At 43.4% G+C, this 539683-nt stretch overlaps 7 protein-coding genes and 2 long non-coding RNA genes across 24 annotated transcripts; 2 read left to right on the top strand and 7 right to left on the bottom strand.

The window, feature by feature from the left end:
• Positions 1-11600: 11600 nt before the first annotated feature.
• Positions 11601-13527, bottom strand: LOC125693811 (uncharacterized). Its single transcript, XR_007377257.1, has 4 exons — positions 13457-13527; positions 12798-13105; positions 12309-12410; positions 11601-11724 (listed from the first exon to the last, which is right to left on the bottom strand). It is a non-coding gene; the product is annotated as an uncharacterized LOC125693811 (long non-coding RNA).
• LOC125693813 (uncharacterized) lies at positions 13518-27178 on the bottom strand. The gene is made up of 3 exons (XR_007377259.1): positions 26941-27178; positions 15708-15872; positions 13518-13595 (listed from the first exon to the last, which is right to left on the bottom strand). It is a non-coding gene; the product is annotated as an uncharacterized LOC125693813 (long non-coding RNA).
• Positions 27179-34815: 7637 nt separating this feature from the next.
• MKI67 (marker of proliferation Ki-67) lies at positions 34816-54953 on the bottom strand. 4 transcript variants are annotated; one of them, XM_048946142.1, is made up of 16 exons: positions 54854-54953; positions 54260-54373; positions 52946-53027; positions 52751-52866; positions 51939-52008; positions 50979-51057; positions 48032-49498; positions 47504-47736; positions 46386-46806; positions 44580-44695; positions 43615-43786; positions 43344-43472; positions 41374-42569; positions 40188-40263; positions 36595-39657; positions 34816-35472 (listed from the first exon to the last, which is right to left on the bottom strand). In XM_048946142.1, the coding sequence occupies exons 2-16, from the start codon at positions 54349-54351 to the stop codon at positions 35321-35323; spliced, it is 7464 nt and encodes a 2487-aa protein (XP_048802099.1). In that variant the 5' UTR covers positions 54352-54373; positions 54854-54953; the 3' UTR covers positions 34816-35320. The 4 variants fall into 4 exon arrangements, with proteins under 4 accessions (XP_048802099.1, XP_048802098.1, XP_048802100.1 ...); XM_048946141.1 differs by lacking the exon at positions 54854-54953 and adding an exon at positions 54572-54737; XM_048946143.1 differs by lacking the exon at positions 54854-54953 and adding an exon at positions 54572-54737 and having other exon boundaries at positions 50979-51042.
• A 1083-nt stretch (positions 54954-56036) lies between these two features.
• Positions 56037-140090, bottom strand: PTPRE (protein tyrosine phosphatase receptor type E). Of its 11 annotated transcripts, none has more exons than XM_048946155.1 (20): positions 139188-139250; positions 91025-91134; positions 84827-84929; positions 84490-84563; positions 82748-82884; positions 78743-78833; positions 77984-78060; positions 77823-77859; positions 77313-77410; positions 76618-76737; positions 75242-75402; positions 72932-73067; positions 72316-72465; positions 70140-70233; positions 69549-69625; positions 68268-68402; positions 67185-67310; positions 66026-66186; positions 62528-62663; positions 56039-60822 (listed from the first exon to the last, which is right to left on the bottom strand). In XM_048946155.1, exons 1-20 carry the CDS (start codon positions 139232-139234, stop codon positions 60748-60750), a joined length of 2145 nt encoding a protein of 714 aa, XP_048802112.1. In that variant the 5' UTR covers positions 139235-139250; the 3' UTR covers positions 56039-60747. The 11 variants fall into 11 exon arrangements, with proteins under 11 accessions (XP_048802121.1, XP_048802112.1, XP_048802120.1 ...); XM_048946156.1 differs by lacking the exon at positions 139188-139250 and adding an exon at positions 139838-140090 and having other exon boundaries at positions 56040-60822; XM_048946158.1 differs by lacking the exon at positions 139188-139250 and adding an exon at positions 139605-139682 and having other exon boundaries at positions 56040-60822.
• Positions 140091-147272: 7182 nt separating this feature from the next.
• CLRN3 (clarin 3) lies at positions 147273-156790 on the top strand. The gene is made up of 3 exons (XM_048946169.1): positions 147273-147674; positions 153123-153302; positions 155324-156790. The coding sequence occupies exons 1-3, from the start codon at positions 147446-147448 to the stop codon at positions 155596-155598; spliced, it is 684 nt and encodes a 227-aa protein (XP_048802126.1). The 5' UTR covers positions 147273-147445; the 3' UTR covers positions 155599-156790.
• A 24761-nt stretch (positions 156791-181551) lies between these two features.
• On the bottom strand, positions 181552-182450 carry FOXI2 (forkhead box I2). Its single transcript, XM_048945891.1, has 2 exons — positions 182042-182450; positions 181552-181945 (listed from the first exon to the last, which is right to left on the bottom strand). Exons 1-2 carry the CDS (start codon positions 182448-182450, stop codon positions 181785-181787), a joined length of 570 nt encoding a protein of 189 aa, XP_048801848.1. The 3' UTR covers positions 181552-181784.
• A 37926-nt stretch (positions 182451-220376) lies between these two features.
• Positions 220377-228495, bottom strand: NPS (neuropeptide S). Its single transcript, XM_048946170.1, has 3 exons — positions 228347-228495; positions 223750-223831; positions 220377-222005 (listed from the first exon to the last, which is right to left on the bottom strand). Exons 1-3 carry the CDS (start codon positions 228487-228489, stop codon positions 221793-221795), a joined length of 438 nt encoding a protein of 145 aa, XP_048802127.1. The 5' UTR covers positions 228490-228495; the 3' UTR covers positions 220377-221792.
• Positions 228496-250010: 21515 nt separating this feature from the next.
• On the bottom strand, positions 250011-526387 carry DOCK1 (dedicator of cytokinesis 1). 3 transcript variants are annotated; one of them, XM_048946145.1, is made up of 52 exons: positions 526273-526387; positions 506263-506346; positions 501423-501463; positions 499094-499149; positions 497534-497630; positions 494229-494377; positions 491097-491232; positions 489481-489638; positions 488855-488936; positions 488312-488447; positions 488084-488156; positions 485560-485702; positions 483440-483565; positions 481847-481971; positions 481507-481605; positions 480298-480370; positions 478710-478813; positions 478032-478215; positions 472270-472367; positions 469590-469679; positions 469033-469133; positions 467067-467201; positions 464344-464452; positions 452161-452231; positions 451185-451291; positions 443371-443498; positions 440522-440617; positions 372703-372804; positions 366502-366596; positions 331229-331307; positions 330149-330249; positions 326755-326813; positions 320236-320384; positions 311029-311114; positions 310682-310838; positions 307582-307622; positions 306243-306333; positions 302701-302820; positions 295176-295265; positions 292596-292700; positions 290273-290414; positions 290031-290109; positions 289477-289561; positions 287541-287627; positions 283759-283935; positions 282641-282724; positions 277719-277856; positions 275758-275903; positions 271087-271285; positions 265607-265760; positions 261023-261168; positions 250011-252515 (listed from the first exon to the last, which is right to left on the bottom strand). In XM_048946145.1, the coding sequence occupies exons 1-52, from the start codon at positions 526316-526318 to the stop codon at positions 252420-252422; spliced, it is 5655 nt and encodes a 1884-aa protein (XP_048802102.1). In that variant the 5' UTR covers positions 526319-526387; the 3' UTR covers positions 250011-252419. The 3 variants fall into 3 exon arrangements, with proteins under 3 accessions (XP_048802102.1, XP_048802103.1, XP_048802105.1); XM_048946146.1 differs by having other exon boundaries at positions 250013-252515; positions 485560-485639; XM_048946148.1 differs by lacking the exons at positions 506263-506346; positions 526273-526387 and adding an exon at positions 498535-498642 and having other exon boundaries at positions 250013-252515; positions 501423-501456.
• Positions 392244-436600, top strand: INSYN2A (inhibitory synaptic factor 2A). Its single transcript, XM_048946168.1, has 4 exons — positions 392244-392581; positions 405077-406181; positions 425040-425111; positions 432804-436600. The coding sequence occupies exons 2-4, from the start codon at positions 405082-405084 to the stop codon at positions 432985-432987; spliced, it is 1356 nt and encodes a 451-aa protein (XP_048802125.1). The 5' UTR covers positions 392244-392581; positions 405077-405081; the 3' UTR covers positions 432988-436600.
• Positions 526388-539683: the final 13296 nt, after the last annotated feature.

The following is a 539683-nucleotide window of genomic DNA, read 5'->3' as shown; positions in this document are numbered from 1 at the left end:
GGCACCAACTCATCCCTATCTCCACATCCATGTGGCCATCCATCCCTTATGTAGACCCTGAGCATCCGCCACAAAGGGGCCTCCAGCGTCACTTTCTGACATGTTCAACAAGCCACTAACTAAGCATCACAGGAATTCACCCAAATTCTTTTCTGTTTTAGTTCTTCATCAAGCAAATTCAAGACTATTTCAGTATTCTCTGTATTTATGAAGCAAAATTCAGGGAACTTTGACTTGTTCTTACAGCACAACACTGTTAACAGTCTGAGGCTCGCAGAAACCTCTTGTAGTAATCCTAAGCAAATAAGAGCTCCCAAATAAAAGCAGAAAAATGAAGATAAAGCATATTTAATGCTCTTACACAAGTCAGGGAAATTGGTATCCCATTTAGGGGTCAGAAAAACATACAGATAATAGAACTCTTTTTCCCAGGCCGAAAACAGTTATTCATTTTAAACATAAATTGCGATGCTTCCCAAGCCTTGGGGTGAAGGCTGTGTTCAACTGCACCTCTGTAGTGGTGGGTGCAGATATCTGCCATCCCACACCTGGGCACACAGGAGTGTTTTTCATTGGTATTGTTTTTACAAACAGCCTTTCCAAGCAGTTCCAGGTGGTTCTGTATTGCTGGCAGAAAAGTAGCCACTAATCTTGCTTTCCTGCTCTCCGCGGTGTAAATTAAAGGTCCTCCAGGACTGTTTGCTCCAGAAAGACAACTTGTGGTAGTAACAAGCCATTTACAGCAATGAACCCGAAATAAACAATTTGGACATTTTGATTCTCCACACACTTCAGCTTGAAAGGGAAGTAAAATAAGCATGTGGACTTGTGGCTCTGCCCATGTGCAAACAATTTTAAAGACAATTAACCTTTCAGTTGTTAGGCTAAAATATAGCAGTGTGTTGGAGCCATCTATCGTGCTTCTGCTTACATCCAGTAGCTCTCCCTTCTGAAGGTAACTCAGAGAATGAGTAAATACACTCTTCCAGAGCTCCTGCTGTGTCCCGAAACAAACAGGAATCTGCTATTATTCGCGTTAAGCATGCTAATAGAATCTGAACAGAAAATTGGATCACTAGGAAAAATAAATTCATCTATGAAAATTTTACCAGAGCCATCATTAACACAGATCAGCATGTGTAATGTAAAGCGTGTGCTCCAGTGGTCTTAAATACAAGAAAAAAGTATGTCTTGGTAAATTAGTTCTCTGGAGGCCAAAGCTGAGAACGGAATAAGAGCATATCTTCATTTTCAGCAAACATCAATTCTTTTTCATGGGAGTATCATTAAACAATCCTGTCAGCGCTAAATTTCTCAGGGAGCATTCCAGGGCAAAAGTCCCCTTTCCTCTGAGCTTTTTCTCATGCCAAATAATCAACATTTCAGCAATGTTTCACCCATTTAAGAGTGAGCCTTGCTGCACAGAGTGGAGGATAACGTGCTCTGAGTTGTTGTCACCTGGTGCATCACCACCTTGCAGCAAGGGTTTCACTTTGCCCTGGTGACCAGAAGATAAAACCATTAAAGAGGTGTTAAGACCAAATCTATAACACTGTGGGATGCTTTGCTGGGGTCATGCTTAGTACTGAAGATGGGAAGAGTGGGTCCATGGCAAACAGATTGGCTGGAAGCAAGGGAAAGCAGTGTTCATGGACAGACCTGGCACCATCCATCCAACCAATAAAGCATGTTCCAATCTGGACATGAAATAAGGAAGAGAATCTCTGTTTTGAGTGAAACCAACATCCAGATTTTACTATGCTAGCCAGATTAACTAGATCATGCATTTTTTAATTTCACAGTGCATCAATACAGACACAAAGTGCTCAAAATTGGCCTTCCAATATTTGAAAAAAGCATATAAACAGGAGGGAGAATGACTGTTTATAGGGGTGGATAGTGAAAGGACAAGGGGGAATGGTTTTAAACTGAGGCAGGGGAGGTTTAGGTCGGATATTAGGAGGAAGTTTTTCCCCTAGAGGGTGGTGAGGCACTGGAACAGGTTGCCCAAGGAGGCTGTGGATGCCCCATCCCTGCAGGCATTCAAGGCCAGGCTGGATGTGGCTCTGGGCAGCCTGGGCTGCTGGTTGGTGACCTGCACACAGCAGGGGGTTGGAGCTGGATGAACACTGTGCTCCTGTGCAACCCAGGCCATCCTATGATTCTATGCTTATGATCTCAAAATTACTGATTCAAAACCATAACTCCAGAGCTGATGACAAAGCTCTGAAATTTCTGAGGAAAATCACATTTTTTTCAGCTAAACATAAAACTCAGGAAGTACAACGTTTGTACCAGCATTCACACCAGCACCCAGAGAGGAAAAAAAGGAGAAAGAGAAGTTATCTTACTTCATAGTGGAGGTTCAGTCTTCCTTGGTTGAAACTCCTCACCGCAGAAAAGAACTTCAAGAGGTGGGTTCTGAAAACCACTTACATTAAAAGGTGTCACCACCTGCGCGTAACTAAATGAACTTCCTTACCTTGTGGCGCCCAATAAACGTTGAAACTTTGGCTTTTATTTGTCCCAGTTGCACTCCATGGAGTGCTACCACGTTTCTTGAACATCTGGGACTCATCTTATCTCCGCTAATGACTCACTGGTCTGCAGAAAGGCATGCTGAGGCGCAGATGTGCGGCGTCACACGGGTTTAATGGCATGCAAAGGGAACAAATAAAAAGGTACGTGTTAACGATGAGGGGGGTGAGTGCACGCAGTTCAAGAGGTAGAGGGTTTACATGGCAAGGGGGAGGCAAGCAGCGAACCGCTGCCATTGGGAATGCACCAGGCTGCTCCTCTCGCTTAGGCACGGTCGTTGGGCTGGGGAATGGGCCGCCGCTGCCATCCAAAGCAACGGGATGCAAGGACGCATCAGTTGAATCCTATTTTTGCTAAAGAAGATGACGACTTTTTCACAAGTGGTTCATTAATACAAATTTGACTTTGTCAAAGACGTGCATCTTTAAACCGTGCTGCTGAAGAAGAAAAGCTATTTCAGCAAGTACTTCTATGCTAAATACAAGGGGATTCACAACCAGAAAGAATATTATATTTTGGAATAAATTTGTGTTAGGATTTTATTACTAATTCATTACATTCTTAATCTGAAAAATCCTGAAGCAGCACAACTACTTTAGAATTATCATTAATAATTACACTGATACTGAATTCTTTTATGCAAATAGTACGGTAGACTTAGAGATAGGACCCTTCGTAAACCTCCTGAGTGTTTGCAGGAAGTTTAATTCATTTCATATCTCCTCCAGTTTGCAAATGAGGTGTGAAACAATTGTCTGTTTCTAGGAGGTGTCAGCATCAGAGTACACACACAGCACCGTTAAGTTAATGGATCGGTATACGCTGCCACCCAATATATCCAATGTCACGCAGCCATTGGGTGAGGTCAGCCAGATACTATTAATTAAGACTGTTGATTGAGTGCTGACGGTGTGCACAGCACCGTGTGGCACCTTGCAGCGAGCCCAAGTTCTCCAGCTGCCCACTGTCCCCAAGGGGTCTGGCGTTGAGGTGCACATCACCATGGGATGGAGACTGGGACAGTGCCAACGAGGCAGGAATCACTCACTCCCATCATTAGGAACTCCTCTGCTTTCCCCAAGGAGAGATGAGCTCCTGAGCTCACACGCATCGGGATGACTGATTCATGAGCAGCTGCAACCAGCCTCCCAGATACCTTTTTTTTTTTAAAGGAAAGCATCCCGTTGCCAAATATTTCTGCGAAAGAAACAAAACAATTTTGCTAAAGATATTTCATTTGAATACGTTGCGCCTGAGCCTCATCCTGGAGTATCTCAGCTTTCGCATCAGTCTCTGCTAATGAGTTTAGCTCCCTGGGTAATATGTGTCTGGTAAATTTTTCAAGAACTGATCATTAGCAATGTTTTGTATATTTTATTTTCTTGTTTTCACTGTATATAGAGTTGTCATTTTTAATTCATTGCCCACTGGAATTTTATGAAGGAAAACTTACATTCTTTTAAAAATAATATGAGCGTGCTGGCACAGATTGTAACAGAAGCATTCTGTGCTGCAGGTGAAATTTTCTGATTCGACTGCAAGTATGTGAGAATCCAGGCACCGAGAGCAGAACTGTGCTGAAAAATTGCAACCACTGCAGAGAGGAGCAATGTGTTCATATTGCCACACCAGGTCAGGAAAGAGTCCTTAACCTCCCCTGCATGCACCGTGGCCATGGCAGCTCCTGAAGCTGCTTCTGCCCTCTGCCATCAAATTATCTCCCTCCCCATAAATCAGGTCTCTAACAGTCTTCTTACTGTATGGTATTTAAAAGCACATAGTAGAATCATCAGGTAGTTTAACCTAATTTAGCTCTTTATCTATTAAATTTCTAAATTGAGACTAAATATGCTTCTGTGCATAATGGTTCGAGAAAAACTCAGGCAAAGGTTTGCAGTGGAGTGTTACAGTGCAATACAGCACTCACTGTTAACACATTCCTACTTTTCAATTTACTGTGTCACCGAATCAGAGTGCTGACATATTTGTGTATTTCATCACACAGACCTTATGTTTGATTTCCACTTCATTCTCCCAGGTTGCAGCTGAGTCCCTGTAGTGCCCAATGGGACCAGCCTTCCAGTGCCACCAGTGAACTTTCAGTTCAGCACAGGCTGAATGTCCAGAAGGAAAACTATCTATTAGAATCAAAGATTGGCCTGGGTTGCAAAGGAGCACAGTGATCTAGCTCCAACCCCCTGCTGTGTGCAGGTCGCCAACCAGCAGCCCAGGCTGCCCAGAGCCACATCCAGCCTGGCCTTGAATGCCTGCAGGGATGGGGCATCCACAGCCTCCTTGGGCAACCTGCTCCAATTATTAGCTTTCTTCACCCATTTTTTCCCATGGAGAAACACCGAGCTCCATGGAAGCATCAAGTTCTCCAACACCTTTCAATAATATACAAGACCAGAGAGGTTCCACCAAGGATGTGTGCAACTATGAAGCTGAGCAGCTGATGGGAGTCAGTCAGCTCTTCCTTCCCTCAAACAAACTTCACAGCCACAAAGCTCAGAGCCAGCAGCTCCTTCCTTCAGCTCACAGAGCACAAACCACCTGCGGGATGTTTCAAAACTGCCTCCAGAATGCATCGATGGGGTTTGCTCAGACACCGCTGAACTGGAAAATCCCAGGCTCAGAGCTCAGCATGGAAGGCAGAGCGTACAAACAGGGCTTTTTTTCCCCACACACTTGAGTCGGCATTTTAGAAAACATTTTCTCTCTCTATTTCTTCCACGACCTGGCTTGGGGGATTTCACTTTCTCAAGCATTCCAGCAGAGCAATGCAAATCAGCAGCTAACGCGTCCCCTTCCAAACCTCCTCCACACATAAAGAATCCGGTATTCGTGTCTCGGGATGTGTCACAGATTAGAAAAAAATCAACCAGAGCACCTCCCGAATTCCTGCTGGCGGTCACAGATGCCTTTTGCCGTGACGCTCATTGAGGGCGAGGCCGAGCATTTAAAACACTGCAGCAAAACATACTGACAACTGCAGTGCCTCTCAAGGAGCCTACGGAGCACAACAGTGTGGACACGTTGCTGAGGACTGTGCATATTATATGACAGCATATTTATCTGCTTTTGTTCGCCCTTTGAAAACTCATTTTATTGTGATTAAAGAAGATGGATAGTCAGAATAAGTTATCGGGTAACCGAGCCCAGATAGCGGAGGACAAGGAAATATTTGACATCTTAGTGGTAATTTTTAATCAGAAGGCCTGCTCAAAAAAAGAAATGAATGCATAATAAAATGATTCCACAAGAGAAAAATGCATGACTTCAGTCTTACCCATAACATTATAAATGGATTTTGTCAGCCTACAGTCTTACAAAGCTCATTGATAGTAAATTAAATTTGGTCAGTTTATAAAGGTATTGCTTTCATGTTTCTCTCATAAGATCTCACATTCCTCCGAGGTTTGGAATCACCTTGCTTCTCCTAGCTTGTCTCCTGTCTTCTATTCTTCATTACACAACAGATGACCTATCAGATATTCTTCTTCTACTCCAACAGATTTCCCGTTGCCAACCTTCAATGAGAATAAAGCCTGCAAACCTTTTTATCTTCATTCTGCTGCTGTTTCCATCCTGGGTTTGTTGCTTTTTTTTTTTTGCTTTTTTTTTTTTTCTTCCTAAAGATCGTTTGCCAGCATTGCTTTCTCAGTTTTACCCAGTGGAACAAGCAGCGCCTTCTGAACTGACAATCCTGACTTTTTGCAGCTTGTGATTTTTCTAAAGCATGACAACTTCTTGCATGAAGACATGGCAAACCTTTTCAGATAAGGAACTCAAAAAAAAAAAAAAAGAAAAGGAAGAAAGAAAAAAAAAAGAACGGCCTTTCAAAGAACAGCGGTGGTTACCGCAGAATGAAACAAGTCTCTCATGTATTAATTTAATTCAGTCATACCTTTTCCATGACAAGAACAATTAGAATCGTGGTGTGGGTGTTTTTTTTTTAGCATGCTACATTAAATTGTTTTTTTCTTCTGTCAGGAAAGGTGCATTATGACACAAAGTACTTTTTTTTTTCCTGGTGACATATAAAATTTTAATATTGTTGGATATACTTTATTCTGTATGACAAACATCATAGAACCACAGAATGGCCTGGGTTGCAAAGGAGCACAGCGCTCATCCAGCTCCAACCCCCTGCTGTGTGCAGGTCACCAACCAGCAGCCCAGGCTGCCCAGAGCCACATCCAGCCTGGCCTTGAATGCCTGCAGGGATGGGGCATCCACAGCCTCCTTGGGCAACCTGCGCCAGTGCCTCACCACCCTCTGGGCAAAAAGCTTCCTCCTCATATCCAACCTACATTTCCCCTATCTCTGTTTAAAACCTGAACATGAATTGAAATAAATAGGATACGGATTACTGCCAGTGCACTGCAAGCACAGACATGTCTGGGACAACATTTGTTAAAGTATTACCCACTGTGGATATCTCCTCTGTCACTTGGCACGTTAATTATTGGGCCATCAGTAGTCATAGGAGGGCAGAGATGGATGCCATGGTTTATTTTTGGGTAATTAAGCATAGAAGGGTAAGAGGAGGCCCAGAAGCAAGAAGAGGTGATGCTGCAGAAGGGAGGTGCATCCTCCTGTGCCCCAGGTGCCCTGGCTTTGCTCATGCAGAACACGCTTGCTCCTGATTTGGCCCACAGATCCAAAACAGAGGGGCTGGGGGAGGGCGGTTTGAAAAGGAATTCCTAGCAGGGATGGCAGAGATGGAGTTTGTTTTGCACAATTCTCAATGCAGTTGATAGAAGTCAGAAGAAAAATGCCAGATTCTTTGTGCAGAGAAAGGCATTACCCACACCTTTATCTCTGCTCTTCAGAGGGATTCTCATCGATACTCCGCCTGGGCAGAACGCTATTAAGACGTATGGAAGTGAGGACAGCAGCTGCTACAAATGCAGCTGAAGGAGGGTAAGTCAATAGATCCTTACCTACAGAAACAAAACTATTTTATCCCTCTTCCATAATGGGTTTGGAGAACAGCTATCAGATTATATTATCTTATTGTAAATGTGAATGGAGGCAAATAGCCTTCTCCAGCTCTAATTTAACAGGAAGATTGAATCAATATATGTGAGAAGATGAATCAAGTGTCCATTTCCTCGAACTGATAGCAAAAATAACGTGATAAAGCAGGAAAAGCCCTACTGTACCAGTACTGGCATTTAGCTATGAGGTTTTCACTCAGTACCAGAGGACAGTGGGGCTCTTCTGAAGGGGGAAGCCCAAAAGTGAGAGTGTAGAAGGCACTGCAAAAAGAAACAAGCACTGTGATTTCAACTATTCACTGATAACTTCAGCTCAGTAGCAAATGTGTCAGCTCATTTGCTTTTCCCTTTTGCCAGCCTGGAAGTGGTGCAGAATGGGCACCTTAAAAACATTTATTATCATACCTGCTATTGCCAATTCACACTGGCAGCATCTCCACCATAAGCACCCGCCCTGTACCAGTTCCAAACTGACTTAAGGAGCAATTTTGGAAAACTACAGAGCAGCAGACAGTAATACATCACCTGCTCTCTGCAGACTTGCCTGGGGCCAGGCAAAACAGTTTAAAGGTGAGAGAGCATGCAATGTGACTTGATCACACCGTACCTCCTCACCGAGCTTCTTTCTGTCAAAGCCATCAGCACCACTCACTGCCTTAAATTTTAGAGAAAATTAAACTATAAGTGCAAAACGGTGCCACTGCCACAGCTGTTGCATTTTCAGCAGTAATGACCAACCTCCCAAGCTTTTATACAGCTTAGCAAGTTTCTCGCTGAGACAATATGCAAAGGAGAAAGATGAAGTCAGATGATTTTGGCATTATCAGTGTATTGATTCTGGAAAATTCAGCCCCAATTCTGTTTCCAACTCTGGCAGAGACTTTGGAAGTGCCGTTGAAATTCTCACTTTCTTCACCCCATTTCCCTACCTGTATGGAGACAACAGTAATTCCTTGCTCTCCTCCTTTGTGCTGCAATGGCAACACAGATTTTCTCCTGACAGCACACTGAAGAACCTTTCCTGAACAGACCAGCGTGTGATATAGTACAGATATGAACTTTCCCCTTAAAGTTAGTTTTCCTTAAAAATATAAAGAGAAGAAAAAAATGCCTATATGAGTAAGCCTTAGAGTCTGTACAGCCTTTCAAATAGAGATCTGCAATACCACCATGCAAGAACTGAGGTTGGGTGGTACCCCTGGAGGCCATTTAATTTACCCAGAATAACAGTTTTAAAGCTTTTATTCACACTAATACAACTGCACAACACATTTGCTGCTGGTTACTCTGAAACACCACCCAGAACAGCTCAAGTCAGGTCTATTCTGCCATACACGAGAGAGAAAACCTTTTCTGTCTTCCCTCTAGTTCTGTCAGCTATTTTCATCTTTGTTTCAACCCCCATCATCCTTTGAAAAATATATCCCTACATCTGTGGTTCTTTCTGAAAACTTATTCTCCTTTTTTCCTTCCGCTTCATTTATCACTGTCCTCTTTTGCCCTCTTCACCCCAGTGCTGAATATCCCACAATGGACACTGACTTCTCCTGACACTGAGGTCAGTGGCTGTGCAGCCATCCCACAAAGACTGTGCAGTGCCCATTTTTACACAGATGGCTCTCAGAATTACCTCCCTCGTCACATTCTGTCTCTTTCATTGAGCCTTGTCTTCCACTCTCTCTTTTGACGCCTATTCATAAATATCTCCGTGCAAATCCTAATTTGAAGCGACCAAAATTAGACTCCTGATTTGACCTGGGACATTCTCCTTCCACAAATTCACTGTCAGCTTTGTCAATACCCTCACCTGCCATTCAGAACTGTAAATGAAGTGGTCATCGATGATAGCACCATACCCTTTACATTTTTGCCAACTAATGGTGACTACAATGACAGAGACAGGAAGATAAAGAGTATCTCTGCTATTACATCTAAGTGCATTCATGCTCAGCAAGAACTTTAGTTCTTACCAGTGAAAAATATTTAACATACATTTAACGGGCTGCTCATGGAGTGGTGGAGTTTCTGTCCCTGGAGAAATTCAAGAGCCATGAAATGTTGCACTGAGGGACACGATGGGATGGGTTGAGGTTGGACTTGGGGATCTGAGAGGTCTTTCCAAAGATAATGACCTATTGTTCCATTTACAGACATGGTCAGTGGGCATGGTAGTGGTGGTTTGGAGTGAGACTTGGGGATCTTAGCAGTGTTTTCCAAGCTTAATGATTCTATGATTAAATAATATGTCCATAGGACCTAGTCTGGATGCGCTAAACTTAAAATCTGGAAATACAGCCTATTAGCTGTTACAGATTTTCTGTAACTCATCTGAGAAAAAATATTAAATATTAGCAAAAAGTATTTAAAAGGATCACTAATTAGAAGAGGATGCTAACAAGATGGCTTATAAAGTGAAAAATGGAAGTATATGTTACGTCTGGGCTTCTAGAAAGGCAGTGCACTCATATTGCCCCTATGCACATCTAATTTCTTCCCAGTCTCAGTAAGGCCATACAGAGGAAATAATTTGCACGATGTTTTACAGGTGAGAATGAAAATCCTGTACATCCACACACCCTTCAGCAACACGGACTCAATGAAGGCCACCTGAGAGCACGCAGAGTACCAGATGAACACAAGTATGGTTGCCCAGGCTCTGGCCATCAGCGTTTGGAAAGAGCAGAGACAGCCTTGGATCTTGGCACGGAGCTCAGTGTGTAGCTGAGTCCCACTGGTCAACACCCCAGGATCTCAGCAGCCATCATGCTTTTTTCCCTGATCCATTCCCACGTGGTACTGTTAGACAGAGATGGGACAAAGAAAACGAAGAAATCAGCAAATGGTTGCTGCAGGAACACAAGTGCCTGAAGCCCTCCACTGCCTTCCCATACGCAACAAAAGCGGCCTTCCTTGCTATTACCACAGAATGAACGAGCAGAAAACTCTAATTTCAATATTCTTCTAAAAATCACAGATACTGCAGTACCTGCCAGATTTTCTGCTTCCTTTCCTCCTTGCTACAACAGTGTTTTCAACATAACAGTTACTGACTTCGACTGCCAGACTCTGTCATGTGGAGAAGCGACATGGCTCTCCTCCTGCCGCACGGCTGCCGTCCTGCTGCAGCTCACACATGCCTTCTGGCTGTAGACGCTTTCAAGATCCCCCAAAGGCTTCCTCGCTCTGTCAGAAAATCAGTGAGCATCTTGTTTTTGTGCAAGATGTTGTTTGTTTGGTTGTTTTTTTTTAACTTTTTTTTTTTCCCCTTTAATTTAGGATCTGGAACAAAAAAAAAGGGCATTGTCTTGAAATGGAAAAAGCATGCACTGCTGTCTGCCAGGTCCTGCAGCTGTTTGAGGAGCAATGAAAGTTGTTCTGGCTGAGTTCAACAGTGAGCACTCAATGCTCACGGTGGGCAGATCCCCCCTGTGAAAGCACTAATGGCAGGTTCACAGTGATTGTATCATTCCTACAAAGGTACTTACTGTAGATCAGACAAATTAAAGCCTTACTCAACCTCAGCTGGCTCATTTATTTTGATGTAAATACACCTAGGATGATGAAGATGATCCTAGGTGCTCGCACACAAAAACATAAGTCTTCCTAGATGACACAAAGGAAGTTCAGGGTGGAGATGAATAATTTTTCCAATCAAAGACCATTAGGATTTCAGCAATGTTACCAGCACAAATGAAAGCAAGACTTCAGGAGGAGCTTGTTACCCAGAGGGTGGTGAGGCCCTGGCACTGCTCCTGGAGGGCTGTGCTGCCCCATCCCTGGAGGTGCCTAAGGAAGGGCCCAGGGAGCCACTGGCATTCAGCCCACTGCAGAGGTTGAAGGTCCAATCCCAACTCAAACCATACCACGATTCTATGACTTGTGATATTTCTTATTAAAGAGTGCATCCCATTTTGCCTACTGCTAACTGATCAGGACTCACACCTGGGCACAGGGACTCCAGCCTGTCCCTATGATTTGCTTCATTCAGATGAAAAACCACAGTGGCAACGTTTTCCAGGTTGAGACCATTGATCTGACCACACTGGTGTTCTTGAACTCTCATACCTTGAGTAGAAAAGTCTCAGCAAAATTGGAAATTCTGGCCTTTCTTGCAGGTGAGCCTTTATCAGAGGAACAGGGAACAGGCAGTGAAACAACTGCTGGTAAGTCGATTTCAGGAGATCTGCATAAAGAAACAAACCCACTTTCAGGCTTAATTGCCTTCTGCCAATATAGCAGTTGGCCTCCACAGCCCCCAAGGCTCATCCCCTCAATCCTCACAGACAGGGGTGGGGATTGCTTGGTCTGACTTGCTGGCACCCAGCAGTGCTGTCAAGGCTCCCAGCAGCAGGAGCTGAAAGCCAGACACCAAGCCTGTGTGCTAAGGAGCCCTCGTACTGGGTTGCAGTAGGGCTCGTTGCTGGTATGCCCTGAAGTGAGTCTGATGTTGGATGAGAGCAGCCCATAAATTCACGCTTGCAGTTTGTTTCATATCGAAGCTCTTTGATTTACTTACGAAATAAAGTGTCTTCTGCTGCACCATTCAAATGTTATATACAGATTTAATCACCAGCCCCATGATACTTTGTGTTATTCGCAAAGCTGTGCCTCTGTACATCTCAGATTCCTTTCTTTTTTTAAGTACCCATAAGGTTAAGAAGAAGAAAAACATACACCATCAACAGAAGTAAAACACAGGGACGTCAGTGACATTTTTCTTTCTACATTCTTATTCCTAACCCAAATGACATGATCCAGGGGACTCACCTCAACTCCTGAGTGCTTGGGATTGCTCGTGCATCATGAGACAGGCTCTGTCACTGGCATACAGCACATCATAAGGACTGGAACACCACGAGTGGCTTGATGCTGCAGTAACAAAAAGTACACAGTCTGCTGGGGAGGGGAAAGGGTAAAACAAGGAGGAAAGGAATAGAAGCGAGCATCTGGATTCAATTTAGGAGAAGAAAAGGGTCCCTTGAAAGCAGGAAGACCTTAGGAATAAGAGTAAGGAGAAAAATCTTAAAAGAATAAGGGGGGAAAAAGAAATGTTGAAATAAAGATTTGAATTGAAAGGCTCATACTTGCTTATCATCTGTCAAGGCTGAACTTCTCAACCTCCTGACATATCAAACCCAGCATGCACTTCCCCAACCCCAGCCACATCCCCATACTCCCCCTCACATCTTCCCAGTTCTCCCTCACCTCCTGTTTGCCAAAACTTTTCTCAGCTCCCAGGTATGGGACCCAGCTTACCCCTTCCAGTAGGTCTCCAGGATTTGTTGGGCCCTCCTGCAGCAGGACCACAGTTGGGGCACGCAGGGAACGTGGGTTGGAAGGCAGCATATAACAGCTGGGCAGCTCTGTTTGGCCAACCCTGTCTCTTTGGACAACACTCCCAGACATCGGGTCTGGATTCATGGAGATCCTGTCTAGAGTCAGGAGTTGGACCCAATGGTCCTTGTGTGTCTCTTCTGGCTTGAGATGTTCTGTGGTTCTACAGTTCCATGCTGGAGACTGGCGAGCAGAAGCCAAATGGACAGCAGCACAATGCTGATAATAGGCTATGATTAAAGAGAGAACTGCTCAGCACCCCACAGAGAGAAAGGAAGAAGTGGCCTTAGTTCTTAAGTGGAAGTAACACTCATTGTATTTGTTATTTTAAGCAGCTTTGTCTTTCTTCAGTGTCTGGCCATAGCCAAATTCAGCCCTGCTGTAATTTGCCCATCATTTGCCCATACTGTTTGTTTCAGGACAAGCAATTCTTCCTGCCAAATGTCTACTTCTAATCCAGTAATGACGACCATGAGGAAAGAAAAATAGATTTACTCTATGTTCCCTGTTGTACTGACTTTTCCCAGTGCAGACTTGCAACCCAAAGTCAATTTCTTTTATGTAGCAACAATATTCCTCACCTTCATGCATTTGAAAGGGATTGCATCTGGATCACCAAATTTGCAGGTCAGCTCTGCGTCCATTAGAGAGAGACGGGCACTCACATTTCCATAAAAAAATCAAAGCCAGCAGCGTCCAGGTGGATGAAACCAAAGCTGTCTGGGAAGAACAGGAGGAGGGGAGAGGCTGATCTGGTGCCAGAGGGCATTGCTGGGAATTTTCACACTTGCTCTGCAAGCCAGCTGGGTCAAACAGAAGAGACCATGTGCATGCCATGCTCAGCTGCCCCATGGAGAGCTAAAGCCAAGCTCTGACACAAGGACACAGTCAGCTTTGGAAAAATGAGTAATGAAAACGATTACCGCATCCTTCAGCAAAAGCATCACGGGAACAAAGTCTGACTACCGGGTAAAAAATCAGAGCAAACACACAGCTTGGGCTGTTACTCCTTAAGTCTCCTCTCTGTTTCTCCTGGAACCACAGCTACACCCCCCTGCATGAAAGCACAGTGCAGGACAGACAAAAAAGAAGCCAGGAGTCCCTCTGTGCTTGCAGAGGTGCCTGGTTAGAACAGGGCCACATGACCGAAGCAGGTTCAAGGTATAAAAACCAAGAATTGAAAACTTTGCTCATATATATTCTTCAAGTGGTGTTTAATACAGCTTCTTTTGTTTGTTTTGACAATGGATCTTATCTTTTGGTAAGGGCTGTGTTCAGGGCTATTATTACCCTATATAAAAGCCTCATAGTCTTTCTTTCCACTTGTTCAGCACACCAGAGTGGCATAGCAAATTTAATCGAAGAACGCAGCTCCAGGGAGAGCCTTTTGAGACTCTCCCCTTTTTCATAATGCTGTTATCTCCTCTTCCTTGTGTTGGGGATGCATAAAAATCACAAAAAAGTCATTCTGAGTATATTCTTCCTGATAATTATTGTCAGACTCCGAGATAAGTACCCTACGTGATGTAATGTGTGTTAGAACCGACTCTCTGAATGCAAATCCTGCGACTCTTATAGGCCCAAACAATGGTCGCCCTAAACACTAGGGCCTGGTATTTTGCCACAGACAAGAGAGAGCTTTGATTTCTTGTGTTTTGATAAGGCACAATCTGGGTGCCTTTATCTCAGCTGTTATATTTAAAGATGACATTCTAGCCTTGCCGCCTCGCCTATTGTTTTGACCCTGATTATCTCCAAATGTTGTTGTTTAGTCAAACTCACCAGTTTAATGAAAGGCCTGCTCCCAATTTAAGGAAAATTATTTAAATGCAGAGTATCCTATACACTGCGGTTTCGAAAAGAACTAGGCGGTTAATCAAAAGTTAATTGTATAATTCTCATGCAGATTAGGGCCTCTTGCAAATGAATCCCAGGTTGTGATTATTAAAAAAAGGGAAAGTGCTGGAGTAATGCACAAGGGTCTTCAGTCTGGTAAACAATCAGCTAAGGTTTAATTTGTGGTAAACAAAGTGCTGATACACTGGGGGTCTCCAAAGGAGACAAAAAGGTGAAAATAAATTAAAAAACAACATACAGATATGATCTTTTTGTTTTTTTAGGCATCTTTCAAAAACACCGGCTAAATGAATAAGAAGTAACCCATTAATATTGACTGGCAGCATCCTGGCAATATGCAAATGATAGCGGTCGTATAATTATACCCCAACCCTCGGACGGGGATCCTGGCCACAGAACGTTCACACCACCTCCAATAAACACCTATGTGTTGCTCCCAGGTACAATAAATAGCTGTAATGAGCAGCCTGATTAATCACAAACTGTTTCTCTATATGCCGATAAACAGCGTTGGCAGAAAAGAGCACAAGTGGTTTGTTTACAGCTCACACGTGTGCTCTGAAGGTATCTGCGCTAAGGAATGAGCCAGCAATGCTTCCACTGGCAACAAACCCTTCCTCAGTCAAACGAAAAAGAGCTGCCGAAGTCGGTCTTTGAAGCCTTTCAGACTGAAGCAGTGAAAATGATTTTGACCGAATGGTTTTTACGAGCTGGATTCATCTGCGACATGAAGTAAGCAATGTGAACAGCTATGGGAAGGCCATGGGGCTGCAAAGCCCTCTGCAGTGGTGCTGTCGAGTGGGATGGTAGGAAGCAGTAACACCAGCCTCCTTGCCATCAATTACCAAGAATTACACTTTCACTAGCCTGTCTATCTCCTGCTGAGGCCAGACCAGGAGCATCCCCTGTCCAGGCACTGCCAGCACAGCCCTCACCCTGGTCAGCTCTGCAGCGGACATGGTGCATGATGCTCACCTCGGCTTTTGGTTGGCAGAAGCAACCCAATGTATGTTTCTTCTCTGCAGTGAAGAGGCTCACCCTCAGCTTTCAGGTCTATTGCATCCTCACCCAGATGCTGGTGAATTAAGCAAGAACTTGAATACCTTCTTAGCTGGCCACACTCAGGCAGGCAGAAGTCTCCTAGAGGAGGAGAAGAATCATAGAATCACCAAGGTTGGAAAAGACCTAAAAGATCATCCAGTCCAACCGTTCACCTATTCCCAATAGCTCCCATAAAGAGGCTTATGTATGTTTGGATAATTACATTTCTATACATACAAGCTCACAAATACAAATAGATATACATCTCCGTCCCTATGCGTTCATTTAGGTATGTATAACACCATAATACCCACTTTTTTTGTATTCCACACCAAGTAGAAAGAAGTGGGACTGTTATGGCAGCAGTCAGAACCACAGTGAAAGCATTAGCAGAAAACACACAGAGGTTTTGATGGAATTTGGCACAGTTTCTGAATGCATGAGATCAAATATGGAAGGAGAAAGATAAATTAAGCAGAGGAAACTATCATTCCACTTTCAGTACCTAAATGCTGTAATTCACTGCAGTTTCAAGGAGAAATGGATGAAACATATTTCTAAATACTTAACAATTCACAAGATTACAGTAGTCTGCAAAATATGATGATTTTACAGAAACCACAGCAATATTTTAGAGAATATTTTACATAAAAGATAACCACCAAAGATAGCAAGCCTCCTATAATTTGTGCTGCAGCCTCATGGAGGTGAAGGAAATGCTATCTGACATTAATTACTAATTAAAGGCACCCACGTACTTGCTTGTAAATGGAAGAAGATTGCTAACCATCGAGACTAATTTGTGTCAGAAGGGGGTTTTATTTTATTTTTTTCCATTTTTTACAATGTTTTATTTGAAAACGAAAGCATGAAAAATGTTGCCTTACAAATAAAAGCCAGGGAATTATCAATGGCCCCCTTTTACCTAAAAAAATAAAAACTCAGTTCCAAATCTGCCATTAAAATAATTTCCCAGGAAGGTGAAATCTCCCTGCAAACATCTCAGAACTCCATTGTGGCACTGACCCACACATCTGTACTCTAGAACCAAGCAGCTGCAGCAGAACTCAGCTGTGCAGATCCTGCCCTGCCGTCTGACCTCCCGTTATCAGCATGGCTTTGTCCTACGTTTGTAAGAGGGAAAGCAAATGGTGAACATGCCAACCTGGAGTGTCTCAAGGCCATGACACAGAGTTTGAGGTCGCAGAGGAGTCTCGGAATAGCAGAGATGTCTCAATAGAACTGCCCAGGGTGCAGGTGAGGGTAACGCTGTCTTCCTGCACGTTTCATCAGACCATTGATGCTACCGACTGAATCTTGCATCAGAGGAAGACTTTTGAAACTAAATTGTTTGGTAATAAGCGTTTTCAATCAAAACACAGGGGAGACTTTAAAAATTCACTGCGCATAAATAAAATATTTGATCTTTCTGACTCTTATTTTCCAACCCCTTACAGACACTTCATGCTCATATTGACATTAAACCTCAATATCGATGTAGGGATGATGAAACGGAGCAGCGCGGTGTAAATATTTTAGGAGGATGCAGTGGGACGTTTTCTCAAATGCAGGTGTTTTTCAAGTTCTCAGGCTTACTGCCACCCAACATGGGGTGAGGTGAGCACAGCCCCACAGCAGGCAAGGCAAGAACCACATGGGCAAAGCAATGGGCAGCCCAGCAGGACCCGAGCAGATGAGCCTGAAGCAGCAAGAAGGCACACTGGGAGGACATCAGCAGGGGCACGTGGCTCTTACTCAAGCACAGGAGGTGCCTGCTCAGCCTACGAAGTGAAATCAGTCTCCACAGCATGCATTATTTTTTTCCTTGAAAAACATATGCTTCAACGTTGTGAAATTGTCCTTTCAATGAAAATCCACGTTTTACATTTAGGTATGTTCCCTGTCAATGGAGGAATAGGCAAGCAATCAGTGCCAATGTGAAAAAAAATGGTATTTAATCTACTTTAAAAACAGCAACAAAATTCTAGTAATTAGAGCCAGGTTGCTGGGGAATAATTACAGAAGTCAATATCCAGCACCAGGAAAGCATCTACGAAGTACCAGATGGTCACTAGTAAAATAAAGAACATGAGAACTAAAATACTATGTTTCAGGGGGGGAAAAAAGAAAAAAGAGAATAATTTTCCTTTGGGGAAAACAGAGCTAATCAAAATTAACTTCTTTCATTGTGTTGTGAGCTTGTCATGCTACTCAATATCTGAATGCAAAGCTCCTCCTGCCCTCACCTGACAAGAGAGACCGAACTTTGAGCTGCACAAACAACAAATTCGAGGCAGGATTTCTCAAAATCCATTTTTGAATGGGACAAGGAAGTACTCACAGCACCTGGCACTTCATGTTTGTTAAGAACTCCTCAGTCTTATGCAATTATTTCAAGCGAAGCTCAAGAAGTTTGTTCCCCAATTAACCTTGCATAACAAAATTAACCAAAGAGAGCCCTTCTCCATCCTCCTGAGAACTTGCTCTTCACACTATGCCTGTAGGTACCCTGTGGCATCCAGCAAAAAAGTTGTGTTTTACTGAAGAAACAGAAGCCAAGAGCAGACAAAGAAAAGCAAGGGGTCATTTTGAATCCCCTGATGCCTATTGGTGACGTAGGGCTGAGGCCTTTTGCAATCTATATCTTCATATACGTGAACCACAAATAAGCATACTGAGTTAGGCATGAATTTTGTATTGGCTTGCGTGGTATTTAAATGTCACTTGAGCAATCAGAAGCAGCCAATATTACTGATATTTCTGCTCAGGGATAATTTCATTGCCTGCTAATTAACAGCTGGACAAACAGAGTAATGCTAAGCACTCTGCCCAATACCAAACGGTTGCAGCTATAAAAGATGGAAATAATTTTCATGAGTTTATATTTATCCCATGTTTTAAGGCACTGAGGTCACCTACACAAACTCCCCTACTGATAGCACAAGTGCAGATGCACTGACCTGGTAATTTATGCTCTCCCATAAATCAGTCACAGAAACAGTCAATGGCTGCATTGAGGAATGCCAAGACTGCATAAAAACAGGAGAGACAGCAAGTATAAACTGCAATTATAAAGCTTTCCATGATTAATATCTATAAGATCCGGTTCTGACTTGTACACTACTTCTCCCACTGGTTAGATAACAGGTCAGTATTGCAACGAATCCTGAAATACTTCTAAACTCCTACAAAACGACGTCAGCCATATTAGCATCATGGATGCTCCATTTTGGGGTAACAACACACAGAGGAGCCGTATTTCATCTTTAATTCATTTGAAGTGACTCCATGACATCACAGCGATTTTCCTCAGATGGTCACAGCCAACTGGTGTCACATGCATTCTAAGTAAATACGTCGAAATATATGAGCTAATATTTCTTTTATCTGGACAGCAATCAAATTAAATCAACAGAAAACAAAGTAAGATGAAAGCAAACATTTCCATTTTTTAAAGTCTCTCTCAAAAAGGAAAGAACAAATTATTTATAACACTGCAAATTTTACATGCAGGCAAGACCTTCTCTTTAGACTGCAGGAAAAAAAAGAAAGCAAGGAAAATATTACAAGCTAATGTTCAAGACTGCACAAATCCAAATTTCATAGGTGTACCAGCCTATGGAACGAGGTGTTCCCAGAGGACCATGATTCAAAATTCTATCTAGAAATGGACTAAGTATCACTTTTTGCTCCAACGTGAGCATCACAGGAGCCTGGAAACAGCACCAATGACTTTTTCTGTTGCTGTTTGCACAGAGGCAGACACTGTTCCTGTCTCTCATCCCAGTCCCACTGTGAGTCACATAGACAAATGCTGGCACTTCTCTGAATTGCGTTTCACCCAAGCCTAAAAGGCAAATGGCAGCGACTTTGCAAACCTACAGAGACTCGTTCAGCGCTTTGAATCTCTGTCAGACAGCTTGCTGCAGTTTTAAATAATAAATAACATCTTCCACATTATTGACGCATTTGTCACACAAACAAACGGTGGCAGAGAGCGGTGCCCATCTCTGTCCCCACAGCCTGGAGGTTGCCAGCCCTCACCTGTTGCACACCAGGGAGGTCAAAAGCCAAACCGGCACCCAGTGGAAAGCTGCTGTGTCTTTATCTCCTTTTTCCTGTTGGCTTCATGCCCAATTTTGCTTTCAAAGATAAAGCATACCACAGCCCTCACGCCTTCGCAGCAATAGCTGATGCTGTGCAGATTGCAGTGACAGCGATCGCGGCAGTTCAAGCTGAAGCACAACTGTGATTACAGCCCTCCTAACTCAGTTGCTCTTAATTTTCTCAAGTTCCTGTGGGGCTGAAATGTTCCATGTTTGCTCTCTGCCCAGGGGCAAACAGTTTGTTGCTGAAAGAGTCAACAGAACCTGTTTTGCTTTCTGCAAATTGTTAGAGAGAAAAAAAGCTGTCTTCAGCTCTGCAATCAGGAGACATTCCCTTGCAGCTCAGGGATGGCATTTGTGACCATTCCCTGGATATTAATGGCTATGAGGAATAAATGATGTTTGAAGAACATCACGTTCATAGACTGGGAATAACTCTGCTCACAAATAGAAAGTTCATTTGGACCTTTCAGCTGAAATCTTATTTAGACCACAGCTATGAGCAGTGGTTATTCAGAGATCTGCTTCAATTATTGCTTAAAGAAAATACAGAATGCATGGGCCCTTCAGATAACAACCAGAGGAAGAAGTGGAAACTATTACCACCATTTGATGGTGCCCAAAACAGACTACCAAGAAGCATGGAGACCTGGGTGGCACAAGGAAGCTCCTTCCTGTGACAGGCAACCTAGAACAAGCTGCTGATTGAGATAAGACAATGCCAAAGCCAAGATCAGAATGACAACTCTCGGGCAACATGCAGTGTGCTGAACTGGATCACACCCTCCCATGTGCAAGTTTGCCACCTATAAAATGGATAAAATAATCTACCTTTACTGCTTTCTTGTTAGTAAAAGAGAACAACCTTCCCTCCATGTATTCTGCTGTCCAACCTGCAGACATGGAAGAGGTGGGTGACTTCTTACCACCTGTAAAGCCTGATTCCCCATTTTCAGAAAGTTTTGCAGATGCAAATGGTAAAAATGAGCATTGTGTGATTCTATGCAGAAGTATATTTTACAAAAGCTACAAGGACGACACGCAATTTGGCAAGCACAAGCTTTTACAGCGGGCGCCAAGTTATCCAGGAATTTAATATGCAGAAATGATGCAGTCTTCACACAGATTAAGAGATATCTTAGATATTCAAACAGACATCGGTGACAGGGAACCAAGCATCAGAAATAGCAAACCAAACAGCTCTGGAAGGTCCAGAGTTAGCTCTTTTCTCTTAAATCTGAACCAAAAGAAAAAATGCTAAGCAAGCATGCAACTGTTTGTATTGTGTACAGCTTCCTCTATTTCTTGCAGTTGTTTTCATCTAGCACTGCTTGTGTTGGACATCTCCAGCAGTGGCTTCTTGCATGGGACAATGCATAGCAATGCTCTGACACACTGTTGTTCTCTATCTAGTGCTGTTCATCAAGATGTATCACCAGTATCTCAGTTTACACCAAGGCACGGAGACAGTATGTATGGAAATAATTACAGAGTTTAATTTAATGACAGCAATTGCCCACATTTCACAGCCATGCAGAGGAGCAAGGATGACAGCTTCCCTGGACGAAGGTGGCTATCACTTCCATCAATTTTGTCCCACACCTGCTCTGGTTTTCCTATTTTCTGCACAGTTCTATCACCAAGTGTGCCATACGTTGAGATAACAGCATTTATCTACAGGTCCTGCATTAGCAACCCGTGAGATCGTTTGAGGTTCTTCTCATCTGGGAGAGCCTGAAACAAGACTTTTTTTAATGCTAATTTCAGCCAACCTCCCACTGATTTCAAGACCCTGATTTTTCCCTACATCAGATCTGATGGTCACCTGGCATAATGGAGTAAGCCAACAACCTTTCCCACTTTTCCTGGGCATACCTTTGTGCAGAGGTTTGCAAATGCCTTTTAACCTATTGATAATGTAGATTTGATTGGATACAGTCAAACTTACAATTCAGACCAGGAGCCAAGTCGACTTTCTGGATGCATCTTTACAGGCAGCCTCACTAACAAATGAACAAGCTGATTTTAGGGCAGGGAGAAGTTTTCCATCAGCAGAAAGCTATGGGACTCACTGGTGGCTTAAAAACATGAAGTGTAATAGTTCAGCAAAACAGCTCCTAATCTGTGAAGAATTCTGCTTCCAGTGGCATACGTACAACATATACACACACACACACAAAGTTCTGAGCTTCATTGCACATCAATGCACATTTTGAAGACAAATATTTTGGAATGTTTAAAGATACGTAGCGTCCACATAAAAGAAAGTGATCAAAAATCAAGTTCTGGCCACAAAAAGTACCACGCTTTGCTTTTCTACTGCTTCTGAACAAGCACCACGGTGCACCTCTCTGGAGATGCGTACTCAATATGTGCTCAGAATCAATTTGTAGTATATTGCAGTGATGGACTGGAGCAGCTCCAGCCTATCGTGTCAACACGCATTTTGGGCAGGCTTTAATCTGAAGAGCCACTCGAGTGTTGTGTAACTAGGTATGTTAAACTCATTACATTTTTGATAAAATGCAGTTACTCCCTATGCACAGAAGCCACTTTCGACTTTGTAACTTGACTATTTGAATAGTTGTTTTTGTTTTTAACTGCAAAGGACGTAGTGTGCATCAGTAACTGCCAGTATTCAAGACCATTACACAGAATGAAGTAGTTTAAAACGACAGTGGTGCTCTAGGAGGAATGTGGAGCCTGAAAATACCATGCACAACACCATGAGTTCATTTACCATTTACATAGCTATTTAAGAAATAAATACCATAGGTAACAGGATGCAGTTTATATTTAGGTAAAACGATTTGTTTTGCTTCTGTACTTTCAGAGGTCAAAGATTTCAAAATATTTGCAAATAAGAACAATAGAAAGAATGACTGACTTTGAAAGAGGAAAATTAAGAGAACTTCAGTGACTTTCCTCCCTTCCCACACTATCTAAGGCAGCAGCTGATGCCTGCACGATCTTTGGCTCCTGAACACAGGACTGTTTTTTTTCCTAGGATTCCACTTTGCACACATAGAGCCCTAAAAATATTGCAAACAAAGTGAACTATGTGCCACCCCACAAAGACACCTCTTCCTTCCCACTTCCCCAGCGTTATCATCTTGTTCACAGAACTTGTTCCTTCTCTAAACGATCCTTTGCCCCCATAACCACAAAGAGATCCATCTCTCTGTGAATACCCATGCCCACAGCGACTGCCACTAATAGTCTTCAGCCATTACTGACTTCTAAATCAAGGCTAGGGAAGGGACACTGCAACCATCGTTCAATCCCCTGTTACCAAAACAAAAGCCTATCTGCAGAAATCACATTCAGCAGGGATAAAAGATAGCTAGCAGGAGCTCTATTAGCAACACCATTCAACTGCAGCTCTGGGTTTTCTCTTTCTTTGAACTCTAACCCATGCTGATCTGCAGACAAGGCGCCTGGTTCTTCCCTGGAGGAAAAGAGCACGGCTGCCCCAAAGAGCAGAGCTGGCTTTGACCTGGATGAACCAGGCTCAGAGTGTGCCTGGCTTTATGATGGAGCTCACATCATCTTCCCAAAAGTAGACCTGAAAGAAAATCCTGCTAGGAATATGCAGCTGATGTATTCATACCAGCAAACTATGTGCCCCTCAAATAAAGCACAAGGCCAAACGTCAGCAGAGTTACCTGGGAAAGCTAAAGCCACGAGCTTAGAAGATGAAAGATAACATTACAAGCTACTCATCCTCCACACTTCCTCTCTTCTGCTGGACATCTCAAAGGGAGCAGGGTATGAGACATTGGCAATACTTCTCTGTTAAGTATAAATAGAGGCAGTATGTCTTCAAACTACATGTACAGCAATGATTAGAAAATAACCTAGCAAAATGCTCACAGCATGCAGAAATTTCAGATATAAGTTTGTATATCTGAAATCTGGGCGATGGAACATCTGGGTGATGGAAAACGAAGATTTACAGATAGCCAGGAATGTACATCTAGATGTACATACACAGAAATGTGACATCTAGATGCATATGCAATAAAAAGACATCAGATACCATTGGATACCATCCTGTGCCACATGGTTGCTTCTGCTGACCAAATCAGAACCTTTCAATTTCCAACAAGGTGAACAAAAGCCCTCTAAAAATTGGTAGAAAAAAATCCTGCCAGATAGCATCATTTGACCACAGTTATTGCTGACAATGCTTTCCTTTAGAAAAGAAAATGCCTCCTGCGATTTTAATTCTGGATTGACAAACAAGTTGATTCTGGATTGACACCACAAAACCTGATTTACTTCCCATCATTTATGCATCTGTCAAAATTCAAGCCAGTTCGTTGCAGAAGTTGGTGGAGTTTTGAAACTGAAAAGTTTTACCCAGTAAATCATAAACAGCAAGGGACCAAAAAGGCCCCAGGCATCAATGGGATGAATGAATCTTTGACAAAAAGATCATACAATCACCAAGGTGGGAAAAGACCTCTAAGATCATCCAGTCCAACCGTCCACTTATCACCAACATTTCCCAGTAAACTATAAATCCTATTTCTAGGTGTAGAAGTTCATGAATGCATTTCTGAATAGGGGGAGCAACGTTTTCATTTTTGTTTGAAAAAGGATGCTGATGCTCTGCACAGGGCAAAATTACACAGGAAGAAGCTATTGGAGTTGTGCTAAACCAACACACCTGGCGAGGGCAGCTGGCAATCCTTATCCCACGATGCTAAAAGAATCGGAGTTAAATCAAAGACTTCTGCTCTAGAGTAGGGAATAAACATCAGGAGAGCAGTAATGTAATCCCAAGAGATGATTCCAAAGTAACACTTCTTTCTGCATGTGCTCTGTTTTGCCCCCCCGACAATGTTTTGAGTAAGCCAGAACATTTGTTTGAGTTTTTTCAATCCCAGACTTCGATTTTACTACTTCTATGACTTCGGAGTTTGGTTTTAATTGTTTGATTGTTACTAGCAGTTAGTAGGACAGCTCTCATGCCTATTGTATATCCGACAATAATTAAAATGCTAATGGTTGGGTATTTACAAAAAGGAGCAGGAGGAGGTATGCAACAACTACTGATGGCAGAAAATCTGAAATGGGAAGAAGAGGGGTCTTGGGCAAGGAAGGTTATGAAAGAGTTCAGTCTGAGAGCAGCAGCATAAGTCATCCAGTGCTGTACTTTTCAAGGTATTCTCCTACGACAAGACCACCTATTTCTTCTACCTCTCAATTATATTTCCAGCCCTCTTCACGGACAAATATTTACTTCCCTGCCTTAACATCATTCCTTCTCATTCAGAAAAGCCATTTACGTCAACCATTCAAACACACAAAAACATTTGCATCGATAACATGTGGAGCCACTTGTCCATCAGCTGCTTTCCACCCCTACAGTCCAGCAGCATCACCTCAGTATTAGCCACGAGCAATAACCCGGCTGCCTGCTGCCAGAGCCCATCACACACCCAAAGCCACAACGTGAGCAGGCACCAGGAAACCAACTTCCCTGCTGCACCCCTCAGCACTGCATGCTAATTGTCACGCTTGTGCAGCTGAGAAATTACATCACGCTCCTCCATGCAGCTCTGGCAGCACGCGCCAGCCCTGCCCTCCTGCAGCCCTGCTCCTCCAGCCTTTGCCCTCTCTTGAGCAGACGCCGCCAGTTGAGCTAAATTGAGTGGTGGTTTTGGAAGTGAACAAATTGGGACTAAAGAAAGACCCCAAGCTCATTTTCAATTTTGTTCTGATCTCCTGTTTGAACTCGAGTAGTTAGGAAAGCAATAAATAGGCCAGGGCCATAGGGGAACAGCACTGGATGTACATGTGGGTCAGGGGCTACCGCTAGGATTTCTTTAGGAATTCAGATTATATTATATTACAGATAAATAAATAAATAGAAATTCAAGCCACGGAAAAGTTTTGCACGGAACGTTTTGGCTATTTGTAGGCACAGGAACTGCAGCAGCACGATCAGCAGCTGAAAATAAATAAGAGCTGTATTTAGAGTGACGCTTCTTTTACTGTCTTCACACATTGTAAATGGAGCTTCCCACGTGTTACTGCTTCTGCTTCAAAATGGGCACTGGACACTGATTGCACACAATTGCTGTGGAAAGGCAGTCACTGATGGAGGCCCCATGCTTAAATCTGGCTTTAAAAAAATGCATAGTTTAATCTGTAATGCACCAATAATGTCTTTGTAGCAAAACGTCAGTCTCTACCATTACAAAATAGATGATTAAACAACACTTATTATACAACCCAAGGTTCAGCAGAACCACAGATCTGCCCATATGCTGCTTGTTCTTCTCCCTGGTCCTTCAGGTGTTCCCAAAAATACATGCTGATGTCAGTTAGGTGGTTTACTGTTAGTGGAGATGTTATTACACCTGCTTAGTGCTTTGTTGGCTATTCAGTTTGATATTGCCATACTATTCTAATGCAGAAATGTCCTCATGACCACACAGGACAATGTGTGGTGAGAAGCGATGTCACACATTCTAGTGTGTGGAGTCATCCAAAACAGAGGGTTTTTGTTTTAACTGTATGTTGGCAGAGATATTATAATCTAATTATTTTATAGGGCTCCACCTGCTCGTTTTTTAAGAAACTTTAGAGTATAATGCAGAACTAATAGTACACGAACCCTCTTATGTACATTGCTGCTATTACTTTTGAAATCATGGAGAGGATATTTCAGTATTCACACAAACAGTTTTGATTAATGCCAACAACGAGCATTTGGAGTGTGCACTGACATCTCATCTCTCCAATGTTGGACAGTGATTATTAATTGCTTGTTTTTGAGGGAAAGAAAAAGATAAAATAGTCCTTCCAATGAAAGGATTCATTCAAAGAAATGAGCAAAGAACTGAAAATCCAGAAACATCCATCTTTGCTAGCACAGAGAAAACCCCTTCTCTCCGTTCACCCTTGGAGACGCCCTGGTGCATTTTGAGACATTTGGTTGCACAATAGTTTGCTGCAATGGTTTGTGCAAAGGGAGAAACTCACATGAAGACAGCAGTGGGGAGACATAAGCAGAGTACTGCAGTCAGTACACCATCATATTTACACACCTGGATGAATCTCATGAGCCTTGGAGCAAACTGAAGATGCTGTCTGCTGAGGAATTGACGAAGACTTCTTCAAAAAGGGGCACAGATTCAGAAGTGCCTGTCAGTATCTGCATCAATGTAATTCGCTAGCATTCAAAGAAGACATCCTGAGAATCCTGGGATCCTGAAAAATGTGGACATCTCTTGTCTGTGTTGTGCCAAATCCCAAGGCAGATTGCCAGTTTGGTACCAGACCACACAATCCTTTTATCTAAGAAGAAATGGCATTCATTACAGTAAGTGCAGGGCAATGCTAGGTGATAAAGCCTACAAGGTCTACTTAATGAAAGGCTTCTCAGCCCTGCTTATTATAGTGAAAAAAAGACCTCAAATATGTGACTTATTCTATTTTCTTGGTCAGAAAAGTAAGCCAGAACTATCTGACCAGGTTCTGGGTATACATACGTATCTGAGTGATACATAAAAGCACAACAGAAGTCTTTCAGGTTCCTCCAACCCAAACCATCCTATGACAGGAGGAACATGGCAATATCTCAGCACGTGGTAATTGGTTATCGTAAGGAGCCTTCAGCTTGATGTCAGCTGCCTGCCACGTGGTCCCCTCATAACCCCATCCTAAGCCAAGAAGAGAAATCTGGAGCCTGGAACATGATGGACAGGCGTTCATCTCATGTCACAGCCACACAGAACCGGAGATGTGACAGCTAGCAGGGCTGCCAAAAATAACCTTTCTTGCAGTCATTCCCAAAAACTTACTTGATATTAAGGGCTGTGTGAGGTACAGAATCCTAATAGACAACGAGCAACAGAGCAAATGCACAAATTGTTGGCCAGGGCTGGCAGCCAGAGGGAGCACAGAAACTTCCCCAGGGCAATACAGTCTTCCTATTGATGGTCACAGAACAGCAGTGCAGCACAGACACAGGCCTACAAAGAGTTCCACTGTACACCCCACTTGTAACAAAACAAACATAATAACGTATTTACAAAACAGTAGAACTAAAACACCATAGTGATGTGAAATTCAGAATTGTAGAACCATTAAGGCTGGAAAAGACCACTAAGACACCCAGACCATCCCCTACCCACCTCCACCATGCCCACATCCCTATATTTAAAGAGGAAATACTTCAAAGATGGCACCGCTGAACCATTAGGAGCATGCAGGATGCATCAAACACCTTAGAGAGGTACTACTCCAGATTCAATGACAGGACAAAAACTTTTGGAGGAGAAAAGGATACGTGAGAACTTTCCTAAGTCTTCCTGCAGTTGCTTATAAACTTTATCAACTTTGTATCTTTGTATTTAAGCTTCAGTTGCAGCCAATAAAAAGAAAAAAAAACAGACAAAAATTAGCTGCTGCTAATCAATCTGAACACAGACAGCTATTATTTCAAACTAATGCACTCGCAGGCGATGTCGGTGACCGCCCCACTCTCAGTGCAGGTGTTGGGAATTGGAGGATTTCAGTTTAACAAAGCATTGCCCAGAGCACCCGCTCTGTGCAAGTAGTGCACAACTGGAGCTCCCTTCAGCCTCTCACTTCACAACCAATTCACTGGACAGAATTAGCACTTGCTATAGTTTCAATCTGATATTTGAACTGATTTCTGGATTGTAAACCAATTCAATATACATGTGTTTTCTACACCAAAACAGACTTTTCTGTCTCCATTCCCCAAGGCAAGCATACTTCCCTTATCCTTCTCCTTTTCCTAAGGGAATAGGTCTTTTCAAAGCATTAAAATTCTTTAAAAAATTGGAAAAAGGATATGACTTCCAGAGAGGTATCAGAAAGTTCTTCACATGTGCGCTGTAACGACACGTCCTCATTCTTAGCCCTGCTCTGTCATCATTTCACTCTGTGTACAAGGAAAGGTGTGAGAGCACAAAAAAGGTGGAGAACAAACTAAGAAAGAACGACCCCAAAAGTGCATCAAAAGTGCATCTTGGGGTGTGGGTGCCAGCCAGCAGGCAGGCAGGGCTGTGGGCAGTCGAGGTGCTCTGCAGAGCAGCATTGAACTCACCATCATAAAGGATGGTCCTGGCAAACACGGTTCGGTCTTGCGTTCGATTCTGTCCGACTACTGGTGGGAAATTTTAATCAAAAACAACAACAACAACAAACCAAAAAAAGAACAACCCCCCACAACCAGAGAGCTCATTCAAAAAAGAAATTAGTGGAAAAAACTTTGGTCGTCTCTCATCAGTGAAAACTGATTTAGTTATGCAAATTACTGCTATGAATATTAAACCACTGATGAAAGGTTTTTAATGAAGGGATCTTTTGTTTTGGAAATGCAAGGGTATATGCTTTAATTTCTTGCTAATTTACTGTTCTTTGATAATGTTCGCATTTTCCCCAAAGTGACTTCACTGATGGGTTTAATACTGTGAATAGAACTACAGGCCAACAATACTGGTTTTGACAAGCCTTCCCCTGTGTAACTATAGATCATGATTTGCAGCCCCTTATGCACAATTCTATTAGGGTGAATTTTGTCTACAGGGCTTTCCATGAAATGAATTCTCATTTTAATGTTAGCCTCCTGCAGTTTTTAATTTTTAATCTGTAATATGAAATTGCAAATTTTACAAACATCATTTGAAAAAGCCACTAGGACAGAACCGAATGCCAAAGTTTACATATTGCCTAATTAGACTGTTATGAGAAGCAGCTTATCAATGTCAAGCCAAAGATCATCAAAAAATCCAATTACTAATTTGAAAAACACATATATTTATAGGTTCATTTTGTTTAATTTGCATCCGATTAGCTTAATAATTGTTTAAAAATTGTATTAAGGTTAATGATCGTGGTGCAGCTCGCAGCACACCTGGGCTGGGAAGGCGGCGTAGCAAATTAGCCGGCTGTCCTACCTAAAATAAAACTCAGCTGCAATCTTTTCCATCATAAAGCACAGAGAATTCATTACTCAAATGACAAGGCAATTTTAAATATGAGAAGATATTAAAGCACTCGTTAGCTGCCTCCATACAGCTGCAGTGCTGGTCAGGTGCTAAGGAAGGATGCACCCATCCACACAGGCACTTCTGAGCCTTGCTGAGGAGTGCATCTTATTTACAACACAGTGGGCCATGCCTGGGAAGGACAGCCGAGATCAGCTTTGTTGTACTAACGCAGCATGGGGGGATCTGGGCTCTTAACAGATGGGATTAAAAGCAGACAGTCAGCATGCGACGCCGAGCGTTGGGCTGGGTTTTATGAAGCTGAAGAGAAACTTGACAAGTTTCGGGTTTATAATTATGGCAGTGGATAAATCTGCAGAACAGAGGCCTGCTGGATATGACATAGCAGGTTTGATTTGGAGCTCTTCACTCTGCCACTCCTGAGCTTGCCTGGGTGAACCCAGGTATGCCAAGAGGGAATGACCACAGGCACTGCCAATGCCATGGATGGGGGTTTAGCCCTACAGGACACCCACAGACACAAGTGAGCTGGGAGGGCTGGATGGGGCTGGGGAGCTCTGTGCTCCACGGATGACTCAAAGGGCCCCACAGCATGGCTGCCCACAAACTGCCTTTGCCCTGAAACTCAGAAATCAAGCTCAGCCTGTGTCTTTATTCAAATGGGAGCCCCGTTCCGAAGGGCCATCATTTGCTTGGGGACAACAGGCTTTCCCTTTAGTTAATGGAAAAGAGGAGGCTTCTCTAGAGGGCGAATTGGAGCTGGAGCCTCAGCCAAAGTGCCCTGGAGGCAGAGCTGGGTCTCCACTGACTGCGGGGGGCTGTGGGAGGCAGGTCTCCAGGTGATCAAATTAGTCTTCGTGGCTGCCTCACTCCCTAATTGCCATTAGATACACCAAGTAATGAACAACTTGCAGCATAACAAAGGGAGCACAGATAGAAAAAGGAGAAAAATTAGCCTGAGCTAATTGGTGGTCTTGGCCAACTGTAATCACACACCTTTTAAGAGGAGGGCTACAAAGAAATACCCAGCTCCAAAAGACTGCAGAACCTAACAGTGAAATGACCTTGTATCTGTGCATCAGGAGATGAATGCTGATGGTATTCCACCTGGTCCAGTTCCCAGACCATTGAAAGTCACAGTGATGGCTGCAAACCCAATGGGTGGCAGGCTAGGACCTGAGTGGTTCTCCCAGCAGCTCAGTTAAAATGAATTTGGCCCATCTAACACATGAATTCTGACTGAACCATCCCTTGCCCCTCTGAGAGGGTTTTGCCATTTCATTTTATTTTAAAAGAGATCATTAGGAGCTTTATGAGCGCGTGCAAAATGTCACTGACCACAATTTGCCTGCAGTGTGTATCTAGTGAGCTTGTGGAGTAGCTTTCTCAACGAAAACCAAGGAGTGACAGCAGTGTGCTTTGCCTTACAGCTTTGCATTGTCACTGTAGCTTTAAGTAGTTAAGAAGAGCCCAACTTTTAAATATAATTTACAGCTCTAGTAAAGCAGGAATTTTTTGGGTAATGACACCTACATTTTGCCTAGCTTTCATAGACACTGCATTTTAAATACTTGGACAGTTCCAAAACTAAATCTATGTGATAAAGAGGCGGGTGCAGCTCCCTCTGGAAGAAGCAGAGAAGTACACAAGCCCATTTCTCAGGCACCCAGCAGCCATGGGATTTCTCCACACCCTTCCACAGCTTCCCACAGCCTGGGGAGGGCTCTGAGTTGCAAAACACCCCCATCTCCACTCCACCACAACAGCACTTCTTAAACTGTCTTTTCCTACAAAATACAGTCCCTCTCACTGTAGGAAACAGTAATAAGAGAACGAAATATAAAAGTTTATCACACCTTTATCAGTTTCTCTTGGAAGGGACATGGTTAGGGCTGAAAGAAGCACTGTGTAGAAGCATATAGCTGCAACAGGATTCAAATCCTATTTGAGCCGGTTAGATACCAAAACGCTTTTTATCCATGAAATACTTACAGTGAAAGACAGCTGAAAGTTTTACTCACACTGCTGCCATCTGAGCTGAAGAAACCCCAAGCATCTGTTTCTTTGTTCATTATCACAGAGGAGTCCCTGAGGAGAAGTGGCAATGATAGCAGTGGTCACAGGCTGGCAGCTATTAGGGACCTGCTGCATACAGGTGCTCAAGCGAGCCAGAAAAGTGTGTTAGTATCTATCTGTATCTATCTAGAGTGCCATCAGGAGCTATCAGATGATAGCCAACATACCTGGCAGTTAGAATTCTGGTTGGATCTTCGTTTAATCCTGTAAAAGTATGTGTTATTTCATGAGATGGTCTTCAACTACATTGCCTTCCAAGCACATCTACCTTTAATCACGGCCTGAGAACATTTACCAGTAAGGACTTCTGGTCTACAGATAACCTCATACACAAGTCCTTAGAAAGGGCATTTTTTTTCCTCCAAGCAGCCTGGCCACTCTTTGGAGTAGAAATTGACCCTATGAGAACCACAACACTGCATCAAAACTAAACCTCTCTGTTCTAAGTTCTGAAGAGGAAAAATTCAAAGCAGACACAACACCAAACATTTTGGTTTAAAATCCTGTTTAAAGCCTTGAAAGCAATATGTAGAATTACTGCTGAAACAGTCACAGGTAAAGCCTTAAATCTGTCCTGAGATAGACACAGCCTAGCATGGCATTGCTTCTGTTAGAGTCAAGACTAGGCTGGTTCTGGAGTGAAAGTGAGGACAAAAGCCAAAAATAATCCACACAGGGGCATTTCTTGGACTGTCCCCAAAGGCTGATAGGACCTCTTTTGGTAAGAGACTTCATTTTCCTTGGATCTCAACACACAGCCAGTTGCTCTTCATGGACTACAAATAGAGGTCAATTTCTTTATGGTGGCCATCAGCTGCTCCACAGAAAACAAACACAAAGCAGTTACTTTGCTGCAGACTAGAGCTCAAACTCATAAGCCTGAGCAGCTGCGCACACAGAAAGCTCAGCTAGACATTGCTACAACATCCAGGTACCTTATTTTCCCAATGACTACAATATCCCCAAATTTCATTACCTCACTGATACAAATTCCCTCTGAAGGGAAGTGCCACATCCACTTGTTTCAGCTAGTCAAGAACAGGGAAGCAATTTCTCATCCACCTATCACACAAGCAGAGTGTCTGAGCAGGATTAGATGAAGACATAGCTTAGAGTAAGCACATCGACATTGCTCTGCTCTATCTGTTGCCACAGAAAGCCTCTGCTCTGGATGCATATCCATCTGCAGGTCCATTATCTAAGTAACTAGCTAAGAGCTCAGCCCTGTTGGTTTCTGTTACTCCAGAAAAAGCAGTGTTGATCTTTACCTCAGGACTTTGATATGTCCTCAGACCAGAAATTACTGCCTTGAGTAACCATGGAACGATACTAAAGATGGAAAAGAGGTACAGACACTTACAGGCACTGGATCTCCAACGCAGCTGAAAATTCCCAGATGGGAGCACAAACCCACAGGGCTGCGTGGCTCACCTGGAAGGTACAGCAAAAGCCTCACAAGCTCAAAGCATTCTCTCCTTCCCATTCATACTCACATTTCACGTTGAAGGCCACCAAGCCAAACCAGTAGAGCTCACTGTGATGAGTCAGGCCAGGCAGTGGGAAAAACCCTTTACAGCACAACTAACACATGTGTGAAAGCCAAGCAGAAGCTGTGCAGGAATGTGAAGGTCGAAGCAGAAGCATTCCTTCAGATGGATCAATAGCAAGCAGGATACCACAAGCATGTAAGCAACTCTGCAGGAGTATAAAGCCAAAGAAGATGAGAGTTCTCTGCAACATAAGAAACACACATTAATGCAGTGGCACATGTATCAGCACAGCACAGCAGTGCCCTCCAACCTTGCTACCACGTTCAGCATTTCACTCTTTGCACACTGTCATTAATTTGTGTGCACCATCTCCCCCCTTCTCTGCTGACATCTCGTCATCTTCAGCAGAAAAACAAGCCAGATAATCGCCCTCTTTCCCATTAGAGCATCCAATACTAGGAAAAAGAGGGTAGGAAGTGATACACCAACGCTGTCAAGAAAATCTTTCTTTTAGCACAACTTTTAAGTAGTGTAGCATATATACCTGCAGCAGTGCCTTCAGTACTAAAGTTGCTTTTTTCTTTAAACCTCAAAACATGCACCATCGTGGATATGGGTTTCTGACAAACTGATCCACTCTACACCAACTTCAAGGGGTTACAAGCATTAAATTGCTTTGTCCTGTTTCCCTTCTGTGAATAGCTTCAAAATTAATAAATAAATGAGGAATACTTCTACACAGCAGCCAGTAGGGGCTGACACAGGACTAGGTTCGTGAAATTCACATTCCCAAGTCTGTTTGGCATTAGGTAGACTGAGAGCCATGAACCAAGCAGAAGAGCCAGGACCCAACACAAATACAGTAAAATTGGTATGGATCTGAACAACTCCAAGACCAATCACCCAGATCTGATGCTTCAGTTGTTGCTGGGACAACACAAGGCTGCATGAGCTGCAATTCTGGATGATCACAAATGCTAAAGCAAAAATCCAGTGACACATTTTGTGAGAGGTTCCTCACATCTGGGAGGCTAAAACTGAAACTGCAGGAAACACACCTCAGTCCTACAGCGATAAACGCAATAGACAACAGATCTCACAAACAAGAACTCACCCTAAGGGTTGCTTTCATCCTCAAACTGCCAACAAATGTCAGAACACAGAATCCATTTGCCTTTCCCTTTCCATTTGTCCATAGAAATGCCTGTAACTCCTCGAAAACTACATGAAGAAGTAGGTTCTCAACTCTGCTCTCAAAAATGCACTTAGCTGCTGAAGCTGGATTTTCTTTCTGCATGTAATATGGTAATAGAAATAAATGCACATTCTTACTTATTTCTAAGAATACAAAACACAGGAGACTCAATTTATTTTTTATTTATTTTTTTTACAAATTTAATGAATTACAAATCTTCCCATTAAAATGCACTTCTTTTAAAAAACATTTCAACATAGCAGTTTTGCTAATAAATCTATAGGTTTTTTTTTTAAAAAAGAATATTTACAAAACTTTAATGAAAAATAAGACTTAAGCACATGAAACTACGCAGAAAATAGCTTACAATTAAATGGATTGTAAAGCAGCACGGCTTCCTGACTGCTGTACTGATCAAAAGAAGGGGATAAATACTATTAAAAAGGATTTATTTTTATATTTGCCATTCTGCACAAGCACCCCATGGTTTAAGAACCACTATACAGACAGATCTACTAAGAACAGGTATCTATGCTGTATCTGTAAACACATCAAGTGAAGCACTTCTGTAACATCATGATTGCTTTACAAAACCTGAATTTAAAACCCAAGTGCAATTCAATTCATGTTAAAAACTTGTTCAATTACTGAATAGTTTTTAAAGTTGCTTCTGAAACTGTGAAGGCTATTTTCTGGTTCTTGCACTGGTTCTTGTGCTTGATCTTGTTCTCCTGTCTGTTCCTCCAGGATTCCGAGTTGCTTTTACACCCGTTCCGTCAAGCTCTTCTTTGGCTTTGTTTCTTCTTCCTCTTTTGGGTGATCTGTTTTCATCATTATCTATTTGTAGACAGAAACGTCAATTGGAAATTTATATTATAAATGAAACATTTCATACAAAGTCAGTCTTCAGTCACATTGTTTTTCAAGAAATCCCCAGTGACCACATTCCAAAGATTACATCCATGAATTCAACAAACCAGCTACAAAACCCACACTTCTGCACATCCAATATCCTTCAAGATAGATCCCCATGGACTTACAGCTATTCCGGAAAGTAGGTTAGCATTAATGAGAGCACCAAAACCAATTAGCTACCATTTCAGCTAAAATTCATTCCACCGATACGCAAAACTAAAATACAATGCTGGAGAAAAATCCAGCAAAAATGAATTGATAGGAAGAGTTGCATGGCACACCTACAGCTAAGTCGGGCTTTTAACTGTAACCAAAAGACTGGATCTCTATGTAACAACCTAGATAGCAGAGAACAACAAAGCTGCTCTAAGAGATGAGCATCAAGCAAACACCATACAAGGAAACCATCATTAAACCCACAAGGGAAAAGACAACCTCCCCAGAAAAGAAACTATCCAGGCAGGTAGGAAAGCACCAGTACAGGTGACTCATTTGGGATGTACATATAGCAGAGTCAGGAAGTGGAAACTAACAGATAGCTAAAAAGAAGCAAAAATTTATAAACTGAGAAAGATGGCTGAATTGAAAAGCATGTTACATAAAGGTTACCCAGAAGCTACAGATGCAGGAGCAGGAATTCAGATGAAATCTAGGAGAAAACAAGCGTGAACGATAGGTCTTAAAGATGCAATGCTCATGTTATGCCATTACCTGCTACTCCTGCAGGTCAGTTAATTGCTGTATTACTCTAAATTGAAAGTTGCAGATTGAGAGAGAACATGCACGAGGGCATTTGAATATCCCAGTAGAGAAATACAAGCATCACGTCCATAAAAATCAATTCATCCCACTTAGGAAAAGCATCTTTTTCGAACAGGATAACATAGCTGCTCTTCACTTAAGAATTCTTGCTGTATTAAAGAACCACTCTTTACCTACATTAGCCTGTGGCAGTCTGCAGTAATATTAGATCTTTACACACATTGTTCTATCAATACCCAACTTAGCTACACACAGAAAATAGAAAGTAAATTGTTGCCTCACCTGATTTTAACTTTTTGGGTGCTAAGACATTGGGTGCTGGCAATTGACATTTTCTTCTGCGAGAAGTGGAAGGTGGCTGTGGAGCAGGGCTAACCTCTTTCCTAGGCTGCTTGTTTTTCTCAAAGCCAGTAGATGCCAAACACTTATTTTGAGTTCCTGAAGAGTTATCATTTTCTGGCAAGTTGCCCTTATCATGGAGAGAAGTAGAAGGAGCTGCCTTTGATTTGAATTCTACCTTTTCCCTCTTATTTCTCAGCTGCCTACGGTTTTCCTGGGATGAGTTATTTTCCACAGATGTAACTTCACCTTCATTAAGATTTCCCTTTTGCCTTCCATTGCTGCAGAAGGTACGTTTTTCCCTGAGAAAACTGGAACTAGTATACTCAGATTTGAAAGAAACTGTTTTTTTTCTGCCCAATCTTGATGGATTTTCTTCTGAAGGTGGAGTTATTTCCAGAAGCATACTCTGCTGTTTCTCTGGGGATTCATTCTTACCATCTTCTGGCAAGCCCTGAAGAGACCTGGAGTTAACAGGCTGTGAAGTGCTATTTTTTGTCCTCGTGTTGCCTTTTGAAAGATCCATTTTTTCTTGGGAAGCAGATTTTTCAGAAATCAGGTTTTTAGCTTCCCTATGATTATTCTTTCTACCACTTTCCTTTGATAAGCTGTGTGTTTCCCGAGCAGAACTTGTGGCTTCTGACAAGAAGGTCACTTGATTCCTCCTTCCTCTTCTCAGCTGATTTTCTTTCAGAGATGAAGCAACAGTTTCTAAAGGAACATTATCCTCTTTAGGAGCCTCTTCTCTAACACTGCTAGCTGGTTTTCCTCTAAGAGAAATTGAATTAGTTGTGTGTGACACCAGAGCTTCTTTCCTTCTGCCCCTTCCTAATGGGTTCACTTTTGTGAGGGACACTGATTCCAAAGGCTTATTTTTTTCTCCATTAGTATTTGCCTCTTTATCACCATTTTGTGACAAGCCACACTTCCCCTGGAGAGAAGATGAACTTTTTGCCTCTGCTGCTAGATCCATCTTTTTTCTTTTGTCCCTTGCTGATGCATTTGTCTCTGCCTGCAAAGTTTCATTTCCCAAAGCTGGATTTTGATCTTCTTTCACAGTCGTCTTTTTATCGTCACCTTCTTGCAACCCACGTTTCTTTCTGACAGAAAGAAAACTTGTCACTTGTGATGCTACAGCAACCTTTCGTCTTCTTCCCCGTCTCGGTGGATTGTCTTCTGTTGAAGAGGGAGTAGTTTCCAAAGCTGGATCGTGGTCTTTTACAGAAGTCTCATCTTTACCATGATCTTCAATTAAGGTCTGCTCTTTTGAAAAGGTAGAACAAGTCACTTGTGGAATGGAATTAACTTGCTTTCTTCTGCTCCTCCTTACTTGAGAAGAAGGATTTTCTGAAGTCTCTTGCTGTTTGCAAGTCATTCCTTCCTCGTCCCCAGCTGAATTCCTTTTTTGCCCAAGTGCTTTGGAACTGGTTTGTTCAAGTTCAGAATTAACTTTTCTAATTCTACCTCTTCTCCTCATAGAGCCATTGTTTTGTGTTTGATTCTCTTGCAGAATTTCACTTTGCTTTGATTTTAGTGCCTGTTCATTTTCTGTCTGCTCTTGATGGCTATGAGCACCACTGTCACTGTTTACAGCAGTAACTGTTGTGACAGATGTGTAGTTCTGGTCTTCTATTTTGCCTATCTTCTTTTCATCAACACAGCCTGAAGGCTCTTTGGGAGCAGATTCCTCCATTTCTGTTTCCGATTTCAATTTGGGTGTTATTAGCTCTGAGCTGTCTACATTTTTAGCAGATTCATCGGTCTTTTGCTCTGAGGAGGCCATCTTGCCTCTCCTGCTCCTAGTTCTGTTTGTTTCTTGCACTGTGCTATTTGATTCCAAGACTAGAACAGTAGTTGGCATTTTGTTTGTTTCTCCAGGAGGTGACTGCGCTTTTAATCTCCGAGATGCTTCTGTTGCATTTGCCTGAGTATTTTCAGCTTCATCTCCCAGAGACACTTCCCTCTCATTTTTGGTGGATGACCGTGTTTCAGTAATAGTTTCATCCAAAGTGTCCTTGATTTTCTGAACGTTCTGCGTATTTTCAGGTGCCATCCCACAAATGTTAGATTTTACTTCTGTCAAGTGTTTTCTAGCATTTCTTGAAGAGTTAACTCTTTTTTGTGTTATCTTCATTTCAACTGTGGCTCTGTTCTCAGATAGTTCTGCTGGAGCAGTCTCAAAAGCCCGCTCATCCTCCTGTATTACTTTTGCAGATGGTTGTTTACGAAGCCTCCTTGCTGTTGCATGAAGCTCCTCTGAAGAAGCTTGCTTAACTTGGTCATTCTTGGCTCTCCTTCCTCTTTTAGGGGCGATTGGTTCTTCTGCATTTTCTACTTTTCTCACTTCTCTAGCCCTCTTCCTAGGCAGTAGAAGCATTTCTTCACTGTCTCCTGGACTGGCTTCATGAGGTGTGTTTTCAGAGCTTTTAAAATCTGTCTGCAGTTGACAGTTTTCATTTTGACTGTTCCTAGATGAACTTTCTGCCTTCATGGTTTGAACATCATCTTTTATTGATACGTCACTGATGATAAAATCCTGCAAAGCCAGTTTCACAGTTGCAGGTTCTTTTTGTAACACCGAAGAATCTTTGCCACAAGACTCAAGGCTCTCATCCAGAAGTTTTAACTCCTCTGCTTCTTTCCTTTTACCTCTTCTGGGTCTTTGAGTAGCAACACGCATTCCCAAAGTTGAAACAGCTTCAACTTTTTTCTCATCATTATGTTTTGAAATGTTTTCTTCTACCACACAAGCATTTGTTCTCCTTCCTCTTCCTAGACTTTTAGCTACTGAAGTTGAAGTTCTGACCTCTCCCGCCTCTTCTTGGAAGCTCTTTTTCTCCAATCCTTGCAATTCTTGTAAATTTAAATCCTTTTCAGTCTGCTTTACTGAAGCAAGATGTACAGTCTTCCTCAATCTGCCCCTGGTTGGTCTCTGGGTAGACTGGTCTTCACTAGTTGACTTCCTCCGTTGAGAATCTTTACCTTCTGAAGTATTTTGTTTGCCTTCTAAAACAGTTTTTTCAACCCATACAAAGTTTTCACATAGAAAAGAGCACAAGCAAAAGTTAATCAGTACTATGCCTGATAAAAGCATTTGTGAGTTTTTCTAGCAGAGTGGTCTTGTATATTTCATATTCTTAATTAAAAAATAGGAAAGTATGGTGATAATTTTAACAGATTCTAGCCAGCTTGCTGCACCAAGTTGTTTTATTTGATACTGATAGCCTTCAGATGAGTTATTGAAAGTCTTTGCCAAGAAAGGTGATTTTAAATGGTGTTCATTAGTGTTTTTTATACACTGGTATGTTTGGAGATGACACCATTACTACATCAGAACATTATACACCATTACCTCCCCACCAATAGAATTTCAGCTCCAGTGAAATTCAGCACCAGGAATTACTGCACACATTTCACAAGCTACTTGCTCTTTGTATACTATATAATTCTGAGTTTTTAAAACACGTGTTAAAAAACTTCCTAATAGCAAGTATATTCATTACAACCATTTTTAAAATAAAAGTATTTATACGCACCATGTTCAGGACTGCAATTAGTAGAAGGATGTACAGTATCTTCTTGCTTAGGATCAGTAACACTTACTGACTTGACCTAGGGGAATAAACAATAATCAATAATTCATGTCTGACGGGATTGGAAATAGTGAAGCTAGCCAATATAAAATTAAAATAGTTGGGAAAAAAAAGGTCTCGTTGAGTATTCTTCTCATAAAACAAAGTTAATTTACTATAGTGACTGTATCCATATACAATATTAGCACACAAACTGAATTTCATGTTTGTCATCTGAGCTAATGTAGCAGTTTTTAAAGTGAAAGACAACACTACAGTTTTTTTTAAAAGTGCATTCACTAAATTGGCTGATAAGTGTCAAAATAAAATCCCAAAAGAAAGGATATTGATGCTGAGTCATTTGATGTTCTGTAGCGTTTTACTGCAGTTCAGCACAGACAAGCACTCAGCCCAGTGATACTCAGTGTTTTAGCTATGGATTCGGGAGCTTACACAAAAATCAATGCTAGTAAAATGCACAAACAAGAGTAATGAAGCTGTGTAAAATCAGAACGGTAACTCAACATTACTTCAGTAACCACATGGACAGAGCTCCTTCAAACAAAATACACACAAATACAAGCAAATGTATAGCATTATAGTTCTCTCTCTATAGAGTGTCCATTCAGCAAGCAATGAATGAAAGACCTATACGAACAATGAGCTATCAAATGACCAAGAGGTTTCACAGTATTTTGGCAAAAGCTTAATACTTTTTCATGTTTAAAGAAAAGAGATCTTTAATATTTAATCTAGAGGCTATGAAGAAGCCGTACAAAGAAGCATACAAACTTTACTTATGAAAAGGAAGGCATAGCAAGAATTTGACTATACTACATAAGTAATGTAAGGGTGCTATAAAAAGGAAAAAAAAAAATTGTTCCTTCATATTTGTACTAAGCTACATCTTGTCAAAGGGGGGTCACTGACTTGCAAAAAGCTTCCAAGGAAAACACAGGTTGCAATCTTTACTCTTCCCAAATTACCATGGTATTTTTCATCTAGAGGTCGCATACATGAGATATTTTAATCAAAATATGATGCAATAAAACATGAGGTAGTATTAATGGCCCAGGGGTTCGTTTCAGCCACAGACTTCAAGTCTAAATAAATTCCTAAACAAACAAACAAACAAACAAGCAAGCTTTACCTTTGTTTTCTCTGGTGTATCAAATATTTCCTTCACTCCAATGTAATCCACTTCAAACGCAGTATTTTTCTGTCTGGGTTCTGCCATCAGCCTGCTCAGACCCACAAAATCATCAACTGGGTGAGATTTCTCTCTGGGAGTCTTCATTAATCTACTAATACCAAATACATCTTCTATGGGTTTAACTTTTTCCTTTGGTGTCTTGAAAATACGGCTGATTCCAATCATGTCTTCTACCGGTTGGGATTTCAATTTTGGAGTTTTCTTAATTAAATTAACTCTTGACACATCTGTTAATACTTCTTTTTTTTGTATTGGAGTCTCCAGCAATTTTTCAGAGGCGTTTTCATCTGTAATAGGTTTTGACTTTTGCTGTGGGCCTAATACAACCTCTGCTGGCTTCAGCTTTTCTTCTGGGGTCTTCATGAGCTGCTTGATGCCCGACAAGGACTCCACAGGCTCTAACTTCTGCTTTGGGGTCTTCATGAGCTGCTTGATGCCTGACAGGGCCTCTGCTGGTTCCGACTTCTGCTTCGGAGTCCTCAAAAGCTGCTTGATGCCTGATAGAACCTCTGCTGGTTCTGACTTTTGCTTTGGGGTTCTCAAAAGTTTCTTGATGTCTGACAGGACATCTGCTGGTTCTGACTTCTGCTTTGGGGTCTTCAAAAGCTGTTTGATGCCTGACAAGGCCTCCACTGGCTCTAACTTCTGCTTTGGTGTCTTCATGAGCTGCTTGATGCCCGACAGTACCTCTGCTGGCTCCAACTTCTGCTTCGGGGTCCTCAAGAGCTGCTTGATGGCTGACAGGACCTCCGTCGGTTCTGACTTCTGTTTTGGTGTCTTCATGAGCTGCTTAATGCCTGACAAGGACTCTACAGGCTCTAACTTCTGTTTTGGGGTCTTTAGAGGCTGCTTGATGCTTGATACAACTTCAACTGACTCCAACTTCTGATTTGGAGTTTTCCTTTTATTTGGTGACCTCATTTGAGATGCTTGTTTCTCTGGATTTACTGACACACTATCCATGCCAGTATCTTCTTTCAGCATACTTTTTCTCTTTTCAGGAGTTTCGGTGGATACTGCATCAAACACAGACTTTAGAGACTCTCTCCCTCTCAGAAAGTAAGAGATGTCTTGAATATCCTGTTTCTGTTCTGAAACGTCTGAACCATTTAATGGCGACACCATCATCTCTCCTGAAACAAAAGGTAGGTTTATACAATTTGGAAGAAACAAGAACCAACCAATAAAAAACAATAAATCTAACCATGCTAACTGCTGTATAGCTAAGCAGAAAACAGACTCAGTCAGCCCAAGCATTCTAATAAGCTAAAATCCAACAATGTGCTTCAGCAATCAATTTGGTAATTAGCATTAAGATAATCAGCTCCTATAAGGCACAGCATAAATCTAAAACAACGAGTAGAGGTTACAAAGGAAACCAAGATTTATCAATCTGATATAAAAAATGATTTTATTAATGCCTCTTCTATAAACATTGGATTATTCTTATTTTTTTCTTTTGCTAGATGCTCATCTTTACTAAATTCTTAAGAAAACAGAATTGAACAGAACTGTGATGAATTCTAAGCTATACAAGGACACAATGACTGGTATGCAATTAAAAAAATACACCTACTTCCTGTTGTAAGATGTTGCCATTGGACAAAGTCAAGTCCACAAATAACCAACTAAAGAACTGCCACGCTTCAACAAAAGATTTGCCTGAAGCTACACTTTATCATATAGAAATGTCACACTAAATCCAAATACTAAAAAAATTAAAGCCTACAAGAAATTACTGAAGCTACAAAACGTTTTTTTAATACATTGTAGATATTAAAATCTAGTTGCAAAATATCTTGTCTCTACACCAAGTCTGTCTAGCTCAAAACTGTTCACTGTCTCAAATAATTGTAGACACTATTACCTTACACGTACACATAAGTCTTCCTTTCCAAACAACATACCAGATTCTTCAGGAGTTTGCAGATCAGAAATCTCCATTGTAGTGAATGTTGGTGTAAAATCATGAGCAGTGGTCAAAGCTAAGGTTTTTCCACCCTTATTATCTGGTGTTTGAAACATCTCGGTCAGTCCTATAAAACACATTTAAAACAAAACAAAACAAAAAGCATACACTAAAAACAAAACACACACATCAAATCAAACCAAATCAGTATCAGAAAACCCCACACAGTTGACAGAACCAGTAAAAGATTTTAAGATTTCACAGCTTACCTGTGAAGTTTTCATCCATACTCATGTTCTGTTTCAAGATCGGATTTTTTACCACTTTAGGGACCTTCCCAGCTGTTTGAACTGTGGTGGAGTAAGCTCTACCCACAACTATTGTAGCAGGAGACTCTGCATGACCTGTACTAAAATGACCTTTTATTTTTCTTTCTGGTGTCTACAGCAAGCAAACAAAAAAACAACACCAAAACCATTAGTAAATATTGTATATTTAAAACCAAATGAGAATCATGCAAGACTGACACATATTTATTGGTCTTGTTTAGTTAATAAATGCTGTTTGTTCAGCATACAGAAGCGGTTAAATTGCAGCTAAACTAAAGGGTTAGATCTCTGTGAAATACAGCTTGTATATTCTGTTAGAATGTGAGGGACTGTGCTCAACGAGCCGCGTGATGAGTACTCTTATCTTAAGGAATGCTCAGACATTACCCTGAGAGTGCTTCAGTCTTACTCCTTTTCATCTTCACAGAATCAACTATCTAGTTGATCTATTCAAGGTCATCAAGTCCAGTCATCAACAAGAAGTGTTTAAACTAAAATAGACACTCGTCCAAATGGCAGTACAGTTTGACTGTAGACCAAGGGCAAATACTTAATCCATCTACCCAATGTATTTGGTCATTTAGACATACTCTTACGACGCTTTGATTACCCTAAGTTCACTTTCAGTTAATGAAACTCGTTACTTATTTCACATGCTCAACATAGCACAGAATCCAGACGCTTACCTAGTCCTTAACTACTGCTAGCACCTAATGGAGCTCACCAGAAAGAATAACTAGACATGATCCCAAGTCACAATATTCTTACAAACCATGAAAAAGACACCAATACCATTTAAAATCTTCCTAAAAACTTACAAGCTTCCAGCTTTTGTAGCAAAACACCTACAAGCCTTTTATAGTTCAGCAAACCCACACCCTTTAAATAGCAGTATAAGAATATACCTTTGGTGAGCGTGTGATTTTCCTTGCTGGTCTTCCTTTCTGAACACATTTTTTGACAGCCTTTGCCTGTGGTCTTGCAACACCTAATTTAACCACTTCTGCCCAAGTTTTTGCAACTAGAAAACAAAACAGGAATAACAACCTAAATTCTCAGCCATGTAAATAGGAGTTCTTAACTATTTCTTCATGATTCCAAGGGATTTGCGGCAGTCAAACATCAGAAATCAGAAGTTGTATCATCTGATGGCACCTATACTCAAGTGCTGCGTGAAGACACTTCCAAATGAAGATGCTATTTCAAGCTGAAGCTTAACAAGCATCCAGGATAGTTTTGTTTCCATTACCAAAGAACAGAAAGACTTACACAATGTCATACACTACAGAACCTGGAACTGAAGGCTGACCCGATTCTGTCTTCATACTTTTCATCAAGGAAATACTTTCCCCAATAGAAATTTGCCATCAGATTCTCAGCCCTGCTCATTATTATAGCAGAACTCTTCTTTGGCAGAATGAGGTTTTAAGTCAGAGAAATGATTTTTAAGAGAAACGTATTGATTTTTCCTTCATCACCTAACCAAGAAACTTTGTCATCATGAAATTATGCATTTATACTGCTTAGAGCATTTAGGTACGTGTAGAAATTCTGTAACTTTCTTATACTACCTTCATCACATGTCTCTGAAAATTGCCATGGTGTAGCTATCATTCTGTACACAGTAATCAGGAAATTAATCACAGCTGTGTAATAAAGCTGTCAGCTGGCAGGGCACCTGCCTCATTTACTGCAGAAATGGCAACAAGAAGACTTATAAGTAAAGATAAAAAATGGGAATGCGAGTTCTCAAGATATTCTGAAGATATTATTTTCTTGTCAGTTACTGTGAAAGTTAGGGAAAGTTGGCAAAACAAAAATCAAAAGCTGTCATTACTAGATGTGCAGAATATAAAGACGAAAGCCAACCATACAGGGAATTATCAAAAAAAGAACTGGGAAGACAAACTTCTCCCAATTAGACATCCAAAAATAAAAAAAATAATTGAAGATAATGGCATTATTTTCATTTTACAGAAGAAACAGATGCACAGATACTAAAAACCAGTTACATACTAGAAACGGAGTGAAAAAGTGTCAAAAATTCGTGAAGAACTCTTGCTGATAAGTGAATGAAACAGACAAAGCAACTAAAAAAACCACATTTTGCTTTCAGCAGCATTACTGAGGAAGGCCTGTGATTGTATCTCTATATAGTGCAACAATCACTGGGATACTGAATGTGTAGCTCACACTCTAAAAATGGTACTACAGAAAAACGGATTTAGAAGATTATGATAAAAACTACCAAATGAATGTTGGGGGGAAACTTTAAATTTCACCTTGAAAGAGTCATCTGGACCTATTTCCTTAAATTAAAATGACATCCTGTCTTAAAGTATCTTCACAAACATTACATTTTCAAGAGCAAGTCTCAGTTTTTCCAAGGGCACCAAAACTATTTCAACCAACATTCAAATTTGAAGGACCCAATGGCTCATTACAGTTAACCTATCAAACAAAACCTTAATTCTACCATTTATAAACTTTGCAGTATTAAGATTTACATTTAAAAGCTTTAGTAATTTATTTTTATATGTAAGAGAATGTAAAATTTTGCAATTTTCAGATGTTTCAGAAAATCCAAAATCAGAATACGTGACAATCATTGATGACACGGGTGTAATCAATTAACAACAGGTCTAATTCAATATTGCCACCATTCTTTGCAGTATTTAAATTCGCATTAAAAATTAACTGCAGAAACAAACCTAGTAAATTGGCACTAGAAGCACCACTTCTTCTTTTCGCACTGAGTACTGCCACAGCCCCACTTCTTCTCTTCATGGGAGTCTTCTTCAAAGCATGTTGTGATCTTCTGGTTAATTTGTTAGGTGTAGTCATCAAAAAGGACTTCCCATCTTCTTTAACATGAGCAGATTTAGGTGTTTGCACTTGGCCAGCGTTTTCTTCCTTTGTACTCATATCTTTCACACCTGTATTCTGCTCTTCTGCAGTGGGGGATGGAGTTGTTATTTGAGAAACAGAGAAACGTCCTTTTGTGTAAGGTGGAGAGCTTAAAGTAAATGTTGGTGTTGCTTTTCCAGAAGCAGAGGATGAGCCAGGTGGGGACTTCTGTGCCGACACACTTCTCGGTGACATTTTTTCTTTCTGCAAATGTACACTAAGTTCCTGATAGAAAATAATAGAAGTGAAAGACAAGTTACTGCACAAAGCTCAACTACAGATGAGCTCTACTTATCTTAAAAGTAAATACAGTCCTACAAAATATCATGAGATCATTTGAAAATCCTTAGACATTACTCTCTAAAAAGAAAACACGTAACAGTGTTCAAATTTCAAGTCCCATTCAACTGAACAAATTAAGCAACTTTATTATTCAACTCAAAACAGGTTTACCCAAATAAAGTACACTACTGATTTTTAACAGCTTAAAACAGCAGCAAAACGTTTTCCAATTTATGGCAAAGCCACGTAACAGTAGTTTGCACATTCTGCCAAACTTCTGCTCTAGACTGTGGCTATTTTCAATTAGTTACGGCAAACTGGTGCTGGCAATCACAAACACACAGAAATAGATGTATGAGAACAAGCAAAAGCACAGGAGGTAAAAAGCACACACCCAGAGGACAAAGACAGTAGACAAAGGTAGACTGCACCCCTTCCTCTTAAGGAGGAAGTTCGCCGATTAAAACTTGCTATTTACAAGTGCCATCTTAAATTGCAATTACTATGTCCACTTCCAAACATACACCTAAACAAGACATCATCTTCATTTCGAAATCACTTTTAGAAGCCTTTGAATTTCTAAATTCCATCCACATTAGTTAGCTTAGCAACTTGATTAGCTTTAGCATTTGACGTTTACCTGCATTGCAAAGTGCTTCAGTCCCTGGCCCTTTTTCAGGACTGCCCGTGGTGAGTTTCCAAATGGTAAGCTCAGCCTTGCGGGAACGGCACCTTTTTTAATGGGTGAGTTGGGAGGCAAGCTTTTATCAAAGAGTTCTGGACTCAGATGACCACCAAAAGACACTCTCTTTCTTTTTCCTAAAGGCTGAGGTAACAAATCACCACTTGTCCTCTTCTGAGATTTCCTTTTATCTATAATAAATAGCAATAAAAGAAAATGACCAAGAAACAAGGAAGTGACCCTGTTAAACAACATAGAAAACAGTGTTTGTATGTGCATTTTAAATTTGGAAACTTACCAGATGGTAACTAATTTAGATACAAAATTTTACCCAATTGAATTACCCACTGTGTAATTTTAAGGTCAACTACATGATAAACACCTTAGAATTAATTCTGTATTCTACTTAAGCAAAGAAATTCTCACTAACACCAGTAGAATTTCCCCAATTCAGTTCTAACAAGGCATGAGATTAAACCTATTTACCTGGTTGCTCCTCAGTTGACAGGCCAGAAGTATTTCTTTCTGAAGGAGTCTCATTCTCTTTTGGTACAGTAGCACTTCCAGAAGACCTTTTGGATGATAATCTATGAGGTCTTAGAATACGGACATCTGCTAAATCCAATTTCTTTTGACACCCCTCGTTGGCCAGCTCTTGGTTAGCTTCACTGTCTTTTCTGTCTGCAGTCTCATCATGATGTTCTTGAACTGTATTCGCCTCCAATGCTTTTTCAGCTAATTGCCCAGAGGTCCTCGGCCTTCCCCTTTTTCTTCCAGAGCCAGATTTCTGACTAGCAGATGCCAGCTCTGATGTGAACTCTTCTGAAGTTGATGTTTCTGAATGGACACTTTTGTTTGTTAACTCATTACTTTGCCTGCTTTTTCTTCTGGGACTCTTAGATGCTGCAGGAGACCCAGAATTTCTCTTTTTCAAGTTAACAATTGTCTGATCACAAATCTCTGTCAGCGTCTCTTCTTTCGCTGATTTTCCTGGTGTTTGTTGTTTACTATTTCGCCTCTGTTTTAAGCATTTATTTTCTGCCAAAGGCAGTTGTCGGAGGCTATCATCTCTGCACACTGCAACTTCCCCTTGTGTATCAGCTGAAATTGATAAAAAAGACTCATGTTTGACCAACACATCTCCTCGAGTTGCTGGAGTCCCAATACTTACAGATTCTTTACCACACACTTCTTTGGCAGGTGACATGAAGCCAGACCGAAGGCTCTTCCTTCTGGGCCTTGGTGTAGACAGAACACATTTATCGCCTTCTGAAACATTTGTCACGTTAGCTGCTTGTGTTAGTTTCTCTAATACTACTGCAGAGGTGTCGATTTTATCTGCATAACTCAAGCACGGTTTCAGTGAACGTGCTGCATTCCCACTGCTCTCCTTACGGGGCTTGGGTGTAACTTCAGGACCCCTCAATTTCCCTGATGCACTTAACTCCTTACGATCTTGCAGATGACTTCCCTTGCCATTATCTTCTGTCATCTCCTTTGAAACAGAATTTTGAGGAGTTTTTGTAAGACTCTTCCTGGTAGCATTTCCTACAGTTGAGCTCTGACTCAACTCTGAATTAATTACATCTTGATTAATTTTACATTCTTCAGTATTTTCCTTTACATCTACTCTTTTTCCTTTAGTTGTGCTTCCCAATTCATAAACACAACTTGGTGAAATTTGAGCATTTGGTTCTAGCAGAACACTCTTCCCATCTTCTTCTCCAGTTTTTTGAAGTAAGTTTCCTTCTTGTAGAAGTCTTCTCCCTTTAACCTCATGTTTCAGCTTTTCATAGAGTTTACTAAAAGGAGACATTTCATTTTCCTTTATAGCAGGTTCTTGTATTTTGCAAGAATTGAGTGCTTGTAGCTTAGCTGGTATGGCTTTTGAACGGTTTTCCTCTGTGCTTTGTTTATTTTCATCGGTGTTTTGTTCTTTGCACTCAGCATTATCTACAGTTTAAGCAAAACACGACAGGGAGTTACACAGAAGGTGCAGAAACACAACTGAAAGTTCCTTAAATAGAGATGATGATAATCCCTTCCTTTCGTCCACCAAGAGTATCAACCAGGGTCCAGGACATAGTATTGTAAATAAAGCTCTGTTAACAATAGCAATTCTCTGATAATAAAAATCAGTGTCAAAATGTTAACAAATTCTCAGCTGTAATCTGGACTTCATTCCATATACAGATAAGGCAATCTATATTTTCTCTTATTTTCAACAGTTCATACACGTTTCATGGCTGCCACACGATAAATCACTAAGTGCAACATAAAAACACTTTGACTGGCTTACCACTATTCACTAATTATCCTGTCTCGTGCTTACAAAGGTGCTGCACCACTTCAGCTGTACGTTCAGCTGGACGTTACAACGTTCCTCTGGGGTAAAGCAAGGTAATAGAGAGCTAGAAGTTCCCAGATGAGACACAGCAAGCAGTTTGCGTGCGTGCTGGAAGCATGAAGTAGCATGCTTTCCACAGTGGATTCCTTTAGACTTGGGACATTCTAGATTCTATGGAACTTTCTATCTTCTCATGAAAGTGTCTCTACTGGCCACAGGGAGGATGGAAGGTTCTGGCATCTAACCTGTTTGAGGGCTATCATTACTCCAAATCAGCACCTGTAGAATAAAATTGCTTTGTACTACATCTACATAAAATAGGCACTGTGAACTATGATTGCAATCAGCAAAGCTAACTCTGTCTCTCTAGAATTATACCTTTTACAAATTATTTTTAGGAAAGAATACCTGACAAAATTTGTTTGCAACAAGATTTGCTCAAAAGCAATCTGTGAGCATCTTTTAATCACAAAAGTGATTTTGTGATGTTAGAGCTGTCACTGGAAAGTAAAATGCAGTAATCAGTAGTTTCACACATCTGTTTCAACTGTCATCTTGCACTGCAGTTTCAAAAATGGTATAACCTTTATAAATCGAATCTGCAAAAATTACTTAAGCAATACAAACATATTCTGCTAGTTCCAGCTTAACAGTCCTGCCTGTTTGTCAGGATGAAACTACGTTATTTCTCTTGATGGGACCTTGTTTTTGGTAAATCACAAAGTACAATGAAACAGTACACGGGTGTAGAAGAGTGCACTGTACTCAGTCTTGAAGACTAAAGTCTTTAATAACATTTTTTTTCCAGCGTTGCTTTTCCTGCTGATGCTCATAGAGTAAAATTAGGTTGGAAGAAACATAGGATGGCCTGGGTTGCAAAGGAGCACAGTGCTCATCCAGTTCCAACCCCCTGCTGTGTGCAGGTCACCAACCAGCAGCCCAGGCTGCCCAGAGCCACATCCAGCCTGGCCTTGAATGCCTGCAGGGATGGGGCATCCACAGCCTCCTTGGGCAACCTGTTCCAGTGCCTCACCACCCTCTGGGTGAAGAAAAATATAACCACCCCCCTGCAATACAGGTACAAACCTGAAGAACAAAGACTTTTAGGTCCTGAAGTTTGTTTGCGTAACAGCTCCGCTTCTGCCACCTGCTGAACATGAAGAACCTGTAAATTTGTACAATATTACAGCAGAGCAACACATATTTATACTTTCCCTTCTAATATGCATTGAAAAAAATACTGAATTTATAAACGTGCAAGCATTGTTTACTGAACAGCTTTAAAAGGATTCAATTTTAACTGTTGAGTATTGCACAGGTTAGGAACATGGGTAGTTTATACAGTGAGAGTTCAAGCGTTGTCTTATCATTATCAGCTCTGAGTGCACCTGTAGCAGACAAATACATACAGCATATTCTAAGCTCACTTCATTACCAGATGTGGTGAAATAATTTTATTTAAATAGGAAAAAACAGAAGAAAGAAAAGTCTTCCAATAACCACAGTATTCACTGAGCAACAGTATCCCCTCAAAGGGATAAAACAGTAAAAAATATAAAAAATAAAAGGAAACAAATGAAAATAAATTATTCAAAAATAGACTTATTTTGACACTTACAAAGTCCTACGCAGCATTAGTGAAATAGCACACAGAACACATGATTTCTGAAAAAAAGCATGCTTAGGCTTTATGGCAAACTCCCCCATTTAATGCACAAGGATTCTGAACGCCACACTCCTCATTTCCTGCATCCCGGGAGCTCCTTGAAAATGCTAAGGATTAATTTTTAATAGCATACCTGTATCACAAACATCACAGACCATTAAGTACTACCTGAAACTGGCTACTCTCAAAGTTATATGTATGTTAGAAAGCGTTTCTCTAAAGGAGTTCACTTGCATTTCCAAACAGAAAGTCTGCCAACAGATGAAAAATGATTTCTAACTTTCTAAAAAGAAACACAAAACCCCACAACAAGCACACAGTACCACAGCTATACCAATGCTGACGTACTTGCAATAAGCAATCTGCTGACACAAAATTACCTGCAGTGCTTCATCCTTTGGAGATCTAGATTGTCTCTTCTTTGGAGTTGATTGGAGAGGATATTCAAATCTGGAGAAAGTTTTTGCAAGTAAAATAGAATCATGAAATGGCCTGGGTTGAAAAGGAGCACAGTGCTCACCCAGCTCCAACCCCCTGCTGTGTGCAGGTCACCAACCAGCAGCCCAGGCTGCCCAGAGCCACATCCAGCCTGGCCTTGAATGCCTGCAGGGATGGGGCATCCACAGCAACATCTTGGGCAACCTGTGCCAGTGCCTCACCACCCTCTGGCTGAAAAACTTCCTCCTCATATCCAACCTCAACCTCCCCTGTCTCAGTTTAAAACCATTCCCCCTTGTCCTATCACTATCCACCCTAGATTGTCATTATTAAGACCAATGCCCTAGTCAGACTGGTCCCACTCTCAGCAATACACACACCGCTTTTAAATGCTTTAACTACAATAGAAACTCTCCTAGCATTACTCCTAGAAATGCTCATCCTGGAAATAAAATAACAAAATTCTCTCTCCAGACAATTCCAGCTTTTTGATTTAGCTTAACATAATATGGAAGCAATAAGTCTTTCAGCCACCCTGCCTTCTAAAGGAGCTCTATAAGTTGTTGTAAAGAAAAACTAAACAAAGCAGGTTAACTTCCGTATCTGAAGACTCTCAAGTGGCATTTTCATCTGTCCCACTCTCTACCATATCTTCATCCAGCTGCCAGAGCCTGTGCCATAGAGCTCTCAGCACTGCTGGTCTGCAGAGCACTCTCAAGGACCAAGACATTCACAGTGGGTCCTTGACACTCACCTGAAAGAACGATCAATAATAGTTAGCACATCCCCGTGTTTCAGAGGTACAGGCTGCTGGAAATAACCACCATTCAGCTGAGTGGGATTTACTGTACTTAAATTAGTCAATATTGCCTAAAAATAAAGCAAACGTGTCAGAACCACAGTGAGATGCGACAACATGACACAAATGTTGTTAACACAAGTAACTCACCTCCTTGTTCTCATTTACTTCAATTTTACAGTGTTCTTTTGAGACCTGAGGCAAGTGGATGCGAATATCACATTCTGCTCTCCTACAGGTTAAAAGGAGAAAAAGCAGAAAAATGGGATTGCTGTGGAATTAGGATGTCCAAAATTCCAGTTAATAATCCATACAATAGCACACCACATCTGTTAGGCACACAGAACAGGTAAGTACTATATTTAGTGCTGACTTTGGTGACTCAAAGTAGTGAGAAAAACAACACTGAACTAAAAAGAGTAGAAAATGGAATGAGGCAAAGAGAAAAACACACAATCTAAAGCTAAATCATCTTATTAGCAAAACACGTCATTTCTAAAACCTGCCCAAGTACTAACAGTACACAGATCCAAAAAAAAAAAAAAAAAAAAAAAAAAAAGGGTCTGGACATGGCATGGCTAAGCACAAGCCCAGTGTTACCCAACTGGCGCCAAGTATGAAGCCAGAGATTACCATTAATATCACAGAATGGGCTGGGTTGAAAAGGACTACAGTGATTCCAACCCCCTGCTGTGTGCAGGTCACCAACCAGCAGCCCAGGCTGCCCAGAGCCACATCCAGCCTGGCCTTGAATGCCTGCAGGGATGGGGCATCCACAGCCTCCTTGGGCAACCTGTGCCAGTGCCTCACCACCCTCTGGCTGAAAAACTTTCTCCTCATATCCAACTTAAACCTCCCCTGTCTCAGTTTAAAACCATCCCCCTTGTCCTATCAGTATCTCTGTTAATAGCGTCGAACTCACTGATCTTAATTGACACTGGACATTTTGCCATAGACACCAAGGAATCTGACTTGGCACAGAGTACTTACTTATTTAAGATATCAACCAGACAGTAAAATGCTGACCAAATAGTTCCAAAGAAATAAAAACATTTTATTCATCGATTCTAGAGCAACTCCCGTATTCCACAACCCATGTCTCACAGAACCAACCAAAACTGCAATTAGTGTGGGCACGGTGAATATGGTTGAACACAACGCATATGCTTCACTTCTAGAGATAAGAATCACCCTGCTTGCCTGTCATGTATACACTACTTTCAATCTCAGGTTTGCCAAACTCGTTTGCCTCATTTTCCTTGGCCAGAAGCTTGGAAAAAAACAGTTTTAGTGAAGAAAGATTGCAAAGCAGCGACTGTGAATCCAGCCCCAACCCACAGCACCGTCCCTCCCTCAAATATCACCCACAAGCATATAAACATTTTTGATAGCAAGCATCAAGGAGGTTCCAGCAGCACGAAATATGCTATTAGCGCTATTCTAGTGCATTCAAAACACGCTCACCTTCCAAATAAACACGAGCTGGCAGTGAGTGGAAAATAAATGCCGTCCGTCCCATTCCGTTTAATGATAACAATTTTCCCAAAAAGCGGCATCTTCACACGAAAGGATCCTTACCTGTGGGAGAACGCCAAGACAACTCACGTGTGCAATGCCCTATGTATTTAGGAAAGGAAAGTCGCTTTCCCAGCCGTGTCACAGCGCGGCGCTGCCCGCCTCCCCGCCGTTACACGCGCGGAAGCTCATGGCGTAAAGCACAGCCCGCCCGAAAAGCGCGTTAGGAGACGCTTAGAAGAGCGGTTTGAACAGAGTTACCCCGAGGATCCTCAGCTGCGCCTCACAGAAGCGGCGCTCCGGCTCTTTTCCCTCAGCTGCAGCCCGCGGGAGCGACTGGGCTGAGCGCGGCGCTTCCGCCGCCACCGCCGCTCACTGCGTCTTCCCGCGCGCGCCAGCGCCGCCGCGCCGGGCCCTCTCACCGCCACGCGTATCCCTGCGCCGTGCATCGAGGGGCACGAGAGCAGCGCGGAGAGCTCTGAAAGCAGCTTTCCGTCTCGCCGCCTTCACCTGCCGGCAGCCGCCATGGCTGGCGAGACTCACCTAAGCCATCCGGTTGCGGCAGCCGCCCCGAGGCGGCGGGATTCTTTTAGCTTTACCGGGTGCCGGCTCGGCGGAAGGAGAAAAGAAAAATGTAGTTAAACTTCTAAAACGACTTTCGAAAAGGCGCGCGGCCTCTCGCGATTGGTAGAAGGGAGGTCACGTGGCGGCGCGGCGCACCCAATGGGAGCGCGGGAACGGTTTGATTTCAAACACCCCCTCCCGCCTCAGAGCCGCCCCACTCTCCGGTCCGTCCCTTAGCGCCTCCGGCAGAAGGGGCAGGTCCGGAACTGCGCCGCTGCTGAGCCCCACAGAGCAGCTCCGGGCGGCGGAGCAGGACCAAAAGCAGCTTGCAGCAGTAAAACACATTGAAAATGAATACTCCTAACCCTAAAGCCATCTCTACTGTTAGGTTCTCTTACAGACAGAAATCCAATTCCCTGACAGGAGCTCACGTGAAATCGTCACTGAGCGCCCTTGCCACTTGCTTAGACGTTTTAACTTAATTCAACTAGTAAAAAGGTAATTAGAGGAAAGCTATTTCACTGAGATCCGCCTTCTTAATGATTAGGCTCATCAGTGGAAGATCCAATAATAAAAGAGCCCCGATCATTAAAACATGCTGGGTCTGAAGGCTACAGCCAAGAGCACAACAACAACACGAATACGATTAGAGAACTCAGCACCGTAATTCCTCATCAGAAGGTCCCAAGACAAGGCTGTTTTGTCCTGGTTCTCAACAGGTGGGTTGGAAGCATTTGAATGAACGAAGCTTATTTCTCACAGATTTGTACCATTAATGACCATCAGCCTCAAAAAGCAGAAATTCCAGTTAAAGCTTTCCCCACACTGGGGGTTTTATATAGAATATATACAGTATATACAGGCACTATATATATAGTATTATAGTATTATATATAATACATATACATATATAATATTATAGTATATAGCATTATATATAGGCACTAAACTCAGGCAGCAGTCTTAGGGTTAGTGAGATCAGCCTGTTACCTTTGGATACAGCACAGCATCCTCAAGGCAGCTGCAGCGTGGGCAGCAAATCCAGAACGCACAGCTGGGAGGTGAAGGGAGACAACGAAGGCAGTCCTGGTGCCTGGCTTCTACACCTGCCAGCACTAAAAGAGCTGAGAAACTGCTAGCTTCTCACAAAGCACTCAAGCAGATGTGATTGGCATCAATCGAGTTGCAGCTGTCATCGTGGATCGGTCCTCCATTTACGAACTTTTCTCATGCACTCTGAAACACTGCAGTCTATTCACACTGCACAACACACAGCCAGTTATTTAAGACAAATCCCTTTGCAGTAGATAACATGATGGCATATTACACTGATGCTATTGCACCTAAGATTTTCAAATGCGTGTATTCATACCAAGAACCTAATTATTTATTCTTAATTCTTAGGAGAGAATCCTGCAGAAGTTTATTAACAAACAGGATGTTTTCTGAAATGCCTCTTATTACAGACAGCTGCTACTTGTGTAAAGGTTCCCAATTTGTACACCTGCTTATGGAGTACAGGGCAGGATTCTGTGTTCAGACTGATAGCCACCAGCAGAAGAGCCACTTCCATAGGACTCGCATCAGGGAGCAGAGCCATTCCACCTTACTGCTTCCTCACAGCAGCTTACACTCAAGCCTCCCACTTCCCATGAGATCTAAACTAGAAAACCCTCCTATACAATTCAGAAACAAGATCACTTGAAAGCAAAAGGTGTGCAACTTCACAGAGGCAGAGGCAGTTTGCAAGAAGAGAGGAACATAACCTTCTCTTGCAGAGACCAGGAGCAGGAGGGACACAGCCCTCTGCTGCTCACTGCCTGAAGCAAGAATGTGCTAAATAATTCCACCTGGAGCTCTTCAGAAGTGCTACAGTTTCGTTTTTCCTTGTGTCTACCCAGCTGGCACACAGCAGCAACCTGGAGCTGTTGTTCAATGTTAATGAATAAGTTTGAGTGGCATCCATGAAAACGAGGAAACAGTCACAAAGCAGTGGAAACAGGGGAGGAAGGAATGCTTATTTGTGAAAAGAGCTTCCCTGGCAAAGTCTGAGCCCAATTAATAATTTGGTAGAAATTCTCACAGACTGAGAGAAGTGGCACAGAAAATGCATCAAAATCGTTAGAATAAAGCTCTTATTAAAATATCTAAATTACAAAATAATCCCTTAATACGCAAAATGAACAACATTCACAGTGAAGTTCAATTGCTCGAAAAATTCTCAGAGGCACTGAACAATTTGTGTATTAAGGAAAGCTTAGCTTCCACTTGACACGTGTGCCCCATACAGAACAAATACGTCTTTGATCTTGCTTAGTCTGTATTGTTTAACCAGCCCGCTGAAATCAATGTTTCATGAGCAGTTCACAACCAAAGTCCGTTCTTTCTGAAAGTTCAGTTTCTAAACGCATAACCTTCAGCCCCACAGGTTGTGAAACACAAAACCTTCATGAAGAAGCACGAGGTCAAGGAAACAAAAAGAAAACACGGAACAAACCAGGAAGTGCAGAGGAGCGTTTGTACCACTGGAAGCCTTCTTGAAGAACTGCAGGGTCAGGCTTTGAGTCATTCCCTCAATGCTCACAAAGGAAGGATGCAACGGGACTCGGCACGTCAGAGCTCTGCATCGTCAGCTCTCATTTGTTAACACAGTTTGGGAAGGCCTGGCTTTCTAATCGCTGTCATGAGTTTACGTGCGCTTTGGTTACGACATGAATCAGAGCACTGCTTCCAATAGCGACGGATGGTAAGTACCAAGAAGTTATTGATGTAGATAATGGGTTTTCAGTCCTTTAGGATACTTTGCTTAAATGAACACACAGACAGGAATAAAATTTAAAGATTTAAAGAGAGCAGTGCAGTTTGAGAATAAAAACAAAGCTTTGTTCTTGCATCAGAATGTATTAGAACTTGCAATTTGCATATACAAATAATTCAGCAACATTCACCGGCATTAAAAACACAGCGAGATCAAATTATAAATGTAATAAAAGGAAATAATAATAGCCGAAACTGTATAATACATACATATATTAAAAAGATTTGACAAATTAAATACAATTTGGTTATACAGAAAAGTTTCAATAGCTTTACATTAAAAATGGTACTAGGGAAATGAAAGCATTTCAAAAGATTGAACACAGGCGGTCAGGCTGGTTTTAAAAGTTTAAAAAACTGATACGTAAAAATACCCTAAAAAACACTGGTAATTACAGTAAGCATTCTTCATTAAGGCCCAATTCAGCAAAGCACTTAAGGGATTGCTCCAGGAACAAAGAGCCAATGGTACTGTGTGTTCTGTGGAAAGGATGTCGGCAAATGCTTAAATGCTCAGGTGAACTGGAACCTATCTTAACACATGAGAACAGTCAGTCAAGTCACACAGTGACCAAAACCACGCACAGATCAGAATGTACGACTTCTAATCAACCATTTGGCGTTTCCAAGTCATTCCATGCAACGTAGGAAAATTTCAAACAGAATTCAGCTCTATCCACGTTGAGCCACAGCTCCCAGCTGAAGGGCTGCTGCAACAGGCAGCCTCTCCATTACTCATCGCAAGAACTGGAAAGCAAGCTTCTCAAATTATTAAAAAAATAAACGTGAAAATCACTACGTAGCTATATTTACGACTTCTGAACTACATTGTTGTTGTGGGTTTTTTTCCTGTTTCCTCACAGATAATACAGTTAGCAACTACAACCCGAGCACTCACTGAACAGCTGATGTTTCAGCTGAGCTCCATCCTGCTCCTCGCTCTGACAGAGGCCCTTTTGTCACCCACAGCCTAAATGTTTGCAGTGCTCCTGGGGACAAACAGGACCGTAAGATACATTTGTTTGGAGAGCAGCTTCTTGGCATTATGTTCTATCATCACTGAATGCCTAGAGGCCAGGCTGGATGTGGCTCTGGGCAGCCTGGTTTGCAGGTGACCCTGCAGATAGCAGGGGGTTGGAACTGGATGAGCATTGTGGTCCTTTTCAACCCAGGCCATTCTATGGTCCTACGATCACTTTACCTCTCTGATTCTCTCTGTGCTGCAAATGACCGTACCGAAAACCCCACTGTCTCACACCAAATTTATTTGGTAGCTACTTGAAATTCAATTAAATTTTAGCACACAGTAGTAATGCAAACTTTGCATTCTTCTCATCTAGTCAACACTTTGTGTTCTGAGCACATCCAACAGCAAGTCACAGCAAATGCTCAGTCCTCAAACCACCTCTTTAAGTGCATAACTGCATGATTCACTGTGCAAATAAACACAGAAGTGCATCAGTGGGAAGACAAGCAGCAGGAAACGGCAGCGCTCAGAGCAGTGTGCTTACAAGTTCTTAACCACACCTTTCCCATTCAGTATGAAAGCGAGGAGAGGCAGAAGGTGCTCCTGTCTCCTTGCGGTGCGTCAATGCGTGATGCTCCGTGTTAGCAGCTGGGAGAAATGCTCACAGGAGTGGTGAAAGGATCCGTTTCAGTTGCTTAATTTTAAGTAAGGCTTTTATGCTTGCATTGATAAAACCCCGCCAACTGGACAAGACAGGACTAGGGCATATTAGTTAGGTACCCAAAGTACACATTCACCTATTTTGTGCTCATTAATTCCTATGCGCGTTCTAAAGAGGGGGAAATCCAGACTTTCCATTTGTTCAACATGCAGACGCCCTGCGAGCTTTGACTTTCTAACCCCCAAGCACATCCTGCCCAGGGATACAACAAAGACTTGTAGAACATATTTCCCCAATCATATTATCAGTAGTACTTTCATTAAAAATACATCTATATACACAACCACATCCCCCTTTTAGATAAAGGAAGCACTCCTTTGCTGATAATACATATGGGAAGGCAAGAACATAAAGGAATTTTCTTCGTGTTGCTCATGCTACGCAGTTCTTTTTTTGTTTTCCAGACTTGTAATATTCTTGTTGAATCTGAGAGAGTTCTGCCCTCTGCTTTTTCTCACAGTAGCTGGAAATGATGCACACATATAGTGAAGCTCTATATCTATGGCCAACCAGGGCTGTAATGCCTCTTGAATTAGACAAATGCGAAGTATACACTCCTGATATGCAGAATATTGTTCAATAGTGACAAAGTGACATTATGGTACTCCTAGATTGATTCAAGCTGGTGCAGTATTTAGGAAAGAACGAAACAGATGAACTTTGAAAGTCATATGAAATCAGAAATTCCAACCTGCATTTCTAATGCTTGTATCCTACTGACAGTAGAACACAAAACAGAGCTGCCATCCATGGGGAGGTTCTCACAAACAGCCTTTAAAAGCAATACCATTTTTCAGCTGCACTGTGCACTATCACACATGAAGGGCTGTGTTCTGACACCTGGAACAGTTCCTTGGCCTTTCAGTGAGGCCATGAAGTCAATTCCAAGTAAGCAGCAGCAGGTTATCAGAACACGGCCCAAAATAAACATCTCTTTTCATTTGCTATTGACTTCTGTGTCAAAGGTTTGTGGCCAAAACGAGTTTCCTTTAAACAGATGTACCACAGCTCATTATTTTAGTATGAAAGGTAAATGTAAAGATGCACGAACCGGGCAATGGCACTGCTGATAAATATCTGTAAGTCGAAAAGGAAATAATCAAAGAAATAAACCTTCCAGAATTAATTTACTGTTATTTAGAATAAAGACTTCTCTACCATCTTATAGCTATATACTCTATATGAACATTATACTTTGCTTTAGAAGATATTTATATTTCAGAAATAATTTTGTACAGCAAATGCAAATTTTAGAGCAAACACGAGGTCCTATTTACAGTCAAAGTCAACAAACAAAACGACGTGGAATAAATTAATATCATATACAACTATTTATACAGACAACTTAAAAAATAAGGCAGAAGTTTTTCATTTAAAGTTAGCATAATCGGAAAATATGTCGATGAAGTCTTGTACCACTCTGTAGCAGAATTCATACTGTTCCTGAAAAACAAGAAGACACCAAAATGTACTCCAGTTGCATCACACCTTATGAATCGTCGTTACGCAAATCCGAGCGGGGCAACGTGTTCCAACTCCAAGCTCACAGCAACACCCATCAGTTCGACCTCATCTCCCCCCCATCTGCTCTCTGCCCACGGTTCCATGGCTCTGTTCTCCCTGCATCCAGCTCCGCTCAGGCTCCCTCCTGTCGCTGTGAGGAGCTCTGCCACCACGGACAGGTGAGCAGAGGACCTCAGCGCGAGCAGAGCCGAGGTTCAAGCATAGACCCACAGCAGTGCTGACACGGGAGGCTTCTCTCGTCTCACATACAACCAACTTTTTGTAACAGCCAAATGAGAACACCCTGACCCCACAGAACCACAGACCCGGCAGCACGGCTTCCTCTTCAAAGCTGTCAGCTTCCCTTTTATGTGCAGAAGCAGCTGAGGATGAATCCATTCTGATTTTTTTCTTTAATAAAGGCAGCAGTACTTCTCTTTTGTCAAACAGGCTGATTCCCGCCTGTCAGTTAACACGATTTCAGCTTTCTAGGGGATAATTCTTCAAATGAACATCACTTCTTAAACCTGTCTTCTCATTCGGGCTGAGCTGCTGATGGCACTGAGCTGTTCCCATCGCGCTGCCGCGGGTGGCTCTTCCTGAGCACCCCAGGGAGCCTGCCTGCTTAACTCCAGGCTCTAACAGCTTCACAGCAGAAACTGTGTGACAACGCAACTTCAAATGGAGAGAACATTAAAAGAAAACAACTTCCCAGTTCATTTTTTTTCCTGAAATGGAGCTCCGCAGGTAAATGCTGTCGGTATGTATCTACATACACAGCCATCCACTGGCGACGTGAGCCTGCCGCCTAGTGCTGTGCGTCCCAGTGATGGGACACAGCCTGAACCTGCAGGCATGCCCACAGCCTTCAGTGTGATCTGCCGTGCTGCCCGATGCCTAACACCTGATCAGAGCTGGAACAGGCATCTGCCGGAAAGCGGCACTGAACAGAAGCCGTTCCACAGCTGCAGCTCAGCTGAGGATAGCCCTGGCTATTACATAGCACCACTAAACCACAGAGCCGGAGCCCCAAAAGATGGATTTCCTCCCTGCAGGTAATCCCAGCAGAGCTCTTCAGCCCCTTCCCCAGTTCATAACAAGGAGATTTCTACCTGGGAGAGCTGCTTTCAGATAACTGTTTCTAAAGGAGTTCCTAATGGAAATTGTTACCAACATACAAAGCATCCGTGCTTCTATGTATTTCCCAAAACAGCGTCCCCATACATTTTCTTCTGTTTGATCAGTAAGGAAAACCCTCACACCAAGTCAGCATTTCTCCACGTGACAACAGCAAGCCCATTCAGCCCTGACATTTTCATGTAAAGAAAGAAAAACCTGAGCTATGGAGATAGGGCTTAAAAGGCATTTACTTCTTGACTTTGTCATCAGCACCGCAAACAAGATTTTGGTTTATTTAACTGTCACCGGTTCCTAACAAAGCACGGAACGTTTAGCCAAGCTCTACTTTCAGACAGGCTGTAAAAAAAACTATCAGGAAAAGATACAGATTTCTGATGCCTTGTTCATACACAGCCGTCATACATTATTTATTTCAACCTGCAACAAATCCCCTTTGTTCTCCTCCCACAAGGATATTTACAAACATACATCCTTTGAGAAAGGTTCGGATTGTTAAATACCATACCAGTGTTTGCACCATATGTGGCCTCTGCAGTCTTAAGCTCTTCACAGCTTGAAATACATCTAAGAGCCCCTCAGCCTTCACTCGCTCCAGAATATTGCTGAGTGCAATGAATGTACCTGTCCTTCCAGCACCGGCACTGCAACACAAACACATCTGCTTGGCATACAGCAGGATAAAAACTGCAAAGATAATATTGATAGAGAATACCCAAATACTAAGAGCAGCTGATTTTTTCACGTCAGCCATGCTGAAAGCGAGCCAGAATTAATTCGAATGAATTGTGAGCCAGGCAGGAATTGAAAACACTGTTATAAAGAGGAGGGGGAACGGCTGTTTGTGAGTGTGGATGGTGATAGGACAAAGGGGAATGGTTTTAAACTGAGACAGGGGAGGTTTATGCTAAATAGGAGGTGGAAGTTTTTCCCTCAGTGGGTGGTGAGGCACTGGCACAGGTTGCCCAAGGAGGCTGTGGATGCCCCATCCCTGCAGGCATTCAAGGCCAGGCTGGATGTGGCTCTGGGCAGCCTGGGCTGCTGGTTGGTGACCTGCACACAGCAGGGGGTTGGAGCTGGATGAGCATTGGGGTCCTTTTCAACACAGGCCATTCTGTGATTCACTCTATGATTCACTGGAATTATTATTCCAAAGCAACATGATGGACAGTGTCCAATCCAACAAAAAGATTGTAACTGCTCTTACAATCTGAATCATTCCTTTTCAAACAGGGAAGTTAATGTAAGGAAAACCCCAATAAGTCTGCATGCAGGGTGATGTTACATACAACTAAACAGAAGCGACTGCTCTGCCTCTAACCTGATTACAGCAAGCAACCAAATACAGTCCCCAGTAACTGTGGTTCCTTTTGTTCTGGCATGCTTCACTCAGGATATTTTGCTCTTTTATTCACTTCAGACCACAATTCTACACCAGCAAAATAGATTTGAGTGACTGTTACCTGACTTAGATACCTAACATCAGAGACAAAAAAAAAAAAGAAGTGCTTTCTCTCTTCTAACAGAATTGTGGCCCTTGAGACACACACAAATACAACCACAAAAACATCAACAATCAACAGTGGCCGTGCACTGCCAGGCCAACAGTCACTAAAAACAGGCTGGAATTTAGCATTCGGTGGTAAGCTGGATTGCAGAACAAGGAGAAACACAAAATAATTTATGAAATTTAAAATTTTAATGTTTTTCAATCATTTACAAGCAGATAAAATGTAATCATGTGTCACTGCTTCTGTCTTCTTCCCATCAAATGAAAAAACATCTGATAAGCACAGCCCTATGCAAAGATTAAGTGCAAGTGCACACATCCTCAGCTGGAGGAAAAACAAACAGGAATGCTGCATGGGATGCATCCCTCCCTTCAGATAATTACTTTTATCAGGTTAAAGACAAAATCTGTGAAATCTAACAGGGCTGAGGTCTATTTATCCTTAGCTAACCTGTAGTAACAATATGTGTCTTTTAAAGCAACCCGTGAGCAATGCCCTTCATCTACAGCTCCAACAGTAGGAGGAAAAAGACACGGAGTAACCTGGGATGCACAGGGTGCTCATCCACACACTGCTCTTCATGTGTTTATGTCTATACTCCTCATGCTGAACACTCACTCTCTTTCCTCCCAAAACACATTCTCAGCATCTCTTCAAAGAGTTTGGTTTATGTTGGCTTAAGATTTTTTTGTATAGAGAACTGCATTTGAAATACCACGAAGAAGTAGATGCATTTCACGGGAACATGGCGCTGCTCTTTTTGTACCCGCTTCTCCTCTGCACTTCTTCCAACACTTGTCTTAAGGAAAGGAAACTTTTCATTTTGACTCTCAAACTTTTCTCGAGACAAGTTCCAAAGCCAAGGGTGCTCTGAAAGGACACTGGGCAAGAGGCAGAAGGAAGGGGCCTTCAAACAACCCTGCAGTCTGGCGTTGTTTATTACAGAACAGAAAGAGTAAAGAGAGAAAAGCACAGGGAGCTGTGAGCTAAACAGAAGGCAGTGGGAGACATACACTGGAAGTGAAGGGAGTTGGGATTCAGAACAGATTGGCTTTGAATTCCGTTGGCAACTCAGTCAGCAAAACCCTTCTAATCCACTTAGGGCCGTGCCTCTGTCCCAATTAATAATTGCTGTCTCCAACAGTTCCTGAAAGGGTTCATTAATATCCGGAAAAAACGAACTGCAGTTTCCACAAGTTTAAGCGAGCACTCCTCTAAACCAGTCTTTGACTTGAGATGTGTTTACTTACTCATAAATTTACATTCATTTACATCTGAAGCCTCAGGTCTGACTTCATGGAGGGGTTCAACTATGCAGTGTAGGGGATGTCAAAACAGATGCAGCAGAAAATTCTCAGTGTGGTAAAACCAGGGGTGCATTGCATGCTTAGTTTCATTGTCCTTATTTTTTTTTTCCCCCCCATTTTTTAATTGTTACAGCAAGTTTTGAAAATTTCACTCCAAATGATTAAGCCAATGCTTAATTGCATTGGTTGCAATGCTGAAAGCTCGAAGTAGCAGCAGCAATGCATAACCCACATAGTTCTTAGAATCATAGAATGGCTGGGGCTGGAAAGGACCTCAGGGATCATCAAAAGCTCCAACCCCCTGCTGCAGGCAGGGCCACCAACCTCCAGATCTGGCACCAGCCCAGGCTGCCCAGGGCCCCATCCAACGTGGCCTTGAACACCTTCAGGGATGGACGGGGCATCACAGCCTCTCTGGGCAGCTGTTCCAGCACCTCACCTTCTTATGTATCTAATTTGTGTATATCAAATACAATAACTGCATTTACCTCTCACTTTACTGGTTAGAACTATTTGATACTTTATCCACTGTCACTATCGCTCAGAATTTTACCTCCCCAGCTTTTCATTAAAAAGTGGCTGTTCAAATGGAAGAACCAAACTTAAAATAACATTGCTGCCATTGAGTCCAGCCACCACAGGGTTGGGGAACACACAATGCCCCAGGAAAAACACATGAGAACAGCAAAGAGAAAAACAGTGAGTAAACAAGAAAGAGAGGAAAGCTTTAGCAATGAACACATGCTACTGCAAGATCCCCATGTCCAAAAAACTCCAACAAAGCTGAGACCCCAGGATCTTTTTGCTTCAGCAGCACCTGAAAATGCATGATGCTGCAGATAGCCAAAATACAGACCATGCTTCTCAGGCTGAGACTCTTGAGAAACTCTTTAAAACTCACATCAGAAGAAACAAGAAGTCAGCATACATTGCAGAGAACAGCTCTAACAAAGTCAGTCCTAATTCTAACTCGGGCTCATCTATCAAAACACTTCCATGGATTAAATAATCAATTTTGAGGTCAGAGACATGCCGATTTTCCCTTTTCTCTATGTTTGCCTTGCATTTCTTCTTTTTTCATGGATGCAGCCCACTGGCTCACAAAGGAGAGCTGCCCTACCAGCAGCCAGACAGGAGAAAAAGAAAGCCTAGCGCTTGGCTGACTGTGGGAAGGAGAGGGAGTCTCACCTGCAGTGCACCGTGATGGGGTGATTCCCCGTCTGCTGCTGCTGCTTTTGGACAGCTGCAATCAGGTCAATCATCCCTTTTCCTTCCGCAGGAATTCCGATTTCTGGCCACCCATGGAAGTGGAACTGCCGAACCAGCCTGCTTTGCTTCTCTTGGTTACCCTACGTGCATGCAAAGAACAGGTTCATCCAGATGTTAATTTCAGACAGCAATGAACTTCATACCTTAAAGATAAGCATAGGTTTTGTACCATCACGGTGAAGGGGGTTATTTTCAACCTGGTCTGTTATATATGAATCTGTTACATATCTACATACATGTAAGAGTTCTGTTTCTACATTACCTCTGCCTCTTAGCTTGAAACTAACATTACTTGTCTTGCCTTTATGTCAGCTGATTAAAAGCAGCCCTAAAAGTTCAAGTGAGCACTATCACCCTGCCAGTTTTGCCAGGCAATCTGAATGTTCCATCATTATTCCATATGTAATTCAATAGGATGTTTGGGAACAGACTTCACACGAAGCACTGCGTATTCACACCTTATCCACCATCCTCCTATGAAATGAAATGCACAGCATTTCAGAGGCCTTTGGCTCTGCACATGCCAGCTAGCTAAGTGCATAAATTAGATGCAGTGCAATTAATTAAATTCATCATATTCTAAACTGCTAGTAATTTCTTTCCCCCAAATGTAGCAATGCAAACCAGTTCTGAATGAAATGAAGGAGTGAGCAGAGAGATGCATGTAAGTTCAAAAACAGGTTTGTGTAGAGCCTGCCAGTAGCAGAGGTACATGAAGGGGCAGCTGCCAGGCAGAGGTAAGTACGTGTGCACTAGAATGCTTCACAGGACTCTAATATCTGGAATTAAGTTTTCAGTAATAGGTACATGAGAGATGGTAGGAAAGGCAAGAATGCCAGCAGAGCAAAATACTCCCAAAAAACCCACACCTTGCTTTGATCAAAGGCATGCTTTACTGACCAAGATTTTCATGACACTTTATGCAAGTGTTCCATACAAGCTTCCTCTCGGATGCTAATGTGACAGATGACAACTAACAGCAGTTATCTTTAGTCAGAAATGCCAGCATTGAAGTCACATCATCACATTTACGAATGCCTTAAAACAAATGAACAACTTATATAATTAAAAACAGTACCTGATTATATGTAACTATGAAGTCCCTTACGCTTATGGCATCTAAAAGGCTGTCATTCTTTATTTCTACAGTTATCTCTCCGTGAGTTACTGAGCCCTCTGATGGCCAGTACTGGAAGCACTTCTCCTGCAAAATGGAGAGGGAATTGTAAGCATTCCTTGATTCGTTTTTTCCACTTATCTACACCACCACCAACCTGTGATACAGGATGTGACAAAGCATAACGTGTTCTGGACACTTTGCAATGAAAAGGCCAGAGCCCAAGAACACAGTCGTAAAACATTTCTGTAACACAAAGCATTAAGATGAAACAGGAGCAGAAGCCATATCTGATAAATGCTGCTTTACAAATAGACCAGGAGAAAACTAAGTAACTCTTACAATCAGTGCAGGGTTGTTAAAAATACACAATAGAAAAACGCAACAACAGAAAACATTTAACAGCACTGAAGTATAAGGTGAACACTGCAGAGCAGGGAGATGCTGTTCTCTTCATTAATGAATAACAAAGGATGCAGAGGAGAGGTTCAGAAGCTTACAGAGACGTAACAGAGAGGGAAGTTTTCAAGAAAGTGTTGTCTGGCTCTTCTCAGACCCACGTCAAGCATCACTAAGAACTGTGCTTTTAAAAGCAAACTGGGCCCACTGAAAACCAATTCTGTAGCTTAGGTGTTTTTGTCTGACAAATCAAGCAACAGCAGCAACACTGGCCTACACCTAGTAGTGAAGCAAGAGCTCATTTAGAATCACAGAATGGCCTGGGTTGAAAAGGCCCACAATGCTCATCCAGTTCCAACCCCCTGCTGTGTGCAGGTCACCAACCAGCAGCCCAGGCTGCCCAGAGCCACATCCAGCCTGGCCTTGAATGCCTGCAGGGATGGGGCATCCACAGCCTCCTTGGGCAACCTGTTCCAGTGCCTCACCACCTTCTGTGTGAAAAACTTCCTCCTAATATCTACAGAATCATAGAAATTTCAGAAAAGGCAACAAATCTTATATTGCTAGAATTTGTAGGCAAAGTATTAATCTTGTGTGAAGACTCATATTTACTACATTTGTAAAATGGAGCCGTGGGACACATACCTGCTCCCTCTCCTGCACCTCTGTGAGCATGACAATGGTGTGGCACTTCCACTCCCACACCATCCGCCAGAAATCCTCCACAGTGTGTGGCAGCGGCCCTTGCGTGGCAATGAAATAATCCTTCTGGCGATAGCCCTGCAGAGAAAGGCTGGGTTGTGAGTATGTCATGGCAGCACAGACAGAAGTCGGTGTTTGGAGAGAGCAGCACCAGCTTCTGTTCAGCTGCTGCCCACACGAGACGTGCTCTTGCACAGCGTGAGCATCACCCAAATCTTCCACGTGCTCTGGGGATGCAGAGCCCACCCCATTCTTGTTCACCCCTCCAGCACTGAAATGCACCTGAGATCTGAAAATCCACATTCTCAATCCTTTTGTCTACGGGTCACAGCAGTAACACAGAAGCAGCCCCACGGATATCAGGGGCTGGATACAGGCTCTGCTTTAAGGAGCACCATCAGTTCCTGCTGCTCACTGTCCTCATTAGTTCACCTTGCCTCCTCTCAGAAATGAAGATTCACGATCCTGAGTCTTACTTTATGACATTTTACAGCCGTGGCTGAAGGAATGAAGTTCTGCTGTGAGAGCTGAGGTTTTCACCAGGAGATTATTAACAACTGCAGTCATTACCTTTACTATGGAATGAACATTAGACTCATTTTTTGAGCTACTACAGTTCTATTTCCATACTGATGTGATCACATTGTAGAGTATTCACAATCCTCAGTCACCGGTGGGCTTTTACTGTTTTGGGATATAATTAATTGCCATATTTAAATAAACTTAGGAATGGAAAGTGTTGCCCAGGTTCCATCAGGAAGCCAGGAGCAAAGCTGGGAATTAATGCAGGTCCCCTCAGTAAATGCTGGCTCCTAAACACTATGAGAGCTGTTCTCCATGATAGAAGTGGAGAGGGGGAAGTACATATTTGAGTTCAAAACCACAAACAGTCAGACTCTTTATTAACCTGGATACAGGCAAGAGAACTGCTGGATGTTTGCTGCTTAGTGAGTCTGGTTCTCTGCCTGCTTTTCTCAGAACTGAATACAAACCTTAGTTTATAAATCTAGCAACAACAGGAACGTTTAAATTACACAACATTTAAACTGGAATTCAGAACACTGAATAAGATTAGAAATTCATTTGGGAACTCTCATAAGCCAAGCCCAAACAAAACTAATGCTCTTCATAAGCCAACTTGGCTGAAACTCTTTAAGAAGACTTGCAAGAAGCAGTAAAATACTTGACTTGTAGCCTAAATGCATTGAAAATATTTATACTTACATCTATGAAGGAAGCATTGATGTAGTCTGTGTACTCCTGCCCTCTTTTCATTGACAGAATCACTCTATTAAAATCATCTGGAAGGAAAAAAAAAACACAAACATTCACTCTTTTATTGCTAACTGCACGTTAACCGTTCCACAATTACACGTGTGGAAGAACTACAAATTGCTTATCTGAAAGCCAGACAAGGGGCCCTAAAGATCTTACTCAGGATCTACCGAGCGTGAGGAGGAAGGCAGTATTTTTTCTGTGGATTATTTCTGCATTCACACAGCAAGCAAGGTGTAACACTTATGTTCATGTGCACACATTGCAGCACTGAGGCAAGGAATCGTACAGAAGGTACGTTGGTGCAGTAGGTGGAACGGCTCCATTATTTCATTCTGTTCTTAAAACTACCTATCAGACATTTTGTGCACACACTGTAAGGACATCACTCTGTCCCTGACTTACCCAGCCCAGCTGTATTCTGATACGAGCTGCACTGCCACCAGCACGCAGGCATAACTTACATTTACTCACAACAACCTTAGGATAACCACACATTTACAGCACCACTTTCTATACACACAAAGTCAATCATCTTACACGGGATGATCTGGATGACTCTAGCTTTCTTCATATTTGCTGGAAGATTGCCAGTTCTCATGTTCTCTTTCATTATCCGAACGTTTGTTAATTTCTGTAATGAAGCACACAAACGAGGACGAGGATTAATTGAAACGGAAATGCTTTTATTTCATTATATTCTTCATAACCTGTACACAGAGGATTGCTCATTGGGTACAGACCAATAGTGCAGTCATAGTTAGCTGACTGTTATGAATGGTGAGGTGCTGCAACAGCTGCCCAGAGAGGCTGTGATGCCCCATCCATCCCTGGAGGTGTTCAAGGCCAGGTTGGATGGGGCCCTGGGCAGCCTGGGCTGCTATGAAATGTGGAGGTTGGTGGCCCTGCATGTGGCAGGGGGTTGGAGCTTTTGATGATCCCTGAGGTCCCTTCCAGCCCCAGCCATTCTGTGATTCTGCAAAAGCCGCTTTGCTGCCTTGTCTGTACAAATGTAATCATGAGAATAACACAACAGACCACTAAGATCATCATGTCCAACCAGCAGCTCCGCACACCCAGCACGACCCTGCAGGCTGCTCAGTCACACGCTCCAGTTCTACACCACTTCCCTTTTTAGAACCTCCACTTCCCCCATCACCGAAACGCACACTGAACTCACAGGCTTGTATTCATCCTGTTCCTCCAGCAATCTTTCATTTATCAACGATTCTTCTTAAGATTGTTAGAACTCTGCGATGCTCCGCAGGGCATGAGAAGGCTGCACGGGCTCAGAGCCTGCTGTGCACCAAATAACCTCATGGGGCTCCACGTATCCGTGCCACTGCTGCTGCAGTGACCAATGCCCTCTATTTCATCAGTGATGAGAGCACACACAGGACACAGAAGACAAGCACTGCCCTCGCCCCACCAATCCGTAATAGCAGAGTTTACACATATGCATGGTTGTGCCAGCTGACCTGACAGCAACCAGCTGCTTCTGCTGGGGGGATTTGACAGGTAAGCACCAGTGACAGGGCTGTGTTTCAGCAGCTATTTAATACAACTTCAATTTGTACTGATCTGAATTTAATTTGCAAACCGCAAGCACTTTTTCAGGCAGTTTTCTGTATTTGCCAGTTTCAGAAGCACTTCTAATTCCAGCAAAAATCCAAGTACCACCAACAAACCATCAAAAAGAAATTCCCACATCTCAGAAATCACTTTTCAGCTGCTCTGTAACACTGTGGTTAACAGTGAGTGTCAGAGGGTCCCACACTGGTTAGAACACTCTTCTGTTGCTCGCTGTGGATGAGCTCTGTGCCTCTGGACCATCTTTCCGAACACACAGCACAACTGAACGCTGCTTGTAAGCTTCCTGCAAAGCCTTTCTAGCACAGTGCACAGCAAAAAACAACACTGAGTATTCTAGTTCTGCCAGAATTACTATGTGTTTGCTTGCTTGTTTCCCCTCAGCGTCATACTTTTGAATTCTGAACTTGCTGCTTCAACTTTTACTTCATTTTCTTCTCCCAGTTCCCAATTTCTGATTAAATGAATCCTTTAAAAGTAGAAGGGAAATGCAGTGAACGCTGAATTCACTTGGATTGAATGACTGAAATTATTTAATCTTTTAGATCTAGAGTACATATTTCACCATAGTAAGTAGCACAGAAAAGTTCCATTTCCTCAGCATAATTAAAGTCTGTTTTAAACAGCCATCACAAAAATCCAGTATCATTTGTTTCTCCATTAGGGGTTTCTCCACAAAACATTTCTTTTTTCCTTTTTCCCCACAGAAGATGTGAGTGTTCAGCACAAAATGTGAGAGTTCTCCATAATTCACTCTGCCAGCAGCAGTGACTGAATTAACATTTCTGCTGACACGCCAATTAGGTCAATGTAATCCAGCTTCATCCTCCAGCTTTATCTGATCTGGCATCCAGTTCAAGACCAGAAGAATAATTCTTTTTGTTTTGTTTTTTTTATAAGCAAATAAAATGCATAGGGGAAAACACCCATCAAATGATGTAGGTCTGAATGTGCCACCATCACTGAGTCCATCGGAGCAATTCACAACAAGCTGAAAATACAACTGGCATCTCAGTTTGGACAGCCCTTCTCTTTTAAGATTGCACTTGCTCTGCTTCTAAAGTACCTTTTTGTTGTGAGGATTTCAACACTCGAAATTCTCAGAGCAAAGGCCTTTCCTACTTACCTTAAATTCTTCTTCCAGCCCTATTTTGACAAGGTTTGGTGCTGCACTGTGTGATGTTTGTAGATGTTTCTCCAAGGATGACACATCTAGCTCTGTGTCACCATAGAGGTAGTACTCAAGTAAGGCTTGATAAATGAAGGAGTACTGCATCTGGAACAAACAGCAGGCAGATAAGCATCCCCTGAGGCAACGGAGCAAAACAATCTCATGTCTGGCACTTTCATCTGTCTCATTCAGTAATGAACGAACTGATCACCAACGCACACCTAAGGCTCAAACTGAATTCCTGTCACATCATTCACGTTCTTTACAATTCCATTCAATCACACAAGGGGAAAGCCTGGACATACCACAAGATAACGTGCTTCGTGGCATGGTCTTTACTGCCAAGGCCTCTATCTCCTTTCCCAGTGCTACCTTCCATAGAATGGTTGGGTAGGAACAGACCTTGAAGATCACCCAGTTCCACCCCCCTGCCACCCTCTAGAGCAAGGTTCCTGTTCCAGTTATCCAGGCATGCAGTGGAACAGGGCACGCTCACACACACACGTACATTATTTGTGTCAATGACGGCTTGAAACTTGTAGAGCTGTAATTCCAACTGGTGACTACTTACGTCAGTCTGAACCATCTGTGGGCGCTGATTGCGTATTCTTGAAACAAACTCAAAAACATCAACTTTCTGCTCAGCATGCATCATGTCTATCATGGCATCTATAACGATAAACGTGCCCGTCCGGCCCACACCGGCGCTTCGGAAGGAAACAAAAGACAAGAAAATCCCTCAGTTGAACAACAGAGTCTGCAGGAACTGCCACACCAATGACAGAGGTGGAACTTGTGCTGCTCTCAATCAACAAAAATTCTCATCACTGCGAAACACGGGGCTTCACTTCTTATTTTAGTAGTGACAATAATGACAAAACTAAATTTTAGCATTAAAAAACCTCTTCTAACAGCTCAGAAGCTGACCAAAATTATATTACTCGAAGACCATTGGAACTTGTGCTTGTCCTGCTATAATTTCTCTTTTTAGCACTTACCTGCATGGTTGCTATTCCACACCACTTAGACACTTAGTAACTTGCTGTGACTTCTACACTTCCTAACGTTGCTATTCCCATTTTGTTTTCTTTTCAGACATCCTCCGAAAGCCACAAGAGGGAGCAAGATTCCCACAAATTACATCACTCCAGCGACATTCAGTTCTTCCTTTCAGAGGAAAAGGGCATGGCATCCTGTGCTAGGCATTAATAGCCCTCCTTTGACCTTCTGCTAGCTTACTTCATACAGCCACTGCTGCAAGGTCCCAAATCATGACACACGCTTCTCCCTCCATCCCCACGTGCCCAAAGATACAGCTCAACTCTCAGCAAGGAAAAAATCAGGTTTGAAATAATATCAGGGCACAAGCAAACAAACAACACCCCACCAACAATCTCTGCCTGTGGCCATTTCCTACCGCCAAGCCTCCCTTCCCTCTTGCTTCCTTTCACTCACGTGTGACCTCTCCGTGCCGCCGACAAGCCCACCATGTTCCCACAAAGGCTGCTCACTTTACTGACCCCCATGTTTGCCTTAAAGTCCCTTGCTTTTCCCCACACGATCCCCCTCTGGGCCCCCCCTCACTCAGTTGTTGCTTAGGATGACTGGATGGTATCCTTGTAAAAGCTTACTGAAGAAAAAAAAAGCACGGTTACTCACTACCGATGAGTTTCCCTTTCCTTTCCCCAACAATTCAATAGTGTCACATCCTGGCCGTGACGGAAATCGAGTGTCACCTTCCTCACTTGTCACCTCGAGCACACACTGAAGCTCTGCACTATCGCCCAGCCCACACGTCATGGCATCAGTGTGCTGTGCTGCACTGGCTGACTGAAATCTCTGGAGATTTTAATGAGATATTTTACACTTATCTCTATTTTGGCTCAACTTCTGTTGATTAAGTTAAGCACAGAATTTCCTGCTTGTGCAAAATACTGCTTAAACCCAGCATTGGTCTCCAGAGAACATCACTGCAAGAGGGTTTCCCAAAGGAAAGGCTGTGTGACACTGCTAAAAATCTCATTCCTTGCAAGAGTTTTCCTCAAGACTCCGATGTATGACACATGAGGGAGAAGACAAGTTCTAGCCCAGAAAGGTCTATAGGGAAGAACCAAAAGCTGGGCTGGGCAGGACAAACAGGCTGCTTTCAACAGCACACAGTGACTCTCCAATGTTCTCTGAATATCCAACATAAGCAACAGAAAAGAAAGAAATACATCAACCTACAACCATTGCCTTGAAAACAAAACCCAGAAAGACAAGGCCACTACTCTTTTCTTTTTACTTCAACCTCGATACAGTAATTGATCCTAAAAAGACACTTCTAAAACTCCTTTTTATTGTGATTTCGTTAACATCCAATTTCAAACACTTTTCAGAAACGTCTAATGCAACAAGTTCATGTGTCGGCAACTGAAGGAGTGGGATTATGTTCTGCATTGGTATGTGGTACATTTCTTACATTGCAGCATTTAAATCTCCTAAATGCAAGCCTTTATTTCTAGATTTCTCGGCATTTGACAATTCACATAGCAAACTAATTTTGTTGTGGGAAAAGTGGAGGATGAATTCTCAGAGGAGCAGTTAATGGCGGAGGTCACAGATTTGTAATGACGAGGCTGTATTCTGACAAAGGACGTATTTATACCAAAGATCACTCACAGATAAAACAAAACCTTCTGTTTGAATATGAAAGTGACAGCAAAGACAGATCTTTTGGAATTGTTCTTGTCCCCAGCTCTAAGAAAGCTTAGCATAATATTACATACCCATAAGCACATAAAATTAACAGCCTGTTATCAGAAAATACATCTTCAGCCTCCATTATCTGCCCCTAACTCCAGGTCAGACAAGCACAGTGGCCTAACGAACGCCGACCTACCTGCAGTGAACCACAATTGGCCCAGCAAGGGCAGGATTCAACGCCTTGACTTTCTTCAGGAATTTCAGCATCCCAATAGGTGTGAAAGGCACCCCGAAATCAGGCCAGCTGGTGAAGTGGAGCTGCGTCACGAGCCTCAGCGCCTTACAGCCATCGTGGAGCTGCAGGGAATACATGGGCTCTGAGTTTGACTTTCATTTTCCACTCGGAGATTTAGAAAAGAACTCTCAGGATTGTTTATGACTTGCACTCCTGCAACACCTGGATCCTGACTTCACAGCATACATTTAATATAAACATCCGTTACCACACATCCTTAAAATGCATCTTGGCAGAGAAAAGGAGTAATCCCAAAGTAGGGTACGTGAAGAACGAGATTCACAATTTATGGTAACAATGGATCAAATCTTCAGTCCTTTTTCTCTCATAAAACCTTCACGACTCTCCTTTTAGCAACCTGACAGGAAGCTCAAAAACTGTGATCTAAACGTGCAGGATCTGCATTGTTACAAGGTGCCAAATGCCAGCTTTTGCAAACTGTTTTATTAGGACAAGGAGAAAGATGGGGACAAACTCTTAGGATCAACGCAGTAGAGGACAATGGTGGGTGTTCTGTAGTACTTCACAAGGCCTGCGTTGAGTATTAGCACTCTGTACCACACTTGAGAAGTGAAATTTGAGTACTTCCATGCAGCTGTGCACAGCTTATCACCTCTCACTAGAAGCACTGGCTGAAATTAACATTACGGTCTAACCTGATGGCTTCCATCTGCATCAGATTATCACTGCATTAGGAGCAGCACAGCCTTTCCTTCCAGGAGAGAGATCTACAGGAACTTGTACCCATACAAGGCAACACGCTGTGTATGTGTATGGAGCCACCATCACTGTTTGCCTCTCTCCTGGGACCCAAGGAGTCAGCACTCTGCTCCTGTTCTCTCTCCCTGACAATCCAAATGAGTGACTTTCTGCGGCACCTGACTACACAGAATCAAAGCATGGCCTGGGTTGCAAAGGAGCACAGTGGTCATCCAGCTCCAACCCCCTGCTGTGTGCTGGGTCACCAACCAGCAGCCCAGGCTGCCCAGAGCCACATCCAGCCTGGCCTGGAATGCCTGCAGGGATGGGGCATCCACAGCCTCCTTGGGTAAGAACAGCACCGAGCAGAGCCTCCTGCAGTTCATCAGTTGGCTGCAGACACACGGCGGCTGTCCCCCAGTGCCCACCACCCTGCCAGGCCTGGCACTGCACCCTTCTTAATAATTTGCAAACACACCAAACTGATTTTCCTCACTTCTTTCAAGCAGATATGGGACTTTGCAACCACCTGCTTGAAAAACCTCAAACGCAGACGGAGCACAAGGATTGCGCCTTACCGACTGGACGCAGAACTTGCGAATGGTGTAATCCACCAGCACAATGCAATCCTCCACTGACACACGGATGTTCCCATAAGTCCAGCACCCTTGGTCAGGCCAGTACTGGTAACATTTATCCTGCAGAAACACACAGTGCATTTTATAACACTGAGCCTGACTTCATTGCTGGTCACACAGAGAACAAGGAAGTTACTTGAAAACAGAACGTAAGTATGCATAAGAGTATGTGGAGTTGATCATTTGACAGCAGACAGCTTTAACACTTTGCCAGTGCTATTGATGATTAAATTTATGCACAGAAGGGTGTGAATATAGCTTAGAAACTTTTTTTTTTAAGCTACCCAAAACTGGACAGCATGGGAGAAGGGCTTTCTGGTGATGGAAAGGGAACCTGATGTCCTGACCCTTTAATTTTAAGCTTTAGGTGTTCTTGGTGAGAAATGTGAGGGTGTCCTCATGTAGTAGTCAGCAGGAACACTGAGTTTTAACAGTTCTGGCTGCAAGAATGTGCCTCTGGTTACAGGCTGTGCAGGACAACATGAGCTATCAGGTTTCTTTCACAAAGTCATATTTTTAGAAATTAAAGCTACATTTATTAGCAGGCACTCATTTGTGCGAAGAAGGGCTAAAAAAGAAAGCAGATGCTGAGCAGCCACCTCCACACACCCTCAGTTGTGCTGAAAGCCCTTTACCTCTTTCCTTTCTTTCAAGTTTGTTAACATGACAATAACGGCAGACTTCTGCTCCCACACCATCCTCCAGAAGTCATTGACTGTTTCTTGCTTGGGTCCTGCACACAGAACACAGACCTGCTCAAGAGACCTGGCAGAGCACCTACACCACATTCCTTACCAAGCAAAACAATAATAATTAAAAAAAGAAACAAACAACAACAAAAACAACTTATTTCTCTTTACCCAATTAGTTTTCCTCCCCCAGCTCCCCCGGATGAGATAAAAGAAGAGAAGCAAAGTGCAAGTGCTGGAAGTGAGTCTCCAAACTGAGAGCAGTATTTGTGGGTGAAAAGGCAGTGGCCTCCCTCATGCTCACCTTCCTCTCATTTACACTCTAACCTTTAAAGCTCACCTCACATTTAGCCACCATCTGCACCTGAAAACAAACCCTAACACTTCTAAACCCAAACACTTCTAAAATTAAGTACTTTTAGACACAAAATTGATACTTGATGATAAACTGATTACCTTGTGCAGCAATAAATTTATTCTTTTCTTTATAACCCTGAGGAAATAAATATCATAGTTAAAAAATGAATTGCAAACGTGTGCAAGCACAAAAATACCTATTTAATATTAATTTACAGGCAAAGTTAGCAGTTTGGCTAGCAGAGAAAAACTGAACTTACGTCTATATATGATGCATTAATGTAGTCTGAAGGCGAGACTCCATCTACTTGGGTCAAAATCACTCTGGAATGATCATCTAGAAGAAAAAGCATTATGAGAACATTTGCATTCGAACCATCTGCACTGGGTTTTGTCCTTGCAAACATCAGGATGGGCCCAGCATCAGCTGCCTCCCAGAACACAGGCTGGACACCAGCCGCTTCAGATCAGCTCCCACCAAACCCACTGACAACACGGATGGGTTTTGGTAGCCCTCCCCCTCCTGCTGCCACAGCCTGGAATGGCAAAAGCTGGAAGGGACAGCAGCTGCCTAAGGTTTGTGGCTGTGAGACCTGCAGCTGGAGGAGCAGCACAGCGCTGCCCAGTCGTGCACTGCTCCCAGCTCTCAGTAAGAAACTGCCCCCACAGAAGCACTGTTCTCACACTTGAGGGTTACCAGGACCGCATCTCTACAACAGCTGAAGCCCAAACTGCACTGCGCTGTCTCACCCAATGCTAACCTGAAATACCAGTTTGATGTACTGTCATTTGGTAGAACACCAGCTGCTGAAGGCTTTCTAGAACAACAGCTGATTAGCATTACACAGCAGCATCACGTAAAATGATCAACAGCTAGAGACACACCATGGCAAAACAAACAGGTTTTACAGAGACATGAAGAACATCTGCAACCAATGAAATTATGACCAGCACCAGCATGCTCAATGCCAGACAGGCAGCTAAAAGGGCCTGGCTTAGAAGGAAGGGTAACATCTTACATGGGAGGATGTTAGGGTATCTGTTTTTCTCCCTGTTTTCTTCCTTATTTGCCATTTCAAACGTTCCCTGCACGTATCCAGGTGTTAAAGACTGAAAAAAATAAAATAAAATACACAGTCAGTGTGTTACATCAGCTAAGGGCTGACTGCACGTGGCACAGGACAAATCTGCATTTGTACGTACTGCCTCTCAGCCAACAGAATCAAACATATTTGACTTCTTTCCAAAATAACTTTCATTACTCTAAAACAGGAAACCGTGCCCTGGCAGATTTCACATCAGAAAACGAGTTCAGCACTTTTGAAACATAAGTGATTTTTTTTCTACCAGCGATCGCAGTTATTGAGAAGCCTGTTGCAATCTGAGCTGCTGCTTTAAGATGCCATCTGCCACCGTGATTCACAGCGCCGCCACCCAGCCCCCGATGCACCGCTCTGCTCCCAGAGCTACTTTTAGCAAGAGCAGTTGGTTAATAACAGGAACAGAGCTTGATTGTTAAGAGCCCAGTGCTGAGAACGTGAAATATCAAATAGCTTTCCAAAATCTATAGGTGAGGACCCAACTCTGGCTGAAAGGGCAGAAAAAAAGCAGTGGTTCCTTTCTGTTGAAGCTCGCTGTAAGAGCACAAGTCAAAATTCTGCTCGTAAGCAGTAAGATCTCAGACTGCAGATAAATTTAGTCCGGCTTAAAAAAAAGTCTTGCAGAGCAATCAAATGAAGAAAAGAAATAAAGAGGGTGAGGATGAAAGCAAGGAGGAGCCCAAGGTGCGACTGCTGCACCTCCATGGGCAGAGCTGCTGAGCTGCACCTGCCAAGAAGTCATGAGAGAATGAAAGGGATGCTCTGGGAGGGGCCATGGAAAAGCAAGGAACGCTGCTCACTTGGAGACGTGGCCTTGTATTCCGTGTGCACTGAGACACCTCACTCACAGCCAAGGGTGTAAACTGAATGGAACTTCAAGGTTCTTCTACTGAACATCTAGAGCAGTGTTAAGGTAAAACTGCTGTCTGGGAGTCAGAACTGCCTTCTCCCACCCATCACCTTCCTCCTCCACTTCCCCCAGACCTGCTCCATCTGCCCTGAATCACAAAGCAGAAAGGAAGATCGAGAAATGACTGCGTTTTATGAGGAACCCTAAAGAAACTGCCCTTGCCTGCCCGTCAGAAAGCACTGCTCATTATTTCTCCTTAGAAACAAATGGGTGCTGCCAGGTTAAAAGAGAGGAAAGGGGCGGAGGGAAAAGGAGGACCTCACCACCGTCACAGAAAGAACAGCAACTTGCAATCGTGGGGTTTTTTTCCAGCATCACTTAAACTTGTGAAGGTAAGTAGAGATAAGGTTAAAATAAGAGCTAGGAATTGAAAAATGAAAGCTACTTTCGGTAAGCTGCTTAATTCCTTATTTGATTGAAAACAGCCTCTTTGCTAATTAAACTTATTAAAATCCATTTACAGTCACAAAAACCCTCCCTGCCCCTTCCCCACGCACCAAAGGAGAACCCCACCTCACTGCTCACATCCCAGAGCAGAGGATGTGATTCACCACAGCTGCACGGTGGCACTCCATCCCCCGTGCCCCACCAGGACCTGATGCATCAGGGTGGCACTGGGTCAGCAGCCACAGCACAGCCTTATCTGCTTCCCCTCCCACCAATGGAGGGCTATGACCTATCCCAACATCAGTGCGTTGTCTCAGCTTCCCACCATGCAAACCACAGGGACACATAGCAGCAAAGTCAAATTTCTGCAAATTGTGTTCAAAAAATCTTCCTTTCATCAATCTGAAGACTGAGGCAATGACCAGGCCGTCATACGCTTCAACAAACAACGCACTCATTTTGCCCTATGGACAATAAGCAGAGACAAGGCTCACCCGAGGGGCCCATGCTGGAAGGAATATATTTGGGTTCGGGCACTGTTTGTTGCTCTGTTCTGCTGTGAAGAAGAATGCTCCTGCAGTGCTCCATTTGCACCAAAAAATGAAGAAGTTGCTACTTTGGGTAGTGTACATGTGCAATGTAGGGTAATTTAGGCTTTAAGTGTAAAACAGAAAGCATGACACCACAATCAGGACCACAATTCTATGAAAACCATCCATCTTATTCATAAGGGTGGATAGTGACAGGACAAGGGGGAATGGTTTTAAACAGAGGCAGGGGAGGTTTAGGTTGGATATGAGGAGGAAGTTTTTCACCCAGAGGGTGGTGAGGCACTGGCACAGGTTGCCCAAGGAGGCTGTGGATGCCCCATCCCTGCAGGCATTCAAGGCCAGGCTGGATGTGGCTCTGGGCAGCCTGGGCTGCTGGTTGGTGACCTGCACACAGCAGGGGGTTGGGACTGGATGAGCACTGTGCTCCTTTGCAACCCAGGCCATTCTGTGATTCTATCACTGTGTCTTTGCAGAAGGGCGCTCACTTTGTTTTTCTTTCCTCAGAAACCCCCTGGGCCCAGCTTCTCTGTGCAGCCAGTGCCAGCTCACAGGAGGGCCAAAACACCGATTTCAGCCCAAATCTACTTCAAAACTGCAAAGGAGACCAGGTACTCGTGCTCCCCAAACCTCACAGCAGGCATTGGCACCGCTGGGTGCTGCTGCCAGGACAGAGCACAATTCTCACCCACACGAACAACCACAGGCAATACAAGGGGAAACCAAGTGCAAACCCCTCCAAGCAGATGCTACAAGCCATCACCTCAGCCACCTCCAGGCCTGCTCTATGGATGCCTGCTGACTTGTGGGCACAGGAGCACAGCCTTCAGACTTGAAGCACACCCTCTCAGAGCACGGTACAGAAAGCAATCCGAGCAGAGGAGGTTTTAAAATGAAAACAGATTGCTTGCTTCCATCCTGACTGGGGAACATGTTAATCAGGGGAGTCAAAATTCACAAGCGTGCATCTTGTCAAGTGAGTTTTTGCATTCATTTTGTCGACTTCGATAAATATCTCCACAGTCCTCTTCCTCTCACAAGGAAAAGAAATCATATCTTTCAAATATATCGTCAAATAAATCACAGCTATAAATACACTACCAATTAAGAAGGTAACATAACAGACTGTCTAATCAACGCAAGCATTGGCTTTGAGAACTCTGTATTTGACATTTAAGCTCCTGCTCTGTGCGACTTGCTTCTGCTGCTATGGGAAGTGAAGAGGAATAACAAAAGTTTGGAAAAGGTCCCTGAAGTTGTGGGAGTGCAGTTCTATGTCTGCTCACGGGCACCGGCTCTGCAACAGCTCACCTCAGGCTCTGGATAAGACTCATCACCACGACCACATGCAGCTGAAGTTGGGTTGAGTGCAGGAAACAAAATCCCCTTTCTGACCGAGTGCTTCAAAGAAAAACCCTCACAGCTGAGACACTCAATGGAAACGCGAGGGCACCAAGCCCTACGAAAAGGGAAGTGATGGGATGATGAAGTGCAGACGGTCAAATCACCAGAAAACCCCCAAACCTCATTAGGGTGACATTAAGGCCGCTCTCTCCTCCTGCCTTAAGTACTTCCCACAGAGGTGAAGCACTCACTTGTAAAAAAAAAATGCTCCTTTTCATCACAAACAAGAAAAGTCAATGCTAAAGATATTTCACTTCCCTCCAGCTTTCAGGCAAACACTAAAGATCTTTAAGTGCTAGTGAGTGGCAAAGAGTCCATACATCACACACTGGGCATCGCAGTGTCACACAGCTCCAGACTACTCCCAGAAAAAGAGAGACTACACATGACAGCAGGAGCAGGCACACAGAGGTGTATGAGCATTAAGGGATGCGAGCACTGGGCTGAACTGCCCAAATGCCTCAAGCAACCTAACACAAACAGCAGTTCTGCCTCAAAACTGACCCGGCTTAAATGAAAGAGTGTTAAAGGATGACAAACTGTACCAGGACGCTCACGTAACACGCGCTAAGGCTCTGAGACATCAGCATCACACACATAACATTTTAACAAATTGGTTTCCATTTGCCCCTTATTTTTCATATGCTGCTCTTCACTCCAATTCTGAGGACTTACATTAAACTCTTCCCGGAACAGTTTCCCTTCATCTGCTGATCGTATCCTTATTTCCTCTTCAAGATTTTCTACTGGAATAGGGAAATACTTCTTGGGGCCCGAAGGAGACCTGCTGAGCAGCATCACCCTTTGCTGTTCTGTCAATTCAAGGAAAATCAATGTTAAAACCACGTTCAGAACATAGTGATAAATTATTTTAAATGGCAAATTTGTATGCTGAAAGATGCCGAAATGCACTTCTCAAATGAAGCTCCAATGAGTTACAAAGCTGATTTTAAATGAAGTAAAAAACAAAAGCACACGCCAAATGACTTCTTCAGGAATGCACGAGGCTCAAGTGGAACCACTACTGGTAAAAACAATATCTTCTGCACCTACACCTGATAAAGAGGCAATGAGCTTTGTTTACAAAAGGAGAAGATTCCCTTCCTCCTGCTGAGGAGCACTGCAGAAGCTGAGAGCTGCTTTGCAGCATAGCAGGGACCAGAGGGACCATTTCTGGTATTTATTACCTGCCAGAACCCCAGCATGGAGCAGGTTCCTGCTTGGCCTCAGCAAGCCAGAAGAGATGCTCTGGGTAGGCCAGGCCTGCCAAGGCAGCACAGGACCAGATCTCTGCTGTCACCCTCATCTTACAGCCACGAGAACCAGCACGGCCTCCAGGAACTCAAACATTTGTCTCTCAATAGGGCTGGGAGGAATTAAGAGCCTGCTTCACTAAGACAAGTTTCACTTGCATCCAACAGCAAGCACAAAACTGGATTATCTCCCAAATGCTCCCTGCACATAGCAAGGGGGGTGAAACTAGATGGTCATTATGGTCCTTTTCAACCCAGGCCATTCTATGATATGCTGGCATGATTTCTAGCAGCCAGGCTCCAACACAGCCATACCAGTGAGTCAGGACCCCGCATGGATGGGGCATAGGAAGCTCCCAGCAGGCTGCCATGGGCTCATGCACAGCAGCCAGCACAGAGCAGGAAGTCTGGGCTCTGTATATTTAGCAGCCTGACTTTCTCAATGACTGTTACTTCTAACCAACTCTTCTATTCAAATGTAGCATCAAGGAGTTGACTGAAAGCACCAAAATAATTTTCTCACGTTATTTTTTTTTCCCCTTTGTTTTGGTAGAAAGAATTTCTAAGCAAGAAACGAACAGCTCCTACACACGTGCTAGACTTGAACTTCCTGAGCCCCACCGAGCAACCAGCCCCAGGGCTCTGTGCTCAAGGAAGTAAAAGCAGCACATTCAAAGAGGCAAGGGGAACGTGTTTATCCATTCCTAGGAGTACTTTATTTTGGCACAACTGCCTTGTACCTCTTCTCCATCCCATCCTCTTGCTTCTCTCTGCTTATGCGCAGGGACCAGCTGGTACTTTCACAGAGTGAATGAGGGGTTCTCCCTCTTTTAAGAAGAAATTGTGCAATCCTTTCTCCAAATCCAAAGATCACAGTGCCAAAAACTCAGATCTCAGTCAGCATCTTAACAGAACACTTCTAAATAGCTCAAAGAATGTTTACAAAGAAATACAGAGAGATGAATAGATAAGATACATAAACGTGGACTTCTGTTGTTTTATGTTGCTGTTTTTACTGTTTTCACTAAGAACTCGAATTTACATTATACAGTAAGCAGCAAACATAACTAATGACTGAAAGACTGAATTCTTGATTAACAAAAAAACGTGTGCACACAAACACAACTCCCATAGAAAAGGAAAACAACCCCCCACCCCCCTTACCTTGCTCCTCTAAGATTCCATTTGGCATCTTCTTGTCACCAGAGCTCACCACAGCTTTCCTGTGTCTCCGGAACCTTAAACACACACACACACCACATTAAACTGAGAAACTACATTTAAAGGCACCTGGTGTTTTTCCAGCCCAGCCTTTACCAACCAGGTAAGCCTGGAGAAGCTGCTCCTGTTCATCATCCTGCGACCAGCAGCCAGGAGCAGAACCGCTCGCTCCCTGCTGCGATGAAGGCTGTGCACCCCACGCACGCCGTGCTTTCACTTCCTCATTAGATCAACCCAACGTGAGGCTGAGCAATGCGTGCACAGCTCCACACAGACATACCTGAAGAAATAGCCGGCCAACAGGATGAAGATGATGAACACCAGGAGCAGGATCAGCATGGAGGTCAGCAGGTCCTTGTGTAAGTTGTTCTCCTCTGTAGAGTCTGCAAATTGAAACACGGCTGACGTGAAGAGCTGCAGATGCAGACTGCCTTGTGCAGCACAGGCAGAATCAGCACAGGATATCAGCAGTCTTTGGAACACAACCATGTCCTGCACTTACTAAGAGCATCACAAATTATGTAACAGAAGCCAAACTGAAAGAGAACATTGGGGGAATTTTTTTTTTTTCCTTCCAAGGTGCACAAACCGCTCCTGTGACGTGGAGATTTCTGCCTAGCAAAATCATAGAATCACAGAATGGCCTGGGTTGAAAAGGACCACAGTGCTCACCCAGTTCCAACCCCCTGCTGTGTGCAGGGTCGCCAGGCTGCCCAGAGCCACATCCAGCCTGGCCTTGAATGCCTGCAGGGATGGGGCATCCACAGCCTCCTTGGGCAACCTGTGCCAGTGCCACACAAGCTGAAGGAGCGCATGATGCTAAGTAACACTTGAAGCCTATTCAGGAGGTTTCCTTGTGCAAGCATCCTGTGCACAGCAGCTGCTGCTCAGCCAGCCAGAAATCAGCCAGGCATTACCTACTTCACAGATACAAGTGTCTACTTAAAGCACACGGAGCTCATCCAGTCTGACACACCACGACAGATGTGGCAACAGACAGTAACTTCTACACCTGCCCAGAATGAAGACTACAGAAGAAATCTGTTACATCTAATAAGAACTGCTGTTAACAGTGGCACTTTGCATTTGTTTCATTGCATTCATGCTTACCAAAACTCTTTCATTTTGTTTGCTTGCAGCAAATGCTTTTTGAACAATCCCAGCCACAAGCCTTGACACAAACAGTCACCACAAGAGTACAGTAGCCATGTACACCCACAGAGCAAGTCCTCCTAAGGACAGCAGCACTGCACCCAAGGGTGCAGCTCTTCCACATCCTGAATGAACACCAAAAGGAAGCAGTTAGATTTAAGATATGGGTGAGAGAGCAGGAGGCAATTCAGAGCGTTAAAAAGAAACACCAAAAAGATGGGGAACATAAAACCCAGAGAGATGTGAGGTTACACTAACAGCACACGAAGGCACGGAGTCACTTGCTTTACCTGAGTCAGAGTAACAGGATGAAGAAAAGAAAGGCTACAAAACCTGATGTTTCACTGGTATCTAGAGACCAAACAGGCAGTGCTGACAGAAGAGTCATCAGGAAACAGCACTTGAGAGCCTTTCAGAAGTACTGTGGCAGGGAGTGCTTGGATGAAGCACAGCATACAGGGCACTGTCCCAGCTGCTGAGTGGCGCGCAGCAATGCTGAGCCCCGTACAGAAACAGCACTCTTGACAAAGACAGAAACAGAAAGTACAGACCGGTCCTTCGCAGCCAAAATCTCCTCTGCTGCTTCTGACTGACAATTTCAGATCCTCCTCTACAGCCAAGGCTTGGGGATTTCATCAGTTCTTATAACCAGTTTGGTTGCGAGGCACCCGAGATACAAAGAAATCCAGCACAAAGCCTGAGTCATGGGAAATTACATTTTCCCTCAGTCCCTCACACGATGCAAAATCCCCTGTCTCCTTTCCGAGGAGCTGACACATCTCACACCCCATTTCTGAGGCAGCTTTGGACATGTACCACCAGGCAGCAGAGGCTGGGGCAGCCCTACCAGCTGCTGAAGGAGCTCAGAACCTTTCCTGCGGGAAGCCGAGCTTTGATACCACCCCATTCTTCCTTCTGGAACACGGGCACATTTATTGAGCTGCTTTGGTCTTGCAGGGCCACAGCAGGGGCTTCATGCTGCAAAGACTGCACGTAAAGCATGGCATGTTTTCAAGTAGTTGCAAGATATGGTTTAGTAGCTTGTGGTACCAATAGGAATGGGAGGGTGGTTGGACTAGATGATCTTGCAGGTCGTTTCCAACCTTGTGATTCTGTGTGATTCTTCCACATTTGCCTACACTATCTTATAAGCATAATCCAAAAGTTGTAAGAGGAAGCTCTGATATGGATTCACAAACAAAAAGCCCTTAGGCCCACAAAACCCCCCACAGACACGGATTTTAAAGGGAAACCGACCCACAGACCTGAAATATTTCTTTAATCAGCTCTGCTTCAGAAGCTGACAACCGAAGCATCAGTCAGAACACGGAGGAAAGGCCGGTGGTTTCTGAAGCTGCTCTGCCCTGCAGCCACTGCCAGGGAAACGTCCCACCACCCCAAGGAGACAGCAGCCCCAAACCACACGGCTTCCTGCTGACAGCAAACAGGGCTTTCCAGCTGGTGGTTGGCATCCCGGCAAGGGCAGAGATGGGCCACCAGAAGGATGGTGACACCCTCATGGTCCCCCCACCGCCCACAGCTCTGCCCCACGTGCCCCCCAGGCTGCTGTCACAACCCTTTGCTGGCAATGCGTCACCGCTTCCTTCAGGCTTAGGATGTTCCCAGTTTTAGCGTGCCAGCACCAAAAACAAAACCGACCACAACAAAAGGGAACTAACAGCAGCACAAAGCATCCCGCCCTCCTCCTTCCCTGCTCCCCCCAGACTTCTCCCTTCCTCATCCCTGGATCAGTTCCTTCGCATTTAGCTCTGGGGCTGAGAAGTGGCCCGTGAATGTACGTGGAATTAGAACTCTTATTTTTTGTTTCCATTCCACAAAGGCTCAGCTACGTGACTTATTGTGGATTAGCAAGTCATGTATCTGAAATAAGTTGGGGATTTGACAAAGAGCAAGCAGGACATCGTTCATCTGAGAGCGGGCTCCAACTATCCACAGCTCTCAACCTGCAGACAAGAAAATACACATACAATCCTCATCTTTCCACAGCTCAAAGCTAACCACACTCACCAACTTGTGTTACATTTCAAGTGCCTTCTCTTGTCATTTTTCAGGCTGCGCCACAACACAGCTCATACCCATCCCACGTGTACAGAGCACACAGCCTGAATACCACACAACAAACACACAAGTAGGGATGAAACTTCTAGCCCAATTTTAACAGAGCTGTTTTGTCACCTGCAGGTACAGCAGCATTGCTACACAGGCACTGCTCCCACCAGGGACACTTCCATCAGGAGCTTCTGGACACAGCTCTGCTGCAGGTTTCAGCCCAGCCTGCACCAGATTGTGCACCCAGCTTGCCTAGAGAGTGTGCAAACATCAAGCAGTAATTTAGGAGCAACTTCAGAATGGAGGATCTACCAGGTAGGAGTGCTGAGCATCTTTCAACTCGTTGCTGAGCTGCAGGCACTGGGTATGCTGTTTGCATTGCTGTTCTCATGCTGCTCTTTGGGCTGATTTTGAGCTGAAGACACACCTGAGTGGCATACTTAGGGCAGAACTCAGCACTTATCACAGGCAGTTCTGATATCTCTGGATTGCATGAGAAAATGGAAGAATTTTGTTGTTTCTGTAAATACTGCTCCCAGGGCATAACTTCTTGGCATCTCAGCACATTCCTACACATTGATCCCATCACTTTCAGTACAAGAGAACACATCGTATGTTCTGCGTTCCAGAGAAGGCTGGAATCACAATGATCAAGGGACTCAAGCACCTCTCCTAAGAGCTGAAAGGTAGCAGGACATGGGGAAATGGTTTTAAGTTGAGGGAGGAAAGATTGAGGTTGGATGTCAGGGGCAAGTTCTTTGCTATGAGAGTGGTGAGGTGCTGGAACAGCTGTCCAGAGAGGCTGTGATGCCCCGTCCATCCCTGGAGGTGTTCAAGGCCAGGTTGGATGGGGCCCTGGGCAGCCTGGGCTGCTGTGAAATGTGGAGGTTGGTGGCCCTGCATGTGGCATGAGGTTGGAGCTTGATGATCCCTGAGGTCCCTTCCAACCCGGGCCATTCTGTGATTCTGTGAAAGATCTCAATCTCAAAATATCAGCAGAAAACAGGGCAACAGAAGCTGCACATTTGTTATCTCCCAAGCTCCTGCTCATCTGATAGATTCTTTACCCAAACATGTCAGTACTGATAGCAGAAAGGAAGCACAAAGAGGGGCATGAAACACGTGAAGTGTTCATGCAGTAAACTCTGCTGACATTCAATGCTTGGAAAGGACTTAAAAGCTCAATAGTGCAATTCTGCCACTGCTTTCCCACTGAAATGACCCAACTGGTAGAACACAGCAAGGAGAGATTAAAAAAAAATGATTAATACTGGATAACTAATTAATCCTTAACAAACCAGTCGGCGTTCGCTATGGACAGCATCATCTGTAAGCAATTTGTTAGGGGTATTTGATAGTGCAAGGTCCTACCTACTTGAAAGATAGATATAAACCAACATAAATACTGATCTGCATTGACAATTTCTCCAGTAAATGAAGGTGCAGTAAAAGACAACATTCTGATTTTACAAAAAGGAAAATTCACAGTACTCCCATATGAGGAAAAGCTGCACAACACCGATTGTGCACCCGTGTTTAGAATAAAAAGATTGCAATTCAGCAAATGTTTTAACAATTCACCCCTCCAGAATGAGGACATGCAATAAATTACAACTGTTTTTCTCATAATCAAATGCACCACATCTCTTTGGATCATTCAGCAAATCCGCATGCAAAATGAAAGCTCTTCTCAGTTACCTCCACATCCATTCAAGAGTTTTCTTAATGCTCTAATCAGAATTATTTTAATTAAAAATATTGTGTTAATTCAATGGCTATTGTAAGTATAGGATAATTCTACTGTCTTGCAACCCTCTATACAACATTATATTTTCCATGTGCACATATTTAAACAGACAAAACCTCTCCTCACAGCACAGTAAGGAAGGCTTTGATAGTTCTAAAAAGCAGTTTAGTTGTACTGATCATTTCTAACCCGGATCACTCAAATGAAGGTTTAATTAAGACATGATTTCTTTTACCCACATTACCATATTCACAGTGAACACAATACTGCATGAAAACATGAATCAAAGAACCACAGAATGGCCAGGGTTGGAAGGGACCTCAAGGATCATGAAGCTCCAACCCTCCTGCTGCATGCAGGGCCACCAACCTCCACATCTAATGCTAGACCAGAAACACAGAAGTTTTCCCCATTGCTGCTTGAACCCCTTCCTCCTCTAACCAACCCTAAGGTTTGCTGGTGCTGGTATGCTGAGCACCAACTCCTGAACTGCTTGCCAATGTGGGCCATCCCACCACCAGCCATGCCTGGCACCAGACTCCTGCTTGGCTTCCTGGCCACAAGGCCTTAAAGCTCACAGGCAGAATGAAAACAACAAAAAGAAAACAACACAGAAATGCCGTCCTATAAAGACAGGGCATCAACAACAGAAGTCATCAGGATTTCACAGGCTATTTATATGGAAAACAATCAGCTTGATTTTCTTTCAGCCCAGTCCATAAAGAAGCCATTCATACCCAAATCCACCTCTGATGTGAGTTGCAAGCCAAATCCTCAACAGATAACTGCTGTCAGACAACCAACGCCCAGCAGCAGCACGGGCAGGTGGAAGGCACCAAGCTAGGTTTGGGAAGCAAAAGGGCAACAAGCAACTGAAATTTGACATCCAACTACAGAAAGTAACACTAGCATCAATGGTCTTTAAAATACACATATCTGTCTTGAGCCAGCCCCTCTATGGGACTGCAATGGGTTAGGGCAGCTATAGGAGGGCTTGGAGGAAAAGGAAGAAATTTGAAGGAGGTGGAACAGATGTGGTGGATTGGTGAGTAGAAGATTGCCCTCGGGCCTTCACAAAAACCTCTTCTATTTTCACCTGAGCTCATCTTCCGCAGGATGCTGTGCTCTTATCCATCTCAGGTCTTTCCTTAGATAGCTCATAGGACTGAAAACACAGAATACACACAAAAATTCTAGTTGCTCACAATGTTTAGCTATACCACCTTGCCTTTTAAACAATCAACTCTTCATTTCATTTCATTATATCAGTCTCCAAGTCCCATCACGCCAACCTCATATGTCAGCATCACACTGCACTTCCCTGATACTGGAAACAGAAAGTAAACTGTAGGACACCAATAAAACACATCAAATTGATGTCATCAGGCAAGATTAGAGCATTAGTGGTGTCAAAGTCCTGCAAAGATACTCATGATGCCACTGCAGGGACCTCACCTGAAGTCCCTTCCACCCCTGCTCCCATCCTCACAAATTAAATGCTGTCCTTACTTGTAGTGCTGGTGGGTTTGGGTAATTCAGTTCCATTTGGTGGTAAAGCTCGCACAAACAGAAAGCTAACACAGAGCAGCAGGCATGGACAGGGCTGTTCCATCCTGGATCTGAAAGAAAACAAAAGCATGTGATGAATTTTGAGGTCAAATTGCTTTGTTTCAGAATCAAAATTAAAAGAAAAAAAAAAAACAAAACAGTGCTTACTTTGGAAGAGGAAGGAGTTAAATCTCGCTTTATACCCTCCATTGCCTCATCACTTGACTTTCAATTTTGATGTGAAGAGGAAGGAAAAACTACAAGTTGCTGCATTAAGAATTCATTACAAAAGTCCACGAAGAGGAAGACAGCGTTCAGACATCGCTCAAAGGCAGCTGTGGAAATGGGGCCAGAAGAGCTGTTCTACACCAGCGACCCACAGCACGCAGCTACACTGGAGCAATGAACCCAGGAATCATTTCCAAACTATTAAGTACCAGGCTCTGGAATCACGAGCATAAGAGCCCATCAGAAGTAGAGCACATGTTTGGTGGTTCCTGCCTTGATTGCAGGTTCAATGCTGGGGCTCTAAGCCACATTTCTGTATTTTCTCATGTTACGTTTTCTTATGTTTCCATCCACACACAGAGCGTCACAATGCATTCTTTAGGAGAGCACTTGTCACAGCTATCAGCCTATGGGTATAAAACATCCCAGCAGAGCCTTCCAACGACACAATACTTTATGCTTTGCGACATCAGAAGATAATTTCCTGAGTACCATAGCATCACAGAATGGCCTGGGTTGCAAAGGAGCACAGTGCTCATCCAGCTCCAACCTCCTGCTGTGTGCAGGTCACCAACCAGCAGCCCAGGCTGCCCACAGCCACATCCAGCCTGGCCTTGAATGCCTGCAGGGATGGGGCATCCACAGCCTCCTTGGGCAACCTGTGCCAGTGCCTCACCACCCTCTGGGGGAAAAACCTCCTCCTCATATCCAGCATAAACCTCCCCTGTCTCAGTTTAAAACCATTCCCCTTGTCCTATCACCATCCACACTCACAAGCATCCGCCCCCCCCTCCTGTTCATCTGCTCCCTTCAAGCACTGGAAGGCCACAATGAGGTCTCCCTGGAGCCTTCTCTTCTCCAAGCTAAACAAGCCCACCTACCCAGTCCCTGAAGAACAGGTGAATTACAAAGGCTGCACCTCAGCCAGCAGGGCCAGCCCAGCCCGATTTTTGTGGTGTCTTTGGCAAACCCCCCCTGAGCTCTGTGTGCTGCATTGCACAGACAGCAGAACGTGGTCAGGCAGTGGTTCTCCATCCGTGGCCAAAATTACAGCAACAGTAATACCGTGCAACAAAGCTCCTGATGTTATCAGTGTAATATATTTAACAGTACAATTTCCACAGGATATTATATAGCACTGCTTAACAACAGACCGAAAACACACACAGGAACTTCGCAGTCATTACAACTGTGATAGAATCCCTCCTTTCAGCACAAAATGGGTAAATCCCACAGCCTCAAGCCCCATAACACAGATAGCTTCTGGCTTTTCCAACCTTAATGACTCTATGATGCCATATCAGCAGATTGGACACCTTACACCCCTCACAGCACTGCTGATACTTTATGGAAGCACTCACTGTGTCAGACACCTTGCATCTGTTCTCTTGGAAGTGCAACCTGGTTACACATTCAGGGCCCCCAGATTTATCAGAAATAAACACATCTACGTGACAGTGAAAATTCCAGGATCGCCCCTTTGTCTGAGGCTATGATTAAGTGCTTTGCACTGCTGCTTGCTGAAGGAGGAAGGATCAAAGCTGACAGCAAATGTAGGGGCAGATGCAGCAGACTGAGCTCCGTGTGCCCAGGCACTGCGCTCTGTATCTCTTGTTGCACTGCAGTGAGCGAGGTCAGCAAGTTGCAACAATACACAACAGCATGGAACGTTTTACAGCATATTTATCTCCTCCATAAGCTCAGTGGCATACAGTTACCGCAGGACCTCAGCTACAGCATTTTCTGATGCCAGAACTCAACTTGGACAGACCCAGCAACGCTTCCTTTTCTCAAGGAGGTGCAGTGCTGTGACATACTGTTAAAAAACAACAAAAACAAAACAACTCATCTCTGGAAAGGATAGGTAAGTGGAAAGGCACCTTAGACAAGGAACCATATACAACAAAAACCTCTTGCTGATAAAATCAGAAAGGAAGAAATAGGGGAGCGAGGTGTTCACTGCCATTATCACAGGGCTTCCAGGCACCCCAATGCTGTCAAGGCACAAAGCCATCTCCTGCCTGCAAAAAGCAACAGGGGCTGCTTTGGGAACTGCAGTTCTGTCTGCTGGTGTGCCTCTACATCCACTCCTTATTTCATGGGTATTCAGCTCAGGTGCTTCAGCTCTAAAGGTGTGGAATCACAGTTTTGCATTACAGGATTATGAGCTATTCCTGATGAGCTAAAGCTCCAAAAAGGCAGAGATCTGCCAGCAACTCCTGCAACAATTGCAATTCTTGCAGTCTGACTGTTACAGAAAAATGATTCCACGTCCCACTCAATAGAGTGATAAAGAAAAAAAAACCATCACCGTAAAACTGCACAGCAACCACAAACCCTGCTATGCTGAAGATGAAGATGCCACCCCAACATCAGTCTGGCTCAGAACCCTGCAAGCACACAGCCCTGCCCAGCACTCGGTCTAACTCCATGCATGAGCTCCTCCACAGCGCCTGCATCTTCCCAAAGTGGAATCAAAACAGCAAAGCTTCCCATCCAACAAAGAGGACGGTGTAGAGACCACATTTCTCCCCAGGCTTTAGTATCATACAGCAAGTCTTCAGCTTGGTGCCAAATAGATTCTGCAGCCTAGGCACCAGGAGCTCAGTGCTTTCAGCCCACAGTTATGTTCTGATCCACAAAGCCCCAGGCCAGCCCAGTGCTTTGGAGGGCAGAGCTCCCGCCTCGGGCAGCACCCAGCTACAACTTCACTGCTGCGTGACTCCAATCCTGGTTGGATTTTATTGCTGCATTAAGTCATAAGGCTGATAAGGGAATACGAGCGCTTACAGCACAGTAAGGATAATCATTCATTCCATTATGTATTTTTCCTACACAACCTGACAAAGAAGTGCACCTTTCCAGCACAGATGTCAACTTACGAAACTCTGAGAGTCACATCTGAGAGATCAGCATAGAACAGATGAAGTGCCAGGTATTCCAAGTGAAGAGTACAGAACTTGCTTTGAAACCCACCACCAAGGATTTGAAGGCAAGGGAAGCAGGGATCTGGGTGAAGGTGAACTCCAAAGCTGTGGCTCCAAGATGCCCTTCTTATTTGGCTATCTTCAAATAATGCTGCTTAACCTGTGGTTACACCTGAAGCACCAAAGGACAATTTCAAGAAGTTTGATAGCCATTGAACGTTTTGATCTGCCTTAAAAACCAGGAATTTGGAAACAGAAAATAAAGTCATCAAGTATCTTTCCTTTGTTGTTGTTGTTTTTTTTGAATCCTTGCGATTCAATCTGGCTCAGACAATGAAGATATCCTAAAATCCCTGAAGAGAAGGACTTGAGATTGGTTTTGCCTGCATTTGGCTTTGCGTGCATTTGACAGACAGGCTGCCTCAAAACTGAAAGCAACATCTGGCTGTCGGCAGCAGCTCACGCTGATCACAGCAGAGGGGGGAGGAAATACAGCACTGGAAATATAAAGAAATGCCTTTAGATACACAAATACAGTAACATCTATACAGCATGCACGTACAGACACAGAGCTCCTCATGCAGGCAGTGCAGCAGCACAGAGGGGCTCGCTAAGTTCTGCACGAGCTGATGGAGCTGGATCCTCTCTCTTGCTTAGCCCAGAAGCAAAAAAACCCCACCGCAATTAAAGACTGCACTATGAACCAAAATTAGCAACCTGAGCTACTCAGAACGCTTTGAACTTCCCTCCCAGCCCCTTTTTAAAGTGCCAGAAGCTGTGATGGCTGACCAGCAGGAGCGCAGCTGCACGCAGCCAGCACAGCAAGGCTCTGCCACGGCCCCAGTGCAGAGGGAGCACTCCCTCTGCTGCTCCTCAGTGCCAACTTACAGACAATTGCACCCTAAAAACTTACCTGTTCTAGGACGGGGCTGCCCATAGCACACTCATCATCACTTCTGTTGTATGTATCTAAATACAGATATTGCTACAGAGCTCTTCAGAAACAGCACAAGAATGGAGGCAGTAAATACCTACAGGTATAATTTAATACAACTGCTCACAAAATCACATCTGACCAAAACAGCTCCTGATGTGCCTAGAATAGGTGCAACACAGGTTTTTAAAGCAGACTGAAAGAATCAGATTAAAGACTACAAATTAAAGCAGCCACTTACATGTAAGCAATCGAGCGAGGCAAGGTAGCAATTAGCCAACTAAAATTAATTTTCATTTAGAATAACAAAGCCTGTTGGACCATCTCATAGTCCATTCACAGTTCTTTTTTTATTTTTTAATTGCTTGGCTTTTTAGTTTTGCTCCTCACCAGGACTGGATTGAAAGCATCATGAAGATACGCGATGAATTATATAAAGATGACTGCTTTAGATTTAGTGTTCAAAACCAAGAACATAAACTGTCACTGCGGCCTTAGTTTGGGAAAATGGTGATATATTCCTGTGGTAATCATTAATACGTGAGGTATCATCGATCAGGATGAAGTTAGCTAACAGTCCCAGCCTATAAAACAGCCTGCCATAGATGACGCAGCAGCTAACACAGTCTGTAGCTGTGACATTGCTTATAGCTGTGATAAGCATTAATGCTTTTTCCCAAAGCTCCAAAACCACAGAATGTCCCAACCTGGGAGGGACCCATGAGGACAAGCAAGTCCAACTCCTGGCTCCACACAGGAGCAGCCAAACATTTAACCTTACGCCTGCTGACCCAACGTTAACGCACTGAGGATATCACCTTGCAATCTGCTTACCTGATATACAAACAAGTGTCTAAACAGCCTCAAAAACTTCAAACAGAATTCCTGTAGATCCTCCTGTTATAAAAAAAAAATAAGCCAAGCAAGCAAAAAAAACCCCAACATATCTATGTCAATTAAGGATCCTCTAATAATTTTTAAATATTCGTATCCATTAAGTCACAAACGGAGGTTTGAAGCACAAAGGAGGAAGTTTCAGCAACTCCTATCTAACACTAAGTGTAAAGTCCCATGATTTCAGTGCAATTAGTGCAATGAGTCACATCTTACATAGGTTTGCAAGAGGATTAAAATCTAAATATAACCATTCTAGCTGTGAAAGAGTTGAACAGTACAGCTGAGCTTTGCAGCAGATCCATAGGAGATCCATAGCAGATCACCTCTGACTCTATGACAGGTTTGTCTGAAGCATGCATCTGAATCCCAGCAACACCATGCAGCCCTCAGCTCTGCAGCCCAGCCCAGCCCTTCACCTGTCTGCCTTTCCTTGTAGGGTTAATTGCTGCTCTCCGAGCACAGTGCCATCACACTATTATTCTTGGTCTTGCTTCTCATAAAGCAATGCCTGAGACCAGGCCAAAACCTCACTACAGCACCTGCAGGAGCCACAGGATTGATGCTTCACAGCACACTGTGGCACTTCGTACCCATCTGTCCAACTGCTTCCAAGGCTTTATGCTATTTCACAGAATCACAGAATGGCCTGGGTTGAAAAGGACCACACTGATCATCTGCATCAAACCCCCTGCTGTGTGCAGGTCACCAACCAGCAGCCCAGGCTGCCCACAGCCACATCCAGCCTGGCCTTGAATGCCTGCAGGGATGGAGCATCCACAGCCTCCTTGGGCAACCTGTGCCAGTGCCTCACCACCCTCTGGGGGAAAAACTCCCTCCTAAAATTCCTCCAATTTCATTGTCTGGGGCTCACAGAATCACAGCAGTATGAAGGGACCTCTGGGGACCATCAAGTGCAACCCCGTGCTGAAGCAGGTTCTCAGCACTAGGTTGCAAACAAAGGTAAGCAGACTGCTCCCCAGAGCACGTCTATACAACGCCCTCTGTGCTCTGACCAACAACTCGTGGCCCCACAAGCTTCCAGACAGCCCCTATGGGACTCAGTCTGGTGTGCAGTGTGAATTCACACAGCCCATGGGTGTGAGAAAACATCCATCTTCCTTGAAACTCTGCCTCGTCCCATCTGTGCAGCAGCTGATTTGCCATGTCGTGACACACAGGAGGAGCTGCTCAGGACCCCCCTCTACCTGCTGCCAGTGTTCCCATCCAAAGCCCCAGGAAGATGGCTTCTCTCAGTGACACCTACAGCAAAAAAACCTACAGGCGTCCTGTGAGGCTGCAAAGGAGCCGAGCGACGTCAACTCTGCAAAAACAGAAGTCTCTCAGAAACCAGAAACTTCACCAGAAGTCACTTCTCTTTTCAGACACAGGGAGAGACATTGTTCCTCTCCTGAGCAGGAATTTGCAGTCCTTCCCCCCATGCAGCAGTTCAGCACTGATGCTCCATACAGCAGCAATCCTGACCCGAACTGGCAGCTCCAAAACAGGCCGTGCTCCGCTGCACCACAGCCGCAGGGGCTGTGCAGCCAACTAGCAGCCCTCCATGCCATCACTGCATCCCCTGAGCTCGCCCCAGCAGCCACCCAGGACCCTTCCTTGCTCACCATCCTCACAGCAGTGCCTACACCCAGGCAAAGGACCATAACAGCTGGAGAAAAACTTCCCAAGCCAAGGAAAGCTGGATCAGCCATCTGAGGTGTTTACAGCTGCACCGCTTCTGTAAGCAGCGTGATATCCATGACACCCAGCTTCTCACCCTGACTGCATGGACTTGTTCCCTTTCTGCAGCACCACTATCACCATCTCCTTGCTGGTGATATGCTCAGCCACTGAAGTGGTTTCTGCAGTGCAGGTCAGGCTTTTAGTGAGCTAAGCACCACGCTGGGCTTGTACAGAAATGCCTCACCAAGAGCAATTTTATATACAGAAAAGCCAAAAGCCAGCCCTCACTTGTCCTGTGTTTGCTTGCACAAGAGAGCATTCTACCAGCATTTTGATGAACATTTCAGTAACCTCAGCTTTTAGAGCATACAGAGAGGAGCAAACCGACCCAAAGACAGCGTGGGAGGAAAGGCCTCATCTTATTTTTAACAGAGAAGGTTTACAAAACCCCTGAAGCATCACTTTGTGCCACCGTTCCCTCTGCTACCACTAGAAGTTCTCCACCCTCTAGAGGCCAAACCCCAAGAGAGCAGTTCAAGTTTTGGGATGCTCAGCACGGCACAAACCACGTCCAGATAACGAGTTTTCAAGTTGAAAACCCCAGGCAGCCCCAGGGTGAGGAGCAGCTGTAACCCTGGCCAACAGTGCTGTCAGTACCAGAACAGCCGTGTACCCACAGCAGGGCCCTGCCATGGAGCTCTGAGTTGAGATGCAAGCATGGGAAAATACAACAGTGAAAGGAGAAGAAAAAACACTGGATTATCTTAAACAGTAGATGCTGTCTACCGTTCAGTCTGCACCACAGCCATTTCAAAGCCCTATTCCACACCCAATGTGTGTCTCTTGCTGCATCAGTATTCACTGTCTGTCCTTCTGGGTCTAATTTTAGCTAAATAAAGACCTCTGCAGCAAGGTTCTGATTTGAATACTTACTGTTTTACCTGCAAGCTCACAAGAGGAGTAAGTTCACAAGCACAGAAACATGGAGAAGGGAAGGACCAGCCCCCTCAGAGCACCAAGCAAACATGCAACACAGGCCAACAAAGGTTGGATGCCTGTAAAAAATCTTACAGGAACAAATACTGCAGGATAAACACCCTGACTCATTCTAAAGGCTCATGAATACCTTCTATAATACCAAGCAGTTGCCACCTACACCCCAAATTCATTATGCTTTACTGAATGCACACTCAGACCCTTTGCAGCAAGCACAAAGATTTGCATGCACATTTCTGCAACTTCTAGTATCTCTTTCTTCCCTGTAGGCCCGTACAGGAGACTGAAGTGACAAATTGGGGTCACCTTTCCCCAGCGTTGTCAGCAAATCAATTTGCAACGCCTTTCAGACAGAGTTCATACGTAAATTAGGCAGCGTGCAATCGATTCGCAGGAGAAACCCTGGAGCAGCGGAGTGAAACACCAATAAAATCTTACAATTAACTTGAGAAGTTGCCTTTTGTTCCATCCCAGTGGTCCTTTTATTCTTCAGATGCAGAAAACATATCATCATACAGATGCTCCCTTGTACTGGATCCATATGAATATTTAAAATCAGTCCTTGAGAACTGAAACTAATTGCATACAATGGAAAACGTGTATGGGAGGATTATAAGCAGCACAGCGGCCAGATTAAACCCTTGTGTTTCAACAGCAAGGTATCTGATTTTGGAGGAAAGGAGAGCAGGAAGAAAGAAAAACAAACCAAAAGCAGAAGTATATGCTCAGCCTGCATATTCAAAGAGGCCAGATGAGGAGAACACCGTGTCTGCATACTTGAGACTTCACTCATAAACATACAGAAAAAGTTAGGCGGCAACTTTATGGCTTAGAACCATCGAGCCCAGAAGGGCTTGAAAATCTCACGGGTCGGCTTCACAATACAAGAATAAATGAAGGAATGAATGACCTCCCATCCTATTGCTGTTACCTGGGAGAGCAGTGAGGCCAACCCTGAGCCTCCTCTCCCCACAAGACTTCTGCTCCACAACCTGCACAGCTTTGTTGCCCTTCTCCAGATGCGCTCTGGAGCTCCCGTTAAAAAGTCATAACTCTGTGACTCAATGTCTCACCCAGCAAGTGCAGACCTCTGGGCGCAGCAGGGATGCAGGAAGGTCCCTCAGTGGTGCCCAGCAGGCTGGATGCAGCACTCCCTGCTCAGACCCCAACACCACCACTCTCCACCAACCAGCAGCGCCGTCTGCCAATTGAGATGCATAAGGAGCAGTGACAAAGCCAATGGAGCAAGCTGTGCCAGATGTTGAACTTGTGATCCAGACAATTCCACTCAACACCTGCTTTGTGACTGCTGTCGTACCTTAACAAGGCAGCAGCGTGCACAGGGATTCATCCAACAGCTGTTGCTGTAGTTAGGTGCTGGCTGGGCATGTAGCAAACCTGCTCCTCCAATTATTTACGTGAAAGGCACAGCTGTAAGGGGGCAGACAGCTGCAATGGGGACAGGCAGTAGCTTGGGGTCCTCCAGCTCCCCTGTTCTAAGTCACAGCGATGGCTGGGCTGCTCCCTTGGCACCGGGGCAGCTGCAGGCAGCTCCTTCCCTGTGCCATTCCCCAAGATAGCAGATGTATTTACTTTATATAGCTTAATTTATGACAAATAGCAGCAGCCTTGATTTAAAAATCAGGCTTTGGGACATTAAACACATTTGAATTTCTCATCTGTTACTAAGTCCTTTGCCCACTAATAGGCCACTTCTCCCAGAGAGATCATCCCCAGTGCAAATATTTAGGGATGCTCAAGTTCTCTACAGACTAGAGCCTCAAAAAATAAACAGAACCATGTATCTACAATTCAAACTAAACAAGCAAGCCTCTGAGATGTTTGAAATGTAAAACCCAAGACCCAAGCCTGCAGCTTAGTTTGTGTGCTGCGCTCGGGGACACAAGCTCCACAGCACAGGAATCGCTTTCTCAGGGCAAGTTAAGGCTTCCTGGGGAAGGAAGGACATTATGCTCTGCTCTAGACCTAAAAAGAAGAATTTGTATCATAAAGGAGGAACAAGAAATAAAAGTTAACTCAAGAGCAAAATACCGCTGCAGAGTGGGAGCGCCACCAGGCAGACAGCGGCAGGAGCACGCAGCTCTGCAGTGCTGCAGCAGAAGGGTGCTGTGCTGCAGGAGCTTCTCCTCCTCCCTGCCATTTCACCACCGATGCAAAGCCCCAGAGCTGTGCCACATTAACCCCCCCAACCCTCCAGCTGACCCTGTAGGAGCAGCTGCTGAGAAGCACCCAGGGCACTGCTGAGGTGCTGAGCACCCAGGGCACTTCCCCTCTCCTAGGCATATGGCTATGCAAGGAGATGGCACAGAAGAGCAATGCATCAGTGGGATTTCTCTGTTTATGCAGGTAACCCAGATGTGCAGTTCAAGCAAGCATCACCACAACATTTCAATAGGTTGTGCAATGCCTTAGCAAAATGCTGTGACCTTGCTTCCTGCACAGAGGCATCCATACCACGCAGCACACTGCTCACTAATTGCCTTTAGAAGCCTCCCAGCGAGCAGCCAGGGGCAGGAGCAGCTGTCTGTCCTGTTAGCTGCATGATGGGGCCAAGAGAAAGGCAGCTCAGAGAAGGGACAAGACTTGGGGTCCAGAAATACACCACACTGTTAGACACTCTTAAGTATACACTGCTGATAAGTTTCCCTAAAGTGAGTTTATTAAATACAATAAGAAGCTTTAGGAGTTCTCCCACTCAGCCCCATCTCAGCTTTATAGCCCTGCAACGCTTTGGTACCTGGTGGCATAAGAGATAAGGCAGCCAGCACTGAGCTGCCTGACCCCAGTGCACTGACCCCAGCCCTCTGACTGCCACACAAAGCAGCCCGTGAGGAAGCTGCTGCTGCACACCTGCCCTGGGTAGAGGTGCAGTGTCCTGTGCAAAGGGCAGGCTGGGGGGAAAAAGTGAATTTATCTTCTGAACAGAATGAGGTTCTTTCCATTACCCTGCTAGGTATTACCAAAAGGGAAACACAGCATCAAAACAAGGAAATGCCTTCCAAACCCACACCTTACACTGAGGCTCTATCAAAACAGCAAATTACCCCAAAGCTGTTTCCCTAGTGACTCAGAAACCTGCTTCAGACATATCTCTTTGTGCCACTGCTCACAAGGAGCGATGCAGGACATCCAGCAAGCTTGTTTGCAGGACCAATCTGACCAACGGATATAAGCTTACAGATTTTAACAAGCATTTAAAACGTATTTTTAGCGACAGACACCCGTGTTTCTACTCTATGAGGCCATAAGCAGGACTAAGCACTGAGGTGGTGCAAAGCTCCTAAGGAGCCCTTTCCCAACAGCACTAGGCCAGGGAGTTAAATCAGAAATTCAGTCCTATGCACAAAGGACAATTTGTGCCATTTCAAATCCCCAGGTCCGCCTGCCATCCCCAGCCCTTCATGCCATCAAGAGCCACGCAGATAACAACTCTTCCTCCTTAACTTCTACCTCATGTCAGCTGGATTCCATTTTTTTCTTCCGAGCAGAAATATAAATTTCATTATTGGATCATCATTAAACTTCTCACTTCTTTACCTTTTTGAACACCAACAATTCACTCTGAAAACACAGATGGCTTCCACCCGGCCTTACATTTGCCTAAACATGTAAGCAGGGAAGAGCTCCCACAGCACAAAGCGTGGACAACTGCTCATGCCAGCATCTTCCAGGTGCTCCTGTCCTTGGCTCTTGAAAAGCCAGATTTACACCTGCCTTTACTAACAGCTTGCAGCAAACAGCACGTGGGTCACCATCGGACCCAAAGCAGCTTCCCCTTCATCCCCACCTCCTTTCCATCCAAAAACACACAGCGGCATCTGAGCATCACACACACAAATTCCACCAGCCTCCACCTCTTATCTGCAAGAACTTAAGCAGGCAGTAATTAAGCTGAGACAAAACACAGCAATAAAACGCAAGCTATGCAGCGTGCTGTGAGTGCTGGAGAACCACCTGAAGATCATGATTTCTTATGCAAGTAAACAGAAAGCTTTCCTTCAATAATTGCTCTTAATTGCCCTGCTTTTACTTTTTTCTCCTGAAACTCCCACGTAATTAGTGATAGGACTTGAAGGAATGGCCTCAAGTTGCACCAGGACAGATTCAGGTTGGAAGGCAGGAGAAACTTCTCCAGAAGAGCAGATGGGTGCTGGAATGCACTGCCCAGGGAGTGGTGGAGTCACCAACCAAGAAGATGATCAAGGAACATTTGATGTTGTACTGAGGGACATGGTTTAGGGGGGAATATTGGTGGCAGGTGGATGGTTGGACTGGATGGCCTTGGAGGTCTTTTCCAACCTTGGTGATCCTATGATAGGATGCCCCATGATGGTCTGCACTGACCAGTCCTCTGCTCCTTTCCACTCAATTTGGTCTTAAAAGAAGGGGGAAAAAAGCAAGATATCTTGCTTCCAAGCTGCAAAAGCAAGGTGCCTGTGAGCCTGCCAGCTGGCATCCTCCTGCTGGTCCTGGCACCCCTCAGTCCACTCATTACAACTCTTTAAACCAAGAGTTAAACCAACCGCCCCTAAAAGAAGGAGAAAACAATATTCAAGAGCCACCTACTGCATTACTGAGACACAGGAAAGTGATGGCTGGGAACACCTGAGCCACATAGGAGCAGAACCCTCAGCCAGCACAGTGCATTTTCACACTGCCATCCTGCAGAGGGAACACAGGCACGCACCAGTCAGCGCTCTGCCCCTCCTCAATTGCCACCACTTTAAAACACTTCTCCTTAAGGTGCCCTCCAAGAATGCTGGGTGTGTGTTCTGTGGTACTACCAGGATGCACGTCTGCAGCCTCTTTAGCATGCCAGAGATGCAACCTGCAAATGTGAGAAAGACGGGAAAAGACTTCATTCTTCACAGTATATAGAGTTATTAATTGCACTTGTTAGCAGGAAAAAAATAATCTGAATTTCCCGGAGCTTTAAAAAACATTTGAACTGATCCACACAGCAAATGTTCTCCTCTGAAATGTAAAAGAAAGTGGTGAAAATGAGGTAAAACTGCTGCAGAGCAGACACTCCTTAAATTGGTTCTGTACCTACGTGCATGCTAACGGAAAAGGCAATGATAAATAGCAAGAGAATTAAAGACGATAAAAAACTGTAATAAAGGAAGAGAAGTCCATGCAAATTTTATCAGGTCCTGTAGTCTCTAAAAATCACCAAAGCCCTCCTGAGGCTGAGCACTGCAATGAAGATGGCTTTGATTTAAAGGCCTCCCTGTAACGCAATAGCTCTCAGATAAACACGTATGTAGGTCAGGGCTTCCCCGCACTCTCCAACGCACGTGCTGCTCACCCCAACTGCAGCAACATCTCTGGCAGAGCTGCAGCAGCTTTTGGGACATCACACCACAGACACCTCATTCACTTGGTTGTTTGATGTTGGTCTAAAGATTCCTATCAGGATCTCCCTGTCTTCGGTGCCACATGAAGAACGGTCTGTATTACAGAAATAAGTTTCCCAGTCAACCGTGGCATTGATTACAAACTAAAATCATTGCAATTTCTGTAGTAAGATTCTTTTTGAGAACCGTAAGGACAAATCAGCAAGACTGCTCATCACTGCTTAAAAAATATATATGACAACGAGCACATATTTGTGGGATTTCACAAACAAAATCTGCAGCATTAGGCGCCCGCAGCTTCACGGCTGTGCAAGTCCCACATTGCACTGCTTTAGCAAAAGCAGGCTGCGTCCTCATAAATATGCAAGATAACTGCAGAGCCTTCCCAAGACTTCAGTTGTCTGCATATTCAGAGAAAACAACCTGGTTTAGGCCTTCTTCCAAAAACGTTGATTTGCACGCTACGCTGACTTCTGCCCATTTAACGCTTCCTATTGCCATGACAGCGCGCTGTACGACGCGCCCAGAAAGGACAAAACTGTGCCAGAAGATGCAAGTCGTCTGAAAAGCACACATCCACCAAGGAAAAGGTGAGGAAGAGCCATTATAAGCACTGACTGCACGGCCAGCCTGTAGGTACCCACACATTTACCTTCATCTTGGTGTGACTGCAATTCCAACACTGCCAGACCACTCCATCCAAGAGATTTAAACAGCAATAATAATAAAAGCAGAGGTGCTCCTGGGGGGGCTTGAAGGTCTGCTGTGTAACAGCTGCTCCTGCAGCCTATTACTGCTGTCCTCCTGCAGCTCCCACTCCCAGCTCCATAGCAGACACAGCACACAGCACGCACCCCCTTCTGCTGGCAGGCATTAAACACTGCTGAAGATCCCAGTTTGATTTACACCAAATGAGCACAATGAGCATTTGCATACGCACGTGGCCAAATTTTAAGTGACAGCCATCTCTGCAAGTGCTGCTGTTTTAGAAAGCTATGCCTCAAACACTGATGCACAACGCAGCGCTGAAGCCAAGCTTGCACGACGCCGGCCATGCAAAGGCTGAACACCAACAGAGAGGCACAGCTGCAGATTTGGGTAGATGGGGGCACGTCCCCACCTTGTTCAGGCCACCTCACTGCCAAGCCCACAGCTCCCCAGCTTCAGTTCATCCTCACAATATTTCAGTGGCACAGGAGAGCAGTGTTAAGTATATAAAATGTATGCACAGCCTCCACAGCCACAAATTAGTTTCACTGCTGCCTACGCACTCCACAGTCACATTCACCACTTCAGAAACCCGAACACAAATTGAGCTTTTCTTGCCCCAAACACGAGGAGAGAATTATAAATTAAATATCACCAGTATAGTTAGAAAATAAGCTCTCTCTCCACTGTGGTTATAATTACAGAAGTGTCAAAACAGCTTGAGCTTCCTGGGATAAATAAGTATTATCTGCAGCAAAAACATTTAAGCAAGGCATATTCTCACCTACATTAACAGCTAGTGTGGGTCCAAAAAAACCCTTCCCATGAAAAGCCAGTGTAAGCACAAGGCATCAGCCCCAGCTCTCATCCCTGGGCTGCTCCTTCAGTGTCCCAGGACACTTCTAGCCCATCCATTTCATACTATCACAGAAGCCTTCAGGTTGGAAAAGCCCTCTGAGATCCCCAACCTACTCCTACTGCCCGTGTCCCTAAATGGAACCACTGGGTCATTAGGGTTGGAAAGACCTCTCAGATCCCCCAGCCCACCCTCACCATGCCCACTGCCCACATCCCTCACTGTAACATCTCCACTGCTCTTGAACATCTCCAGAGATGGCAACCCCACCAGTTCCCCACGCTGCCAGCCCTCAGTCAATCCAGAGAAGTGGGTGGGTGTGTGATGGCCCCCTTTGATTTGACACGTTGACTTTTTATTTTCCTTCATGGGTATTTACATCCTGCTGGCTTCAAATGCTGAGCAGCAAGACATGCACACCTATCCCCTCAAGGGAGGCCCAGCCTCTCCTTCTGGATGCACACCTGTGACGTGCAGTGCACAATTTTTTCCTTAATCAGACTGCAGCGAGCAGAGATGACTCCCAGCATCTCAGCAAAGCCACCATTCCAAGCAACACTTACCACTTTCAGTACTTCACTATTTATCAAAAGGATTCGTCGCTCAAATACACAAACAAAAATCAATCCCTAAGAAATTGAGCGGCATCCCAAATGTAACAGCTGCAAAACGTAGAGCACTGAAGATGTGAATCTCGACGCGAGTTACTTGGGCTTTACCACGGCCAGAGAAAAAGCAGGACGCTTACATGTCATACACGGATCTCACAGCACAGATCTGTGGCTCAGTTCTTCACAAAAATGAGAACTACATGCAAAACAAGCAGTGTTTATGTATAAACAGCTGTCAAAGAACACAGCCGTGAGGCAGGAGCAGTCATTTCTAAGGCTTTCAGGTCTTTTCCTTCCCTTTATATGCTCCTATCACCTCTCATTGCTTTAATCAACATGAAACATCCTGCTCATCTGAAAGCAAGCAGTTCTTTATTCGGCAGTAGGGGAAGGCATCACCCATACCAGAAAAGCATGGCAGCGAGGCAATCCATCAGCGCTCAGAGCGGAGCAGGAGGCTTGGCATCCTCCAATACAGTCACCTTAACTGTGACCAGAATTGTGAGTTGTTTAGCCATTTTTATTATAAATAACTTGACAAAATTTCATTTAGGTTTTCATTTAGGTACATTATCTGCTGGAATGCAATTAGACAGTACCCCAAAGCAGGCACTGCCTATGTGCAACAGGTACTTAATGGAAGTCTTTGCTTTCCATATGCATGCTTATGGCAATGGAAGTGGTAAGCCTGTAATACTTTCCTGCTCCACTCTTGTTAACCAAGGGATTACAATCCATTCACATCACTGTTTTCCCAGCCACTTAAGCTAGGACAGCCAATTCATATTTATTGAAATTCTTCAAGCCAACTCAGCAAAGCCCTTGAAATTTAAGCCCGCAGCATTTAAAATAGCTTTAAGTATTAGTGGGGGCTGTTTTCGATGCGTGTTTGATATAGGCTCATGGGAATACAATAATCCAGAACACTTAGGAGGACTTAGTGGCAAATTCACAGAGCATTCTCCAATATGTCCAAAAAGATCTAGAAATGTTCCATTTTGATGTTATCTCGGTAAATGTTCTTGGAAAAAAAAATGCTTCAAACACTCGAGTGAAGTCTGAAATGCACCTCTAACACTTGTTAAACGCCCCTGGAGCACAGAGCAGATGCAGCACAACCCCAGATCACAGCAGTCATTAGGTAGCTCTCCTTCACAAGTGCAGGCAGAGGTTTTTCTCTATCCATTAACAACAGGGAGCTACACAGGACTGCATACAGCAACACCAGGTAGGGGTCAGCTGTACTGACTTTGGACATGAAAACAGAGCTTTTTAACTGCTTACACATTGGGAACAGCCAAGGCTGAAGCTCAGCAGCTGCACAACAGCCACAGGTTACACAGCACTCAGTCAAACCACAGCACAGCAGACCTGAAACACGTGGTTCTCTACATTCAGGTATCCATTGCCAGCATGCGTTTGGAGCAACTGCTTACTCTGCAATTTGGGCAACTTAATCCCTGGTTCTAATCTCACAGTGGCAAAGAGAACGTTTGAAATCATATGCTTGACTGAAATGATGTATAGATAACACTTGTCCTATCTGTACAGTCGGAAAAGCCATCCCCATTCTCAGGAAGGAAATGGAGCTAACCTAACCAAGCAATATTTCTTCTAGGCATAAACAGAGGAAAGCCACTGCAGTCCCCAAACGTCAATAGTGGGAGGAAAGGAGGAGAGATCAGCTCTTCATTGCAAACTCCAAGTTCTCCACCTCAGGGAAGACAGATGTACTAAAATACATCTCCCAAAACAAACAATTCTAGGATTGCAATTACAAAAAGACATTCTTCTGTCTCTTCCAAGTAAAGGTTGTTCATTATCTCCCTGAATTCCTAGCTGATCTTGGAAATTGGGTTTACACACTACAGTAGAAGAGGTGCAGATGATGCAGAAGGTAAAAATATTTCAGTAAGCTCCCTCCAACTCTAAAGTTCCTAGGAGAAAAGAGGTTTTCCCATAGATGAGTGTCCACACGTACGATTTAAAACTGGTTCATGTTCACCTCTAAATACCTTAGGTGTGAGCAGGACACCACACAGAATCACAGAATGGCCCGGGTTGGAAGGGACCTCAAGGACCATCAAGCTCCAACCTCCCAGCTGCACACAGGGCCACCAACCTCCACATTTAATACCAAACCAGGCTGCCCAGGGCCCCATCCAACCTGGCCTTGAACAAGGGATGGAGCATCCGCAGCCTCTCTGGGCAGCAGGTCTTTGAACAAAGGAGAATTGGGAAAGGGTGACAATCCTGTATTGTAAATGTGAAGTTTGGTGCCTCTGTACTTAGGAAATTTTTAATCAGGAAACTTCCGCTTCCTTCAAGAACCTCAATATTGATAGATTTAGGCTTTCAACCAAAAACACTCCAATAGCCTGCATAAAGCCAGAGATACATTCGAACACCAACAACTCAGAGAAGCATTGCTATGAGTTGAAGGGAAAAAAAATAAAAAAGTCACTTTTAAAAGAGTAAAATACTCAAAATGCTTAAAACTTATTTAGTAATAGATAAGTTGAACAGAGCCTTCCTACATCACAGTCTGCAGATCCACTGCCACAGCCAGCAGCCTGAACATAGCCAACTCACTGAGAATTGCCCATGGAAAATCACCCATCTTCCCTTCAACCAGTGCTTGACAAGGCAGCTGTCCCAAACCAGATCAAAGAGGAAAGCAGCACTGGATGCCAACCAGAGGCACTGGCCGCACGGACACCTGGCTCCCTGCTGGTGGAGATTGATGAGCTAACCCAGCTTTTAATTGGAAATGGTAAGGCTGCTTTGAAATTCTACATTTTGCACTTAGTGCTTCAGCAAACGCTAAGTAAAACAGGCGTGATTAAAATGCCATATGTAATATCATATGGTATTTTCTTAAATAGTTCTTAGGTTTCTTAGCTAAAGAGGACACGAAATGTAAATTTAGTGCAAAACATGCTCTGATTTAACAGCACACTGCTTTTCTAATTATCAAATTTACATTTTTTTATTTACCTCTTCTTTAAGGTTTTCTCAATAGCTTTAATAATGCAGTAACTTCCTGACATGCAACTAATTTTGCAGATTCTATGCATAAAGAACCAGAGTGAACCGATGCCTCGAGGAACAGCAGGGGAGCTCAGTATTAAGAACACGTTTCTCACTGAAGAAAACGTATGGATGAATGGCCACTTCTTCCAGTGTCTTAAAATACGAATAAAAGGCTGCAAATCAAACTTCCATTGTGGAATTCAAGGCGTTCTGGTGGGTTTTTGCATGTCCTTAGAATCATAGAATCACCAAGGTTGGAACAGACCTCCAAGACGATCCAGTCCAACCGTCCCCCTACCACCAATATTCCCCACCAAACCATGTCCCTCAGTACAACACCTAGGTGTTCCTTGAGCACCTCCAGGGTTGGTGACTCCAGCACTCCCTGGGCAGTGCCTCACTATTCTTATGGAGAAGAAACGTTTCCTGATGCCCAACCTGAACCTCCCCTGGTGCAACTTGAAGTCTTACACTCACTCAAATGGGTTAACAAACAGAATGGAAGATCAGAGCAGAATTCCCATACCTTTTAACCTTGCACTTACTAGCTTTGTAAATGGAACCAATGCTGCATTCCCTCTGTATTTCATTGGTTTTATCATTACTGGGCCATCAGTGCAGAACCGTAAGCACCTTTTCAAAAGTATTAGAGAAATGGCCACTGCCATCAGATATTAGTGACGAGGAACTTTCAGATATTAATCGGGTATTACTAATAATTCTTGGCTGCTGCTAGACTTGAACTCTGTGGCTTTCCCAGCAAAGGCCCATATTTCCCTTGGTTGCCATAGAGCTCTCCCAGCAGAGCTCTGGAAGACACAGCTGGGCCATGGCACGAACCCATGGCTCCCAGGCAGCAGCTGTCCCACAGCAGCAAGCCGTGCTCCAGGCAGCAGCAATGCTGAGCAGCAGCCTCTGACCTTACAGCACAGAGCAGTGAGAGCTCTGGCCAGATAGGAGCAACTTCATAAACCTCCAAACAGATGAAACTAAAGTGCCTTTATTTGTTAGGCTTCAGTCTCCCACCTGCAAGGATGCTTCATCCCCTGGGGATGGAGGAGAGGGGTGGAACAGTGGGCTGATTCACTGCCACATTTCTAAGGCAGCAGAGTGCAGGTACCTGCTGCATCCCTACAGCGTGTCCCAAGCACTCAAACCAGCTCAGCAGGCATTTTATGAAGTGAAAGAAAATCAGAATGACGACTTCTCCGATATCTCCTGAAAATGCATAAACGTGTAAGTACGTCCTGGCACATAAATCAAAAGAATTCAAGAATCAAAATGATGAAAAAAAGCCCCCAACAAGCTGTGTTTTCATTTTGTTCTTTCCCCTTTGCAACAATGCGAAGCCGTATGATACCAACAGAGAAATCCAGAGAATAACTAACCGTCTCAAACCTGATTACACATCCCTAATGAACTATCTTGCACGTGCAGCTCTTTGCAGCAACGTGTCCCTTCCATCAATCTGCCACCCAACAGCCAAACGGACAGCAAACACCCTTTGGATACAAATGCGATGGGAGCTGAGCAGACAGACAAAGAATAAAGATGAAGAAAGCTGCTTCCCTTCCATTACTGCTCATACTTTAAAGAAAAATACAGGTCAAAGCAATTTAGCTGAAGTTGTCTGAAACCACGTGCTGTGGTTATCCAGCAAACCTCACACTAGCAGTGCAATGAGAAGAGGGAAGATTTCCAACAGGAATCCCAAGTAAACAAGGTATTAACGCCGAAAAAGCAATAATCAAACTTCAAAGCTTTTCAAAACGCACTTTTTCTTGAGTTCAGGGCAACCAGAAGCATTTCAGTATCGGTGCACAAGGCACAGAAGACAGGAGCTGACCATCTGCTGGAGGATGTTCCCTTTCCACCCAAACAGGAACTTCACTGCCAGTACCTGCTGAGACAGACACCCATCTGACCTCTCAGTCACGGGGTACAACATATGGCAATGGGGGAAAAACCACCAACACGAAACAAAAGCCACAAAAGGAGCTAAAGGAAAAGGAATCAGCGGCACGGAAATGAAGCAAATGCTGAGTCAGCCCAAGGGAAGGCTCTGGGTCTGCTGCTCCTCTGCCAGCACACAGCAGCCAGCTGGAAATCGTTGAGGTTTCCACCTGCAAGCCGAGCCGACAGCAAACACACGCTCCAACACTGCCAACCCTGATAGTAAAGCCCAATGAGCTGTTTTCTGATAGCTGAAATATCTGTCCTAGCTGCTTTTACCCTTCACAGGAAGCTCTTGCTTTCCACAGTTCGTGACACTTCTTCCTTCCTTTTAACACAGTCCTTTTTTTGCCTGACCATATTGCTCTGAACAACCACCACCTCAATGGTTTCACATACTGTTCAAAGAGACTGAGCTAAAGCAACGAGAAAAACCCATTTCCAACATATGTAAACAAGAGAATGAAAGACTGGCGCAGGGTGGGAGTAGATGGTTTCTCAGATGCAGCCACAACCACACACAGTTCAGCAAAAACACGAGGACACACCAAAGGAAACGTTCAGCACAGAACCCAGGGCAGCTCTGATCCCCCTTACAGCTCCCTGGGACCTCTGGCTTCCCACTCCACAGGACCAAAGTCAGTGCCCAAAACAACTTGAGAGAGAAACAACCAAACGTGCCACAACTTCCCATGGCAGCGTTAGCAGATGAGGACGAAGGGCCACCCTCTGCCATTATTTAGTCATGGATACAGTCCTCCTAAGTCCTTCTGAATTTTTTTCTAGAGGAGACAAGAGGTTGGTAGGAGGTGAGCTTCAATCAAAAAACTGCAGCGTAGCATTTAATTAGCAGATAATTTCAAGCAGTAAATTTCAAGCCATAAAATAAGGATGAGAGCATCGCTTCAGATGGAAGGAAGAGGAACTGGCAGACGCATGGTAACTGAGAAAACACGATGAGAAATAAATCAAGAGGTGATGAGGTGTCTCCTCCAAAGCAGAAATGGAGGCTTGCAGTCAGGATGGCAGAGCTTTCCAGAACACCAACTGCAAAGCACTGGGATATGAAACCCCACTGCTCCCCAAGCAGACCTTGCCATGTGCACTTAACTTGCCCAGCTGTTCCCATTAGCACAACCCCCTTCTTCTCAGTTACAGACAATGTTAATTACCAATAAAGCGTGCAAAGACACAACAACTTGAGCTGGCATCATTCACGCAATCGCAGAATTGCAGGGGCTGGAAGTGACCTCAAGAGATCACCGAGTCCAACCACAGTATGGCAAGAGGCAGTGGCTGGTGCAAAACCCAGCTTCTGCTTCCCTACAGATTGCCAGAGCTGGAATCTTGCTGTGCTCAGTCCTGCTGTTTACAAACAAACAGCCCAAACATTTGGTGTCAACAGCAGTATGCATTCAGTCACTTATTCTGCAGAGTAAAGTGGTATTTTATTACTTAGCATGGCTTAAATCTGTAATTCCTGCTGGCTTTACTGCTTCTATGATATAGAATCATAACCACAGAATCATAAAAAGACCTGGGTTGAAAAGGACCACGATGATCATCTAGTTTCAACCACCCTGCTATGTGCAGGGTCACCAAACACCAGACCAGGCTGCCCAGAGCCACATCCAGCCTGGCCTCGAATGCCTCCAGGGATGGGGCATCCACATACATGTGGGTTTTAAACCCCTGACAAAGCACTGAACATCCACTGCCAGTCAGCATTCCAATTCCTGTAAATTCCTTTCAAGAAGTCACGCTTTTAAAAACTGTTACACTCAAACTTACTAAGGAACAGAACAAAAGGACTTGTCCATGATTAATAGTACAATAACTGCAATAATACAGGACGTACTCTTGGGATACATTCATCACAAGCAAGTGCTTCTCCGAGTACTTGCAGCAGAATTTGCTATAGTTCACACAAACATGACTTGGTAAGGATTTCTTAAAGCACTTATTTCTCTCCCTTACTCTCCAAGTTGTATTCAAGACAAATAAGTGTTTTTCTTTAAGAAAAGGGTTAGAACAAGAATCACTGTGTTTTCCCATCAATCCTTGACAGCTGTCTATAAAAGACAACACATGCAGAATACACCAACAGCAGTCCTGTTGGGAAGCCTGTTGGTGTGAAATGCACAGCAAGTCAGAGATATGGCCATTATGTTTTGAGATGTTGGGCTATTTCATCCAAAAATACATTTTGGTAGAAAATGCCTGCTGGTCAAATCTGGGTCGTTACTATGGGAATAACATCTTGGACTGAAACTGAATCCTGGATGCACGATCAAAGAGAGTTGTATTTCTATTCTGGAAATGAAAAAGTTTATTAATTTAAAATAAGAATCCAGCACTGGGACAGGACGCTCAGTTCCCAGTCTGCAAGTTTTATTTGCACAAATGCAGGAGCAGAAAACAGCAAGAGCAGCAAGCCAGCATGGGGCAATGGGCAGTGGGCAAGCTCTCCCCTTCATAGAATCACAGAATGGCCCAGGAAGGGACTTCAAGGATCGTGAATCTCCAACCCCCTGCCACACGCAGGGCCACCAACCTCCACATTTCACAGCAGCCCAGGCTGCCCAGGGCCCCATCCAACCTGGCCTTGAACACCTCCAGGGATGGACAGGGCATCACAGCCTCTCTGGGCAGCTGTTCCAGCACCTCACCACTCTCACAGCAAAGAGCTTCCCCCAACATCCAACCTCAATCTGCCCTCCTTCAACTTCAAACCATTTCCCCTTGGCAGCACCCATTGAAATAACGGCATAGGGAAGTTCTTCCCATTCCAAAACCCACTGCTTTCTGAAGGACAGGAATTATTATTATTATTATTAAGATTCCTTTCTTTTCTGCCCCAACGTTTATTATGGCAATCTCTGAAGAAAGAAGCTGACCCAACCACATGCCTACCCAAGCCATCTGCTGGGCACAGAACCATCCCACATCCCCAAGGCTCGGTGGCCAGCTCTCCTTACACATTCAATTCCCTCACTTCACACGGCCCATGAAATAAAGCATGAAGAAGAAGGTGAAGCTTTCACAGGAAGCCTCATTTTAGAAGGACTGAGATGGGTTTATATGGATTGGAATGGTGTGCTCCCATCACTTCTGACATAAAAACGGAGACCGCCAGGATGACACAGCTAATTAAATAGCTACTTTTTAATAAGGCAACTGTAAAACCTGCAGATGAGCCGAGATTCCCTTAGGCTACAGAAACACAAACACTTAATTTAAGTCTGTCAGATACAGAACGACCCCAAAATTACTGAAATGACACTTCTAGCTTCAGAGATGAAACAACAGCAGTCGATCTTTCTTCTTTTTATAACACTTTCTGATGAAACAGGTTTAAAATAGCATGTCAGAAGCCTTCAGAATGAAAGCAGTACCATTTACACGCATTCTGGTGCTAATATTTTACTTGGATTTTGTTTGTCTTTTAATTTTCATCTTGCATTTTGAGTCATTTGTTACACCGTGGTTACGAATGGTACGCACACAACATCCCTACCTCCCTCCTGAAGTCCCAAAGAGCACACAAATCCACAAACACCTACACACTGCCTCCATTACAAACTGATTTTTTTCTTTATCATTTCCCTTTTATTTACCTGTCTTGCAGCCAACGCAGAACCGCTCGACAACCAGCACTGCTGCCCCATGGCCCCCATTTTGCCCGATCTCCTGAACGCTGCTGTGTGTCAAACTCTTCTCCCCAAATAAACCAGCCGAAGGAAGGCTGAGCTTTTTTATAGGCAGCACACTTGTGTAGCCTCACCCTGGCCGTGGAAATTTGGTTTCTGAGTATTTTGCTTGCAGCTGTAGCATGTGATAACTGCTCATCCCAGGGATTCAACGGAACAACACAAGAGGCTGTGGCCATGCTAAACTATCAACATTTTCCTCCTGTGACTGGAAAAGGGAATTCCAGGCAGATTGAACACTGGCTGAAGGTACAACACACTGAAATCCCCTCTTTTTTTGGCAGAGCAGCCCTAATGAGAGCCTGGGAATGAGCACACTCAGTTCTATACTGGGAAAGAATGAGCTGGACTAGACGACCCGTATGGGTCCTTTCCACTTGGGACATTCTCTGATTCCACTAATCCAACAAAGGACATCTACTTGTGATAGAAGGAAATGAAATATTCAGTATCCAGTCCTCCCTACATCCCACCCTACGTATGGTCACACAGAGAAAGGAAAGGGAAGCTGCAGAATTGTCCCCAACTGCTCTTCCCTGTACCACTGCCCAGCACTATGGGGATACCTGGCTTGGAGAACCAGGACACAACTCCCTCACACTCAGTTAGCAACTGCTCACACCGCTCATCCCCTTCCTTCCCCTCCAAAAACAATAATAATAATAAATTGGGGTTCCTGCAATTCACCTGCATGAGTTTAAACTCAAAATTCAGTCCCCAGCAGCTTTTTTTTTTTTCCCCATACATGTAGGAAACAACTCATTTGGAAGAAAGAGAATGGAAATGTTAAATCTGAAAAAGACAGTGCCTGAGACATAACCACCAGCTTGTCCCTATTTCACACATTCCCCAACAGCAGATTACTGGGGTTGTACACACAGCACTCCGCAGTGATGGAACCAGGCTACGTTTATGAGCAGCTCTGCAGATGTGTCTGAAGCACATCCCTTTCTTCCCTATCACATTAGACATTCAGTACAGCAACCTGCCCTGTGGCATGCATATTCTGTGCTTATGATCTTGTTTTCCAGCTGAAGCCATTAATGTACAACTTAGTGCAAGTTAGCTGTCTCCTAAGACATACCCTGCTCTTATCAGAAGCAGCACCAGGGCAATTCTCAAAAGAAATCATATGCTAAATTCTTCTCCCTTATACTCAAATACGTCACATACATTTCCTGCAAGAACCAAAGAACCATAGTCACTGTATGGGGAAAAGAGACAACAATGAGGCTGTAACTCACTTCCAGGCTTCAGCTGGTTTTGCACCCATTTCACCCTCATATTTTTTTTCTGTATCACAGGAATAAGTGATGTAAAGATTTAAAATAATATTTAAAGAAGAGTTGATAAATCTAATTACCAAGAAACGTGATGGAAACTAAACTTGGGTCAATTGCTGGATGCTTCCCATACTCACCTCGTCACTTCTACTCTGCTGTAAAAAAACACTTCCCTGACAAAACCCAACAAACACAGCCAAAAGGCAATGGCTTCCAAGGGACCTTTTTTCCACAGGCTGAGTAGGTCAACTCAGAAGGAAAGAGAAAGCGTATCTGTGGAAGGAGAGCAAACCAAGTTACAAACATCCCATGAAACAGAACCCTACCATGTCTGAAAAGGTTTTGGTCATCCCCAAAACTGCCACACACACAAAAGCTTTGAAAGTGCATGGAAGCATGCATGAAGCAGTCAGCCCAACTCCTTGCTTCTCTGGGTCTCGTGGATGCCATGCCTTGGTCAGGCTGCTGATCCAAAAGCCTGGCTGCTCATTGCAGAAACAACAGCAAAATGGTGCTGCCAGTGGCAATGCAGGTATGACCACAGCGGGGTTGACAGAGCTACACAAAATCCTGAGATAAGCTCAAGAGTTCTGTTTTTACCAAAAATCTTTGCTGTTTCACTGACTGACGTCCTATAACTTTGTTCTCTCTCTCTCTCATACACAGACGCAAAGAGAGCTTTGATTATTCCAAGGAACCAACTAAAGGCATCAACTAAAAATAAAAACAGATCAGCTTAAACATCTTCCTTAAGAAAAAATATATATACACTCCTACTCCACAGTATGCTAATTAATATAACAGAACCAATATTTTCACATCAAGGTGAAGAACCATTCATTTTCAGCATTTTCCTAAAGAGCAGATCCATTTAAGACGCAATTACCACCAGTGCAATTATCTGGCAATTTGCTCACTAAATGACTTCCCAACACGCGTCACCTAGATAAGGCAGTGCCTTCTTTAAAGTCACTTTGAGCTGCAGAAAGATGAACCTGCGGGGAATGTTTTCCAAAGGATGAACATCTTGATTCTCCAACAACAAAGCAAGGCTCCCACTTCAAGGAGTAACATAGAATCATAGAATCACCAAGGTTGGAAAAGACCTAAAAGCTCATCCAGTCCAACCGTTCACCTATTACCAATAGCTCCCACTAAACCATGTCCCTCAACACAACATCCAGCCTTTCCTTGAACACCCCCAGGCTCGGTGACTCCACCACCTCCCTGGGCATCCATTCCAGTGCCTGACCACCCTTTCTGAACAGTAATACTTCCTCATGTCCAGCCTGAATCTCCCCTGCCGTAGCTTGAAACCATTCCCTCTGCTCCTATCACTGATGACACGAGAGAAGAGGCCGACCCCCAGCTCACTACAACCTCCCTTCAGGAAGTTATAGAGAGCAATGAGGTCTCCCCTGAGCCTCCTCTTCTCCAGGCTGAACATTCCCAGCTCCTTCAGCCTCTCCTCATCAGCCCTGTGTTCCAGACCCCTCACCATTTCGTTGCCCTCCTTTGAACACGTTCCAGGGCCTCAATATCTTTCTTGCAGTGAGGGGCCCAAAACTAGCACAGCACTTGAGGTGTGGCCTCACTAGGGCTGAATATACGGGAACAATCACCTCTCTGCTCCTGCTTGCAACGCTGTTTCTGATGCAAGCCAGGATGCCATTGGCCTTCTTGGCCAAGGCACACACAACGTACAGATCAGTGGAATGGGATTTTTTTCCTCCTTGCTGCATAAACAGCAGGCGGTATGAATACTGCAATGGAAAACACATCCAAGGGATCTTCATAGAGAAGCACACAACTGAAGTTCCTGACTACATCATGCTTTCAAACACGGGTGAAGACCTGCTAGCAGGTCACTTCTGCCCATCCATTTTTCTGCTTTAACTACTTACTGGTTTCACAGAAGTGTTTCACATGGAGCTGTGCTGGTGTCTGGGCAATGTAACTAAAAGCAACTCTTCAGTGATCTGGAAAAAGGATAAATAGGGAGGTGACAAAGCCCGCAGATTTCAAGTTTTGTCAAACTTCACATTTCCTGATCAGAACTGGGGAAAGATGACACAACCCAACGATGCTCAATGCAAGCTGGTAAAACACACAGAAGGCCACCTGTGCACCCAACCAGCCATCTCCAAACTGACCAGGTAGAAAAGAGCTCACAAAGATTCTGTGATCTCACTGCCCTCGAAACAGGCAGCAGGGAACTCGAGTATCAGGAGAAAGCCTGGAAAAACCAAAGCTTTGAGCCTCCTGGACCCCCAAAGCAGCAGCCCTTGGCTTGGATCTGGAGGGCAACTCCCAGCACGCAGGGCACAGCGTAGCACTGAACATAATTATCTGCTTATCTCCAAGTAGTTTCCCAATCTCCTCCTTCTATTAATATCTAAACCCACATAAATCATGCTGACACTTGAAGCTTGCAGAGCTTCCTCCTGATCTGCAGGAAACCCTCCTCTGCTTCAACTTTAGATTGTTGTTAATGATCCATGACTTTTAACAGTTTGTGACTTTTAATTAATGCATCCTCATTCAGATATGCAAAATACCACACATCTACTTTTGTGGTTCCAGAAATGTAAGACAGACTGTACCAGATTGACCAAAATCAATCACTTATCTTTCAATACAGAAAATTCAAAACAGTGCAGGATTACATGGTAGCTGTGACAGATGTATCTTACTTCACTTACAAACTGGTTCTGGTATAACAGGGGTAGGAAAAGCACTGTTTTATAAACACAGGTAGTGTTAAATGGGATGGATCAAGATGAGCTCTTCCCAGAAAACAGGATGGGATGACTGACCAGTATTCTCATGTGTTACCTTGTTATCACCAAAATGCAGATTGACTTCTCCATTTACTGTGTTGTGATGCCTTTACCGAACAGTACTCAGATCTGCATCACAAGAAAACCCCCCTTTCCAGGGATAAGCAGTACTTCCATTTTGCCCACCAGACTGCTACAAGATGGATATTTTGATCATCACATGAACACAAAATTTTGCTCTCCCCTGAATCGGTGGAATTGGTTTTGATTTCCAGTACACCAGCTGACAGCACAGCCTGAAATAGAAGCATAGCACTACAACCAATCCATGAAAATTAATTTCAAATAATGTAATTCTATATGCAGAGAATGCTTTAAAGCCACACGTTCCCACAGCACAGCACACACATCTGCAGTGATAAGCTGAACTGCTCCATCAGTACAAACTCTGCACGTAAGCGATAAACATTCTCACAGCGTGGTCACAATGATCAGCAATAACAGACCTCAGTGGGACAGGCACTGGTGGCTCTCCAACCAAGGGATGCTGCAGCCTGGCAGGACCCCTGCTCCATGCTGCATCCACTCTATCACGGGGGATTTTCCTCCCACCATACAACCAGCTGCAATTTCTCTTGCTGCAACTCGTTCCTGCACTAGACAAGCCTGGCCTGGTCTCCTGCATTGCTGCCCTTCAGGCACCTGAAGGCACCTCAGCCCAACTCTGCAGCCACCTGTCTCTGCTCCAGCCTTTCCTTCATGCCCTCACACTGGGCATTGGCTGACACCAGGAGGTTCCTCAAGACCCTCCATGCCCTGCACAGCAGCCCTGCCCTTCCAGCCAGGCCATCTGCTGACCTTGCACTTCACCCCATCAGCCAGGTCACCCAAAGGGAGACTGCACATAAACCTACAGCTGAGCATCACCCAGCAGGAAGTGACGTATACAGAACTTCGCTCTCCTGCTTGTTCAGATTAAATGAGGAACAGCTGCTGTGCAAATGTGATTTCAGCACTTGCTCTCTGATAAGAGTGGCAGCAGCCATTTCATTCTGATGCCATGTGGCTGCAATGATAAGAAGATGCTATCACACAAAAGCCTGAATGAGCTCCTGAAAGGCCCAGCCTCCTCCAGACATGCAGAGCATGCCAAGTTCCACTACCTGCCTTCCACAAGCTTTCACAGATGTTAACTTATTTGGTAGTTTTCTTCATGACGGAATAAATAGTTTTTCTAAGGTCCTGGCCAACATAAACAGGAAAAAGCTCTGCGTTCAAAGGTCAGGCTGTGCATGCCTTCTGTGTTTTTGATGTACAGAGGATGTTTGTGAGGATGTTTTGGATGTATACAGAATACAAAATCAGGAGGACGTTAACTAACATCCAACTCATCCACCGCATCTTAAATAATCAGCAGAAATGCTTCTTGATGAATATGAAATGCTTGAAGAGCTGCAGCATTTATTCTAGCAGACCTCAATTGCCAGCATTTTGACCATTTGCCACAAGCACTCGAGAAGGACAAACTCACAAATGTCACTGCATCTCAATTCAGTAGGAGCACGAGCAGCTCCACACAGGCATTTGCTGACAGCTGTGCAAGCCATCCCTACGTCCTGTTTCCCTACATGCTGTTTCCTCTCCCTGCATTTCTGGATGTGTTAACAGGGCTCCCCACCACCACTCCTAAAGAATAGGTTTGCACAGGGCCACCCAGAGGCTTCCCCTAAGCACACCAACCCACCTAAAATCCATTAATTAACAGCTAGACCTGAAAGAAACACTACAAGTGCTTTTAAAATTGACCACAAAAGCTGACCATGGCAGAAGGCAACTGATTGCTGTGGCTGAATCTTTCTCAAACATGGACAGACTGATTTCCCAGGTGAAACAGCGCGCTAAGGTGCGCTCTATGGGATGCTGATAAGGCTGTTCTCTCTGTCTGTGCACTGTGCTGCCACTTCATAGAATCACAGAATGGCCTGGGTTGCAAAGGACCACAATGATCATCTGCATCAAACCCCCTGCTGTGTGCAGGTCACCAACCAGCAGCCCAGGCTGCCCAGAGCCACATCCAGCCTGGCCTTGAATGCCTGCAGGGATGGAGCATCCACAGCCTCCTTGGGCAACCAGGATGACCTTACCACCCTCTGGGTGAATTTTGTGTACACCTTTTGTCCTGAAGCATGTGAGGATGTTACAGTTCATCTCTTCATTCCGGCTTCCAGCCCCGTGACCTCCTTGCAGCCGAAGCACGAAGGGCTCATTCTAATTTCAAACAGAGCAACAATCTGCACATTTACGTAACTCCATTCAGTCCTTCCCCTGACATCTGTGCCTCAGCAGAACAATGAAACATAGTAGATGCAATACAGATGGCAGGCAAAGTCCTTTAAAACACACAACTCACATGCTTTCACCCTAAATGCATAAGCTGGCACTAAGTCCAGCACCTTAACATCCCCAAGTTTCACAAGGAACCACCCTGCAGCATGTTTCCTGGCATCAGATGAATGCAGTCCCAAAGAAGTCACTTAGTATAATCTGTTTGCAGTGCAACAGAGAGCAGCAGTTTCACAAGACGGCCACAACCACCTTTCGTAATTCAGTCAGATGTCTAACTCAAGGTTAAATGGAGTCAACAAGAGAAAAAGAAATGAAAGGCTTTTTTTACTTGACGGCTTTCCTATTGCCTAACCTATGTTTGTAGGAACCCAAGAAGCATCAGGCCCACCTTAGTTTCATCTCAGAAATCAGCCAATCCCTGCCTAAAAGAAAAGACTCAGACACAAAACATTGGCTGTCCCATAAAAAAAGGAGGGAGAGCAGGACCCATACCTGCCCTCAGGAGGCACTTCAACTCATAATGACTTTCACCATTACTTCCCCAAATCGCAGACTTCACACCTTCAGTCACTTGTACCAACCAGTAGAAGTGGTTCTATCAGAAAACAACATGAAGGCTTCATGGTTTTGACTGCAGAGCAACAGACAGAGAAGAGGTTCGGGAAATAATGGTGAACAAAACACAAACAACAACAAAAAGCCCATAATGATCAAATCACTCAGCTGTTAGGAAGGGAAATCCTGGAAGCCAAAGTGCTCTGGTTACTGGGATCATTCCGTCCTCACCATGCAACTGTGGCCTCCACCAGCAGAGCCTCTGCCACATCCAGGACTGTACCTGCTATACACAGCAAATGGGCACAGACTCTTAATGCTACCCACCAAATAGCTTTTGGGAGGTTGAAACGCTGCTGTAACTTAAGCAAAAAAGAAAAACCTCTTCGAAGTGCTGAGCGCAGCCCTCTCTTCAACTGCCAGATCCTGGGAAAGTTCCTCATGAACAACTCCTCCATACAAACGAACACTGCTGTATTCATTTAGAAAACAAAAAACGCTTTATAAGAAAATATGCTGCTCACAATTCGGGTGTAATATCCTCAAACAACAGCGTAATGTTAAGAGTGGCATTCTGCTTACCCAAACTCGAGCAGTGAAATTTCTCGCTCTCTACAAACCAGCAGCATTCTCTCCACTTTTCTTCTACTGTAGGAGACTCATTTCTTCAAGACCCAATTTCATAATAAAGACACCTACACTGCTATTAATGACTCCGTTCTATTTTTCCACTTTAACTGCTGCACCTCAAAGTCCTCATACAGTCAGAGAATACGTACAGTCATACCGAGCAATGCATCACAAACTTCTGCCTGCAGCAAACCGCAGCCCCACGATGAAATGTCATCATGTTCACTTAGAGCTGCCTCAACTCAGCAACTCAAAAAGAAGTCCCAGCATCTCTGCCATCGCAGCCTTTCCTCCTTGCAAAACACAGTGAATGAACCCAAGGCAAGCTCTTCTGCTTTCCATGACGATTCCATATGCGCTTCTGCCAAGTTCCAGTTTAATATACTGCTTCACTGCATTTTATTTGGGATTCTCTGCAACAGATGCATTTATTTTTTTTTTTAATAAGGTATTTTCATGTCTTTTTTCCTCCAACTTAGCGAGGCTGCAAACATTAGGCTATTTAAATACATGATTTGGATAAGATACTTCATGGAAGGTCAGTGCTTACATTCTGGACTGCGGACTGTGAGATCAAATGCACAACTGTAGTGCTATAAGGGGGAATTGAGGTTATAAAATACTAACAGTAAAAAGGAAGGTAAAACTCATTTTCAGCCTTCACTTCAACATGGAACCTCAGCACCACATGAATATGCATTTTGCATTTTCTGTACATAATCACAAGTTTGTAAGGTGCCTTGGGACTTTTGAAGAAGGCATAGAATAAATGAAAATCACTTTAATTAAAAGCAAATTAAAGGGCCTCCTAATCCAAGCAGCAGCACCAAATCCACAGAGACTTTTTCAGAATATAGATCCTTGAAATTACATTGCTTATAACCCTCCCTAATTCCAGTCTCCTTCCCTCACTTCCCCCTAAAGAGGCTCTGAATCTGTAGGAGATCAGGTTTATTATGAAAATTCTGCTCCAGTTACTAAAAAAAGGTTTTGCTCTAGTTTCTGAGTGGCCAGAAGCATCAGAATCCACACGGAGCAAATAAAAATAAAGAAAAAGGGAATGTTTTTCCCAGTACAAGGAGAAGAAAAAAATATATATATATATCTTATTTTATACTTCTTAAAAGTCATTTCAGCACTGATTTAAGAAGATGGAATTCTCTTCCTCGAGAGAAGGCTCTTTCAATACAGCTCAAAAAACAAACCAAACAAACCATATGCTAATATGCTGTCACAGCAGTGGCCTCATGCTAGCAATCACAAGTTAGAAGAATGTGCAGATATAAAATAGATATCATGGTGGTACACTCCTTTGCTATTCCTAGAGCAGGAAGGCATTACCCATTAAGCAGAACCACAGTTGGAAAAGTCCTCCATGACCTAGCCATCCGCCTATCACCAATATTTCCCACTAAATCACATCCCTGTTCCTGCTGGCAGGGCTATTTCTGACACAAACCAGGATGCCATGGGCCTTCTTGGCCACCTGGGCACACTGCTGGCTCACGTTCAGCCAAGCACTGACCAACGGCCACAGGTCCATTTCATCTACACAGCCTTCCACCCACTCTGCCCCAAGGCTGCAGTGTTGCCTGGGGTTGTTGTGGCCAAAGTGCCTCTCCTGTGCTGTACTGTATTTCTGGCTTTTATCAGAGAAGGTGAAGTCACCCATGAGAACAAGGGCTGGCGATCGTGCAACTTCTGCCAGCTGCTCACAGAACTCATCTGTCTCTTCATCCTGGTGAGGCAGTCTATAACAGACCCCTACCAGGACGTCTGCCTTGTTGGCCCTCCCCCAATCCTTACCCACAGAAAGTCAACGTTATCATCCCCAGCCACAAGCTCAATAACATCAAAACACTCTCGAACATAGAGAGCCACACCACCGCTCCTCCTTCCTTCCCTATCCCTCGTGAGGAGCTCATAGCCATCCACTGCAGCACTCCAACCATGGCAGCAATCCCACCATGTTTCTGTAATGGCAACTAATACATAGTTTGCCTGCTGCACGATGGCCTCCAGCTGTTTACTGCCCATGCTGTGTGCATTGCTGTAGATGCACTTCAGCTGAGCCCGCTGCCTCACCCCAATCCTATCATGATTCCCCCAGGCTCATCTCTAGCAGGCCTGGTTTTATCCCCTTCCCACCTCATATCCAGTTTAAAACCCTCTCCACGAGCCCTGCCAGCTCCTGGGCTAGGATCTGCTTTCCCTCTGAGTCAGGTGAGACCCATCAGCAGCCATCAGGCCAGGTGCCAAGTTAACTGCCTCATGGTCCAAAAAAGAACCCTAACCTCTTGCAATTGCACCAGCCTCTCAGCCATGTGCTTATGAATAGGTTTTCCTGATCCTAACTTTCACAGGTCTCTGGCTCACCCCTGCTTCTTCTGATGAATGAAAGAATGAATTTACAAATGCTTCTGAAAAGGAATAGGAAATCTAAAAAATGGGTAATATTATCTTCATTCCTATCCGAAAGGCATTTTACACATATTTATGTCATTAAGCTACTAAGTGCCTCCATTAAGAGAAAAGTATAAATACATTCCAACCTTACGAGAAAAAAATAATCTAAGAACTAATGAAAAGGAACAAAACAAAAAAAGGAAGTGGGCAAAATGCCTAGAGAGACACTGCTTTGATACTGACACATGGGAATAAATGGCAGAGATATTCAGCTAACCCTTTTAAATCAAAACATCTCCCATCTCGTGTGCAAATTTCAACAGCTGAGAAAGCATCCCACTCAATCTCCCGAACCTGGTGTCAGCATGTTTTATGTAAATACCAGCTACCAAGGGGTGTGTTTGAGGCAAACGCTTTCGGGTTCCACTTTGTAAGTTTGGGGTTTACCCCAATGGGAGGAAAAATGGGAATGCTGAAGATCACAACAGGAGGCAAACACAGAGGGCAGAGGACTTTTTTTTTTTAAACAGACCAAAAGATTTACTTGCTATCGAAGAGTTTTAAGCAGTTATTTAGGAAATGAACAGGAGGGAGGCTTGATGACTAAGCCCCGCATCAATATGCAGCAATGTATGTCTCAAAAACAGCCCTGTCCAGAAATAACGCTAGCGTTTGAGAACAGAATGGATCGCTACCATCATGATAACGTCCCCATGGGGCAACCAGAGAAGTGCCAAACGAAACACCAAGCTGCACAAGAGCACGCTCTCAAATAGGGGCAATCAATGAGAAACAACCTACTGAAGCCTTGGGTTTGGGTTACTGAGCTCTGAGTGCTCCAGGGGCAGCACGGGCGGCACCTCAGCCCACTGCCCAGGGAAAGGGCAGCTCCTGCACAGCCATCCCTGCTTCTACAGACACGCAGCTCCCCAGCATATGTTCCACTATAAGGCAATAAGGCTATTATTCTTCTTGTTCAGTTCCTCTACTTTTGTCTTTGCGTGGTATCCTTAAGACGTGACCACCAGCTGCAATGTGGCCATCTAAAGCAGCGTACGGCCACAGGGGATCTGCTTTCCCAAGCTATGCTGAAAGGAAGCCCAGCTCACAGCACTGGGAAAACAAGCATGCAGCATGTAAATGAACACGAAAAGCATGACAAACAAATGTCCGAGACCAGAGGTGAATAAGGAGGCTTGAAGAGTACTGGGAAATAAGATGCGCTTCTGGATATCACACTGGGATTCAGGCAATGCGATTCATTTTCTGGGTTCACCCACTCATTTCTTATTTTTTAATTTATTTTTACTCCACGGATCTATTAAACCACCAAGTGCTTCACAGGGTACACACACGAGCTTCAGTTTGGACAGAAAACAAGAGAGAACCACCTCAGCCAGCCTGCACCACACCACTGCTTGTGTTTGCACTGCTCTTTGCTGTAAACCAGCCCAAGAAGCCATCCAGGTTACAAAGAAGGACAATACGAAAGCAGGATCCTTCCAGAAGGAAGCACTTCCCTGATGTGACTCACAGCCCAGAAACAACAACATTACACATCATCAGTGAGTGGCAGCTCAGGGGCATCCATCAGCGTCTGGGGATGGGCAGAAACCTATTCACAAACTTACGCCCAAAGATGACATCCATAGAACCACAGCATTCTTCATTCAAAATGACAGAGCAGGAATACTCTTAGTTCATTTACTTCAGCCTTTGTTTGCCTTCTCTATTTAGTTTATAACTTTTCCTGTCCAAAAACTCCTTCACATAACAGCTTCCTGGAGGCAAAAGCAAAGACAAACAGACTGGACTCGTCTGCGGGAAGCAAATCCCCAGCTGAGCTGTGCAAACACCGCCTCACTCACAGGTCCTGCAGTCACCTGCAAGTGCTGCTCAGGTAGATGCTGAATCACTGCTGCAGAGCACAGCAGTTACTGGCAGTGGCAGAAACCCCCATGCTAACAGAGACCCATCCCAAAGCACTGCTGCTCCTGGAAGCAGAGCCGCGCTGCCAGACCGTGATAGGAGTTAACAACTTACTTCCTTCCATTCCCTCTTCCACCGCCCATTTAATTCCACTCTACTTCACCAACTTGACAAATTGCACTAAATATTGTCTAAAGAACACATTTGTTCCACTAGAGTGCCCCAGAAACACTATTCCAAACGCGACAGCAAGAGCCAAGGGATGATTATTTCTATTTTTCTTCTCCTCTGAAATCCAGATAAGTACAACAGTGCAATGGAGACAGCTGCAGAGCTCCTATTGCTGAGGCACTGCGTTTTATCAGAACAGGATGCTCACAATCACACACCTCAGCAGCAGGGAACATTTAAATATCACCTTCATCTTCATTTTAGCAGAGCTTTTGAGAAATTCCATCGTCAATAATTAAGATTCAAATAATGAGTGGATAGCTGCACTGACAGCATCACAGCCCAGGAGACAAGACTTTTCCCCTACTAGATTGCCACTTTTCATTATAACTGAGCCTTGACATTAAGCTAACCTACAGCCTTTTTTTCCATTTGAGTTTAAGAACAAATGCATTGAGAGCAGTTTCTCTGCCTTAGGACAGAATCTTCCAACTTCAGGTGCTGCCCCGGCAGGAGAGGACCTTCCCCTGGATGCCCTGTGCACCCACACCAGAGCTGCAGGAATGCTTCAAAACGCAGAAGATGGTTTCATGCTTCTTTTCTGTCACACTGAGGGGATAAATAAAAGCTACTGCCCTCAGGGAGCATTTCATGTTTGCATTTATACAAAGCTTCCTCAGCTCTGAGCAGCCTGGTCTGCTGGTTGGTGACCCTGCACGTAGCAGGGGGTTGAAACTAGATGATGTTTGTGGTCCTTTTCAACCCAGGGCATTCTATGACTCTGTGATTTAAACACGCTGGATAAGTCCCACAGAGACCTGACCTCTTTGCTTGGCTGCTGCCATCCCAAGGCCTTCTTGCAGAAGCTCAGAACTGCTATTTGCTTCATACAGGCAATGAAAAACAAAGACTGGCATACATTTCAGTTATTTGAGTTCCCCTTCCATACAGTTATCCAAACAGGAACAGTGAACGCCGTTCCTCCTTAAGTATTACGACCGGTTCCAGCAACAGGTCAGATGTTCGTGTTTGAAGCTTGGACAAACAAGTAGAAATCCAGATGCAAAACAAAAACTACCGGTGGGAGAGCAAAATGAAAACAGATAAACCTCCTTTCAACAACAAGCGACTGCATATGGAGCCTCGCTGCTCTGCAAACTTTGAGGATGGAGTTTTACAGCCCCAAGCCAAAACACACAATAAACACACACATGGGACCTCCAGGATTTGCTCATGGCTGAGGACAATGATGGGTACTCTGACTCGTCCAGAGTCCCATAGCTTTCAGTGTGTACATCATACACATTTCTCCAGAGCAAAGTCTTTTTTTGTTTGTGTGATTGTTTAAGTCAAGAGGCCTTCTAATTGCATGGCTCTCCAAAGCTTTTATGAACACACCAACGTATGAGTGAACACATCAAATGCATCAGATGTTTCCGAACTTTACTTACTCTTGGAGGATGGGGGTTTGAGATGACAGATTAGAAGATTCTGCACAGGCTCTCCTGCTCCTTGTTTCCTTCACTCCTTAAGCATCAGACCATTACATCCAACCACTGGCAGAAGCCCTCTGCCCCAACCGAACCGTGGTGAAAAGAGAAAAACCCTGAGAACAACACCCCAGGGGCTCCAGACTGAAACGATGGCACAAAGCCTGAAAGCTGAGGACAATTAGCAAGTGAAACCCCCCCCAATCATTATAATTTTGTACGTCCTTTTGAGATGTTACACTAAACATCCGAGCCCCTTTTCTGATGGCAGTAAGCACACCTGTGCATTTAACAAAGTGCAGCAGCAGTGACTTTGCTTTCTCTCTCTCTCATTTCTTCTGCACTTATTGTCAAGGCCAGGACCTTTCAGCAGCTCTCATGCAAAGCCTACACCTGCCAACAAGACTGCTTCAGCTGCGTGGCAAATTATGCATGCGACCATGAGAAAGGATGTCGTCATTTCCTATGTGACAGCCATCCTTGTCCTTCTGGCACTCGAGCGATGCACACATACCTTTGTTACCACGCTCCATGCTTCACTCAAAATTGAAGAAAGCTCCTGCACAAGCTGGCCCCTTGGGGCTGCAACACCAACAGCAAGGTAGCAGGAAACAGTACTGTCAAAATATACACCTCATATATATACACACAGAATAATTCCATATAGTATTACCCAAAGGTGGAAGGAGAACCAAAGGTCCGGATGCAATTCCCTGGACCACAAGGTAGTCCCACTGCAATCTGAAATCCTCACTCATTCAGATGCAAGTGAAAGATTTGAAACCGGTTCTGAAAAGCTTTATCTTATCTGGTCAAAACTCCTGGGCTGACACTCAGGACACTCTGAAGGAAGTCTATAATCTAATGCCATACTCCTGTAATGCTGCTTATTTGCAGAACTTATTTTCCTTTCTCACTTTCTGTTTTACCTTCTGGCAGGACATTAAATCAACGTAAGTTGCTTTGATCTGTGTTGGGAACTGAGCTCTCGTTTGGAATTTTCCTTTCCTGCTCAGGATATCAGGTCAGAAATAGTAAAAGCTCTTTCCAAAATGAAATGCAGTGCTGAAGTCCCAGAGGGCCGATACCAATATCCCTCCCCATTGTCCTGACTGCGTGTGCTTGGAAACAAAGCACACGAACGATTCTGACACTCAGGAAACTTCATAAACAGGCAGTGCCTCACACGTCCATCCCTACTGCAGGAAGGCACAACAGCACAAACCTCTCCCATACCTGCTTGCACACCTTGCAAAACAAGCAGAGCAAAACCAACCGCAGCTGCCAGGCAATGCAGAAGCAAAAGGGGCTGTGGGGATTCAGTACAGAGAAATGCTTTGTTTGGGGTCCAGCACTTGTGGGGAATCGCTGCCACAAACACCATCCATGCTCAATCACCTTGCTTAGCCATAATTAAGTAGACTTTAAAAGAAAAAAGAAAAACCTTTTAAAAACCCACTGGTTACCATCTTAATAAGCAGCAAACAAACTTCAGTGCAAGCTACGACGGCCATTTACAATCCTGGCACATCAGACTGAATTTGATTATGCATTTACCACCAATTAAATTATTTTAACAATGCAGTATTTCACAAATTCACATTACCAAACAACACGTGCTGCAATTAACACACTTTCAGTATTTAAAAACTGATCAAAGAATAGATACGTGATGCAAATGTTTGCATATCTCCAAGGAGACCCAAAAATCTAGAAAACTCAATAGGAAAAAGAACCTATCAGATTCTTTATCAGGCTTTATCAGATTTCTAAGAGAGTTCTTAAACAGAATTAAAGATTACAGAAATATCTCTGTGGTCTCTGAGTTTTGTTTCCATCTGAAAAAGATCAGAACCTATTAAACACCCTGGTAAGAACATCAGCTATCGTCCAACTGGGCAATCTGATCAAGTACTCGATCTAGCTGTCAGCCACCTTCCCTTTGGTAAGAGGTGGAACTCGGTGATCCTTGAGGCCATTCCAACCCCTGTGATATTTCCGACTACTCATTTTACAAACCAAAACTGGCCCAAAAAGTTCCCTTTCCTTTCTACTTGTGGTCATGACTCTACTTTGAAACTGCATTTATATTCACAGAATGGCTTGGGTTGGAAGGGACCTGAAGGATCATGAAGCTCCAATCCCCCTGCTGCGGGCAGGGTCACCAACCTCCATATCTAATATGAGACCGGGCTGCCCAGGGCCCCATCCAACCATATACAATACAGTATTTAAAAATAAACAAAAAACAACTACTTCAGAGAAAGCATCATTTCCTCCTGATCTAATGAGTCTTTAAAGAATAAATAGTAATTTAAACAAAAAAAAAAAACCAAAAAACACTTGCAGTTGGATACACATAAAGAATAGTCATAAGGCAAGGACAGCGCTGAGTTGCTGTCTCATGCCCATAGCACAGGGGACATCCTGCACTGCTGCCTGGCTGCAGCAGGATGAAGCAAAGCACGGCCATTCATGGCCATTTTCCTCCAGCTTTGTTGTTTCTGTCCCAAAGGAAGATCCCAGGCTCCCTGCACGCAGCCTGCTGCATGGTGCCCTGAATAGCCCCAGTGTCAGGCGCTGTGAACAACGGGGTTTTGTGGCCCTGCGCTCGGGGCTGAGCACCAGCCTGCTGCACGGCCACAGATGTGCTTCCGTCATCTCTGCTTTAACCTGCTCAAGTAAACACAACAGTCCTTGAACAATTCAGCTTTCTTTGCTCTTGCTTGCACTCCTCACCAACCTGCACTAACAACCTCGCAGCCACAGAGAGCCCCAGAGCAAAGCACCGGCAGGGAACGTTTTGCATTTACATTTGCAAGGTGGTCTCTGGATTCAGATCTTTCAATGCCAAATGCTGAACCAGGAAGGCTCACTAACCGCTTCCACTGCAGTATTTTTTCCCCAGCTGTTTTTATGAAGCCGTGTGATGCTGGCCCAGCACTGAGGCCTTAAACTACTGCAGGAGGAAGCAGCGATTCCATAGGGCCTGTGCACAAGGATGTTTGAACAGAACTTATTGCCCCAAGGGAAAGGAAAAGCATAGATACAAATAGAATATATAAAATACACAATAACCAACATCCAGAGTTGACTAGACACAGGCAAATAAGCGGATAAATAAATGGACCCAGGACTAAATGGAATGCAGGTGTCTGCATTTCCCTGCTCGAGTCTGAAGAATAAAGAGAGAGCTCAAGGAAGCCAGCTTGTTGGGTGATGGGCACAATGCTGGGTGGTGCACATACCAAAGTTTATACACTGGGAAATAGAAGCTCTTAAAATTCCAGTAGTACTAAAATAGCAACAGAACTACATTCCTGGAGGCTTTATTTTTGCAGCTTTCACAAACAATTTGCCTTTGAAAATGCATGAATACATGAAATTAATCTTGGGAAAGCACAGTATCGAGCAGAGTATTGAATGCTGATGAATGCTTTAGCACTGAGATACAGGAGTGAGAACCTTTCTCCAACCACGTTTCCATCCTGATCATGGCAGAAGCAGCACCCTCGGAACACAACCAGTGCAACTCATGCTTCTCATAAGGGAAGCGTGAGCTCTGCATGCATAAACACAAACACAAGCCAAACAGAGCAGGGCCCGCTGCAGTGGCTGAGGCACAGCTCCCTCCATCCCACCAGCAGCTGGGCCTGAGCAGAACACAACACACACTCACACTTGGTACAGCACAAAGTCTGCTTTGAAGGACAGCGTTTCATTCCGCTTACGAGGATCACCTCACTACTGGGAGGAAGGCTGAATAGCACAGAATTGTAGAGTCACAGAATGACTTAGGCTGGAAGGGAAACCAATGATCACCCAGTTCTAACGCCCCTGCCGTGGGCTGGTTGCCCGTCTAGCTCAGGCAGCCCAGGGCCACATCCATGCCATGGGCACCTCCAGGGATGGGGCACCCACAGCTCTGGGCAGAGGTGCCAGGGTCTCAGATATCCTTGCTCCAGCTTGGGCTCCAGCTCCGTGGATGCAAAACCCTTTGATTCAGTGCCTATTCTGTACCAAGCTTCAATGTGTCCACTGCTTAAGAAAAGACCACATGAGCCTCATTCTTAAGGCAAGAAGCATCCCAGAATAGGTGCTTCATTTCTTGCAGGACGAGCCTTTCAGTTTGGGGTTTTCATATTTTTGTTTTAAATAAAGTACAGTAAAAACATTTCTCCTAATGGTAACTTTATAAAAGGAATGTTTTCAAACTGATCCCACCAAAATTTTCCTAACATACCCATCATCACATGATGCCAGTTTGCCTGCCCACTGTCACCAAGCCTCTATTCCTTGGCCATATGAAAACACTATTCCAGCAACTAATGATGATTTGTGTCATACAGCCCAGGTACTTGAAAGCCACTTGAGCTGTGCCAGGCCCCAACTTTCTGCTTGCCACAACATCCCCATCATCAACCACACAATCACACAGCTGCCCTCTGCAGACAGCTGTACGGATTTGACACCCAGTGTGCAAGCCCAGGGGGTGCCAACAAGGCACAGCTTCTCACTTGTGGGCTGGGTGCCTGTGTTGTAGGGGAAACAACCATCACACCTCTGACTCATTGACTTGGGATCAGTATCTTGCAAGCAGCTTAGGGAAAAAAAAAAAATAAAAAAAAATCAAATCTGGTGGATCCATTCAGCACAAGATGAGATGCAAGGAGTTGAGGGCAGCAAGACAGGTGTGGCACAGCTCTGCTGGAGAGGAGCCCCATTCAGCAGTAGGCTGAGTGAAAAACTGGAGATCCACCAACTTCCCTGCTTACCTGTGAGCCGTACCATAGAATCACAGAACAGCCTGGGTTGAAAAGGAGCACAATGCTCATCCAGTTCCAACCCCCTGCTGTGTGCAGAGTCACCAACCAGCAGACCAGGCTGCCCAGAGCCACATCCAGCCTGGCCTTGAATGCCTGCAGGAACAGGGCATCCACAGCCTCCTTGGGCAGCCATCGCTGGAGACATTCAGAGGTGGCAAAAACAACAGCACAGCTACTAGAGTATGCAATGGCACAGGCCAACATGTGGTAAGCACAGCTGCAGCAGAACAGGCTGGAAGCACTGGACAAGGAGATGATGTTCTGTAGAAGGCCATTAAACTCAGCATTTAAATGCAGGTAGGAAGGCAAAAGAAAGCCTAACATCCCTGTGAAAAACGGCACAGAGCTGTTTTCCTAGCTCCTAGCACCAAAGCTGATCAAACACTGCTTTTTCCCCCACTCCCCTTCAGGTGGGATGCTCTGTGCGCTGCAGGATGGTCCCTCACACAGCAGTCCTGCCCCTGATGCTGGCACCTCTAGGGCAGAGCAGTTCCTCCTGGTAGAGGACAGACACAGCAGGTCACAGGAGCAATGGTTTCCTATTTAGACACAGGTAAGATTCAGGGTCCTGTCTTGCCACAACAACCAAATGCACCCTCTCCAAAGCAGTGGTGCAGCCCTGGCACTGCTCCCAGAGCTGTGCTGCCCCATCCCTGGGGGTGCCTGTGGCCATGGCTGGCCCTGGGCAGCCTGAGCTGGGGGAGGGGGAAGGGAGATTGTAAGGTCCTTTCAAATGTATGCCATTCTTCTATGATTAGATGAAAAAGCAGAATTTTCTCTTGCTCTCCTACTGCTGGAAGAGTCAGTGCCACGTGCCTTTCATCTCATATCGCAAGCAGAATAATTCCCAATAAAAAAATTACAGACCTCCCACTAGAGGGAATTTCCTAATATAATCTTCTCTCTGCTTTCAGCATTTCATAACCAGCTGCTTTAAGTCCAATTTAAATATGAGTGCTCTGAGCAAAACCATTCTCAAAAAACCCGCTGAGCACCTGAGAGCACTGGCAGCACCGCACAGCATCCCTGCACTGCTCCTCCTGAGCCCCCACCTCTGCTCTAGGAGGACCAGGAGGCCTCCACCCCATCAATAAGAGGGGACAGCCAGGAAAACACCACCTGCATTTGAACAGGACACAGAAAATGGAACAGCTTCCAAAGAGGCACTGTCTTATAAGCAGCTCTGAGTGCTGTAACAGTGATACAGACGTGGGTTCACAGCAGCTAACAGCAACCTGGAACAGGTTGTCTAAGGAAGTTGTGGATGCTCCATCCCTGCAGGCATTCAAGGCCAGGCTGGATGTGGCTCTGGGCAGCCTGGGCTGCTGGTTGGTGACCCTGCACACAGCAGGGGGTTGGAACTGGATGAGCATTGTGCTCTTTTTCAACCCAAGGCCATTCTGTGATTCTAATATGAATTCTGTGCTTGCATGTTGTATCACTGGAAAGAAAAAAAAAAAAAAAAAAAAAAAAAAAAAAAAGAAAAAGAAAAACAACACAAAACCAGCAACAAAACAACACACCATACGGAAGGGTTTGGAGTACATGGGGAAAGGAAATCATTCCTGCAGGTGTGAAAGAGACTGGGAGATGAAGCCGGAATGAGTAGCAAAGCGTTCATAAAGAACTAAGCACAGAATCTGAGTGCCAGGAGCTGCATTCCCAGGATTAACCCCCCCATCAGCAACGTGGGGTCCGGGAGGAGCTCCCATCTGGGACCTGGGGAGCCAGGGCTCCCATCTGGGACCAGGCAGCACATTGTGATTGTGATTGAAAAGCAATTGGGGGCAATGAGTAAAGCAGTTTAACCTGAAATTAATGAGCTTTTGACAACTGCAAACAAAGCACTAATGTGGGTCCATTTACACTAATCCCAGTATTTAACAGAGAAGGCATATATCACTTCAACTTGGTTACACAAAGGCTTTCCTTCTGCTGTGTGAAAGCTGTTTTGCCACCACCCAGCTCTCAGCAGCAAACTCTGCCCAACTGTACCAAATGAGCAGAGCATATCACAGCAGATGCATGAATGCTGTTGAATGATCAAATATTTAAGCAACCTCGTGCAGTATAATGAAATACATTCACGGGACGCAGATCTAAATTACAGAACTCGGAGGTGTGCAGGGTACCTGGATGCTCAATGCCACGTACACGCAGTGCTCACTGCTTGCTGAAATGCAAGAGCCCAGGGGAGCAGAGCTGCAGTGCCAGCAGCAACTATGGGACAGAATCATTAGAGAAAAGTTGGTTGAAGAGGGAGATGGCCCCCAGAGAAACAATTTAAAATGCACCCCATGAATAAGTGAAGCTAAGTAACTACAGCCCTTTGCTAAGCCTACGTATGGAAGCCTCAAGAAACACACCAATTAAAACCCCTTTGTATCAAAAGAATGAGATTATCATGATAGTACAGTTGTATGTTTCTTTCCCAGTTATGCTCCAACGACTCTTACAGCAAGGAAATCTAGGAAGAAACCTCTTAATTCCTGGGTGAGTTTTGCGCCTCACCCTGCTTCCAACTGATTTGCAGCTTTGTTTTATGCTTTTCCCTGCTGGGATCTCCTCTTACTGACAATTATTACTCTACATTAAAAAAAAGAAAATCTATTGTAATGTGAATCAAAAAAAGTTTGAGTTGGAAGGGACCTCTGAAAGCCATCTGGTCTCATGCCCTGCAATCAGTGGGGACACCCACAGCTCCATCAGGTGCTCAGAGCTCATCCCCTGACCTCAGGGGTCTGTAGGGATGGGTACCACACCTCTCCAGGCAGCCCGTGCCAGTGCCTCACTGCCATTATTGCAAACAACTTTTTCCTTACACTCGGTCTAAACCTCCAGTCTTTTAGTCTGAAACCATTTCCCCTTGTCCTATCAGTTTCAAAGACTGAACGTTTTTTTACAGCTGGTATAAAGGGGACAGTGAAATCCACAGCTGAGTCACGCCACATTTCCCTGCGACCATAAACTTCCACTGCAAGCAGTAACTCTCCCCAGTAAATTTACTTCCAGTTTTGTTTTTCCCCTTTGCCAGGAGTCACCACTGATACCAGATCTGCGACTGCTGCACACCAAGCCCGAGGTCTGTGCCCAGATCCTTTCACTTTGCTGCTTTGGCAGCAAGTCAACAGCAGACAAAGGCAAAAGGGCATTTTTAGGGCACTGCTGCATCCCCCAGTAGCATGCAGAGCTTTGCCTCTCTGGCACAAAGCACACAAAACCAGCCCCAAACCAGGCTCTGTGCACAGAGCTCTCACTGTAGGTAATCAGTTGGTGGCTCCCTGTGAAAGCAAAATCTCAGCACGCTGCAATTCCAATCACAGTCCAAAGGCATCCCTTCTCCTATCAGCAAGGCAATCTCCCACTCATTCTTCCAGTCCCTGAAGGCACCCATCCTCTGCAGACATCAACATAACACATTTTGGCAGCCAAAAGGATTCATCAATGGAATTACTACACCTGCAGAAAGTAAATGGAAGTAGAAAGCACAATACTGCTCACATATCTTAGAAATATGCCCCACACTTAGAAAACAAATCCTGGACAACTGCTGGTGCAGGGTTTCTCCTAACCTCTGCCTCAGCAGCATCTAACTGCAGCTCTGACTCACACAATTCTTCCAGTCTGTTGTATGCATTCATTTAAAGAATATCTACAGCTTAGCAAAGAGTTCGGAATAAATACGGCCACTTCAAAAATAAGAGCAACCCCCATAGGATTTGACACTAGAATAAAATAGTTATTGGACAGGACAAAGACTGCACGCGGATGGAGCGTTTGCAGGGCACGGGCAGTGAGGTAAATGCAAGAGTGCTGTGAGCAGAGCTGCAGAGAGCCTGCAGGCAGCAGCCGGGTGGCCACAGCCACTTCTCCTTCCGCTGGAATTCTGCTGCATCACATCAGCCACAGCCACGTCTGAATCACTCCCTAGGACCGTGCTGAGCCCATTCAGCGAGCATGGCAGGCAGATACTCACAAACTCAGCCCCACGCAGAACAGGCCTATTAGAACTCTTTAATAATGCATGAGTTCAATTTACGACACATTCAATTGTGGGGCATCACGTTACATTTCAGGCCAGTTTTCCTTAATACGGCGTCCAGAGTGCAGTAAAATAAAACCAGGTACCAAAACCAGTGGTGATGCTGGGAGCTGCCTCTGACTGCCATGTGGGCAGCAAGAGCTCGGTTGGATGCAGAGCCCCACACACTGTGCAGGCAGCAACTTGCAAGCAGGTGCTTCTCTGACACACAGCCCAACATCCAGAGCAGGGCCAGGCCTTGCGGTCAGCCCTGAGCTCAGCACTACAATTACAACACCCACCTTCTGTTTTAATTTCTTTCCCATCTCCCCATCTGCTCCGAACACATCACTCTTGTAACCTGACAGAGCTCCCAAGGGCCCTTTGCTCTTATTAATAAAATCAAACATGTACCAGGACACGGCACAGTCTCCTCTCCAGGACCATCAGTAACAACAAAAGATGCATCCCAGCACATCCCATACAATCTCCAGCTGCAGGATCTCCAGCTGGTGTTAAACCCACCCTGAAGATTATTTTGGAAACAGAGCTTGACATGCTATACACGTCATACAAATAAAAGGTTTACAAAACAACAGGAACATTCAAAGGGGATACAGTCAAAACCCTCCCATACTTCAAGGTGCTGAACAGCTGCCCTGCACAGCAACTTAAAGGAGGAAGGCCACTGAGCCACACAGCAGACTGAGAACTGCTGTGCCTGCCCTAACAGCAGTGCAGCCAACAAGACTGGCCTGCAGCCGTGGTGCACAGCTGTGCAACCAACCTGAAGCACTGCTTGTCCATCTCATGAGAGAGCACACGCACTGTGAGGCAGCTGTCTTGCAATCAATGGCAATGGTTTAAAAGTGCAGCTCTCACTGAAACGATGCTCAGACCACCCTGTAAGAAAGATAGTGAGAAAATGCAAACTCTCCCAACCCAACTCCCTCTCGCTTAAGGCAGATAAACATAAACGTATCATATAGAAAAGTGGAAAAGAAAGTGAAACACTGAAGCAAACAAGGACTCAAATGTGTTAAAATAACACCTGTGCTCCACAGGCTCGGGATAGGTTGCAATAGCCTAAACATCACAGTCGTGCTGAATGAGGTATATAAAGATCTCTGGTTCTGTTAAAGGTGCCTAGGAAGCTTTTAAACAAGGAGCTCCGTGCTTATTTCTTAACTTGGTAAAACACGCTACATGCATTTACTGATACAGCATCTGTTACCCAAAGCGCAGCCAGCACAGATGGCCGGTGCAACACAACGCAGCACCTGCGCCGTTCCTCTATTTGCAGGCAAAGACAAAGCAAACTGAAGGAATCAGGTGGCACAGCCGTGGCCCCCAGCAGCACAAGGAGCCCCAGGTCAGCCCCAGCAGGAACAGTGACCCCAAGACCACCGTGATACAAACCATACTAGGGAGCTCCCAGTGACCCACATGGAGATCTACCCAAGATGATGCCGTGAGCTTCCAGCCGAACATCACTCATTTCCATCCAACTTCACCTCCGCATTCACGCTTAGGGGTCCTTCAAGCACACGGTGCCCATGCAAATAACAGCATTTCCCACTACAGAGCATTTCTCAATCCTCAGCCCTTATCTCTGCTTCCTGCAGCGCCGGCAGCACCTCAGAACCCAGCCAGGCCATTGCTTTTGGCATCACCCCATTACCAACCGCTGTCAAACGGGGAGAGGAGAGGAGAGGAGACTCGGAGCCATCTGCCCCCCGCCTGCCCTTTCTGAAGCAGCGCAGCACATCTCCTCACCGCAGACGGTCAGAAGTTGTCCACGCGTTATTGCTGAGCTCCGGCATTATTTTTTTTCCCCGTCTTAAGCAAAACCACAAGCGGGGCGGGGGGTTACCACCGAGGGCTTGGATTGGGATGCAAAAGACAAGCATGTTTCCACCAAAGCCTCGTGTCATTCCCCCCCCTCACCCCCACATCGGCCCACGTAAAACACGAAGTTCGAGGCGGCTCAGAACCGCCGGGCAGCGGGAGGGCCGCTATCGGTACCGGCACCGGCACGGACGGAGCGCGGCGCTCAGAGCGGCACTCACCGCTTCCGCACGGCCCCGCAGCCGCATCCCAACCGCGACCGCCGCGCCGCCGGAGCCCCGCACAGCCGCTATGGGAGCCCCGCCCCGCGGCTCCCACCTGCCCCCACGGACGCAGCCCGCTCACCGCCGAAGCTCCCGTCGCCTCTCAGCCCTCCCGCCGCCGCCGCCGCCGCCGCCGCCGCCGCCGCGCTCCGCTGGCGGCTGCCGGGCCCCGGGCGCCGGACCGCGGGACGCCCTGACGGTCTCCGGCGCTGGGCAGAGGCGGCGGCCAGGCAGGAAATTTCGCTCCGCCGCCGCCTCCCCTCAGCGGAGCCGCCTGGTGGACGCCTCCCGCATAGGCGGCTCCGCGCCGCTCACCTGAGGGAGGGCGCTGACGGCCGGCGCGCGTGGCGGCGGTGGGGCGCGTGGAGCCGCTTTCTGCTGGGAGAGGAGGGGATTCAGCTCTGAGAGCTCCGACATCCGCACGGACTGCCTCCATCAGTGTGGGTGTTCATCCCCGGGAGTGCCTAGGACCCAGCTCCAGCCCGGTCCTGAGCCCCTGAGCTGTGAAGCTGTCCCTTCCCCTTGGCTGGGCATGCAGGACCCTTCCAGCCCTAATTAAACTGCGTTGATTCCATCACGTGTACGCGAGGACTTCCTTTGTTTCCCTCTTTGTTTCCCTCTTAATTCCCCACCTGGAGGGACCCCGGCACCCTCTGGGCTTCAAACCCAAGACCCACAGACAGCCTCGTTACAGTGCTACCCACCATGAGCAGCAAGGCAGGGCAGAGAAACCCAGAATAGAAACATCAAGCTGCAAAGTAGGACAGGGAGGAAGGGATTACCGAGGGGAGGGAGAGGATCAACGAGCCCAACTTCACGCCTTGCCCTCCTTTGTCTTCAGTCCCACAAACGCTTAGTCTGGGGTACAGAGAAAAAAGAAATCTCTCCCCCAGGAGTGCCTTAAACACACACAGCTATGAGGCACTGCATGAGCTGCCCAGAGAGGTGGTGGTCCCCATCCCTGCAGGCACAAAGGGCAGGGGATGGGCTCTGAGCGCTGATGGAGGTGTGCGTGTCCCTTTGCACTGCAGGGAGTGGGACCACGTGGCCTTTAGATGGCCCTTCCAGCTCAGACATCCTGTGATTCCATGAACTTTCAAACACCCCATCTACGTGCACCGCCTTTATTTCAGTTGTACTGAAAGATATCAGACTACTGGGGATTGTAGAATACCATCAGAACAAAATACCGGTGCATCTGTGAATATCCGTGTCTGCTTAATGGTCTCATAACAACGTCCCTTTGGCACCACGATGACTGGGAAGCAGCGATTTACGGCACTAAGACCTTTCAGCAGGCCCATTTGCACAGCACCAGGAAGGCGCTGGTCTTAATGAACCCTTTGGTGGATGGAGTGGTGCAAGTCAGCAATTTCCTTGTGAGTAAATGTTTGCAAGAAATTGTGTATTAATTTGAATGACTGCTTTTATCCAGGCACTCAAATAGAAGGGATTATGACACGTGCTGGGTACAATCGTGTTTTCTGATAGTGCAGAAATTAGAAATGCTGTTTTATTGTGGATCAGAAATTAATTAGTGGTGAGGAAGAAACATGAAACTCAAGTTGTACAAAAAAGAAACAAAGATAATACATTACAGTTATTAATGCATTACCTGGGGACAAGAGAGGCTGATTTTATCTTCAGCTGCTGTCCTTCGATAGGACAAGGGGGAATGGTTTTAAACCAAGACAGAGGAGGTTTAGGTTGGATATTAGGAGGAAGTTTTTCCCCCAGAGGGTGGTGAGGCAGTGGCACAGGTTGCCCAAGGAGGCTGTGGATGCCCCATCCCTGCAGGCATTCAAGGCCAGGCTGGATGTGGCTCTGGGCAGCCTGGGCTGGTGGGTGATGAATGATGATGAAAAGGATCAAAAGCAAGGCTGCACTTGACAGGGCTCCACTGCTTTAACTTAAAATAAATGCAAGAAATTTGAAATGTTGCAGCAAAACAAAGGGAATAAGCAGCAGTGACTGTGTGTTCATCCCAGCGAGGCTCCAGCAGTGAGTGTTCTTTGTCCGTCTTACAGCCCGCTGCTCCCCTGTCTTTTCCTCTCTCTTCATCACAAATCAACCACATCCTCAGCACTGTCAGCTCTTTGGCAGTCAGTTCCTCCTTCCTCCCAGTGCGCTGTGAGACCTCCGGCAGCCTTCTGGCAGGACCCAGCACCCGCTGCTCACCCACAATTACAGCCACTTTGCTACTGCCTGGTGCAAAGCGACCTCCTTGGTCCAAGAGAGAGAAACCTGATGGGAAGCAGGTGATATTTTAACATCAGATGTTTATTTCAAATATCCCAGCATGATGATTGATGATCAGAGGGCTGGAACGCCTTTCTGATGAAGAAAGGTTGAAGGAACTGGGCTTGTTTAGCTTGGAGAAGACTCCTGGGAGACCTCATTGTGTCCTTGAAGTACTTGAAGGGAGCGGATAAACAGGAGTGGGAACGGCTGTTTGTGAGGGTGGATGGTGATAGGACAAGGGGAATGGTTTTAAACTGAGACAAGGAAGGTTTAGGTTGGATATTAGGAGGAAGTTTTTCCCCCAGAGGGTGGTGAGGCAGTGGCACAGGTTGCCCAAGGAGGCTGTGGATGCCCCATCCCTGCAGGCATTCAAGGCCAGGCTGGATGTGGCTCTGGGCAGCCTGGGCTGCTGGTTGGTGACCTGCACACAGCAGGGGGTTGGAACTGGATGAGCATTGTGCTCCTTTGCAACCCAGGCCATTCTGTGATTCTTCCTGTGATTCCTTCTATAGTGAGCCTCACTGCAGTGAGGAAGACATCTATTGATAAATAATTGGCCATGGTACACTTGGGAGCAGCACAGTACATCTGGGTCTCCACCAACCCCCTGGAACTCACATTGTAAACGTGCTGGAGAAATTACAAAATCAGAGGCAGAACATCAAATAACAGATATAGGCATCATTTTTATAACAGGAAATATATCTCAGGTTAAAAACACAATAAAGTCTTTAAAGTGAGAGTCATTGGACGAAGGTGTGACAATACGTAACGTTACAGCAGCAGCTAATTTAAGGACTTCAAAGACATTTGTCTCGGATTCTTACATTTGGAATCTAAATTTAAAGGTTTCTGGGGATATCTTTAAGTATTTGAGATGACTTGTCTTTATAATTGTTACAGAAATTGCAGTAAATGAAAGCCTGCTCTGCCAGCTCTTCCCTCCATCTCCACCTCCAGGATTTGTTCTAAACATTACATGCTTTGAAGAAGCTCTAAGTCACATTTCATTAAATAGAAAAAAATAATAATAATAAATTGAAAAGCAGTGACTGCTTCACACAAGACCAGAAAGCTTTTTCCCTGCTCTTCAACAAGCTCTATCTGACCATCCAGCTTGGAGTGTTCAGTCATGAATGGCAGCAGCTATTTGATGTCTGAAGATGTTGTTTTAAAGTTTTGTAACTGTCATCTTCTAGGGCAATTATACCTTTTAACCCTCAGGGTTAAAGAAAAATGAAAAAAACATCTGTATGTTTTCCAAGTTTTGTTTGTTTGTTTTTTTTAACTTCTTACTTTACTGCAATGGACAGCACTATTTTTTTTCTAAGGGTTTCAAGAAGCAAACCCAGCCCTGGGCCTGAGCACCTGGCAAGTCCCATGTGGGTACAGCAAGAGGGAATACTGCTGAACATCACTTCTTGTCTACTGAGATGAAATGAGTTCAGCCATGAGGCGCTTGTGTGTCTGGGTAGCAAATACATTACAGTGATATTTGGGAGCAGCACAACTTGTGCCTGAGGATGTCAAAGGAGACAGCAGACAGCTCGCTCAGATGGTGAAACTGAAGGATGCTCTTTTACAGCAGGTGAACATTTTAAAACAGGATTTTTCCCATCACATTTGTGTTGATACCAACATGGTGGCTTTGGGATCTTCCTTCCTTCTTTTATATACTATGAGAGTGGTGAGGTGCTGGAACAGCTGCCCAGAGAGGCTGTGGATGCTCCATCCCTGGAGGTGTTCAAGGCCAGGTTGGATGGGGCCCAGGGCAGCCTGCTCTAGTGTTAGATATGGAGGTTGGCAGCCCTGCATGCATCAGGGGGGTTGGAGCTTCATGATCCTTGAGGTCCCTTCCAACCCAAGCCATTCTATGATTTATGATCCCTCCTTTTTCTCTGTCCAGGCAGAAGCCAACAGTCACTGCTCCTGGTGGCTGCTCCCAGCATGGTGCTGCTCACAGGGTTGGGAGCAGCACTTTCTGATACCCAGAGCCAGAAGTCAATACCTGTCCATTGAGGAGATTTAGTCATTTCTGTGAAGAAATCCAACCAGCATTTGAAACGTGTTTGTTTTTTTTCCTGCAGCAGTGTTGTAAAAAGGATCAGAGCAATAGGAGAACAAAGTCGGAAGATGCAGGAGTACAAATCCACCGCACAGCAGCGCTGGGAGCAGATACACAAAATGTTGTGATCACATCCAAGTTTCCCAAACAGCTGTTGCAATAATTTGGCAGTTCAGCTGAGCTTCCGATTTCCATCTCCAGCTACAATAAAATTCATGGTGCTTTACCTGATTTCCCTCAGCCAGCCCAAAAGGCATCAGCAGATTTCCTATTTCCATCACCACTCAGAACGCTGGCTGCAAAGCTACCAGAAGAAAAAAAAAAAAAAGAAAAATCAATCAATCTCATTCATAGTATTCTCTATTACACTTCCAGCAAGTTGTTTCAATTACCTTTTATCCAGCTTAGAAGAGGTAGAGATAATTAGTAATGCACAGCCTCCTCCTGCAGTGCTGTGCACACGTGGATGATTATTGACCCCCTTTTGGAGCCAAGAGCAGCTCAAGGACTTTGCCTTCTTAGCTCTCCTCTGCGACTAGACATGGAAAATGGAAAATAAAAAGGATGTAAAGGGTATGTGAGATCTGCGAGGGTGCACTGAAACAGTGGGCTCCCAGGAATACAGCACATACCTACAGGCCAGCCACGATGCTATGTTAACTTATCTCCTGACATTTTTCTGAGTGAAAGATTTAAACTAAATGTGGGATTTTGTAAACTGCCAGTAAATGCTGTTAAATGCTGCGGTTGCAGCAGAACAGATGATCTGCAGTGGCTCACCTTGAATTTTTTCTGGCTGCAGGGTATAGGTGAGCACATTGCCTGCAAGCTGCTGCACTGTGTCTGCATGGCTGGGTCCTCATTCGAGAGCATGTGTGCAACACAGGAAGAGAAATCCATGTGAAATGTCATAACCCACCATAGGAAAATGCCTTTGGACCAGCTGTGAGGCCATTCAGTGGTCAGCAGGGGCACAGGATATGGCCTGTCTGAATCAGCAGCAGGCTGGAACATTCCGTTCACAAATAAAACTTTCATTATATATACCTGTATATATATACATATGTTTGTTTTACAGCAGACCTAGTTGCCTGAAGCAAACTTGCACATTAATATGAGATAAATACATATTCCTCCTTTAAAAATACAAGGCTGTGTGTAATTTTATTCCACATCTCTCTGCTGTCTGGGTCCCTGTGAGTTACTCTGATTTATTTCTTTTTTTGACTGCTGTGTAAGGACTGCAGCATCACTAGCTGGAGCAGAGCTGGTAAATTACTGATAGAGACACATTTTATCACAGCTGGATGAAGCCCATCTCTTCTCTTTTCCCTGAAGCAATGAGGTGTGCCATGTCAGACCGAATTTCCATGAGAGTTCCTGGTCTGGAGCAAGGCATGGAAATGCTGCCATTGTAGGAGGAAACCTCCCCACATAGAGCTATAGTTTAATCTTTAGGATTTAGCAGGAGCATGGCATTGGAAAGTGATGGTTTTGCTCTGGAAAGGTTATGAAATGCATAAATGCTTCTCAAAATACAGGAGATACAATGGTTTTTTATGTAGCTATGGGAAGAAAAGACACAAGCAATCATACCAGCAACAGAGGATGGATTAGCTTCAAGGTAACAAGGAAGAAAAGGGCAAATGATGGGCTCATTTACATGGTGATTCCCCTGGCTTCAGGAGAGTTTCAACAATTTGAGCCACAAAAATTTGAGCCGAGTCCCTGAAAACTGAGAATAATTGAATAAGATCTTTAAGAAAGGAACTACATGTTATGCCTTGCAGCCCTGTTGCTCAGCTTGCCTATATTGGGTTCTCTCAAGTCTGCCAAAGGAGGTGCTGAAAAAGCATTCCCTCAACTTCAATACCAGGACAAATATTAATATTTCAATATATATCTTTTAAATGTATTTCATAGTGGGTCAAGCAGCACAGCTGAACCAGGGCAGAAACTTTCTACTGCCTGTGCTTCACCCAGTAAAGGGAGAAGCTCTCTGGGAAAGGATCACTCACTCCTCCCCAGCAGCATGGACCAAAGGGTGGTGAAAATGGACAGACAGACCCAGAGTGGTGATCATAAGGAAGCTTATCCATCCTTCTGTGGTTAAAATTTAACTGAAGGTCTGCGAGGAAAATGGAAGGCAGGTCTCCTGTTCCTCATTTGTTTAGAAGGGCTGAAATCTTCCCTTGGGTCTCCAGTGCTTAAAGCATGCATGCACTCAAAGTTTGACTGTCTATGAAGTATATGCAAGGTACATAAACAAAATGTATACGTTCATAAAAGCAATGACATCAAAAGTATCCTTTAAATCCCATATAAAATAAAAATACACATGAGACCGTATCACACGGAAGACCAGCAGTACATCTCAGAAATAAAATGCATTGATTTCAAACTTGACTTCCACTGTAATGTTTCTCCTGCTGAATCGCCCAGGGCAGATTTCCTTCTGTATTGCCTCCTTTACACATTCACCAGCCCACTGAAATGAATCCCTCTTTAAGGTGTTTGTTTCCTCCCTGTAGAGCAGTTAGGCAACCAGCAAATAATGCATATTTCATGTCTGAGCTGAACAAGAGCTGAAGGCTGAAAGCCCCATTGGTAAAGTGCAATCAAAGATCATTACACATCTAAAGCAAGTGATGCTTAGAGAAATTGACTGGAACTTAACAGAGCCCAAACAAGCAAAGAAACAACAACAACAACAAAAAACGAGGAAGAGGGAATAGGTATTGTATGAAAACATATGGAGTTTAATAAAGATCTACAGCTTTTCCTTAGGAAAAAAATAATTTTTTGATACGACACAGAAAATCCTTCACCCTGAAATGGCCCAGAGCAGCCCAGTCCTGTCACAGGGAGCATCAAGAATGTAAGAGGTCCCAAAAGTGGAGTGCAGCTGTTAAGGAAGCAGGGAGTCAGCAGAGCAAAGGAACACTCACCCATCTTCACTGTAAGAAATCAGAATCTATCTCTTGCTTCCAAAGGGATCTGGGTGTGGAGCTAGCAAAAATTGTTTCCAGACTAAGTACCGACCTTCCAGAAGAAAACACAGGAATACAATCACAGGGCCATGGCAGTTGGAAAATACCTTTCAGATCCTCAAATCCAACCCCAGACCACCACAGTGGTTCTGGAACACCTCCAGGATGCTGATCCCACCACTCCCTGGGCAGCCTGTGCCGGTGCAAGAACAATTTTTTCCTGATGCCCAAGCTGAACCTCCCCCGGTGCCATTTGAGGCCATGACCTGTCACTAGTTAACCTGGGAGAAGAGAAATCCAGGAAATGTGGTCAGGGAGTTCCGTTTGGGCTCCAGAATTGCTCAGAGGGGGGGAGCTGTGGGAATTCCCTCTTTGGGCACTGAGTCACGTCCTGGCAGCAGCAGCTCCCTCCCCTCCACGTCAGGGGTGTTTGGGTACAGCCACGGTAACGCCTCTTCTCCAGACCAAAGTTCAGTTATTTTTCATTTTTATGACTTCTGCTGCCTGCTTAAAGTTTACCAGGATTACTTTCAGAGCAGGCTCCAGGGAGCAAAGGGAGGAACAACCGTACGCCCAACAGGGCCGAAGGGAAGGAAATCTGAACCTGTGGAAAATCTGCCAGCCAAAATGCCAACCAGACAGAAAACACTGATGTATGGAGGTGCTTTTTTCACCAGCATTGCATCTTTCATCATCATTTGTGCCGTTCTGGGAACGCAGAGGTGGATGAACAGCGAGGTCCGATTCTCTGGAGGGAACTCTACCACTACTGTCAGCCTCACGTATGGGCTCTTTCAAGTGACCTGTGCTCAGGTCATCAACTCCGGGCTGCAGATCTCAGCTAGCAATTTCCAAGGTAAGGAGTAGTGCATGGTGGTGGGTGCCAGCCTGGGTAGCACCAGGGGTACAGGAACAGCCTTTCTTCCTTCATCTACAGCTGTAAGACCTTCAGTGAGAACCTCAGGAGAAGCTTAGGTTGGGTATTAGGAAAAACTCCTCCAAAAGACTGATGATGCACTGGTACAGCTGTCCAGGGAGTGAGGGGCCCTTGTCCCTGCAGGGGGCTCCAGAACCACAGGGATGTGGCATTGAGGGATGTGGGCATGGGGGGGGGGGTGGGCTGGGTTGGCTTGTGGGATCTGAGAGGTCTTTCCAACCCAAATAACCCCCCCTATGGTTCCATTCAAGGACATGGTTTGTGTGCATGGCGCAGGCGGGGTGGGATTGGATGTGGGGGGCTTAGAGGCCTTTTCCAACCTTAATGAAATTATCCATGAAAATATCTACAAACTGCCTCGAGGATTTGAAGTGGTATAAAATAAAACCCAAGAAAGGCAGTCAGATGCTGAAGTGTTGCTACCAATGGCAACTTCTGATGATGTGTGGCCTTAGCCAATGCCTCCAAAGGAGGAAACAATACAGGATCAGAATTTGTGTCAAAAAGATTTTAATTTGCAGAAGCTTTCAGCGACAAACAGGAATGCAACACTCTATTAGCATTTCATTAAAGGCGTACAAAACTAATTTGGCTTCCTTTAAATTTCATTATGTTAAATTAATCGTTTGATTTAAAACGTTTCGCCTGCCTATGATCAAATTAGCATCATTTGTATAGAGAAAGGTTCTGAAATCGCTGAAGGGAGAGGAGCAAAACACGTAAAGATAATTTAGATAGAGATGGTGTTTATGTATCTGGCAGACCTGCACTTAAAGGAAAATACTCGTTTTATTTCTTCTTTCAAGAGAACCCCATCCCATTTCTAAGTGATGCTACTAAACTAAAGCATGTCGTGTTTCAAAACCTATCCTTTCTCATTTCTTTTAACCACTCATCTGTGAAGTAAGCATTATGACATAGCTTGTCATCTTTTATAAGGCCCTCACCAAAGGCACAGGTGAGATGACACCTTTTCCAGGTGGCTCTTTGTCTCCAAGATTTTGGACTGAGGTTCTTAAATAGCACAAAAAGCTGTAGGCTGTTCATATTTTGTTGTTATGTAGCCCAGTTTTATTTATTTCTGTATTTATTTTCTGCATTTGCAGTTCTCAGTATTTATCCTCAGTGGTAAAATTAAGAGCAGAAGGAGAAAAATAATAAAAATAGTTGAATAGTTACAAAGAGAAGAATTGAGAGACAAGGGAAGAGAGATGCTACGTGGGAAAAAATAAAGGTAAAAAATTAGGGGAAAAAAGAATAGGGCTCACCTAACAAGACCTTGGAGAAAGGTATTACAGAAGTGTGAAAAACTGTAGTATGAGAAAGAAAGCATGAGAAAAAGCAAAACAGCAACAAGAAGTGATGCATACCAAATGCAACCACAGGCTGCATACTGATCTCAGTTCAGCACAACTACCTCCATGCACAAGGACTGTGCTGACATTAACAGAAATATTCATAAAAGCCCAAGTTAGCAAAGTCTGGACGCTGCTGCAAAGCACAAGGATTCGCACTCATTTTCTGGCTTTGAATCACAACGCTCACACGAGCACATGTGAAAGAGCAGAGAAGGCAGTCAGAAGAAACACTGCTGTCTTTTGGCAGAGTAGGTCAAATAGCTTTGAAACCTGAAGAAGGCTTTCTGGTTTTATTGGTAGGCTGTGAGATGTCCCACCACCAGGAGCAGACAAACCCTCGCAGGCAGAGCACAGCTGATCTAAACACCCTCATGGTTCCCAGCTCTTTCCCACCTGAATTTAGTATGAAAATTACACCTGAGTCACCCAAATTAGCAATGTGACAGAGCTGTACTGTGGATGTCAGTTCACATTGCAATGATTACGTTGCAGTGAAAAAGCTGAGTGCAGCAGCATTCCTAACAGAGTACATACTGAGGTCAGTGCCCAACAGCTGTTAAATCACAAGTCATTCAGACTCGTTTTCTTCTGTCATATCAGAATAACCAAAGTAGTTTTAGAAAAACAAATATGCATTTACAACAATAGCTTATATAAGCTTATACCTGCCCACACCAGGTGGCTCAGGCACTACACCTTGCTCCATCCAGGTGTGTTCTTCCTGATTTGAGTAGGGTGCTGCATGAAAGCAGGACTCTGCCCATGGAGAGCTGGGCAGGGCCAGCAGAGGATGCAGGCTGGCAGGAGTTTGGGGCGTGCTTTGCCTTTGCCTGTAAAGCAATGAATTCAACCAAACCCCAGGGCCTGGGTACTGCCACGCATCCCATCAGTTCTTTGCACGTCCACATACAGTTTAGTCATCACTGTAGTTTGTCTTCCTTCAGATTTAAATTTTTGGGCTCATCGTTTAGGAAGCATCATCGCAGTTCTCACATGCACACCATTTATAGATGGATAAATCAATTGAGCTTCAGGAGCTGCTTGTTGTTTCCAACAGCTGCTGAGAAGATGCTTCCTGAGTACTCTAAATATGGACATGCCTGCATCCCTCACTAGCTACATCAGGCATGTCTCTAAGACAAAATGTGCTCATTTAAAATTAATGCTTAGGTCCTATACTAGACACGATTGTCACGCTTTGTATTAAGTAGGATTCTGTGCATTCTTAAAACAGGAGAAATACTTCACAGACCTGCATGCATACTAATTTTAAATTGAAATCATAGAATGGCCCTGGGTTGCAAAGGAGCACAATGCTCACCCAGTTCCAACCCCCTGCTATGTTCAGGGTCGCCAACCAGCAGCCCAGGCTGCCCAGAGCCACATCCAGCCTGGCCTTGAATGCCTGCAGGGATGGGGCATCCACAGCCTCCTTGGGCAACCTTTACCTATAGGAACATAGCAAGTAGTCTGTCCCAAGACGGTAGGATTTCTCTCATTTGACATTGAGCCTTTGCAAAGGCAATATTATCATTTGGATACCATACCATCAAAAAGAAATTCAGAGCCTAAAGGTGAAAGACAAAAAAAGAAATACAGGCTGTACAAGCACACAGTGCACGATGGATAAGCTTAACAAAGCAACAAAACATCAGGGCTGCTCCAGAGGCCCTGGGGATACCCAGAACCCGGCCAAACACAGATATTATCTAACAACTTCAATCCCTAGAGCCTCCATCAGCTCCTTTAAAGATTCACCTCGGAAAGGAACCACCTTTTCTTGCAACAGTGACAGATGTGCTGGTTTCCAAGTCAGACCCACAGAGCAGTGAGCAAGGTGCAGAGGCGCACCCAGAGCCCAGCAATCAGCTGCACTCCAGGAAGTCTCAGAAGTTCACTATGGCACAGAGGAATTGATTCGTTTTCTACCTTTTAAAATACAGAACAAATGCTTGAATTCTGCTGGCACTTGCATATTCAGCAAAGTTCTGACCAGCTTCCAGGTCCTTGGTGGGACCCTGTGCCAACCGGAAAGTTTGGGAAATTGAATCTGACCATATGAGAGTTACAGACGAGGAAAAGGAGGTTCAGGGAAATATGAAAGACTTGGTGGAGGCACAGCTCTCTGCTTTCGTTCTGCACTCAGGCTGTTCTACCCTGACACAGGGGGTATTTCTGTCACATTCAAGCAGATCAGCTGCCGGAGAATCCTCTAGTTTGCACAGCCTGTCTTGTTTGGAAAAATGCCTGCTGACAAGAAAGTTGCATTTTATTTCAAACATTCTGCAGCTCTGTGCTGCTGCAGGAATGCTTGCAACAGGTGGAGTCTGGCAGAAGTGCATCCCCTGAGTGGTGGCTTGCCGTTAGGACAAAAGGAGTGCAATGAGGGGGGTGCAGCCATCAGCTCTGGGAATGTTCCCAGGGATAAAATTAAGGAAGGCTGCCAGAGGGAAATCATACACAGCTGTCTGCTTCAGGTCGAAGCGTGTTTCTTGTGGTAGGCAACAGCCAGCAGCATTAAAGCTGCTTCAGCACACGCACCAGCACAGCTCTGCTGTGCTCACCTCCATTTCCTTGAGCAATGCCTCCTGCATGCCTGTTTTTCCCTTTCTTCTAGCAGAATTGCTTAAATCTGCATCTCATTTCCATAACGCATCCTTACCTGCCATTTGTTCAAACCGAAATTAACTTCTACTAAAAATAAAACATTAAGTGAGATGAAAGCTCTCCTTTTAATTTATTTCCAGCAGCTCTTCTTTTTGCTCTGAATGTTTATTTTCCTTTTATGGCTGTTTATTACGGTTTTGTTCTCTTTACTGCTATGATTCCCCCAAACTACATGCTAGCTGAACACTGCAGTAAGGGCTTTGCATGAAGAGCAGCACAGAGGGGAAGTTTCCCTGCAGATGGCCGTCTATCACAACGCCTTTTTGAGCAGAGCATGACAACGCTGATGTCAGATCTGTTATAGGTTCAGGCAGCCTCAGGCACATTACAGTTGCCTTCTCAAGCTTTAAATTGAAAGGAGGATACTATATTTCAGTGTAGCTCTGCTGCAATGGCACTTTGAGTATGCTGCGTTATCTGCATAGGTATCAAATAACTGGAAGGATGTAGGTAAAACAATAAAACTGATTACAGTCCCGAAGAGACTGACTGCACGTACCAAGTGCATTGGGCTGGCCATGCACACAGCTACAGAAACAGCAACAACCTGCACAGGAGGACTGCAGCAAGCTGGAGCATGGGGCAGAGGTGCAAACCGTGAGCTTCCTTGTGTGTGGGTTTGGAGATCCCTGAGATTCATTCATCCTCCCTGATAACAAAAAGCAGGAGCTGCTTCTTTCCTTCAAAAGAGGGCAGAAGACACTTTCCCCAGCCTTACTTCTTCCTGTGGGATGAGGCAAGAGGTAGATGGGAGATGTAACAGGATATGAGCACCAGCCCAATGCCCAGCCCATCTCATCCATCCGTGCACGGCTGCACTTGGGCATGTTTGTCCTACAAACACATCTGGCTGGCTGGACTTTTAGGGGCTGTTTCCCTGGTCAGATTTACTCCACACGAGAGGATTGCTGGTGCACTGAAAGGAAATAATCTGTAGTGGAAACCAAGTTTTAAATCACCAGACTTAGAATGTTTGTAGAGCCAGCAGGGATGGGATGATGGGCAGGAGCAGTGAGCTTCCTGGCAGGCTTAGCATGGAATTTCTGCCTGGCCTTGTCAAGATGAAACATTCTCAGAAACATTAAGGAAGAGAAGCTTGCTACCTAACCCACAGGTTTCTGTGCCAGTTGGATTAGTAGGCATGCACTTTTTTCAGGCTGAGATACCTCCATCCCATTGCAGATTTGGGCTTATATGCTGCAGCCAAACCTACTGCTCCTGCTGCATCTCTACAGCTCAACCAAATCTCTGGTTGTTAGCTTTTAATTACAATTAACTAGGTGTCAGTAAGCCTTGACCTGCTGGGCACATTTAAACACTCTGGGCACCTTCTGTCTCCCAGTTGCAGATGGTCTGAGCAGCAGTGGAACGAAAGGCATCAACACGGCCATCATCGTGCTTCTGGTTCTCATCTTGCTGAGCTCCCTCCTGAGCTCTGGCTTTACATGCACCAACGCTGTGACCAACCCCTACCAGACCTTCCTGGGACCCATTGGAGTCTATACTTGGAATGCCATCAGTGGTGAGTAACGTGTTGACAATTTTGTGCCCACCATACAGATAACTCCATATTCCCATTAAGAAATGTTTATAAAATGGAACAACTGAAAACGTGTTCATAGGATTGAGTTGGAAGGGATCTCTAAAGGCCATCTGGTCCAACCTCCCTGCACTGAACAGGGACGCCCACAGCTCCGTCAGGTCCTCAGAGCTCCATCCAGCCTGACCTTGAGTGTCTGAAGGTCAGGGCACCACCACCTCTCTGAGAAACCTGTGCCAGCTGTTCAGCTAGCTTTATTTTTAACCATATCTACTAGGGATATCTGAAAATTAGCTTAACTACTGATCGAGCAGCAGCATTAGCCTGTAGGAGGCTGGATTTTCTGGCAGCAAAGTGGAAGAGCCCCAACAGGTGCAAAATCACTTCATGCATGACACACACTGAGGAGAATAGAATAAGCTAATAAATCATAGAATGGCCTGGGTTGCAAAGGCCCACAATGCTCATCCAGTTCCAACCCCCTGCTGTGTGCAGGTCACCAACCAGCAGCCCAGGCTGCCCAGAGCCACATCCAGCCTGGCCTTGAATGCCTGCAGGGATGGGGCATCCACAGCTTCCTTGGGCAACCTGTGCCAGTGCCTCACCACCCTCTGGGTGAATGCAGAATCAAAGCAGAACTGAGAAGTGTCCCTATTGGATGTGACTACAGAGCAATTTGTAACCCCTTAAAGATTCTGTGCCACTATTTCATGCTATTTATAGCATAACATTTCCTGGGTTACCTGTGAAATAGTCCTCTAAGGTCTCATCAATAGGATGGACTACAGCTTTGTTTCTGAAACATATGTTGAACCAGATACATCTAAAACAGCACTAACATCAAAGGGAAGATGGACAGAAGGCCTGAGTCACAGTAAAATGCATTTCATTGTCTTAAAAAGCACTTGTGGAGATCAAAATATGCTTCAACTTTCCCTAAACAGGAAAAAAGATGGTGGAGATGCTGAGTTTCAGAGCCATGAACTCTGCCAAACAGCTCCCGGGGGCACGGCCCCCATCCCCTTGCAGCTGGCTCCTAACACACCTTGCTGCAGTTGCAGTCTGTAAGCCTTGACCCAAAATGGAAGAATTATGGGATTGCCAAACTAAACATTAATGAGAAAGTAACCCACACGTTGGCTGAGGATCACTGTTACTTTTTACAGCCCTCTAAGAGCTGTGACCTGGAAGCTGATTTTGCCACGGGCATATTTGGATGAAAAAATCACACATTGTTTGACGTGTATCTTGAAGGCTCTTAATCTTTGTACCAGATAGCTTGAAATCCCCATGTCCTCCCTGCTAAATCCCAACCCAATGTCAGCAGGAGCACTGGTAACACGGTGTGCCTGGAGGGAAGGGGGGGAATACTTTCACCAGTGCCCATTTGTTATATCTCTGCTTGCACTGTGAGAGCAAGGAAATAAAAGCAGTATTTGGTTCCACGTCCAAGTGGCAGAACTCAACGTACGTTAAGGAGGCTGTGGGAGATAGGTACAGATCCAGTAAGAGATCTCATTTTGGCTCATCACAGTCACTGAAAAGGCTGGGGAGAAAAGAACCCCAGGATGCTAAACCCAAGCTATTTCACAGAGCTCTGCCAACTCTGAGCCCATAGCAGGTTGCTCGGGGTCTCATCCACTTGTACCACATATCCCATGAATTTGGGGTCATATCAAGTGGCCACCTCAAGTCTCTTGAGGAGTGAATATATTATATGCATCAGCACTAAACTCAGTGAAAAAAAATGACATTAAATGACTTTAGCTAAGGATAGCCAGCACGAATCCATTAATTTTAGCAGAAGGCAGTTACCAATAGCACTGGGTACTGACATCCTCAGGTTTTAACGACAGAAAATAGTGGATCATATTTGTTCTGCAGGCATCCACACTAACTTAGGGAGAATATTATTAAGTAGCGACTTACAGAGCTACTCAGCACAAGTATTTCTAACATAATACTACAGACCCACCTCTAAAACTCATGCTTTTACTTTGCAGGAATCCTCACGCTTTTGGTCATGATACTTTTTCCCGTGAACGTGGAAGGCAATGACATGTCTGTGGAGCTGGCCATTGAATGTATTTCTCTGTCACTGACACACAGTGGATCTGAACACAGGTATGAGTACTCCTACTGGATCCTGCTGCTCAGCATCATTTTCAACATCGTTACTATTATTATCATCTATTTCTATGACCATGCAAGATATTCTAAGAAGAAAGAACAGGAAAGGCCGATTGAAAACGCATCAAAAGACGTCATTCTGTTTTAAGGACATCACCAAAAAGAGGGTCTAAAATAAAATGACTGCTTAATATGGACAATCCCAGCTGATCTTTTGTGTTCAGATTGAAGTTACGTGCATAGCTCGATTAACAAAACAGCCTGTTGCTTCTTCAAAGCAGATTGATTTTACTCTTCTGATGAAAGATGTTGGGTAACATCTATCAGCTCCCATTGGAAATATGCTGCCTGAGCACTTCTGAGCAGAAGCACTCAACACCAGCACCTGCCTGCAGGATGAACTACTGCTTGTAGCCAGAGGGATCCGCAGAAACTCTCCCCTAAAAGGAAAGGGGCACTAAGAGCCACCAGCCCCACATGCCTGAGAGGCTGCTACAGCCATGGCCCAGGCTTGGAAAGCCATAGCACAAAGGACTCAGGGCCAGCTCACTCCTTCATACCCCACGGTTGCCTTTCTGAGTGCCCCACGAAGCTCCCACCTCCTGGACCTGTTGTAACACAGAGCAGGGCTGCCGTGGCTGCCATGGGTGTGTGTTACTGTGAATGCATCGCTGCCCATTGGGTGCAGGCAATGGGAAGATTGAAGGCATTGCATCCATCATGCGTGCAGTCTGGGATCCAAGGGCAGGACAGTACTAAACCATGCAGAGCAGCCAGCACCTTCTGCTCCTCCTCTCCTACCTCTGCAGCTATAAGAACAATGCTTTATTGCACATGCTTGGCATCTGTCCTATGATGCAAGAGATGCTCACAGGTGAAGTAAAGCATCTCTAGGAGGAGATGCAATGCAAGAGGTGACCTCTCACTATTTATGTCACAAAAAATAAAGCTTCAGGATTAAAGCATTATGCTTTTTGCAGCTTTGCTCTTTCAAAGCAGCCAAAAAGGAGGGTTTTAAGCGTTTATACCCAAGCATTATGAGGGCAGAGCAAAGAAACACAGAACAGGGTTTGTAGGACCTGTGGAATGGGATAGCTCAGTGCCATGAGAGCCGTTATCTGCTCTCTCTGACAAGAACCATGCCTAGAACGACTTTCCCTGCTGTAAACATTTCAGTTCAAGTATCAGATGTTTTGCACCCACGAGCTAAGCTGGCAGCAAGTCAAACATTTGCCAGTTTTGCTTTGGCTGCAAAATTTTTCACACGGTTTCAGCGTGCATCTGTCAGTGTTGCACCACGCCAGCACCCATCAGGCAGCGCACTTACGCTGCCATCAGGCTCTTGCTTGGAGAGCAGTGAAGTCGGTGGAACAGAGCAGGGTCAGAGGCGGCTCCTGCTGGGCGAAGGAGCGGCTCGGCATCGCTTCGGGGCTCCTGTTGTGCAGAGCTGCTGCCCGCAGGGTGTTGGGGCGTGGGAAGGAGTGCTGCTGTCTGCAAGGAGACAGGTGGTTCAGGTATCCATTTCCTGAAGAGAAGCTTCATAAGAGGAGATGGAGCAGGGGCTGACACTGCACTGCTACAGAGGAAGGAAAAAAGAGAATGCAACACAAACCAGCCTTGTGTTTTGCTTTTAGGGTATAAAAAAGGAATGAGTCTGGCTCCTGCCAGCCAGCCAGAATTGAAATGAATGGAGCTGTTCAGTACATTCCTTCTCCTAACAAGAGCAGATTTTGGCAGTTACCCTTAGGTAAAGAAGCAAAGGGCATGGACTGTCGGCACCAAGTTCCCACCTTATCTAAACAGAGTAGCTTTACCCATTCATCACTTGCCAGCAGTGGACGTGCAGTGCCAAGGGAAAGAGTGAGGCGAATCCTGGCCCTGCAGCCAGGGTTGTTTGATAGCAAGTGATTGCCACAGCAGCTCTGCTTCCTGCTTACCCCAAATCTCTTCTAGCCCTATGCTTCACTCAAAGTTTCACCCTACGGAGGAGTTCTGCTGCAGAGCTGCCAAAAAGCAGCAGCTTTTTCCTTGGAAAACACACAAGCTGCTGAACACGCAGTAAATTACCGATGACCTGAACAATTAGCAGCCACAGAAAAGAGTCGATAACACACAAAGTAACGCCTGGTGCTGGCACCTCCTTGTGACAGCGTGGTCAGAGCCCTCAGCAGCAGGAAGCAGAGCACAGCAGTGCTGTTCAGTGCTGCTATCAGCCGCAGCACAGCCCATAAAACCAATTCCTGTCCCCCAGGAGCAGTTCTACTAAAGAGCCACCTGACTCGTGGTATTTAAAAGCACGGGGAAACCGCCAGAATTAACCATCACCATTCTAAATCGAGAGCCAAACCACCAGCACGGTAATGGCTTTTATTACAGAAGTGTCAGAATTGAAAGTCAGTATCACCCTTCTGGCCATACGGGGCAGAGCTCCAAACCAGCACGGGCTGAGGTGGCAGCATGCCCACAGGATGTCAGATCTGGTCACACGGATGGGGATAAATGCACAACCACAGCTTTTTCTACAGGTGTCTCCTCTGCAAATGAGAAATGAGACTTATGAAATCTATTTGAGTACAAAGGCAGCTTGAGGAATTTTTGTATGAAAATGGACAGCATGAGAGAGTGCCCTCGCAGGCACACACATCATGTGTGGGTCCCAGCTGCAGCCAGCACCAAGTGGGGCAGATGGCATCTGCAGGGGAGCTCTGCTGCAGGGAACCCCAAGCAGAGCAATACCCACTTGGAGAGATGCACTGCAAGCATTCAAATCTTTCATCTGATCTGAATTTAAGCGTCCTTCTTCTGGATGTTCCTGAACAAAAGCGGCTCAGAACCCACTTTTTTCTAGGTGATGGGATCTGTGTGGTGACAGACACTCCTATGAGTTACACTGATGCTCCTCAGGGAATTGGGCTATGGGCAGCAAAGTGCTGCTGCAGAACACTGTGATGTTTGCAGCCAAGCTGTGCTGAAGCAGGGCTCACTGATAACACAAAGAACACTTCCATATTTTTGCTTTTAGAGGAAACATCACCCCTTTGGACTCCTAAAATTTGTGTCAACTGACACGATGCATTTACACTCAATTAAATCCCTGTCCCCAGATTTGGTATTATTAGCATGTCAGTCACTGACCTGTGGGAGGGTGACCCATCACCTGCACCACAACCCATTCCTGCCCACAGATGCACGCCGCAGACACCAGCAGTGGGACATTGCCATGACACACACACCTCACACCCACTGAGACACAGTGCCACACAGCACATCTCAGAAAGCACAAAGTTCTCCTTTTGGAGACCAGCCCCACAGAGCGGGTGCACAGCAGCACACCAAAACGCAGGCTTGTCTGCTCCACCTATCGTTCAAAACACTCGAAATCTCCAGGTATGTCAGGAGCGACTATCCCCCCATCCAGCCCCGGGTCGGGGAGGGCCAGCTGGGCTTCTCTCTGAGCCTCTCAGACCTTTGGAGGGGGCTCCTCTCAGCCCCTTCCCCGCTGTGCGCCTTGGAAGCCATAAGAGGGCAGCAGTCCCCTTCCCAGCCTCAAATACTACCTTTATTCCCCCTCTTCTGCAGAAGAAAATAGAAAACCTTCCATCAGTATCGTCCTTACGTATATGTTTATTTCACCTGCTCTGCTAAGACACAGATAACAACAGAAACGTTGATCCTAGGTGCTCTACTGAGCCCTCCCCGCATCTGTGGATGCTCTGGAAAGGAGCACAGCAATGCATGGACTAAAGGCTCATTTGTACAGGACTGGTTGAAAAGGCTGAAACAGAAAATACAGTTTCATACAGCCTCAATCTTCAGAGTAAGGGTAAAAGTTTGATCTTCCATTGCTTGTATCCCAGTGCTCCATCAGACTGATGGGACTCTTTGGGCAGAGGGTTTGCCATTCAGAGTAGGGAAACCAGTGATGAGATGTGACAGGACAGGGCAATATATCAACATGCTGGTGCTCAGTCTGTCTAGAGCCTCCAGGTAACTGTCAGTGCTAATAAAGCACTCAAAGATGGATGATACTCTAATTATGAGAACTTCTAAAGGAAGTCACTAGTTACAACAAAAATACAGCTTAATTTCCTAATAGCTTTGGGGCTCAGTATACATATCACTGTCTCCTGCCCACAATCCAGGTAGGTGCAGTTTCTGCCCTTCTTAGTGAGTGTTAAGTCTCCATTTATGGAGTGCCATGATGAAGGGACACAGCATTGAAGCTGTCTCTCATAAATCCCCATAGGTAAGCATGGGAAGAGTGGGACAGGTGAGTGGGCAGCAATGGGGACGAAGACCTGGCCGTCTGGCAGAGCTCAGAAGGTTCTCTAATGGCCCCATCCACCACCTCATCACCGCCAGCATTGCCAGAGCTCTGAGTTGCACCTTCTAGAGCCACAAACCACTTCTTCGAGGCTTTTCCCAAATCTTAACACAACTTTTACTCTTTCTGAGGGAGAAGGCTGTTAATACCCCATGACTGAGGTCTGAACTGCTGTGCCTGTGCCGGGAAAAGCACTTCTGCCGAATTTATGCAAGCAAGTTGGAAAGAATGGGAACCTTCATCGACTTAGGGAGGTTTGGATCAAGCTGTGAACCAATTAACATGACAATGATGGGGAAATTCTTTGTGTTTATCCCGCAAGCTGAAGCTGATGGGGAATCAAAATATCCTCACTAATCTCTTCCTCCCTTCAGCAACCTCCTTTAAGGAGGAGAGAACGTGGATTAGAGACTCCAGAGCAGTTGTTGCTTCAACTATTAAGTTCTCCAGTTCTCTCGTGCGTGTTCTGAAGTGGGGGGGGGGGGGGGGGGGGGGAAGAGAAGGGGGGAAGGCACTAAACGAATTCCTACATTAAAGTCATCTAAACACTAAGCATTAGGCACCTCTGTGTAGATATCATATCTAGTACTGGACCAGGCTGCCCAGGGCCCCATCCAACCTGGCCTTGAGCTCCTCTAGGGATGGGTTATGTGCTGCATCTGATGGTGTGAGCGAGCCCCCAGCCGGCAAGGGGGAACAAAGCAGAAGCCACACTAAGCATGCACAGGGATAAAAGTGCTGCCCAGTAACATCAGTCAAGGCAGAGCAGCCTGGCAAAACACACCTCTCAAGTAACACTTTAATTGATAAATGTTGCTCAGGCCATAAATTACCATTTTCCTGGCATGACATTTTACCTGCAACATAGCTGTAGAGGCTGATGAGAAGAAAACTGACAATACATATTCATCCATCTTCATTTGTCTTTTGTGAGCAATGGAACACCATTAGGGGCCCGTTTCAGAGCATCAGCCTTTAGTACCTGATACCATCTTGGAGGTGACTCACCCCCATCCTTCCCCTCACCCCGCTGCCCCCACTCCTGGCACCATGCTCCAGTGACCCAAGTTCCTTCAAAATAAGGCACATTTAGTCATAGAATCACAGAATGGCTTGGGTTGCAAAGGAGCACAATGCTCACCCAGTTCCAACCCCCTGCTGTGTGCAGGTCACCAACCAGCAGCCCAGGCTGCCCAGAGCCACATCCAGCCTGGCCTTGAATGCCTGCAGGGATGGGGCATCCACAGCCTCCTTGGGCAACCTGTTCCAACCCATTCCTCCAACAGAAATCACAGAATTGTAGGGGTTGGAAGGGACCTCCAGAGATCATCGAGTCCAAGCCCCCTTCCAAAGCAGGTTCCCTACACCAGGTTGCAAATAAGTATACCATGGAAGAAGAGAGAAATAACAACACAAGAAGATGTCATCCAAAACAAAGCCTAAATGTGTACACCTGTTAAGTTTTAAATGCAGTTTGCAGCCTCTTATTACCAATACCACAACAGTCCCTGCAGATACCGTTGCACAGTATATTGGATTTTAATAGAGCCTCTAGCTTCAATATGAGACAATGAATGAGATATGCCCACAGAAATCAAAGGGTCCTGCAAGCAGGTGTGCATTCAAATTATTTTGCTGCAGCCAGAGGGTGAATATTTCCAATCTGGAAATTATAACTGAAACCAAAGAGGCTCTCAGTTAGGCTTGGGAAGTTTTTCTATGATGGTTGAAAGTGCTTTTAGGCAGCACATGGCTGATCAGCATGGTCAGTGCCAGGGAAGGCTGATAAGAAAGGACATGTGAGGATCAATCAGTTCTTTATCAGAGTGTTAAAGAAACTGAGGTATGAAAGAGCTGCACTGGGGCTGCAATTTTTGTTACTCAAAACTCCTTTAGTAAGAAAAAGGAGAGAACTGGGTGCTGACTTTTTCCTGTAGATACCACTCTTCATCCTCAATACAGAAAGAAGGATGCTGTTACTTACTGCAAGTGACACTCTGTGGCATGGGCTTGAAAGAATAAGCCCTGGAGTTTTGTTTAATTGATTGCACACATGTAAGTAACCAAAGTAATTGAAAGAGCCCAATTTTCTCCAAGAGGACAGCAAGGTGCCAGCCATGGCAGACGCCTACAACTGCACTGAACCACTGCCTGCTAGCTGGGAAGTAAAGCCACCTTTTAGCCAGACATATTTTGTGGAACCAATTCTACTACAGCTGGCAAAAACAACCTACAACTGTCAGAGCATTTGTGAACTGTCTTCCATTGCACACTGAACTGAGACACAGCAATAAACAAGGGCTGCATCTCATGTCCTTGCACATGGCTGGGTGGTGCAGCTTGGGTCCTCCTCCTCTTCTTCTCCTGCTGTCAGCTGCTTTGCTGATCAATGGCAGGGAATTTGCCCAGAGGGCCACTGCTGCCCCAAATCCTTTTTAGAGGTGGATATTGAAGCCAGTGCATTCCTTCATAGAAATGGCAGGCCAGTCTTAGTTTGAAAGTGTAACAAATGAAAGGGTTCCATTTGCCAGTGTCAGGATGGGGCAGTGATCTCTTCCCTGGGAGCAGTAAAAGCCCCCTAGCAGGTGCTTAGCAGAGAGGGGATCACACAGGGAGAGACTCACCATTGAAACAAGAGCCACTTCTAAGAAGTCACTGTCTTCAGGCAGGATATGGCAAAGATACTATGAACAATATGCTATAGGAAGCATGAAGGAACATTACCAACAAGTTGATGAACTAATAAATGCCATGCAACTCCCACAGCTGTATTTTTTTTTTTTTTTTTAAGATGGATTTTCCTGGAATTCCAAACTTATATACATATATACCTCACTGCATTTCTATTGCACAACACTTCCTGCGTCACTTCCCACACATCCAGCACTGCTGTAAGTCTGACACCTGTACTGACTGCATTTTCTACAGACAGGCCAAAAAACAGAACAGCCCCAAAGCTATTACAACGTTTGCCAATGGATGGATGCTTCAGGTACCTCTCTGCCTACAGGAATCTGTGATGAATGCAAGAGAAGTGATGTGAAACAAAGAATAAAGAGATCACAAAGGTCACTGGGGTCTGGAGAAGAGGTGAAGGAGCACAGGAAATTATAGAAGGGAGCAGAAGCACAGAGGAATGCCAGAAGGTCAAGACTTGAGGATCCTTGCAGTAAGTGCTGCCCAGCAGAGCTCTGTTTGCAAAGGATGGATGAAGTATTTTAACTATGCACTGCCAGAGGCTGTAACAAGGATTTGAAGCTTCATTAACCTATAGGCTCTCCTTTTCTTTCTTCCTACACTCTCCAGTGCTCCCATCCTGCCCTAACTCAAAAGGAAGACACCTGCAATGCCATTACGATCAGAAGGAAAGCCAGAGCTTCTCTACAATGACAGCAAAGCTGCATTTTGTGCCAACAGTTGTGCTCTGCTGTTGCCTCAGGTATCATGATTGACATCTGCAGTCTGCCCAGGGAAGGTAGCTTCCTTGCAAAGGCCCAGGCAGTGTTCCTATGGGGAAGAATAGCTTACTTCTTTCCACTGCTCCAACATACGATCTCTTTTTACTGAACTCTCCATCATACCTCAGCTTTTGAGCTCAGTGGGAGGTGGGTTTCCTCGATCCCAGCCAGGCAGCTCTGTGCCAGCCATTGAGGGTGGGGATACATTTTACCTTTTTCCATTTCTACTCTTGACTCGGTCTCTCCAGCCTGTCCAGTCTCTGCAGGTGCAGGAGGAAACCACCCACCTTGGTGAAGTGGATGATGGTAAGCTCAGTCCTAAAGACAGGTGCAGTGATTCTGGGTCCCAGTTTCTGGTACATGAGTCAGAGTGAGGGCGGTCCTGTGTGGAGCCAGGAGTTGGACTCAATGCTCCATATGGGACCCTTCCAACTCAGGATGTTCTGTGATCGTGGTTGAGCCCATGGTCTAGACTTGATCTTTGCCCAAGACCTTTCTATATTGAATGGACTCAGTAATCGCTTGCTCTTGGACAACCCTTGGTTGCCTGAAGAGTTTTCTTGGATTTGTAGTTATCCAGCCAGTTACATTATTCAGCTTCTTACAAAAATACGTTCATGCTCTGCACTGCAAAATCAACTTATTAAAATACCCACTGAGTCAGTGTCTGCCATGGCCTCCTGAGCAGCCACTGGCAGAAACAAGCAAACCAGACCTCACATGCTAACCTAGAACCACCCTGGAGAACCAAGCTCAACATCTGGACTACAGTATAATTCTTATTACTGTCAGGGGTTTGAAACAGCCTTCAATTCAAAAGTAGGTGAGCTGGATGCAGACACGTATATTTGCAACAGTGTAAGTATCTAAAAGTAGTTTGCATTATCAATCATTCAGGTCTGGGTTTTGGCCTTTGTTTATGCAGTTAACACTTCAATTTGATTTTTTGTATTTGATGCTCTGTCTTGGACTTGTAGTCAAATTTCTACAAACAAAAACTTCATTAACAAAAATGGCTCAGCAAGCCAACATGGTGCTCAAGAGATCTACTTAGTTTGCAAGCAGTTCCCCCAATGAAATTAACCCAAATGGCTTAATCCAAGTATGTAAATGGCTCATCTCAGTGAGATTTACACTATGTGCAAGGTGCCTGCAGTCAGTAAACCAAACTGATGCAGAGACTTTATGTCTTTCCTTTGCTCTTCTCTCCAGCCAGGGGTGTATTTTGGGAAAGGCTTTGAATTTCAGATTATTGTGTCTTCATCTACTTAAAGCAACGCGCAGGCTTCATTAGTGCTTTTGTCTTGACTGGTACCTACTACTGCTGATTAATGTTCACCATTTGTCCAATAAAAAACTTGCATGGAAAGCTTTCGAAAGCTGCTACTGGATTTCAGTCCCTGTAAGCAGAATGCTTCTGGATAACTACTTTTAAGAGGAAAAAAACACCCTCACTGCAAACTTCTCAGGAAGGCAGCAAAGCATAGCTCTGTATGCTAAGCATTTCCAACCGTACTGATGTAAGAATATTTGTTAGTTAGAAGTGAGAGTAAATGCACGCATAAAGGACAATACAACGTGGAGGAGCTGGGGGTCATAGGTTATGGTTGTGGGTTTTTTTGACCAATCTATTTCTGAAGCCCTACCAATGCATTTATTTCAAGTACTCAAGCAAAGCAAACATCCTCCTCGCCGCTCACACTGCCTTTGAGATTTAGCCACTTCTCTTTCCCCTGAATCACAGAACAGCCTGGGTTAAAAAAGACCACGATGATCATCTAGTTTCAACCCCCCTGCTGTGTGCAGGGTCACCAACCACCAGACCAGGCTGCCCAGAGCCACAAAGTTGAGGCCCTTCTTGAACCATAACCCAGCTTTTCCCAAGTCAAGTACACGCACAGCTGTCTCCCTCCCAGCTAAGAAGGCACAAAGACTGCAGGAAAAATAGTAAGGTTTTCCATCCTATTTACTCATCATTGCTGATAAAATTAGAAAATGGGAGCAAACAAAAACGGTTGTGGAAAAAAGCAAGACAAGGAAAGCGTGCAACTCAGCTGTGTGAAGGAACAGTGTTTAAAACGGGGCTTTTTAAACAGATAAGGTTGTTCCTTTGACCTCCGGTGGCACCAGTGAGCTGCTAATTACTGGGTTGTTAACTCAAACTGGCAAAGGATTAATTAGATAGGAAAATGACTGGAGAAAGAACTCTGCTAGGAAGTCAGGAACTGAAGTGGTTTGCAAGAGAAATGTAGATTCTGGAATAGAAGAGATGCAATTCTTTAGGCAGCTGAGGAAAGTAAACTAACAAGCTGTTTTAAGATTAGGAGTCCAGAATAGAAGAAATCTGTGAGGCTGGAGAAGGCTGCTTTTTGGTCAGGGAACAGCGAGGTTGGCTGTGGTTTTGGGAAGAGATTTCAAGCTAAGAGAGGCAGTTCTGTCTGTCAGCACAAGGAAGGGATGGAGATGGAGGGGATACCAAAGTAAGAAGCTAGAAGGAGCTGGGAACGAAGTCATATTTGGAAGGATTGGACATGGACGTTCAAGTTGACACTGTAAAGGAGAATAGAGTCCTTTTCCCTGAAGCAGAGCAGAGGTTGGGACCACAGTAATGATGTCTAAGCATGGAGTGACCATAGCTCACATGGTTAGAGCCTACCAGGCAGAGATATCCTTCTGGCCATCCATCCACTAACGCAACCACTGTATATGAACTACAAGGACTGGAAAAGCAGGGTACAGCAGCACAGACACTTCTGCTCTGAGATGAAAATTTGGCCATAGCAATTCTTAGTGTTATTCTCCAGCTCTGTGGGCGGGAGTTGGGCCTTGTCCTTGGGTGATCTCCAAGTGACAGAAATAAAATATCAGGGCTTCATTGTAGCATACAACCTCTTCTCCACTTCCCTGAGATCAGCACTGCTGTTTGGATGTTCCCGTGGTGACAAGGAAATAACACTGCAAGCTGGCATAGGTACAACAGCATTTCATGGGAAAAAAACAAAAACAGGGGAAACAAGAAAACAAGTAGAAGTTCTTGAAACAGTGCTGGATGGAGCGAAAGACTCACAAGGTTAAAACACAGGGATTTATGAAGCACAGCTCCCAGATCAGAGGCTTCCCTTCCCATTCCTAATGCGCATTTCACCTTCTGGTGCCAGGTATGAAATTATACTCTCTGTGCAGAAACTCATTTTTCAGCCCACGTGGGAAACGTTCAGACAAATGTATTTTCTGCTAGAAAAGAAAACATTTTAAGAGCCACAGGTATTTCCCCTCGGGTGACTTCCCCTTAATCTTCCCAGTGACACCTCTCCCAGACACTTCCCAGCACACTGAGCTGCACAGCAGCAGCTATTCCCAAGGTATTCAGTTTCTCCCCACAGGTTTTTGCAGCAATTATGTGACTTCAGATCCGAAAGGCTGCTCCTCTCGTTCAGTGACAGATAATTGAGCTGCGTGACGCTGAGCGACCCGCAAAGACAGCAGAGCTGAGTGCTTCTAACCTCAAACCTGGGTGCAGATCTCAGCCACTTTTAAAAAGATTTCATAACAGAAATAGAGCCCAGTCCAAATCTTTTGTTAGACCAAGAGATACAGCAAACAGTGTTCCAAACACACACAACAAAGTGCTGACTGTGCAGCACAGTACTGACTTTTTGGGACCGCTCTGCCTGCATGGGATCACAGCAAGGTGTGGGGGTACCTCTGCAGGAACAAGGTCTGCTTTTGCTGACCAGCCCTGCCTGCCACTAACTTTCCAGTGTACCACAGATGTCTGCATGTCCCTAAGACAAAGGTCAGTTCTCTTAGTGTTGGATTCTAAAAGCATCTGTTGCAGTTAGGCAAATGCCTAGAGCTGCAGCTTTGGGAAGTTCTCAACATCCCCCAGACTTCTTTAACAAGACCTGGTATTTTCAGTGTAGCACAAACTGCTGAAGCCAGTTCCTGATGTAGTGCCCCACGTGGGGAAGTGCTTGGCACGTTACAGATCCCTGCAGCATCATTACAACAGCTCCATAGAGACAGATGGGCAGCCATGGAGCTGCGCCCCAGCACATCCAGCACTCCATGCAAGCCTTTGAAACTGGGAGTCATTTAAACACGACTCATTTTCACATTCACTCTGGCTTTAACTAATTCTGTTCTACATCACATCATGGCTATGTTAGTTTTTTCCCCAGGTGAGAAATGAGAACGATGCTTCTGTCACAGCCCAGTAGCATACATAGACCACCGCCTGTCCTCAGCTCTGCACCTATCAGATAAGGCCTGGGGACATGGACAAACCCAAACTCTGCAAGGAGACAGCAACCTCAGAGTGTAAGCTTTATAGAAATAAGAAGATATGCTTCTAAAACGGGAATTTAAAATATTAATAAATATCTGTTTTAAACTCATTTTCTCATGTCTCTTCCCCCAGATTAGCTTCCGTTACCACAGGAGTAATTATCCTCTCCTCTTCCAAAACTCACCTTAACAGCTGAATTAAAAGATCAAACAAAAAGATTTCTGGCCATTGCTATGTTCTGATAGTCAGGGAATGTCCTGAACTCAGAATCAATGCTCTCAATTCAGGTGGACAATCAGAAACACTCTGTGTTTTTCTAATCAGTTCCAAAGTCCCCAGCTCTATTTGTTTCTAAGGAAATAGGAAAACCAGAAGACAGCAAAAGTCTCTGCGTTGAGGTAAATTAAATATCTCCTTTATGACAGTCATTTATCAGTGCTTTGATTGATCTGCACCCTACAAGTTACTGCTTGAAGTGACCACATAACTGTAAGAACTGCAGAAACAAAGCAAGGCAGGAGGGAGGGCAGATCTGGGGCACAGACACAGCATGCCATGCAGGTAGGGCACTCTGTAGCTGAGTGCCTGAAGAGCAGAACTAACACAAAGGTGCTTAAATAGCATTTGGCACAGCCAAACCTGCCTGTCGAGGGCCGTTTGGGAAGGATATTGAGTGCCCAAGGGGCCTTTTGTAGCCTGTTTGCTTTAAACTGCAAGGAGCAAGCGCCAGTACTTGCTTACACTGACATAAGTGCAACTAAATCACAGCACCTTATTCTGAAGAGAGGAGGAAACAGAACTGTTTACACTGCGTGATCAATAGGAGCCATGAAATAGTGCTGCAGGACACCTTTAATCAAACACTGGGATACGTCAGGCAGGATGGATTGCAGGCTTTACATCATTCTGGAGAACCACAGGGTGAGAAGAGCTGTCAGGATGTCACCTGAAGTTTTCCAGCTCAGTGATGTGTTGGAGGGGCAGGACATTGCTTGAGGCTCTGCAATGGATGGTGCACTGACTCTTCTGTACAATTGGTGACAATGTCTACTTTGACACATCGCTTCCACCACGACAGCAGGTTGGCATTTGCTCAGGGTTTATAGTTTAAATAACCAAGGCATAAATTGTGCCTAAGATGCCTTCTTTTAAAATCAGAACCGTGAGGGGCAAGAGTAAAAGCTTGTCCAAGCACAAGGGGCAACCCATTAAAATGGAGCCTTACAGCATCTCAACGAGAGATTTTCCAACAATGCCAGGCAACTTAATTTTCCTTTTGATTTTTTTTTTTTTAATTTCCTTGTTAGTGTTAAGTTTCAGTGTATTTATACAAAAATGAAAACCAAGGAAACAAGAAATTGATGTGTGTAAAAAGAAATTGATCAATTGGTCTAGATAGCAGTGTGTACTCCTGAGGGCAGTCATTGCAGTACTCCAAAGTCAGGACTTCTGAGCCAACTGAACTGTGGATTCCAGAGGAGATACAGGCAAAATGAAGCCCTTGGCTTGAGTGGGACAACACTAATCCCAAAGCTTAAGACTTAGAAGGAGCTGTGAAAGCCTACTACTAGTACAGGTAATGTTAAAGGCTCTCCCACCAGTTAACAGCACAGAAGCAGTGTAAGTCAGTTCTGTCTGGGAAAAAGTAGCACTGCCCAGCTGTGATCAATCAGCAGTAAGAAATGTGATGGAAACCATGTAGAGAACACCAGAAATTCAGCTCCCTCACAAAGAGCAGCTTCCAGCACTGTCTTTCAAAGCAGCAGAGCAACCTTTTTCCACAAGCAGACAGATGATGGATCGCCTTCCCTCGCAGTCAGTGGAAATTAAAGGAGTTCAGTGCTTTACAGCCAGACACCAATTGCCCAATGGGTGCTGTATTATACTCTATTTGACTATTCCATATGCATGCTGCTCTGATCCTGCCTCCCAAAAGTACTTCTGCAAGGAAATAACACAATTCTGATTTATTCCTAGGGCAGTGGAAACTGATGTACAGAATTACTCACGGGCAGGCTGCAGCATTATTAGCATTCATTAAAAGCCCAGAGAACAAATTAAGTTGTCCCCATACAGCAGGAGCAGACCTGGAGCCTGAAATCAAGTCCCAGCCTCACGGTCTGCATGCATCACTGGGAAACACATGGGCAGTTCTGCAATGTCCCATCACAGGCTTCCTGCTGTAAACTCCCAAGCTAAGAACATGAGAAGAACGTATTTCAGCTTCCTTCTGGAGGTAGCTGTAGCAGGACTGCAAGGTTTCTATAGTAATAAATAAAACACAGTAAATTAATTTTTAGGGCCCTGAACTACTGTAACACGCCAGGCATTTCATAAGCAATATGAAACCATAAAACATCCAACAAAAAGCACAGGGAATCAGGGGGTCATAAATACTGAACATTTTATCACTGTGCCTTTGCCAAAAAGGTATCAGAGGCTCACAAAGAGATCTTGGCACTCATCTCCAGGTATGTAATCCTCCTCACTGTCATGTGAGCAGTGCTGAGATGCTGCAGCACGCACAGCTTCTTTTCCATCAGACCAAACCCATACAGCAATTTTCTCATCTCCGAAGGGATGAGGATGCTCAGGAGGACACTGGGATGGCAGCACATTTTCCAGAAGTTATGCAATTGCCAGGATTCTGTCACAAATAAATAATTCACCATAAACCATCAAACTGAAGAAATCCACCTCTTCCCATGCCTAGCTCTTGAAGGTTGACACGAGCATAACACCTCGGTTATTCTGCACCAAAAACTTCCCAGCTGCTCAGACAAGTGCTGTAACTCATTTACATGTCTTACCACTGTAAGAAGAGCTTTTCAAATACAGGAAAGAAGAATCATAGTATGGCTTGGGTTCTAAGGGACCTCAATGATCATGAAGCTCCAACTTCCTGCTGCATACAGGGCCACCAACCTTCACATTTCATAGCAGCCCAGGCCCCCATCCAGCCTGACCTTGAACACCTTCATGGATGGAGCATCCACAGCCTTTCTGGGCAGCCTGTGCCAGAACCACTACTCTCAGTAAAGAACTTCCACCTGACATCCAACCTAAATCTTCCCTCCTTCAACTTAAAGCCATTTCCCCTCATCCTGCTATTATCTACCCTCTCAAAGAAGGAAGGTGCAGACACAACAGGATACACTTACCTTCTCCAAAGGTTCTGATTCACATGGTGAGACCACAGCAATGCCATACCCCACAGCAGCACAGTTTGGCCACAGAATTCCATCACAGAGCCCCCACTGCCATCCCCCAAAGCAGCCAACCCATCCAGCAGCCGGCACAGGCTGATCATTAACACCAATTAGTGCTTGATTGGCAGCATTGGGTTTGGGGGAAATGGGGAACTGGAGCCTCTCTCGTGGCAGGTGGGTGGCTCATCAATAGTAGTGGGATGAGCACAGGTTGCAGGGAAAAACAAATTGCAATGAATCACAGCTGGCCCTGAGCTTAAGACTTACTTTTAGACCTGAGTCCTAAGTCACATATTTGGGTTTGTAACAATTACTCCAGAACTCAGCCAGCAAGAGTAGCCTAACAAATAAAAGTAAGCTTTATGAAAGCAGTAGAGGTGACAGTATCCAGTTTGGAGATCTTCATGCTCATCTGTGCTTGAACTAGTGGTGCTGTGGGCCATTTATAAGCCTGCCATGCACACACGTGTTAAAACAACGTGGATAAAGTTCAAATGAATTTGTCTTTGGAGTTCAATTTATTTAAGAAAAAATCTCTGCATCGATGTATGCTGCACAACATTTGTGCAGGCTCCAGCTCTGCAATGATTAAGAATAGCTTTTATTCCTATAAATGCCTGGTACCACTCTTCTTCAATTTGCCCTGGGTTTGGTTTATTGCTGATGCCTGCCAGTTTCAGCTCTCTTCTTAATTTACTTCTTTTTTCCTTTCTAACCAATCGTCCTCACTGCATTCTGTTCCTGCAGTTCCATGAGTGTAGTTAGCTTCACTTTTATTCATAAGAAAGCTTCCAGTTGGCACAAACACAAGATTGAGGGTAACTGCCTGCTCACAGGTGTGGGCAGGAGGAGGATGGGCTGGGGAATGGGCTGATAGAGGACAGCTGGAGCAGAACAACATGAGGTTCCCCCCATTGCTTAGAAGATTGCAATTGAAGTTTTAGGGACAAATCTGACAAAGAATATGAAGTCACTTAAAAAAAAAAAAAAAAAAGAGGTCTTACAATGTAAGGATTTGAGATTTCTCCAGGCTAACAGGCAAGGCACTAAGTGAGGAAGCAGAGGAAGCAGTAGCGAGCTGCAGTGTCTGATATTTGTAAAAGAAAGTTTTACTTCAGTCTTTGTATCCTACTGCAAGGAATAGGTACAGCCATGCTGTTTCCCCGTGGCATATATGCTACAAAAGAAGCAGTGGAATGGGTGGTTAATGCCTGTTTTCCAATGTAGATACAGTTTTAACTTCCCTGAAATAGCAGTGTTTGCTTAAGATGCATACAACTTAGCATCCTTGTGTAGAATAAGTAAGTGCAAACTATACCATGCTCCATCAAAACAGAACATGAACAGAGAGGCAATAATTTACCCTTTGGAGATAGCACAGGCTATTAAGGAAAGCGACATACACGGAAGGGCAGTGCTGAGCTTAATTAACAATGCAAACTCAGGGAGCTAATTTAACTCCAAGCATGGCCGTTAGAAGTCTTTGGCGAATGTAATTTATCCACAGCAATTACTGGCGTGTGTTCATGGAGATAACTCAATGAAGCATTGCTTCATCAGTGGCAATGGGATGCTTTCAAGGGCAGTATTTATTTTAAGACAAGAAGCTGTGCAGAGGGAATGCTTTACCTCGGTTAGCTTCTGCTCCCATCCAACAGCACGATTCTGCTGTTGAGATGAACTCGGCCCAAAGCACAGGAAGCCCAAAGCTTCCTGAGAAGTCCTGCCAAACGTGGCTTTTTTTGGGTGGCATACAGCAAAACAAAATATGGTTTGCAAAAACAAAGCAAAGTGGCACCGTGGATCCCTGTGACGTAAGGGCTCCATGCTCAGCACTCATCTCACATAGTTACGTTCCCAAAGGAACATGAATAAAAAATTGAGGCTAATTTCTTGGTCTGTACCCTCTCCAAATCCCCTAATATCTTCCTAGTGGTTGTACTGCTGGAGACAAACAGGGTCTGCTGCCTGCCCCGGCTCTCCCTTTTGAGACATCTCAGCTGGGGAAAGAATTGAACTCGCTTCTCTGTTCAGGTAGATCTGAAAGCAACTGGACGTTGAAGATCCTCTGGGGACAAGGAAAGTTAATTAACAGCGTATTATCTTGAGAGTGTCTTCCTGAAGCCCCGGAGGTGCCAGCTAATGACATTACTGCCTCATTTATAGTGACAGCCCTCTCGACTCCACTGTCTCTTCCTTAATTTTCAGGGCAGAAGGAGTCAGCTCCTCATTAAGTATTTGTATTTTCTTCAGAGCTTCTTTGTTTTCCAGTCTCTTTCATTAAGAGGCCTTCACGACATGCTTACCCTGTGAAGAATTCAATCCCTGCTGCCGGATAATTTTTCTTCCACCAAAATACATCAAGATGAAGATGTTACATTCCTATTGGGACCACCCTAATACCACAGCCAGTAATCAGCCTTTGGCTGACTTGCTTTTTTTTTATTATTATTTTTTTTTAAACACAGCCAGATGCTTTAGGGGTATTCTTCTCATTGCCTCTTCTCTACTCCCATCCCAGTGCTATATTTTCCTCTTTTATCCCTGTTTTCAGGACACTCGTTTTACTCTTTCCTCCCTGTCTCCTCATTCTCGGTTTCACTGATACCCACCTGGGCAAGGCATAACCATCCAGGTCTCTCAAAAGAAAGGCACTGCCATAAGATGTTGACACAATTGTTCTCAATTGCAGCATCTTGGCACTGCTGTGGGCATAGCAGCAAGGGAAACTCAGCGGAGAGACTTGAGTTGTGTCAGTAAAACATAAATACAATGAGACGTACCTCGGATTTCAAGAGTTATTCCACTCTCCTGCATCACATCATCTCGCTGAGCAAAAGGCAGGAGGAATGAATATAATTTCCACCTGTATTTCTTTATGAGATGAGTTAATGAGTTTCTGCTGTCATTTGCGGTGAGAAATATGGAGAGCGCATATTATTTTCAGGATCTCAAGAGTGTGAGAAAACTTCAGAAGCATGAAATATCTCCCCCCCCCCCTTAGCAAGCCCTTTTGTGCAGTTGTTTTATAGCCAGCAGGAGGAAACTGTTGGAACTTTCTCTGAGAATTGATGACTGCTGGTAAAAGAGATCCTAACGATTTGGGTCACTTTGAATTATAAAAGTCATCCCCGTACTTCTGACTGTTAGCTGTTCCCAGAGTACAGTGTTGGAAGTGTCAAGCCCAAATGATGTGCAGTGCATTTAGATAACCTCTGGCTCGAGACACGTCTGTCTGTAAGGTCATACCCCACTGATAAGAAGAGCAGAAGCCCAATGGAGCATCCTGGGCAGCCATGGCCATCCACACGCATGCTGGTCAGGCTGCTGGGAAGGATCTTTCACTTTATTACTACCAAATTATTTGTTATTATGCTTGGAAAAGGTGATACTGCAGGCTGCATGCTTTGGATTCGCCATCCTTGGAGGCCAAAGGATACTGAACATGGTCCTGGACAAGCAGCTTGTGGTTGGTGACATTGTACATAGCAGGGGGTTGGAACTAGATGATCACTGTGGTACTTTTCAGCCCAGGCCATTCAATGATTGTATGATTCTCTATGTGGCCCTGCTTGTGCAGGACGGTTGGAGGAGATGGCCTCCAGAGGTCCCTTCCAAGTGCACATCACAGTAAAGGAGAGGAGGAGGCACCCCAGGATCTTCCCAGAGCTGTACAGTGGAGAAGGCTGAGGCATTTACACTGACTATTCACATTACCTGGAAGGAAAAGCCCCAGATATGAGCCATAAAGAAGGCAAAATGTTATGTTACAAAGTCACTGCCTTCATGTTCAGCACAGTGCAGTGCTTACATGTAACAGGAGGGAGTGCCAGAGGAGCCCTGCTTGGTGCATCTTAATTATATTCTATTTCTTCATTATCTTTTAGAAAGCTCTCACTTCCAATTACACATCAAGCTGGTGAGTTCTGTGTCCTCCTGGCAAGATATTGCTAAAACCAAAACCCACCACCTCTCCTGCAAACAAACAAACAAACAATCATGCAAACCAGCTTAATTGGGGGAAGGCAGCCCTTCACACACTCAGCCAGAACTGCTGCTGTGGAGCTGGGCAGACCCCAGCCATGGCCAGGACACTGCTGGCTTTGCCCCATTTCCTTCATCAATGTCCATAGAACATAACTTTGTTGTGACTTTATGAACAAGTGGAATTACAAGCCCAAACATCTTGGCGGCATTAGGCAAAAGAGGTCATCTGTTTAGCACAGACTGCAGTGCCATAAGAAAAGACTGAAAACACAATATGGAAAAATGCTAACAGTTGCTGGTGGGAAAAAAAATCCCCATTTTGAAGAACACAGCAAGGAAATTGTAAAGCCCATGGAGCAGCATGGATCTCCCTGCTGCATGTCTCTGAAAGGACGAAGTTTAACAGCAGTGAGAAAATCACAGGCGTGGTGCTTGGCACAGGAGAAGCTTTATTTAAATTAAATAGGATTACCAACATCTTCAGTCCATTTTCCTTTTCTCAGGACGTAACACTGTGTGTCAGAATGTGTTTTATCAGCAACGTATATCCACACAGGAGCAAAGGGAAGTGATCTGACGTCAGAATGCCTAAAACCCATACCTACATTGCAGATGTTAGCAGGGATGTATTCAGTCTTTTCCAGGCTTTGCCCAAAGTCCCTTCCTTTTGGATAAAAAAGGACTAACCTGAATGTACCTACAGTCAGGATTTATAGGATTAAGCACACCCAATGAATGTGTTTGCACCCAAAGAGTCACTGATATATTGATCCCAGTGTAAAAGTGCATTTCCACTCAGAGGGTGGTGAGGCACTGGCACAGGTTGCCCAAGGAGGCTGTGGATGCCCCATCCCTGCAGGCATTCAAGGCCAGGCTGGATGTGGCTCTGGGCAGCCTGGGCTGCTGGTTGGTGACCTGCACACAGCAGGGGGTTGGAACTGGATGAGCACTGTGCTCCTTTGCAACCCAGGCCATTCTGTGATTCTGTGATTTTATGATCTTCCAGCATGATCCAGCAGGGTTTGAGATGTGATCTAGGAATTATCCCCAGTAACATGTGCAAGTCTGAAAATAGAGCAGAAAAAGGCCAGCATGACTTAAAATACAAACACCTACAGTGAGCTGCCCAGACTGGTGCAAGGTGCCCATCTCTGCAGGAACCAAACCTTGCTCCACATCCTCAGTGATGCTCCTGCCCAGCAGCATTCTCTCTGTGCCCCCACACTCCCCACCCATGAGAGAACGGTGTGTGGAGTTGTGTTATCCACACAGTGTATGGACATTAAACGTGGATAGCAGGTGATGCATTTCATCTTCTGCAGCGCGGTGCCCTCAGGGGCAGCTGGGATTTATTTGCCTTGCTGTCAGCACGCCCAGGGCTCAATCTGTAGCAGGACTGGCATTTCTTTGCTCCATGTGTAATTCCCAGAGTAATTCTAAGTAAAAGGTGTCCAAATCATCCTCCCAACCAGCAAGCAGAGGCTGTGCCCCATGGAATCCCCTCAAGGACCAAACAGAAGGCGGTGTGGGTACTGCCACTAAGTTGTGGTTATATTTCTCCATTTAAAATTTGGATGGATGAAAAACACAGCTGAGGTAGATTTTAAAGAGGTGCAATTATTAAAAGTTGCATTCAGTATCTGATATGTATTTCTGTGGCAAAAATTAAGGCTGCATCCTGTTGTTTGAAAAGGCACTCTAGTTCTGGCAGGCTGACCACATCTCTTCTGTACCTCATGGCCAAATCTTGAGATAATCATTTCAGGGTGGTGCACTGAAAATGGGGAGAGGTGTCATGATACCAAAGGAAATTACCGAATGCCTAAAATGGGCTAAAATAAGCAAATGGGAGCTTGAACTGGAAAGGAGATCCCCAAATCTGTTGACGTTTCCAGCAGGACCAGAAGTGCAATTCCTCATCTCTGCTCCCAGTAAGAGGAGCCTTGGACCACGAGCAGTGTCTTTCAGGTCTTTTCCAACCTGAGCAGTTCTATGATTCTATGATAAAGATGAGAGCTAGCAGGGGACACCAGCGGAGTTCAGGCTACTAACATTCGCAGAAAAAAAATTCCTGCTGCCTTGCATGTGCCTTTCCATTAATGAATTTTGACATATGGAGGTCGAATTTTCATTACCATGATGTAATTTAAGGAGATCCCAGCAAGCAGCTTGCTAGAGCCCCCACTCCTATGTTCCTTTTGCTGTCAGCAGACTTTTCTTCTGCATGTGCAGTCTTCATTAAAAGGGAGAACTAAACAATTCTTTGAACGGCTAGCACTTGAAATTGCTTTTAAAAAAAAATGGAAATAGCCATTGAATGGCATCCAGTGCCAATGAGAGCACTGCGTGCTTTAGCAAGCAGGCAGAAGTGTTGCTGGCTGGTGCTTGTGTCCCGTTCCCCTGACTGGATCCCAGTTGTTTTATAGCTCTGCTCTGCAATCATCACATGGGTTCCAGCTCAGCCACTTACCAGTGCACCTATTCATGATAAAAGCCCAGCTGAGGAAAAGCTTTGAGCAACTCCTTGATGTTAAATATTGAAATCTAACCGCCTCAGTGGGAATTAAATTAAGCACACGCTGTTCTTAATAGGTATGATTTTCTGAACAATTTCTTCCACTAAAAAAGGACAAAATCTCTCCCGTAAGGTTGTATGAAGTAGTCAGAAACCACGATTACCTGGTTTGCAGTCCTGAATCACCAGCTTCAAAACCTGCTTTCATCTATTGTATCTTAAAGAACCGTGAGCTGTTTAATTATCTCATTATGGAAGCAGAAGTGTGAAAAAGAAGTGCAAGGGAAAGCCATGAGTCTGGTCAGGATTACAAGGGGAACCTGAAGGGTTGACTCCAATGAATCTGAAACCTTTAATTAAAGTATTAAAAGTCTCCATTCTGAAGGCTGTTTCCGTCTTCATGGCAACACAAACCCATCTGCCCCAAGGCTTCCTGTGTGCTGGGTTAAAACGCAGCTTGGGCAGCCCAGCCATTGGCTCTGAGCTGTGGTAACGTTCACCTACACACCTGGGCACCATAAAGAACTTTTAAATAGCCATTAGTTATATTCAGGCTTAAGGAAAATTGTCTTTATGCAAACGAGAAGCTCCAGAGTAGAGTTATAGGACATTTCATGAAATCTCAGATAAAATTTATTGATCTTTTGGAAAACACTTCAAGGGAAAAACCACCTCCAAGTGAACAGTAAAGGACTACGCTTATTGTAAAACTCATAGCTAAAATACAACTGAAAATGGGGAGCTTCAGATCAGGTATAAGGAAGAAACTGTTCGCTATGAGGATGGCTCTGGCACAGTGTGCATGTGGAGTGGTGGGAGATGCCCATGGGTGGTACTGAGTGGCTTTTAACATCCCTTCCAACCCAAGCCTTTCTTTGATCCTGCCATTCTAATATAGGTTGTCTTGGGGCAACTTATTTCCTATGTTCCTATAGGAACAGGTTGCCCAAGGAGGCTGTGGATGCCCCATCCCTGCAGGCATTCAAGGCCAGGCTGGATGTGGCTCTGGGCAGCCTGGGCTGCTGGTTGGTGACCTGCACACAGCAGGGGGTTGGAAATGGATGAGCATTGTGCTCCTTTGCAACCCAGGCCATTCAATGATTCTATGATACTACCAACCAACTACTCAACAGCTGATACATCTGCATTGGCTTTTATGAGGCTGAAGAAAAATTAATGTGTTAATCTTAGCAAAACACTGGGAAACGCCTGAGCTTAACATGTGTTTGGACCCTGCCTGAGCAGCAACACTGTGCAAGTTAAGATCTCAATGAAAATAAAACAAAATGTACCAATTCTGTCAAAATCTGACATTCATAAACGAAGTAAGATGTTGACAGAGACAGCAGGATGAAATCACACAGCAAGCACAGCAGTTATCACGCTCAAGTGAAAAATCTTCCCTTCTTCTGTCTGGGTATATGGATGAGAGAGAAGTGCTTTCCTTAAAAAAAAAAAAAAGATAAATAGCTTAGTCATGTATTGTCATTTTGAAAGAAAAATGTTACTGTGAGCTGCTGAAAAGATCAGATTAATGCTTTTAGGCAGATGAACACTGGGGCACGTGAAGATTACACGCTCCTGTAACATTCACACACTGCAGCAGAAAGGACTAAGGAGACTGCAATCCCCATTAAGGACATACCACCAAAGCCAACACCAGTCTCATCTTCAGCTCTTTTCTGACTGATGGCAAGACAGTGGCTAGAATACGTAAGCTCAGATTCAACATAGAGATTTATTTGTGAGGAAAGTATCTTTATCGTAGAATCATAGAATGGCTTGGGTTGGAAGGGATCTCAAGGATCATCAAGCTCCAGCCCCTCTCCTGCATGCAGGGCCACCAACCTCCACATTTAATACCAGACCAGGTTGCCCAGGGAAAGCTCACCCAGTGGTCTTTAATCATAGGCAAGGTAAGAAACCCTGAATTCCTCAAGAACTCAGAAATCCCACTGGAGCTCGCAATTAACATGACTTCAAAACATGTAGTTGCAGAGCCTGGATTTAGAACAGACTAAAATCCAGTGTGATATGTGATGATATCACCTAAACAGTCCGGCTGTACAGAACCTGACAGTACCTGTTTTGCCAAAAAGTCCTGGGAAGCAAAGTTGTGATGCAGTAAGGCATAGGGGAATCGTAATGGTTAGTAACGATGAGATGCATGCAAGTGCTAGACCTGATGGAAAAGGGAACAAAAAGTAGAAATTAACTTGATTTACCACTTTTGGGTTGCACTCATTATGGACTTCTCTTGGTAAGAACAGAGAATTGTTGCCTTTGATGTAAATAATATTAAAACAAAAGGAATCAAATTCAGTAAATCAACCATAGCTGACGATTTGGAAATTTTCATAGGAAATGAAATTCTCTCTCCAGCTCCTGCTCTGTCCTGCTCAGACAGCATGGGCTGCAGAGCCAGCCCTGTTGGTGTTGGGAGCTCACCAGGCTTTTCCTTTCATCCCATTAATTCAGCAGACGCCCCGCAGGCACTGCTTGCAAGCAACTGAAATTGGTTGCACCCCTGGGAGAGGGAAGGAGGTCACTGTGCCCTCCCAGCCTCGCCCAATGCCTCTCATCAGGGAGAAGTGCCAGGGATGAGAAGCAGATCACGCCTGGCTGTTCTTTGTGAAGATGGCCATTGTCTGTGAGCAGCCCCTTCTTCTACACTGACCCATGTGCTGCCCAAGGGTAAAGAAACGGTGGCCTGAAGCTGGCTGGATAAAGCCTAAGCCCTCAGTTTCAGCTCTCAATAGTGCTCCAAAGCCGTTGTCATTTGTTGGCAGTGCTACTCTGTGAAAAGCAGAAGATAGGAAGCGTAACAGAAGCTGGATGAATAATCATTTCAAGCCATCAAGTACGTAAGTTCCTAACATTTCCATTGCATATTCGTGTAAGTCCAGGCCTCCAGCACGCTCTGGTTTAACTGCATTGCAAACACTCAGTCTTGCTCTGTGTGGGCCATCCTGCTGTGTGTGCAGTTGTGCCCCTCTTGCACAAAGCAAAGGAACTCCTGCAGGTCTTCTCAAGCTAAATCAGTCTGGTTGGGTTGGCACTGCAGAGTGTGACTTTGGCTATAGAGTGTGTTTGGGAGTGCGGGGAGGCTCAGAAGGCTGTCAGAAGCTTGAGCCATATGAAATGAGCAGCAAATCACTTTGTGTGTCACAGCAGGACACGTCTCACAGGATGCTGTGCTGTTGCACACCTGTGGGACACCAGGTCCAAGCAAGGTTTGACCACAGCACATCATTGTATTGGCAGCCCTTTTCCCTCCAGCCCACAGCTGCCCTGTTGAGAGCATGGAACAGGTTGCCCAAGGAGGCTGTGGATGCCCCATCCCTGCAGGCATTCAAGGCCAGGCTGGATGTGGCTCTGGGCAGCCTGGGCTGCTGGTTGGCGACCTGCACATAGCAGGGGGTTGGAATCAGATGATCATTGTGGTCCTTTTCAACCCAGGCCATTCTATGATTCTATGACTGAGCAGAGCTTTGTCACCTGATGCCTTTACTTAGGGGCATTGCCACTTTTCTGCCCCAAGCAGACTGAAACACACACTTATTTGTATTTGCACGGGGACACGCACACCGCAGGCTGTCAGCACCCTGCAAGCACTCATCGTGGGGGCCAGCAGCAAACCCAGCAATTAAAGGGCTCCTCAGCAGGGATCCGGCATCATTTTGGATGCTCGATTAAATCTGAAATTCTTTGGATAAATTATCATCAGCTCCACGGGCTGACACAAAGATCATCTTTTGTGTTTGGGAAAATAAAGGGGTTTTATTCAGAAATGCCATAGAGGATGTGGGGCTGGTTGCCCCACAAGCCATGCCCAGCTCCAGGGGCACGTCCCGCTGTCCCTCCCCACTCAGTGAGCCCAACACCACCCCAACCACAACTGAGAGCTGTGCCTTGCAGTGAGGGCATCCCAGCTGCACACCTGGAAAGAGGAGAGAAAGGCACCTTGGGCATCCATGGGACAGGAGGTCAGCGGGCAGGGATGGGACAGGCCGCTCTTGTCAAGGGGGAAGGAAAGCCACCATCCCACCCAGCTCACATCATGGTGATTCCTTTCAGTATCTAATGGGGGGCTGCAAGAAAGAAGGGGACAGACTCTTTAGCAGCAGCATCTGTTGCAATAGGTCAAGGTGAAGTGGTTTCAAACTAAAAGATGGGAAGTTTAGACTGGATATGAGAGGGCAGTGAGGCACTGCATGGGCTGCCTAGAGAGGTGGCAGTGGTCCCTGCAGACACCCAAGGTCAGGGGCCGGGCTCTGAGCACCTGATGGAGCTGTGGGTGTCCCTGTACACCGCAGGGGGTGGCACCAGACGGCCTTTAGAGGTCCCTTCCAACTCAAACCATTCTATGAATGTTCCACCATGACTCGTGCGTTGGATGCTTTTGAGTCCCAACAGGGAGCGCTTCCCACAGCCCTCCCGCCTTCACTTCACCCTAAGCACACACACATCCCACTCCTTCTCTCATCTCTCTATTTATAGACCTACAGAAATGTACAGTTACGCATCGCAAAAACACTCCTTCCTCCTCCACCTCAGTGCATCTGGCCGTGCCCGGGGGCTGCGCTCACACGGGGGCCCCCCGCGGCCCCACCGCCGTCTCCAGCCTCCGGACGCCTCTTCCTCTTCCTCCTGAAGTTGCCGTTATCGAACATTTTCTCGCAGTTGGGGTCCAGTGTCCAGTAGTTGCCTTTACCTGCAGATGGGAGAGGAAAGGTGCGGCGCCCATCGCTCCGGCCCCGACCCACGGGCAGCACCGCTCCGCCCGCCCCATCCCCACCCTCCGCCTTACCCGGGTCATCCTCGTCCCGCGGGACCTTCCTGAAGCAGTCGTTGAGGGACAGGTTGTGTCGGATGGAGTTCTGCCAGCCCGCCTTGCTCTTCTTGTAGAAAGGGAAATTCTCGGCCACGTATTGGTAGATCTGGCTGAGGGTCCTCCGTCGGCCCGGCGCGCTGTGGATGGCCATGGCGATGAGCGCCGAATACGAGTAGGGCGGCCGTGCCGAGCGGGGCCCCTCGTGCTGCGGGAGCGGCGACGTCCAGCCCCGCTCTGGGCACGGCGGTGGGAACGGAGCGGCGGGCGGGTAGGGGGCGGCGGGGCCGCCGAGCCACGCGTAGGGACCGCCGGCGGGCGGGCGGAGAGCCGCGTCCAGCAGCTCCCGGGCGAGGGGCGGCTCGGCGGGAGGCCCGAAGGCGTGCATGCTCCGGCGGCACCGAGCTCAGCCCGGCACCGAGCCGCCTGCCCCGACGGCGCGGCCGCACCCCGCCTGCTTAAATAGCGCCCGCGGCCCCTCCGCCAGCACCGCGCTGCCCCGAGCCCGGCTCCGGGAGGGCCGCCCCCGCCCCACGCGTGTCCGCTCGCCTGGAGACCCCTCCCTCCGCACCCTGCCGTGCCCCTGCTAGGATTGCCACGAAGGCACGTGAGCTCCTAATGCTGAATATCCCGAATTGGAGCCGTGCCCACCCGCAGGTTGCCCCCCAGCACCAGGCAGAGCTGCGGCACTCCGATGAACGGGGGCTGTCTGCTCACCCTGCTGCGAGAGCAGGAACTGCTTTCATTTCGTACTGCTGGTAGTAAACTTCGGGTTGAATTTGTACTCTGCTTTGGTCGATGCCAACCCACGTGCCTGACATCCTATAAACACTTTGCTTCTGCATCTCTTGTTCTCCTGTAACAACATTCTTTTGGGTTATGCTTTTCCTACTGATAAAGCAGTGAGAAGGAAATCATCTACAATTGTTCTTCTCTGCCAGAAGATGTAAATTGATGAAAACTCGATTTTCAGTTGCATTTCTGAACATTCTCTCGCTTTAGAATCCATCCATCTTTTAGAGATTTCACACCATTCCCGAGACATACAGAAATAAGGTGTGGATTTAGCAGCAATCGCAGTTATAGAGAGGTAAAGGTGAATGGGCTCCTGACCATGGTAGGGAATTCAAATAACTGAGGTGGCTTCCCACACCTCTACCAATAGATCTTTGCACTTTGAGCAGCATGCTTATGTTTGAACTATTTCTAAACCATACACTGCACCCTTTGTGTGCCTAATATTCACATTCCCCTGGCAGCTCTGTCTGATCCAATGTGCTTTCTCTGGGAGATGCCTTCTCAGAGGAGATGCAAGAATTGCTGTGGGGGTCAGATTGCTTCCTAATGGAGGGCAGTGGATAGCTTATGCCCTGGGGCAGGAGGGTTATAACCTACGTTGTATAGAGATACAAGTGTTATAACTCATTTACATACATCTGTATTAGCATTATAGCCCACTTTAAGCACCCACATAGGTACGTAGGCTTATGCCAAGCCTATTTGCCAAGTAAAGGACCTGCTGCAATGAAATTAGTTCAGCAATCCACCCCCAGACATTGCCTTTATTTATCTTCCCTTCTCTGGCTGATCCCACACTGATGCACAGCCCAAAGGGCTCTCAGGGCTGCTCCCGCTTCTCAGGTCACAATGTGTTCTGTGTCACTGCTACAGGGAGCTCATTACCTTCTGCCTTCCATAGTAAAGCTGACACCACAGGGCATAAAAATCCTCGTGCCCAATGTGTTTGGTGGCACTGACTGCTTGTTTCACAAAAACTCGGTATCAGAAAGCAGCAGTCTTACCCAAATGTAACTCCTTGCCTGCTTCATGATATGGAACCCATGGGAAAAAGTAGTTTTGTTATGAGAAGTGTATCATTTTACAACTTTTGCTCTTCTCTTCCTTTAGAGTTTCACCAAAATCTCATGATAAAAAAACATGATGACAGCGTGACCGAAGAGCATCCTTGGCTGTTCTGTGGTTATAGTCAATCCAGGCCTTAAACTGAGCCCCAACCCCAGCCCTGCCCCAATCCTATTGCCAGCCCCAACCCCAGTTCCATCTCGATCCCCATCCCCAGCCGCCAGCCCATCGCTGGTAACGGTGTGCTTGCAATGCCATCTAGCGATCATCGCGGCTGATGAGCTCCAGGAGCTGCTTTTCCCCTCGGTACTCCCACCTTTCTCCCTCCTCCCGCCGCCGCAACATCCAATTAGGCGGCTTAAAGCCCGAGAAATGAGGTGTGCTAACAAGCAAGCGTGAGAGACAGAAGCACTGCTGACCCCGTGTCGTTTGCAAGCTGTGTAGTACATCCTCATCAAGTAGCACGGCTTAATTGGCTTGCTAAAGGCATCATTACTGCCAGGTCCAGCCTGCTCCCAGGTGTGTGGGGTGGTGGGTGACAACCGCTCGTGGCCACCCAGTCACCTGCATTTCCATAATTAGTGATGTATGTGGGCACCACTTGCCTCCTTCTTCTTGGTAAGGTGGCTTAAGAGGTCACAACACCTGTAACGAAAGGTGACTTCAACATCTGAAGGGGAACTTAAGGGAAAGAAGGGGGCAGGTTCTTCAGCAGGGCCAGCTGCGATAGGACGAGGGGAAATGGTTTCAAGCATAAAGAGGGCAGATTTAGGTTGGGTATAAGGAAAAAGTCTTTTCTGGTGAGGGTGGTGAGGCACTGGAACAGGCTGCCCAGAGATGTGGTGGATGCCCCATCCATGGAGACTTCAAGGCCAGGCTGGATCAGACTCTGGGCAACCTGCTGGAGCTGTGGTGTCCTTGTGCACTGCAGGGGAGTTGGACTGGATGGCCTCCAGAGGTCTCTTCCAACTCAGGATTCTATGATAGCATGCACAAGACCCAGCCTGCAGAAGGCAGGAGGAAGCCTGCCTCCCTCTCAGCAGAGCAGCTTCAGAGGAGCAAAGCCACCACACTGAATCTCAGGGCACTCTATATCAATGCTACTATTTTTTTTTCCCCCATATTTATTTCTCATACCTTGAAATTACAACCTTGAAAACTACTCCATGCCCCAAAACCACAGCAGAAAAGAAGTGTGATAGATCCTATATCAAATACCACTACCAGCCACTCTAATTGTTTCAACTATAAGGAAGTGGGAGCAGCTGACATATAAATACAGCAAATAAAAACAGCAAATAACTGGAGGTGAACTACTCGGATCATAGCAAAACAGAAGGAAATCCATCAGACACCATGAATACCCACCCAAACATTACTTTGGACTTAAGGCAGCTCTGCTCATTTGCTGTGACAATTATTATCTAACTAATGGACATTTTTCGAGCCAATCAAGCTTGAGACAATTGGCCTATGGCAATTAACTCTATTAACTCTAAAATTAGAATTCAGATAATTTAAACCTGAAATACGTATCTCATAGGAAGACAAATCTGCTGGAGACTGCCATTTTTAGATTGCACAACATATTCTAATTTAGTTAACTCTTCAACTCACAAGAGCTCAGGCAACACTTTTCTGCAGCCACATTGCGCAAGAGAAATGTCATAGGACCATAGAATGGTCTGGGTTGAAAAGAACCACAGTGCTCATCCAGTTCCAACCCCTTGCTGTGTGCAGGTCGCCAACCAGCAGCCCAGGCTGCCCAGAGCCACATCCAGCCTGGCCTTGAATGCCTGCAGGGATGGGGCATCCACAGCCTCCTTGGGCAACCTGTTCCTGTGCCTTACCACCCTCTGGGGGAAAAACTTCCTCCTAATACCCAACCTCCCCTGTCTCAGTTTAAGACCATTCCCCCTCATCCTATCACTATTCACTCTTGTAAGCAGTCTTTAAATGTTGTATGCATTTTTTTCCATTATTTGCATTTCAAAGCAATAGACTTTGCATACACCAAAGGTTTGGGCAGCAAAAGCATCAGCACAAGCAGCACTAATGCCCTCACAGCGTGGTAAGATCACACATTCCTTCATTATGTTTTCTTTCAGTCTAACTATTCAGAAAGTCTGTCTATAAGAAAGTGAAACATGCATTCAAGCATTGATCTTCTTTTGTCCACTAAACACTTTATCTTTCACTTTTACTTCTTATTTTATTTCAGCTCATTAGCGATCCCATGTATAAAGATCCCTTTGAGTTAATGGTGTTCAGATCTATTGATATGGAGCATCCTTGGTCTGTTGAATTCTGGAAGCGTAACATATGCCTTCATTGCCTTCAGTGTAACATTGCCTGGGTTGAGGAAAAATAAGTGAAGAATTATTGTTTCATGAATTTTATGGAAAGAATATCATTAATGACACATAAGGAGACTGCTTATTTAGGATATATGCCCCTTACTACAGATCTCCCATACGTTAGCACCTAAAGGGAAGGGATATGCACCCCCCACTCCAGCAGCAAGGCAGTTCCTGTGGTTGAGACAGTACGAATGGAGAAACCAAAGTATTCATTGTCCACACTGAGCACAGAAAGCACACAGAAGTGTCACAGAACTCCAACCACCTCCCTGAAATGCTGTGGTCTCTACTGGTGGCATTGCCAGGGGGAACTACTGCTGTGTGGGGAATTGGAGCATCACCATTTGTGCACGTGTGTCACAACATCCTGTGTGTGCTCCCTTCAGAAGTGAAATGGTTATGGTCATACAGGCAACAAGCAGGTTGCAACATTCTGCTTTTCCAAGGCACATCTTTTCATCACTCACCTGGTCTAAACAGGAGATCGGTGTCAAACATGGGCTGCCCTGCAGCTGTTCCACTGCACAAGGGGCAGCAAGTTGTGAGCATCTTGTTCTGCTGCAATAGAGCGCAAAGAAACCCCTTGAGAAACCCTTTTTATTTTTTTTGCTTCCATTACTAAGCAGGCTATTAATTACTGCAAAACTCATGTTTAATGGAAAGACATTGCAGAACATGTCTCCTAGAGGACCTGTTTTGTTTTTGAAAGCCTAAGTGTTTACATCATGCGTTGTGATTTATTCTCAAATGGGCTGAGACTCGCTGTGCTGGACTGTGGACAAAACCCATTTATTTCCCAGGCTGGGAAGGCCATCCATCAAAGAGAACACGGGGCGAGTTGCCAGCCAGGAGCCCGTGAGCTGGGTGGGGAGGGGAGCTGCTCAGCCATCCCTGTTCTGATTTCCTCCCAAAGCTCAGCAAAATAATGGGAAACTTCTTCTTGGGAGCGACTGGGAGGAGCATCTTTGGCTCCTTGTCCTTTTCCTGCTGATCTTCTCCAAAAGAGCAGTTGGGCATTGGCACAGCTGCCCAGGGACTGGTGGGGTCACCATCCCTGGAGGCGTTGCAGAGCCGTGGGGATGTGGCACTGAGGGATGTGGGCAGTGGGCACGGTGGGGATCCTAGCAGACACTTCCAGCTTTAATGATTCTAAGATCCAATGGAAGGGCACTGAGGGGAGCCTTGCAGACTCCTGGCTTCCTTTGGGGGCAGCTGGAGCTGTAAGACAGCTTCATTCTCTGCTGGCTGTTTATGTTTCTTTGAAAGACACATTCACTTTAGCACCAACCAATTGCTCTCAAATGACTCTGAATGTTGCTTGGAGCCCAAGCTCACCCGCTTTCAGTATGCAGTATCAAGTTTTATGCCGGTCCTCTTACCGACAGATTTGCTTAACAGCGTTTGTACTTTTAACTGCTCACCTTTAAGTCTTCATTTTCAAGCTGTTACATAAACAAATCCACATTTAAAAAGCATCCAACTTCATTGACACATAGAGCAATGTTAGCACTTCCAGGTTCATAACCTTCTACTACCAGCTGCCCTGTCTCCAACACATTACTAAGAGGGATTTGTTGCCTTGCAAAACCCAGTTTGCTCCTGTGCAAAGGTATTTGACACTAAGAAAAACCTCAGTGAAAGGAGATTTTTGATATTGCACATTATGAACAGCTATAACTTGCCAGCCAAAGAACAGGCAAGGGATAACCAGGCACCTGAAGCTCAGCAGCGTTTCAGAAGTCAGGCAGCTGTTGGATGGTTTGAAGCTGTGCACAGCTGAAAGCGAGCTAGGGGCTGATCGGAGTTGCTGGGGATTTAGAATGTTTTTAGGCTCTCTATTACACTTTCCAATGTGATAAAAATACAAATTGCAAGCAAATAACGTTAAGGATGAATAAAAAATTACGGTCCCCCAGGGCAAAGTAAGTTAATATAACGCATTTTGTATGTGCAATTCCTGCAAAGATTCCAGCAATTGAAAATCACGGAGTTGCAGGGGTTGGAAGGAACCTCAAGAGTCCATCCAGTCCAAACCTCATGCTAAAGCAGATCCCTACAATAGATCACACTGGTAGGCAACCAGACAGGTCTTCAATATCTCCATAGAAGGAGACTCAACCACCTCTCTGGGCAACCTTTACCAGTGATCCATCACCCTTACCATAAGGAAGTTCTTCGACATGTTTGCATGGAACTTCCTATGGTCAAGTTTTAGGCCATTGCTTCTTGTAAAAATCACCTTAAGATCATGTTTGTGGTTCAGCAAGTCTACGATTTTGCTTTGGAAAAGATGATCCTGGCTATATGGCATATAGATTTATTTACTTTAGGCTGTACTTCTCTGTATATGGTGTAACTGCTAAGAAACAAGATCAATTGTTCTCTGAAGTGTATCTTACAGAAAGAGCCAGGCACGTTACTTCAGAGAAAAATGCTTTTACATCAGCTGCACTATGGTCCTGACATCCCACAAAGCCCACTTCCTCACCTCTCCAAAGGCTTTTCCTTCTCTTTCTACACTGACAGAGTGACTCCTGTCCCTCCTCTTCTACACCAGATATTTGTAGCACCAGAGCCCGAGAGAAAGATGGATGGAGAAGGGCTGGGGATGTCAGCATGCTGCTGCTCCGAGTCACTGCCAGCAGACTCAAAGTCACAGGTCCTACATCCCATTTACTTTAATGGGTTTTGTTCAGCCAATTAGGCTCTTTTTCCTTCAGATCTCATCCGCACAAAGGACGGCGCTAATACTTAGAGCCTCGCGGGACTAATTGTCTGTGAAGTCACTTCGAGACCTTGGAGAGAAGCACTGGCAATTTAATTATTATTATAGGTATTATAACGTTAAACATAAGTTCATGCGTCCATTTGGGGGGGAAAAATAAAAAATAAAATCAGTATCAAAGGAGCTAAAGCCTCCCCCAGGCTGTTCCATTATTCTATCGCCCTTCGTTTGAAAGGCGATGCTCAGCTCTATTCTCCTCCTGGTGCTGCGGTGTGCCAACCCCTGTAAGATCACATCCAGGTCAGAAACGCAGCTCACTGCCTCACAGAAGTCAGAGGCAACAAGAAGTATTGTTCACCTGATCATTTTCTACAACCTATGGTTGTTTGTTTGTTTGTTTTCCCTCTATTCGAATGCTTTAATTTTGTTCTCCTGAGGAACGATTAAATTTGCTCCTGTAAAAAGCCAAGATGAGCAGGGATTTGGAAAGCTGGGATCTAACAGTGCCAACTGTATGCTGCAAAAGTACAGTGACTGTTATAAACGTGTAATATTTGGCAAGCAGTTTTCTTCTGGTGATAAAATGCATTCTTACCAATCAAATAATCAAGAGGGCAAAATTAATCTCTTCCCATATTTACTGAGCCAAGTGACGTCTCACCATCAGTACACCGAAGTCCCACAGCACTACACAAACCAAAGATAAATGTAGATTATTTCTAAGGGTGAGTTACAAGAAATAGTTACCCTTGTCCTAATGCAAATCACAAAATGGAAGAACTATTTGTAGAGAACAGCAGAAACAGAAACCTGGGCCTAGAAAGAAGCTGCTCTGTACTAAGAGGGTTTCCTAGGGTAACTGCTATCTAGACCTTTCCACCAAGTGACCAGCACAGATTTAAAACGACTCACTGCAGCTAAGAGAAGAGAACATTCACCACCAGGTGAACAAAAAGCCCATTTCTATACTGGTGATTCCAACCCCAACTGGGAAAGCAGTTCCCACTGTATCCTGGGTACGTTGGCTGACTTTCTTGCCACTAGAAGTCAGCCAGCAGCCTATAATTACACTGAATATCTTCCTGGAACCTAGCTTCCATAAAATGGTGCCATCTTTTGAGTAATATATCATTGGTATGCCCTGCTCAGATTATTACACTAATATATCATTAAAGCAACAGCTTGCTTCAGTGATGGATTGGTGTAACGTGGTGTGAGAGCTACAGCTCTCTCAGGTAATATACGACGCTCTTGTGCTAATGTATGGCCATCGTATCTCAGAGAGGAGCTACTGGGATGATGCATTCCCCTGTGGCAGCACAGCCCCACAGCGAACAACACAGGCTCATTGCAGGAGGATGCTCCATCTCAGCATGTCTTTGCTTTACAAGTTCATGGGCTGATTTCCCTGCTGACGAGGCAGGTCCTGATGAGTTTTGATGTCCTACAGGACCAAGCTGGCCTGCAGGTGAAGGAAAACTTGGTACATGCTCATGCCAGGGAACCTGCCAAACTGAATTCAGGTTAGAAAATGCCCTTGCTGTGATTACCCTCAGCATCACACCATCTTGAGCCTAGAGAAACCCATGGGCAGGCAATTATTTACCATATGGCTGATGAAAGACTTTGAGATTACTAACAGAGCTTAAAACATCTCTCAGTTCACAGATAAGATAGAGCTAAATCTAATGCATCCTACCCTTGTTTTGCAGTCAGTGCATGATGGAAACCCACTCACACCTGGAGGCTTCCAAGTCCAGTGGTGTACTGCATGTTACCACTGCAAAGTTTTTTTACACAGAACCACAGAATGGCCTGGGTTGCAAAGGAGCACAATGCTCATCCAGTTCCAACCCCCTGCTGTGTGCAGGTCACCAACCAGCAGCCCAGGCTGCCCAGAGCCACATCCAGCCTGGCCTTGAATGCCTGCAGGGATGGGGCATCCACAGCCTCTTTGGGCAACCTGTTCCAGTGTGTACATGAGGAGTTTCCACTGCTCTTACACTTTCCTGAGAGTACAAAGGGGGGAAAAACATGACAGTTGACTTCTGAACTGGGAAACATTAATCTTCATTCTTGAAAAAGTGAAAATGTCTTCCTAGATTTTTTCCCCCCAGTAGATTTTGAGCAACTCCTCAAAAGAAAAACCCCAAATTGCATTGTTTTCCCTCTTGCATTGCACAAAACCAAGCAATCACCACCCATGACAAAAGCACACAAAGCAGCTTTCTGGCAGAGCCCAAACTCATGCTAGCTCAAATTGAAAAGGAAAATATTTGCATGCTATGACTCAGTGCAAATGGTTTACATACTGTTCTTTTTTTCCAGCTTTAATTACTGTGGTTGTCACCAAGAAACCACTGAAATTTTACAAGGACATGCAGAGGTTGTGTTATGTTTCTCTTTCATCATGACAGCAATTCTGTTACCTCAACAATGTGAAAACATTTAAAAATCATTAACAATCACTTGAGAAGTTATTTCTTCTATAAACAAGATGATACAAGCTGTAATAAAGCAATCAGCATTCCCTGTAATTTGTTTTGTTTCCAGACATTCACCTGACCTCTACCTGGACTTTCTGCTAGCCTCTGGCATGGGAGTGTTGTATTCCATCCATTATATGCATGGAAATTAAATTGAGTAGTGGGTGGAAAAGAATTAGATTTAGCAAGTTAAACAATGCATGGAAATTGATCTATGCATATTATGCATAACCTTCTCAACGCTGTTCTATTCAGTGCTGCTAAATGCATTTCAAGGGGCAGCACTAAGTGAAATGGCTGCTATCTACCACATAGAGTGCTTTTCTTTTTGTTCCCCACTCCCCCCCCCCCCCCCCCCCCCCCCCCCACCTGCTGAAGCTTTGCAGTTAAGATAAAGTCCTATTGTTTCTCCTTCCTTGTGCCTCCAGGAAAGATGTCCATTGGCTTTGGCCCCAAGTGCCCTGGTTCCAGCTTCGTTCCCTGCACTGCTGGCCTGGCATCAGTGCTCACCAGAGGTCCTTTGGGCTTTCGCTCCTTCACTTCATCCCTCTTGTGCAGCAAATGCCAGAGCTGGGGGAGAGGAAAAGGGATGTTAAGAAATGAATGTGCTGTGTGAAATCAGAGACAACTGCCAGATACTCCTACATTAACTAATGACATAAGTTTCTGCACCTTGAGGAAATAATCAGGAGTTAATAAGCTGTGTGACACACAGAGGACAAGAAACAAGGAGAGAAAGAGCACTTAATCAAAGTTATAACCTATTCCTCCAGCTCTTGACTGCCTTTTGCCTGCGTGGTGCTCTAGATGTAGCTAATTTCCAGTTCCACCCTCTTCCTCCCATAGGCACTGAAGGAGAATGGAGGGCTGTGTGCTGACCAGGGCCTGCAGAAGACAACTTAAGAGCATCTACAGAACTTACAAAAGCTCAAACAAAGTTCTGTGCGTGGTTATTGGGGGAATTGATATGTTTGAGTGTGTTGTGATGTAATGCTATAGTGGGATGATAACAGCAGGGTGGCAAAAATGTTTGGCTACAGCAAATGAGAATGAGCCCAAATGCAGGAGCCACAGATGCAGAAATAAAAGAAAAAAGCTACTTACCTTTGAAAGGCCAGAAGTAGGCAGGGAGCTCCAACAAGAGATGCCCTCACATCCACTGCCAAGCTTAAAATGAGGTCTAGAAAGGGGTGGATTCTGGCTGCAGCCCTTCCAGTCACTCAGGTGCATTGCATTGCACTGCATGCACCTGAGCTCCCCTGGATTGGCTCTGCCTTCCCACCAGGTGCTCCTTCACTGCTTCAGATAGTGACTTAGTATTGCCACTATATGTGATTTGATGTTTCCTATTTGCTAAGTTCCCCTATTTCATTCTCTCCTATCTATCACATGAAAAGGGTGTTCTCTAAGGCAAGAAGTAGCAGCAGAAGCAGTAGTCGTCCAGTTTGTGTTGTGCCTGGCTGAAAAAGAGGACTTTGCCTGTACACACCAGTGACTGCTGGCACCCAGAACACATACCCTAAGAGTTATAGAGGCACAAAGAAAATAATGAAGTGATATTGGAAGAAAAAAGAAAAAAAAAAGAAAAAAGGGGGTTATTTATTGGTATCCCAGGAGATGAGATAGAAAGGGGAAGTACAGAGGGCAGCAAGGTGATTTTGCAGCAGGGAACAGAGCTAGTTCAAGGACATTCAGCAGCAGCAGCCAAAGTCAGCACCATTGACTGGATGAGTGCAGGTGCTATGGCCTCGTGCTGTGACAGAAACGAGAGGAGAAGGATGCAACTAGGCCAGAAAGGCCTTGAAATGAAGATATACTGTTCAGGTTTGCTGTGTATCCAAGGGAAAAGCAGTTCATGTATTCAGAGTAGTGAGACACAGGTAATGTAATAGGAAAATGAAGGAGGAGTTTAAGTGGTTGGATCACGCTGAAACAGCCAAGGACTACAAGCAAAAGCCTCCCAGATGATGGATATCCAAGAAGGCTGAATACATAACGTTATAGAATTTCTGATGGGTTATGGCTATAATCTACCCTCATAAACAGTATCCCAGTGTTTCGAGTTAGCTGAAACACAAGCAAAAAATCTTATAATATTAATATTAATTAATAGACCAGCTGAATGGGGGCACAAATAAGGCAGTGGGATGCCTGCCCTGGGAAAGTTACCCAGGTGGTTTGATTGTGGCAAAAACTGACCATGTTTTGTTTTGTTGCAGCTGAGCTTCAGGCAGAAGCTGGGGGCCTCAGACCAGCTGAAAAACTGCTTCATAAAATAAGAAAGATTGAGTGGAATCATTAACTTGAGAGGGGGGAGTAACTTCAGAGGAAAAGCTTATTTATAGAGTTTTAATGCCCGTTACAGGTGTTATTATGTTCCATGTAATTACCCTGCAAATCAGAGCATGGTAATGAAATCCTATCAGTGTTGGGATTCTCTGCAGTTATCCTATGGAAGTGTACGACAAAGGTTTAATTCTCTCTGAATTTCTGTGGATGTTTAGATCATGCTCTGAATTACAGTCGGAAAATGCTGCTTGTGGTGTTCCAAGCCCAGTTTGAGACTGGTATTCAGGAATCACAGAATCATTGAATGGCCTGGGTTGCAAAGGAGCACAGTGCTCATCCATTTCCAACCCCCTGCTGTGTGCAGGTCACCAACCAGCAGCCCAGGCTGCCCAGAGCCACATCCAGCCTGGCCTTGAATGCCTGCAGGGATGGGGCATCCACAGCCTCCTTGGGCAACCTGTGCCAGTGCCTCACCACCCTCTGATCACACCATATCTCTTTTTTTCCCCACTTAAATTCTTCAGGACTTTTAAAACCGGTGAGGGGTTAATACAAATATTTGAATACTTGTAGTTTTGAATATTTGAACTTTGGTGCACTGATCCCCCAGTTTCGCCGTTAGCTATCCCAAGGTAATTGTGACCTCTACTCGTTAGCAGAATGTGTGATGCTGGAAACCTGGAGGTGAAAACACGCAGTCTCGGGGCTGCACTTTGTCTGGTTTTGTCCCTGTTAGTCGCCATAAAAATATTCTTAAAAGTGATTAGAAGTTTGCTTATGCAGGGCAATTATGTTGCAGATTGCTTCTTATTATTATGTAGCTAATAAAAATAACAGCAATGTATATCTTGGCCCAAAGAGGTTGGGAGTTTATTAAAGTTGTAAATTATGGATTCCACTAAAGTGGGATAATAAGATGAAGCAGCACAGCGTGTGCAGTAATCATTCTCCTATTTTCATCTAATATTGTGTAGTTATTAGACATTTTGTTCCTTATTAATCTTCCTTGACCTTTTTTTCCTCCACAAATTCTCCTTGCTATAAAAATGAATAATTGCTGAGAATCATAACGTGCTGACAAATGTCTGCAAGGAGAGCAGGGTGCAGTATGACATAGTGGGGCCAAAAGAAGTGATGCCCTGTGGACAGCACACACCAACCCTGCTCCCAGGGCATGGGCTTCTGGGCAGGGACACGTGCTGGAGTAACCCTGCCATCTCCCATCCACTTCAGCCGTATATTGAACTTTAATTCTTGTCTTTAGATTGTTTTTTCCCTTATTGGTGGGATAATGAAGAGGGGAAAAAATTGCATGTCTGGAGTTGATCATTCTATTCTGCTCGTCTGAACACACATCAGATAAAATCTTGCCGGCCACAGTGCTGTAAATGAGGTGCATAGGGCGCTTGAATAAATAAATACCCCAGATAGTAAACTCCAAAAGTCAGCAGCTCTGCATACCGAGCAATTCGCTTGCTTGCCCTGCTTCTCTGCAATGTTCTACGACTCACGTGTTGCAGCAGCAGAGGTCGCTGGTCCCACAGCCCATCAGGAAAGGCTGATCCTCATCCCCAGGTGACCGCGGAGTACTCTGCGCTCGGAGCACTCAACTCCTGCCCACTCCCAAACGATGCTGCTGCGGCTGAGTCTTCCAAAGGCTTACAGTCCCCCGTTGGGCTACAGATAGGAGACCAGGTGAAGCAGAAAATACATGCATGCGGCTTCGCATCCCCATATCTGGCTGATGCAAAACACCCAGACAGCTGGCTCCCAACGGCCAGGGCAGTGGCTGTCATGTACTCAGATAGGCACTAGGGCTAAATAAGAGTCAGCAGCATCGTGTGCTCAGCCAGGCAGCATACAGGGAAAGGTGCCCTGACACCTGCATGGCACTCACAGAGCTGACATCTCCTGCTGCTCTGCACCCCGGTGGCAAAATCCAGTGCATGGAGCCTGCAGAGCACCACGGTGTGTGGTCATGAGCACGGGCAGGCACAGCAGATAGCTGCCAACACCTACTGAGCACCAAGGGTTACTATTTGTAACAAAAATGCTCCATTTGGAACACACTTTTTACAGCAGGTGGCTAAAGAGTGTTTTCCCAGCATGGGGAATAACAGCTTTTAAGGACTGTTATGATTCTTTTATGCATACAACGAAACGAAACAAAAAAAGCAACAACAGCAAAACACCCAAATCCACCATTTGTGTCATTTAATGGGCTCCATGTGAGCGCTAAACAGAAGGAAGTCACAAAAAAGAAATAAAATGCATGCACTGTAAGCTGCAGCGAACCATTATCCCTCCGTGGTGTCTGCTGCAATCCAGCAGGCAACAAGTGGCCATCGCAGCCCAGAGCTGAGGAGATCATAGAATCATATCATAGAATGGCCTGGGTTGAAAAGGACCACAATTTCAACCCCCTGCTGTGTGCAGGGTCGCCAACCACCAGGCCAGGCTGCCCAGAGATCTTCAGGACCCTGAAAGTTTTTGCTCTAAGCTGGTTGGATATTTAGTGCAGGTATTTCTGCATGCTGCAGGAGGCTGTGAGCATCAGGTCACCAATGGGTACCTGGGGCTTCAGTGGCAGTGCCACTGGGAGGCCATGTAGGGCAGGAACTTCCATGGCTTCATGCTTGGCCAAATTTATTTCATCTGTGTCTTTTTAATTTAACACCCTCTGTGAGGCTTTATTTACTTTGGACGCATCCTGTGATGCTTCTAAGCTTAAACTCAGCATATTTTAAACCTCGCTGGAAGAGACTTGTTTTCTGCACTGAGAAAGAGGTTGGCAAAGAGCTAGCCATGCTGCTGAGCCACACTGCCCTACTCCTACCACTGATATTGCACACCACTCACCAGCAGTGCTTCTCCATTTGATCATCATAGAATCATAGAATGGCCTGGGTTGAAAAGGACCTCAAAGATCATCTCGTTTCAACCCCTCTGCCATGGGCAGGGTTGCCCAACCACCAGACCAATTCTGGGCCTGTTTGTATTTCCTTCCTTTTCATTGGATGGTACCCTATTCTGTGAAGTCCACCGACCTGCTCACCTCTGAAGTGCTCCTTTGGCCAACTGAGAAAAAAGAAATACACATTTCATTTTTTTTTCCCAATACTGTTCCTGATGTGTCTGTGCCCTCCAACCCAGATTGCTGCAGTGTGGGAGAGGAGCAGCCCTGCTGCAATGCATGGCTGCACAGAGCTCAACGGGCTGCTTTCCCAAAAACTTACCTCATCTCCATGAACAATTCCTCTGCTTCCTCTCTAAAAAAACATTGTTTTGTTTTTGGATTAAAATTTAAAGTGCTTTGAAGTACAGAAATTATTAACTTTGATATCTCTGCGGTTGTTCCACAGGAGAATGCCTGAGGGTAACAGCGATGAATGCTAACATAAAGATTTACATTTACTGCAATATTAATTTTTTAAAAGCTTTTAATTAATACAAAATAATCAGAAATAAGCAAGTTTCCTTCAAGCTGGTCCGCTACCCATGAAACTTCTTTCTCACAGACTTCAATAATGTCTTTTGCAGGACAACAGTGTACTCATAATCATATCTAATTAAGAGGCTTGAAAGACATTCTTATCACAACTTTCCATATGTTGCATAGGATGGCTATTCTGTACTGTTTTCACCATGGCAATGCTAAAGTCAAGAGAAGGTCCCACCACGCTGGATGCTGTCTAAATACACATCCTTGTCCAAGAAGTTTACAATAATCTGAGGCCAGTGGAGCCTGTAGCAAAAAAAAGGGGACGTCAAGACAGTGATGGAGGGATAAGCAGTTTATGCTCATGAGCGGTGCTCAGAAAACCCAACGCACGCTATGAAATTAATGAGATAAATATATGAAATGAAATTGCAGCACATCCTCATCTGCAGAATATTTTCCAGCCCATTTACATAATTTTTAAAGGCTTGTTGGTCTATTAGCAATCAGCACAAACAACTTCTGGGTGTTGACTTTTCCCAGCCTGACTTGTATGTTTTAGGCAGGCCAAGACCCCCTGTGTTAGCAGGTGTGTTAACACAGGGGCAGTCCTGCTCTGCGTGTCACATCAGTTCCAAGATAATAAAGCAACTCAGGCTATACATTCTGCAGGGTTTTGTCATCTGGATTTCACATGCTCCAGTTTGCTCCTGCTAGTAAGGAAAGCAGGATATAAAAAGGGTTGTATTTGTTCTGGGGTTACGTAGCAGGGAACAGCGTTTGGCAGTAAAATTGGTTCTCCAGGTGGGCCATGCACAACTCTCCATGCTGGTGTTGTCCTGTCCTGTTGCACACATCCATGTGCTCTACCTACCTGCACCTTTCTTTAGCCTTACTACACGAATGTTGTTCAAGATATCAGATGTGCAATAGCATCCGTTCAATCATTCTAAACTTTAATATTCTGTAGCCCTTTCTTATATCATAGAATCATGGAATCACAGGGTTGGAAAGGACCTACAAGATTATTCTAGTCCAACTGTCCTCCTGTCACCATTATTACCCACTAAGCCACTAAATCTCATAGCAGCTCCTCCAGATGCCTCTTGAACACTGCCAGGGACGGCGACTCCACCACCTCCCTGGGCAGCCATTCCCGTACCTGACCACCCTTTGAGAGAAAAGATTTTTCCTTGTCTAACCTAAGTCTCCCCTGGCACATTTTGTGGCCACTTCCTCAAGTCCTGTTCATTGTCTGGGAGAAGAGGCCAGCCTCCTTCTTGTCACAACCTCCCTTCAGGACGCTATAGAATGCACCCTGAGCATCCTCTTCTCCACACTAAATAACCCCAGCTCCCTCATCTACACCTCATAAGACTTGTGCTCCAGACCCCTCACCAGTATCATTACCACTCAGTATAGAGTTTGGATACTCAGTGCAAAGTTTTAGCTGCCACTGGTATCATCCCCTCTGAAAACAAAACAAAACAAAGACAAATACAACAACAAAACATTATCCTCACCCTTCTGTAAATATCTTTTTATCTATTGCCTATTTATCACCGAAGTCACCTGGCAGATTCCAGTATGCAAAGAGGAAATCTCAGATGTCAGTTGTATATGAAGAGTAATTCTCCATGAACACTGACTCTCAAATGACATTTATGTTAGTGCAAGACAAAATAATCAGCAAAAAATTAAGAGCCTATTTGCATAAGATCAAGCATAGAAAGATTCTACATCAAAGTTGACTACACTGGAAAGTTATCTAAGTAATTCCATAACTTGGGCCATATTGGTCATTACCAACTGTGACAGTAAGTAGATACACATTTTGCAAAGGAACTTGGGGTAGAAACCAATGAAGGGTACTGGTAAGGTGTATTTCAGCCCAGTGCATTTCAGTTTTGTCTCTTGATTTCAATGGTTTTATTTATTCATCATCTATTGTTACATATCGCTAAGACAGTAAATGGAAATGTATGTACAGAGTTACCAGCAGCGAATGCACTGGCAAAAAAATCTTTAAATAAAAGTTCTTTTATTTCAATAATTAGGCTGACGTGACTTTATTAAAAAAGAAGATCGAAAACTTTCTGATGTGAAACAATTTTAAATGGAAACACGTTAAATTATTTACTATGGTAAAATAAGTATTTAATGGAGAAGCGTTTAAAATTTAATTGACTGCTGAGATTATCAGTTGAATTATGTGAGGCACTGACATGATGTACAGCTTTCTCCTGTAATTGAAAACACCACGAAAAGCATTTTTATAAATCTATTTTGAAACACAGAAAAGTTAATGGAATATTTGTTGTAAGATGTTGTGCTGTGTTATTACTCAAGTCACTGGAGATAACTAAAACTGAGTGATTTAGGGGGAGCAAGGGATGAGTAGGGCAGTGCTTATATTTAGATGACTATGACTAAAGTTTGTGTCTAGAATTTTAGATGGATAATTAAATAACTTAATCAAGTCCTGCTATGCAAAGTAAGTTTAACTGACTTAATAAAAACTCTTAATAAACACAGACTCCCTTTTTTAATTTGTATTTATCACCTCCTAGTAGCCAATATCATAGCCATGGCATTGCAGAATGAGAAAATAAGTTCTAAAGAAAGACAAGACAGCAGGGAGAGGTCCTACTGCAGCTCACCATGCTCCCAAGACCCAAGACACGAGGTAGCAGGAGGAAATCAGCTCTTCCCCACTTGTCTTGGGCTTCCCTGCAGTTTCCATGTGCCGTATTATGGAGCTCTGTCCTTACTTTGTACTTCCTTCTTCATGTGGCCAGAGGAAGGCAATAGCAGGAACGACAGAGCCAGAGTCTGTAAGGTCAGGGGGTGGGCCTAAAGGTCTTGCTCCATCTCCCACCACCAACATGAGCCAAGAGCAGCATCAGGTCTCTGAACTCCTAGACGTCTTCCACACGCACCTGAGGTAAGGACTGCTCCTGAGCTGGAGAACTCACTGTGCACCACATATTCATAATAACCATCTCTAATGGCAGACATCACTGACTCAGAGCACTCCCCATGCATCTGCATTCTCCTCTGGATGAGATATTTCACACTGTCTTTCTCGCTCATCTGCAATGTGTCCCATCGGGTCCATGCGACACTGCTTCAAAACTGGATGTCTCCCACTTTATGAGGATTAATGCTTTCTCAAAATTATAAGAAACAATGGCAAGTCTTTTAAAAATGACTGTGTAGTCTTGCACTGATGAAAGATCACCTAGGAAGCACCAGCTGAGTCAGCCATTAAATGATAATTCCAGGCTATTTCTGGATTATTTATAACACTTGACAAAATATTACTAATATTAGACATTGCCAAACAATGTGTCAGATTGCCATTCTAATTACTTCACCAGCAACACAAATCCTTTTGCAGCCGATCACATTTGGATATGTTTGTAGCAACCCAATAAATTCTTTGTGTTATTTTTAAATTGTTGTAATTTCATTTTAAATTCCCTGGCAGTTGTATGCTAGCACAGGGCTGTAAGTATTCTTTTCATCACAGCACACATCTCACTGACATTTCCATCTATCCAGAGACTTCTCAAAAGCATTATTATTATTATTTTTTTTTCAGACGAGAATGTTTAATACATTCACACTGAAAAACAAAATCCATTTTGGCTCACAGCTTAACTGGAGATCTGTGCTTAGGATGCACAGCATGAAAACAAAGCGTTATTCTAGAAATTTCTATGTTTTTTTTTCTTTCATGTCTTTGTGGGAGAAGGAAGCCTCACTCTGAGCAATTAAAGGCTTTAATATTTTTAACTTCTTAGCACTAAGAACCGACTACAAGGTGCCACAACTGAACATTTCTAAGGACACGGAGAGGCATTGTGTTATTACCCCCAAAATGATGAAAAAGCAGTGAGTGTACATTGGAGCAATTAGCCAACAATAATGAGCGCTTAAGATCTGTGGCACTGTATTACTTCTCAGTGTGCAGGGCTGAGGATGGAGCTGGACTATTTCAGTTAACATCTGTGGCTCCAATAGCCACTGTCAGTTTGGCATCATCTCCATTGGGCGCCAAGGCGAGTTGTTCCCCATGGCGCTCAATGGCAATTTGTGCACCAAGCCACTGCAAGGAACCAGGAGCTGTTCCTGCTGCCCACTCTGCTCTGCTCCAATGTCCCTGGGCTCTACCACTGAGAAACAGGCTGCAGACACAGCCTGTGCATAAACCAGGCTCCCCTGCAATGCTCTCTTGAGCCGTGCCTGTCTGCTGGACATGCTAATCCTTATAGGATCTTTGCAAATTGGGATATTCTGTGATTCTATGCTCAGGCATATGCACACATCTAACTGCTATCTGCACCTCTGATCTTAAAACCTTTGCCTTACAGAGGTCTTCTTTCCAGTGCAAACGGGAAAGGCACTGTAAAATACTCCCACACTGCTATAAAACTACTACCCCAGTAATAAACCCAGTAATATAATCCATCCACAGTGATTTTTTCTTTTAAATTTAGTAATTAAACTCAGTCTCAGCTGAGAATCAGGATGTCAGATTTCAGCCCGAAGTGAAAATAAATGATTGAATTACAAATCCCTAAAAATAGAAATTCAGAATGCAATCACTGACACAACCTTCATTTGGGCCCCTATAGTATTATAAAAGACATTTAGTAAACAACAAGGTAGCTAATGATGCAGTAAGCATTTTCATACAGCACTTAGAGACAACTCACTACACATAATTAGAGCATTACTAGAGTCATCAACTGTCTAGTACATCTGATAAGGAAATGTCACCTGCCTCAAAATATGGCAGCATTTCCAGCTGCCTTATGTGCAAAGCTTTAAAAATCACAGAAAGAAGACGAGAAAAACAAAGCTAATGACATAGCTCACGTCTTGCTGTTCTGAAGCAGCACGGAAATTTGGAAGAGAAAAACCTTTACATCAGTGTCATTTGCTGAACTTTGTAATATGTTCCTCCTTTGGGATTGATCAAACTGGCCTGGGCTGAGAGCTGGGTCAACTTCCTGCATGGTCTGTGCAGGGCTGAGCAATCGGTTGGATTCGTCTTGCTGCAGGTTGACTGCCCAAACGTGGAACATTTTTGTCACCCAGGCTTTTCTAACATGATGTGGTGATGGATGTGAAGCCAGAGGACGATTCACCCTCTTGAGACATTGCTCAGGTGGGTTGAACCACCCTTGGGCACTTTGGCCTCTGCCTCCACTGTGGAGGGACCAAGACTGTTTAATCAGACATCCAGCTCTTAAATTACTGGAGTAGCAAATTCTACTTGTTCACGAACCTGTAAGCCTGGAGCTTCCACCACCAATCAATAACACAGCCAGAAAAAAAACTGCGTTAGCATCTTGTCTTGGAGTGCAGTCAGGCTGCCGACAGAAATGCCACGTCTGTAGAGTTTTCTATGAAGATAGATGTGTCCAGGTGCTGAGATCAGCACAGCACTGCTTCCATGTATTTTTAAACAGTCGTGAAGGCGACAGGAACTCGGCAGGCAGATTAGCATCAGTGACCACAACATGAACATAAATAAAGTATTGAGTGAAGAGTGAATAACTCCAGCCCTCCAGGATAACAGGATCTTTGGTAGTAATTGAAGGGTTTCAGTTGCTACAATTCATCCGTTGATCACTTTTAGACACGGAGATAATTCAGTGTGGATCCAAAAGGATCTTATCTTGGTCTGATCTTATTCACAAAGGAACAGAGAATGCCACAAAATAGGAAAAATAAAGAAGAAAGAAAAAGAAAACCCAAACAAATGAACTTAGATAAGCCAGGAAATGGTATGCATTCAGAAAGGTGCTTTTGAAGCAGGGAGCATCTTTCCTCACAGCAAGACATGAAGAGAATGATGCATCGAAGATGAAACCAGCATTCTGATTGACCTACCAAACTTTCAAAGAAACAAACAAACAAACAGAAAAAAATAAACCCAACCACAAAAGACTTTCCTTTAAAAAGTTGAAAGATCTGATATTGATTAATATCAGGAAGAGGAGACTGAGGGAGGCTGTTTCAAAGGAGGAAACCAGCAGCCAGCCCAGCTGCTCTTTTTGGACACCGAAAATGAGGCAAAATGAGATCAACACAGTGGCAACAAGAGACACGTGAAGAATTCCTAATTGATCTTCCAGGAGCAGCATAAACAGACCAGACCTTCGCATTCCCAGTGGCAGCAGTGCTGCTTTTTGCTGCTCCCACAGCAGGACACTCACCTCGCTAGCTGTATAGAGGAACGTGGTTTTGCTTGGGGGCTACACAAGATTTGGGGCTGAGCCACCTCTTGAGTCTCTTTCAGCTTTACATCCGCAGGGTGATGGTTTTTTTTCCTGACTCCTAACATCAGAACTGCCCATGTTTGTTCATTTGGTACTGTTGCAAGTCAGGCAAGAGCCGCCTGGGAGAAGGAGAAACCTCTTTTGATGCACGATGTGCTAACGGCACAATGAAGACTGCAGATGTCCCCTTGGCAAAACTGGCCTGGATTAGAAAGACGTAATGAAAACACACCCTGTGTTTAGTCGTTGGGAAACAAGTGGTTTCATAAGCCTGTATTTTCCTTTCTTCTCGTTATTTTTTCCCCTCAGGGTAGTTCTTTCCCTCTTTTCTGAAAGGCTCGTGTTACCATGGGAAACATGACAGAAAGCAGCAGGCTTTGTTAGCCTGGGAGGTCTTGAATAATTTTTATGTGAAAACCTTTCAATTCCTAAGGTATAATTTCAAGGCGCTGATACAAATCCCATTGTAGTCCACAAAAGGTTTTCCTCAGGATTAAATACATAAGAGTTACCTGATTATTCCTGCACTAATTCCTGCAGCAGGAACAAAAACAATGCTCTGAAGAACACAGAAATAACTCTAGAAAAGCGAAAGAACTGACTCTGTTAACAATGTAGAAAACCTTTGACTGAGTCAACACAAAGCATTTTTCAATGTGTTTGGCTTATACAATCTAGAAGTCAATTCACTGTCAGAATATTTGTTCTGGACCTGTCAGGAAGCCATCCTAGAAGTAACAGCTCTGTTTGCAGAAGCTTCTGCTAAATGCTATCACCGTTTCTACTGTTCTATCACAAGCATGCATAACCCCTCATTTCTCCTAAAGATGGAGATATTTCTTTCTTCCACTTCTGAAGCTGACTGGAGGTGTTTTAAAGCTGACTTGGGGAAATAAGTCAACTTAATAATGTGATGCTTAGCTGGTACCCTGCTAAAGTGCAACACAGAACTTCAGTGAACACCACTTTCATGTTTCTGCGTGAGAAAGCTTCACACCTCTGTAATGTATGCAAACATCTTTAAGAGAGCCTGCTTCATCTTTTATTCTATTAATTCATTTACCAAAGGGGAATAAGAGCCTTTGGGTTTATTTACATCTTATCATCAAGAAAACATTGCAATCTAAAATAATCCTGAGCAGAAATCTGCCAAGAACATTGGGGAAACAGCTTTTCTTGCAGGTGTTAATGTGCTGAATCAGAAGTGAGGCTCCAGAAACAGATATAGAGAAAATAAAGATATTTGTAATGCCTGACACGTTACAATCTTTTTTTTCCAGGATGAGCTTTCCAAATCGTACCCTAAAGTATCTGTTTGAATTTAACTGAAGGTCAACATATTCTCTTTGTAAAATGAAAACTATCCAATTATTCAGTGCATCAGGGAGCTAATGCAAGGACAGTTAATGAGGTCTGTACAGGAAGATGAATATTACACAGTCAATATTGCATAACTTGTGTTACTGCCATGGGAATGGATCCAAAGCCCACTGGGATCAGCCAGAGGATCAGCCCACTCAACTCAAAGGGCCTTGGGTTCAGCCCCATACATGCAAGCACTTTCTGGGCAGACTCACAGTTACGGTGAATGGAAGGATAGAGAAGGAGGAGGAGGACATTAGCAGGATGATGCAGAAGAGCCTGGAGGTGCTTCCAAGTCTTCAGACTAGGATGTGGTCTCCCTGGAGAGAAAAGTGGTCTCCTGCAGAGATTCAGCCACGTGGGGCTGGAGATGGCTGCTCCACATGTGCTCCCACCAGCACACTGCTTTTGCTGCAGCACAGCATCTGACTGACTCTTGTCATCAGCTATCTGCCTTTGCAGAACAACCACAATCCATCCCCACTAAATGCTCTATTTCTTCTTTCAGTCTTGGTGATAATTGTAAGTGTAATTAGCATTCCTAAGTAGCTCATAATAAACTATTGTACAGCGCAGAGTTCTCAAATGCAGATTACAGGTGATCTGTAGTTTAGAAGATATACATACCCAGAGAGTCAGAGATGCATACAAGCAAGCACTTAAAAGTGTAATTACCCTTGTAATTACACTTCACAAGCTATCAGATAGCTCAGAGCCAGCCTAGCTGCCAGTGGCCAGAAAATGAAGCAGTCCCACAGCATCAGAATGCCCCAAACTTACAGCCAATTGCATCTTCAGTTGAGATTTAGCCATTTCATATCCTGTGTTAGACTTCAGCTGATTAACTGAATTCAAATATTCAATTACTTTTTGTTGATAAGGAAAGCTCTAATTGAATTGTAAATTTGGAATCCAGAATGACCTCTGCAGATGCTGGGAAGAGGTGGGTATCTAAGCATCTCCTTGCAATGATTTCTACATTGAAAATTCTTTTGTGTGTGTGTGCATGTGGGGGGAGAGGGGAGTTCTTATTGTTTAATTATGAAATACATTTTCTTTGCCAAATCAGACATGGATCCTTATTTGAAATCTTTATCTGCCGGCTCTCAGTAAAACTATTCATCTGCACCCATGCACCAGTGCAGCTCCAACCAGTCTCAGTGAGCAGTGATAGATGGGAGCAATACTGTCTCCAAGGCAGCCAGAAGAGATGCTCACGGTCCTATATGGCCATCCCACATTTTTTCAATATTAGTAGAGAGGAGAAAATGGAAATATCCCCCCCTACAAAGCTGAACCCCCAGCGCTGTGGCCGCGTCTGATCAGGCAGTCTCAGGGAAATCACACGGCTGCTCAAAGTCAACAGTATTTTCTAAATTATACTAAATCTCTGTGTGAAGTCTGTCACTCGGGAATAGAGTGACCTTGGTTCACTGTAGTTTAATCCTCCTCTAATCCTCCCCTCTAAGGCAGGATTACAGCACAGCAAGCTGAGATGTCTCCTCCTGGACAAGAGCTTCCAGGCGGGGTGAAAGTGCCTTATGTGTCCCTGCACCCTGCAGTGCCTCTGTGGGCACCTACAGCATCCCCAGAGCCACGGGACTGGAGCAACATCTCTATACTGCCTTCTTCAAGAGGGCTATAGAAACTAATGGGATACTGGACAAACATGGCTTCTTTTAGACTAGCGAGTTTCATCCCAGAGGAAAGTGGTCAATTACACCAATTGATCTGCCAATATATGTCCATCTATAAGATGAGATGGTTCAGTCTAGAGATGAGAAAGCTCAGGGGAGACCTCGTTGCTCTCTCTAACTCCCTGAAAGGAGGCTGTAATGAGATGGGAGTAGACCTCTGCTCCCAGGTAACAGCAATAGGATGGGGAGTCACGGCCTCAAGTTGAGCCAGGGAAGGCTCAGGTTGGGTAGTAGGAACAATCTGTTCTCTGAAAGAGCCATCAGGTGCTGGCACAGGCTGCACAGGCAGTGGTGGGCTCACCATCCCTGCAGGTGTTTAGGGCAAGGGTGGGACATGGCTTAGTGGGCAACACTGGTGGTAGGTGGGCAGTTGGACCAGATGATTTTTGGCATCTTTTCCAACCTTAATGACTCCATGGTTCTATTTATTACTCTTGTTACTTGATGAACTGCAACAGTCTGTTTTGGCATGTTAATAGATATGAAGAATAGCACACACTTCCTTAGGTGTGGAAGGTGCACATAGTTATAATTTTGGGATGTTTTAAGGCACTATGCCTGCTGTCAGCTCACAACAAATCAGGTGCCGAGGAGGTCCTCTATGGGCAAACGGCTCTTTAGCAGCAACAGTATTTTAGTGCTGCCTAATGAGATATTGGATCATTAGAGAAATGTTAGTTTCCAAGGAACAACAGGAGCAATTAATTTGGTCTCACATCACGGAAGGTTGCAGCACATGCTTGTTTGGGGAGAATAATACATCACGAGAAGCCCTGAGCAGGACTTGTGGGCTGTTGGTTTGAAACTATAATGGTTGTAGAATACTTGGGATCATTTAATAATTTATCACTACCTCTTGTTAAAACCAATAACATGAATTATTTTAAGCCTTGGTACTCTTAAGGTAAGAGGAAAAGCTTGGCAAAAACTTAGAGTTTATGCAGAAAATATTGCAGTATGTTTTTATTTCTCCTCCAATAAATAGCTCACATATCTAATTGATTTTAAAAGCGTTGAGTTTTAGATTGGTTTGTGCTCTTATTCTGAGGGAAGACCAGTCTCAGACTTACCTGAAATAAAAACATATAGACAGAACATAAAGATCCCAGTCTATGAGTACGACTAGTAAATATTTTTAATGTAAACTTGGAATTACTTTTAAGTGAAAAGAAATAAGAAGTTGACTCGTGCTGAACTTCTCCCTTAGGGTACTTAAAGAGGGGAGAACTCCTTTTATAGGTGCTTGCCTTTCAAGACAGGATATTTGCAACATCCATATACTACCAACATGGTTCAAAGTCTGGACCAGTCCTTAGCTGATTCAGCTTTCCGCTGCCTACAAGTGATATGAGATTAGGCTTAATGAGCTCTCAAGACAATCATGCACAGCCCAGATATTAAGAACGAACTTGAGCTCTGGTACAGACCAACACGCTCATCGCCAACTTGTTTTCAGACGTCGCAGACAGAGATCTGCTCCTCATTAAGGCTGCCCCTGTGGGGTAACCGCATCTTAATGATTGATAAACTGACTTGGAGAGAATTTCAGACCTTAGCCTAAAGGTGGATAGTGATACCTGAACCCCAGGTGTGCTGGATCCTCAGTTCTTTGCTTCGACAGATCTCATCTACAGCTTTCATCCTTGGGCAGAACGTTGCTTTATCTACAGGAGTATTTACAGGTTTAGATCAAATTGCTGAAAGATCCATCTCAAGACAGGAGGGGTTTTTATTTGTTTTTGTTTACTTGTTTCAAATTGTTGCTCTGCTTGTGTGCATGTTAAGAAGAAAAGGCTGTTTCTATTGCAATGTTTCTACTGCGATATTGACGTGCAGAAGAAATCGATAAAAGACTCTTCCACTGCAGGCTGTAAAAAAGAAGGAGATGCTGCTGTTTTCAGTCACTGAGTTTCTGTTTTGCTCGTGAAGGGGGCACAGCATCTGCCCTTGCTGTGCCCATACTGCTCCTCCCTCGGTCTGCCAACACAGCTGGGAAGTGGAGCATGGCACTGACCCACACCCAGGCTGTGTTCCAGCACCCACATCCAGTTAAGCAGTAAATGAATGCTCCATGTGTAAGTTTGTTCCAGACATGCTCGACATACAGAAGGCGCTGGTTTTCTTCCTACTCTGGAAATGATACCTCCTTTTACAAACTAAAACCATCACTGGCCCTTAGCTCTAAGCGAAATGTGCCTGGAATACAGGAAAACTGAGTGGAAGCAGAAATCATTTGTTGTCATAGGCCTGGGGAAAGGAATGGTGCACGAGATGGAAAGGTGCTGCTGCTACCCCTGTCTCTGAGATCGATGCAGGCTGTGTAGCCTGACCTATCTCCTCCCTTCCCACTCAGATGGAGCCTCAAAAAGCCCCAAAGCACAGAGGATGACCTCCTGCAGGCACCAGCAGTATTTGAGGCCTGGAATTCCTCGTGGCCTCAAAGAGCTGAAAGAATTGGAAGAAAAAAACGACTGGGGGCCAAAGGAGATCATAGTCGTAGGGAAAGGGTTTCACTGCAATATGAAGCACATCTACTGCAGGAGTGGTGTCTGAGACTGCAGTGTGTTCCCCTTCTTGGACACAGTATGATTGGGAATCCCACTGGAGCACAGAGCTGCGCCCAAAAACCCCAGCCTCTATTTACCAGATGTCTCTTCCCCATGATTGTTATGGCACTCTACAAATGTGACACGCATTCTTCTTGGGATCTGCAGAGAACCTGAAATGATTGCTTAGAGCACATGAATCTCAAGCACATGAATTGTCTCAAAGCAGAGGTGTAAAAACCAACATGGCAATTGAAATGTCAGCGCAGCTGACATCTCTGAGCCACCACGGATATTTTAGGAAAACAGCAAGGAAAGAGCTGATGGCATTTATGGCACCATCCAAAAGCCCTGGCACCAAAAGCCATAACAGCACTACGTGCAGCTGTCACAACATGCAGCCATCAGACCTTCCAGCCCCTGTGAGCCATCACCACCAGGGATAAAATCCCTGAACCTGAGAAAGCAGAGCAAACTGATCTCCATCTATTTCAAACGCCTTGGTTATACCTATTTCTTTTACTCCTAATTTTGAATTAATCCTTTACAACACCCGCAGGTGTCTGCACTGCAGTTTGTGTTTTTGACCTAAAATACCCCTCCCATCTCAGCTGTGGGGTTTTTCCAGCACAAAACCCCAGTCAAAACCATGGATTAGCCAGCTGGTGGCAGTGTTTTCTTTAGGAAAAGATAAAAGGCATCACACTCACTTTCCATACAGTCCACTCCACCGGCTTTTAAAGTGAAAGAATCTTACTTCTTACTTGGTTTCTTCCATTAAAATTCTAAGAAAATCCGTACAATAAAAGCACTCAGTCACTGCAGCAGAGTGCTCTGCTTTTAATAGGTTACATAATGGCAGGAGAGCACAGATATGGGGGTTTCGTTCCCTTTCGAGCTCAGCTGTTGTTTACGCTGCCAGAATGCTGCTTTGTTAGAGGGATCCTTGCTTTTCTGAGCAAGTTTATTTGGATTTCGAACCAAGATGTTAAGAACATGATAAAAGCATGACAGATTTAATACTGCTCTCTACCCACTACGGTGCACTGCGTTTTGAAAGAGAGCAATAGGAATTGTTTCTCGAAAACGAGAGCCCTGCAATATTTCCCTGCTCTCCCCACACGTTCAGCAATGGCGTGTTCCCATCACTCTCCTGAATTTTAATTTAAAGCAGGTTATGGCTGTGTGGAGGAGAGCTTCATCTCTCCTCATGATATTTATTAAAAAGAAATAGCAATTAATCAGCATTTATCAGAAATAACTCCCAGGATATTGAATGCCTTCTCTCAAAATACCACTTGAACGCTGATCCCACCCAAGCTTCCAGTAATGAGCCATGACATGCAATATTTACAGATTTGTCTGTCCTGAAATAGCAGGTACCAATGAATGCTAAGTGATAAGTGAGAGCACTTCTGACCCCTCCGATTGAGAATAACATTGCACTCCCACTTGCAGGAATCAAACACTCCTTCCCATATGTGATAGCCATGCCATCTGCACTGGCTCCATCTGCTAGCAGGCATCTTAAGCTTACACATATGTACCCCAAACGGATGCCAATGCATTGCAGAACACCTCCTTTGTGTCTGGGAAATCACACCATGCTATAGCTAAGACGTAAAAAAAAACACGAAAAAGAAATGCTTATGATAATGCACAAGCACTTTGAGCTTTACTCAGCTCCTTGGGTGCAGAGCCACCATGGCCATCAGCTGCAGACCTCAAACTCTGTGCCCCTGTGCTCACGCTGGCCCCAGACACCCCACCAGCAGCAGGGTTAACACCTCCATGCAGGACATGATGAGACGTAGGCCAGACTCAAACCCACCATCAGTACCTGCACTGCCATGTGGGAGCCGTCCACCGAGGAGGAAGCTTTTCACCCAAAGGGTGGTGAGGCACTGACACAGGTTGCCCAAGGAGGCTGTGGATGCCCCATCCCTGCAGGCATTCAAGGCCAGGCTGGATGTGGCTCTGGGCAGCCTGGGCTGCTGGTTGGTGACCTGCACACAGCAGGGGGTTGAAAATCAGATGATCTTTGAGGTCCTTTTCAACTCAGGCCATTCTATGATTCTGTGAGGTAGCAGCCCTCCAAGGCTTGGCACTTTGCTCTCTTTTTATGGCATCTTAGCACCTTGAATGCCCAGCTTGCTTTGGATTATCTCAGAATCACTGAAATAAAAAGGATAAATACTTTTATTAACTTAAATAAGTGCACCAATTTTTTAGAGACAGGAACTTGTGTGCGCCGTTAAACTGGGACAACTTGTCTATAAATCACAGTCATTAGCTTTCAGCTTGCTTTGCTGCTCTTCTCTTTTACGGATGACCAGAAACTTCAGTGCAAGAAATCCTGAAACTAAGAAGTACTGTTAAGTGGCAAAACCAAAGAAAGATGTATAGGATGGTTATGGGAGCTCAGCTTCTTGTTGCACAGTGTTCCACGCTGGCCTGGGTGCTCAGATGGGTGGTCAGCATGGATCCCAAGTCAAAGGGAGCAAACAGGAGCCTGACAGGCTGGCTTCCTCCCTATGACTCCATTAAGATTGATTGAGTCTTCTCAGATCACTTCATTTTTTATGATCTGGAATTTCCAATGGAAAAAGGAAGGTTTCTGGCTAGCTTCTTTGAAACCCTTTGGGCCTTTGTTTCCTTTCTGGCCTTTCACAGTTCCTGATGAGTGCACAGTTTTTGCACAGAGTGCAAATGTTAGGCATCAAATTTCCCCACAAAACCCCCCTAGCATGCACATTTCATTAAATGATTCCTTTCTCAACTTAGAAGACACTGTAAATACTTTTCAGTGAGCCAGTGATTGATGTTTCAATCATGTCTGAATTTGCATCCACCTTGGTGATCTTCCCCTGTGAATATTCCTATGAGCTGGCTGGATGATCAGAAAATTAAGCACCGCAGCCGGGAGTGCTGAGGGAAACATTTTATGTCCCTTCCCCAAATACTCCTGCATGGTTTGGTAGCCACAGCCCCAGGCTGAGGACCAGCAGTGGTCCTCACCCCCAGCAGTCTGCCATCAGCCAGCAGTGCAACACCAACTCCAAAAACATGGGAGCAGACAGTTCACAAGAAGGCAGAAATGATGATGTGGATGTAAACAGAGCTGGAGTTCCAACTGTGATTCATGCCTCGTATTCAGGGATCTTTCATTGGCACGTATTAATTTAAAGGCTGATCAGTATTATTTTTTTAATAGTGTTCTTAGGGTAAACTTTTTGAAGTAGGAAGTTGTAACAGATCCAGTTGGTGCTTACTTTGATCTGTGCATTGAAAAAGCTGGCTCCACAATAGAAAATATTTTGTATTTAGAGCCTACCTTCTCATGGAGCCCACCTTGTCAAACACCCACGTAGTAACACAATGAGCTCTGTTTGGCATTCTAAAGGGTTTTCTGTAGGAATACAAGGAGATACAGCAGCATGCAGCAACGGGATAGTTGCAGAGCTTAGCAAATCTCTTTGAAATACCTTCTGACACCTTCTGTCAAGCCTCTGCTAGACACTGCCAGGTCTGAGCCAGTTCCCATTCCCCAAACCCAGCACTGTGATGGGGTAATGGTGATGCGCCAGGGTAAGTTTAGGTTGGATATCAGGAAAAACTTCTTTGCAGAAAGGGTTAAGCACTGCAATAGGCTCCCCAGGGAGGTTGAGTCACCATCCCTGGATGTGTTTAAAAACCATTTGGATGTGGTGCTCAGGGACGTGATTTAGTGGAGGGTTGTTAGAGTGAGGGTAGCATGGTTAAGTTGTGGTTGGATTGGATGATCTTTAAAATCGTTTCCAACCTGTGCAATTCTGTGATTCTACAATGTTGCTGAGATGTTTGCATAATCACAGACCTTTCCTCAACCCCAGAAAGTCCCAGGGGCCTTTTTTTAAACTGTATTTACCACAGTGCAGGCACAGAGCAGTGCAGTTCTTGCTGCATGCCCTTCAGCGTAGCAGACACTGATGCTACATCACGTTGGTTTCCACCCCAAAATGCTGCCCACCTGCAGAAGTTGAGGCCCATTTCACAGAATCACAGAATCACAGAATGGCCAGGGTTTGAAGGGATCTCAAGGATCGTGAAGCTCCAACCCCCCATCACAGGCAGGGCCACCAACCTCCACATTTCATAGCAGCCCAGGCTGCCTAGGGCCCCATCCAACCTGGCCTTGAACACTTCCAGGGATGGACGGGGCATCACAGCCTCTCTGGGCAGCTGTTCCAGCACCTCACCACTCTCATAGCAAAGAATTTCCCCCTGACATCCAACCTCAATCTTCCCTCCCTAATTTCAATCCTCCTCCACAGACCTCTGCTGCATTTCAGCCCCTCTGGTGGCTCTGTTGACGTTAGAGGGCAGTCTTCCATTTTGCTGCTTCCTCAGACGTATTTGAAATCGTGCTTATTGTAACGCGCCGAGCTGAAGCACTTTGGCAGGCTGGGGGTGAGGGGAGAAACGCGTTCTAAACAAAACGATGCCATTTTCATTTAAAAACTACAATTCTGAAAGTATATTCTTTTAAATACCACATTTGCATGATCTTTGTATAGCTAGGAGGCTGCACACTTCAGAAAATATAATGCACATGAGCTGCTTCCCATTGCAGCAGCTATCTCCGAGGGCAGTGATTTCCCAGCAGGAGCTGGAGTGCAGGAATACGCTCCATGGCATCACAGGGCACGAGCCTGGGAGGGGGGGGAAGGGTCTCCTCAGTGCCTAAGTTTGGGAATTCATAGCTCTAAAATCCTATGCTCTTTTAAATTCACTTCAAGGAGCAGTTTGAAATCAAAGGCAAGCCAAAAAAAAAAAAAAAAAAAAAAAAGGCAAAGACCAAAAGTCGCTATAAAATTCGTAGGAAATGTATTTCTGAATCAGAGACTAAGAAATGTCTCAGAGTCATAAAGCCATAAAGCATCGATAATGCCATTCCAACATTCAAAGCTGTAATATTCATATATCAAAGCCGCGGTGCCGTTAGCTTCCAACTCTTTTAGGATGGCATTCATCTTCATGACAAAAATAATTACGGAATGCTAACCTGCAGCGACTTCAGGCTTTCGCAAGAAATCAATGCCACATCTTCCCTCTCCAGCCCCACCCAATTACAAAAGTGAACCCCGTGAACACGAAAATGAAGAAAGAGCAGAATATCCGTACATCACAGGCTTTTATCTCTTCGATAACTTTTTTTTTCTTTCTTAAATTTTGGCTTGAGCGAGTGCGATTGAAACGAAAGGAAATCTGAAATTGCTCATGGATCCAACGATCCATGGATCCATGGATCCTTGAGGCCTGGCCTCAAGGACAAGTTTGTGTCTTCTGGATGTACAACGCATGTGCCTGCCCACGGGGATGTAGGGGGTGATGGGAGCTGGCTGTAGGAGGAGGAGGGCTGGCCCCATTTATTGCTGCAGGACCCCACGCCGGGCTTCTGCCTCCGCCGCTCTGCAGCTGAGAAATATTCACAGAAAGAGAACAATCTCTTCACTCTCCCCCACTGACATGTGAAAGTCATTGCTTATTTATGGGAAAATTGAACCATTTCCTGAAGGTCAAGAATTTTAGAAGTAACTCTCAGAAATAAAGAGTTTTTCATGCACTCCAAGCCAGATCCCTGGAGAGCGGCAGTGTTTGCTGTTTTTTGCCAGTGATGTTTTGTTAGTCATGAACAAGTGCTTACCTTGCTGTTGTTTCTGACCACTGCAGTATTTAACAAGGCACTGCGAGAAGTATGAAACTGTACTGGGGTCATTCCAAATAAACCCAAAGGAGTGACACAAAGGTTCTGAAATATCACTTGCTACGACCGCTGGTAAAAGCCCTCTGTGCTTCCTTATGGCAAATATAACCATCTTCAGCCATGAAACCCTTCAAGCAGCATTCTTTAAAGAAGATTCAGCACGCTCACCTCTAATACAAAATATTTTACATAATTAAAAAAGGAAATAAGTGAATGTGCCTTCCCAAAATATCTACATCTGTATATAAAACTCTGTTTTTCATTTTAAGGACTTTGTGCCCATGAAAGCTATTGACGAAGCCGTGCTGCAGGCTGAGAGATGCAGAGTGTGAATGCCAAAGATGCAGGGTGTGCCAAAACACCTGACTTCATCTTGAGAACACGCTGATGATAAATGTTACTCATTTCCTTAACACAAGTATGCAAATGGCACCTTAATTGTTGTTCCTAAGGAACGATTTGTAAAGTTCATATGCCTGAATATGCCCGTCACACAGCGCTTCACATGCAAAAGAGCAACTGTCTTACCTGGCTGTCACTGAGCAAACCTGGCCATGCTGCACTGCTGCCATGCGTTGGGAAGAACGTGCTGTGTGAAGGCAACACGGTGTGCCAAAGGCAGTGGGACAGTGGCAGAAGTTTGGAGAAGGATTAGGACAAGAGGGAATGGCCTCAAGTTGCACCAGAGGGGGTTCAGGTTGGACATTAGGAACGATTTCTCCTCAGAAGGAGCAGTGATGCACTGGCACAGGCTGCCCAGGGAGGTGGTGGGGTCAGCATCCCTGGATCTGTTTAGAGCTGTGGGGATGTGGCACTGAGGAATGTGGGCAGTGGGAATGGTGGGGCTGGGCTTGAGGATGTGAGAGGTCATTTCCAGCCTGAACAGCTCTATGGTGCTATGAATTGCTACTTGATACAGAAATAGAGAAGCTGGTTGGGTTTTTTGCTCGGTACGTCTCCTTGAGATGGGGACTGTGCCCTGGCAGCGATGTGCCCACTGACGGAAGAGCCCAGCTGTGTCATCACATGCTATTTGTACACGGGAAAGGAAAATATTATCATCATCCCACCTTCTCAAAAAGGAAAAGAATTGGGTTTTTTTTGGTTTCTAAGTATCTTTTCATATGCCAATTGCATCAATTCCACCCACACAGGTCATTTGTCTTCTTTCATTTAAGGTTGTTTAAAGTAATCAACAGGATCTCCATGCGTCAGTTAGCATACTTCATTATGTTCTGCAATCAGGATTTGGCCTTAAATTGCTCCATGAGCTCCTCCAGTCAATTTTCCTGCGTTGCCTGAAGTGGCCATAAGGAACCTCATTAATAAATGGACATGGTTAGATCACATAGCCAAAGGTAATCAAAGATAAGAGAGAATACAAATAGCGAATCAGGGAAAGTTTGTGCTCTCCAAACTGTGCTATTTCATTTAAAGGTATAGAAATACAGCACTTGTCATTCTGCTGCTCATCTGGAGGGCAGAGCAGGGCAGTGGGGCCCAGCTTGGATACCTACATTTGAGATTGAGCCAACGCAGAGCACCCGAGCAGCTCATCCCCTTGACTTCCACACTGCTGCTTTGCACTGCGGCGCGCTCCAGCCAGCACCAATTGCTGCCTAATTAAGTGAATGACTTAGCATCCTTCCCAGTGTGCCCCGGTGTCTGGTGCAACAACAATTTTGCCATATTTTGTATGTGAAAATGAATTCGGAACTGAGAAACGTGAAATGAAGTGGCATTTCACGGGATGCACTTTGCTAGGCATCACTGAACAGCAAAAAAATGCACTTGTGACTGTGCTGCTCCCATCACACAGGAAGCTAACAAGACACACACTGCCAGCAGGAAGGAATAATTTGCAGAGCTGGCTAAAACTAAAAAGCAAAAAGACCAGCAGAGTCAAATACGTCCCTTGTCATAGCACAGGGAAACCAAGAGGCACGTCTGGCTGAGAAGCCTTTTACAGAGCAGATTCTCTTATCCAAAACATGCAGAAGTGTAGCAAAAGCCTTTGTGACTTCAAACTGAGAGCATCTGATATCTTTAACACATTTCTGCAAACTGGGGACTCTTACCATAAATACCATTATTGTTTTCTTCAAGTCATTTAAGAAGGGCTTCAAGAAAATCATTAGCAGAAACACTGGGACCCAATTCAAAATTAAGACAGCTAAATTTATGGCCAGAGAGTAAATGTCTAAATGTGAATTGAGTGTTTCTCCCACCGCAGCCAGCTGGGCTCTACTCGGAATGCCCAGTGCACTGATGGATGCTCACAAAGAAGCACACAGTGCTGGGAAAGGCCTCCAACACTGCTGTTGTGGTGAGCGTGAAGCCCTGCTGCAGGCAAAGAGCCCCATCACAGCAGGTTCACACTGAAAGGTTCACTGCTCCAGGCTTTCATTCGCTGCAAACATATTCTGCAACGGCACTGCAGAGGATTATCAATGAAGTCATCATCAAGGGGGAATAAATACTACTAACATGGGACTTTTTTCTCCGAAATTCTCATTTTTAGTCTGCATAATTACAAAATAAACGTATTTGAGTTCCATTTTCCCTTTCATTTACTTTGTGATATTACTTGAAAACAAATGAAACTGCAAAACACACGCACACAACCAGCACCCACTCGCCAAAAGGAAAAGGAGAGGATGGAAATCACTGCAGTAGCGTTCACTTTTATATTTACATCTCTGTCTTTATAAATAAATTTGCACACACAAATTCTTCTATACCTTGGCTCCACACGAGTGCCACGCTGCTAATGAAGGTGTGCTGGGTGCTAATGAAGACAAGGAGCCAGGCACAGCGCCCAGCGTTCGGCCGCGGTTTTGAAATGCTGGCCATGCCGTGGTCCCCAGATTGAGATATGGTGGGCTAAAAGGCAGACAGGAAGCACAAGCCACCAAAATCAATGAGAAGAAAACTCTATTAGAGCACGCAGCTCCTGTGAGGTGTTGCCATAGAGACTCACCGGGTGAACGCAAATACTCTTACCGTTAACACGCCGAACGTCTGATCCAAAGCCCACTGAAGACTCTCAGTAGCTTTCTGTTGACTTCAAGGAGTTGAGGATGATGTCTCAAGAGCAGCACTCGATAGCTCATTTCTTATCTCATCGAGCCCTTTTATGTCCTCTGGAAGGTTCATGCTGAAGACGTTCAGAAGCTGGGTCTCAGTCGATCAGGCTTTTAAGATATGTTTAATTTTAAGCTTAATCAACTCAATGACTTCAAATCCAGTAGGGTATTAGAAAAAAAAAAAAGTCTTTCAACCACCACACGACAGAAAAATTCCCCCTGACTCTAAGCATCTTATGAAGCCAAACAGCAAAGTGAATAGCCTGATGTATAGCTCTGCCATTTCGTCAGTCAACAAGCTTTGGTTTGACTGGGATCACCAACCACCAGGTCAGGACAGAACAAAGAGCCCACCTCGTCCTGTTAAAAATGTACTGTTTTACTCCTAAATATGAATTTAAATACAGTGAGATCATCTGTCAAACTAATGAAAAGCCCATCTTTGACGTTTTTCTCATCTTTCTCCAAACTCTTTAAACACTTAAGCAGACAGCTCATCAATGACATATTGCATAAACGCTCTGCTGTTGGAAGTATTTTTTCATGACAAATCTTTAAAGTGTCAGAATATCTGATAAGTTAAGTTTTTATTTTCTTTATATGACAAATGCTTAATAGTTGTCTTACAGTCTTTCTGCACTATGATTTTTATCTGCATTTTATTACAGTAATAACAACATCTAATATACTCTCTCATATCCGTCTCGTTCTTTGTTAAGGTCAAAACTATATCCAGGCCTAAAGTATCAAGACAGTTCTTCTTTCCAGTATTTTAAGGCAATAAGTTATCATCTACAGGCAAATAATAGCAAATTAGGAAATCTAAATGGGATATATGTACTTTAATATACGCTTGGTAATCAGAAAGCCAAGTATTGGTATGTCATTACAACATCTAATTTTCAATCTCGCAAGGAAATTAGATGCTATTACATCAGTTAATCTAAATGCCTTTCTTGCCAATAATCTGTGAAGAAGAATAAATGTTAATTCCTTCTTCGGTCTTCAGATAGATTTTACACCTTCAGATTTTATTGGATCTACTCCTTTCATTTTCACCCAGTGGAGAACATTGGCCACCTTGTTCAAAGGCACGGACCACTTGTAGGAGGCAGAGGAGCAGTGGCCAATGTGCACGGCTGCCTGTCTGACCCATGGTCATCCCCGCTGCTCCAAACACCAGCTTAGTTCATTAGCAAGACCCAGGCTGGGTACAGAGCAGCCCTGTACCAGCCCTCGAGGTGCCCATGCCCCTCTTCTCCCCACTTCCAGGATGCACTGAAAATATGAACATTGTGCATAGTAGCTTTGCAATTAGAGCACAGTGGGCACAACTAGGACTAGGACTGCAAGGCATTTAGATGTTAGTCTCCCATTGGTGGACATTTAAGTCCAAGCCTCCAAATATTAGAACAAAGCAGGGTAAAACTCCCTCTGACTTGTTAGCAATGCTATGTTTCAGCTGGAGAACTGGAAGAGAAATGAAGAGGCTCACCTGAGGTCCCAGCTATCAATGCCTGTGATGGAATGAAGCATTCCAGCTCCTCAGCCTGGTACTCAGTCCTAAACATAGCATCATTCTGCCTGCCCTCTGGTCTGCTCTGTGCTTTCTCTTAGTTTAGCAAAGAAAAAAGTAAAAAAAATGTCAGCAAAATGCCTTTTCAGAGTAATGACAGAGATCACTGAGGTCTCTCTTGTTTCTTACCACATCAAACCACCTTTAAAGTTCAGACGGGAGTTTAGCACTTTGTGCTGAAGGCAGCACCAGTGCTGGGTGAGGTGAGAGTAGACCACTGAGAGCAGAACTGCTGCTACAGGGCAGCAGGAGAATCCACGTTTTTGAGCACCCTCTGCTCAAAGGCAATCACCAGACGCGACAGAGGTTGGTTGCAGACCTGCACAAACAATGAGAAGTAAGTTGGTTTTCAGAGCTGCGTGTGTGGCTGTGGAGGATCACAGACAACCAAGTTTATCACACATTACCAAGGCAGGAACATACTTCGTTATGTAGAAACAAAGTTTATTATAACGGATGTGAAAGCCCAACAGAAAGCTAAATCTGGGATTTTTTATTATTATTTTCTTTCCCCTAGAAATAGAAGGCAGGTGGTGTTGGGAGCTGCAGGGCCAGAGCCCCTGGTGTGTGCAATGCAGCAGGACCGTGCTGCTGGATGCAGGCACGCACAGATGTGGAGCACACTCCTAACATCTGCACAAGGGAATAATTCCACTCCAGTAACTTCTTTTCCTTAATTAAAAGGCCCTGAAGTAGTGCTGGGCAAGGAAGCACCTCTCCTCTTGGCACCTACTTGTCATAGACTGGATACCCACCTTGCTTTCATGTTCACGCTGCCAAAGGCATTGCCATACTGCTTCCCAGGAGAACCTGTGAGAGCTTGGAGTCAGGAGTTCACACCAGCAGGGCATTTGCAGCCTCTGAAATCACAGCAGCCAGCATGGGAAAGGGCAAAAGGTGTCAAAGTGCTTAAGCAGGTTGTAAATGTGTGATGCTTCACTACTTCAGTACAGATATGGGCAGAGAGGAACGGTTTTAAATTAGAAGAGGGGAAATGTAGGTCAGATGTGAGGAAGAATTCCTTTACTCAAAGGGCAACGAGGCGCTGGCACTGCTGCCCAGAGCTGTGGGTGCCCATCCCTGGATGTGTCCGTGGCCATGGGTGGATGGGCCCTGGGCAGCCTGAGCTGGGGGGGCACCCAGAACACAGCAGGGTGTGGAGCTCAATGAACTCAAAGGTCCCTTCCAACCCAGGCATTCTGTGATTCTCTGTTGATACACTTAAGCAACACTTGCACTGCTCCATGCTCAGGTCTCTTTGCTCCACAGGCTCGTGGTGCAAAATGGAGGAGTGGAGCTGCTGGCAGTGGCTGATGTGCCACCCAGCCTTATTCTGATGGAACAGCAACCTGATATTTAATAAGGAAATACTAGAAAGGGTCCACGTACTTATTTATTATTATTTTAAATTTCAGTTCAAAATGCACTGCACAGATAACTTTCAACGCTTTCAAAGCAAAGTTACAGCCTGGAACATTGCATTTGGAGGAGACAGCCACGAGGGAAACCTCACACAGCAGATGACCATTCCTACACAGAATGCTTACATGTTTTCAGACCAAACGAATCTTTTATGAAATTCTTTAGAGAGAATTAAGAGCATTGCTAGTTACTGTGCCACACCTGCAGCCATGAGCAGAAACACAATTCATCAGGCGTGTGTTCCCTACGCAAGTCAATTGGTTGAGGCAATGGGAGCTGCTGGTACCCTGCCTCAGCATGACTTCCCAGGACTCCTCTGGAAATGAGATCACACACCCAAAGACATTATTTCCCAGAAAAGTTATGTTAAATAACAACATTACGAAGAAAGCAGAAGCTGCAAGCAGGACCAGGCTCTGTTTCAGCCGTGGCCCTTCACACCTTTCAGAAATGAGAAATTAAACACCCTGGGGATCTGTGTGAACGCTGCCACAGCAGCTGGCAGCAATGAGAGGGGTTGGGACAGGACGGCTGCCTTTGTGCTAATCAGGAGCCAGCTGATTGAGTCTGTAGCTTTACAAAGAAGGGGAATTAACCAAATGAAAACATTCATTTCCATACAAAACTTTATGATACTGTAACTCCAGAAACAAAGCCCGTTCTGAGCGCTTCCATCTGCTCCACTTGGCTTGTGCTCTTTGAAATAAACATCTGCTTACAAGATGAAGACATGGGTACATTTGTGTCTGACGGTTTTAGCAGAAAAAAGCATTGAGGTGATTTTAAGCACAAAGTTGGGCATGGGATGCTAAAACCGAGGGTACGGTTTGGAACATTTGTTTAGGACTTTGCTCTTCGAAAGGAAGTTTTTTTAATTCCTGATCCCACACCATTGCGGAAGGACCGTTTGTTGAAAGGCATCTCCAGGAAGGGAGGCTTTAGGAGAGCCAGCTCTTCGCTCCTGCCCACCTTGGCTAAGCAGCTATTCAGCAGCACCAGGCAGTAATCAGATTTTTCATACAGCTGGCAATTCAAATAAAAAGGATTGCTGCTCTGAAGAGAGAAAAAAAGAGAGAGATAAGGGAAGGTAAAATTATGGATTTGTGCGGTTGACAGGGTTTGTTCGGTATGAAAAGCAAAGCAGAAACACAAAAACAATTTATGCTTAGAATGACAAGTATGAACTGCTATTTGCTAAGGATTTGTTGTACTCAAAATCAGATTTTTTTTTTAATAGCTTTACAGAGCACGTAACTGATGCACCTTAGGTTTAAAATACTGATACTGCTCAAATGATGCTTACGAAATGAATTGTTTGCTGTGATGCTGACCTGTTGTGACATGCAGCGTGGTTTCCCTAGAGCATCATGCATACTTTTTGGCCTAAAATGAGATTTTTTTTCAGTTAGCAACGTAACAGCATCTTGTTACCTCTTGTGTGAAGTCACTCAGCTTCAACGACAGAGAAGGGAAAATGAAAATAGCTGTAAAGCAGAAGTCTGAGAGAGGAAGCTTTCTAGCAGTTATGACCAGTTATGGTGGTAGTTACATTTAATAATGACAACGTGGTAATAGGAAGTGTAAAAAGCCTGGATTAAGATCCACATAGGTTTAAGTACAAGTTCCTTTTACTGCACTTCACATCATAAAATGCAAACAGCACAAGAACTTAAACAAACTCAAACCAGATTTAAATTAACATTGAAATTAAACGGAAATATTTCTTGGCATGTCTCTAGAGGCTGTGAGCATCTTTCATCGTGCCATGATTTACACACTCGTTGTTGAGCTGCCAAAAATCTGTGCTCTCTGTGCCATCCCTTTAAGCCTCTCAGTGCTGCGTTCTTGTTTGGGAGATGGTTGCATGATCAGAAATGAGAGGTGATGCAGCATTTACACAAGTAAAACATACAGAGGAAGCAGGAGATAGATAGATAAAGTCTAACAATAAAATAATCCACTGTAAGAGTAGCCAGTGTTCTACCAGAGACAGATCTCCTTAATGAAAAGGCAGTGATGCACAGCACGGTGCAGGGAACCCAGAAATCGGAGCTGTGACTTCAAGAGCTATTTCACAGCACTGGAAAAACAAGTCTTTGTCCAAGGCAGGAATACTGGATGTCACTTGAAATAAAACTTCTCATTCCGCATTGGAAAGCCTGACTGAAATGGTGTATATCCTGTTTGACCAACAGCCTCTCATACTACCTTGGTTGAGAACAGAAGGATTATTAGCAGTGTTCTTTAAATAGCAAACTCACTTTGATTTCACTGTTTAAGAAAGTTAAACAGTCCATGATACCAAGGGGGTGTCACCGATTCTACAGAATAATCTTCCCAACTTGGTATTTCTCCTTTACCTGCACATATTAATAGCAGTGACTAACAAACTTACTGGTTTATAATTTATAATTTCAACAAATGAAATAAACATACATCTGTTATTCTACCTATTGGATGTCAATGAGGCACTGAAATGAAATGAGGGGAGACTGATGATTCCCTCTTATCCGTATGATATTTCAACACTGGCAAAAGTTCTTCACACTCAACATCCAACATGCAGCAGATTTCTTACATGGCAATCTTACAGGATTGCAGATTTTATGTGTAGCTAAAGCAAAAACAAGCTCCGTTCCAGACAATATTATCCAGGTATTATTAGATAATGTTTACTCAGTAGCCTCAATAGAAGTTCCTTTCATTTAATTAAAAAATCAAACCAACCACCACCACCAACAGATACATAAAATAAATGGAACATCTGATCTTCCAGTAACCAGGGATCATGACTTACCATGGAAGGGCCAACTGGGTAAGCCGAGCACACAAACATCGCTGAGATCCAAAGGATGTAAAGAAGGTTTAACCTGCATAGACTTCAAAGACAAATTACAACCAGTTAAAACGTGGAACAAAAATCCAGCAAGGCTCTACGCGTCTGTTTAAACACAAAACCAGCATATCTTCTCCAAATAGCAATTAAATTGCTGCATCGTTACCTGATCATTTTTTGCTCAGGAGTGTGTATGTATGTACATGCAGTTATACCACCAAGTTCCTCACATATCCTTTCAGTTCTTTCTTAGATGACCATTTTATACCAGAGTTCAGGAGTGAAAATGTCATCAAAGCTGATTTTATTGTGACTAATTGGTTCTTGTTTGGCCTTTTCTTCTTGTTAAATGGGAAAATGGCAAGAACGCACATTCAGCTGCCATTATGAAAGTACCAACTGATTCCGTTTAAAGTGTTCCATGGAAATGTCTTTCAAGTGGGTTTACTGTTAAGTCTGTATCATCATAGCAAATGTGGTCAAAGGTCTAAAGATTTCAAAAATACACTTCAAGAATTTTTACCTCCTCCAGTACATCGTATTTAGATCTTTAAAGCCTGTCTGCCAGGGAAAATAAGTAGAAGTGTATTTTAAGTAGAAATATTCTTCAAAGAAACTTGTTATAATCAAAGAAGATACAATGCCTAGCACAATGCATTACAAAATACGTAGCTCTCTTTTCCTTTTTCTACATGCTTAGCTTTTAATTTTTCATTTTAGCAGATCTTAAATGTTCTTCTTACTACTGAAGTTCTTAGGACACTATTTTCTTCTCTTGTATTCAGACAGATGTCAAGTTTATGTCAAGTTTATCCAATAAAGTCTTCTGTAGGACTAATAATTCCACTGATTTACATCAAAACATTATTTATTGTGTAAGAGCACTGTTTTTTACTGCTACAAAATTAAGAGTAGTGCAGCATTTGTTGGTTCAGCTCTACAGAGTGCTGTTAAAGCACTATGGGCTCTGCAAGTTCCCTGAATGTTAAACCACGCCACTGAGGCAACGCTGAAAAAAATGAAATTATTTTCTTTTCCCTTCGAATGAAAACACCAGAAATCTTTTTTTGACATTCATGCAGTGGTAGAGAGGTACAAGCCAGTGACTCAGCGGCCTCCAGTGCTGCATTCCTTTTGGTGTACACACTGAAAAATCAATGTACAAGGGCTCCAGATGGGAACTCTGCAAGAGTCTCTGGGGAGGCTGAAGCTTATGTAACTTACGGCAACTTTACCTCGAACATTCAGTTTCCTGATGTAGTTGCATTTAATTCTAGGAAGTACAAAGTAATAAAGGCTACAGATAAAGCTGGAAGAAACATTTAAGAGCCTCTGACACTTCTTGTAGGAAAAATCATAATTGGATCGAAGGTTGTGTTGCACTTTATTTTCATGATCACTGTACATAGCAGTACTGATCATACCAGTGCTTGATATAATCCCCTAATTCTTACTTTTTAACAAAGTGCTTACCATTGCTCAAAAGTACTTCAATGTACTCCTAAAGACTCTTCCCAACCAACAGAACTACAGAGACACAAGATGAAGTTAGCTTGACTTAAACACCATAGTAAGCAAACCATTTGTAAAAACCATCTGGAGAACATTTGTCTATTTGCACATTCAGTATGTGCTCTCTTATCCGCCAGGAAAATCCTTTCATTTGAACTGAACATTCAGTGCAACTCGTACAGGACCTCCAACTCCAACCGATAAGCGGATTAACCCACGTTCCTGCTGCAAAGAAAAGCTCTCCGCGTTGGATGCCGTTAGAGCAAAATGTAGCATCCACTTCCATTGTATCTGCATCAACCTAACTCAATTTTAATACAAAATTAGCCTTCTCACAACACTGTCATGAAAAGGAGGAACAAGAATAGCTTGTGATTAAAGTTTAGGATTTCTAGGTTCGGTGTGGAGCTGTACCTCAGGTATCGCCGGGTAACCTTTGGTGCATTATTGAGTTTGTACCCTGTATGCCCACCTTTATCAGATATCTATAAAACAGTGGGTTTGGTCACATTTCTACCTGACAAGCTTGGGACATGAGGTCCACAGGCTCCTTCAGCAGGAGGAGGTAACAAAAGGACAACCAAGTGGGGCAATCCAGCAGCTCCCAGGGGCTCCCAAGGAGGCTGCGTTGTGGTTCCTGGGGCACAGCTACAGGTTACTGACATTTCAGACAGTGGAGGAAGGCTGTTCTTGTGTGAGCTGCTGAAGGAAGGAGAAAAAAAACCAAAACAAACAGCAATCAAATATGCTCATTAAGGGTGTTCCACATGCAGGGTGGGAAAGATGCTCACAGGGCAGCAAATCTCCTTCGCAAAACAAATCAATCACATCTGAGCTGAGAAGGAGGAAGAAATCTATGGTTAACCTGAGGATTTGTAAGCATGTATTCATTTATTTGTGCCCACATGATAAATGCTCACAAGAAGAAACTCTTTTAGCAAAATTCCTTACGCTGTTTTCTGCTTCCAGTTCTACCTAAAAGCCAGGGAAGTTCACCAGACACCAACTCCTGCCCTTAGGATCTGACTCTCTCATAGGGAAAAGGGAAGTAAAGTTTGGGATTTCCACTAAAAACGTCTCACGCTTGCACCTAACTTTGAGTTTATTTTTTTTCCAGGTATTCTGGGTGCAGCGTAATGCACCACAGCTGTGATTTGCATGCATAAAGCATATGTGGAAATTTAGAAACATTCAAGATAGTCCCACTTCAGGTTTCGATGAATCAGGTTTAACAGAACAAGTGGCAATTGACATTTCCATCTCCCACTTCGTCTGCAAAGCACCCAGCCTGAAGCCTTGTCCCCAGGTAAGGTTCACCAATAGATATCATAGGTCGTATGAATCATTAAGAAACATGATACATTTTCAGCATCCTTAAAATTTGCATTTCGTGAGAGCAAATTAGCAGCAATAGCTTCTACTTCCTGCAAGGCCAAAAACAATCATCTGTTGACCTATTAACAGGATAGTGTATTGCATCTAGTTGTTCTCCTTCTGCTTCTCTCCAAAAAACTCATGAAACACAGTGCAAAGCTTCCAGGTAAAGCCATTGAGCTTATATAATTAATGAGATTAATAGGCCTATAAGAAGCTGGTATTTCTCTCCTCCATCACAATAATAAATCTGAAGCGTTTAAGCTGGCACTTCACGCCTCTGCTAAGGGATCAAAACAATAAAAGTGAAAGCGTACCCGGCCCATTAATACAACCCTGAACATTGTAAAACTAGATTGGGTTAGTAGTCTGAACCAGGGCAAGGTGCCAAATCTTCTCATTCCCCTCTAGGATGGCCACAGACAAACCATGGTATGGCCTTGCTTGAGGAATGCAGCTGGGAAATTGTGCTCCAAGCTCAAAGCTTCCCTGGCTTTCCAGAGCATCAAAAAGTTGAAGAGCCAGGGTGGTTTGCTTTGAGATCATAGCAAAGTGCAAAATGGAAATTAATGGTACTCACAGACTGCAAATATATTTCTGACTCTGTGATAACAGAAAAACCCAGCAAGGCACAAAGATGGAGGAAAAATGGAAAGTGGGCTTTGTTCCTTCATTGGTTATTGCTGGGCTCACACCTTGTGCTGTGTCCCTTGTGGGGATGCAAGTGAAGCCATTGCCTGTATCTTGGAGCAGATTTTGTCTATGGAGGCATAAAAGGTTGCCACAGGTCACACTAGGATAATCTGGGCAGCTGCCTGCTGTGTTTCTAACCCCTTTAAATCTGGTTGTGTCCCAGCAGCAGCACGTCCCATGCTGACACTTTGTGGGGTAAGGCCTGAGAGGCAAGTTCCCATCTCTGCTGGAGCAAAGTGCAGAGGGAGAGGCTCCATGTTGAGCCACGGCACTGCAACCCCTGCTTAAAAGATTCACGGCTCCTCTTTAAAACGTTATTGTCCATGCAATTCCACTGTGACCAAGCCCATGTTAGCAGCAGGTAAGCAGTGCACCTTCTGACATGCATGTTTGATCTATGAGGAGAAAAATCAAAAAGGCTTTACAGTCCCCCACTCCTCAAAAGTGTTTTGATCTGCGGGCTTTGTATGACCAGATGCTCACCAGCGAGGAGGTGTGCAGAGAGCATGGGGTAGTGAACTACACGAGGAGATCATAGCATCATAGAATGGCCTGGGTTGAAAGGGACCTCAAAGATCATCTAGTTTCAACCCCCCTCCTGCCATGGGCAGGGTTGCCAACCACCAGACCGGGCTGCCCAGAGCCACATCCAGTCTGGTGGAGGATTTACGGGCAAGCAGCGATGGGCACCGCAGGTCCAGGTGGCTGCACAACTTCAGAGAACTTCTGTGCCATCATGGCCAGCCGTGTCACTGTCACAGCTAAAGGGATGGAGCTGCTGCCTCATCTCCTGTGCCAGAAGTAGAAATTAGCTTTAAAGTCACATTTTCAATCCTACCTCAGACAGGAAATCTCAGCTGCGTCATCGTCACCATCGTCAGCATTTTGAAGTCTAAATCATCATCTCTATATTTATATTCCTTTTCCCGGTTGAAGTACACGGAGATGATGTGGGCAGAGACAGCACGAGTTTCCTTACCCGGCACTGACGGTCCCATTTCCCAGCACAGGGCAGATCTGAGATGCCATCAAATTGTGCAGCGATGCGAAACCTGCGCCAAACGTCACCACCCATGGATGGCAGCACACGGCACCTTGCGGGCGATCCGCAAACGTCCCCATCCCATCTCCCCACACCACCACCTTCATGCTTTTTATGGGATATGACAAGAACAGCGCTTTTGGCAAAAACATCTTTAAGCATGGCAGAAAGTATTTTGGGCTTATAAATCATATCGCGTTTTTTGTCAGCTCCCTTAGCGTGCCTTCAGAAAATGGATCTGCATGAAGAGCAACAACGTGAAAAACAAGCTCTCATTATTCCGAGCGCGCCATCGCCAAATGTTGAAGTCGTTTGATAATTTATCTGGAGAAAAAGAACAAAAAAGAGGAAAAAAGAAAAGAAAAAAGCACACCAGACAAAACTTGCTCAACCCATGAAGGAGAGACTCAGCAATTGGAAAGTGGCAGTAATTAACATTTCTGTTGTTCTTCTTTGTGCGTGCCAACGTAATTTATGCGTTCGGAAACTTCTCAAATAGATCCTGCAGGAAGTTGCAGCCTAAGAAAAGATGTCAGTGCTGAGCTAAAAAGACACCTGTCAAAGCTGAAGCCCCATTTCTGCTTGGATGCAACAAAGATCTCCATGATCTAAGAAAGCATGAATAGTTGTTCAAGTGGAAGCAAGAATGAAAAATGGGCCCAGAAAGACCAGAAAAAGGCAATGTTTTCTGGCAGCGGTGAGAAAAGGACATAGGAAATTCTGATGTGATTTAAGAAGAAGGGATCAAACTTTAAAGAGATCAAACTTTAAAGGAAACAAGAAAAGTGACTATAAATAGTATAAATAGTACTGAATAAAGAGAAATAGTTAGGCAGCTTTAAGGGCCATAATTTTTATATATTTTATTGCATTCTGTCCCAGAGTTCTCCAGCTGGTAAGGCTGAGAAAGACGAGAAAAACTTGACAATATATTAATAATTAATACAAATTATATTATATAATATATATATAAAAAATATAATTATATTATACTAATACAAATATAATATATATGTTATATATATATATTATATAATATATAATTAATACAAAAAAAATTTGTATTAATCTAAGACATCAAAAGTGTGTTTTGGCTCAAGCAAATGTGCATACTTCGGTCCATAAAGAATTGCTCTGTAAAATCATTTTTTCTGTTCTCTAAGTCCTTGAGATGTTTTCAAATAAGCAGTATGTCACTTAGGAATGGAAATGGGTGATGTACAGCAAAAGCTGGTCAGAGCTAACCCAGTGAAACAATTGTGGCTAGGAAACAAAAAGCAGGGCACAAACCTGCAGGTCTATATTTGTTGTCTTCCAGTGAGAGACCCAGAGGATGCCAAAATGCCGACCAGGACAGGAAGGGCTGAACGGCCCACACCTGGGCAGATTTTACTCTGGAGTGACCTTCAGCATGGCAGCAGGTCAGCTGGATGTGAAACATCTGTCAGCTCTCATTTCCTCTACAAACAGTCCTGGTCCTCCTTTCGTTGGGAAAGTATGGAATTTACCTCCATTTTGGCACACAATTATGAGAAAATCTCAAGACCAAAATGCAGGAGTGGCTCTTTTCCTTCTGCACAGGCAATATTGGCGATGGGGAAATCTCAGCTACTCCACAGATCAGCTCTTGGCATTTGTGAGAAGGGCAGCAAGGCAGAGCTGCAACACAAGACCTGAAACACCATTAGGGAGTGAGTGGCAACATCTGGAACAGCAGCAGGACGTGAGGAACACCTTTTCTTCAAAACTCAGAGCGTTTCCCATCTGTTCCTTATGCTCCTCTAACTCACCACTATTCTCCTTCTACTTGTCTGTGCCACTTAAATAAACACGTATGTTACAGCCTCTTTTGAGGAACTGTCCTTTTCTGCAAAAGCCTTTTGACACGGTCTTCTCCATCATGACCTAAACAGAATACAAAGCCCAGCTTTCATTGAGAGCATACTGGTGCTTTCAGATTTCTGGGCAAGAAAATAAAACCCTACTACCATGCTGCTTTGGAAGGGCAGTGAGAGACAGAAGCTTGGGACAGAAGCTCCCCAAATGCCAGGTGTCTCTGACTCCATGGATGAAGGGATGGAGCTTCACTGCTTGATCTGTGCAGCAATACTTGGTGACAATCATTGCCTATAAAGGCTCTCAGGTAGGACAGAGTTGGTGCTGCTGTCATGCAGCTGGTGCCCACGCTGACATGTTTTTGTCAGGACATAAGCCACCAACAAGCACAATTTTCCCTTGAGTTCTCTCCTTATCAATGACTTCATCTGAAAATATCACAAGCCAAAAAGCAGAAGATATTTCAGTTTTCTTGATCAAAACTTGTTGCAGATGGCTGTCTCAGCCCATGATACAACTCTTTGAAAAGTTGCATCAGCCTCCTTTATTCAGCCTATAATCCCCTCTCCTTTTAATTTGAAGACATCAGGTTCTTCAAATTTGTCTTGCATGTGTTCCTCCCACCAGGGCTGCTAACTTTAGAAGTAATCAACTGCTAATTGTTAATCAAGAGCAAACACAAAATCCAGTAATTGGAGAGGAGACACAACCTTGCTCTCCAGAAAATAGGAAAGGCCATAAATGATGAGGATCAGGATTACTCTCTGAGGATAAGACATGGGATATTCTCCAGATACTCCCTACAGCAAAAGTGTGGGAGACACACTGCATTAACAGGACTGTCAATGCAGCGTGATGCTGTGTTGACTCTCAGAAGCAACCAGGTAGTCCACAGAAAATCCCAATGACTTTCTTCCTTTCAAAGAGTCTGCCTGCTGACAGCCAGTTCTTTCATTTGCGTAGTTCTAGTTCATGCTTTTAAGCCCAATTCCCATCACACAAGTACACGGAAAAAAATTCTCTGACAGACTTCAATACTGCACTTTCAGTAAAGACTGAGTGAGTCCTAACCATGAAGAGCGAAGATACGTGGGGTGAAACTTCCAAAGGGACTTAAAGCTTCTTTTTAAGAGCAGAGGGCTTTTTAAGAGCTGCAAAGGACAGCTTAAGGACTCAACTACACGACAGGAAGGAGCACAGCTGAGCTAGCACTTCATGGTAGCACCATGGGCATTACTCACCTGGTCCTGAACACTGGACAATAACATGAGCGTGACAGGACAGCTGAGATGCCATCTCAGCAGGGTTTATGGAAGAAGGGCAATGTCAGGGGATGAGGTGATACTTCTATCAGCATAGGGATCCAGCACTGGGCTCCAGAGCCCAGCCCAGACCTGCCCTTCTCCATCACTTCAAGAGAACTGAGGTTCTCCACACTTGTATAACAAATTAAAAACAGGTGACAAAGAAAGAGAAGCTCACACAGCTCCCGGAACAGCAGGACTTCAATACAGGTAAAAGATCCTTTGAAACTCAAATAACCCTACAGTTCTCTGCATTGCCAAATTTTGTAAGATCAGTATCATCTAAGCCAACAGGACAGGAGCTAAAAATGCCGTGATTCAGCTCTTTGCAAGGTTCTGATATAAGGGCAGAGGCTCTCAACACATGTTCTTTGAAAGTTGAAGCTCTTGGCCTTAGGGCACATCTATACTGTGGGCATACCAGCATAGCTTGGATACTGATAACTACACATCAAAGACGTAACCAGGAGTGCAACCCAAAGATTTCCCTTATCTGGAATGATTCACAGTTCAGCACAACTGTGCCTACTTGGTGCACATCTCAAAGTGTGAGTTTTTAACAAAATTACACACCGTGATCTTAAGCCACACCAAACTGCTTTACAATCCCTGCAGATCTCACAAGGCACAATCTGGCTATTTCTGTTCCAAAAGTCAGAGATAGGAAACACAGAGCCTGATAGCTTTGAATTTCCCAGGGCTACTTTCTGACCTACAACCTCTCCCATAGACACACTGACAGGGATTGAGATGGGTTTCGAAGAAGAGCGCACGCTGTTCACGCACGCTTCATGCCCCACAAAATCCTTTTGAGGTCAGTCCCATTCTGCAAGAATGAAGGCAGCACAAAAGGAAAATGTATTTACTATGGTTATTGCCCTGTATAAAAGGTGATTTTCTGATTCTCACGTTTCCGACTTTGGAAAGGAGGAATCCTCATCTCTTGCACTGCCAGCATTTCTCCTTGGACAGGGGCAGCTCCTGGATCACCCATCCTCATTGAGTTGGGGTGCACATTGCATGGTGTTCCCAGAAGCTATCACCCATTTGGTGTGATGCAACAGCCCTGCAACCTTTCCAACTCAAGCATCCAAACTGGAGGATATCAGGCCCACAGTAAATTTAGCTTCAAGGGGAAACTTCCCAAACCAACCCAAACCATTCTGTGTTTTTGCCCTGCACAGGGCCTGGCCAGGGGCACTGGCTGGTGGCAGACTCCCCAGCACAAGGCCAGGCAAAGCCCACAGCCCGCTGCAGATGGAGATGGTAAGTTGCCTGGGAAACGACTCCATGGGATCACTAAAATGCATTTTATATATTTGCCTTCAGATATGAGATTATGACCTTGTCTATGGGGAGAAAATCCTGACATGGGATGAACTTAGATTGGAACCTGCAAAAATCAGTTAACTCTTTTGTGGTATTAGCTGAAATTTCACAGCATCAAATGCACCCAATATGAAGCACCTCATTGTGCAACATGAACCAAATCTTCCCCAAAACAGCCAAGGGGGATTGTGGTTTAAGCATCTCACTTTCCACCGAAGGACAGAAGGTTTAAATGCACTAGTACAGCATGAGTAGCTGAAAGACCTGGCCCAGGGAAACCTATAATGGAAGGAGACAGGGTTATTTAAAGACTGAGAATATCTATTTAGAATCTCATTTGCAAATTCAGATTTTTTTTTAAAGGATTTAAAAAAAAAAAGGTATTTAATACTTACAGAAGTGGTGGCAGCCAGGTAGCTGCAAACCCAGCACAGATAAGTGGTTGGGCACTCCAATATTCATGCCAGCACACACAAAATCCAACAGAATTTATGGTGAAGGAATTCCAGCTACTTGTAAAAGAGATGGCAAATGCTAGTTTGGGGGGACAACAGTTTTGATAGCAGGCAGAGAGAAGTAAGGAATTTAGGTGAGATGGCATTTTCTCATGTCACAAGCCAGCAAGCCAAACCAGGGCTATGGTGATGCAGTGGCAGAGCTTCCCAGGCAGTGGGGGGGAGTCATCATCCCTGGAGGTGTTCCAGAGCCATAGAGATGTGGCACTGTGGGCAGTGGGCATGGTGGGGGTGGGCTGGGGTTGGGGATCTGAGTCATTTTTTCCAGCCTGTATGATTCTGTGACTATGCTGCATCTAACCATTGTGGGGGCTTGGAGGAGAAAGAGCAAAGACTAGGAAAGGCTATGGCTCACAACTTCATACTTCTGGCAGCAGTTTAAATAAAGAATCCAGTATAATTCCACTGCTTGCTTACCTTCAGTGGAAAAACAACACTGTGTTTTAATTTGTCCTGTGGGTGTAGTCAGCTCTTAAGTTAAAATCCAGGCTTAATATCTTCTGCTCATAATTTAGGTCACAGGCTGGGAAGCAACACGGGAAATACAGAGAAATGTCAAGCTCTGCAATAGATGCTAAAATTCCATTCTGTGCTCGAGGCTCCCAGGGCATCAGTTGCACACAGTCCTCTTTGCTGAAAGAGCCAATTCTTGCAGCCAAAAAGGAGGCCGAAATCCCTACAGGATTTAAAACCCGAGTTACCAGGCCCTGCTAGGGTCTGCCTTCAATCTCCAAGGCTGCTCAACAAGCTCAGGTCAGCAAAGCATCTGTTCTCCTCTTACCTTGGAACGCTCTGTACCCTGTAGGAAGCTTAAAAAGCTGCAGAAAAGGAGAGGAGCACAGCCTGGAGCTGCACAGCAGCTTTCAACGTTGCTCTCACACACTTTTGCTGTTGCACAAGGGTCAAACGGCTGCAAATAGAGACATTAAAGGAATTACTGGGATCTCGCAGTTAACACACATAGAAAATAGAAGAGGAGGTGTTTAAGCAGCAGACTGCAGCATCGTTACACTGGGTGCATCCTGGTGTTGTTTTTTTATTGTTTTTTTTCCTACGTCTTTGGCAAGCATTCCAATCCTTCACTTAAAATAAACAGCAAACACACAGCAAAGCAACTCTGTTACACAAACTGCAAGGTTATGTTATGTTCAGCATTTCAGCTGTGGCACTGTATATCATCAGAGCTACATGCACTGTTATCGTTCACTGCTCTGTGACTTTCTACAGCTTATTATGCTCATATTCACATAAACTTAATTACATTGCACAAGGCAATAAACTCCACACGCCGGAGGATGTAAGTATCTTTCTTCTTGTATTTATTAAATGGTGTTTATATGCATTTTCACTAATTTATGTTATGTCTTTCTTGTTAAATATAACAGTAAAATATAATTGAATCTTCCATTCCTAACACTGATTCTTATTGCCAGCGTATATATGTGTAAATCTGCGCGCATCACAAAATCATTGGGAGTCTGAGGAGAATGCAGCACTGATCTGAGAGACCTGTAAGTTTGTAGCTTGGCTGCCATGAGGCCTGTGCAGAGATTGCTATCTGTGGCATCACCGAACCTTTAATGAACTGCAGCAGGCCCATCGCTGGAGGTGTCCAGTGGGCCCTGGGCACCATGAGCTGGGGGTGTCCTTACCCACAGGTTGGAACTGGGGCACTTTTGGAGCACACCTTTCAACCCAACCATTCTGTGATTCAATGAATGATGTGCGATTCACTCCTAGCAAAACCATACATGTTTTAAGTATTAATGGCATCAGAGGAGAAAGTGCTGTGCTATTTTAGCTTGCACGCAGTTACAAAAACATGCAGGTCCGTGTGCCCCACTAGCAACCAATCTCTTTATAGAGTTAAAATAAAATGAGAAACTCAAATTCCATTCGTAACTTGTTCTTCTGCTTCCCAGGCTGGATGTGGCTCTGGGCAGCCTGGTCTGCTGGTTGGTGACCTAGCATATAGGAGGGGGGTTGAAAGTAGATGATCATTGTGGTCCTTTTCAACCCAGGCCATTCTATGATTCTAGTTCTGATTTGCAGCAGGCTCAGCAAGCTGAGCTCCAGTCTGTTGGCCCCGAGAGAGGGGTGAGCAGGGAGTGGATGAGTGCATCCCAGGGCAACTCAGGCACTGACCTCACAGCCCCACAGCCTTGTGGAAGGGCTGCAGTGAGGCTGCCGAGCTTAGTGAAACAGAGCCTGGAAGTACAGGCTTCTGCCCTGCTGCAGGAATCCTCTTCCAGACTGGGCATCAGCTGCTGGCATGACTGGGAGGGCTGCAGCCAGCCAGCCTGCGCCAGAGGCACATTTCTAAAGCAAACACAGCTTCAGGATAATATCATGATGCAAGGGTGCCAACGATGCTGCCTAACCAGAAACCCGTGGGCTTTGTTTCCTGTGCATTTAGGCACTCCCAAAATCCCATGTAGCACAACTGCCAAAGCACCAGCGTGGGGTACCTACCCCCTTCTGCTCACACTGTACAGGCACTGCTCCAGCCACAGCTGTGTGCAGCAATTTGTGTTCTTACCTTTGATTCTCCCAAAGGCAAAAGCTGAAATATGCTGCAAGATCTCCATTCCTCCAGAAAACAAAAAGTCACCCAAAAGCACCATGAAAATGCTTTTCCAGCGCCGGAGAGATAATGACTTTTTCCTCAGGAGTATCATATCCCAAGTCAGAGAGTGAAAAAATGATCTGGGAAGTTGGATAGAAATTCTCTATTTTCACTATGAAACATTTTGTGATGAAGCTCAGCCAGTCAATGACCAGAATGTCAAGTAATCAGATAAAAGACAACCACGCACTGTTGGACAAACTGTATTTTTTTTATATAACCACTTTTCCTTCCTAGCCTTTCTGCAAATAAACTTTTCCACACGTTTATCAGAGGGAGAGAGGCAATGAAATGTAAAGCAATAATGCAGAAGCAATCCATGCCAATCTGTAGGCAGCTCGGGCTACTGGGTCAACGGCATCAGGAGTTTCTGGAGACAATTCTGGATGCCGGTTAAAAACCTGAAAATGTCACAGGTTTCTTCTGCAACACATCAATTGTTCCCCTCTCCTGCACAGAGAGAAGAAAAATGCTTGGGTTGAAACGTCCTTGAAAATGCCTGGTGATGCTCCTGCCCTGGGGGATGCTGAAGGGAATCGCTCTGTGTTCCCTTGTCTGTCTATGGTTGTAGTAAAATCTAACAGCAATTAAGATTTTAGAACTTTGTACAGTTCTTTTATCCTGGGTTAAGCCAAAAAATAATAACTGACACTGCGTTTAGCCCCCAGAAAGGATTTCTGTTCCATGCCAGAGAGACTGTATAGCAACAAACATATGGAGTACATACGCTATAGATACGATACGAAGCCAAGGATTTTGTGAAATACCAAAGAACTGCAGGCATTTTTGGAAGTGCCTGAAAACAGCAAGCATTTATAAATTAAGTGCCTAAATGATTTGAGATTAACATTTCAAACAGGTTTTCCTGTAGTATAGACTTCTTTGTGTTTGCTTCTGACTGCTATTTGTAGTGCACTCTATCATTTATTCTGCAGTAGTACATCTCTCCTTGCAGAGCTTTCATTTATTTCCATAATTAGGAACATTGCAATGTTTTGATTTTGTTTGTAACATTTGCATCTGTGTACTTCAAATTTCTTTGAGCCAGTAAAACTACATCTTATACAACCTGGTCCTACAGTGGCAGAGAACTGGGAAACAGTCCTGAGAAGACTCCAGCTCATTAGTTTTAACAGTAGGATGTCCTGAGAGAACCAAATTAAATGTGTTCTTAGGACAGAGCCTGTCCTCCAGGACTGCAGGACTCCATTCACCTGCAGCACACAGGTACTGACCATTATTATCTGTTCACAATGACTTGCTTGCTTGACCAGAGGAATGGAGACAATCATCTTTGCTGCCTATTGAGACACAAGTGCACATCCTAAAGTGCTTACCTTGGAAAGCAGTTTTTCAGTTTTCATCCTGTTTTTCTTCTTGAACAGATAGTAAGCAGCTCCTGGTGTGGGATGCCAGGAAGTCATAGGTAGCCAGGACTTCTGAAGTGACTTTTGGTGGGCTAAAGGTTCACTGACCCCCCCCAAAAAATTGAGGATTTCAGCAGCAACCACAGAAATCCTGACTTCATAGAATCACAAAATGGCCTGGGTTGAAAGGGACCACAGTGCTCATCCAGCTCCAACCCCCTGCTGTGTGCAGGTCACCAACCAGCAGCCCAGGCTGCCCAGAGCCACATCCAGCCTGGCCTTGAATGCCTGCAGGGATGGGGCATCCACAGCCTCCTTGGGCAACCTGTGCCAGTGCCTCACCACCCTCTGGGTGAAAAACTTCCTCCTAACATCTAACCTAAACCTCCCCTGTCTCAGTTTAAAACCATTGCCCCTCGTCCTATCACTATGTGTGCTCATAAACAGCTGTGCACTTCCCATTGAATAAAAGAAGGGCAATCATAATAAAGTGAATTAGAAAAATACTGCCATAGAGGAATGTTCTACGATAAGAAGCAAAGGAAGGATACCTTATCGTAACCCGGTGTGAAGTGGGTGGAATTGGGGTGCTTTTACACATTTGCATCACTTTGGTTCACACTGCTTCATGCAGCTTATTGTTATCAACATGCCGAGCGTGGCAATGAGCTGAGTGCACTAATTACAAGAAAAAGAATGCAAAAGACTAACAGAATGTCCAAGGTGATTGATTACAAAATATACCAGCAACAATAACGTCAATTATTTTAGGAAATAACATTGGCACCTCCCGTGGCAGCGGAAGGCAGCAGTCAAACAGCACAATATGACACCTGCGGTGACAGACAAGGGAGCATTGCAGCTTTTAATTACTTTACCGACCGATGGCTTTCACAGTGTTTGCAATGAGTGTGCATGTATGGGAGACTGCTGACATTGCTGTCCATGCCCATTCACAGAGATGAAAATGAGAGCTGCAGGTGGCCAGCTCCTCACTGCTGCCCACGGGCCAACTTGCATGGCAGGGTAGGAGGGAGGGAATCATAGAATCATATTGTAGAATCACAGAATGGCCTGGGGTAAAAAGGCCCACAATGCTCATCCAGTTCCAACCCCCTGCTGTGTGCAGGTCACCAACCAGCAGCCCAGGCTGCCCAGAGCCACATCCAGCCTGGCCTTGAATCCCTGCAGGGATGGGGCATCCACAGCCTCCTTGGGCAACCTGTGCCAGTGCCTCACCACCCTCTGGCTGAAAAACTTCCTCCTAACATCTAACCTAAACCTCCCCTGTCTCAGTTTAAAACCATTCCCTTTGTCCTATCACTATCCACCCTTGAAAACAGCCATCCTCCCTCATGTTTATTCACTCCCTTCAAGTACTGGAAGGCCACAGTGAGGTCTCCCCAGAGCGTTCTCCAAGCTCAACAAGCCCAGTTCCCTCAACCTTTCCTCATAGGAGAGGTGCTCCAGCCCTCTGATCATCTTAGTGGTCCTCCTCCGGACTCGTTCCAAGAGCTCTGCATCTTTCTTGTACTGGGGGCCCCAGGACTGGATGCGCAGCTCCAGATGGGACCTCACAAGAGCTGAGTAGAGGAGGACAATCACCTCCCTCTCCCTGCTGGCCAGTCCTCTTTTATGCAGCCCAAAGGGAAGGGGCAAGGCAGGTGCTGCTGTTCTTCATCATCTGCTCATCAGCTGTGAGGGTCAGAGCACACCTTGACCTGTAGGAAAGACACCCTATGACAAAGCGTCCTGAGATGGACCCGGTATTTCGGGAGGATGTGGAGGACAGCTCAAGCTGTCCCTGTCAGCACACACGGTCGGAAAGGAGCTGTCACAAAACGGATGTCCTCACAAATGAAGCGCTGCACAAACTTTGGTCATCGCGGTAATTATATCGCCGTTTGAAGAGGAACGTTCTTAACATCAGAGAACTGCAAGGAATGCTCTTTTCCTGTCAGCCACCAGCAAAGGGCACAACAAACCCGCAGTACCACCCGTCTGTGTGACAGGACTGCCCTCGCTGGGAAATGTTCCTCAGCAGCAACAAGGAAAATGCCACGGGACATCAGGAGGAAAAAGGAACAAAACCTCACTGGATGGATTTTTTTCTATGTAATTGAAGGGTCAGATTGAATACTCAGAATTACTTAAGGCTCCTAAGTAACACATGCACGGTGTGTAATACAGCCTAAAACTAAAATAGGCCTACGATTCCCAGAAAGCACATATAGGTGCATACCATGAAAACAGTAGGAAGTGCAGAACTTTCTCACATCTTCCTCAAGTGTAACAATTATGAGATTTCTTTAATCCCCAAACACCTGATTTCTTCAGCACAGTAACCTGCTCCTACCCACATCTGTTTTTTGCTATTATTATAGAATCACAGAATGGCCTGGGTTGAAAAGGGTCCACAACGCTTATCCAGTTCCAACCCCCTGCTGTGTGCAGGTCACCAACCAGCAGCCCAGGCTGCCCAGAGCCACATCCAGCCTGGCCTTGAATGCCTGCAGGGATGGGGCATCCACAGCCTCCTTGGGCAACCTGTGCCAGTGCCTCACCACCCTCTGTCTGAAAAACTTCCTCCTAATATCCAACCTAAACCTCCCATTTTCTTACGAAAGGCCTTCAGACAGGAGCACCCCAGGTGGCCCTGCAGGACCTGAGCAATGTTGGCAGGTCCCTGCAGCCCCCTCACCTCACTTGGTGCCACCAGCAAGTCCTGCACTTTGCCCAACAGTGACATTGTGGTTCACATACTCAGAAGTTTTCTTGGCAAACTGTACAACAGGAGAAGCTCTGTGCTATGAATGTGCTATCAAGCCTCTGTGCAGATGAAAGGCAGGAAAACAATATAATCAATGAAGAATTTGGGTGTCGAGAGGGTGGAAACGCTTATTTTCAAACCATATTTATGTCCAAAACAACAACAAACACAATTTTAGCTGTTATGCATTTTGGATTTTCTTTTTCCCCCTTTGCATTTGAAGAATCAAAAAGTGCTCTTCCATTCAACTGGGATAAAAACACATTTAGTGCAGATGCTATAAGAAAGGATATCAGTGAACTGCAAAGTGATTATGTTATACCCCTGGGCAATAAGGCTGTCATAGAATTTCAAAACAAGATGTGAGAATCTGGGACAGTTCTGCGGTTGGGTCACAACGTGTGGTTTGCAGTCACATCTTCTGTTTTCTAGCTATAAATTAAAATGCAACATTTCTAGTAGCAACTCACCCACTGGAAATACGCACAGGAACCTGAGTGGATCTGGGAAGGAGAGCATGGGATGTGCAGCAGGTCTTAGCTGCAGGTCAACCACCCCCACTTGCAATACTGCTCAAACAGAATCATGGAATAGAATCACAGAATGGCCTGGGTTGAAAAGGACCAAAATGATCATCTAGTTTGACACCTCCTGCTATGTGCAGGGTCACCAACCACCAGACCAGGCAGCCCAGGGAGCAGGGAGAATGGGGAACGTGAGCACTGACAGCTTCAGCTCAATGCAAGGCTCTGCAACCTGGTACTGGCTAGGAACAAAATCTGAAGTTCTGTGTGCGTGAACCTGCACCTCATAGGAGCGATATAAATAATGTAAGGTGTGGGAAATGCAAGAACAAAGGCAGTTCTAAACATCAAATCCTGAACCACACCCTGGAGAAACCCCTTGGTTTCTCTACTGTTCCCTTCACCTTTTTAGAAAGGGAAAAACAAAGAAAGAAACAGAAGAAAACAACAACAACCCATCAACCAACAATAATTGACAGGGTCTTGGTTCCATGCTGATGGGACAGAGAAAGCTTTAAAGCCACAACAATCACCTACGCAACAGGAAAGCGATTTTCTGCATCTACACAGTAGCAACATGTTTCAGTGCTAATTCCACATTCATGTTTTTAACAATACCAAAATGCCAAAATGAGAGGTTACAAGCCTTGCGAGAGCAGTGAAAGGGCAGCAGCAGCCCCACGTGGGCAGGTTGGTCTCAGTGCAATGCCATGGGATCAGCATCCTGCCCACCAAACCCCGCTGCGCAGCCAGCACGCGGTGTCAGCAGAAACACAGCTCATCCTACAGCGAGGAGGGTCATTTCTAAAGGTAATTGAAGTCTTTTTAGTCTGCAACTGTCAAAGTGTTTTGAGAATAACATGCTGAAAGTTGAATGAGATTGGGAGATTGATCCACCCCAGCATTTGATTTCCAACACAAAGTTTGCACTGCACTTTTATCAGGATAGCACTGAACAAATGCTTCCCGTTACATAAAGGAACAAAGGGAAAATGCTCTGATGCCTAGAGCAAGGAACAAAATATTCAAAATCTAGGCTTGTCCCCTTACCTTTGTCAGAATGGTTGAATCCCATTTCTCTTAGCAGCTACAATGCATCTGATATCAGCAACATGTTGGAGAGTGGAGGTCATCTAGAATGATAAAATTAAACCCATTTAGCTGAAAACACTTCTAAATCCACCTTATACATATGCTGCTGCACTGCCAACTTCCCAGTGCTGCAGAGGCAGATGGAGAGATCTGCACTGAGAATTTCAAAGCTCTGGTGCAATCCAGAAGGGGCAGGAAAGACCACAGGAAAGGCTGCAAGGAAAGGGAAGGGATCATTAATGGGATTTCCTAATGAAAATATCTGGACCCCGAGAGATCCCATCCTTCTCCATTTGGATATGACAGTTGCTATTCTAAACACAATTATTTACAAAGGAGCTGTAATTTCAACACTTCTATTTGTAAAGAGAAACAGCCTGCTTGCTCATTCTTACCGAAGTCCCAGCAGTTAGTGCTGCCCACCTCGAGGTCAGAAGCCAGGAATGTGACACCAGGTGGGAACCAGACAGGGCTGGTCCTCCTTCCTCTTGCATGGTGACACTCCACAGGAGGCAAATCGCTCTCAAACAACTTTAGGGAAAACAGCTGGGTACCAATTTGTAGGGAAGGACTGAAGGCATAGAATGCTCTCAGTAGATCACAGTAGATTGGCTACAGCTCATCCAGCTTCTGTAGCCAGGTGTAAGAAGACTGCAAGCAGCAATTGATCCATCAGTTAGTCACTGGCTGACAAGCACAGAATGCAGCACAGGTTGGAAGAACTCCTCAGCTAACCAAAGGCACAGCCATTGACCCTCACTGCCCCTCATGGATCTTAGAGCTCTCACCATTGATGGATGCACCAACACCTGGATGGCACCAAACATTTTTCTTTAATGATTTCTACCTTTCCATAAAAGCACTGCTCCTCTTCATCTCTTCTTGCTTGACCTCACTCCAGAAATCCTGCCCTATGCTAAAGCACGGCTCCTTGAGCCACCAGCAGCTGAGCCCAAAGAGGGACAGGAGACTGGTGAGAATGGGACTACCCAGCAGAAGAAGAAGTGGACAGAAAGTACAGAATGTATGTAAAATATTTCATAACATGCATAATCCACTGAACTGCCAGAGCTAGTCTTGATGAGGAAAAAAAAAAGGAACGTTTTTAGTGCAGTACATGATACATTGATTATTTTATAGGTAATTTTTGACCCATCATTATAATGGCTGAGTGCTTGGCAGACCATGATGAGTACTGGCAATTAAACGCTTCAGACGACGCGCTGATGCTTTTTTACAGTCCATTATCAATGAGAGAAACAGCTCTTCAGCAGAAATCCTGCAAAACAAATGAAATTGTAACCTAATTGAATACATCCCCCTTTTGACTTCCCCATCCAAAAGCAAATCCGGCAGCCAGGAAACAGAGCTACACCTGCAGCTTGCTGCTGCCCCCTCCCAACACAATGCACAGCCCCATCCCTGCTGCCCTGCACACAGGCACTGCTGAGTGCTCGCATCCCTCCTCACAGGTTGTGCTCTGCTTTGATTTTCCGCTCGCTCTGCTCTTGCCTGAAGGTGCCTTCCTCTGCTCCATCGTTTTGTTTTAAGAAGAGAAATGCAAGTGACGTTCCCTTTATAGCTCCACTACAGGTGAATTATCTGGTAAAATAGGTAAGTGCCTGGCTTTTTTCCCTTTGAGTTCTCTTACTGCAAAAATAAAACACAGCGGGTGTACTGATTTATTATTATCAGCACAGAGTAATAAAAGCATCATTTGATACCGTGCCAGCATCAATATTCATTTGCAGAACAAAACAAGCCCTCCAGCCCCCCAAGCAGTTCCAGGTTACCCCAAAACTCAGCCCCCAGCCCCACATCTGCGCTGGCAGAGCTCCCATGTCCACAGCTGGAGGTGCTACTGCCAAACTGGGGGAAGGATCCAGTGTGGAGCTGTTCCCTTCTAAAAATGCTCCCTCGTTAATTAACAGAAGTCAAGGGAGAGGGCAGAAGGAGGGAGAGGATGGAAAAAAAGAAAAGAACATCTAAAATGTAGACGTCAGTACTTAAAAAAAAAAGAAAGAGGAAACCAGGCACTTGCTCACACATGGGGCTTTGCGGTCACTGGTCACTTCCAATTAGATTGTACCCTCGGCTAATGCTCGTTGTCAGCCAGAAACAGGGAGCACTGGAGGAAAACAACTTCCACGCAGAGAACATTCTTTGCATGGGTACTGCCATGGCCTCCAGGTGAGGACAGCATCTCTGCTGCACTGAGAGAGCGTGTCAGGTCCTGCTGGCAGAGCACAGCCTGCTGCCCTGGTGCTGCTGTGGTTCTCAGAGAGCATCGACTGCACCAGGCTGAGGGAGATGAGCAGGAGCCACAGCCATGTGTGCTGCTCCTCCAGGTGGGATACTGTGGATTCAGTCTGAATGGGAACCTGGTGTTACCCGACTTGGAGGGAGAGGAAGGTGAGGAAGATCTTCAGAGCACTGAAACGAGAATGTACTGCTGGAAGAGGGGGATGCACTTGCTGAATGCAGCTGTAGCATCATGGAGTCACAGGATGGTTGGGTTGGAAAGGACCTCAAAGCCCACCCAGTTCCAACCCATGAGCAGGGAACACTACACCAGCTGCACAGGGCCCATCCATGGCTGTGGGCACTGGCAGGGATGGAGCATCAGGAGGGCTGTGCCAAAGCCTCACCACCCTCATGATGAACAATTCTTCCTAACACCTCATCTAAATCTCCCTTCTTTCAGCTTTAAGACATTACCCTCTGCCCTATTACTACCTCCCCTGATGAAGTGTTCCTCCCAGCCTTCCTGTAGGTCCTTCCAAGCTCTGAAAAGCTTCCCCTGAGCCTTCCCCAGGCTGCACATCCCCAGCTCCCCATGCCTCTAGCTGTGGCTTTGCCCAGTGATGCTGAGTCCCACAGCCTCAGGCTCTGTGCTGGCATCTAAACTTCTCCAACGCTCACTGAAAAGACTTCAGTTTTTCCTTACAATCCAACATGCACGTTGAGTTAAATTCTAGTTACGCTCGGATCTCTCCCACCAGGGCTCACATTAGGCTCACATTGATTTTGTTGCATGGAGTGAACAACTCCACAAAGGAAATTTCTCACCAGCATGCGGGAATCTCCCTGCATTACTACAGTCCATGCTGAAACCACAGGTTTTATGGCATCTCCTTAACGCTATGAGGGCTTCAGAAAAGCAGTCTCACCCCCATCAGCAGAAGTATTAGCAGGAGAAATAGTAAGGTAATACAGAAACAGTGCATGTAGGTGTGATGGGCACTGCCAGCCTTGTGGCTTCTCCATCCCAAGGACACCTACCAGGCACCTTGGTTCGAGTCTGAGAGGCACTTCATCCCTTCTGGAGGGTTATGCCATTTGTATGGTTACAAATGCTCTTGGCTGCTCATGTCAGGTACTGTGTGCGACATGGAAGGTCTGGCACAAGCCCTGCACAGCCCTCTTTATGGTCAGCAATTCAATACACAGGTTGACCTCTTAAAAAAACAACACAAAAAACACCTATTTCTAGGTTTTTACTATCATTTTCCTCTAAGGAATGAGTTAACAATAGCGTGCTACAGAGAAGAACAATGCCAACAAATATATTTTCCAGCTGTACAAAGTGATAAATTCATGGACTGGAGTTTATAGCCAGCACAATAAGACACTGCTGACAGTCAGATCTCAACACAGGTATAAAAAGCAGGACAGGTCTCCTTGTGATGCGTGTAGGGAGAATAAAGCTATCTCACCTCACGCAAAAAGGCATTTTCTTCATCTGAATGTTTTTAATTTGCAGTTGATGTAGGGTCTTTTTCTCTGAGATTCTGAGCATGTGAACACAATTCAGGAAAATGTATGTAATTTTCAGAGAAACACTAATTACAGCTCAAGTGAACTCTGTGTATTCTGCAATGACTTCTCTCCCTACAAGAACACACTTCCCAAGCCTATGTTCTTAGTGTTAAATTTAATGTTAATAAGCATCTTAAATTGCACAATTTATGCTAATCTAAAAAATGTTTTGCCGAGACCGAGGCTGGTGGGGTTTCTTTACCTTGCAAATTGTTACACTTCTACATTAGTCATTTTTGATTCAACGCAGCGTGCGTGTCAAACTGTTTTAAAATGGTGTCTGGATACCTATTAATTTCCACAGGCTCTTTAATATTCTGCTATGTACTTTTTTTTTAAGTAGAGACGTTTTTGTAGTTGCTTTTCCCCTGTTCTCCACCGCCGCAGCAGCGATCCATCATTGTCTGTAGGAACGATGGAGAAAGAGAAGTCGGTTTAGATTGGGATTACAGTGCTGAGGGAGCAAAAGCACAGCCATAGGAAAATCAACACAGAGAATAAACACAGAACTCGGAAGAGCAGCAAACAACAGGAGCATGTACAGAAATGCCTTATCTATAGGAAAACAGTGTCACATTTGATTTCGTCTGCGCTCTCCCTCTGTGAAAGACTCCCTCAAACGCCGATGACGCCCTCTGTTTCCCTCTGATGGAAACTGGCAGGAGGCCACAGCTCTCAATAATAGCACAACAAGCATCTTTTCAAGCATCTGTTAAGCAGCCGGACCTCCTGGTCTGGAAATGTGTATGAGAGTGATGATGCTTATTCTGGGTGATATAATTAATTACGAGTACAGTCAGAGGCCCCCGAGCATTGCTATACGGAGCAGTGCAAGGAACCGGGCGCTGCTCGTGGTAAAGGCACTTCAGCCATGACAGGTGAGGCTCAGGGCACACTCATGACCTTTGGGGACCAAGCAGCTGCTGCCCCCAAAGCCTTTTCAGACGTGTTTAATAGGAAACATTTGAAAAAGAAAATTCCAACACAGTTTGAGTTTCTTGCACTTAAAGGAGGAAAAAAAAAACAATAATCAGAAGAACCTCATGGAAACCTCAAGGGCAGGCTGGATGGGGCCTGAGCAGCTAGTGCCTGATTGAGTGGTTGTCAGCTGAAGCTGGAGTGGGAACTGGGTGATCTTCGAGGTCCCTTCCAAGCCAAGCCATCCTATGACCCTATGAAATACTGTCCATCAAGGAAGCTAAAGGTCTGGAAAAAGTGCTGAAATGGGTGGCTTACTGAAATCTGCCCTGGGCTCCAACTCAGAGGAAGCTCATAAAAATCATTAGCAAGTTATGCAAATGAAAAATAACCTGTTGGTAAGGAAAGCAAAGCTTTACCACTGAGTCTGAAGCATTAATATGCTAAGCTCAGTGTCCCTCCATTTACGTTCTGCAGCTCTGCAATGCAGTTTGGGCTGCAAATATTTAAGTTCAACAACAGAAGTGCCAAACCGTGCAGTGAAAATCTGAGAGAATGGTCCTAACAATACAGATTCAACCCAAAATAGCAATGTTTCACCATCCATAAAATCTCTGCAAGTCTGGGATGGCACATGGGGAATTTGGGTGGCAATGAATCTTAGATGGTCAGCTTGGATTTTGAAAACCATCCATCACCACATCTCTGCACCAGGATGGCATGAAGGCTCAATGCAAAATGGGGCCATGCAGAGCCCCCGTCCCATGGGGGAGGTCAGCACGTGTCCACGCAATGCACTGGTTCAAAACCAGCTCTTTCCAATGTGAAACGAGCTATTTGATTCAGCAACTTTGCATTAAATTGTTGGAATACAGCACTGTCACCCTGGAAATAAATAAATAAAAGGGTCTATTGTTTGATAGAGGAGCCTAATTTACAGTAATTATTCATGTCTACAGAACGCGTATGACAAAACCAGGGGAAATTACAAACCCTCCTAATGGCCCCTCTCAGCAGCCGGTCAGTTCCCATACAAGAAACAAGTATTTATACCGAGCCACACGTCTCTGCATTAGCAAGAACAGGGCAATTGCAAGCCTGAAATTCAGTTTAGATCCGTGAAAAGTACAAAAGCAGAATGAAAGGAAATTGAAATATCGGAGTAGCTCGACCTCACAGCTCCCATAACCACATTAATGCTGAAAGCTGGAGATACAGGAAAACCCTCAGTGTTTCGGTGTTCCACCTCACACCTGCATGTACTCAGCCCTTTTTGCACAGCTATACATTGCATGTACTACAATTTATTGCTTCATCACAAGGCAGGGTGGAAAAATTGAAAAATGCCTTATTTGTTTTGTGTGGAGGGTGGTGAGCAATCAGAGCAGAGAAGTGAGCAGGGCTTAAGTGTGGTGACTTTCACGGCTGATCCTGCATATAAGTGAGTGCTTTTCACTGAATATAAATAAGTTGAGCAAAATGCAGGTAATTTATCAATGCAGTATCTCAAAGGACACATTAACAGTAAGCAAACAGCCAGAAAGATGTTCTGCATTTACTTAAAAATATCACACATTTTTTACTGCGAGAATACACCCAACTTAACCAAGAGATTTATGATGGGGAGGCAATGAGAAACTGGACAGGGCATCCTGCTCACTTCCAGCAATGCAACTAAAAGGCAGCAGGGGAAAGAGCTGCAGCTCTGCAGAACGTGCTGCCAACACAAAGACTGCATCCACCATCACCCTCACCTCTGAGGCACCACAGACACACATCTAACGTCACAGAGCTGGAAAAAACGATGTCTGCCACCCCTTCCACTGCTTTCAGATTGAGGATAAAATACTTTTTGAAAACAGCTCCAAAAGATATTCCAAAGTCCAACACAGTATGGCAACTTCCGATGGAACAAATAGGATGACTACTGTTAGGCACTAAAACTGCCATACATACACTTAAATCTAAAACAAGCTGTTACCTAGGCAAAAAGTCTCTTTGCTTACTTCACCTGATTATGTCCAGTATCCATACAAAACAACAGTGTAGTCAAAGAAAGCTTTCTAAAGAGAGGTGAGTATCCACCATGAGACAGCTGGCATCAAAGTTACTTCTTGCATGGGATGGCATCAAAGTTGGCTGTCTGCATGGGATGGATCCCAGGAAGGTCACAACAACTAACAGGAGAGTTGTCAAGAAGTGAGAAGCTGGACACTTCAACTAGTCAATGAAATAAGCCATTCTGCATTAAAAAATGTGTGTTTGGATATATGCATGTGTGTGTACAAATGACACACAGGTATTCATATAGGTGTGTAACAGAGAAACAACATCTGACTTGAGTTCGGAGACAATCCTGCTCCTCCCCAACACGAGCTATCCAATTTGTTACCTTCAGAGTCGGAGCACTGGAACAGGCTGCCCAGGGAGGTGGTGGAGTCTCCTTCTCTGGAGATGTTCAAGACCTGCCTGGATGCCAACCTGTGCGACCTGTTGTAGGGAACCTGCTTTGGCAGGGGGTTGGACTCAATGATCTCTGGAGGTCCCTTCCAACCCCTACAATTCTGTGATTCTGATTCTGTGATTCAGGAACAGGAGGACAATCTTTAGTCTGATTCATCCATGTTCACATTCCATTACTTCTCTGCCAACAAAGACACACATCACAGATATCAGTGCTGAAGAATAAGATATGCATTAAGACAAAACTGAATTTAAGGACATTCTACAGTCAGAAATTTGCAGTATCACCAGAGACATCTTCAGTAATCAAAAATGTCAATTAGAAAAAGTGGCTTAAGAACTGACCTTTGCATTGAGCTTCCCGCTGAAAATAAATTTGATTAAAAAACAAACAACTGCCTCCCAGCAAAGCTTTTGTGGTACTGCATGAGACTGATGAGAATCGACATGTATGCCTGTGGAAATTATCCTCTCAGTCATAAGCTAAGACTTAGAGAATGAGAATTACAGGCTTCTCAATGTTATTAAGGGACTGTAAGTTAACTTTCAGTGAGTAACTACAGGTCAACTTCCGAGAAGGAAAAACTACTGCCCATTAAAATCTGTTTTCTCAAACGATTTTGAAACTTGACCTAAATGTGTATTCATTTACTTACTTTCAGGAAAGTTACCACATGTTCCTCTCACAGGAATGGGGTATGCCAGCAGAGCAGCTCTGCAGCCCTTAAGCACAGGACAAACCAAGGCTTGTAAGAGATGATGGTAGGAAGAGCAGGAGCAGAGGTGGAACAGCAGAGCATCCTCACCAAGCAGGGAGACAACAGGCCTTCATGCATTTAGTGCCCAGTAATGAATTTCCACAGCAACAGGACAGACCACAGAGACAAAAGATGAGCCACTGCAAAATCCCCAAAGGTTCAAAGGGCACATCCACAAACCCACACACGTTCACCAGCAGCAGGACAACCCAGGAGATGGGATGTGGATCTCCCAGAGGACGCACCTCTTGTCCTTACCGTCACTGTAACCAAGCTTGGGCAGTTTCTTGGACAAGCACACCTCAGATCTTGTGAGTACACGAGTATGGCAACGAAAGTGGGAGAGACACTACTTTGGGTAACATTAAATAATCTTATTTTCCTGTATTTTCTCACATAGAGCTCTTTGATGTGAGCTGAGCTTTGCTGCAGTGTCACAAGAAATTCATACTGCGTTTGTATGTTCTGCTGTACCACCACTGGAGGATAAAGGAAGACAATATACTGTAGGAAAAATAACAGCCTTCGCAGGATTGTTCATTGCTTAGAGACTGTAACTGAATTAGGTTTTGGATTTGCTGAAGTGCATTTTTACAACACTTTGAGGAGGGTAATGATTTGTTCTGGCTGGGTTTTACATGAGTCGAAGCCTAGAAGCTGTTAGATTGAAAAAATGGTGACAATTTGGGCCTGAAAGTGAATCTGAGAGTCTGATTTTCAACCCCTTATCTCAGCTTGTATATTTGTAACACATGTATGAGATTTAAAGTTTGCAGTGCAAGGCCAATTTAAAACTGCAGCTCTTGTTCGAGAAGTGTTGTAGGGCCAAACCATAACACCTGCATGAGCACAGGAATTTGTAAAAGATGTGTGAAAACAAACACATTATCAGAAATACGGCTCATAACCATTCAATTAAAGGTCCATGTGAAAATCTCTTGTTGACTTCAGGATGCAAATGGAACAGAAAAGAGGAAAACTCACCAGAATCCCAACAGTCTTCAGCACAGTAACAATACAAGAATTTAAACTGATCTTCAATTAAACTAATGACTTACAGAGTTAATATTGTAGTACATTGTTGATCAACAGAAAGAATCCTTTTCAGCTTGTTTCTCTTGAAAGGAGATTATACCAGTCCCAAAACAAGTAGGGAAGTGAAGGACAATCTGTAGCAGTTAATTCTGATAGCTCTCTCATTGCAAGCAAAGCGTTTGATTGACCCAAAGTTCCATGATGTTTACAAGCAAAATTATAAGCACATAATTAACTATTTGAGCCACTCTTTATGAAAGGACAACCATTCTGCCTTTACATTACTGTTTCACTGCTGTGTAAAGCATGCTTCTGCCTGTTAACCTACAAAAAAAAGCAGAAGTCAGCACTTATAGCAGCCCTGCGCTGAGCACAATACTGAAATTCTGCAGGAAGACGGGAAAACACCAAGGAAATGTATTCAGTTTCTTAAGACAAATTTTTAAAATAGTATTTTATTTTTTTGAGTCAGTGGTATATTTAAAAACAATCTACCATAAGAGTATAAAGATTGCAGATAGTAAAAAACAGAAGTGTGATGACAATAAAAAACGCTACAGTATAGTTAGTTTCCTTCCTCCCTCCCAACGCCCCTCCCCATCACTGTCCAATATTTTTCAGAGGCCAATAATTGGAAAAAAATTAGCTTTTTTTTTTTTTTTTTTTTTTTAACACTTTCAGCAATTAAGAAATTAAAAATATGTAAGGCATTTCTTGTAGGTACATTAATTCATTATCACATGAAAAGCAGGCAGCATAAAAATTAAACATTCTAAAAACCATCGTATATACACATTCTGTACAGAATGATGGCACAAAGTGATTCCACCCAGTTCACCCTAATCCACATGAAATATTACACATTCAAATGAAAAAGAAGCTTTCCTCATCCTTGTACTGAGGTCTAGAATGACCACAAATCTACCTGTGTGCTTTGTTTCTTTTCCTATATGCTCGTGCCCACCCATGGCTAAGAGGCTGTCCTGGTTTACCAGCTGATGATGCAAAGAACAGCTAACTGAATGAAAATGTAAACGACTGGTTTTAAAAAGGCCATCAGCTCTCAGCTTATTCATGACACGGCAGAAATGAAGACGTATGACACAAATAAGCTGTGTCTGATTGCAGGGCCTGGAGATAACTGTTATTCGGGGAAATCCTACTGCAGCTTCTCATTATCACAAAGCCTAATCCAACGTGCATCAAATTCACTGTGAATATTGCCATTGATTCCTATATACACTGAGATTAAGTACAAAATACTCAGTTCATTTAAAACTCCACAGCTACCTAAATGCCTTAGTTACAAAATATTCAGCTCCTACCTTAATCTCCACAGCTACCTGCGTGCCTGAAGTTATGCGGAATAAGAACGAGGGAGGTTGAGGAAGAGGGTGCTGTCAGTTGGTGAATGCCTCCCGGGCTCAAGTAGAAATGCAGATTCCTTTCAAGTTATGGGAGGAAATATCCCCAGAAAGGGGGTTAATGTAGTGGTGCTTCCAAAACACTGCCAGAAGCAGATTCTTACCGAGTTAGAGTCATTGCACTAAACGTTAGATACTGCGTGCCTGAACGAGGTAAACATTATATACTTGAAAATACTTAGGGAAGTGAATTGTTACAGCTTTATCTTTGGAAAAGAAGGCTTCTTTCTTCACTGGACAATCCCCGAGTCAACAGATGTTTGCTTCCGAGTTGTCTTTGGAGGTGGAGGTGGGGGGGTCTTGCTGGGCAGCGGAGGAGGCAGGTGCTGGAAGAAACCGATTTTGAACAGACCACGTTATCAACCAGTGCATTTCAGAGACATGCCTTGGTTCATATAAAACTGAGCTGTACGACTGTTCATATATTAACATATATAAAATCCATAACGCTGTGATTTGTGAAAACTTCTCAGAACTTGGCTGCTATCAATACTGAATGTGTTTGGCCATTAGCTTAAAATCTACCTTGTACTTTTGACAATGAAAAATCTCTCAAAGGTTCATGATTAATTAGCTCGGTACTTCAGGAAAAATCTCTTGAAAGCATTGCACAAGTTTATAAATCCCCACTTAATATCATGATAGAATATTGATTTCTTGGTCTGTGTTGATTGTCCTCGACCCCTCCGCACCACAGAGCTCAAAAGTTATGGCGAACAAACAGCTTAATGATTTCTCCATTATTTTTGTATTTTGCACACTTAGAACCCAAATCATTCTTAAAAACATCTCACTTAAACTGATAAGGAATTTGCAGTTTGCTATTATAGCATCATATTTTAAATGTTCAAAATAGAAAACCAGACTGTTCAGTATTTAAAATCACTTCATACATTATACAACAGAACAAGAACACCCTCAGTACGACTCGCCGGCTAACCAAATAATAAAAGAAATCTTTACGGAAACTGAGACTGTTTTCATAAAGTTCTGTTATATACATGACAAGAAAAAATCTGTTTCAGAAGCAGCTTGAGAACACTGCAATTTGCTCACAGACTTTCACACACCTATTTCAACTTCATTTAATGGGCAAAATAGTTGGCGATATCCAACTCACTGTAAGAAACTGGAATGCTAGCAACGGATAAAACATATCAAAGTGCATAAGAAACAGACTTGTTCATATGATCATAGAATGGCTGGGATTGTAAGGGACCTCAAGGATCATCAAGCTCCAACCCCTGCTGCAGGCAGGGTCATCAACCTCCATATCTAATATTAGACCCAGGGCCCCATCCAACCTGGCCTTGAACACCTCCAGGGATGGATGGGGCATCCACAGCCTCTCTGGGCAGCTGTTCCAGCACCTCACCACTCTTATAGGAAAGAACTTCCTCCTGATATCCAACCTAAATCTTCCCTCCTTCAACTTAAAACCATTTCCCTTTGTCCTCCCATTATCTACCCTTATAAAGAGTTGACTCAGTTCCTTCAGAAGATACCCACAGCTGCTATCCCAAAAGCAGACTGGTTCTGGGTGATACCAGGACATCTCTCTTTTCTCTGTAGTGAGGCAGAATAAATACAGAGAGTCTCACAATGCCCCTGCCATGCACTGACTGTGAGTTGTCACAAAAGTGCAAGAGTGGATGGAAAGGAGTATCTTCAAGGTAAAAGAATGCCCTCTTCGAAGTCATCTTATAAGAAGCATGAAGTTACAAATCTAGAGCCACTGCCAGATAGGCATAGGTTAAATAGAAAGAGAAGCTTGCATACTGGCAGCCAAGACGACTGCACTTTTGTTGGAATATTTTTTTCTATCCTAATTGAAAGGAAATGTTTTCCAGTATTTTCTTGCAGGCAAACAGGGATCACAAACTGCTGCAAGGCAATTGTGCCCAAACTCTTTCCTTCCACATTGCCACCACCCAAAAGAGCAGCATGGAGCACATCAGGGTGCAGGCACACAACACAACAGTGTGCAGGCCATCTTTTTCTCCATTTCTGGGACCTCTACAGCGGTGGCACAGCCAACGCAACAAGGTGCACACTCTCACCTTCATCCCTGGATAGAAAATGCTTGCTTATCAGCATGGAGAGCAATCCGTTTCCATCTGCTACTGGATCATGACCAAGAGCAAGGAGCTCTCTGCATGTCACCTGCTACCTGGAACGTTGCATTTGCTGTCCCAAAGGATAAAAACATCCAAAGAGACTGCTTGCTTTGGGCTTTGCCTCCCTGCCGATCAAGGGAAACTTCCCACTCATCAACAAAGACAGGAATTAATCTATTTGGCCACGAAGACTTTTGTATTCACAGCCCAGTTGAAGTTTGCACTCTCTCTTTTGAAGAAACAACCAGATTATTAAAAGCAGAGTTGAGCCTCCAAAGGGCACTGTGCAGGGCAGGAATGCCCTGCTGAGTGAGGGTTTTGACGAGCAGACTCAAAGACATACACAATTTACTTCTGCCTTGCAGTGAGGAGTGGGCACAGAGCTCCCTGAGATAGAAAAGCAAGTAAACAGACTGACGTGAAGATCAAACCAAATAAGAGCATTATTTCAATTATTTCAGTAAAAGAAATACTGAACTTTTTTCTTTCTTTTCCTTGAAGGCATAATTCTGCTGCTGGTTTCACCATGGTGAGACCACGAAATATTTCCTCTACCTGGCCAAATATTCTTCTTACTCTGGTAGGTTAAGTTAACTTCTGAATTCCAGCTGAGATACCCTTTTTGAGTCTGACTGCTTATGCTATTTAACCTCACACATGTAATTGAGATCTGTGCATCTCAAAGGCCTTAAAGAAGTGCTCTGTTGGAACCGTGTATCCAGGCACTGGTTGTGGGCAAGCTGCATGACAATACTGATGGTCTGCGAAACATCAGCATGCAACATGCAAGAGCTCCCTGCAGAGAAGACAGTAATTTCAGAACCAAATAAACCAGATGCCCCTCTAAAATATATTACAAAACATAAAAATCTCCTCAGCCCTCTTTTTTACTTCCTTATTTATCACCAGAAAGAACTAACTTTGCTGATAGCATCATTTGTGAAAATCCATTTTGAATTTAACTAAGAGTATATTGGCAATAATTCTCAATTCAATTAGATCACAGGCATTTCTCAAACAAATGAGTTCTTCTTATTGATCACAGAACAATCAAATTATCCCTGAAAACTTGCTTCTGAAGAATATATACAAAGCAAATACAATGAGAGTAAGCTAAATATATATGCTATAAATAACAAGCACAAAGTCTACAAAAGCTCAGATTCTGCAAGCAAATTAGGCAGAAAGAAATAACAGAGATAGGTAGATAATTATTATAATTGAATTTACAATTTCCATTAGAAAGTAGGATAAATTTAGCACATGTTCATTTATATTATAAGCTACCAAGGAATATATTAAGTAGGACATTTAATGCTCATCAGGGCAACGTTTTGAGAAATTAGCACGACAAAACTTGCCAGGGTGGAATTGGTACACTCCAAGTGCCAATAGATGCTTTCTTTTACCCACTGCAGCCATAAATATCAGCACATTTTCCCTCTACCATGAATGCAGAACTCAGAAAGCCATTATTTGCCTCGTGAAGTTCATTGTGCCACGTTCCCACCTAGAAACCTTGAGATACAAAATGAAGTTTCCCTTGATTTCACATTTAATTAAGAACTGCTGTGCAGAGTTCACATTCATACTTCAGTTGTTAATTGTGAACCCTCCCCTTCCTAAAACATGCCTTTACTTTCTGACAGAGACTGCTAGCTCACGTTCAAACCTATTTCGGTCAGACTCCTTAGCTCACGTGTACCTCAGGGGAAACAGAAACCTTATGTAAAAGGCACATCTGCAACACAGAAACAAGCTGTTCCCAATGCTGAATCGCTCCCATTTGCTTGCTTTTTCTTCCAGTTACAGGGAAAGATTGGGCTTAAAAACATTTGTCTCCATTCTCCGACAGAAACTGAGAGCATTACACTACATGTCCTGAATGCCGTAAGAATCAATTAAGGAAGATGAAAATATGTATATATATATTGTACTGTGAAAAAGCAATGTACGATATATGAATGTGTCTTTTTTTTCTTTTCAATCAGAAAATATTGTTATAAAACCAATAAAGAAGATTTGAGTCTCACGGACAGTCCTTGCAGTGCTGTGAGAGAAGTTGCCTCCTGCCTAACACTTTTGCTTTGAAATCAAATGGCCATCACTATTGATGAGCTATGAAAAGCAACCGAAGACACTTTTACTTCGAAGGAATAAAAGACCTAATCGGGCCATAAGCACAAACAAGATGTAAATAGGCAACAGGGGGCTGTGCAAACACTTTCAAATACTGATTTCCAAACAGTTCCTTCAAGCTGACATCGCTGCATACAGCATGGAGCTGAGCCACCTGACAGCAGCAACATGCTTATTTAACATCTGCAATGGGAAGTAACACAGTGTAAGCTCTTGCAGGAATGACACTCCCATTCTAAAAGAAAGAGTAATAATGTGCTAGCTGAGAGAGAATCAACATTAACTCCGCTAATTTAAACTGAATTATAGACAGTTTAAGTTAATTGACTGTTTGACTCCGAGAGCAAACTTCTGTAGAAAATACCACAGGTAACAATGTAAAATGGCTGCTCACACTCTGCTGTCGTATTTCATCTTTTGCTGTTTCATTTGACCTTCAATCACTGCTGTAGCCCACCTGTGATGGAGAAAGCAACTCACAGAATCATAGAATGGCCTGGGTTGAAAAAGACCACAGTGCTCATCTGGTTTCAGCCCCCTGCTGTGTGCAGGGTTGCCAACCACCAGACCAGGCTGCCCAGAGCCACATCCAGCCTGGCCTTGAAAGCATCCAAGAGTCCCTCTGCAGACGGAGGCCCTGCCACCTGCTGAGCATCCCTTCCTTGGTGCACATCACTCACAGCAGGCTACATGGAACTGAAGCAGCCATGTGGGCTCCTCATGCTGCTTTGCTTGGCAGGACCCTGCCAGGACCCCCCCGCTGGGGACATGGGGCTCTGTGCCCCTGGTGTTAAAGCACGGGGAACACAATCCATACTCTGTGAAATCACACCTGTGTGTGTGGGGTCTGTTGGTACTGCAGACCATGTCAGCTAACATGATTTTGAAAAGCATTGTTTATTTATTCTAGTCCTTACACAGAAAGACTTCAAGAGTTATGAGCAATACTCCCAGAATTAGGTTCAGGATCCAGACTGAAACAATATATCTTAGTGAAGGCCTGGGCCCTGGGAGAGCTGTAAAGCAACGCACTGCCTATTGGCCAGCGTAAAACTGCAGCTTGATCCCAGGTAATGCTGATGGCAGAGATGTGGCCACCGCTGAACCAAAATCAAGGGTGCTGCTTAGGGACACATCACAGGCTCTGTGCCTCCAGGCAGACAGCAGAACAACACATTTTTCACTCAAAATCCTGTAACAAGCAGTGGCACTGCATTGATTTTGAGACTTATTACCAAGTGACTCCTGCCTTGGCAAGAGCTTAACCCATCACACTCCAGCCTATCCCACTGGAGGATGGGCACGAAATGGTCCTCATCTCCAGCAGCCAAAAGTAACCATCAGATGGCAAGTCAAAACTGACTTTTTCTTCTTTTGTGAGCGCATAAGATTATCTTGTAAGAAAAATAACTTTTGGGTATCCATGGGTATAGTCTGATATACTTCTATGCATCATCTTCTATCCACCACAATCTGACAGCAACAGAACAAGTGAGAATGGCCTTAAACTAAAAGAGGAGAGACTTCAGTTAAATGTTAGGGAGAAACTCTTTACTCAGAAGGCAGTGTGGCCCTGGAACAGGCTGCCTAGAGAAGTGTGGGTGCCCCATCCCTACAGGAGCTCAAGGCCAGGCTGGATGGATGGGCAGCCTGGATGGATGGGCAGCCTGATGTAGCTGTTGGGACTCACTCTGTGAGTCCGTGATTCATTCTATGACTCTGTGATCACAGAATGAGAGAATGGCTTGGGTTGGAAGGGACCTTAACAATCATCCAGTTTCAATCCCAGCAATGGGTCTCACACTAGAGCAAGTCACCCAAAGCTCCATCCAGACTGACCTTCAGCTCTGACGAGGATAGAGAATCCCGTGCTTCCATAGACAGCCCATCCCAGTGCCTTACCACCCTCATAGTCAAGAATTTATTCCTAAGATCAATTCTAAATCTAAATCATGGAAAGGCTTTGGTCCCAGTGTCTGTTACTTTCACTCTTTCCAACTTCTCCAAAGGAGAATGCTAGCAGCTGCCCTCCCACTGCGCTGGGTCCAATTCCTGGCCCACCTTTAACCAGCATTGGGATTCCCAGGTGGGACTCGAGTTGCCCTGCAGTCTGCACCAGCCCCTGCTGCCCTGAGCAATCAAGCAAGAGGGAAGCATTTAGGAAAGAAAGAGGGGACCTCTCAGAAAGCTGACGGCAACCTCCTGAGATTCACATCAATGAAGAAATGGTAACAAACGGTGAAGCATCTGCTTCCGAACTGCCTGATGCCCTCACAGCTTCAGCTGGTTTTCCAGCCTCAGCCTTTGTCCACACTGTGCTTAATGCTGTCACTGTCAGCCCCACTCAGCCTGTTTGGGTTCCCTCTGCACGCACCATTGCGACCCTCCTCACCACATCCTCCATCTACTGCTGGGCTGATGGAGGTCATCCTGTCAAACCACCAGCTGATGCTCAGTATGTGTTACAGCTGCTATTACAAATGGAAGAGCTGCTCTGTCTGTTTTCTTTGAGTTTCCCTTTTTGCTGTGAATACTAAGTAGGCAGTTGATTTATATGCAAGGGTATGGATGAACCCGTGAAGAATGAGAAGTGCCTAGAGGAATCCCTTGATGTAATAATAATCCTTGCAGGAGTTGCAGGCTTCTTTTTTATGTTCCCATGTATTATTAAGAACATTTTTAGCAGAACAAATGATACAGTGCAAGAAAATGTATATAAGGGTATCATAGTTAACAATGAATAATAGGACAATCTGATAATTATAATTAGATGATTACTGGGATAAAAGACTTAAATAGACTAAGCTAAGAGTAGACCCCAAATAATCCAAGATTACAATCTCAGGCATTAAGTGACACTCTTGCCTGAAGTTTCAAGTATTGATGCATTTATCAATGCACGTTTCAGTTCACTAAAGTGCTTTTTTTTTTGTTTCTCCTAATGGACTGCAAGGCATCTATGGCAAACCACGTAATAATTTCTTATGCAAAGAAAGAAATCCAATTCAAATGCTGCTGATATAATCTTATCTACCACTTTTTTTTTGGTTTGTTTTGTTTTTTACTAATTTTTCTTCACTGATAAAAATGAGTCTAGTTTTAAAGACCATCAGTTTACTGGGCAGAGAATCGTAACGTTATGGAGTACGTAGCTATATGAAACACAAGGCATTGAGAACTGCCCAGTGGGATTTAATCACAGCAGCTATAAGAATTTAGTCCTCTGGTCTTTCAAGTCCAGCACTACTTGTTTTCTTCATGTTCTTTACAGTTTCTGCCCTATAAGCTTGATGAAATAAACGTGCAGAGTAAAACAGACCTAGAAACTTCTTCTAAAATTAATTCTAGCACTATTACCTGTCCCTTTGTGACAAATGTGCTTTAGATTCATTTTCCAGACTTCGAAACTCTGTGTGAGCAGCACAACAGAATGGCATCTGCCAACAGTACTGCAAATATCTACCACTTCTTCACTGCACAAAAACCCTTCCAAATAGCCTTGCAAGAAAAGGAAAAGAACCCAGCCACTGGGATTTTATTTCCAATGTGTATTTTATCATCTCACTGTATCATCTTTCCGATTGAGAACTGAACTTAAGTTTACAACCCTGAGCTACTACCATGACCTGAAACCTACCAGTATATCCCACAAAACGTATATACCTCGAAATGGGTACTCCAAAACTCATAAAGGAAGTTTAACCAATCTGAAAGCTTATCTGAATTTCTTAAGTTTCTTCATGAAGATTGATTCCTCAGACAAAAATCCTGTACATTCCATAATTTTCCACTTAGAGGTCTGTACCCAGGTTAAGCAATAGGTGGACCCTGATAGAGAAGCCAGTGAAATGGGCACGAGGGAGAGCTTGGCATTATGCAAGAGAAGACAGAACTAGAGGGATAACACTGCTTACATTCCTGATGTCACTTCTATGCTTGTTTTTTCCCCATTTAGCCTGAAAATACTAAATTCCTGCTAGTACACAGAGTTTTAAACACGGAAAAAGCCAGACTTGTGTACTGTGATGCACTGTGACACTTTCTGTTACACAGAAAAGAGACTGGATTATTTCTAAAAGCTTCCAGGATGCAGGAAAACTACGTTGAGAAAGCATATTTTGTTCAGAAAGCTGAGAACCACACTCACGATGAAGAACGTTTCTGAGCTCTTTCCTCAAAGGGAGAGTGCATGTTTGCCTCTAGGAAACAAGTGGCAATTGAATGCTGACAAAACACAACTCCAAAAGGGAAAGACGTCAGGTACATATTTTATTTCCATCTCTGAGACAGGATTGAAAGGCTATAAAAACTAATATGCTGCTGAGACTATATCCTGTCAGTTTAAGCTCCCTTACCAACATATCTAAGGACATTTTGCTGAATCTTCTCTAGCAGAATGCACCCAACCTTGCTTCAAATCAGCCCCAATGAGCAACACTGCTCCTTCCTACTCCAGCTGTTTGCAGCTGCAGAAACTGTTGGCGCTGCTGACGTCTATCCACGGAGTTACACTTTGTGAGCTGATAGAAGAAAGAAAGCAAAGAGAATGGCAGAAAATCATTGTCTCTGTGACTCACCCTCTGATGAGCAGGGGGGGATGTTGTCGGACTGATCAAGTCTTGACTTTCCATGAGATTCCCATAGTCGGCCATGCTTCCTTTGAGAGGCAGAGGAGGAGGGATGTCAGCCAGGTCAGCACCAGACATGCCATTCAGCTCCAGATCTGCAAAAATCACCATTTAGTTAACTTCTCAATAACTGTGCAGACTCCAAAGATCCAACTACACCTATTCTTATAGCACTGATAAAAGGAAAATGAAGTTTTGGATGTCCTGTCCCTGGAGACTCTCAAGGCAAGGCTGAATCAGGCCCTGGGCAGTCTGATTTAGCTCTGGTGTCCCTGTTCATTGCAGGGAGTTGGACTAGGTGGCCTTCCAAGGTCTCTTCAACTCTATGGACTCTTGGATGGAGCCTTGGGCATCCTGGTCCAGTATTAAATGTGGAGGTTGGTGGCCCTGCATGTGGCAGGGAGGTTGGAGATTCATGATCCTTGAGGTCCCTTCCAACCCTGGCCATTCTGTGATTCTGTGATAATGCTGCACAGGCAACATCTTCCTCTGCTCTTTGTTGCCTCTACAATTATCTTCAGTTCGTGAAATTAGGGATTTCAAATGTAAAAAGAACAAGTGAACCAAGCGCCTTAAAAGGGGGATGTATGCAGTGTGGAGTCAGGTTGGGCTAATTTTTAGGGTACACTCAAAATACTTAAACAATTCCCTCTTTTTAACAAAAAATGACAACGCATTTCCATTCAGATGTCACACTAAAATATACATAACTTGGCAAATATAACTTTCTCAGCTGTAAGCTCTGCACTTACACATTTTATTTGAATTAACAACAGAAGTTTGGTAAGTGCAGTGAAAGAATAATTGAGCTAAGCTTTATTTACTTTCCAACAGTAAAATAAAAGCTTCTTGTTAACAAAATGCACAAATGAAAGCCTGTAATTAACTACATCTCTCTCAAAAAAATTCAAACTCCAGGTAACTATAATAAATGAGCAGTCATTAGTTGCTGAGTAAATAAACGCACGCAAGAAAAGGCACAGAGCATTTATTAGTACTGTTTGCTGGGTAGAAAATTCCCTTTTCTTAGCAGATAAATCCTAGCAGGTACGTGCTGCTGTAAAGGGGAACAGCCTGAGGGATGATAAAGTTTATTGAAGCCTGAGTGATACATATGTTCCTATGTAGAAATCCACCCACGGTGTATTCCAGGGTAATTCAGTCATTTGAACGCAGGCAAAACCCGCTGCGAGCTGAGAGAGATAAGAAACTTTATTTATTTTTTGGTCAATTAGGGCGAGCGTTTTCATTTGAGGGATGAAGAAAATATTATTCTTATTTTACTGGAATGATTTGTAAAACCACTGGAGGACGGTGGTATTCAGATATTTTTATCGCAAGATTTCTATCGATACCTTGTAAGAAGTGCCCTTTTATTATTCTCTAACACGGCTTCTCACCAAGACAATTTAACAGTAAGGCTGTATTGATTTGTCACTGAAAACTGTAATTTTCACCCTTCCTTTCACTCAGACTTTCACCACATCAGGAACAAGAATATTTTCCATCCTGGGACTTCAAACTTTCAGAGGTTTCTCCCACATCAGTGGTGTTCATCCTACATTTCTCATCTCTTTTTCCACTGCTTCTGTTTCTCATCCTTCTTTTCCTACACAGCTGATTTCTCCACTCCTCAGCCATTCCAGTATTAATAATACTTTCTTTTATACACATGCACCAGACTCTACTTTGACTCACTCACATCACCAGAACAGAACTGCATGACAACACAGCTTATTTCTATCGACATGTTGATGCTGCCAATGAACTTTCCCAATCACTTTGCATGCACTTCCCAGCCACGCTGTGTGTCAGATCACAGACTTTTAAGGACATACAGACATACACAGACATACACCTCACAGAAAAAAAGGCTCCTCGACTGTGCTATGTCTCATCTACAGCCCCACATGTATGTACATATGTACACACGTACTTCTTTGTGCTTTTTTCCCCCCGTGCCTTTTAGGATAGCACTGGGAGATGTTTCAAAAATGGCATTTTCTTTAGAGTTGTAACTTTACCAGAACCTCAGATTCTGGCTCACAGAGGGAATCTTTCCTTGGGCATGTACTGTAAACAAGTCATGTTTCTAGTCTCCCTGGGAGGAGACTGAACATCACCATAACCACATGCTGTTACCCACAGACCACTCTTCCATTCTGTTAGTAGCCAGATTTAACTGCTCTGAATAGTTCGTCTCGAAATCTCACACGATGCTATGGTGTCTGCTAACTTCATCTCTAGCAATGCATGAAGACTAATGGGTGCTACCAAGAGGATGTAAGACTAATTTTGTTAGGTGCTCAATCAACCCTTTCCTTCACAGGGCAAAATACTCTTCCAGATCTTTTCCATTTGGAAGACCCATGGAAAGACAAGTGAGCAATGCTTTCATAAGCTGCAGAGGAAATAACACTTTTTACTTGGGTAGGTAGTGATAAGACAAGGGGAGATGGTTTTAAGCTCAAGGAGAGTTTAGATTGGATATCAGGGGGAAATTCTTTACTATGAGAGTGGTGAGGTGCTGGAACAGCTGTCCAGAGAGGCTGTGTATGTCCCATCTCTGGAGGTGTTCAAGGCCAGGTTGGATGAAGCCCTGGGCAAACCAGTCTAGTGCCAGATCTAGAGCTGGTAGCCCTGCCTGTGGCAGGGGACTTGGAACTTGATGATCCTTGGTGTCTCTTCCAACCCAAGCCATTCTATGATTCTACGATCCTATGAAAATAAAAATAGTGTGAGGAGCTAACTTCTCACACAGTTTAATGAAATCCAGCAGTCACCTAGCCTACTGCAGGAAAAAAGCACTGAACACAAACATCACTATTTTTCACTGTTAAGCTTTAAGAGGTCTCTTTGCTCAAAACCTGTTAATTCTCCTTCTACAACTTCTTACCCATCCTTTCTGTTTTGCTCTCATCATTCAAGGCATTTCATCGGACTGCTACAGTCTGAATATTTATTCTTTACTGGACAATTGCCACTGAGAATCTCTTTGAGCTGGCAGGAGATCAGCTGCATGACTTCTTTTCATCTTAACCTAATGACCAAATTTTACACTCCATTCTCCTAAACTGCCTGCTAACAAGCAAGCAATATTACTTAGCAACCCATTAACTGCTTTTAGCCAATTTGTGCACCCAAGTAACTTTTTTATCCTGGGAATTCCACAGAATTTCATCGCTGTAACTCCTCAGGCAGCTATGGACAAGTCTCACGTACTCAGCAGTAACTAAACTTATTTTATGTAATGCATCTAAAACTCAAATAAATAGATGCAAACATTCTCAAACGCACACAAAAGTTCCAGATACTGTTTTAAAAAAAGAGATTAAGTTGGCTTTAATAAATTATGTATAAAAAGAAATGATCTCATCCCAAGAATTTTTATTTTTTTTTGCAGGAATGTATGTACTTTAATTGTCTGCATTTTCTGTTTTTAGTTTGCCAATAGTTTTATAGTTTTCAGCTATCAATGATAGAAAGAAAGGAGAACTATGCAAACGGCTGCTTGGGGTGTTTGGCTAAGCAAAGGTTGCACGGACTTCCATTTGCTTATTCCTCTTTCACAATATCTTTGTGACCAACAGTTTCAAATCATTTAAACAAAGCCAGGTGCCATTTAGAAGGCAGTTCTGTTGCTACAGGTGTGTGGAACAAACACATTCCCTGCTCACAGGACATCCATCCGCAATTGGCAACAAGAACTTTCCAAAACATTTCTTATTTAAGAGAAAAGGATTTAAGTGTCAGAAAAGCAAGTAAGACAAAATAATCTTCACTGAGTAAGAATCTTTTTCTTCTTTTCATCTATTCTCCTCTTTGCTAACATTTAGCCTGCTGCACTGGGATTTGGGTACGCATACCAAAAAGATAATTCATTTTTCACAGGCCAGCAAAAGAAAACTCTGAGACTCAGTTTTTGGAGAACAACACTATGAAAGCAATATGTGTTACATTACACTCAGATTTGCCACAGGGTTTCCTGAGTGTGGAAGCTAACGTATAATCTTTTACAGAAAACCTAAGTGATAGACGTCAATGTCAAACAAAACCCAAACCAAACATTAGAAAAGACCTTTATTTCTTTTGGCTTCCAGTTACTAAATAGTAAATAAATGCTCCTTAAAGGTACAATTATATCAGAAGGCTATTTTTCTGATTTTAATGCTATAAAATATCAAAAATCCAATATAGAATTGAGTTCAACACTGATTTCTGACAATTACTAAAGACACAAGTGATTTTTAATTATTATTTGAAAGTGAAAAGAAACATTATCAGTGCAATCATTTTTCTTTCATAAAATGCTTAAATAACTTTTGTTGGCAGCGAATGCAAGGAACAAGAGGGTAAGAGCTAAGCTGTCCTTGCTCCTGCCTGCTACGTTCCATGGTGATGGCAAAAAGAGTAACTGGAAGAACTCAGCCCCAGGCGCGATGCTCAATGTGATGCTCAGGAAACGCAATTCCCTAAGGGCAGTTATTGTGCAAGAAAATACTCCAGGAAAATAAAATTTAATGAAAGACTTACTGGACTGTATGCTGAAAGAGAGTTTTGTCCGTGGAGTTATGGGAGGTGGTGTCACTTGGGAGCTGCAAGGCGAAGGGGAGACGGAGAAACGCCTTTCGCTTGACATGACGTTGAGGACCTGGCTTTTTGGTCTCTGTGGTCTCAGCGGGCTGATCTGCAGAGGGACAAAAAATGAAAACCCCAATAGTTTCCCTGCAGCACGGCACACATACAGGCACGCACTTGCCAGTAACACCACAGCTCATCAGCGTTAGGCAGAAAGGAACACATAGCGTTACTGAGCAGCAGACTGTGATAGCTGCATTCGGCCACTGCTTCCTACACAGTAACACAGCAATGGAAACGTGCAATATTTCTGATTTAATGCAGTATTTTAGAGCTCCAAATGCTCTTCCCATCTCCCCAGGTATCATAATGAGGCTCAATGCATGCCCCTTCCTGGAGCCTGGCATATCTTTCTGAAGTAAAGATCCAACTCCCAGTATACTTGCTTGACATGTTACAGGTAAGTAAGCCTACATACTGACACACATGATCATTCACAATCTCTTCTTTCTCCTCACATGGCTCTACTTTCCATTAAAACCTCTCTCCCTAATAGTTTGCATGCACAGATTCTCCTGAGGAAGACATCATCCATCCAGAAGCAGTCTTTTTATTGTGCAGGTTTGTGCTTATATTTCATCCCCTGGAACATCCCTATTATTTCATTTCACAAACCATTTACATTTTCCCATCAGAAGCCCTAAAACGATACCTGTAGCCTTACCTCGTATTTTTATTACAGTGATTTCTTTTAATCCTGAGCTCTACTCTTTCCTACCCATCCACTGGCCCAGTATTTTCAGTTATCACAGTGAGGAAAGGAACACTTTTCAGGAGACCACAGAAAATGAAGCAGAAGCTTGAAGTTAAGGTGGGAAGTATGGCCAACCAAGTACGGTGCAGCATTAAGGCAAAATGGAAACTGCAGGCAGAAACTCATTCTTTTTGAATGATTTTGTCATTCCACCCATGACAACAGTGACGGAGAAGAACACTGCAGTACTTCTTTCTGTTTTCAGAAAACAAACCCTAGAAGGGCTAGCACAAAAGGCTGTCACTAGAACCCTTCTGAGAGAAGTGAGCAGAAACATGCAACTTTTATCATGAAGACCTCAAATCGACCTTTCAGAAGTTTCCTGATACTAAAATTCAACTCCCAAAGAATCCAAAGGTTTCTTTCAAGATCTTTTCAAGTGTATTTTTAGCAGAATGAATAAGCATGGTAATTGCTTTCTCAGAAGTATAAAATTATAGAAAAGCAACTTAGAAAAATGTACTAGCTACTCAGGAAACCTGCAATACAAGCATCAAGAAAAATAAAATATAATACAGCAAAACACAAAATCAAGTTTACAGGTTAACTTGCTTTATGTCTATGGTGAGGTGCTGCAACAGCTGCCCAGAGAGGCTGTGATGTCCTGTCCATCCCTGGAGGTGTTCAAGGCCAGGTTGGATGGGGCCCTGAGCAGCCTGGGCTGCTATGAAATGTGGAGGTTGGTGGCCCTGCATGTGGTGAGAGGTTGGAGCTTCATTATCCTTCCAACCCAAGCCATTCTGTGATTCTATGACACTTCTCTAAAATAAATTTTAACTTGTATGTGACTGACCAGCTTGGCTCTCCAAGGTTCACAGTTCCGCTAGGCAATACGAACTCATTGGAGACAACTAATCCCTAATGAACCCATTGCTATTTCTTTCTTTTCTTTTTATTTTCTTCAGTCTAACAAAAGCAAGATCAATGGTGAGCAATGTTAGATGTCACTAAATCAATAAAGGTATAGGCCATTATTCTGATTACAAACATAAGCTTTCAAGTGGTCTGTTAAATACCTGACTTCAGTGTTATATTTGCTATCAGCCCGCAGAATCAAAGAACTAACAAAGAGAATTTATGTTAAAGAAGTTCATGTGATACTTAAAAGAAGATATAAATCTCTAGAAAACTATAAAGACAGTACTGATGATCTTCACATACCAAAGGCGTTTAATTTATCTTCTGATAAGATCAGAGTACTACAAGATCTCTGTAATTAGGGTTTGGGTTTTGATCAGTCAAAAAATTCATTCCAAGTACAGAGAATTTGAAAAAAAGTATTTAAGCCACATGACTAGACAAAACGGCTCCAAATGCTGCTTTTTTAAGTACGAGCTCGATGAGGCAATTCTGCACAGTTGTATAATCTTCTTATGCTCTTCCTTGAAGATTCATTTAACTGCAAAAAAAATAGTTCCTACATAAGAAGGTCCACCGTAGTGATAGGAATACTCATGGCATCAGACAGCTCCATGCTGAAGAGAGCAGCTGATTGTTTTGATGAATTCCACATCCAAATCCACGACAGGTTCTCATTTATTCTGCTTCAGCTGTGTCAGTACTGAATGCAGTTTTCCAGGTGGATATGCATCCTTCAGCATCACCCCGAGCTATCTTACATCACCCATCACTTGATGATGGCAATGTTGGGTGACACGTGGGAAGAGCCCTGCTGAACTCAGCACATGGGGTGACTGCTGAGCCTCCTCCTCTGCTGCAGGAGAAATAAGGGTTTTGTGTGAGCTGGCGCTGAGAAATCCAGCTGGCTGGAATTCTTCTCCCCATGTGCAAGGGAACTGCACAAAGCACAGCTCACTGAAGTACAACAATGGGAAATTTGAGGTCTTACACATAAAAGGTAATGATATCCCCTCTATACTATTAATAGGGGACATCTCTCTCCTGAGTGCAATTTTAACAGCAGACAAATTTTATCTTTAAGCTACTTAACATTGCCTTTCAAAAATTCCTGAAGACAGCAATGGGAATTGTCCAATCACTGTAACTAATCTCAAAAGAGAGTTTCTTCTGTCTCCCACTCTAGAGAAAATGAGCCTCATTGACACCCATGAAAATTTGATGTGGTCATTTTGGAACCCTTCTCATCTGCAGATACTTAAAGAGTAACATGAACTCTGGTGCACATTATTGGTCTGTGGATTTCAAGAAACTCGAAGTGACTGTGAGTAACTAATTATGGCATCTAATTTCCCTTCATCTTTATAACCAGGGGAAAACTGCATACAGTCATGCACTGAAAATTCTTGACTAGAGAAGGAGAGGAAAACTCATATTGGACTTTGCCCATTTTTTTCCCTCAGATGACAAACTGGAGCGTGCCTAGAAGGGCTACCATGCTCCCCTTCCCAGTTTTTAAGATCTTCTCTGCCTCCAACAGACACCGGACCAGGAACACTGCATTCCTTTCCTTTCATGATGCTGAAGTTTAGTGATTACGAAGGTCCTTGTAACATTTGCAACATGGCCAATGAAGAGTTAAAATGAGTATGGATGCATACAGGAATATGAATTCTAAGAGGTAGGAGGGATAAGCTTCATTCACTGAAACTGGCAGTGAGTGGCAGTAGTTAGAAGATGTAAGAGGACAAGTGTCTGTGTGAAGCAAGGAGTCTTGCTCAGTGAGCCTTGTAAGATCCTTCCAACTCAGGATATTCTATGATCCTAAGTAAATGAATGTGCCCTTGGTGAACAGAGGCTGGTTACTTCCAGCTACCTTCTTGTCTTTCATGTGCTTGGAAATGGCTTCCAAGAGGGATGCTCTGTGGCACGGGTCTGAGATTTTTTCAGAGATGACAGTGATCTTGCAGTGACATCAGCTGGCTTTTTCACCATCCTTGGATGCCTCCCATCTGGTCTCTTGGATCTGTGCACATCCAACTGAACTGTTTCAAAATTAAACTTTCTTCTGTTGTGGCTTGAGATCTTCTCCCACAACCTCTGCATGTCTGTTCAGGGATCTGGGGGGAGCAAGTGCTCTGCTGCTGCAATCACAGAATGGCTTGGGTTGGAAGGGACATCAAGGATCATCAATCTCCAACCCCCCACCACAGGCAGGGCCAGCAACCTCCACATTTCATAGCAGCCCAGGCTGCCCAGGGCCCCATCCAACCTGGCTTTGAACACCTCCAGGGATGGACGGGGCATCACAGCCTCTCTGGGCAGCTGTTCCAGCACCTCAACGCTCTCATAGGAAAGAACTTCCTCCTGATATCCAACCTAAATCTTCCCTCCTTCAACTTAAAACCATTTCCCCTTGTCCTGCCATTATCTACCCTTGTAAAGAGCTGACTACCTGCTAATGTCCAGGTTTAGTCAAAATATGCTTACATCCAATGTGCCTAATATCTCCAGAGTAGAACTCATTGTGTCAAAAAGACTTATGGAAACTGATGCAAAATTTATTTGCTCTCTGAAAACAATACTCATCTGGCTGGCAATGCTAGCAGCAATACCCATTTAAACAAAAGGACCGATGCAGAATTTACAGAAGTCAATGGGAAAATTGTCACTGACTTCAAGGAGGTTTGGGTGGAAAGCCTATGGGATTCCACGGGTTTTTATGAAGTTCTGCTAAGCTAGTAGAGGGCCTATGGCCATATCAAACAGAATCAGACTGTAATCTTCTACGATGTCAAGAAATGTATCTGAGAGATGAGATCATCTCTGGATGAAAAAGCAAGAATAAACCCAGAAAATACAGGAGCTGACTGAGTTTATAAGCAACAATGAGCTACAAAAACCAAGCAGACAGACTCAGAGGATCCAGTATTCATGGGCAGCAAGAAAGCGTTCCCAAAGTCCAGTGTAAATAACAGAGCCCCCCAACGAAAGACTCTGAGGAATCAGAAGTTGGCTCTACAATCCACGTGCAAGTCTTTAAAAGAGCGTAACATTCATTTCTCGAGGGCACGTTTTAAACTACTGGCCTCCAAAGAGGTGTCCAGGCAGAGATCCGGAGGTTACGGGTAGCTCATGAAACCTCCGCTCCAGCTTAGAGCAGACTTGCTTTCCATTTCAGAACTGAAACTTCTAAAGTTACCTGAGCCTTCAGGACAGTTTCAGTGAATTAAATATACGCCAAGAAGAGAGGGCTTAAAAGAGATATGTCCTGTAGTTAATATACTTTACACAGCTACCGGTGGAACTGCTTACGATTTTCTGCTCAAAACAGCCTTTCAAGAGCACGAAATTCCATGCACGAAATGACCTTGTAACATTTCCACCAAAAACCATCTTGCAGTGGTTGGCTGAAATATGAGAAAACCCATCACAATCTGCTGGAAAACATAAATTCAAAAGGCTGCTAAGATGGTAGCATTATTTGACTTCAGACACACCTCCTTTCCTTTAACCAAATGATCATATGTAGCTTTTGGGAAGATTTTCATAAAGGATACCATGATTTTTTTTACTCTGTAAATAAACTCTGTATGCTTGATTCATTATCAAATACATTAACCACACAGCACATTCCATTAGAGTTATTTTTTGTTTAAACATTAAAACTAAATTAAAACTAGATTGCAAATATCAGCATTTTAACTTAAAACCAGAAAGAACACTGCTCAGTACTGGGCAAAGCATTATGTGTTCAAGTTACCGTTTCTGAGAGGATCACTGCTTCAGACTGCTGCAGAGAAATATCAGTAGACTTAAATTCTTTATCAAATATTTCCTGATGCTTGCTGTTTCTTTTCTCCTTCTTCTTTTCTTTCTTGTCTTTATCTAGGTCATCCTTGTCCAATTTATCTTGAGATCTGGAATGCATCTTCTTTGGCAGGAGGGGCTCAAGCACAAACCTAAGGAAAATTAGCAGCTTAGATCAATAAAACGCTCTTTACAAAAAGCCTCATTTTAATTTTCATAGTCCCAGCAGTCTCACTTTGGTTAAAGATGGTTCCCTAATCCAGTAAACCTCAGCTGAGAGAAAAGGTGTGGGCAGAAGGTCAGAACAATCAGAACCGCCTGCGTTTACAACGGACCGCAGAGCTGCTCCAGGACCAGTAACACCAATTTCCCTGCCCTGTGGTGTATCTCCTATTTTACAGGGACACAAACTCCTGAGTTCCTCTGTATGAGGCTTATATGAAAATGAGCTTCTAATTCAGCACAGCCATGGCATGCATGGTGGCACGGAGACCAGCACCGTGCAAGGAAGGGTGGAAAGACCACTCTCCCTACCCGAGCTCCTAGGGCAGTCTGCATGTTTACAAATAGCATCAAGGATTTATTTCACTTTTGTTTTTTTTTTTAAAGCATTTAAATTTAAATTAAATATAAATTAAAAAAAAAATCAAAATTTTTAAAAGTACAGATTTATTTAAAAGTAGGCAAGTCCTCAAATTCCTCCTAGGCATTTTGTTGTGGTTCTTAGAGATATTTTTATTCCCTAGAAGAAGGTTAACATTTGAGACACTGTTTTGCAGTGATGTAGTGAGAACATGCACAACACAAAAAGCTTTCTAATGCCCGTAACTCATCCAAATTACAGTCTGTTTTCATGGAAGAGCAAAAAGCATCACACCATTCACTGCACTGAAGTATGAAATATAGAGGTATAATTACAGAAACAATAACCATTCCTGTCTGTAATAAAAGACTGTTAGGATATATATTGACAGGAGAATGCACAGATAGACTCACCTACAGCACACACTGATGGGGATGAGATCATGGAATCATAGAACGGCCTGGGTTGAAAAGGAGCACAGTGCTCTTCCAGTTCCAACCCCCTGCTGTGTGCAGGGTCACCAACCAGCAGCCCAGGCTGCCCAGAGCCACATCCAGCCTGGCCTTAAATGCCTGCAGGGATGGGGCATCCACAGCCTCCTTGGGCAACCTGTGCCAGTGCCTCACCACCCTCTGACATTACAAAGAATCTCAATAGTGACTGTGCAGACAGGAGGAGCCAGGTTACTTTCTAAGGAATGGCTGCTCCACGCCTGCAGCCGTGTGCTCCAAGTGTGCAAAGACACGCAAGGCTGACATGCACTACCACCATCTCTGCAATCTCTACAGTACCAGACTTCTTCTCTTCAGAGAAAAAGAAAATCCTCAGGGGCTCCATGAATTTTTCAAGTAAAACTTTTTTTTTTAATAACTTTTATATTATAGTGAAAGAATATTTAAATCACACAGGAGCTCTTTTCAGCTAATTTTTTGCTCAGTAATTTAAAGGAAGCTTTCTTTTATCTCAACTTTTAAGGACTAGTTTCAGTAAAATACAAAGAGACATTCTGCTCTTAACTAGCTAAAATATTCTTAGCAAAAGCGTTTTAAAATTCATATTAACCAAACACAGTACTAAAGACACAACTCAGTTTAAAGTTACACCAACAGATTTTAAGAGCACGCCACAAATTATCACATCAGAAAAAATCTTAAGAACAACAACCAAGGAAACTTTAAAACTTTTTAAACTTGGTACTTACTAATTTATACCAGGAAAAACTTCCTTACAGAAAGGGTTGTTAAGCACTGGAATAGGCTCCCCAGGGAGGTGTTTGAGTCGCCATCCTTGGATGTGTTCAACAACTGTTTGGATGTGGTGCTCAGGGATGTGATTTAGTCTGTTAGTTAGGGTAGCATGGTTAGGTTGTGCTTGTACTCGATGATCTTTAAGGCCTTTTCCAGCCTGAGTGATTCTATAATTAATACTGGAGTAGCAGTTGGGGTGCCATGAAGGCACGCATGTGTGAAGGCCAACTGTGAAGTACTGGAGGCTTCACATTTCAGACAGCCTGCAGGGATGCTCTCTATATCACCTTCACTACAGTGACACCTAGCAGCAAATTATCCTGCACTGTGTTGCCCAAGGACAGCTTCGGTGGTGGTGTTGCTACAACTTTCAGTGCATTTTTTCCAGTTCCATTTGAAGGAAAAATGCTGAAAGCAGAACCTGTGGCAACAGCCTCCCGAACCACTGCTCTTGTAACCAAAATCATAGGAGCTGGAAAACTGCAAGCTTAGCTGTTAGGCAGAGTTTCCTTATCTCACAGCATCAAAGCACTCTAAAAAATACCTTCTGTCCCATTTTATAGAGAGAGAAAAGGAAGGGGAACAACTTACTCAGGGCTGCAAAGCACGTCAGTGGCAAAGCCTGGATGTGAGTGCAGGCATCCCAGCACAGTGCAGTTATTTTAGCCACCTGAACTGTGCAGCCAGGCTGTTCCTGCAGTGCTGGATTGCAGTGACAGCCACCCACTTGTGCCCCTGCCTTGAGGGCAGCTTGCAGGTTTACAAGAAGAATTGCCACTCTTCACACAGTGATTAATTGCTTCCCTTCTAGGCATTACTATTATTAGTACTATTAATTATTTGTACGCAGTGTATCAGTGACAAAAATGGGCCAGCATGCCGTGCTCGTACTGGAAGTACATGAGACCTTTCAAAACACTCAGGTGGGGTGGGACTCCCCTTTGCCCAGCTGGTGCTGTGAGTGCCTGCAACCGTGCTTCAGCAGTCCCACTTTGAGCAGTGGTTAAACCAAAGGTCTCTCTTTAAAGTAAGAGGTTTATTTATACGTAGAGCTGGGAGTTGTAAAACAGATACTGCGTCAACGTCTGCTTTGAGCTCTTGTTAAAAGGCTCTGAAATCTGGGCCAGCTGGGAGATGGTATAAAATACAAGTTGGGTGGGTGATAGGGGTAAGGCACTGTCAGCTCCATTTTTAGTTGCTTTTCTTAGCTCTACCTCCAGTCTAGGAAGAATGTATCTTGAAGACTGGGCCAACAGAAAGTAAGAAAGGCCACATGATTATAAACCCAATCAACTTTGGATTAGGACACCACATAACTCCTTCCAAGTGAGGAGTGACAAAGTACCCACAGAATTCTTATTGTCATCTGCATTTTAGAGCTCTTCCATTGTATTACTTACATCTGATGATTTTTCTTCTCCTGCTCGACTGATCAAGCAAATGAGCACTTCTTCATGTCTTCTAAGTGATGATCTTTGTCAGATATGTCCTCTCTACATGTATTACAGCTGCACAGCCCAGGGGCTCAGAGCAGGAGCTGAGCTGCACTGTGATCCATATGAGTTTTGCTCTTATGCACATATTGAGTGGACTCACTAGATCCTCAAAATCTCCTAACTGACATCTACTTAAGCTGGCATGGAGAAGCAAAAATTACAAAAGCAGCTTTCAGTGGAGAAAGAAAGATACAGGTAATGATTTCGAAGCGAAAAAGAGAAAGAGGCAGGAAGGGAAAGAATTGAAGATGAAGAACAGAAGAGGAAAAAATCATTTCCTTCTGAAATAAGAAAATAACATGCCCAGTAACACGGGATGGCAGGCATGCTGAAATTCCAGCAAGGCAACTTCCATAGCTGAATTAGTGAAAGTGCATTACTGGCTCTGCTGTCCTACGCTTATATAAACATGATTCACTGTGCATGTGTTACAGAGGGTAATGTAATGAGATCTGAACCTCGCTCTGTTTGCAGTTCATTCCCAATGTGTGCATAAACTGCTTGTAATCAAGGTAAGTATCATGTTGGTCCTTGGGCGCTGTACTTAATTTTACTTGATGCTTTTACTCTCTAGTCAGGTAATAACTTCCTCTGAAGGTGCACGAGGGGCACTGACATTTCTAGCACATCTCTGCAAGTTAGCAGCCCTTCAGGAGGCTTTTACAACACTGCTGCCTCGGTCAAATATTGAGTTTCTGGATTGTGAATATGCCTGGGGGGAGGAGGAGAGAAAAGGAAGTTCTGAAGCTGAGCGTAAAGCCCAGGAAGAAAACAGATTATTTCTTTTGAGGATGTGACTGCAAGACAGGGCTTATCAACAGAATTCCCAGTTCTCATGTGAAATATCTTGATAACTCTTGAAGTACAATCTTGCCATAAGCAGCTTTCCCTCTGGCAGCATGGGTGAGAAGAAATGACTGAGCAGGCAGCTAATCCCTTCCTTCTCCTGAGCCCCACCTGTTTACTGCTACAAGACTGGCTGAGCTCATCTCATCACTACTTTGCAAGCGATCGGTTCCAAACAATTACACTTGCAATAGTTCAAAACGAGAAAACTTATGTCCTGTTGTGCTGGTGATCTGGGTTGAATGCTTAGGGGGCTTTGTCTGAAAGAGTACCAGAAGCAGCATTACATTTATTTTTGTTTAAAAAAAAAAAAAAAAAAAGAATATATTTTGAGATAAACATTTCTATCTTATTCTGTTGGCGTTTTGCCTGTGGGGTGGTGACAATCCTAAGATTTGCACACCAAATCTTGCTTTACAAGACACAGCCCTGCATGGTGGCTCCTTACGCACCCATCTGAGCCCGGCCGAGAAGGAGTGCTGTCTGAGGAGATGGATGACACTGAGGCAACTGACAGCGGCCTTGAAGACGATGGCATCGTGAAAGACCTCACCATGGACCTTGGCCGACTGCCTCGTCTGTCATCTAGGCTGGAAGGCTACAACAAAGCAACATATGAGAGATGTGAGTTTACTTTTTAAGTCACGGTGTAGCTGACATCTGGCTGCAAAAGCAACGCAGAAAGGTTCAATGGTTTTATTTCCACGTTATGTTCATTACGCATTATGCTTAACAACGAGGAGATCAATCCTATAGAAAATGCTAGATGAAGTTTTCTTCTGTTTTTGTTTTTCAAAACTAAACAAAAAAAAAAACAAAACCAAAACCCAACCACACCGGTAAGAGGAGCTTTGAGTCAGGAGAGCCAGTTGACAGAGTGACATCCAGGTGAACAAGAAAATATATGGAAGGTTTATTTTTTTCATGCAGACAATTTCAGAGTTCTGAATATTTATACAAGCTTTGTTAGTCATTAATAACTGATATATGCATAAAATAATTGAACTCTTTCAGTCAACAAATACAAATCTCACGCTGTTTAATTACAGGTAGATTTTCTACCCTGTCAACTACTGGCAAATTGACATTGTACAGAGAAGACAGAAGCGATAAAGCTCCATCAATCCTGACAATTCTTACTGGTGGGCAGAGCGAAATGAGGAAGATAACACCACCTGTGTATGACTTTCCAGTCATCTGTCTGGTGATGTAAATGTGTATTGCTGAAGTGACTGACATGCAAGTGTCATTAATGTCAATTACTTCTGTTCTCCTAGGGAATAAATGATTATTTGATCTTTTCCTCTACCTAAGTGTATTAGGAAGAAGTGATCTAAAGGACTATTAATGGAGCAGCACGTAGAAGGACACTATGAAGGCTGGTAAGCTCCACATAATATCTCAGTTGTCCTATTACAAAAAAAGTCATTGCTATAGAAAAAATGAAATCAATCTCTGAAGGAGACATTGTCAGTTCTTCCAGTAGATGATAAAACTAAGTCCAGCAGTCTTCAGTGCACTGTTAGGACAGAGCTCTGCACTCAGACCTAGAGCAACTCTAACCATTTGCTTCTTGGGTCCTGTTTATTCAAACTGATTCATACAACAGCATGCAAACTGTGTGGCTTTTGACAGCATCGTCAATTACTTTCTCAATTAGGAAGCTGTATGCTGGCTTTCGGCCTTCTTTCTCTATGGGTTACACGCAAAAATGAAGCAACAAATCATTGGAAACACCACCAACTTCTATTCTCTGACTTAAAATGAAGCAGGAAACTGAAAATCACTTGATGGAATGGCAAAAGCATCAACTCCAGCACCACTATACCCTCAAGAGGAGCAGCTATCTATTGCCTGCATTTAGGGTAGTGCCAGGTGTGTGAAAATCCAAGATGCAGGCTGCACATCACTGCAGGTCTGTACGGCTCTGACATCTGGAAAGGAACTAAATCACAGAATGGCTGGGGTTGGAAGGGACTTCATGAATCTCCAACCTCCCTGCTGCAGGCAGGGCCACCAACCTCCACATTTAATACCAGCCCAGGCTGCCCAGGGCCCCATCCAACCTGGCCTTGAACACCTCCAGGGATGGACGGGGCATCACAGCCTCTCTGGGCAGCTGTTCCAGCACCTCACCACTCTCATTGTAAAGAACTTCCCCCTGACATCCAACCTAAATCATCCCTCCTTCAACTTGAAACCATTCCCCATGTCGTGCTGTTATCCACCCTTTCGAAGAGTTGATTCCCTCCTGTTTGTAGGCTCCCTTTAGGTACTGGATGGCTGCAATGAGGTCACCCACAGCTGCATCAACACTGCATTTTTAATCAGTGAAAACAGAGTAATTCAAAGTTGCCTACAGTGTAGAGAAACGCCCAATCTGTTTGAAGCATGATGCTGGCAGCTGACTTACCACAGCTCGGACACCATACTGCTTCTCAACTTTGTCCTTCAGCTGCCTGAAGCAAGCTTCCATCCGCTCATGGAATGGCCTCAGTGCCTCCGTCACCTTCTCACCATGAATGCGGATGCCCTCTGCCAGGAATGGGATCTGCAAAGCACAACACACAGCCCTTAGTGCACAGAGTCCTTCCCATTGATGGTACAGGCAAAAGTCCCGCATTTGTTTTACGAGGAGGGAAAGATCTTGTAGAACATCAGCAATAATGAGAGCCACTGTCTATGAAACACAACATAGTAAAAAAAAAAGTCTAAGAAGTATGTTGTATCTGGTTTCCTTTTCTCAATTGTTACCTGCAGTCCTTCAGAATTAATATACCCATATTCTGCCCCATCCTCATACAGCAAAGGAGCAGCTGAATTCACCTGGCAGCACAATATTCCTATCAGGCCACACTCACAACCCCAATACCTGCTGCACTTTCAAATGGCAAACTGATGAATGACGACTCGCACACTGGGTTATTAAAACCCCTCCTTTCCCAGGTTCAAAGAATATAAAACCTTGAAGGAAAAAATATTTGTGTGCTTTCTTTAGTAAATGCTCTTCTAAAGCTGCAAACGAGCAGCATCCCTGGACAAGTATATATTGCAGAGTAATATTTATTAATAAATTATATAGTTTTATATACTGAAAGCTACGTTTCCCCTTAGAAAAAAACATATTTGATTTTCTTTGGGAACAAAACAGGAGAGGAAAAATTAAATCAGACCTTTTTTGTAACTGAAAATAATCATTTATATGCAAGACTTCTGTCACAAAATACCCATGCCAACACAGGTTTATATAATTAGTTCATAGTGTGGAGGTGTAGCTGACCTTTTAAAATGTTTTAAGAGAGACATCTTCATTCCCACAGCAACCCAGATATACCATTAGAGTTCTCTATCTGCAGCTTATGAAAAATATTTCCTCTTCCAGGTCCGCTCCAGCCCACACAGTCCTCTGACTCTGACTTAGGCATCCTCTGCAGCAACCAAGCTAAGAGGCTGCTTCTTAATAATTCATAATTAAATCATGATACTGATTAAAAACAGACTTTTCTCGTAAGACTGAGCAGCAATCAGAACAAGTAGCTTTATCAGTAAGGAGAATAATAAAGACAGACAAACTACAGATGAACAAACTCAAGAAATGTTACCAAGATGGCTCTCTGCTTGGGCACCACTTAAACGGACACCATTCCTTTTCCTAAAATACACCCAAGAGAAGTCTCAGCACTGACAGCACTTTTCACTGCAGCCACTTTTATTGGTAGCTGCATGGACAGTCACTCCATAGAATTTAAGTTACAACCTGGAAAACTTCTCTGCTCATAATAAGTAAATGAATTTCAAGTCATTCAGCGTCACCATGTCCCATTCTGACCCTGCTGTTTTAAGAGGGTAAGTGGTCACGTTGTGCATTTATTTAAGGGAACCCACTGGCTTTTTGAATGGGGTCTGGTTTAGAAAATCAAATGGCCAAGATGAAGTCCAGATGGGGTGCGAGGCTCCGGCTCAGAGCTGATTCTTATGAGCATTAATGAGCTTGTCCTAGGGAACAGGCATCTCCGATTTAAAAAATGAAGGGATACGAAGCAGAGGATGTGGTTTTTGGCAGGGGAAAGGCCCAGCCAACAAAAAGCTGTGGGTGCAGCCAGAGTGAAGGTGGTAAGCAGGGCTGTGCCTCTGGTGTACAGCAGGCTGAGGAACACAAGCGCTGCTCAGGGAATGGGCACGGGGAGGCACCAAGTGCTCAGAAGCACTGAATTGCTCAAGTTGGAAAAGACCTTAAAGACCATCGAGTCCAACCACAACCTAACCATCCTACCCTCACTCTAACACAACCCACCACAAGCCTTGGCATGGAGGCTGAAAGGCACTGAGAAGAAAGGGGCTGTTACTCTGCAATGGAAGCAAACTTCCTCTGCTAGCTGCCAAATTCTTCCTCCTCATTTAAAACCACTGGCAAAGGGAAATCTTGTTACATATCACTGAACTTGAAAACCGCATGAACCTCTGCAGGATGCTGAGACAGAGGCAGGCTGCCATGCTGCTCGTCCTGTCCATTCATTTTCCTGCTGAGGAGTGAGTGGGGCTGCATTACTTTTTATGGCTTCATTTCATAACATCCTAGAGGGTAACCTGAGCTTTTGAGAGGGGAAGGAAGCAGCAAAGGTCGCATTAAGTAACTGGACTGGAAAACAAGGAGGCAAATAAGAGGGGAGACCAGCTCAAAATCACATTTCTGCCACCAGGCCCCATTTGTTAATTTGAAAATTGCACTGCATCTTAATATTAGTCCCCGATTTTATTCATTTTTAAATTTTTTTTTTTTTCCCTTTAAAATCTTGATCTGCTGTCAAAAACTATGAACAAGGTACATGCATTTTAATTAACAGCTTAAAATCTCTCATCATCTGAAATGGAATATAATCACATAATAGCCTAGGTTGAAAAGGACCACAATGCTCATCTACTTCCAACCCCCTGCTATGTGCAGGGTCACCAACCAGCAGACCAGGCTGCCCAGAGCCGCATCCAGCCTGGCCTTGAAACACAAAGTGTGTTTGCAAAGTTCAGGCTGTGAATGCTACCATTTTATTTTTTTGTTTTAGCAATGTAGAAGGAATATCAGATCTTTATGGCGTTGGTTTTTTATGCTGTAAATACAGCAGCTAAATGCCAAGTGACCAACATTAGTTATTCATTTCATTAACATAAGCAGCTTGAAATGATACTGTTACACAGGAACTAATTTTTCAAGGGAGAAAGGACTAAGATGGGTAAAAATGGACTTTGCTTTAGTAATGATATTTATACGAAAACACAGTGGAGAGAAACAATTATTTTAATTAAAATCATTACTGTGTAATTGAAATTTATGGGAATTGTAAGAGGACAGTGCACAAAATGCAAAGCACAACTGAGACAAAGGCAGGGGAAGGGACAGAAAAAATGAATTTAAACAGTCAGCTGATAATACAACTGTCAGACTATTTCATATACCCAGATTGATTTATAGAGCATAAAGAAAATCTCTGTGTGATTATAAAACTCCAAGAACCAACATTATTGAAAAATGAAAACTCATTTTGGCTTTCAATCACTGTCAAGCCATTGATGAAAACAAACCACTGCCTTCGTTTGGAATGTTTCCATAACAACTTGCTCATTACACCAGCTCCCCTCCCCGCTGCCATCAAGTTATCATGTGTTCTGAACACTGACATTATGTTGGAAATACATTTAAGCCTTAGGATACACTGAATGTATACAAGGCTCAGTGCTGACTTCCACTCAGAAATGACTGCACCTTTTCAGATAAATAAAACAGTTTCTTCTGATCACTTTGCTCCATCTTCCTGCCTCTTTTTTTTTCAGAGCACTGATGGGATATTATGTACTTAAAACCAGAGTCTAATTAAAAAAGCAGTATGATTAGGTTCGATATATATTTTCTAATTGTAATGCTATTTGAACACACATCACCAAAGTGAATCTGTGCCGGAATTCATTTGAAGTAGCTCTATCAGAGGCAAAGGGAGAGAGCTGACATGAAGTCAGTCTTCTGGGATCAAATTATTTTCCTCTATAGAACTTAAAGCTCCTCAAATCTGATCTTCTGTAAAAGCTCAGAGAAAAATGAATAAATAAATATCTTTTTTTCAGACCCAAAGAGTTGCTATTCAGTGATAGCTTTCTGGCCTCCAGAGGGTGTTTTCTCCTCTTTCTTTCTTTCCTTTTTAAAACTTTTTTTCTTTTTTGAATTCTCTATCTTTGCTTCTGTTACCTTTAAAACTGAATCCTATAGAAATGTAAATTATTGCCTTTATTAGAAAAATAAAATTGAATATAAAAAGGCAACTACGTACTTTGTTCTTCTAAGGGAAAAACAGTTCCAGTCGTATTGGTACTTCTTCTTGTTATCATAAAATTATCTTGAGACCTCTGGAAAGTGTCCAGCATATGACTTTGGAATAAAATCGGAATTGTTTCCTGTTTGTCTTGCAAAATATTCTTCAGTACATATAAATGCTGTTCTTTATGCAAGGAGGTTCCTGCTTTGTTTAAGGCATTGAACTGGAAATCTGCGTTCTTTGCTGGTTCAGAATTATTAATCTGTGTGATCTTAGATTTAAATCATTCCTACTCTAATATACCACCACGAAGATATCAGGTAATTTCACTCTATGATATGGCATTAGTGAATCATGAATATTATCATATCTATATCTATCTATACATATCACATTATTGAGTATTATGTGAAGTTACACAGCAAATGAAGTGATGACTCCACAGTGTCCACATTAATTTTACAATTCTGCACATAAATCAGTTTCTTTATTCTCATATATAATATTCTGTGCTAAAATGTACAGGTACATTTTATGTACAGGTACATATTTACAAATATTTACAAACAGAAAACGTCTTCTTGGAAGAAAGAAGTGAACATGTGAAGAAATGCTGCAACAAAGCATGTGCACAGGAGGAGGGACTTAGTATTAAACATTTAACCTGAATGTTTGCCAAAATGTTGTTAAAATCAGCCTCAGAAAGTTAAAATGCAAAGCTTAATTGCTAATAATGGCAACCAACGTGATTACAAAATCCTTCTTGTTTGAGCAACATGAGACATTGTCACTGTATTATGGCTAAAAAAAAAGTAAGAAAAAAAAGAGGAAAAAAAAAAAGAGGTTAATCATATTTGATCCTTGTGGGTTTGTCAAATGACAAATGATGTCAGATCCGAAAAGATGAACTTCAGCTCAAACTCTAAGTCAGTTTTACATGACAAAGAAGCAGAGTAAATAGTTTGATGTCTGAATTTTCTCAACAGTGGCACTAAATTGCCTTCGTGTGGCCAACAGGACTTGGAATCCTTACCTGCCAAGCTATCAGGTCCTTCAGTTTTTCAATCTTGTCATGATCTTCCGGATGCTCATGCATATATCTTTCAGTAAAAAAAGCCTAGTCAAGAGAGAAAAACGAGGGTTTTTTTCCTCAGAAAATGAATCAACATCTACAGCCACGGAAAGATCACCTGCAGCAAAGATAAATGAGTCAACCCAAAAGTTCTGCAGAAGAGCAGTAGTAGCTAAAAATACAAGTGGAAAAACTAGGAAAACATGCATAATTTATTAAAGTTTTAAGATTGGTGCATCAATCCTTCACAGTCAGCAAAGCGGGTGGATGAGCACATGGCAGACAAGAGCAAACCTCATGGGCAACACCAAGAGGACTTCTGCTCGGCACAGCTCTGAAGCTGCTTCTTTGCAGTTCCCAGGACATAAGAAATTTCAGTTGATGAAATGTATGACATTTACAGAAGGACAGAAATGGATGAAGCCACTGACATGCCAACCAGCATGTATTTTCTCCATGTATGTTACAAAATACACGCTGCTTGTGTACGCCAGCAAGATATGATTAATGTTCAAAACATGAGCAAGAGAGAGATGGGGTTTACACAGTTTCCCATATCTTCTCACCTATAACTTTAAAAGCTAATGCTGTAACATGAAGTTAAGATTATTTAGATACATTTGCAACTGGTAAGCAGCTCAGAAAGTCTCTAGCACTTGATTAATCCTTAAAAAACTCATGCATCTGAAAGCAATGGAGAAAATTGCAGCCAGTTATTTGGTCACTGAAGTTCACTCAGAAATTCCTGCTTCAGGTCTGATGTCCAAGCACATGAGAGCACACAATGAAAATGCCATCAATCTCACTTTGTAATTCTAGCAAGCAATTGCCTGCCCCATTCCTATGTAAGCACTCCTGAAGCCAAGCATATCATCCTTCACTTCAAATTTAGAAAGGCCAAAAAATGCATCCACAAATATCAGAAAATCCTAACAAAGATAAAGTTTTAAGCAATATTCTCCAAAGCATTTATTAGGGGAGGCTCACAAAGCATCTCTACACACAAACACAGTACTAAAAGATGAGGTGCACAGCTTCCAAGAGGTGAACTGCTGCAGGACAGTTCAGTTTGATGTTACCTTCTCATAGTTGGTGAAACCTCCCATGACTGCAGGATCCACAATGCCGTTCAGTAGCATAGAGAGAGGGTTAATGGGTAGATTTGGATCATTTAAATGTTGTTGAATCATGTTATTGATCTTATCGTTTGTTAGCTGCATGGTTTCTATTGCATTTTCCAGTGGACTAATTTCAACCTAAAATAAAAGCAAAAGGATGCTTTAATTAAGGAGCAGAGTTTTTAACCTGCCATGGAGCTGGTTGTCCATCAAATCATTGCATTCAGAAGCACTCCCAGAAAGATATTTTAACAGATAGTTAACAAAAAGGCTGGCTTCAGACACTGACAGAATCATTAAGGTTGGAAAAGGCCACTAAGATCCTCCATGCCCACTAACCACATCCCCACTTAAATGTTTGGTGTCTATATACTGCACTGAATGCTATCTGTGGAGATACTGAGATAACTGATAAATGGTATCTGCAGAAAAAGTTGAATGCATTTCGTTGCTGTAGTACAGATTACATCTCAAAGCACAACAGAGCAAAACATTTAGAAAGGCTCTGACAAGAATCATGGGAGGTTTGCAGAGGATTATGGAGAATATCACAGATTATGGATCAGTGAGTTTTAGCAGCACAAAGAATCCAGCTTAATGTAACAGTAAGAAAGAAATGATGACTTAATGTGGATTTTCTGATGAAAAACGTAATCCTAAGAAGCTCAAAAATCAAGAAGGTATTTTTGCAGTGATTATTTTGGTACGTATCCAAGGAAATGGAGTTTAACATGTTGAAGAGATGGCTTCTGTGCTATCTTCAGTGCCTTTTCTCCACGGTGTTTCATTTTCTTCCTCCTATCTTAGATAATGAGTAAGAAATTTTCTTTTTCACACAGCGCAGACTTCATTGAAGACAGATCTTCAGATGTCTTAATGGGGTGAATTAGCTCTTACACTGAGCAAAACTTTATTTTAATTGATCTCCAACTATTATTTATTGGTCAGTGCATCTTTTTATTTATTGGTCACTGCATCTTTCAGCATGACAGCTGCTCATACTGAAAGAAGAAGTATTAAAATATTTAAAATGTTGCCAAAATAGGCCCATTTCATGAACGAGCTAAAAATGACTAATTAGCAGCAACCCACAGTGTAGGCAGTCCTTAATGGAAGCCTTAAGTCATAGCCTACTTACATTAAAGAATATATATATGTGTATAGGAATAGAAAAGGAAGGTTAATTGAGGCCTACGAGGAAAATGCAAGTGTATATTTGATTACAGCCTGATTTACATAAATGCTACATAAACAAAGAAGCACTTCTACCTGGCTATCAGTTGCTAACCACGTTTCTGAGGAGCACTTATAATCAAATCTCTTTCCTTGTTACTCTTACACCTGCCATGTGATTACACCAAGGGTGTTTTAATTAGCATCTTTAGAGGTCTCCCTGGTGGATAGTTCTGGAAGGGCAGCAAGCTGGGTGCCTCTGCACAGCCATGGCCCAGAGCGGGCTGAGACAGCACCAGCTGACCACCTCTCTGAGCTGGGGCTGCCATCAGCAACATTTGGATGGGGAAAATGAAGACCACATTCATTTGGAAAGAACATCGTGCACTAAATTTAGGATTCTGTCATTTTTATTAATGGGCTTACAACGAGGAAATAATTTGTTGATGAACCATTGCTTTCAAAGCTCTCGAATATCTACAGAAATTAGCACTCATTGAGCTGACTGACATCTTTTCTAACTTCTCTGTATCAGTAATCATGGCTTGCTTTCTCAGCCTGCCTTCTTCCCCTGCTCCCCTTCACATTTCAAATGCAGAGCTGCAGCTCCCATCCCACTTCTGTGTGCTGCTGTGCACTGGACCTTCCTGAGAGCTGTTTATTAAAAAATACACATATACTTGTGAGCCTAGGTAGCTTGCTATCTCTGTATGCTACACAATCTATTAATGGTAAACAAAAATGCTATACTCATACACTGCAACACTTTAAAAGTTAAACATAAAAATACACAGAATAATGCTTGGGCTTTTTAACTACATATAATTCAAAGTACAGTTTCTCACTCAGTGGCTGCCTCAGCAGTTTTTTTCCCTACAACTATTTGTGTCCAGCTAAACCAAATCAGATACAGAACAATGAATGCATACAAATAATTCCTTGTTGGCAGCCAACAAAAACAGTTTAGGTACCGAGTTCTCAGAAGTAATTAAAAAAAACAAAAACCAAAAAGCAACCACAAACAGATTAAAGGAAATTCTGCATGTTTCCATCGTTTGTGTAACACAACAAATTGCCTTTAATAAATGTCTTAGTTCCCCCTTAGCATCTCACCTCTTCCTTCAAAGATACGCTGGTTTGATCGATACAATATGAAATGTGCAAAGCTACTTTAATTCATTGCACTTAGTAAAACATCAATAATATTCGTATCCATAACCCAAATGTAGCCTTACAGGCATGTACATTCAGTGGTTGTGCTTCTAGCATTTCAGCTGACAGGAATCCTGAAGAAAGTCAATACCAATTTTGCAGCAGCTATGCCAGAGCTAGGTCAAAAGTCATCCCTCGCTGTCTTCCCATATATTATTAAGGCCCATTCTGGTATCATTTTCCAACTATGTGACTAATGTGATCCTTGCTTACAGCAAGCTTATAGAAGGTGCCTGCACAGGGTTTATGTGCATGCCTGTGACAAGCACAGTGTTCAAGGTGCATGTGCACAAAATGCTTGCTATCAGGCTGCTCCTAACTCGTAAGGAGAAGAAACTTCCATCAGATTTGCCAGCCTCTACGAACAACACTTTTTCCAAGGACAAAGATAAACACCGTCTTCCCTATCAGGATTACACTGAAAATACAAAATTTATTAAAAATTCAACCCATTTTATTCAGATGCTTATGACTGTCAAACATCACATTCATATTCTGTTACTATAGATACCGTAGTAATTTTCTGCTTTACTTCTGATCATCTAAATACAACTGTCCAACATATCCTCAATGGAGCAATGAAAAAGGTTTTAATTAATCATATGCAAATTGTTCTTTTCCTTTAAAAATAAGCCTCACAAGAGAGAATTAAAAACTGCGGTAACAATGCTTTTATTGCTACTTAAAAATTACAGCTGCATAAGAATAATTTAATATTTAAGGCACTTAATGGATATGTCTTATCTGAACAGTCTAACTGGTAGAACAGAGGAATGCCTATTTTTGAGCTGCTTGGTGAGGTTGCTAGGGTGTATTTTAGCCAACTACAGAAATGAAACAAAAACAATCTTTAAGTGCAAATGCTAAGAACAGAAGTAATGCAGACACACAGAAAGCATTCAATTCATGGCATATTTTGAAGCAATCACAATAAGAATACCAAAATGCCCTTTTCCAAAATTCAGACTGGTTTCATTTTTATGTAGCAGGGTTCCCCTGCAACACCTCAGTTCCCTCTTCATTTGGGGCATGTGGCTTAAGCCACAGGCTGTAATGGCTCACCTGCTGAAAGATGGAAATGCTTTATAGAAGTACTTCAAGTACTTTATCAGACCTTGCCCTAAAGGTCCAGAAGGTTCAGCATGCACTACCTTGTATCAGGAGTGGAAATCATTACTTTAGTCACCCCTAGTCAATAATCAGCATCCTCTGCAAGCAGGTTCCCCTTGTCTTAGGATAGCAGATACACATTGATTGCTCGTTCACAGAAGCACAGTCACACAGAAATATAAATGCTCCCTGGCTGTATAAAAGCCCCCTTCTCTTATGTAACCTCAATAAAACCAAACTGAACTCACCATGAAAACTGATTTGACTTCAAACCACCTCAGAATCCCTGGTAATTTGTATGCTGTCACATAGATGGTTCTCTCGATCCACATATTCTGCAAAGAAAACGTACACATCACACTACCAGATTGATAGCTGTTCTCTTAAGAAAGACTTAAAACATTATCATCAGGCAAAAGACCTGCAATCTGACAGACATTACAAAGCCAGAGGGAAATTTCAGATAGAATCTGCATGGGGAGATGATGGAAAAGTGATGATTTAAATCTGTGGTCACTTTGGCACAGTGACACCGATATACTTTCATGAGAGAAAAGAATGCTCTCCTTCCAACAGGGGAGCACTGTGTTAGAAGACACAGATGTTTGACCAAAGTGATGTTCTCCTACGTACCTTCTGGGGCTTTCATGGACCATCCTTCACCAAACCACATCACTTGGATGCGAGGAAAGTGCAGCAGAGAGACAGCATCCCCACAGAGGCTGTGTCCTCCCCGTCCTGGAGGCTTTCAGGAGCCACCAGGGTAAAGCCCTGAGCACCTGGGCCTGACCTTGGAACTGACCAAAACACCTCTTGATCTGATTTGTTACAACTGGAACAATTGGTAGCTCCTCTTATTTATGATGGGGCTTCTTAAAAATCTGAACTATTTACTCCATCTTCCATTAACAGAAGAGCTTTGAAAGTGAGTTCGATATACTTGATTTTTTATGTATACTTATACTGTAAGCAGTGGAACTGAGGTCTGGCATCACAGTTCCATAAAAAGAGGGTTTCTTACTCAGCTAAATCCACTTAGGCTACCAAATTAATGATTTTTGAAAGAAAAGGCAGTGAAAGAGGCCAGGGACACTGAAGGAGTCTCTCGATGAATGCTCAGTCTGTAGGAAACCAAGCGCTTGGCATTTATTAATGAAAGGATTACATTAGAGCCTGCAACTTACAGAGAACCAAGTTCTTTCCTTAAAATAATAAGTTAATGCATCATTTCTGAAATTCTGCTACTGCTACTTCACTACTAACTACACCTACTGGTACTGTGAATAAATTGGTGCCATAAAAAAGGACAATCAAATTGACGTAGCCTGTTCTAAACATTGTGATGAATATAAGCTGTGCTCAAAGGGAGTTTTATTGACCATTAGCTGAAACATATGGTTTTCTTTAAAAAAAAAAATTGCACTGCTGCAAAAAAATTGTTTTCAGAAGATGCCCCAGAAGGATTTTCGTAGCACGGTACGCTTTGGTAAGATATAGCTATTTTTTTCAGCTGTAACAGTGTTAAATTTCTGTCTCAAACTAGTTTTTAACAATCCTATCATATCACAGAATCACAGAATGGCTTGGGTTGGAAGGAACCTCAACGATCATCAATCTCCAACCCCACTGCTTCACGCAGGGCCACCAACCTCCACATTTCACAGCAGCCCAGGCTGCCCAGGGCCCCATCCAACCTGGCCTTGAACACCTCCAGGGATGGACGGGGCATCACAGCCTCTCTGGGCAGCTGTTCCAGCACCTCACCACTCTCATTGTAAAGAACTTCCTCCTGACATCCAACCTAAATCCTCCCTCTTTCAACTTCAAACCATTTCCCCTTGTCCTGCTGTTACCTGCCCTTTCAAAGAGTTGACTCCCCTCCTGTTTGTAGGCTCCCTTTAGGTACTGGATGGCTGCAATGAGGTCACCCCACAGCCTTCTTTTCTCCAGGCTGACCAACTCAGCTCCCTCAACCTGTCTTCGTAACAAACTAAACACAACTTTGTCTATTTTTTTCTGCTGGTATAAAACGAGATGCTTTTTTAAGAATTGAACTTCTATGAAAAATAATCAAATTTGAGCTCTCAGTATATGGTTAAGTAAACGAATCACAACAAATACTTCAGATTATCAAAATGCAGGGGAATAAACAAGAAAAATGCTCAAATTAGGTTTTTCTTTTACCGCAAATTCGTTGTCTGGGTTTTTCTCTCCCTTTCGAACGGGCCGTGAGTACTCAAACCGCTGGACTTCATTCACTCTATAGAAGCTGAAAAAGGGGAAGAGCACAATCAAAATCAGTCGGTATCTGTTCAGGATTTGCTGCTTAACACTACTAGAAAAAAGCTTATGTGTAAGTATCAAATATTTATGGTATCACTATTATCCTGTGAGTTTGACAGAATCTGACCTAATATGAAGAATACAAATGAAACGTGCTTGTATCCCTACACTCCTTGGCGCTGTATATGTTCAAAATACAACCAGAAGAATCATAGAGTTGATCAGGTTGGAAAAGACCTCAAAAACCATCAAGTCCAACTGCAAACTAACCACACTACCCTAACTAACAACCCTCTGGTAAATCACGTCCCTGAGCACCACATCCAAATGGTTTTTAAACACATCCAGGGATGGTGACTCAACCACCTCCCTGGGGAACCTATTCCAGTGCTTGAAAACAGGTCTTAGTGCTAAGAAAGAAGACTGATTAACTTGGCAAAACCATCAAAACTCACCTCACGATTTGTTCTGACACCGGCTTGTGGAATTTGGGTGGCAAATCAAGCTTTGGCTTCACAGTAAAGCACTGGATATCTGAAAGCATGGGTTAAGAACTGAAAAGACAATCTCCAATCTGCAGCACAGGTAGTTCAACAGGAACACGGAGAAAGAACAAGATTAACACGGTGCACCAACGAAGGCAAAAGTGCAGCAGCAAACACCTCTCTGCAGGAGCTGCCCTGCAATCCAAGGATACACTGGCCAGAGGAGTTTTTGATCTCGTCACCCGGTGGAGACGTTGTCTTCATTTTCTCTGCATTGGGAAACTGAGTTAACAACCTGGCCTCAAAGTCCTCGCGCCGCTCGTACTCTTTTCCCCGGTAAATGAAGACTTTGTTCTGGAAACAAATAGAGAGGTGAAGTCCCCATACCAGTAATGAACTGGGATCTCAGAAGCGTTGACTCCAGTGATGGTCAGAGAGACACTTTAACACTGGAGTGTAATCAATAGATTACAAATATTTTACATCCACTCAAGAAAGCACAGGTGTCTCTCCATAACTCTGTCTTGGTATTCAGATCCCCAAGCACAGGCTTATTTTTAGGTTTCTGTACAATGGATTCAATGGGACCCAAACACATGATTTCAAGGAGCTATACAATAGATAAGATAAAAGAAAACTTATTAAGACAAATAATGTCCATCAAATCCAAGACCTCCCTCTGTCATCCTCCTCATCCACCTTCTATAGATAATGGAATGGACGTAAGTAGCTGAACTAGGCTTTTCCTATGAGTACATTTACTAAAGGGTATTAATGTCAGCAAGCAAGAACGGCAGAGGAAAGCACAGGGACAAAAGAATGCCATTTTAGCAGTAAATGACTCTGTTAAGAAGACTGTGGGTGCTACCAGTGATCATGCATCGCTGTGAGCAACTGCACAGGACACAAAATTTCACTGGTGGCAGTGGGTTCCTTTGCAAAGTTATCCAGCTCTTTATTGTGTGTTCATCACTTCGGAGATTCCTGTTAATGCAAGCCTTCCCTACAGGAATATTATAAGGGAATAAATGCTCCTTGCATGGTAAAACATAAGAGATCATTAACAAACATTTTAAAAAATTCTCATTAATGTTTTTGCTGCCTAACACATCATATTTTTCTTCTCTGACACTTGATAAAATACATTATATGTACATTACGTGTACTTCCAGCACCACAATCATTCTTGTTTCTTTTCACATCACATCTCTTTAGCATCAGCCTTTTGATCCCAAACCCACATCAGCTTGCACAGCATCATGCATTTGCATCTGTTCCTGACATATGGTTGTGTCAGTTTGCAGAACTGCACTTCATATGCTGCAGGGCAGCTCTGGGAGCTGCTGACCCTGCCACTTCCCTGGGCCTCAGAGTCCCTTTGGTAAGGGCTGTCCAATTGTTTTGGAGACCAGGCAGTGGGCTCCCAACCGAGCTCAGCTCCCAGCTTTTTTGCCTGACAGCCTGCACACAATGGGTGCTGCACAATATGGCCTTCACCTGGGCAGCTCAGCTGAGAATTCATTGCACTTCACAGCATCTATTAGTGGTAAAGTGCACCTGCATTACAGCAAATCTGGGCATATGAAAAACCACAGGCACTTTCAGCTTCATGAGATGATGCAAGAACTTCCATCATTGGAGTGAGTTAATCTGGAGCTAATATATCCACAGCCAGGAACTCCTCTCTCACACAGCAGGAAACCTGCTGCTAGCCCTGGCCTAAGACAACATCTCTGAGTCTATCCTGGAACATAAGAAATCTGCTTCTTGAAAGGTCTTAGTCTACTGGAACTCTTCCACAGGGCTTTGGAGAGAGACTCTTTCCAAGCCCCAAATCCTCATTTTTAAAGAAAGATGTGAGCAGAAGAGTGGATAAAAAGACAATGTGTTATTTCCATGTCATAGACTGAAAGATGGCAGAGCCCTGAGATTCACTGCAGAGATGAAATGGGTGTTAACTCCCCATCCTTATTCAACCACCAGTTCAACTCCGTAGCAATTCTGGTGTCAGTAGAAAAAAAAGGAATGTTATTAGCTGATGATGGTAAAGCAAGTCTAAGTGACACATGCTTTAAACTGGCAAAGATTGTGAAAATTTGTGAGAAAAGATTGCATTTAAGGTATCAAACACATTTTTGACACTCATTTCCAAGACTGTGCTGTAAAGTGAACTCACATGAAAACACAACCACATACAGCTGGGGTCTCTGTTGTTCCTGTCCAGCAAACATTTCTCTGTTTCTGATGATGCTGATTCCTATCCTGATTTACGGATAGGGTAAGTATATCTACATTTCTAGTGATATGAACACTTGAGAAGTATAAAGTATTGGGTATTTTGGAAGAAAAAGTTTGTCTACTAAAATGCAACCAATCCATATTGGAAATAGGAAATAAAAAGCAGATGATTGTTTTATATACCTAGGAAACAACCACGAGGTTAGGCAGATAGTAAATAACACACTGACAGCAATGCACTTGCAACACAACACGGTCAAATCAGACTACTGCCTGTGGATGAAGGTGCACACTTACCCTTATGAAAGTTGGAAATCCCTGGCCATAGTATCCAACAGCAAAATAATCTGGTTTTGGTCTTATCACTTTCACAATGTTTTCATAGAATTGTGCTTGTTTTCTCTGGAAAATAAACACGAGAGACCTTAATGACATAAACCTGAAGCAGATTGCCTGTACATCTCTTATTTGTAGCTCTAAACTGAAGACAAATCTCACTTGCCCTTTTCTTCACTTTTTTTTTTTATTTTAACAGATACAGAGTAATATTTTGAGATACAAAACTCTGTATCCAGTGTTTTCAAGCTCATCTTGGTGACCCTCACTATCCCACTTCTGATAATGAAATTTTGATGAAGGCCATGAATCTGCACAGCAACTTGAATTCATGGCTGCAGCACTGCCAATGCTGAAACACTGGAATGGAGAAATGCACGCTGCTAAAGCTGGCTCTCAACGATGCTGACTCCTGGCTTTTCTGCTGTTGCATTTCATTACGTTCCCCTACATATTTACAACTGTTTATTTGCACTGGAAAGCACGCAGTTGAGAACTGCAGAAAATATAACTTTTGGAATAAATACACGCATGTCAGACGCCATCTGTTTTCAAAGTGGAATCCTTCATCTCAAATGATGAAATAATAACAAATGTGCTGCTCTGGACGATCTGTTCATTAACTTATTTTTAGTCTATTACTTTTCATAAGAGAACAAATTCTGATTTTCGGAGGGGTTTATTACTGATCCCATTTGACAGATAACAGTAAATAGCGAGATGACTACAAAGACCCAGATCTGCCACACACTTCTCAGTTCAGTTGTAGCAAAACTATTTTGTCATTTGTGAATTGTTTTAGAGCCTAATATCTCATATTGCTTAAACAAAAGAGACAATAGGGATAACAGAAAGAAACAAAAACTTATTAATTTTTATTTTGGAACATCCCCCCACCACCTCAGACTGGCTCACTGTTATTCACCAGCACCAATAAGAAAAGCCTACGGGATATGCAAGACCTGAATCATACTAGAGCTTGAGTTTTCATCCTTGCCTAACCAGGGATGAATACCTAATGTATGACTTTGTTAATTTTTGTGATGCTCCCTACAGTTTCTCCTGTCTTGATAAACAAATAGCAGATAAATTTGCAGTGGGCAGTTCTGGATTTTCCTTATTACAAGAGGAGGAAACGTCATTTCCATATGCAGATGAACCATAATCAGTTTCTACCACTGCCTCTGTTGTAATTACATCCCTTTATACAATCAGTGACATATTTACTTTGCAAGAGAAATGGTAAAAAAAAACCTAGCAGCATTTTTGACCATCAGCTACGCCATACAAAGTGCAAATTCAAATTGCCAAAAATGGATGAAGCATGATAAAGTATGGCTGCCTTCGTGACAAAAGCTGATCACGTTCCCATGTGCAAGCATAAAGGAAGGAGACAGAAAATTAAGAATGAGAGACTCAGAGCAGTTACCTACTGATGAATGACCACACCTGACACAAGAGGGTCATTTCCAGCTCAGAAGCAATCTCCACCAGATTCCTTTCATACTGAAATGCAGAATACTCTCCATTGGAATCAGCCCCACTGTCAGCAGCGGGCAGAGGAAAACTCTTCTTGCCTCTCAAAGCACCTTAAAAACTCTTTAATTCTCTACAACTTGGAGTAAAAAAGCAACATAAAGCCACGCTCCAGATCTGTTAGGCAGATGAATACACTCAGCTTGGCACTAAAAATAGTTAAAAAGCTACAGGAAGAGGGTTGTGCAAAAAGGATAAAAAAAAAATCAGCCTTGGAGAGCTGGAGGACAGAATGATGGACTGCACAAAAGAGAAGAACTGGTGAAGGACTGAAGAAATCACAGAAGTGAGAAGAGCAGCACTTGGCTTTACTCCTTCCTCCCCAAGAAGTGCTCCTGGGGGCATGGATCCCAGCCAGGCTCAAACCGAGCACTGGTGTCAGCTGAGAAACAGGGCGCAAGTGGCAGCGTGTAAATGACCAGCCAGGATGGAATGGGATAAAGCTGAAACAATTAAAAATAAAAATAAAAACTGTGTGCAAAGGAAAAAACGTATTAAAAAAATCTGACAGTCAAGAATTTTCTGAACGTAACTGGAAAGAAGCACCGACTCCTGTGAGCATGGCTGAGAAGTTGGGAGGGAAAGTGACAGCTGCCATTTATCTTGTTGGAGAAGAGCAAGAGACAAATGGTGCAGGCATAATGAATGGGTTGTGTCGGGGCAAAAATAACTGACTCTAGACATGAATGCTTGGGGATTATTCATACCTAAAAAAAGGAACGTGAATGTGGAAAGACACTTGAACGAGAAAGGCGATTTTTTCCTGTTCCCATTTATATTTAAATTCCAAATTTCCTTTTATATTCCAAATACATCAGCTTAACCCGATGGCAACATTTTTCTTTCGGCTAATTAGTAGCCATTAGTAGCCAGTTATTCAACGTTTATCCAAAAAAAGCCAAGGCAGGCATCTATTTCAGTATTTGACTCTCACAGGAAGGATTTTCAATATCATTTTAAAACCTTAAGAATTGCATTCTGACAAAAAGCCGCTGCAAAACTTACCAGCAGTTCACTGAGTTGTTCGTAGTCAAACATTTCATTTTCATACTGCTCTGCAAGCTCTTTACCCAAGGCAATGGCCTCTTCCCACATCTGTTGGAAGAAAACACCCCACAAAACAACAACGAAACCAAATTACACACCGTGGTTAAACAACAACCCTGGAATAAAATAAATCCTTATAAAACACAACAAAAGGCATTGAAAACACTGTGCATCAGATGTGCCACATAGCTGTGACAGCATTACCCACATGCCTCTCATGCAAACCAAGTACAGTGACTGTATTCCTTCAGAAATGAAATGATTGTTGCCAGCCCAACTAGATACCCAGCAATGTGTAAACATGGCTTGGCCACAGAGTCACCCAGAACCCAGACCTGCTGATAAATGCTGTTAATTGATTATAGTTCATCATCACCTCTCTCCTCCTCCAGTATCTATAATCTATATTAAACTGGATGGGCATCTTGCAGATAATGCTTTGGACAAATATTACATTTCCATTGGTTCTTTTCTTCTCTTCTTCAACCATGAAATTCAGCAGCTGTCTCAACTGACCCAAAGTAATTTAACAATATCCTTCGGCTCTTCAGAACCCAATAATCTTAACGAGTAGAGCACCAAACATGCTTTTAAGTGTGTATTTTTCATTTTTTCCTACTTTAAATGTAAAGAACCACTCAAACCCAGAAAGATGCTTAAATTAGCACACCAGGAGACCTAGCATCAAACCCGATGATTTGTTTCTGCTGCAGAGATTTGGCTGGCCACACTGACCTCACTTTATTAAGAAAATAAGAGTTGGACCGAGTTATAAATCAATTTGTCTCATATTACCCTTCGTCTTAATTTACATCTCCTGTCCACGCCATCTAATTCTCCTCATGTTCCTTGCCCCAGTGAAATACAGAGATGGCTGCAACTCTACAGGGCAGCAGGATGGAAGAGGACTGAACAAAAGGGCAGAACATATAGTTCCCTTGTTCCAACAGAGACACCAGCCCTACAGGGAGAAGACTTTCAATCAGAGCATCCAACCTTCCAGTGATCCATCATTTTTCATTTTTTTCCCAGGAACTGGCAATTAGGAGACCAGGCAGGCTGAATATTCAGCAAGTCTTCCACTACACCAATGCCACAGAAGCAGGACTTGGAGCAGGAGCCACCAGCTTGCTCTTCCTCCCTGCTCACCCACAGAAAAGCCAATTCTCAGAAGTAGGGCTCCCATCCTACAAACCCAAGGCTGGACTGAAAAGCTGCCCAAGCAGATTAATGGAGGGAAGTGTTGGAAAGAAGCAATCTGAAGAGGTGCTGTTGATGTTAGAGGAGAATCACAGAACCACAGAAACACCGAGGTTGGAAAAGACAACATCATCCAATCCAACCATCCACCTATCAACAATAGTTCTCACTAAACCAATATCCAAAGGAGAGCATCAAAAGGATGCTGTAGGTGCTAGCAGGAAAAATAATTATGGAAGATGGCAGGCTCTCAAAGTAAGGGAGAAATATAGGCCAGAAACATCACAAGCAGTCGCTGGTATATCTGAGCAAAGGAAAAGGAGCTTTTGAATCCTGGAGCAAAAGAATCCCCTGCTCCTAGGAGGGAACAGGATCCTTGGGCAAGTAGGGACTGAGTGGTGATTGACTTCTGGCAATTCACACAATATTTAATCGCTTCTCTGATTTTTCTCATTTCTACAACAAGTTCCACTGTGTTATTTATCTAAGAGAGAGGGCTGGAATGAGCATGAGTTACTAATGCTTGTCAAGTGCCTTGAAGATCAAAACCACATTGGAACACTAATTACAATCACTATAATGAGGCACCCATGTCTGCAAGGAATCAGAAGGCAGTTTTTACGCCCTTGCAACACAGCTTTTGCAAATGGAAGGCTCGCAGTGTTTAATCTAATCTAGAATGATGATACAGAGTGTATTTTTATCTCTAGACAAGAATTAACATGGGCTAAATAGTAAAGGCGTGTTTACAGACATGAAGCATGTACTCACGTACTAAGCTGTCTTAATTTTGGCTCAGAGGAGCAACACACTACCAATTTATAGAAACTAAACTAACATTTGGCTGCTCAGTAAGTCAGCAAGTGAAACCTTTCAAAACCATTTAACCTTTCTTCATTTTGACTGCTGTCATCTTCTTAACTTCAGTCATCCAGAACTACTTCTGCACATTTTCATTTCACAGAAAATGGTGTTACTGTTATTCTCCTTGCCTCGGCTTTCTGCATGCGCCACACTTAACCAGTCACTCACCAAAGCTGAAGCACTGCTACCATATTTTCCATCTTGAAAATACACAATATTGATGACCTCAGGCTAACAGCTTTGTAGCTGAACAAGATTTGAAATAAATGGAAATTGGAATAGTTTTAGACTTGCATCAATGCTGTAAACAACCTCGTTCAGTTCTTCTTTTGAATGCTGACCAAGCTCCACACATCCAAAGCCCACCTGGCACATGGACACTGAGAGTGCATGCCATTCAGTGCAAATTAATTGCATCTGGCCTATTTATTTCCCTTCCCTGTCAATCAAGACCATAATTTCTCCAGAGCAGGGGCTGTGCTTCCATGGCCCTTACCAGGAGGCACCTCCTCCAGCCCAACCAAACCCTTCTGAGTTAGGGAATACGAACATTAGAAATGAACTTTATAAATGCTTCTGGTCAGAGTCTGAAGAACGAATTCTCAGATTAAATATATAGACTTAGTTTACCTTTAATATACAAGCAGTAAACCACACAATACTAGCATCCTTCCATTTTAATAACCATTTCCTAATGCATAAATGAAGATGAATAGGAAAAAAAAACAGGTATTACATCATTTGTTTCTGACTTCAATTAGTGGAATTACTCTAAACATTCTTCAGAAGTTACTTCACTAGTTACAATACTCATGTTCTGTCACATTATTTCTAATGCAACACTTCCAAGTACAGCAAAGAAGCAAAACGATTCCCTCTCTATTCCACAGCAGATGCACGATAAAACTGCCCAACTCTGAGAAAAGACTGCTTCAGTTTGTGCCAGCATCTGGCACCTCTCCAGGCAAGGAATCTGCCTGCATGAACAGGACTCACTTTTTGTTGCTCCCGTCTCTTAAAAACCCCACTCTGCTCCAGCATCTCTATTCTGAAATCCAATTGTCTGGCTCAATCCTCCAAAGGAATGGCAAGGAGTTGTGTTATAAGACTCAATTTATAAAATGTCAACTGCCCCGAACTCCAGAGGTCCATGAGTCAATTAAACACTTGGCTTTTCTCTCCACTGTTTGTGCAGCTGGACTACAACACCTGCAATGCTGCTGAAAATCAAACTAAATCCAGCAATTCTTTCTACGTCGTAGCAGGAGTTGGAACTGTATATTTAAAATACCCTGTGAAATAGTCTGAAAATGTTCTGTTTGGTACGGAGGAGATTTATTCAGGTGAGGGTTGCATGGCTGTGGCAAAGGATTCTGATAGATGAAATCTATACTCTTGAAGGTCAATAACTCCCCATCTGCTGCCTGACAGATTTCCTGCATTGGAAGTTTTCCCAGGTTTGCCCAGGACACGGCAGGTCTTCTGGAGGAATGAGCCGTACTGGGAGCTGCTACACAGGATTTGTACAATATACAACTCATTAACACAAGAAACAATTTATCTGCAGAGTGTACCAGAGAGAGAGGTTTGCGAGAGTGGGAGGAAAATGGTTTTTATACTAAAGGAATAAGAAAAATGTGTACGGCCTAAACTAAGATGTAGGCAGGAGCTGCAAATTTTTATGCGAAGGACTTTGAGAATTCAGGAGGAGATCTTAGGGAAAAAGAAGCAATTTAATTTACTTCTGAAGCCCAGATTGCTTGTTGCAAAGGGAGAACTACAGCATTCAATTTAGTTTCTGAGGATCTGCAACAGCAGCAAAGGAGAATCTTAGGATATTTCTTAGCTCATGCTGAGTTAACGGTCAGCAGAAACGAAACAGTCTTGGAGAAGCATATTATCATGCAATATTGTGAGGCTTGAGGGACATTCCCAGCTCTGGTTATATTTCAGATAGCATTAATTAAGGATCAGAAAGCTTAAAATTTTAAATATAGTATTAAAACAATATTTCTCTATTGCTAGCAAAGCATTCAAGAGGTCTAAGATACCCCATTTACTGGGGCATTTCAAGTACCTTGTGCTTCGTGCCTCCAGTAAAACAGCAAAAGCCTTTTCCTGTGGGCTTCAGAGGTGGGAGGGATGAAGGAGATGAAACAGGTGAGGAGTGTGCATTTACCTGTTTTTTTCCTGGACAGGACCAATGCTTTCATTTTATGAAGGAGCAGCAGAAAACATTTACTCATTTACAGACTGTGGATTCCACCAGCAAACTCTGAACACGTGCTTTGTACATCTTACTGCCAGGGTAAGAATGCTGTGGCTTCCTGTCTGGCTACGGAGACCACAAAATCCTGCTTCAAGATGATAACTTTGTCAATGACACCGGAGAATTTCTTGGCTTCAGAAGCACATCAGCATTGACTAACACCAATTGCTCCACAAATTTCAGCTTGTTCCTTCTTCCTTTTATTTTTGCCTCTACTTTCCCTTCTCACTGTCATACGCTCCAGCAGTTTTCAGTAAAGTCCCTGGATTAAGGGCTTTGTTGAAAATTACCAGACTTCAACAAAACACAGAAAGAGCAAACACTTGAAGTGCAGTTCAAAGGACATGTTAGACTGCTGGGATAAGAGCAAAGACGAAACTTCTAAGGGCAAAGGCCCAGAGAGATGGAGATAAGATTGGAAAGTACAACATACAGTAAAGGCAGAAAAATCCAGGAGAGAGGAAAATATACACGTGCCCAAGACTTGGAAGTAGCAACTTTTCATTCTGGAAAGGAGGGACTTGAAGAGTAATGAAAAGCACTACTGATGAGGAATCAGAGCCACAGTGTCAAAGAACAGAAATTGTACCTGAAAATCTAATTTCCTAACAAGGATACTTGTGGTGAACACTATTATTCTGTTCACAGACAAGTGACATTCAGCACATGCTCATATGTGGTCCTGTTAAATTACAAACTTCTCAGGCTCTTCTGGTCTAAAGTGGTGTATTTCTCTGCATAGTAAATACATAAAATGACACCTTCCTCTACATACACCTCAACCTGCATGCTAATACTTAAGGAGTAAGCTTCACGGTTGTTCTACACTTGAAAAGTGCCTTGAGCTTTCCTCTGGGGAAATTACCCTGATTAAGAGAACGGGATCATGATTGTCAAGAGGCTGAACTACAACAGCCTTTACCAAGAAATGCCAGCATTTTAAAACCAAGTGTTACCTTCTGAGAAATCCTGCTGTGCTACATGCCTCTAACCATGGGTACATCTCAAGGCAGCCTGGCAGGCTGGGGCAGAAGAGGAATGCACTCACAACAGCTTTAAGACAAAACTACCAAGCTTCTCTAAGAGCCTGAAAGTAGCTCTAGAGTTGTCCAGAGTAAAAGGGCCATTGGTGGACACCTCTTGTTAACTTTATGGGAGAAGAAAGCAAAGTAACAGGATCAACACAGAGCAAACTGCCAGGCAGAGGCAGAAATTGTTAGCTTATCAGTACATGATTCTAAAAACACACATAAATACTGTTCCAGATGTGCTGCTGATCACAGAATTACACAGTTAAAGTAGCTGCTAAATTTGCAAACTGCGTAGTTAAATGCAAGAAGTTAATTTATCCTAATGTCAGAACACCCCGGCTGAGAGCATTACCTTAATTCTACTGCAGAAACCAGCCATTTGAAACTTCTTGTTAGATTTCCATATTCTCTTTGTATATTGATTTTTTTTTCCTTTCTGCTGAATGATACAAAACCTTATCACCGACTCAGGGGACCAGAAAACAAGTGAGCAAAGATCTGCAGACGGGCAAGAGTGTTTTGAAAATGAATTCTCTGCTCACCAAAATAAATTAAGCAGGAATCCCAGTTATGCAAAGAAATACGAGCAAGTGGTCACAGTGGTCCCTTCAATGTTATACTTCACCAATAAATTTTAAAGTAATGAAGATTCAGCTGCTTAACTGTGAGGAAATGGAGTAAACAGAGAATTTTCAGCGCTACTTCTTTTCATTTCTGGTTGCAAAACTAGAAAAAAATTAAGAGTGGTTATTCCATTTGATAAAGATCTCTTTCCACAGTGCGCTGTGGAAATCAGTGCTGCTCTGCTCATTGTATGTGCATGAGCTGTGAGCCTGCTGCTATCACAATATAGAATTTCTAAATATTGCATTAAGATAAGAAGTAAAATTTGACCTTTGAAGCAAAGTTTCTTTCAAAACACTGATCTGACTCTGCTAAAAGCCTACTTGAATAACATGAGCTTGTAGGAGAATTCTCTAATTCTCCCAGTAAATAACATTTCTGTTTGAACTACATTTAAGCAACAAACATTGCTTTTAAATAAATAACACTCTAGGCACGTGGAAAATAAAGATGAGGTGATTGGTGGCAACCAACGTGGCTGACAAACTTGGTGGCCTTTTATGAAGGGGGCCTACAGGAAAGCTGGGGAGGGATATTTTTTTTTACAAGGGCATGTAGTAACGGGACAAGGGGAAATGGTTTTAAACTGGAAGAGGGTGGATTGAGACTAGATAATAGAAATAAAGTCTTTACTGTGAGGGTGGTGAGACCGGAACAGGCTGCCCTCTCCCTGGAAGCATTCAAAGCCAGGCTGGATGGAGCTGTAAGCAACCTGCTCTAGAGGAAGAAGTCCCTGCCTATAGCAGGGGGTTGAAACTGGACAGTGTTAAAGGTCTCTCCCAACCCAAACCATTCTATGATTCTATGAACACTCCGCTGGTGTCAAACCACTACAGGAAAGAACAAGATGATGTTTCTGGAACATCCCGATGAAGAGAACTTTACCTCTCCATTGACACCCTCCAGGCATGCCGTGTCCAGGCCCTGATATGTCCCTGCATCTCTCCCTGCCTCCCATACCAAAACCATCATCTCTGTGGACAGGTAACTCCAACACCCATCCCTTCCCACCTCACAACATCAAATTCAAATTCCTCTCGGAAAAGCAGGAGCAACAACATCTCTGTCTCTCCATCAACCTCTTACAGTACAGACCACACGTCCACTCTGACACTTGTGTTTTTGTCTGCACATAAGATAAAACGAGTAACTGAAGGATCGCATTAGTTGTTGCAATTGCTGGAAAAACCAAGTCCTGTAAGTTACACACATCACTTCCTTTTCATGTTCTCCGTGGCACCATATGAACATACATTTACCTTTAACAGAGCAGTTATAAATGTACCATTGATTTTTTCACTACTTTTTTTTTTTTTTTAGTATTATTATCTTCCAAGTGCTGGCAGGGTGTTCACATAAAGCACTCCATATAAAGACTTACACATTTAAAACTCCCCGAAGGTCAGTTGATGCAAACAATGTTTACTATTCAACTTGTAAGTAAGTTAGAGAAAAGCAAAGAAACATGTTTGGACTTCTTTTTCCCTCTATTTACCTTGCCCTTGTCAAAGTAATGGATAATTTCTTGATACAGCTGATCTTTCAGCTGTCCTTGAGTAGCAGCCTGGTATCCATCCCGCTGGGTAAGATGCGCTGCACACGCTTCTTCTGACCACTAAATCATACAGAAAGAAGAAGTGGAAAAACGAAGGCAAATCAGAATTTATGAAATGTGTCAGTAAATTTAGGCTAAATAAAATACACATTCTTGATATGAAGAAGTGGTATCACAGCTTGCAAATATTTTAATGTGGTTGTGTAACTTGATTCCCTGGGCACAAGGACCATTTATTTCCATGCTGTATCTATAATTGGAGGCTAATTACATATATCAGCTGGAAGGAAGCTTCTTAGGAGGCTTCTTCTCCTCAGTGAGTTTGATGAGCCTGACCTTGGCCTGCTGATGGTGCAACCTGCTGGATGCATAATGAACATTAGCAGGTTTATGTTGAGAGATGCCCCGGAGCCTAGATACATCAGCACAAATGGAAATGACTGGAGGCACAGAAATTAGAAAGCTAAAATGAATTGAGAACGTTTGGAGGTGTGGAAAAGTGCAATCAGCTTCATACAGCCCATGTGCAAACAGTTGATTGTCTGACAAATGCCTAACAGATAAACAAGGCACAGATATTAAATGGGTCTTCCCTTAGTCCCAAGAAAACCATCTAATTCCCAATAGCTTTCTCTTGCACCTCCATATTCTGGTGCCCAGTAAAGGAAAGACACAACTGAAACCTCTGGGCTCCAGTATTCGTATCGCTTCCACATCTCCCTCCCCTCCTCCCACCAACATGCCCTAGGACCCATCTGCAGATGAGACAGTACTGGAGCCTTCTCCCCAGACAGGATACTAACAGTATATCCTACCTCTCCAATGCTATCTATTTTCATGAGGCTAGCAGGAAATTAATACCTAAGAGACTCGCAAAACTCCATCAAATCAAATCACACATCTCCATTAAATCAAATGAAACTTCATAGATTGAAAAAGAGACAGGGACAGGTGCTCCAATATGGCTTGTTGCCTTAAGAAATGAAGTTAAAAAAAATAAAATTAAAGAACTGTTCACTTTCATCTCTGAAAAATCAAAGTCACTGTAGAAGGAGGACTGGCCACAAAAATAACTTTTGGAATAGAAGAAATCTGTACAGAGATCATCAACTCGTAGATTTCTTCTATGCTGCCATATCATCTGGTTTTACCTCCTACGTCTGTTTTTAAATTTCACCCAATTATTTTTTAATTTGGCCAACGTGTTTATATTTGACTCAAACAGTGCTCGTGTTTCGTTACAGCAGCATCTTGCAGAAACACATTCGGACACTGTTTGGAGATGAGAGGAGCTGAACATTGCACCCCAGCCCTGGCAGCACATTGCAGTGGCTACAAACTGCCCGCTGTAGGTATGTCAGACAGCAGCTCTGAACTTTTATAATCTGTTCCTTAGCCAACCACAGGAGGCTCTTTCATATCATTTCCCTCCCCTGAAAGCAGTCATTCGATGCAAATCAAATGGATCCCTTTTTGACAAGCCAACCACAGAGCACTTGACATTTCTTGCTGACAGAACCTTCCTTCATTTCTCCTATAGTTTATGGCTCTCTTGCAGCCTTCCTGTCTTTACATTCTTCCTAAAAAATCACAACGGAGCTCTCCAACCGACTGATGACAGTACAGCTTTGTGCTGCAAATCCATGTTTACAGAAGAGATAAACTTCAGCGAGTCTCCAATGCAATGGCATTTTTTTCAGTTGACTAAGAGCCACCATCTTTCGTTTGTGGGGTTGAAAACTAAAACTATTTTATGCCATAAAGTCTCTTTTCCAAAGTTTGTATCATCAGCTCGCAGTAACCTGGAGAAAATGATGAGAAAACGGCGTACTTGCAAACCTACAGGTGAAATTCTTCAAAGCTCTCAGTCTTGACCTACGACTGATCCCATTAAAATCAATCTGATGTAACATATGAGAATGATGAGTGTCACTGAAAATCCTGTCCTCGAGGTTTGAAAGAATAGCTCAACTGCTTGAAATTACACACAGCATGATATGGCTGTAACTCAAGTAGCACGGAGCTCCTCCACCCACTAACTTGTACCACGATGTCACAGGAGACAGATCAATGCTCTTCTGCAGTACAGTATTTCCAACCTATGAAGTATATTCATAAACAAACACCTCCTTAGCAATGAAAGCCTACAGTAAAGATTACCCTTATATCTGCCATTTTCTATTGGTGCACATCATAATAAAATAAGACTGGATATTTCTTTCAAGTAAATTAAAAGAGTATATTAAGGCAACTCATCCAGTCTCTGAAGATTTTCTGTAAGAAAAAATGAAATTGGCTAAGCTCTCATTTATAGTCACATAAAGCATATTGACCAATGAGGTAAAGATATAAAGGGTGAAAGTGTGAATGACTGTTTTGGCACCACTCATTTCATCATTTCTCCAAGAAATGCAGCAGGTGGGAAAGGCAATGTTGTACCTTCTCTATGAGGCTCTCTTTTACAATGCCTGATAAGCAAATATCACACAACTTGGCAGTTGTGTTGTATGTCTCCAGTAGGAGCATGAGACATTTTATTGCACAGACTCAGTCAGTTACACGCTCCAACTTCTACCCACAGGTGAGAACCTACACCTGGCTGCGTGAATGAAGATGCCAAAGCTTTCCCCCAGCTCCTCACCCCTCTGAGATGCATCTCAGCCCATAATATTTCATTATCAAAGAAGTAACTGCATCCAGTAGGCTGTGTCCAACAACTGTCCCTGCTTTTAATAACGCATAAAGGTATTGCTTCTGTGCTTTTACTCTCCAGACCAATTTTACTCATTCTCTCTGAGTAACAATGCTCTATTCATTTTAAAACATAGTAAATATATTTCAAAGTGTCTCAATTTAAACTGCACAAGTATGCCCTCATCATACGTAGTCTTCTCACAGTTTGGATGCAGTTTACTCAGTTTTGAGGCACAAGTAATTCCTCATACATCCTTTAGAAGTGCTTGATTTAACGCCCTCCACTTCTCAACTTCTCAAAACAGCCATTTTACACCACCAGTTTTCCTGAGATTGCTCAGATTAAATCAAAGATTGCTAAGAACAATTCACAGCATGGAACAAGATACACTTCCCTACAAAAGGGGTTACTATTAGCATAGTTTCTGTAATAATACCTAAGGCTTACAAAACACTCACTGTTGGCATAAGAAACAAATGCCTCCACACACTGCATAATTTTGATATTTAAAGGAAATTTATATTACAGCTTTTACAGTTTTTAATGTGTGGTCTTTACTTGACTGTGCTTCCATTCATATCTATACTTACACATACTTATACACTAATGGCAGAGAGTTTGCTTCCTGCACGTTGAGGAATTAATTACATGTGCAAAACATTAAACTGAAATAAGAAACAGCACACAGATGTTAATCACTGTAAGAGCTGGTTGCAGGAGTGACAGAAACACACTACTGCTGGTTAGTGCTAGAGTGATTTCCAAGCCTTGCAATGTCAGTGCTTACCTTGAGAAGTTTGGCATGCAGGAGCAACGTGTAGGCAGCTTCTGTATAGTTATCACATTCTTTGTGCAGGTCACACAGTTTGTACAGGTACCTGAAAGTAATAAAAGCATTCCTTCTTCAAAAAGGTTGGCTATCAAATGTTACAAATTAATTCAAAATAACTTGCTCTGGAGACTACAACAGTTCATCTCTGTCTTTAAACATCTCAGTACACCTGGGATTACTTCTCAGTGCCCATATTTCTGTGTTCAGAACCACTCAGGACCACCTGCATTTCCACTGAGCTTTTCTCCCAATGACTTGTGAAAAGCAGTGAATTCCATACACAGGACATTGCTCTAGTTGCTCTGTAACAGAAACAAACAAGTCTGATTCCTCAACTTCTGTATCATCAAACCTCTGAAAGGGTTTATCTTCATTTGTTTGTCAGCTTTTTAAAAAGAATTTAAAAGAATTTAAAGCTATTTATGTATCTTTGATAGGAGTTTGTTAACAGAATTATGAGAGAATTTGAGAGGCAGATGCACAGTGAGAGCTTATCTTTACATCTCTGCCAAGGAGGGCAACTTGCTGCTCACGACAGACTCGTGCCTTTAGGTGCATGTCCAGTTCCCAATCCTGCCTTTTGTTAGATATTATTCATTTCTGCACTTTATTAAAGCAATAATTAAAACCATTTAAACAATAGGAAGTGAGTTTACTAGAGAAAAGTCTTCCAAATAGATAACAAGCATCTGAGAATGAATTCATGAATAATACTTAGCTACCTAAAATAGCAGTCAAAGAGAAGCTTCATCACTGCAGCACAACAGTCTAGCCAATTTTAAGCCAAAGTACAAATAGAGGACTAGGAACCCTGAGGTTTACAAAAAGCACAACAACATATTACCATTTTCACTTCGTGTGAGAGAAAAGATTTTGAAGCATTCTTAAAAGCTTTAAAGTAAGTATCAGTCATCATTATTATTTAATAGCCCATTTTACCCCAAGTCACATACTTTCTACCTTACTAGGAAGGAAAACTGTTTCTTCAGTCAGTTTTCTTTTGACTCAGTGATGTTCCTCATGTGATAACACTCACGCCTGCTGACGTGCCCATCATAATAAAACTGAAGAAGTTGGAGGAGGGATACAAAAAACAATCTCATGTATTTAACTGCAAACGCTCACTGCTCTCAGCGAGGACAAGCTTCTGAATGTCCTTATGGTCCACAGAAGGGATGCTTTTCCATTACATCTTTCCTTTCATTCCCAACTGACCGCTTAATAAGATTTTAATTTTCTCCAATTTTGCCGCACTCAGGCAAGCAGATTTTTATCACTGGTCATGTTTACAAACCTTATGTACATTTCTTCCCTCTCAATTTCCTTGTAGAAATTCTGAAAAAAAAAACCAAAAATTGTTACAAAGTCTTTGATTTCACAGTAAGAAATGCACAAGGAACATGTTATGAATTAAAAATTCATTACTGGATGGCATCAACCTCAAAACTGCAAAACAAAATCTGCCTCTAGTGATAGAACCCAAGTTATTTAACTTACAAAATCCAGCACTGTGATGTTTTGTGATGTAGCACATTAGGGCTTCTATCTTACTGCAAAGGTTAAGAATTGCAAGAGTATTACCAGTAGATATTTGCTTCTGGCATTTGCAAGCCACACATCATTTTCCATTTCAGTTGAAATTTTGTAATATACAAAACCCTAATTTTTAAGAAACAGTTGTTCTACAGATTTAAAATTCTAAACCTTAGCTGAGCAATACATCACCTGCCCCTGAATTCTAATAGTTTCCTTTGAAATAAAATGTTAGATTAGTGTTATTTATCTGGTTTCATTCTCATCATTCCCTTCAGAAATGTCTGAGTGCCTCTGGTCTTGAGATAAACTAGTTAACACAAAAAATATTGTAAATACAGGATATGATAAATTGGGCAAGATATTAAAGGCTTTTCTGAATCTAATTTAAAGTTTGCCTTCAAAAAGTAAAAAAAAAAATCTAAGAAAACAAATTACAAAGAAATTTATATCCCCCACTGAACTGCTATGTGTTTCAGTGCTAAATTAAACCAGTGTGAGCAGGCAGTAGAACATTTATGAGTCAAACAACAGCACATGCATAAGCCCAATACAAACTCATCCCCTTCGAGGAGATCCAAAATGTGTGATGGAATCTACACTGCCGAGTTGCAAAGGACCAGTTTTTCAGTGCACATGTAATTTCAGATGAGCCAACTCTGTAGTTTTGGGTTGAACTCAAAAGATGAATTGAACCAAATGGAATGACACTCCCCAGAAAATTCTCCTCTCCTATTCTGTTTATTATTTTGTGTTGTCAGAATGAGCTTCCAGCACCATCCCTCCTGCAGCCTGCCCGCTCCTTTGGCTGCACACATACTTTGCCAGGGCCGGCAGAGGTAGGAACAAGCAGCCAAGGGAAAGAGAGGGCTTTTATTTTGCTTTAACATCAGCATTGGCTTAAATGCATATCAAAACCTCTGACTTAAGCTATAGTCGATACAGGCAAACCTAATCCTGTGAAAGCCTGTGTATTATTAAAGGCCCAATTAAGAACTCTTTTGAGACCTCAAGTGGGAATTACGCTGAGCGTTGGCCCTGGGTCAGATTTTGCAAAGGCATAAATTTCACTTCAGGTGCATGGAGAATGATGAAAAGACTGTATTGGCCCTGGAGGGCAAACGGGGCTTTCAAATCAACCTCAGGTTTTAAATTATACCTACTGAAAACTAAGTGAAGTTCTGCCCTGTGACGCTTTCATCCATTTTCTGCAGACTTGGGTGGCAGGGCTGTGTGTGGGGAACACACCGTGATTTAACTTGACAGCAGTACATCACCCACAGGATCTACCACCTGCAACCACCTGAAGAATTTTGATGGCAAAAATCACCACCAGGAGACAGAGAAAACAAAACCAAACCCTACCTGTGCCATCAGTTCCCCTGTGGCTGCTATGGCAAGAATTACTGGGAATAGTCTCAAGAGCGTTACAATGAAAGGAAAGATGAATCCATTCACCTTCCTTAGGAAATTTCCCTAGCTTTATACATTGTTGTCATGCTTCAGAGCATGTAGAGCGTGTGATTTTTTATTTTCTATCTTGCCTGGTGCTAACTGCAGGTTTCTGTAACTCCAGTTCTGATCAGGAGGACACGGTGCCTTTCTGCAGCAACCCAAGGGCACCCACTGCATCAACAGCCGGTGACATCTCTCCGAGTTTCCCCTCCTTCCCCATTTACTAAACATTCTGATGCTTTTTGATGTGCACAGCGAGGAAAAACAAACTAAAAATAAAATCCCAATCCCTGACTTGATGTCTCTATACTCTTCTCATTTCGTTTACAGCTTACATGACACTGCAGCACAAAGGCTGTGCTGCATGAGCTGAGCCCATTTGCAGCACTCCCAAGTGCTAAAGCTACAAACTATTTACTGAGATCTTTCCAGCCCAGCTGAATGAAATCTATCAGCCACAGTGCATTAGGCAATAAGCACTGTCTGCACCCCACACATTGAAATGAAGTATGCGTTGATAACGTTATGCGGATAGTAGCTATGTTTCCCTAATTGCTAGCAGTTTACTACTGAGTCCTAATAAAAAACATCAAATCTAACCAGCAGTATGTTAGAGGTCTCTAAACTTTAACACAGTTTATCTGGATGTGCTGATTCTGTAATAATCTCATCCTCTAATGTTTCCAGCAACAAGCGTGAGGAGCTTACTGTGTACCAACTCCTGCTCTTCCAGCTCTGACCCAAACATACCAAGGTTTGTAATGCAGACCAGACACTGCAGAATTTCTCTAGTGAAGACTAGGAAATTTTGTATCTATGAGGGACAAACCAAGCTGCTTCTGCTCCCCATGAACTAATAACTCTCACTAAGAGCGCGGTGAGGCAGGGGAACAGGTTGCCCAAGGAGGCTGTGGATGCCTCATCCCTGCAGGCTTTCACGCCAGGCTGGATGTGGCTCTGGGCAGCCTGGGCTGCTCGTTGGTGACCTGCACACAGCAGGGGGTTGGAGCTGGATGAGCATTGTGCTCCTTTGCAACCCAGGCCACTCTGTGATTCTATGATTCAATATCATTCAGAAGTTCTGAATACAGGAGCAGAACACAAACAGGACTGCAGATACACGCATTCAACAGCAAATCACACACAATTCTTTTGTTCTTCTATAGGGTTCTTCTATAAGAGTCATTCATGCACAAACAGTAAATATCAACAAACAACCCCTCAGAGACAAGGTCCTGAATCACTGCTTCTTCAAAGCAGTTCAAGTCATCACCCACAGTTTTCACAGGTTTGCTCTCATTAAAAAAAAGATTAAAAAATCTTCACACGGATTCCATGTTAAACAAAGTATTTTGCCAAGGGTGCACAACTGAAGTCATGGATTCAGGCAGGAGGTTCCTGCTTACCAGCACGTTGACAGTGCAGCTCATGCGGTTCTCCTTGTTCTCGTCGTGCATGATGGTCCTGTAGTCCAACAGTCGCTCCATCAGGCGGACAACAAGTTTGACAAAAGTTTCTCCGCTCTTAGCGAGGTATTTGTGCTTCCTGCAGTGCTCCAAGAGGCTAAAAAAAAAGCCAATTACACACGCCTTGTTAAACACACACAGAAAAAACCTTGACTCAGGTGCAATTTTAAACATTGCGCACCATTAAGAGATTTTAATTATTCCTGGGCTGCAAAGTTCATTGTAGTCTAATTGCCCTCTCTCCTGACTTCGCCATGACATAAATCTCGCCGCTGATCAACACTTACATTTTGTCAAATAACACTTTGTACTGTTCATCTCCTCTGCCTCCTTCCACTTCATGATCCAGTTTTGTGATGATCTCATTTTCAAACTATAATTAAACAAAGCAAGCGTAAATAATCAGATGGCAAATATTTCACTTTATGACTGCAGTCTCAATGGCTCACAGATTGGTTGGGTATCTCGGTGAGATGTTTCGCCACTATTTTAAAGCTTGATTGACTTTAAGAGTTTGCAGTCTCTGGTATTAGACCATCCATGATGATCTGCTGCCCTACAAGGATTTTTTGTTGAAGAAATCATTGGTCGTGTTGTTAAATGAAGCTTAAATATTTGCATTAGGTAAAACTAAATAAGGAGCTTAATGACAAGGATAAAGGGAGGGGAAATAAGGAGGAAAAAAAAAAAAAAGACACAATGTCCCCTGCAATAATGACAGTAGAAACAAAGGCAAAATAAGGGAACTGTGAAAGCTCCAGTGGAGATGACAGACAACACTAAAGGCTGCTCAGGCTGTTGGCTCACTCAGCCAACTGAACTCCCCAGCACTGCTAACATCCCATCTCCTTGTAGCATACAGGTATTGACCCTACTGTGGCATGACTCAATAAACCCATTAATAAGGCGCTGCAAAGCAGGAAGGATCTGTTTCAAACAACTTGAGAGTAAATATTTTGATTGGGGAATTAACACAAACTTAAGCAGGCATTAGAACACATTTTAAACGCAATCTGGGTAATTCATAGTTTTAATGAATACAGAGGGTTTTACTGCTGCTGCTCTTTTGCTAGGGCTCAGATTAGGAATGAATTCAAACCATGAGCAGAGGAAGGATCACTCTAGGTCTGCTGCCATGTGACAAGTCAACCTCGCCATCTAATTCCTATCTCTGCATTAAATAAGCACGGACATCAGCAGTGATTCAACTTATTGCCAAGAAACCTCAGCACAAGAGCCAGGGTGAAAAGAAGATCCTCCTGCAGGTGACTGTGACCCCATTAGTCAGAGCAGGGATGTATTGACAGAGCTGTTGGCTTCAGGTTTTTCATTGTCACTTGATTCAGCAGTACCTGACTATTCAGAGGAGAAGCAAAGGGCCACCTGTGCAAGAACAAAGTGTACTAACATTTTGTAAATGTCAAGAGATGTACTTTGCATCTGCAGTTAATATTAACAGTATATCATATGCAAATGAAAACAGAACAGACTGCCTGGTACGACAGCCTTCCAAGCTAGGGATGCATTACCACATCTCCAGCCATGAGCTTTCCTTCCCTGTGCCACAGGTCCCCAGTACCCTAACAGCATTTCTTGCTCTTTATAAACTGTTCCCATCTCATAGGACATCTGCTTTGTAGTGACAAGAACCCTAGCTCCTCTGCTAAAGCCACTTTCCACTGCCTATCAGAATGGGCTTTCTGTAAGTGAGAACACAGGCTTCTGCTGCACGTCTGAAGGTAAAATTTGACTTTTCTTTCACCAGGGACACCAGCAAGGAAGCAACAAGCACAGCTTCAAGAAGCTGTGCAATGGAAATCACGTGCTGAAGATTTAGCTGAAATCTATGCTGAAAGATAAAATCAAAACCCACGTACCAAGAGGAAAAATCTCTATGGAGCATCCTGCCAGCCCAGCAGTCTGCAGAGGGCTGGTAACTGGCACCAGGGAAGGGACCACTGCCCCAAAGTGCCCCAGCTGGCAGCGCAGAGGGAGAGAGCCTGAGCCCCGCTCCTAGCCATGATGTGCCAAGCAGGGTGACAACTGTGGAACCCCAGGGTGCTGCTGCCCCGGCCACTGCACACACAGCAACCAAAGGGCAGGAGAGACAGCAGGGGATGGGTATTTTCACAGGGTCAGCCCCAAGGGGAGTTGGAGAAGATGGGCTGTTACCTGCAGCCAGCAGCTGGGTTTGATTTGGTTTTAGAGATGCTGCATTTTTCTTGCCCACAATGCAAAGTTCTGCTGGCGTCTTTACTTCAGCAAGGAGTGTGAGATCACATATCCCTTGCCAACAGACTTGTGTCACGATGAAACTCTGACGACAAGAGAGCATTTTTATACCACCTTAATTTATGTCACTTTGAGGAGGTGTAGCTCCGTCCACTGCCGGCCCTTCTGCCAACACACCGCATCCTGCGCTCTGCCCACGCAGCCCTTTCTCTGCCAGCAGAGGTTATCATAATGTCTCTGTCAAACATCAAGCACACACTTGCCCTTAGCTCTGCCACAGTGCCTTGGTCCTGAAACAACTGCTGCATGCACACGGCGAGGTAACTGTGAGCAGAACAGGACAAAGCCAGCAGCACAGGGGATGAGGAGCAGCATCTCAGCCCCAGGGCTGGAGGTGCTCACCTGCCCTCCTGCAGGGCCCTGCTCTGCTCAAGGCCCAGCAGCTGGGAACATGGCAACGTGCATTCTCTGGCCAAGCTGAGACTGCGTACAAAATGTGGCTATCAACTATGAAGATGCTCCTGCCTGGTTAATATAAATCACTTTTAGGCAGAACTGCGCACTGGTATATAGAGCTTGTCTGTTTACATTACACCAAAGAACTGCAAAACACAAGTCACTCTCTGAATACCTTACCAGGCTCTATAGTAATTTGGGTACTATTACTGTACTGTGAAAACCCACAGGCAGATCAGGGCACTTGTCTCCATTTCAAACCCTCCACAGTTTTCTCATCATCATCTCCACCAACGTTCAGAGCCTCCTATCTTCACAGCCCAGCCCAGAGTTTTCATCCTCTGCATTGGAGTTATTTTTCCATTCCACACGGCAGTCTGCCAGAATTGTCTTAAGAACAGAGAAATAAAAAAAACTCTGCTGTGAGAAATAAAAAACATTGAACTGTGAGTTCAGTGACTGTGAGCTATCATGATGAGTAACTGCAGAAAACGTCCCGCTCACCTACTGCTCAGTGCAAATTTGGGATACAGGCTAACAACGTGCACAATTCAGCCTAACTGAGAGCTGTCAGGAAATCCTACCTAGAGATTGTGTGGTGCTTATGGAGATAAAAATCAACTAAGTGCCCAAACAACAGATATTCTACCTTAAACAATTTTTACTATTACGCTTGACTGTTTTGGAGATGAAAAACCAAAACGTCTGATGAAATAATGGTGCTCTCTATAAGCCCCAAATCATCCACAAAAACTCACAGGAACGCTGACTGGAACAGATCTCAAAGGTCATTTAGTCCAAACTCCCAGGTGATGCAAAATCATTTCCAACACAGAGCAGGCCAACTGTAACTCAGCCAAGTCCTGAAGATCTCCTTGGATGGCTGATTACACAGCCTCTCTGGGTAACCTGTTCCACTGTTGCACTACTTTATTTGTGAAGGAACGAATGGAAAGTGAAGTGAAATAAGGTTTTTAGTACCACGAATCCATAATTCAAAAAATGACAGGAAAATGAGAAAAGGAAGAATAATGCAATCCACCTCCTCTAAGAGGCAACCCCAAGCTGAAACACGTTCCCACAGTAAAAGGATGTGTCAAATAAAACAGTGAGGCAATGTGGCGATGAAACAGAGAAGTCACAAAATTCATGTTCTCTAATGAGACCAGAATGAAATTGACTTTCCATACCAATGTGAAAAATGACACTTGCTGCCAGCAGGAGCCCTGTAGGTGATGCATTTTTTAGGAAGAGATTAGTCATATGAAGAAGAGCAATTACATTTGTCACACAGGACCATGACTATTCTTCTGATATCAATTTTACTCAAATCTCTGTAGGTCTGGGCTTTGTTGGTTGCCTCTTGGGTTGAACCGAGCTGTGGCATTTTGAGGTTTTTAAGGGAATGAACCATTAACAGCATCCCTTGCTCTGTGATCATTCCTCACACCTATCAAGGAGATGATGTGGCTCAGATCACTCAACCCAGATGACTAAGCATTGCTTAACACAGTCCGGATTCCTTCTTCCCTCCATGGTTCATACAGCTATGGTCTTGCACAAAGGGGAAAGAATGGGGCCATGGAGTCACATGAGCACATGGCTGTGGGATGCTGCACCGGGCATAAGATGAAAATATCTCCAACTTCCCTTTTCTTTCTTTAAACTTAAAAGCATATAGAATAACACAAGGTAGGACTGCAATTATAACAAAGGAATTTACTCTCACGTGAATCACAGAATGGCCTGGGTTGCAAAGGAGCACAATGCTCACCCAATTCCAACCCCCTGCTGTGTGCAGGTCGCCAACCAGCAGCCCAGGCTGCCCAGAGCCACATCCAGCCTGGCCTTGAATGCCTGCAGGGATGGGGCATCCACAGCCTCCTTGGGCAACCCAAAGCACCATATTTTCCCTGTTCCTGTTACAGCCAGTGACACTTGCTAAGGTTCCTTCTGGAGACCTAGGAGTGCCTATCTCTGGCACTAGTGATGAGCTAGATTCATATCTATCTGTTGGCAGCGAAAGCTCGAGGGGTGATGCTAGGAAGATTACAGGAAATTATTATCAACTTATCCTTGCAGCTGATCGAGATCTCAGCTTCCCTTTAGGATGTGTGCATGAACTTTAGCATAGAGTACATCCACTGTTTCATCTGTCTGTTACAATCTCTAACACTGAGGAAGCAGTGGTTACAAATCAATGTAAGCTATCAAGCATCTTCAAGTGTCTGCTCAACTAATCACTTTGGGTTTAGGTTTACCTACAGTGTGGGCAGGCCATAACTGCAGCACTGGCTGACAATTTAATCTAGCTGTGGATGAGGATGTCTTTCAATCCTCCAAGCTGCTATACATTTGTTTAGATATGGGATAATAATGAATTTGCTATATAAGATTCAAAGGGCAGATAACACCAGTAATGCAGAAATAACACAAAGATCCTGTGAAACTTTGTTAGAAGGCCACTACAAAGGTTGTGACAATTGCCAGCAGTTTTATCTTCCATATCCTATTTTCCCAGAGCATCCTGGTCAGCAAACAGGTCCAGTGGCCATTTAATATGAAGAGATTTGGGATGTTTCTGGACTCACTGCATCAGATTTTTCCCTTCCTCTTAGGTGAGGGAAGAATACCAATATCCTGAAAGGCCAGAAAATAAATAAAACTTAAACATTTACACTTCAATCATTTCTGTTCTGTGCTCAAATCCATAGCATGGAGGGGGAGGCTAACACAGGGTTCAGAGCAGGTAAAAAAGACCTAAAATGGAATTATAGGTTGTAAAACGTGATAGATACTCAAGTAAATCAGCTAACTAAGAATAATTATATCAGTTTGAAACTCACTGATAACCAACAAGAAATTACAGAGCAAATTAAAATGCTGGATGACACTAGGATTTATTGATAAATGCTGGAAATGAATTAAAAGGGTTTTCCCCTCATTTCTTCCCATCTTCCCTCATTTAATTCTCTTTACAACAGAACATTAGCTCGAGGTACTTTAGATGCAGCCATAGTTTTATTTTAGCAATCATCTGTATTATGCATTCATTGATTATGCATTTCTATATGATTTTGCATTATGCGTTCATTCATTATGCATTTCTCTATCATTTTTCTATCTTTTTGGCAATGGCTCTATTATGCTAAGTGGCTTTCCAATTTGTATAAAATGGAACAGATGTGTTGTTCTGGTTTTGGGGCTCTTTCCTCAGACCATTACTTTTACACAGCTCCTTATTCTCACAGCATAAGAACACAAGCTGTATCTTGCATGCTTATAACTCTGATGCTAACACCACTGGACACTTTGACAATCCTCCTTAATAATGCTGCTCAGCCTGAAAACCAGACATATGGGACTTGTAACTTCTGCATGTTCACTACTGCAGAGTGGGGGGGGTTATTTCGGAGGTGAGGGCTGCTCCTTCTTCGTTATTTGATGAGACGTGTCATAACGTTGGAGAATGAAGGCTAGAGAAATGCTTCTGACTTAATCCCTTACCTTATAAATCACTTATCTTCGTCTCTTAAAATAATTACTTCTACTAATTTATATGCATCAGAACAGTGAAAAGGAATCATATCGTGATGCAGTGCTAAGTAAGAGATAGGGAGAACCTATCAGTGTCTCCCTTTGCCAAAGACAAGCATCTCCTTCTGCCTCCTGCTTTCTCCACGGCATGCCTTGTACCACATCCTACACTTGCACCTCTCTATGAACTGGCTGAGCTCAAAATAAGCAGAATTAAATCAGCCACCACGGGTTTATAAAAGGCAAGATAAAGTTTTGGGTAGGCAAACAAACCGGAACGCTCCTAAGAAATGGAACTAGAGGAAGTGACAGATGGAAGGAACAGGCTGCCAAAGTAAGAGGTTGGGGCTTTTAATGCTTCAAATCCCACATTTCAGTGGAATGACTGTTTCATGACAAACCTCCTCTCCTGCTGTCACCACGGGATCCATCACGCTCACCTGACCAGGCCTTGAGCAATCAAAGCAGCATTCCTTCATGGCTTCTGCGGCTCTGACATATTCCCTTTGATCTGAAGGGCTTACCAGTAAAACAAGCAAAGGGGAAATAGCAGAGTGGAGAAGGAGGCATTTTCTACTATGGGGAAGCTTCAGTCTCACACAGACTTTAGTATCAGATTCATGCTTTGAGGTACAGGCTACTTTGAAGCCTATATAACGCTTCAAAGCACCATAAAAGGGATAGGACAAAGATGGGTAACTCCAGCTTTTAATTCAGTCAGCCTTTAATTTAGGGGAATTTATCTTCTGCTTCTTCTCAGGGCTATATATAGTGGAAGAGCAAAATCCCCACTCTGCCTGTTACTGGTTTTACCAATTCATACAGAAATTAAAGCAGCCATGGGGAAAGCTGTCTGTTCAAAACACAAGCCATCACGGCATCACAGAAGTTCTGCAAATTCCTCCCACACACATCATGAGGTTTGCACATCTGCTGGAGAAGTGGAGCCAATTTCAACCCTTGCTGATGTGACTAATAAGGTTAGATAATTGGATTTCTGGCAGATTAGTTTAACAGCAGCCAACCATTCGGTTTTGAACTTCTCTTTAAAAGCAAGACTAGGCAGTAATAGTTGGTAGTTGCACGTACATACCAAAATGTTACATTGGCAGATTCAGTATGGAAACTTGCCTAGGTACTGGTAATATTTCAATTTTATATCTATTTCTATCATTTAGAAAACATCAAACACTACTGTTGATAAACAAGTTATTGTCTGAAAGACAGATGAAACAGTCAGAGTTTGGGAAGCTGAGGGGAATTGCATTTGTTTGGTTCTTTGGATCAGTTCCAGTCATACCTCAACCTCCATATGGCTGCAGCCAACTTGGATTGACACCGGCCTGTGATGCTCACAGTTCCAAACCTTTAGCACTAAGCCTTACCAGGGTCTGTAACGGGATGCTATAGGGAATCCCTTAGCAGGCAGACATGGGGTTTATGTGGCATTTTGAACACATCCTCTGCTGGCTGCACGCAGATGGCTCAGATGTCAGACGAGGTCTGATGCTGAATGGGGCTGACAAGTTACACCTGATGAAAATTCTGGAGGACCAAATGGCTTCTCTGCCTCACAGGTAAGGCCAGCTCCCCTCTCCTTGTTTGGAGAAGCAATGAGGAAGTAAATGGTGACCCAGTGACAGTGCACCAGGGATGACTGTCTGCAGAAACTGGACGTATGCAAGTCTGTGAGAGCTGAAAGGGTGCACCCCTGAGGACTAAGGAAATTGCTGGTGACCTTCGTGCCCCAAACACCCACCTCAGAGCCCCAGCACGCATATAACTACATTATCTGCAGAATTATAAATGGATGGATTGATTATATCATTTGACCTAACGGTTCACTCCAAATGCAATAAAAAAAGGTTTACTACCGCTGTACCTGTCACAGTGTTACATCCATAAAGAAAGCAGCAGTACTGACACAAGAAATACGTGTTGACTATCTGCAGTCCAGGACATACCCGACTTTAGCACCAGACATTTTTCTTCTCAAAAGGCAAAAACAATTGTGAGAAACATTTAAGATGCTCATTTCTTAAAATCACCTAAATATTCCACACGGAGCTGGTTTTCCTCCATCAAGAAAACACAGGGCCATAAATTTAGCTATAAAGTTACCCTCAGATTATTCATGATCCATATAATTGTGCAAATAAAAAACGACAAGTAACAAAGAGAGCGTCTGACAGGAAACAGTTTAAATGGCATCCCAGTGAGCATTTCAATCTTTACAGTACCATCAGAGTCAAACATAAGAAAGAATGATTATGCAGTAATTGGATGGATCCAAAATACAGTTCACAACCTTTCCATACAGCATCCAGCGCAAAACAAATCAAAGTAATAAAGCTGATGCAATTTCCCCATGTTTAAATCTCTTCACGCAGGCATTCATTTATTTTGGCTACAGATTAAGAGCTGGTTATGAATAACAGCTCACTAAAAAAATACAGAAAAAGATAAGACTTCCCATCCAAGAAAGAAAAATGGCAAGAGAAGGGGGGAAAACAAAGCGACGTGTCAAACTGTATTGCAAAGTTTTCAAAGTCATATCCTGAATGATCAGAAATTTCACTGTATAATGTAGCTATACTGGTCTATGTTACAAAACTACTTAATTAGTTTTACACTCAATCTATAAGTTCAAGTTTCAAGGGAAAGAAGGAAAGATGACGAATCTCAAGAAACTCTCCTTCATCATACTTGTCTCTCAAAAGCTTCAGCTATCAGTGTGTGCTTATTCAAGGGTTTCCTTCAGCATGCAAAATGAGAATAGGATAAAAATATTCCGCTTGAAGTTTGGATGTTGCATTAACTATCTAGCAGGAAGAAATGCTGCCTCTGGTTGGTTAGCCTCTTTTCCTCTTCAAAGCAATAATAAAAATACGGTAATAGAATCAAAATTGCAAGATACTAGAGATGATGAATTTGTACACATTACACATTATCAGGCTTCTCTTTATGTCCAACTCAACTCAAGCAAACTCCTTCCCTAAGTCACAGTGAAAATTTAAGACAGATGTCTTTGCTCTCCTGCTGTATCATAAAGAAAGGTTTAATTTACCTCATGCAAATTTTGCCTTCAGTGAGAATTTAAAACCTTCAGATTAAAATTCTATAGCCATTCAGAGTTACAGAAAATAAACAAATCCATAATTACATTTTTCTTCCAAAACAAATAGCAAAGCAACAAAAATTCATACGTTTTTGTCAACAAACAGCTAAATCCATCTTACGCCTTCAAATAGTTGTTGCTTACTGCTTACCATCTGGAAGCTTCTGGTGGAATGAAATTCACACTGCATCATGTCAAAGAAGATGGGGATCGTAGCTTTCCGAAGCTCCGTCTCGGGGATGAGTGTCATTTCCAAGATAGGTCCCACCATTTCCGGGATGAACTTGATTTTATGCTGACCTTTAAAGGGAAGAAAAAAAAATGCATTTCAGAGCTAATGAATGGCCACTGACTTGGTAGGAGATAATTGTTTTAAAAGCCATAACCATAAATCGTCATATAGTTCAAGCGCAAGACAGTATTTCTCAAGACTGGAGTTGATTGGACAATTTCTCAAGATTGGACTGAAATTTGTATTGTAATTTATTTCTCAAGAGGTTAACTATGTGATATTATAAACCCAAGCAATGAAGTTGCTCAACCAGTAGTCAGGCTGGAACTTGCTGCGTTTTCCACAAATCATCTCGCTCACACACGTATTAAATTTCAGGGCTTTCTTTAAATATACTTTACAGATAGAAGGCAGCTAAAAGGTGCACTGCTTGCATTAACTTATTTAGGCTTCTGTATCTTCCACAGCGTACAAAATGTTCCTTGTGTCACTCTATCAAAATGTCACCATGAGTGCATGCTTACACAGCCCCGAGACACGAAGCCACATCTTAGCTAAGCTGACAATATGCCTCCTTTCTCCAGGAGTTGATCTGACTGGCTAACTTCATTTCATATTTATCTTCCCAACAGAAAAACACGCCTCCCCCTGTGCTCCCTGCTACGTGCTCTGCACACAGAGCAGAAAGGAACCCTTAACAGCAACACAAAGCCTAATAAATACTGGACTTGTTAAGAACACGTAGTTCCTGTTCTTCTGTTGCATGAGGTGCAGAGGACGGAGATTACATGTTCTGCAAATGATCAACACAGCTCCACCAGGGAAAGATGCCTGTGCTGGGCAGTATGAGGGCCCCAGGAAGTTGTAGGCACAGGACTCAATGGTGGAAGTTCAGAAAACACAAAGATTCCAACCAGGACTTTGTAAAAGCCAAATAAACACTTCCAGGCATTCGTTTTCTCCCAGCTGTAGCAGATGACAACTACCCAAATCAGAGCAGCAGAAGTAGGCTTATTCTAACACAAAGTGCAAAGGAACGTATGGAAGACATTAGAAGTCCAATACCTTAAAGCACTGCACTGAACCTGAAAGATTGTGGAGCTCATTTGGTTTTGTAATGCTACTAATAAAAAAGAATAGAAATTCACACTGGTCTGCGTACAGTGCAGGGCATTCAAGGTTCAGTGGGTGAAGTTTCTTGCAAAGAAGAAGTTAATAGCTGCAGGCAACAGAGTGCTTTGGGAACACCTCTATGCCCCCAGTGCTGCAGGTGGGCTGAGCTGCCTGCAGGAGCCCTCAGCCCCCCCTGCTTTAACACTCTTGTTTCTCACTGCAGCTTATCAGTGGTACACAACACAAACACATCTCAATTCATTTAGATTCCACTGCACTACGCTGCCATAGCAGTAACCGTTGAAGTATTTAATTAGCAGCTTCACTTCTGACCAGAAGTAACATAAATCTGAGCAAATGTAATCAAGAAAAAATCCTTTAAAGATAAAACACGCTGCTGCTATTTATTTTTTTTTTAAGAGGTATAACTTATGTTACTTGATTTGGCGAACTTCAGAATCCCGTCAGCATTAACAATGCTATTAGGGTGAAGGAATGCTCAACCAAAATCGCTACGCCATGTGATGCTCCAATGCTGGCTGCTGGTCAGGAACAGCAGTACAAGCAGTGCAGCCCTCTCTGCCTTCCTTACGAGCAGTATTACACTCAGCATCCCAGGTGCCAGTTTTCCTGTATTATGCCTGGGAAACGTCACAGTTGATACTTCAGAAAACAAATGACAATGACAAAAGCCATTACGTGTCAGGCACACATTCAATGTCCCAAGGTTCTCTGTGGATCACAGTTGTTTTGCTCTGCTTCGTGTGCAGGGACCCCCCTCCCTCAGAAAAGCAACAATTGAAATTGAGACGTGAAAAATGGAGAATTTGCAAAGGACTGTTATCATTTTTTTTAAATCTCCGACTCCCCCTTTTCCTCTTCTGAAGTGAAATGCACAGTTACCCATCAAAAGCAAAACAACTGAGCACCACGTCACCTCAACGAGGAAGGGATGACCTGAATGGAGACCAGGGAGAGTGTGTGCTGAGGCACCCACAGCATGTGCATGAGGCCCAAGGGACCTTCCACCTCACACAGACCTAAGCCTAAACAGAGCATGCAGCAGCAGGCAGTGACACCATGCTGCAAGCCTGGATGATGTGATCTTGTGCAGTGATACGCACGCAGCATCAGAGCACAAACCAAAGGCCATGGTCCTACTCTGGATGCTGAGAGCCTCCACTGCAGCTGCGTGTCACACACAGCACTTTCTGACAAACAACCAAGCCATGAATTCTCCCTTTTCTTTTTCAGCCCCCCCTGAAGCGTAGGAGATCCCACACAGGGATTTAATATATGACAAATCTGGAACAAAACTGCAGCCTCTCTTCCAAAAGACAAACTGCACATCTGTTTTTAAAACTGCATGCAAAACCAGGATTATTTTTTATTCTGACTACGTATAAAACTTTCCACAGTGGTTTCTGCCTTGCCACAACATTCTCTATGTAGATTGCTCACCCAACAGCACTGAGCTTCACCCGAGTGAACCAATATGCAAGCGCTTTCTTTATCTGCATGATTTTCATTTCCCAGCTTCTAATCTACCTTTGGGCCACTGAACAATTTGTCAGCAGCCTCACCTCTGCCTTGGGTCAGCTGTGCACACACAGAACAAATTCAGAGCGTTATTTGTAATGACTCCTTTTTATATCACGCTCAAAGTTCAGGTCTATTTTTAACCCCAGCCTTCCCTCCAACAACATTAACATCTTCGCCCAGTCCATTCTTGGTATCAGGACTGCAAAGGGAGGGCTGGGCTGGCGACCAGCCCACTGCATGACAGCACCACAGGTTTACTTCAGCTTCAGGACCTTCACTCTTCTGCCTTCCACTAGCTGGTTCAATAAAAGCAATGCTTTCTGGTGAGGGGTCTGGAACACAAGGCTTAGGAATGGCTGAGGGAGAAGGGATTGTTTAGTCTGGAGAAGAGGAGGCTCAGGGATGACTTTATCACTCTCTACTGCTGCCTGCATGGAGACTGTAGTGAGATGGGGGTGGGCCATTGCTCCCATGAGAGACAGAATGAGAGGGAACAGCCTCAAGTTGCTCCAGGAGAGATTCAGCTCGGACACGAGGAAAAAAATTCTTCTACAAAAGAGTGATCAGGCACTGGAATCGGCTGCCCAGGAGACAGCAACCATGGAGATGTTCAAGGAACATACAGATATTGTACTGGAATGGACTGCCCAGGGAGGTGGTGGAGTCACCGACCCTGGGGGCGTTCAAGGAAAGACTGGATGTTGTGTTGAGGGACATGGTTTAGTGGGAGCTATTGGGAATAGGTGAACGGTTGGACTGGATGAGCTTTTAGGCCTTTTCCAACCTTGGTGATTCTATGATTCTATGATTCTATACTAAGGGACGTGATTTAGTGGGAAACAGTGGTGGGAGGTGGTTGGTTTGACTGGATGATCTTGGAGGTCTTTTCTAACCTTGGTGATTCTATGATTCTGACCTGTCTTTCCTCGATCGACTCTACCATCAGGAATTTTTTATGTTGCTTTTTCAACATTCCCCTGTTGAAAACATTAACCATTGGAAATTGACATACGTGACCCAGCATCAAACTCCGTTTTGTATTGCTGAGCTGCATTATGTAATGCTTTTCAGTGCATGCCATTTGATTCCCTGCATTTACATCAAGACAGCCTGCTGTGTGCTCCCATGATATTCATCCAGGTCTAAGGTGCCTCAGTTCTAACTATGCAGTGACACCAAACAATGTATTATTTTTAAAAGTTCAGGCTGTGATTCGGAAGGAAATAAGCCTACAGATACTAATATGCATTGCTACTGATGCATGTAGGAAAATAAAAATCTCACAGCACTTTCAGAAAGCCAGCACAGCAGGGGCTCTGCACGCTGGGACTACACTCCCCAAAGCCATCCTCACTGCTACTGCATCACAGCACACAAACCTAAAGCCTTCGTGAGCAAATCGAGCAAGGTATCAGACAGGACCGACACAGCAAGGGTTTATGTAGAAAATCTGTCAGTCTGGATCTCTCACACAGGGCTCCCTGTTTAAAGCCAAATCTTTACTCCTAACTTACATTATTTAAAGTGTGTATGCACAGTTACCTATTGCTCTACTCTACTACACATGGTCCTTTTTCTTTCTTTTTTTTTTTTTAATGCAACCACTACTGCACCAGAAATACGCAGGCAAAAAATAACCTCCTAGAGCTTGTATTTTACCATCTCATTTCAGAAAATAAGTTATACTTTTGAATGTGCGTCACAGCTAAAGGTCTGTCTGGTGAAAAGTTTTAACTCTGCAAGTATCACGTGCTAAATTTCTAAACAAAAAGTTAGGGGATAATTTGAGACTTACCCGCTCCAATACATAAATCAAAAGTCAAAGTTATTTGTTTCTGTCGAATCTTATACACAATGGCAGGTAGTCATAAAAAATTATATGCTCAAGGTTATGCAAGAATAATAGCTTTCTGCTTTGGATTTTGTTTCTGAGCATACACATGTTAATAATTTCACTAATGTAGTGAAACTTCTAAGATAAAAGCATCAAATGCACTACAATCAATTCCTCTGCAGTGGTAAGTCAGTATTCTTTCCTAATTGATGCTGTGACATACATGAGATTGGTGGAGAGCCAGAAGTTAAACATGATCAGCACTGACTATCTGTATCACAAAGAAGTGGAGAAAAAGAACGATTCTCATTATGAAAAGTACAAAGGCCTTGTTGGATTGGGGTCCTGGCTCTGATTTACCTTTCTCCTGCAGCTTTTGTTATGAAGTGCAACAATTTACCAACTCCCTCAACATGTAAAATTTCAGAATTAATGATCCCAGTCGCTTAGGGAATGCACAGACATCAGAGCTAGAAGAGGTCACAGAGTCATCTTCCTGAGTAATAACAGTTTGTAAAGAAGAAACCAAAGTTCTATCTAAAACTCTATCAAAGGCTTTCATGATAGCACAAAGATTGAAGAAAACACTGCCCCTCTATGCAGTCAATTCACAAAACACCGGTGGAAATGGTTAGCATCTCCCTGTTAATGGTGAAAAGCAGAACTCAAAGGCAGCTGAATACCGTGCACAGGAGCAGCCAGCGTCAGTGGCAGCAGTAAAAAGCACAACGTGCTCCACTGTTGATCCAAGTTTGAATATCAATCCAAGTTTGAATAAAAGGGCCACGTGTTAGAACAGCCAGATGCATATGTACAAACACCTCCACTTCCAGTCTACTAAATGGCAGGAAAAGTACACCAGGTTTGAAAACTCAAAGATGCCAGAGAAAGTAGGGAAAGTAACAGATGGATATGTGACTGTAAGCATAAAGCAGTGAAGGATTTAGCTAATAACCACCATGGAGGCTGCCAGCATCCTGAGCTGGCTGACCCAGCATCTGTTCTGGGGCTGGAACCATTACCTGCCTGTCAAGTCCCACATCAGCTGTGCATTATGCTTTAATCTGTTCTCCAGATTTGTGAAAGATGCTTCTAATAAAAAGCGAATTCAACTGCTCTTGGAAGGCTTTTTTTCATCATTCCAGCAGAGTGGATGATACCTCTGTGATATCAAGTAATTGTGAACCTTGGTAACCCCTTCCTTTATATATGCTTATATATTTTTTCAAGCTTCAGCAACAACAGTTCAGCTGGAGATATAAGTCAAGTGGCAAATGCATTTATTTCTGATAACTTAAGGAACTTTTGATAAAACTCAGAACAGCTGAAGTGTCTCTGCTGTTAAGCCCAAGAAAATGAAATCTGGTAGATGAGTACATTCAGTTCATAGTAAATACTCCGTTGCTCACAAAATTTAATCCCTGTATAGCTAAATTATACCCACAAAACATACCTGAGTTGAGAAAGGTGTGTCTAATTTACCCACAAACTGAGGATGTCCAGCTTCCCATTCTTTGCTGATCACCCTGAGTCATTCTGATGCAGTCAAACAAGACTGAAAATCAGACTTCAAGCTGAATTTCCAGGCAATGCTACTGGCAGCCCTCAGATATCTTCATTTTACTACAGTATACTGGATCTACATGTATGTGTCCATATGCATATTTTTATATCCATTTATTCATTGAAAAAAAGAGCAAAAGCCCTCACTATAATTGCTTCTGTTTAAAATGAGGTTGAACGCCACAAAAGGAAAATGAAGATACATAAACACTGACTAGTTGTGTGTCTTCTCAGATGGTGAACTAAGTATGCAGAGGAGGCTTTATTTCTTACATCACTTGCTTCCTAGGTGCCTGTTTCAGGAGAAAGTAGCCTTGTTTCATCTGAACCTCCTTTAAACAAACACTGGCTGAAAGCATTGAGCAACAGGTGTTCATGCTACTTACCCAGATTGTACCACATGTCCCTGATTTCAAAACCAATCTGCCTTCTCATATCACCATACCTTGAAGAGAGAACAAAAAACACGATTAAAAACAAACAAACAAAAAATTAAATACAGGACATATCAATAAGCAGAGAAATTTGGTTTGAAAATCTGACCAGTGTTCAAAAATGTCTGAAAGCAGAGGTCAATCTGTGCAGGGGGGTTGAAACTAGACTGATCTTTGAGGTCCTTTATCAACCCAGGGCATTCTATGATTCTGTGATGATTCTATGAAATCCTCCAGGTGTGACCTTTATCAGTGACACTGCTTCTCGTTCCCCCAGCTCTGCCACACACCTTCATGCACTGATCTCTGCAGAATTCAACTGGGGCCAAAGGGAGAGGCAGACTTGCTCAGGATGCCCCAAGAGATGCAGCCCCAAAGGCTGCAGCTCACCCTGCACTCTGTGCTGTCTCTCAGAGATCATCAAGTTTCCATTTATGGAATGAATTTCTACTTACTGAAGGGAGAACACAAACATTCACCTGGGCAAACCTCTGTTTTTGGATTACCTAACCATCCTCTGGGACACGTGGGTGTTTGCAGAGATTAATTGTGAGCGTTTCCTACTTTCCAAACAGCGATGGCTGGAGGAAGCACGGCAGAGAGCTGCACGGCCTAAGGCTCTGTTTTATTTTTACACACATTCTTAGCATAACGTTGTCCTAGAAAATAAAACCAGGAGCGCCGAGTGACATCTTGTGTGAAATCATAAAGGAAGAGCTTTTGTGTTGCACATCATGGGGATGTGGGCCATCAGTGGGGTGCTGGGCCGAAGCAACACGGATGCTCCTTTGCCTGGTGGCCCAATGTCTCCTGTTCAGCTCTGGTGCCACCTGTGCCACATGCCCTCCATCACAGCGTTGATGCCAGGAAAGCTTAATGAACACAAAAAAGCCTACTGACTTCATGCATTACGAGACCTGCACCATAACCATCCTCCAAGCCTATGTAAGGAGCTCCAACAACCCACTTGCTACACAGATTATTTACTGAAGACCATTAATTAAACCACAGGATGAGCAAACGGTTGTGTCTGGCAACTTGCGGAGTTTGTGTGGGATAACAGTGAGATACCCTGTCATTAATAAGGATTAATGATATTTCTCTTTATCATTCAGTCTGTAATTACCTAACGTTTCAATCCAACATTTAGTAAAAAACTGCAGATTACAATAATTAAATTTTAATTATTGAATATTTAGCACGTTGAAATATGTACTTAGAAAAGAGGGCGAGTGAAACTGAATGAAGTGATTATTTATATCCCTTTGGCATAGAACTGATAGTTGTTTCCCCCACAGCAATAAAAGTTAGTGCTTTCAACCACTTATTGCATCTGAAGAATTTACTGTCTTGGTTTTCGTCCCCCCAAACACGATTAAACTGAAAATAACAACTCGCAAAATCATTATAAACAGAGATTTACAATTTAGCAAACTTCATTAAGTATCCACTTCAAATGACTTAGTCTGTTTACTTATCTCAGTAGTGAGTAATGTCTGTTGATCTCTCAGATTTCGTCAGTGAAATATGCTGCCCCACTTAATATCAGAATCACTTCCGAACATTTCCATCCAAGGATCTTATTCTCACAAAGAGGAAAATCAGTCTCCAGATGTATTCTAGGGGCATTTCCAGTCCCACCTGGCATTTCCAGCTCCCTGGCATTGGTTTTTGCTCAGATCAGGAGCCCAAACAATAGGAGCCCCATTGGGTGGGCGCACCCCAGCTCTGCTCAGAGGAGGAGGGAAGAGAATTTGGACCCAGAGCTGCTGAGCTCAATCGCTCTGCCTTTCCACCTGGTTGGGACTGCAGCACTTTGACTTCTGTCAGTGTCCTTTGCACTTACTGAAGAGTTTGTACCACTGATCTCGTGCAAAAACATGGCTCATGCATTCCAGCTCTAACAAAATGGGATTTATGTCACTGAACAGAAGCACCTTGATTTCTCCGTGCAAGTCAGTGGCTTTCATGCTATTTGTGGTATTTGTATCACTACTGCAAAACCCCAAGCTCTATTTGAGATCACTTTTCCACCAAACTTTTAAATCTTTCTGTCTCATCACAGCAGCCCCACAAGTCATGTGTACGTATCGAATCATAGAATGGCCTGGGATGAAAAGGACCACGATGCCCATCCAGTTTCAACCCCAAGCTATGTGTGCATGTCACCAACCACCAGACCAGGCTGCCCAGAGCCATATACAATATGATAGATCACACAGTGCTGAAAAATTCTGTTTTAACACTGTGGTAAATCACAGTTTCCAAAGGAAACAGCTCCAAACTCAGGATGGAGTGGATGAATCTGAAGGGCAAAACTCAGCTGCTGGGGGAAAAAAAAAGAAAATAGAAAGAAAAAAGAGAGCCCTCTGCTTTTTGGTCAAAGAGTGCAGCCCACATGGTGCTGCCACTTCCAGCAAAACCCTTACAATCGCATCACACTGCAGCAGTGGGAAACTCTTCCCATTCTCACTGCGGTATCTCACATCACAGTAACACACAAAAAGGCTTCAGTTCAGTAATACAAAATACACCGTATCTCTCTATAGATAGAATATATATTACACATAGAAGAGGCTTGCTCAGGGACTTGGAGCTCTGAAACTGCATTAACTGTGGAAACCCGACTGAAAATGGAAACAAACTGCTTTTGCAGGCATTCTTTACGGGCACCACAGCACCAAAAGTGAACCTGCACATACAGACTCAAAATATTCAACCAGCTTTTTCAGCTCTCAGTCAAGGATAAGGATCCTCTGCACTGGGAGCCCGAAGAAATTTGGGGAGAAATGCACACACGAAAATATTCACACTGCAGTGTTTCTTCTTTCCTTTCATTTGCTGTGGGGTTCTGAAGTAAAATCACACAGCTTGAGCTGCCCAGTCAGAGGCAGGCAATGCAACTCCTTCTATAAGCAGGGGAGCAACACTCTACAAAGCCAGTCCTTAGGGATAACACAGCGATATGGGCTGCAGCTGGGGAAATTCACCCTAACAGGCTGTCAGGGATTAAGCAATAAAGAGTGCCCACAGAATGAGAATGATCACAAACCTGAAGTGATTTAAAAATGCAGCTTTGTAACATGTTAATACTTCTGAGAAGTCTTGACTTCATGAATATCCCGCAGTATAAAATACTGTCTTCATCAGTAATGAATCATGTAATTTAGATCTTGATTCAAGGGTAGAAACACATGCAAGGCTTGATTCATGTTTTTAAAAACCAACCTTTCATTATACCATGATTGTGTCTCAATTTGAATAGATTTAGCTAAGAAATTAAACTAAAATTATGTTAACAGACCTCAAGTTCTTGTCCACAATTTAGATGACGAATAGGACTTACTTGTTAAGTATTTTTGCCCTCTTAGCACTTGAAAAATTCTCCAGTTGCAAGGACTCTTGCGTGAGAAAAGCAACGGCAAGGTGGAAGTAGTTGTTCCAAAGCTGAAAGGACCCAGAATGACAAGAACAGGTACCATTAATTCTCTGAAACGTTTCTCTGCACATCCACAAAACACCTTAGAAGAATCGAAGTCATTCACATAAATATTTAAAGGTGAAAATAACAGACACTACACAGGCATTGTTTCTTGATGTATTTAGTACATCCCCTCGCTGCGTTCATCTTCCCATGAAACATCTCCCATCTACAAATCCTAATCGATTGCATTTGGCAATACAAGTAAAATAAAATATGAACACATAAATATGGAGAAAAGATAGAAAAGGATCTACACTCAGACCCCACATTCGAGTCAATAGCTCTAGCAAAGCACCTGTTAATGGCTCTTTACATGGGTTGAGAGTGATGGGACAAGTGGGAATGGTCTTAAACTGAGACAGGAGAGGTTTGGGTTGGATATTAGGAGGAAGTTTTTCAGCCAGAGGGTGGTGAGGCACTGGCACAGGTTGCCCAAGGAGGCTGTGGATGCCCCATCCCTGCAGGCATTCAAGGCCAGGCTGGATGTGGCTCTGGGCAGCCTGGGCTGCTGGTTGGTGACCTGCACACAGCAGGGGGTTGGAACCAGGTGATCATTGTGGTCCTTTTCAACCCAGTTCATTCTGTGTTTCTATGACCTGTCTGGAAAGGATCCTTTTCCCTTTTTGCACATCCAGAGGGAAATGAGGAGTTCAGTATGGTACCGTGGGATAAGACTTGGTGCTGTTGTAAGTGCTGAGGACAGGACAACTGAATGGGCTAACTGGAATTCCAGGGTTCACAGTCAACACACAGACAACAAAATCGTGTGGCACATGGGGACATGGATACTGGGCATGGTGGGGATGGGCTGGCAGCTGGACTTGGGGATCACAGAGGTCTTTTCCAGCTTTATTAGTTCTAGTTGTTTGGGACAGAAGTTTATTACACTATTAATATTACATCCCAAGACGCTGTTTGGTATTTTGATAATTTTTTTCTTACCTGCAACTCAAAGTTGGCTTGATCAAGAAATTTTTTGTTTAGCATATCTGCATACTGATTAATTGCTCGCAGGAAGACTCTGAAAGATCAAGAGAAAATTACATAATTACACACTCTTCGGTGGCACCTTTGTACGTTTGGCATTCCAATTAGACAAAAATGGGAGTCTGTCTGGGAAGTGAGATTTGTAGCTGTTACTTGAAAAGCAGTGTGATCTCACCACTGTTGAGCACACGGAATTATATGCAGATGTTCTCAAAATTAATCAAGCAAATTCGCAGACGCGGGGTGAAGAAACATAAGGGATGTTTTGGATAAAAATCACTTGTCTTTAAAATATCTCATGATAATCAGGAGATCATTAAACATTCAGTTTATTAGAGGAAAAATGAAGTTGTTTCTTTCCCCCCCCCCCCCCCCCCTTTAAAGTGACAGCATCTGAATGCTGCAGCTCACCAGAACTGAAAGTGGCTCTATTTTAACTTGCAGGTGAAGCAAAACGTGTTTTCAAACACATGAGACAGACACTATTTTACTTACGGAACAAAAACACATTAAAAAGCTGCTGAAGGACAGTCTTCAAAATGTTGTGCAATGTTCTACTTCTAAAATGTTAATTTAATACCCAGTACAGTTTATTGCTTCCCTAAAAAGGTTGCTTGTTAAATTGCGATAGGAGTTGGCTTGACAAGCTTTAAAAATAAAACCAAATGGTACAGTATAAGTAGGTCACTACATATTCATGGTGCTGAAAAGTAAACATATTATTCTCTGGTATTCTAATCTCCATTTTCAAAATAAACATTAGATTCCTCCTGAAAACTTTAAATTTATGCTATGGAACTGCCAGCTAATGCCCAGACAAATGAGCTTGTCTTGGGAGCAGGCTATCTGTGATACAGATTTATGTCCCTTAAAGCTCTAGAAACGATGAAGACCAATCATGACACGTATAACCTTTCTTTCCTTTTCCCCAAAAGCAATCTTTAAGAGACTGGCACTACGGGATGCAAATAAGAAAATTAATCTTCTACAAGCTGACAAAAATAAAATAAAATTAAAACAGTAGAAGGAGTTGGAACTTTTATTTGAATTTAAGGTACCTACTGATCTGTCCTGAGGAAAAAAGAAAAGAACATCTAGCTGAATGCTTGGCTGCCCAAATGAAATCAAACCTCACACCGAGATCAGGATGGGAGCAGAGATTATTCACGTATACAAAACTAACAAAACAAGGCACTAATTGTCACACGGTTGGGATGCATCTGTACTGTAAAATCAGATTCATCCAACAGCAGGGGAAGGAAAGTAGCCAAACATGAACAGAAATATATTTTTTTTGTTTTCTAGTAGAAGCATGAAAGAAAATGTAGATAATAATTATTAAATAGCAATGAATATGTAAAAGCAAAAGATATATACATACATACATAGATATGCTTGTGTGTCTAAATACATAAAAATATACATATCTATATATGCATACATACATTTCATAATATTGCTGTTTGTACCTCAAGATCTCACATGCATCCCTGTACTTGTACCAGCACATGCAGAGATGCATTTCAGGAACTGCACTTCCATGCATTATTCACCAGAATCCTTGTCAGTGTATATATTTGGAAACAACTCCATTAAGAGATCTTATAAATGAGATGAATTCAGCATACACAATAACACGCTGCGGACGTGTTTCAGATCTATGATTCAATTACTGAGCTGTAGCACGTACTAAGATTGAATCCAACGTTATCCCTGTAACCAGAACGCCACCAATTCTGTCTGTAGATTTATGTCCTGTTTTGTTTTGTGCTTTTAAGGTCTGACAATGCTCTGAGGTCCAAAACTCTTCCCAGAAGGATCAGCAACGTACCAGCAGGAAGAGCTCGCTGATGCTCCTCGTCCCACCAAGATAAAATCAGTTCCAATACAGGGAGGATTATGCTTCCAATTTAATTATGTTGCCTCAAGACATCTCTGTAATGTATTCAATCTGCTCCATCTAATTAAGCTTTGGAACAATCTCATTACTTTATATACCATTATTTTTCTTCAAATCGTAGCTCTCATTTTTCCCCATGTTCATTCAAGTGACTACAAATAAACAACAAAACAGTGCAGAATCTACTGTACACTGCAACAGGAAAAGGACCAAACCACAACACATCTATAAAACTGTAATTGTAAATAAATGCCACCACTCACTCGCAGCCCATATGCTATCCTGTAACTAGAGTGCTCTGGGAAAGCAGGCATTCTCCCAACCTCCTGCAGTAGAACATCAGAAAAAAAAAAGAAAAAAGGAAAAAAATGTAGAGATTTGACTGTTGATTTTTTAATTATTCAAGCCCCATTTTGGTTTTCATTTAATTTGATGTTACACTCCATCCTATTACCATAAAAAGTTACACAGTGGAATAATCAGAGACCAGTTGAACTACTACTACCTCCTGGCACCATTAAAGTCACCACAATGGTTTCTCTCATCCTGAGCTCATAATGCATCCCAACTTCTTTCTTACAGGATCTCCCAGTGTCAAGAGAAAACAAGGTGCCGATGACTTAAGCTCAGGAAGTTGATTTTAAGAACATAAATGAAAACAAGACCATTGAGAAGTAGAAAGTTAGTTAACAGATGGAGAGACTTCATCCCACCTTCACCGTGGAGTAAAGTTGGATGGTTATGAAGCCCACAAAAGAAATGCTGAATGTAGGTGATGACGTAGGTGAACGTGGCTTTCTGTTGCCATCACTGACTCCTGAACACCTTAAATTCTCTGACAAAAATGTCATCCTGCTGGAATACAGACAGGACCTCAAAACAAAACAAAACAAAACATCTGAAACAGGATCTCAGAGAACGTGTCAATATTCTGAAACCAATATAGAACAAAATGCCATGATTTGGATGCTCTCAAGAGGAAGATTTTAAAACAGGATAGAAGATGCTTGTGCATCCTCACATTCACCTAGGAGAATGTCAGAGCCAATGCACACATCTACCAGTGCAGATTTCTTTGGCTGTTTCCCATCAGGTTGCTCTCCATGCTTAAACCGGAGCAGACAGATGTGAGCCTCATCCTCTCCCTCTTCTGACAGCAAAGTGAAGAGGAGTGAGAAAACCCAGAAAGACAGCAGAGAAATCGTAGGGTTTCTGGAAAGCATTTTGAGGATGCAGATGAGTCAAATCCAGCATTAACTGAGAATTCTCCTTGATGTTGTGCAGATGTATGGAAATCCAATGGTGCTGAAAAGAAAGGATTCTCCTGGACATTGAAATGCCACCCTGTGAAAGAGCTGCAACAATGGACATGGGGCTACATGGTGAAAAGTCTGAACGTTTGGTGGCCTCCTTGCTATTTTGGTACGTTGCTCAGTTGCATGCTTCACTGGAAAGAAAGATGAGTGCTCTGAAGAGATCATGTGGATGGAGGGGGAAAAAAAAAGAACACTGCTCAATGAATTCCTGGCTCTACTCCAGGAAATGGCGTGTTATCGCCTGCAAAGTTTGCTGCAACTCATGAATTTAAATGGTTCAGGTTTATGCCCAAATAAAATTCAAAAGAGGAAGCAGAATATTTTTATGAATAATTTCAGGTCTCAGTCCAAACCTCTTCTCTTTCAAGGCAGGTTTTGATGGTTTGCAATAACTTCACTGTTAAAGTGAGAGACACAAGAAAACCAACAAAAAAAGCCATCCAAAAAAGGCAGAGTTAACAGATGAAGGTGGACTTGTTTTGAACATCACTGGGCCAAGAGAAGTCACCAAAAGTATCTCCCACATTCAGATGAAGAACATCAATCCGCAGGGGCACAGCTTATCTCAGTGTAATTAATAACAAAGATTAGCTCTTGGTGCTCGTGCATAAAAAGGAGTGCTTTTCTCCAAGCTCAGCTTCTACTAACAAAAGAATGCATTACCCATGTCAGGAAGAGCCACGAAAGTCAAAACCTTGAGAAAGAGAGAAGTTGAGAGGCTGGAGCTGCTCACAATGTACTGAAGTTACAATACTGAGAACGTCGCACGCAGCAACAAAATCTAACGCTAGCATATTGCAAAAGATTTGTTAGACAAAAGACTTTATCAACCCAATTAAAAGAAGGAAATTAACATTTTTTCACGATGTGATTGGAATAGAAGGGATATGATTACAGAAGAAAATCACTTCAGGAGATGCGAAGGGAAGACAGACGGGTGCTGAAGGACAAGTAACAAAACTAACATCCTACAGGGATGAGGTTTGTGGCTGCTCAGCCTCTGAGGATGGGTGGTGGTGGGGCTGCCTCTCAATGCATCAGCAGCTTTCTGTTGTAGTTACAGTGAAGGTCCTTTGAGGCAGGGACTGATTTCTACTCCTCTGTTTAGACAGTTTCCAGCAGAGTAAGGCTCTATTCCATCATCTGGGTGCCTTGATAATGTATCCCTTTTCATTTATTTCCTGATAAGACACCTTATCAGTTCTTTGTAAGTCAGGAGGAATAACCACTTGTACCAGCACACAGTGAGTCAAACACCTGTGCTGCAGTTGGTACCACTCACCTTGCTCTCCCTGCCCCGGCAAAAGGACAGGTAAGTCCTAATTCCTTCCATAATTTCTCCTCCCTCACAGCCCTCCATCCAGAGTCAATAAACCCACAAATATGCTTCCCATTCAAGCTGTAAACATAGCTTCAATTGCAACCACTGTGTATTTTTATCACTGTTAATGCTTAATCACGCCCAGTGGTCCCACAGGGGGTTAAATGGTTTGTGGATGCACGCCCAGAGATTGCTAAAGCAAATAATAACACAAATACTACTGCTTTGATTCTGTTATTTTACCTTTGCAGAGAAGCCCCTTTTTTCCTGCACACAATCTCACTGAATCCAGGAGGCTATTCCTACTTGTCACATCTAGACCTCCACTGGCAACAACAAATGAAAAGACAAAGAGGTAGAGCACATGAATGGAACAGCAGTCACTGTGCCAAACAAATCCTTTTCTCTTCCCTTTCTCAGGTACAGTTGGTTCTTCTTTCTCCATTCTCTCTCATAATTAATCACATGCCCTGATTTTTTGTTCACTCCGGTGAACATATTCGATGCCCCATGTTCATTCAGCCTCTCCCACCACTAGAAGGCATTTGCAAAAGCTAAAGGAGATGAGCAGAGCTGCATCACACCCAACTCATTGAGTAAAACACGTGCAGATCAAACTAACTCTGCACAAAGAGTTTTTATGGAGAATGGCATTTCAGAAGAACCTTTCCTACAGTATATTCTGTTCTGCGTATTATCTTGTCAGCTTTTGCATCAGGTTTGCACTAAAACTACTTGCTAAAATACTTACAAGAAAATCTGAAAACAGTGCAAGCTACAAATGTAGTCCATGAAACTCTGAAGAGATCAAAGAACAAGTACAGAAGAACCAAGGAACCGAAGGACAAATGGTTCCTGTACTGACAGCATAATGATCTAAACAAGAACATACACACACAGCTTAAAATAATCTAGGTTTAGCTGCTAATTCAATAAAAGAGAGGGAATTTGAGAGATGTTATAAAAGGGCCTATTACACCATTTCAGTTAATTTAGATGGAGAGATAATGAATGCTTTATTACAGCCGATCGGCCTTCCTGCACATTACCATGCCTCGCATGCCTGTGATTTTGCTGCTCTGGGAGACAAATTTGCTGTGCATATGAGACAGACTACTCTTATCTTGTCAGACTGTGTACGAAACAACAGACCTAGACCTTGAAATCCCCATGCAAAACCCAGACCTGAACAACTGCTCACTAACGCATGAATACCAAAATCTTCTTTTAAAGAGCAATCACATCAAATATCTTCACATTATTTCCCAACTTTTCATCTGCAAAGCGCGGTTAAGTTTTAAACAACTTTTCACTTGAATATAAATTAAAATTCACATTTTAATACATGCCAGTAACAGCTTTTCTCTTGGCATCACATACAGGATGATGATTTTCCAATTATTATGACCCCGGAACACAGAGAATATGTAACACTCAGATGCATATTCTGTGTATATCAGATGAAAGGGAAAAATCATGGAAATGAATGAGCACGAGGGCACGTGCCCTCCTCCCATCTCCCCTCAATCGTTTCCCATCCCAAACTCTTCTCTCTCCTTGTGATATTATTACTGTTAACTTCTTTTCACACCTCCCAACCTGACAGCTGCTCAGCCCACATCAAGGTTTCCACAATCCTTTTCATTTTACGCTCCTCTATGTGATGGCTCTCTGCCCAGCCTACCTCTTACTTATTCTTTCTCGTTGTTGTTCAATAATACGTTAAAAAGATTCCTTGCAATATATTCCTTCTAATTCATCAGGCTAAAGAGCAGCCAAAACTTGGGAAGGAAAAAAAAGAGAAGAAAGAAAGAAAACAAAACCCTTGATCATTTGCTTTCTGTTGAATTACAATTCCTGGGCTGACTGTGATAATAGCACACAGTAATCCCAATGAAGACTTGCTGCTAAATACTTACATTAGCATAATCTTCTCCAATCGTCTGCTTCACACCAGCACAGGTGCATCGTGTCACTTTATTAACCCATTTTCTAATAAATATTTCAGAAGCAGTTTTAGCATATTATCTATGATCACTGACACCTCCTTCCTGATTTATATTCTGCACTGTGCGCCCTCTAAAACAACGGGGACGGATGAATGAAAAATAACTGCAAGTTACAACATTCTGAAGGACAAACTTGCGCTCTGATTACCAACAATCGCATCCACAGCGCGCTGCCTCACCAACCACCTCTGCAGTGCTGCTGCCTCGCACCTAAAGGCCCATTTTTGCAATGGAGGATTGCTCTGATGCCGGGCAATCAAACGATGAATGTTAACAGAAAGAAACAAAATAAAGGGGAGAAGAAAGTTGGGATTTCTTTTTCAAAAGAAATTCTGTCTCCAGAAATTCCACCTGCCATTTAGCTCCAGCCGTGGATTGAACCTTGTGCACTGAATTTCACCTCCTAGAGACTTTTATGACAGGTAATAAAAGCTTGCAAGTGTGTTTTCTAAGGGAAATGCTACAAGACAATTTGAGTGTTTTCAGCTAAGGCTACAGCACTGGAAAACCAGTGTCTATTGCACGTAGACAGCATCAGTGCCCCTCTTCTCCAAAAGCAAATATCCCATAAGGAATGTACAACCACTGAACTCAAAATTGACTATTTCTATCATGACAGTCAGCGAAAACTTGGGACAGATCTTATAATTTAAAACAAAGGGATTTGTTGAAGCACCACTATGAGACATCTCTGCATTCAGCTGTGTTATTAAGCAAGCTGTTCCCATTTAAAGCGGTGCTCCACAAAGTTCCAGAAGTCTTTGCTGTGGAGCAGGCATCACCAGCATCCCTTGCTGAGTTTATGTGCTAAAAACATCACTTCCAAGCAGTTGCATTTCCAAACTGAGAAGCAAGAGCACATCTGTAATGGTCCCTCTACACAGAATGCTTAAAGGTCACTGAGCAACCCAAGAACGTGGTGTCTTATAAGTAAAGCATCTTTCTTTGACTTGGCCTTAGATGGGAATACTGCCTCACCTTTTTACAACTGCTGTAGTATAAAATACCAGTGTCTGCATGGAAATAAGAAGTTTGTAAAGAAAGAATTGTTACAGAGCAATCTATGACTACCCACACAAGCCCTCCAGCCAGTCCCAGCCATCCCAGCCCTTTGATTCTCTTGGTAGAACCAAGAAGATTTAGTTCCCAGGAACGACCAACCCCAGGACAATTCAGTTCTACTGCCCTCTATTTGACACAGAGGAAATAAAATACAGAACCATGTTTAGGATGCTGTGCTGACCCCCAACAAATGGAAAAACTACTGTTTTTTTTTCCCCTACCACCCCGTTTTTGAATGAATTTGGCCTGGAAATAATTTCTAAAACGGGAATCAAGTCATGTGAAGCATGGCAAAGGACAGCAGGTAAATTTTCCTGCGAAGTGGGAATTTTCTGATTATGAATTTGGCAAAAAAAAAGAAAGAAAAAGTTTCAAACACATGACAGCATTGCACCAGCAAGGGAACCTCTGTCCTTTTCTGCTGACAGCACTGTCCTTTGTAACTCACACATTTCTATGGATACCCCAGTGTGAATACTGATTAAGGCTGCTTTGGGTAATTATGGATAAATCAATAGAATTGATTCACTGCGTTTCATATTCTTTGACATTTTCATCAATCGTGCAATCAATTGTTTAGACAATTGCAGCTGGATAAATAAATCTCATAATGCTAGGAAAATAATCCTAATTTTTCCTGTGGATATTTGATCAAAGTCCATCACAGAATGCAAATGGGGAAAAAGCAAACAACCCACAGAGCAAGGTGCCCAAAGGTTAGTCCAGCAGCAGACCAGTGCTGCTGGGGTCATAAGTCGTGTGCATCTCAGCATCTCAGTCAGCTGGAAAGGTCTTATGGCTTTGTATGTTATCCAAAATGCTAGGTTTACCACAATGCCTGATGCTTCTTAGAATAATTTGGCTTTTACATTATGTCTTCTCATGACTTTTCATTTACAAGAGGCACTGTCCAGGAGAACCAACTTGCACAACCTTGGGATGTCCTTCTCCCAGACCCTAACCAGCAGGCACAAGACTTAACTCCTGGGAGGCAGCACAAATACAATCTTCTGGTAATTGACACACATATATTAGATATATATCACAGAATCATGGAATGACCTGGGTTGCATAGGACCACAATACTCATCCAGTTCCAACCCCCTGCTACGCACAGGTTACCAACCAGCAGACCAGGCTGCCCAGAGCCACATCCAGCCTGGCCTTGAATGCCTCCACGAGACAACTGTAATGGCTGTTCCACTTTGCTGTTTCCATGCATTTATGGGGTTGGCAGCCTTGTGAAGAGATCACTAAATGCTGGTGAAGTATTGAAAAACAACCACAACAATATAACCACTTTTCTGGAGCTTTAGGTAAGGCTGCATTTGATCCTAAGCGTGGCTCTCAGATATTGCTGTGACACACACAACATTTCAAGAAGGCAGTGGGGTATGCAGGAGGAGAGTGAAGCGAGACGAGAACACTGCTGGTCCCCTGCACAGACAATTGCTTGCACAACCCAGCTATTAACCTCTGGACAAGATCAGTGCTTTGCTGTTCTTTTAATTTCTCTTGCAGGCTCCTGTCTGCTATGGTTTGCAGCAAGACGACAGGACTGGAATGAAGGCCTCGATGCAATGCTCCAGTACCTCCAAGTCGCAGTGATCCTCTCAGCAAGTGCCCACCAGGAACCCACCTCCTCTGCAGCCAGCAGTAGGATTTTTGGCTCATGTAGAAAGAGGAAAACTGCATGACAAGTCAGCATTGCAGAGGACATGACAGCAAAAAGCAGCAGTGTGAAGTTATGGAGAAAGAAGGGCTCAAACATGGAGGGATTAGGTGGGCACACACGGGGGCAGAGGGGAGGGTAAGGGAAAAACCATTTCCTAAAGCCAAGAATAACATGAAGGTTCCTGGCTTATAAGGGAAGCTGAAGCTGGTTCATAAGCACGACACACCGCCCATCCGGTGCTTGGTTCTGTTGGTGATGTTTGGCTGTGGTTTCATTTTTTTTTTAGTTTTTATTTTCTATGGTGACTTCTTCTGTATCATCCCAGCACAGTAATTAAGCTGATGGGTTAACAGGGAACTACATGCATGGCTGGGCCCTGAGGCTCAGTGAAGACCCAGGTCTCCATGCAAACACCAGCCAACAACCAACCACTCAGCATAAGGCCAGGATCTCTGCTCTCTGCAGAGGTCCATACTGGAGCCGCTGCTCTCAGCCCCTTGGGATGATCAGTGTGGAGCAACTCCACACTGTTCCCCCCATGCACATCCCCATACATCTGTAACACTCTTTTCTGCTCTGCTCTATCCCTTATTTTGGGGAAGCCCAGAGATGCTGATTACCTTTGACTGCCTTCAGCATTAATTTCATCCTCACCAGGCATGTGCTTTCTCCAATTTAGAAGAGCTAAATAATGCTGCAGATAGAAATGAACTGCATTATAAAGGAATTGCAACGGAATGGCATAATCAAAACCATTTTCGTTCACTCTTGTAATGAGCGTGCAGCATTCGAGGAGAGCCTCTGGGTCAGCAGAGGGGCATTTCTGACACCACAAACAGATGCTTCTGCAGAAAGCAATGTGCTCTGACACAGCAAGGCTGCTGGCTGCACTGCCTGAGCATGCTTGGGGCCCTGGAGGACCTGGCCCTTGCTGTGCCCATCCTCCTGCAGCTGGCCAGCAGCTTCTGCCTGCTGAAGGCAAAGCCCCAGAGGCAAATGTGATACAGGTCATGGAAAAGAAAGGGAGGGAATCCTCCAGCATGGAATCCAGGTTGGTACAACTTCTTTTAGGCAGTACTTCATTTTCCTCTCTCAGTATTAATCCCAATATTAATGAGGAAGCTCTTCAGGTCACAAAAATGTGCTATATGTGGATAATACGTATTTAAAGCTACAGGAAACTATCTGGCTTTATATATATAAAGCATCTTGGAAATCCTGTTTTAGGATACCATAAGACTCACATTTTATTTCTGACTGCAGGGTTTGTCAGACTGTGCTGGAAGGTACAGCTGTCATTTGTGCATTCCTGATCTTTCTTCTAGTAGAACCATACAGAAGTTTGGTTTAATAGGAAATTAACAAGAGTGTCCTCAGCACCAAGGCAGGCCAGTTGACCCTGTCCCAAATCCAGCACTTTGGATCTGTAAATCAGCTACATTTGAACACGTTCTGGCTCCGGCAGCATGGCTGGACAGGAGCACATGGGAGCACCATGCAGCTGGTGCAGGGTCTGCAGGAAGCAGCAGCACAGTGTGCTCAGAGCAGGGCTGTGCACCTCTCTAGGCAGCATGGATGGGCAGCGTTTCCCACATCAGCACAGCTGGAGTCATTGTCACAGGCCTGCCTCAAAATTGCAGCTGGGCAAAAGGCTTGCATTTACGCCACGCACATTTATGTACCATTCATGCTCCTTTTATGTTCTCCTCTGGCCTGAATTACACACTCCGGCTATCTCTATAGACAGATAATTTATAAAGCCAATGGCACTGAAGCTGAGCAGCTTCTCTATGAGCAGTAATTATTTTATGAGCTCATATGGATTGCAGGAACAAAGAGAAGAAAAATCCAGAGCCAGCGGCTTCACCCACTGAGATAAAGCTCAGCAAAACACAGTGAAGTTGATTTTCTTCTTTTTTTTTTTTTTTTTAAACCAATGTTTGCACATATGCAATTCATAGTAACATCCCAACTTCTGCTAATCTCATACAGCATAATATAAAGTAATAGAAAAGTGTATTACTTTGCTGTTGAAAACCATGATGTGTCCCTGACACAGTGATTGGAGAAGCCAAGCATTCCTGTTATTTAGCAGCCTTTTTCCTTGCCTGGGTACATCACTCACTGCAGCAGAACCATTTGCAGGAGGTGAGCAGCTGACTTCAAGGAACTACACAGATGTCAGCAGCTTGGATGAGTGGGGGCTTGGGTGGATCTCACCTATGTCCACAAACATCTGAGGAGATACAAGAGGGAAGAACCAGGCTGTGCTCAAGGATGCCTGGTGCCAGGAGAAGATGCAATTGGAGCAAACCAGGATGGTTTGCATGGATCTCCTCACGGATCTCCAAACCCACCTGGATGTGGGTGTCCTGGCAAAGCAGGGTGGAATCAGAGACTCAGAGGTCCCTGCCATCCCATGTCAAGACACTCCTGTTACAAATTCCCACTAAGCCACCACACAGCTTGTTTTACCACTGCACTACACTGAGCTTTAAGCAGTAACACACAGCTAAAGCTGTGCAACACCAACCTGAGGCCCATATGAACGTTTAAAACCCACAGCAATCAAAGCTGTCAACCACAGGATGGGCAGCAAGAGACAGAGAGGTGCTGAGCAGGATGATGGCTCACTGGAAGCAGGTGCACATTCCTTACTTCCAGCACCGCCTTCACGCCAGCACCAAGAAGCCAGGAGTGAGCTGAGCACCGTGGCCTTCCAAAGGAGAGCAATGCTAGTAGGACAGAGACTTGTGAAGGACAGTGAAGCACTGCTTTTAGCAAGGCCAGGGATCTACATCCATCCACACACCATGAAAGGTCTGTCAAAGGCAAGACCTGCAGGCCAACCCTGAACAAACAGAATATTTGTCAGTGGTTTATGTAAGGTAAGAAGGATGGTTTTCTGGATTTTCTCCATACCTAGCAGACAAAGCCAGAATGGCACACACAGCCTGTTCAAATATTACGTATTCCCATCTTGAACATCAGCAATACACAAACTGAGATGGCTGAAAACTGATGCCCTAAAAGTGGCTGCATGTGATAATTGAGATAACCAACTAACTCAGTCAGAAGTCCTTGCATGACAAACAAAAGCTTGCTGTAAGGGCTCTGTCTGATCACACCAATAGGCCAAAAAGACAGGGGAACAATGGTGCTGAAGATTTAGGGGTGTTAACATGGAACACGTGCTGTTTTAGCATTCCTCCAGGTCTCTGGTAGAAAGCAGTATTTTAAAAGAAAACATGCAACAAGTTGTTTATATGCTACTGCTAAAACTACTCCCATTTTTTTTCTGAACACTCCAACTCTGAGATTAAGAGTTACCCCTTATTTTAAAGGCTTCTTCCTTGAGCTTCATTAGAAAGAATAACACCTCCCCATCATGCTATTCAGGCCACATAATTCAAATTTTACTGGGGGAGATAATTAATACATTTTTATGATTTTTTTTAAAAAAGATATATCTACATTAATATTTAATTTGCTACATTGCAGTTGTGAAATTCCCCTTTTATGCATATTTAAAAGTTACACATTTCCTATCACCATGCACTGTATGCAAGGGTGAAAAGGAGCCTCCTAATAAGGCTCAACTCTTGGCAGGCCACCTACATCACTGCTGTAGAGAATGAAAATGCAGAATTGCAGCACGATTGGCTTGGAAGGGCACTCAGAGCCCCCAGTCCTGCCATGGGCTGTACCCCCAGTCAGGCTGCCCAGGGCCCAGCCATGGCCATGCAGTGCCATGGGAGCAGTGCCAGGGCTGCACCACCTCTGGTTAAAGGTTTCCTCCTCACATCCACTCTACATCTTCATCCACTCCATTTAAAATTCTCCCTCATTGCTATCTGGCAGCCTATCAAGTGATCTCCCTCCTGTTTATGAGCCCTTACGCACTGAGTCACAATGAAGTTTCCCCCCCAAATCCAAGCACTACGTCCCACTGCCACCAACCTCACCAGTACTCACCACTTCACCACAATATTCTAACAGAGCACTGCAGATGCTTTGACACTTCCATTAAAAATACTACGTTTCAGCTCAGATACAAACAATTATTGAGTTGATTATTTGCTCTGTGCCACAGTTGGAGAATATAATTGTACAGACAAGCAAAGAAAAAACAATTCAGAGTCCAAATTAACCCTACACGCATTATTTCTGCAGGAGAGTGTCTTAATTGCAATTATCCATTCAAAGACCAACGCAACACTTTGTTCTTAATTTGTGTGTAGTATGATGAATAGGTTTTAAATTAGTCAAAAAAGTAAATATTCGTCTGTGACAAATCACAATTACCACACGATCACAGCTGTATAAATTACTGTCTGCTCAGAAGTTTTCAGCTGTGGTAAATACAGACTTCTTTAAGTCCCTTTATAAGTACAGGGAGTTGGGGGTCACCTTCTCTCATTGATAATTACTTAAAAACACGTTAATGAGGTCAGGCCCAGACAAAAGCAGCCCTGGCAATCCTGGGGAGCAAATGAGTTTGTGCCTTAAAAGCCCAGTGCTGTGTGCTGAGCCAGCCGTGGGTCTGACTCTCCTGCTCAATAAAGGCAATTTGCCCTGGGGTGAAATCTGCAAATCACACAATCCACGTTAATCTAGGAGCAAGATAATGCTGGTACAACGATGTACAAATGAGAAACAAGGTGTTCGTGTTTTGTCTTTTATGCCAAGTTAGAGAATGAGTAAAGCTTCCCATTCATTCACGTGGAACTGCTCAGGAAATCTCTGCAGCCACCTCTGTCGACATCAGCTGCCTCATTTTCTTGTTCTGCATGGAGTTTCATCCCTAAAAGAACATGACTAATCCAGATAAGAAGGAAATCTGTGCTCTCCTGTTTCACCACCAGCTGAATTCAGTTTTCTTCCCTTTTTATTTACAGAGGAGTCAATAGGGCCATCACCACACCTGTGCCAGGACACAACTGTTCAGCTCAGCAGGGATGGACACATGCAGAACTCCTTGGTGAAGGGCAGCAGGCTCCGAACCCGATGCCCTGGGAGTGCTGACAGGGCAGTGAGGCTCTGCCAAGGCCCCTTAGTCCCTGTGGGGCTCCATGGGAAGGCCTATGGCCAGAACCATAGAACTCTTCAAGCTGAAAGAGTCCTCTAAGGTCCCCAAGCCCACCATGCCTGCTGCCCATGTCCCTCCCTGCCACATCTCTGCAGTCCTGAACACCTCCACCCAGGGAAGGGGACTCCTTCACCCTGAGCAGCCTTGGCAGCCTGTTCCAGTGCCCGACACATCACAGATGGCTCCATGAGTCTGTGCCAAGCTGCATGGGCGTCTGACTTGGGGCACCGCTCACGAACACTGGATGAAAACTCTCCACGTTATCAGTGGTTTGAAAATATTTTTAGACTTCAGACAGCTCCTGCATTGCATTTCAAGGAACTTTTACCCCATAGTTGAAATAACAGCAATTAAAGGCAAAGCTGAAAAGTGGGGTGGGAAGCAGAGAAGAGCACCTCTCCTCTCCCCCCCACTCCTTCCTGCACCATGTGAAGCTGCTCACCCAGGCAATGTGCTCAGCTGCAATGGGGCGTGCTGTTATCAGCTGCTGCTTCCGAGGGCAGCTCTGACAAGTCTCATTAGTGCAAATAAACCCAGCAGGGCATCATTTGTAAAAGCCATCCCACACCTTGCGTGGCTTTGGGTCTCCTGTTCAGCTAGCATAGCCCATGCTCCTCCTACTGAGTATCACCAACTTCCAATTTTTAAAACAACAAATCTAAACTAAAAAAAAATAATATTGAAATCGTGGGCAAAATGCACACAGCAGCTCACTGGGAGATGTCAGGGGGAAGACAACTTCACATCAGCCCTATGATATATCACCCTGGGTGCACACATAGTACACTTCTACAGGAAACCTACAGAAACTGGAAACCAGCCTGAATGCCACAGAGATTGACTCGGATAAGAGAACTAAAGCAGACTATATAAACATTTATTTCACATTAATTTCCTGCCATCCGGCTCCAGTAGTCATTTAACCCTCCAAACAGGACCTAATAGATGATAAATCAGTTACCAAGTTTTGGGCATTGTGGAACTGCAGAGAAATGTTCTGCTAGAGCAGCAAGGTCTCTAGCACTCTGTCCTGCAACAAGTTGGGCATTAAAGAGCCTTAAATCACCAGGCTGTTCCTTTCTCAGCTATGTGACCGCTCCTGTGGCTTTGAAATTTCAAAACAAGGAATCTTTCTCTATGGCAAACTCTGTAGCTGCAAGCAAAGCAATTTAAAAAACGCTTCAGGAGAGTGGTTCCTACATATGGCTTCTGTTACAAATTACTTGGCTCCAGCATTCACAAAACATGCAGTTTAAATAATACAAACATGTTATGAAATTACTGCGATGTAAACAGCCAGAAAAGTTGTTTCCTATCAACAGATCCATTACAAAAGAACAGTAATGCAGGGTTATTTGTCATAGAATTATCACAGAATCGCCTGGGTTGAAAAGGATCACAATGCTCATCCAGTTCCAACCCCCTGCTGTGTGCAGGTCACCAACCAGCAGCCCAGGCTGCCCAGAGCCACATCCAGCCTGGCCTTGAATGCCTGCAGAGATGGGGCATCCACAGCCTCCTTGGGCAACCTGTGCCAGTGCCTCACCACCCTCTGGCTGAAAAACTTCCTCCTCATATCCAACCTAAACCTCCCCTGTCTCACTTTAAAACCATTCCCCCTTGTCCTGTCACCACCCACCCTCACAAACATCCGTTCCCCCTCCTATTTATACGTTCCCTTCAAGTACTGGAAGGCCACAATGAGGTCTCCCTGAAGCTTTCTCTTCTCCAAGCTAAACAAACCCAGTTCCCTCAACCCTTCCTTATAGGAGAGGAGCTCCAGCCCTCTGAGCATCTTAGTGGTCCTCCTGCAGACTTGTTGCAAGAGCTCTGCTCTTTACTCAGCATCTACTCATTCCTGCTAATTTGGTGCAGTATTATTAAAGCTGGCACTCTACGTACAACATGCTCCAGTCATCAAGATAACTGGATAATACAATGCTTGTCTCCTGACCCATCTTTTTATAGGCAAAAAGGTGAAATCAATACGCGATAACAAGATTGCAGTCACAACTTCAGCAGTAATTATTCAGTTTCATGGGTAGTTTTGATAAGGCCGATGTTCATTACCTTTGGGTCTACAAGTCCTGCTCCAAAAACTTTGGGCTCTATGTTTAGAGCTGAGCAAGGCAGCAGGCACGTGTCCTCTACAGGCCGAGCCCTGCAGGATGTTGCCATGCATCCCCACCTCCCAGCCCCATAGCAGTGGTTCAACAGCCTGCTCTGATCCACATCCACCCAAGCCAGCTGGCTCTGCTCAGTGTCCTTAAATCAGAAGAACTAACCTTACTCTTCTGTCTTGAATCCAATGAGGGAATGACGATCCAAGGTGCGATGCAGAACTATTCCAGAGGTGATAACCTCTAGCACAAAGATGGAAAACCAGAAGAGTCGCCTGGGAAAGACTTCATAGAAGCAGAGAACTCAACTGGCTGTTGGGTTGAATGTTTGTCTGTACCTATGCTGTGTTTGAAAACAAGGTAGTGCACCGATGTTACTTATTGTATACAGCTCTGAATTGTTTCTCCCTTTTATGCACTGGAGATGGGAATTGTTCTATTTCAATTAGACATCAAAATGGAACATGAAAATAATATATGATTTGAACTTCACTCTTCGCTGTTGGTTACTCACTGCATGAGCACAGAGAAATTACTTAATCCCACTATGAATCAACTCAAACATCTGTAAGGTCAACAGAACACAGATGATCTTCCCCAGATGCTCTGAGTTGCTCGCAAAAATAATTCAAATTGGTATTATTGTGGCTGCATAAAACTGACACTATAAATCTTACTTTAGGGCAAAGAAGGCATCTTTAACAGCGGCACCCCTTCAGCAAAGATGAGCTGTACAAGTTGGTAAAGTTTAAATCACCCACCATGTCCAACTGCTTGGGTGATGGATCCAAAATGTCATTTCTCAGATTAAAATGGAAATGACCTGTGTGGATGGGCACCTGAATATGGGATCCAGTTGGGCCAGTCTGCCAATAATACATGCAGCAATAAGCCTTTAAACATTTAAGTATTATTTGCATTCAAGCCAAAAGTACCTTTAAACCAACTGGTTAACCAAGTGGTTTGTAAATGGAAGATCAAAGTCCAAAGTGATCAGACAAAACATAATAGATGCTTGATTATGAGAAAACTAGACACAATAGTAACATGCTGCTGAAGAAATACCACTGGCACACTTCAGACTAATATTTAATAGAGAATGGGAAACAATATACTGTGTGCCTGACAAAGCAGTCACTGATTGCTGAGGACCTCAGCCAGCACAAGATCTGCATCAACACCTGGCTCTGATTTCACACCACAGCCAACCTACAGCACAGCCATGGCTGGGGACTCAGCTCTGAGACTGAAGGAAAGTGGAGCTTTAAGACAAGCTGAAATTGTCAAGATAAGATCACCCCCAAACGCTGTGCCTGTGTTTATTTTCACTCAATTTGCTAAGATGACACAATGCAAGACGCAGTATGATGATAAAACGCCTTGAACAACATGGGTTTGCACAGTGCCACATTTCCTGCTGCTCGTCTGTGCACTCAGGAATGGGAAGCGGTTATAAACCTGTTAAGAAAACATCTCAGAATTCCTCAGAGCAGATCAGAACCTGCTCCTTTAGGGAATGTGAGGCACAGGGCATCCTGTCACAGCAGCACCTGTGCCTACAGCTGTCTGCATGGACAACTGATGCACGTTACCTTTATTATTTACCTATTACAGCCCACAGTGCTGCATCACAAACGAGTCTGCTTAATTTCCATAGAGGTGACTTGACTGCTGGCACCCCCCCTTGCACCTGGACTATATAAACTCTCCACACTGCTCACCAGAAATACCTGGATTTTTACATAAAACCTGTCATTTTCTTGTATTTGCTACAATTGAGGCTCCAAATGGGACTGAAAAACTCCAAGATACAGACTGAACTTCAGATCTTCAATCCACCACATCCTTCTAACTCTGCTGAATTTGCATGGCAGAACATTTCCTTTAGTATTTTTTCCACACCCCTGTCAGCATCCACACCCATCCACGAGCACAGCCACTGAAATGGGCTCACACATTCAAACTTAGATATATTTTCCATCAATTGGGTCATTTTATCTTCATAGCATCACAGAATGGCCTGGGTTGAAAAGGAGCACAGTGCTCATCAGTTCCAACCCCCTGCTGTGTGCAGGTCACCAACCAGCAGCCCAGGCTGCCCAGAGCCACATCCAGCCTGGCCTTGAATGCCTGCAGGGATGGGGCATCCACAGCCTCCTTGGGCAACCTGTGCCAGTGCCTCACCACCCTCTGGCTGAAAAACTTCCTCTTAATACACAACCTAACCCTCCCCTGTCTCAGTTTAAAACCATTCCCCCTTGTCCCATCACTATGCACCCTCATAAACTTTCTTTTAAACTGTTTCCCCGGGTCATGGTGCTACACTTAAAATCTCTTACCTTCACGTTACTATAACTCACAGACATTTAGCAAAACACTGACATTGAGTTATTGACATAAGAGAAAAAAAGTTACCTGAAAGCTGAAATCAATTCATTCACACCATCTTACTCACATATTCACTACATTACATTCAAATAAAACGAACATTAAATACACACAGAGCTTTAAAACACTCGAGATAACTGATACCAAACAATTTGATGAGGCCCAGTAGCTGTTCTCTCATCACCATTTATGGGTTAGGTTCCATCAGCCTCTTTCAGGGATGCGTGAGCAAAACTCAGCCTGTGGGGCACTGCCGGCCCCATGGCCACTGCTGGACGTCCATCAGAGGGCAGGAAGAGCACATTTTTTTTCCCCTCTCCACCCATATCTGGAGTCACACGTTGTGTACAAACTGCCTCTGCTCTTTTCAAAAGTTGGCCTTTAATTTCCTTTTTAATATACGCACTGTCTCGAATAAGATATAAATAATCAAAATGCATATGCCAGGTGTTTCTCTCTTAAATCAGTGAGAATGAGTTGCACTTTTTGCAGCTCCCCACACGGTTTCATAATGCCCAGCAGATCCTCAGCCTCTGCATTTCCCAGACAGCACTCCTGGAGCCAGACAATTTATGATTCGGGGGAAGAAGGAAACGTTCAAGGGAACTGCTTTATAAGTTGACAATGGTCAAAGCAATTGCAGCCAAGGAGAGCTGAAGGGCATTCCATGATGCCCAGGAGCCACGAACCACTTCTCCTGACTGAAACGTGAGGCACACTTGCCAAAAAACATGATTTTCATAACCGTAAGTTCTTAATTGTTCTCCCATTTAAATATTAGCTGAATTACAAGGGAGGAAAAGAGTACCTTAAAAAGAAATAAATCTGTGTTTGAATGTGAAGTCTGTGCAAACATCAACAAATAAAGACTAACCATAGGAAAAGCTGCCATGACAAAGGTTTAACTCTTGACGTATTTTTTGTGTTTTACACCTCAAAAACAGCATTATAAAGTTAGTGATAAGCAAAGCAATCCTGCTATTCTCAAAGAGTTCCACATTCAGAGCAGTTACTCATTCACAGATTACCATCACCCCCAGCAGAAGCGTCCTGCTCAGTTCCAAACTGCTGCTTCTAGCTCTTGATTTTCTGGGTCTATGTTCAGATGTTTATTTCTTACAAGCATACATACCAGAGCAGCAATGAAAGTGAAGCTGGGCCCAGCTGCCACTGGTACCTGGTCACTTTATTCCTTCTATGACTGAATCATCATCCAGCTTTAAACTCTGAGCTTCTGCTGGCGACTGGCTGTCAGACAAAGCAGGGCTCTGTGGGGCAGGAGGTCAGCAGCCACCAGCTCACATTTTCTCCCTCTGTTCCTGGGCACACCATGCTCACTGCCCTGTTTCCAGCAGCATCACATCAGCGTTTCAACAGAAAACAGTTCACAGATGCAGCCCCGTCCCTTTGCTCTTAACAAACCTGAGATGATGGCATCCTGTACTGGAAAAGCTTTCCTGTTGCTGATGTGTCCTCAGTGCACAGGACTCCACTGCCCAGAGCCCAGCCTAATGAGAAACCTTTCCATTCGTCAGCAGTAACACAATGATCCCAACTTCCCTGTTAAATCAAGACAACTGTTCTATCTCATCTATCAGCCTCGCACAGGTAAGGGCTCTATGTCAGAACAAGAGAACAACTTCCACACAAACACGTAAGTAGAAGAGATCAGATATTTTACAGCAGAGAGAACAGCATGCTCCAATTCCAAACTCCCCACACGGAATTGTGTGAGTTTACAAATTCAGACCAAGCCCTGATCAAGCACCAAACAGAGGAGACAGTGCTGTCAGGGGCATCACAGCACAACACACAGGGCTGCAATGCAAGAGTGCCTTTGCCACCAGCTTCACTGGGGTTGTTTTTTCTCCCTAACTTTCCAAACAAATTAGCAATTTGCATTACAGGTTACAAAGGAAATTAACACAAAAGAGTAACTGAAATGAGTCTAATGAGGGAATGTTATTTTCTTCCCCGGGGCTCCTAAGTCTGCACACAGAGCTCTGTTTTTATCAAGATTATACCCAGAAACTGCTCAGCAAAAAAATAAATCTATGGAACAGCTCTCCTTCAGAGATATGTACGAGTTTTTGGAGGGTTCGGCATGAATTTGTCATTGGCACTATCCTACCATTCTCCTATGCCCCTTTATTCCATGCATTTTTTCTTATACAAATAATTAGGTTAAAATCCTGACTCACAACAAAAGAAATCCTTGCGAGTTAGGAGTGCTGGATGTCTAACACTTAGGTTAACATCACTGTGGGTCAAATCTAGAGCATGCTGTTGGGTCAAAACACATACAAAGTTATTCATAGTTCCAGTCTATTTTCAGACTTATTAGCAGCTCTGATGTTGGAATTTAAAGTACATTTTATGTTGGATAAACAGACCACATACGCCAGCATAAATTTTTCATGATTTCTTCATAAATTCCTTGTTTCTTCCTTGTTGTCAGTTGTCTTGGCAGAAACTAAAATGTATGAAGCTGTAAAAACAACACTCCAATTAAGACAACTGTCTACTTCCAGTAACACCTGACAGCAGCCCTGCCATGTATCACCCAACACAACCACTGCAAAATGACCTCTTCCAAATGCAAAGAATGGAACAAGTGTGCATCAGCCGTGTGCAGCAGGCTATCAGCTGAGCAACACCCACCTGCACCTTGCAAGGCCCTGAGGGCTTACATTGAATGCTTCTTCCCCATTTATAAATTCATATATTGGTTACAAACTGTGTTTTGTTTCACTTCAGCACAGAACAAGAGACTGAGATATTTGACTTCTTTGACAGAAAGATACGAGCTGATTGGAGGTTACTGGGGGTTTTGTGTAGGTGTTTTTTGGTGGGTTGGCATTTTGTTACTTGAACAAAAGGAGGGACTTAAATCAGAACACCTGAAGAAATGGATGAAGAAAACAAGTAAGGGGAACAACAATAAAGCTGAGCTCTTTTCCAAGGAGAAAGAAGCTCTGATTTCCTTCCTTGGCAACCTGACTGCATCAAATCACAGTCATGGGGGAAGACGACCCAGGAAGGTTTGCTTTGCACTTGTGCAAGTGTCATTTGGAGGAAAGCCAGTCTCAGCACACATCTGCATAATGCCACTGCTGCGCTTAATGCACTCCAGCACTGCATTTGGCAAGGAGCAAAGGCACACTGAACCCTCCATACACCTCTGATCAGTATTCACCTGAAGTGCATTCACTTCTCAGCACCGCTCCCAACAGCTGGCAAGTAGGTGAGGGATAACTCCTAACTATAAACAGGGAAATAAAATCTTGAGATGCCACTGAAAGCACTGAAAATTACAGGTTTATTTAGACTAGGAGAACTCAATACCTAAAAAGCAGTAACTTCTGGGTCACAGCAGCAGGTGTTGAATACATGCGTGGTAAAGCCAAGAAGCACTTGTTACTGTGCAAAGTAAGGAAGGTAAATCCCAGTACGTCAGGTTGCAAGAAGGAAATATCTTTCAGAAAGGAATGTTTTCCTTAAGAAAACTTTTCCTAGATAAAATATGACTTAGAAGGTTGTGAAAGAAGCACATCGTAAAAAACAGTTTGATAAATGAAAAAGCAGTCAGTGCTCAAGAAGAACTCACATAAAACACTCTTGGCTGTGACACTTGGCAAGTTTACTTTGATTTTTAAAAATTAAACATGGCTGCTGGCTGAAAAGATGTGAAACAGCCCAGCAAGAACGTAAGAAAAGAGCGTGGGAGGGAGAGGGAATACTTCAAAACCACAGCATTGCACTGCGCTGATGAACCACACAACTAAAATTCATTCCAGAAATGTTTGTCTGGATATCTTTCTGTAAGAAAACCATCAACTATCTTTTCCTATATCTTACTCCTTCTCTCAGCCTTGTATTTTTGCTACACCTTGTATACTTGCAGACATGATTGAGCTTGCAAAGGGTAAATCACAAAGTAATTCATTTTATCAGTCAAACATGGAAGGGAATAGAAACAGTGATTACTGAATACCTGAATTCTCAGAGGGAACATTTCAGCATTAAGAAATAAGTACTGTCATAGAGGTACATAATTTTGAAGTTTCATTTGATATAGGATCACCTGTTCTTCCCACAAAGCCATACCAGTCTGACTGCTACAAAAAAAAAACAAAACTGTATATATTTATACATTTACAACTTCCATATGCAGAATAAGAACAACTGAAGAGAGAAATAAACATCAGGAAAGGGGAAGGCCCTGTTGCAGCCTCCTGCCTTTCATGGTGCATTGCTTGTTGGTTTGGTGCACCAAGGGCATGCATTTCCACAAAGGAGGAACCTGAGGAGCTCTCTGCAGATGACTACCTGGTGGGTTAAATCCCTCATGTTTTTGAGAATGAATTGCCTTGCCACATGCAGCAATGCATCTCAAAGGTGACACATTAGCAGATTAACAGAAAACTTCTCCTTTCCCACAGTACTCTTGCTGCACCTTGCTGCCACATTCCATCCCAGAGCACAGAGCAGCTGCTGGCCACAAACTTACCTTGCAGTGTCAGGATGGATTCGACAAGACCCTGGAGCAGAATCAGAGCTGATGTCCTGCAAGTACAGGGTAGCCCTGGTGATGCCCCATAGCTGATGAACACAGCACGTAACTTGCACGTGGCAGTAACTCCAGAGGGAAAACTCATGCTCTGTGCTGCCTCCTCTTATTAAAAACTCCTGGCTCCCACGCTGCCTAACCACAGCCCCTGGGAGCACCTGGACTACAGCACAATTACTCTCAACAGCTTTAAAGAGCTACAGCTGGTGGGTTGTTATTGTAATATCCCCTCCATCCAGAAGGCCATAATGCATGCTATTAACAGGGCAGAGCTGTACCACAGCCCCTGCTCCGCTCTGACCTACCCAATGTGTATGTGCAGTGGAGAGCCATCCCCATGGACAGCAGCTGGAGGACACGAACCATCTTTGCAGTGTGCTCAAACATTACACGTGGATACAAGATCAATGTGGGAATATACAAAGCAAAGTTCATCCCTACCAGCATCCTACCTGTCCATCACTCATGTATCCTAAGCCTGCAGAACCCACTGGCTTGGGTCAGGAAGGCAAGTGCAGAGCTAGAGGTAGGCCCAGCACATAGCATACAGCACTGACACCAGCCCAAGAGCAGCCTGCTGCCAGCTGCAGGAGGCCAGATGACACCTGAGCCAGCGCAAAGCCTGCCAATGTCAATTAAGCTGTCAAAGAATTCACTAATTTAATCAGGCAGGTGATTCTGTGGCAAATCAGAGCTTTGTGTTCCATAGGTGTGGTGGTTTCCACCCCACAGCAGTAGCTCCAAAGTGAACTTCAGCCATGCGGTCCCAGCGCAGCCAGATGGATGATGTAGGGATCTGAAGCTCCACGGACACCAGATGCATGGATACAGGGAGTGAATTTAAAGAAGGAAAACATTCACCTTTCATACCTTTTAAACTATTGTTTTAATGGCCTCAGATTAAAAAGGTCCTGGAAGATTAATTTTGGCTGCTTGCTCCGCCATTCAAAAATGGGAGCTGTAGAGCAGTATCTGAGAGCTAACACAAGCAAATCTATGTATTCGTTGTATTGAGGATGCTCTAATTGTGGTATTTGTTCAAAAGCAGTGAATTCATTTCCAAAGAGACCACCCCAGAACTGTCAGCACACTGCTGTGCCTACCTCTAACTCGAAACCTTACAATGAAAAAGGAACACCTGCCAAGCATGGCCTGCTATGCCACCAGGAGGTGCACAAGAGACTTTTCAGTTCTCTTACCTAGTGCTACCAACCATCACACAGGTGGTGGCCAGTGATCTGGTACTTCTTTTCCTTCTAAGTATACCTGTAGCACTTACTGTTCTACATGACCATACAAATCTGTTATGTCACAGCATGAACAGTTTTCCATTTTTTTTAGCCCTAGCTAAAAAACTGGCTGTGCTTCCTCATACTTGAGCTGTCAATGCCTGTTTTCTAGAGTACAATTCAACATACTGTGCGTGAAATACTCCTCATCTTAAAATTTAATAGCCCTACAAAAGGCCTCATTGTCATTTTGTGCCTGGAAGATGCTGTTCTCAGAAGCCAAAGAGCTAAATAACTGTGGCTTCAGAAGGACAAACAGCCAGAAGAGGAACTGGTTGGGGAGTGGAAAGGAAGCAGAGGTTTAGGTGCATTTTAGCAAAATTGTATTATATCTGGAACCGTGCTGGACAGTATTCCTGTGAATTATGACAAACTATCATGCCAAACCAGCATAACATTGCTAATAATGCTGTTTAATCAAAACTACTCTTCCTACCATATTTGTTTAATACGCCACAAAAGCACAGCAGATCACTCCTGCAATTAAAGAACTGGGATTTGAAGTGACGCAGTAAAATTACCAAAATTCTGAGCTTATTTTTATTCTTGCACTACTCAGCTCCCCTAAAAATGACCAACACTGGTTAGAGTAGAAAACACCACTGAAATGGTGACCTACTGATCCACCAGGAGTTTTGTCACAAAACAAACCTCACAAGGACGGCTATCAGGGGGTTTGTCACCCACAGAGGTTGAAAGCATCCTATCAGCATTCACGTGGCGCTCAGACCCTACAGCTCCATACAGACCCTATGAACAACCAGCATCATTCAGCAGCCCAGGCTCCTCACCCACAGAGCAACCCTATGGGCTCTGCCAGGTGGGAAAATGGGCCCGGTAAAAGGCTACAGCTCCATGTGCTGCATCGCTCCTGCAAGTCAGACTCCAAGCAAAAAGAGAGACAAAAATCCATTGGCAGTTGTCAGGGTCTGAGAACCTGACGTACCGTTCACATCTGGACCTGCACAACTAGCCTTGCTGGCTCTGTGTGGGAAGGATAACCTTCTTCAAAAGCCAATCATTTTTTCCTCTCTCTCATCCCTCAGATCTAAAGCCTTCTGACTTCTTCAACCACCAGCAGGAAAAACATTTCTTGCACTTCATGACTGATAAGCCTTGACACAGGGAAGGCACAAGGGACAACAAAGGAGCTTTTACTATTTCCCAATAATTTTTATTCCTGTGTCTCAAAAACCTGATTGATGAAAGCAGCCAGGAACAATAACCTGGGATGATAAGGACACTGTTTTGACTATGGGAAGCACACCGACAGGAATCAACACACTGAAATAATTCTTGAGATGTGATGCCAAACTCCCACTCACCTGAAAAGCAACAGGCTTGGCTTTTTGCTGTCTGCGTGGAAGGAGGCAGAAAGGAAAAAGGGCATTCATTTCTATAGTTGGGACACTTCTTTAAAAGGAAATAGGAGGATTATAGCGCAGAACTCCTTACCAAAAACAGAACACGTTCTGAGGAGTGGCTGACAGCCTAAAGGCCACTTTCTTCCCTGCCCCACTGCTTTCACTTCCCAATGTTGAAAACAGTGCAGTCACTGAGGGCCAAAACCATGGAGCTCACCATGCAGTTTCATCACAAACTTTAGAAATCCTTGTTACAGAACAAGAGCCAAGAGAAGCCGTTGAGACCGAACTTCCATTTATGACACCCGAATGAACGTGCTTCCTTGTTTCTGACAAATGAAACATTTTGTTGCTTTGTTTGAATGACAAAACAGGGAAAGATTAACAAAACTCAACTGTGGAAAAGCAGCACATCTTTCACTCACCAGATATTTTAAGAGGTGTAACAGCATTAACCTAAATGATGCTGATATGGAAAAATAACAATTATAAGTGAAAATTGCTACACCTTCAGTTTTAAAAATAGACCTCACATGGCACCAGCTTCTCCTGTTAGCAAAAATGGAGAACTGCTAATGTGCCTTTTGATTTAACACCTTCAGCTTCATTTAATTGCCTGCTTCATGCTGCTGCTTCCACAAGGATCGAGCATTCACACGTTCTTGTTCACGCCATGCGTTTTGTGCCAGAAAAATAAAGGAGCTTTGCAGTTTTAGGTGTGATGTGGGCAGCATTTCATTGTTTGAGTATGCTGAACGCATCGATCCAGGCAGCTGACCCGGTACCAAGGTACCAGGATTTAAGGCATTAAAAAAATCAGCACGTCAAAGTGGGTTTGGTATCCTTGTCCACACCATGAAGCTGTTTGCAGGATGGGAAAGCAGCCCCTGGACTTGCTTGTAAAGCCAAGAGCACAAAAGGTAGCAAACAGCAGACCTGAGGTTAACCAGGCATGCACTATCAGTGACTCAACATGAGCACAAATGCGTCCCCAAAAGGTTTCACTGGGTGTACAGATCAGCTGCTTCTTGAACCAGAGAACTCCCTGGTGATACCCAGCTCCTCTTGTTCCTTGTGTTACCTGACTCCTCTTGTTCCTTGCATTCTAAAAATGTCAGTAGTGCCCATGACTAACACACTTAGCATCACAGAATGGCTCAGGTTGGAAAGGAACTTAAAGACCATCCAGTTCAAACACCTCCCAGCAGCTCCAGCTGCCCAGACCCCACTTTCTTAATATTGTACGTAATCAAGACAGTGAAAAATACGTATACAAAATAATTAGTATCTTGTTAAAAGCAAAAGAAAACAGACATTTACAGCATACTCTAATAATGGCTCCATAAAGGGAAGCAGAAAAACCTATTTGTGATGTTCTCTTGCTTTTGTTTATCGTAACCACTGAGCAAAGCTGCTACTTTCACTCAGTTGCATATAGCTCAATGCCCTATTTTTCTTCTAAAGAATCACATTTCTGAGCCACTTCTGAAAACGACAGCCTGTGAGGGGCCTCTCAATTGCTCATTTCGTTTTGCAGAACAAATATTTAAGAGTTGGTAAAATGTATCAAAAAAGATGACCAGCAGGGCAAAGTTCTGGCTTAGCAGTGATGCTCCATGCACTATCTTGTATGCAAAACCCACACCAGCAGCACAAGAAGCCCACTGGATGAAGCATTACCCTAAATACACACTTCTCTTTACAGTTTTCCAGCTTCATAAGACAGCAGTAAGTACTGAAGATGTCTTGAAGGGATTAAATCTGCCAGCACCCCAAGGGGGACAGGCAGTTAATGAGCTGGAGCATTTCCAGGTCTAAACCTGAAGATTGCCCTGTTACTTAGAACTCTGCAAGGAGCAAAAAATAGCAAGGCCTGGGAACAGAAGGAAATGGACATAAATCTAAAAAAGCCTTTTCTCACTTTCTGTCCCCTTCATATACTAAACTTCCACCCAAGAACACTAGCAGTTAGGACCTTTCATCCCCGTGTGCTTCTTCCTAGTTCAGAAGGAGACGTTCCCCAAACACGCAATTCTTTTCTTTCAAGTTGCTGTAATTTTCTGATGGCAAACAGAAGGTTGCAATGCCACGGAAAACAGCAGGAATATTTTTCCAAAGACATCAGCTACTGCTGCACAAAGAACATCTGCATATTAGCCTCGTGCTGCACAGTGCTATTTCTGAACGAGCACTGAAAAAGGATCGCTCTTTGCCAGCAGAATGAAACACAGAGCCTCCCCTGTGCTTCAGGGTGAAATACAGCCACAACAGCCTTCACCTGATTTGATAGAGATGGCAGGGGACGGAGATCTATGCTCCCAGGAGGACAGCAAATCCCATCCACACTTTAGGGACAGAAAAATAAGTTTGTCAAGGGATGCATAATAATAAAACACGTAACAAACGGAGTCACAGCAGATGCGTGGCACAGTCCCACAGCCCAAGCCCACCTTTAGCAATTAACACACATCTCCCAGCACGTGAAACCCATAACTCAGACCATGTAATAACAACCCCAATGGCAACTGGTTTAGTACCAGCCATCCTCAGTCCACCTGTAGACCCCAGAAGCGATTCATCACGGGCCCAAGCAGACAGGAGAGTCCCCAGGAGAGCAGCAGATGACTGTGGGGAGCTGGGAGGGTATGTGCCATCCCACCCTGCACCTTCAGCGTGGCAGCAGCACCAGGACAAGGGCTGCTATGAAGCTTCCCCAGCAGAAGTTATCGCAGATTACAGAAATAGAGGAGAAAAGACAGATCCATTAAAAGCAGCAGACTGCCAAGAAACCAAGCGTTCATAAATTTTCACAACAGTGCTCTTATCAATAGAGCACCTCTGTCAGGCACAACATTTCTACCTCGGAACGGCTGGGCTAAAATAACCCGCTGCAGAGGATGCTTCTGCCCTCCCATCAGGAAAGCAGAGAGTGCAAACAGCACCTCCTGGAGCACTTTCCTCCTCAGCCTTCGGAGCAAGAAAAAAAGCCTCTGTTATTTTCAACCTAGCCGAGTGCATTTGTTTCATTCCCAGGTCCAGTTAATTTGACAGGTGCAACACTAAACCAAAAATCCTGCAAGGTCTTTGCTGAAAAGGTCAGTACGTTATGCAACCAGGTTTTATGGACAATAAAAAGGTCCCCTTCTTATGCAGAAACAAGCCTGCAGTATCTTTATGTAATTTATCAATGTGCGCTCATCTGTTTTATTTATAAATGCAGAATGAGTTTCTGGGCACAAAAGCTCAAACTGAAGAGTGGATCCTGCAATGTTTAGCCTCAATCCATACAATGCCAATAGCATTCTTTGCCACTCCCTTGCCACTCAAGAAAAACAACAAAATTGCTCATATTGGAAGGGTTATTTCATTGCATCCCTAAATACATTTTTTTATTGTTAAAGTTGTGTGACTGATGCCTAAAACTTTCTAAAGCATATTAATATCAGGAAAGTGGGGTGAATCCCTCACAATTCAGGTTTTTCTGACTGTTCACATTTCTTGAAAATTCTCCTCTTCAACTACGCTTGCATTTCAAGCACTGCCCCAATCCCAACCTCTAATTCAGAAACACTACACAGTTTCTATATTTCATATCACGTCTCTGAGACACTGATGGTTAAAATGTTTACTCAGTATAAGTGCAAACTCTCCAGTAATGCCTACAAATCATCTCTTTGAACTTAGTATTCATGTAGCTGTGAGCTGTATATTTGCAGGTTTTTCAAAAGGAAGCATCAATTCCAAAGGATTCTGTGCTTCCCCTCCCCACCCCCTTATGTCTGCTGGGTGTTTTGCATCTTTCTGACCAGAATCTTTTGTCATCCTTCAGGACTGGTTTCCCCAGTTGTGAAAACTGCAGCTCCATCCATCAATAGTTTGGGCAGATTTTAAGCACAGGATTTCTCCCTGCACCTCATCCTACAGATGTGACTTGACTGGTCCATTACGTAAGGACAGAAATGTACTTCCCAAACACGTGTTTTTCTTTCTATACATCTGTACAAAGCACAGCAGATGATGGCGTAGCTTCAATAATTAAGCATCACTTAAAAAAAAATAAATATCTAAGCAATGGTTTTATTTTAGCTGTAGGTTGCTTGCCAGTAAGAACAACCTCAGGCCACTGAAACCCATAACACACATCAGGGGTCACAGCTACACGTGACATTCTTCGGTTCACAGGCACACTGGCGTTGTCACACTATGGATGGACAGCCACACACACAGCCAAGTTAATTCTGAAGGCACAGTGTAGATCTGACAGGTACTGCTATGACAACCATGTAGCAGAACAGCCTACGTTTCCCAGCAAGTTCCAAAAATAAACATGTACCATTCATGCTAGCAACAGCAAAAAGGTACATGTTTACCAGACATCCCCCCCCATCTGTCTTCCTCCTCCTTCCAAGACTTTTGTTGCTGTTGTTGTTGTCTTTCAGATGGAAAAATCATGAAAATTCTCGCCCTGGTTTTCAGGAGGCATCACCTTCCCCTGCTGGGCAGGGTGGTGTGGAGCAGGGCAGGGCACAGCCTCCATGCTGCATCGCCAGTGCCAGATGTGTCTGCTGTGCAAGGCACAAGGAAGCTCACTCTCACTGAGAAGCATCTCATCCCCTCCTCTCTGACTTCAAAAGAGAAAACAACCACGGATTTTATGTAAATATGGACATTAGACACGAAAAAAATAGAACAGAAAACAGCAAATTCATTTTTCATAGGCAACCCAGCTTCCACTGGAACAGCTGCAGATGAAAGTACCAGCTACAAATTAATATATCATAAGGTCTACCAGAGGAACCGAGCGTCTCAAATGCCAAAGTAAGAGCAGAGCTTACTTCCACTTACAAAATGGTAAAGAGGAGCAGTTTACATGCTCTGAGTTACCTGCTTAAGAGGAACCTAAATTTGACTTGTCAGCTTACGACAAAGTTAAAGTAATTCCTAAAACAATTCCACATCGTTTCTAAACAGCGCTTAGAAGGGAAAAATGTCAACAAAATGAAATCCCTGCTGATAGCCCAACAAATGATTTCTTCAAACTACTACAGAGAAAACTGCCAGAGCGCTTTATCTTTCTGCAGGACATCTCTGGGACCAAGAAGCTGCCTCCAAAGCTCTCCTGTCCTGAGAGAGGAAAAGCTCCCAGCTCTACAACTGTCAGACAGAGCCATCCAGGTTTCACACAGTGGGACAGAAAAGCCACGTGGCTGAAGGTCCAAATGCCATTCCTGAGGAGCTGGGATGGTAGGAAGCAGCTATCACAGCTGCTGGAACCACTGCCAACAAAATCACTTCCTTCTAATTTGGGGGTATTCTGCCTTTACCTTGATGGGAAGCACTCTTCCTGAAAATACAAATCTTGCCATGAATGTGATTCAAAAGGTATCCCAAAATATGAAGTCGATTTATTAACAATTTCCAACAGCAGTACTAAAACAATAAGTAGCACTTTCTCTTGCTCATCCTTATCTTTACACAGTGTGGTAATGAACACATTTAGCAACCAGTTGCTAACAGCCTACCATGGTTTGAAAATCTCACTGAAAATGGAACTTGGAATTGCAAAGTTCCCCCCCAAGTTACAGCCCGGAGTCTGCCAACAAACACAGGCAGAGTCAAGCTCCAGCAGCTCCCTGTACATCATTTAGGCCATTCTCCCCTCCCTAAATCACAACCAGTGTCTTAACAGATGCTCATCACACTGTTTTTCAATACCTCTGCTGCTGGAGACCTTGCAGCCGCCCCGAGCAATCCGTGCAGCGCTCCCTGCTCCAGTGCCTCCCCAGCCTCAACCTGCATGTTCCTGGTTAGCTGATGACCAGTATTTCTTGGCAATTCAATGTGGCTTTAAGAAGATAGCCCCCATCTGCTCCACTGCGTAATTTTACGTATCTGACAAATATTTATCTACTTCCAGCCCCTCTGCCTTCCCCCTTTCTTAAACGCAACCAAGTGCAGTGGCCATTTCAAGTCAGTACATGGATTAAGAATTAATTATTAAATACTATTTGGATATTCTTTATAACCAGTCACCACCAAGCACCGGCCTGGTATGGGTAAGGCTGGTGCCATTACATACTGGCCTGTGAGGCAGTCTGTCTTGGCTGGAGAACTGCCTCTTGCTCTCCTCTTAGAAGCATTTGTTTCAATCAGAACTTGTTATGCTCTATTATTCACTTCTGCCACCCCGTCTTCAATTCCCCTTTCCATCTCTGTTGCTTGGATATTGTTGTTTACAACTGAACAGCAGCTGATCCAGACCTAAATTTGACAGTAAAAGGAAAAGCTGTGTTATCAGTTTGGATATTCTCTCCTTTTCCTCCCTCTGACACCTTCCTCAGCACAGCACCTGATGAAGCTGTGCTGTGATTTCCACAGACACCGGGTGCCATACTGAAGATCCGCACACTGACAGCACATCAGCACCACTCAAACCTCTGACACCGGATTAACAGGCTTTGCTAAGGCAATAAACACTGTTTGAACTTAAATTAGAGAGGCCTGTAAACAGAGCATTAAGTGACAGATCTAAGAACGAAAATTAACAACGATCTCTTTGGATATGAAGACCTGTGTTCGTTCCAGCACAACAGGTGGCAACATAGGACTACCTGAAATGAAGGCTGAGCACAAAGGTAGCCCTGTGCATGGCACAGCATGGGGACAGGCAAAGCAAAGCACTGCACCACAAACACAACAGCAAATGCAGCATGAGAGCAACTGATGCTATCAGGTGCACAAGTACGTATGTACAGCTAAGATGGTTGAACAACTTTGTTTCACACTTTCACATATACATCATGCAGAGGAACCAATGGACTCACAACCATTCTGGGCATGGCTACAAATTAGTTTGCTTAATTTGGCTCATGCCACCAAAATAACATGCAGAAGTACTTTGCAAGAGTGAAACAAAACTGCCTGCCCCGAGTCCTTCCTACTGAAAGGAGCATTAAAGAGACAAAACCTGTTCTGAATTTTTTTCCTAGTTTCCTTCAGTAAAAGTTTATGGATGTGAAAGTAAATGGATCAGGTGGACAAAAGGTAGTTAATAATGCTGCTTCTTGTTTTCAGAAACCATATTAATTTAAGAAAAAAAGAAAAATGAAAAGCACTCAAATCAATTCAGAAGCATTTACAAATGAACTGATGTAATGAAAATTAACTTGCAAATTAAGAGATGAACAAACCCTTGGCACTGCTGCAGATATTCATCAACACCAGAAAGACTTGAAAAAAAATTTAAAAGCAATAGCAACAAAAGGCTTTACATACTAATGAGACACATAGGGTACTGCAGGCACCCAGGAAGGGGCATGGAGCACACCACTGCCACTCCTGCTGCTTTGGGACATGCAGTTTGGCATGGCAGGAATCACAGAGCTGTAGGGGCTGGAAGGGACCTCCAGAGATCATTGAGTCCAACCCCACTGCAGAGCAGGCTCCCCTACAGCAGGCTGCACAGGTAGGTGCCCAGGTGGGTCTTTGAACACCTCCATAGAAGGAGGCTCCACCACTTCCCTGGGCAGCCTGTTCTAGTGCTTCGTTACCTTACCATGGAGAAGTTCTTATGAACATTTGTGCAGAACTTCTTATATCCCAGGAACGAAAGGAAGACCAGACAGTACTGTAAGAAGCAGAAAACCAAAGTCCTGACCCTATCTGAGGGCCTCTGCATCCACATCCTTACCATACCAGGTTTTCAGATGAGAACTGCCTGATTAGAGTCCCTTTGTGCTCTAAGGAAAAAAAAACACAGAGCAGGGAAAAGCTCTTTCTTTGCCTTCACACATACATTTCTATGACCAAAATTCCACAGTTAATGAACAACAAAAAAAAGCAACAGAGGTTAAAACAACAACCAACTGAACGCTGTGGAGTTACCTGGCAATACTGAGAAGCTAATCTGAGGAATGCCCATCTCCATTAGAGCTGGGGATAGAGCGGCTGTGCTGGCTCTCAGTCACAGTGTGACATGGCTGGCACTGCGAGCAGCCAAGCACAGACCTGCCTGCTCCTGTTCCACTCTCCTCCAAAACTCAACGAAGCACAGAGGTGCTCTCCTTATTGAAAGGATGCTGATAACATACGCTGAGAGGCTTCCCAAAGCACCTGCAACAAATCTCTCCAGATAGCTGGGAGTTCTTGAAGCAAAACCACTTTCACAATTAAAAAAGAGGAAGAAGAAAGAAAGAAACCCAATGAGCTTTAGATCTTCCTCACCAACCTATCTGAAAGCCTTCTTCTTTCAGAGCAGCAGGTGCTTTGCAAGCAGCAGCCGCATGGAGCGTGCATCTGCAGCTGATGGATCTGAGAGCTGGCTGCACCTAACTCATATTTATTAGCAGTGGGTTTTATGAGGTGGTTAAGGCAAGTTCAGAAGCCAGGATTAAAGTTATGGTGAGTTTTTATAACGAAAGTAGGAACTGTAGTTGAGGGTTTTATGTAAGTAAACACTGACAACTTTACAGCCACGGTAGCTACCAGTGAGCACAGAAGAGATTTCTCCAGGCAACCAGTAAATAAAATGCTTTTACTCATACTTCCATCATAGTACAAATAAAAGCATTTGACATGTTTAATAAATGTCACAAACACAAAATATTACATCAAAGCGGGTTGAATAATGACAGTGCTGCAATTATTGAGCAAAAAAACGGGGATCAGAAGTATTGGCAGCTTGTTTCTTCATCACCAGGCTGCTGGAACCTGGCTTTAAAACGCCCTTTCAGTTCTGTCTGATTAATACCACCAACAACTTTTGAGCACATAACTCCTCACCAGCATACCATAACCACTGGTTTTTGTGGTCAGACACAAAACATGTCATTGATCTCCAGAGAAATGAATTCGTCATTACAAGATACGCATAGATCCCTCCTGCAGCCTGTTCCACATTACAGCTCTCTGGATGATGCCACCCATCATTTGCTGTGTCCCAGAACGGATCTCTCAAACACTGTACTGAAAACTCCAAAGCCCATTTTTAAACAATTGTTTGCATCACAGAAGAAGAAAAACCCCTAGCTGCCGCATTGTGTTTTACTGTTTCCAAGCAACACTGTTGTTTCAGATCAAACATGAAACAGCCATCTCGGAGCTGCAGTGCTTTCCTCTGTACTTACTTATTCTGCATCATGTTCATTATAACCCAGTCGAAGGGGTAGACGTTCTTCCCAATGAGATTCTTGAACATGATGAATGTTTCCATTAGAAAATCCTAAAAGAAGAAAAAAATATTTGGAAAAGACTGCTCTTAGAGATGAAAAACCACAAGTGATGGTGTCAGTTATTGATGACGAGATTCAAAAGGCACTTGATTGCCCTGCTTCATAAGAAAGCAATTATTCACAGAAAACATACATAAATGCTACCAAGTCATATTTACATATGATGTACCTAAGTGCTACAATGATTCTATTTAAGCCTTTCAGGAGCTGTATCAGGAGCAAGCCTACAGCACAAACAACTCACTGCACTGCTGAGGAAGGAGCTCTGGATTGCCAGCTACGACAAGGAAGCTGCTTTAGAACAAAATGTTCTCTTTCCTATACCAGAGGACCATGGAGCAAGGCCCTTTGTGTGCACACTGTACCACAGCACAGCAACATGTGGGACCTTTGCAGAGGTAAAAATCAGCAGAGAGCATACTGCGTTTTCCTTTTATTTGAATACATCCCCCTCAAATTTTCCCTTGCCCCCAAAGCAAGACAAAGTTAAAAAGAAATAAAAAACAAAACAAAACAAAAACAAGCTAAATAATAATAATTAATAATAATTGGATTCAGGTTTCTGCTGTGGTACACATTAGCCATGACCTCAGGAGACAACAGCTCTTTTTTTGGCTACCATGAGACTCCAAAAGACTTCCTCCCTGAAGGGAGCAGCAGTAATCGCTTCTGTCAGAAGAAAGTTAATTTAGTAGCACAAACCAATTTATTTCTACACAGATATAAACAAACATCTTTTTGGAACAGAAACCTGATGCACTTTGCAATGTAAATCATCTACAATTTGGGAATCTAAAATTGCTATCTAACAATTTAAGTAATATCAAATGCTCAGAGAAAGACAGAGAGAGGGGAAAAAAGACAATGCAAAAAGTCCTTGATCCACTTCTCATAGAGATCAAAGTGAATTTTCACTCTTGACCAAGGTTAGAATACTTCGCTACAGCTCTTCTGTATCTGCACGTATATTGACTATCTTTAAAATGTCAAATGTCCACCAAAAAAAAGAAGTTAGATTTTCCAGACTTCAGACTAAGGCTGTTGTTTATGTAACCTTTCCAGTGAGAAACAAATAGAAAGTTATTGCACTCCCAAGTATTTCTTCACGAGTGAGAGCCAACAGCTCGGCCAGATTTTATCTTTGGATTCGATGTTCTTTTTGCAATACTTCCCTGGCTCAGAAATTCATTACTGGTTCAAAGCAGGGAGCTGCAGAGATCCTGAGGACACAGCACTGAGAGAAGTGATGTGAACTTGCAGCCTGGCACCAAGGGTCTCCTGGGGCTGCCCGAGCATCCCCCCTCCTCAGGCAAAGAGAGCCAACAGAGCATCTGCTGCCACTGGGCATGTTCTCACCCCCAAATCTATGGCATTTGTAAAGTAACACCTGTGCTCTTTCCCTAAAAATCACTCCCAACAAAACAACATTAAAAAAAAAGACATTTTGACATTAGTAGTACTGAGATAAAAGTTAGAACTGCTTGTGGTTAATGAGATGTTACTGTTGCATAAAGCAAAACTCATCCCAGACACACACTCCACCAGCTGGGTAAAACGCATCTTCATTTAAGGGCTCAAACTGCGTACTTCTCTGCCCATTTCTCATGCACTTTGGTGAGTTACATAATTTCTAATAATCACACTGTGTATTTTGCTGCCCAAGCACTGCACACTACTTGTTTCACTGGAGTGCATGCTTTTTTCCTGCTGCACATATCAAGCGACTTCCTTACCGATGCTCCTTCACAGCTCAGTAACTGAAAATTCCAGTGGAAGTGGCACCGTGGGAAGGGTCATCGCCTACCCAAGAGAACAGATTTGAGCTCACAGTGCTTTTTTTCCTCCCTTAATATTTTATGAATACAGATGTATACTTTCTTTCATCTGTCACTGGTTTCAGCTGTTGAACCTCGGCATACTTTGCTGATCAAGCTGCACGTGAATGAATTTTTGTACACTTTGTTGATGATTCACATTCGTTAGTGACTCTGAAGGTTGTGCCACACAGGAGCTGCACTGGTTTGCTGATTCAGCTCTAAGTTCTCATCTACTGATATTTACATTTTAATAGCCCTAGTTTCACAAAGGCACTTTAAAAAACGCACCATAGCAACTGATGTAGTTATTGATCAACTAAAAGCGTGGAATGCTCACCAGCATGTGTTTACAATATTATTGTGTTTTAAATTTTGTTTTTCCTATAGAAAAGCAAATGGTTTGCAGGGGCTCATATGGAGCAAAGTGTGGCTTTTTCATGGGGAATGGAAACGGCGGGGGGAGCTATCTGCTCATGCTGTGCTGCTGTGGAACCTGTTTATTTTCAGTACACCTACAACCAGAACAAATTACTCTGAACATCTGAAAAAGGATTCTCAAAATGTTCTGAAGGAACACTTCTGATCTCTCCCCAACCACACTAAAGATTATGTTTACTGTCCCAAGGAAGCATAACTCACAACAGAGGGGACCCCATGGCCATCCCCATCCAATTACAGGGAGAAACCAAAGCAAGCTCAGCGTTGGAGCTGAGCAGGCTGTGAGAGGCTCCTCCACACTGCTAAGACTCCCACTCCAATACACCTGTACCACTAATTACATTTTTCATAACTTTGAGTAAGAGTTCAAGATTTTATGAATAAAAATAGCTAGCTAGCTAAAATACATAGGAACGTGAAATGCAAGGGAGGAAAAGCAATTAAAAAATAAGCATTTCTTGCACCTCTTTAGGCCAAGCTGATGAAAATTTCAGCTTTATTGAGTTCCGAATTATACTCCTAAATCAAATATGCTCAGCTACAGCTTTTCACTGCAACAACTGAACCTCCACTGAGCCCTGAAGCTGAGGCTGCCTTGTGAAGCCCAGCATCCAGCACTGCAGAGAGCTCTGGCTCTGCAGGGCATCCATCCCCCTACAGCCCACTGGCACACACACCCTGCAAAGGCTGCTCAAGCTGCACAGTCACAAGACTAAGCTTCACAGAATCACAGAATCACAGGATGGCTTGGGTTGGAAGGGACCTCAAGGACCATGAAGCTCCAACCCCCCTGCTGCAGGCAGGGCTGCCAACCTCCATATCTAATACCAGCCCAGGCTGCCCAGGGCCCCATCCAATCTGGCCTTGAACACCTCCAGGGATGGACGGGGCATGCACAGCCCCTCTGGGCAGCTGTTCCAGCACCTATGACTTGTCACAGAAGGATGGATGATACTCACCCATTCACATTCTCACATTAAATTGAAAGCCCTAGGAGTGCAAGATTTTAAGGGTAGAGAAAGATGGAGGTACAGAAAATGGCGGCCATAAACATTATATAAGCAATTTGATATATTCATAAAGCATCATAGAATCATCAAGGTTGGAAAAGACCTCTAAGATCATCCAGTCCAATTGCCCTCCTATCACCAATATTTCCCACTAAACCACGTCCCTCGGTACCATCTAAACATTTCAGGACACTGTCTTGAATGCCTTCAGGAGCAACACTTCTAAGATATTCCACACAGCCAAGCATCAGCACATATTTTCTTTGTTAACTACTATCAAATGAACCTCAACAACTCAATATCAGGTTTACCAAGTAAGAAAGAAGGTAAATCAGCTAAGAATCCAGAAGTAACCCCGGTGATCTTGGATGAGGTTTCATCTCAGGATGATAGTAGGTTTGACAGTAACAAACTCCTTTTAGAAAGAGATACCTTAATCTGAACAGTTTCTAAAATTGAACTAAACAATATATTCTGCTGGGAGAGATAAGACTTAGTTTTATAACATTCCACCTCATCCTTCCAACATTTTAAGGTCAAGAAAGACCATTATAACATCTAACACAGGTCATAAAGCTTCACCTAGCAGTTCCAGAACCAAGCTTGTAACTTCCAGCTGAGATAGAGCACATGTTATAGACAGGGTGATGAAGCAAACACAGCCTCCCTTACAGTCTTCATTTAATTATAACTTATTATTATTATTATTATTATATGTAAAAGGACTTGGGATTCAAACAAGATCACTTTGGATCTAAAGAGCAAGACAAACAGGAGGCAGTGCTCCTGGGAGAGCTAGTACACACTATTCTAAACTGGGGTTCCAATTAACAGCAAAGTCTCACAGATGAAGAAATACCTATGAGAACAGTAACTTCCTATTTGCTCCTCACTGAAAGGTTACCTTTTTCTCTGAACAGAGAAATTGGGTTGTATCTTCATGCCTTTGTCCCAAATGATGACTGAGTCACGTTTTTTATGGATGAAAAACAAAATAAAAGGAAACCTCAATGAATAAATTACTATCACTGCATTCACTACGTACTGCCATAATAGCACTGCTCCACACTTTTATTCCTATTACTTATAAAGTCAATTTGCAACACCATTACTTACCACAAACATACTAATGACTCAGTGGTTTCTCAGCTTACTACATACCTTAGTTTCCACTAACATACATATCAATTAATCAATGATGTTATTTACACATTTAATGGGCATGTTTTAAGTAAAGATACAAGAAGTATTACAGCAACGAAGCTTGGATCTGCTCCTACGAGCCAGTCAGATGGCACAGCAATGGAAAACAAGCAGCCAAATAGTGCACGTCTGATAGAAAATAAAATATAACCCCAGCTACAAAACCCAAGAAGATGCAGAACAGCATGAATATACAGAGAGCCAGGATAAAAGAATAGAAGACACTAAAAAGGGACTTTTAAATACATTCAGTTAGAGTAAACCACAGATTCTCTAAACAATTTTCTCTTCTCTCTTCATTTGGTCATTAAGAGCTGCAAGAGCAAATTGCTTTTACCTTTTTCCAGATCAAACTCTGTAATCAGTTTGTCTTTTCCAGAGCTACACGCTTTGAACTCGTTTAAAACTATAAAAACATTTGCTGTGGTTAACCAGGAGTGTTCTGCCCTTTTTTAGCCTCTTGCACAGGCTAAAACCACTATTTACCCGAGCCAGCTGCATCTAGTCTCAGTATTACTGGAAAACCAAGTGGGGAAAAAACACCTTATCAAAGGAAGAGCAACCATTTAATGCCATGATGTCCTTCTGCACATCTTTGCATTGGACTCTGTCTTCACTGTTCTCAATCATCAGCATATATTTCACTCTTCCAGATCAGCTGCAAATATGTTGAGTAACAGAGCATCTTAGCTGAAAAACTGGCACAGGGCAAAGAGCTCAAACCTCGCAGAACAGAAGCAGAAATAAAGAGAACAAAACCTAAGACAATAGTTTTTGTTCCACTGGGTAGAGAAGGAAGAAGAAAATGTAAATAAAGGTCCCTGTGAAGATTAAAGCACAGATGAAAGCTGCCTAAAATGCCTGACAGAATCCCTAACAGCAGAGTGGGCCACGTAACGCTGCTGATCAGACTTCAGGTCATCTGCTAATTGATGGATCTCAGCCAACAAGTTTGGTAGCTACTTTGCAGCGTGCACTTGCCATATGGCAATGATAGTTTCAGGTCATTAGAGAGTTTTCTCCTTAGCTATAAGCTCTCTTCTATTATGCTCTAATTAAGTTGTGCTGTAGGATTAGCTAGGCTACCAAACGGCTCCGAGAAGACGAATTTCAATTATTATTGCTTATTTAACAACTAAGGGCATCTTTAAGGTTAAAATGCTTTGTATAAATTTTAAAGCTAGCAGGTCTGCAAGTAAAAGCTATTTAAACAAATGAACAAAATTGGGACATCTGGGAGATTTAATGATGGAAGTTCCTTTCCTCACGCTTTTTTTTCCCTTCCCTCTCCTTAAACAAAACAGATTTTTAGTAATGACTTGGAATTACTATTTCCTAATACTTTCTTTTAATTACTTTAAATCCAAGTCCCACAGCTTGCTTTGAAAATACTGAACAGCTCCACAGATGAGCTGCATTCCTGCATGTGGCAGGAAGGTTAATCTGGTCCTTTGCAAATTCCAAAAACGTCACACTGCTTTATTAATTATTTTATATTACATTTGTAACTCGAAGCATTTTGTCTCATTTCATAACTACGTTTAAAAAAATGACGACAGTAACAGGAAAAAGAAAAAGCTACAACAAAAACAAACTAACTGTGGCTAGATGAAGGACATTACACTTACCACAACATCCGACCTCATCTTGCCAAAAGTCTTGATTAAATGAGCGTAGTGATAGTCCTCCATTTGCCTTAAAATGGCAGTCATGCAGGCAACAAAACTTCCCTAGGGAAACGAAAATATAAGCAGTTATTGCAGATAGGGCAATACACTACTTGCCATCAGAACACAGCACTGGTAGCCCTCCATAATGCAGCTGATAGAATTGCATCATTTAAATTCATGAGTGGATATGCAAAAACCTGGCAAGAAAACCAACGAAACCCTTGAAATATTTCTCTGTCCAGTTTCATGGCTTTATTACCATCTCCACTGAAGATTTTGCAACATATTCTTCTTATAAAAACTGCTCAGGCATTAAAGGCTTTGGAAGGTAATAACTACTGCCAAAAATATCACACGATATCAGTATTTGCATTTGAGAAGTCAATACTATGCTCAAGGAAGAAATGTCTCAAAATCCCTATATTGAGAATCACAGCCTACCCCCAAGTTTTAATTTATTGAGTGGCATTCTGAGATACTGTGATGCTTAACAGAAAGAATCCTAAACCCACTAACTTCCATAGAAATGGGACAGCAATGCCAAACCTCTCTCTCTCAAGCCATGGAAAACGTAAGAAGTGAAGAGGAAAGTTTAATCTTTTCTCCCTGGCTCATAAAAACATCACATCAGGACTCAAAAGCATATATTTTTTTAATGAAAAACCACTTCTCTTGCTACTGGAAACCCCAACCCCATAAGTGACATTTCTGCTGGTTCATACTCCTCCTGCAGCTATCTGCTAAGAACATGTTGACTGGTTATGGTAATAACAGCCACGCTTTTTCTGATCTTTAATGAAGAAAAACAGCATTGGAAAAAAAAATAATAAAAAAAAAATAATCAAGAGAACTGTTTAGAAAATAAATAATGGCCTATACGGTTCGCTGGAACTGTAAATTCACCTTTCTGTGCCCTCTTCAAGGTTATCCTACGTCGTGCACAGCAGGACAGAACACGCAGTACATTTTGATTCTTTCTAAGCACAGCACGGACTTTTTATTGTTTATTTTTAAGATCTTTATTATTTTCAATTTAGAATATTTATTGCTACAGCAGCCCAAGTAATTGAGATCAAATACAAAATGACATTAGGTTACCTGTGTGCATTATAAGCCCTCTTATTTACTCTCCAATGCCCCGAACTCCACCAGATAAGCACTCCTTCAATATGCTTTTCTCCTGTGTCCTCCAGTTTATGGCTCAACTCCTACGTAACTGATTTTGCCCATGTGAGAACATTATTTTTCTACACTATGTAACCATCTCTGATGAGAGTTCTTTAGGCACATGCAAACGGCTAAATGTGAAAGCAAAGGGCCAGCAGAGTTGTTGTTCTATGACATCAAAAGAGCTTTATGCAACGCTACAGCAGGAATAGAAGCAGTGGATGTACACAAGATAATGTTTACTACTATGAAATGTAAATCAGACCGGATCACCTCAAAAGAAAAACATTAACTGTCAAGGTGCCATATAACCAGCACAGTATGTAACAGGCACTATGAAAGAGCTTATGCTGCAAGGAGATGTTCAGCTGCCAACATTAAGGCCTCCTTCCTTAATAAGGTCATCAGTCAAAGTGAGGTTCCACTGAATCTTATCTGTTTCTAAATTGACTTCTGAAGCCTTCAGCCCAGCTGTAACTCAGCCCATGGCTCCCCACCGGGTCCTGGAGACGGTCCCTAAGCGCTCAGCAGAACTCAAGGCAGCCTTGGTTTTGCTCCCTGTACCTTTGTATGGATGCTCATTCATCCAGTGAATCTGTGAAGTCCACTGCTTGGCAAAGACATAAATGTGCACTTCTTCCGCATGAAAACATCATCCACACATTCACAAACACAATCCTTTTCATGTAAACCACCAGCAAACATCCAACCTCTGCTTTTTTGTACTTTCCAAGGCCTTCCAACACCTTTGATCATACTTTTGTGTTTCTCTACCCTTTTGATGTATAATGTAATGTACGCATCTGTAACAGCCAAAAAGACTAATTTTGTACCCCAGAAAATTACCATGGTAGCCATGCATAAGGATAAAATGGAAGTAGAGCAACCATAGAACTTCCATCCACATTTTAACATCCATTTTCAGACACAGCAGCAGCCAAAGACAGCTTTCACCATCATTCCTGAATGGTGAGAATTGCAAGGGACACCTGAAAGTTTGATGTGCGGTCGGTCAACACCCTGCATCTACTGTGAGTGTGAAAATGGAAACAGGAGAGCGTGCTGATCACCTGGAATGTTTGCAGCAGAAAGAATAAACACAGAAAAACAAACAAGGTTGGCATTACAAATGAAACAAGGTGAGGGAATTCTGTAACACATTAAAATGATGATTAAAAAAAAATAACAATCCGAATACAAAAATCAACCACAGAAACTTGTTAAACATTTTCATGTCAGAAGTGATTCCTACCAGAATGCCTTGAGGTCCTCAGCAATTTAATTGTTATTTCTGGTTTCCATGCATAAAACAACGTAGCTTTCTTCCCTTCTTAGTACCACCCTGCTAACACAAAACTCTCCTTCTTTAGCATGGAACTGTTCCCTTCTCTGGAGCACAACTCTTATGAATAACAGCTGAGGGAACTGGGATTGCTTAGTGTGGAGACGAGGCTCAGGGTTGACCTCCTCACTCTCTACAACTGCCTGAAAGGAAGTTTTGGCAACATAGGTTTGGCCTCTTCTCCCATTAACTGGCCAGAGGATGAGAAGGAATGGCCTCATGTTGTGCCAAGGAGGGGTCAGGATGGGTATTATGAAGAAGATATTCTCTGGAAGAATGGCAGGGCACTGCAATGGGTGCCCAGGGAGTGCTGGAGTCACCAACCCTAGAGGTGTTCAAGAACATGTAGGTGTTGTACTGAGGGACGTGGTTTAGTGGGAAATAGTGGTGGTAGGTGGATGGTTGCACTGGCTGGTCTTGGAGATCTTTTGCAACCTAGGTGATCCTATGACTCACACACACTGCCCGCTCACACAACACTTCTGTCTTGGATCCTACCTGCTAAAATGGGACAAATGCCTCGCTGGTTAGGAAAACATGCTTATTATCAGAAAAGTATACGACTCGCGTCGCTTTGAGGTATCACGTGCAGCCAGCACGCTCTTAATTACAACACTAATAAAAATCTGCAATTATTATGTAATTTTTTATTTATTATTTCTGTTGTGTTTTTTTAATGCTGCCTATTCACTATTCAGCAATATCTAACAATGTTTTAAATTTTAATCTTCAGTTGATTTTTAATTTTCGCGTGGATCCAAAGACTGTTGCCATCTTCTGCTGCACAGCACTCCAAGCAACGCAAAGACAGAAACCCGAAAAACTAATTCGCCCCCAAAAAAATCAATTTCAATTTTAACTTTAGGAGTAATTGCAAACCTACATTAATACAGCAAGCACTGCAAGGGCAACACAGGGCTTGCCATCGCCCCGCGTGCTTATTAGCTATTTATTCACTGAAACAGTGTGAAAGCTCAGACTGAAGACCCTTCCACATCCTTCCTTAGTTTGTTAGATACAAACACTGGAAATGAATTACCCAGGAAGAAGAGAAAAAGGGAAAAACAGACCAAAGACGCCAATTCTTCTTCAGAAAGAATGCATTATTATTCAGACAACAAAGTGTACGTAAGATGATGTCATTCCAAAACATAAACTTACTTCTAATTCCAGAAAATACATTCTAAATGAAAACTTGGAGATGCTCACAGATACTCAAGAAGTAGTTATTTTCTTACATTATTTTTACAATAAAGTACCAAACGTTCAAACGGCTCTTTAATATCTGTAGAAAGGGAAATTTTAATATAAAATAATCCTCCCAAGCAATAACAACACTGAAAAAGTTCAGATACTCCCTGCAGTAACACAGCACATGTAATGCTGTTTTTCTGCAGGGGTAAATCATCTCATTTTAAATAGCCTGGTCCCTGGACAAGAAAGCTCAGGTCCCAAACTCTCCAAATCTACCATCCAACACAGTGACAGCAAGAAGAACTGAGCCCCCAGGCCCCTGCCCTGAGCGGATGCTGAGGCTCTGATCCTACTTTAAAATCAATTCTGGATGAACAAAATCATCCCAATTACTGCTCCATTTAAAGGAAAGGAAAATCCATGCATACTGGAGAAGAATGGAGGAAAAAAACAACAATCTCTGAATGCAGAGAAACCTCTTTGCCAAGGGAAGCAAAAAGGACCGTTGCACAGATCGAAACCCAAACACGAGATCACGTTAGCTTGGCTGGAATTCATTTTGCAAAAGGATTATTTATTAGAACCTTGGTGACACGCACAATGAGAATATATACAAAACATTCTCTCGTCTGAAAGTGCTTCGTGCTAACTTTTGTAGAAGGCAAGCAAAAAAAATTAATGAGATATTTTAGCAGCACCATTTATCATTTTTCTAAGGCCCTTTTTCAAAGAAGTCCATTTCAGCCCCAAAATGCTTCATTTTAAAAAACTCTAAAGAGTCTCAGTGTTAAATAGTTTGCCCTTCAATTGAAATCACAGTGCTTAAGATTTCTGAAGGTCAGCCCACTTATTTTTGGTTTTCTAACTGCAATTGCCTTTCCCCACGCTACATTACAAATGATTTCACTGAAAATCTACAGAACTGCCCACGGATCCATTTGAGGTGTCTTATCTTATGCTTTTATTAACGCTACTGAAAATACATAGAAGAACAGTATTTATGGGCAAGGTTAATATTCAAGTGGCAAAGAAAAGGAAAAAACACACAAAAAAATCAATTTTTATGGAATTCTGCAGACACAGCATTTAGCACAGTCTATAAAATCTAAACAGAACCATCACAGGATTTAGAATTACTTATTTTTTAATGTAGCCAATGCTGCTGCACAACGCCTTCCATCCCACCTGGGTGGGAGCAGGACGGAGCTGCAAAGCAACGCAGATCTGATCCGTCTGTGCATCCCCCTCTATTTTAGGAACTGCTTCCATAAAGGAGCAACCTCTGAGGAAGGCCTCAGAGATGCAACGAACACCTTTCTCACATCAGGGAAAGCCTTCCCTCTTGTTTATTTTAGGTTTCTCAATGCAAGATTATGTCTTACTTGCTTCATATTATTGTTTGGAAACTGATTTACCCTCAAGATCGTTGGTTGGAGAGGATGCCAGCAGGATGGGACTATGCAATCGGAAAGAAAAAAAGATAAGAAATTAACAGATTGTTCTTGCACCCAAAGTTCACGGATCCTACAGAACAAAATTCTACCTTGGACAAAACGCATCTGAGTCATAACGTTAGCCAAAGCCATCAGCAACAATTTTAGTTATCCAATATGAGCAACATTGGAAACCGTGTAAATAAACTACAACCAAGCTGATGCAGGCTAGATAAAGAAGTTATGTTTTGCAAATAAAAGGATGAAAACATTTAAGATAAAAGCATCCTATGATAAGAATGATTATGCTACAGCCATTCCAGCAACTGTGACAGCCTACAGTACAATGGATACTGTCTGTGTGCAAGGAAATCACGCCACAGCAAGAAAGCCCTATGGCTACAATCATGGGAATAGCATGGGAAGATTCCCTATTAGCTTGTAAATGAAGACAGGCAATCCTGCTTGATGAATATACGTCTAAAAGAAACAGCCATTTCTAAGCCAAGTTATTCTATTTTTGGTGCTTCTCATTTGACTGTTGTGATATAAAATATTTAACAGCTGGTTTATTGAGGGACTCAAAAAGCTTGAAAGAAAGATCAGAAAAATATGCAATCAAAATTTAATTGATAGAAACATGCAGATTAGATATCCTTGGGTTAAAAAGGAACTTTCAAGAAGGGGTCTCTGGGGAAGCTTTTTGAATTTTTGAACTAATTTCTGCCTTTGGTTCATAACCACATAAAAACCATCACACTGTGCTACAACACTGTCAGGACAGAACAGGCAGAGGATATGGGAGGAGATTGTACAGGGAGGAGATTTGATGGGAACTCATGCTTTGGTTCAGCGAAGGGCGATACAGTCCTTGCAGATAGAAACTACAGCAAATCTCACCAATGGTTAAGAAAAGACAGGGCTCTCTTTGCATTTAGATGTTGTACTGAGGGACACAGTTTAGTGGGGAAATAGTGGTGGTGGGCAGATGGTTGAACTGGATGATCTCAGTGGCCGTGACCAACTTTGGTGATTCTACGATTCTGTGATTTGTACGGTCTGAAAATTAAAATAGGATTATAGTCCATGTTCTCATTCCCTGTTCCCCAAGAGCAGGGAAACTGACTCAACAGGCAAAGATAGCACTGCTGAAGCAGTCAGGCCCTCGATTACAGTTTTCTGACTTTAACTTTCTGCAATATTTACCATAATGGCCTGTGATTTTGTAAAGTAATTAGGAAAATACGATTTCAGGAGTGTTTGCATTTTAAGCTAGACCTTCCTTACATACATTGACAGACAAGAAGCACTCAAAAGATTAATTATCTAGTAGTAGCAAATGGGATTTCACAGAAGTGAAATTGCTCTTCCCTGCCAACAGGAGTCTTCTAATATTACCTATTTCTTCACCTGTAATCTGGCTCCCAAATTGGACTGCACCTCTACAGGACAGATGCAAAGAAAGGCACAGAGGAGGAGCCTGGTTACTGCTTGTATTCCTTGCAACTGTCAATCAGAAGGCAGAGTGTGATTCACCAGGGGAGTGAGAGAAAGCATGATTTCCACTACAGCGTCACAAAAGCAAAAGCACAGAGAGCAGAAATGATTTACTTGGGGTCCCGAGCAGGAGCTGTGAGCACAGCCCTGCTGCCCACTGTGAGCCCCAGACACACCGGGACAGGTATTTTGTTGGGAGTTCTTTTGTTTTGCTTTCTCTTTCCCTAGGAATTTTCTGCTGGGCACTTTTCTCTTTGTCATACAACCTGCAGGCTGTCTCTCATGCAGGCAGTCTTACTTCATCTCTAATTTCTTCAGTTTGCTCTATTTTGTAAAAACGCATGCCAAGTTTTTAAGCAGCAGCAGAAAAATTCAGTAGTAATTCCTATCAGACAAAGAAAAGCAAGAAGTTCAGATTTCAGTATTTTGCTACAGGCAGCGCTGGAGGCTGTCTACAGGTATTTACAGAAGCCAACATATCTATATTTAATAAGGATACACTATCAAATAGCACAGAACTATGCAGCACTTTGCATTTAATTAAAGGCAGGAATCCAAGAAACAACAGCAGTTCAATGGGGACTTGATTTAAAGCAGGGAAGGATTCACGTGCAGCACCTGAAAAAGTTACACGCAGCTTTGCGTCCAAGAATGATACAATTCTTCCACATAACATTATTAAAAGTGCTATCTCTTACTACACCCAGAGTAATGCAGAATACCCAGTGGGATTGTGTCAGGCCACCTACTGCTGAACAACGTACAGTATCAAGGAGATCTTCAAAGCTCTGAGACATCAGTAAAGATACGAAATCAATCAAAAATATGCAGCCTAAGAAAAAAAAACAGCTGAGCATCTACATGGTGAAAAACTAAATTCATTTAAGTTCTTTTTCATTACTGTTTGGAATGATGACCACTAAGTTCAACGCACTGCATCCCCAACAGGACGTCACAGATAAACAGTCCCTGCACATTTCCTACTGCAGGAAGGCACCTGAATGCAGCAGAAATCCAACACCAGGAGGCTTACAGGACGATATCAGCTTGGTGAAGGACAAACTGGGTGCTTTTCCTGAGTTGGAGCCAATCACTCCATTCAGGAGCACAGGAGAAAACGTTAAACTGCTGGTGGAGCACAACCAAGCGTGTGCGGGGTCACCAAGGCTGAGCTGAGCAATCCTCTGCAGACCTGCCCTGCTGCCAGGTTTGCAGGCACCCACGTCTTTTCAAGGCCAAAGGAGCCATGCTGTGTTTCTGGAGCAGAAAACAAGGCAGCGTGCAGCAAGCATCATTCTGAAAACAGCACTTACTCAATTCTGGGCATAGGGGGTAATGGAAGGTGATTTCTGCCTTGCTGGTCTTCTTGACAATTGTTGGGGTAAAAACAAACAGTAAATGGGAGCAGCACTAACTCGTGAATAAAAGGGCTGAATTAAAACAGTGTAAAATTGAAACACATTTCCTGTCCTCTAAGTACTTTACAAAATAAAAGTATGACAACTTGAAGAAGCAATCAGTTGGAAGAATCAAAACTTTAAAAGCTTTTTTTTTTTCCCCAAGAAAGCCAGAAGAAAGAACTGAAGCAAATAAGCGGACAGCCCACTGCAGACATCTTTCTGAAGTAATTAAACCAGCTTATGGCCACAAGAGTTGCTTTTGCAGGCACGCAGTTTTATACTTATTTTCCATTCCCTTTATTCCATTTATTTGAGAGCGGTAACTTACCAGGAATGCTCCTGTACTGAATAACTCACAACGACTCAGGTATAAAACAAGTTCTGATCATTGTCCTTGCGATACCCAACACACTCAGTATCTTCAATAATAACAACGCATTTTTTAATGCTGGATTCCCACCACCGAAATGAATTTCCATTTATAATTGAATTTCATTCTCCTTCCAACACCATCTTGGCAGAAATCACGAGGGAAAAAACTAAATCCCCTCACAGCAAAGAAGTGATTTATCATTTTCTAACACGGTAACACTAAACACTCGGAATAGGATTAGATGTATATTCAACTATGTAATTGCTTTGATACACATGCAGCCTATGCACGCGGTTAACAACAGCAACTTAAGTCTGGAGATCTTTTTTTAATCACTTACCCACACCTAAATGAGAATTAATCTCTCTCTGAAAACGCAATTACAATTAAATCCAAAACGAGATTAAAATCGGCGATTTAAAACCGATTCCAAGGCCAAGGCAGCATCGTGAGCAGGAGGCACGGGGACACAGGCCTGTCCACACCTCTCACACAGCATCTGGCCCACCTGCCTTCAGCTGGCTGTTCTGTGCTTTCAGAAACCTCATTTCACCACCCAGGGTGAGATGCTGCTGAAGGCAGCCTCACATCGGGTCCTGGTGCGCTAAGTAAAAGATATGGGCAATGAGTTTAGAAATGCTTTCTCTCTTGTCATCTTTGGTGACTATTCAGGCTTTTAATTAAAATTCCCATTATAAACATACTTCATATTTCATCTTAAGGCTGTTACGTGGCTACATTGGTGTCAGCAAAAAAAAAAAAAAAACATGGCTTTTTTTTATTTATAATGAAGAATGCAAATTGGCACCACTCATTTCACTGAGCTCCGACACACTGTGCTGTTCAGGCATCCAAGAGATGGCAGCCAGGCCAAAGATAGGCTGCAGGTTTCTACTGTTAGACCTGTGGCCAAGTCCAGCTCTGTTTTTCTTCTCCTACACGCTCACACAGCACTACTGAAAGCCATGGGTCTGATTCTCACCTCTCTCCACTCACCTGCATGGCTGCTCCAGAATGAACAGCTAGATCAATACTAACAAATTTGGCCATTAAACCCATGCAAGAGAATCTAGAAGTCAGCACTGATGCATTTGTACTAAGGCTAAGATGGCTCAGCTGTTCAACAAATTGGGAAAAACAACCACAAAAGCGTGTGGATAAAAACACTGAGTTTGTAAACATTTAAGTGGAAAGTCTAAAGACTTTTGTAGCTCCTTAAAGCGTACAAAAGCTACCGGAATGGAGACAATGGAAAATGTCATTTAAAGTAAAGAGCAAGAGGTTCTAAATGGAAGAGTTTCTCTACTGAGACAGAAAATATATTAAAAGTCCGAGGATGCATTCAGCTCATGTGCGTGTATACAGCTGTCAGGTCCCCAAGTCCATTCAAAGACAAAAATTAGCTTTAGTTTGGAACATTTTTCTCTGCACTGAATGTTAAAAAGTCACTTCATATTACCATAGAAATCTCATGAGATGCATAAAGAGTTAGACACAAATCATACTCTTCTGCCTTCATATGCTCAGATCTGTGCAAAATACTGAGTGGCCTTTACTAGTTGGAGGAAGCACAAGTTTATTTTCTCTTCACATTTTTAGAAAATAACTCCACAGAAGTAAACTGCAAACAGGATTGCCTAAATTGTCCCACTCAGCATGCACATGTCAAAAAAGGCTTATCTACTGAAAGCTCTCCCTTCTCAAATCAGAAGCTTGCCAACTGCAGTCCTACTGAATACTGGATTACTTAAGAAAGCTTGTATCATGCAAGAGTTTGCATAACAATAATATTACAAAGTAGATTAGCTCATCTCTTTGTAAGGAACAGCCCTGAACACAGCCGGACCGTGGGGCTGTGGGAGGGGAGGAAGGCTGCGCTGAGACAAGATATTCATTCCTGTATCTGAACTCCATTTTATCCTAATTATCCACAACTAGTTACAGGAAGCTAAGGTTAAGAAAACACCCATTTTGTTCCACTCAAAACACTACTCAATCTGGTATATCATCATAAGCAACTTCATAATACAGGCTATAGAACTCCTTCCTTTTCGGGGCAGAATATATGAAACCACAGCAGAAAAGCGAACTGATCCTGATTTATGGCACAGCCTACAACATTCACACCCGCTCTTCCAATCTGGCAAAAGCAAGTCTTGAAATCACCAAGAAACTCCGACTGGAATGGCTGAATACAACTCATTATATATTGAGGTGGTAAATTTAAGGATATATGTTTCGAATAGCTTTAAAAATGCCTTAGGAAAAGTAGAGTCAGACAAAATGTCTTGCAGGGCTAAGGAAGTAAACCTGATGATGCCTATTCCTACAGGGAATAGACCATAGGGTATATGGACAGTTTCTGCACGCAGAAAGCACAAACAATACCCAAAGTCATTAGCCAGAAGGACAAAATTGGTGTGTTTACAATTTGAACTAAGTGATAAATATACATAAATAAAAGGAAAATACTCTGCACATCCCTGCGAATTATTAGAATGTTTTTTGCTCCCCACTAAATGAAAAAAAATTAACAGGCAAAAGTTTTTGCTTTTCCCCATATCTGGCGGTTCTCTAGGCAGGAATCTTCACTTTGTTATCTTTGCTTGCAACACCCAGAATTTTGAAAGGTTTTCGTTTCTTCTTAAACAAATTTTTAAGTTCAACTCTCTTTAATTAAAACACTGCGAACAAGGACAGCACAGGCTGGGACCATCACCCTGTTCCTGATGGGGCAGCACTGCCACCTGCTCAGCATGCCCCTCAGCCCCCAGGACCTTCCCCAGGTAATCAATTGCCACAGAGCTTATCTGTCACTTTCTGATTGGTGTGAAGTAACAAAAATACTCATCAAAGCAAACCTCATTAGCTCAGCCTCCCCAGTATGAGCTTAGCTCACAAATAAAGCTCCAGTGACGTTCACTGTGAATCAAAGATTCAACATCATCTCACAGAGGAGGAATGATGACTTTGGTAAATGAACGCAGCCTCAAAACTGGAGGGAGACACAATAGACACAACAAGAGGAGCGGATGGAGGAACAGATCCTAAGGAGGGATCACAAGGGCAGAGGAGGGATTCAAACAATCTGAGGCACGCAAACCACAAGGTTTGTAGCATTAGAACCTGGGTACAGCTCTTGAAGCTGACAGGAAACAAGTCATGCAGACATCAGAAAGTAGCAGCACTGGCGATGAGAGTGCAAAGAAAGGAAGAGTGGGGAGATGCTGTAATATGGAGGTACAGCTTTTAAACCCACCTTACAATGTCTTTCTGTATAATTTATATGATACAACTGAAACTATTCTGCTGACAGTGGCAGGGCTGGAACTAGGCAGTGTTTAAGATCCCTTCCAACCCAAACTAGATGCAAATACTAAAAGTTACAACGTATTTTACAAAAAAACAAAGAACACATTGCCCGCTTTATAAGAATCACAGTAAGCACAAAATCTGCTTCTCTCTTTTCAGACTTTCAGAGGCACAAACACAAAGGACTTCCTCAGCAAGTGATGAGGGGACTCAGCCTCACCTCTGCTCCAGCCCCCAGCAGCACTCTGCAGGGCAGGCCCAGGCACTCTGCACAATGCAAAACCTGCTGCTCCCTTTGTCACACAGCCTTACTGAAAAGGAGCTTTCTCAGATGTTAGGACAACATTTCAACTAAGACCTTCACTACTGAGACCTTCAGATTTTAAGTGACTTCGTCTCCACCAAGTTGTATGAAGAGAAGAAACACGAAGTAATTACCCTCAGGTTAACACTAACATTCTCTCCTGTTGGAGTTCTCTGGAAGAAAGTGAAAAATCCTGTAGCTGTTGGCTGCAGCCCAGCGGCATCTCCAGCATCTGCCCACCTTGCTGCTGAGCCTCACCAGCACTCTGCTTCAACCAAACCTGTGCTTCTCATGCTGCAGCTCTGCAGTAGGATTCCCCCTATCAACATTCCTCTCCCCATTTCAGCTGAAACGCAAATCTGAGCTCCTCAGACACACACAACCTCAGAGGCTCCAAACCATGGGAACACAGCACAGCTGAATCTCCAAGAGAACAACTCCCAAAGTACCAATCTCTGTGTGTTGTCCTGCAGTCACCAGCTGAGCCTATGGCTGGGCTTCTCCTGCCCCACCAACCCAGCCCACATCACCAGGAGGGCACAGGGCTCAGCACTGACTGACACCTCCCCAATTTAAAGCATGTGCTTATCAAGCTCCTCAGCTGTTGCTAAGTATCAATATTTAAAGTGCTGAACTTGATTAAAAATTTAAGGGAATCAAAATATAGTGCTACTTTCAATGGTTTTTAATGTAGTATCCTAGAGACCATTTTTCATAAAGGACAGAGTCACTTTTATTATGCTGTATTGGAGGAGCCACACCACTGGCACTAACAAGGACCTCACTTTGCCCCTGCTGTCAACCATACGCTCATTTAGCATCATTACCGAGCTTCCCATATTTATCATCAGATAACCATACAATCATAGAACGGTCTGGGTTGGAAGGGGCCTCAAGGATCATCAAGCTTCAAGCCCCCTGCTGCAGGCAGGGCCACCAACCTTCATATCTAATACCAGACCAGGCTGCCCAGGGCCCCATCCAACCCGGCCTTGAACACCTCAAAGTTCTTAAATTCCTTTAAGGGCTCAAATGTGACGTGCTCCTATTAGATACTGCATTAATAAAGTGAAGTTTCTAGAAGTTTTTGGACTGAAAATGTTGTTTGCTTTTGAAACACTGCGTGCTCCTATGGCAGCCTGCATGGTTAGTTATCCCAAGAACACTTACACTGCTGTTTTTAAGAAATATATAGCAGATAAAGAAAGAAATGTTTAAATACCTCCTGAATAGCTTTCTGCTCTTTACCTCCTTGTTCTGCACCATAAGGGCCACACGGAGACCCTGCAGAAGTTATGCATTCCGAGAGCACCAGGTGGGCTACAACATTCTCTTTTCTTCCATTTGAGTCATGCTCTTTCTTAATTTTAGGGTGGCCATTGTAATTCACAGCATTAGACCTGAGTTTTCTCCTCCTTTTTTCAACGTGCTCCTCATTAAATAAGAGCAGAGAAGCTTTTAACTGCACGTATGTACTTCAAGGCGTGGGGTGCCTGTGATACCACAACCTGCTTCTTCCTATCTGCTTCCAAACGCTGGCATTACTCCTTGCCATGCATCAAAATTACTGAGACTTTGGTGCCCACATATGGGTTTCAGAGGCAGTATTACAGAGTTCATTTCCGCACAGCGCAGCCAAAACACGCAGTTTTGTTTTAGGCTCATGAAACCAACAGAAATGGAGCACCCAATTTACTTCAGACTGTTTGCACTGCTCACTTTTACTTCCCTCGCATAATTTTGTATGATTTCCATTTCCCATCCACTTTATTTCAGCCCGTTTTCTCTGTTAAGCACCACGCATTAACACCAAGGTTCTATGGTTCTATCTGGGCTTCTGATGCTGAAGGAATATGTAAAAGCACGCAAAAGCGCGTATTTTTATGCTTTATTGAAATATTGAACTACTGCAAATTTGAATCAAGAAAACCTTACTGAGGGCTTGAGATTTTACAGTACCTTATAACATTTAATGGGTCTCCAGCTTGACAGAAAAGTTACATCAAATCTGCCTTCTAATGAAATCAATGTTGTATAAATAATATATTGCTCCACCAAAGAGCAAATATGAAGCAGATGAAAGTATTCCCATTATTTGTTACATTTGCCTTCCTTTTGTCGGTAACTTGAATTCTAAGATGGAATTCAAGCTCATTCCAGATTTCATTAGGTGCTTAAATCTGAAGCCATTTGTTTGAAAGCAATCAAAAGTATGATAGGATTTCTTTCCATATTTTTTCTTTTTAAGCAGGGCAGTATTTCTCCCTTTGCCATAAAGCAGTTGGAGATAGATCTCCGCAATGTGAAAAGATAATAAAATAAACAAGACAAAACAAAATATTAGCAAACTTGGCATGAAACTCCTTTAGAAAATGTCACCCACACTTACGGTTTCTCAAGACATCTTAATAAGAATATAATTTCACATTTGTTCTTACAGAGCAAATCAAAGATGGTGATTCATTATTCAGATGGGCACAGAGGATTTCTGAAATGCAAAAGGAAGGCCTATAAAAGCACAAATCATCAGTAATGACGACGAGCTAAACTGCCTTTCAAATATGAACAAAATGTAGGCATTTAGGGCATCATACATCACGGTCTCCCAGACCCTCATTTATTTCCCAACCATACAGGCTGCATGATAACTCAATCAGTGCAGAATGCTGCATCTATGGAGTGCATCTTTATTAGGTAGTGGTTCAGCAACTCGTACATACGACAGGAGACTATCTGATAATCTCAGGAGTTTGGAAGTGGGTCCTCTGTGTTGTCAGGGTCATGGTGGAGGCGTGACTTTGAAAGCAACCAGGAACTGCCACTGTTGGACCTCTTCTGCTGTAAAAGTGGAATTTTGCATCTGCATTCTCATGCACTAACAGAGGCAGAGCTAATGAATGCAAACGATGCACAGCAGATTGTATCGTGTACCCTTTCTTGTAATCTCAGCACAAGAGCATAAGATTAATGGTAGCGAAAGAACAAAGTTCAAACCTTCCTTCGTGGCATTTTCTGCCAAGCCTTATTTAGGGAATTCTGTTTAGTTAAGTGTATGTTTGAGCAACCTGGTCTAATGGGAGGTGTCCCTGCCCATAGCAGGGAGTTGGGACTGGATGATCCTTGAGGTCCCTTGCAGCCCGAATCATTCTGTGATTCTACGATTTCCAATCATCAGTTTACTCCCCTGCTCCCAAACATCTACACACTGGACAGTAACTTTCCTGAACGACAAACGCAGTGAAAAAAAATCCTTCCACCCCAACAAACTGAGGTCCTCCTTCTTCATGTGAAGGATAAGCTAACATCCATGGCAATTTGGATTCCTAATGAGACAGCGTGCAACCTGAACTTGAAACCTGAGCTATAGATGCTAAGATCCGTTGTGCTTTTCTCCCAGTGATTTGTGCAAAGGGAAATTAAGAGGGGTCCAAATCCTGCTCATATTTATACCAAGGAAGTACAGAAATTATCATCAGAGCTAATGATGTTACTCAGCACTTTTCTTTTCCAAGCACAACACCCAAAAACAGCAGTTCACTTCATCAGCTATTTAATATTTCAGCTGCACACAGGTATTATGGGTACTATAATCTTAAATCCCCTTTATCTTCAAAATGTTCCTCTAAGTTAACAGATGTGCAATTACTTGTGCTTCATAGATAAAGAACCGACATAAACATTGTCTCAGATCGAATTGTCCAAGCTCATGGAATACAAGTTATACAAGAGTAAGACACCCAATTAAATATCTCAAATTTTGCCAAACTGGAAGGCTCTGAGAGACCTTATTTCTTTGTCATCACAGCCATATTCTTCCTCAATGCAAAGAGCACCTCTCAGGATGGGACTGCATGAGGACCTGCTTGAAATTCCAGCCAAGTGTGCATTCTCCTCAGCTGGAGGAGAGCAGCATATTTAATGCTCTTCTACTTTTCTTCCCCTGGCAGGTTCAAGCAAATAAATAAATAACAGGTTCAGAATGGAACACATCACAGCTCTCATACACAGAAATGGAAGTAACAACCTCCTTCACACAGATGAAGCCTCGGTGATATGAACACACGTGGTTTTGCAAGGATGGAATGACAGCATTGGTCCCAAACGACTCGGAGTGAGAAGGCAAAACACTGTTGGTGCCTACCTGTCTCAAATCAAACAACACTCACCCATCTTTCAACTAAAATGAAGGCTGAAAGGTCCTGTGATAAATGAACTAGTCCCAAATGATGATGTACTCTTGGTAAGCTGGCTGACGTGTTTTGGAATAGCACAGCAATTAGCACCCTCTAATGAAAGTTACTTAATTTACAAGAGGCAGACAGAAGCTCACGTTTCACAAATCCAACAAATCCAAACCAACAAAACCAAATCAACTGAAACCCACACCACCAGGAAGTGCCAACTATCCCACTGGAGGGCTGAATCCCCTCCATCATGGGCAGCTCCCCACAGACAGAACCCAGAGCACGTGGCTGATACCCTCAGCAACAGCCAGCACTAAAATGTCCCACATGAAATGGGATGATTGGGAGGAGAAATGCAGGAGAAGGAGGTCCTGCAGGAAAGGAGCAGGCCGTGGCAGCCTCAGTCTGAGCCAGCAGCTGCTCTCCTGTCACACACTTGTGCATTTGGCACCAGATTATTTTTGTCTTTTCCCCTTCTGATAGGACTCTGAACTTCTTCCAGGATCTGGGCCTCAGCGTATGATGCACATTTATTCTAAGGGAAGTCCAAACATTAGCTTTAAAAATGACTTTGGTGTGGATGATCACCTTTTTCATGCTGGTGGCAGCTGAAACACCTGGCAGATAACTGAGGCTGCCCTCTCTCACTTCTCTCTGAGCTGGGTTCGAGCTCATTTTCTCAAGGACAGACAAGAACTACAAGAACTCCAGAAAATCACATCTTAGCACTGCACTGCAGGTCCTGCATGTTCTAGCAGAGCATAATCATACGCAGCACCTGCTCAAAGTGCTCGCAGTGAGCAGTCCTCCTGCTTCTCACCAGACAAAACCTGTGCAGCTGGAATGAGCGCACGGAGCCTCTGCTCCAACTGCTGGCAGCCAAAAGGGCACGTGCTGAAATCTTTAAAGGCTACAGGTCCAACCCCTGCAATGAACAGGGATGCTCATAGCTCAATCAAGTGCTCAGAACTCCATCCAGCCTGACCTCGGGTGTCTGCAGGGAGGACCCTTTCCTGGAGTGGTTCTCTATCTGAGCAGAGGTACCACCAAATTCATGCCCTACTGCTCCTAGACACAGCCTGATCCAACGCGGGGCTTCCACCAGCACAGCCACACGTCAGGGCCCTGGGAAGCACTCACTCCTTCCTGCCAAGTGCCCGAAGAAAAAGGCAATATGTGAAGACTGGACGCTCCATTAAAACAAAATGAATTTGTACTTTAAGGAATAGTAATAAATTGTCTTTTTTTCTCTTTGCGCCTTTACAGTTTGAAGTCAGAACTCCCTCTGCCTCTTCAAGAATAATGTTGACACCTTTCATTACAGCACAGTTGCACTCAGCATCTTTTAAAGGCTGAAAAATTGGCAAATGGGATGATGAAGCATCTCCATTTTGCCAACATCTTTACTTCTATACACACCTACAGTGACGCGGAGCATGATAATCAGGGAATCATGTCATTTTTCACAAAGCATGATTAATTGGAACCCGGGTACAACGTAGCAATGCTTCACACCAACAGTGCAAGCAGTATACACACACAGAGCAAACAGGGATATGAACTGCAGCTGGAAAGACCCTCCTGATTCTCACAAAATCTACCAGGAAGAACAAAAGTCATTCAGTTGCCTACCTTTATAAATGAGACATACGTGTAATGCTGTGCAAGAACAACCAGCCCTGGCACAACAGCCTCTAAATGTGATCGTGGAGAAGATGATAATGTTCTTTTAACTGCTGCCTCTGTCAGAGGGCTTTCCCCTTCCAGCCACTAAGGTTACACAGCCACAGCTTTTTCAGCCAGCAGTCCCGGTCTGTGGGATGCAGGCTGCACTGCTCATGTGCCCAGCTGGTGAAAAAGTGACACTGTCTGCTCGAGATGATCAATTTCTTCTGCCCAAACAGCATACACATTTAGAAGGTGGTCACCGCACCACTTAATTTTACCCAAGCTTATACACTGGCTACAGTCAAAGCCAATTGTATTTCAGCGTAAAGAAACCTGCAGAGGTCTTGGAATAAAGCGTATCAGTGCTGATGAAAACAGAAACCGAAAAGCACGGTGTTGCTTGCTCTTTCAAGCAAGCTGGCATTGAAGATCTTCCCACCTGTCTCTTCACGATAAGATCTCCTTTGAGAAACACAGAGAGATCCCAAACTGCAATCTTTGCCATGCTATGAGCTCCGAGCCCTGTGGTGTGGCTGCAGAGCTGTAAACTTGCAGAGCAGAGGCACACAGAGGGAGGAGGTCCAGGGAGCACCGGGGCAGGTAGAGGATAAGGAGAGCAGCAGAACTGCCCTCTGCTGACTGCATGGTGTGCTATACCTCCCTCTGCTCCAGCCCTGAGCAGCTAAATCCTGATTTAAGAGGCAAGGATTTCTGTGAATCCACCTCCACACTGATATTTACGTGACAAATGGGGCCGCAAGGATTTCTGCACCCACTGCTGGGTTCTGTCCCTGTGCAGAGATAGCAGAGCTGGCACAAATACGGAGCTACAGCAGCAGCAGTGTGAGCTCGCTGGTGCAATGGTCTGCTCCAGTTAATTAACTCTAAAAAGATGTCCAGGACTTGAGCCAGTGCTTCTGCTGCATCGCACTGCGCGGCTGCACCGCCTCATCGGGCTCTGAGGTTCATGCTGTGCTAAAAGGAGACAAAAGCAGCACCTGGGGAACAGCAGTGCTATGGGGGTGTTCCAGAAGGGAAAGGGCAGAGGGCTGCTGCCTAGGCTGGGGGACTGCTGTGGCATCTGCTGACGGGCAGGCCTGCCTTCGTGCACCTGACCCCTTTCCTTTTAACACGGTTTTCTCGTGTCTCTGCTAAGGCCTCTGCAAAGCAATAGTGTGGTTTGAGAGGGAGATGGGAGTGAAGTTGTAAGAACCCTGTCGCGATTACCTTCAGCTCGTACCCCTTTTATCCGCCGTATGAAAGCACTCAGAAGCCCCCGCGCATCCTCCCAGCACCCGAGGCCCCACGGGCACAGCGGCAGACCCGCGTCTCCCCGGCGCTCCCGGCCGAGGAGCGCAACGAAATACGGGGTACACAGCCAACCAGGGCGGCAGCGCACGCTACTCCCAACCCCATCCGTCACCGTCGAATCCGGCCCCAATTACGGATTTCCGAGCGCAACCCCGTCCCCACCGCCCATCGCCCCCCGCTCCGCTCCCTCCTCCCTTCTCCCTCCCTCCTCCCCGTTCCGTGGTGGCTCCCCGCCGCCGGCCCGGCCCCCGGCTCCTCCCTCCCTCCCTCCTTCCCTCCCTCCTGCCGCTCAGCCCCGCGCAGCCCGGCCGGGCGCACCGCGGTCCCGCTCAACAAGTTCCCCCGCCGCCGCCGCGGGCACCTGCCGGAGCGGCCCCCCCCCCCCCCCGAGCCCCGTCTCCGCAACGCAGCGCCGGGCTCCGATGAGGGCAGCGGGCGAGAGCGCGGCGGCGGCGGCTGCCTCTAGCGAGCGCTCCGGCGGCCGCAGCTGAGCGGTACCGAGAGCCGCTCGGGGCGGGCGGAGCGCGGCCAGCCGGGGGCAGCCTGCGGCCCCAGCCGCGCTGCTTCTCGCCGCCAGCCCGCCCCGGCGTCCGGAGGGAGATGCGGCGCCCAGCGAGCGCCCAGACCCGCGCCCGGCAGTGAGGAGCACGAGGTAAGGGACCCGCCGCGGAACGGCGCCCGGCGTGGGCTGCCCCGAGCCCGGGGAGCGCTGCGGGCGCCGCGCGTCCCCGTTTCTATGGGGGAAACTTCCGAGGCTGAGCGCGGAGCTCCGCCGTTACGCAATCCGGAGCCGCCTGGCAGCCGCTGCGCGCTCCAACTTTCACGGCGGAGAAGGGAAGATGCGCACCGTGCGTGCCCGCACCGCCGCTTTCCGCCGGGAAACAGCAGGGAGAGCCGGCGGCACGGCGCCGTGCGGGCGCGGGGCGCGGAGCCCAGCCTAGGAAGGGTCGCGAGGAGCTGCCGCCGCTCCTTCGCTCGGCGCCGAGAGATCCTCGCGCAGCGCCCAACTTGCGGTGTGGCACTTCGGGGCAAACCAGCCCCAAAACCGCCTCGCCTCAAGGCCACCGTTCTGCGGGCGAGCAGTGCTGGGAGGCAGCTCCTCGCCCGGGAACGTGCTCTTAACGCTCCGAGCCCCCGTCACCAGCACCGCTCCATGGGAGACGGGGTGGAAACGCAGCGGGCAGACGGGACGCCGAGCATCGAGGTCAGGAGCTCCCAGCAGCGAGGGGTGCAGGCTGCACAGGGCGGTGGGGAGGCGGCAGGGGGACGCGGAGCAGCGGGGATGCAGAGAGCGCAGCTTGAAGCTCGTACTGCCGTCCCCCAGGGCCTGGCCACGGGCCCCAGCGCTGCCGTGGGATGTGGAGGTGGTGGAGCGCTGGGTTTGACCTTGGGGGGCTCAGCTGCTGCGGGGAGGGTTCTGCTCCTGAGGTCTGTGGTCAGGAAGTTTGCACGGAGCTGATTTTCCCCCCCCTGAGCAGCGTTATATTTTTCTATGAAACACTGGAAAGTAGTGAGAAAAGACAAAACGGGTCATGCCTAATAGAAAGGAGATTCATCCCTCTGCTTAAGTGTATGCTGGCGATTACTGCCCGTAATCACAGTGCTGACAGCAGTGCTGTATATATCAAGGTTAAAATCTTGCTGCTGGATGAAGAACTCCTCGCTGAAATCACATGGCTGTCACCATCCGAGCCATGCGCTGCATTTAATGCAACACTGCAAACAAACACCTCTAGTAGAAACAACCGGTGTGGAGGAGAAGGAGCACATTCCCCAGGAGAGGCCGAGGGGTGCCCTACCAGCATGCCTCTGCCTTCCTCTCACTACAGCAATTCTGTTCCCCAAGTCCAAAAAGCAGGTGCAAGTTAAAAGCTGCATTTTGTTCTGGCATTACCAGTGCGCACGAGCAGCTCGGATGGAGATCTGTCGGAGCCCAGACATCACTACTTTGTCACCCACAGCCCCGTTCCATACAGTGGTGGCACAGTCCTTGGCTTCAGTGGAAATACATGATGTACATTGCTAATCTGAGTGCTCCTAATGAGCAGCTGTAAAATAAAATTACCGCCCTCGAGTTTAAGGTGCTGTTGCACTGCATTTAAAGCATACTGCTGCCCAGAATGAGCTCACTGGAGAAGGCTGACACTAAATAAGCTTTTTTTTTTTTCTTCCTGTTGGTAAGGACATCACAATGCCCTTGATGGGAGATGTGTTCTTTAGGGCTCCGTAATTATTACTGCCGAATATATTTTAAGAGGATGCTCCAAATGTTTGTAATCTGGAGTGAAGGCAATGCCTTTCCCCAGCCTGACCGCACGCAGACAGAACCAAAAGGCAGCAGGGAGCAGCACCGTGGCTCAGTCACTTAGGAGGGACAGCACTGCACCCTTCCCACTAATGAAGCACACAAACAAGTAGCTCCTAAGATCACCACTGCGTTTCTTTCCCACTTAACTATTTCAGTGTCAGAAATCTTGTCTGTATCACAGATGCAGAGCATTCGTAATAAATTTGGAGGCAGATGAGCAGCTAAATTGATGCAGATGAACGTGTAAGGAGAGTCGAGCTGAGAGCCCCAGAGCCTGCACAAGCAGCAACCCGGCGTGTGAGCTGACTCCTGGTGTGCACTACCAGGGACTGAACACTACTGGTCAGCACAACACTTCTGCTGCCAGAGACCCACAAACGACACAGGGAGACGTTAATGTTTTGTTTATCCTGTGCTGGAGAATTTCAGAGCAACCAAACTCTGTGCTGTGGCCGATGGGGGAGCGAGAGCTGGGGAAACCTACCAGCTTGCCAAAAGCTAAGCTGTGCTAAGTGTAAGGATACCTCTGCAGAGCAACGGAGCTGCGTATCGCACGGCAGCTCCTCGCACAGCCACAGTCAACTTGGCAGGGAGAACTTGGGATGTACAGTCACAACATTCACAGTGCTTGGGGAAGTGACACACAAAGAAAGCTTGCTTAAATCAGATATTGAAAAGGTGTTGTTTCACGCCTCGTGACAGCCACTATTTGAAGCACTGCTGAAAATCTATGCAGGATTAAAAAACATGTTAGCAACCAATCTGTACCTGTTTTACGGCACAGCGCTAACTTACATCTTGTCTATCTTTTTAGATCCAGTAGGCTTGAAGGAAATGAGACAGCAAACATTTTAAGTAAAAAAAAACAACACCTCATTGTGGTGAACGCGGTGGGATTTCCACATTCAGCCTTCTGAGAAGTAGTGTTTGCTTTTATTCTGCTCAGAACAATGCTGTGTAACCTATGGACGTACACAGGTGCGACTCCCTGGGTACCAACAGTCAGTCTTAAACGATTATTGACTGCACAAAAGATGATCAGAGCATTCTCCTGTTTTAGTGGCACATCACCGCTTTGAAGTCAATTGACTCCAAGGCTACTACTTTCAGGCAGAAAATAGGTTCTCTGCTGGATGATCCCGTCACACCTCAGAGCAGTTCCACTTGTTTGCAGATTTGCAATGCCCTCTGCCTTAAGTCAAAGTTACATACAGGAATAGCAGTCCCATAAAGGTATATGTTGTAACAGTGACAATGCAGTGTTGCATCTGCTGCTTTTGATGTCCTCTTCTTTACCTACTTTTTTTTTTTCTATCAGTGGCAAAAGGGCATGGGCTGATTGTAGTCCAACAATAATTACTGCAGCCAAATCCATGATTTAAATACAGAAGCACAGAAGGGAATACGGGCCGTTTTCACTGCCTGAACAACACGGGATGAATGTAAAAGCCCTGGCTCTGGAGGCCTCCAAGTGTTGCAGCACTTGGATGCGGATCTGAACTTCTTAAACTCTCATTACAAGAGGAGATTCTTGTCCTTATGAGGAGGTGCTGAGGTTCCATCACATGCCCAGCTCCCAGATCTGGGGAGTTTTCTAGCAATGGCCTCAAACTCAGCCCACGCTGCATTAAACATCTCTGTAATGCCACCTCAATCTGCATCTCTGATGCTGCAGCCATCAAAACTGAGCTGGAGCAGCCCATCTGTAACCAGTTATATGTTGTCAGGGATTTAACTGTATGGCTGAGAGTGGACAAGCTGTATATGAAATGAGACTTTGGTATTCACTGTCAATACAGGAGTCCTGAATAAAGCTACTCCTGCAGAGCCACTCCAGCCTGGTTCCTAAAATCCCTTCCTAACAAACTCCAGTTTCATTGAACGAGTTAGAAGAAACTGCAGTCAGATGGTGACCCAAGAACACAAATGCACATAACTTCTGCAGTCAATTTACCAAAGACCTGAGGTCTTTATCCTCTGTGTGCATTTACTTCCATTTGCCCTGGTGCAGTGATTCCTTGTTATTGGCACTGAAACACTACGGACTGAATCCCAGCTTGAACTCATGTTCCCGCTATCCACGGGGAAGAGAAGCAAGCAGCTCCTGTTATTTTTGCCCATCCATGATTGCTGTGGCACATTGTTATAAAACTGAACAGTTTTACCAACAAAAGCAAAGGCAGGGGAGCCTGTGTGGTGTGGAGAGAGGAAGAGTCAGCAGTTAACAAGAGGCAGAGCACAGAGCTGCCACCAAAGCGCATCAGGGAGGAGCGCTCACACCTGAGCTGCTCTTGATGGAGTCCATGAGGTCAGAGCTGCAACCCAACCAAGCCCCTCATGTTTGAACCATGGTGTGACTTAAAAAATATTTAAACAAGAGCCTCCATCCTGCTTAATATAAAACTAAGTAAGCAGGTTTGTAGGTTCAGGGCTGTGTTGTGAAGTTAGAATATGGAAAGTGGTTTGGGGCTTGTTAGCTTCGGCTCTCCTTGGGAAAAGAAGAAGAGAGAATTCAATCAAATCAATAGCATTTGTGATTTATATGTAAATAAGAAACATTTACAGCAAGCCCAGTCTCCTTCCAATCATTAGTAATTGGTTGTTCGTGCCCATTTTGTTGTTACATTCATTATTCTTTTCTGCAAATACAGTCAGATATGAGGAGAGAGCTGCAAGTAAAGACATTTGAGTTGTGGATCGCTTTAATACATTTTTGTGTATCGAGGCCATCAGGAAATAAAATACTGCAGTATCTCTGAGAGTTGACAAAGGAACAGACAAAACATCCCAATGCTGAAGAAAGTAATTCAGCAAGAAATTATGCTTGAACTGCCTGTTAACACCAAGAACACTGATCCCTTCTATAAGCTGGGCCTAAGTTTCTCCATTCAAGGTGAATCTGTGTCTTAGCAGTCCTAGCTGCGCAAGCTGGTGAGAAAAATGTGTTATATTCCTGCATTCACACTTTGTGTGAGTATAAAAACACACAAAGCCCCGATAAAAATGATGCAAATTATCTGACTAGGAGGCAATTCTGGTGCCTAGAGCGTTATTCAGGCAATTCCGATTAATAATAGGGGGCTTCACAGCCGCAATCCCACATTCCAGATGAGCAGAGTATATAACTCAAGCTGACAAAGGGGCCATATAAATATCCCTAAGAGGATCTTTAATTATTATTTTAATGCACTTCCCCATCGTCCGTACCACAAATAACCCATCCTACAACACCAGAATGTTTTGAAAGCTCTTCCTCCACGTTGTCTCACAGGTTCACGAAGCCTGGAGGCAATTTACATCTCCACACCATCCACGCATGCTCACATTGTTTTCCCCTTCATTCTCCATCCAGTTCTCCCCATATCGAACCAAAACCAGTTTTTCTTGTGATCCGGAACACCTGTGCTGCCCACCGGCTCCACTCGTTCCACACTGCTCATGTGCAATGAGAATTTGAGACTCTGAGATTTGAGGCTTTTGCAATTCACGTTTGAATTTAACACAGCTTCACCTCACATCAGAGTTGAGCTCTTCCCTCAAGTTATTTCAGAAACATTGTAGAACCAGCTTTCAGGAAAGAAAATTTACACAGCACAGCAATTAAGCATCACTCTTCAGGTAGCCAGTGTTCATTTTCGCACCATCCTTTCCTGCTGCAGAAGTCAGACTGATTTGTGTCCCTCTCTCCTTTCCCACCGTCAGCACACTCAGCTCTAACTGCACGCTAACAATTTACAGCTGCAGCAAAGCCAGAACCAGAACCTGCTTGAAACTAAAAGCTGCTCGCAAATGTCCTGCTCGAGAAGGTGAAAATTACATGGCATGTATTTCCAGTGACAGCACTGGAGTGCAAGTGCAAATCTCCTAGACGGATGTTATTCATCAATTAACGCCCTGCTAAAGATGTCAGGTTTTAGCCCTAAATTACCCAACCACATCCTCCAGCCCTGCTTCACACCCTCCTTACACCTATCTGCATGTAACTATAATCCAAGCAGAAAGAGCTGGCAGTGTTCTGATGCCTTGCAACTGCTGACCTCTGTCTGTCATCTCCCATTCGTAGCAGGCTGGAGCACAGCCTACACAACTGATCTGCCCTGCAGTGAGGTTCCCATTGCGTGGCACCCAACCCTCATCCTGCAGAAGGGAGGACGTAAGGCTCAAGAACAGAGCTGGAATCTGCTTCTCTCTTTCCATCTTTATCTGCCCAACAACGTTTGAAAAGCTAGGATGAGAAGGAAGACAAACTGTATTTGGTGTCGATGCTTGCAGCCAAGGCGTTCCCAGCGCCCTGGGCCCAGATGGCTCTCTCTGGAGGTCTGACCATTTGGCAAACCCGTGGGCTGAGGCTGAGGAACAGAACTGCTTTTTCCTGTCATCATTTGATGCATTTTATCTTTTTTTTTTTCTCCTCTGAACACCCACAAAAACTACCGATGTTTACTGAGAACAATTAAAGGTTTGTATTAAACAATAATGCAGATAAGGAACTGTCCTTAAGTTCCTATTTTAACAGCTTGCTGCTTAAATTATTGAACAGAAACTGCCATAGAAATGAAAAAGCCTTGCAGTGAGAGCACACTGGCTTTTGGACTCCTGGAAGACACTACAGTATAAGCAGAACTATTTGCAATTCTCCTAGCAACACATCCTCAGCAACATCCTTGTACTACGAATATCAGCTGTAACGCTGGAAGAGTGGCACGGATTTACATGGCAAAATAATGCTAATAAACCTTTCCCCAGATTTTTATAGTAGCAATAGCTGCATAATACATAAAGAAAAATAAGCATAATTCTTGTAATAGCACTGTGATTCTTTCCAGTACAGTAAATTCTAGCAAATGTTTGATATTGTAACAACTCTATGAATGCTGTGAATTGACAGGGAACATCTTTTGACATTGAATTTGTTCCAATATGAAGTAAATAGTTATTAACTAAAACCACAGGGGTCTGTATTATGTAAGTGCAAATCTATTAGCATTAATATTCACTGCACAAACATCTTAGGGGAAAATCCTGTACATCTTATTGTACAGGATTTTATCACCGTGGACAGATAACTCGATCTTGTGCATGTAATAACATAGGAAGCATCAAAAAGCAAGGATTACTAACAAACTGTCCTCAGAACACGGAGCAGACATCACAATTGTAGAAGAGAACAAACATCAGTTTGTGCATTCAGAGAAACTGTTTTGTCAGGGAATTTTAAATAGTTTATCCTGCTCTATGTAACTTTTCTATCTGAAATTCCACAGGCTTCTTATATCATATATTTTATTTGTAGCCACTTAGCTGTAAAACTAAAGCTCACAAGAGCATTTAAAGGCATTTACAGTCCATTTCAGCCATTAGGTAGGATATTGTTTTTATACTTCGTACAGCGCCTACCAACGAGTGGGAGAAAAAAAGGGAAAATCAAATGCCACACGATCCTACTTACACCAAAGGAAGACTTTGGAGGCAATTAAGAAGCAGTCGCATGTCATCACTGAAACGAGATGATCGATAGATAGAACGGTTCAGTTGGAACAGACCTGCAAAAATCAGAGCCCATCTGCCTGCTTGTTTCTGGAGCTTGCGCTAACAGCCATCACAGCTACCACAGGTCTCTCATCAATAATGCAGGAGGACAATCTCAAAGCGTCTCCAGACCACAGAGTGAAAAACCCCAGTTAGGCAACTGGTGGTAATGCTCTGTAGTTCATTGAAGTGGTACAAACTTCTCAAAACAGGAAGATTATCTGGCTACGGCACTTTGCCCTCTGCTTGATAAAACACAGGATATCTGGAAGCAGCAGTAAGAACGAATTCAGCACTGAGCAATGACTAAGGAAGTTCAAGAGAGAAAATGCAAGTTCAATGCTTAAGGGGTTCAGAACAGAGTTTAAAAAAAATATTAGTTTGACATTTACCAGCACTGCTAACTCTATTATTCTACATGAACAATTCTGATAAAAGGAAGACAGACTGCTCTACCACGTCAGTTTTCTATGTCATAAGGCATAGTGGTTTTTTTCCCTAATAGCCATCGGTACTGTTTAAACCACAAAAATGGGTCAGGCCTTCAATGTATCTGCAAGTCACATTTCATCCTCATACCTGCGTATTAAACCTCTGTAAAAACTGTAACTGTTCTGCAAACAGCTACTAATTAATCAATGGCTAAGATGATTAGTATTTCCCAATACATTTCTTCCTTATCAGCCCAGTTTTGCTCATCAGACTTTACCCATTTAGCACTCAGGTCACTGTCACATTAGTTTTTAAGTCTGCATCGTAACATCATGGTTAACAACAGTGGATTCCTCTGGAAAGAGTGAAAACGCTCCTAAAATAGGTGAAAGTCATAATGTCTGACAGTGGGAGAAACAAAAACATACCATCAGTATTCTGATTACATGTACAGTATCTTGCCATCACTGGTCTACACAAAGTTACATTTAGAATTACCAAGAAAGTAGGCTTCCATCTTGTGTTGTAGTCACAGGCAGTCAATCAGAGTTTCTTTCTGATGTCCATTTTAATGATGGAAATAGAGACCAACAAATAGATATTATTAAATTTTACAATGATGCATAAGGACAGTATGCAGGGCAGGATTTCCCATGAGGAAGTAGAGCCTTCAGAAGCCAGAACAAGCTGCATATCACCAATGACCTTTCCTATACACAGTAAAGCCCAATCATTTGCAATCCCCTAAGTTGTTTTTTTTCTTTAAGCTATTAAATACATCCACCACAACACCAACCACATCCACAGACACCTTTGTGCTGTTCATGTGTGCACAGAAGTTTACAGCTACAACTCCAGTGCCTTTATGGGGCCTGAAAACACACAGATTGGCATCTCTGCTTGTCAGCTGCATTTGGAAATTGGGAAGTTTAAGTCCACACTGTTAATTAATACATACTGCTGGGAACCCATTGCACCAAATAACTTGAGGAGGAAACCTAGGCAGTGTCTTACATGAAGGGTAGAAAGGGAGGCATTTATTTAGCTGAACAAAGAACGTGGTTTCCATGACTTACCCTGAAGATTCTGTGCAAACTTAAGGCTTCTCTGTGTACCATTTATTTTATTATTATCATTTAATAGTTTACTTCCATTTTCAAACATAAGGGAACCCTGCTTAGGTGTAATCAACCAGGAATTTATAAACAAATCCAGGCTAAAAACTGAAAAATAAGCTCTGTGATTATTAAATATTTTGCTTTGCAAATTGTGTCACGCAATCAGGGTTTGTTTAGAGTAAGTATAGACAAATAGTATAAATGTGTAATCTCTGTTGGCATCTGCAACTGGGATGCAAATCCAAAGCTTTCCTGAGCCTGGTGACAGAGTCAGCCATCAACTCTGCCATACTTATACAGATTCTGAATCTCCATCTCAGTAATTTCCCAAAGTAACCAAAAAACCATGCAGCCTGTAGCACATTTTACAATTGCCCACTTTATCCGTGGAGTCCTTGTACTCCTGCATACACCATGTTGAGTAACGAGCAGCAGGATTACAGATTAGTGCATGGAGGAAAGGAAACAAACGATACTGAGATTTCCTTTTCCCATTTACCAGACCAGGTCCAGGTCTGGTCAGGTCAACATGCCTATGGCATCTTCCTGTTCCCCATGAAATCAACATGAATTTTGGTACTACGTTTAGTGGAAAGAATTCAGACCTCCAGCACTGTGTGATCGCAAATACAAGTGGGATGATTAAACGTGACTCCCTAAAAAGTACATTGTATTGTCTAAGTAAACCAAGATTGAAGCCAGCACCTTGTCCAAAACATCAATGAAACAACAACAACAAAAAGTATTATATAAACGTTCCTGTGTTAAATAACCAACTCAGAATCAACTCTTTGCTCAGTCGTTTTGCTTTCCAATGAGCGCATGCAGTTCACCTTGGAGACAGACACAGAACTGAGCAAAAATGTAGTTCTTTTGGTTGCTGTAATTCTTAGTCACAGATATTGATGAAATTATTAGTCCAAGATACTAGAGCTCTAGATTAGCTAAATCAATCAGGCCTGTGCTACTGAGAAAGAGAAACAAGATTTTGAAGAGTCAATTATTGGCTGTTGAAGGCATGCTTAAAATGAACTGCAGCACGAATAGAGTGCCCTGTTTATCTATTTCTATTCTGTAGAATATCACCAGACTCCTGGTTTTGTCTGAGCTAGAGACTCCATTAATTCTGCCTGTTAAGTCATTCCAAACAGACCCAGGGATCCACCAAGATGAAGGGGTAATGTAGTGTCCCAAATAATCTGAAAATGGAGACAGTTTGGATGTGTACTAATAACACATCAAGCCAGTACTTTACAATAAATTGAGTGTTATTTTACAGTAGGATCCACTAGCAAAGTGCCAGCAAAACCACTACTCCAGGGATGCTGATTACTTTAAGGTATCTTAAGTGATGTCTGCTGGAAGCGACTTCCAGATCTAACAACCAATTTTTGTAAGCTTCTTCTATAGGTAAAAATGCGTCCTCTTTTCAGTCATAATTCCTCTACTTCATAAGTATTTCACATCTTTCTACATCATATTTTGTAAAATATCTTAACAGTGCAAAAAGTCACCAAACAACTACTGGATACAGTGGCTCTTGCATTGCTGTTATTCATTTTGGGGGCAAATTCATTGATTTACCAGATCTAGGAGAGTTTCGGAGGACTTGCTTCCAATAGTTCTATGTTTATGAAGTTGCAGAGTTTTAACACCAGCTTTTACAACACATCCTATCCAGGACCACAAAATGGCAGGCCGATGGCTGTACAGCTGTATATCTTACTGAGCACTTCAATATTCAGTAAAGAATTCTAAGCTCTCACCTTTAGGTAGACAGGTGGGCATATTTCTACCATCACTACCTTTGGAAGATTTGAAACAATGGGATTCTGTATACAGAACATGTGTCAAATAGGGGTATAACTTCAAACATCAATGTAATAACTTCTGCAAACATAATACAATTAAGAGGCCCCTAAACACTTAGTATTAGATACTAACATTCTACATACAGCACAACTGTACCCTCAGCTGGAACAGAAAATTCCTAATATTCCTATGTAGTTCACTTTTTTCCTGCAAAAACGTCTCCATCTTTGTATATCATTTATTGCAGGCACAGGGATAGCTGACCTCACACTCAGATACCCTGGCACAAAGTAGAAGACCACTGTGACACCATATTCAGCTTCAGTTTCATCTTTAGGCCTCCCTCCAGCAGTTCCACTTTACAATCCCGTAACAGGGGGGGCTTGGTCATGCTGGTATCATGTATTATGCTTACACATATGTATATATTTGGTTTGAAAACTCACATATAGCAATCTAAGATCCCATTATTTGAATGCCTGCATTCAGAATTTTCTCCCTTTTTGTTCTCTTTAAGGACTTTCTTCTGCCTCACGCAGATTTAGTCAGAAACCTCCCCTTGAAAGGAGCACTTCTCACTCACTGCTACCTGAATGTGACAAATTAGGTAGAAAAAGGCAACCACACAGAATAGCTCTTGTTTGCAAATGGCTTGAACTGGGGGAGCAAAATGATCATCTTTAACTGATGACACATTTGCTGGAAACTTTTGCAGGCAATTAGATAGCACAGAAGCCCAACCTTGCAGTATGCAGGTTGTCTGCCACGCATTCTTGCATGTCTTAGTAACTCCTAGGGTTACAATTACTTTAAAACAAACAAAAAAAGAAACCATCAACATTCAATTTACCATTGAAAATGGCCTCTCTATTATGTTTTCTTAAATTAAAACTAATATAGCCTAGTCATAAGGATTCACTCGAGAGCTAATTTTGTCAAGCATACCCCATTGTGGCAATTAACTCTTCAAGTTGAAGGATTTTAATCAAAAGTGTATTTCAGATATACCATACCTGAAAGTCCCTATACTCATTTTAAATTTTAGTCTGGGTCCCTCCGAAGGCACATCAGTGTTGAAATAGGAGATATGTGCAGAAATCCTGGATTAAGTGAGAATTTGCTAATTCAGTAAATTTCAGAGTTAGGGAGGAATTTGTGCAATAGGAGACTAAAAATGACAACCTCAAATGAAGTGTAAAAACGAGGTCTTAACCATCCAGTTACTACAGATCCCTCATGATCTGTGCAGAGATAGAGCTGGTGGGGTTTTTTTGCTCTGTGCTGTGTTAAGCAGTTGACATCTTTTCATCCTTGAGGAGGTGCTCGTATTTCAATAGAAGATTAAGTCATTGCTGTGACTCATCACAGGGTTTTTTTTGTTGCTTTTTTCTTACTTTTTAGTGCTTTAGGATCTCTGGGGATAAGAAGCTCTGTTATAAAGGTATAGTAGCGCTTCTGGTTAAAGTGGGTTGGTTTGCATTTGAAGCAAAATTAATTTACACACTGCTGTCTTCTTCCACCAACTTCCTGAGATCACAAAGTTTACGCATGCAGCAATACCAACCGCTTGCTGATAATTCATCTACACCCAGACTGTAGGTTTAGCTATGAGGTAGACTTAAAGAAAATCCAGAGAGTGACAACTGGAATGAGAAATTAAAGAACCCCCTCGCAAGGACGCAGATGTATTACACAGAGGAACCGAGAACAACTCACCTTGTAAGCGAGCATACTGTAAAAAGCAATGCCAGTTCAACACTTCTAGCAAACGACCAACATCTAATGTGAAAACCTGGGACTTAATTAAGGGAATGGAGCTAAGAGGGTTGAGGGTGCCGGTCATTTCAGTCAGAACACGGGGACACAGCTCACATCTTGCAAGCTTTGTGAGTAACTGCTATTTCTGTTGTAACACAAGGCTTTTCTTTTCAAACTGTTTTTAATGCAGGCATCATGGTGAGTAAGGAGCCCAGCAAATGCTTACTCACCACCTCGGAAAGCGAAGTTGAGCCTGCAGCTTCGCTCGCTTTGGAGATGAAATATGCACTGGATCCCAACCGGCAGATAAAGAAACGCAACAAAGCCCTGCAGGTGAGATTTAAGGATATCTGCGAGGCCCAGAACGAGCAGCGGGACAAGCAGCTCTCCACCACCCAGGATACAGACAAAAGAGAAGCCAAGCCCGTTTCCTACAAGACGGCGTATCGCAAATACATGACGGTGCCGGCCCGGAGGTCCATCCCCAACGTCACCAAGAGCACAGGAGTTCAGACATCCCCCGATCTCAAGAAGTGTTACCAGACCTTTCCTCTGGACCGGAAAAAAGGGAATATCATTAAAAGCGCCTCGGCCGTTGACACCTTTAAGAGTGAAAACAACGGCTTCCTGATAGACATTAAGGAGAAGGACAGCAGGAGCTCGGAGGACGGCAGTCAGTGGGGCAAGAAGGCCGGCAGCCTGCAGACGGCCGAGTTCATCTCCCACGTGGGTGAGCGGGCAAGCACGGGGCCTGGCGCAGCCTGGACCTGGCAGGGCGCTGAGCTGCACGGCTGCAGCCTCCTCAACGCGGCCGAGCCCGGCAAGGGCAAGCCGGGAGCCGAGGAGTCGGGCCAGCCCCTCCACGGGAGGGTGTTTAAGACAGAAGTGGCCACCGTCTACCTACCGGCCGGCGGCCCGGACGCCTCGCAGCCCGAGCCCGACTGGTCGCTGTGCCCGGCGGGCGAGGAGGACAAAAAGAGGACCGTGCATGTGAATGGCGTGCAGGGCCAGGCGGGAGATGCGGCCGCCTGCCCGCCGCAGGCGCAGTGCCGGGCCAGCGAATGTAGCGAGCGGGGCCTGCAGGTGAACGCGGCGCCCATGGAGGCTGCGCAGCCCTGCCAGGCTGCCGTCGCCCTGAGCGAGGAATGCCAACAAATCGTGCCTCACACGGAAGTTGTGGACTTGAAAGCGCAGCTTCAGATGATGGAAAATTTGATCAGCTCGAGTCAGGAAACCATCAAAGTGTTGTTGGGTGTCATACAGGAGCTAGAGAAAGGAGAAGCTCACAGAGAAGGGTGAGTGCAAACTGGTTTAAATGCTTTCTCCTGTATGTGCTGTGGTGGGTTTTGCCCATGTCGGTTCCCATCAGCAGTCCCGTGCCCCTCTGCAGAGCACCAAGTTCTGCCTCCTATCACTCAGCTGTACATGCTGGGAGTCCTGCAGAGCCTGCCGGCTGCACGAGCAGATCTGCTATCTGCACATCGCAGCAGAACGTCCTCGGGTAGTCATGTAGGGAAAGCTTACACTGTATCTCTGCTGCTCAAAATACATGGGGATGTAATGAGCTGAGGCTCATTGGCGCCCAGCTCCTGCACAGCTTTCTTAGGAGCTTGGAAGCAGCCCCTCCTAAGGCAGGATTTAAGGCAGCAACCTGACATGGCATGAGGAGCAGGAGGGAGAATCCTCACTGTGTAAGAACCTAATAGACAGGGAAAGTGTTATAACTCTGGGTACAATTCCATTCACAGCATATGAATCCTGTTTGCTTTGCTTTCACTTTCTGAAACGTTTAAGAAAATGGAATAAGAACTTGGAATATCAAGTCTTTGTAGCATTCCTACTTTCCTATACATGATAAACTCTTAAGGACAAAAGAAAAGGTTCTGTTTACCCCTAACTTATGCAACTGCCATCAACTCTGAATGCATCACAAGCACTGGCTCCTGTAACACAATGCAGTCTTTACTGAGAGCTCAGCCTGTCTCTTGCATTCTCTAAAACATTTTCAGACTTAGCTGCTAATACTTATTCAGCAAATACATTCAGAATGTGCATGCACTATAAAGTTATGGTTTCTGCAATCTGGATTTTAAAATCAGAAACCAGTGGATCTTGCTACTTAAGGCCTTAAATTTCAGTCAAAAACATACATCTTAGATTTGTAATTTAATTTTTCCTCTAGCAGTGTGGAAAGTATCTGGTTAGCCCTAAGTATTGAGAAAAATAATCTTAGCTGTTGGACAAATTCTTCAACACCACCTTAGCATTTTTAGCTTGTTCTGGAGGCAGTCATAGTGCCTTGAAAATATTGTGTCACTTCCCAGATCTTTGGGCTGGGAACCTTCTTGCTCCAGCTGAAAGCAACATATGGATTTTTATTTTTTCGTAGTTATTCTGAAAACCTATTCCTCTGGCTTTACTAACTTACAAAACTAAACGGGGATCAGAAAGAGATGATGACAATCCTTGAGGTCTGTTCCAACCCAAGCCATTCTGTGATTCTATAACATGATGCTTGTCAAATCATAAGACACAGAAAAATATTTCTCGGTCGTAACTCATAATCTGATCATTTTGAACCCCGCGAGTATGAAACACACACACCTACCACAAAGGGACCTGCTATAAATAAGTGTCCCCTCCATACACCTACATGTCATTTTTTTGTTTTCCCAACGATACCAGAAAGCACATCCCACAAAGTACTTATTTTTAATTTTACAGCTGACCCATTTCATGTACCAAGCATCTGAATGGCATCCATGCCCTCAGCACAAAAGAGGTCTTAGTCAAACTAAAATGGTTGCTGATATCTTCAAATCGTCCCTCTGAAGCTGCTAACCAGACAAAGCTGTAGCCTATATTGGCTCTAAAACAGTGGGACTACCTGTGAATCCCAGTTCTTCACAAGACTGTACTGCCTCTTATATACAGATATCAGTGTAAGAGTCTACAAGGCTGTACTATATTTGATCAAAAAGCCTATTTAGTAGCACTCTTTTACTTTTTCCCTGTAAGATACGTGGCAGTGGTGAAATGGTCCTTCCCCACCACCCGAAGATACAACACGTTTTGAATTCATTTCTGGTGTGTGAAAGAGGCAATTAAGATGTTTTACTGATTCTTTGATGTTAACTGCAAAATCACAACCAGTGGCAGCTACACCAGCACTGGAGGTTAATTATAAAAACGGGAGGCAAAATATCTACAAATGACAGTGAGCCTTCAGATGAAGGTTTGTTTTCAATACAAGGGCATTGAAATGCCTCCAAACTTAGAATGAGCAGCAAAGCTCTTGCAGCTCCCCCTGCACGTGCCCTGGGCTTGTCCCAGATGTGCCTCCTCATGGCCAGACACGAAGTGTGTGAGGGTGGTGATGGAGGAAAGGAGAGATGCATGCTTGTACATTTTCTCCTGCTTAAGGAATCCCTGTATTCTGGATCCATTTAACTTCCTAGCACCTGTGAGATATACAAGGAGATGCAGAAAGGAGTCCAGCACTGTGCCTGGGATGCTTCTGTTCTCCACTGAGTGTACTACAGAGCTGAAAGAACTGTCTGTTCTCACGCAAAGCACCGGTGCATTATTAACTGAAAGAAAGTATCTTTACCCTTATTCCCCTCAAATTAGGCCATTTCAATAAAAGGTACTCTGCTTTTTTTCTCAGTAATTCTTGCCCATTACCACATTGATTTCTACAACATTTTGCCACCAAGACCAACTGCTGCGTATACAAAACCACCACATATCTTCTCAATTTCAGGGTGTTGCCATTTCTTCCTTTAGCAGCCCCTGACTCCTGTTAGGTCAGTTTATAACAAGAAAATGAAAGAATTACTACAGCTTCATCTCTGCTTCCCTGGCAGACATATACAAGTCTGCCAGGAACTAAAACAAAAAACAGTGCTCTGTGTTTATGGCAGTCTATTGGATTTCTTATGCATATTAAATACCTTCCAATACACACAAATAAATAATGCACTGCAGGCCAAAAAGAAAAAAGAAAAAAAGAAAAGGAAGACAATATAGAGTATACAGCTAACTCTCTCAATCAGATTTTTCTCCCTTCAAGAAAATCAGTGTTCTTTAAGTGCTTGTTGTGCCATGGGACTGGTGCTCAGTAGATTCATTTTCACTAATATGCTGTAGGTCTTGAACTGCTATTACTGCAATTCATCACTAAATGAGTCTATGCCAGCAAAAGTGTATCAGCATCTCTGAAGATAGCAGTATCATCCTTTGGGTGAACATCATCCATGTGTACTTTTCAAAATGTCAGTAGTACATTATCTGCAATTAGCAGCAACATACAGCACTCAACTCTGATGAAAAGCAGTTGAAAAAAACAGGAGGAAGAAAAGAACATCTTCCCTTCACTCCTGACAAGAGGCAGAGGGCTCCTGCTGCCCAAACCTGATGCACTGAGCACGCATCACGTCCCCTCTTCTCTGACTGAGGATCACGCTCCAATTTATTGGTCACAGAATGAAAAGTTGGGGCCGTCAGGCAACACAGCTCTTACCATCAGCTGCAGCATAATTTTGATGCATTAAATCTATCTGAACAGCATGGCACGGATCTGGAGACGGGTTAGAAATCATCATGGCTAGCTTGTGACAGCCACACACACCCCAATCAAAGATGATTATTAAAAGTGTACGTTCCTTGCATGCATCATTATTTAATAACATTTTGGCAGAGTAGCGATTCAGTCTTTCTGTGTGGAGGTCTCAACAACAACAACAACAAAAATACATCATAGCCAAGGGCATTAAACAACCTTTGATTTAAGTCATGCATGAACAGAAGTAGCAGAGCTACAGCTTCCGTTCAGGCTTCCAGCTCCAGGTGGGGGAACAGAACTGACTATTACGTGATGCACTGTGCAGCTCAAAGACCCAAAACAAATTATTGGCTCTGAATTATGCTTGCTTTATCTTCTAGTAAACTGTTAGCAATCTCTAACAGCTGTAGACATGCCTGTATTCAGACACAGTGCATTCAATTAAGCAAGCCAAAATTCTGCTCTGTTTACCTGTATGGAGCCGCACTAAGTCAGGAGGAGTGAAAACAAAACACAAGGCACTGACTTCAAAACTTGGCTGACGATGGTACTGCATGTGAAATATGTAACAAGAGAAGTACTCAGAAGATGAACAGATAACTGAAAATATCTTGCAGCTGGAGAACATCGATGACCTGCTCCTTAAATCCTTGCTGTGAGAAGGAACAGTAATCAAGGCCCTTCTTATTATGCAATAAATCAGTAATTTTAATAAACAAAGCACTCAATTTGCCATACAAAAATGAGCCAGTGTTTTGACTGCACCAGGCCAAATGCTACATATTAGACAAGAGTTAAATGAACCTGTTTCAGCAATCATTTGTATTCATTTGTTAGTGGTTCAGGAATTCAGAGAGCTCTCAGCAACATGAAAGCAGCAATTCCAGACAACACCAGCAGTTCAGAGAGCTCATTCAAAGAGGCTTTGAAAGAATACGATCTCATGGACGGATTTTAAATGCCATTGCATGCATCCTTCCAATGAATACAGGATATCTGGGTGCCCTATTATCATTTCCAAGCAGCAAAGCGAAGCAAAACTGCGTGTGTTTGCATGGATATTAAAGCAAGGAGGAGAGTAGGGCTTCATCCAGCGCAGAAAAACAGCAGCCTTACCCCAATACTTCTAACAAATACTGCAAGCAATCACCCTCAGGATCACAAGAGCTGAACATAAACTTATCCTGAGTCAAGAACGATGAAAAATGAAAGTCAAAGCAATTATTGCCCAGTTTGCTTTCCTCGCTTTTCAGAAGCCACTCCAAGCACAGTCTGGCTATTCAGCTCAGGCGAAGGGGAGAGAGCAAATGAAGGCAGTAACAACCTCTGCTGTCTAACTCCATCCACCTACGCATACACCAATACTCTTACAGGCAAGTTCTTTATTTCACCTAAGGAGAACGGTAAGCTCAGAAAGCTTACAAATATCCAACCTCTGGAAAGCACAGCCTTTGGAAGTAATGCGCTGGCTGCAGAAATGATACGACATGGTTTTGTTTGGGACTGTTTTGGTGGTTTTTTTTTAACCTCTCTGGTTTCATTTTGCTTTTTCAATTACAAACGTAGCACGGGTAAAGTTTAAGAAAATTGTTTCTAAGAGAAAGCTTGGAAATGGAGGAAAGCAATCTGTTGATAAGCTTCAAAGAAGGCAACAGCTGCACTGCAAACAAAGATAGGGAAACCAGAAGGAATACAGCCAGCTTTATCTGTGATGCAGTAATTACATCACATTGTGCACCATGTTAATGCAGCCAAGTTTCAGGGCGCAATAGCAGCAGCCCTTTGGAACGTAGGACTGTGATGACTAGACACGACTTCACCTATAGATCTTCACATACATCTCTTCTGTTTGCCCACTGGAGCTGTCAGAACTGTTCTGCCTGTTACTCTACCTGAGAGCATCTCCTAAATTTCCTCCTGATCTCTTTAGCATCACTGCATTTGTCGTGTTTCAGAGCTGCACTGTTCATAGAGCTTTCGTGAGCTAGAAGGGCCACAACATCTTGGAGGTTGTAGCAATTCGCCTTTCTGTGGCAGAGACACAAAAGCTCTTCAGATGCATTTTCCAGAGTTAAGGAAAAATAATTTCTAACAAATCGGTGCTTTGCAGATCTTGCAATTCAAAACAGTAGATTTCAATATTTTAGCATAAATATTAGAAACATATATAAGTGATTTATATAGAGAGAGATATAAATCATTTCTTCCTGTTGTTTCCACAAAGTCTTAAAGAGAAGCACTCTACTACTGCCATGCCAACTCGCGGTACAGGGAGGAACGCTCTGTGCTTCCAAGTCCCAACACCTTTTCTTACGGGCACTCATGTCACTACTTCCCCCTTTTGAAGTGTGCAGCTAATTCTATTCATGAAAAGCTACACTTTTGCCATTGCCCAAACTGTGAGCCATATTCAAAGTGCATACCATGAAAACTTAAGGCTTTCCCAACGTTAGTTTGCTAAAGGAGTTATAAGACTAACTCTTTGCATGCATTGCAGGTTCTTTCCCCTCAGCTCTGTGCTCATTTCCTCGTTGCAGCTCATCACTCAGACACTCATTTAGCCTTCCTTGAAATCCAGATAAGCACTGGAACCCTACAGAAGTCCAGTTTCCTGCCCTCACAGTGGTGCTGCAGCTGCAGAGCAGCAGTGCAGCCTTCCTCAGTGCAAACCAAGCAGAGCACTGTGCTGCATGCTGACACAGCTCCCAGCTCCACTGCTCATGGGACAGATTTCCTTATAGGTCTGAGCTGCATATTGCCTAGAGGAGATTGTTTCAATGCCTGCTGCCAGCCAGCACAACCATCCTTAAGCCCTCACACTTAAAATTCTGCATAACTCCAAATGGAAACAAATAGAAGGCTGACCATCACAGTCATTCAAGGAGTAACTTCGCATTATGCTTCCTGAATTAGAACACTGAAAACAATCTGAAGCTGTATCTGCAAGTGCACATAATGTGTATTTCACAAAACAGTACGACTATATTTCATAGATCTTCCAAACTTGATGGGACTCTAATTTTGTGTATGATTTTTTTGGTAAGAGGTGGACGACTTCGTTCTATTGCTCATAATCAGAGCTTCAGATCACCTTGTCAAGGTGGATAAAAAGCAAGGGCAAAATAGTTCACAGACATTCCAGAATCCCTGGACACTATGGATGCTTATGGAGTGCTGCATTAAGTAGCCTGATCATAATAGCCACCTTATGGCAACTAAACATCCTTCATTGGAAATACAGCAACAGAAGATTTTCATCAAGCAAACAGCGATAAACAGAAATGAAAAATGAACTGTTAGGAACATTCAGTATGTAGGATACCCATAAAACTAAAATAAAAACACACAACAACAAACCCAAAGACATGCCTTTATAACAGAGTTATTCAGACTTAGCACTTATACTCTGTTCTCTCCAGAAATGACAGTGGGAAAATTCAAGTTTCAGAACACATGCATCGTTTTGCTAAAAGTACCAGCTGTTAGCTGCACGTACTGCTGCTCTTCCCAACTGTGCCTGTGCATTTCAAGTGTTCTCTGTGGCTGTGTGATGTCTGCCTGACCGCTGCTTACCCTGTTTTTGGATCAAGACAAAGTGTCGCCACCTCACCTCCCCGTGTCAGCGGAGCTCTGCAGCTCTGAACTTACAAAGAGGTTCAAGGCTTTCCATCAAATGGCTGCAGTGAGTGCCACCAAGCAAACTTCTATGGGTCATGCATGGAATTAGCAAAGCCTTACAATGAATGATTTTTAAAAAGTGTAAAGCAGACTATAATGTTCTTGCTAAATGTCTCCATATGAATTACTGCAGATCATAAGGGAAGCTTTTCCAACTGTCACCGAGCTGTCCAAATTGCGTACCTGCAAGGAGAGTTTCTCAGCTAAATTAGTCTCTAAAAGAGGATGTTATTTAGGTACTGAATTACCAGTTTTCACTTCACACAATTAGAATAATCCTTTAATAACAGCATTTTCAATGTCGGTAGTATCAGAATCTAGAGAGAGAGCAGTGAGCCACAGATCTATCCAGTCATGTAAGAATGAGACAAAATGAGCTTTATCGTGTCAAATTTGTCACTGCTGTCGGTTCTTCGAGAGATTAATCCCCAGATTTCTAATTGACACCTACTTGTGAGCCCTCATGCTTTACCCAGAGCTATGGTTATCTTTCATCCTGATTGGAGAAAAATGGGTTCTGACTACAGACAGTTCCAGCAGGAAGGCTTGCCCAAAGAGAAGTGCTTTATTTTTAAACTGTCAAGCATCCTGGCCACCCAAGTTCCAGAATTAAGAAATAAAAATGCAGCTCAGTCTTAGGAGAGCTCTGTGCATGCCCCAGCTGCCATGTCTGTGCTGGCCTTCCCTTCAATCGCATCATCCAGGTACTGCTCTCCGCTCACCCCTTAAGAAATTATGGCATGACACTGTTTCGTATCTTCTTGAGGTTTAGTTTTGGACTTTGCAAATGCAGAGACGTGTAGAAGATAGTTGAGTAAATAAATAAATTCAAAATTCAATTCAAAAGATGCAGAACAGTCCAACGTGGGCACCTCTTCGCTGTCTGCAGCCGTCTAGGTTATTCTTCCCGGCCACTGAACTATTTTTCCTTGTTAGATGCAAACAATAGAAAATGAGCACTTGCATGGAATATTTAACTGGAGACAAATCAGAGATCTTCTGCAGAAGTTCACTGTGGTGGTTTGGTTTTGCCTCCTACTGAGCAGTAGGACAGGGCTTGGCTGTGTCACGGGGCAAGTAAAGGAAAGCTGCTCTCCTACAGGACACTGAAACCCCTCTGACCCCCCTCTCTTTCTTCAGAAAACAGGTGCAACAATATAATATAGAATTTTCCCACCATGTTACTCATCACACAAATAAGCTAGAAGAGAACAGAGCACTGTATTGGGTAGAGCACTTTTTTTCCCCCTCTTGGTTATCCCTAAGAAGATGAAATAGAAGCTGAGCGTGGTGTAATAATTCATCAGAAAGACCAAACTGCAGAGATGAGCAGAGGTATTTGACATCAGCAAGGCAATTTACATTCTACAATAGTTCAACCTGGCACGACTTCCGTCATTTCTTTGGTAAATGAGATTTGTTTACTTTGCCATCGTCTGCATGAGCTCAGAGAAAATTTCTAGGGATGGGATCTTGCTGAGCATCTGTGCACAGAGCACAAGCAAGTGCAGAACTGCTTCTCTATTGATTCTGCTGTACTGCAGTGAAATCTGAAACTACTGTGATTTAGGGAAATGAAAAAAAACAGAAAGTACTGTGAACCTGCACGGACATACCAAGTTAAAACAGAGGGAGTTCTGTGCTTCCAAGGTCCTTCCTTCTGTTTTTCCCAATTTGTAAGATCCCCTCTCTTTCTCATGAGCAATAGCAACACTGCCCAGCCACTGTACACTGTCTTTTTTGTGTTATACTGCTGTGCAATATGTAGAATTCTAAACAAGCCTTCAGTTTGCATCCAGTATGGCTGGTAGCAGTACTGTAAGCCAGCTTTGGCTTATGTATGTAATGCACACAAAGTATTTGAGCTTGCACTGAAATCTCAGCCGCTTTGCAGTTATAAAAGAATACCAGGGATTCATTTCCCCTATGCATGGAAACACTGCATGCTAGTATCCTTCCTAATTTAAAACTCTGAGACAAGCAAAATCTGAGGTGCTGTGTTTTAGTGCCGTTTTTCACCCATAAACATAAGATTAGCTGCTACCTATGGGAATCCCTTTGCTCCGAGTGGAGCCTACTGACATGAAGCCTGTGCTGGGATGGTCTGCGCACAAGGGCTGATGATGGGCCGCAGTGCAGGAGGGGCAGAAACCTGTGGGAAGCATTCGGCCCAGGCAGCAGAGCTCAGCCCTAGCAAACAAACTCCCTGAACTGTTATTAATGCAGAGCTGACATTTCAATTATCCCTCTCATTTTTTGATGGCATGACAGAGGCACAGAGATATTCAAGAGACAGGCTAGGCCTCAAACGCTTCTGGCTCCTTCAAGATTTTCTGATTTCATTTGAAATAGCTGTAATTCTTTTCATTCTCAGGTGTTGGGCTTCTTTTATATTTTAATCGTAAGGCAACCCTGTTAAGATACATTCATTAAAAAAGAAAAAAACACAACAACTCTCCACTTCCTGACTAACCTGAGTATAATATAAAAACGTATTTACGAGGTGAAAGCACTTGAATTGCTGTCTTGGGAGTTATGCCATACGCCCACAGTGCAAATACCTCAAAAAGAAAATTAGTCATCTGCTTCCAACTGTCAGGATCCAGTGAAAAACAACAAACTACTGTCTTGGAAACAGCCTAAAAATCTCACTATTGAGCTCCGGTACATTTCAAAGTAATTTCAGAGACCAAATGAATAATTTGAGCCCTGTAATATCAAGACCTATACATATAAAGAAAAAATAAGTGGAAAATGATTCTGATATTTAACTACCACAGGATTCCCACTTTCATCCTCCACCATCAGTTAAAAACAGCTTTCAAAAATGAGTTACTGAAATTGGGCATGGTTTGTTGTTTTTTTTTTTTTGCTTTGTTTTTCTTGTTTGTTATTGCTTTTTTCACATTAGAACATTTGTACCCAGAATAATAATAGGAATGCTGGCCTTCCCCAGCATTCCTATGGCAGCCAGAGGTGGCAGGCTGCAATCTGGTCTCCCTTCCTGCACTGGAAGGCTGCAATGAGGTCTCCCTGCAGCCTTCTCTTTGCCAGGCTAAACACTCCCAGCTCCCTTTCTTCATAGCAGATTTGCTCCAGCCTTTTGAGCATCTTCATGGCTCTCCTCTGGACCCATTCAAAAAGCTGCATGTCCTGCTTGTGTTCAGTCCCTGAGCCTGGGGTCTCACAGAGGCAAAGCAAAGGGGGACAATCCCCTCCCTGCCCTGCAGTCACCCATGTGTCATCCTATGCTGGGGGCACAGCATGGTCACAGCTCTTTGGGGGACTCTGCACAGCTACAGGGAAAAGCTGGCCTTTACTCATACTTGTACCCTACCTACATCCAAACTATTGCAAACAAAATTAAACTCAACACAAATCAACCCAACCTGACCCAGGGCACACGAAAGCATCTTTTTTTCTAGCTGCTCTAAATATTCCAAGAGCTTCCACACCGCTGGTGAGGCTAACTCTACTTGGTCACACCTGGCTGCACCTCAAGCACTGCGTTAGGTTTTGGGACCCACACTACAAGAAAGACATTGAGGCACTGGAGTGTGTCTAAAGAAGGTGATGGAGCTGTGAAGGGTCCGGAGCACAAAGCTTATGAGGAGTGGCTGAAGGAACTGTAATTGTTCAGTCTGGAGAAGGGGAGGCTCAGCAGAGACCTTATTGCTCTCCACAGCTGTGAGGGGTTGGTCTCTTCTCTTCAGGTAACAGCAACAGGACCAGAGGCAATGGCCTTCAGTTGCACTGGGCAGGGTTCAGGTCAGACATTAGGAAAAATCTCTTCTCCTAAAGAGTGGCGATGCCGTGGCACAGACTGCCCAGGGACTGGTGGGGCCACTGTCCATAGAGGTGTTCATAGCTGTGGGGATGTGGGCAGTGGGCACGGTGGAGTTGGGGATCTGAGAGATCATTTCCAACATCTGTCTGATTCTGTGACCTGCACGTGAGCAGAAGGGACCTGTGTTTGGTGGGAGACACAGCTAGGACTGATTCCCAGGGCTTTTACTCAAGAAATGAATAAAACACAGTTAAAATAAAAAAATTCTCCAGAGATTAATAAATAAAAGCTTCAGGTGAAAACAGGAAGAAGAAAAAAAAGAAACCTGGCACATCTCTAAAATTAAAAAACTCAATTAACCGAGAGGTAGCCTGACAAAGTTCAAGCATCAAGTTGATTGCCAAGAGCCTGCTATATTTATTTATTTATTTATTATGGTTGCACCAATATCTTTCATAAATGAAAACGCTTAATTGGTGATTAATTGGTGACAGCAACAGTAAAGCTAAGTCAGTTTTTCTACTGAACTACCAGGCAGATGTCACAGAACACCCTTCTATGAGCTCAGCTGATCCGAGGTGCTTTATCTGCATATCTGTATGTATCACTGCTCTGGGTGCAGCTTCCTAAGGGAATCTGAAACAGGATTCCAGCAGAAACATGACTTAGCTGGCAGAAGTGTGTTTAGATGAGAAAGCTTTCCAACCCAACATAATGCCAAGTCTTTTCTAGTTTAGATTAAGACTCTACGGCTAAGCAGGATATATTTTCATCTGCTAAACACATCAATTAGTTTGCATAGCTGTATCATGGTTATTCAAGCCGTGAGGATAACTACAGTACTCAGAACACAGTGAAGTCATCTATTCTGCCAAAAGCAAATTATGCTGATATTAAGTACAGATAATTTTCTCCTGAAGCACAGTTATTAGCCATATTAGTGCTTCAATACTTTACAATAGGAAACGCCGTTTTGAGAAGTTCATCACTAGACTGTTTATTTTAAAACCATTATTCTGCACACAGAGGTAACATCACTGTGCTTAGCTCTATGCTGCACGTTGTCCCAGCAGGACCAGGCAGTGCATGGAAACACAATGCCCATTCATACAAAGCAGAATGGTGGTCCACGCTTCCCCAGCTATCCAGTGCTGCCCAGAGCTGTCACTCAGAACAACTTCAAAGGCCCACTGCCTTCTTATGACAATTTGCTGCGCTGTATTTTAATAAAAGCCTCAACAACAACAACAACAAATAATCCTTGAAGTCTGTTTATCCTCCTTGTTGGCGGCAGTACATAAAAGCACGATGAGCATCAGTATCATCTAACGAGCAGACCCATCAGAGCATAAATGCACTCTGAAGCACAGCCACTTCTATAAAACCGTGCCATTAAGTAACTCAATTAATATGAAGCATTCCCTGCATCCCTGCGGATAATGGAAGACATCCAGACATAAACAGAACTACCCTCACAAATTGTTTTATGAGATTTTCTGTTTGTTTTTAATAGTTGCTCAGGACACGTGAGGTAGTGCTCTCTCACTAGCTACCTACCACACAACGGAAGGAACCCAGCACATACAGTTCTATGCTTCCCTCCCTCACCTCAGTGTAGTCTATAATTTATACCAGCAAAGACTTAACTCACATGCAAAGATAGTTTTGATGTGTTACGGTTGGTATTTTCAAAAGGTGCCTCAAGCGGCTGCCCAAATTCTGCCTTTCACAGGGATTTAGGAGTGTAATTCCCTTCAGCTCCTCTGAAAGCTGCAGCCTATTATTAGTTTCTGCCAGTCTGTGTCAGCAAAATGGCTGTTCTTCATTAGAATATTTTAATACTTGGAAGTGTTAATTGAGGTTAAGTCCTGCTTCTGCCAAGAATGCTGAAGGAAATGCAATAGAAGGAAAGCCTCCTGCATATCATACGCAATGGAGATAACAACCATGTGTGAAAAGCTAAGTATGGAGATCAGATACCCTTAGCAAGGTTACTCAGTTAATTAGACACAGCCACAGCAGCAAACCAACCTACATCCATGCCTCCCCAAGTATCTGGACCATACAGCATCATGCAATGCACAAGGCTAACCAGGCCCACCCGCACGCATCCATATGAAAACAAAATACAAGGTGTAAGGTGCCAAAGAATGAAGCTTTGGGAATAACAACGTTTTTTGGTATATATGAAAAAGGAAAAATTGGCTGTTCAACATCTACAAAGCATGAGCATGTCTCAGCATCAGCAATGGTACGCAGGTGAGCTCCAATCACACAACTCGTGGAATGGCTTGGGTTGGAAGGGACCTCAAGGACCATCGAGTTCCCCACGAGGCCAAGTCCAGAGTTTGCCCACACCAGGTACACAGCCTTCATCCCCAGCCAATAGGGCTCATTTACACAACGAAATCTTTGGGATAAACATGCCCCTCTGATTATTTTTTCAAACAGGTTTTCAAATGAATTTAATGATCAATCACCCTGCGCCTACCACTGTTCTGTTTCTCTTGCTATTTTTTTTTCCTATAAGAAAGGATGAAAAAAGGGAGATTAAAGCAAGTTATGAAACGTTTTACTTCTTACGCTTAAACCAATGCAGCAGTCCCAAAATCACAGCATTAAAACTGCAGAATGAGCTGCAAGGCTGAATGACAAGCAAAGCACATCGCCGACAGGAGCTCCTGGCTCCCAGGCATCTCACTGAGTGCAGAGTAAAGGGCTCAGCTTTGGGTCTCAAACAGACCAAAGTCAACTTACAGTTCTCTCAAAAGAAAACAAATGTTCTGTGGCAATCTTTATTTTCTGGGAAAACCTCACATTTTACTCGAATACATACTGAAAAATAGCTGTGAGTTTACCAGTGAAGAAAAAGTTGCCTGGTCTGTAGCCTGACCTCTTCCAAATTGGAATCATCTTATTAAATTATTTTTAAGTGGAGGCAAGAAAGGATTTTATTCAAAACGCTCCATCTCACACAGCACAACCACAACATCGCTCTCTTCACCCAGGTGTGCTCACACACTGCTCCACCACTTAGCAATGAGGATAACCACCTTTACCAGCTCTATTTTTCACTGTCTGCACATAAAATCCAACCTCGCTGTGTGAGACCTACACGCAAAACTAGTATTCTCATAGTAAAATCTCTGTTGGCACGAGGTAGATGAATTCTTTGCATGTGTTTATGTAGGTAATTGCATAAAAACAAGTAGAAGTCCATAGCCCTAGGGTAAAAACAACAGAATTATTTCATAAGCAGTTCAGTTTATATATGTAATTGAATTCATACTGGAGAGACACTTGTACAACACAGAACTGGCTGCAGAGCTATCACACTGCCTTACAGAAACCAAGTGCTGTGAGGCCAGGCAGGGAGGGCTTCCTAGGAAGAAATCCAAGGCAGGGAGACTTCAGAGAAGGCAACATCACTTCATCTGTTGTGCAAAAGAAAAATCACCTCTGAAAAAGCTGAATATATTCCATAAGGGAAATATTACTTTAAGAAAAGTTTATCATAAATTACATCAGAGTAGGAAAAAATCATCACATATCAGTGTAGTTGGTGAATGGCAATGAGGCTAAAAGCAAGCAGAGCCAAACATGCCAGCTGAGAATTTGGGCTTTCAAAATGATCATCCAAAAACCAAATCCTGCTTAATACTTATATTCAAGCATCGTTTCTATCAGGTTGAGCCTGTCAAATACCATCAATTAAGAAATGTCTTCAAATACTTGAAGATCTGGGATTACTGTGCATTTGAAGATGAGCAGGTTCAAGAACCATGGAGACGTGGCACTAAGGGACACGCTCAGAGGGCACGGTGGGGATGGTTGGGGCTGGACATGGGGATCTTAAGAAGCCTTTTCCAAACTTCTGCTAAATAAGCAACCAGCCTATGAATGTTCAATGAGTTCATGGCAACTAGAACGTTACAGGCATAGTGCTGTCAGTACCTGGTCAGTAAGGTACTTACTGATCTTACTTATCTCTAAATTGGAGAGATAGGAAGGATGGACTATTTGATGGTTAAGGAATTGGTTGGAAGGTCACAGCCACAGGGTTGTGGTCAACTGGTGTATGTCCATGTGGAGGCAGGTGATGAGCAGTGTCCCCCATGGGTTGGTCTTGGACCAGTACTTTTTAACATCTTTATCAATTATGGGATCAAGTGCATCCTCAGCAAGTTTGCTGATGACACCGAGCTGAGTGATGCAGTTGACACAGCAGAAGGAGGGGATGCCATCCTGAAGGACCTTGATAAACTTGAAAGGTGGGCCCTTGTGAACCTAGTAAGGTTTAACAAAGCAAAGTGCAAGGTTTTGCACTTTGGTGGGTAATCCCAGATATGTATACAGACTGGGAGAAGAACAACTCCTTGAGAACAGCCCTGCTGAGAAACACTTAAGGGTCTCAGTAGGTGAAAAACTTAACAACATGAGCCAGCAGGGTGTGCCTGCAATCCAGAAGGCCAGTGGTATCCTGGGCTGCATTAGAACAGGGCTGGCCAACAGGGACAGCAAGGGTGTTGTCCCCTTCTACTCTGCCCTCATGGGGCTCCATCTGGAGTACTGCAACAAAGCGTGAGGCCCCCCAACACAGAAAAGATGTGGAGCTTTTGGAGGGACTCCAGAGGAGGGCCACAAAGATGATCCAAGGGCTGGAGCACCTCTCCTACAAAGACAGACTGAAGAAGCTGGGTTTGTTCAGTCTGGAAAAGAGAAGGCTGAGGGAAGACCTCATTAGGACCTTCCAGTATTTAAAGGGAGATATAAACAGGAGGGAAAACAACTTGTTGCACAAGTAGACAGCGATAGCACAAGAGGAAATGGGAAGGAGAGAAGATTTACATCAGGTATCGGGGGAAGTTTTTCCATTGAGAGAGTGGTGAGGTGCTGCAACAGGCTGCCCAGAGAGATTATGGATGCCCCATCCCTGGAGGTGCTCAAGGCCAGGGTGGATGGAGCCCTGTGCAATCTGATCTAGCACTTGATCTAGTGGCTGACAACTCTTCCAACTCAGCCATTCTACGACCATGAAACCAGCTCAGTAATGAAGGCAGTGATCAGTGCACATACGCCCTTATTACAGAGCAAACGAAGGATAACTATTCAGAGACACGTTGCATGGTTTTTAACATGGCAATCAATTTGAGACTGAACCCTTGTTGCTGAAGCATTTCTAAGCTCTATGCCAAAGCTGGACTTTGAGAAACTTCTTAAGCTACTTGTTGTACTTGTTACCCAGCCCAGCAGCACAGTGCAGGAATAGCAGAGCGGTGCAGAGCAGGAGGTCATTAGGCTCTGAAGCAGCTAATTACCTGTATATTAAAGGGTACTTTGCAGGCTTACAAAGAGGAATTAAAATGTCCCAACTGACATCTAATGAAAAAAACTGGCACCCTACACAGCATGTTTATGTCTTTATCTATAAAGAGGCATTCAGACAACAGTGCTGTGTTCCTCTGAAGGCGATTATTAACTACCATTTATGTCCTCGGTAAATAAAGGCTTTCAGCAGCTTATCTGTAAACTTGAGGTGTTGTGTCCTTGCTAAGAGTTTTTAGTATTTGATCAATAGCTTGAAAAAATAATTGTACAAGTCCAAGTTTAATGCTGCAGTGACAACCTGAATGTCTGCCTCCAAATAATCAAAGCGGAACTGCAAAACAGAAATGACTTCACCCCTGAGAGCACAAAAAAAGTACAAGCAAATGCAAAGCAGTGCTGCTTTATCCCCCATAAGGAATGGTACCTCACAGAGAGTTCTACTTGCAGTTCTTTTGCCAGCTTGCCTTTGTAGTTGTGTTAAAATTTAGCAGTGCAGTTAATTTCAATGCATTCCTCCAGATAAAAATTATTTCCAAGGGCACGTTATTACTTGGTATCAGGTTTTAAATCCAGCACAGTCCCAGTGCTCGTAAAACAGGTGTGGAAACAAAAACAAAACCACCAACAATTAGAACAGCAAGAACTCTACCCTGCATTTTTCTTTCACGGGGAAAAAAAAAGAAGTCTATCTTACAGAAGCAGCAGATTCGCCCTGTTAACTGCTGCCTGCAGTAGTGCTGTGCTGAGCAGCTCCATCCCTATGGCAGAGCGCCCTGCCGTGACAACGTCCCACCCCATTTACACATCCCAGTGCTCCCAATGGCCGGAGCAGTGCCTTCCTGGGCAGATGAGCCTGATCTAAGCCAATGCCACATCCACTCTCTGCCTTCAAGGTCACACCAATACGTTTCTTCTCGCTTAAAAACATCTTTTATATAAAATATGCAAGTAACCTAATGAACTTTAAAAACAATATTCAAACCTTTAACATAGTAAGAGTTGGTAGTTTTCCTAGGAAGGACAACAAAGCCATACAAAGGCAGCATGCTCACCGAGATAAATCATCAGGAGTTAGTTACCAAAAAATAGCCAACAACTGCATTTCCACGTTAGGGACGAGCACATGCCTTGTCACTTGATTTCCATTAATATTTTATAATCTAGAGGTCTGGTATTTTGTCACATGAAAATTAAATCAACTCTTTTGCAAATGCTGGAGTTTTCGTTATTGCTGCTGTGTGAGGGAAGCACAGACGAGGTCCTGCTGTCCCCTCTGTGCTGCAAAGCCAATGTGGAACTGACTGACGTCAGCTGGTGGGATGATGTGGCCCCCAGAGGGTGGTGAGGCACTGGCACAGGCTGCCCAAGGAGGCTGTGGATGCCCCATCCCTGCAGGCATTCAAGGCCAGGCTGGATGTGGCTCTGGGCAGCCTGGGCTGCTGGTTGGCAACCTGCACACAGCAGGGGGTTGGAACTGGATGAGCACTGTGCTCCTTTGCAACCCAGGCCATTCTGTGACTCTATAATTCTATGATTCTATGACTTAATTTTCATTTTAAAATCATCCTCACGCAAGGACATTTGCGTGGTTATGCAGGCTATTTTCTTCTTTGTAATTTCATACATTTATTTTAATGAAATTCCTGCCCATGTACAGAAAATCATTTCTGTGCCACAGGCTTTTTTTTTCCTTCCAAACTGACCACACCAGAGAGAACGCGCCTGTAAGTTAAGAGCATTAGCAAGCTTCAGACTGAGCTGTAACAACAGATAGATACAGGCCAGGTGAGAAAAGGAAACAGTATTCAAATGGTATTTTCTTCTCACAGAACCACCACCACATGTCTTTAGACCCAAAGGACAAAACGACTAAGTACATTTTTCCAGTATTATGCTCCTTAGAATCAAAGAACATAGAATGGCCTGGGTTGAAAAGGACATCAATGCTCATCTAGTTCCAATCCCCTGCTATGTGCAGGGTCACCAACCAGCAGACCGGGCTGCCCAGAGCCACATCCAGCCTGGGTATCAGCCATCTCTTTCAGAACCCCAGGATGGATATCACCTGGCCCCACAGACTTACATACATTCCATTTCAAGACGACTCAGACTTGTTCCACTGTTACAGTGGGACAGAAATCACTCCCTATAGCCTCACCTAGAGACTGAAGGTCCTGGCAGACATGGGAAGCCTGACCACTTGTGAAGACTGAGGCACAGCACTCACTGAGTACCTCAGCTTCTCTATGACTGAGGAAGCCAGCTCCCCATTACCTTTCGTCAGAGGGGAAACACTCTCCTTGGTCTGTCTCTTCCTTCCTGTGTACCTACAGAACCCCTTCTCGTTATCTTTCACATCCTCTCACAAGTTCAGCTCCATCTGCACCATGGCTAGGATCACCAGTAAGGAGGTGAAGCCGTATGTATTTGGGAAGAGAAGAAAGCCACACAGCAGCATCACGTCTGCAGAACCAGGAGCTGTGTCCATTTGCAGTGAGGGTTCAGCATGTGGCACACAGAGGCTTTAGCTAAAGAGAGCACTCAACTAGATTTCCTTTTGAATTCCATCAATATACAAAAATATAACAAATGAATCTCTTTCCAACAATCAATCGCTTGTTGTCCAAAATAATCATCATCCCCAGCAAAGATGAATATTATCATCCCATTAAGTATTACAGATAAAAAAAATAATCATCATCAATTCCTGAAGTTCTCATTTCTACAAAAAGCACTCATTGAGGGCAAAAATCTGTTATATGGCATTTGAATGACCTGGTGTTCTTATCTTTGCAGGCTTTCATATCGGACCGGTCAAGACACGGCCAACTGCGACACGTGCAGGAACAGCGCGTGTATCATCTACAGGTGGGTCACAATCCTCCCATCCCACTTCGTACTGAATGAGAGGTAATGATTTATTCATTAGTGCAATGTCAAATGTCAGCCTTGATTCAGTTGTTGGGATTCTATTTTGGTTTTTTGTCGTCGTTTTGTTTCCATGTAGACAATACAGGAAAAAAAGAACAGCTCAGCAAACAGAAAATAAATTCACCCTCAGTTATTTAAATTGAACAGATAACAGTCTAAAAATGTTCAGATCAGAGCTGCAGATTACTATGGTCAGTAGCACTGCTGCAGATCTTGGGTGTGAAGTACTGCAAGTCACAAGCCTCATTTTCACATAGCTACAAATCCTTAGAATTTTCTATTCAACAACTCAACATAAATTGACTTTTATAGCAGTAAGCACTGGACTGGGGAAGCAATTCCAAGAGATTTTATAGCAAACATAACCACATACACATTCAATCCAGGCAGTTTAACCAGTGAGATGATGTTACTACCCAGGCTTTTACATGCTTCCACATTTATAGTGCAGGAATTTTATCCCATTGGCCAATACCCAACATGAACTGCAGCTGTAAGTTCTTTACATCAGACATCCTCAGTCTTCATGCAACACACACAGACCTGTTGCATGCATACAGACTCATTCTGAAGGTGTATGATCTGTTACATGAACTCAGGTCTGTTTGTTACTGTCAAACCAATAAGCAATTACAAACAGCTCAAAGCTGAAAGGCTTTATAAAGATTGCTTATACCTGCTAGAATTTCCTGTCTGTAGCTGCTAGAATTTCTTCTGCAGAAGGAAATGCTTGGAGTTCGCTCACTAGAAACAGATCAGGTGCCAAAGGTAAAAGGACACGTTTCATTTAGCTCTAAAGCAGAGGTTCCCCTCAAGTTTATCAGCCAAGAGGCTTTTTTTGCCATGTATTTATGTAAGGAAGGAATAGCAGATAATCAGTGGGCATGACATGAAGCCACCAGGAGTCTGATGATGTGTTTCATACTGACAGCTTAATTGCCCTCCTCCATTACAGAGAGGCTTAAAGAAAAGCAACTGCATATTTACATGTGTTGCAGGTAAGACGAAAACAAATGTAACTCAGATTATCATTTCAGCAGGGATTTCTTCTCTTTGTTACACAAAGGGATAAAATGTTCTGAAAATGTATTTCTTTCTGAAATACATCAGGAAAGTATTTAAGAAAATTAGGCAGTATAGTACAAAAGGAAATCCATAAAGATGGCTATTAACTACAGATACAAACTAAAATGAATGCACTACTGCTGACCAGGTCTGAAAAACCTGCATGTTTGTCCACTAGATCTCTGATTTAGCTAGATCTGCACCTATTTGTGCATTAGCTCCTAGCTTCCTAGCAGTGAAAGTAAAAAGGATGGAGAACTTCAACTCCACCTTTTCTCCTTGCTGACTAACTTGCAAAGAGATAGATGCTGTTCAGTGCAGGGGAAGGAACCAATTGATTTATTTATCCTTTACAGCAGTACTTAGGAGCATGTCAATACTAAAGGCCAACCCTGCCTCTCTGCTTGCTCATCCCCAGCAATTTCTTTCTCAAGACAGACTGGGAAATTGCAGCAGAGCACGCTGCCATCAGAGATGCTCTTTTTGTCTCGTTAACTAAAACCCAAATCCAATCTGAATTATTATTTTAAGGTCTCGATTTCAAGTCAGCACAATTTAAATTAAGCAACTTCCCAGTTCTTACCTCTTACATTCACTGCAAACAATGGAAGTGTTTCCTTGCATACACATAACAGCATTTCCCAGCAGAACAGCCACTTGGACTGCAGCTATCCATGCTGGGCATTTGCCTACAGCAGTGTTTCCAGGGGAAGTTCTAGCAAAACTCAGCTCAGCTCTTTGTCAGGGTAGCAGAATACATGCTGCAGGCAAAAAGTCTAAATGCAGAAGACGGTGCGAAACAGGGGAACTATGAGAAGCCTGAATTACTCTGACAAGATAAGTAGTCAGAAGGGATAGAAGAGAAATCCTCTGATAAAACTACCGCTAAGACAGATTGCCTTGTACGATCCTCTTCTCCACCACGAGTCACACTGCAGTGCTGGAACCTCTGAGAGAAATGAGGGCTTTCACACAGTCACAGAACCAGAGGGGTTGGAAGGGAGCTCTGAAGACCTCCCCCAGTTCAACCCCTGCTAATGCAGCTTCCCCACAGCAGGTCACACAGCTAGGCATCCAGGTGGGTATGGAATACCTGCACAGCAGGAGACCCCAGCACCTTTCTGGGCAGCCTGTTCCAGTGCTTGCTTTGTACCTGCTGCCCTTTGTCCAGTTGCTGGGGCCCACCAACAGGAGCCTGGCTCCATCTACTAGCCTCCCACTCATTAGGTATTAATAAGCAGTCATTATATTAGTTATTTAAAAATGATTTCAAACAGTAAAAACAAACAAACGTTGTTCAGTGTTAATCCATGTGAAACATCAGCCTACTCCATTAGGATCAACGTCCCCTAACCAGAGATCACAGATCAGTTTCAAAATCGTCCATCATTTACAAACTAAAGAGAAAATTCAATAAAAACAAAAAAATCTGCACGTGCCTTTCACAAACTAATACAGATTCAGCACTAATATTTCTAAAAACAGACGAGTCTTGTTAGGGTATGCTGTCAGCACAAAGCCAACTGAAATACGAGCACAGCCTGAGCAACAAGCTGTTTCTCAGCATTTAATTTTGTCTTTGACATTGCATGGCAAGCTCCAGCTATTCAGCTGAAAACATTATGAGAGCACTCTCAGTACACCATTACAGGTTAAAATCATGGCTACGTACGTCAAGGAGGCAGCACAGCAACCCATGGAAGCCATTGTCGTGAAGATGTTAGATACACTGATAATTAGGAAAATACATAAAGGTGGCATGCAAAGTAAGACAAGTAGACATAAATTCCTAAGATATTATCACTAGAGTAAAATCAGGTACCTACCCACATTTCCTACCTATCCTACCCTCATTAACAAATCTGTGCTCTTTCTCACAGAGTTCTTATCTCTAGACTGTACGATTCTTAGTTGAAAGATGGATCTTAATGGCTTGCCAGCACTGACAATGTTTTGGATCCTGGGCATTTGTAATATTTAGGTTAAAATAGGAAGGTTTTAAAGAGATTGTTTAAAAGTGTATTAAGCTAATTTTCAAGTTATTAGTGCTTATCTGGATCCTGTTCTTCCAAGATGCAGCATGCACTAATTCCATGTCATCCTATTAATGCAGCTGGAAGGAGACACAATGATACTCCTTAATTCCTGTTTCACCTAGCAATGCAAAGAGTTAAGCTGCTCTACAAATGCTTGTAGGATCTGGGCTTTAACACTGCAAACTAGGTAGTAACAAGGTAAACAGAGGCAATGCCAACTATAAGGAGGAAGGTTTGGGTTGAATAGAGAAGAAAAGGTTTGCCCCTTGAAGGGGAAAGCAGAGGACCAACTGCCCAGAGCCTGGGCAAGCTTCATCCTTGGTGCTTTCAAGAGGTGACTGGATAAAGGCCCCAAGCAACACAGCCCTAAATCTGGGTTATTCTGATTCTGCAGTCTTACAAGTAAGCAACACATCAGATTGTTAGTATCTAGTACCTTAAAATGATGCATATTAATAACGTGTGACTACGTTAAAAAAGAAAGCCCATCCAAATTCCTGAGCTTGTTGCTAGATATCCTCCCACGTCCCGTATGTTTAAAACCAAGTGGTTATGACTCCTCAAACTGTTTTCAATCCCATATACTGCAACAGAATTAGAAAAAGCTCACTCTACTGCCAGCGTGCAAAAAATAAACACGCTCATTAACATATATTCTCAAATCATTACAAAAAATAATTAACGAAGCCAAAAACAGAAAATCCAGCACACCAATCCCTAGTGCACAGAGCTAAGATTCAGAAAATGGGATTAACCGTAAAGAAAAGTCTGATGGAGCTGGCTGTGTTGTGGGCATGCCTGGAGCAAACCTGCCTGCCTGGCCGCAGCTAGGAAGGGCTCTGCATTGCTTCCTTTATCCTGCGGTGGGCCCTGGGTAGGGACACAGCCCTGACACCTCTGGAAAGCACTGCATGTAACCCACGTGCACCATACGTGGCTGAGCAGCTGTTGAGGATACGTGGTGTTCTAACCCTGCACTGAAAAGCTCTCTGAGTTTATCCTGGAGAACTGGGCATTACAGGATTGAGTCCCCACTGCTTTCAGAACGCACAGCTTCCGCTTCACAAACCGAAAGCAGAGGCTGGGGGACACTGAGCCCAAAGCAAAAACAAACACAGAAACCCCACAGAGGTTCCTGCTGACTACAATTCTGAAATTAACATCACGGAATGAAAATAATTTTCAAGGCAACGCCGCCTCGCTCGCTGCAAACCAAACTCGCACAGCAAGGGAATGATGCTTCCTATGGACAGAGCAGACCCTGACTCACGTTTCTGCTGGGCTTCGCTGCATGCACACGCTGTGCAGTAAATAACATCAGGGCCCAGGAAACAGGAAAGAACAGAAATAAAAAAGAATGCGATCACGCATTGGGTTCTGCCTGCACATATGAGCAGAACACAGGACTGGAGAAGCAGACGTGGGGTCCTGTGCTCAGGGGATCAGTCAGGCACACGCTGACAGCATCCACAGCTGCAACTGCAGCAATGCTTTTGATCAGTCCTGGATCAGAACCGGCTCAATGTGACAGAATCTCAGAGATTTTAATTACAAAGTTCACGCCTGTGTTTAATGACACAATTCTCAGAGGTCTGCCATTTGATTTCCTTTGGCCAAATTTCCATGGGACTGACACATATATGCATACACTGATTTCACATGAAAATGCCACGATTCTGTTACAAACCCTGTGAATATATGGTGGCTCTCAGGAAAAAAAAGAAGAAAAAAACCACACAGAAAAACAGAATTTTTGTTATCACAGACAAAACAATGCTGTCTATAGGCGCTCAGAAAAACCAAAAGAGCCCATCTGTGCAATGTGCTGCACAAAGGGAAAACCTCAGATAGGCACAGAGAATGGAGACAAACTGGACAACACTGCTATGTGAATGCATAGCATGCCACAGGTGCATATTTGTGACACCAGAACCATTTCTCATATTCAGATTCATCTCTTGTTTTTGTAGGATTTATTCATAATCGCCAATCTAACTAATGAAAAATACACTCTGTCATCTCAATATGGAGAAGCACTTCCAAAGCCAACAACCTCCATAGTGCATAAAGACAGAAGAGCATACATATGGCCCTCACTAATTCAGTTGATGGAGTTACCATGAGGACACTTGAAGAGATGAAAACAATCTGAAAGTGGAAAGAGCCAAGTGGCACAGAGAGCATCTCAGGGAAAGGTCATTTCGAGAGGAAACCTACAGTTACTTGGGATATAAAAATACCACTAAGCAGAGTGAAGCTGTCAGAGCTGTGACAGGTGACACAAACTAGTTCAGGAAAGCAAGAACTGGAAGGATAGGGGAACAGTCTGTAGGGAATATCCAGCCCTATGTAACAACACCACAGAGGTCACACAAATACGTAACGCTTGCTGAGTTTAATAGCATTCCATATGTTTGATAGAATGTTAAAACCAAATGTGAAATCAGCAACAGCTGAGTTAGGGAGAGATGAAAAGCCACAGAGTAAGGAGGCTTTGGTCTTATTTCTGCAGCACCAACAGTATGCTCACATCCCAAGCTCACAAGCAGACAAATCGTTTGCCTCAAAGGAATGGTTGCATTAGAACACCTACAAAGCTAAATAAATTGATCCTGATAGACAACAATTCTTACGCAGCTGCAAAAGCTGGGATAATACAGTTTTCTTCCATTCTCTTTCTGCTTCTCAGAAAAAAAGATTTTATTTTGATGTAAATTGATGAAGAAAAAAAAAACAGCCTTCAATGAGCTGCAAATAGAGAGCGATGCAGCAGAGAATTTGTCTGGACCAGAACTAAGAGTTCTCCCCTTGAAGTCTGCCTCCAATAGAAATCGATTCTGAAAAAGTTACTCTGCTCCAAAAGTTGTGGGGCTTTTGTTTGCTGTGCTGTTGGCTTCCTTAGAGTGATTTATTTCTCACCCTGATTTTGAGCAGCTCTTCAGAGACTTTCCCAGCTGAATGCAAGAATAACATTTTGAACTGACCTCTACCAATGCCAGAATCTATTTCATCCGAGATTCTTTCACTGCATTACTGAGAGCATTGATGTGGTGGGCTGTTTACAATGGATTGATGAACCTTCCCACAAAATTCATACCACAGTTATCTAACCAAGAGCGTTTTGCAAGCTAAACTGGAAAAACGAACATATTCTTAAGTTGAAGGCTGCACTTTTCCTTCATTAGCATGGATGAACAGCAGATTCGGTGGTCTTAGAACTGTCCTGGTAGTAGCAGGATATCCAACACTGTGACTTACTGCAAATTCAGTACTTGCAGATGCTGCTCTAATGTGCGTATGTTCAAAACAAATGTTCATTTTAAAATAACAAGCAACGTGCAGGGAAGAAAGAAATTAAAGTCTCTGTTCCTAACATGCCATCAATGTCACTGTTTCCTAAATTTACCCTTCAACACCCAGCTGCAGTGTAATGTCCAGGGCAGGATGAAAAGAGTCACCGTAGGGCTCAGCCAGAGACTGACATACAAACGCAACTGAAACTGTGGCATTTCACGGTATAGGAAAGAAAGTAGCCTAGATTTGGCTGTAAGACAGAAGTAAGGTTTTACTGAAGTTCATGTTGTGCCTCATTTAATTAGCTAAACTTGAATCTCTAGCTCTCTCTATTGAAATAAGAGTTATAATTTCATCTTTATGACATTTCTTAATTGCTAGTAGGATTTTGTAGTCGAGAGCACTTAGAATTCAGAAGTAGCCTGGATCTTAAGTACATTTTGAATCCAAGCTTAGGATGAAATGAGTATTTCCCTTATTTCTATGTTTAATAGCAAATAAAAAAAATGAGTACACACTAGCTATTACTGAAATGGGTTCATCCTATCAGCTAAATAAATAGATAGCCACCCATAGATGTTTCTGCCCCAGCACTCACTCACAGCAGAGGCTCAGTAGGTTTTTTGTCACCATCCTTCCTACAGGGCTATCAGCATAAGGAGAAGGCTTGCAGCGTATGGGAGAACTAAGTTCTTAATGTCCCAATTTATCATAGAGAAGTACATAACTATGATAGACTCATAGTTAGGAGTCAATTTGGTGAAATTAACTCATGGTAAAGCTTGAAACAAACAAGCCACGGTCAACAAAATGCCAGGACAGCCTCTTTGTCAATAGCTTTTATCAAAAGAAAGTTCTCCTCACCTATGGAGGAGGAGCAGCACGAGCAGGAGGCACACAGCCAGGAGAGCAGAGCCCAGGAGCAGCAACAGAGCCCTCCTGCACAGGGAGGATGAGAACAAGGAGCACCACCTTCCCTCACCACACAGCCAGCATCCTCACTGCCCTCCTCCACAGGAAGAAGGCATCAGGATCCTATTTACCAGCATCTCCCCACGCCTCGTCTTTCTCCCTCCAGTCTCACGTTTAAGAATTGCTGCAGCAGTTGAAGTGTTTATTTTGTATTTGATTTTAATAAATTAAGCCTTTCCATAGCGTTGTCAGATGTTGCTTTAATTGAAATAGCACTGCCATCATAACGCAGTAGCTGATTGCCTTTTCTTCTCATTTTTAGTGTGGAATTGGATTTCAAGCAGCAAGAAGATAAACTACAGCCAGTTTTGAGAAAACTTCATCCTATTGAGGAAACTCAGGTTGCACCTTTGCCTTATTCTCAGGAGAGCTACTCCTCAACTCCCAAGCAAAAATCCAAAACTGAATCAAAAAAGCATGGAAGATGGAAACTCTGGTTCCTTTAACCAAGTCCATTAGCTGTGGAGTTCAAGGCCTTCTCTGAAATATACTTGGAGTTCTGTCAATCATCTCCACGGGATCTCGGTGCGTTGCTCCGTGCCGCCGGCCCGTGCTGCTCTGACTACTGGCAGCGTTCAGTTCTCACCATACGTACCAAAAAGGCCTTTGTACCTACAAACTCGTGTTCAGAAGCAAGGGGTGATGTGGCACCTCGTCAGCTTTTATTTGCGGTTCACCAATGTGGGATGTAAAACCTGAATTGGAATTTATACAAAGATGGAAAGGAAAACTTATTCCCTCCCCCTCCCTTAGATCTGAGAGCATCGCATTCTGACCTGTTAAATCGTAGGCTGTCATCCTGTACACAGCTAAATATCACTCTTGTGTTAAAGCCTTTTGGGGGTTTGGTTTATCGTCTTTAAATAACGAGGGGGGAAAAAAGAAAAAGCAAGCAAGCCTTATGTATGCAGTGATCTTCAGTTTTACAAATCCATGTTGATTGGGGAGTGCAGTTTTCAGCACATCTATCCTGGACAAAGCACAATTTTTCATGTGGTCCAAGACCATGAATACTCTCTGAGATGTGACTATATGTGTATTTGCCTTCATGTGTTGTAGACTTCAGCCAAGCTCTCACGTTTTGACAATGCACCATCAGTTCTAGTTTAGCTGTGTCCCCACCACCAGGCAAACAAGGCTGCTGCCCATCACCAGCAGGTGGGCAGTGAGAAATGTCCCAGGTCAGGACAGGCCTTAACCACAGCAAGCTGACAGGGTCAAGGCTACAGAACAATAAGCCGTCCTAAATCTCACTTTTAATCTCTTGCTGCCCCAAAGCTCTAAACGACACATTCTGGCACAGAAAAAAAAGACAACAATCTGAAAAACACAAAATGAACAATAAAAAGTTGTACGGCTTGCTGGCACTTGCCATGATTTAGTATCCTTTTCTAAGGCAGACTTTGGAAAACCTCTACATTACTGCAGAAGGCACCATAAATTTTATAGCACTCATTATGCTGTGAAACCTGTCAGGAAGGAGGCAGCAATTTTAGAAGCTGTTTATTTACCAAGCTTCTCAGATGGGTTTCTCAGCCAACACGTTACAATTTATACCCATATCTATTAATTGTACTAACTGACCAGCACTCTCCTAGGGAGGAAATGTTTATTTTTCCTTTTTATTTCTTCTTTTTACGTTGCTCTGAATTATAAACTGAAAATGTTTCCTTCATGTACTTGTTGCTGTCATTAAGCTCATATCTAGAACGACCACATCTCACACTGGAAGCGGATAGGGACAGGGAATGCTGCTGTGTTGGGTCTCTTTTAAGAAGTCATAGAATCATAGAATCACCAAGGTTGGAAAAGACCTAAAAGCTCATCCAGTCCAACCGTTCACCTATTACCAACAGCTCCCACTAAACCATGTCCCTCAACGCAACATCCAGCCTTTCCTTGAACACCCCCAGGCTTGGTGACTCCACCACCTCCCTGTGCATCCATTGCAGTGCCTGACCACCCTTTCTGAAAAGTAATACTTCCTCATGTCCAGCCTGAATCTCCCCTGCCGTAGCTTGAAACCATTCCCCCTGGTCCTATCACTAATGACACGAGAGAAGAGGCCGACCCCCAGCTCACTACAACCTCCCTTCAGGAAGTTATAGAGAGCAATGAGGTCTCCCCTGAGCCTCCTCTTCTCCAGGCTGAACATTCCCAGCTCCTTCAGCCTCTCCTCATCAGCCCTGTGTTCCAGACCCCTCACCATTTCGTTGCCCTCCTTTGAACACGTTCCAGGGCCTCAATATCTTTTCTTGCAGTGAGGGGCCCAAAACTGGACACAGTACTCGAGGTGCGGCCTCACCAGTGCTGAATATAGGGGAACAAGTCATACAGAGTTACGTGGCAGCCTGCTTTACTAAGATCTGCTTGAGATTTCACACCCTGCAGCATCACTGAGACAGGAATTTTTTAGTCTATAGATGGTAGAAACACCATGAGTAGCAGATGAGTTTGCACATACTACCAACTTGAAATGTTTTCTCTGAGCTCAACATCCAACCCGTAACTACAAGAAAATCTGAGGAGAAACACATGCCTGTTTGCTATGGGGAAAAGGTAAGAACAAAGTTAGAATGGGAACAGACATGCAGAAGATGCTAATGTCCACCTCAAAATGAATTTCAGCGTGCTTTACTGAAAAGGTCACTTTGTAGGAAACCTCAAGAGGGCTACGAGTTCTTGTACATACATAAACAATATCCTGAAATGCTCTGAAAGGCAAAGGATCAAATGAGGTGACCGGACCCTGCGTACCAGGAAGGAAGTGCAATTGTTTCACGAGGAAGAAGTGTGTTTTGTGTATTTTATACCGTTTTTAATTAAAGATACCAAACTGTCTACGAGGCAGCTCGCCTCACATGCTCTAGAAACCCACCCAGTTACTCCCAAACGAGAAAATCTATTTTTTTTTTCCCCCTAAAACGAAATATCAAACGTGGCTATAACAAAAAGATACAACAATATTCAGCATTTCAAACTAATGGCAATCACTTACAGATTTCTATATGCTACCGCGCCATTTAATTAAAGAAATTAAATCAAGCATCTCTCAGCGGCAACCAATTACAAACCGTTAGCGTCACCTCATCAGCAGCTTTCCCCATCACCCTGTTCTCCATGTCCTCACGTGCAGGGACTGACACAAAGCTCAGCTGCGGTTCTGCCTCGCTCAGAGCCCAGGGTTCTGCATGTCACACCACGGAGGAAATCTCACCGGTGGAACACGTGAGAGCTCCACAGGAAGGTTCTCTCGGCGTGTCCTGGACACGGTCAGCCTATTTTCTTACAGAGTTGCAGATTTTTAATTTTTTACATTTTTTTAAAAAAGGAAAAAGCCGACATACATCCGGTCTTTGCTTCGACTTCCATACGGCGTCCTATGGTACCATACCATGTAATTTGTAATAAAATGTTTTTGCAAGTGTGTAAAAAGTATCATATTGTATTGCCTTTAGAACCGCTCAGGCTCAGCCTGGGTACCCAGAGAGAACCCTCATTCTTCAGAGCTTTTGGTCAATGTGACACGATGCTCTTTTCACCCTCGTGCAGAACACCTGAAACTCAGCTATGAGGCGATAGCAGAGAGAAATAGATCCTCACTTTCAGCGTGGCACATGACACAGTTTTGCCATATTCACCACACACTGATTTGCTACATGCACTTCTCTCATATCACGCCGAAGCTAATTTTCAGTCAATAAATACTGCAGTGACTTTATATTGCTGTTTTCCAAGTCCGTATCATTTCCACTAAGCAGCAGTTCTTTGTTTTATAACTACTAGGAAACACTATTCATGTACGTATCACTTGTTTTCTTAAAGGAGGATTAAAAAAAAATCACTGTAAAAATAGTTTAACGATCAGGATAAACTGAGGAAGAATTGATGATTAAAACTGAAAAATCCTACCATCAGTACAAAGTGTTTGCTTTTTCTTGTTTCAGGTGCAAAACCGTCCGTGCTGGTCATTTCACTCAGCGTGTTAATGGTTCATCAGGTATTTAAAATGGGGACAGATTTGTTTCTCGGGAACACTTCCAACCCCAAGCCACCGACTGCCCCATTCCTTCACTCATTCACTTCATTCCTACTGCACACACAACACATTGCTCCTGGAATCTGTTCACCAGATTGCCTCTAAAAGTTACTGTGCAATTCTGATCCTGCAGAAAGACGGAGACTACATTATTTCAGCAGCCATAACACAGAAGTGTGGCTTATTAAAGTCGCTGGAGAGCTGGAAATGAGCTGCTGAGCAGCACAGGTGCGTGCAGTTGGTTCAGATAAGCACTGGCACTGCACAGCCCAGGCCCATCGGCTGCACTGCTGGTGTTACCATTCTAAAGCAGCTTGATATCAGTGACAGAACAAAACCATTACCACCATCCTCTTCAGTTTTCATCATAGAATCCTTAGAGGTGGAAGGAGACCTGGGCAGCCTGTGCCAGTGGAACAGGTAGTGAAATAAGTTTGCAACACCATTTCAAGTGTTTCCACGAGAAAAGGAAACGTGCAATTCAATAAAATAAAAAAATTTACCCCCTAATAGTCTAGTGAAGAAAATGAAGTTTTCTGCTTAACACTTGGGAATGCCAAGCATTGTTATCTGTGAAGTTTGGGTTTAGAAAGATAATTTACATCCTCTAGCTTCAATTCATAAACAAGGTAAGCTTCAGAACACTCTCGTGACCATCATTAACTCAAATTTCACTTCTGGAAAAGCATCCCAGTCTTGAAAAGACAACAGACAGCATCCACCACTGTCTTCCATCCATTATTTCAGTCTTCCCTCCTCCCATCCATGCTGTGCTCTGCTGTTTTACACTTCTTGCTCCCGTTTTGTCATCAGTTCCACTTCTTCCCTCTGCCCCGTGTCACTTCCACCCTGCAGAGATTCTCTCCCACCATATCTGAGCAGCACCTCCAAACCTTCCATTAACACCAGATGGCTGAAGTCTTTCACACTGAAACCTCTGCTTTCTGATCACTTCTGCAACTCCTCAGTTTTTGGAAAAGAATGCAGTGAAACCAAAATACAGCAGGATAGAGAAGCTCCATGGGAAATGCTCCACTCTACCCACTGCTAGAGCCACAAAGTCCCCTCCTGCCCGCTGCTCCTGTCACACAGCCCAAGGGAATTTAAAGGCATTGGTGTCACAGTGGGCGTTCAGTTGGCTTTTCACCAGACACCCAACGATGTTCAGAGCTCCTCAGACACCCTCGCAGCAGCACAGCCACTTCTTACCCTCCAAGCTACATCTCTGCTCTAGCAAAATGAAACATGGCTTGTTCCACAACGTAAAAGGAACCACAGATTGCACTGCGCTGCTCACCAAAGCCAGAGATTAGTTAAGAGAGGGTCAGGAATTGTTGGAAGGGATAAGAGATTGTACAGGAGGCAAAATTCTGCTCCTTCTGATACCCGGGTCACTTCCAAGGCCAAAATTACCTTTTCAAATTCTAGCTGTTAGTAACCAGCTGTAGTTTTGATGAGAATTGTTAGCAGTTGTCTCTAGGTCTCACCTTTACTGGGAAAAACTTACACAGCAGCTCTGCTTCACTTAGCAGATCGAGCAGAATCACCCAAGTGAGACTTGCAGAAGAAAAACCGCACTCTGAAATAACAAGTACTAAAATGGCAATCTGACTTTTTCCATCTTGAAATCTATTTGATGTGCCAAGCGGGGAACAAACGCTGATTTCCAAGCCCGTAAATTCACTGCTTTCACTGAACCAACCTGTGCAAGCGGCCAGAAGCACAAAAACCTTTAAAAGCTTTGTACCAAATTCACATTGAAATATGGCAAGAGTTACCAAAATTCTCTCTCATTTTCTGAACCAATGAGGAATGCTGGTGAATCCTATGGAGAAACAAATCTCACCATGTTTCCATGTGGGTCCTCACAATGCTGTATGTGCCCACATCCCTGCCTACAGCACAGGACAGGATTTGGTCAAGTGGGAACTACAGCCCATTCATTTTTCCTCAACGTTTCTCCAAGGAAACTGACCTGGTAACAGCCAGATCAGTGTCAGACATACAAAACCCTATTTGAATGTTTTAATGGGGAGAAAACCACTCTAATTATGTGCATCTGTAATAGGCTCTAATTACACATCCTCCTGCAACAGTAAATTCAGTATTCTTCTTACTTCAGCACATCCAGCAACCTGAAGCTATGCTGAAGACTTCTGCTCACTAATGCTGAAGGACACCACACACAGCACATCCCCAGCCCCACTTGCTGTCACTCAGCAAGTAATTTAAAAGGGAACAATGTCTACAAAGCAAATGCCTTCAGTATTTCCTCCTAGTGATCACACAGTTCAGGCATCCCATGAGCCACAGCAATGAGAATCACGTTCCAAATATGAACAGGACTGCTGCTCCCATGTGCCAGTGCTAATCAAAGCAGGACCCAAGCAGGTAGGTAGTTCTCTTCTAGAAGTAAACATCAGCTCCTCAGTTGAAGATGACATTGCTATTGCTTCAAGGTGAAAACATGCTGACTGCTGAATGCCAGTATTTACATAAGAAGCAAACTGCATACGCACCTGCCCTGATTTTACTACTTATGAAAAAGTTATTATTTCAACCATGCTTCTGTGATGTCACTCATCTTTAAACTCCTCCTTCCTTCTTCTCATCCTGAAGGAGCAATTCTCCAATATAAATGCTGGGTAAAGCAATTCTGGTAGTGATAAAAGGCACAATTTCAACCCAACTCTAACCCAGGAAGGGTCAGGTTTCTGCTTGCTATTGGTTGCATTTAACTTTGCCTCCTTAGGTGGCATCACAAAAATGAATTGCCAGTTGATCGGGGGGGATTATTGCAGCAAGACTGAATTTGAAGCTCAGTACTTTATGCAAATACCTGGGCCTGCTAATACTCATCACACAATTCCAGTGTGTGCTGACAGAGTGCCTGCAAGCTGCATTCATGATCACTGCCCCTATTTCTAATACAACTGTACTCAGCTGAAGCATGCACAGGAGAAATTTCAAGTACAGTTTGTTAAAAGCAAAAGGAATAATCAACATTCATCAACGTCCATCAAAACAACAATAATTCACTTCCCATCTGTATGTCTTAGAAGACTGCAACTACTCCATAACTGGAGGAAGAAGTGCAAAGCCCTGTGTCCCAGTGCACACGGGCATTTTAAAGTCATCTGTTCTGCATGTTATTAGTTATTTCTGTGGTAATGCATAGAGGAAAACAAGGCATGAATGTTATGATTTTCTCCACTGTTACTACAAGCCCATCTGGCAACATTCTGTAAGGAAGATGGCTGTTTCTCACTGCCTCTTGCTCCAGCCATGCATCTGATGATCCAAAGCCACTTATTTATGACAAAACCTACTACTGCAAATCAAAGTGATAGAAATGGAGGACGGGAGAAAAAAAGTTAAGGGAGGAAGAATAAAAGAACTAAACTAGCAGTATGCTTTCAGATAGAAGCATTGCTGTGTGCCAAGTAAATGAGACAGCAGTAGATAATAAGATGCAAAGCAGAAAAAGCACTTTGTCATAAAAAGTGAAACATCACTGCGTGCAATTACACAGAGAAACAAAATAGGAAAAGAAAAGGGAGATCAGAAGAAAGTGTGAATGGACGCCCACTGGACTAGCAGATAGGCACTTTGTTTTTTTAAGGACCAGATCATGACTTGAAGCAGGCTTAATGACAGCAACAAATCAATGCAACACACTGAATCCAAGCAGCTGGAATGCAGAACACGAGGTCAGCCACTCAGACAGATGGAAACCCAGCCCAGCCTGACCAGAACTCTTCCTCTCCCCTTACATACATTGTGCTGCACACAAACTACAAGCCGATGCTCCACTGCTTACTGAACACACACAGTGACAGAAGGTTTTGATTGCTTCGGATCACTTGGGATTCAAATCCTATTACATTCAGGTTCACAAAGATGTGACAAAGGTATTTAAGTTTGCATCAGGAGACACTTACGATGAGCTCTGAATCCCGTCCCATGGAAATGACTGTTCTATTTACTGTCCTCAGAAGCTTTTCCATGATTATCTGGACATGTCGTTGTGTTGGCCCCTAAGGAAAAAGAATGAATTAGTTTGAACTCTGTACGCCAACAGAAAAGCAAACATTTGAGTTAAAACCACTTCTGCTGTGAAAGATAGATAAAACAGTACCTACTTCTATTGAGCAAAAGCAGAAAATTAATCCCTGCTGTTCTTATTTTTTTAAAGACCATGCAAAGTCTTATTAATATTTTATTAATAAATGTATTAGTAGCACTGTTGCAGTTCTCTAAATAGAAAGCAAGTCCATGGAAGCAATGACCAAGACATTTAGTTACCTGATTTTATTGTCTTCAGTCATTTTTCCCCTCATCAGAAGCACATTATCATGTCTAAGGAGCTATTACGCAAACTCTTAGCAAAAAAAGAACTAAGAAAACCAAAGGAAAACTTTAGGCAATGAATTTCAATTTCAGCCAATTACATCAAATTAATATTTCTGCATTATAAGTAACCTGCCATTATTTTTGGAAGAACTGAAAATAAAATATTTTGCACAACCAGTCTAGAAGAAAAAGGTCAGAAACCTCATGCAGAACACTGCCTATGGGAACTGAGGCCAAAAAACACATGACAAAAAACCACAGCAATGAGCATCACTCCCAGTCTAAACTTCATAAACAGGGATAGTTCTCATCAGTCTGGATGACCTCCAAAGAGGTCTGTGAGATGGGAAGGTGCAAAGCTACAGCCAGCACTTGGAAGCATAAAGTTACGTAAGTGAAGCTGCATCTTTCTGTTGCTTCTTGACTATTGTACAAACACTCTGATGATCCATTTTCTTTCTTGCCCTTGGAATCATAAAACCTGCATCTTATCATTTGACTATGCTTAATTGCTGAAGGCAGGCTTGCATACATGAAGAATGCATTTGCATATCCAAAGAGTGATCCATCAGCCCTCCATACACACACAACTACTGCTCCAATGTGATTTTTCTTCCCGCTGCTGACAAATGTGTCTTTGGGATAGAGCTTATTGCTCTGGTACAAAGAGCACAAAATCACACAACTTCTCAGGTTGAAACAGACCTTAAAGATCATCGAGTCCAACCACAACCTAAGCATGCTACCCTAACTAACAGCCCTCTGCTAAATCACGGCCCTGAGCACCACATCCAAACGGTTCTTGAACACATCCAGGGATGGTGACTCAACCACCTCCCTGGGCAGCCCATTCCAGTGCTATTCCTATTCCAGACGTTACTCCATCATCTTCTGAGACACGTGCATCTCAGCACCTTGCTCTAACTTTCAACCTTCCCTGATCTCAACTATCCTCCTCCTCTCCAAGTGCCTTGCACTTGTGTTGCTCCTGTCTATTTGTCCTCTTACTTTTTGTTCCTCCTTGCTTGCAATTTGCTTCCTTCCCCTGCTCCCTTCTCCATCAGCAGCCATGTGGGGCAGCTTTGGGCTCAACTCCAGAGATGGGAGGGCTGCAGGTTGCCTGCTGCCATGGGAAGAAAGGCAGTCAACACAGACTGACAGGAAGCAGCCAGGCTGTCAAAAACAAATCCCCTTTTGAAAATAACCTACTTTCTGAAGCACTCACACAGCACTACTTCAAAAAAGAAATAAAATCAGTTTTTGTTTCGTTTTTTTTCCTTCCCAAAAAACAGTCAAACAAGATGCTAGATACTATGTGAGCAGGTGACCCCAGAGGACCCTTCCAGCTGAAGGAGCTCATGCTTCTACACAAGGGCTGAAGATTCAGGCAGCAGCCTCAGCAGCCACAGCTTCTTTAAGACAGCATCAGCTGTCTTTATGACAACGACATTTGCTTATTCATGCAAAGTCAGGAAAAGACAGGAGAAAAAAAAAGACAGTTATGCAAGCTGCACATCTGCACGCCTGCCCAGAGCACTCACAGGTTTGCAGGTGCAGCTGCCTGACATCTCATAGAATCACAGAATGGTCTGAGTTGAAAAGGAGCACAGTGCTCATCCAGTTCCAACCCCTGCTGTGTGCAGGTCACCAACCAGCAGCCCAGGCTGCCCAGAGCCACATCCAGCCTGGCCTTGAATGCCTGCAGGGATGGGGCATCCACAGCCTCCTTGGGCAACCTGTGCCAGTGCCTCACCACCCGCTGGGTGAAAAACATCCTCCTAGTATCTAATCTAAACCTCCCCTATCTCAGTTTAAGACTGCTGCCATTTCTGTAAGACCACTACATCAGCTGTAGCACTCATGCAGAAGCAGTCACCTACCCACAGAATAACCAAACACCTCAGCTGGAAGGGATGCACAAGGATCATCGAGTGCTAAACCAGGTTATTTCTTACTAAAGTGTAGAATTCTACTACGTAAGTTTAAACAGCACTTTCAGTTAAATAAGTCTGCTAAATCCATGAAACTACATGTTCATGTATATGCACCTTCAGGGCCACCTCCAATATCATTCAAACGTGTATTTCCCAAAAGGCTTGGCTGGGTGGGAATTTCAAGTACTTCCCACCAGGCAGAGGCTAAGAACTGCATAAGAAAGAGGTTTATCTCTCAATCTCATGTATCCTCCTCACTAACCAGCATCTGTAGAAGTGTTCTTGGACTGCAGTGGTGATTGGAGTTGCCTCAGAAACAATACAAAACATCACAAGATGTCAGGGAAAACATCCATGTCATTGTACACCTAAAAAGAAGCCTTAAAAGAGATTGGTAAGGAAACAGAAAAGAATTTAAGTCATCAGGAGTTACCTGCTGAATCAGTTCTGCTAAGGTTCATTTCTTTTAAATGCTAATCTTCACAGAAACATGAGATACTAACCACATCTTTCTTGTAAAGCACTTCCAGGATGTTACTCAGCAACTGGCAACAAGCCTCCAAATCTTCTTGTCTTTCCAAGTGATACTTGAGCTGATCTGTCATTGTTGGCAGCAAGATTTCCCTGCAGTCTGCACACAAGACATAAGATTACATACACAGCAGTAAATAAATGCACAGTATTACCTATACAGCCAACCTGCTCCAATGATTGCTTAAGACAAAAAAGAAAAAAAGGAAGAAGATATTTCAGCTGCATTTCAATCCAAACCATAAAAACCTGGAAAAAAATATATATATAAGCAAATGAAAGTTAAGCTAAAAAGGCTCAGACAAAATGCTGCCTTCCCATTTTCTGCCCCAGCTGAGCAAAGTGCTTGAGCAGTCTCGTGGCCTTTAACCACCCATGCTTAAAAACAAGCTACCCAGACTTACAAAACACCACACAACACTTCATACATCTGATGAAAGCATAACCTGCCAAGTGTCTTAGTGCACACAGGGAGAACACGGGGACATTGAGTTTGCTTGCTAAAGCATGCTCTTAAGGAGAGACTGCACAGCCCACTATCAGCCTCCTGCATGGCTGTATGAAGCATGTATTTTTCATGCTCAAAGGAGAGAGGATGAAGTTAAAACCCTGTTTCAACTCCCTCCACCCCCAGCCCAGTACTTCCATGCCCAAAGGAGGGGAACCAGTTACTCCTGGAGCAACTGCCACGAGCCCATCCCTGCAGTGAGCTACCCCACAGAAAGGACAGAATTCTGGTCTCACAATCTTTTTCACAATGGGGAAAAATAATCATCAATGGCAGAAAAAAAATAAGAGAAACGCGCTACAGTGCAGCACAGAGAGCACTTCAGCTCAAGATGTTAGAGAGGAACTAAAACAGCAACATCTTTATCCTGCCTTGTAGGCTCGTGCTTGTGGAATGAGAACGAACGGAGTACAAGCACACCCAGCTTCAGCAGTCCAAGAGAAATATCCTTCAGTCTCAAGTGACTGCTGCACGTAGGTGTTCACTTGGGATGCACAAGTGGGCTCTCATTCTAAGGAAGGACACTTTCAAGAGTCAGTTTCTTCAGCGTGGAACTTTTTCATCTAATTACTTCTCAGTCATTTAACCACCAGCTCCATAACTCAAAAAAAGAGTAAAACCACGGTGTGTTGGTTGAATTTTTCCCCTCAAGAAACACGCAATGTATTTACATTGAGAAATCCATCTAGCCACAGCATCACATCCTCTCATATTCATTTCCATTATGACTTACCCATTAAGGAGAAGAAAACTGGATTACAAGAGGAACAAATCTAATTTTGGAGAAATACCATCATCATCATCAGCTTCCATTATGTTTACAGATATATTATTCATAAATCTGTACAGATATTAAAAGCAAGGAGGTGGTGACCTCTGTGGCTAAACAGAACTGACCCAAACAGCACTGGGAACTGAGATAAACCTAAGATTCTACCTTATTCTGGTGGCTAAAGGCACAAAAGCACAACAAAGGGCACTGAATGAGCTTATTTACCAGCATGTTTATTAATTACTGATCTACAGCTGCTTACACAAACACGAAGTCTCTAAACCACCCTAATAAGGCAGACAATGCAATGCATGCATTTGGAGCAACAGGTTGCTGTCACTTACTTCAGCTATGCAACCTTAGCTGAAGAACAGCATCCCCTCAAATTGAAAGAGATGCTGAAGTTCCAGCACTGCAAAGAGTTCTTCTGACTGATGATGGTGACTCGCCATCAGAGTGCTGGAATCATCCCTGTTTTGTATTTGCTTTAAACTTCTGCCTTGGATGGAAGTTGCTGCAGCCCTTGACCATTCCCTCCCAGCCCAAAGCCATTCCCTTGTTTCAGTACCTGGGCCACTCTTACAAAATCACCAGACAGACTCAGAAAGAAGCAAAGGCAGATTTATCCTGCCCATAGCAGGAGAGTTGCAACTGGACATCTCTAAGACCCCCTCCAACCTAAGCCATTCTGTGATTAATTCTATGACTCTAAGAAAAAACCAAGAACACAGTGGTGTAGCACACTCCTTCCACCAAACAAGGGAAAGACAAAGTTCTGCCACCCAGTTGCTAAGTGCCTCAGCAAAGCCATGCTAATGGAGCTCTGTAAAGCCTACAGCGTGAATCAACATTCAATAACTTACTACTGCCAATAATTAAGACATTCGTGTTCCTGCTAAGCCCCGCAAATAGAGAATGGTCAAAGATCAACTTAATATCCGCAAGCATACAGAAGGCAAAAATTATAGCTACGTCACCTCTGGGATGGATTGCCTGGAATGCACATTGATTAATAGAGCAGGTGATCAGGCTGAATTTCTGAGAAAGGAAAAACTGATTGATTCGTCAGAGCACTTTGTTGGGAATCATGCAGCCTGTGCTTCTCCTGGAAGATCTGACAGGGCTCCTCAAGCAGCACCTCCTGGCTCTGCCGTCCTACACACCGACTGCTAAACATCTGCTGTTCTGTCTGTAGCTGCTGCAGAACACGGGAGGATAAAACACAGTGAAGAGGTGTCCTGACTACTTGGTCCCCTAATAAAACAAGTCAGATTCTTCTCAGATTAAGAAAAATAAACACCCAAGAGATGTGTAAAGCACCAAGGCTTTGGTGCTTCCTCAAGTTTACTTGGCCCTCTGGCTACTACTGGAAGCTTTATGCCAAAGAAGAAATAGTAACGTAGAGATGGCTTTGCAATAAGCCAAAAGGAATAAATACTGCCAGTTAGAAAGACAAAGGCTACGGCTAAAATCAGATGGGTGCTTTATGACAGTCATTATCTGATCGAAACCAAATCCTTTTTGTGTACTGAATGATTTTCACAGGCTTGCCTTTCTCTGACAGCTGTTCAAGGCCTACTTTGAGACACTGGTGAGCCAAGGGAGGACCCTCACTGCCTCCCATCACACAGCCCCATCCCACTGTCCCCACTGCTCCATCACACCACAGATTTAGCTTCCTTCTGAGCCAAAGCAGCAGAGGGAACTCACCACCACACAACTCTATTTCTGTGTGTGCACTTACAGGTAAATATCTCCACAAACCTACTACTCGGTAATTCGCTCCGCACTGAGACAAGACTTTAAGAACCTCCTTTGCCATAAACTACTTTGAAAAACACTGTGTGGATCAACTACCTCGTGATTATTTACAAGCAGAGCAGAGGAGAAGTTAACCTTCCCCACCCTGCCGGTCACAAACACCTCCTGGCACTGATTAATGGCAAGGCCAGAGATATCCAGAGCCTACGGCATCAGTCTCCTGCTCAAAAGCCAGCTGTGAAGATAGCTCACAAGTATGATACACAATGATTACAGACAACAGTAATTCGACATCTGTTCATTCTCTGCTGCACAAGTCCAACCCCCAGTGATTAATGACACAGGAGCATGCAGCGAGAATAAAATATTAATCTTTATAAAAGGATGCTCGGGAGGCATCATCAACTTAGGAGCATCCAAGCAAAGCTCCAGCGAAACACTGACGTGGGAACTCTGCTGAAGCTAAATACACACGATAAATTTTTGTCAATATAAAATATTTCATTTAGAGGGATGCTGATAAATGTATTTCTTTGCTTTATGATTCATTTAGTTTTCGTGGGCAAAAAAAAACCCTCTGCTCAATAACCATGCTTCCACTACACAGCGTGGAGTGGAAAACTGTAAGTGTAGTCATAATTAAAGGACTTTTACAAATGCTAGATGCTCTCCACTAATATTTAACAGCCAAACAATTTCCTAATGGAGAAATCACTCTATTTCCTGGCTATTTAATACAGCAGCCACACAGCTCACTTGGCAATTAGCTGCAAGTCATTTGTAAAACAAAGCAATTGAGAATACAAACATCTCTACAGGACAGAACAAATCAGATAAATCATTATTTACACAAAACCAAAAGTTTGACATTTCCAAGGATGAGACACTTCATTAAGCTGCAAACTAACTAGTTGCACATCTAGAACAGAGAACCTGCATTCAGTTGTTAGGAAACTTCTGTGATTCAGCTTATACATTCACACATAAGTTTTAAACATACATTTAAGTTGTTTACTATGAGAGTGGTGAGGTGCTGGAACAGCTGCTCAGAGAGGCTGTGATGCCCCGTCCATCCCTGGAGGTGTTCAAGGCCAGGTTGGATGGGGCCCTGGGCAGCCTGGGCTGGTGTTAAATGTGGAGGTTGGTGGCCCTGCATGTAGCAGGGCGTTGGAGATTCATGATCCTTGAGATCCCTTCCAACCCTGGCCATTCTGTGATTCTGTGATACACAGAAGACATTTACAATGTTCTGTTTCACATGCTGCTCTGAGGAAACTTATCTTTTGTGGGATATTTGAACATTTTTTGAGCACAGACAACAGAAGCATGAAGGTCTGATAGATTTAGTCTGTACAGAGAACTGGCTTCTACCTGTCAGCCTCCGTAAGCAAGCGCAAGCTTGGAAAGATTACACTCCTTGTTGCCATGTGGCCCTTATTCCTTTATCAAATACACACACAAATAGATAAATAAATGCTCCTTGAAGGCACCTGGCTCTTATTCAGTTCAATTACTTACAAATAAACACACACTTTCTGTTTAACAGTGCTTTGACTGCATAGTCACATACTGATTTCTCTTCTTCCCTCTGAGTAAAAGGCCTCCATTATGAACCACTGTTAGGACAACAGCAGCAAAATATCAAGAGTGCACAGGATATTCCTGTCAAGGCTGAAGTCTTAACAAAAGTAAACACAAGGTTCGCAAAGGAGATACATTACCTTGAATTTCAGAATGGAACAAATATATGACACACAATGTAACCAGAAAGCAATTGAACAAGTCTTTCAATAGGATCTGCAATAGAGTTTTAAAAGACATACAAAGCACAATGCCACACTGTATTCTCATCCAAGATCCCAAGCTCTTCAGCTTTCAGGAAGTCCACCACCAGCATTCCACATCTTTACAGCAGAACTCCTCACAAAGCATTTCACACACACCCCTCACCCCTGCGTCCTTCAAGCTTCACAAATTCTTGTATTTTCAATTTTAATTCTTGAGACACAACAAATAAATCTTCCTCGGCTCTCAGGGCACAGATCAGGGCATTCTCTCAAAGAAAAAGAAACTCGCTGATGAAATGCTGTTTGATTTTCAGGATGTCTTCGAGCTTTCCTGCAGGTCCACAGTCTTGTACCACTTATTGCTTTTAGACAAGAAAAACTCATTTCTGTGATGTGGTACAGCATCAGACTGGTACTTATATGAAAATACTGGCTATTAGTTTAAAATGTTTGAATAAATGAGAAGCAGGAGAGGCAGCAGAACTGCATTTTTAGTAATAAGAACTCAAACCCAAAGAGCAAGGAGAGTCTAGATTTAACCGCTGTGGCTATTCACTCAATTTATTTTCAAGTGTTTACGACAGGTTTCTGGTGTACAATCCACTCTCCAGGTGTAAGCATTATACAGAATTATCTGTGGTACAAGGAGCATTTAAGATAATGCTTTGTTTATTGATTCAGGAGACTACATGAGGCCATGCAGAAGCTCACGGGAGGATGGGCAGCACACAGACATACACTGCCAGGTGTGGAAGTGGAACAGCCCCACATCCTCATGTCACACCTCATCTCAAAACTGCAGCTAGGGTGAAACAAGCACCCAATGCTGGGATACACACAGCAGTCTGGGCAGCACTGCTGGTACACGTGCCTTGAATCTCCATCACACTTCAGCTGCAGTACATCAGGTTGAGGGCATTCTTAACTCAGGTGACATGAAAGCCTCCAGGAACGAGCCTCACTGTAAGACCCAAAAGCCATTCAGAAGTGCTGTTCCATCAGTAAGACCAGACTGGGTTCAGATGAAATACCCTGCTATAACAGCTGAATCATCCACCTTCCTTAGGAGCTCTACCAGCTGTTCATGTTGGTCACCATTCCATGCAGATGGCTGAGTTTGAGAGCTACAACAAACCAGCATACACAAATTCTCCTTCTTCATTGACTTCCCTCTGAGAAGAATTTAATTTTCACAGAGTAACACAATAAAAACACGACATGACACTACAGCTTCCCTCAGAAGTGCTTCTGATCATTGCTTTTTACCTATGTTATCTCGATTTTCTCCTATCCAGAATGGTCAGGTGTAACATCTCACATCACTAACTTTGGCCCTGAAGACTTTACATTCTAAAAAGTGCTCTAGAAATAAGAAAAACTACTACAAAAAGCTGAGAATGAATGACAGAAACAATGCACATTTCATAGTAACCCTTGATGCAGGCATCAGGAAGAACAAACGTTAAAATGCTCTTGGAGAGATGCACCATTTCATACAACGCCACCAATTCCATCTGCTTTCTGCCTTATTACCCTTGCAATTCAAAACAGATACAGCTGTGTCACTCTTTTGTTGGGGCAAATAAGAGGGGAACAGATCTAAGAAGCAAAGATCAAGCTGCAATGCAGATGGAGCCGCTGGTGCAGGTGTGGTGATACTGCCATCAGCATTTTCTACATAGCTGTAGAAAATATACCTGCAACTTATGTGCTACAATCCCACTTGATCAAGAATGGGAAAGTACTGAGTGGTTCCTCATGGAAAAGCTCTTTCTTGAAAGGTCTGGAGGCTCTAGGATCTACAACAGTCCTAACTCTCAGTAAACATCCTTTAAATTATGAGGGGAAAATGTACGTGTATTGTGCTGTCCCAATAATTTTATATGTACTTACTACAAATCTATTTGGAAAATAAACTTACTGCAAAGTCAGTCTGAACAGAAGGTAAAAATAAAACAAAGCTTGTTCCTTGAGTATCATTCTCCACCACTACTAGAGCGGAAAGAAAGGGCAACAATTAGGACTTATTTCCACAGATGTTAGCAGCAGATCCATGCAATAGCCTATCTCCTAGCAATGCTGCTGAATTGCACCAGGGGCCAAAGCAGAATGCTTTGTGAATTTAGGGAAGCACACATTGGGTTGACTTATACATGCCCTTTTTTTTACAAACTAATGGTAAGAAGATAGAACTATAAGATCCAGCAAGAGTTACACAGCTCTGGTTAGATCCTATGGGGGATACAACCTGGCTGCACAAAGCCAACCCACCAATATACATATATATATATTTTTTATTTTTTTAAATTGCATCACCAGCAATTCTGATCCACAGAAGAGTCCTTCCACATTTCCTTTATGGTTGAACCATTGTCTATTTGCTCCCTCATTAGCTCCTTCTGACAGTACAAAAACACTTAGTTGAGGGTAGTTTAACCTGCAGTCATCTAGAAAAGAATAAAATGCTTCACTGCAAACGAGGAACTCTAAGACACCAGCTGAAGTTATCTTCCACAATGTAAAAGGAGAGGAAGAGAAAGCATGGACTAAGGGTTTGTGTTGCTTTACTTCTGCTGAGGTTGAGCTTGCAGGGGAAGAAAAATGCTTCAGAAAGGATGGACACTGAGAACAGCCATTGTTTCTATAAAACTTCACTGAGCACAAAGCTGAATTTGATGAAATAAACACAGTTAAAGTTATAATACATGCCAGTAACACTGGATGCTTTGTGCCCTCTTAAATGAAAAATTACAAGTACTTGCTTTCACTTCTTTACGATCTCTAACCTGCAGTAAGTGTCAATTAGCATTCCCTCACCTCAAATCTTCTCATCCTGCTAACAGAACAACCTTAACTGGGTGCAACCTGCGCTGCATTTGGCAGCAGGGACAGAACTTGCACCAGCAGAAGTCTGGAGGCAATGAGTGACGTGACAAGAGTGACAGCGCTGCTGCTTACCGTGCTGTGTGAAGAGGTCACTGTGAACGATTTCGATCAAGCAGTAGAGCTTCTGAATGGTCAGCCGGCTGACGGGAACGTTGAGGATGAATTCAGTAAACAGTTTGCTAGGTAGAAAGGGACAAGGAAAAATATAGCAAACTCTCCCAACAGTATGTAAAACAAAGCAAACAAGACAACTAGAGAGTACAAAACCACACAGACAACTGCACACCTCATGACAAACTTTTTCTTTTCTTTAATCCCAAACAATGAAGTTTTAAGTTTCAAAGACGATTCGCATTTCTCTGATATTCCTCTGTTTACTTTTTTCACCTTCTCCCTCTCCCTTTCACCTCAGTTTTATACTGTTTTCCCATGTTTCGTTTCAGGTTCTGTATTTCAAGTTTCAGCTGTCTGTGCTATTGCCTCTTCAATCATCATAGATTTGGTTTCCCTATTGTTGTTTTGTTCCAAAACAATTTTCTATTACAGGAATGCCCTAAATTGTAAATAGAAAAGCATATTTATAAGCTACTGAAATGGCCCTCCATAAATAAGGCTCAGTGAACAAAAGCAGAGTTATTATTTACATCAAGTTTGTAATTCAAACAGCGATGCATCAAGCTTACAGTTTGAGTGTTTTGTTGTCAGTTATTGACTGATAATTCTTGATGTCTCATTATATGACTTTAGGAAGCAGGACTGCAAAATTTTTCAAGACATGTCAAACCTCAGTGCCACACATTACAACAAATAGGGAATCTGCAAAGCCCAGCAACTGCTTGTAGGAGAAAGGGGATAAAACATCGCAGGCCATCAGATTTCATTGCCTCCATGCTTCAAGCCAGAAGATATACTGATAAATTAATGCATTAAGAACTACACATATATATATATATATATATATATATATGTATATAATATGTATATAATATATGTAGTATTATACAAACTAGTCCAACAAAGTGCACAATACACTCAATTATTTACTTACCTAAGTTCTTTTGGATCAAATACTAATTTGACGTCATTGACAATAGCTGGCAAGTATTTCAGAGCTGCTCCCTGGAAAAAGAAGAGAAAAGGAAGACTGAAATTCATGCCTCCTTCAATCAGATGGGAAGACAGCAAGAAGAGAATCATATGTGTGTAATTGCTTTGGCTTAACTACAGCCTGTGCCTTCAGCTGAGCCTCTCAGCCTGTTCTTCCAGAGATAAGTCGCTCAACCTTAAAACTCCAGGAAAATGAATGTTGGGACTGAATAAGCCTAGAAGAGGGAAGGAGCAAGAGAAGAGATGGGAAGACTGATAGCTTACATCAAAACTGGAGATGGATGAGCTCTTAACAGCCCAATAAGGAAACCCCCCAGCATGCTGGGACTCAGCATTTGTGTTACGTTCCCTTCATCGCATCTCCCCATCCTCTATGCAGCTGAACATACTTCTCAATAGCCATGTTGTATTTGCTTGGGTTTTACTTCCCTTCCAGCACTTAAAAATCAAACAAAACCATGTCACTGCTATTTTTCCCTTCTTTGCCACCACTAATGAATCTGGAGGTCTTTAATTCCCCCTTGATCTCGCAGTAGTCCCTCCATCTCTCGTAAGACAAGTCCTACCGACACAGATAGTAAATATTTTCACTATTCAGTCATTCCAACCCATTTTGTTTTAGGATTTTTTCTTAAAAAAAAAAAAAAAAAAAAAAAAAAAAGTCAGTAGTCAATAACTTATTTCTATTGCAAACATCCTCTTAAATCCATCGAGAGCCAAAACCTAGTCAGGAAAAATTACAGCCCACCAATGGAACACAACCACAGCAGAACACAGCCGTGGTTAGACAGCAGTAAAGTGCCCTCCAGTAACACCAGAGCCAAAACTCGTGTCGTCTACACAATAATTAACAAAGTTTTTGCTTCACTTGCAAATTATTTCATTTCATTTCCTAAATTTTGGCTTTAGCCCTAACAGCTTATCCACATGCTCTATTCTAACCAAGGCTCCCCAGCTCTCGCCTCCTCGAGTGCCAGGCCAGAAAGAAACACAGTAATTCCAATACGACCCACAACTGCCAGACTGACTTCACTTTGCTTTGCATTTTATTGATAACATCAGAGTGATTGCAGATATGTTGTGGCCACAAAAGGGGGAATGATTAATTCCTCATCAGGCATTTCTGTGCTTACTGCTTAGCATCTGCAGGTTCCATCCATGACAGCCCCATACAATCCCTGTCCTTTTGCATTAGGAAGAAAAGCCTTTGTGCATTTCTCTACCAATTCTTTTGTACCCTCAAGGATGTGACACGATTATGGTATGTAACTCCAAGGTCAGACAGATGCAAGAAACAGAATTCTTCTGTTTAATCAACAGTTCTTAATAGTAGGAAGAAGAGCACGTGCAAACAACTTGAGGAATACTGACCCATAGATACACACCAAGCTTATTTACAAACCACTACACTTTTCTGCTGTAACATTAGTCATTTTAAACCAAATTACACTGTCCTTGCATGCAGCAGGTCAACTGATCACAGTCACAAAGGCCAGCTCAGTCCCAGCTGTTCAGAAAAAGGGGAAAAACTGTTTAGAGCCCACTATCAATCAAATATTTTAAACGTCTTTCCAACTGAAAATATGAACAAGTACCATTAATGATTAATAGGTACTATTTAAGAGTGAAGTTCAGGTATATTATACAGTATAATTATTTTAATTAAACCATTTGCATATCTTTAGATAAGATTAGAAAGAGGTATCACTGATACAAAATGTCATCTCTTGAATAATGTATGAAGCAGTTGTTCATTTACATATTTCCCAATAAAAACAACGCAGACTGAAATGATTTTAGTTAGATGGGTAAAGCAGGCCCATACCCACATCCAGAATGAACCCGAAACACAAGGACAGGCAACCTTCTCCCTTTGGAAACAAAGCACTGCCAGGTTCCTTAGGAATTCCTAGACCTTGCTCTTCCAAAACGTGGCACATGTTCCACAAGGCTGCAGGTGAGCCCAGAACGTGGCCCTGGCAATGGTAGGCATCCTGGAGGAAAGCACCTGGTGGTGGCAGCTACACAAAATTCTGGGTAAAATACTGCATTACGTAAACTTCAGCGTACTCTGCAATCATCTGCTGATCAGCTCGTGGCTTCTTCTGAAAGGTGAGCATACAAATTTGCTTTCCACTCAGCATTCGTTGTCCAAGACGTACTGCTGACAGGGCAAAAAAAAATTACAGACTGAAGATTTTATGGCCCATGCTCGATTGCATCCTCAAATTCAGTTCATCAACCAGGACCGGGTCACCACCCAGCACTGCCCACCAACGTGTGCTTAAATAAGAGCTGATGCAACCTTGTTTTTACTTCTTGTCAAAGGAATGCAGTGGGTGGGTTTGTTTTTAACCAGCAGGAGCATTCACAGAAAAAGTGGATTGAGGATAAAAAAGATTTGAATTCATAAAGCACCAGAGTGCATCTACAGAACAATTTCTTCACGAGAGGATGACGTCTGTCACACATTGTCCCAGGTGACAAACAAGGGACATGCTTCAATGCTTGCTGACCGGTTTTACATGAGCAAAGAACAAACGTGCCATAGGTTGGACACACATCTCAAAACGTACCCCGTTCCAATTCGCAGCCCATGTAAACTGCAGAGCTTGATTGTCAAACACTTCCACGTATGCTTAAAGGACTACTTACACGCTCAGAAATCAAGCTCATAACTGTAATTATGCAAATAGTCCCATTATGTACAGGCTTATGTGTTTTGATGGATGAGGACTCTAATGACCAGTTATAAAGCGCAGCCATCGCTCTGTTTTTATTTGCTTATCATTCAAATGCATGTAGCAATAAATGTTTAGTAACACACTAAAAAAAAAAAGAGCTTTCATTTTATATCTTCAATTAAAATTGCACACTGCGCTGGCACAACCATTAAAATTAACACTTTAATGACTTAAACGAAGCACCGTTAGGTAAAGCTGTCTAAAACATCAATTAAAAGCCTTCAGTTACAACAATTATCAGCCCCTGCGTTCTGCTTTGTGGACAAACTGTTTCAAGTTGAGCATCTCCACATTTTAAGATAATGGTGAAAGAATATATACCAATTTGTAATCCCAGCTGACTCCGTTACATAACAGGCAGTACGGTGGTGCTGGCAGCCACAAGAGCAGCTTCATAAGCCAGAGGTATTCTAAAACAACCCAGTTGATGCCCTTGCAAGAGAGCAGCATTCAGCACAGCTCTCACTGTCAGAAGCTGCAGCTGAAAGCAGATCCTTCATTAGCAGCAGCACAACTGCAGTGCTGGCTGCCCCCACGTACCAGAGAAGGTAAGTGAGGAATGTTAAATTCAGCAAATTAAACGTCCCCATCTTTTAATGTAACATCAGGGAGAGAAGAAAAAAAAAAAAGCAATCAATCTTTATTTTTCCCCCCATTGAGATGTATTCAGAATACTATACTACAGGTTTCTGTCTTGGATGTACCTCTTTGTACTGTATAAAATTAAATTACATCACTCTCTGCTCTTGATGTCAGCAGCGGACAAAGGCTCAAACCTCTCATCTCTGCAAGGAGCACACGGCCACCAAGAGCAAAACCTTATTTTCACAGGATGATAGTGATGCCTGAGACAATTCAAAATTCAAAGCTTTAGGAAAAAAAAATAACAATTAAGTATTTCCTTATTAACTAAACAAGATTCTTGCAGCATTGTAATGTGACCACTTCAAATAAATGCACAAACCTGGAAACAACAGTCTCACACTGATAATCACAGAGTTTCAAGCTGGGCTGCATGAATTACTTTACTGCCCAAAGCCCCTTTGAAAACCAACAGTGACAGAGCATTACTACCTCCATCAAGTTACAGAACAACTTATTTTAAGTACTACAAGACACTAAACTAGTGAGGGGGAAGAATAACCAGAAGGAGCAGTGCATCATCACAACAATGGGCATTTTGTTCCTGTTGCTGTGCTCAAGCTCCCTGTATGCTCACCTTTATGTTGATCGTGGGGGTATGACTGGGATTTCATTCCCTCCATGTGACTCTGGTGTGAGTCAAGGATCAGCACGACTTCAAGCTCAGGTCAGCCTGGTAGCTAACAAAGTGTTTCGTGCCTTCTCTCTCTTTACCACTACACAAACCATACACACAGCCATGCACTCACACAGGTGTTTATTTTCCCTTTATGACCATGCACCAAAAGGTACTGTATGTATATGAAAAGATCAGTTCACTGACACTTATTAAATGAACCAGCTGCCAGTACTACCTGTGGAAGTGCTGAGTCAGAGTGCAGCACTACAAGGGGTGTCCTTCTAAACTAAAAGTTAAGCCAAGAAAAACAAACAAAAAAACAGCTCACAAAGGAAAAATAAAAGGTGCAGAAAAGGCAAAGCTTTGCATTAAATAGAAAAAACTGAGCAGTAACTGATGGTCACAGTTCTCTCCAAGTCCAAAGCACAGAACCCCTAGGTTTTCATTAGTTCACAGAATAATTGCAGCTTGCTTCCTAAATCATCACAACCACTTCTCTGTGCAGAACAGTCATCCTTTGCAATCTCTAAGATAAGACTCACCTTAAGCACATGGATGCATTTTACAGCTGAGTGCATTTTTTTAAGCATCTTGAGAGCTGGCACCTAAAGTTCATAGAATCATAGAATCACCAAGGTTGGAAAAGACCTAAAAGCTCATCCAGTCCAACCGTTCACCTATTACCAACAGCTCCCACTAAACCATGTCCCTCAACACAACATCCAGCCTTTCCTTGAACACCCCCAGGCTCGGTGATTCCACCACCTCCCTGGGCATCCATTCCAGTGCCTGACCACCCTTTCTGAAAAGTAATACTTCCTCATGTCCAGCCTGAATCTCCTCTGCCGTAGCTTGAAGCCATTCCCTCTGGTCCTATCACTAATGACACGAGAGAAGAGGCCGACCCCCAGCTCACTACAACCTCCCTCACCATTTCGTTGCCCTCCTTTGAACACGTTCCAGGGCCTCAATATCTTTCTTGCAGTGAGGGGCCCAAAACTGGACACAGTACTCGAGGTGCGGCCTCACCAGTGCTGAATATAGGGGAACAAAACCTCTTTCCTATGAGAGCGGTCAGGTGCTGCAACAGCTGCAGAGAGGCTGTGGATGCCCCGTCCATCCCTGGAGGTGTTCAAGGCCAGGTTGGATGGGGCCCTGGGCAGCCTGGGCTGCTATGAAACGTGGAGGTTGGTGGCCCTGCATGTAGTGAGGGGGTTGGAGATTCACGATCCTTGAGATCCCTTCCAACCCTGACCATTCTGTGATTCTAAACAACGCAGGTTTTGTTTCACAGTGAAGAAAAATTCAGTGATGGTTTCTATCAAAAGATCAGCTGGGGGAAGAAAAGGAAAAAAAAAAGAAACATGCACACAGTTATAAGGCCAGAATGAACAAGACCAAGTGCACAGCAAAGACTTGCCCATTGTGGTCCCAGTCCCTCAGAACAGCAGAGGATGTCTCTCCATTCACTGCCCACTGCCACAGCCCCTTTTTGTCTGATGGGTTCAATAACAAAGGCAAGAAAACATAAGGAATTAGACTTGTCAAGCAATCAACGTTTTCCTTAGGTCTAAAGGTTCAAGGAGTTTCCACGACTTAAAATTTAGCCTTAAAGAAGGTTTTCTTTTTTCTGGAACACTGGGAGAAAAGATCACCAACCTCCATTAGAGCACTTGGCAACTTCTCTATAGGAACTGCATAGGAGAAACACCAAGCTTTGCTTATTCTTTTAAAGCAATAGAAAGAGTTTCCCAAATCCCAAGTCTCCCAAACAAGTTGGAGGACTGCATTAAGGAGGAGTCCTGAGCACATATTCTATGCCCAAAGTAACCAAGGCGACATTTAATAAACCACACAGATTATGGTCTCAAAAACCACCCATCCAACACAGCAGCAAGCCGTGAAGGGCATGTCAACGGAAGCACTGAGATACACAATTAAAAAGTACAAGACTAGTGCAATTACAGCCCATTCTGCATGCCATTTGGAAAGATACCCTGAACACCTCATCTCCAAGCTGATGCATTAACACCAATACACTAATAGGACCCAAAAGCATGGCACTGCTTTGCCTCGCAGCATCCTTCTGCCTCTTGGCACGACAGTCTGCATAAGCACTCAGCACACTAATATGAGAAGTGGTCGTTTTGCTAAGGACCTGAAAGTCGCTTTTGATTTCATTTTGGGTGATAGATAAAAACAGATGGAAGTTTTATTAACTTACTTTTATTCTGAAGTTGGCAACACTGAACAATCCTGTCATTAAGACTAAACAGAAATGACTGCTGCAATAACAAAACCAGCCTGTGATATACAAATAAAAACAAAGCAAATTCAACCTTTCATTCCACTCTGGGGCTTATACTGACACTGCATTTAAAATAAATTTAAGAATACTGTACCAAGAGCCTCTTTAGAGTAGCAGGTAAGGAAACTGCAGCACTAAGTTTTGGGTGCCATTAGATTGAACAAATGATATTTGCAAAGTTTTAAACAAAACACATTCAGAGCAGTATAGCAGAGTTTCTGTCTTGGCTGTATCTCTTTGTACTACATAAAAGCAAAAATACCTGATTTAGAAGTGCCATTTGTAAAGTCATTCATTTCAAACACTGCAGCTATTCTCAAAATTAAGCATAAAATTTCTTTGCCAAATACAGTATAACTTTATGAACTCTTTTGTTTGATGAAGTCATAAATTTCTTTTATCTGTGCAATCTGTACATGACTTTAATGTTAATTTTCACCTACTCCATCACTGAGCAGAAAGCACATCCCTTCTACACAAGCATTATGCCTGGCTGCAAATCTCATAAAGCCAGCCAAATTAAGCCTGGTCAGCAGCTGGATGAAACGATTTCCAGGAATGCCTAAAATCTACTTCTGGGTTGCCCAAGTCTGCAATAATCATCCGTTCCAAGTCACAAGTGAACCCACGCCTCTGGCACAACATTCAATGTAAAATAAAGCATAAAGCACGATCACGACGAGATCAGCACATCAGTTACCAAAGGAACAACAGACGTCCCCATACAGGTCCCTAAGAAAACACAAAACTTAATCCATGGATGCATTTGAGCACTAAATTCATTTAAAATGGTGGCTGTAAAATATTGAACCTGTTGGAAAAGCCCTGCAGCCCAGCGCAGCCTGTTTTGTTTTCTCCTGATGACGAGCACAACCTGAGCAGCCTGCAATGCATTTCTCCATTGAAATACTTCTCTGTGGTTTTAGCAATAAGCACTTATTATTAGGGAAAAAATAAACCGTGGATACCAAGAAACATGTACTATTTGTTACAAGTGACAGGAGTTACAGAAACCACACACACAGGAGAATTCTCATTAGAGAAACGCTATCATCTTCTGCTCCAGTTCCCTGCGGTCACATTAGGGATAATTTTTACATGCACGCCTACTTTATCAATATCATTTAAAGCACAGAACTAACTCGCCTGCCTGCCTGTATTTTCAGTCCTGAACCACAGCACAAAGCCACACAGAACAGCAAACATCCAAGCAAAGTGCAAGAGCCCTGCTGAGAACAGCTCAGCTCCCTCATCCAAACACTGCCTAAATCAGACAGTGCTCATAAATTCTATACAGCTGATTTCCACTGCTCTTGTTTCAAAGAGATGCAAGAATAAATTACTAGGAAACATTTGCATATTCATCTGAACTTAAAACATCGTGTCAGGCTTCAGCTGAGCTCACACTTAAACAGCAAAAGGTTAAGGAAATAATTATCATGCACCAATTAGCAGAAAACAGGATCAAAAATCAGGAAAGCTCTCTACACGTGTAGCCATTGTAAGTACACGTAAGCATCCAGTGCTGCACACCTTCAACAAATAATTCCTCAAATCAAACTGATACTTGAAAAAGCAAACAGCTCAATGTCCAAAGAGAGGCACTGCTGCAGCCCACTGCTACTCATCGTGCAAGAAAGACCGCAGTGAGATGATGACCTGGAACGTCTGTCAGCACAGATCAATGTTTTCCCTCTCCAGTTTGGACAACTGCACACCTAAAAAAGCAAGAAGGAAAGGTGGCCCCTGAATGACTGCCTCAGCTACAGCCAGCAGTGATGCAAAAGAAAAGAAATAGTTTGCTCAGGTGACTAAGATTCATGTTAAACACAAATTCATAACATGCTTGGATTGATCATTCATAGCCTAGGATAAAATATTTTCTTTTCATTCATTCTTTCCTCTCAGTGTTTCAGTTGCAACATATTTGAGGATTGGGGATCTGATAAATGTTTATAGATATCTAAAGGGAGGTGGGAGGCAAATGGATGAGGCCAGGCTCTCCTCCTTGATGCTGTGTGGCAATAGGATGAGGAGTAACAGCCTAAAACTTGAACATAGGAAGTTCTGTGCTAACATGCAGAAGTACTTCTTCATGGTAAGGGTGATGGAGCACTGGAACAGACAGCCCAGAGAGGCTGTGGAGTCTCCTTCTATGGAGACATTCAAGACCCATCTGGACACTGAGCTGAGCGACCTGCTCTAGAGAACTGCTTTGGCAGGGGGTTGGACTTGATGGCTTCTTGAGGTCCCTACCAACCCCTGCATTCTGTGATTCTGTGAGCCCACCAAGAGCTGAAGATGCCAACAGAATCTCTGTACGAGCTTTTAGCTCCTATCAGTAAAAAGTATGTAGCTGAAAGACCCACAACTCAAATTTAAATTGTTGGTAATGCTTCCAAAATATTATTTTGCTATACGAACGGCCGCTTATCTCCATGCTGTAAACAAGCTTTTTTTCTCCTCTAGATATGAAGCCACCAACTGCAAACACAAACACTAAGCATCAGGCAAGGAGCTCTTCTTTAACAGCAGTGACAAAGGGGTAGGACCCAGCTCCCTGCAGGGCCCCTGCCCTGCCAGCACCACCAGAAGCAGTGGCAGATGGGCACAGAAACGCTTCTCCTACCTTCAGGTCAAGGTTTGGCTCTTCAGGACAGCCCTGTGCAAGCAGCTCTCCTCAAAAACCCTCTTGGTTTTTGTCTCCTCAAAGCCTAAACCTGCAGCCAGATCAGCAAAGCAACCCTAAATCCTTGTATAATTCAAGCAGTTTTCTTTTCATTAAACTTTTTACTTCTCAAGGCCTTGCATGCATCAATAAAAAAAGAGGGGCAGTTTAAATGCAAATTATTAAGTAACTGAAGAGCTGAGCAACAGTCAGGAACAGCTCATCAGCTTCCACAAGGACATAAATATTTGAACAGATGAAGAGTAATTCTTCCCAAGAACATAAGACTCTGGTCATTCATTCTTCCCCATGCAATGTCAGCCTGAAGGCTTCTCCCTTCACAGATACGTTGGGAAGAAACAGAAAATAACAACAAAAAAATCAGTGTAGCCAACCCAAAGGGAAAAAGTTGTAACCATTTCATAAAAACACTGCAGTGGAAGTTCTGCTCCATGTCGATAAACTATTAAGAATCATTAAAAGGAAAAACAGAAATATTCAAATCCGAGAATTAAGTACCTACCTCTTTTAATGTGAAGCATCTTAATTTTCTGTGTAGGTCTTTTCAACTTCTTATCTCTCCAAACAGACTTATTTCACCTACACTTACCTAGCTTTGTCAAAGAATGTTAAAAAATATGTAACTAATAGCCTGAAAGCGATAAAGCTGGATCTGCTGATCTGAACTGAAGAACATCCCCAGCCAACAATTCACCTGCTATCTACATTAGTTTTCTGTGTGACTTCAGCACATGGAATTCCAGTTGCAACCCCACTGTCTGGCCAGCACAGCACTCATACTCCAGCTGCAGCCATGGGAGATCCCACCTCACCTCTTGGCTGCTTCAGCATCCTGCTGCATCACACCTGTCCTTCACAGCCACTCATGGCCCAGAGCTATGGACCAGAACAGCAGCCAGCACTCAGTGTGTGCATCCAGCAGGGCTATCTGACAGCCAGAAGGCAGACCTCACCCTCAGCCTTTCTGGTTGACACCCCCTGGCCACCACACTCCAAATTGATGGCCCCATCAAGCTGCCAGCTACAACACCAAGCTGCCCCTCCTGCACTGCAGCTGCCAGCACCAAGCAGAAGCATTAATGCACTCTTCTGAGATGCACTGCTGTACATCTGTCTGCTCTGAAGCTCACCTTGGTGCCTCTCAGTTCCATGAGGTCCTCATGATGTTCCTCACCGCTGGCACAGTACCTAGCTCTCCAGCCCAGGTTGCTGACAGCAATGCAGAAGGAAGCCTATAATAGCATGCCTGCTTTCCATGGTTACTGACATCCTCCCAGAGCTCCAACATGTTTGTCCTGCAGCAGTTTGCTTTGCAGAAGCCACTCTCACTCCCTTTCAAAAACACCACCCAAAGCAATCCCATTGTACACCTATCCTTTGTAATGGAAACACAAAGTTCTAGCAGCTGAAAGAATTGCAGCGCTTCAGTGGATACTCAAACATAATATGAACAATCTCGCAAACTGCAAAAGTCAATACTAACAATTACATATTCTAAGAGCTAGGTAATTAGAGTCCCAAGGAGATGAAAGCAATGAACGAATAATAAGTGAAAGGCTGTGGAGGCTGCTGAAAGGCACCCACAAGTACTCTTCTGGCTCAGCCTTGCACTGATCTGAGGCTGCCTCATCCTCCTGCATGCTTACACCATCAGCTGCAGAGTGGGTGCACTCTGCCCAACTCTGCAGAAACCTGGGTGTGGAGCACAGACTGCAACAGACACTGATACAGTGTGATTTCTGTCCCCTATGCTAGGAAATCTGCCATCCTTTCCCCCCAGGTGAACACAACGAAGTTGATTTGGGGAGCACCTTTGCATTTAATACTTTTCTTCAATGTATAACAATGTCAGAAGAATAATTTTAAAAGTCCATGTTCATTTGCATTCTGAAGCAGCCCTCACAAATGAGTCTCAGGAAATAAATCTTATATTCGATCCTCATAACCTGCAAACATCCTATCTGTAGCACACGCAGTTTGCGACTCAAACTTAGCAATTTCTATCCAATGTAAAACGCTCTAAAAGAGAATGGAAAGGCATCTAACTCGAATAGCATCATATCCCTATTTTGTTATCAAATGTTAGTCTGAGTTCTCACTTGCAAACCAAAATATTCCAACTCATAGGCCTTAATTCCCACTGTCTGTTTTTGCCAAGTGCTCTGCATAATACCACGAGCCTGAGACCAGCTATTAAGGACCAAGTGTTGAACCAAGTGTTTTCCCACTCCACACTTCACAGCTTCCTCTTGCACAGGCACTGTGCTTTGCCACTGCTTACTTTGCCTCCTGGATGCCATATAAAATTCTTCAAATATACAGCAACTACGCACCTGAGCAGGAAAAGTCTCATTATTTCCACATTCAACCTCAGTTCTTAGCTCCTTTCTGATCATCTTCTAACAGATTCAGCACAGTTGGGTCAAGAGGTGCATCCTTTTATACCTTCTGTCAGGACTCACAAGGAGAACATCAAGGTGCAGCTCATCAAACGTGTTTACTACAGTTGCTAAACTTATCCAAAGCAAAAGAAACTCAACTGAAAGAATGTGAGACCAGTTTTGACACACTGACCTCCGACTGCTCTAAATTACAGGGCTGGAGGATTTGCCTATTAATGGCTCTGCAATATTAATAGCCTTTCCACTAAAGGTTGGAGACCACATTCGCAATTCCAGAAGCCAGCCAACTCTACCAGAAGTAAGCACCATATTAAAGGGAAAAGGTGGAACTGGAGGCAGAGTTTGCAGTCTGACTCACTCCTGATTTGCCACACAGAAGTATGCACTGTGGCTTCAGATGACACGTTCCTGAACAGCCTAGGGTGTAAGTAAGCGCATAAGGATACAATATCAGTATCTGACCAACAATGACTTAAAAACACCTTAAAGGTAAGGTTATTCATTATTAACTGATGCAATTTGAAAGCGACGTATTTGCAGCAAGATAAGAAAACTTGTCTGAAACGCATTCTTCATGCAGTCACAAACACTTCATTAGAAACACTAAGCGTTAATTAAGTTAGAGGTAAACACGTTTTTGGGCACAATTACAACAAACACTTTATAAACTGCCTAATTACAGCTGAGGACACAGAAGATGGAGAGCTGTACCCCACATACCTTCACTATGACGGTCTGATCGGAGATGCTGCTCATCATCTCGTTGATGGACTTGAAGAGCTGCAGCAAAGACTCCCTGAAGTCTGCTTCTCCTTTGTTCTCATAAAGTCTGAAAAACAATTGGGTATGTCATAAACAAAAAATGGAAATGCCTGGAAATCTGTTCCAGGGACCGATAAGTCCCCACATCCCTTCATTTTCATTTACTTGAATTCTCAAATGTTTACACATCATTACACTGCACCAAGAGATTTCCTTCACAGGAAACTAAAGAAGCAGCAACCAGACTGGGCCAGCAGCAGCAGCACATTATTTGTGCCTCCAAATCACTGTGAACCCCTGCATGGCAACCCAATTCCACACGCACAGGCAGCAGTTGGGCTGCGCTCTCCCTTGCCACACCAGCACTAGCAGATGCCTGTGAGGACCAATGCCAAGAAGCTCTGTGATGTGGAAGCCAGGAAGCATCCCAAAAACTTGCCAGCAATCATTAAAATCTACCAGTGGCCCAAGGTAAGCGACCTTAAACTCCGTGAAGGAAAGGAAAACACATCAACCCTTTCTTTCCTCAACACTCTTGTTCATGAGAGGAGTAAATTTAAAATCTATTTCGCTGCTGATTTATGAATAGCTAACAAAACTAGTCCTGTTTCCCACACAGTCAATACGGCTGCCTCAGAGGAATGACTAAAAGTTTGCAAGGTGCCTTCAGACAGGATTTCCAGAGCTGATCAGAGCCCACAGCAACCCCTCTGCACAACTGAGCTGAAGAACCTCATCCTCTGGTGAACTCTGGTTCAGTACAGCATTGGAACATGTATTTTTGGAACTCCTTGGAGTGTTTCCTCCCTGCTCACTCCATGTATGCCCATGCACCTCTGCTTGCCTCCAATACCATCAGCAGCCAGCTCTTGAAGCTGCCTGCAGTCACACGAGCTCTGTCCCTGAGCTCATTTTGCACCAAGACTCACTAGAGCAGCATTCACCAACACCTCCCCTTCCCTTTGTTTTCTTGTTTAATTCTGCAAAACCCAGCAAGAAAGGAGCCCTGGGCATGGTGTGCAGCTCAGAAGGAGCACCACAGCCAGGCACTTTCTCTGTACAGTCTGAGGATGATTTCTTCACTCTTGAAGGTAAGCAAGCTGTACTAAGAGTTCATTATGAACTTCTCCTATTAGAAAAGGAGGAGTGGCTTATCTTTTTAAAATACATATGGAAATTGAGGTGTTCTTGCTGCTTTGCCCTGAAACTAATGCGTATCATTTTTAATACTGTGTTCATAAGCCTTTGGGAGCCACAGGCACTATTAAATGCTATGTAACAAATGCACAGGAAATACAAATACTACAGAAAAATTATTAAGTTGTGCTATTTTCTTGTGCAAGCTTTTATTCCCCTTTCAGGTTAAAACTGGGGGCTATGCAGGACAAATTACGTGTTAATCCCAGTTTCAATTATGGATTCCAGTGTCCCCCTGAACACATTAGAGAGGTGCAGCACATACTAATATAAGGAGTAACCAAACTTGACAGTCCAATAAATCAAACCGCTTCAGACAAAAAGCTTTGCATTTCAGAATGGAAAGCATAATAAAAACAAACAAGTCAGAGTCTCAAATATGTTTCTATTGCCAGCTATTTAACATACCTCTCCTTAATACACCTGGTAATACACAGAAGCGCAGCAGCTATGAGAAGAACAGTATGACAGCATGGCAGCACCTCCACCACTGCCTTCAAAGTTTAAAGACTTTTCTACACTGAACATTACCACTGGAATCAGTACTGAGTAACTCAAATCATGATTTTTCTGAAGATTACCCAATCTTTTGCCCTTACAGCATTGATACACAGCACACCAGGACTTGCCATGCTTTAGTTAGATGAACCAAGCTTGTACACATTACTCAGCCCTGAAGCTTATCTGATACTACATTCCCCAAATGCTATTTATATTGTCTATCATATTACTAAAAGTTAAAAATACGCTTTTTCCAATAAAAGATCCTGCTTCCTTGCTGAAATTTCTCAATTAAATCCTACACTTCAACATTATCATCATTTCAATTGCACATCTCAGGCAGGATTTCAGTCCTACAGCAGAACAAACTGCGGTGTCATTCAGCATTCAGAAGCTTTTCCAATTAATCCCCAGTCACTGAGAATTACAGCTCCGCAATGCTGAAGCACTCTGAATTACTACTTAGCATGAGAAAACCCAACGGCCACTACTGAAGGGTCATGCTGCCTCTAAATCCAATCTCCAGCAAGATTTATTTTTTTTTCCCCCATTTTAAAATGATTTGTAGGTCCTGCAACAGTATAAATGACATTCAGTATTTTAATGGATATCACAGCAAGAATCCTAAATGAGTCAATTGCACTTCTGTCATTCACAGACAGGTTGATGGAGCCGGTGACTTCACAGCTCTACATAAATCCCTTGCAACAAGTTTGTTTCAGTCCTTTCACTCTTTCTCACAGACTGCATCTTAATTAAGATGAACACAACGAATTGCTAGTAGCAGTTTTCATATTTTGGGTAGAAAACAGAACACTGATGTCAAAATTAACTTAAAATAATTATTTGTAACTTGACTTCATGGACAGACAGCACCAATGAGCAGTGGTGCACATCAGTGCTTGTGAGGGAACCCAAGTGATCCTTTCTGGACAATCCCACCCGCTGGAAGGGCAGGGATTTCCCACAACCACCACACTTACTGATTGAACAGTATCCTGGACCGGACTATGAACTTGAAGATGTACTCCAAAGCTTTCATGGCTTTGAAGAGTTGGTCAGTGATACCACATTTCTCAGCGTTATCCACGTATGTTTTTAACACTTTAGTCAGCTTGCTGTTTCAAAACAGAAATACAGAGAAGTTATAAGCATGTTCACAGCAAAGAATTTCAATGCTGAGAGACTGAAAGAAAAATTGTGCTTCACGTAGAGCCCCCCACGGTACAAAATTAATTATGCAACTAATAAATAGACATTATGAACTTGCTTGTGCTGATTAAGCAGCTGCAACCTGTTCTTGGGTGAAAACACAGACTGTGTCACTCAATACACGAGCAATTGAGAATGTCTTGATAAGATTCCTGTTACTCTGGATATTCAAGGATGCTCCAGTTAATAGGCCAATACAAGGCCACAACTACCACTAATACTAAAAAAAATAAAATAAACACACATACTTTGTTAAAATTGAAGCACTCAAAATGGGAGTGCCTTGCTTCATTAAGGTCTTCCTTTATGTAGCTTTGCCTGCTGATTTTGGACTAGAATTTGTGAAATGTACTGCTTAAAAATTCATAAGACAGCAGCTAAGAATGTGGAATAATGGAATTTCCAAGTGTGTCAAATTTGGAAGTAACACAATTTTAAAAATAGCACCATTCTGACTACCTCATTTTGAATGAATATAAACCACTTACATAAATGCAACTACAAGCAATTCTGTATTAAAATATCCTAGCTACAGCACATGCTTCAACGTGCACATTAAAAATAAGTACAACCATTGAATCACAGAATGGCCTGGGTTGAAAAGGACCATAATGACCATCTAGTTTCAATGCCCTGCAATGGGGCAGGGTCGCCAACCACCAGACCAGGCTGCCCAGAGCCACTACACACAAACACTATATACCACTACAGACAATGCTGTAGAGATAGACATCTTGATATACATGCATTTCTTTTAATAGGAATTAACCATTTGAGAATTTCAGTAGCCACCTGGATATTCTTCATGCAACCTCTCGTAACGTAGCCTGGTGCAATAAAAACAGAGAGGCAGCAGGGATCTGTCACAAATCAAGCCAACATTGTTAGGTCTTCCCAACACCCAAAACTGAAACCTGCTTCTACATCTCCATTTAAAGGAGGGATAGATGCTTTCCCTGCCCTACCAGCAGAAAGGCCATCTCCAGCTCCCGCAACAAAGGCAGGTGCTGCAGGAGGCTCCATCCTTTGTGTGCATCCACCAAGGCAGCAGAAGTGGCAGCAGCTCAGCACAGTGAATGGAACATCAAAGCTGCGACTAAAGGCATAACTTCTTCACTATTTTAAATCAATACTCCTCAAACCTTTTCTGCTCACGTAACAGAGACTGTAAAACAGCAAAGCATACAGCAGGTTTGCTCGGCTGAATTTTTTTCCTCCTAACATCAAGAAGATATCCATTATGTATTTTTCTCCTACAAAAACAGTCTGAAGCAGCAACAGTGGACCTAATGGTCAAGAAATACCTAAGACAGCAAAACGTAATGGATCTTTGTTTCCTCTTCACTACTTCCTCCCCAGAATGACAGTAATACAGATTATATAGGAGAAGATGTCAATTTAATCCACCAAACAACACTTATTTGAAGAATCTTAAACAGATACTACTTCCTTTTCAAGCGTGACTGAGAAATGATTACAAATATTTTCCTTACAAAACAGCTTCTGAAATAGTCAATTGTCCCCTCTTTCAATACAACAAAGTCGAGACTTTCTCCTTGCAAATACTTTATTGCTGCTGTTTTACAAGGGGAAGACATAACATATTCAGTCTTCCACACATCACATTCTATGGGCAAATTCCTAATTAAACAAATAACTAAATAATATCATCTAGCAAAAAAAAAAAATGTGCAAGCCATATCACATCCCCAGTTCAAAGAAGTCCTGAAGACTTACGTGTAGGCTAATGTAGCACTGAAATGCTTCTTAATGTATGTTTCCAGGACAGGATTAAAATGTTGAAATTTTCTGTCAGCAATCAGTCCAATGATAAAAACCTGAACAATGAGAATAATTATTGCAATACACACAGAATTAATCCTGGACATTCGACCACTATTTCAGACCACTGCAGTAACATTAAAAACAAAGAAAGGCTTTGACTTTTGATTATCCTCCCCATATACAAATATTTTCCCTTCCTGTGAGCGTTCCCTGCTCCAAACAGAGCTTTCTGACCCAGCCCTAACTTCTGCTGCTCATCCAACTCCAACACTTGGATCCTCTCTGGGAAGACAGCACGATGCCATGGCGCCATGCCTTTCATTCATACCCAACTGAAACTTCAAAGACAACAAAAAGTTTCCATGCATTTTTAACCAAAAATGCTAACTAGTCCAAAGCTAATAATGACTGCATCAATAGAAAACTGCATTTTAATATTCACATCACAATCACTTTTTTATTCATAATTACAGTACCTGCATTTTAGTCTATGCAGGATGCAAACTTACCAAAGCATCAAACACCAACGTGTCAAATGTCTCACTCTCTGAGTTCTCCATCATTATGTTAAAAAGTGCATCCAGAGTGTCTTGGAGGAACTATAAACAAATACAGAAGCCACCACATTTCAGAGGAAAAATAAAAATCAGGTTTCACATAGGTTTATGCAGCGTTCATTTATGCAAGATGTTTTTGAAAGTTAGCTGAGAAAGGGAAAATTTAACATTGTTTTTCTGCAAATTCTTTTTAGTTCATTATATAAATCCATATCACTCAAAAATAGGGAAAAAAAAAATCAAATCATATTTGGTACTTGAAGAAAACATTTAATTGATTCACAGTAGACGAACAAAATATATTCCAAAACTCAGTACCAACATACAGCCAACAGGGTCATGCATGTTCTGAAGACTGATATTTCACAGCACAAACCAGACAAGCAACTCAGGCTCATGCCAAACCAGTCACCCTGAGCAGTTTGAGCTGAGCAGTATGAGAAGTGCACAGCGTATGGCTTTTCACAGCTGCACAATTCCAAATGACAGCATACATGCAGGCGTGGGACACAGAGCACACAACCTCCTGCCCCAGCCCAAAACCTACAGGTCTATCCCTGTACACAGGAAGTCTTCACTAGCCAGCTGGCTGGACACCCTGATCTGTGCAACACGAAAGTAAAAGCAGATTAGTGTCAGGGGATACAAGTTGAACAGTGATAAAAGCTGTTTTACACGTATTTAATTACAGCACTGCATCCCACTGACAGCAAGCACCACATTGGTAAGCCAGAGATAAATACAACCAGGTGTATCAGCACAGGTTTCTGCATCTGCTCATCCTCTCCCATCAGACGACAAAAGCAATGTGGGGTTCTCCAAGGTCGAATTCTCCAGCCCAGCATTTGTTTTGGTTGAGAGAGAAGAGGCTTAACCTAACTAAGACTGTTCTTGCAAATTTGTCTCAAAGAAAAATGTTTGTTTGTTTTTTTAATCTGGTAGACAAAGTACAGCAGGGGAGGAAAACATAAGCAAACACTGTGCAACTGCTGCCTGAGATTATAACCCCAAGCAGATATTACATGCCTTGTGAGAGCAATGGAAAAAGACCTCAACTCCCACCATCCTCCCTTCGGGGCTTCTGTGTGTGCAAGGAGTTTCCTGGTCCACAAGTGATTCACTTGGACTACCTGCTGAATCCAGAGGTAAGTCTCAGGATCTAATGTCGACCTAGAAGCTTGCTACATACAAATGAATATCCAAAATATCAGCATTTAAGCACCAGCAGCTCAAGGAGAAACTACAGCATTGTTAGAAGAAGTTTGCCTTGGTTTTAAGAGTACTGTCAGGCCCAAAGCACTGCCTGCTTGGGTCTTAAGTCTCCAAAACAAAGGATGGTCAGAAGCCTGAACCACAACCAGGCAATCCTTGGTTTCACACTGAGGCATCCTACATGGCACGGCATTGGTACAAGTTTTACATCCCTGTACAAGGACTTCACATAGCAGCACGAGGGATGCAGAATCAGTGCTGCTGCTATCAACAAGAAAACAATTTTCAGGCAGGGAGACAGCCTACACAAAGACTTTTTGAACCTAACTGTAACAAATACAGCAAATAACTGGTCTACAAAATAATGCAAGAGGTGCAAAGAGCAGCAGAAAGCACTCACTCTTTCGTCCTACGTCTAAATCAAGTTGTGCCCCAATTCCCACATACAAGAAAGGCATGACTAAGGCTTCATACAATTCCTACAGCAGTGCAGGGAGATGGAGTGCCAGAAAACGAACGTTGCTGTTACTGGAACCTCATTTGCACAGCGTTCTGATGCTTCTAAAATCACCAGTCTCCATCAGGCACTGATCTGTTGTGCGCTCACTGATGTCGTTTGGAGAAGAATGAAAATTACAAATGACAGCACTGTGACAACACTCAGAACCAAGTGCCAGGGTCAAGTTTTGAGCCGTCCAATGATCCGTAATGAAACAGCAGTAAGGAAACCCTTCCCTAAAAACAGATCAGATCTGAGATCCTATTCTCACCATGCTCAATAAAGAATATCAGCAGCCTCAAGTATTTTAACGTCACTTTAAGACACGCATTCTTCAATATTTCTATTAAAAGCATTAAAATCCAAATGAAGCTAAAACACTCCAGGCCCTTAAGGGTCATCTGTCCCAGTACAGTACATCTTCTGACACTTTATTATATTCAATTTAGTAGAACACATTCAATAAACTCTCAGCCTACTCTTTTCCATAAATAAACCTGTCTTTATGTAGCTCTGTGCAATCACTCAGTGGCCTTGGCAAATGTAAATATCTTGGCTCAGCTCAGTATTTTCAGGGAAAGAACTTCACATCCATCTATTAAAAATATATAAATAACACAACGTGATGATTCTAAGATCTTGCAAAGAAAAACAACCTTTGCTTTACTGTGTCCATAAATAAAAGTCACAGGAGTAACTAGAGAATGCCATCAAAAATTTCTTCATTAATATAAATTTGCAGGTTACGTCCATTTTTACCAGCACTTAACATCTGAAATGTTCTTAGAGGGAAAGAAGACTGGCATCCTGAAGGCTAAGAGACACCCAGCTATGATTTAATGTGCACATACATGTGGTAGGGTAAGGGAAAGAAAAAAGGATAAAACCACCAAATGAACATTTGTGAAATTAACTTGTTACCTTAACAACTTCACCACCATCAACTTTCATCAACTGCTTCAAATTCTGCTGCAGCAGGTTCGTATTAGATCTCCATTTCAGAAGTCCCAAGAGATCAACTAGAGATTAAAAAAAAATTCTTATTATTATTGTCATTTTTATGTCATGTGTCATTATGTCATGACAGTTATTATGTCATGTGGGATATTTACATTCACACACACTGTAACTGTGTTCAGACAAACAGGTTTATTGCCACAGGTCAGCCGTTTCCACTGGACAATAACATGTGCCTATCATACCTCTGACACTGCAGAAATCTAGTAGAGTATCTTTGTCCTGAAATAATTGTGAAAGGCTTTAAATAAAAGCAGAATGATTTTGAAATGTCAGTGAAATCTGGGCCAAGGAAGCCCGATCCCTCATTTCTCATTTGCTGTATACAACAGTTGTGTGTTTAAAAAAAGATGCCAACATATAATTAGTCATCCACCAACACAGCGATATCCACGGGGCTGTGATTCTTCCAGTGTGAACATTTCTAGCTTCTCTGCTCTCTCTAAATACCATGAAAGCAAAATATGACAGCACAAGCCAAACAGTAGCAAACTAAGTTAATTCAGGGGGAAAGCTGTCTGCTTAGTAACTCATAACATCCAAACTAGTCGGCTGCTCTCCAGTGATGGACTGCGGCACGGGTTGGACCATGGGAAGAATCGACTGCAAGCAGTCTGGTCCTCAAATTCTACATCCCACTGTTAAGATGGTGTCAGTCCATCTTTTGCTGATAACCAGAAAACACAGCAGGCGTGCTCTCTCTTTTACTAGTTCTGAAGAACCACTGCACCATTTTTCAGTGAGACAACTCACAATCATGTTCCATCTACAAACAGCATGCTGTTAACAAGACTAAGTTAAGTGCGACTAAGATGATCAGGGGGCTGGAGCACCTCCCCTATGAGGACAGGCTGAGGGAGTTGGGCTTGTTCAGCCTGGAGAAGAGAAGGCTGCGGGGTGACCTTATTGCAGCCTATCAATACCTGAAGGGAACCTACACCCAGGAGGGGAGTAAACTCTTCAAAAGGGCTGACAACAGCAGGACTAGGGGAAATGGTTTTAAGTTGAAGGAGGGAAGATTTAGGTTAGATGTTAGGGGGAAGTTCTTTACTAGGAGAGTGGTTAGGCCCTGGAACGGGCTGCCCAGGAAGGTTGTGGATGCCCCGTCCTTGGACGTGTTTAAGGCCAGGTTGGACGGGGTCCTGGGCAACCTGATCTGACTGTGTATGTTTGGTGGCCCTGCTAGGCAGGGGGGTTGGAACTACATGATCCTTGGGGTCCCTTCCAACCCGGGTGATTCTGTGATTCTGTGAACAACCACACTGCAGCACCAGTAAGCTGTACCCACTTCTGCTTTTTTTGTTTTCTTTAAGATGCAACACAGAGCTGCAAACAAATCCAGAAGTCCAAGCTCACCACGCCTTCACCAAACTAAAATAGGGCAAAACTTCCTGCTGGTTTCATTAAGTTAGTTTTCAGCACACAACAAGCTGTCTGTAAGTCATCCTTGGTAGGAGAGCCCAAAGAGAAAACTACGAGATTTTAATGATTGCCTTGTTTAGTGACTGAATTACAAATGCATACTACTCAATAACAAAAAACGTGGCTAACATTGTGCGACTTCTGTCGGGGTAACTCTTCAAACAAAAAACAGCATCCCCAAACCAATCTCTCCCATGCTTTATTCAACCCCTCAAAGCACCCAACAGAACATTTGCAAAGACATCCATCTGTAGAGTCAAAGGTGCAAATAACACAGAGACCAGAGCAGCTGCTAGATGTTCCCAACATCTTTCACTCTACGGTAGTACAGTTAGGGTAGTAAGGGTAGTGGGTGGACTCAATGATCTTTAAAGGTCTTTTTCAACCTGAGTGATTCAATGATTTTATGGAAGGAATAAAACTGTCTCCAGTGCAGTTTTGGTTGGAGTAACTTCCCCTCTTAGCAGACTAAAACAAGCCTTCTCTGTCTTTGGGGAGCATTCAAAGCTGAACTGATGTAGTACAACAGCCACAGTCCTCCATTTTTATTAATTTATTCTATGGGAAGTCTATAGGTCAAAACCAAAGTCTCAGAAACTCAACATCAACAGAGAAAGTGCTTCTGAAAGAAAGTTGGAGATGCCTCTACGAGTTAACCAAAGCACTTCATGAATACATTTATATCAGGTTTCTAACACTGAATTGGGTTTCAGTCGGACTTCTAAAAAGGCACCAGCTTGACAAAAATGAGCTGGACAAAAGCCAGCCCACATGTTTGGAATGGAGTTGTGCAGTGCCGCAAGAAAACAAACCCATGTGCACTTTCAGTGTGATGGCATAGCAAATGCATAATGAATATACATGTGTGAACTGAAAATGTCAGCGTGCTCCAACAATGAGAAAGAGAAAAATAAGTTACAGTGTACAGAAAGAATGCGCCTTCACTCTGTGACTGCAAGCATTCGCCCCAGCAAAGCACCAGTCAACCACTTCATCCTACTCTCTCATTAAGCATAGGCATAAAATAATACAGTAAGTAGAACAGGGTAAGAATGTGAATTATCCTGTGTTTATCCTGTAGAAAATAGTAATTGCTATAGGTTTTCTAGATCAAGTTTATCAGGAAACATCAGAGAAAGAAGACTGAGGATTTTTGATTGCAAAGGGTTAGAATAAATATCTAGCCTGCCTGTAGCCAGTAACAACTTCAACAGCTTAACACATTTGATGCTGTAAGTTAAACACGAAGATCATCTTTTATATCTCAATTAACAACAGGCAACACACGGTCCAGTTTCCTGATTATATTCTTCCCTTGACTGATATGCACGCAGATGTTTCCCTTCGCTGATGCATCCACAACACATCAAGTGACAATGGTGATGTAAGGCATCACCTGAAAACACCTTGATAGCTCAAGGATCTCTCACTGCCTTACATTCCAGATTTTTAATAGAGATGACCCATTTTATTACATCAAAATGAGTTTGATACTTATGCCCAAGTCTTTCTTCAGCCGATAAAGGACATATTTGTTACCGTAGCATCTTGAGAGCAGAATAAAAGTAGAGGTACAAGGCAGCTGAATCCTGCATGTCTGGGAAGGACCTTATCTTCTTCCTCAGATGGCAAAGGAGCAGAATGTGGTCAAGAGGCAAAGCCATGACAAGCAGCATCTTCCAATGCCTCCAAGAGTTCACTCATCTCTGAGGCAGCTGTGGCTTTGCTTGGCATTGCCTTTTATTATTATTATTTTAAACTGTCCTTCTCAGGACTTCTTACACTCCTCTTCTTCCTAAAAATTAAACTCAAAAATCTAAGGAAAACATTGTTCCTACCAATGTATTTTGCTACTAATGCTAGTTGCAAAAAGCAATATTAACACTCTGCAGTTCATAAAGAACGGAAACCCTATGAGTGTCAGAGACGCTATACACAGCCTGCAACATCAACCATAATGCAGAAAGAACCACATGATTTATTAGCACAACTTCACAATTATTAAAAATGAGATTTAAAGCCTATTCTAGGAAAGCGGAGAAAAATATCAGAGATGACCAAAAGGAGAAAATTATTTTGGTTTTGGTAGCTGAGAATAATGGTTCATTTTTATTTATTGCTAATTAAGGAAGCAGTATTATCTCACAGTTCCACAGAAGTTAATATCAGCTTAAGAAACTATATTCTGAAGGGCACAACCAATTTGTAGGTGAAGAATTTTAGAAGTTGTTGTGTTTCCTTTAAATTAAGGACCAAAGAATTAATTAATCATCTCTATTAAAAATCCGGAATATAAGTGAGCTGGGGGTCGGCCTCTTCTCTCGTGTCATCAGTGATAGGACCAGGGGGAATGGTTTCAAGCTACGGCAGGGGAGATTCAGGCTGGACATGAGGAAGTATTACTTTTCAGAAAGGGTGGTCAGGCACTGCAATGGATGCCCAGGGAGGTGGTGGAGTCACCGAGCCTGGGGGTGTTCAAGGAAAGGCTGGATGTTGTGTTGAGGGACATGGTTTAGTAGGAGCTATTGGGAATAGGTGAATGGTTGGACTGGGTGATCTTTTAGGTCTTTTCCAACCTTGGTGATTCTATGATTCTATGATTCTAAGGCAGTGAGAGATCCTTGAGCTATCAAGGTGTTTTCAGGTGATGCCTTACATCACCATTGTCACTTGATGTGTTCTTGATGCATCAGTGAAGGGAAACCTTGCATTCTTGTCTAAGAATGCACAGTGATCTTCTTTAATATTGTAATACTTTGTAGAAGTGGCTCTGGCAACTTTAAGGAAGTTGCACAGACAACATTATTACCTGTATTAAGTAGAAATCAAAGCTGGAGGCATATTATATGTAAATGAAGCATGGAAAAATGCCAAGTCCTGATTTGAGTAACTTTAATAGGAGTTGTTCTTTGAAAGCAGTCAACATATTGACCACTAGGAAATATTTCCAAATACTACTAATGTCTAGAAAAGACTGAGAAAGCAAACAAGCAAAACGACTCCAACATTATCAATCACAAACCAAAAGTACTTCCATTTCACACGGTGGTTTCTGTATTCTACAAAATCCCCAAATCACTGTGTTACTGCTGAGCTATGATCCTGTATTCGCGATGAAATTCCAAAAGTCATTTCTGCATTTTTTGCTAAGCATCCTCTTAGGCTATAAGACTGCCAGACTGCAGTGAGTCTGATGTGCTCTGAATATAAAACACTTAGGATGTGCTTGGAGAGAGATGCCCCTGGAAAAGACCGCAACAGAACTGTGAGTTGAGTAGGAAATCGCACAGTAGTAACTTTCCCCCTGGACAGAGGGGAGACCAAAGAATTAATTAACATGACAACTCCAAGCACAGCTCCCCCATCCCCACCTCCTCATCCCCAGCCTCAGCTCCTGGTGACTCAGGGAGGAAGGATGCCACTGCCCTGCATGACTCACTCCCAGTGACCCACCCACACTCCCAGCCCACCATCACTGCGAGGAGAAGCCATGGCAACCAAGCACAAAAACTAAAAGAGAGGGCACAGTCTGGAAGTGTGAAATATTTGCTACGGTGACTGCCACCAGCCCTGGGTGCTGCAGCCTCTGGATGTGGCCAGGCAGCTAACAGGTACGCATGAAAAATGTACATAAGGTGGTTTTGAAAAGAGCAAAATGCACCAACTCCATTCCTGGCTTTCCATGAGAATGTGTCAATGGCAGAGCGGCCTCCACACAACACATCCTCGCATACACAACTGTCTGAAGAATGACACAGCTCTCCTTAGGTACAACATACAGAAAATACTGGCTATTGCACCTTGGAAACAATACAAAATAGATTATTGTGGAGCGCAGACATGATGTTATCTCCCCCTGAAAACAAACTCACCCTCTCTTTTAGTGCTATTATTCATATTCTCGCAGCAGTGAAATGTCACAGGGCCTGTCTTCACTGTATTTCAGTATAAAAGTCTCAACTATGTAGCAAACAGAGGCAACCCTGGGTTAAAGGGATGCAGATGTCCTGTTTACTTGCAGACGTACTCCCCTAAAGTAAAACTAAGCACGTGGAGAGAGCATAGTTGAGATACTAAACTGTGAGCAGATACTTTCAGAGAAATTGGCAACTTAATCCAACAGTGTGTCAAGCCATCCACCATCCCACTCAGAGGAAGGGAGACTGAGAAGACTGCATACAGATCAGCGCATACAGCTCCACTCAAGCTGCAAGACAGGAACTCCAGCACTTCTATGAACTCACCATTCTGGGTAAGCTTTGTAGAACAGACCAGAGTAGAAATCTGGAAAGAGTCTTTGCTGATGGTGCAGCTACCAAGGTTCTGCATGCTCTTCCCCGTTGCAGAGTGTCCCTTTTCCTCCAGCTCTATTTTAGTGGAAGGCAGACTTAAATATGTGGAGGCATCCTCAAGCTTCTTTGCTTCTGCCTGCAGCAGTTTCACATGCAACATGAAAAACAATTTAAAAAAAAAAAAAACGAGCAAAAAATCCTCATAATAGTAAAATTTTATTATTTACCCTGGAATTTCTTAAGAGTTGGCTCCACAATTGGAGTTATCCAATGAGTCGTTAACAATTGCACTAACCCATCTACAGCCTGGAGCCAAGATCTGATATTTAAAGGGCTAGACAAGTAGCTTTCCCCCCAGCCATGAAAATCCATATAAATAAAATTCAATTACAAGCCTAAGAAATTCAACAATTAAACCATCCCTGAGAAAACAGATCCCAGGTTTAACCATCAATCTGCCATACTGGCAAGCTGCACAGTACTTGCTAATTAGTTTCTTGATCTCCTATAATATTCCACAACAAGCATCTTGTTGTGTACATCACTGTACATCACAAAGCAGTGCACTGGAAATAAGCAGTGCTCATACTTGGCCATCAACTATGGGAAGAGTATCTCAAAATTCTATACCTTATAAACTATAAGGTCATGTTCTCCATCTCTCAGCGTTGTTCCATCGTATCTCATGAGCTTCACAAATGCTAGGGCAAATATTTTCTCTGATTTATCTTTGGCTGTTAAAAAGAAGAATCGTACATAACTAAGTATTCAACATTAGCAGTGACACTTCATCTAAGGTGTTAAAAAAAATAAAAAAGGACAACCTGTATGCAAGTGATATCCTTAGAATGGCTCTCATTGCAGAAAAAAAGTAAAAAAAACCCTAAAACATGGTCTTATATGTGTAACATAGAACCAAAAACAGGAACAAAAAAAATGCATTGGTATCTGGCCATGCTGACCCACTGTACAACCAATATAGATGAGCTAATGCATTCAGGTATGCTCTCATCATTCAACACGTGGTATCAAAAAATACCAAGGCATCCGTGGTTAACAGAAATTGCAAAGTAAATTATGAAATAAAACCCGAAGGAAAGTGCAATCAACTTGAGAACTTGAGGTGGGCCAATGAGCCTATGAAGAAGCACTGGGGCCCTAAATCACAGACTGCAATTAATATTTAAACTGGGGCTAACCTAACTGTTCGTACCATCACATATATATATATATAATTTGTTTTTTACTCTAGTAGTCTGCAGTTCACAATCACAATTTTGACACCAATGACTCCAATTATCTGCATACAGAGTTTTCATTAGTAGGCACTAGTCTCAAAACAAAGAGAATCTCTTATTAATGACCATTCTACAAAACATTCTGCTTTAACTAAATAACTGTTATGGGGTAATGAATTCCACACTACACAGATGAGCATATATAAGAAGTACTGCATATCCTAAAACACATCCAATGGACACCACCCAGATTAACACTTTGGTCAACACATGTATTCTGCAGCAAAAAAAATTGCTGCCAACGTAAAAAGGTATTCTTGTCCATTGAGACAGCCATTGCCATCATTGGGCAATGAATGAATGTTATCATAATCAAGATGAACCCCCACATTTTACTAGAAAGCAACTGCTGACAACTGGAAGATATCTAGCAGGATTGGCCGGGTGCTCAGCCTACCAGAGCATCTGAGCTGCCAACAACATTACCCAAAAGCTGAGGAGAACCACAAGCCCTCAAGAATCACTTATTTCAAAACAACCACAAGTCAGCTTGAGAACCAGAAACGGAAACCAAGTTTCCTAATAGCTTCTACTACTGATCCTAAGCCTGCTGTAACTTCCCTTTCACGTTCTTATTTCATATGTGGGACACTACTAAACACTGAAGTATCTTCAGTACCACCTACCTCTAAGACGAGCAACACCATAACCCTCTTGGTTCCTAACTGAAAGCTTTACTCACTAGCCCTTATATTTGGTTTGGAGAAATGACTGGGCAGGAAAAGAAAAAGGCAATGTCAAAGGTAAGAGCTAGAAGTCACAAAGAGAAAAGAAGTTGAAAAGCAAACATAAAATGAGCTTATCCCCACAGCAAAACCAATTGTAACAGTCGATTACAGATTAGAAATTTTATGCCTGTTTCAGCAGATTTCGGCACCAGACACTGACAAGAATCATCATGAAAAGGCCAAATTACTCACAGTCCTGTGACGATCTGTGTCGGAACGTGAACCTCAAATGACTCCGGTTCACATCTTCAATAGGGATTGCGACCTTCATGTTTTGTGAGAGAGGATGGAGAAAGGAAACAGTCAGGGCAGTATCTTTAAACATACTTACTGCTGCTAAATCTCATCTAGACATTTTCAACGCTAGTCTTGGCTCTTTACAAAACATCAAGGTTAAGGACAAGCTTCAGTTGCTACCAAAGACCAAAGGTCACAGACTCCCCAGGAAAATCAACAATTCTTGAACTAAGAAAAAAAAAAAAAAAAAGGAAAATGAAGTGAGGCTGTTAAGCCACCCAGCAAGGCATGGAGATATTAAGGCTGACAGGGCCATGACGGTCAAAACCTCAATGCATTCCCTATCAACCCCCCCAGCTCAGGAATGAGCCCACCTTGACGACGACTGGCAAAGATGAACTTTTTAAGGTATTTATTACCAATGCACCACTTGTACTGCACAAACTATTAATTCATCCCTGATCCCCATGTAACCAACATGCAGAGATGTAACTACTATTCTCCCCTGATATTTTTGCTAGAGTTGCTGTATTTCCTCAGTCACACACATCAGCAAGCTCTATGCTGTCTCCTGCTCCCTACTGCATCAGAGGTTCTGAAACTCCCAAGCAGCCACTTTCTGCTGCCACATGCAATGAGAGCTCCTTTACTTGAAGCTATGGTGTGGACAGATGCTGAGAGCCTCTTCTTTGATATGCATCTACTGTTCCCACTGACTACAGAATATTTCATTAAGCTAACACTGGCCTCCTACATAAAAATCGGCATTTAAACTAAAATGTTATTACCAAGCAGCTTCAGCAAGCTTGCAGCACAATCAGCCAAGTCCCAAAGCAACGATGAGTTCAACAGTATAGCAATTATGTTTTAATCTCAATATTCTGCTTTTCTAGGTCAGTTTCATGAAAAGAGTACAAACCATTCCTAAACAGATGGTGCAGTGCCCTCATAACAGCCATCTTGACCAAAAGGATGAAATAATTTTTTTTATGCAATGGAAATCTAATCTATTTTCCAGCCATCTCCGAAATACCTCCTTTTTTTCCACTGAAGATGGGCTACAAGTATTCATTTTCCTAAATTCACTCCTCAAGACTTTCCACTGAAATCTATATCAGCTTCATATGAACACACATGGATGAAATTGTTGTAACGTGTTTGTACCTTCACAGTCTCAAACCAGCGAGGCTGCTTTACTTGGTAATATATTACTGATTTGTACTCTGAGATGGCTTCATCGCCAGCACCAGGAAAAATAACACTCTAGAAAACACAAGCAGAAGAGAAAATGTTTATGTCCATCTTAATCTCTACTTTTCAATTCAACGAATAAAAAAATAAATTAGTAGGTAGGTCAAAATATGACAGAAAACATGCACTGATAAGGGAATCATGAGGAGAAAAATTTGTTGCAAACAAAAATAGGGAGTAAAGATGAAAATATCTAAAAAGATATTGAAGAGATTAAACACAGATATAAAAAAAATAAGACAGTAAATGATACCTCTAATCTTTTCCCATCCTCATCATAAACAGACACTGTAACTTCTACATTTTTTGCTGTTGTTTTACTGCCTTTGTCAAAATCTCCTTGAACCAACGTTACATAGATATCATTCCGAACATCACCTGCAAGAAAAGCAGCACAAAGTTTGGAGCAATTTTCACAGTGAATGGTTTGATTTGTGAAATGAGCAACACGCAGACTCAATGACCAGCATCACACACAAACACACACACACACACACACAAACACACACAGCAAAATGTCTGAAAGCCACCATATTTTGAACACTGAAAACCAGCAGTGCTGAAAGCAGCTATGGTTAGCTAAAATTGGTTTAAGATTTGTAAAACTTGAACTACCAATGAAGCTAAGAAATAAACAGAACAAACAACCACATAATTATTCCTGGACTGAAAGAATACATCCTCATCATTAAGATTATGTACCATATCATTCCAGAAACACCTCAGGTATCTGGCTGGCTCTATCCTTTATTTTCATTATTAATTTGAAAGGTTGCACCTCAATTCCTTCAACTTACCTCACACACGTATTTTATATGACAGCCTATGGAGGTCTGCTATAACATTACACTGGGAGATGCTCTGATGTTTTGCTGCTGAGGGTTTCAGGGGAGGACTACATTTAGCTTTATGTCTCAAAATGCTCTTCAGCCTCACTCCCATTAAAGTCAAACTTTGAAATGAGCTGGGAAACAGGATTTCCAATAATTCCAAGAGGCAGATGGTCTACGTGCCAACATCCCATCGTAACAAGCAGAGGTGCTGAGGCACTTAGAACATATTGGATATACTGTAAGATATCTGACAAATGCAGTCCGCAGCCAAGGAGAGCTGGAATTTGCTCGTTTCTGAAAGTATCTGATGGCTTCTCCAGAGCCCATCAATCTGAAAGGACAGCGACATCTTTTCCTGTATTCTGAAGTTTGGCTTTTCTTACTGTTGGGGTTTTTATTTATCTGGGGGCTTGTTTTTTGTAAATAAGCACCAGGCTTGAACATCCACAGAATACACACAGAAAGGAGACATTAAAGCTCCTTTCTATATGTATTATCCAAAGTTAGCATAAAACCTAACAGAGCTGCTATCTCTAGATCAAGCCTTTTGCTCTGAAAAGTCTTATCTGCTTTCAGGTTTGGATTCACCTCAAAGAGACAAAAGTTTTACATCTGCCCTTGCTAGGGAGACAACACGAACAGTGCATTTTGTATACATTTTTCTTCACTGAAAACAGGAGAATTTCCATTATCATCTCACTGTCATGTCTCTGTTCAGGGAACAGAAGGATGTTACTACATTTATTAATTTCTACAACATACACTTGGTATATGCAGTGGCAGGTATGTAATATCACCAATCAATATGTATTTTGGGACAAGATCATAGAATCATCAAGGTTGGAAAAGGCCTCCAAAGATCATCCAGAAAAGACCTCCAAGATCCTTCGATGACGTTCCATTTCTAATAGATACCACTACCACTTGCAGGTGCTTTTTTCCCCAAGGTTTCTGTGCATGCAGGTATTTAAAGAAGGTTAAAATTTAATAAAGAAAAGTGCATTCACACTTACCAGGCATAATAATCTCAGGAAACCCCATTTTCCGAGCCACAGCTGTTGACCTATCCACTAAGTGTGGAAACTCTTTTCTAATCTGATGAATATCTCCCGGAAGAAGTTTCAAAGTCACCCACAAACCTGTTGGGTAAAAATCACTATTATTATACTTGTGGTTTCTCTAGTTTGTCTCTAGAAGATGTTTATCCATTTAGGAGACACATTCAGGAGCAACTGCATACAGCTTCTCACAGACAGGCTTACAAAGCCCAGGTCTGAGTACAACCTGGAACCTTCACTACAACCCATCTTTCCTGAGCAGAGCAACAGGTCAGCAGGATCACAGCACAACAGCTGTAAGAGGGAAACCACTGGGCAGCATCCAGACACATGGAGGCCCTTCACATGCCGCCATTAACACCAGAACTCCTCCTGGTAGCATTCTGAGAACCAGACTTGTCTCACTCCTTATGTCTTACACACAGGGCCTTGCAGAAATGTGGTTATTAAGCCATTAACAGAACAGCCTCAAGCTTTCAGCTCTCATAAGTTCTTTCTAAGGGGAATGTTTATCTTCCACAGGAAGAAAGAGAAGCAGCAGATTCTCCCGTTCAAAGCTAGGTTACGTTATACAGCCAAGCAATCTGGATGCACCAAGGCAGTCAGCACCAACAGCTGACAGATACCCTGAAATGGTTCAGGCCCACCACCCCCATCAGCTGTTTTCAAGGCACTGAACACCCAAATCTACAGCATCAGCTTTATGCAGTCAACATTTTCCTCTCTCTTCCAGCAGCAGAAGCAGCCGCTAAAGCCTGTGCTTGCCAACTAACATCAGGCATGCTTGCTATAGGGGGAAAAAAAAGACACTAAAATAAGTGTTCCCCACTTGGTAAAGTGACTGCCAATTACGCTGAAGCATGAAATAATTGCAGCAGCAATTTTGAGAAAATCCCAAAATTAAAAACTGTGAAAAGAATACCTCAAAAATATTCATCTATAAAACGACTGTGTGAGTAACAGGATAACCCACCATTTAACTACGCATTTGTTTTGTATATATCTGGCAGCTAGCTTTCTTTTTTTTACTACAATCTCTCACAAATGGCTTTGGTCTGACTTGTTGCCAGGGACAGTTCTACCAGCTGCTATTTCATTAAACAGTAATGCACCCACAAGGACTGGCCAAGCCACAGCACTTTGTGCTCTCTGGTTTGCTGGGGATGGGTAAGCCCGGCTTAGGGAAAGCATTTGGAATGAATCAGAGTTTCCTCCTTTCTGATATGTGCTTCTCACAACTGAAAACTGAAGAAAGGAGGAATCAGAACCAAGTTTTCCACTTCAGTTTAAAAAAAAAAAAAATACGTATATATACGTATGAAAATTTAGAGTTTTACTTACTGTAAGTCATTAAAAAAAATCAATTAAAAAATAAAAAGAAATCAGCAAAGCAGCACATAACTTGTCCTGGGCCTATTTTTCATATACTCAAAAGCCAGCTGTAAGCAGGGTGCTCTGCACCAACCTGCCTGGAATTCATAGTGAAAAAGGATCACAGCCAATACTGTAACCAGAGCCACAATACACTTTGTAGCTGGCAGATACACTGTAAGTGTTGTACACAACAAAGGCAATCCAGAGGAAACAAGAGGGATCACTGGAGCTGCTTCCTCCTGCAGAGGCAATGGTGTGGGATCTGATGGGAGAAACCCCCTTCTTTGCTGGATGGGAAGCCAACTGCTGCGAACGCAGCTGCAAAGCAAGGAGAAAGGGGGGAAGGAAAGGATTATTCCTTCCTTCAGCACGAGGAGATGACATCTGCAGCTCTGTGGCACAAGGGCAGACTTCCTGAAGCAGTTTTCAGCACAGAAACACAGAGATGTCCCAGCGAGGGACTCTGAAGAGAAAGGACAGAGGGTCTGCAGGGCTGACAACAGGGGCAAGAGATGCTGAGCAGAAATAGCAGAATTAACCTTGAAGGGGAGGAAGCACAGCACAGATATATTTTCTGGTCCCAAACAACAGTATTGAAGATATTATGCTCTCTTGACTCCATGATTATAAGAATCCCATGCTGAAAATCAAGCAATGAGCATTTCTTACATACACTGGTGTATAGAAAGAACTGTACGTACCCTGACCCTTGTGGTTAACTTCTTTAGCAGCAATCACTTTGTTTATAACAGTCTGAAGGAAATCATTCTCCCCTGCCACCCTGGGTGAAAAACGGGATGATATGTTCAGCTGCTTGTGTCGAATGGCGTCATCCAACGCTAGCCTGGAGGATGCACATGACGACCAACACCAGGAAACAAAGGGTCACAGAAAACCAGAAGTCACAGTAACAAGGAAACACAAAAGATCATATCACAGTTGTGACAAAGAGTATTTATTAGTCAACGCAAGACAAAGGACAGGAAACGTAACAAGAAAGACAGAGGAAGACCATTAATCAGAAGAACGCTGATCTACTCAAGAGAAGTACAGCAAACTCGTGTTGTTACTTCTTCCTTCAGGAACATGCATGCACAGCCCCCATAATTCTTTATTAGGATAGGAAGGGCGTCTCCCGCCTGAGAACCCCCAATTAAGCAGTGAAAACCTACACAGGTAGGTTTTGATTTTAAATACAAAGCCACAGACTGGCCCTGCTGTGCCTTCAGGGTCACTGCTGGGGGTCCATAAAGGAAGCAGCAGTGCATACAGCCTGAGGGAAAAGCTTCTATCCATCTCACAGAAATGGTAGAGGACAAGAAAAGCAGATAATCCAAACATTCGGTTAAACTTGATGAATAAATGAAGAGATGAAACCTATAAATAAACACCAGCATTAAGTGTCATTTAAGCAATCTTGCCAAGTGCTTTCCACAGCCATTGTGTTGGTGGCTAGTGAATGAATACAAACAAACAAAGATGTGAAAACAGAGTTGCATGTGGTACAACAGAAGCAAAGCATGGGATGAGAAGAAAAATGTGGCTCATATATACAGCCTAAGTCTACATTAGAAATAATGACACCAGCATTCATTGCATGCTTTCACATTATTTGTGCTGTTTGGAATAGACTTTTTTCTGAAGCATGTTTTAATTTAGTGCTGAAAAAAAAAAAATAATACATCCCATATCTTTTCAAATACCTGATTTATACAAACAGAAAAAATAAATCAGTTTTAATGGAATAGAAAACTAGATGTGCCATTAGCATCCACTCTGACACAGAAAGATTCATCTTCATTGCATATTTCCACACTTGCTAGAAGAAAGCTGGCTATTGTTTGCCACACAATAAACATATCATGAAAGCACTCTTCCCTGTAGAAGTCTGTTTACCTTGAAAAATAGTTACACTTCTGATTTTCACAGTAACTGACGCTGTTACATACAAAACCATTTTAGACATCAGCTATACATCCATTCCCAGCAGCACCTTACATTCTGTCTATACCCCCGGATCTTCAAACCACGAGGTTTCCAAAGCCTTCCAAAATGAGGCCTTTTTACCAAAACGAAGTTTAATTTGTGACTACATTATTTCAAGGTTTTTTATTCTTTTTTTTTTTCATTATTAAACACCCTCTGAACACTCATTAGCATATCAATCAAGGCATTTTTTGGTTAACATTACTTCATGGTTCACAACGTTGAACAGATGGCAGCGTAACATTTCTTAGAAAGAATACACTAAGCACTGCAGCTCTACACATGCATTTGTCTTATCCCTTCTACCTTTCTACACTTCATATAATATGATCTAGTGGCTGGAAGTCAAAACTGATTTGCAACTGCACTGAATGCAAACATATCAGTATTTTAGATGGACACCATCAATTCTATACTCAAGCTCATTTAATTACTCCAAAAGTTAACAGAAATGGATATTACTGTTTTCATTTTAGCCTCTGCCCAATGCATCTTACAGACTAAAATAATAAAACCCAAAAAGACAGCAACTATGGCTTCAGTTTAGTCTCAAGTATGGAAAGGTCTGCAGTTTCAGAAGACTGAAACCAAGACCAAGCAGGACACTGATCTCCCTGATCCTCTGCATCGACTATAACATGCACAGCAGGCAGATCTCCTTCACCATCCAACCAACATCTTTACTGGTTCTGGTGAAGTCTCATATGAAGAAAACAAATGAGAAGTATTCCAGGATGTATATCAAGCCTTCTTTCAAATTCTCAACACTTATTTTTACAACTATTATGGGCCCTACTCTGCCATTTCATCTCCTACCAAGAAAAAGATAAGTGCTGTCATTAACTCATTTCACAGAGGTCACCTGGATTGGATGTCTTTATCAGTCTTAGCCAGCGTTGAACCTGCAATGTAACTATTGCAAGCACTGCACTTCTTAAGTGTGATAACACTGACATCTTATGCAAAAAAAGAAAAAAGAAAGAAAACAAAACTAAACCAAGAATGTACCCTTTAAACTCAATTTTAAAAATTTAAAGTAAGTTTTAGGTGCTGACAGTACTACAGCTATTGGGAAATTGCCAACAACAAAAATTAAGTAGTATTTAAGATAAGCTATCAAACTGAAATAAATCAACTTCAGAATACCATAGAGCACATCTTGCAATTAAAATTTAAACCATAATAAAAAGTCACAATCTTTTCACTTCTGCTTATTCTTTAAGCTGTTCAATTACTTACGGTTGAAATGGTATGAAGTGCTGTTTGTCCTCATCATCAACTTTCCCATTAATTATGTCGGTAACATCCATTACTGAAAACAAAAATGAAGTACACTGAATTTAAGGAGAGGTGCAGGAAGAAGAGTGGTGAGGGGACACCCTGAGGGGCAGCAAACAACAGTGACTAAGCTCAGGCTTAGGCAACCATGTGATGTGGCAAGTAGGGATGCTGCACACAAGAAGTTACCTGCTACTCCAAAAGGCCGCCGGAGCCCAGAGGTCAGCTTCCTCGTGTTGTTGTCCCTCAGCTCCATTCTGCCCACCCTCACAATCTGACAAACGAAACTGATTTTCTCTCTTTTCAGGTCTTTGCTGCCGAGGTCCTAGAAATATTAGTTGTGTCAGATTGTTTTATCATAGCTGAATTACGAGTTCCATTTAGTACAATTTAGAACACTTGCCTTCGTCATCGCAGGCTCTAGCACAAGAACAAATTGTTCCCAGAATTTTAAGCCTGTTTGTAACGGTAGTTATGCCTTATCTTGACTTTTGCTTAGGAAGCCAAGTCATTTCTAGTAAATTAAACCTTCACGAAGCAATCTCACCCTTGTGTTTAAAAGTTTTAAAGAGACATTCACTTGTGAGAAATATCTCATAGGAGCCTCCAGCAGGACTGTGACTGGCAGAGCCAACCCCACCATTGGCACAGAGGTTAAGTCCTCAGTTATTCACAGAATGGGAGAGAAATCCTTTAGACTCTGCAAGCTGAACCAGCCCCCAGCAGACTTACAGTGAACACTGCTCGGAGGTTGTGCAGCCTGTCGATGTCCTTGGGGAGCCCAGAGCTTGACCACCGCACCAAATAGTTTTCACTGAAAAAACAGCATTTTTGTTTAAATGGCTTCACTGAAGGTACGGTTAGAAAATCAACTTACAGAAGAATATCTTCAGCCTAATCTATCTACGCTAATCAAATTAATATTTACTTAGTAGACAGCTGCCATTTTCTTTTGCATGCATCGCTCATAAAGGAAAGCAGCTCTTCAGCAAGGTGGTGTACAGATTTCTGCAAGGAAGCAGGGGGTGCAGGAACAGCTCACAGTGCTGTCAGTGCTGCTGCCAAGAAAGCACAAGCAGCCTTGCAGGTGTGTTCATGTCTCATTTAAGCTCTGCACTTGAGGAACTGAAGGCACAGTGTGATAAGGAACAGCACGACCCTGAAATGTACCCAGGGTGAAGGGACTTGCCGGATGCTGTCTGAATACGACTGAAGTGCTGCTGCATCATTACTTCCCAGATAACCCCGTCCTGCACATTTCACAGAAATTTGACTTTCATAAGCCCTGCACCATCCTGCAGAACTACCACACTACTAAGGAACAACAGAGAAGGGAGTACGCTCAGGAGTACACTAACCTGATAAATTTTGATTCATGGGGATCATAGAGAGACATGAGGACTTCAGCATCTTCCCCTATTTTGCAGACTACATTTTTTAAATTTACAAATAAAGCAAACGAAGGAGTGGCAGCAAACTTAGCTTGTCTGTTGATATCGATATTCTGTTTCTGAGACTGTAATTTAAGAACAGAAGAAACTTTAATTTAATGAAACCTCACAAATATCCAACCGTTACAAAATCTTCCTGAAACCTTTAAGACAGTAAAAGGAGTTATCTGTTGTGAGCCTGCTCTTGCTGTCTTTCTTTATATTAGATCCAGAAAATGCAGTTTGTTGTAAATTCTATCTTGAAGAGCTGCTCCATAAGGAATAAAAAAAAAAAATGAAATAAAAATAAATTAAGAAGCATTGAATCACTCACTTATTAAAAAAGGAAGCTAGTCAAATGGAGAAGATTTGCCACTCCTGGCAAAAAAGCAAACTTGTTCTCTTCTGGCTCTCCTATGGCATGTACCAAGACAGCCAGGAGAGCCAGCAGTGCTGCTCTACAGCTAACCAGCCCACCCTTCATCCATTAGCTCCACAGCACTTTCCATGAATGCCTCATCCAGGCAGGAGGAAGGAGCACACATGGGACAAAAAGATAGGAGGGAGGATACTGGAAGCAGAGAAATTCTTCTCACTGGCACCAAACTGCAGTGAAGTGGGCTCAGTCCATCCCTCTCCACATTCTGCTGTAATGAGTTGGAGCCTCAGCATCAACAGCTGACGTTCAACAGTAAACTACAAGCCTCTTAAAATACAGTGAGCTATGGGAAGAGGTCATGGTACATCAGGACATCTAAACAGAATTACTGTTTCTAATACTGTACTTTTTACCCCCCAAAAAAACAAAAAACAGGAAACAACCATGGAAACTGGTTTAAGCAGGGACAGTGAAAGAGCTCTGGATGCAAAAATAGCATGGTTTAAATTCTCTTTACATTAGATTTTTTTACATCAAGTTTGGTGAGTGCTGCAAGTGAGTTTATATGGTCCACTGCAACTCAGGAGGACACAGAACTCCTCACTCTGCATTACCAAACTCCTGAGGAATTGCTCAGGAATAGTGTGCTCCATTAACCCCTGCTACTGACACTGGGAAGACTCCTCACAATGGAAGTGTTTTTCAGTATCAAAATTAAAATATGAATTGCAAAGAAGGTTACTGTTTAAGGCTGGGAAAGTCTTTCTGTTTTCCCCCTGTATTTCAACAGACAAGTTTTTCACTCTTGGTAAACACAAACCCCAACAACCTAGGAGCACTGGAGCACTATTCTGTGTGATGCTCCAAAACAAACCCTCAGGAAAATCTAACATATACAAATACCCTTCCTCTGCATCTCCAACATCAACCTACAAGCACAGCTGATTTATTGATACTACTGCAAATTTCAGTAAGTCTTTTAAAGGAAAAAAAGCCACAACAGTTAAACAGTCCCTGATGCTGCTACTTATAAAATATTTAAACCTGATAACTCCTCATAAACATATCAGATCTTTCATTACCAATGCTAACAGCAGCAGTAATCTAGTTAAGATACAGTCTTATGTTTCAAAGGGAAAAGGCACAGCTGCACAGCAGTTCTTACTTTTTCCTCCAGCAACCTCTCTTCCACTTGCTTGGATGCTATTTCATGTGCTCTAAAAAGGCTGATTGTGCTCGTCTGCTCCGGGTCCAAAATATTGCCATCTTCATCTCTAACGACCAGATCTAAATCAAGAATCCTGAACAGAAACAAAACATGCTTGTGAATAACAGTACTCAAATAAACCCTTCAATAACACCTGCAAAGTGTTTACTGTTAACAGCATTTGCTCCTGACGTGTGACAGAAATAATTAATTTTGATGCTTGGTAAAGGTATTTAACATGTTACCAGCCCAGGAGATAACCATCCCTAGCTGGAAGACACTTTTTCCCCACCAGCACAGGAAGAACTGATGTACATGAAAGAGCAGAACAGCTGGGGAAGCAGTTTCTTAAACAACTGAATTTGCAGGAGTTGTTTGTTGGAACTGTCAAATGGATCAGAGCAGACATCTACATTCACGCCACATGCAAATTGGTCAGTTCTTTCCTTCCCACTCTATACTCTCCTCCAAAGCATATTAATCACAGCTTAGTGAAAATCTACAAAATACACGAAGGCACAAAATGTCCCTCTTTATTCAAGGCAGAAGCCAGGTTTCTGTCAGCAGGCAGTTAACATCCACGTTTATCTTCTGCAGCAAGGAAGGTTTTTGCCATAACCAAGTCCAACCTTTTTCCATGGGACTGCAGTGCTGGCAGTGAAATCAAGGATAAGGAAAACTGGAGTCTAAGTTGACCTTATTTCTCTGTTTGGCTTCTCTAAGACTTATCTCTTCATCTCCCCATCAATAAAAGTGGTCCCAAACACTACCACCTCTAATTACATAGTCATCTCTCATGATGGAGCTGCTGGAACTTTGCCTTTGATATGTTTGATCACTAAGCTTAAATCAAGCTTGCTGGACCTGAGAAGCCATGGAAAGGTTCACTGTCTGAGTAAATCCCCTTGGACAGGACCCAGAAACACTTGAAGAGCATGAGCTGTGGAGAACTTCTTGCCCTCCTGACAAGGGGGAACATATCACTCAAGCAAGCCACAGAGTGCAGGTCATTAATAAACACCTCCTAAGCTCTGCTCCGAAGTGCACCTAAATATCCTAAGTACTCTAAGCAACTCACAAACAAGCTTTTCAGGGAGGAAGTGGTTTCATCATTGAAGGGGAGCAGAAAACAGCCAAAAAACACGGTTTTGGGACAGCAGCCCAACCAAGTGGACAAGAGGAAAGGAATTCACAGGAGCAATCACCCACAGCCTACAGCACACCAACAGGACAAGAACGGATGCACAGATAGTCAAATGAACAGAAGTGAAGTACACTTGGGTTTAATTCCTTTGTCTTATCCCTTAACTTGCAATTGTTGCTTAGAAAAAAAGAAACAAATTTCTCCTTGAATGTCCCAGTTACAGATTTTTGCAATTGAACAAGAAAGATGTTTTTGCAACAAAATTATCTGACCCAATTTCAGACAAACAATATAAATGCAACTTCATAAAAGTACTTTCTCACTTCCTCAGTTATTTTGACAACATGCAGCAAAATTGTCATCTTTATTTATAGGAATATCTTATTTACAAATCAGTATTTCACAAAACAGGAAAAGTTAGAATATGATTAGATCAGAAAAAATTTATAAAATGCATAATGAAGTCTTCTTGTCTGCATGTGGCCACTTCCAGTACTTGAGAGCATAAAGAGGAGGTGGAACGGCTGTTTACAAGGGTGGATGGTGAGAGGAGAAGGGGGAATGGTTTTAAACTGAGACAGGGGAGGTTTAGGTTGGATATGAGGAGGAAGTTTTTCAGCCAGAGGGTGGTGAGGCACTGGAACAGGTTGCCCAAGGAGGCTGTGGATGCCCCATCCCTGCAGGCATTCAAGGCCAGGCTGGATGTGGCTCTGGGCAGCCTGGGCTGCTGGTTGGCGACCTGCACACAGCAGGGGGTTGGAAGCAGATTATCATTGTGGTCCTTTTCAACCCAGGCCATTCTATGACACCAAAATCATCGCTTTTGCTTATTTTAGACTGAAGTGGATACAGGACTACATTAAGAAGCATATAGGATCCGTTCAGGTGTTAGCATTTATTTAGAAATTCAAATTCACTTTTCTCCCATATTCTACAAAGAATGTTCTGATCACTGAATTAGTTCATTAGAACATTATGAATATAAAGCACGGCACAAAATGTTCTACTGTGTTTGAACACTGAGCATCTGGAGGTTATTCAGAGTAACTTTAACCATCTCCTCAGACAGATGGTAAAACACAGTAGCCAAACAAACAATATCAACAACATCTGGGCAACTGTCTATTGGGGTACAGCAGTCCACGTCTTGGATGATACATGCAGAAGCACTGACTAAATGGGCTTATTGGTTTATTGTTTCATTTCAAATTGTGGCTTTTGGAAGTCATGGGGAAGTTCTTTACTATGAGAGTGGTGAGGCTCTGGAACAGCTGCCCAGAGAGGCTGTGGATGCCCCGTCCATCCCTGGAGGTGCTCAAGGCCCTGGGCAGCCTGGGTTGCTATTAAATGTGGAGGTTGGTGGCCCTGCATGCGGCAGGGGGTTGGAGTTTCATGATCCCAGGATCCCTGAGGTCCCTTCCAACCCAAGCCATACTACAAGTTTGACAGCTCTCAAAGAATGAAGCACCAATAGCTGAAATATGATGAGTTATCTACATCACAGGGATTCGAATACTGGTTTGCACAACACTTTTTCAGTCTCTAGTGCAGAGACAGTACTACAATGTTCTCTTGGTACTCAAAATACACTGTCACATTTTTAATGCTGCAGAAGAGTTCAAATGACATCTTGAAGAGAAAAAATACTTGTGCTTTTTAACTGACCTTAAAAAAAAGACACGAAACTTCATGCTAATCTCAAACTGATTGCATCAGCAAGCAAGGAAGAGTTACATAAGGATCCTATTTTATATATTGCAGTTTGCTCTATACTAAAGTATCAACTTCATTCTTTATCATGCTCTAATAGGACTTTTAACATACCATTTTTCCATCTGCATAAACACAGGAATAAAGATACTACAAGACATCATTGACAGCTAATGTGTAATACAAAGCTGGTTTGCTTTTCCATCACAAACACTTGGAAAATACTGTTCACAAACCTGTTTCCATAGTCAATTTTGGCAGTGACCTTCTTTTTCAGTTCTTTGAGCTCATCTTGGGGGAGAGTCCCAGACAGTATTTGAGATCTCCACTCAATAAGGTCATATATCATGTGCCGTACACTGCGAAACATTTCCCTGTTATCTTGCTGTTTGGAGGAAAAAAATGAGTACAGGTTAATTCTGAAGTCTAGTGAACATCCTTTAAGTACATAAAATGAATTACAATTGTAAGATAGGAATTTAAAAGCATACAAGTCTACAACTAGCTCTCACATAGAGCCTAACTACAGCACACTGCTACAGACAGAACACTGAATACAAATTTATGTATACACACATAAATATATACACACACATTCATATATACATATATATGTCTCTCTCTCTCTCTCTCTCTATAGAACACTGAATACAAGGAGTCATATGCTCTGTTTTGGGTACCTAAAGAAACACAAACGTTTGTGTTTAAGTCATCTTAAAGTCATAATGGTTTTGATAATGGCATTGAGTCAATGTTTTTTATAACCCTCTTCCTAGCCCACAAAATCTAGCCAAGCCATTAACTCGTTACAGAAGAAGACACCTTTCTAAAGACCCTTTATCACCAAACTGTTCAGGTTATGCATACCTGTCCTTCATTCAGACTACACTCAGGTCTTATTGGATTGAAACCAACCAGAATAATTAAATAATTACCATGCAGTTAAAACAGGCTGCTATGTCTGAAAAATGAAAACCTGCAGAATGTGCAGAAAAATAACACAACGTCTGAAAGGCTCCGGGAAAAAATATATCTAACTGTGAAATGTAAAGGCTTCAGTCTGCTCAGATCATCGAAAAGCTGACTTGATTATAGTGTGAGAACTTCCACAGAGAAAATACCAGTTATTAAAAGCTCCTTAATGTCGCAGAGAAAGACACAACACGCTCCTGTGGCTGGAAGCTAAATGCAGACAAATTCAAATGAGAAGGAGGTTTATGATTTTCAGTGCTGCAGGCAGTCATAAGCTGGTGAGACAAAGATCATGCCACTTCCTCCACCATCTGCAAATCAACACCAAATGCCTATTCGATACTCAAAAATACAAATTATGGGCTGAAGGGTAAGTGTGGTCATTTAATGAGCTTTGATAAGCAACGTGTGGATAACACAGATCTCTCCAGTCTGTAAACTGAGTGGTTTGAAACCTGTCACCTCCAGACAACATAACTCCTTTGAAAGATAGGGATCTCAAAGCACCAGTCCTCTTAGCACCAGATAAACACATGCACTTAATCTAACAGATACACTTGAGATAAAGCAATGAGTAAACTCGCCAAGCATTCTACACATCCAGCAGAGGGACTGCATCCCCATCTGCCACCGAGCTGAGGCTACTGCTTGTGTTAGCTCTGCTCCTCAATGCCAAGCTCTTAGAAAAGCACTACAGCATTCCACAGCTGACCAACACCTCCCCACAAACAAATCCCAGCCACAGAGACACGACACATAATAGTTAGAACAAGCAACTCCTACATTAGGAGAAATTCGTAACTCCTGGAAAGTTCCAACTGCAGAAAGCACACAGGTCCTGGTAAGAAAACTTCTAACAATGACTCTTCCCACTGCTCTTTTCTCCCTGCACGTGCACCACAATCACATCTGATCACACACATCCAAAAAAGGGGTCATCAATGCCAAAATGAGTATAACCCTGCCATCAGTAACCCTGCCATCAGTAACACACAGAGCAGCAGAACTCAGCGTAAATACAAGTCTCACAACCTGGTCAGAACTGCTGATCAACCAGCTGAATAAGGTGACATTTTAATTTTCCCTCTTTTATATTCACAGTAGTAATAACTGAAGGAAATATTAAGGATCTTTCTCAAGAACTCCTATCTTGCCTCTCTCAGCTTCTCCCACTGCAGACTCTGCTCCTCCTATTTCACCTCTGCCCATTGATTTCACCCTTGCTCCTCAACACACAAGCTCTCCAGTATCATCTCACATTAAAACTCTCTCTACATATGAACTGCTTCTCTTCACACGCCGCACTGTCCTCCATCTCATCTTCTGCAACACAGGATCACTTCCAGCAGACTGGTTTTGATCTCACCTTTACTTTCACGATTGTGATTCAAAACATCTCAAGACTTAAAATCCCTACTGATGGGCTTTAGGGCAGTTGCTCAGAAATTCTGGTTTCTATCCACCTTCAAATATCCTTTAACAGTACACCAAGTATAAAACAGGCACATGAAAATGGGAATTTCTCATTTCCTGCCATCTTCAATTTTCCTGTATTAAGAGCAGTAGTCTTTAGCAGTAGCTTGTGTTCTCAATAACATTACAATATTCGTTCCTCATTATATAGCCTCTCCTGGTACAACTGAAGATTTCAAATGAACATTTATAAGGGATAAATATTCCTCATTAAACCCTACTTTAAAAGTAACGCTTCAATATTGGCACAACTTAGTCCTAATGCTCTTATACAGAGAAAGCATGAGAAGTCAGAGCCAGGATACCTGAAATCCAACACCATGCTGCTGGTTTACATTGGAACTGCTTTTACAGCTGTATATTTGAATGCTACTTGCACCTTACTTACAGATACTTCTCCCCTGTGCTGTTTCACAGATATTATTCTTCTCTATTTATCCATTTGAAAAACTTATTTACTGCTACAAGTTACCAAGGATGTATTCTTAAGTGCTTAGAACTTAAGCACGTGCAAAAGAAAAAAAGTAATTTATTTCACGCAATGCCTAAATGTAGGGTCAATACATTTGAAGCAATCAATCAAGTACAAGAGCACTAACAAGCACAAGGCCTACACTGATAAATTTCCATAAGGTTGAGGTTTACACCAAGGAATTTGGCATCAAATAAAAGAATTTCTCCAAGACTAGCAGCCTGAACATTTTTTCTCTGCTTAACACAGTTGCCTGCAGATTGGGAAAGCCCAATGCATACCTTTAGAAACAGTGTATTCTGGATAATAACACTTCATAAAAAAGGATTTTCTGTCTAGTCAGTCATAATGGCTCACCAAGTTATTACTAGAACAAGGTATCACTCCACAGAGCTGACTCTGCACAAGAAATACAAAATATTCATAAAATATACAAACACGCTTCTGAGTTTTGTGCCTTAACACAGACGATGCTGAAGAGCTGTTCCACATAAAGCAGCCTTCAGAAACCTTAAGAGAGGGGGCAATCTGTTACCTCTTTCTTCACACTTCTCCCTGTACCTTCCATGGCATCACTTTCTCCCCACACACCACGTCCTACTGCGATTACAAACCGCTACTTACGACGTATAACTGCCGCCATATTATGGACCACTCCCGCAGCGTTGTGGTGACCTCCTGAATCAGGGGCAGCTCATTGGGAATAACGGTTTCATGTTGCCTTAAACGAAAAAAGGTTGAGTTAAGTAATAGTTTCGGGTAGGACAGCAGAGCTGTTTCTAAAAGGAACTGGTGGTCATTTCCAAAACCAGCCCAACGACGACAGGCTTCAGAAGAACACCACTGATTGCATGTTTAGAAGTGAACCAAGAATATATCATCCCAAATAGGGGAAGCAGAGCACGCCATTACTACCACAGGACGTGAAGGATAGCTAGCAGAGACTTGAGGCTGTGCTATCAGGCTCATGCTTTCCCTGCTTGTGTGTATACTCACAGTGCATCAATACATACCTCATGGTTCCAGTTGTTATTGAGAGGCTGATGTTACAAGGAGCAACCAAGATGAAAGCCAGATATGCAGCACGTGCAATAGCACGACACTAATGCCTAATTGTTTTCCAATTGTTTTTCTTTCTTACGAAGAAAACGGGGCACGCAGGTCATTACCAATACGTTTCTGTCTGGTTTTAAATCTGTGCCATCCAAATACAGAACAGCAGCCAGGCCTTTTAATATTTCTAAAGTAGTGTACTTAAAAGTAGTTTTCTAATCAGCAAGAAAGTTGTCATTATGCAGCAATCATATGATTAGTGCTTTTATCATTTACATATTTAATAGTGTATAAAAATAAATCGGGCACAAAGGAATAAAATAGCTTAATCCTGTTACACTCCATTTCGTACCTAGCTAATCATTTATTAATTTTGAGTTTTTCTGATTCCTGTTATTTTTCCCAGCTTTTTAAGGAATTTTTTATACCAACGTTATGAATTTTAACACGCACAGCCAGGAATACTGGTCTGATATGTAAGGATCTGAGCTTTAATAGCAACTAAAGGAAAACCAGCCCCAACTATCTACAGACACATCAGACAAGGGAAACAGGAGCATCACAAAACAAACCATCTCTCACTGCACAGCAGTGCTCCAGGAATGCAGGAAACTTCTCAAGGAGATTGGAAATGATGTCTGGACAATGGCTTCAGTGAGGGGTCCAGTTTACAAGACTTACTGCAGGGGCAATTCAGTGCCTGAAACTTCATCTGTCTAAAGAGGAAGGTATCTCACATCAAAAGCCTCTTTTAGTACATCAGACAGAAGCGGTAGGATTTGAAGGTCAAAAGATAAACAAAGCTGTGATAACTGAAATCAGGAATTAAAACAGAGGTGGACTGGAAGAAGTTCATCTAAGTAGAAGTTCATCTACGTGTCAAGGGAGCCATAAAAGCTACAAAGAAAATGAATCAATTATCAATTGATTTCAGCTTTCGCATCCATGCAGAGCAGCTCGACTTTGTGAAGATGCAGTCAGGGATGGCAGCACTGGCAGCAGCCCCTCTGCTGCTGCACACACACTGCTGGCACGAGCTCCTTAACAAGCACAAAACAAGTGCAAGGTATCTGATAACATCTACGCAAATAGAACAACGGATTTTTTGTGATCTTTTCAAATGAAACTCACCCTTTTCCTTCGACTATTGCTTCCTTAAGGTGAATATAGGAGGCAGGAAATATGCCCTTTGAGAGGGAGGGAAAGGAAAAAAAAATTAATGTTGCACATAATACATTTATCACCTAACAACCCACCAAGATACACCACCAGGACCTCACAGAGCCATTACACCCTTTTAAGTATCAGAATATTTTATTTTAAACATACATTCAAATGTTTTAACACATGAGCATCTGATGAAGTGTTACTGCAACCTTAGCAAATAGATACTCAGCATTTTGGAGTACCCAGATCTTACAAGCTGGACGTACTAAACAGAGAAAGCATGGTTGAAGGATTTTACCACTGAATTCACCTACATCACACGATGGAGACTAAGAGGTGCTGCTACATTTAGTGAGCATGGTGGTGATGGGCTGATGGTTGGACCGTGCACAGTGGGTTCAAGTGCATGACTTCCATTTAAGTGCATGCACATGCAGAACACAGCCATCCCACATCACCACCATAGCTGACATACAGTACTGTCTCTTATCAATGTATTGATATTACGACAAGCCAAAAAACTCTGCAGCAGACAGTACTGCAAAAGAAGTGGTGCTTTTCTTATAAAAAAAGTTCTAAATTACTCTCGAGATTCTAAAAGTAATAATTGGAAAATAATATAAAATCATATTTTAAAATATAATTCAAGACAAGCTGAGGAAATAACTTCCCACCAACTTGTTCATAGTGCAAGCAGTTCCATTTTCTGTTTGGGAATGCAAAACAATTCTTAGAAAGCTGAGTAATTCCTTCCTCAATCTGTGCTTTGTTCCCTACATCCCTCTCAGCAGAGCATAGCAGAAGTCTCTCAAACCAGGCTCAACGGCAGTGCTCATTTTATGTCATAAAGTTATGTCTACTTCAAAGTAACTTAAAGCAAAACTGTTTCTCACAAAGATGGATGAAAACCAATCTCTGCAGAATGCACTGAAGTGCCTGAGCTCTGAGCTGCACACCCTGTTTGAATACGTGGGGAGAGAGGTCAGGGAGGGAGCAAGTAAAAGCAAAAGAAACCAGCAAGCACCACCAAAACCCACCCACCCAGCAAGGGGGGCAGAACAGCTTCAGGGGAGAAAGAAGGTGGCACAGGTCATGCAGGTCACCAGAGGAGGAACACAGTGATGACCAGAAGGTCTGGCATGCAAGCAAGACACACCAATTACAGCAATACCAGCAATGATACCTGCTGCCCAGATGGGAAAGAGCACACTTATCCTTCTTAATATCTATGGGCAAGCATGTCTTCCACTGCCTTTAAAAAGAATTCTACCAAAGCTTCACATTTTAAGGGTTGCAATTCCACAATACCATAAAATAAGTTTTCTTTGAGAAGTTACTACGTTTAGCTGCAGTTGGACAAACACACCAACACCTGGAATCAATTTAAGCCAAGAGGAATGCATCCTTTCTGCACAGGCTGAATGGGGCATGCTCACTAAATATGATTTGTAAGAAATTTAGCACATCTCTGAAAAAAGAAAGTATTAAAATAGAGTAGAAATAAACACAGACCAGGCTTGGTTAGGAAATGGGTGGGATGAACCACAGAGCTAACTCGGTACTTTCAGAGACTCAGAAACAACAGCTCTGCATGCAGACATGCAAATTTTAAGTGTTTTAATTTAAAACTTAAAAAAAAAAAAAAAAATACACAGATAAAAGTTGTGTAATTCTGGTTAATGACTGCTATAAAGTTAAGCTAAAAAATAAAAATAAAATGCAACATTACGAGCAGCATTTGTGCCGTTTCCTTACTTTTTATTTCAGAAAAGCTGCTATAAACAGCAGCACTTCATGCACGCTTCAAGCTGAACAACCAGGCTAAATTGCACTGCAGGAGATTACTGCCCCCCTCATGGAGAATGACTGAAAAATCACAATGTAGATCTCATCGCTTTCCAAGACGCAATTGCACTGTACAGGTAATGTGTTATTTAACAGACAGCAAACTGTCAGCCTGCAAGCAGATCAGCTGAGATGTGAAGCTCTTAACTTTCACAGAGGTGAAGGCTCTGGCACAAATGTTATTGCAGAGCACAAGCTAATGCACATCAAGCTATCTGAAGTAACTGCGTATGCATACACTTAAATTCAGGAAAAAAAACAGATACACAAGTAAGTTTCTAGACCTCATTACAATAAGTTCCAGTTAATTTGAAATATTCCCATTTAGTCCAGTAGCCCAGTTCCCAGAGATCACTGCCATGCAGCAACACGACACAGAAAGATCTGTGTTCAGAGCAGATCCCAAAGGCACCATGCCATGTCACACAGAAAAGCAAGCAGCACTCACCTTCTTGGATTTCTTCCTCAGCGTGTAACCCCTGTACCAACCTGGGGGAAAAAGAGGAGACAGCATTAAAACCTTACGCCTCCCAGCAGTTGCTCCTTCCCAGCTCAGCAGCCCCTGCCTCGTTTGCACCAACACACAGTGAGCATCCTGGCCAAAAGAAAGCCTTTGAAAGCTATAAAGCTGGGGAGGATGGGAAAACTGAAGGGGAATTCTATGTGGCAGAGATGGTATTCCACACAATGCATTAAACTGAGATTCATTTCATTTTAATTCATGATTTACCAACATGAACAAAACCAACTTACAAGCATTCACTTTCTGGTACCTACTGTTCGTTTGATTTTAAAACCTGTTTACGTTGAACAAATTCAAGTTTTCAATTGAAGATCAGCCATTTGTCACCTCTTCAGAAGAGAAGAATGTTTCAGGATTTACAGCTCACAAAACAAAACAGAAAAGCAGGCAGAGGTCCTGTGGAAGTTTGCAAAAACTAAAAACGCAAACATGAATCAAGACATCTAGTAGACAGCATCTGCTCTTACAGCAAAATTCCTTATCTGCACTCCAGGATAAGGAATACAAACTGAAGTCTCAAGCATGGAGGATTTTTCAGCCTGTTCACCATATGCCACCGGAGAGTGGATTCATTATCTTCTCACTGCCCCAGACCATTGTCCTCTGTGCCCACGTGGGGACAAGGCCCAAACTGATGAGCTCCATCACCCTGTCACAGCCACCATTGTGTGTCCCTCAGCGACACAGCTCTATCTCTGCCACCTCTTTTCCCAACCCATCCTGCTGCCTGAACCAGGACACGGCTGAGATGGAGAAGCCATCTCTAACTAACCCAAAACATAATGTCTCTTCAAGTTCTCAATTCCCCTTTCACAGTGGAAGAACAGATGCAGACAGCTGCCTCCCCATCTCCTGCACCAAATACAGCGAGGGCAGGGCAGGCAGTGACACGTGGGTGCAAAGGCATCACAAAGCTGTTCTCACCTATGGAGTGGCCCTGCCTCATTTTACTCCCAGCATTTGTAACCTCTGCCACTTTGGAGGTCCAAAACAAGTGAAAAAAAGAAAACCTGATGGAAAAGAGAACAAATATCTGATGTCAAACATTGACCTGCAGAATCCAGCAAACAATTTCGGATCCTCCTTGGTCTATTTACAGCAAATTCGGCTTCACACAAAACATCAGTGAGAGGAAAACAGGCTGATGTCATAAACGTTTTCTAAATTGCTGTGGGCATTTAAGTGGCTTAGCTGCACGTGACAGGGTTTTGAGCCTCACCCTGTAAAATACCATGGGATACAATGGCTGGAAGTACCCATCCAAGTAAATGTCCAACAAAGGAAAGGGAGGCACCTGCAAAAGGCACAGGAAACCCCTGGCCAGCACTGCTCTTGATACTTGCTATGCATTTACCCAGGATAGGTATTCATTACATTTTAAAAAGAAAATAAGATATATAAATAAAGAACAGTAAACAATAACTAAATATTATTTTAAACTGCCTATTTTGGAACCCAAACTACACCTTTCTATAGCAGCTCTAGAAATGAGCAGCTGCTCAAATATAAACACTTCGTTTTGAAGCTTATTTACTGCTATATCTAATAGCCTTTCTCCTTAATAAATAAATCTTACTTATTGATCACGTCTCCATTTTAACTTCTACCCAATTATATAAAGAAACAGAAGACAGACAACAAAAATAAGGCATGTGCCAGTTCAGAATGCAGCAAATATCTGTTTAGGGATATTACTTGAAAAAGCAACCCTTCCTTCCTGACACATGAATGCTATTTATCAAGGCACATGGCTCTGCTATCATCCAGCTTTTCCTGCAAGGTTCACATTAAGAAGCGCACCAGGAAATTTTCAAATGGAAAAATGAAATTTTCTGCAATTCAACCTGAAATAATAACAGTAATTTGACTTTAAAGATCCATTATTCTCTCAATTGTTGTTAGAAAGGAGCTTCATCTTTCCTTTGGGTCCTTGAAGAGCAGAAACATTCCAGTTTAACAGTGGAAAGCACACACATCACCAATCCCATCACCTCGACACAAACAGCAGCTGCTTGCAGCAAGCCTCAAACTTCACTGAAACTGCAAGTGGAAAATACCTGTAAAAATTGGTTCAGCACTTCAGAGAGCAAGTACACTGTTCTGACTAAATTTTAAAAGATGAGAATGTTTCAGTACTAAAATTCAATTCTGAAGTTCTCTTTTTTCTTTTTTTAAACCTGCAAGTACCATTTGAAGCACATATAAGCAGGGTCCACAGTAGCAACCCAATCCAGTACAAAATTCAACATTAGTCCAGCTGGTCTTACAGCAAAAACCTGCTGTAAGCTCTTCTTTATGACAAAGGGGATTTAGAGAAGGCAGCAGTTACAACCTCACTGCTTGCCAAACCCTACCAAGCCACTGCTTCCAAGACACAGCCCCACATCCAGCAGCCCTCCAGGCAGGTGTGTGAGCACAGCTGGACACGGGGCACCTGCAGACACCAAGGCAGCTCTCCTGAGGCAATCCTCACAAAGGCCCTGGGAAAGAACTCGAAGATCAAAGAGCTCAAATAATTACCCAATAATGGCAGCTCTGTGAAGAAGAGAGGTAAGAACTACAGCAGCTCATTTCTCATCACAGCGGGGAAGTAATGAGTAACTATTGTACAAAATGCTTGGCAGAACATTAATTTATTTGCACTTCTTTTAATGTAAACTCATCCCAGTCACACAAAGATGTCAAAAGCCCAAAACCATGAGCTGAGAGCACAACGGTCCTTCTGTTATTTGAGTCGAAGGGGAAAAGCAAGTCATCTCCACCATCCCATTAAGTTACCAGCAGTCACGATTTGACATGGTTTCATGCTCCCTATGCAGGACTCAGTGTTTTTCCCACATTCATTAAGTACATCAATTTAGATACACAAAAATACAAATCTGCTTAATATTTAAATCTTTTTACTTTTAATAACTAATGAAAAAAAAATCATATAACTTCATATAACAGAAAAATTACTTTCCATAGTCAAACCTGACATTCCAGTGGCAACATCAATCTTACAGGAAAATGCCAACCCAGAAACAAAGAGAAAATTAATTTGCACGTAGTGATGAACCAAGCTTGTTACATCTGCTGAAATAACACTGTTTCACTAGATGTAACTATAAAAAAAAATCTGATTAAATCAATATCTAAAACTAACTTAGCACTCGGACCAAAAGATCAATGTCTAGAAACAAAGGCATTCAAAACAGCAAACAAAAGGCATTTGCAAAGTTTAGCTATATCACAGAATTACCAAGGTTGGAAAAGACCTTGAAGATCATCCAGTCCAACCATCCACCTATCACCATTTGCTCTCACTAAACCACAGAATCACAGAATCACAGAATTGTAGGGGTTGGAAGGGACCTCCAGAGATCATCGAGTCCAACCCCCCTGCCAAAGCAGGTTCCCTACACCAGGTAGCACAGGTAGGCATCCAGGCAGGTCTTGAACATCTCCAGAGCAGGAGACTCCACCACCTCCCTGGCAGCCTGTTCCAGTGCTCCGTCACCTCACTGTAAAGAAGTTCTTGCGCATGTTTGTGCGGAACTTCCTATGCTCCAGTTTCCAGCCGTTTCCCCTTGTCCTGTCTCCACTCACCACTGAAAAGAGTCCGGCCTCGCCATTCTGCCCCCCACACCTTAGATATTTATAGACCTGGATCAGGTCCCCTCTCAGTCTCCTTTTATCAAGGCTGAACAGACCCAGTTCACTCAGCCTTTCCTCATAGGAGAGATGCTCCAGGCCCTTCACCATCTTTGTGGCCCTCCGCTGGACTCTTTCCAAGAGATCCCTGTCTTTTTTATACTGGGGAGCCCAGAACTGGACGCAGTGCTCCAGATGAGGTCTTACCAGGGCAGAGTAGAGGGGGAGGATCACCTCCTTTGACCTGCTGGCCATGCTCTTTTTAATGCACCCCAGTAAGCCATTGGCCTTTTTGGCCACAAGAGCACACTGCTGGCTCATGGCCAACCACATCCCTCAACACAAAATCCAAATGTCCCTGAACACCTGCAGGGTCGGTGACTCCACCACCTCCCTGGGCAGCCCATTCCAGTGCCTGCCTTCTCTTTCAGAAAAGTAGTGTTTATATGTTGCTTGTATCTCTCCAGTCTGCAGCAGGCTACACAATTTACAGCCTAGGATATAATGAAAGAGATAGATTTTATTTGGCTTGCTACCGGATCAAGGAAGAGCAGAAAAGTGTTCTGACAACTTTCACATTCTGTTGACTATCAAACACAGCATCCCGATCCCCTTTTTCACACATCAAGGAGGAAGGATTTTGCTGTGCCTAGTGCTTGTACCACTCCATATCAAAACAAGCAAAGCATCTGAAAGCCTGAAATCGGTCATAGCACTGTAGCACATGTATCCAACCTCACAAGAGAGACATAAATAATTTAGGACCCCGGTGACTTTCAAATTCAGATTAAACTTCTTTTAGCAGCAGGTGCCTTCGCATTACCCAAGGGTATCCAAAAACATCTATCATTTCTCTAAACGTAGGACAGATGCTGCAATCGATCCATACAAATAAAGCTGTGAGAACATTCATCTTTCATAGGAAAGGAGGTGGTTATTCACCAGGTATCGACCACACGCTTCTTCGTTCACGTCTAGCATTGGTTAATTCTGTGCTCATTAAAAACAAAGCGTTTTGTCCCTTTGCAAGAAAGCAAGTAATTCATCACCTGGTAATATGGGATGATGAAGTCACAAACAGAAAAGCAGTTGTAAAAACAATGTTTGGACAATGCACGTTTTGCAAGCTTACCTTCATATGTTTCTAATATGTGCACAGTGTCTCCTATCTGTAAGGAAAGTTCATCTGGTCCCCTCGCGTCGTAATTGTAAAGAGCTAGACAGAGAAAACAAGGCAGTTAGCACATGCAAGGCAACACAGCTTTCAAGACTGTTACTTCTCCACACAATTATTATTATTCATTATTGCTACATTCAGTCTCCTTGTGCAGCTTCTGGGTACGTTTGGTCAAGTTCCTCAATCCAACAGCATGTTCCCTTAGAGCAGATCTCAAACGGCACACACACACTGTTCAAAGTTAGCCTCTGAACCTACTTACAATGCTTTGCTTCTTCATAACAATACATTCAATTAATTTTTTTGAACCTGCCTGTTTTCCAGTACTTTGTGTCAGTGTGTTGCAGGAAGCCTCACATGCTGATGTGCCCTAAAGCAGCACTGAACGATCACCTTCAGCCTACACTAAAGCCAAGTGAATGCAGCAAATGCTGGAAGGAAGCTTTGGAAACTGCTCATGCCTCACAGCCATTGACCTGCAGGCTGCTGACACCTCACAGAGTTCAATTTGGGACGGGAGAAACTCTGAGAAGAAGAAGAAAAACTGTTTTGTTGTAGATAAAGAAAGTCAGACTGAATAGTCAGGTATATATGCCAGCAAATAACTTAAGTAGAAAAGATGCATCACCCTACTCGCCAGTGACCTGACATTACAAACACTAACTTCAAGTTTCAAGGGGGGGGAAATAATTTAGAGTTTGATTTCTATGAAATGATAGAAAAGGAAGTTTTTATTATAATTGTCATCTGCAGAAGAACATCTGCAAAGTAAAGGAAAGGCCACTTCTCCCCACACTTCACAAAAGCAGCGCTAAAATCAGGAATGGCTTGAAGAACACTGGGCCTTCATCTGACAAATACGCTGCAAAATAGGTTTGATTAAGAAAAAGGTATTCCAAAAATTCCTAGAAAACAGTTACAGCTTACAGCCTCTAAAACTATGCTTTGGTTTTGTTTGTTTTTACGTTCCCCATGGAAGAAATCCCTCTGAAAGAGACAAAGCCTTCTGATACCTGGTAGGATCTGCACAACCAAAGGCTACAAGCCCAGCATTTCATGAGACTGACATTAATGAACTATAATGAAAGCAGACCGATGAGAGGTTCACTCATAGTCCACTTTGAGATGCTACGGATTTCTTAGCCTTGTATTTCCAGCACACAGAAGGCTGAGCTCCTCTGAACAGAGATCTCTTCTTTACGATGGGAGCTTTCAGAGCACAGAGATTCGTTATTTGTCATAATGATCAGATTCCAATAATGCTTTTTTACCTCCATCGAAGTTATCTCTGCACTTTCAGCCATCCCTTGTATTTCCCAGGGATATGAGCTGTGCAGCACTGCCCACAAAGGCTCCAGCTGCTCCCTGCCATTACCACTATCAGAATAGAAAGATGCAGATGCATCTCTGGTGTAACTGAGATCAGCCCAGCCCCTCTCGCACGAGACCTTCACAGAGAGTTAAACCAAAACAGCTCACAGGACAACAACTACAGGTAACATTCTCATTACAGGTCACAAAGCACTTCCACAAAACCCTCAAAGCAAAAACCTACAGCAGAAAGCGCAAAGCCACCCTTACACAACAGCGAGGTCTCAGACAGGCACCACCTCTGCTCCCCCCAGGCCATTTATTCCAGGGTGAACCCAGCAGAGCAGCCCTGCCAGAAGGGAGGTCAGCAACACAAATACAACATTCAAAACGTGGTCAGAAGGTACTGAACCCCACCATACAACGTTCCTGACATCGAACACGTGAGGAGGGTCCTTGGTTCTTTCCTGGGTGGTATACGGAATGAAAGAGGTACAAAAAAAAGCAATAGAAATAGGAAAGACAAAACATATGCAGCGTAGGATCCTATATAGTTTAGGAAAGGACACTTGAAGGTAAAAGCGTATAAAGAGCAAGCGGATTGCAGAAACTAATAATCACCAGGATGTAATGGGGGCTTTAGAAAGCGATACAGTTTTATTGACATCAAAACAAGCCAAGCTAGCTATTCCTGTTTTAATGTTTTTGTTAACTTTCCCATTATTAAAACGAGATAAATCCTTGGCTGCCAGGTATCTGGAACACAGTATTTCAAAGCTATAATTGCTATTCTACAGGAGGAGAGCGTTCTGTGAAAAAACATTAACAAAAATTAACATTTTGAACTGTTCTGAGCAGAGGAATGTTAACAACCATGAATACATGGCACGCTTCCTAAACAGCAGCACAAGGGACAGTCTGTTTGATAACACTCAGCAGGAATTTTTTTCTGTCGGGTTTTTGGGAGTACCAGAAAGATTAAATTAATCAGACAGCATGAACTCTTCTGAGTTTGGATGCTTAAATCCAAACTTCTGGCCTTTACTTACATTTCTTGAATGTCACAGCTGTCACCAGACTCAAGAGAACCTGAGGGTGCTCAAAGTGCAGAATGAGCCCATCTGAATCTTTCATCTCGGAGACCCTAATGAGCAATCTCACCATGTAGCACCAAACACCCAAACCAGTAGAAGTTCACATTATGACAGACTAAAAACAGTTCTGCAGCAAGCTCGCACTTCAGCGAACCATTTCTCCAACACTTAAACTGAATAACACTAAGGATCAAAGGCAACCGTGAATAAAAGACATTAAAATTTATATCCGAGTGCTAACTGGTGTCTGTCACAATGAGGAGGGTCACGTAACATGAACTTCACTGTAATGACCAATTCTCTTGACTGAAGATGACAAGCAGCCATTGAGCAGTAATTACTACCCATGACAGCTCCCACTGACCCCAGCTGAGCAACGAGTGGTGGCCAAAGAAGGAAGGCTTATTTCAAAATAATAAAATTTGGCTTGCAGCAGCATTCATAGATGATGAAACAAACAACCAGAATAACTATAAAGCACATTCCACCCCTGTGACTGCAAAACGAGGTTTGAGCTACTGCATACTCCTATGAAAGCCAGATGATAACCCCCAGAATGGGGGATTCTTTATGCAGTGACATCAAAAGTTGTTATGACAGATCAAATGTCAGATTGGAGCTAACAACAACGCTTTAACTAAAGGAAAAGAAAAAACAGAGGAATAAAGCACAAAACTGGTACATGTGTGTCTTGTCTGGTCAACAACATACAGAGGCATGACTGAATTATGGATCAAGGCCCAGTATTTTCAAAAAGGAATTATGTAGCCAATAAATCAGCTTAAAAAAATATACATATCTTTGCTACAACTCACAAGCTAGGAGCATGGATACTTTAGTACCGAAAGATGCATAGCTAAGACCCAGCGCAAGCAAGTTAATCTCATGGTTAACACAGACTAATTCAGTGCTCCAGTGTTCTTTCACATTGGGCATGGCACAATCAAAGAGGCACAGTTGAGCATTCTTCCTATTGCAAGCTATAAACTATTCCTATAAACACTTCCCCTCCTTATAACAATACTATTCACAATGCAATCTCTGCACACTAGAGAAACGTTAAGAAGTGATGGCCAAAAGATACCACAAGTCATGAGCTCAAGAAGGATGCTGCTTTCTGGCTCAACCAGCACGCTGCCCATCCACAGAAACACCACCAACGTCTGCTCAAGCACTTCTGCCACTTCCCCCAGTCTGGAGAATGCTCTGCAGAAGAGATGAAGTATCAGGTATCATCTGTATCTGACCACCATTTTCTAATTACATTTATAAGGTTACTGTGTAGAAGAGAGCAACATTTTCCTCAAAATTACAGAGAAAGAACTGACGAGCTTTCTTTCCCAGTTCCAGGCATCATTAGCTATGATTTCACCTAGAGTTAAAGGAGTCTACTGTATTTGCAAGATCATAACTATGGACCACACTCCCTCAACCACCCTGTGATGGGCACTGCTGTACTGACTCACAAACAGACTGTTTCAGCTGCAGCCTTACACCTACCCTGCTTATAAAAGCCAAAGCAACCCACACCTCACCATGACAGGAAAGCAGGGATTTCAGAGCGCATGCTGACAATGAGTAAGGAACAGCTGATCAAAAGGAGCAGTGGATGGATTCAGTTACCAGGCTGACGTGAACACAGAGCAGTATTCAGCAAATCAGTTATCTGTGTCAGCCTGTTCGGAGTTCCAGCTCTGGGATTCAATGACCAGAACCAAAGCGGCAGGAAAAGTACAAGCAAAAAGAATGTGAAGTCACAAGTGACAGAAAGCACCCTGAAGCACCTCTCCTTTGCACACTGCTGTTCTCTGCTTAGGACAGCTACGTTTCTGCACCAGAGATATTTGTGCTCATCAGCTGAGTTCCCAGCCACGATGACCAAGCAGCTGGTAGCAATCACTGCTCTCACCCAGCCTCCCCCTTTGAAGGCAGGAAAGAAGCAGATCTACACAAAAGTACTGAAACGTCAAAAGCAAAGGGATTAGTGTGGGCACAGAAAGCACCAATTTTTAACTCCAGGAGTTGATAAAGAAAGGAACAATGAATAGGGCATTACAGTAATTGCACTAAAACCCACTTATTACTGAAGAATATAAAACAAACACCTCTACAGGACTGCATTCATCAACCTATGCACATTAGAGAAATGAAGAGTGCAAGACCAGAAGAATGAAAGAGAGGTGAAAGAGGAAAAGCAGTAAAAAGCAAACAAAGGTAACATCAGCGTATGCTGAGAAAGCTTTTCTCTGTATGAAAGCTGAGGTTGCTTAAGATACCATGAAAAAGTTACCACGTAATATTACCTAGAATATTTTGCATTAAAGCCTGCATTAAACTCTATTCTCTGGAAAGAAAAAAAAACACATTTAACATATTATCAAGCTTTATTCGATTGTATCTTTAAAAAAAAAATCCAACACACATTAATAATGCTTACTCATAAAAGCAAATCGGAACCAGAGATAGAAGCAATGCCTACTGCAAATCTTTACCACTGAAAGAACATCAGAAACCTGAAGACTTTCTTCCTTTTTATCTAAACAGAAGTGTTGGATTTCCATGTTACAGTGACTCCTTAGATCTCCATTACCTACCCTGAAATGTTTCCAATTATCACAATAGAGGGTAATGAAGAAACAAAGAACATAAATTCACAGACCAGGATCTGCACCTAAGCTTTGCTAAGGATGACTGCCTCATCTGTAGGGCAACCAAGCACAGACCTTCCCAAGTCACTAAAGTCACCCTCTGCATTCTCATCCCTGGTTTCTCCAAGCTGAGATCATAGTTCTTAGTACTTCAGTTGTTTTGTCATCCAAACTGCAACAAACCAGTCAATTTGCACAGGAACACACTGAATTTAGAGGTGAATCTGAGCACATTGGCTGAGTGAGCCAAGGGCCACCCAAGCTGTAAGCATCACTAAGCACTAAGTCAGGTTGTGGAACAGATGGCAGCACAGGGGAGCAAGATGTTTTGCAACACATCTGGTCTCTTATCACTACCCAGCATGAATTAGTAAGCTGAAGAGACTTTGTAAATCCAGGAAAAAAAGAAAAAAAAAGAAAAAATAACAAACTGAAGTCATTTTGCCTTCCAGAAGTGTAAGCACTGTGCTGCTGCATCCTCCAGGCAGAGCTCACGTAGGAGAGAACAAGATGCTCGCTTCCTTCCACGTGAATAAGAAATAAAATAAAATGGAGTCCTGGACCTACCTAAGAGTCATTCAAATTCTGGCTTTTTCTCCTCTCACCTCTGAAGACAGACACTTGTTCTAAGGGAGTTGATGAAGATGCCAACTATTACCAACCTTCTCCCTCCTCTTTTTTGCCAATTAATCTGCACTCTGAATGCTTCAACCAGTAAGTGCTGAGGATATGAAGTCAAAAATAGTGTTAGAAAAAAAAAAAAAAAAAAAAAAAAGAGATCACCACCAACTGCAACATTAATAATGTGGCATAGTGCATAGGTAACATAAAGGACAATCAAGAACATTTACATTAATTTTTAGTATTAAAAAGTTCCCTTAACTGAAACACATGACATGCAATAATCACACAACCCAAACTCTTCTATGCTGGCATTTGTAGTCAGGAAAATTCTGACTTCTACAAGCACAAAAGATTGTCAAGAGGCAGATAGATGCCTTGGCATTTGTCTTCTGCTAACCCAGAATCACACAGTTTTGACGTTCCCCTGATTTTCCTGTACTTCTCCGCTAAAAGCAATAGCTTGGCTCTCACTATGGTGGTCAACTGGCCACGTTCTTAGACAAGGCAATGACAAAATGCAACCACGCACTGCTCCATCCCTGCCACGGTGCACCTGAAGGATCTCTGTGCCTTTAACAGCTGCAACCTGAAATGGCTTCTACCCAAAATCTTTGCAAAACCTTTGGTATTGTTGTTCCTAAAACACATCGAAATACACACCGAGGAAGAGGAAGGAGGAAATGAGTTAAACACCGGATGGAAGAACTCGTGCAGCTTACGGTCAGTGCTGGCACAGATGCAGTGCGTACGAGCCAGCCAGGAGTCAACAGAGGCCAGTTAATCAGAATGAGGCTGCACAAAAGATCAGTGACCCAAGCAGGCATTTCTTCAGTGATAACCAAGAGAAAAAAAATCATACAGCGAAGAGAAAACAGAGAAAGCAAGACCTTGTGGCCAAGCACAGGAGGGCAATGGCATCAACTTCAGCCAGCAGTGCCCACAGCCTTGGAGAAGGTCCCAAATGGAGCAGCGCAGTTCACAATCACCTTTCCAATCACAGAATCAGGTGCATGCATCCCCAAATGCAACGACCTCCATTTTAAAAACAGTTCACGAGAGAGACTGCATCAGAGTGAGGTGCAAAGCCCTCTGGTCCTTTCCAGGCCAGAACAGCACAAACTCCCATTGCCAAAGTTTGCAGACACTGAATCTCAAGCTACCAATCTGGTGCTCAGGCAGGGCACGTAACTTCCCAAATTGTTGGGCACATCACTTTTCATACAAGCTGGGTATAGGTCTGGCAGTGGATGCTCAGTTCCCCAGCACCTGCTGCTTATGGGATGAAGCAGAGGTTTTTATGACAATACCTTTTTCAGCTCTCTGCTGGTGCTGCACAAAATCCAGACAGAAGAACGTTTTATCTGCATGAGGATTCTGACAAACACAGCCCACACAGCACTCCTGTAGCTCCACTCGAGGATGCCTGAAGCGTCAGTCCCATTTCCCCAAGTTTTTCCCCTTGCTATTGCAGGTCTCTATCTCACCAAACATATTTTTGTGAAGAGGGTGCCTTTCCCTGAGCATTTCCGCAGCAGCGAGCTTAATGTCACGGCTATATTTTAATAGTCATTTCCATGGTCTATAAAAATCAAGTTCAACACAATAAAACTTCTATCACACTACTGAGGAAACAGTTAGCAAAAAAATGGCCCCTGCAAGACACTATTCACTGCAATACAGAGCTGATGATGCAGAGCCAAGAGCCTGAAGCAAGGCGGCAGTGGGGCGATGGGAAGAACTTCCATTTCCTACTGCTCTTCCTCCCCTGTATTTCTCCCAGGAAAAAAAAAAACAAAATCAAGATTCCTGTTTTGTGCTCTCAGGAAAGCTTGTAGACAGGGGAAGGGAGGAAGAGGGCATTTTAAGATTTTAACACATCAAACCTTACTCAATTTGTTTCTGCTTGCCATCACCTTATTTGTCTCTTGGCCCTTCAAGCTGTCTCCAACAGCAAAAACTATAAAAGCAGGGATCCACAGGCAAATAATCCCTGAGGAGCTTGTTCTGCTTCCTTAGAAATAGCAGCCAGAGAGAAGAATTACCTGCTAAGAGCTGTAGTTTGATCCACAAACAACTCTTTTCCACAACAGCAAGGCTACTGCAGAAATAGGAAACGTGTGGCACTTCCCCTGAAACTGCATCTCATGCATACAGGAATGAATGTAAAAATGCAACCAAGGACACTAATCAAACAGCACTGAATGCATTAGAAGAGCGGCATTTTGCAAAAACAGGGAAAAATTGTTTTTCTCTAAACCAATAAGAAACCACATGACTCATGCAGCTTTCAAAAAAGCAAGAGAACTGGCTTGGCAGCTAATGCTAACAAAGAGTTTCTGTCTGATTCACTCGGGGCTTTGGGGGCCAGGCTCTGGGCTCAGCCCCATCTGGAGCACCACACTGCTTCTAGCTCACACTGATGGATGATCGTGCTGCAAGAAGCGGGGAGAAGAAAACTGATATAGGATTCCTGTTCTTTAAGAGCTCTGAATCACATTTTACTCTCTCCATAAATCAAACACACGTATCTCCTGGACGGACAAAACAGCAGAGGAATAACAGAATAATCTGCTTGCACAACTAGAACTCCCCACCTCGCTAATCAATAGGATCCTAGATTTACATCTGTAAAGCACAGGCTAATTTGATTGCTCTTAAACCTTTCCTAGCCAAGTACAAGTTGATCTAGCCCAATTCCATCTCAAGTGAGATGATGGCACAGAGCCACACGCCTGGGCAGGTCAGAAGCAGCTCCCAGCCCACACACCTGGGAAGCCCCAGGCTCCAGCAGCACCAGCCTGCACCTGCAACCTCAGGGTCAAGAGGAAAACTCAGTGATACTCAGCACTTGTTTTTCACTTGCTGCCGGGAAGGTTTTTAGTAGGTGCACAGAAGGCAGCAGGAAGATGCCCTCCTTTGTGAGAGGTCACACTGGTAGTGGCACTTTGAGGACCAGAGCAGCCTTTTGATGGCCACCCACCAACATTCCCAATTACATCCCAAAAGCCATTGATTAAATGAGTGCTACTACAGCCACATTCACTCCCTGGGCACCTAGCCTCCATTTTGTCCAGGGTTCAGAAAGAGCCAGCACAGTCACTGGAGACACCAGCAAGACTCTCAGGTCAACCTGCAGTAGAGAAGCATGCAATGAATGCATCAATGCTCGCCGTTATTCCAACCAGCTGCTATAAGAAAAGAGCAGGCTATTCTGGCTTTCTTTTTGGCACATTGTGTCCCCAGTACCCTTCCAGCTACTGGCTCCCTTTGCTAGGAACACACTGTACAGCTGCCAGCAGTGCCAATGGCCAACGCTGGCTGAAGGACAACCATCTCACTCTGATGGTTTCCAAAGCAGCCTAGAAACACTGAATCTGCTCAAATGATGAAATTCGGCAAGCTCCAACTGTCAGTGCACCTTTGTAGTGAACTAGACTGCAAACGTCCTTCATAATCACTTTCCCTTACAATTCTTGGGTCTGAGTAAAAATACTCCACCCATCTAATAACTTTTAATTAGACCAGCTCCAATTTCTCATCTTTTCAACTTATTAATCAGTTTCACGATCCCTACCTCAACACAAAGCTATCTGAGCACAAACAAATCAGAAGAAATACAGCTAGCTGCTCCTATATTCAACACGTATCCCATGCCCAAGGAAAAAGGTCTTTTCTTCCTACAAAAATCAGCATGCATTTGCTCCAACTAATCCTGGTGGGAATATCTCACCCAATGCTTGGACCACTCACAGTGAGTCTCACCCAGCTCACTGGCCACAGGCAGTGAAATAAATGCAAACATTAAAGAAGCATGCAGGTACTGTTATACAAGCACAATACATGGACTCCCAACCTTAGAGCAGTATCTTGATACATGAACAGTTCCCAGATCACACCTTGATTATAAGAACTTACAAAGTCATCCCAATGTTTTAGATATCCAGTTCCTAATAGTTGAAATCTCCCTCTCACGTCCACCTTCACGTGCTCCAGCTGCAGAAGTCCAAAGAGTGCTTTCTGCATTTGCTCAGGTGAGTCACCAATCTGAACCATTTAAATCACAGTTACCACAGCTCTGTAAATAGAGGCCTCCTTTGCACCAAGTTATTGATAAAAATCTGCTCATAAATCATTTCAAGAATACTTGCAACTGGAAACTCAAACAAGCTGAACCCACACAAAACTTCTAAAAATGTAAACAATATCACAACTGAGTAATTCTCCTTACTCTGCTTTAGAATGTGCTTATCTGGCTATATCCAAGTCCCTGCCTTTATTTATTTAATAAATAAGACTCATCACACAGAGCTCAGAGCAAGTCACTTCAGGCACTCCTCGAAGCCTCACTGGCTCCTCAAAGACGTTTCCTTCTGATTAAAAGGCTGCTAATGAAAAACCCTCCCTAAGCTGCAGCTAAAGGACTCAGAGCCACCAGAGCATGCATTACCTGCAGCAGCACCCCAGGAGTGAGACTCGAGGATGGACTGACTGTATCAGACCAGAGTCCAAAAACCCAGAGCCACAACCACAGAAGCAGCCCCCTAACCTCCCCTCAAACTGCTCTTGAGTTCTTAGCACAGCAGTGACCTGCATTGAAGCCACCCAGTCTAAAGTAACTGCAGATGTTATGCTACCCATAACATCCCATTTTTTTTTTTAATCCCTGTAGACTCTTAGTTGCAGTAAAACCCATAAGAACAAAAGCCAACAAACAAAAATAAACAAAATATAATATTAAATACCATAAGAATATTTGGCTCTCCATCAAAACTCCCGGATTGTTGTTTATCCCTTTGAATCACACAAGATGGAAAGTACTGCCTCAGAAATACCTCCGTGCCACACAAATATCTGCTCTCTACTCCCACCAGAATATCTCAGCAGCAGAAAATTCTGGGAGAAGAGCCTTCACCTACTGCTCCCAACCCCCCCCTCCCCGTGCTCTGTCACATCTCTGAGCTCGCTCGACAAAGGAGCAAATTCCCACAAACGCAGCAGCTGTCAAAGCCTTACAACAATTCTGAGTCGGTCCTGGGCACGCTGCTCCCATCACCTGGGAAGTGGGAGAACACCAGGTCTGTCTGTGCCTGCTGAGCAGTGTCAGAAGAGACACAAGTACAGCAAAAACTGGACCGAAGTCACACGCGGACAGAAGATGGGCTGTCAGCAGCAAAAGGCATCCCTGACAAGCCCAGAGTTGGCTGCTGCACACTGCAGCCAGCACAGCAGCTCTTGCTGGAGGCAGAAGCCCAGATATGTCCAAAGCTAAACTAAAAACAGAAAGACACAACGCTTTCATTTACTCTGTGCTTTACATCAACTTACTCATAGCAGTAAGTGTTTTAGTTGTAACACTTAGTCTCTGCACTGGAAATCTGAGAGACTGGTCCACAGAAATAAGACAGTCAATTTTAAAAGGGAGATAGAAGAAAGAAAAAGAAAAAAAAAAAAGAAAAAAAAAAAGATGATCTCAAGTCTGTTCCATCTACATTTCCTAGTGAAAGAAGCACTGGCAAGGCAGGGAACCAACAGGGAAGACAACCAACATCTAGTAATGATAATATGAAACATTAGCAGGGGCTCTGTTGGCACAGCGATTCCACCTCTGCCTGCTGTGACAAAGCAAAAAAAGTGACAAGAGTTTACAGCTGGCTACTGGAACAGAAGCAAACAGCTCCATTGCATTTGCCGTTTTTCCCCCCAGCTATAAATCTTGAAGGATAAACACTTTTCCCCATCAACGACAAGGGTGAAGCAGGAAGGAAGGAATCTCAGTAAGGGCAACAAGGCAGACAACGCCTGCGTGCAGAAAACTGGCTACAGAAAATAAGAGATACAGACAAAAAGATAGGAAACCATTCAAAGAAGTATATATGATGTTTTTAATATGGTATATTATTACTACTTTGTGTGAGCAGAAGATGAGCAGGTTCTCATGTGCTGCTGTGTACCACAAGTCCATTTTGCTCAGTCTCAGCACTGTGCTGCACAGGGCTGCACACCAGGCAGCACCACCTCATAGCACAGAGCAAACTACAGACCTGAAATAAGCATCACTGTCTATAGGTTTGGGTTGCAAATGAGAGCGCATCCTACAGGCTTGAACATAAGCACTGCTTTTCAGAGCTCTGAATCACAAGCGAGCCAGAGACTGCATGAAACAAACAGCAAAAATGGTAACCTTTTCCATTCTGACCACAAATAACTAAGAAAAAAAATAGAGAAATCAAGAGGACAAGCTTGTCCAATCTCCTATTTGGGGAAACAGCCTATGGTTTAGTCAAGAGAAAGCTTAAAGGATCACCCATGCCTTTATCTATAACCTTCCTGACCTAAACAATATGCTCAATCATATTTCTACTTAGTCATCAAAACCATAGCACAACCTCCCCTTCAGAGGACAGCATTTGTAAGACATTCCCAGTAACCACCTCAATCAGCTGCAGCCATTTCAGGGTCACGATCTGTACACTGGAGTCATATGCACAGCACATTTTTGAAAGCATGCGTACTTTTAAATTGTTCACCATCTGTGTCAGGACTTGGAAACTCAAATATCATCAGCTACTTCCATCTGGCTCAGAGCTGAGATATTTCCTGTCCCAAAGTCCACTACAGGAATACTTTTTACATTACCAGTTGCTTTCATTTCACTTGGTTTCTGATACACCAAATGCTACACGCACACCAAGCTGGAGCAGAGACAACTTAATTCCCCAATAAAAGCACCCAGCCGCACTCCCTGAGCCCACTGTGTGCTGCCAACATCTCTGCCTGCAGACCAGCTGCCACAGTGATGGCTGTGTTACAGGCTGAAGCATCAGCTGGGAGGCAGGCAGGCGTGCTGCTAGAAAGGCAGGTACCAACTGAGCTGCCTTCCACTTAGCTCCATTAGCCTACTAAGGTATTTCAAGCACTGTCATCAGCACCAAGAGGCAACTTATTTCTTTTTCAATTACTAAGTATTTTTTATAATTATTATCCCAGAAATCAGAGAAAACCTCTACAACCATGCGTTCTCAGTCTGAGCAAGCTCAGCATCCTTCCCTGGGAGCTGGGCAGTCCCAGGGCTCAGCCACGCTCCCCAGCATGTGCTACCTTATTATTTAGGACTTCAAATCTATGCTATCAGTACTTCTGTGCTTTGTTTGGAGAAGAAGGAAGATGTACACAGAGCATTTCCGTGCTGTGAGGGGCTCAGGTGCCCTGCAGCACTCGGTCTCTCTGCATGCTGTTGTCTGTATACTCCTCACCTCCTACCTGTGCTTTCAGACATCACACATCCAAGCAGATCAGGAGCCATGTGCCGTGCAGCTCTGCTGGCAATCGATGAGCAATTTACCATCTCCAGCACTGGGTCCATTACCAGAGGAGAACAATACAGTTTGCTGCTGCCAGCACACGGCATTTCCCCAGCACTCCTACTTCATGCTTCTCACGAGTGCAGCTTCATGTGGGATCCGATCAAGGTCTCTCCAAGCTCAATTAAGTTGTGAAGCTGTACAGAACAGAGCGCCCAGAAGCCAAGGTCCTACAAGCACACACTGATCACATACACCTTCACTTTCTTCCTGTCCCTAAATTACAGAGCAAACCTCCTCAGCTTTCTCACTTGTTTCTTCTTCTGGGTAACACAAAGACTTTTTGCTATTCCAGCTCCTTTCGGTGAAATTGGTTACAAGAAACCTCTGAAAATGATTTATAAAAAGCTTTGTACTAAAATAACACAAACAGTACCCTAAACAAAGCAGCACTGCTAGGAAATACTATACCACGTTAGGAAAAAAGGGGCAAGCGTGATGGCCAATAGTTACTCCAGTTATCCATCTGTTTCTTTTGTTATGTGTGTGGTTATATAATTACACATAATAGTTCTCACTGTAATTATTTCAGTTTAGTTACAAAGCTATATGGAGCAGAAAAATATTTTGAGAGATAGTACATATTTTGCTGATAAAACTGAAATTCTATAACTGCTGCTACTTGCGTTACAAGTCTTTACATCAATAATCACATTCAATGTACAAATTACATAAACATGAGAAGACTAATGATGTTATAAATGTAAGTATTTTCGCCACTACAGCCCAAAAACATAGATCAAGTTTTACAACCACAAATGTCATCTTTCTGAACATTCTTTAGATTTAGATAGAGTACCGTTTCCACTTCCCTCCAAGCTCAAAAAAGCATTTCAGTAGCTCATTAAGGAATATATTAAGAAAAACAAAACCCTACAGTCAGAATACTGCCAGGATCCACCACAGGCCAGAAAGCAAAATTAAGCATTGTCAAGTTTGCAGAAAAGATACACTTCTCCTCCAGTTCATAACCAATGGCCCACCTCCGTACCAAGGAGTCCTCTACAGGAGACCATCCATCGGAACTGAGGTCAGCCATCCTTGCACGTTTTGTAAAAGCTTCAGCTTTGCAGGGAGTGCAAACATGAGGCTGATATCACTAATGGAGCAAGTGCTTTCCAACTGGGTTAGCACTGGTTCCTCAATGGAGCTTCAATTCATCCATCTAAGGTAAGCTTCCAGCTATTTATCTTCAGTTAGACACATCCACAGGCATTTACTTAACAAGACATAATGGATTTCAGTCCTAGAGGACCACTACATGGTCAGAAAAGGCATACCCTGTATGTGTTCCACAGACCTCCACATGAGACAACCTCCAGAAATACAAGTATTTCCCAAAAATGCTTAAGCCTGTTGTTGCAAGCAGAGGGACAAGCTCCCTGAAGATGCTGCTTTCGCTTTAAATTGCATTCAGTTCACTTCCCCCCCTTCCTGAAAGTTTTTGTAAAAGAAAATGTATTTACTTTACACCAATAAATACAAAATAATAATAATAATCTAAACCAACAGTCATTGCAAGGAACAGACAAACAGGAAAACCAAAGAAACCGACAGGGTAGGTACTACTTCCTTCTGTAAAACCTTTAACCAGGACCTCATCCTACTGTTACTTCCATACCTGTGTATGATGTGAAGCATAAAACCTCACTGTAACAAAATTTCCCCTTCTCTTCTCTCTTCTAGGAACAGAAGTGTTAATTCCTAGTGGATAAACTCTGAAAGCAATCCATAACTCAGGAGAGTTCAGCCAATGCTCAGCATCATGCCTGCAAGCAGCTGGAAGTCAGTGATGCGCTGCTCCATCCCAACACCCTACAGCAGAGCCATAGCAGAGAGCTACACGGGTATTTTCCAGCACTGAAGTACAGCACGTTTTTAAAAGCTCTTGTAAAAACTCCAAGAACCTTTCAGATTAGAGACAACACACATGAAAGGTCTGGGGTAGTTTACTGCCCCTATAAAGTAGCACTGCTCATTAACTGATCCCACTGCAAACCCTAAAGGCTTTTCACCTGCAGCTGTGAAGCACAGAAATGATTAGCAATAAAGACAAACAGCTGAAGCTCACAACTGTCACAAGGTCTTTTCATTAGGCTGAAGTAGAGGCTGGTACCTCTCTTATCCCTGGATATTTAAAATGAGGGCCAAAAGCCACGGTGCTACAGCTAAAAATAAATGCAGCACAAATAGTGACCGCACACATGGAATGTACGCAGATTTCATAACATCCTATGCAAGAAAATGAATAAGGAAGAAACATATTTCTGCTAAAGCCCTTCTCAAAACAATACCTGTTTGCAACTGTGCCACTGGCAGCTCCCTTAGGAGTGAGTACATGTGGCCATGGCACACAGGAGGGCATGCTGTCTCCAAGAGGCTGAATCCGAACGTGCTTCCTCAGAATAGTAATGCACTAATAAATACATGAGCAAATACAGCACATGCACATTTTTACTCCTTTGGTTCTGGACATCACAGCACAGCACTGCTGTAATAAATTCACGGTGCACAGAACGGCCTCAGAAAGACTCCAAATTCACTCACAGAACAGCATTGCTAAGATGCATCTTCATTAACTTCCTAAAATCCTTTCCTATTTTAATGCAGGCATACAAAAGCAAAGACCACCAACTCTTCATGAAGAACAGAGAGAGCCTCCAATGCCCCAGTCACCACACCAGCAACCCACAAATACTGGATTTTTGGAAAACCTGAAATCTGTTCTCAGCATTTGAGGTCCTTCCTTGCACAGCAGAAATGACCTGTATGAGTTTCAAATGGCATTATTCTTATTAAATTCCTGCCCACCCTTCCAAAGCGCCACTATAAGGGAGCAATTGAAGCTGCACATCACAGCCTTCATAAACTATTTTACCAACTAACTATATAGTCCTCCTTTAGAAATAAAAATTGTTGTGTATCTGGTTTATTTTTGTGTATCTGGTTTGAATATACTATATATATGCCTTTTGAAAAGCTATCCCAAGCCCTGGGAGGCACTACAACACCTGGCCTGGAAATATGGCAAGTCCATCCTATTTCAAAGCATCCCACATCAGGCAGGTTATCATTTCCCTGTTGTGACAAACAAACCAAACTGACCAGTAACAAGGAAAAACACAACAAGTCCCAAGTGGGGCAGCTTGCAATAAAATTGGTTTCCTTCCTGGGTTGGTTTGTTGTTGTTACAGTTGCTTGTTTTTAAAAAGCATGCATGGAAACACAAATCTTACCCAGAACACTGCTTATCTGGGCAGCTGGAAGGTGCTGATTGAGAACTGAGAACTGCAGACACCTCCTCAAGCACTTGCACTACCCTGTCTACCTGGGGAAAACCCAGGTAAGCCACAGGAGTGCATCAACAGTACATGTACAGTCACAGATAGACAAATTACTTAAGAAATGCTGGTATCCTTGATATATTTAACATTATCATTGGCCTACTACCTGACATTGCACTTCCAGGCATCAGGTGCCATCCTAAAGTAATATATTCAGTACAGCTCCATGTACACTTACCTAGCCCTTTCTTCATCACCACATTCATAAAACTTGCCTAAAGTTAAGAGCCTACACTAAGCACTACTCCCAGCAACAACAGTATTACCCTGCTTTTTTGTCATTCATTAGGAGTAGCAGAGAGAAGTATAATCAGCATCCTGAAAATTAACAGGGTCTGAAGGAGAGCAGACCACCAGGAAGCTCTCCTTTCCCATCTGAGGCCAACAGACTCACTGTTCCTCTGTTTACAAGAAAGATTCAACTGCCATAGTGGTGGTCTCATGCCTCCTTATCTGCTCTTAAAAAGAACATTAAAGGTATTTTTGGCACAACTTTTGAAGCAACTGCAGTAGCCCCAGTTCTACCTCTTACTGCAGCTTGTGGAACAAAGGAAAAGGGCTCAACAACTGCAGAAGGCACAGAATCATTAAGGTTGGGAAAGACTTCCAGGATGCTCTAGTCCACCTGTCGATCCATCCCCACTGTGCCCATTAACCATGTCCCCAGGTGCCACGTCTCCAGAGTTCCTGAAAACCCCAAGGGACAGTGACCCCACCAGCTCCCTGCACAGACACTGTGTGCCACTACCTGACTGCCCTTTCTGAATTTTTCTTAATATTTAGCCTGAATGCCCGAGGGCATTTGGAAATTAGCCAAGCCATGTTTGTATATCTCAGAAGTGCTATTTAGGCTGACTTCCTAAAGCATCTCGTTGCACCTCACCTTCATTGCCATCAGCAAGAACATCAACATTTTCACCTCCAACTACAAGCATGAAACAGGAGCCTGAGCAGCTGTGCTCCGCAGGTAGGCAGCAGATACACACAGCTGGACTTTCTGATGGGTGCATGGCTTTCTGAGCTGCACCACACAGCTACCTCCATTCCCAAGCATGCCACATCCCAACAGCGAGATGAGAGCCCAAACACAGAGCTGCAGTGACGAAGGAGAAGGACGAGTGGCATCAGGAGCACAGGAAAGCTGCTGTAATTCAGCTGTTCATTTTCCTCTTTCAGATGGCTCCCTACACGATCATCTCATAGTCCCTCATGCTATTCCATCCCTACCCGTTTCTCATCCCGCCTCCCCACACTCTGAGCCCCACCAGGAAGCAGAGCTGAGTCACGCTCACGGCTGCCCTCTGAGATAAGTTTCACGCGCTGCTCCCTGCGTGGATCCTGGGCATGCAGTAGCTGCTGGGAACCCAGCACTGTGGGATGGGGTAGCTGAGCAGAAAGAGCATTTCCTGAAACATCTGCACCCAATCTCTCTGTAATTTACTCCCAGTGCACCGAAGTCAGCAGCCTTTGGGACTTGAGGTGTTAAGAAAAGTTAGTTGTGTGCAGGAACACGCTAATCTAATGGGGAAAAAAAAAACACTATATATGCATTACATATAAACACACGGCTTTTATATATACACACACTTCTGTGCTCCCACAAGGTAAGCAGCATAACCCACAGCCAATGACACCCTCCTGCTGATTGCTGCATCTGCTTCAGCACAGTGCCCACACACTCCATCAGTTCAGCCCTGCAGAGACGGATGGCAGCTCCATTAGCAGCCCTGCTTGGAGGACGCAGGTGTTGCTGGTTGGCTGTCACACAACACGGTTCTGCTGTCACTCTCCAGCGTGGGCCGTGGCAAACAGTTGGGAAGACGACGTTCTTTTATTAGGATGTTCACCTTAACAGTGTGTTCTCCACTGCTGCTCCGGGACTACACGACTTCCGCACTGATTCACTGTGACCTGGAAGCTTCACAACCAGTAACGAAACAGAACACCAGAAGCCTTGCAGGGTACATAAGTCCCCATTTTTAACTACACAAGGACATATAAAATATGTTTACCAAGCAGAACATGAATCTCCATCAGGAGGAAATTCAGCAGTGCAGAAAAGAGGCTGTCCTCTCCAAAACCTGCATTCAGCAGCATAACAGAGAATAGCAGCACCCAATTAACTCTAAATCCCATTTAATCTCCTTGCAACTGTCTCTTCTCAACTCTCACACCCCATAGATCGTCAGAGTATTTCTCTGACACTGCAGATCATCCCACTCAGCTAACTCGAAGGAAAAACAGAAAAGAAAGAAAGAAATCATCATAGAAATAGCAAAGCTATTACCAAAATATGACAAAACTCCTAAGAGCAGCAGACAAACTAGAAGTGCAGAATGAGCTTCTGCTGAGGGCTCTGAGCCTTTTCAAGAGTTACGGCTTCAGCACACTCCCAACACAAAAGTGCTTGTGCCTGTGCTTTATGAAACCATGAAACAAATCAAAGACTTTTTAAAATTATACCTAAGTTCACTCTCTACACATGCAGTTCCCCACACTGGATATCCAAAGCTTCCAACTCAACTGCCTCCACAATTCCTTGTCCTCTCGGAGCAAAGCAGCTCCAACACATCACTCCTCAAAAAGCACCTCCAACGTGAGACATCACCCTGCAACCTAGTGCATTGCCTTCCAGTGTCCTTAGGTTCCAACACCAGCTCACACTGCGTGGTGACAGATCTATTCCAGCTGTTCAGAGGCACAGCACTGAGCACATGCCACAGGCTTGGATACCATACCCTTATTTTCGAGGGACGTACAGGCAGAATTTTAAAGTAATTCCTAAAATTCACTTGTGTTCTGTTTAATCCCGCGCATTCCCTTCTTCCTGTTCCAGTTGTTACACAAGGCTTAGCAGTGTGTACGCACAACCGATCTCAGGATCCAGACGCAATAACTGCGGGGGGAAAACATTGCATTTCTTATTTCCAAATGGAACCCGCAGGTTTATTATCCCCTTCCCCGCGACAAACGCTCTCGCTCGTGCCGGTTTTCTCCTCCTCAATCCCTACAAAACGCTTCCAATCCCAACGAAACACTGCCAGCACCGCGCCGGGCCTCCCGCAGCGCAGCTCCGTCAGCCCGAGAACAATCCGCCTCTGTGCCGGGAGACGGAAACAGCCCAGGGAGACATGGATCCTCGGGCAGCAGCGGGGAAACCCCGGCACAACGACACGGGCAGGGGGCGAAGCCGGGAAAAGAAACCCACGTACGAATAACTTTAAGCAGGAGAAAGTGGTGCTGAGAGCCGGGGTGGAGCGGGGGGGGGGGGAAGGGGTGAGGAGGAGAGGAGAAAGAACACAAAGCTGCAACTTTCTGCTCGAGGATGTGACTCGAGCGCAGGTCGAGCCGCGCTCCCACATGAACTCCTCAACTCCACCGGCCGGGAAAGGCGGCCGAGAGCCGGGAGAGCGGCCTTGCGGAGCAGCCGTGCGGCTCCTCGCTCGCCCCGCCGGGCCCAGTGCAGCCCCCGGCCCGGAGCAGAGCGGCCCGGCGGACGTGCGGGGATCCCCGCGTACTTCGCGGAGCGCCGCAGCGCAACAGGCGGGCGCGGGGCCCGAGGGGAGGCAGGGAGGATCCTCACCTACGCCGTATTTCTCCTCCCTTTTGGTGGGAACCCAACGGGTCATGGCGCTGAGGCGGCCGGAGCGGGCGGGGATGCGAGAACCCCGCTCCTACGCCGCCATTTTCCAACCGCGGGACGGGAAAAGTTTCTACCGACGGCAGTCATGTGGTACGGGCGGAGCCAGCGGCCGGCCGGGGGGAGCCGGCCCGGGGCAGCCCCGGGACAGCGGGACGAGCCCCGCCTTCGGGAACCGGGGGACGCCGAGAGCGCTGCTCCCAGCCAGGACGGGGCCAAGCGGCCCCACCACGGAAAAGCCGGCGGCTCCCGGGCTGACCGCGTCCCGGCCTCGCTCTGCAGGAAACTCTGTCCCGCTCAGAACCGGCTCCGTAGAAAAGCAGCGCGCTCCGCTTTATTCCGCGGTCAGAAAGTGGGAGCGGCCCGGGCTGCTTCCGAACTCTTCATAAGTCCGGTGAAGCGTTGGTTACTTTGGTTGCTGCTGTATTTTCGAGGCGCGGAGCCCCGCAGGATTTGAGCCTGGTCGCTGCCCGCAGGAGCGGCACTAACGCGGGGCTGGCGCTCGAAGCACGGCGGGCTGTGTTGGGAAAGCACCATTTCCGGGTAAATCCTCTGTTCTGAAGACAGAACACCGCCTAAATAGTGACCTGCTCCAAACCCAGCCTCTCCTGGCTGAACAGAACCATCACAGTCCAAAAACACCTCTAGATCCCCAAGCCCTACCCAGCTCCACCCCCCCCCCCCCCCATGCCCACCGACCGTGTCCATCAATGCCACATTTTCAAGGTACCAGATCACCTCTAGAGATGGGGACTCCACCATGTGGAATATTTTGATTGCAGAAGAACCAATAAAAGTAATCGTTCTGATCCTGATCTTCAACTTCTTGATCAAAGTTCTTTACTATGAGAGCAGTGAGGTGCTGGAACAGCTGCCCAGAGAGGCTGTGATGCCCTGTCCATCTCTGGAGGTGTTCAAGGCCAGGTTGGATGGGGCCCTGGGCAGCCTGGGCTGGTATTAAATGTGGAGGTTGGTGGCCCTGCCTGCAGCAGGGGAGTTGGGAATTCACGGTCCTTGGGGTTCCTTCCATCCCAAGCCATTTTGAGATCCTTGCGCTCCCAGAGAACATCAGCCTCAGGAAGCATCTCACTGACTGTCACATCAGATTGCTCCTCTGCTGGAGAAGCTCCATGCAACACATGTAAGAATGCACATAGATCATACTTGAATGTCTTTGCCCTGCTCTTCTTGTCAAGTATCACTGGACATGTAGGGAGTCACTTTCTACAACAGCACTCATTATCACCAGGTTTGGGGATCAAGTATTCAGCTCCAGCATCTAAAGGAGGCTACACCTTGTTCTATGAACCTTCCCTTTTCCCATCCTTGTGATCTGTTCCCCAGGTCACTACCTACCTACAAATTCAAACTAATCTGAATTTCATTGCTCTTGTCCTGCTGAACCCAAGGGCTGCTGTGATAGATCCAACCTCTGCACCTTCCCACGTTATGTCCTGGAGTGAGGAGATCAAAAGATTCTCAAAGTCAGCTGCCTGGCTTATCATCTTTACCTGCATTAATGAGTAAATGATTAGGGTCTTACCAAAGACAACTTACAACAGAGCTCTTTGGTTTAACAGGCTTATTTTTCAGAAGATAAATCAAAGTGAATTAATTGAAATAACGGGCATACTTGTCCTGTTGCTACAGTCATCTTTGTAACTTCAGGAAAGCAAAAAGGGAGTGAAATGGAAAAGCAGGGGAGGTTTAGATTGGATATCAGGAACAATTTCTTCATAGAAAGAATTGGGTTTTGGAACAGGCTGCCCAGAGAGGTGGCAAAGTCCCTATCCCTAGGCATGGTGCTTAGGGATGTACTTTAGTGGTAGGTGGTCACTAGACTTGATGATCTTCGGTATTTTCCCAACCTCAGTGATTCTGTGACTCTTTTAGTACTGATATATTCTTTTCTGCAGCGCCAGCAATTACGTGCAGCAAAAGTGAAGAATCTGAAGCAGCTCAGACATTAAATGGTTTAGAGACCTTTAAGACTATTAACGTAATAATCTCTTACAGAGGACTTGATTTACTTTCATTTAAGTTGCTGATAACAAAGAATGACTTCCACAGACACCATGCTAGCTTTACAGATACAGAAAGTGAAAAAATGATACAAAGCAGCACTGATTTTAATTTTAACCTGGACATAGTTGTAATTAACTTGTGCATGGCAAAAGAAGGCAGTGACAATGTCTTCTAATGAGTTACAGGCACTAAAGAATAAGAGCAGATAACAAAAAAGGAAAATTAACTCACCTCTTCCAACAACCAGCAACAGCTCAAGAAGAGTATAACCTCTGTCTAGAAAGAACCTATGTGCTCAGCTGCTAACCCTTAAATGAGGGTAAGAAGGGCTGGATCCTGACTCCACCCTTTCCATGCACTCAGATGCATTGCTTGCACCTGAGCTCTCTGGGTTAGCTGTGCTGCTTACCTGGTGCTTGCTCACTGGTTCAGACTGTGACCTGGCTGTTCTGCTGCAGTTTGTAAAGTGGCCTTGTGCTATTTGCTGCCTTTTCTGGGCCCCAGTGTTCTAATCTGAAATTTAAGCTGTTGATTTTCCTCTGTGTTGAAGGATGCTAAAGAAGAACGTTTTCCTTCATGAGACATGCACTGCTTGCTGACACCTTTCTTCAGGTGTTAATTAAGGGTTAAATTTGATTCTTCCATAGATTGGTGCTACTTAATCTGAGTGTACACCTGCACTATATGGGAATTATGAATACTGTGGTTATGTTCCTAAGGTAGAAAGTACCCTGTCAGCGAGAAGGGGCTTTTTCAGTTGTGTTCTCTAATCACCTATAGCACAAACAACAGAAGTAATCCCACGGCCACCATAAAGACACACGTAAGGTTCTATATTCATTTTATTATTTTCCACATTTTCATTTTAATGAAAACCTTTTACAAATGCCATTGAAATTTTGATAACCAGTAAAAAATACTCCTCCTCATTCACAATGAATAAATATTCCAATACTGGTTTTTATAGCTAGGAAAAAGAAAAAAACACTGTAATAGGATAGCGCTGTAATGTTGAGAAAGTAGAAGATTTTTATTTTTTCTCCAGCAAATGTAATGTAAAGTATGCTTGTGAAAAATATTTTTCGTTAACTGTAAAATGCTGTAGCTGACGTAGTTTACAAACTTGGGCATAATATGTTTCTTCACACTGTGCGTGTATGCTTTTCATTTGTGAAGCGGAAACTGAAAAATGCTGCTTTCCATAAAATCTGAAAGCTTTATCACGTCATTCTGTCAGCTCTTTGGATTCTCTCCTTATTGTGTAATGCATCCCATGGAATTGGAGGCTCTTCTCCCGGAGCAAAGAAGCATTCCTTTTCGTAAGAGTAACTCCAAGAAACCCAAGTGCAGCATTTGGCCCCAAATGAGATTTGAAAATGATGTCACAGAAATCAGGAGTGTATTTGGGAAGGGATGAATGGAAAAAGAACTGGTACTCTGAATTAAATATGTTTACAATAAATAAACTCTATAAAATGTATCGATGCAGTTGAGTTGTATTTCATTCTCACTGCGTATGACTACACAAGGGGAATCTTTGTTCCATCTCAGTTCAAAATCACTTCTTAGGGAAAATTTATGTTTCCTTTTTTTTTTTATTGTCAAACCATGTAGGTAAATTCAAAATTTACACGTACCATGCAAATTCCTCTTGGAAATATCCTTCCCAGGAGATGATGCTGAGAACTTATAAAATCTTATAATAAATAACTGTTTTGCTTTCCTATCTCTGCTGCAGATACTCTGTTGGAAATGCTATTGTTTCCTCTACAGATACTCATCATCTGTTTTGCTGTATGATTTTCATTTGGGGTGGATGGCCTCCATGCTCTTAGTTCATCTTTGCAATGAACAGCTCCCTACGTTCCACGTTTGGGTATGCACAGAATTCTTTAAACCTGATGGAAAGACACTTTTAAAGTACAATTTTGTTACAACGTATTGCTCTTGATGAGAATGGAAATAAAATTAATTTTATCAGTGTGTGCGACTAAAATGACTTCAGCCTTTTAGCTTGGTCTTATGTATACCCAATATGTATATATTTTTACCTAGGGAATCTCTTCCAGATGAATATGGGAGAATTAAGAAGTCAAAACTGAATTTCCTTCGACCTTCTTGTTGGCTTCAGTCTGGCAAAGAGTACTCTTCCAGGCTTTGCCCATGTGCTTTATAAGCATGCCCAGTGATCTTCCTTTCTGTTACTGTAGGATCATTGTGAGTATATGTGAGTGTGTCTTAAGCTTTTCTTCTAGAGTGACAATTATATACCAGCATGCCAGATGCAGGACTTCCAATTGCAAACACAAGTGTTCAAAGGCAATGTTGGGATTTATGTATCAGTATATGCTGTTATGGCAGATAGTGCATTTGTCACACCAGTTTAGTACCTTTCAGATGGGTTGAAGGGAGCACCTGGCCTTTCAATCTGCTCACTTTTAGTCACTGCTTGCTTCCTTCTTGCATCTGAATTTTCAGTTTTATGGACTGTTAAGCCGATTAGCTATGTTAAAGTTCAGAAGGAATATGAAGGAATATGAAGGTATTAATTTTATAGATATTTTTGATTGAACAGCCCAGATTTTAGCCTAAAAAAACTGAAGTTTGGTTGTTGGTAATGAAAGCCATTTCACTCCACTGGAAATTGCACAAACTGTTCTTGCTGTATTATGCTGAAAGTGGTGTAATGAATAAGACATCTTCACATGGTTTGATGTTTAAATGCAAATGTGTGAACACCTAGTTACTCTTTATAAATACACAAGGGTTTCCAAAGTGATGTATTGTAGGAAGGGTATGATTATCATAGATAGAGCTTGGTTTATACCCTGGTATTTTACTTTGTGTTCGAGAATAAAAAGAAATCAGATGAGTTTTACAGCGCTGCAGTAAATGGCTTCATTTCTACTCAAGGGGAAAATCTGTTTTCTGATCATACCAGACTGTGAGTTTTTACATTCTTCAGAGAAAAAGCACGGAGAAGTTTTATGAGGGTCAGCCTCTTCTATCCCCCTGCACTTGGCACAAATGCCATTTACACTAGTAGTACATCTTGTTCTGTGAAAAGAATAGCAGGCAGCGTGTCCTAGGCAGCATGTTTGTTTGATTGACGGCGAGTATTTTGGATGCTGTAGTTGCCTTGGGACAGAATGGCTGCCCTGCCAATGGGAATCTTCTCAGCAGGTGTCAGGAAGGCTTATTGCCTCCCTGCTTTCCAGCCCTCGCAGCTCATGTTTGGAGCACAAGGAGCCAAAGCAGTGCAGTTTCTATCCTGCCACACTGGGTTTATTCTGCAGGACCAGGGCAGCTGATGGATCTTGAATATCATGTTAGCAATTCCAGGTTTATCCAGCTTCACTGCTGTCAGCATTTCCGTTGAACCCAGCTTTAATTTTGTCTTTCTAACTGAAATCCTGGGCAACTGCATCAGGGGCACGTTGCAAGTTCCAAAACTTGATGCTTCATCCATTCCTTGTAAGAGCAGGACTTTAACCCCTACCTAATAGCAATGGACTCTGGCTCCCAAGGAAGTGCTCAGGAATATCATTGCAAATTTTACAGTCAAGCCCAAAGCATTTAGAGGAAAAAGTAGTACAAATCACTGCAAAATACAGGCTAAAATATAGTTTACTGTTGCTTAGTGGCAACCTGATCCTCTTTGCAGTAACTTTAAATAACCAACAGTATAAGGTTTTATGTGAGTGGGGTGTTTTTTTTTTCTGCTTAGTGGTAGTTTTTTCATATATTTGATATTTATACTCTACATGAGGTTATGAGCTCCATTTACGTACCCTTAAGCAAACTTGAAGCTAACGGGCAAAACAAAATGCTTTATGGAACAACTTAGGGAAGAATTGCTCCCAGAGACCAGTTGCTTTACTTTATGCATTCCGACAGATGTATGGTTTAAAATATAACGCATTATGTACTGAATAGTTTAAGAACAAAAAAAACCAGTGAGAAAGACATATTCTGGTAGCTATATTCTGATAGACTCATTTTTTTATTGTAAGATAGATAATGATCAGATAGAGAGGAGTACAAGCTTGAGATGAAAACATATATTATTCCTGTTAAAAGTGCACTTAAGGAGCACTTAACATTTTGAAAGCACTGAACAAATATTAACTCTTTCTTGTGGGACAGTGCCCTTATCTGTATTTGCAGTGGAGAGGCAGCTATGCTAAGGCCAGCTTTTTAAATGTGACAGGCATTCGGGAATTGAGAACTCAAAATATCAGACCACTTCTGTCACACCTCTTGATTAGGTGATTTTCCTGAGGCCAGAAGCGATGCATTAGCTGGGGCAGGGTTAGATTTTATAATTTCCTCGGTCTGCAGGCAATGTTCTCTCTCTCCTTTTGAAGAGTGATATGAGATAACAATGAGAAATGACAGTGTAAGAACACGATGTACTCCCACCAGTTATAAGGTCTGAGAAACTTGTTACTGAAATACGAATTAGTCGGAGCAGAAATGAAAATGATTTTGCAGGAAGAATGCCTGTTCTTGGGGCTGATTCACAAACATGAGGTATATGCTGCACATATAGAAGAAGGTGTTAATGTTGAAAGAAAAATGAAATCATGCTATTACAGAATCACAGAATGGCTCGGGTTGGAAGGGACTTCAAGGATCACGAATCTCCGACCCCCCAGCCACATGCAGGGCCACCAACCTCCACGTTTAATGCCAGCCCAGCCTGCCAGGGCCCCATCCAACCTGGCCTTGAACACCTCCAGGGATGGACGGGGCATCCACAGCCTCTCTGGACAGCTGTTCCAGCACCTCACCACTCTCTTGGTAAAGAACTTTACTTTTCCTTCTGTTTGCCTATCCATGGGCGTTCGTCCTGTACCAGATTTCCCAGTTGGACTAGTGGGTTTTCCTGCTGTAACAGGCAGGATTGGTTTATTAAAGACCCCCTTGGAAAGCCTTCCAAGATATCCTACCATAGGATAACAGCTCTTGCAGCTTCCCCTTGCTTTCTCTTGATTCCCACAGCCAAACCGCTTCCAAACTGGGACGTGCTGAGGAGTCCACAGTTCCAGTTGAGTTAGAATGACAGATCCAGTTGCGTGTGGAAAAATGCATTCCTGTTGAGCTTTGTGCCTCACAAATGATTAAGTTGATTAAAGAGACCCAAAACAACTTCCCCAACATGAAGTATTGTTTATTGACAGGGGCCATACAGCAAGCACAGAAACCACTTGCATTTGGTCTTCTACTAATGTTAGCCTTTTCTTCCATTTTTAATTTTTTCCTTTAATTTTATCTCAATCAGAAAGCTTAGAATTGAAGCTTTTATTAAGGTTCTTTATCCAACTGTACCCCACCCAGTTACTCACACTATTTTAACTTTGATTATTTCTTGCCTATATTACTAATATGTTCTTAGGAATTCTGATGTAGTCTCCTTTTAACAGTAAATGTTAGCTGTCAGAAAAACAAGATTGATTGTGACCTGGGTCAGCAGCACAATTCTGAACTTTACTTCGCTGTAAATATCCCTTTCTGAAATCAGCAGTGCTTTTCTTCCCATTGTATATGACCCAGGATCCCAGAAAAAGGAGCCATGTGCTACCTGTGCTTCGCTTCATTCCCACATGGGAGGCAGCTCCACTTCCCCACACTGAGCGTGGAGCTGTTTTCCAATTCATTGCTTTTTCCAATGAAAATGAACATTTCCAATTCATTCAGTTCATTGCTACTCCTAGAAAATAAAGGGAGAATTGCCTTCCTCGTGTTTAAGTTAGAAAAAACATCTTCGAGTTCTCTCCTGTCATTCTGGGAATATGTCACCTTTCTATTTTCACGAGGACACTTCGCTTGGATGACTCAGATAGAGTGAGGGTGCTTTCTGTATTCATGACCATGCTCTGGCCCTGCCAAAACTTCAGCTTGCAAACTCCTCATTGAGTTGTTTGGAAACAAAGAGCTGTGATTTCTGTTCCTCCCTCTGTGTGCTGTTTGTGTCACTCCCGGTAACCACAGGGACGTGGACAGGAGGTGGTGGTTGCAGAGGAAATGCAGTTTGAAAGTGAGGAAATCCTCTTCTGCAACAAAAGCCTCCGCCTGGAGAGCAGCGGTGTTCTCTTCTGAGAGAGCACTGCTGATAACATCTGCCATTGTCCAGTTCCATTCTGAATGCTCTTCGTCCAGCTGTGTGCATGAGTACATGCATCTATAAAACACATCTATATCACCATAAACTGCTATAAAAGTATTAATATTCTGGACAGGAATCCAATTTCATTTTTAAGCAGCACTTGCAGGAGATTGTTAAATCTTGTAATGGAATCATTGTCTAGACAGTTTTCTTGGTGGCCAACTTAATTTTTTACTTTGATTGTTTTTAATGTATTTCCTGGAACAAAAAGTCCCAATCATTTGTTTACAATCTCTTCTGGAAACACTGTTGGATTTATAACACTCAGAACTGATCATAATGTTTCTAAACCAAACAATCCTGGAGCCTCAACATTCCCAGGGAGAATGGCTGGAACTCTCTCAGATAAAAGAAGTTACTATTTTTTTTTTTCAAGTGAAACATTATCAAGTGTTATTTGGAAGGGGGCAGTTCTCTCAATGACTGTGAGCTGTTTCCATCGGGTGATTTTTATCATGCATTACTATCTATGAAATGAGTCAGCGTATCTCACGGTGGAAAATCTCAATTATAGCCCCTATCAGACTCATTCTTGCTGCTGCAGCCTCAGCATCCAGATTGAAGATTGTGGCCTTCATCCCAGCTCGCTGACACTCACATTGGCTTTGGTGGGCTGTAGCTCTGGACTTGCTTTTCTATCAATGATTTTCAGTTGCAAATCATAAACCAGCCCAAATATCACCGGTTTGAACAACAGGCAGTATGAAAAGCACCTATGGCTTTTATGACTCCTATGTTTTCATTCATTTTTTAGTGGGTTTTAATAATGAAACGTTACTGTCTTCCACATTCAGAGAGTGTAACTTTGAATCACATCAAAGGCATAACAAGAATGGTAGGGCACTTTAAAAAAATGTTGAAATAGACGAATGAAGTTGAGTTATCACTGAAGGCCATAGGTTTGTTAGGAACACCTTTTTTTGGTTTGATTTTGTTGTTTTTTTAAGGGAATTTTCCTTAACCACCCCCCCACCCCCCTTTCATTTTCTTCCTCTTGCTCCCATCCTTTTGTTTTTAATATCAATCTTTTTAGCTTCAACTCCATTGCTTTCTAAGAACCTCAGCACTGCTCACCAAGGAGGAAGTGCAACTAATCAGAGTCTGAATAAAGCAGAATTAGCCCTTCCAGGAAGCTGAACTTCCTACTCCACAGGGCCGCTGTTGAATGTGGTGTTATCTGTCTGTCTGTCAGTCCTGCTTACCCATGCATGTAAGGATGAGCTCTACTTGCAGCAGAACAACAGATGGAGGTCTGTATGACTGTAGTCCTTCCAGGAGATGCCCACTCTGGGAGCCTTCCTAGGCTGCATCAAGGCACCAGGTCTACCTACTGGGAGGTACCATACAATCATAGAATCCAACAGTCATTAAGGTTGGGGAAGACCTCTGAGATCACCAGGTCCAACCATCACCCCATCCTCTCTGCACCCACAAATGAATATCATGGATAGCATTGCCACGCACAACATGGGCTTGTTGAGGGATGCATCACCAGGTACCACTGCTCACCTGGGGGCATGGTTTCCATGGCCAGCTGCCATCTCCTCCATCTCCCCACCTCTGTGTACGACCCCAAAATGGAAAGGAATAACTTTCCAATTTAGAAAGGTCTCCACTGAGTGTTTGAGAACAATTGTCACATTTTGATGGTTCTTGTAATGCTATGAAAACCAAACTTCTAATTCAACCTCAGAGCAAGAAATATTTTTTCTCGAAACTCTTCGTATTTATATAGCTATCTGTCTTTAGATTAGACGAATAGATACACGAATTGTCTTGTAAAATTGTAGTTTCCCTTTAATAAGCCACTCTGACAGGCAATTATTCATGCAGTCTGCTCTGTGCTAAATGTTTTTTCATGCTGTGCATCCCTGTCTCCTGATTGCAGGGATGTGCTCCTGTGAATTATAATTATAAGTAAATATGAACTGGTATGTTTGAAATGATTTACTGGAGCTTCTCTTGTTACGTGGTATTGATTCTGTGCTTCTGCTTTACAATGATACAGTTCTAGCATATGCTGTGTATTTTTTCACCCTGAGTTTATAGAATTGCTGTTAGTAGTTACAGAAGTTGGAGATTCTACGTGTAACAAATTTCTTCAGTGGCAAATAGTTTGCTCATGTTTAAATTTCAGGGGGGAAAAAAAAAAGAGAAGGTGTTAAAATTTAATCCTATAAAGATGAAGGCGTTATACATACCTGAGAAGGTAAGCCCAATCCACTTGCACTACTCTTGCAGCAGATACACATGGAGGCATTGTGGTACTGAATGTTGTCTCTACGCTTGCCAGCTTTCAAAATTGAGATTATTGGTATCACGGTTTTTATTTTTATTGGGTGTGAAGTTTGGGTGGAGCTTCTCTAGCTGTAAAAGCCTGGAGCCTAACTGGAGCTCATCATTCAGGATAGCCCCTGGCCAGTGCAGAAAGAGGAAATCTGCAGAAAGCACTCATCTCATTTATCTCAGATGCATCAGGATGGGATAAATCATCTCCTAATGGTGCCCATCCTTCTCCTTAACTAGACAGCCCATACGGACTGTATAGACTGTAGACCAGACAGCTCTTCTGATCCTAACACTTAAACTACACTTACTGGTAATTGAAAATTCTATGGGACGAATATATAGGTATAAAGTTGAAAGATTTTCTGCTGGGGAGAGATTTATGCAACCAGCACGAGTCATATTCAACTTAATAAAACCAACATTCACTCATGATAAAAGAAAATTCTGATCTCACTCGGTGTAGATCCTTATACATTTGGGCCATACAGAGTAAAAATCTGAAACTATGTAAAAAATGTGTAATAATGATGTGTCACTTGGCCGTTTGGTTTCAGAAATGAGCTGTGTGATAAAAGTGCACAAGAGTAAAAATAACACTGGGGTGACTTATAGGATATAAAATAGTTTTACTCTCAAGGCTAATATTGTTGACTGATATATCATCCTCCCTCAGAGCAAGCATATGAGGTTATGTAGGGTTCAAAGTTGTGCTTAATTTAAAGAAATAATCCTGCTTGCATGGGTGTGTAAAGGACATCATGCCAAGCCAAAATGATTAGCTTTTTAATTGAATACTGTACGAGGAAAGAAGGGAAGGAAGTACATTAAAGCATCTCGTATTTACTAAGGCGTTTGACACAGCATGTCACAGAACTGTTTAACAAATGAGTCAGAATGGATGGCATAGCAGTGCAGTTAGGAGGGCTAGCAACTGGCTGCAGAGTGTGCTAAGAAGTCGCCGATAAACACGAGAGTGAAATGCTGGTCCCACACAGGACTTCATTAGGGTTTGGGCAGGCAGTGTGACAGGAGATTTCCAGCAGTACATTGCAGGGACAACCTAACTTCCCACCTGGTGCATTTGGTGTAAAAGACAGTTGAGAAATTACACAGATGTTTTTCCCTTGGTCCTGCAATTCTTGCTGCCCAGTCTAGCTGAAGGAATGAGTGAGCAGCAGACATGGGGCCCATCACTTTGGTGCAGAAATACTCACTTTACTTCTGCATACCCTCACCAGTTCAGCAGAATTATTCCTCTGACTTCCAGTGCTGCCTGACATCACCTCCTTTTGAAGCTGTTTCTGCCAGCTCACATGTGAGGACGCTAATTAAAGCATCCTCTTTGTCCATGGCAGGGCAGCAGCAGCCTGCAGCCCATGGTCCACACACAGCTTTCAGCCCAGCGTCTCCCTGCAGACTGCCTGATGGGAATCACGGAGGAGAAGAGCATTTTATTGCTCTAAGAGCTGCATGGCTAGATGAAAAATAAATGCAAGTCGCTGTGTGTCAGCTTAATGATTGCCTTCAGAGGGAACAGCAAACCTGGGTAAAATATGAGTTTAAACTACATATTGAGGAAGCAACAGGCTGTGGTGAGAATAATAAATGGCTTATTTTGCTATTTCACCTTCTGTGTTCAGTTACATCACCACAAAGAGAGTGCAAAATATTCCAATTTGGGGTTGCGGTCCTAGATTTCATTTTATACTGTTTTGCTCCAGTGTAAGTGATTACACAGGTGCAGAAGTGCTGAATTTGGCTCAGCAAATACAGTGCAGTTTTGATGAGCAAGATGGGATATGAAAAAGAAAAAAAAAACACACTGAGAAACAGGTCAGCTCTTTGGAATAGAAATAGATGAAAATGAAGCAAGAGCCATCTCTTGTTGTTCGGGCTGCAGCATCACAGGTCTATCGAGCAGTAGAGAAAGCTGTGAATATTTACCAAAGAACTCCATCAGTTATGATGGACTAAAAAAATACAACATCTGGTAGAGGATGGGGCATAGAGACCAGAGCCTATGTGCTGCTATGAGGACTGAATATTCTGTTTAAGCAGACTGTACCAGCGCTGATGTGAGTGCTGATGTGTTCCTTCCCACCATTGCTGTCAGAGCAGTTTAGCTAGGATACGTCTCATCTACCTAAAATAGTTCAAATGGTAGATGTTTACCCCAGGTTTCCATCTAACCTCTCCCAGAGATCACTGAAGGGATGATAATCCATCTCATCTTAAAATATGCTCAAAATAGGTCACACAGGTAGTAGAATTCAACCCATCTTTTCCTACTGTGCAGTTAGCCTAAACATTCATGTGCAGCAGAGCGCTGCTCCGGCCACTGGAGTTGGATGCAATGCTTGTAGGTTGGCAGTTTTGTAAGCCTCCTCAGTTCTGGTTTCCTTCATAAGTGTCCCCTGCTATTTTGAGGTATTGTTTCCTGTATATTTTTCATACTTGTGAACAACTGCTTTGTCTCTCACCATTGTGTAGTGCAAGGACCCACGTTTTAGTAGCTTTGAGTCCATGTATGCCATGCAAATTATGGTCAGCAACGCACATGATCCAGATGGTCAGACTTTAGAAACAGTGACATTTTTCAATGAAATGTAAGGTATTCTCCTATTAGAAATATATATATATATATATATTTCTAGCAGCATTAAACTAGTAAAAAAAGTCTTTGAGAGCATTTATCCAGTACATATTTCGCTCTAGTAACCACAGGCTGATGGAAAGCATTTGGTTTAAAGAGCTGTTGTACGATTTCTTTCTGATTCCCAAGAGCAAAGCTGCTCCACCTGCACCCAAGTTTGACTGGGATGGCAAAGCACGCAGATGAGGCCTGAGCTGATGAACACGGATGGCAATTTC

Source organism: Lagopus muta, chromosome 5, assembly GCF_023343835.1.
Source record: "Lagopus muta isolate bLagMut1 chromosome 5, bLagMut1 primary, whole genome shotgun sequence".
NCBI classification, from domain to species: Eukaryota; Metazoa; Chordata; class Aves; order Galliformes; family Phasianidae; genus Lagopus; species Lagopus muta.
This window is presented reverse-complemented; position numbering and strand designations above follow the sequence as displayed.

Excerpts from the sequence above, each read along its gene's own strand:
- MKI67 (XM_048946142.1), bottom strand. The coding sequence starts at position 54,351 with ATGCCGCTTTTTGGGAAAATTGTTATCATTAAACGGAATGGGACGGAC. Across the intron at positions 44,696-46,385 it reads TTCTAGTGCCAATTTACTAG|TTGCAAAAACTTGGGCAGAA; the intron begins GTTTGTTTCTGC and ends TTTGTTTTCTAG. Across the intron at positions 35,473-36,594 it reads ACCCAAAAAGTTAAAATCAG|ATAATGATGAAAACAGATCA; the intron begins GTGAGGCAACAA and ends GTCTACAAATAG.
- PTPRE (XM_048946155.1), bottom strand. The coding sequence starts at position 139,234 with ATGCCGGAGCTCAGCAATAACGCGTGGACAACTTCTGACCGTCTGCG. Across the intron at positions 78,834-82,747 it reads TGTTCCGGGAAGAGTTTAAT|TCTTTAACACCTGGATACGT; the intron begins GTAAGTCCTCAG and ends TATTTTTTTCAG. Across the intron at positions 78,061-78,742 it reads ATACCCTAACATCCTCCCAT|ATGATCATTCCAGAGTGATT; the intron begins GTAAGATGTTAC and ends TTTTTCTTCTAG.
- CLRN3 (XM_048946169.1), top strand. The coding sequence starts at position 147,446 with ATGCCAACCAGACAGAAAACACTGATGTATGGAGGTGCTTTTTTCACC. Across the intron at positions 147,675-153,122 it reads CTCAGCTAGCAATTTCCAAG|TTGCAGATGGTCTGAGCAGC; the intron begins GTAAGGAGTAGT and ends TCTGTCTCCCAG. Across the intron at positions 153,303-155,323 it reads TACTTGGAATGCCATCAGTG|GAATCCTCACGCTTTTGGTC; the intron begins GTGAGTAACGTG and ends TTTACTTTGCAG.
- FOXI2 (XM_048945891.1), bottom strand. The coding sequence starts at position 182,450 with ATGCACGCCTTCGGGCCTCCCGCCGAGCCGCCCCTCGCCCGGGAGCTG. Across the intron at positions 181,946-182,041 it reads GCGGGACGAGGATGACCCGG|GTAAAGGCAACTACTGGACA; the intron begins GTAAGGCGGAGG and ends TCCCATCTGCAG.
- NPS (XM_048946170.1), bottom strand. The coding sequence starts at position 228,489 with ATGGGGACGTTTGCGGATCGCCCGCAAGGTGCCGTGTGCTGCCATCCA. Across the intron at positions 223,832-228,346 it reads AATGGGACCGTCAGTGCCGG|TCTATGCAGGTTAAACCTTC; the intron begins GTAAGGAAACTC and ends TTGTCTTTGAAG. Across the intron at positions 222,006-223,749 it reads ACCCAGTTGGCCCTTCCATG|AGCAGCAATCCTTTTTATTT; the intron begins GTAAGTCATGAT and ends TTCTCTCTTCAG.
- INSYN2A (XM_048946168.1), top strand. The coding sequence starts at position 405,082 with ATGGTGAGTAAGGAGCCCAGCAAATGCTTACTCACCACCTCGGAAAGC. Across the intron at positions 406,182-425,039 it reads GGAGAAGCTCACAGAGAAGG|GCTTTCATATCGGACCGGTC; the intron begins GTGAGTGCAAAC and ends TTATCTTTGCAG. Across the intron at positions 425,112-432,803 it reads AGCGCGTGTATCATCTACAG|TGTGGAATTGGATTTCAAGC; the intron begins GTGGGTCACAAT and ends TCTCATTTTTAG.
- DOCK1 (XM_048946145.1), bottom strand. The coding sequence starts at position 526,318 with ATGACCCGTTGGGTTCCCACCAAAAGGGAGGAGAAATACGGCGTAG. Across the intron at positions 469,680-472,269 it reads ATGGTGGTGAAGTTGTTAAG|TTCCTCCAAGACACTCTGGA; the intron begins GTAACAAGTTAA and ends ATTTGTTTATAG. Across the intron at positions 331,308-366,501 it reads ATGAACATGATGCAGAATAA|AGTCTTCCTGCGAGCAATTA; the intron begins GTAAGTACAGAG and ends TTGATCTTTCAG.